General features: G+C 42.2%; 2 protein-coding genes and 1 long non-coding RNA gene across 5 annotated transcripts; 2 read left to right on the forward strand and 1 right to left on the reverse strand.

Moving 5' to 3' along the window:
- The first annotated feature begins 75,131 nt into the window (after positions 1-75,131).
- LOC120403956 lies at positions 75,132-91,146 on the forward strand. The gene is made up of 8 exons (XM_039535982.1): positions 75,132-75,237; positions 76,237-76,334; positions 79,965-80,060; positions 81,304-81,383; positions 82,776-82,899; positions 83,529-83,615; positions 87,063-87,198; positions 91,043-91,146. The coding sequence occupies exons 2-8, from the start codon at positions 76,266-76,268 to the stop codon at positions 91,144-91,146; spliced, it is 696 nt and encodes a 231-aa protein (XP_039391916.1). The 5' UTR covers positions 75,132-75,237; positions 76,237-76,265.
- A 53,688-nt stretch (positions 91,147-144,834) lies between these two features.
- LUZP2 (leucine zipper protein 2) lies at positions 144,835-486,357 on the forward strand. 3 transcript variants are annotated; one of them, XM_039533561.1, is made up of 13 exons: positions 144,835-144,961; positions 146,162-146,359; positions 306,640-306,757; positions 308,477-308,547; positions 313,915-313,996; positions 327,235-327,297; positions 374,523-374,585; positions 379,832-379,894; positions 412,570-412,644; positions 416,794-416,958; positions 469,348-469,428; positions 484,658-484,738; positions 486,012-486,357. In XM_039533561.1, exons 2-13 carry the CDS (start codon positions 146,298-146,300, stop codon positions 486,114-486,116), a joined length of 1,029 nt encoding a protein of 342 aa, XP_039389495.1. In that variant the 5' UTR covers positions 144,835-144,961; positions 146,162-146,297; the 3' UTR covers positions 486,117-486,357. The 3 variants fall into 3 exon arrangements, with proteins under 3 accessions (XP_039389495.1, XP_039389494.1, XP_039389496.1); XM_039533560.1 differs by lacking the exon at positions 144,835-144,961 and having other exon boundaries at positions 146,047-146,359; XM_039533562.1 differs by lacking the exon at positions 144,835-144,961 and having other exon boundaries at positions 146,047-146,359; positions 469,364-469,428.
- LOC120402956 lies at positions 330,348-436,535 on the reverse strand. Its single transcript, XR_005597382.1, has 3 exons — positions 436,459-436,535; positions 330,620-330,709; positions 330,348-330,484 (listed from the first exon to the last, which is right to left on the reverse strand). It is a non-coding gene; the product is annotated as an uncharacterized LOC120402956 (long non-coding RNA).
- Positions 486,358-551,303: the final 64,946 nt, after the last annotated feature.

Consider the following 551,303-nt stretch of genomic DNA (forward strand, 5'->3'; position numbering starts at 1 on the left):
ATGGCAGGAAGCCTTATGGGGAGGAGAGTTCCCCAAAGTCCCCCTCAAATAGTTTACTGAAAAATCTTTTGTCAAGAGTGTCTCCCACAGAAAAGCAGGATTTGGACCCCTAAAACTCTGCAGAACCCCAGAGATCTGCAGGATGCCTGTGCCTATGTCCTTAGGACAGTCTGGAACTATAATAACTTGCTCATGGACTTCTCCTGAGAGGTGGGACACACCAACCTATTTCCTCCCTTGAACAGATCCCTGAGGTAATGGATTGACCATCCCTTCTTCTCTGGTGGCATTGGAGTTCCATTCATGGAGAGTCCCCTCCATCTTCAGGTCATGAAGATACAATGTGGCCCTAAAAATATTTCCATAATCATTTGTTCCTTATTCTTTTAATATCTCAGATACCAATGAGAGAGTTGGTAAAGAAACTACCAGATAATAAATGCACATAAAAATGGAATTGGATAACCCTGCTTTAAAGAACCCAATATATACCCCTCCCTTTTTTTAAGAACTAGATAATGTGGTGCTCACAAGTTTAATGCTCTGAACCCATGTCCTATTTTTTATAACTGTTACGCATCTTAGGGCATTGTACCAACCGCCCCGCCACCACCACCACTGAAAACAATTGTACGTTACAAGGAATTTAATTTACTGGTCTCATATCCGTCATTTTTATGGGAAGTTTTATTCCAAGGATTCTGCAAACTACAAAAGCAATTGCTTATTAGAATTCTGCAACTCTTATTCAGTGTACCTAGGAAAATTACCGTGCTTTAAAAAAGTAAAAAAATATGTTGAAGTATTGTGCTTATCCTGAACACAGAAATATTTATGAATGTTTAATGTATTATGTTAGCATATTTAATAACTTCATGTTTGTGATATCTCCTCTCATTGACGATGCCAGATCATACTGCTGTATAGTCAGTGAGTAGATAAAGACAGTCATACCACTAATACTTAAATTTCTTGTTTCGGTTGGGATTAATATCTATTTGTTTAGGAGGGTGGTAAGCCAGGTGCAATGTGAACTCTGGGCCAAGCTGTAAGTAATGGAAAGCTATGTGTCTGACTAAAGAGTTTGCCTCTGTGCATCTCCAGTTGACTTTTAATCTCTCTCTCTCCCCCAAGGAAACTTGTGACTTGTCTGGGGAATTTGAGGGCGGGGGTGATGAAAAGAGGAAAATAGAACAAGATGGATGCATAGGTTTAGGGACACTAGACTCACAAATAACTTTCAGTTCATCTAATTTTTCCAGAGTTTATTCTTTACAATACATTAAAAATGCAGAAAGCAAGAGCAAAAGATTGGAGTCACTGCTTCTTTTAAGACTTTAAGACAATCTGGTAGATGTCACTGTCCAGGAGAGAGAGAGAGGGGTGTGTGTGTGTGTGTGTGAGAGAGAGAGAGGTGTGAGCTTTTGGTGACTTGTGTGTGTCCCAAAAATGCTGGAACTCTCACAAGTAAGCTGCAGTGCAAACACATGGTCTTTGATGCAGGCTTATCCATTTTTCCATAGCCATGACTGCATCCATAACTAGAATGTTCATGCAAGCTATTTCATGGATCTCTTCTGGGAAAATACGTACTAACTTAGAGGACGGCTTTATGATGTGGATTATTGACCACTAGAGAACACCTGCTTTTTACTAAAGACCTGCAAGTGTAGTTTAAGCAAACAAGAGGCAAAAGGTAGCTAGGTAACTACTCAATCTTAGGCTAAATTAGGATGTCTTTAGCCACACTTAGATACATACTGGTGTGTGTGTTTTGTTTTTGTTTGTTTTGTTTTGGGGGGGGTTGTTGTTTTTTAAGGTAGAATACTGAAATTGTTTTAATATTGTTGATGGAAAAACTAACCTTTGTGCTACCAGAGTTTTGTGGTTCAGGCATCTGGGACTAATGTCTCAAAATATGGTAAAACTTGTCAGACTTATGACTGACTTATGGTAAAAGTATCAGAAGAAATGGGTGCAACCATCACTTTTTAAGATGACAAACCGAATTGAAGTCAAGTGAGTTTTGCCTGGATGAGAGAGAGCAAGATTAAGCCTAAAACTTGGCCATATCATAAGATTGGAATATTATCTTCATACCTCAAAAATTCAGAACTTATAGGACTTGATTTTTGCTCACTTACACCACAGTAATTTAGACACAACTCCACTGACGTCAATGAAGTAGTGCCAGTGTAAGTGACAGAAGAACCTGATTCTATAACCCTCAATTGATGTGGGAAAAAACCTTAGAATACAGAGCAAGTCTCAGTTTTGCAGACAAATTGCCCTACTCATAAGGGCACCTTAATGTTCCAGAGCCTCACTCATGATATCCTATTCTGTAAGTCAGAGAACCAAAATTTGGGACTTCATTCTATGAAGATGGGGAAAAATAAATTACCAACAGGAAGGAAAAATAGCTCTAGTGCTAACAATGCCTGTAATCAGCTGCTCTCCATCTGAAAGTTCTCCGTCTCTTTCAGAGCCTCTTTGCCCCCTTCAGATTCTCTTTTTTCCCGCAATAATCATCTCTGACATGCAGTTGGAATCCCTTATTCATGAGAATCTTTTCTTTAGTGTATCTGGTTGGCGTACTATCAAATTCTCTCAGCCACAGACCAAGAGATACAGTGAGCTTTGACCTTCTTCTTCACCTCCGCTGTGTGAGACACATTACGGTTTTGGGAAATGAAAGGCAGCTTGCTTTTTCTAAAAAACTGACACCGCTGTCCTAAGTACTTTAACTGTGATGGAAGAATGGGTGGGAAGAGAATGGTACCCTGTTCTCAGGAGGTGTAATTAAGGGGGAGTTAGGTAAGGAACAAGACACCACTAGAACCAGAGCAACTTCTTATGTGGAAGCTTTTTGCTCTAGAGACTAGCAGCTATATTCAACCCCTTATTCTGAGTCCTTGTGCATGCACAGATTCCAGGCTTATTAGGCATTAGGTGACGCCACAACCATTACTTTCACTGTCTTGATGTATGTGAATGAAATTCTCGGGGGGAAGTAGACAGACTTACAATAGTACAGAGAGGTATAACATGTCCTCTATGGGACATGGGGAAGCCATTTGGGGAATGCCAAATGAGACTAGAAAAAGTTCTAGAAAATATAAGGCATGAATATGAGCTAATTTGTCTCTTCTTTCTCTAAATTCTGTGGTTCTCTGATCTCTAGTCTAATTTTAGACATGAATCACAGCCTTGGCTGGTCCCTTAAAATAACACTATGTCCCCATTATCAGTCAATAATCTAGTGTATCCTTTCAGAGAGCCAGATTGTGAACACCTCACTTATCTGAGTCATATCTAATTACTACGGGCCAGAGATTTGAATGGGACTGCTTGCACAGTAAGGTACAACTCAAGGGTGGCTTGGAGTGGGGGGGGAGGAGAGGATGGAAGTGATTCACCATCTGGCCCAAAGTAGACAGGATGAAATCTGTGATGGGCCAGTGCCCACAGTAATATATCTTACTTATTACCATGTTATGTAACACTTTGGACTTCAAAATCCCTTACTCTGGATATTCTCAAAACACTTTAAAAACACAGATCGCTCCTCCTAACACCTCTAAGTGATGTCTGCTCATTTTTTTTACAAATGTGGGAAGCTGAGGAATATATGGGTTAAGTGGCTTTTCCAAGGTCATATAGTAAATTGGTGGCACACCTAATTATAAAAATCTGATTCCCAATCCTGAGCGTTTGGTAAGTTACATGGCTTCAAAGTGTTCACTATCATTTTAGTATCTAGCCTGAGAAAATCTTTTGTCTTTTCACATAGTCATAGACTTTAAGGCCAGAAGAGATCATAATCTCATCTGACATCCCACATATTGCAGGATACAAAACCTCACCCACCCACTCCTGTAAGTAAAATATATAACCTCTGGCTGAAGTACTGAAATCCTAGAATCTTGATTTTAAAAAATTCAAGTTACAGAGAATCCACCATTTTAGCCTAGTTCAAACCAGCAAGTTACCCATGGCCCCATGCTTCAGAGGAAGGCAAACTCCCCACAAGGTCTTTGCCAATCTGACCTGGGGGAAAATTCCTTTCTGACCCCAGATATGGTGATCACCTAAGCCCTGATCATGTGGTGAGGCCCACCAACCAGAGGGACAATTTCTTAAATACATTCCTTGTTACAAGTGGTTAGGTGGGCCAGGTAGGAGGAGGCTGGAAAGTACTGACTCTTGCTCTCCTTTCATTGGTTGGCTCTCTAACTTTGTTTCATATCAATGTTTTATAGTGTTTACTGAAAGCACAATAAATACTCAGAGCTGCATAGTTTAGCGCACATTATGCATATCCCACTGTCATCACATTTGCAATATTCATTTATGCATAAATGTATGTATATTATGCGAAATATAAAAGGGAAGGGATATAGAAATCCCACTTAGTGGCTCATGGTTTATACAGTTATTTAAGCAATTAACAACTACAGCATTTTAAGTGTGTGTGTGTATAGTCAACTGACAAGGGGAGCAATATAGCCCATAAAGGACAAGAAAAGCTGTTTTCTTAAGCTGCTCTTCATATTTTCATGTTAAATTATCCTAGTGGATCAGCAAGAATAATGTATAGGTCTTTACTCAATTAAAATTAGTTCAGGCTCTATACACAACCATATAAGTTGGTAATTCAGTAAGAAATATACCAGCTGTGAAATGGGGGCCTATTGCTGGTTCACTACTAGGTCTGCAATTCTTTTCAGGCCTGATATACTCACTATGCTGTTGTCATAATCTGTCTCTAAAATATGTAAGGTAAAGCAAGGTATCATCTACACGCTGGTCCTGAAAATCACTGGTGTACACTGTACTTCATAGCTATGGAGTGTTTACAAAGGATTAAATACATGGTAGAATTATTTTTTTTAAAATGTATTTGGCGAGCAATGCCTAAGCCACGCCTTTTCCATTCAAAGTAACGTGGTTCCACCTGCTTGAATGGATCTCTGATATAAATCGAGAGACATTGGAAATGCAGTTACATGAAAGGTAAATAAAACTATCAGGATAGCAAGCTGGGAAAAGTGATCACTTAAGTCTCAATGGGGGATGGAGACTGCACCCCCAGGAAACCTTCCTGCCTCTTGAAGCCTGGATTAAGGTCCATTGTTTCCTTTCTGTATAGCGTTAAACTGAAAGAGTATGTGGAACAGATCAAGAGGTGGAATTGAAGCCTGGAGAACTTTTCTGTCAAGTGTAAAAGTGTGCCCCCTTTTTCTTCCCCTCCCTCCCCTCACCAGCTTCATTCAGGTGAATTATGAACAGGTATTTTGCTATGAACTGTGAAATTTAATTTTGGTTGCCACTGGTTCTGCGTGTTCACTTGTGTGTGTTCAAATTTTCCGTATTTTGTAAAAAAGTGAAGCCTATCAACAAACAAATGTGATTATAGTCTAACATTCTCAGAACAAATTTTGTAAGGAAGTAAATGTGTGGTTAGATCGTGCATGCTCTTCTGTGACAAATTGTCAAGGCCCGCCTCCTGGCAGATGAGGTGAGAGAGGTGGTGGTTGGTGGCTGGCTGACTACTTTACTTTTTCTTTTCTTTTCTTTTATTGTGTGCAGTTAGTGACCCTGCAAATAATGACAACCCTCAATTCCTATGGAAGTCAGTGATTCATATTGCTCTTCACCCTCATGTGGAATGTCAACTGATGTCTAAGAAAGTTCCATGAATGAACTGTCAGAATTATATAGTCAATGGAGAGTTAGTCTGTGATTCTTTTGAGCACAACATAATGCTCCCTAGATAAAACCATCCAGAGGAGTTTGCATATGCATTGTTCAGCATGAGAGAAAAATGGAGTGCATCACTTAAAAAAAATAGATAAGAAATATGACCATATGAGTAGATTTCTCTCTAAATTGCATTGTATAGGAGGAAAACTGGCAAGGAAAGAAGGAAGAACACTGGACTGGAGTAATCTGGTTGAGTCACAGCTCTGTAAGAGTTGTGCAGAAAGTGCAAAATTGCTGTATAAGTACATTACAGAACATATACATTTACCCATGAACAGGGAAAGAAAACTGGGTATAGTAGAGTCAGGTGATACAGTGATCGTAGAGTACATACAAGGTTGTTTCATGTGGCTAGTTGTATCCAACATGCTAAAGTCAGAGGCAGTACATTTTATGGGTCATGATGAGATGTCTGTTTTTGCTTCTTCACAATGTTTTAAGCTGTATTTGGCATTATTTCAGATAATGTGCCAGAGCTGAACATGCAACTGGTATCATTTACCATCATACAATCATACTACCATTGACTGTAGTATAGGAACCCAACATTGGACACTAAAAGTAGTTCCCATTCTTTAAATCCAGGTATAATCATCACATTGGTTTAAAACCAATGTCAGACTCTCTGGGCATCAGTGGAGATTCTTCTTTAGATCAGGGTAAGTGTAATCAGAATCAGCCCCATTATGTTTCACTTTCAATATCAAACACTATTTTCTTCTGTTGGACCACTATTAAAACCAATTGGAAACAGGTACTGAGCCCTCTGTATTGGGATCTGCCTTACTATCATATGTCAAACTATTTTTAAGCAGGCTCAAGCTTCTATTGTAATTAAAATCTATTTCACCATTTATTCATGGCCCCAGTGCTTTCTGCAATGTGAAGTTTCATCTGTTGAGCTGAGCAATAAAAGATCTATTTAGAAAGGCATATGTATGTTATGAAGCAGTAACCGCAGAGGAGGACTGGAAAGATTACAAAAGCAAAAGTCTCAAAGGGAATATAAAGCGTAAAAAAAGCAAAGGTGAAGGATGAAAGGAAGATTGCAAAAAAGTTTATAGCAAAAAAGGAATTTATAAGAAACTAAAGGTCAGGGAAGGAAGCATCAAGGCCTCATAGTAGTGGTAATTTATTGTCAAAAGAAGTAGATGGTGCTAAGAAATTAAATGAATTCTATATGAGTGCTCACAAAGGAGGAGGGAGGTGAGGTGCCTTAACTAGTCATAAACTTCCCAAGAGCAAAGAGTGTAGTAGTGAATAAAATAAGAATGGTAACAGAACAGATGCTCTAGAAATTAGTGTATCTCAACTCTGAAGACTGACTAGACTACAGACAGGAACACAGCTAGGGAAAGAGTACCTGCTACACCAGAGTGCTGCTCACCACTGCTATGGAGATATGGGTCAATGGGAGATGGGTTGGAAATAGGAGGGTGCGTGGGCCATAATGGCAGAGAGAAAGGAGGGTCAGGGCAAAACTGGGAGGCAAGATCAAATCAGTAACTTAGATGTCTATATACAAATGCAAGAAGTATGGGTAATAAGCAGGAAGAACTGGAAGTGCTAATAAATAAATACAACTATGACATTGTTGGCATCACCAAAACTTGGTGGGATAATACACATGATTGGAATGTTGGTGTGGATGGGTACAGCTTGCTCAGGAAGGATAGATGGGGAAAAAGGGAGGAGATGTTGCCTTGTATATTAAAAATGTACACACTTGGACTGAGGTGGAGATGGACATAGGAGACGGAAGTGTTGAGAGTCTCTGGGTTAGGCTAAAAGGGGTAAAAAAACAGGGTGATGTCGTCATGCTAGGAGTCTACTACAGGCCACATAACCAGGTGGAAGAGGTGGATGAGGCTTTTTTTAAACAACTAACAAAATCATACAAAGCCCAAGATTTGGTGGTGATGGAGGACTTCAACTATCCAGATATATGTTGGGGAAAATAACATAGTGGGGCACAGCCCATCCACTAAGTTCTTGGACTGCATTGCAGACAACTTTTTATTTCAGAAGGTTGAAAAAGCTACTAAGGGGAAGCTGTTCTAGATTTGATTTTAACAAATAGGGAGGAACTCGTTGAGAATTTGAAAGTAGAAGGTAGCTTGGGTGAAAGTGATCATGAAATCATAGCGTTCACAATTCTAAGGAAGGGTAGAAGGGAGTACCGCAAAATAGAGACAATGGATTTCAGGAAGGCGGATTTTGGTAAGCTCAGAGAGCTGATAGGTAAGGTCCCATGGGAATCCAAACTGAGGGGAAAAACAACTGAGGAGAGTTGGCAGTTTTTCAAAGGGACACTAGGGACCAAAAGCAAGCTATTCTGCTGGGTAGGAAAGATAGAAAATGTGGCAAAAGGCCACCTTGGCTTAACCACGAGATCTTGCATTATCTAAAAAATAAAGTCATATAAAAATGGAAACTAGGACAGATTACAAAGGGTGAATATAGGCAAACAAACAACACAGGAATGCAGGGGCAAGATTAGAAAGGCAAAGACACAAAATGAGCTCAAACTAGCTTCAGGAATAAAGGGAAACAAGAAGACTTTTTTTATCAATACATTAGAAGCAAGAGGAAGACCAAGGACAGGCCCACTGCTCAGTGAGGAGGGAGAAACAGTAACAGGAAACTTGGAAATGGCAGAGATGCATAATGACGTCTTTGTTTTGGTCTTCACCGAGAAGTCTGAAGGAATGCCTAACATAGGGAATGCTAATGGGAAGAGAGTAGGTTTAGAAGATAAAATTTAAAAAAAGAACAAGTTAAAAATCACTTAGAAAAGTTAGATGCCTGCAAGTCACCAGGGCCTGATGAAATGAATCCTAGAACACTCAAGGAGCTAACAGAGGGGGTATCTGAGCATCTAGCTATTATCTTTGGAAAATCATGAGAGACGGGAGAGATTCCAGAAGACTGGAAAATGGCACTATATTTGCCCATCTATAAAAAGAGAAATAAAAACAACCCAAGAAACTACAGACCAGTTAGTTTAACTTCTGTGCCGGGGAAGATAATGGAGCAAGTAATTAAGGAAATCATCTGCAAACACTTGGAAGGTGGTAAGGTGATAGGGAATAGCCAGCATGGATTTGTAAAGAACAAATTATGTCAAACAAATCTGATAGCTTTATTTGATAGGATAGGTTTCAGAGTAGTCTTGTGGATAAGGGAGAAGTGGTGGATGTAGTATACCTAGACTTTAGTAAGGCATTTGATATGGTCTCGCATAATATTCTTATCAATAAACTAGGCAAATACAATTTAGATGGGGGTACTATAAGGTGATGCATAATTGGCTGGATAACCGTACGCAGAGAGTAGTTATTAACGGTTCCCAATCCTGCTAGAAATGTATAACAAGTGGGGTTCCGCAGGGGTCTGTTTTGGGACCGGCTCTGTTCAATATCTTCATCAACGACTTAGATATTGGCATAGAAAGTACGCTTATTAAGTTTGCAGATGATACCAAACTGAGAGGGATTGCAACTGCTTTGGAGGCTAGAGTCATAATTCAAAATGATCTGGACAAATTGGAGAAATGGTGTGAAGTAAACAGGATGAAAACAAAGACAAATGCAAAGTGCTCCACTTAGGAAGGAAGAATCAGGTTTACATATACAGAATGGGAAGAGACTGTCTAGGAAGGAGTGGCAGAAAGGGATCTAGGGGTTCTAGTGGACCATAAGGTAAATATGAGTCAACAGTGTGGTGCTGTTGCAAAAAAAGCAAACATGATTCTCGGATGTATTAACAGGTGTCTTTTGTGAGCAAGACACGAGAAGTCATTCTTCCGCTCTACTCTAAGCACTGGTTAGGCCTCAACTGGAGTATTGTGTCCAGTTCTGGGCACTGCATTTCAAGAAAGATGTGGAGAAATTGGAGAGGGTCCAGAGAAGAGCAACAACAATGATTAAAGGTCTTGAGAACATGACCTATGAAGGAAGGCTGAAAGAAGTGGGTTTGTTTAGTTTGGAAAAGAGAAGACTGAGAGGGGACATGATAGCAGTTTTCAGGTATCTAAAAGGGTGTCATAAGGAGGAAAGAGAGAACTTGTTCACCTTAGCCTCTAAGGATAGAACAAGAATCAATGGGCTTAAACTGCAGCAAGGGAGGTTTAGGTTGGACATTAGGAAAATTCCTAACTGTCAGGGTGGTTAAACACTGGAATAAATTGCCTAGGGAGGTTGTGGAACCTCTGTCTCTGGAGATATTTAAGAGTAGGTTAGATAAATGTCTATCCAGGATGGTCTAGACAGTATTTGGTCCTGCCATGAGGGCAGGGGACTGGACTCGATGACCTCTCGAGCTCCGTTCCAGTCCTAGAATCTATGAATCACCAGCCTGCTGCTTCCTTGACTCCCCTGATGCTTGAAGAGGGAAGGGACGGTTCCTGTTTTTCACTTGCTCCCTATGTGCTGGGGTGATTTGAGCTTCCCTGCCTACCACCATTTGGGGTGACTCAAATGCAGAGTCACACAACTTGGCAATGATGGGTAATGGGAATTGTGGGTTGAGTAACCAAGGACCCCCATAACTGATTATATGGTTCTGAGGCTTGGCAGTTTGTAATCTGTTGGCATCTGTGCAAAGTGGATGTAATATGCTACCTGCCATTTAGACTAGTCTTCAGACACCTGTGCACAGCTGCACAAGCTGCAAGGCATTGGACAATAAAGCTTAATGGCTCTGGGAACTGTCTGGTAGTCATGTGAAGTAGAGACAACTTCATTGTCTAGATAGATTTTATTTCTCCACATTTACATTAGTGCATTTAGAGATGATCTAAAGTCAAAATTTACCCACGTTCTTCTGAATTTTGGTGGTTCAAGTAGGGAATTTCAACTCAAAACAAAAACCAACACTTTATTTCCTCTGTAATTTGAACTACAATTCATAATATCTGTAGAACTTTTGGATTTCTTACAAACTATTCTTCCCCAATTCCCCCTCTCTCCCCTCCCCCCTTATTCTGCTTAGTGCTACTGTCATGTTATCTGGAGTGGCTCACAACTGAGAGCCACTCTCAGGGCAGACATTCCAAACTGGTTCTATAATTTAGATTTCACCAACCCAATAACAAGTGTGAACACCTAAAGCACTTAACAGTCTTGCCATGGAGCCACACTGTCCCCCTTAGACCTTCCAGTCTATCTTGCCACCCAGTTAAACTGGACCATGTTATAATTGCTTTACACCAAAAATCACCAGTCCCAAAGGACCAGTCACTTTACCCCAGGTAATTTTGTACTCTGATCTCAAATCAAAAATGCTTGTAGACAATCCTGTAATAAACTAACTAAAGATTTATTAACTAAGAAAAGAAATAGTTTTTTACAAGATTAAAAAGAAACATAAACACAAATGAGTTAGTCTTGGATTCAAAAAGGTAATACAAGTTTCTATGATAAGCAGCTCTATATATACTTTAGGGCTGACCATGCCAAGCAGTATGTGAGTCTCTTGCTTTTGTTTAGAAATCTTTACCCTTCAGAGTCTGGACAGCATAAAGATCCCAGTTTCTCCTTGTCAGGGATTTTTATCCACTTCACGCCAGGATTCAAGCTGATGGGATGAGTTGATGTGCATGCTTCCCTTTCTTGAAGGGAGTGAAGAATGCAATCAACAAGCTCTCTGTCCATTGATTCTACACAATGTCTTGTGTGCACAACAAGCACTTTAGTTAAAGGTAATGTTTCTTTCCCTCTTTGGTGAGATACACCGTTACAGGTTTATAATGCAAACACTCAATATAACTTTATACCATGGATTTAAAACATATCATATAGTAAGTAGGATTAGTACATGGAACATCCTACAAGCATTCCTTAAATTCTAAACACATTCTTAGAACACTAATATCTAATTCAACCTTAATAATGCACAGGTAAGCCAAAATAGTGTCCAGCTATTCATTTGTTAGTGTTTAGTGAGGGCCTGGACCTTGGCGTGAACTGGCAAGTGGCCTGCCAACATCACATCCACATCATAATACCTACACTGTGTGTAGTAATAAGCAAACTGTACAAATAACTTGTGAATTTATTTTACAGGGGCTCTACAATTTTGCCTGTAGGGCTTTGAGATGTGTAATACATGTACAGAGATAGTTGAACCTGCAAAGAAAATGTATTTTTTATTTATACTAGCCAAGAAATGTATCTTTCACTGATGGATGTCTGAATTGATTCTGGTACTGGAAACCTAGACTATAACAGGGTTCAAAAAAAGCCAAGATGAAATTCATGGAGAATAGGTCCATCAATGGTTATTAGCCAGGATGGGCAGGGATGCTGTCCCTAGCCTCTGTTTTCCTGAAGCTGGGGATGCGTGACAGAGGATGGATCACTTGATGATTACCTATTCTGTTCGTTTGCCTCTGAAGCACCTGGCATTGGTCACTGTTGGAAGACAGGATATTGGGCTAGATGGACCATTGGTCTGACCCAGTATGGCCATTCTTATGTTCATTGTCATGTGCATCAGCATTACAAATGACTTAAATTCTAGATATGCATCGTCTTTTCATTTGGGCCAGGAGGCATTAATGCTCAAATGAGAATGGAAAGTGTTAATCTTTTTTTATGAAAACCCTGGACAATGATTAGTTGTTCACTCTTGTAAAACAACATAATAAAATGAGTATTTATGTGTACCACAGCTTTCTACTGAATACAATTGGAACCGGTGGTTTACCTATTATATGCTCAAAATGTACTGATATAGGTAAGGGTGAGTTGTCTTTAGTGCAAAAGGTAAGAGCTTGTGCCTTTGGAACAAGGGAATTTGAATTCTATGCCTGCTGCTGCAGTGAAGTTCTTTAAGGCCACATTATCAGGTGTTTTCCATTACTGTAGGTATGTTGTTGTGTGTCAGTGATCCCTCAAGGTCCAGGATGATCTCTTTCACAGGTTTTTTTATGGGTCCTCTGACTGAAAAGTTGGATCCTTGAGCCACAAACTTGTTGGCAGACGTTGCAGGCTACAGACATTGCAGGCTACATCAAACAGAGAAACCACTTACTAATGGAACACTAGATGGGGAAAGGCTTGGAGTTACTACAGAGAATTCTTTCCCAGGTGTCTGCCTGGTGGGTCTTGATCACATGCTCAGGGTCTAACTGATCGCCATATTTGGGGTTGGGAAGGAATTTCCCCCCGGGTCACACTGGCCAAGACCTTGGACATTTTTCGCCTTCCTCTGCAGCATGGTCACTTGCAGGTTTAAACTAGGGTAAATAGTGAATTCTCTATAATTTGAAGTCTTTAAACCATGATTTGAGGAATTCAGTAACTCAGCTAGAGGTTAGGGGTCTATTTCAGGAATGGGTGAGGTTCTGTGGCATGTAATGTTCAGGTTAGACTAAATGATTATGATGGTCTCTTCTGACCCTAAAGTCTGACACTGAGTAATCTCCCTTGGTGCTATTAGTCATCCATTTAGAACTTGGAAATAATTTGTTTTTCTTCCAGCTGTGATGCAAGAGCTGAACTAGTGGTTATTTCCTGTCCCCTCCACCATCCCCCTCATCTCCTGAGCCTCTTTCTTGGAGCATCCATATACACTTTATAAGATAGGGCAGGGAAGCGGAAGAGGGGTGTGTACATGTTTCCTAAAAAAATAGACTGTTGTGCACTGTTTGTGGGAGGCTTCAGATTGTCTGAATGATAGAAATTTATGCCATGCCCTCCGTGCAAAATATTAATTTGTTGGACTTCAACACTTTGTTTTTATCCATTGTTTGTTTTGTCAAAGGCAATTGTGAGTGAGATGGAGTGTTTTTGGCTTTCTCTATCAGACAAAAGGGGTATAAATAGGTATCTTTCTACAATTTGAATTTGAAAATTTTAATTTGATTGCCATTTGTTCTGATGGTGAAATTACCAAGGCACAAGTTTGAAAAATCACCAGCAGCAGAAAAACAGTGAACTCTGAGGTTTGAATTATCCCAGCACAGTTGTGTAAACTCTTCCTCTCTCCCCCCCGCCTAGTCCCCATTTATTTATAATACATCTGCCCTGTGGGAAAGAGCATTCACAGGAGCTTGTCTTTGTCATCTTATTTCGCAGCAATGGAGTCTTAAGAAACGGTGGCTTCAATTTTCTTTTTTACAACATTGAGTGGGCAGTTACAGCTGCTTCTACATACTAATGTCTGTCAAACACTTCATTCATTTTGCAGTCTGGAAAATGTTTCCGAGCTCTGCCGTCTGCTAGTGTTGCCAGAAGCACAGAGGGCTTCTGTTTGTTCCAAGAAACTGTCATGCAGTATATCACTTTACATCAGAAGCAGCTTCCCATGTGATCCTTTCCTGTAGTGAGCTTCCAACAGGCAACACCTGATTCATAGTAATGGAGATTCCACCCTGAGTGATGGTGGAGATACTTATTGACAGTTTGACTAGGAAGATAAAGTATTAGCTTGCAATTGTCTGTGCAAAAATATTTGATGTGCTACAGGAAGGATATTATTATTTTGAGAGGGTACAATAAAGATGCTAAAGGAACTGAAGAGTATGTATTATGATACAAAGTTAAAGAAGCCACTTATTCTCGATGGGAAAAAAAGGAGATGGAGGGGACATAAGTTACTGAAGAAAATTACTCCATTTTCTAGTTATTTTTATTTTAATTGGAAGGGCTCAAAATTTAGGAACACAACCTTAAAAGAAACTGGATGCCAGATTTTTGAATAGTCATAGAAACTCCCATTTAAACTCAATTATAGTTGTATATAGGTAAGGAGTACAGGACTGATCCCTAGGAGTATAATCGGGGAATTCAAGCATGACAAGATTGTACTAAGAGTATAGTGGATATATGTTAGGGATAATGCAAAGGGTGTGTTTCTCCAGTTTTATTACTGTATAACACAACTGACTTCACAAGAATTACTCCTGACTTACTAAGTAAGAGAAGACTCACACTCAAAGTATAAATTAAACTAACAGCTTCATTCCTTTTTCTAGAGAAGGGGGAGAGATGGAGTAAATTTATCTGGCTAGATGGATTATTTATCTTTCCTGCTCATAACATTTCTTACAATAGGGAAAACTATTAACTAATAATAATTGTAGTTAGTAATATTTGGATTGCACATTGCACATATTTATCCATAGATCTTAAACCAGCATTACAATCACTGTTTTGTAGATAGGGAAACAAAGGTCAAGGGCCAGATTTGCAAAGGCATTTAGGCACCTAAAGTTGCAGATGGGCACCTAGAAAAACTTTCAGACACATTTATCTGGATGGGAAGAAGTCCTGCCCTTATAGAGAACAACCAGAACAAGTACAAATTACCATTTGATTCTTAAACAATGTTATCAGTTCTCACATAAGGATGACAAGGTAAAGCAGTGACAGTGACAGTCAGGCAGTCTTTGGCATCACAGATCTATATAAGCCAAACAGCTACAGGAAAGAGAAGACCATAAGCCAATCTGGAGGCAAAAATAAATTCACAGGTTCTGTGAATCTATTTTTCCTGAGAGGAATGTAACCTTGCTCCAGGGATGTAAGAATTATTTACTGACTGTACAGTCTCCTCGTTGGGTTTTTTCCATGTAAATTAACATGGAGCTCTCATCTATTAAGAGGCCAAATAATGTTCTTAGTTGCACAGATGCAATTTCAGTGAGGGCTGCATGTATTTATCTAAGGATAGGCTATGGATTTTTATTATGCACAGAAGCTGTATATCAAATTCAGCACACATGCACACTGCCACTGTACATACAGAAATAACTGAAGGCTGAAAACATTGTGTTAACAAGGCAATTGAAACCTGCAAGTCAAATGAAACAATATCCCCTTATGGGTAAGTAATTTTGTTGAAGAAACTTCTCTACACAATTTCATTAGTTGATTCAGACCTACAATTATTAATATATTATGGCTATGCCTACACTGTGTGACTGGTACTGCAAACTCCACTTTCTCAGAACTAGTGTTTGTAACAATAATTGCTAGAAACCTCTAAGACACATAGTCAATGTCCCTTACACAAACAATATTTCCATTAGCAACAAAAATTGCTCCCTGAGATTTGTTACCCCAGCTGTCTTTTAAAAAGGATCTTTTAACTTTAGAAATAGTTGAAGTCTGCAAAATCAGTTTATGGGAATTTGCTTCCCTGCAAACAGAAATGGATGAAGGAGAAACAAATGATACTGGAGATTAACAGGAAACATTAGGCAGATAGTTTCGATGTTTTTATTTGTATCCTGAATGAAAAATTGTTTTTGTGCTTTTTGAGTTTAGCATAATTTAGAATCAAATGGTTAATAACTCTCAACAGTCTTTTGGAAGATTGCTTCCAAATAAACAAACAATCTATAAAGTGAGAAGTGAATACATTAAATTTCTCAAATATTTTCCAGAAGAGATATAAAACAGAGGTTCTGAACTCTTACGTTCCGCAAAGATTCCTCCACCAGCTTTCATAAGGATAAGGGTGTGGTTCCCAGTGCAGTGGCCCAATGTTAGCTCAGGGAAATTATTTGCCTACTTAAATTCCCTCTGTTCTTCCAATTGGAAAGAATATTCTCTTTCATTTGCTTCCTTAAACAGCATACAGCAACTACAGGTTAACTGCCAGTGCATTATTTCAGAGGTGGCTGCATTTCACTAGTGGATAAAATGATCCCTATATATTTTTAATCCACAATACAAGTCTTGTGAGGCTTAATTATTTAAGGTCTGATCCATCAAGATACTAAGCACCAGCAGTACCGGTACTTGGTGATTCAGGTGCTCAGCATATCTGTGGATCAAGTCCTTAAACTTTGGAAAGAGTATTAAGATCTGTGAATGAAAAGCACTATTGGAATGCAAAATATTATGCAAATCATTATTTTTAAAATGAGTTGATCCCACATTTGAATTCCTGGGTAATAGTATTTTTCTATAGACTCAATAAATGGCTTCAAAGCAGCCCATTTATCTCAAAATGTGCATTTTAATGACACTAGGCAGAAGGGCAGGGCTGCAATAAGTGTTAATTTTAGAAGGAATGAAAGCTTGGGATAGTCTGCTCCAGTGACAGAGCTTTATCATGTTGTTGGCTACTTATTTTGTTCAGTTATCTCCCCCCTCCAAAAAAAAAAAAAAAAAAGAGAGAGAGAGAACCTGAAATGCTGATTGATTGGCAACACACTCCTGTGTAAAGCATGGGTTTGAAGCGCCAATTCCTTGCCAGACTCTTTTGGATTTTGTTGAAGAGGAGCAGACTTTGATTTTGATGCATTGAAATATTTTTTCAATGCTCTTAGTAGATGAGTCTCTCTCTTCTTTAGCCAGGGTGTACCTTAATTATCTGTATCCCAGGTTGGGAGTAAATAGTTTATGAGATTACAGAAGTGAACTTTCTAGAAACTGTCAGAATTGTCCAAAGCATCTTGACAGTTCTGTTTGGAAAACAGGCCAGTAATGGGCAGAAAATTATTTGCTTCCAATGATGGAAGCTAATTACATTTTCTATTATAACAATTTATTCATAAGCAAGCTACAGAACTCAAAATATATTGAGCCAGATCTTCTAGTGTGCCAGCTGTTTGTGCCACTTCAGAGGATGCTAAAGATGGCAGCCGTAGGGCAGTCTTGGGAGCTGCTATGGTTATTGTATTCCACCCAATGCCACCAGTTGCTGGCACAGAGGACATGACCAGGGAAAAAACAATTACAAAAAACAAGGGTGTTGCCATGCTCTGGCAATTCTGCCAGCTCCGACAGATGAGGCCTATTAATTTTACTAGTTAGTCTGTCCTTGGTTGATTCATTACTTTCCGTTTAAAATAGTACACTGACCTGAAATATATAAAACTTAGCAGACTTTGTCAGTTTTTAGCACTTCATTAAACATTGTAAAACCCTACAAATGTGCAGCCGCATTCTCTGTCTGCCCTTCTTGTTATAAGCTAGTTGAAAGTAGTTCACTACATGCTTATTCTGTGCTAGTTTATGGGCAATAAGAACTGTAGAAGTATTCTGCATTGTAACACATCCCGCACAATTAAATAACTATATCCAAGTGTTGTATGCTGCCTTTGAGCATCTCTGATTTACATTTTTTTTTTCTCACCAGGCTGGTCCCAAGTGGGTTAGAACTAGGAATACCCATGCACTTACAGCAGGCATTGTTGGATTAATGAACAATTATTCTGAGTTATTCATTAGATTTCTTGCCTCTGAGACTGTCTTAATTAGCTAAATGCAAAAGATTTCCTATCCGCACACAGAGATTTCTAAAACATCACAACAAAAATAAGATTAAAAGAACATTAATCATGTTTGAATATCTAGGGAAGGAACAACAGAGATTGTTTGAGGTGCTTTTCTGCTGAAACTTTTTGTTCCATGTAGTTTCACAGTTTGTACGGTTTATGCAGAAAAACGATGAGATGTGGTATAGCCTTTGATGAATTAAGGGTATGAGAAATGAGATGGGCCATCAATGCCAATCCAAAAGAATAGTGCTCAAAAAGCAGGACTGATACAATTGAAAACATGTGTTTTCATAACATCAGTACATAATTGAAGGGGGGGGGCGGGGAAAGAAGGCAGAAATCAATCATATGTAGCAGTACCAAACATCACAATCTTCTCAGTGGAATAGAAAGAACCAATGTCCAATTTCTTACTTTGGTGTTAAGCTTATCTATCTTTGCTTGTCTAGATTAATCACTGATCTAATCTCTGGGTACTTTTGAGTAGGACAAGATAAAATAATTTCTCTTCCTGTTCTGCACAAAATCTCTGTGCCCTTCCCATATTAAGGACTGGGGTGTGCATTCTGTTCTCATTTACACTCTTGAAAATCCTAGTAACTCTAGAGATCAGTGGCTTACTAGAATAATTAAGAGCACAATTTGGCCCATAATACTGGTACTGCCCTAAATCCGATTTAATTCCTGTGGGGAGTAACTGGGAGTAAGGAGTGGGCATGCACAGCTGAACTATAGACAGGCATACACAAATGCTTAAACACTTTTACAAAATTTTCCCAATATACGACGAAATTCTGTGCCAACTTGCACCCTGTGCAAAACCACTGGTATTGCAGAGGGTGTAAGCCTATACAGAATTTGGCTATTCATTAGGCCTGATTATTCCTCTCTTGTATGGCTTTAAACTGGGAGTGATTCCACTGAGGACAGGCATTGAACAGTCCTATGAAGAGAATCAGGCCTATGATTCTTAAATGCCAGTTCTGGCAGCTTCAGCTAATTTGACAATCTCTCTGATAACACGTTTTCATTGTGTGAATATATAAGTAGTAAATGGTGCCAGAACTAGGGTACCAGCTGTATGCTTACAAATTCAGATGCCTGAATTTAGCCAAATTTTAAAATCATAGCTGTTTATCAGGACTAAAATATGATACATTTAGTGTGGATTTTAAAGTTATTGGGTTGGAAGAATTTATTAAATCTTATCAACTGACTAAATCAAGCCAAACAGATGTGGGGGAGGAGATCTCTGTTATCAAACACTCTTTTTGGACAACAGTTCAGTTAAATATTACAGGCCTTGTTGTCCACTCCCTTGCACTTGTTCATAGTGATGTAAAACTATTATTCTTGCTTTTTCCAAGTGTAAATGATTATCTACTGAAACCTATATTGTGACTGGTTGGAAAACAAACAAAAAAAAATGTGGTGTCAAAATTTAACACCTTCTCAGAATTCAAATACTAGCAAACTTCCAATAAGCTCTAGACCCCAGAAGGGGTAAGGCAATGAAGGAGGACCTATAAATTCAAATAATCACCACTAGCTTTTCATGCTTCTAGGAATACTGTGAAAATGACTTCTTTCTAGATGGAGTCTGAAAACACACATTTCCGTACTGTAGTACTATGGGGCTTAAATTCAACCAGCGCTGTCCAGAGCAGAGCACTGGTAAATACTTTCAAACCCACAGGAGCCCCAGCGCATCCCTTGGGGTACGAGCCCTGAGCCCCATCACCTCCTGCGGAGGAGGATCCCCGGTGCTCTGGGAAATATTCAGTGAGAATTTCGGCCCTGATTAAGTATAACATTTCTCTGTTGTTTTTCCCCCCACTTTATTCTCTGGACCTAATGAGTCAAATTCAATGCTGGAATTAAACTTCTGGTCAAATATTTCTAATGTTATGTAAGTCTTTAGAACTCTCTACAAAAACCAAACAAACACACACACACACACACACACACATTATTGGGGCTTGTTAAGGATTTTATGTTGTAGTATCTATGACAAATAGCTGCAGATCAAGGATTTCCTATTTATGTTGAGAAATCTGGGCCTTTTAAATAGCAACTCTGAAATGCTGAGGAGCCACAGTGATGCAGAGGGCATACATTTATATTCCTTTGGACAGTGTTACTTATGGAAATTCTGTATCATTGTGGCCAGTGCAGTGCCAGCTAGTCAAAAGTCTGACTGTCATTGAAGATGGCTGCTGTGACTGGGGGTCAGTATGCTCCAAATGCTCTTTCAATTTCTATTTTAATGGTTATAAAAAATTGTTGCAGTGCATGTGCAGAGAGAAGACCTAAAATGATGGAAAGTGACTTCTTTCTGTCTTTATTTTGTGACGTGGACTTTGATCTTCAACAGCCAAGTACAGAATGAAGAGGAAGTATCAGATGGATATCCATTTAGAAATGCATGTGGATTTCACAAATTCCTAGTGGATGTGTGTGCACCTATCCTGGTTTGGTTCTGTGTACACTGAACAAAAATCATGTTCCTATGGCATGATGATGGAAAAAACACTTAGGAAGGTTGGGAATGTGTGACCAAATGCAGACCTGAATTCAGAAGGTGTGACCAAATGCAGACCTGAATTCATAAGCTACACGCGTATGTAATCTTGGTACAAAATATGCCTTTGAAAACTAATAACTCAATGGTCAATAATATCATAGTGAAATGCATGTAGCAATATTATATGTAAAGTTATGAATTCCCCCATATAATCAAATCCTGCATCTTGGCAGTTGGTTAGCCTAGATGACCCTTCTGGTCCCTTCTAACACTATGGTGCTGTGATTCCAATGGTGCTGGAACAATTTGTATGGGGCTGGGGGAGGGAGGGAGGAAGAGTGAGAGCCATTGAACCCCTCTGTAAACTCTATCTATGATGGAAACCACTGCAAGCCAGGGGGTACTTCAGTACCCCCCGTGCACCGCTATTTCCAGCACCTATGTATGTCGTTAGCACATGTTACTAGCACCCAAGCAGCTCTGACTATGCAGAAGGCATTAAACAGGTCTATCCTAAATAAGGAAATGTGGGTTTACCTCAATTTACATATAAGCAGTAAACATGGTCCTTGGGACAGCAAGAGTGGGTAAATGGGTTTCTCAAAGACAAGGGACAAGCTGACACCTCTAGCCAGGTGTCAAAATGGATTGGCAGACACTGGTCACATGGCCATTCTTTAGCAATGAAGGGTGGCAAAAACAGATTGATCTGCATTCTAGCAAGCAACAACATAGACCTTTCACTGTGAGACTCCAAGTCTCTGTCATTACAGAAGGAAAAAACGTTATTCAGGGGTAATCCCCAGCATAATGCATTTCAGAGGGTGAATGGACTATAAAAGTGAGTGGCAAAAACACTCCAGCTTATCTTTCTTTTTCTCCCTCTCTCACCTAAGAAGACAAAGGAACCAGCCCTTTGACCTTCGAGCGTGGTACTAACCTGAGAATTTGGAAACATGTGGAAAAGATTTTTACCTTGAACCGAGTTTAGTTTACTAAATGTAAAATGCTTTCTAGTAGCTTATCTTCTTTCTCTGGTAACTTGTTCTTAAAACTTAACTCTTAAAATCTCTCTTTGTAGTTAAATACACTTCTTTTATTTTTTTAATTAAAACTCAGCCTTTGTTGTATTTAAAATGAACTACTTGGTAACTGTAGGTAAAGTAACAAACTGTTGCATATTGAACCCTTACAGAGACAACAGACCTTTAATATCTGAACTGTCCAAGAGAGCTGGACATGGCAGGACCCATATTTGGGGAAAACTGGGACTGGGGTATGTTGGGGTCACCCTGCAAGTAGTAGTCAAGGCTTCTGGAAGCCAGAATGTGACTGGTGTATTGTCAACAGGCTGCTGGGGTTAGAGCTGCTGGACTAGGGCTGTGGTCCAGCAGGTGTGACCTGCATGCTGTTTGTGAGAGACCCAGATTGGGAGCCACAGCAAAGCATTGTGAGGCACCTAAGGTTGTGGGCCAGGTGATGAGACAGCCTCTCATTGGTCTACATTGCAACCTGGAATGTGACAGAAGGATATTGGTTGAGTCTCTTCTGCCCTGACAATATTTTTGCTTCTCTGGCTATATGAGCAGCAGTAAAGAGTTTTATTGAATGGGAAATAAATATCTGCATGTCCTGTTAACCACTTTTTTAACCTTCCTGCAATTATCAAAATATCTCCCTGCTGCTATGGCTATGTCATTCACCAGTCTTCAGAGATTTTTATCTTGTCATTTAAAAAAAAATACTTTTAGAAGTAATTTTCATTCAGGATCCAGATCCTCATTCCTCCATCTCAAATTTCTTATTCTTTAGTGCACTACACCCCCAATGAAGAACAGAATATTAAGTGACTTTATGGACCAGCAGTTCTGATTTTTGAGGCAGAAAATGTATCCTCCTCCACTGGCTTGTGAGGAGTCAGATTCCCCATGAGCAATTTTGAGTTTATTCCGCTATCACTAGAGATTGAGGTTGCTGAGAGCAGTGAATGTAAAAAGCAGAAGTAGCAACAGCAGAGTCCATGCAAGTCCTTGCTTTACAAGGCAACATCCTGAGGAAGCGTTTTGGCTTTACTCTTGATAAATGTTACCTCAATGAAATTCAAGATTATGGCACTTCCTACAAATTGTATATAGTGCAAGTTACCTAAATAAACTACTCTCCATCACTGATCTGCATTTGTCCAGGATGAGCTGAAATTAATACTATCCCAAGGGTGAAGCTCGCAGGAGAGGCAGGGTTCTCTTGGTACCACATCTATAATGGATCCCTTCAAAAATGCATCTAAGCTTGAACTTGGCCACTATACTGTATTACTGGTAATTGTGAATAGAGACAACCTTTGGCCCAATCAAGTGCTCTCAGATACCACTGTGAGAAATGTTACACATTTTTAAAGGCCTGAAAGAGTTTTTCTCTGTGGTGGTATTTGTACATGCGTTTCAAGATGCATATTTAACAACTTCTGTTTGCGTAAATATAGTACACTGCTCTTTTATAGAACCTTCCATCTGAGGACCTCAAGTGACTTTACAAAAATTAACCAAGCTATGCTCTCCTTGAGGTGAGTAATTGATCCACTGAGAGAACATGACCTATGCAGAGTCTTACTGTGCTTCAGTGGAAGAGTTGGGAATAGAAGTAGAACTTCCAGGTTGTAAATGCCTGCTCTAATGTCTAGACTCTACTGCAAGGATATTATTAATATGCAACATTGTTCAGAAATATAAGTGCAACATAAGTTCAGAAAGTGTAAGCTAGCATGTACTGTGTGGCACTGTACATAAAAAAATATACATATGCGGCACTGATCAGGTCACATACAGACAGGACAGGATTATTTGTATGGAATTCTGATGTGGCTCACCCTCAATCTCTCCTATTGAAGTTGTTCTAATTAATTAAATGTTAATTGGGCTAGAGAGTTGGATTGAATCTATAGCTTAGTGTTTAGGGCACTCACTTGAGATGTGGCTAATACCTGTTCAGATCCCTTCAACACTACTCCAGCAGGAGGGCTGGCTTGACCTGGGGGGGTCTCCCACATTATGGGTGAGTATTTAACCACCAGGCTAAAGGTTATGAAGGAGATATCCTCTTGCCCTAGCTCTAGCTGTTTTGTCAACTTATGTGAGGGGTCTGACTTGGAAGTTGTGCTCAGAAGCTGCCTACCAGACTGGGCCCGATACATGACTTGGGCCACCACATGCCTATCTTCTCTGGTTTGTGAATCACTCTGGGGCTTAGGCAGGAGATATTTGTCTGCATGCCAAAGAGAGGCAGCCATGCACATGTCCAGAGGCAGAAACAGATGCTTAGGGAACTTTTACTGCAAAAGCATACTTGCCAAGTGAGATTAGGGATCTAAAAATGTAATTTTAGGCATCTAATTACCATTGTGACTCATACCGCTAGTAAATAATAGAGACTTTGGTATATATGATCTGGTATGGTGAATCATTGGCTTCTTAATGCTTTACATAAGAGCAGTGTCTTATTTATGATAGCTGGCAGGACGCATCAGTAAAAAGCTACAGGGGATTATTAGAACTGGTTGAAAAATGTATGGGGGGATCAGAAATGTCATCAAACAGTTTGTTTGTCTTAATTGAAATTTTGAGAAAGTTTAATCAAAATATTGAATCCTGAAAAATTTCAACCAGCTATAGTTATTATGAAGATGAACTCATTAAAAATTAAACAATTCTTTCCACATCTCCTGTGAATGTGACACATGAAATATGACATCATGTAATCGCACATTAAATATTAATAATGGAGATGGCTTTTATCAAAACTCTGGTTCCACCTGAAGCAGAATCTATATCAGAATTTTTGCAAGTGACCCTTATATTACTGATGCTTTATTCAAGAACTGCACATGTAATCACCCCAAACTTGTATCTGAATGTTGTTGCTTCAGTTCATCTGTAATTATTAATAATCTGTAGTAAAATAATACATTCTATATTCTGATTAGATCAAAATCCAATTGTAAAGAGGAGCTAATGAATGTATAATTTTCTACCTGGATGTTCCAACTAGCATTATACCAGCTTTTGGAAGCTTGTTCCTAGTCATAGCCTCCCAACAAGTTTTATAATTGAGCATGTAGTAAGGATATGTCAAGCTATACCTGGGCTCAAAAGGTGCTTTAAACTATAATCTATTGATGCTGAGAAGTAAACTCCATTTTTTTCTTTTTAAAATAGGCACCATCTCATCTAGAAATAATTGGATGCCACCTGCCAGTCACCAGATAGTAGCAAGTATAGCATGTTTTTGTTTTTTAACTGAAACTGACAACCGTGTAAATGGGCATACCTGCACCAAATGACTGGCAGGCAGCTGGCAGTGGGATGTTGGCTTTCATTTAAAGATCCATACAGTACATATAAACCTAAATGATGTGTATTAGGGGGAGGTGGCCTTCTCTTTATGTAACACAACTGGCAGTTTTTAGATTGAGGAAATATTTGCTTATTTTCTTTATTTAAATTACATAGCACTTTGACACAACTTTTGGACTAAAAGCACTTTTGTCACTATTAAACAACTAAGCTTTACAATAGAAGGGGTGAGGGATGGGGAGAAAGGTAAATATAACCCACAGTGCAGCTGGATTATCAGAGAGAGGAAATAACTTGCCTTAGGTTATTGAGCAAGTTGGTGGCAATCTAAATCCTAGGCTTTCAATTCAAACATTAACATGATGCACAGGCATGGAGCTACTTTATTGTCTTTTTCTACAAACGTGGTATTATCCTTCACCCTTTTCTAAATGGTTATAAGTATGTAGCATTAGCTTTTGCTCATGAAAAGTTGTGGGAATCTATATAGGATGTTATTAGCTTTTGTCATCTACACAGCAGAAGTCTTGTTCTTCTCTTATATATATATATATATATATATATGTTGTATATTCTATTTTTTAATCCTATTTTTTCAGTTTCAAAAGTTGCCTCCCTATTCAATTTTCTGGTATTATTTAAAATACCAGAACATTGAGTAGGGAGCCAACATTTGGAACTGGAAAACTAGAGGTTTTGTTAATTACAATCATCAGAGGAGAAACTGGTTCTGTAATTGGCAGGCCCATTCACAGTCTTTGTTAAATCCTGAGCTGATGGTGTCAAATTTGAGATGAACTGGAGCTCAGCAGTTTCTCTTTTGAAGTCTGTCCCTGAAGTTTTTGCTGGATGGGATGGCCAATATCTGACCTCCCGTGTGGATTGGTCCAGGCTGAGGTTTGGGGGGGTGGAAGCTGTTGTTGAAATCGTGGTGGATTTTTCTTCCTCTCTTCCCATGGGTCCAGATGAATGATGTGTCAGTGTAGGTAGTAGAGGATCTTGGCTCTCCTCACACACACATCCTGCGCTGATGGAATCAGCAAGCTGTCGAAGACTGATGATGATGATGCAGCACAGCTGACTGCTGAGCCTGCTCTGTTTCTTTATCTCACAAACAACTATTTGATGATGATATGCAATATTTTTATGGCTGACCTGGAACAACGCTCCCTCAGCTCCCGTCCACTCACGCCCCCTACTCTCTACCGCTATTATTGACATCATCTTCATCATCTGGACCCATGGGAAAAACTCTCTGGAAAAATTCCACCATTCAACAGCTTCACCACCCACCAACCTGACCTGGACCAATCGGTGCAAATAATTGATGGACACATTAACACCACCCTATACCGAAAAACCCGACGACCGCTTACCCCTATGCCTCCTCCAGCTTCCCCCCGGGGCACCACAAAGATCCATTTGTCTCTACAGCCACACTGAGGTACATCTGCTCTCTGCCTAAACCCCACACACAGAGACCAACACACAACAAGCAAGGAAATAAGGAGACAGATCAACAGAGCCCAGACGTGTACAGAAAGCCCTCTACTGCAAGACAAAACCAAGAAAGAAACCAACAGGACTCCACTGGCCATCACATACAGTCCCCAGCTAAAACCCTCCAGCCGCATCATCAGATCTCATCCCCATCCTCCAGAATGATCCCACACACTTTCTTCACAGGCCTTGCAGGGCAGTCCTTGCCCCCACACACAACCTGCCAACCTGAACCACCAGTAACACCACACCGCTGCACCGTAACTGTAGCTCAGTAGCTCACCCACCAACCCAACCAACAAACCAACTCTGCCAACTCTGCTCACATATCTACACACCACCACACCCACCCAGGACCACCCCAGATCAGCCATTCATTCACCCGGTTCATTCACCTGCCGCGCTATGCCATATACCATATGCCATCATATGCCAGCAATGCCCTGCTGGACAACTGACATCGCCAAACAAGATCTATGAAAAATGGACACAAAAAAGATAATATGATTAAAATAACTTAAGGTGGCCATCCTGCAGCAAAAACTTCAGGACCAGACTTCAAGAAACGGCTTGCCAATTACAGAACCAGTTTCTCCTCACTTGGTTTTCACACCTCACTGCTAGAACAGGGCCTCTCCCTCCTGATTGAACTACTAACTCGTTCTCTCTAGCTTGCTTCTTGCTTATATATATACCTGCCCTGGGAAATTTCCACACATCATGCTGCAGAACGTCTGTTAGTCTATAAGGTGCCACAGGATTCTTTGTTGCTGTTAATTACAATGTACAATCTATTTGATGGCTGAATCACTTTTAAGTAGAAGTGAGGCTAAATTAGAACTTGACTGTGAACAAACTAAAAATTACTAGCAGTCTTTTGTAACATGACAGTATAATAAATGATCTATGATAGCAGATTTTGAGAGAGACAGATTTGTGCCAAGTGATAACCAGAATTTTCACCTCCAGTGTTTTACAGTATATTGACAGTGGGGAAACAAAGCTGAAAATCATTCATTTAGCTTTTTAATTTTGATTTGCTCTATAAATAATGTAGGTGTAGTTTCATCAAAATCAGAGACTGAAAACTTTTTTATTGGCTGCTATAATTTTTTTTGTATTGTCATTTACAATGCTAATATTTTGATGGGCAAAATCTGCTCTTGTATAACATCAATGTAAATCTGGAGTCACTTCACTGTCTTCAGTGGTGCAAAAATTAGCCCTTACTCTTTCCAGCCAGGCTCACACCCAACATTACATGAAATAAGCAAATGCTAATAACCAAATTGAATGATAGAGCTGGCTGGAAATTTTTCAATTAACAACGTAGTACTACTTTATTTGCAGTGTTGTGGTAGCCATGGACCCAGAATGTTAGAGACACAGGTTGGATGTTTTTATTGGAAATTGTTGATTTGTCAAAACTACAATTCAAAGCAAATATAACTTAAAGATATTGTAAAGACAGTCTATAGTAAAACCTTGCCCACAGTGCCATAAACCCTTTCAGTATGCCGTGTTGTAGCAGTATTGGTCCCAGAATATTAGGGAGACAGTGTGTGAGGTAATATCTTTTATTGGGCCAACTTCTGTGGTGAAAGAGAGAAGCTATGGAGCTGATATAGTTAACCAACATTTAAGGAGAAATGGCCCATTAACACCCCTGCAGTCATAGGACAAAAAGCAGGGATGGGTGGGTTACTAGGTTAGATTGTTTTAAGATCTCATAAATCCAATGCCCTTATTAAGCACAATTTCAAAAGTCTAGCAAAGTTACGAATTTAAGCTCCCCAGCTTGTCTTTTGAAGGTGTTGTGCAGGTTTCCTTTAAGGACGAGGACTGAAAGGTCAAATGTGGAGTGATGGTTTTTGTGAAAAGTGTTCATTCATGGTGGTAATTGTGTGTTTCTCATGTTTTTCTATGTAATTTTCCACTGTTATGCCTGCTATTGCTTTTACTATCACTAGTGGGCAAACACTTTTAGCAAAACGCCTCAGGAATGAAAAGCATATTGCCCAGGCCATTTTTGTTCCCTTTGTGCAAACTTGAATGTTTTCAGATAGTGAATTTCGTAGTTGACATGCAAATATTTGTAAACAACATTTTAAATTCTCATGACCGTCCGCCTTGGCAATGCTTGTGTTTTCATCCAACTAAGTAACTGTTCCCATGTGATTTATCTAAACAAATACAATTCAGACTCCAGTGAATGTTTAATATACACGGAGAACTGTTTGCCATCATTTTTATAATTAAAAAAAACAAACTCATTGAATAATTTTACATAATTATTACATTTGCGGAAGCAACGATCTGCTCAAAACATACACCAGCAATAAGGTTATATTCACCATATAAACTATCTGTGAAATATTCATTCAGCAGTAGTTTCTAGCCCACGTCACTCATTCAATTACAGAATGGAAGGTTCCTGAGTAAGGGGACAGAACTTAAAGTAGTGCAAAGCACTGAACCCAGGGAGGTAGGTTACTGGGCTATTTTCTTTGTGGTCTGATTTAAGTGGATCATATTTTTCTTATCACTCCCTGTGGGGGAGAGAAGAAACTAAAGCAACTTTTGACTACCTGTGCTAATCCATCAAATACATAATCATTATTGACATACAGCATAGTCTGTGGTAAAATGTTTTGTATCCAAACTTGGATATTTGGTCCTCAAAAATTACTCTTCACAGACATTCCATGTCAGCAAAATGTCATGATAGAAGGCCCATAGCGTGGCCTGATACCATAGCATCGCCTTGTGCAATTCAAATAATCTTTGAAAGAATGCTTTATATGTGGATTGGTTCCAGGCTGTAGTAATTAAGGGTTTGATCCTGCACCCATTGAAGTTCATGACAAAACTTCCATTGATTGCTATGTGCAAGATCAGAGGGTTCAATCCAACTCCCACAGAACTCAATGAGTCTTTTCACTGACTTAGGTTGGATCAGGTCCTACAAATTATTTTTTTCCTTTAACAAAAAATTTCAATATTCTCAAAAAAGAAACCAAAAGTGTCTTAATGACCCAAAACAGGCAAGTCCAAGGAACAGTTTCTGCCAGCGTAGATCCATACTGTGATGAGAATATGAAGCTCCTGGAGATCCTTCCAAAAAGGTGTTCTTCCCAGCAGGGATACAGCACTGACCCTTTTTTCAAAAAGTAAGGGTATGTAGAACTGCATGGGAGGAGTTTGGCACAATCCTGACTCAAGTACTCACTTGAATAAGGACCACTTGCAAGAGTAAGCATTGCAGGATTAGGCCCTGTGTGGGTAGCCTTGTTGGGCCAATTCCTGTGCAGTGGTGTACATGACACCTGAAGTTTGCTACGTGGGGCAGATTAGAGGAAGAGAGGGAGTGCAGAACACAACATTTTTGTCTTTATGATATGAGATTAAATATTTTAGTTGAATCAGCTCTGGTCAGTTATTTTCAGATGACTGATTCAGGTTCCGAACATCCATCCTGAATTTTAGGGGTAACTTGCACGTTGGATAACTGGCCAGAGAGAAGTACAGTTTCATTTTAGCTGTTTCAATTGATTGGCAAGTATTTTAGCAACTGAATGTTTCTGCTGCTTAATCACTCTAGACTGTTCATTAGGGAATTTCATCACAATATCTTCAACAAGCTACTTTGGGAAGAGGAGCTACTTATCTTGTTGTGTGTAGCAACTCTAAGAATAATCAATAAGCAGATAGTGTTAAATAAAGCCAATTAGAGAACATTAAATATCTTTTTACAAGGAAAATCCTATCAGTGGTAAAGTGACAGTGTGTTTTTCTTCCCTTAAGAGGAGCACTATTGTTTGTGGGAGGTGGAAATCTATGTATATGATTGCATAATATTTTTTTGAGTTGGAAGTTTTAAAAACATTAGCTTAGTGTAGTGATCTGTGTAGTGGGTATGCAGAATGAACAGGCAGTTCTCAGTCACATTTTAAACTTTACAATTTCTATTGTAAATGAGGCTGGGAATGTGTTGTATGAAATCAGGCATCCATACATCCAGTCATAAAATTACATGCAGTATAACTTTCTGTTTTTGTGTAAACTGTTTCTTGCAAAACAAGTCTTTTTGTTTTGTTTTTTGTTTGTTTTTGGCCAGGCAATAAGATTTGTATATGCAGTTGGAAATGTGATTTAAAAACCATTTCATGTTGTGTTTATCAGAGGAATTTAGTCAGTACAAAACGCGAATGCAACAAAACTTCCAGGAATTCAGTCCTTTCTAGAGCAAATATCCTTTTAGGTGTGGGTTCATATGAACCATTTACGCGATACCACAGAGATGGGGACAGTACAAGTACATACGCAGAGGTTTGTAGGTCTGTGAATGTATAATTAATATATTTGCTATATTTCCCGTATGTTTCTAAGAACAAACAAATGTAAATATGAAGTAGTTGACACACTTACCAAAACCTAGCATAGATCCTGAGAGGTGCAGAGCACTCGCAACTTCTGTGGAAATCAGTGAGAGCTTAAGTGTTCTGCAGCGTTTAAGATAAGGCTGTAGGACAGGTATTTAGGTTATGTCTGCCAATGTTAATATTGCTAGCTTAGCAAAATGCCCAAACCAATATTTTAGTGCATGCTCTAAGGCTGGGAGTTTAAGGGGCCAAAAGGTAGTTGGGTGCCTAACTCCTTTAGGCTACTTTGAAAAATGCCAGCAGAAATGTTACTATCCAACAGTCATTGGCTGATATATATTAAGTAAAATGCTTCTTCCCTTTACATAGTGTGTGCTTTCATGTCTAATTTAACACCTCCATGATGAGATTGGTAATATTACAGTTATCTCAATGAATGTGCTGGTAATCCTAGAGGGTAACTGGCTGAAGGTTTAGCCAGTGAAAATTGCTTTAAGACAATACTTAACACAACTATTTTGCATGTTATATTTTCATCACCCAATTAACTTCTTTGGTTAAAGAAGGCACAACTAGCCCTTTTAACTGTGTAGGAGAGCAGTTTTGGCTTTAAGGGATTGATGGGTGAGCCTTTCTGGTAGCTTCGCCTCTTCCTGGATGATTGAATATCTCAAGTTGGAAAACTTCTTTTTCTTAAGGCTTCCACTGAGCAGAAGTAAATATACAGAATTAACACTGTCCTACCTGTATTGAATAGAGAAAGTAAATATTTTTGGTAAGTAAAAATAAGGGTTTTTTCCAAAAAAGTTACCTTTTCTGTTCCAAAATTTTGAACAATGACAAAGCTTCAATTAAATGTTTTGATCATAAATAATTCTGATCATCTTTGTATCTTGAAAAAAAAAGTTTGATCAAATTTTCAAATAAATGTTAAGCTCAGTTTGAAAAAAATTGTATAACTTTGTTATACAATTTGTATGGAAAACCTAGGAGATGTATTATCTCATACTTTAATCATTCATTTGAAGGATACGTGGCAGTGTTCCACCATAGAATCATAGAATCTCAGGGTTGGAAGGGACCTCAGGAGATCATCTAGTCCAACCCCCTGCTCAAAGCAGGACCAAACCCAACTAAATCATCTCAGCCAGGGCTTTGTCAAGCCTGACCTTAAAAACCTCTAAGGAAGGAGATTCCACCACCTCCCTAGGTAACCCATTCCAGTTCTTCACCACCCTACTAGTGATAAAGTTTTTTCTAATGTCCATCCTAAACCTCCCCCTCTGTAACTTGAGACCATTACTCCTTGTTCTGTCATCTGCTACCACTGAGAACAGTCTAGATCCATCCTCTTTGGAACCCCCTTTCAGGTAGTTGAAAGCAGCTATCAAATCCCCCCTCATTCTTCTCTTCTGCAGGCTAAACAATCCCAGTTCCCTCAGCGTCTCCTCATAAGTCATGTGCTCCAGCCCCCTAATCATTTTTGTTGCCCTCCGCTGGACTCTCTCCAATTTATCCACATCCTTCTTGTAGTGTGGGGCCCAAAACTGGACACAGAAATCCAGATGAGGCCTCACCAGTGCTGAATAGAGGGGAATGATCACATCCCTCGATCTGCTGGAAATGCCCCTACTTATACAAACCAAAATGCCATTAGCCTTCTTGGCAACAAGGGCACACTGTTGACTCATATTCAGCTTTTCGTCCACGGTAACCCCTAGGTCCTTTTCTGCAGAACTGCTGCCCAGCCATTCGGTCCCTAGTCTGTAGCAGTGCATGGGATTCTTCCGTCCTAAGTGCAGGAGTCTGCACTTGTCCTTGTTGAACCTCATCATATTTCTTTTGGCCCAATCCTCTAATTTGTCTAGGTCCCTCTGTATCCTATCCCTACCCTCCAGCGTATCAACCACTCCTCCCAGTTTAGTGTCATCTGCAGACTTGCTAAGGGTGCAGTCCACACCATCCTCCAGATGGTTAATGAAGATATTGAACAAAACCGGCCCCAGCACCGACCCTTGGGGCACTCCACTTGATACCGGCTGCCAACTAGACATGGAACCATTGATCACTACCCGTTGAGCTCGACCATCTAGCCAGTTTTCTATCCACCTTACCGTCCATTCATCCAGCCCAGACTTCTTTAACTTGCTGGCAAGAATACTGTGGGAGACTGTATCAAAAGCTTTGCTAAAGTCCAGAAATAGCACCTCCACTATTCTGCTTTCCTCTCATCCACAGAACCGGTTATTTCATCATAGAAGACAATTAGGTTAGTCAGGCATGACTTGCCCTTGGTGAATCCATGCTGACTGTTCCTGATCACTTTCCCCTCCTTTAAGTGGTTCAGAATTGATTCCTTGAGGACCTGTTCCATGATTTTTCCAGGGACTGAGGTGAGACTGACTGGCCTGTAGTTCCCTGGATCTTCCTTCTTTCCTTTTTTAAAGATGGGCACTACGTTAGCTTTTTTCCAGTCATCCAGGACCTCCCCCGATCGCCATGATTTTTCAAAGATAATGGCCAATGGCTCTGCAATCTCATCAGCCAACTCCTTTAGCACCCTCGGATGCAGTACATCTGGCCCCATGGACTTGTGCTCGTCCAGCTTTTCTAAATAGTCCCAAACTACTACTTTCTCCACAGAGAGCTGGTCACCTCCTCCCCATACCATGCTGCAGAGTGCTCTTTAAAACTCATAATTTCGTTCATTTTATTTACCAGTTCATAAGAATTATTAAGTGGTAAAGGTTGCAAGAACAGCAAAGCACTTAAGTGGTATGTGCTTAATGTTAATCATGTGAGCATTTGATGTCGAAGGAATTGCTCACATGCTTTAATTTCAAGCATGTTCCTAAGTGCTTTTATAGCTTCTTAATTTGTATGAGATATTAATGAATCTGTATGAAGTTTTAATCTAAAAAGTCATCAAATTCATCTTGAGGGAGAAAATGTATTTACACATACCTCAGTTATGCAGGGTTAAATTGTGCCACAGAGCCAAAACCCTGAATTTGGGGGATCATTGTGCAAAGCAATACCATACCATACCAAGGGGCAATCTGCTCTGCTTTGTGCGCAGGCCCACAAACTGTTACCTCCCTTTGAGGAAAGTGACATATTACCCTAACCTACCTCATGGTTGGACAGCTCTATTGGCTAGAATGTAGAAGAAGGAGTGATGGCTCCACCTATGCTCTTCCCTTCCCTCTCTTTGGTGGTGTCATACCCACTATCGGGAACATCTCAGGAGCAGCACTGTGCTCCTCTAAGTGCACTGTAGCAATTCTGGCAGAACTTAAACTGTGGGAGGAAGAGGCAGCTACTTTCTCTTGCTCCCACAGGCATTGGGCACCGATGTAGAAGCCAAACAGAATCTAGCTCACTGTAATTATCATTGCTCAGCATAGCATAACAATCATTAAATTAGTTGACTGACTCCAATATCTAACAAAAGAATCTGTTGGATCAATATGTGATTTTTATTAGAAGGTTGAGAGGGCCAATTATCCAGACTAAGACTGTGTTTGTTTTGTTTTATTTTTAGTGTGCAGAATGACAGATTTTTGCATTACCCTCATAAAAATAAAGCTGCTTTTTTTTTTTAATTAACTACATCTTGGCTAGAAACCAAGACAGAAATGCAAAAGCTACAAACAGCAAATTCTGACTGAGGCAGAAATTTTAGAAATCTCTGTAAATATATATATTTAATAGCGCCACTTATTTCCCCTCACGGAAACACCTGCTGCTATTCATATGAAGATACAAATGATATATTTATGGTATCAGCAGAAGAAATATTTGTATTGCAAGTAGTGCCTAATAGTCCAAGACATAGACCAGGAGCCCATTGTACTAGGCAGAATGTATGAACACATATCAAAATGATGGTCCCTTCCCCAAAGAACTTGTGGTCCAATTATTAGACAAGATACAACAGGTACAGTCAGACAAGGAAACAATGGGGCAATGCTCTGCAGCATGATTGGCAAGTGTTTCAGTACACTAGCTATCTTGCCATATGTACAAAAATCCCAGCAACTTGACAATCATGGCAGAGGAGGGATTTTGAGGAAGAGGATAGTGTAACTGTGGATATTTATGTGGAACTCCTGCCATCCATGAGGGGCAGCATGGTAGAATGCATGACAGTGCTATTTAAAAAACTTAACTGGGCAGAAAAGGTTGGCATCAGTGGCAGGAAAGAGGTGGGAATCTGTGGGTACGTCTACACTACGGGACTATTCCGAATTTGCATAAACCGGTTTTGTAAAACAGATTTTATAAAATCGAGTGCGCGCGGCCACACTAAACACATTAAATCGGTGGTGTGCGTCCATGGTCCGAGGCTAGCATCGATTTCTGGAGCGTTGCACTGTGGGTAGCTATCCCGTAGCTATCCCATAGTTCCCGCAGCCTCCCCCGCCCCTTGGCATTTCCGGGTTGAGATCCCAGTGCCTGATGGGGCAAAAATCATTGTCGCGGGTGGTTCTGGGTAAATGTCGTCAGTCACTCCTTCCTCTGGGAAAGCAACGGCAGACAAGCATTTCGCGCCTTTTTTCCCTGGATTGCCCTGGCAGATGCCATAGCATGGCAATCATGGAGCCTGTTTTGCCTTTTGTGACTGTCACCGTATGTGTACTAGATGCCGCTGACAGAGGCGATTCAGCAGCGCTACACAGCAGCATGCTTTGCTTTTGCATGACAGCAGAGATGGTTATCAGCCATACTGTACCATCTACCAATCCATAAATTGGTAATAAGATGATCGTGGTTACCAGTCCTTTTGCACTGTTCCATTTGCTGCTGTCATAAGTGCCCCTGGCTGCTCTTAGCCAGGGCGCAAAGCAAAATTGGGAATGACTCCTGAGTCAATCCCTCCTGTTTGGTATCTAAAAATAGAATCAGTCCTGCCTAGAATATGGGCAAGTGTACTAGAGAACCACTGTATCAGAGAACCAGAGAGCACAGCTGCTCTGTGTCAGATCCTGCAGAAATTATGAGCTGTATTCTATTCACATTGGGTGCTCCTGCAACAACCCCACCTGTTGATTCCGTTCTTCCCTCAGCCTTCCTGGGCTACCGTAGCATTGTCCCCCCACTTGTGTGATGAAGTAATAAAGAATGCAGGAATAAGACACAGTGACTTGTTAGTGAGATATGAGTGGAAGGCAGCCTCCAGCTGCTATGATAGTCCAGACAGGACAGTAAGGAGTGTGTAGGAGAGGAGCCCAGCATCCCTCTGCTAGTTCAGGGGCACTTGAATCTTTTCTTTACACATGAAGGGTGGGGGCTGATGGAGCTCAGCCCCCTGTTGCTATGACGACGATGGTTATCAGCCATACTGCACCATCTACCAGGAAAAATTAGGACCAGGCGCCCTTGATCGACCTAACAGATGCTGGTCATCATGGTTACCAGTCCTTTTGCACTGCCCCATGTGCCAATAGGCTGATGATGACGATGGGTATCAGTCTTATTGTACCATCAGCCACCCATGGCGGGGGGGAGGGAGCAAGGATGTTGGTGTTGAGTGCTGCACCATCGCGTCTATCTGCAGCATTCAGTAAAGATAGGGTGACATGTAAAAGAGTCAAAAAAGGATTGTTTTCCCTTTCACTTCTGGGGGTGGGTGGGGGGTGCGTAAATTGCCTAGCTATGCCCTGACCCACCGCGGACACTGTTTTTGACCCTAGAAGCATTTGGAGCTCAGCCAAGAATGCAAATGCTTTTCGGAGACTGCAGGAACTGTGGGATAACTTGAGTCCTCCAGTCCATGAGCGTCCATTTGATTCTTTGGCTTTCCGTTACGCTTGTCACGCAGCAGTGCGCTGAGTCCCTGCTATGGCATCTGTCTGGAGATATTTAAAAAATGATTTTGAATTTCGTCTTCTGTAACGGAGCGCTGATAGAACAGATTTGCCTGCCCTTACAGCGATCACGTCCGCATCGTCCATGCGGGAGCTCTTTCTTTATTTTGATTTTTAACTGCATCACCACCCGTGCTGATCAGAGCTCCACGCTGGGCAAACAGGAAATATTCAAAAGTTCGCAGGGCTTTTCCTGTCTACCTGGCCAGTGCATCCGAGTTCAGAATGCTGTCCAGAGCGGTCACTGGTGCACTGTGGGATACCGCCCGGAGGCCAATACCGTCGATCAGCGGCCACACTAACCCTAATCCGATATGGTAATACCGATACTAGTGCTACTCCTCTCGTTAGGGAGGAGTACAGAAACCGGTTTAAAGAGCCATTAAAATCGATATAAGGTGCCTCCTAGTGTGGACGGTTGTGGCGTTAAATCGGTTTTACGCTCCTAAAACCGATTTAAACGCCTAGTGTAGACCAGGCCTGTATCTCCATGACAGGGTGGAAGGAAGGATGGGAATGACCCCTGAAGTGAAGACTAGTGGTTGTGATTTATTAGATACAATAGATTTATTTGAATGTTTAAGTGTGGAACCAAAAATTTTTGGATATTTGGAGGGGAGGATCAAACTCTTGCAAAGATTATAAAAATGATAAAAGCCACAGTGGGTCTGACCCAGAGCCTGTTCAACTTTCTCTTCCCTCTTGTTCTTATAGAACCCATATAATGGCTATTCAGTTGCTCTTACATCCACCCACCCACCCACACTCTGGAGATATTAGACAGCTATTCTTTCATATACTTTCAGATTTTTGTAAAATGTTACAGCATGTGTCTCTGTAATGAGGTGGAGTGGCTTCCCACTGAGCCAGAGGGGGAGGGACCACTGTGAACCCTGGTGGGCAGAGCCAGGCCATGCTCGCTCCTCTCACTAGAAGTCAGAGGGCAGAACAGGAAGTATAAAGGGCAGGTCCTGGGGCTCAGTTGGGCTGTAGCCCCCAAAGAAGACAGGCACCTTCTGCCTGCTCTAGCCAGAGCTTCTGGAGCCACCTGCTGACCCAGGCACCAAGGAGCCTCTGGGACTGCCACTGATCTTCTACCCAGACAAACTGGAAGACACACTATGGATCTAGGTAGGGGAGGGGAGGAAATGGCCCAGGGGCAACCAATTCTAGTCTGGCTGCATTGCTGTCAGATACCAGCTGCTACATGCTGACGGGGATTCCCTGCTGACCCAGTGGCGCAATACTCCTCTACTGTTAGGGCCTGGGGTTGGGACATAGTGGAGTTGGGTGGGCCTGCATCCCCCTGCCCCTGCTACCTTACTCCTGGGGTTGCAGTCTCCCCTCTCTAGGCCAAGGAGCTTGGGATCCACTGAAGCTAGGGTGCCCAACCCTCTTGCTGCTTGGCCCTTAATACAGGCCTGAGCCATAGATTCTTGGCTGCCCTGACAAAGGGCTTGGACTCGCAGCTGTTTGCTCCTTTGCCCTGATTGTGGGCTAGAGACCCTAACCGACAACCCCTCTGCCAGGACTGCTGCCAGAGCCACAGGCTGTGGATTCCCTGACTGTGGGTGACGCCCAGCAATGTAGTGAGGCAGAGTGGCTGCCTAATGACCTGGGGGCGGGGGGGAAACAACTGCTAATCCACTAAAGTCCCATGGTACCCTGAAGCAAAAAAACTAGTTACTAAAAAGTTTCATATCCACATGAAATCCTAACAGATGAATAAACTTTTGGACAGAAACATATCTGAAGCAGAGAATATTTTAATAACCACACTGACTGTTAATCTTCATCAGCTGCAGAATTGCAACTTCACAGAACCTTTGATTTGCTGATGACTTTGAATTAATTTAGTGAGATGGGACAGTTATGTAGACGGTTGACTCGATTAACCATAAAGTTTTTGGAACTGGTTAACTTCTTTGCTTTAGATGTCTGAGACTGTATGTTCTTAGGTACAAAAGGACTTGAGAAGTAATGAAGAAGAAATTTAAAGAAAAAAGTATTGAAACTGAAGCATGATGACAAATGTACTGTGCTTCATATAACTACGGAGCAAATATTCTTAATATCAGAATTTACAATCCCTTTAAAAATTTTAGTCTGAAACAGATGAATCAATAAAAAGCAAGAATGTTCACATTCATCTTTTTCAAGCTCACTTATTCTCCACGAGAGGCTAAAAGAAAGCTTTTAAAAGAAAAATGGGATAAGGATTTTGAAAGATCATTAATAATTTGGCTAGTTTGTGGCCTCTACATGAAATGAACTTGTGGTCTTCATCTAATTCCTAGTGGACTGGTGTCTACATAACACACAATCATGATTAGTTGATGCACTTGTTGACACTGTTTCCATTTTAGGCAGCAGAGGGGCTAAGGATTAAATGGGAGATGTACATTGTGTGACAGGGCAAGGCCAGATGGCTATAGTAAAGTAATGGGAAACAAATATATTAGCCACAGGCTAAACAAATCCCTGTTACCAGGATAAGCAAATGGCAGCTGCTCCAGGTCAATTAAGACACCTGGGGCCAATTAAGATCTTTCCAGAAGGCAGGGAGGACAGCTAGGTTGATTGGGACACCTGAAGCCAATCGGGCTGGCTGAAACTAGTTAAAAGCCTCCCAGTCAGCCAGGTGGGTGCATGTGTCAGGAGCTGTAGGAGAAATCTATGCTGTTGGAGAGACTGAGCAGTACAAACCATATCGGGCACAAGGAAGGAAGCCCTGAGGTAAGGCTGAAGTAGATCTTGAGGAAGTGGGGGCTGCTGGGGGAAAGTGGCCCAGGGAATTGTACACATCCTGTTTCTAAAAAGTCCGCTACCATAGCTGATACTATTAGAGTCCCTGGACTGGAGCCTTTACCCCCAATTAATCACTGAGACTGGGAGACAACCGAGACTCTGCAAGGGAGGGTAGCTTCTCCTCACCACCTCTACTGGCTTATGATAAAAATGGCTTAGTAGGCTGTAACGCTTGCCTCTAGAGTGAGAATGGCTATGTGGAGGGTCACAGTGAATCTCTGAGGCTAGCGAAATCCGTCAGAAAATGCGGGACCCACAGAGACAAGGACAGAGCTTTGTCACAATTGACTTACAGAGACTTAGTTTGAAAGGGTAGCAACAAAGTTGAGAGAAACAGGTGGAATAGTATGAAGAAATTTGGACTGCTGTTAGCTGTGCTATGCCTCTTTTATGAATATATAGAAAATGGTATTTTCCAGGACAGCTTCTTGCAAGAACTAAGGCCAAGATTTTCAAAATGGAATGCCTAGGACTAGGTTCTTATACTGAGATTTTTCAAAGTACCTAGGGGATTCAGGAACACACTTATCATTAATTGTGATAGACTTAGGTGCCTAAGAATGGGATTTTCAAAAGCACTTTTCATAAAAAATTACATATTTGAGTTAACTGAGACACTTATGGAATTTGTGAAAAATTCACCAAATTTAGATGGAACAATAAAAACAGTAAAATTCTGAAACATTAAAATGTTTCACTTCCACATTTTTGAAAAGAAACTTTTTGATTTGAAAAGACTTTGTTATGAATTTTACTTCAATTTTATAAAAGTGTGGGGGGACTGATACAAAATGTTTCATTCAGTCTAAAATAAAACACTTCATTAGACCTGAAACATTTTTTTTTGGTTCATCTAGTGACCCAAAAAACCAGTTGTTAGCATAACTCTATTTAGGATCCTAACTTTAATTATTCAGTTTCATTTTGTTTTTCCCTAGATATCAAACAGTAGGCTTATTGAAATGTTAGTAAGGGGAAGTTTTGCTGCCTCCATTAGCAATTTTATTGCAAGAAATTAAGGATGGTATTTCCAAAGGCACTTAAGACAGTTAGGTGCCCAAATCTCATTGAATATCTAACTCTAGTTAGTCTCCCTTGACAATCCCTCCCTATGAATAAAACACCATTGTCCACTCTGTAAAGAGTTTTACACCTGGCTTTCTCCACTAAAATCAGTGGAGTTACACTGATGTAACAGACTGGAACATCTGGTGCGAAATATTTTAGTTTGCTTTTCTGTTTAAGCCATTTTCTGAAGCTGAATATGAACTTTTTCTACAGGATTTGAATCACGGCTTTCCATTTCTCCTCATTATCATTAGTCTTTTCACATGCATATGAAGTCAGGCTGTTTAGCTGGGTTTCTAGCCAGCTAGAGACCAGGAAGGTAGTAGTGTTCTTGGTTTTTGTTTTCCCCTGGCCTTCTGGTAGGTCCATCACAAAGATTTCCCAGCATTATCTGTACAACAGGACTCTTAAGAATAAGTATGACCTTTCCAAAATAATTTTATTATCTGACTACTTTGTGTTTACAGGGCTTTCTCCACATTGTGCCAATCTCAGCTTGAAAAATGAATACTACACATTTATATTTAATACAATATAGTGTGATTTGTTTAATTATATACACAAAGCTAGCATGAAACATATGAACCTGTTAGAAATAAACAAGCAATGACTTTCATTGGAACTTTCAGTAGACAAGGCATTGTCTAATGAAAGGAGAAGAATATTAATAAAATAAGGTCTCAGCTGGCTCACAGATCAAATATAAATTTCTTCAGTTTGTATGCATCAGCTTAATTCCAACCTGTTTTATGGCTTTAATCTTAATATATCGTTGATTGGAAAGGATGTGCTGATTGCTATAATTTAAAAAAAAAACTTTCACCCCTTTTTATATTGCCTTAAAACCAAGTTGCACATTTAAAATGCATGGACTAGTGACAGAAACCCACATTAGTCTAGAAACAAGAATGAATCAATTCTGCTGCTGTTTGATGGGAAGTTATTAGCTCCTGAGTAGAGCATGATTTAAATGTTTGAAATGGCAACAGTTACCTCATGAAATTAAAGCATCCATGGATATAGAATTACTTGCAATTTATCACTCAGTTGCTGATGTATCAGGTCAGATTTTGTTGGTGTAAACAAGAATTCCATGAAACTGATCAGTTGTACTGTGACTGATGATAAACAAGAAATCAGCCAGGTCTGGATATTCCAACATCTCAAAGTTTGGGGATGTTTAGGTTGGGTTTTTTTAGCCACTTACAAAGATTTTTTTTATAAGAGTGCATTGAAAAAAATGGATCCTAACACGTGTTAAGATTTGTGGATATTACCTTTTTGAGTGGTAGCCAGTGTTAGGTATTTGAGATGGTCCAGTTTCCTGTTTTGGGGAGACTGATGACCTAGAGCCTGTGGTGTGGCCACTTCATGCAACCCTGTGGCTGTAGATTTTGGGCATAGAACTGGTGTAACTAGTCCCAGGAGGATCACTCAATGTAGTGAGCCCTCAGAGATCTGAGACTTCAGTGCATAGGCCCGGTGGTGTGATCTGGAATGAAAATTCTTATGTTCTTAGATGTAAAAGCTACATCTGTTGCCTTTCAGTCCATGGCTTCAATAAGAAAATATAAGAAAAGGCTCACCAATTAGGGCAGATATAGCCCCTACACGTTAAGTGATTCACTCCCGGGACTATGGGAGTGCCTAAATTTAAGCATGTGTCTAAGTCTTTGCAGGATCAGGACCAAGACTATTTGCAGGATGAGAGCTGTAGTCTTTGGGTTGTCAAAGTGAATTACATCTCTCAGAATTCTAACGGTCACCCTCTTTGTATAAGGTCTTTTCACTTTATGGTACTGAAACTATTTATTCCATCTTTGAAGGTTTAATGTTTTCTTTAATCAAAACTTTTTTTCTTCCCAGAGACATTTAGAAATATTTGGCTAGGATTGGGACTCTAGGAGTGTGTTAAATTTAAGAAAGACCCTTAACTGAGCTGTAGGGTTTTATTTGATATTTTTTTTCTGTTTAATTCTTCTACCTAGCCCCAATAGTTTCCCTCAGAACAAGTGACAGAATTTTCAGATAAAATTAGCTAGTGGGTATAGTGTGACATTCCATCTCATCCCATATTCTTTATGAAAATATACTTATGATATGAATGACTGACATACATGAGCCATCTTGCATAAAGTAAATCTCAATTAAGATATCATTGGAAAGATTATGATTTACTGAATGTGATTATCCAATGTGTATGCTTGTATCATTTCTGTATCTGAAGTTAGTTAATATGCCTATGTATCTGTATTTCAAATGGGTTACTTTGAGTGTCAACCCCAACCAGCCCTTCAGGTACAACAATGGAAAAGCCAGACAGGGCTAATGGTCCATTAGCAAAGACAATGGACTGTGAAAGAGCTTAGTCTTCCTGTGGATGCTGGAAACGACCTACGAGCAATGGCTGCCACAGCCCTGCAGAGACCTGGATCTTGTCACCAGATACTAAATATTTCCTGGGACGACTTGTAACTTTCCACTGGAAGGGAAGGGGTGTGTGTGTGTGTGTGTGTGTGTGTGTGTGTGAAGTTTGGGAAACAAAGGATTCCCACCTTATGTAAATCTTATTTAATGGTGGGGAGGAAGGCAAACGTGACTCCTCCTCTCCATGGCCTGCCTGCCCAAGAAGGGACTGCTAAAGCCACCTGAAGGGAAGGCGGGGGGAGTCCAGACTGAGACGGATCCATTCTGAAAAGGAATATACAGGTCTGTCACATCTTAGGCGGGGGTTCCGTTCCGCGGTTATCGCGTAAAGCGAAAACCGCGTATAGTCAAAGCCCTAAGCCCTTTAAATCCCGCCCGCAGCTCTGGTGGCAAGGCCGGGGGGGAGGGCATTTAAAAGGCCGGTGGAGCCCTTTAAATGCCCCCCCCCGGTCCCACCGCTGGAGCTGCGGGTGGGATTTAAAGGGCTTCCCCCTCCCCCCCGCCTGGCCGCTGGAGCTGCAGGTGGGATTTAAAGGGCTCCGCCAGGCTCCCCGCTGTGGTGGGGAGCTCAGAGGAGCCCTTTAAATCCAGCCCGCAGCTTTGGCAGTTGGGCTGGGGCTGGCATTTAAAGGGCCCGGAGCTCCATAGTGGCTGGAGCCTCAGGCCCTTTAGTTTGCCCCAGGGGCTACCAGCCACCTCTGCAGCTGGGAGCCCCCTGGGTGATTTAAAGGCCCTGGGACTCCCAGCCACAGCTGGTGCACCAGGACCTTTAAATCTTGAGGCCACGCTTCTTCTACTTGAGGCCACGCCCCCTCCCAGACTCCAGGCCTTTCAGCGTGAAGCTGAAATTGTGCATGTTAAATGTGCGTAAGGTGCGAAGGACCTGTAACAGGAACTCTGAATCACAGACTTTGCACCCCGCCTAAAACAATATTTAGGGTAAGAAATTACATTTTGTAACCTGTTTCTTAAGTATATTGAATTTAGCTTGTGTACGCTTTTTATTTGCTCAATAATCTGCTTTGTTCTGTTATCTTATATTCGCTTAAAATTCACTTTTTGTATTTAATAAACATATTTCTTGATTTATAATATAACCCAGTTTATATAATTTCTAACTGTCATGGTGGGGGTAGGGAGGCAAGAAGTTGTGCATATCTCCCTCCACATTGAGAGAGGGGCAAATTTCATAAAACCTTTTGGTGCCTACTCCCCTTAAGGGTACAAACCTGAATGTTGGAGCAAGCCCCTAAGGCTGAATCTTTCCAGAGCAGATCTGTCTCTCTGTGCAGCTGGGTGTGGCCCTACCTGTATGCTTGGCTGGAAGAGGCTTGTCATCCTAACCCAGCAAGGCCAGGTAAAGGACACCCAGGCTGGCAGAATAGGTGGAATCAGCTAAACCCTAACACATCAGGTGACACCCCAGTAGGCCCAAACCGTCACAGTTGACAAAGCCACAATCTCTGTGTATATATACTGACAGCAGAAAAAGACTTACCTTTTGTGAATAGATCTCACTGGGAATTAGTCACTAAGGCACATCTACACTGGCAGAGTTACAGCGCCGGCAGTTACAGCACTGCTCAGAGAGCACTGAAGGGAAATAGCTGCTAGCTGGGGAGCTTGCAGCGGTATTGGGAGCGGTGCACTCTGGGCAGCTATCCCACAGAGCATCTCTTCCCCTTCTGCCACTAAGTTCTGGGAAGGCAGAGGGGGTCCTGTCCCAATGTCCTGTGACACATTGCTTTGCATCCCAGCAATCCCTGTGCTTCCATCCACATTTGATGTCATCTTTCAGGGGTTTGTGTACTGCATGCCCTGCCTCTTTTGGGCTGCAGGAATGGATCCCACACTGTTGACCACTATGCTGCTTGCTCTGACCAACATGTCATGAGTGGCAGTGGAGTTATTCCTTGCACTCCTCTTGCCTTTATAGTTTGACCTTGATTGTGTCACGTGTAGTAGCTATGACATGAGTTTGCTTGTGGCATTCATGGAGGTGTTGACCACAGTGGAACACTGCTTTTGGGCTTGGGAAACAAGCAGTGAGAGGTGGCATCACATAGTGATGCAGGTCTGGGATGATGAGCAGTGACTGCAGAATTTTTGGATGAGGGAAGCCATGTTCATGGGACTGTGTGATGAGCTCACCCCAGCCCTGTGGCGCAAGGACACAAAAATGAGAGCTGCCCTGCTGTTGGAGAAGCATATGGTGATTGCACTGTGGAAGCTGGCTACTCCAGACTCCTACCGATTGGTTGCTAATCAGTTTGGAGTGGGAAAGTCTACTGTTGGACTCATGTTGACAGATATGTGCAGGGCCATTAATCACATCCTGCTCCGAAAGACCATGACTTAGGGCAACATGAATGACATTGTAGATGGCTTTGCACAAATGGGCTTCCCTAACTGCAAAGGGGCGATAGATGGCAGAATGACTGAGTGTGCTTTTGGCCATTTAAAAGCCCGCTGGAGCAGCCTCTATGGTAAAGTGACCATACGTACTGGTTTTACCAGTACAGTACTGGTTTTTTGGACATTGGTCTGGTTAGTCGTGAGATGTAACCAGTACAGTTTAGGACTACAAAATCAAAAATTATTAATTTATCAAAAGATTGAGTACATCAAATCAATCCTTGATAAACCAGCCTAAATCAATTTTATTAATTTATCCTAGTTTTAGTTTTATTTTACACTACGGTTCTCGTCGTTGGATCTCGGCAATACTTGGCATTCAGCACACGCACTCTCACTATATTGTGGCCACGGCGACTCTTCAATAATACTCCCGCGCATTACATACAGCCCGACCGTGGGAACTCGATGATGACGTCATCACACAGAGCCCGCCAAAATCGACCAATTCGGTGTTAGCTTCGGACTATAAAAGGCCCTCCGCAGCACAGGACAGGCACCAGTGATCTGGCATCTTCGGACCATGACACTGGCCCTCAGAGCTCCGCGCTCTCTCGGTTACTCGAGCTTTTCGCTCAGCCGTTTTCACGGCGCACCTCGCTGATTCGCCAGGACCCGATGACTTCGCCCCCTTGGACCAGGATCGACGCCTTCGCCCCTTTGGACCAGGACCGGCGTCTTCGCCCCCCTCGATCCTGGACGGTGACTTACTCGGACCAAGACCGACATCCGACGAAGTTTGTAATAATTGTTTATTTTTGGACACCCATGGCGCCAAAACGACGAAAGTGCGTCTTCAATGACGAGTTAAAATCGAAATATACATTCATCAAAGCAAGTACTAATAATGACAATAGTGAGGTGGAATGTGTAAAATGCAGAAGTATATTTTCTATTGCAAACAGTGGAAAAACTGACATTGAAAACCACATACAAACAGTCAAACATAAACGGGCCATGTCTGCAGCAATTGCAAGTATGAGTGTGACATCATATTTTAAGAAAAAACAATTTGAAGATGCTGAAAGAAAACTAGCTGCAGCTGAAGGTTTATGGGCGTACCACACAGTAATGCATAATCACTCATTCCGATCAATGGATTATACCTGCAAACTGATTAAAACATGTTTTGATGCCAGGTTTACATGTTCTAGAACAAAATGCGAGGCAATAGTTACTGATGTGCTGGTGCCTTATGCGAAACAGTTATTGGAAGAGGATTTAGATGCTGCAAATTTTATTTCTATTTATTCGGATGCATCAAACCACAAGGAAGGAAAGTTGATTCCCATAATAAAAAGATATTTTTCATACCAGTATGGAATACACGTCAAAATTTTGGAAGTAAGAGATTTGCCAGGCGAAACATCTGACATAGTTACTGATTATATTTTGGAAGTGTTAAAAAAGTATCGTTTAGATACCAAGTACTTGGATTTTGTGCTGACAACACCAATACTAACTTTGGAGGAATGCGAAGAAGTGGGAAAAATAACATTTTTATCAAGCTGAAATCAAATTGGGGTGGAAGAGAGCTTGTGGGAATTGGTTGTGCTGCTCATATTTTGAACAATGCTATACAAACTGCAGCCGACCGTGTACCAATTGATGTGCAAACTTTTATCACCAAGTTTTATTCATACTTTTATATATATACAGTGCGCGTTAATGCATTGAAAATTTTTTGTGAATTTGTGGACATCGAATATAAGAGTCTTGGGATACAGTGCCACACGATGGTTGGCGTTACGACACGCGATTGAGCGCGTCCTACAAATATATCCTCCCTTAAAATCATATTTTGCCTCAAACGAGAAGAGCCCCACAATTATCACAAATTATTTTGATAATTCAGAGACAGTCTTGGCTTTACTTTTTGCATAACGTGTCATCAATGTTCCACAATGCTATTTTGAAAATAGAAGGACAGGAGATTTCTATTATAGAAACTAGCAATATTTACAGTGACTTAAAAACAAAATTAGGTGACAGAAAAGCAAACGTTTTCTTGACGTTACAGGTACGGCAAAATTTGAAGCAGCTTGAGGAAGAAGGCATATTAAAACCTGCTATTTTCAAAGAAAAAGTGGCAGAATTTTATGACACGTATTCAATATCTAGAGGAATGGGAAGGACCTATTAAGCATACCGAAAAATTCAGTTGGGTTTTGTTAAACACTAAACTCACCCATGACAACATTCAAGTTTGCAGTGATTACATTCTTCAGTATTTTTCTGAAATCAATTTAGCAGAAGATGAACTGTTTGATGAAGCCTGCTTTTTCCTGCACTACATTACAGATGAAAAAATTACTCACTGGATACAAAATTCTGTACCAGTATCGAACAGATGGGTTGAAATATTCAAAGCCTTCAGTGAAAATGATGTTTCCTACAAAAATATTGGCAAATTGGTAGAATATTGTCTCTGTTTACCAGGAACCAATGCACCTGCCGAACGTCTTTTTTCTTTGATGAACAATATCAGGTCCAGTGATAAAACTCAATTACATGTTGAAACTTTGAAATGTTTGCTAATTACTAAATATAATTTTAACCAAACTTGCATGGAATTTTATAAAAACATCCAGGAAAACGAATTATTATTAATTAATAATTAATAACAATCCACTCTTCACAAAAATATAAGAAGCAAAATTAGGAATGTAGATTAAGTACTTTTGTACCATTTTATATTAAAACCATTTTGTTTTACTGCTACACTTGTTTCTTTATTACTTGGATCCCAAAATCCTAAGTATATAATTATGTACTAATCTGCCCATATCAAATATTTGTTTTTTTTCGCAAAATTACTTTCATAATATATAATATAAATAAAAGAAGTACATTTTATTGTATTCTTTCACTTAAAGAAAAAAAAGATAAGCATACTCATAATATTTTTCAATTTATATTCTACGACAGCGACTATTACTCATGCTGGCTGAGCTATTTTAAATGTCCTGGTTTTAAATTTGAAAAAAATGGTCACCTTACCTTAGGCAGCAGCCGGCAGCAGCAGAGGCAAGGGAGAGAGACACGCTGTCTGCTTCAGGCAGGGAAGCTCCAGCTCCGGGCGGGAGGAGAGGAGGAGAGGGCTGCCGAGCAGGGCCCCCCCCTCCCCTCCGAGATGCTACAGTCAGCAACAGCAGCTTGCACTCACTGCTGTTATGCTAGGCAGCGGCAGCGGCGGCAAGGAAGAGAGACACGCTGCGTTCAGGCAGGTAAGCTCTGGGGCCGGGAGGGGAGGGGGTAAGCTCCAGCCCTGGCGGCGGCGGGGCGCTCAAGCAGGAGACAACATTGGTGGAGCAGAGCCCCTGCTTGGGAATATTCCTGGGGCTAAAGCCCCAGGGAGCCCATATAAGTTGGCACCTATGTCAGTGATGATGGTGGGGGAGCCAGTTGGCTTATAGCCAGAAGGCAGCAAATCTGAACCTTCAGCTACAGGACTCCATCCATATTCAGGTGCCCTGTGTTCCCAGCGAACGGCACCTTGAAGAGGACTTAAGGCTCTTGGTCTCAATTCAAAGTGAGACTGGAATCCTTCCTTTGGCCTGACTATTTCAATGCAAGTTCTTTAGGGCAGTGTATCTATTGGGTTTCTGGGAAACTGGGTGGGCGGAAGCCCGCCCACTGCTAAGTGATCCCTTTAGGGCAGTGTAGTGGGGTGGTCCCCTACTCCTGTCTGGGAGGGCTGCAGTGGTAAAAGGAAGTGGCCGTAGCTGGGCCATACCCCATCAGGCCACAGCTGGCCTGTACAAAAAGGCTGGGAACCAGAAGCTCAGATACTCTCCCTCTGCATTCAGAGAGAGGGAGCCTGGCTGCAGGGAGCTAGACACAGGGTACCTGAGTGGAGCAGGGCTGGGGAAAGGGAGAGGAGCCAGGGCGCTCCTGCCTGGAAAGCCCCAGGCTGCGGCCTAGCACAAGGCCAATAGGTACTGGGGGTTGCAGAGGGCAGCCCAGGGGTAGGCAAGGCAGCAGGTCCAAACCCAACCTTGCCAGTGATGAGTAGGCTGATACTGCAGTCTGCCCCAGGGGCTAGACAATGACTGGCAGTAGCCTTATACAGAAGCGAGGTGGGAATAATGGGTGGGGTTCCCCGGGGCGGGGGGAGACCCTAAGACTGAGGGGTTACTGCCACAGGGCAGCGCCCCACATAACAGGGCACCGGGTCCAGGAGGGACATGGGGGGCCAAGTGGCAGGTGGATCACCGGCCTGCAGAGGGCGCTCCGGGCTGGAAATCGAGCTAATTCCCAAGGACAACCAACAGGAGGTGCCGCAGGGATGAGTCCGCACGGTTACAGGCAGGGACTGTGTTTTACTGTGTTCGCTCAGCAACTGGCACGGTGGGGGCCTGAGTGCAGCGAACTAATTAACTAATAACGCCACTCCTCTGCTGAGCAGGAGCGGGTATCAGGCCCTACAGGTTGATTTCTCCTCCAGTAGGAAGCCAGTGATATGGAGTCAGGGTACTGGCTTAGTGCCGCTTGTTTAGTTGCTGTGTATAAACCAGTCCTGGGACAGCGGGGGTCAGACCGCAATCAGAATCCTCAGGCCAGACACCAATGCCTACTTCCCAGGGAGCAACTTCGCTCCCAAGAACTGACTCCAGTTAGAGACATTCAAGGCAGAGAAACAACTCTCCTGCTGCTTGCAACAGCTCCCCCATGAAAGAACCCACATCCCAAAGCTAACCAGGACTTCCTAAGCGTGTCTTCCAAGACTGTGTGCCACTCACACCCCAAGAAAAGGGATTTCTAGGTCTGTGTATAACAGCACCACCTGCCAGAACAATAAGCCTGGGCTGGCTCTGCTGCAGCATGCCACACAAGGCCAAATTGCCCATCCAGCCTCTTATGGTTTGGGTTGATTTGGGCCAGCTGGGTCACGGCTGGTTAGAATTTGGACTCAGAAACTTTTCCTGGTTTCATCTCCAAGCCATTTCTCGGAGGGGGCGGGGGCAGCCAGGCATTCAGGGCATGGATGCCAGCTGGGCACAAGGCTGTGAAGGGACAGGATGGGAGTCAGGTCCCTTGTAGGTTGAAGCTGCAGCACAAGGTGTGAGTGGCAGCTATTTCCCTAGACCACAGCAACTTGCTTAATAACTCCAGGGTGAACAGCCACAAGGAGATGAGGAAGGAAACCCACATGAAATGGCTGTGACAGCTCCCCCTTCCCAACCTTCCAGCCACAGGCCGGGATTGCAGAGCTCTGGCTCACTCCCCAAACCAACCTGGCCACAAGAATGCCGGGCTTCCCAGCTCCCACCCCAAACCCTCCTCTGAATTTCTACAGTTAGTGGGGAGGGATAGCTCAGTGGTTTGAGCATTAGCTTGCTAAACCCAGCGTTGTGAATTCAATCTTTGAGGGGCCATTTAGGGATTGGGGGCAAAAATCTGTCTGGGGATTGGTCCTGCTTTGAGCAGGGGGTTGGACCAGATGACCTCCTAAGGTCCCTTCCAACCCTGATATTCTATGATTCTGTCCACTTTCTCCTCCTGATGTCCTGCTCCAGACAGATCTCCTTGATGCCACAGGGATGGAGAGGATCCTCTAAATCATAATATATGGAGATATACCTATCTCATAGAACTGGAAGGGACCCCAAAAGATCATCAAGTCCTGCCTTCACTAGCAGGACCAAGTACTGATTTTGCCCCAGATCCATAAGTGGCCTCCTCAAGGATTGAACTCAGAACCCTGGGTGTAGCAGGCCAATGCTTACTGCCCACTCATCTCCCCTCCATTCCCAGCTCACCCTGAGTCTGGGAGCCTATGACTGGGCTTCACAACATCTCCATAAAGCTGATCGTTGAGTAGAGGACCCCAACCCCAGCCCTAGGTGCGCCGCAGAGCCCAGTGGGTGAGCCTCTGCAGGACTCAGCTACCCTGTGCCTTCCAGGGTCACTTGCCCCATGCGGATCTCTCTCTGCAGCTTCCTACCTGGAAGGGAAGTAGCCTCCAACACCTCTTTTGTTGTAAGTGGCTTCCCAGAGGCCTGGCCAAGTCCTGGCTGCCCCTGTCCAGTGCTGAATCAGTGGAGCATCCCCATCCATGGAGGCAGGTGCAGGGAGAGCACATGTTTGAGCAGGGGGGTGGGAAATAATCAGCCAATCATGTGGGAACCTGTCTTCAGCATAACCCAAGGGCCAGCCCCATCCCTGGCATTGGTTGGCGAGAAGAAGTGGCGAGGGAGCCCTTGTGAATGAAGCCCCCACACCAGCCTGCATCGATGTGCCTCAGCTCTGAGCCACTGAGACCCACTACTGAGGTCCCAGGGCAGTTCAGTCTCCACAGTCCATGGGTTTCTCTGGTCACAATGCCAACTGGGGTGTGGGGCGAATTAGCACCAGTGGGAGCGTGTAGGGGAGGAAGCTACATTCCAGCCACCCACACCCTGGGATCCAGGCTGAGCCCCCAGCATCCAGCTGTGCAAAGCCTGGGGGACACCCCATGAAATCACCCCCTGCCCCCCACCTCCACCATTTCATTTCAGGCCTCTTGTAATGATGCTTTCCCCACCCAGCAAGAAGAAGGCCCCCCCATCCACAGCCTAGTCCTTATCGCTGGAGCCCATCTCTAGTCAAGCCCCTCTGCTGGCTCATAGACTGAGCGTTTTACTGCAGAGACGTGGGCAGCAGGCAGGCTCATGGGTGCTTAGGGCAGGGGGTGCCAGGCTACAGGACCTTTGTGGGTCAAAGCAGCAGCAGCGCAAGACCATGCAAGTCAAGGGAGGCTGCTAAGCTGGCACCGAATGCGTGCCTCTGATATTGCCCAACCTCTCCGAAAGAGGCTGTTGCACAAAGCATTGGTTAAATATCACTAGATCCAAGGAAAACATTGCCTAAGAGCCCCAGGCACACGTCCAAAGGATCAGATCATCACAGGCAGTTAGCTGCCCAGAAGGATGCCTCAGCATATCCTGGATCCATCCCCATGTGAATTCCAGCACCATTTGCTTCCCCGCCGGCCTGGTGAATTGGCCAGCATGCTCAGATATTGCAGAGGATCCCCAGACTGGCAATAGCCAGCGTTCTCTTCCCAGTACTGGCCTCCCCTACATGCACCGTGCTCCCCCCTCTCACACCACCTGATCCCCAAGGCCCAGAGAGAATGAAAGGGGGAGACAGTTACCAGGCTGAGCAAGCATCACCTCAACCAGCTCTCTCAGCCCAGCTCTGCTGATTCCCCAAAAGCACGACCCATCACCCACTGCTATCCCAACCTGGGTTCCACCCCAACTGTCCACCCCACCCCCTGAGCTCTGCCCATGCCCCTCAATCCCTACCCACACCACAGCCCCAGATTCTCCCGCCGCCATCCTCAGCTCTGGCAATGCACCCACATCCTGACTCCATTGTCCCAGGGCCAGCTCTATGCAACCATTCCCAGCCCATTCCCATCCCTGTCTCCCTAAACTGTCCCTCCTGGGTCCATTGATCCTTGTTTCGCCACAGTCCACCGTGCCTTAGGAGTCAGTAATGCTCTGAAGTGACCAGGATGTCGTCACAGTGCTGGATAGGCAATGGAAATGCCTGTGGATCCCTGGTAGGACAAGCCAAGACCCCATCACTTGCCAAGGAGGGCAGGTAACCCAAACTCTAGCATGCAGCAGGGAAACAGAAAACAAGTGTCCCTAGAGATAGATACAGGACAGGCCCAACAAGGAAAATATCAGAACACCACTGGCCATCACATACAGCCCCAGCTAAAACCTCTCCAGCACATCATCAATGATCTACAACTCATCCTGGAAAACGATCCTCACTCTCATAGACCCGGGAGGGCAGGCAGGCCAGTCCTCACTTACAGACAGCCCCCCAACCTGAAGCAAATACTCACCGCAACACAGAAACACTAACCCAGGAACCATTCCCTATAACAAACCTTGTTGCCTACTCTGCCCCCATATCTACTCTAGCGACACCATCATAGGACCCAACCACATCAGCCGCACCATCAGGGACTCATTCACCTGCACATCTATTAAGACGATATATGCCATCAGGGGCCAGCAATGCCCCTCTGCCATGTACATTGGCCAAACCGGACAGTCTCTATGTAAAAGAATAAATGGACACAAATCGGATATCAGGAATAGTAACATACAAAAGCCAGTAGGAGAGCACTTCGGTCTCCTGGACATTCTATAACAGATTTAAAAGTAGCCATCCTTCAACACAAAAAACTTTAGAAACAGACTTCAAAGAGAAACTGCAGAACTAAAATTCATTTGCAAATTTAACACCATAATTTGGGCTTGAATAGGGACTGGAAGTGGCTAGCTCATTACAAAAGCAACTTTCCCCTCTCCTGGAATTGATACCTCCCCATCAATTATTGGGAGTGGACCACATCCACCTTGATTGTATTGGCCTTGTTAACATTGGTTCTCCACTTGTAAGGTAACTCCCTTCTCTTCATGTGTCAGTATATTTATGTCTGCATCTGTAATTTTCACTCCATGCATCTGAAGAAGTGGGTTTTTTATCCAAGAAAGTTTATGCGCAAATAAATCTGTTAGTCTTTAAGGTGCCACCGGACTCCTCGTGTCATCCCTGGAGCTTCTGGCCATGTGACTGGCAAGTGCAATGGGTACAGATGGAATGGGTCACTCATCACAAGGAGGTTTGCTTTGGTAGAACATCCCATCCAGCCCATGTCCTTCCATGGGTGTTAAGAAGTAAAGATTAGACCCCCAGCGGGTGTAATTTAAAGTAGCTCAGCTGCCTTCCATGGAGCTTCCCCAGTTGAGGGTCTGGCCATTGGATGCAGTCCTTCATCCCTCTCCTGGAGAAGGCCATCACTTCCAAACGCCTGAATGCCACAGAAGCACATGGCTTGAGGAACCACCAATAGTCTGTGGAGCCTTTTGCCCCAGGTTAGGAGGTACCAGAAGTTGCAACTTTGTGGTGACCCATACCTGAAATGAATTTGGTAGGACTCAGTGCAGTGGCCAGGCATCCCCACCATGGACCCACCTTCCAGAGAGGCCATGGAAAATGGGCCTTGGAAATGTGAACTCCCCTTTCAAGCCCAGCTGTGGGCTCTCCAGGCTAGAGCTGAGGTACCTGGGGAGAAGAGGTGAGGCCAGCCCAGTGTCCCTGCCAGGCCAAGCTGTGGAAGACCAGGGAGCTTTGGTCTCCAGGACTCTCACCCAGTTCCTTTTACCAGTCCTAGAGCCACTTCATTAAAAGCTGCCTCCCCCCCACCCCCCAGCCCTCAGATCCCAAGTGCGGAGGAGTCTGTGGCCTGGAGACAGTGTGGGGTGTGGGAGGGAGGATCCAGAGGCTGCAGTACTGATGCGGTCAGGGAGGGAGAGGAGGGCGCCGAGGCTCTGGCATGTGGTGACGGAAAAAAGAGTTTGCGAGACCATCACTGAGGATGGAAATAGTCAGTCGCTCATTCTGGGTAAAAGAAGGAGGAATCCAGGTACCAGCCTGCCAACAGAGGGGTCATCAGCGGTCCTTTGAGCTCATAGCCACAGCGGAGCCATGCTGTCCGGAGAGGAGTCAGCTCCGGCACCTCCTTCGCTCCAGAGGACGGTCTCATTGGTGGAGCCACTGCTCTGGGATGTGGAGGCAGGGGAGGGAGGATGCATGGGCCCAAATGGGGAACATCAATTCTGCCTTTACATCATGAAGCCCAGCTGCCTCTCAGGGTGGTTCAAGGAACCGCAGCTGCCCCTGCCTGGGACATCATGCAGGGTCAGATGCATGGTGTAGATCAGCCTTTCTGCCCCAGGATCCTTTCCCAGCCACTAGCTGGGTTCAGCAGGACTTAGCAGGTGCTGTGGGAGAAGAGATAGCTCAGTGGTTTGAGCATCGGCCTGCTATATCCAGGGTTGCGTGTTCAATTCTTGAGGGGATCACCTCGGGATCTGGGGCAAAAATCAGTACTTGGTCCTGCTAGTGAAGGCAGGGGGCTGGACTCAACAACCTTTCAAGGTCTTTTCCAGTTCTAGGAGATAGGACATGTCTGTTAATTTAAATCTATGATGGCTGACAGGAGTAATGGAGTCACCTCTCTGACTCACCCATGGATTGCAAACACCTGGCTATGTATAACACCCTATGGTGCATCCTTCTCTCTGACTCCCACTACTGCAGCCTCTGAGCACTTCCCAGGCAGCTAAAGATAGCACAGTGACAGCCTTCCTTTCTCCATTCCCAGCCCAGAGAGGAGGGAGACAGAGTTCTGCTGAAAGGCATAAATGGTCCCGTCAACCAGTTCTTTGATCTCTAGACAATTGCAGCGATATTGGAGGCTGGGGCTGCGCCAAAGAGCTAGTAGAGGCTCCTTGACCTCCATTTCCTCCCTTTCAGTTTTCTGATTTCCCCCTAGGTCAATCAGGTTCTGGCTGTGGCTGCCTGGAACATTCCTCAGAATGTGGGAATTGATTGGACATGGTGATCCAAATGCCCTCTGTCTGCTGAACAACCAGAGACCATTTTGGGTGAGTCAGGGGCTCTATTTTACTTTATCGCAGTGCAATGCCTTGCCGTTAAATACCAGCGAGGCTGGGAGTGCAGTGAGATTCAGGAAAGGATCCTTCTGCTTGATTCAGGGCATGAGCCGCCTTCTATCAGACAGGAACAGTGGTGGTAGTTGAGGATTCTTAGAGTCACTAGCCGGGGTCTTTCCTTGAACCCATCGCTCACACCGTGCAGCGATTCAGAGACCCAGCACACACAGGGTGGGGTGAAGGCGAATGCCAACTTGGCTTTCTGCTCACATAGACCCTTACTGTTGTGTATTTGGTTGTCATGGTTTTGGTTCCTATGGTAACTGAGTTAGATTATTAGGGGATAGCTCAGCCAGCTTCAGCCGGCTGGGTGAGTTCTCTGAGTCTGTAAATAAAATGGTGGTTTTGTTAGCTGTCTGCTGTCTGGCCTCAAGTGATTTCTTCCTAAACCGGCTGCCCCCAAGGATATAACACTTACCTCCTTGTTCTATGCCTCCTAGTGGGTACCCTGAGTAGTGGCGCTAACCGTCACAACTAAACTCACAGACACTGCTCCTAGAGACAGGCTATCCCAGCAGAGCACCAAGCCACAGAGCCTCCGCATGCCAGGCCAGCCTAGAGCAGCCAGCATTGCAGCATTCCTAGACTCAGCCCTGCAGACAGGCCCAGTCCTCTGGCCTTTGCAATGCTGCCCTGGGTGCAGGACGCTGGCAGGGCAGCACGGTTAGCTTGGTCAGGCCCCCAGAGCAGCCTCCGTGCACCAGGTACCTACGTGAGGGTGCAGACGCACTTGGCCGAGTCCCGGAGGTCCCACACCTTGATGTAGGAGGTTGAGACGGTGAAGACCAGCCCCGAGTGGTTGCAGTACTTGATGGACATCACATTGTTGGGGTGGCCCTTCAGCGAGGCGATTTCCTGGCCCGTCACCAGGTTCCACATTTTGCAGCTCCAGTTTGGGAGAGGAAGCAGGAGCACATGACACTGCAGGACCTTTCCGTCCTCAGCACAGGAACCCCACAGCTCCCCCCGTCACTGCCTCCCCCTGCTCCCAGGGGCGAGAGGGGAGCTCAGTCCCCGTGGGCCACCCAGCCCCTGGCACCTGCGCCGGACCTGCCAACGGAGGGAGGGTCTATCAGTGCCAGGTAAACACCTGCCCACTAGAGGCTGGGCAGAGGCCCCAACAACTGGCTTCAGGGATGTCACCACACAGCTGTTCAGCCTAATGACTCATGCAGCATGGCTGCCCTCTGCTGGGGGGAGCCAGAACTGCACCGGCCCGTTGTGGGGCTTGGGGCTCTCAGGCAGGCCGGCGCTGTCCGAGCAGGAGGCTCGTGTCCTGTCCCTGCAGTTCAGGGCGGCTCAGGCACTCCCTGGGGTAACAGCCTCACTCCCCAGCGATCACACCCAGAGCTCAGCAGCCAGCCCGCCCCCGAGGCGCGCACCTTTGGATCTGGAGAAGAGCAGCTCGTCAGTGGCATCCACACAGAGAATGGGCTTGGAGTGTCCCTCCGCCAGGGAACTGCACTGCAGGGGGGTCGTCCAGGCACTCCTGGCACCGCCCACGGGGTTAATGAGTAAGGTGACCATTTTTTTCAAATTTAAAACCAGGACATTTAAAATAGCTCAGCCAGCATGAGTAATAGTCGCTGTCGTAGAATATAAATTGAAAAATATTGCGGAGTATGCTTATCTTTTTTTTCTTTAAGTGAAAGAATACAATAAAATGTACTTCTTTTATTTATATTATATATTATGAAAGTAATTTTGCGAAAAAAAACAAATATTTGATATGGGCAGATTAGTACATAATTATATACTTAGGATTTTGGGATCCAAGTAATAAAGAAACAAGTGTAGCAGTAAAACAAAATGGTTTTAATATAAAATGGTACAAAAGTACTTAATCTACATTCCTAATTTTGCTTCTTATATTTTTGTGAAGAGTGGATTGTTATTAATTATTAATTAATAATAATTCGTTTTCCTGGATGTTTTTATAAAATTCCATGCAAGTTTGGTTAAAATTATATTTAGTAATTAGCAAACATTTCAAAGTTTCAACATGTAATTGAGTTTTATCACTGGACCTGATATTGTTCATCAAAGAAAAAAGACGTTCGGCAGGTGCATTGGTTCCTGGTAAACAGAGACAATATTCTACCAATTTGCCAATATTTTTGTAGGAAACATCATTTTCACTGAAGGCTTTGAATATTTCAACCCATCTGTTCGATACTGGTACAGAATTTTGTATCCAGTGAGTAATTTTTTCATCTGTAATGTAGCGCAGGAAAAAGCAGGTTTCATCAAACAGTTCATCTTCTGCTAAATTGATTTCAGAAAAATACTGAAGAATGTAATCACTTCAAACTTGAATGTTGTCATGGGTGAGTTTAGTGTTTAACAAAACCCAACTGAATTTTTCGGTATGCTTAATAGGTCCTTCCCATTCCTCTAGATATTGAATACGTGTCATAAAATTCTGCCACTTTTTCTTTGAAAATAGCAGGTTTTAATATGCCTTCTTCCTCAAGCTGCTTCAAATTTTGCCGTACCTGTAACGGCAAGAAAACGTTTGCTTTTCTGTCAGCTAATTTTGTTTTTAAGTCACTGTAAATATTGCTAGTTTCTATAATAGAAATATCCTGTCCTTCTATTTTCAAAATAGCATTGTGGAACATTGATGACACGTTATGCAAAAAGTAAAGCCAAGACTCTGTCTCTGAATTATCAAAATAATTTGTGATAATTGTGGGGCTCTTCTCGTTTGAGGCAAAATATGATTTTAAGGCAGGATATATTTGTAGGACGCGCTCAATCGCGTGTCGTAAAGACAACCATCGTGTGGCACTGTATCCCAATACTCTTATATTCGATTTCCACAAATTCACAAAAATTTTCAATGCATTACTGTATATATATAAAAGTATGAATAAAACTTGGTGATAAAAGTTTGCACATCAATTGGTACACGGTCGGCTGCAGTTTGTATAGCATTGTTCAAAATATGAGCAGCACAACCAATTCCCACAAGCTCTCTTCCACCCCAATTTGATTTCAGCTTGGTAAAAATGTTATTTTTCCCACTTCTTCGCATTCCTCCAAAGTTAGTATTGGTGTTGTCAGCACAAAATCCAAGTACCTTGGTATCTAAACGATACTTTTTTAACACTTCCAAAATATAATCAGTAACTATGTCAGATGTTTCGCCTGGCAAATCTCTTACTTCCAAAATTTTGACGTGTATTCCATACTGGTATGAAAAATATCTTTTTATTATGGGAATCAACTTTCCTTCCTTGTGGTTTGATGCATCCGAATAAATAGAAATAAAATTTGCAGCATCTAAATCCTCTTCCAATAACTGTTTCGCATAAGGCACCAGCACATCAGTAACTATTGCCTCGCATTTTGTTCTAGAACATGTAAACCTAGCATCAAAACATGTTTTAATCAGTTTGCAGGTACAATCCATTGATCGGAATGAGTGATTATGCATTACTGTGTCATAAACCTTCAGCTGCAGCTAGTTTTCTTTCAGCATCTTCAAATTGTTTTTCTTAAAATATGATGTCACACTCATACTTGCAATTGCTGCAGACATGGCCCGTTTATGTTTGACTGTTTGTATGTGGTTTTCAATGTCAGTTTTTCCACTGTTTGCAATAGAAAATATACTTCTGCATTTTACACATTCCACCTCACTATTGTCATTATTAGTACTTGCTTTGATGAATGTATATTTCGATTTTAACTCGTCATTGAAGACGCACTTTTGGCGCCATGGGTGTCAAAATAAACAATTATTACAAACTTCGTCGGATGTCGGTCTTGGTCCGAGGGGGCGAAGTCACCGGTCCAGGATCGAGGGGGGCGAAGACGCCGGTCCTGGTCCAAAGGGGCGAAGGCGTCGATCCTGGTCCAAGGGGGCGAAGTCATCGGGTCCTGGAGAATCAGCGAGGTGCGCCGTGAAAACGGCTGAGCGAAAAGCTCGAGTAACCGAGAGAGCGCGGAGCTCTGAGGGCCAGTGTCATGGTCCGAAGATGCCAGATCACTGGTGCCTGTCCTGTGCTGCGGAGGGCCTTTTATAGTCCGAAACTAACACCAAATTGGTCGATTTTGGCGGGCTCTGTGTGATGACGTCATCATCGAGTTCCCACGGTCGGGCTGTATGTAATGCGCGGGAGTATTATTGAAGAGTCGCCGTGGCCACAATATAGTGAGAGTGCGTGTGCTGAATGCCAAGTATTGCCGAGATCCAACGACGAGAACCGTAGTGTAAAATAAAACTAAAACTAGGATAAATTAATAAAATTGATTTAGGCTGGTTTATCAAGGATTGATTTGATGTACTCAATCTTTTGATAAATTAATAATTTTTGATTTTGTAGTCCTAAACTGTACTGGTTACATCTCACGACTAACCACACCAATGTCCAAAAAACCAGTACTGTACTGGTAAAACCAGTACGTATGGTCACTTTATTAATGAGGCCCCTTCCGTGGGAGAGAGAAAGGGTGTCAGCAGGGGGTCGCTGGCTGGGTGACCCAGGACAAAGCCAGATCCCACCCCGTGAGGCTGCCAGGACCTGCTAGTGGGGCTCCATAAGACCATAAGAACGGCCGTACCGGGTCAGACCAAAGGTCCATCTAGCCCAGTATCTGTCTACCGATAGTGGCCAATGCCAGGTGCCCCAGAGGGAGTGAACCTAACAGGCTATGATCAAGTGATCTCTCTCCTGCCATCCATCTCCATCCTCTGACGAACAGAGGCTAGGGACACCATTCTTACCCATCCTAGCTAATAGCCATTTATGGACTTAGCCACCATGAATTTATCCAGTCCCCTTTTAAACATTGTTATAGTCCTCGCCTTAACAACCTCCTCAGGTAAGGAGTTCCACAAGTTGACTGTGCGCTGCATGAAGAAGAACTTCCTTTTATTTGTTTTAAACCTGCTGCCTAATAATTTCATTTGGTGACCCCTAGTTCTTGTATTATGGGAATAAGTAAATAACTTTTCCTTATCCACTTTCTCAACATCACTCATGATTTTATATACCTCTATCATATCCCCCCCTTAGTCTTCTCTTTTCCAAGCTGAAGAGTCCTAACTAACCTCTTTAATCTTTCCTCATATGGGACCCTCTCTAAACCCCTAATCATTTTAGTTGCCCTTTTCTGAACCTTTTCTAGTGCTAGAATATCTTTTTTGAGGTGAGGAGACCACATCTGTAAACAGTATTCGAGATGTGGGCGTACCATGGATTTATATAAGGGAAATAATATATTCTCAGTCTTGTTTTCTATCCCCTTTTTAATGATTCCTAACATCCTGTTTGCTTTTTTGACCGCCTTTGCACACTGCGTGGACATCTTCAGAGAATTATCCACGATGACTCCAAGATCTTTTTCCTGACTCGTTGTAGCTAAATTAGCCCCCATCATGTTGTATGTATAGTTGGGGTTATTTTTTCCAATGTGCATTACTTTACATTTATCCACATTAAATTTTGTTGCCCAATCACTTAGTTTTGTGAGATCTTTTTGAAGTTCTTCACAATCTGCTTTGGACTTAACTATCTTGAGCAGTTTAGTATCATCTGCAAACTTTGCCACCTCATTGTTTACCCCTTTCTCCAGATCATTTATGAATAAATTGAATAGGATTGGTCCCAGGACTGACCCCTCTCCATTCTGAGAATTTACCATTAATTCCTACCCTTTGTTCCCTGTCTTTTAACCAGTTCTCAGTCCATGAAAGGACCTTCCCTTTTATCCCATGACAGCTTAATTTACGTAAGAGCCTTTGGTGAGGGACCTTGTCAAAGGCTTTCTGGAAATCTAAGTACACTATGTCCACCGGATCCCCCTTGTCCACATGTTTGTTGACCCCTTCAAAGAACTCTAATAGATTAGTAAGACACGATTTCCCTTTACAGAAACCATGTTGACTACTGCTCAACGGTTTATGTTTTCCTATGTGTCTGACAATTTTATTATTAACTATTGTTTTGACTAATTTGCCCGGTACCGATGTTAGACTTACCGGTCTGTAATTGCTGGGATCACCTCTAGAGCCCTTTTTAAATATTGGCGTTACATTAGGTAACTTCCAGTCATTGGGTACCGATGCCGATTTAAAGGACAGGTTACAAACCTTAGATAATAGTTCCGCAACTTCACATTTGAGTTCTTTCAGAACTCTTGGGTGAATGCCATCTGGTCCCGGTGACTTGTTAATGTTGAGTTTATCAATTAATTCCAAAACCTCCTCTAGAGACACTTCAATCTGTGACAGTTCCTCAGATTTGTCACCTACAAAAGCCAGCTCAGGTTTGGGAATCTCCCTAACATCCTCAGCCGTGAAGACTGAAGCAAAGAATCCATTTAGTTTCTTCGCAATGACTTTATCGTCTTTAAGTGCTCCTTTTGTATTTCGATCGTCAAGGGGCCCCACTGGTTGTTTAGCAGGCTTCCTGCTTCTGATGTACTTAAAAAACATTTTGTTATTACCTTTGGAGTTTTTGGCTAGCCGTTCTTCAAACTCTTCTTTGGCTTTCTTATTACACTCTTGCACTTAAGTTGGCAGTGTTTGTGCTCCTTTCTATTTGCCTCACTAGGATTTGACTTCCACTTTTTAAAGGAAGTCTTTTATCTCTCACTGCTTCTTTTACATGGTTGTTAAGCCACGGTGGCTCTTTTTTAGTTCTTTTACTGTTTTTCTTAATTTGGGATATACATTGAAGTTGGGCCTCTATTATGGTGTCTTTAAAAAGGGCCCATGCAACTTGCAGGGATTTCACTTTAGTCACTGTACCTTTTAACTTTTGTCTAACTAACCCCCTCATTTTTGTATAGTTCCCCCTTTTGAAATTAAATGCCACAGTGTTGGGCAGTTGAGGTGTTCTTCCCACCACAGGGATGTTGAATGCAATTGTATTATGGTCACTATTTCCAAGTGGTCCTGCTATAGTTACCTCTTGGACCAGCTCCTGCGCTCCAGAGCAAAGCAAACCACAGACAGTGGCTGTGGGGAAGCTGGCTCCCCAGACAGGCCCCCCGGGGGCAGGTCACACCCTGTTGGTGCTAATGGCTCAGGGACTCGTGCAGACCCTACCTTGGCTGGGGGCAGAGGGGGGCGGGTGAGAGCCCAGCTGGGACTGCCGGGACCTAGGGCAGGGTGGGGATGGTAGAGGGGGCATCGAAGGCCCAGCTGGGACTGCCAGCTCTGGGGCCATTCCCGGCGCCAGCCATGGGAGTCACTGTCTGCCATTCACTGCTCTTGGGGCTGGGCTCCCTGGAGATTCACCCAGGGCCGGCTCTAGGCACCAGCAAACCAAGCAAGTGCTTGGGGCGGCACATTTTCAGGGGCGGCATTCTGGACAGCTTTTTTCCTGCTTCAGGCGGCAAAGCCTAGAGCCGGCCCTGACAGCAGCAGCGCATCGTGCGCAGGGGGTGCCCTGGGGCCGCTGCGGTTCGCGCCTTGGGGGAGCAGCACCCGCACCTTGTGGCTGGGCCGGGTGGCCTCCAAGCAGGGGACACTCAGGCTGGGGGCTGCCCTGCGGGGCGCACGGAGCCGCCTGCAGGTGCCACAGGGCGGCCACCCCCCAGCGCCGCAGCCGGAGCTGAGTGAAGTGGCCCGAGCCACCCAGGGACTGCGGCAGGGCAGCCAGAAGCAGCAGGGACGTAGAGGGCAGGGCGCTGCCATGCGGGGCCCACATCCCGCTCTCTGGGGCTCTGCTCTCTGGGGCTACCCTGCCCTGGTTCCTCAGCCCCCTGCCGGGGCGGTCCCCACGCTCTGCCCTTCTGGGTCCCGGCCGGTCCTGGAGGCGGGAGTCCTGGCTGGAGGGACCCTGGGCTGAGGCACAGCCCGGGAGCCCCACTGCATCCCTCAACCCTGCCAGCGCCAGGCCGGCTGGAGCCAAGGGAGGAGAGAGTGGAGTCAGCACTGGTGGTGGAGAGCCCAGGGCTGGGGCGGCAGGGCGGGCGGGGGGGGTGGGGTAGGGGATGGGGAGACCCCAGGGCTGGGGCAGCAAGAGGCGCGGGGGGGGAGAGCCCAGCGCTGGTGCAGAAGGGGGTGTGGATGGGGTGGGGTAGGGGGACAGGGAGAGCCCAACGCTGGGGCAGAAGGGGGTGCATGTAGGGGGGGGAGAGCCCAGGGCTGGGACGGGGGCAGCCAAATTCTTTTTTCCTTGAGGCAGCAAAAAACCTAGAGCCGGCCCTGGATTCACCTTCCCACCCGCTCCTTCCCCCGTGAGGCTCTTACTTGTCCAGCGCGGAGCCCTGGCTCTGGTTGCTGGTGAGGCGAGAGAAGACGTCGTGGTTGTTGCACGGCCTGGTGGGAGGGGATGAGGGAGATGTGAAGCCAACGTCCGAAGTCCTGAACCGGGGTGTTCAGAAAGAGACCCAGGATTACAAGCCTGGTCCAGGGATCTACTACCTGCCCCGCACCTCCACTCAGCACAGGGAGGCCTGCAGTGCTAGCCCATGGCACAGCTGGATCCAGCCCCGAGCACTATACCTGGGCACCGCTGATTGCACAGGCTGATCCCCCCATGGGGCTAGGCCCATGTGCTCTCCAGCCTCTCCCCAGCTCACCTGCATTAGGGGGTGCTGTGCCCTGTGTGTCGAACTGGGAATGTTCTTAATGTGTTCTTTGAATGCTGAGTGGGGAGTGTTGGCCTGGGAAGGTTGCAGGGGAGTTTTGCTGGGACTGTCTGCATTGGGGGATGGGAGATTTTCCTTGAGGGAGGATACCTGATCAGGTAACATGAGAACCCTGGAAGGGGGTTGGAGGCCAGGTGACACCTCTGCCTGGGAACTGGACAAAGGGTGGGAGAGGAGCCGGGGGGGAGGCTAAGTGAGAGGCTGGAGGGAGTTTCAGTTTGGAGCTGGCTGGGAAAATGGAGAGGAGTCCAGATGGGGCTCTGATCTCCCAACGGGGCTCTGGCCTCCCTGCCTCCCCCACCCCCGCAAGAGGGACCTAACTGAGGGGGTCCTGTTGTCTGAACCTGCAAGACCTGTCTTGGACTGTGTTCCTGTCGTCTAAATAAACCTTCTGTTTTACTGGCTGGCTGAGAGTCATGGTGAATCACAGGAAGCCTGAGGTGCAGGGCCTTGTCTCCCCCACACTCCGTGGCACTCGGTACCCTACCCATCCTCAGCCTGAGCCCCCCGGCCCAGCGTTAGCGGGCACTGTGCTCTGTACCCTACACCCCGTATCTCCCAGCCCTGCTGCCCAGCATTAGAGGCGCTGTGCTCTGTACCCTACACCCCGCATCTCCCAACCCTGCTGCCCAGCATTAGAGGCGCTGTGCTCTGTACCCTACACCCCGCATCTCCCAGCCCTGCTGCCCAGCATTAGAGGCGCTGTGCTCTGTACCCTACACCCCGCATCTCCCAGCCCTGCTGCCCAGCATTAGAGGCGCTGTGCTCTGTACCCTACACCCCGCATCTCCCAACCCTGCTGCCCAGCATTAGGCGCTGTGCTCTGTACCCTACACCCGCATCTCCCAACCCTGCTGCCCAGCATTAGAGGCGCTGTGCTCTGTACCTACACCCCGCATCTCCCAGCCCTGCTGCCCAGCATTAGAGGCGCTGTGCTCTGTACCCTACACCCCGCATCTCCCAGCCCTGCTGCCCAGCATTAGAGGCGCTGTGCTCTGTACCCTACACCCCGCATCTCCCAGCCCTGCTGCCCAGCATTAGAGGCGCTGTGCTCTGTACCCTACACCCCGCATCTCCCAGCCCTGCTGCCCAGTATTAGGGGGTGCTGCACTCCATACCTGACACATCACCAGCCCCAACCCCCCTGCCCGGCATTAGGGGTGCTGTGCTCTGTACCCTACACATCTCCCAGCCCCAGACCCCTGCCCGGTGTTAGGCAGTTTCTAGTGTCTGCCTGGAGACCCAATTCTGCCATTCTGTCCAGCCACATCTCCTCTCATGAGGCTGAATCCTCCCATCTCCCCAGACTCACCATAGCCCAGGACTTGGGGGGCACCTGCTGGCAAAGTGGCCTCGATCCCCACCACGCAGGCAGGGGTCATTCAGCCGGCGATAGCCCTTCTCTCGAGCCCTGAGTGCCTGTGTGTCATGGCTGCCTGCAGGGGTTCAGGGCCAGCAACTGCTTCGGGGGAGAGAACAGGGCCTGGCTAGGTAGGGGCTCAAACCGATGAGTGTCAGTTTGGATCCTCAGCGAGCCGTAAGGGTGCAACGCGGGACGGGGGGGCAGGGTGGTCAACCCCAGCCAGTTCATCATAGACCTTGTCCCTGAGGCCTCAGTAGAAATGGGGATGTTCACCTGGCTGCACGCAGATGCGATGGACTGGAGAGGGAGGTGGCGGACGTGCCCTTTTGATGCCCGTGCCTGAGCACATGGGGAGAGCGGGGGCGCAGGCATCGCTCCATGGTACTGCTGGCAAATGTCTGTGACTCAAGTGCCCTGGGTGCACATGCCCCTACGGTGGAAGATCTACAGGCACGGGATGGTGCCTAAGGGGGAGCTACAGAGCCAGTGGTGAGAGGGGTTTGGCCTTTGACAGTCTGCTCTGGGTGCCTGGGCTGTCAGATCCCAGCCAGCCACTGGCATTGCCAGACCTCCCTGATCTATGGTGCTGCTGCTCTCCCTGCTTCTAGGAGTCACTGCCTCCCCCTGGGCCAAGATGTGACAGTGCTGCCCGTGGGAGACAGCTGAGGTCACTCAATTAGGGTGAACTGCAAACAGAACGGGCAGACAAACCCCAGAAGCTGGTGGTTATTCCAATACTTAGATTTACCAAGCCAGCACAGAACAGCTTCTACCATACCCCACTGGTTACTCAGAAGTTCAAACACTGCAGTTCCCTTAAAGTGACCAACCTCAAGCCTCCATCCAGACACACACGTCAGATATGATGATGATTACTGAAAATCTTATCTCATCATACAAAAGAAAAGGTTCTTCCAATCTCAAAGGATCAGCCACATACCCAGGTCCAATTATAACTAGATCTTACCTAAAATACACGCTATAGCCAATTCTTATTAACTAAGCTAAAGTTTATTACAAAAGAAAAGCGAGAGAGTGTTGGTTAAAAGACCAATATACATACAGACTTGAATTCAGTTCTTGAGGTTCAGATACATAGTAGAGGTGAGCTTGTAGTTGCCAAAAGTCCTTTTAGAAATAGTCCATAGGTTATGGTCCAATGTCCATATTCAGGGTGACTCCAGTCAGTGACTGGGGATCTCAATCCTTATGGCTTAAGGTTCCCCCCTCTTGAAACCCAAAGCAGATCTGAGATGAAGTAGGATCATGTCCTAGGGTTCTTATACATTTCCAGCAGCCTTTTGGCTTGAGAAAACAATAGGCCTAATGTTCCTTCTCCCAAACATCCTGGCAATTAACACAGGGTAATTTAGCCATTAAATAGTTCAGATACGGGTTACCACAACCTTCAAAGAGACACATAGAAAATAATACTATTTCACTCAAGCATCTTCCTAAATGTTAATATTCCTTTTTTGATCTTTAAATTAAAGCCATAGCAATAAACAAGTCTTGTTTGCTTACATCACAAGACCTGAGCAAACACCTACCCTTCTACCTCTAACAATGCAGACCTGCATTTCAAAGCTCTATTCATTTACACATCTTCCTAACCAGTTTCTAAAGTTCAGCCCTGGGTCAGGTTAGTCTGCGAGTTAATTAACTCTTTCTGGCCCTGTTTTTCTTCAGTGAGATATTAGATCAGACTCATAATGTCACACAAGACCCCCGCAGCAATCATCTCCTGGGGCTGCCGAGGCACTGAGCAGCTAGCAAGGCCTGAGACTCAGCTGGTGGGGAGGGGCAGGAGGCTGCTCTTAAAGCAGCTTGTGCGTTGTTGCCGTGGTGGAAGGGGAAGCAGAGATGGGGCCGTGTTACATCCCATGGCCAAGGCACCCGGCAGCTTGGGCAGGTGCAAAGAGCCGCGTGAGCTGGGAATGGGAGCTGGAGTAAGGAGAGTTCAAGAACCCCCATTCTGCGCTGTCACAAGGAGGAGGAGCCAGGATGGAACTGATGCTCCCACTCGGGGATCTGGGGAACCCCCTGGCTCCAGCTGCATAGATACAAGGAGGGGCTCTGGCCTGGGGTCTGCACGAGCTGGGACTAGATGAGCCCAGTGGTCCCTTCTGGCCTAACGTCTGTGACTGTGGGGAGCGGAAGGTCCTGTGACAGTACCTCCCATAAGTCTTTATGAAAATAGGACATAGCTGGAATATGTTTTGTGCTGCCTGTGCCATGTAACATATCTCTGTAAAGGTTATGGTCTACTATATCTAGTCATCCTATTTGTACACATCTATCATTTTCTACTTGAGGTTAAGAATATTGGCTGTATACTTGCTTGATTTCTAAGTAAGCTTTGTGAGGCATTTGGTCAGCTTCTTTAGGAAGGAATTCGCAAGGCTAAGTACCCGATCAGGAAGCACTTGGGGAACAATGCCTCTTGGAATGCTCCAGTCCACATAAGAAGTCTTCCTGGAGACATACACGATATCACGTGGACAATGGCTTCTACCTGTAAAGACTGTGAGTCATGCATGGACATGTGACTTGCCCAGGTGACTCCAGGACTCCATCTTGGAGCTGGACTTTCCATAGGAGTGAGGAGGGGGATCTCCACCCACAAGAGAAAGTCTATTTAAACCCCTGGGAGACCCCTCCATTTTGTCTTCAGCTGGCTAAAGAGAGAGCCTCCCCACCCCCAGGATATTTGGACGAAACTGCAACAAAGGGGTGTGAGTGATTGCTGGACCCAGGCTAAAAGGAGATTAGTCTGTAAAAGGGTGCCTTCCGGAACTGGTGAGGATCTTATCAGTATTCAGTGTTTGATTAGACATAGATTTGCATTTTATTTTATTTTGCTTGGTGACTTACTTTGTTCTGTCTGTTACTACTTGGAACCACTTAAACCTACTTTCTGTGTTTAATAAAATCACTTTTTACTTATTAATTAACTCAGAGTATGTATTAATACCTGGGGGAGCAAAGAACTGCGCATCTCTCTCTATCAGTGTTATAGAGGGTGAACAATTTATGAGTTTACCCTGCATAAGCTTTATACAAGGTAAAACGGATTTATTTGGGTTTAGACGCCATTGGGAGTTGGGCATCTGAGTGCTAAAGACAAACACACTTCTGTGAGCTGTTTTCAGGTAAACCTGCAGCTTTGGGGCAAGTAATTCAGACCCTGGGTCTTTGTTGGAGCAGACGGGAGTGTCTGGCTTAGCAAGACAGGGTGCTGGAGTCCTGAGCTGGCAGGGAAAACAGGAGCAGAGGTAGTCTTGGCACATCAGGTGGCAGCTCCCGGGGGGGTTTCTGTGATCCAACCCATCACAGGTCCCTCCCATGACCCCGGTGGGGAAGGACAGGCTCTTAAACCCTGCGAGGCCAGAACCAGTCTGGGCTGGGGCATCCCATGGCTGGGGAGTCACACACTGGCTGGCTTGTGACTCGCCTACCCATTGTGACATGCCCCCTGCTGGCTGGCACAGCCTCATCCCCTCACTGTCAGGCTTGGCTCTGGCAGAGCGAGTGCTTTCACGTGCTGCTGAGAAACGCTGAGCCAGCCGTTTCAGCTCTGCCACCGGCAGCAGAAAGTGGGTGGACCATATACACACCGGCTTTTGCCCACTCCTGACTCCAGGTAGGAGAATCTTCTATTGCCCACCTCTGCTTTTCCATTGCATCGCCAGCCACACCGAGCCTTCTGCGAGCTCCTGGCTGCCAAGTGCCCTGGTGCTGGCTGTCTAGCCCGGTGCCAGTGAGGAAGTGGGCAGCGGCATGTGCACAGGAGGGAGTCTGGGGCGGCTAAACAGAAGGGGTCGCACCAGTCAAGCCCAGAGGGGATGGAGACAAGGAGGAGGGTTTAGCGGGGCTGGTGGCAAGGCACGGGAAGGCGGCACAGGCTGGTAGATGAGGCATTGGGCTGGGACTCTGCTGTAAGTCTTCTGAGTGAGATCAGGTGAGTCCCTGACACTCTGGGCCTGAGCAAAGTAGGGAGAGCAAGTCCCTGCTCCATGAGGGGGGGGGGTTGAGATGCTAAATACAACAACACCCACATGCTCAGCTGCTGCTGTGATGGGGCCAGGTAAGTGTCCAGATAGGGAGGTAGCTGGTGGCCAACATGGGCCATGTGGGGGTGATGAAAGGCAAATGGGAAGAAGCATAAGAGGTGTGTGTCATGGAGTCCCTGGCCAATACTCTGGAGCTGCTCCCTATGAAGCCAGTCAGGACTCTGGTGAAGTCTCCTCTCTGTGAGCAGGCTCTTCTGGGCCAGAAGCTCACAGGGCTTCCAGCTTCCTGGGTCTGACCTTGGAGCATTCAGCATCCTCTGCCCCTCCTTGCGCTTCCCACAGTGAGTCTGCCCAGGCAGGGTCCTAGAGAAGCCAGAGGGTCCTGCACCCCCACTTCGCAGTCAGACGTGACTCTTAGCCAGCCAGGAAAATAGAGGTTTATTAGATGACAGGAACACGGTCTAAACCAGAGCTTGTAGGTCCAGAGAACAGGACCCCTCAGCTGGGTCCATTTTGGGGGGCAGTGAGCCAGACACCCATGTCTGCACTTCACTCCTCATCCCCAGCCAGCTCCAAAGTGAAACTCTCCAGCCCCTGCTCTCTGGCCTTTGTCTCTTTCCTGAGCCAGGAAGTCACCTGATGCCTTTGTTCTCCAACACCTTTAGCTATCCTCTTGCAGGAGGGAAGGGCCCCGGCCATTAGCTGCCCGGAAACAGTGTCAGCCATTTATGCACACTGGCCTTTATCCCACCACATAGAGACTTAAGAAATGCATAGGGGAAACTGAGGCACCCCTACAGTATTCAGAGGCAACATTAAGAACAGTCCCACTTTGTCACAGTGAGGGAGTTGGAGAGTCTGTGGGAAGCCCACTCTCTTGTGAAATCAACCACCCCCAGACAGTGTGGGTCCTTCGCAGGCCTGAGAGTGCTGATCTGGGCTTTGTGCGCTACCCAGGGCTCTAATCCTGGCTCATTCCCAGGAAGCTGGGAATGTGAGTGCTGGAGCTGCCAGCTCTGGGCATCTCCCTTCCCAGCACGAGATTGCCTTGTGGCGGGGTAAGCCCACCCCAGGAGCTGGCATTTGTTGGCCTCTTCCACAGAGCACTGGAGTCTCAGCCGCTCCAGATCGGGAGGGGCCAGCTGTGAATTTGGAGCCAGATCCGGGTTTGGATCTGAATCCGCGGTGCTGCGGAGCGTTCAGATGTGGGGAGCTAGCTCCTGCCCACGCCATAGCACAACGTGCCACTTCAGCCAGCCACCTGCCAGGCTCTGGCAGCGCCCAGTGTGGAACTGCAGCTGGGCCCTCCAGAGCCGAGCTGCTGCTCCTCCTCTCTGCTGGCCAGCCAGCCGCAGCTCCTCAGCACCTGCCTGCTCAGCTCCACCTCAGTGCGCCTGCCTCCCAATCTCCTCCTGGCGCTGAACCTCGCCCCGGCACCTGGCATGTCAGTACCCAGCGGGGCCGGGAGCCAAGCGCCCTGGGAGCCATCTGTAAGGGGCTGAGTCCTCCTGTGCTGGGCTCCAGCCAATCCACAAGCCAGGAACTGGCCTTGTGACTCCCAGAGCAGCTATATCAGTCTCACAGCAGCAGCTCAGTCTGCTCAACATCACTCCAGGGCCAGGAACTTGCTCCTGCCTGACAAAGGCAAGAGTCTGAGCCTGCTCCAGCCTTGTTCCTAGTCCTACTCCAGTCCTGGTCTCCCTCCAGTCCCCATTCAGGAGACACAGCGTGGGGGGAATCGGGCTGTGTCTGTACAATGTCTAGCACCGCGGGGCCCTGATCCCGGACTGAGCCCTCTGGGCACTACAGAAATACAAAGGAGAACAGCAGGGCTGGAGGATTTACAGGCTCCTTGTGAGGAGGGCTGGTTGGGTTGAGCCCACAGTGAGTCCACAGTAACACAGAGCTGTGCTAGTGATGGAAGATCTATTTCATCTTCCCTACCTAGCACAGTTCATAACTTAGCACTGACCAGCTGCAAGGATCATGGTGGGCCCTGGTATGGCTGTAGCAGCAGATTCAATGTTCGGGAAAAGCAAGATCTGTGCAATAGGCAACGTTGTTCCATCTGGGCACCAGCCAGCTCCTGTGCCCCAGAGAGCTCCCACAGCTCACACTGAACCAGGGACAAAGCGGACAGGAGGTTGGAAGAGATCCAGGAGACCCATGGTCATTTCCCAGCTCTGACACAGATATTCTGCGTGGCCTCGGGCAAGTCCCTTATTCCCTCTGTGCCACAGTTCCCTGTCTGTTCAGTGGGGGGTAGCAGCCAGGCCCTGCCCTGCAGGGGGTGGTTAGATTAAATGCAATCGAGGTTGGGCAGTGCTCTGATGCCATGGGGATGAGGGCCAGGATGGTGCCTAAGACAGACCAAAAGCAAGGGGGAGCTACAGAGCCGGTGGTGAGAGGGTTTTGGCCTTTGACAATCTGCTCTGGGTGCCTGGGCTGTCAGACCCCAGCCAGCCACTGGCATTGCCAGGCTTCCCTGAGCTATGGTGCTGCTGCTTTCCCTGCTTCTAGGAGTCACTGCCTTCCCTGGGCTGAGACCCCTGCAACAATCATCTCCTGGGGCTGCTGTGGCACTGAGTGGCTAGCAAGGCCTGAGACTCAGTTGGGCGGGGGAGGGGGGGCTGCTCTTAAAGCATGGGCTGGGAGCTGGAGGAGGAGAGAGTTCGGGAACCCCCGTTCTGTACTGTCACGAGGAGGAGGAGCCGGGATGGAAGTGATTCTCCCACTCAGGGATCCATCCGGCAACCTCCTGGCTTCAGCTGCATGGACGCAGGGAGGGGCTCTGGCTTGGGGTCTGCAGGAGCTGGGACTAGACAAGTCCAGCAGTCCCTTCCAGCCGAACGTCTGTGACTGTGGGGAGTGGAAGGTCCCTCCCATGACCCTGGTGGGGAAGGACAGGCTCTTAAACCCTGCGAGGCCAGAACTAGTCTGGGCTGGGGCATCCCATGGCTGGGGAGTCACACACTGGCTGGCTTGTGACTCACCTGCCCATTGTGACATGTCCCCTGCTGGCTGGCACAGCCTCATCCCCTCACTGCCAGGCTTGGCTCTGGCAGAGCGAGTGCTTTCACGTGCTGCTGAGGAACGCTGAGCCAGCCGTTTCAGCTCTGCCACCGGCAGCAGAAAGTGGGTGGACCATATACACACCGGCTTTGCCCACTCCTGACTCCAGGTAGGAGAATCTTCTATTGGCCACCTCTGCTCAGCCACTGCCATGATGGGGCCAGGTAAGTGTCCAGACAGGGAGGCAGCTGGTGGCCAACTTGGTCCATGTGGCAGTGATGAAAGGCAAATGGGAAGAAGCATGAGAGGTGAGGGAGCTGGAGAGTCTGTGGGAAGCTCCTTTCTGGTGAAATCAACCACCCCAGACGGTGCAGGTCCCTTGCAGGCCTGGGGTGCTGATCCGGCTTTGCGTGCTATCCGATGCTCTGATCCTGGCTCATTCCCAGGCAGCTGGGAGCGTGAGTGGTGGAGCTGCCGGCTCTAGGCATCTCCCTTCCCAGCACGAGATTGTCTCTGGGGGAAGCCCACCCCAGGATTTGGCGTTTGTTGGTCTCTTCCACAGAGCGCTGGAGTCTCAGCCGCTCCAGATCAGGGGGAGGGGCCAGCTGTGAATTTGGAGCCTGATCTAGGTTTGGATCTGAATCCGCCAGTGTTGCGGAGCGTTCAGATGTGGGGAGCTAGTTCCCGCCCGTGCCACATCACAATGTGCCACTCCTGCCTCCCCAATCTCCTCCCTGGCTCTGCACCTCGCCCCCTGCACCTGGAATGTCATTAGCGAGCTAGGCCTGACCACCTCCATCACCTTTGCTGACCCCATCACTTCCATAGGGAATGGCACTGAGGATGCCAGGGGAACTGGCATTCTCAGGTTGCCAGGAGCCATTGTTCTATTTACCAAGACAGTCCGATGCCAGGACAGTGCCCCTGAGCTCTGGACAGGGCTAGGGCTGCATTAGGACACCTGCCGTGCAGCTGCTGTAGAGTCAGCAGGAGACATTGAGTGAGGAATGGAGCCCCCCAGAGCAGGGGCCATTCAGGACACCCATCATGGGGGGAATCAGGCCTGGGATGCTCTCCAGCGGCTGCTGCCACACAGGCCTTGGAGAGATGATCCGTGAAACCCCCAGAAAGCGCGGCCCCTGGCACACAGCTTTGTAGCACTGGGACCCCATACACATAAGCCGCCATCCAGCAGGGCCTTGGGCCAGCCCCACCCTCTCCCACTGCCCCACTCTGGGAGGCCAGGGAACAGTTCACAACTTTGCAATGACCAGCTGCAGGGATCCTGGCGGGCCCTGGTATGGTTTTAGCAGCATTTTCAATGTTCGGGAAAAGTGAGATCTGTGCAATAGGCAACGTTGTTCCATCTGGGCACAAGCCAGCTCCTGTGCCCCAGAGAGCTCTCACAGCTCACACTGAACCAGGGACAAAGGGGGCAGGAGGTTGGAAGAGAAGGTGCCAGCCTGGGACCCAGGAGACCCATGGCCATTTCCCAGCTCTGCCAGAGATAGTCTGCGTAGCCTTGGGCAAGTCCCTTATTCCCTCTGTGCCACAGTTCCCTGTCTGTTCAGTGGGGGTAGCAGCCAGGCCCTGCCCTGCAGGGGGTGGTCAGGATAAAAGCAATTGAGGTTGGGCACGTTGGAAGAGAAGGTACCAGCCTCTCTGCTGCTCTCCCACCTTCTGCTCCTGCCCTTTCACGGGGGGGTGTGAGCAACTCCTGCTGCTCACGAGCCCGCCCCAGCTGCCCCACCCCCCTGGCCTCGCCCACCTGGGAACTGCCATGGCCCCAATATTCCTGGGGGAAGGGATTAGGGTAATTTCCCTGGGCAGGAAGAATTGGATCCAGGCTGGATCCAGCCTGTCTGCTGTGCAGCTTGTGAACCAGCAGAAGGAGAGGTGGGAGTGACCCAGGGAGGCCGTTTGGCCTGCGGGATGGGGTGCTGGCTGGGCATAAGGAGACCTGGGTTCTAATCCTGCCTGTCCTGCTGACTGGCTGGGTGACTTTGAGCACATCCCTTCACTTGTTTCTCTGCTGGCTGCCTTGGCTAGTTAGAGTCTGAGCCCTACAGCCCAGCGATTGTCTGCAGCACCTGGTGCAACAGGGCCCTGATCTCAGCTGGCATCTGTAGGCGCTGGTGGAACAGAAATAATTGGGCTGGCCCTGATGCTGAACGGGGCAGTCACCTCTTGTCACTCACAAGCAATGCCTTGTCCTGGCTTCTTGCAGGATGGCTGAAGAAGCCCCCAAGGACCCTCAAAGCCCATCGGTGCCTGGGAGGAGACGAAACCTCCCCAATGGAAGAGTTGGCAAAAGAGCCCACAGCAGAAGCAGGAGCTGTGTGTGCCTCAGCCCTTCCATGCCGGTGAGTGGGTACCTCCTGCGTGGGCGGAGGGGGCTGCAGAAATGGCCGGGGCCATGGCCCTGCATTGCGGTGGGGCTTGGCCCCTCTGGGGGTTGGGTGGCAGGACTAGGGTGTCACTGGGGGGAGAAGACTCCATAGACCTTGTATTGCTCTGAGCTGCCATGAGATGGAGAGACAGGAAAACCCCGGCAGGGGGGAATGGCCCCTCCTGCTGGCAGCAGCTGCAGCCTCTAGAGCTGATTGGGGCATTAGAAACGGCAGCCGAAGCATGGGGTGGAGACTGACTGAATCGCCCACCCTTATCTGTCACGCTGCAGGGTTGGAAGATATTTTCCACCCGTCGAAGGGGCTGCTTGGTGCAGGGTGGGTTGTTAAAGCCTAGGATTGCAGGGCACCGCCAGAGCCTAAGATGCCCCCTGGTGTTGCAGCCCCATCTGCTGGCTCCTTTGTTGCATGTCCCAGCACAGGGCATTTGGGGGGGAGTGTTGACGATGGGAGCCCAGTGCCTGCCCAGGTTACACCCGATGGCTCTGGCTGGCTGTTGGTGGCAGGAGAGGCAGTCAGAACAAGCAGAACGGGCAGGCTCTGGGTCCCCATCTCTCACACAGACTGGGCAACTGTTCCCTCTCCTACACGAGGACCAGACCAATTCACTGCCAGTCCCTCTGCCCTCCAGCAATGGCCTGGAGAGTTGGGACACCACTCATGGCCTGACATCATCCCTCCTTCCAGATGTGACGCCTCCAAATCCCCAGACTGAGCCTGCATGCTGGGCGGGGAAGTGGGGTGGCTGTTGGGAACCAGGGCTCTGACTGGATCTTTGCTGGGCTGGGCAGCAAAGAGGTGAGGAATCCAGGAATCGCTGTGCCAGACCCTGCTGTGCATCGGGGCTGCTCCCCTGCTGGGGCGGAAGTGAGGGGTAAGGGTTTTCTAAGATCTCTGTCACCCAGCCTGCAGCTTGGTAGACCCAGGTATTACCACCGCTCTGTCTTTGATCAGATTCACCAGCCTACTGTAACGCCTGCTTGATGAGGCTAGACTCGGAGGAGAAAGAGGCTCTGGATTACATCGAAGCCTTTCTCACGAGCAATGAACAGGTACTAAGAGCCCTCCTCTGACCTGTCAGCTAGTGCCCTGTCCACATGCACCATCCGCCCTTCTCCGGGAGACGCATGGATTCTAAGGCCAGATGGGACCACTGTGACCTCCTGTATAACACAGGCCAGAGACCAGCCCCCGAATAATTCCTGTTTAAACTAAAGCATCTTAAAAATCTCCTGTCTTGAGTTACAAAAGGTCACCCACCATGCCACTTGCTCAGTTGTTCCAATGGTCTATTACTTTCTCAGTTAAAAACGTACATTTCCAGTTTGAATTTGTCTACTTTCAATTTCCAGCCCCTTTGAGGTGCCACCTGATGTATCGGGATACCACTGAGCCCGCCTGTTCTGCCAGCCTGGGCCCCCTTTACCTTGTCTTGCTGGGCTTGGGCAGGGCCACCCAGAGGGGGGGAAAAGTGGGGCAATTTGCACCAGGCCCCGGGCCACGCAGAGGCCCCCACGAGAATGCCGGAGGCTCCCTCCGCCTGCCCCCATCCCCCGGCGCCTCAGCGCACCGCCTCCAGGAGTGGCCCTGGACAGAGCTAAAGCAGCGTGGCTTGGGCGGGGCCTGAGCTCCTCCCGCTTGAGCTGCATGGTAAGGAGGCATGGCCTGAGCACCTCCTGCTTGAGCTGCATGGTAAGGGGGCGGGGCCTGAGCACCTCCTGCTCAGAGCCGCATGGTAAGGGGGCGGGGCCTGAGCACCTCCTGCTTGAGCTGCATGGTAAGGGGGCATGGCCTGAGCACCTCCTGCTTGAGCTGCCTGGTAAGGGGGCGGGGCTGAGCTCCTCCCACTCAGAGCTGCGTGGTAAGGAGGCATGGCCTGAGCACCTCCTGCTCAGAACCACATGGTAAGGGGGCGGGGCTGTGAGCTCAGGTCCCGATGGAGCCAGGCTGCTGCAGTGCTGTCCAGGGGCCAGGAAAGCTCATGGACGCGGCGCGCTCTGAGGCTCTGGGAGAGTGGGGAGGTGGGAGTAAGCAGCATGGTAAGCCCCTCTGAGCTGGACACCCTCCTGACAGGCCCCCCCAGCCCTGAGCCCAGCTCCCCACCCAGCCCTGGGCAACAGCAGCGCCACCCCCAGGCAGCGCCGCCCATTGGCACCAACCATCACCATCACCCAGCGACAGCCCATTATGTAATTGCAAATGTATACATACTGTCAAGGTTCCTTCCCACTCTGAACTTTAGGGTACAGATGTGGGGACCTGCATGAACACCTCTAAGCTTAACTACCAGCTTAGATCTGGTTTTGCTGCCACCACTCCTAAATACTAACTCCCTTCCTAGATAGTCTTGAGAGACTTCTTCACCAAGTCCCTGGTGAACACCGATCCAACCCCTTGGATCTTAACACAAGGAGAATTTAACCATCCCCTCCTTTCCCCACCAATTCCTGGTGAGTCCAGATCCAATCCCTTGGATCTTAAAACAAGGAAAATCAATCAGGTTCTTAAAAAGAAGGCTTTTAATTAAAGAAAGAAAGGTAAAACTCATCTCTGTAAAATCAGGATGGAAAATAACTTTACAGGGTAATCAGATTCATAGAGCCCAGAGGAACCCCCTCTAGCCTTAGGTTCAAAGTTACAGCAAACAGAGGTAAATCCTCTTCGCAAAAAGGAACATTTACAAGTTGAGAAAACAAAGTTAAACCTAACACGCCTTGCCTGGCTGTTACTTACAAGTTTGAAATATGAGAGACTTGTTCAGAAAGATTTGGAGAACATGGATTGATGTCCGGTCCCTCTTAGTCCAAAGAGCGAACACCACCAAAACAAAGGGCACAAACAAAAGCCTCCTCCCCGCCGCCAAGATTTGAAAGTATCTTGTCTCCTTATTGGTCCTTTGGGTCAGGTGTCAGCCAGGTTACCTGAGCTTCTTAACCCTTTACAGGTAAAAGGATTTTAGTGTCTCTGCCGAGGAGGGATTTTATAGTATTGTACACAGGAGGGCAGTTCCCTTCCCTTTATAGTTATGACACACACATTAAAGCATTGAATGTTTTAAAATCATGTATTTCGTGTATACCTCTACCCCGATATAACACTACCCAATATAACACGAATTCGGATGTAACGCGTAAAGCAGTGCTCATGGGGTGGGGCTGCGCACTCCAGTGGATCAAAGCAAGTTCGATATAATACGGTTTCACCTATAATGCGGTAAGACTTTTTGGCTCCACAGGACAGCGTTATATCGAGGTAGAGGTGTATTTTCAAATTATTAAAAATTATTTTTGAATGTATTTCACTGGTTATTTTTTACATTTCCAAATACATGACACTATAGTATTGCAACTATTTTTTTATGGAAGGGGCTCCTGAAATTGCTTTGCCCCAGCCCCCCGAATCCTCTGGGCGGCCCTGGGCTCGGCTCACAAGCCACTTTCAGCCATACACTCAGGCAGGGCCATGCCCAGCTGCAGAAAGACACAGACCCTGAGATCAGCTCTGGGAAGACTCAGCTGAAGGGGCTTGTCCCAGTACTCTGGTGCCCACCTCCTTTGGAGTACAGACCCAAAGGTTTTATGAAATTTGCCTCCTCCCTTGATGTGGAGAGAGGCATGCCCAACTCTTTGCCCCTCTCCCCAGTTACTAATTGTACAAACTGGGTTATGGTACAAACAAGAAATAAGATTCTTAACTACAAGAGGTAGATTTTAAGTGGTTCTAAGAGATAGCAAACAGAACAAGGCAGATTACCTTAGTAAATAAACACAACATACAAACTAAGCTTTCCACACTAGATAGATAGGATCTACACTAGCAAATTCTCAGGCTGGCAGATTCTTAAGATTCTTTGCTGTGCAGCTTGGATTTCCCAGGTTTTCTTACACAGGTTAGGAATCTCTCTCCAGCCTGAGACCATCACTTCTCATAGTTCAATCTTTGTCCCTCAGGTGTTTCCAGGTGTCTTATTGCAGGGAGCGTGAGGTCCCCCCGATGTCATTGTTCCCCTTTTATCTCCTCTTCCCACCTGCTGGAAAACTCTTTTGCTGCGACCTGGGTCCAACAGTTCCCACTGTGTAGCGTTATCTCGAAGAGGTTTCTATGCTGTTTGTGTGCATTTCCTCAAGAAGCCATTGTTTGGCATTTTTACTGTTGTACCTGAAAGGTTGTTTTGAACCTCACAACGTGTTTCAGGAACACATACATAGCTGAACTTCATAACTGCACATACAGCGATAGCACATACAATCCAATGAGACATTAATGTCTAGCAGATAAAGACTTTTACAATACCTTATATGTACCAATACCAATATGTACTTTGTACAAAACATATCCTAATGACATGACAGTGGTGAATATTGGGGTGTCAGGGTATCCCACCCAGATGTTCCTCCCACTCTGTCAAGCCCCTGCTAACACTGTCTGGCTGCTTAGCTGCCATGTTGCAGTTCCTCTCTGGACACCTACCCCGTGAGATCTGCTCCCTCTCTGGTCCGGTTTCATACAGAGCTGCCCTGCCCTCCCCAGATAGTCACTCCTGTTGCCGGATGAATGGCCTTCTGCCATTTGGCATATCAAAGCCTGAGCAGCACTGGGGGGAAGCTTTCTGACATCTCTCCCACTGGCAGCTCCTTTCCACGCTAACCTTCCTGTTTGTGTCTAATATCTGCGGGGCGTAGGACGAGGCCAAGAAACTCAAGTTCTTGGATTCCATCAGCACCCTCAGAAGCCTGCCTGCTTTTATGAACAAAGCCCTGCTAGTGGAGAAGATAAAGGTGAGTAAAACACACACTGGGGCTGTGTTACTTGGCGGGTTTAGTGATTGTCCTGGAGATCTTTGCAGATTTGTCGAACTTCAGCTGCCAATCATTGGATCGAGTCAGACTGAAGAGCCCATTATCCAGTATTTGCTTCCCCTGTAGGTACTTACAGACTGTCATCAAGTCACCCTGTAACTTTCTCTTTGTTAAGCTGAACTGATTGAGCTCCTTGAGTCTCTCACTATCAGGCATGTTTCCCAGTCCTTCAGTCACTCTTGGGGCTGTTCTCTAACCCCCCTCCAATTTATCAACATTCTCCTTGAATTGTGGGCACCAGACCTGGACACAGGATCCCAGCAGCGGTCGCACCAGTGCCAAATACAGAGGGAAAATAACCTCTCTAACAACTGGAGATTGCCCTGTTTGTACATCCTGGGATGGCATTAGCCCTTTTGGCCCCAACTTCGCACTGGGCGCTCATGGGCAGCTGATTACCATGACTGCCAAGTCTTTTCCAGAGTCACCGCTTCCCAGGTTAGGACCCCCCATGCTGTGGGTGTGACCTGCCATCTTTGTTCCTAAACATATAACTGTATTGAAACGTAGATTGTTCCCTTGCACCCAGCTTCCCAAGTCACCGGGTCGCTCTGTGTACGCCAGTCTCCCTGCCCAGAGCCCCAACACTCCGCAGTCAGTGCTCACTAGGGAACTAGCAACAAATCTGCTCCGTAGATTTGGAAAGTCTTTGCTCTCCAGCGCTGCAGAAAGCTTTCCAGAGCTAACCTCCCTTCCCTGAACGTGGGACAGCGTGGGCTGGTGGGTGGTCCAGTGGGCTGGGGCTCAACACACCGGGGTTCTACTCCCAGTTCTGCAGTAAGACCTTGGGCAAGTCACTTCCCCCTCTGTGCCTCAATTTCCCTCCCATGTCTTGTCTCGTCTAGTTAGCTCGTGAGCTCTCTGGGGCAGGGACTGGCTCTCACTGTGTGTGTGCAGCACCGGGCACAAGGGGGCCTGATCTCAGGTGGAGTCCTTGGGTGCTAATGCTGATGGAGCCTTTGCAGAGCACTGGCGCGTGACACTGGGACACTGAGCACAGGCCCTGCACTGCGCTCCCCGGCTGGAGCCCTGCACACCATCAAGCCTGCAGTAGGACGACCTGGCTGCCGAGCCCACGTGTTGCAGGCCCTGCGCTTTGATCCTGTCGGAGCCTTGCAGGAGCTTGGAGCCCAGCTGGCATTTCCCCACATTGTCTCCTCAGGAGCTGATTGATCACGAGTCCGTCGACTCCCTGACCGGCGTGATGCGTCAGCAAGCTATGCTCGCCATCATGAAGCTGAGGTACCCAGCCTGCCCGGCCCAGCCCCAGCCAGTGCTACGTGCAGCCAGACACGCCAGCCTCTTGGCATGGCCAGTTTTCCAGGGCATTTCCCCCTCTGCTCCTCCCCCATCTTCTGATTCCCCCAGGAAATGTGGCACCAGATGATGGTGCTGGTGCATGTGGACTGGCACCAGTGGGTAGGTGGTGGAGGATCCTTCGGTGCCTGGTGACCTCTCCACGTGGCCTTATGAAGATATGGTGGAGGGGGCGTGGGAGGCAGGACCAGTCCCCTCTGGGGGGAGAGGGGCAGTTAGGTGCTGCTGGAGCGGAGCGACTGGAGTCGGTGCCAGCTGTGCCAGCTGCATCACACTGGCAGCTCAGCGACTCCCAGTGGCTGAGAGGCTGGGCAGGCTGAGCCCTGGCACTTGGCACTGCCTGTGCCATGGGGGGCTCTCTCTCAGTGCCACTAGCGCCCTGCTCTGAGCTTCCCCTGTCCATCAGGCGTCTGGAAGGTGATGGATGCTGCGGGCTGGAGCTGGGCTCTCGCTGTTGGCTCGATAGGTTCCCCAGGAATGGGAAGAGGAGGCGGGGCAGGAGCTGGAGCAGCTCTTCCCACTGCACACTGGCTTCCTGACAATGGGGCAGGCGACGGCATTGGCCATGATCGCGTCTCTGCGGGGGTGAGAGGGGGAGGGATTTGCATCAGCAGTGGGCGTAGCTGTTCCTCACTGGCTGCCGCCTGCCACGAGGGGCGCGGCTGCAGGGGCAGCTCAAGTAGTCACCTGGCACCTCATTGCATGTGCTGGGGCCATGCTCTGGCAGTGGGGGTGAAGAGGTTAATGCTGTCTGGACTGTCCCCACCTTCCTGCCCCCCTGCACACAGCTGTGTGCCCTGTCCAGCAGGCTGAGAGCAATGGGCAGGGGCAGGGCTTAGATCTCTGCTTCGGTTCTGCCCGGCTGCGGGTTGATGCAGCATCTCGGTGCTGGCCTGGACTGTGCAGCCGCAGTGCAGACGGCTGTGGTGGGAGGGTCTCTTGCCCCCAGCGGGGCAGGACTGGCAGGCTCCTCTGCACTGTGGCCGCTGGGTTCAGAGGCGCTTTGGTGCCAGAAGGCTCTAGTCTCCCGTCCATGCCATTTGCAGGATGTTGTTTCTCGGTGAAGCGCAGCGATCTCTGCCCCAGCCGGTGAGTGCTGGTGGGGTCACAGCAGACAGCTGCAGGCTACACTAAGTCCCTGCCTGCTGGTATGGGAGAAGGCAGCACCAACTCCTTCCACCACCCCCTGGCCTGTTCTCATCTGCCACCCGCCAGCTGGAGCCCCCGCAGGTGTTTCCATGTCCTGGGAGCCTGAGGGCAATATTAGCACATCAGTCCCGCCTCAGACCCCAAATCCGCATGTGTCTCTTCTCTTAGCAAAATGAAGCTACCGGTGCGGATCCTGACACAACCCAGCCTGCTCGCCACCTGCTTCTCCAGCATCTTCTCCCTGCCTCCAGCACACACCATGGAGGAGGTGGAGGCTGCTCTCTACACCAAAGTAAGCCCCAAACCGGCCATGTTGAGCTGTCCCAAACTGAGTGGGAATCCTGCCACTCGCTCGTGTACTGTCCCCTGGGTTACCTGGCACTGGCATAAGAGTGTAATGATCACAGCTCCCCGACAGGACTTCAGCTCAGGACCTGCAGCACCAAAGCACAGGCCCCAAAGCACAGGCCCAGATAAAGGAGTAACTCCCTCCTAGGGTAGCAGTAGTAGGCATTTATCCTTCACATGCACTGACAATTAGTGGGGAACAGACACTCCCTTCACAAGCACATTCATCCCCCATGCGTGGCTGGGGGCACAGGCCTGAGATCGGCTGCTTCAGGTGCACATAGGCCAGGGGAGCCGAAACTTGGCTGGAAATCTGCCCTCCAAATGTGGAGTCCTGTCTGACTCTCCCAGTGGGATAGACTGTGTGCAGTGGGCTTTTTGGGGAGAGCAAAGACAGGTGGGGCCCTGTTGCCAAGAGGAGTTTGTAGTAGGTCCCCTGCGGATACAAGTGAGTGGGTGAGCTGTAATACCAGGGGCTGCTATGACCTGGGGGGTGTCACACGCCAGGGCATTGGTTCATCACCTGGCTGGGTAACTCCACTTGCTCTGGTTTCTCCTCTGCTCTGCATGCAGACTTTGAAAACCATGGATGAGATGCTGAAGGCCTTGGTGTGCGAGGATCAGGAGCCCAACCTTCTGGTGCTGCAAATCATCTTGAAGGTCTGGAGGCGTGGGGGCAGGAAGGGGACTAGTCCTGTAGCTGGGGTGGGGCTCAGGGACCAAGGCTCTGTTTAATCCCAAGCATGGGACACCCCCGTGCCTTCGGCTCCTCAGAGTACGTTCTCTACAAAGGTTCTTGGGCTGGAGGGCCAAGTGCCCCACTATATCTGAAAAAGTCTGTATGGGGTGGGGTGGAGGAGCGTGGGCGGGATCTGCTGTGTTCTCCACTGAGCCCTCATGTGAACCTGGCATTCCTTTGTGTTCACCATGGGCCCCACCAACCTGGCCAAAGCCCGAGCTAGAGTCCCCCAACATTCTAGTTCTGGGGCCACAGGAAGTAGATTCTGTGGGTGGTTTGTGCTCCCAAAAGAGGGAAATGTCCTTAACAGAGATTCGGTCTCCTCGATCCCAGAACCTGGGAAGAGGGAATCACAGAAGTGCAGGGCTGGAAGGGATCTCAAGAGGTCATCTACTCCACCCCCTGCACTGAGGTAGGGCCAAGCATTCCTAGACTGTCCCTGTTGAGTGTTTGTCCAGCCTGTTTTTTAAAACCTCCATGATGGGGAGTCCACCACTTCCCTAGGTCACCTGTCCCAGTGCTTAGCCACCCTTAGACTTTTTCCTAATATTTAACTTAAATCTCCCTTGCTGCAGATTAAGCTCATTACTTCTTGTCCTACCTCCAGGGGACATGGAGAACAATTTGTCACCATCCTCTGTATAACAGCCCTTAACGTATTTGAAGACTGTTACAGGTGCCCCCTCCGTCTTCTCAAGATGAAACATGCCCAATTCCTTCAACCTTTCTTCACAGGTCAGGTTTTCTAAACTGCTGATCATTTTTGTCGCTGTCCTCTGGACTGGCCCCAGTTTGTTCACATCTTTCTTAAAGCGTGGTGCCTGCAACTGGACACAGAGCTCCAAGCTAACACAATTCAGAATGGCATTTCCTTTTTCACAACAGCATCACACTGTTGATTCATATTCAGTGTGAGATCCATGATAAGCCCCAGATCCTTTTCTGCAGTACTGCCACCTAGCCGGTTATCCCCCACTTTGTTTTTATGCATTTTTCCTTCCTAAGTGTGTTACGTCACATTTGTTTTGACTGAATTTTATCTTGTTGACTTCAGACCAACTCTCCAATTTAGCAAGCTGATTTTGAATTCTAATCTGTCCTCCAAAGTGCTTGCAACCGCTCCCAGCTTGGTGTCATCCGCAAACTTTACAAGCATCTTCTCTATTCCGTTAACCAAGTTCTTAATGAAAATATTGATTAGTACTGGACCAGGCACACCCCTGGGGGACCTCACTTGAGACACCCTCCCACTTTGCCAGCGAGTCAGTGATAACTCCTCTTTGAGTACGATCTTTCCATCAGTTGGGCGCCCACCTTATAGTAATCTCATCTGGATCAGACTGGCTTAGTTTGCTTAGGAGAATGTCTTGTGGGACTGTGTCAAAAGCCTTACTAAACTTCATATACATCATCATATACTGCCTGCCTCCATCCACTAGGCAAGTAACCCTGTCAAAGAAGGAAATTAGATTGGTTTGGCATGGTGCTATTTGTTATTACCCTATTATCTCCTCTAGATTCTTACAAACTGTTTAATAACTTGTTCAGTATCTTTCTGGGTACCAAAGTTAGGCTGACAGGTCTATAATTCCTTGGGGCCTCCTTGTTCCCCTTTCTGAAGACAGGTTCTGTGTCTGCCCTTCTCCAGTCCTTTGGGACCTCAACCCTCCTAAAGGTTCAGCGATTTCTTTGCCTAGCTCCATCTAGGGTGAATATCATGAGGCTCTGCCAACTTGAATACATCTAACTGACCTCAATTGTCTTTTACCTGTTCTCTCCCTAGTCTAGCCTGTATTACTGCCCACTTGTTGTTAATATTGTGTTAAGCATCTAGTCGTCATTAACCTTTTTAGTGAAAACTAAAGCAAAAAAGGCATTAAACACCTTGGCTTTGTCTGTGTCATCCATTCTTTGCTCTCCTTCCCTGCTGAGTAGTAGCCCCACACTTTCCTTTGTCTTTCTCTTGCTCCTAATGCATTTATAGAGCTGCTTCTGATTGTCTTTTATGTCCCTTGACAGTTAGAACTCATTTTTGCCTTTGCCTTGCTGATTTTCTCCTATGTGCTTGGACTATTTTTGGTACTTCTCCTTAGCAATTTGTCCCAATTTGTTTCTCTCAGGTCCTGCTCCCTGGACCACATCCAGGAGGTACATGAGCGGCTGAGGGCAGTGGGAAGGATCAGGTGGCTGATGGAATTCATGGGGTCTCAGTGCAAATTCCAGGTGAGCAGCCTGTGACCCTGGCCACCTCCTAACTACACTGAACAGCCTTGCGGTGCAGCATGCCCTGGCATGGAAAATGCAGGCCTAGAATAGTGACTCAGCAAGATCCTCAGTAGGAGTCCAATCTAACGAGCCCTGAAGTCGATGGGTCTTTCCTCTGACTCCAGTGGGCTTTGGGTCGAGTTCCATCATTCTGTCTCCAAGGACTCTCCCCGCTGTTCCCTAGCACCAAAGTCTGCTCTGCAGGGTCAATGCATTTACACAGGATTGCCCTGACAGCAGCCTCCGAACCCAGGTGTCTGTTCACCCCTTTGTCAGACGCCTGTGGGATGCCTTGGCATCAGCTTCTGCCAGGCTGCCAGATGAACGCCCTTGCTCTGCATGCTCAGGGCCATTGAGCTGCTCCAGATGCTCCATCCCCTATGGAAGGGCCTCCTCCGGCAGCTGGACGGGGCGCTCGGATGATGTGCCCCAGAGGCTGGGGCAGCAGAACAGAAGGAGGGAGGTGGGAGGGGACACAGTGAAAGGGATGGGCGGGGCCAAAGGCGCCAGAGAACTGGGGAGTGGGAGTGGGAGGCTGTGCAGACCCCGGGAGAGGAGGGCAAGGGGCTTGGTGCCAGGTGGGGAAGAGCAGGGAGCCAGTGCAGGGGCTGCAGGAGGGGAGACGAGAGGACAAGGCTGCAGGAGAGAGCCGGCAGGAGAGAGCAGGCAGGCTGGGGCGGCGCGGAAAGGGAGGGCTCTGGGAGCTCCAGGATGGAGTGAGAGAGGCAGGAGGCAGAGCAGAGGAGTCCAAGGTGACTCCAAGCTCCTGGGCCTGAGGTCAAAGAAGGGAGGGGGATGGGAGAAGGGGCTGGGATTAGGAACTTGCCCTTGAGATGGAGACTGGACGTTAGTTCATTCGTTACCTGGGTCCCCACTCGGGGGTAACGTTTGCTGACTTTGCTGCCCAGATTTCTCCGTCCCTGCTGAGCTTTCCTCAGCCCCTGGTGATGGGCCCCACAGCTCCTCCTGCTCTCATTGTCCCCAGTCTCTGCGGTGGCCTCTGCCTCCCCCTGTTCTAACCCACTGCTAGGGCAATGCCAGGGGGACTCACTATGCTAGGTCTGCAGGGGCGAGTGACTCCCTTTGCTCCTTCTCTCCATCAGGAAGTGGAGGAGTTCAGAGTCCTGGGCCAGCTGGTGGGGTGTCTCACTCTGTGCTGTGTGGAGCAGGAGCAGGAGATCTGGCAATCGGCTGTGGAGGGACTTCACCACCTCTTCTCCTTCATGCAGCTGCTAAAATGTAAGAGCACTGGAGACCCTTGTCCTTCCTAAATACACTGACATGGGGTTTCCAACATGAAAAACATATTTATTGAACACTTCCACCTTTTCTGCAACCTTTTAAACAGTCTCCATCTAGTAATGAGCCTACACCACTGCTACGATTTCTTTTGTTCCTAATTCACTTTTTTTAAAGAAACCCTCCTTAGTCCTGCAAGCCATGGAGTTTCCCCCAATGTCTTTAGCTTCCTCTATCCGTATTCTACTCTTCATAACTCACATAAGAATGTGACATACTTAGACATACTGAGTCAGACCAATGGTTCATCTAGCCCAATATTGTGTCTTCAGATAGTGGCCAGTGCTTCATGTTTCAGAGGGAATGAACTGAAGAGGGAAATTCTGAGTGATCCATCCCCTGACATGCAGTCCCAGTTTCTGGTAGTCAGAGGTTTAGGGACATGCAGAGTATGGGGTTACATGCCCTGATTATCTTGAATCCAATTATACTTTTAGCCTTCACAACATCCCACGGCAACAATTTCCACAGGTTGCCTGTGCATTGTGTGCACAGATACCTTCTTTTGTTTGTTTTTAACTTGCTGCCTATTCATTTCATAAAGTGACCCCTAGTTCTCCTGTTATGTGCAGGAGTAAATAACACTTCCCGAGTCACTTTCTTCATACCAGTCATGATTTTATAGACTTCTATCATATCCCCCCTTAGTCATCTCTTGTCTAAAAGAAATAGTCCCAGGTCTCTACTACAGACCTATATTGTTATAACTATATTGCTCAGGGGTGTGAAAAATCCACACCCCTGTCGGCAGGAGCACCTCTCCCACTCACCTAGCCAGCGCCTCTCGGGGAGGTGGATTAAGAGCTTCTTTGCATAGGAGCATCTTCACTTAAACGCTACAGCGCCAGTGCAGCTACGGCGATACAGTGTTTGAAGTGTACCCTTGTCCCCCATCTTTTTTATCTCTCCTCATATGGAAGCTGTTCCATCCCCCTAATCATTTTTGTTTGGAGAGTCTGGGGGCCCCTGCAGGGCCTGGGGCAAATTGCCCCCCCCTCTCCCAGCCCTGGAGTCTCTGCACCTTTTACAATTCTGGTATATCTGTTTTGAGATGGGGCGACCAGAACTGCAGGCAGTATTCAAGGTTTCAGGAGCATCATAGATTTATATAGAACCAGTGATGAGCTGCCAAAATCTTAACAACCGGTTCCCTATAAAAGTTCTGATTTAAGGGAGGGAAGCATTTTGAGGAGAGTCTGGGGGCCCTGCAGGGCCTGGGGCAAATTGCCCCACTTGCCCTCCCCCCCGCAGCCCTGGAGCTCGTAGTCTCCCCCGTACCTTACCTTGCCGGCATCTCAAAGCAGCAGGACGACTCAGGAGCTCAGCTGAGCTGCCCAGCTGCTGGCCACGCTGAAGCTCTGCAGGGGGCCGGGAGGAGACATCCTCGTGGGGCCGGGAGGAGACATCCTCGTGGGGCCAGGGGGCCGTGGCAAATTGCCCCACTTGCCGCCCCGGAGCTCGCAGCCCCCCGCCCCTTACCTTGCTGGCAGCCCAGAGCTCAGCTGAGCTGCACAGCTGCTGGCCATGCTGCGGCTCTGCGAGGTGGGGGAAGCGGGGGAGAGCCCGGGGGAGACATCCTCGTGGGGCCGAGGGGCCGGGGCAAATTGCCCTACTTGCCCCACCTTGCAGCCCCAGAGCTCGCAGCCCCCCGTCCCCTTACCTTGCCGGCAGCCCAGATGAGCTGCCCAGCTGCTGGCCATGCTGCGGCTCTGCGGGGTGGGGGAAGCGGGGGAGAGCCCGGGGGAGACATCCTCGTGGGGCCGGGGGCCCCTGCAGGGCCTGGGCCAATTGCCCCACTTGCCCCTTCCCCTTCCCTCCCCTCTGGCTAGCCCTGGAGCTTGCAGCAGCCCCCTCTCCCACCCCACTTGCCGGGCTACTCAAAAAGTGGCAGCAGGACGACTCCCGAGCTCAGCTGAGCTGCCCAGCTGGCGCCAGCAGCTGGCCACGCTGCAGCTGGGGGGAAGCGGGAGAGGGTCCAGGGGAACCTCAGCCTCCCCAGCTGGGAATCCTGGGAGCAACAGGATGGTCCCGCCCATGGACCGGAGTTCTTTGCCCACCCCCTGGCCCTTTAACAACCGGTTCTCCACGGAGGTCTAATTTTAGCAACCGGTTCTTGGGAACCTGTGGGAAACGGCTCCAGCTCACCACTGTATAGAACCATTATGATATTTTTCTGTTTTATTATCTATCCTTTCCTCATGGGTCCCATCATTCTGTTTGCTTTTTTAACTGCCGCTGCACATTGACTGGATGTTTTCAGAGAACTATTTACGATAACTCCAAAATCTCTTTCTTGAGTGGTCATTTCAACCCCATAATTTTGTATGTATAGTTGGGATTATGATTTCCAATGTGCATTACTTTGCATTTATCAATATTGAATTTCATCTGCCATTTTCTTGCCCAGTCCCTCATTTTTTTTAGATCCCTTTGTAGCTCTTCGCAGGCTGCTTTGGATTTAACTATCTTGAGTCATTTTGTATCATCTGCAAATTTTGCCACCTCACTGGTTACCCCTTTTTCTGGATCATTTATGACTATGTTGAACTACACTGGTCTCAACACAGATCCTTGGGGGACCACGTTATTTACCTCTCTCCACTGTGAAAACTGGCCATTTATTCCTGTCCTTTGCTTCCTATCTTTTAACCACTGACTCATGAGAGAACCTCCCCTCTTATCCCATGACAGCTTCCTTAGGTTAAGAGCCTTTGGTGAGGGACCCTGTCAAAGGCTTTCTGAAAGTCCAAGTACACTATATCCATTGGATCACCCTTCTCCACATCCTTGTTGACTGCTTCAAAGAATTCTAATAGACTGGTGAGGCATGATTTCCCTTTATAAAAGGCATGTTGGCTCTGCCTCAACAAATTGTGTTCACCAACGCATCTGATAATTCTGTTCTTTCCTATAGTTTCAACAATTTACCTGGTACTGAAGTCAGGCTTACCAGGGATCACATCTGGAGACTTTTTTAAAATTCACTCTCACATTAGCTATCTCATACAGAGGCCGATTTAAACGCTAGGTTACATACCACAGCACTGCACATAAGTCTGTCTGGATGTCTCGTGATAGCTGCAACCTTTGCACCAGGCAGGCAATTTACCATGCGGTTCTCCCAGTCATCACAAACCCAACTGTTTATGTGTCTATTGATTGAATCCCCCATTACTATTTCCTGGCTTCTCTTTGTAAGTGGGATTCCCACCTCAGGAGGGGTAGCCTCAGTGTGAGAGGACATCATGACTTCATCTGGAAGGTGGGTCCCAACTATGGGATCGTCTCCCTCTGCCCCAGCTCGATGTTCTCCTTCCCCGAAACTTTCACCCTCCTCAGCAGCACAGAGGCTGTCAGACTGGGAGTGGGACTACTCTACTGCATCCCTAAAAGTCTCCTCTATGTACCTCACTGTCTCCCTTAGCTCCACCAGTTCAGCCCCTCTGGTCTCCTGGTCTCCGAGGGCCAGTAGCTCCTTGGGCCAAATGCCCACATATGCTACCTGCCCACAGGGCTGGTAATCGTACATGCTGCATTCAGTGCAATCAACTGGAGAGCCCCACGCTGCTGCTGCCCTTCTGCCTGGTTTATTTTTACTCTTCCAGGGAGGTTAGTTTGTTTAGTTTGGGGGAGGGATGGGGAACAGGTTATTGGCCTGAGTTTACAGTATGTTTGTTAGATGTACTTGTCTCTCACACACCTCTCTAAACTTCCTTGCAAAACTCCCGTTTGCTAACCGAAGGTCTGATTTATATTGCCTGTTGTCTGTTTCTCCCTGGGTCAGCCAAAATGCTGGTGAAGCACGCGCAGAGTATCAGCAGATCCTCAAGGACAGTCAAACTGAGAGAGCCTTCTGGGTCACCAACATCAGCAATATCACATCGGTAACTACAGTCAGTGCTTCCTGGGATTGTTGTGCCCAGAGTTATCAGGAGTCAGAAATTAACACCCTAGGAGTCAGGGGGAAGGGACAGACCCAGGATGTGACTAACCCCATCCAGCTGGGACAGAGACCTGCCTATGGCCCACTCCACCTCAAAGAATAATAGACCTCAGGAAATTATCTAGTCCAACCCCTTACTCAAAGCAGGACCAACCCAACTAAATCATCCCAGCCAGGGCTTTGTCAAGCCTGACCTTAAAAACCTCTAAGGATGGAGATTCCACCACCTTCCTAGGTAACCCATTCCAGTGCTTCACCACCCTCCTAGTGAAATAGTGTTTCCTAATATCCAACCTAAATCTCCCCCACTGCAACTTGAGACCATTGCTCCTTGTTCTCTCATCTGCCACCACTGAGAACAGCCGAGCTCCATCCTCTTTGGAACCCCCCTGCAGGTAGTGAAGGCTGCTATCAAGTCATGTGCCCCAGCCCCCGCATCATTTTCCTTGCCCTCTGCTGGACTCTCTCTGATTTGTCCACATCCTTTCTCTTGTATGGGGCCCAAAACTTGACGCAATACTCCAGATGTGACCTCACCAGTGCCCAATAGAGGGGAATAATCACTTCCCTCCATCTGCAGGCAATGCTTCTACTAATGCAGCCCAATATACCTGCCTACATGACACACCGCAAGATGCACTGGGGCTCATCCAAACCTGATCCCAGCTCCTTGTCAGGTTTGCTGGGAGCTTCCTCAGAGATTAATGCAATAAAAGGCATCATTGCATCTGCGTACGAGCACCAGCCCCTGCTGAGCACTAGAGAGTGTATCCGTGCTGCGCAGTATTGTGCCCCCGTGCACTGCCACGCTGGCCTCTGCCATGCATGACAGCTTCCAATTGCTGGCTGGGTACTGTGCTGCCCAGGTGCAGTAAGCCAGGCCTGTCCCGGTAGAGTGGGGTTTGCCTGCACTCCTGGCCGGGCCAGTCCTGGCTGCTTGGCCGCTGACCAGATCCGCGCTGGGCAGCAAAAGGGGTTTCACTAGCAGTTTGTTTCAGCTGTTTGGGAAGTACTTCAACCCATCCGAGAGCATGGACTTCCTCCTCGTTGCTATCGACGGCGTGAGAGACTCCAGCGTCCATGACGCAGTGACGGCCAGGAACATGCTGCATAAGATCCTGGAGGTTCCCGGCCTAGGCTTGGTGAGGGTAAGAGCTGCAGTGAGAACACCGTGCTGGGGGAGCCCATCCGTGGGAGACTCTGTCTCTGGGTGCTAGGCATTATTGGGGGGCAGTTCTCTGAACTGTGAAATGCAGGGGGTCAGTCTAGGTCAGGGGTCAACAACCTTTCAGAAGTGGTGTGCCGAGTCTTCCTTTATTCACTCTAATTTAAGGTTTCACGTGTCAGTCATACATTTTAATGTTTGTAGAAAATCTCTTTCTATAAGTCTATAATAAATAACTAAATATTGTTGTATATAAAGTAAATAAGTTTTTTTAAATTTTTAAGAAGCTTCATTTAAAATGAAATTAAAATGCAGATCTCCCTGGACCGGTGGCCAGGCCCCGGCAGTGTGAGTGCCACTGAAAATCAGCTCACGTGCCACCTTCAGCACACATGCCATAGGTTGCCTACCCCTGGTCTAGGTGATCACCATGACCGCTTGTGGCCTTGCAGTCTATGAATCGATAGGCTGGGAACTGGTGCTGTGTTCTAGGCCTGGGGCTGGTGAAGAGGTTCTGGGAGGGCAGATGGCTCTCAGGTGCAGCAGGTCCTTGGCTCCCCAATCAATAGCCGTGCGAGGAAGCCAAGGCCCCCACCTCCCCATTTTCCTTCCAGGTGTCAGAGGCTGTGAGGAGCATTCATAAGCACCTGGACTCCATCAGCGAGCCACTTGCCCGGCAGGAGCTGCTCAGGGCCCTTCTCCTACTGGGTTCCCAGTTCAGCGAGGAGGTGGTTGGAACCCTGCTGGGCTGCTCACTCTCATGTGACAGGTACGGGGCTGCGGCTACCACCACTTGCACTCTGGGTCCCCCGGACTGGTCCCGCTGCCAGAGACAGGGGAGTGCAGAACCCTCCAGAGATCTCCTGCTCCCTGCAGAGCTGCTGCTTCTCCTGGAGGGTTTTGCAGGCTGGCTTGCCCTGGTCACAGGCCAATCTGCAAAACCCTGTACGGCATCCCTCGGCCTCTCCTGTGGCTGACACTCAGACCTGGCTCCATGTAGCCTGCACCAGCCAACGGGGTCCTTGCAGGAGCAGGAGGGCAACAAAGGGCCGGCCGGTGAGGGGAGACCCAGCAGGCGTGCCAGTGCTGAGGGGTGCAGGAGGCTGGCAGGGCTCTGATCGGGTGCCACTGGCTCTCTCCCTTTGCAGTGTTGCTGCGGAGATGTGGAAGATGCTGACATCCCAGCCCAAGAGCACAGAAAAGATCCTTAGGGAGCTGGTCAGCAGGCTGCAGGGGCAGGCTCCACGACGGCATCAGCTCTCTCAGAGACCGGCCGGCGTCGCCTCCTTGGCCGTAAGTACCAGCCCCTGCAGCAAGGGAAGGAGTGCTGTGTGTCCCCATCATGGCCTGAGGGGGTCTCTCAGTCTCCCACGGGGTATAGTCATTGGGCCAAAGAGAGAGAGAGTGTGACTTTAGCCAGTGCTATATTTGAGCTGGAACACGCCGAAACGCTCTCCTGGTGCTATTCAGCAGCACTCATAGAATCACAGGGTGAGAAGGGATCGCAAAGTCAGCTCGTCCAGCCCCCTGCAACAATGCAGGACTTCTTGTTTCTAACCCACCCTGGACAGATGGCTCCAGCCTCCTTCTGAAAACCTCCAGCGAAAGAGTTTCCACAAGCTCCCTAGGCATCTTTCCCATCGTCCTACTCTTCTTACAGTTAGGAAGTTTTTCCTGAGGCTTAATCTACATCTGCTGTGCTGTAGTTTGACCCCATCACCTCTTGTCCTGCCCTCCGTAGCAAGAGAGAACAACTTTTCTCTATCTTTTTTTATGGCAGCCTTCCAAGTATCTGAAGACCATTATCTAGTCCCCCCTTAATCTCCTCCTTTCCAAACAAAACATAGCCAGTTCCTTCAGCCTTTTTTTCTTATGGCTTGTGTTCCATCCCTCTAATCACCTTTGTCACTCGCCTCTGGATCCTTTCCAGTTTCTCCACATCCTTTCTAGACATTGGTGACCAAAACTGGACACCGTACTCCAGCTGAGGCCTAAGCAGCACTGAGTAGAGTGGTACTATCGCCTCCCATGACTTGCATGCTATACCCAGGGGCGGCTCTAGTAATTTCGCTGCCCCAAGCAGGGCGGCACGCCGCGGGGGGCGCTCTGGCGGTCGCTGGTCCGCGGCTCCAGTGGACCTGCTGCAGACGTGCCTGCGGAGGGTCCGCTGGTCCCGCGGCTCCAGTGGAGCATCCGCAGCCATGCCTGCGGGAGGTCCACCGGAGCCGCGGGACCAGCGGACCCTCCGCAGGCACTCCTGTGGGAGGTCCACCGGAGCTGCCTGCTGCCCTCCCGGCGACAGGCAGAGTGCCCCCGCCCCCTGCGCGTCTCTCATTGCCGCCCTAAGCGCGCGCTTGGCACGCTGGCGTCTGGAGCCGGCCCTGGCTATACCTCTGTTAATGCAACCTAAAATTGCATTTGCTTTTTTTGCAACAGCATCGCATTGCTGACTCATGCTGAGGTTGTGATCCACCACAGCTCCCAGATCCTTCTCAGCTGGTTATCCTCCATTCTGTATCTGTGCATTTGCTTTTTCTTCTCTAAATGTAGCACCTCACATTTGTCTTTGGTGAATTTCATTTTGTTATCTATAGCCCTGTGATGCTGTAGGGAGAGGGATGGATTGATCTGGAAATGGTGTTTAGTTTTACTGGGACTGTCTGCATGGGGGATGGGAGAGCAGGGGATGACTTTAGGTGAGGGTCAGTACCTGAGGCTGTAACCTGAGCCAGAAAAGGGGGTGGGATGAGTCGATACTGCGTACTAAGGTTATTCCCTGTTTACACTGGTGCCCCAGCGCAGCAGCAGCAGCAGCGCAATCCTCTTTATTTCTCTCGAGGAGGTGGAGTACAAGCAGCGCTGTAGCCAGGGAGATACAGCGCTGTATGTGCCTTGCCAGTGTGGACGGGGAGTGAGTTACAGCGCTGTTGGTGGCTTTATTGTGCTGTAACTCTCAAGTGTAGCCAAGGCCTAAATCCACGTTCACACTCAGCCATGCTGCATGAAATCACACGCGTGGAGCTGAGCAGTGGTTTCAGCTCAGCTGGCACTTCTGACCAGTATAATCAAGAAAGTCATGCTAGGCATTGACAATTTCTGTCAGTGACAGACCAGATTGGTTACACAGCTGCCCTACCTCCTTTTCACTTTATCTAAGGCCTTGGCTACACTTGAGAGTTACAGCACAATAAAGCCACCAACAGTGCTGTAACTCACTCCCCGTCCACACTGGCAAGGCACATACAGCGCTGTACCTCCCTGGCTACAGCGCTGCTTGTACTCCACCTCCCCGAGAGGAATAAAGAGTATTGTGCTGCTGCTGCTGCTGCTGCTGCTGCTGCGCTGGGGCACCAGTTTAAATAGGGAATAACCTTAGTACGCAGTGACTGATCTCCGGAAGCTTCCCATAATCCTTTTAAGTGAAGGTTCCGCTCTTTGTTTTGTTGCAAACTCTGGGCTCCGGGAGCTGCTTATTAAAAAAACAAACACAGCTCCTGTTTGCTGTAAATGAGCAGAGGCAGAGGGCTCCCTTTGGAAGGCCCACAGCTAGTGTTTGCTTGAATAGAGGGGGAGGGAGGAGGGTCCGCGGCTGCTTATCTGGTCTGTGAGGAAAAGACAAAGAGGTGCTGTTCACTTTCAGTGAGTCAGAGAGGGCTAGTGGAGGGGGTTGGAACTTGCAAGGCAGCTGCTGACACAGTGTTGGCTCCAAAAATCCACTCTCTCTCCCCCACGCTCCCTGTCACACTCCACCCCCCCTTTTGAAAAGCACGTTGCAGCCACTTGGAACGCTGGGATAGCTGACCATAATGCACTGCTCCCAATGCCGCTGCAGATGCTGCAAATGTGGCCACGACAGCGCGCTGGCAACTGTCAGTGTGGACAGACTGCAGTGCTTTCCCTACTCAGCTGTACGAAGACAGCTTTAACTCCCAGTGCTGTACAGCTGCAAGTGTAGCCATACCCTCAGCCACATGACTATGATTGTGAATGGAAATGTAGCAAGGGGCTTATTCCGCATACATCATCACTCACGTTTAGCAAGCTACATGGCCCTTCATTTTCCATGTGGCATCCTCTCAGCTGTGCCAGAACTTGGCTCAGACATCCTTGTTCTCCCTCTGATTCACAGACACAGAAAATACAATATGGAGAAAGACGCTTTGTGGAAATACTTGTAAAAATTAGATCAATGCATTACAGCAGGCCTTTGCTACTCCAGTCCGTTATGCCTTGATGTATTTTGTGTTACTTGTGTAGCCTACTAGCTACATTTAAAATAAACTTTTATTATTTCAGCCTGATACAGTAATGTCTGTAGTGCAGCAGCATGATTTATTTTCTATTTTCATTAGCCTATAGGCTAAAGTAAAAAGAAAACGTGCTACGCATTCATTGGGTTTTTACCACTGTACTGTACACTACTGTCTAGAGTTATATCTTTTACATATTCTATTGTAGACACAGTAATGGCATTTCTATTGTATTCTATTGCATACACAGTAATGGCATTTCAGCACAATGATTTCAACATTTAAAATAAATTGAATAGCTACTATGGGGGGGGGTGTACAATTAAAAAAAAATCCAATACCTTGTTATTTTGGACAGCTGGCCTGTCTCCAGCCATGCCTGGTTTAGCCCAGGATTACTGTACCAGAAATTCAGTAGACAAATAAAATGTGAATTTCTATAATTCATATTGAAGAAAATCAGTATTTTAGTGGCATTCCAGGACCTTCATATTTTCGACTACACCACTGTCTCTAGCCCAGTGGTTAGGGTACCCAACTGGGAGACCTGGGGTCAAAACTCTGCTCCAATGACTATTTAAGTGTTCCCAAGTAGAGATAGATACCAAATTCCCTTTAGGGGTGGGGCTTAGGCCACATCCCTCTCCGCCGCATTTCCTATTGGTTGGTTTAGGCAGCTCCTCACTCTTAGCTTCATAGAGTTCAAGGCCAGAAGGGACCTCTGCGATCATCTAGTCAGATCCCCTGCCTGACACAAGCCAGAGAACTGCCCCCAGATCATTCCTAGAGCAGGTCTTTGAAGAAAAACATCCCGTTGTGGTTCAAAAACAGTCAGTGATGGAGAATCTATCACCACCCTGGGTAAATTCTTCCAGTGATTAATTACTCTCACTGTGACGTTTATGCCTTATTTCCAGTCTGAATGTCTACCTTCAACTTCCAGCCACTGGATCATGATAGACCTTTCTCTGCAAGACTGAAAAGCCAATTACTAAATATTTGTTTCCCAGGGAGATACCTATAGACTGTAATCAAGTCACCCCTCAACCCTCTCTTTGTTAAGATGAATAGATCGAGCTTCTTGAGTCTCTCACTATATCTCTCACCAGAGGTCCTGATTTTTATAGGGACAGTCCTGATTTTAGGGTCTTTTCCTTATATAGGCTCCTATTACCCCCAACCCCTGTCCTGTCTGGTCACCCTATCACTATAAGACATGGTTTCTAGTCCTTTAATCATTCTCATGGCTCTTCTCTGAACCCTCTGCAATTCATCAACATTCTTTTTGCATTGGGGCACCGTAACTGGACCCAGGATCCCAGCAGTTATCACACCAGTGCCAAATACTCCCACTCTAGATTCTTCTGTTTATTTATCCCAGGATCACATGAGCTGATTATCCACCAGGACTCCCAAGTCCTTTACAGAGTCTCTGCTTCCCAGGATAGAGTCCCTCATCCTGTTCCTAGATGTATTCATTTACAATGAGCCATATTAAAACACATACTGTTTGATTGCTCCCCAGTTTACCAAGTGATTCAGATCGCTCTGTATCAGTGACTTATCCTCTTCATTATTTACCACTCACCCAATTCTTGTGTCATCTGCAAACTTTATCAGTGACAATTTGATGTTTTCTTCCATGTCATTGATGAAAATGTTAAATCGCTTAGGGCCAAGACCCGATCCCTGCAAGGACCATCCTGGAAACACACCTGTGCAATGCTGATTCCCAGTTTACAATTACATTTTGAGACCTATCAGCCACTTTATAATCCAATTCAAGTGTGCCACGTTACTTTTGTATCTTCTAGGTTTCCGATCAAACTGGAGTGCAGCGCCAACTCAAGCGCCTTACAGAAGTCTACATACATTATGTCAATACCATTTCCTTTATCTACCAAACTTGTAATCTCATCAAAAAATTGTTGATTTGCATTAAATAAATTATCCTCTTTAATTCTTTATTAATTGAATCTTATACCAGCTGCTCCATTATCTTGCCTGGGATCGATGTCAGGCTGACAGGCCTGAAATTACCCAGGCCATCCCTTTCACCCGCTTTAACAATTGGCCCAACTGACTCTCTCTCTGGAGCATATACGGAGCCTGGGCACTTAACCCAGGGCTGTGAGTCCACTGGGCAGCAGGGCACATGAAGCTGGGCATGGCCACGCTGGGCCGAAGTCCCTTGTGTGGTTCTAGCCAAGGTCTCACAGGCTAGGAATTGAACCCAGCATCCCAGGCCTTAGCCCGCAGCCCAGCCCACCCCTCTAGGTGCCCTGGGAGAGCGTGGGAAGGACGAAATCCCTGCAGCAATGTCTGTCTCCTGTTCTTATCTGCAGGCCACAAGAGCCCTATATGTGATCCTGCAGGAGCAGGCCTGCAGGCAGGAAGTGAAGGAGCTCTTCCCTCAGCTCTACGTCGCACTGCTCTTCCACGTCACCCACACAGTGCAGCACACTGCTTCGCAGGAGAGGGAGCATAACCAGGAGGACACGGCCGCACCCCTCAGCCCCATCAGGTACCGCCAGCCCGACACCCAGCCTGGGTTCTGCAGCGTCGCCCGCAGGCACGCGGCAGGGCCTGGCCTGGGCTCACTCAGTAACAAGAGGCTCGCTCTGCACACAGGTTCGCGGTGAAGGCCATGGAAGCTTTGCTTCTATGCGCTGGCTACAAGGAGCAGGCCACCTTCATGATGAAGCATGGCCGCTGGGACCTGCTCATGAGCTCCGACACGCACCACAAAGGTGTCTGCCTGCTTGCCCGGTGAGTGCTGCCCAGAACCGATCACAGCAGCAGCTCCCCTCCCTGGCCCAGGACACGGCCACATTGCCTTCCCTGCTGGGTGAGACGCGGCTCCCAATCGCCTGCATGGAACAGGCTGCAGCCTCTGTGCTGTTGGCCAAGGGGTCAGTCGGCTACTTCTCCACCCTGCGCTGCCTGGCGTAAACCGCTTCCTGCATGGCTCTGGCAGGCATGGCTGGGCAAAGACAGCCTCCGCCATGTCTTTCCGCAGCGTTGGTGTAGCCCTGTCAGACCCAGCACATGAGAGAGACAAGGTGGGGGAGGGAATGTCTTTGGTTGGCCCAGTGACTGTGGGTGAGAGAAGCTAACACAGAAAGCTCCAGCGCTTGTCTTGGGTGAATCTAAGATATTCTCTCACCCACCCTTCTGTCTCTCATCACCCAATATCTGGGCACATGAGGAAGACCACCGACCCCACCAACACCCTTCTTTGTCTGCAGTTCTCTTGAAGCCCCAGCACTACGTGCTCAGAGCTGGCCTCATGGAAGGGCTCCCTGTCGAGTGATTAAGGGTTTGTGTCTCTAGCACATAAGCCGCTGGGCATTTTAAGCCAGCAGGAACTAGTCTGTGCCAGCTGCGCGTGACTAGTCGCCGGGATCCCCTGTCCTGTGGCACTGGTCTGGTTAGATTCGTAAATGGAGGACCAGTCCTTGCCCACCTTGATGATGTGGTGTTTGTGTTTCCTATGCCAGGGCCATGGTTTCGCTCAATGTCGAGGCGAAACTGGATTTTCCACCATGTCATGGCCATCCTCAACGATCGGGACGATGGCGTGCGTCCCGGCCGTGGCGCTCTTCATTCAGGTGAGCCTCACCAGCGGGTGAGGGTCGTGAAGCGCCCGGCCCAGCGGTGACTGGGGCATGGGGCTGACCTATGGCCAGGGACGGCAGATTTGTAGAAATTTTGGTGGTGCTCAGCAGAACCTGCCCCTCAAACTCTGCCCCTAAACTCTGCCCCCACCTGCCTAAGTCTCTGGGAGGGAGTTTGGGTGGGGAGGGCCTGGGGTGCAGGCTCTGGGATGGGTCAGAGGGTGGGAGTGCAGGAGAGGGTGGGGATGCAGGCTCTGGGCGGGAGTTTGGGGACAGGAGGGGTGTGGAGGGAGGGTGCAGGCTCTGGGAAGGAGTTTGGGGGCCAGAGTGGGGTGCGGGAAAGGGGTGGGGGCCCAGGCTCTGGGAGGAGTTGGGAGGGTGCGGCGCTTATCTGGGGCCAATGGGCCAATGGAACTTGCCGCTCATGCCTATGGCCAGGAGAGGGGTGGCCCTGAAGGCCCTGGGGGTGGGTGGGTGAGCAGGGGCAGGGAAAGCTCCTACAACCCTAGGGGTGGAGTCACTCAGTCTGGGCATTGTTACCTGTCCCAGCTGGTGTCACGGGGCTGGAGCAAGGCCCAGGGTCAGGTGTCTCTTGTTCCCCAAGACTCAGTTCCATAGAATGGTCCCTTGTGTGACCTCAGCCCTCGAGCCCCTCTGAAATCCGTGTGCCATGTGCAGGCCGGGCAGCCGCCTGCCCATTCATGGCCAGTTCACCTGCCCCCCGCAGACCGGGCGACCCTTTGGAGCACAAGGCTGCAGACCCCCCCCCCCCCCGCACACACACCACTGCTCCGTGTGCAGCTGAGCCTTAGTGAGGGAGCAGGGCAGGCCTTGATCTCAGCTGGAGCCTCGAGGGGCCGTCGCGCTAGAAGCGTTTCAGTGGGGCCCACCACGGTGACCAATCGCGATGCCCTGCATGCAGCCCATGCCGGGCCTTGGCCAGTGGAGCTTAGGGCCCGTGGCAGAGATGAGTCGCGAGAGGCCAGCCCGTTCTCTAGCTTGATTTGCTGTTGGTGTGTTAGCTCCTCAAGTGCCCTGACCTTGGCAGCGAGCTGGAAGACGCCATCGTGGAGGAGATGAGCGGGCTGCTGAGAGACCCCAAGACCATGGTGCGCTGGTTGGCGCTCAAAGGCCTCCTCAATCTGGCCCTTCACCCAGAGAAGGTGAGAGCGGAGGAGGGCTGGGGGATAAACCCAGAACCGCAGGGAGCTGCTGCAGGGCTGGGGTCATTGAAACCTTCCTGGGGTATGGCCCTGGCCTGGAGTCAGGAGCCCTGGCTTCTATTCCTGGCTCTGCCACTGACCTGCGGGGTGCCCTTGGGCAAGCCCCTGCCTGGCCTTTGTCTGCTGTTCTGCAGGGCAGGGCCTGGCTCCTGCAGGGTGCGTCTCTAGGTGTGTGGAGCATCTGGCACAGCTGGGCCTGATTGTGTCTGGGGTCTCTGTGATCCAAAGAACCCTAGCACTAGAGTAGCAGCAGAGCTGCAGACTCTAGACCCCCAGGGAATGCTGGCGACCCCAGTGATCAGGGACGCTTGGATAGAGCCATTTCACTACAATTAGGAACCATTTTTTCCTACAAATCCCCTTTTAAAGCCTCATAGGTTTTAACTGTTGACGTCATGGCTCTGTCCTGCAGCACTTGCTCCTCTGAAGAGCTCTGGAAGGGCCTTTTGCTGCTAAGATCTCAAAACAAGTTTGATACCCACAATATAGTGAAGGCAGAGAAAGCCCTTGGGACTTAAATACACAGATCTGACAGCCTGGTAAAGAGGAGACAATCTGAAGGCAACTCTCGTTAATGATAATTTACTTCGCCTGAGAATAGGGGGGTCAGTCCGGTTTATTAAACCCGGACTATGACTAGATCAGACATGGAGAGGGCGTGACTGTAATTCTCTTTGTTATACACCATTCCCATCGTTCCATGCACTTCAGCCTGGTTTTCACTTGCTTGTGGTTCATTTTCCTTTCCGGAACCGGTTAGCCTGTATATGACCTATTTTTCCCTGATGTCGGTTGAGATTTTGTGGGGCTGTCTTTGAAAGGTTGAAAAACCAAACACAGAAATGACTGAATCTGGCTTTTAGTAACAGCCTAACCCTAGAACTAGTGTGCAAAATCGACTCCCTCCCCTAGGCTGGGCTGTAAGGACCAGGATTCAGGAGAACCCAGGTTCGGTTCCTGGCTCTGCCAGACTCCTAAGTGACTGTGGGCGAGTCCGTAACCTCTCTGTGCCCGAGTTCCATGTCTGTACAATGGGGATAGAAATCCTGCCTTCGTGTGTCTAGCCTGTAAGCTCCAGGGCAGGGACCGTCTCTTCCTGTGCCTGGAAAGCCCCCAGCACAAGCCCTCATTGCAGACAGGCCCTCGAGGTGCTATTCGAACAATAATACACTTGATTTATTTGGGGTCAACGTGTTGTGTAGAGAACTTTCCACGGATGATATCTGCTAATAAAAACCATCCCCTGAGATCTGGAGTACAAGGAAGCAGCTGCTTATGTTGCAGGTTGCCGGACCCACTGCCCGTGATCTTAGCTGGCTGTGCAAAGGCTTTGAGGCTGTAATATGTCTCTGGAGGCAGGGGCGCTGGAAGACTTTTTATAGTGGAGGTGCTGCACACACCCTTACCCCTGTCCACACCCCTCCACCACTAGAGCTTTGGTCAGGAGCAGGGCCATGGCTCCAGGAGGCGGGGCGGGGGTGGATGGGGCAAGGGACCAAGGCTGGGGCCATAGCTGGGGTTTGGCACAGGGCCGTCAGCTGGGACCCTGTGTGTGGGGCCAGGAGCAGAGCCCTGCGTAAAACCTTGGAGTGCTGCAGCACCCCCAGCAACCCTAGCTCCCGTGCCTCTGTCTGCAGGGAGGCAGACATTGTTTTGGAAATGGCTTGTTGGGTCACTGGGGGTGTTTCGTAAAGCAGCTCCTTGTTTCACACAGGTGGGGAAACTCCAGCATCTGCTGCCAGATGTCCTGGAGCGACTCCAGGAGGTAGACAGAGACCTCATCCGCAAGGCCATCGCCGTGCTGAAACACCTCCTCGCCGGCATGGACAGGCAGAGCGCCAGCTGCGCGGCTGTGCAAGTGGCTGCGCAACTCCTGCCGTTGTTTCATGATGTAAGGCCTGGCAGCTCACAGGAGATCCCATCAAACTGCAGACATGTGAGTGGGGGCTAGGGGGTGGGCTAGCAGGGCCTGTGCTATGGTCCTAGCCAGAAAACGGATTGTCATAAATCATGAGCCCATTCCCGCCTTCCTCTCACTCTCCATGAGAGCACATGGCAGAAAGGATGGGAACCCTGGTGTCCCGCAGGCCTACTGACAAGGATGAGGGCAGCCTGGGGACGAGGCTCCCCTCAGGCATTCCTGAGCCTGCATGCAGCGAGGGGGCCTCTGCAGCACAGGGTGCTGCAATGCTCTTGCTGGCTTCCAGGGTGACAAGTGATGGTACCTTGGTGAAAATCTGCCCCTCCTTTCCCTGGCCAGGAATCCTACAGCTGGCCTGTCAGCTCCATAAGGAAATGGCTCTGTCTGTAGGTTCTACAGCTACCGCCCTTTCCTCTCCTCTTCGTTCTCATGGCAGGGCAGCGTCAAAGGAGGGGAAAGTTCTCCTCAGATCTTTTGTACCCACAAACTAGCCCCCGCTGGTGCATTCACCAGACTGATGTTCAGTCCCACACTGGGTGGCGAGATCCAGCAAGCGGGCAGGAGAAAGGGGCCCATCCATTACTGCCTTCCAGGGGTAATGCCCCAGTGGGGGCTCCTGGAGGGACTCCCCAGCTCTCATAATGGTAAATCCTACTCTCAGCCCTCCCGAATTCTGCTGGGACCGTGCCGCTCTTTATTTAGTAGTGGCACAGGCCTGGCTAAAGCTGTTCCCAGGGTCTCCTGGATCCCCAGCTGGCCAAAGGGACAGGGCAGCCTGGACCAAGGATGCAGGATCTCGCCCTGGGGTGAGCCCTTTAAACCAAACCCCTCTCAGGCCCGGGGGGAACAGAACAGGTTCTTTATGGGGCAGGGGTTATATCCAAATAGTGTTAATGAACACAACACCCATTGTTGTCAGAAGTGTGTTTTCAGAGTGCTACCGGTGTGGTGCTCTGCTTTCTCCTTGTTGATATCACTCGGCTGCGTGCGTGTGTTCCCTCTGTGTGCTACCCCAGCTCTGCAGATAGCTGACACAGCAGACCCGACGACAACCCCCAATAACCACAGAGTCCAGTAAGATGCAAAGCCACGTCGGCTAGGTTTATTGCGACCTCGGACACAATTGCAGTTCCCTGTAGGTTTCTTAGCCTAATTCAGGGCATACTACGAGAAAGTGCCTCTTGGCAATGGACCCGGCTCAGTGGCGGGACTTTCCACTGCCCCCTCGGCCGGACAAAGGCACCGCCCCAGGGATGCATTCTTATACACAGACACAAACAAGTTACACATCACACCTGACCTATGAGGTACAACCCCTCCACGTAGCACGGTACAACCTTTCTACGTATTTAGGTGCCACCTTCTACCTTGTACATGTTGGTTCGATCAAAACAACTCTATCCATCATTTTACCCTTTTGCCCCTGTCATTGGGATGGGCCAGCCTGTTCTTTGTTATCTGTGTGGAATGTGCAAGTATGTGAATGTTCAGTACCTTTTAGTGCGTATCAGCCCTTTCCTTGCCAGCTTCTGTGAGCAGGGCCTGCCTCTGGCTCACAGCTTACCTTTGCTTTATGTTAGCAAAGTCTTGTTCATTACTTTAGTTCAGGCCTCAGGCCTCATACTGGGCCTTTATCATGGCCTGCACTTACTACACCCATCACCAGGGAAAGGCAAACAGGCCTCAACAACTGGAGGGAAGACCAGAGAGGTGCCAGTTCAACATCTGCCTGTGCCCACTGCAGTGCAGCCCTGATGCCCCCATACCCCTCCCACGTGTTTTGTACAGAGCCTGCCCAGCTGACCAGCTCAGCTGACCATCTGACCATCTGGGCTCAGCTGCCCAGCTGACCATCTGAGGTGACCCCTCACCCCACCCCAAACCCCTGGAGGCTGGGTGGCTTCCAGTAATGGCATCCAAGGCCCCCTATCTGGGAGCTCCTGCACATTTACCACCCCTTGGCCCTGGTTAAATTCACCCCAGGTCCCTGAGCATGGCCCAAACAAACACCAATGGTAGGAATTTGCCCCCTATGCCTGGCCTCCTTGGCCCGGCTAGAGGGCTGCTGTGGGTCAACACCAGTGTGAGCTGGGCCTGCAAAGCAGGTGGACAAACTACACCCCCCCTTCGCTCTTTGAATCTTTCCTCATCGCTCCCTCTCTGCCGCCCCTGTCCTGGCGCTGCTCCACCCTGAATGTTTCCCCTTGGCTGACACAGGCGGGTGCTGATGTCAGTGCACCCAGAGCTGGCTGTGAGAGCCCAGGGGCAGTCTCACCCCAGCTTACTGCTCTCCCTGGCCAAGAAGTTACCAGGCCAGCCCCTCAGCTGGTGGAAATCTGCATCTCTATTGCCTTCAATGGCACTATGCCCATGAGACTCTGGCCCCAGCTGTGGCTGTATGGCTGGGGGTGAGTTACCAATACCCCCTGCAGGGCAGACATCTCTGGCACAGTGTGCGCTTGCCCCGCTGGATGAGAATGACTGTCACAGTGTCTCCTCCCCTCCCTATATCATCTCTTGCAGGTGACCAGCAAGCTCCAGGTGCTCTCCATCACCCTTTTTAAAGACCTGCTGGAGCTTGTAAGGGGGCCCAACCGGAGGCAGATGAAGGAGCATGTGCTCCAGAGCCTGGTCCCACTGCTCCTCCTTGTGCATGATGAGCGTCCCAACGTGTCCCAGGTGAGGCCACGGGTGGAGTCTGCGTCTGAGATAGTTACAGAGCGACCATTTGTTTGGGGGGGGCAACATGTGACACCCCCCTTTAAAGGGTCTGGCCGGTAGAGGGCAGGTGCTCAGAGCTGTGACAATCAGGCACTCAAAATCACTTGAATGTTGAGTCCAGTAGTGCCATGACCATGGCACTCCACCCACCTGCTGAATCTTCTCTGCATCCTCTGAGCTCAACACCCCCCTGCAGCCAGGCTGAGAGATTGGGTGGGGCGAGTGGTCGCCTCACCACTCCTACAGCCACTGGCCTCCGCACACTCCCCTGGCTGTGCTGGTGGGAAGAGCACAACCCTGGCCATATCCCTACCAGGAGCAGGGCTACTCAGCCTCCAGATGGTGCACAGGACCCAATGTGCCCTTAGCCAAGCGGCCCGGACAGCCCGTACTAGCCATGACATGCCCAAGCCCCTCCCCCCCATGCCTCTGCACATGCTAGTGCTCATGGCCCCCATCACTTGGGACACAAATGCCACCAGCACTAATGAATTCACCCCATGAGGTGGGGAACTGAGGCGCAGCCTCAAAAATATTGAACCCCCATGGGCATTAGGCACCTAAATCCCTTTGCAGCCCTGGGCCTAAGCAACTTGCCTGAGTTCCTGCACAGAGAGCTGGGAATTGAGTCAGGTCTCCAGCCATTGCCTCAGCCACACCGCCGCCCTTCCATGAGCAGCCAGGGCAGGGAAGCGTTCAGCACGCACGGCCTCCCTGGCCTCCGGTAACTAGGCTAGTGGCTTCCAGCTCCCATAACTGTGTCCGGCTCGCCCCGGCCCCTCTTGTTTTGCAGGTGTGTTGGGACACCCTCAGCAGTGCCGCCCAATTCCTGAGGTGGCACCAGCTCAGTGGCCTCATCCAGCACAAGGAAACCTGGCGAAGCTGTGACTGCCTGGTGAGGGAGCCCTCTGGCCATTCACTGCACAGCCCTCGCTGGCAGAAGTGGAGGAATCAGTGGATAGGGCACCCCCAATTGCCTGGCTCTGTGCCCACACTGAGCCCCAGCCCCGGGACCACACCTGGCCCTGGGTGTGGTCCCTCTGCGTGATCCTCCCAGCACAGGAAGGAGGGGAAAAAACAGGACGTGTGCTCCACACACCTGCAAGCTGGCCTGTGGGACGGAAAGGCCTTTAATAATCTTGTGCTCCTTTGTTCTGGCTCCTAGGTGATCCACTACAAGGAGAGAGCTGATGACTTCCTGGGCCAGACCATGGCCTTCCTGCAGAACCCACAGACTCCAGTTAGGGAAGCAGCCATCAGGTTCCTAGGTAACCACAGAGCAGAGGGGTCCCTTTAGCAGAGGTTGGATCTGGTCCCAGGCTCTCCTCAGTCCCTGCCAGCAGCGAGAAGTGATCCCTGGGCTCCTGATTCCCTAATGAAGGCAAAGGGGTGTCAGAAACCCACAGGAGCAAGCTCACCCCAAACTGCCCTGATCGGCTGATGGGACCCCTCTAAGCCCACTGCTCCTCATGCAGTCCCCATTCTCCGCCCCCACCCCACCATGGGCTCTTGGTAGTGGACCTTCAAGGCGCTGTGCTCTCCTTTGGCAACCAGCCCTGTAGCCATCTCTGGGGACTCGCCCTTTCCCCTGGGGATTCAGGAGCGTGTCCTGGCCAGTGAGGGGCGGGGGAAAGCCGCGGTGCTTGGAGGGTGACAGGCTCTTTAACACCCTTGCTGGGGACGCGGGGATGTGATGAGCTGTTTGTGTGTGTAGGGCTCACTGCCCGGAAGCTGGACCAGGAGCCAGGACAAGCTGGACGCCATCTGCGACAGTGAGTGGTCCCGCTTTGAGTACTGAGCACTAGGGGATGAATGGCCCAGGGCTGCAGGGTGGGTTCAATCTCCGGCGCCAGCAACGTGGTCACAGGCGAGAGCCACAAGGGGATGCAAAATGTCAATCCCCAACCCCCTGATCAGCTGCCCCCTCACCCTGTCGTGTCTGCTGGTTGGCATGTGCCCAGGCACTTAGCCCTGACCTCAGAGCTGTGGCCTGGTAGATCCCCAAACTGGGCCTGAGCTGGCTGGCCTTCGCAGATGATTGCCCCCCACAAACACAGCCAAAGTGGGGTGCTGCCTCCCCCCTTGCACTCACTAGCCCAGTGTTTGGAGCAGTCACCTCCACGTGGGACACCTGGGGTCAAGCCACTGCTCCAAATGAGGCTGAAGTGACGTCCGGTCACCTACCTCCCTGCTGCGTGTCCGGACTCCTGGGCAGCACAGGGCAGAGCAGCATCTCCACCACATTTGTTCGGGAAAAGGGAAGGGTGGGTGACATAGCTCAGACTCCTCACTCCCAGAGCAGATTCACAGCTGGGCCTCCCAACCGGAGCTAGAGAATGGCTGAGCTCCCTCCTCGGCATTTCCTGGAGGGCAGCAGAGCACCTGAAGTTAGGCGGCGCCTAACAATGCCCAAGCCCCTTTTGTGACTCTCCCCCTCTCTAGGCCTAAGTGCCCATCTATGCATTGGGGGGGAAGGGGGAGGGTAAATACAGGCAGGGATGAGGCTCTCAGATACTGCAGGGAGGAGGCAGTCCTAGAAATAGTGAGTGAATGGGGTTCATTGGGACTTCTTGCCTGTGTCTGGAGGCTCCCCCAGCTGTGGAGGGCAGCGGGGATGTTTAGTGAGGGTTGCTGGTTGTTCCCACTAGTCCCCTGCCTCCTGCCACCTGGCCTGCTGCCTCCTTGTTGTGGGCCGAGAGGTACAGAGCTGGCTTGGCCTGCCGGGGCTCTCCAGAGTGCCATGGCTCTGACCTCCATTTCCTTCCTTTCAATCTTAGACCTCAAAGGCTTGCAGCAGGACAGCAAGTCCTCAGTCCGATGCCTGGCTTCTCAGACCATCTTCATCCTGGAGGCCTTCAAGAACCAGCCTCCAGCCTGCTGCAGCCTATGGACATTGGTCCATAGGATAAGAACAATGTGCACTGCGGAGAGCCAGCTCATTGAAGCTGCCCAGCTGCCCTAGGTCTGGGAAAAGCCAGCCTCCCTTCTCTGGGGGCTTGGTGCATCAGAGCCCACCTGGAGCAAGGTGGAACACATGGCTTCTTCCCAACTGGCTGCCTGCCCTGCCCAGCCATGTGAGTAGTTAACTGCTCGATAGCTTTCATCATCATGTACTTTTGGACAGGTTTCCATGCACCGTGTTGCATTTACGTCCTGCCCTCCGTCCCCATTTCCAGTCGTGTACGTTTTTGATGCTGTCGGCCATTTTGAAAATTTATTTTGTATTATTTTTCGGTGTTTGGCCGGCGGAAGGTTGTGCTTGTGTTTTGACATATTTAGAGAAAAAGTACGAATGAGTAGAAAGAGAGGCTGTAAAGGGTTTGCAGTCCCCCCCCCCAGGCCCCACCGTCCGTCCATCTGGGTGGGAGACCACACCCCTTGCTATGATACTTCCGGGTACGGTGGTTCAGGGGAAAATTAGCTCAGTGTTAATGGCTCTAGCCTGCAGTCAGGCCAAGTAACGGTAGAGAGTCTGTTTGCCCGGGGCCCTCAATCAGGGCAGGGCGTCAGTCGAGAAGGGGATCTGGCCTACAGTCAGGCAGGCAGAGCAGCAGGAGGTCCATTTGCCTGGCCCTTGATCAGGGTAGGGCAGCAGTCAAGTAGGGGGGCTCTGGCCTACAGTCCGGCAAAGCTGTCGCAGTCTAGGGGAGGTTAGCTCTCTGGTGGGAATGTCAGGACAACCATCTGGCATCTGGATTCAGGTGGGTGCCAGACCAATTCAGGCCTCCTGACAACCAGGGGGGAGGCTGCCACTCCTGACGTTGAGGTGGTAGGGGCAGAGGAACTCAGGTCCTCCCATTCCACTGCATCCCAGCCCAGGACCCTAACAGCAGTGGAGTTGTCCGCCACTGGGTCAGCGGGAAAGTCCAGCCGCCACACGCTGGCTGGCTTGTAGTCAATAACACAGCCAAACCTAATTCTGCTTCCCTTGGCTCCATCCGACACACCCATTCCGTGTGTACATGGGTTCCAGGGTTGTTGTTAACTCGCTGGGATAGACAGCTAGTGGCAGCCCCCAGCTCCTCAGAGATCCTGGCATCTGGCAGCTTTGTCAGCACCTCTGGGTCTCTGTCAGGAGAGCGGTCTCCGTTAGGTCTGGGCTCACGCAATGGGGAAGAGACGTCCTGCTCCTCAGGCAGCCCTCCCCCGACTGAGCTGGAGGACCAGCCTTTTATAGTTCCGCTTCCTGTCCCACCCCTCTGCTTCCAGCGGGGAGGCCATGCAAGTCCCCGTTCTACCCACCAGGGGGGCGTTCACGGATCCCTCCCTGTCTGTCAGGACAGGAGACTATGCCATCTCGCTACAGAGGCCTTAAAGAAAAGGAGTTTTAAAAAAAGAAAGATTGCTTAGGCTTAGAGGAAAAAAGGAAAGAAAGGTTATCTTAAATAGAAGAAAGAGGGGAAACTATTGAAAGCAACAAGAGAGAGGAGTTTGTAAGAACGTGGTAAAAGGTTATTTTTGTTGGGACTAAAAAATTATAAGAGTAAAAAAAATTGAACTCAATTTAAAAAACCAAAGGCTAATTAAATAGAATAGGAAATATAAAGGAAGGTTGAGAAGGTCGGGTGAAAGAACTCACCTGGCAGAATAATCGTCAACCGAGCAGCACAGCTTCCGCTGCAAACTCTGCTCTCCCATTCTTGCATCAGTATCAAATTTCTCCATGTTGTCGGTGCTGGGCTCCACTGAAAGCTACAGAAGGAAACCATTTCCCGCCTTTTATCAGCCATCTTGAACCGAACAGCTCTCCTACGTTTCATGCCATTTTTCCAGGATTACCCATGCAGGCACCATAGCGCGGCAAGTATGTAGCCCACTCAGATCTCTGCTGCAGTCTTGACCATTGTAAATGCCTCACGTATTATCCAGCAGTATGTGAAGTTTCTGCAAAAATGGGCGAGGAAGCGACGACAGAGCAATTACTGTACTGATGAGGACATGGACACCTCTGTTCCTAGAAGCACGCATGCAGCGATTGGGAGATCATGGTGGTGTTGGGCCAGGTTCATGCCGTGGAACGCCAATTTTGGGCCCAGGAAACAAGCACAGACTGGTGGGACCACATAGTTTTGCAGATCTGGGATGATTCCCAGTGGCTGCGAAACTTTCGTATGCGTAGGGCCACTTTCAGGGAACTTTGTGACTTGCTGTTCCCTGCCCTGAAGCACAGACAGCAAAATGAGAGCAGCCCTCACAGTTGAGAAGTGCGTGGCCATAGCACTGTGGAAGCTTGCAATGCCCAACAGCTACCAGTCAGTCAGGAATCAGTTTGGAGTGGGCAAATCTACCATAGGGGCTGCTGTGCTGCAAGTAGCCAGTGCAATCATTGACCAGTTGCTATCAAGGGTAGTGACTTTGGAAAATGTGCAGACCATTGTGGATGGCTTTAATGCGCTGGGGTTCCCTAACTGCAGTGGGGCGATAGACAGAACGCATATCCCTATCTTGGCCCCGGCACACCGGGGCGGCCAATATGTAAACTGTAAGGGATACGTTTCCATGGTGCTGCAAGCACTGGTGGATCACAAAGGACATTTCACTGACATCAAGGTGGGATGGCCGGGAAAGTGCATGACACTCGCAACTTCAGGAACTCTGGTCTGTTGGAACAGCTGCAGGAAGGACTTACTTCCCAGACAAGAAAATTACTGTTGGGGATGTGGAAATGCCTATAGTTATCCTGGGGGACCCAGCCTACCCCTTAATGCCATGGCTCATGAAGTCGTACACAGGCACCCTGGACAGTAGTAAGGAGCAGTTCAACTATAGGCTAAGCAAATGCAGGATGGTGGTCGAATGTGCTTTTGGACGTTTGAAAGAGCGCTGGCGCAGTTTACTGACTTGGTTAGATCTCAGCACAACCAATACTCCAATTGTAATTGCTGCTTGTTGTGTGCTCCACAATATCTGTGAGAGTAAGGGGGAGACGTTTATGGCGGAATGGGAGGTTGAGGCAACTTGCCTGGTGGCCAATTTCGCACAGCCAGAGAACAAGGCGATTAGAAGAGTGCAGCAGGGTGTGCTGTGCATCAGAGAAGCTTTGAAAGACAGTTTCATGATTGGCCAGGGTACAGTGTGACACTTGTGTTTGTTTATCTTGAAGTTACCCGCCCCCTATATATATGAAAGGAAATAAAGTCACAATTGTTTAAAAACCATTCTTTAGTATTCATTGCACAACACATGGAGAGAAATCAGAAGGTAAATGGGGGGAGGAGGGGTTGGGTTATGGGGGTGGAGAAGAAGGGAAGGAGAAGTCCAGAAACCAAATCAAAAGTTCACATATGCCAACTTTCTGCTGCTTGGGTGAGCCTCTGGGGTTGAGTGTGTGAGTCCCCTTAGACCTCCCCCGTCGTGTTCTTGGGCGTCTGGGTGAGGAGGCTATGGAACTTGGGGAGGGGGGAGGGCAGTTATACAGGGGCAGCAGCGGCAATCTGTGATCTTTCTGTCTTTCCTGCATTAGATCCACCATACAGGGCAGCATGTCAGTTTGCTCCCCCATGAGCTCGACCATAGTGTCCTGCCTGCTCTCATCGCGCGCATCCCTCCTCTCTTCATGTTCCTGTAATGCATTACGTGACTGCGCAATTGTTTACCACCACGCATTCAGCGGGGCCCTATCAGCACTGGAGGACTGCATGAGCTCGGCGAATATGTCGTCCCGAGTTCCTTTTTTCTGCCTTCTAATCTGGACCAGCCTCTTGGATGGAGTAGATTGGGGCTGCGTTGAAACATTTGCACCTGCAGGAGGAGAAAAAGGAAGAGTAGTATTTTAAAAGATACATTTCAGAGAACAAAGGACACACTGTTTCTCAGTGAAACAGGCAATTCATAGTACACAGCACATCACACACAGCCGGGCAACAGAATTCAGCTTGCAGCCAGCCATGGTAAGCCCTAGGGGCACACGGGGTTCTGTTTCTTCCGCATTCATTTCAATACTTTCAAACTGCTGGGCCCCCTTTCTCATAGCAAGCAATGCCTGGTAGGTTTGCAGTATAAAAGGAGGTCCTGCAGGCTCTCTGGGATGATTGCTTCACACAACACACACACACAGACTGCGTGGCTCCGATGAGGCTCTGAGCAGGGATGAGCCCTTTAAACTAAACGCAAACAGCCCAACGTGGCTGTGTTTTACCCACCCCCCACCCCGCCACCGCATGGCTCCGATCAGGCTCACTCGCCAGAAGTACCTTCTCCAGGATCATGGAAGTGGGGGTGGGGGCTATTGGCTCCTGCATTAAGAATAGATCCTGGCTAGGGATGAAAATGGATTCCCCACTTACTGCCTGTGCACTGTCCTCCTCCTCCTCCTCTTCGTCCTCCAATAACTCATCCTCCTCGCTCCGTTCAACTTCCTCCTTGGAGATATCCACGGACAGTGGTGGGGTAGTGGTGTCGTCACCCCCATAACTGCATGCAGCTCACGGTAGAAGCGGCATGTATGCGGCTGTGACCCACAGCGCCCATTTGCCTCCCTGGCATTTTGGTACGCTTGCCTGAGCTCCCTGATTTTTGTACAACACTGCTCTGTGTCCCTGGAGTAGCCTCTTTCCGTCATGGCCCTGGAGACTTTAGCGTACGTATTTGCGTTCTTTTCTTTTTAACGTATTCTGCCATAACAGATTTTTCTCCCCAACATTCGATGAAATCCAGTACCTCCCATTCGGACCATTCTGGAGCTCATCTGCGAATCCGGGACTGCGTGGTCTCTTGTGATGGTGCTCTCTGCATGATTGCCTATGATAGTGGACTGTGCTGCTGGTCACCTGTGCTGCTGGTGACCAAACAGGAAATGAAATTCAAAAGTTCCTGGGGCTTTTCCTGCCCACCTGGCTAGTGCATCAGAGTTGAGAGTGTTGTCCACAGCAGTCACAAGGAAATATTCTGGGATACTTCCCGGAAGCCAATAACTTCAAATTGCATCCACACTACTTTTAATCCGGGATTGCGATCTCGATTTAAGCGCTACTCTACTTGCCGAGGTGGAGTACAGAAATTGGATTAAAGAGCCCTTTAAATCGAAGAAACCAGTTTGGTCATGTGGAAGGAATGATTTTTTTTTCTCCAAATTAACTCGGCTAATTCCGAAATAAATGAGTAGTGTAGACCAGGCTTGAGAGGAGAGTATAGAAAACAGCAAGAGATCGTTTTGGTTAGTGAGAGAAGGACAGTATAGAAAGCTGCAGGGAGGGGACACGGGGGAAGAGAGAACTTACCCTTGTGGCTGCCTCTGGGAAAAGAGGCTCACAGCCGCCAGCATGGTTATCTCCGCCTCTCGGGCGGACCAATCAGAAACTGTTCTACAGCTGCGTCATAGAATTAATTTATCTGAACCAAACCTATCAATCCAAGATTTTTAAACAATAGCCCTCTCCCTCCCCTCCCCGCACTACCCACCCCCTTTAACTGCCTTATTCTTATCTAAAAAAACAGGCCCAAAGTATCTTTCCTGAGATGAGAGAGAGAGATGTGGTGTATGGAGATAGATAGATAGATAGATAGATAGATAGATAGATAGATAGATAGATAGATAGATAGATAGATAGATAGATAGATAGATAGATAGATAGCCCTATTGGCTTTACGCCCTTTTACATTTTATGTGATTTTTCTCTAATCTCAGCTCCTTGAACTTTTTCATGGTCCAAAGCGAACAACAACCCTAGAACCCATGCACACATGGAATTGGCGTGTAGGAAGGAGCCCAGGGAAGCTGAACTGGGTTCAGATGTGTTATTGACTACAAGCCAGCCAGCGTGTTATGGTTGGACTTTCCCTGCTGACCCAGTGGCGGACCACTCCACCGCTGTTAGGGCCCTGAGCTGGGACGCAGAGGAACGAGAGGGCCTGGGTTCCTCTAACCCTACCACCCCAACGTCAGGAGCGGCAGCCTCCCCACCTGGTTGTCAGGAGGCCTGAATTGGTCTGGCACCCGCCTGAATCCGGATGCCAGACGGTTGTGCTGACTCTCCCACCAGAGAGCTAACCTCTCCTGGACTGTGACAGCTCTGCTGGACTGTAGGCCAGAGCCCCCCTACTTGACTGCTGCCCTACCCTGATCAAGGGCCAGGCAAATGGACCTCCTGCTGCTCTGCCTGCCTGACTGTAGGCTAGAGCCCTTTCTTGATTGACGCCCTGCCCTGATTGAGGGCCCCGGGCAAACAGACTCTCTACCGTTACTTGGTCTGACTGCAGGCTAGAGCCATTAACACTGAGCTAATTGTCCCCTGAACCAAGGTACCCCCGGAAGTATCGTAGCGAGGGGCATGGTCAAAGGGGCTGACGGCGCCAGAAATGGAGATGGGGTGTGGAAACCTGCCAAAAACTGTATGGTGATGAAAGCTATCAAATGGTTAACTACTCTGTAACGGGCCGGTGTGGCTCCCCTCCTCTCCTGGGAGGGTTGAACCCCGGACACCGGAAGGGGCGGAGCTACAGAACAGTGAGCCCGCCCCTCAGAGGGTCAGGCGGCGACCCAGAAGTATAAAAGCCGGCCATCCGAGCTCAGTCAGAGCCCAGGCACCGCTGGGAGCAGACCTGCCCGAGGGAGCTCGTGACTGGGAAGCCACTGGGGCCCAGAGCAGTTGCCCGGACTGGCCGGAGCTTCCCCTCACTCGCTACCGGGAGGACCCGCCAGAGATTCCCCGTGCCACCTACGACGAGGAGCCACCGGAGACTTCCCCTCTCCACTGTTGTTACCCCGAGGAACCCCCGGAGCAGCACTGGCCGGACTTCCCCGAGGAACTGCCGGATCTACCCCCCACCCGGGCTGCGAGGAGCCCATGCTGTGGGACTTCCCAGGAGTGGACGCCGCGGACCAGGTAGGCCCAGAGGTGGAAAATGGAAGTGGCCCGGGGGCAGCCGACCCTAGTCAGGCTGCAGATCAACCCATACCCATGTCAGTGTGTTGCGGTCAGGATCCCCACTGACCGTCAGCCATGGTAGCCGCTGCCTAGGACCCCGGGCCGGGACGCAGTGGAGTGAATGGGCCTGCGTCCCCACTGCCACCCCACTGATGGGTGGCAGTTTTCCCCCTCACCTAAAGTGACCATACGTACTGGTTTTACCAGTACAGTACTGAATTTTGGACAGTGGTCTGGTTAGTCGTGAGATGTAACCAGTACAGTTTAGGACTACAAAATCAAAAATTATTAATTTATCAAAAGATTGAGTACATCAAATCAATCCTTGATAAACCAGCCTAAATCAATTTTATTAATTTATCCTAGTTTTAGTTTTATTTTACACAACGGTTCTTGTCGTTGGATCTCGGCAATACTCAGTATTCAGCACACGCACTCTCACTATATTGTGCCCGCGGCGACTCTTCGATAATACTCCCGCGCATTACATACAGCCCAACCGTGGGAACTCGATGATGATGTCATCACACAGAGCCCGCCAAAATCGACCAATTCGGTGTTAGCTTCGGACTATAAAAGGCCCTCCGCAGCACAAGACAGGCACCAGTGATCTGGCATCTTCGGACCGTGACACTGGCCCTCAGAGCTCCGCGCTCTCTCAGTTACTCGAGCTTTTCACTCCGCCGTTTTCACGGCGCACCTCGCTGCTTCGCCAGGACCCGATGACTTCGCCCCTTTGGACCAGGACCGGCGTCTTCGCCCCCCTCGATCCTGGACCGGTGACTTCACCCCCTCGGACCAAGACCGACATCCAACGAAGTTTGTAATAATTGTTTATTTTTGGACACCCATGGCGCCAAAACGACGAAAGTGCGTCTTCAATGACAAGTTAAAATCGAAATATACATTCATCAAAGCAAGAACTAATAATGACAATAGTGAGGTGGAATGTGTAAAATGCAGAAGTATATTTTCTATTGCAAACAGTGGAAAAACCGACATTGAAAACCACATACAAACAGTCAAACATAAACGGGCCGTGTCTGCAGCAATTGCACGTACGAGTGTGACATCATATTTTAAGAAAAAAACAATTTGAAGATGCTGAAAGAAAACTAGCTGCAGCTGAAGGTTTATGGGCGTACCACACAGTAATGCATAATCACTCATTCCGATCAATGGATTGTACCTGCAAACTGATTAAAACATGTTTTGATGCCAGGTTTACATGTTCTAGAACAAAATGCGAGGCAATAGTTACCGATGTGCTGGTGCCTTATGCGAAACAGTTATTGGAAGAGGATTTAGATGCTGCAAATTTTATTTCTATTTATTCGGATGCATCAAACCACAAGGAAGTAAAGTTGATTCCCATAATAAGAAGATATTTTTCATACCAGTCTGGAATACATGTCAAAATTTTGGAAGTAAGAGATTTGCCAGGCGAAACATCTGACATAGTTACTGATTATATTTTGGAAGTGTTAAAAAAGTATCATTTAGATACCAAGGTACTTGGATTTTGTGCTGACAACACCAATACTAACTTTGAAGGAATGCGAAGAAGTGGGAAAAATAACATTTTTACCAAGCTGAAATCAAATTTGGGTGGAAGAGAGCTTGTGGGAATTGGTTGTGCCGCTCATATTTTGAACAATGCTATACAAACTACAGGCGACTGTGTACCAATTGATGTGCAAACTTTCATCACCAAGTTTTATTCATACTTTTATATATATATACAGTGCGCGTTAATGAATTGAAAGAATTTTGTGAATTCGTGGACATCGAATATAAGAAAGTCTTGGGATACAGTGTCACATGATGGTTGGCGTTACGACCCGCGATTGAGCGCGTCCTACAAATATATCCTGCCCATAAATCATATTTTGCCTCAAACGAGAAGAGCCCCACAATTATCACAAATTATTTTGATAATTCAGAGACAGAGTCTTGGCTTTACTTTTTGCATAACGTGTCATCAATGTTCCACAATGCTATTTTGAAAATAGAAGGACAGGAGATTTCTATTATAGAAACTAGCAATATTTACAGTGACTTAAAAACAAAATTAGCTGACAGAAAAACCAACATTTTCTTGCCGTTACAGGTGTGGCAAAATTTGAAGCAGCTTGAGGAAGAAGGCATATTAAAACCTGCTATTTTCAAAGAAAAAGTGGTAGAATTTTATGACACATGTATTCAATATCTAGAGGAATGGGAAGGACCTATTAAGCATACCGAAAAATTCAATTGGGTTTTGTTAAACACTAAACTCACCCATGACAACATTCAAGTTTGCAGTGATTACATTCTTCAGTATTTTTCTGAAATCAATTTAGTAGAAGATGAACTGTTTGATGAAACCTGCTTTGTCCCGCGCTACATTACAGATGAAAAAATTACTCACTGGAGACAAAATTCTGTACCACTATCGAACAGATGGATTGAAATATTCAAAGCCTTCAGTGAAAATGATGTTTCCTACAAAAATATTGGCAAATTGGTAGAATATTGTCTCTGTTTACCAGGAACCAATGCACCTGCCGAACGTCTTTTTTCTTAGATGAACAATATCTGGTCCAGTGATAACACTCAAGTACATGTTGAAACTTTGAAATGTTTGCTAATTACTAAATATAATTTTAACCAAACTTGCATGGAATTTTATAAAAACATCCAGGAAAACAAATTATTATTAAAATCAATCCACTCTTCACAAAAATATAAGAAGCAAAATTAGGAATGTAGATTAAGTACTTTTGTACCATTTTTTATTAAAACCATTTTGTTTTACTGCTACACTTGTTTCTTTATTACTTGGATCCCAAAATCCTAAGTATACAATTATGTACTAATCTACCCATATCAAATATTTTTTTCGCAAAATTACTTTCATAATATATAATATAAATAAAAGAAGTACATTTTATTGTATTCTTTCACTTAAAGAAAAAAAAAGATAAGCATACTCCGCAATATTTTTTCAATTTATATTCTACGACAGCGACTATTACTCATGCTGGCTGAGCTATTTTAAATGTCCTGGTTTTAAATTTGAAAAAAATGGTCACCTTACTCTTTGGAAATCTAGACCTGGCTGATGACAATATTGCTATAATTATAGCCGCATGCTGTACGCTTCATAATATTTGAAGGGAAGGGTGAAAGCTTCACTCAGGCCTGGACTGCAGAGGCTCAGTGCCTGGAGGCTGAGTTTGAACAGCCAGAGACCAGGGCTATTAGAGGGGCACAGTGTGGGGACTCAAGGATCAGGGATGCCTTGAGGCAGCAATTTGAAGCTGAAAGCCACTAATATTTGTTGCTATGCTCAGGAATTCAGGGCTTGTCATGCTAGGAGGTGATTGGTGCACATGATGCAATAAGGGGGTTAACATAATTGTATGTTGCTTTGCAGTGCTCTTTTTGCTTTCAATTAATAGAATAAAGATTGCTTTCAAACCAACACAATTATTTTATTAAAAGACAACAACCGGAGAGAGTCAAACAAAACAAAAAATCAGCAGTGAGGGGAATGGGGGAAGGGAAGGTCCCAGGAGAAGGCATCCCAGGATGGCTAAAGATTTGAGTATGTCCAGGAATCATATCCAACCTTCTTCTTTGGAGTACAATATAGTGGGTGTTGTACTTCAGCAGGGCCAAACTGCAGAGGGCCGGGTGAGTGCAGTAGGTATTGAGAGTCCACAGTGCTGGATTGTGAGGAGGGAAGAGTGGAATGTTGCACATATAGACTAGAGCCAGAAGGTTTATAAGTGTAGTGGTCGTGTCTGGGGGGTGCATGGGAAAGAGTCTTGCGACCTCAGCTGCAGGGGAGGGCGTGTGTGGAGCTGCTCAGTTTGAAGAGCATGCATCCGACGAAGTGGGTATTCACCCACAAAAGCTCATGCTCCAAAACGTCTGTTAGTCTATAAGGTGCCACAGGACTCTTTGCTGCTTTTACAGATCCAGACTAACACGGCTACCCCTCTGATACTCAGTTTGAAGAGTTAGCATTGCTTGGAGCATGTCCGCTTGGCGCTCCGTAACCTTTAAGAGCTGCTCCATTGCTTCCTTCTGGTGTGCCGCATTCTCCTTTCGGTCCCTATTCTTGCTGTCCCACCACTCCTTCAATTCCTGTTTCTCAGTGGCGGAGCGCATCATAACATCACACAGAGAGTCCTCCTTAGTAGTTCTTGTCCGCTTTCAAATTCTGTGCAGCCGTTCACCGCAACACAGAGAACACTGAATCAGTGATTTAAAACACAGCCAGTACACGCACACCTGTCACTAACTGGCTTACTCCAGGCAAGCACACATGAGCCGCAAGACCCTTTAGGGGCAGGGTAAATTATTCTTCCCAGACCCTGCTGTACACTGGGCACTTGGCTCTTGGAGAGCCAGCACTGTAGGGTGTCCTGATATTCCTTCCTGTCCCCACACTTTACGCAGAATGTGATCATTATGGATGAGATCTCACTGCTCAGGATGAGCAGGGAATCAAGGGAGGGTCTTCTCCAAGCCTGCAGTGTCTGCCCTGGCCCCTATGTGGCTCACCTGTGTGCAGCAATGGTCCATGCTCCCCCGCCCCCCAAACACACCCCCATGATGGCACAGTGGCATGGGAAAGTTACTATTAATGGGACAAGAAACAAAGCAGCTCTGCTGAGGAACCTACAGCAGCGAATTGCCCAATATGTTCATAAGAGTTTCCTGGAGATCTCTAAAGGAGATTCCCATGAAGTGAGGGAGTAAATCAACAGTCTGTTCCACTGCTCAGACTAGGCATGTGGTGGGAGACAAGCCTGTTTTCTGCAACCTTCCTGCCCCCAACAACTTGCTTTAGCAGTTCCCAAAATCAGATCCACTTATCAGGGGCCTCCTCTCCTGCTTGCACTTTGCCAATCTCTGACAGCTGTGACTGGCTAGCCTCCTCCAGGGTAGAAAAGAGCTCCTGGCTGCATGCATCTCTGGCCTCCGAGTTATCCTCTGCCTTTGGGTCCCCCTCCACATCCTCGTCCAAGATTTCCTCTTCCTGGCTCAGTTCACTCTCGACTGGCACACAAGCCACCGAAGTATCCACAGTGGTCTTCGCAGTGGAGGTGGGGTCACTGCCAAGTATTGCATCCAGCTCTTTGTAGAACAGGCAGCTCGTGGGTGTAGAACAGGAGTGGTGGTTGGTTGTAATTTCTTAATCTAAGAGCTAGGCTGCTCCCCAGCATGAGGGGGAGGCTCACAGTTACACAAATAGTTCCTATTTATTCCAGTGTAAATATGCAGGTGAGTGAGGGACTTGCAATCTGGCTCTAAGATACCTATGGCTTTTACAAAAACTTGCCCTTCTCACTTGCCTCTGTAATGAAGTTAAAAATTGAACACACAGTATCACATTTTCATTGAATCAGGTATCCCCTGAGGTAGAATTTCCTGTAATGATTCACATTCTCTTCTGTGCTATTTTTAAGTTAAAGCAATTATGATCTCCAGGATGGGAATGTACTCAAGTGGTTAGAATGGGAACTAGGAGTCAGAACTCCTGGATTCTGTTTCCTGCTCTACAAAAGTCTGTGTGATCTTAAGCAAATGTAGTCTCTCCTGCCTCAATTTGAACCACTTTAAGAGTGGGTACAGTAATACTTACCTGCCTCTCAGCGACTCTGTGAGGCTTAGTATTTGGAAAACATCTTGAGATCCTTAGCGGAAAGTCTAGACCCTGGACTGGGGAAGAAGATGGTTGGGTAGGGTATAGAGATAGCATACCTTAGAAATGTTTTTTAAAATATGTTGAGTTGAAGTGGTTTTAAAGGGAAAAATAAAATTGGATGTATAACTTCAAACTAGGCCACTGGGGAAACTATTCATTATGACAGACCATCAGTAGCACTCTGGGAGGTTTGCAATCAGTACAAGCTAACAAGGGTGTGAGTAAATTAAAGAACAATGAGAGAAGCCCAACCTATAAGGAGGTGCAGGACAAATCAAGATTTGAAATGGCTCTTTGCAGAAAGAACAGTCCAGGGAAGTTAGAGAGGCATTTTAAACCCCCCACCCCAAAAGCTACTATGTGACTGTTTGACTCTTAACGGAAAGTTCCGTTCAGACACTCAAGTGAATGTTTGTTTGACTTGTATATTTTGCCCAACCATCTCTGCTGTTCAGAGTATTACATATCTAGATTGACTCACTGCACTTGCTAAAGTTTGTATGCCTAATGGCTAGTGAAAAGAAGTATGGTTATAGTTTGCCAGACTACAATACAGGAAGGTAATTCATATTCCCAGTATATTGAAATCAAAGGAAAAGGAGTTGGGCCCAAAATGAGTAACCAAAGTTTTTTAAAAAAAATGTATGGACCATTTCAGCTCTTTTTGTGCAACACTGTCAAAGTAAGAATAAACTGATGAAGAAACAATCCTTTCCAGACAATTTTACTTTAATATTAAATAATTGTTTGTTGTTTTTCATTAAACTGAAAACACTTGTAGACTGTAACTAAAATAATATAGTTTTTTAAATCATCTTGGAATTATCACATTGTTCATGATCAGTTTTTGAATAACCATAATTTACCATGATACATGGCATGAAATAAAGAAAAATTATTACCTCAAGGACTGTTTAAGACTCCGTGTAAACCCTGGTCGAAATTAGCAAATTTCACAGGATGATCACAGTGATGATTTAAAATGTCATGGATTGTCCCAAACTAATAGCAAACCTGAGTGGGAATGTGGAAATTATTTACAGAGCAAGAAAATAATTATCAATGTCTGTTTTTATTATGAATAAAAAAAATATTCAGCAAAGCATCTTTCTAGGATATGAGTTATATGCTGGTGTACTTGACTACATCTAATGTAGTCACCCTTTCACTTTCTTCCTAGTATACTGGACAGCTATTAAACCACAATATACTGTGACTAGGGTTGTCAAGGGATTAAAAAAATAATCATGATTAATCATGCAATTAATTGTGCGTTTAATAATAGAATACCATGTATTTAACTATTCTGGATGTTTTCTACATTTTCAAATATATTCATTTCAATTACAACACAATACAAAGTGTACAGTGTAGAGTACTTTATATTTACTTTTGATTACAAATATTTGCACTGTAAAAAAACCAAAAGAAATAGTATTTTTCAGTTCACCTCATACAAGTACTATAGTGCAATCTCTTTTACGCTGTCACGATACTTACAAATGTAGATTCTTTTTATTACATAGCTGCACTCAAAAACAAAACAATGTAAAACTTTAGAGCCTACAAGTCCAATCAGTTCTACTTCTTGTTCAGCCAAGCACTCAGGCAAAGAAGTTTGTTTACATTTGCAGGAGATAATGCTGCCCTCTTCTTGTTTACGTCACCTGAAAAGTGAGAAGAGGCGTTCTCATGGCACTGTTGTAGCCCATGTCATAAGATATTTATGTGCCAGATGCGCTAAAGATTCATATGTCCCTTCATGCTTCAACCACCATTCCAGAGGACATATGTCCATGATGCTGCTGGGTTCTGCTTGATAACTATGCACAGCAGTGCAGACTGACCCTTATTTTCATCATCTGAGTCAGATGCGACCAGTAGAAGGTTGATATTCTTTTTTGGTGGTTCGAGTTCTGTAGTTTCCGCATCAGAGTGTTGCTCTTTTAAGACTTCTGAAAGCATGCTCCACACCTCATCCCTCTTGGATTTTGGATGGCACTTCAGATTCTTACCTTGGGTCAAGTGCTGTACCTATCCTTAGAAATCTCACATTCGTACCTTCTTTGTGTTTTGTCAAATGTGCTGTGAAAGTGTTCTTAAACCAAACATGTGCTGGGTTATCATCTGAGACTGCTATAACATGAAATATATGGCAGAATGCAGGTAAAACAGAACAGGAGACATACAATTCTCCCCCAAGGAGTTCAGTCACAAATTTAATTAATACATTATTTTTGTTAATGAGCATCAGCATGGAAGCATGTCCTCTGAAATGGTGGCCGAAGCATGAAGGGGCATATGAATGTTTAGTATATCTGGCACATAAATTCCTTGCAACACCAGCTACAAAAGTGCAATGCAAATACCTGTTCTTACTTTCAGGTGACATTGTAAATAAGGAGCAGTCAGTAGTATCTCCCGTAAATGTAAACAAACTTGTTTTTCTTAGCAATTGGCTGAACAAGAAGTAGGACTAAGTGGACTTGTAGGCTCTAAAGTTTTACTTTTTGTTTTTGAGTGCAGATATGTAATAAAAAGAATCTACATTTGTAAGTTACTTTCATGATAAAGATTGCACTACAATACTTGTATGAGATGAACTGAAAAATACTATTTCTTTTGTTTATCACTTTTACAGTGCAAATATTTGTAATAAAAATGAGCACTGTACACTTTGTATTGTGTTGTAATTGAAATTAATATATTTGAAAATGTTGAGAAAATCAATAATATGTAATACATTTCAATTGGTGTTCTATTTAACAGTGTGATTAAACTGCAAGGAATCACAATTATTATTTTTTTTTAGTTTAATCGCATGAGTTGATTGCAATTAATCAACAGCCCTAATTGTTATCTGGATTCATTTTGCATGTGCATTACCCCTCCCCTCCCCCCCCCGATATGCTCATGCATGGGGCTTTAAAGAAGGCCTTGGTCTTGGTGTTGCAATATGTTGGGTACAACCTCTGACAGAGCCTTGAGGGTTCACAAGGAGGATCCTAGCTCTCTGGTGATCTGAAAGGTTTAGGGGAATATCCTCACATTATTGACAGGTTTCCCTTAGTTGTGGCCTAGCAGCAGCTTGTTGAAATGATCTCTCAAATGGTTTATACAAACTAGAGATGGGATCAGGGAGACAGGTTTTCTAACTTGATTTAAGGCCCAGCTAAACAGCAGATTCTTTGAGAGAATACACTGAAAAGTGATATGCTTTTGCACTTACAGCCATTGGCTCATTATGGGGTCTTGTATCGGGGGTAGCCATGTTACTCTGTATCCACAAAAACAACAAGGAGTCTGCATCTGAAGAAGTGAGGTTTTTACCCACGAAAGCTTATGTCCAAATAAATCTGTTAGTCTTTAAGGTGCCACCAGACTCCTTGTTGTTTTTATGGGGTCTTGTGACCAGTTGCCCAGCTGAATTCTTTTTTTTTTTTTAGAATTCTAAACCTTTTTCAAATGGAACAGCATTCCCTAGCATTTCTCCTCCCTTTCTCATTTCAAATTGAATAAAGAGCCACGTGTAAGACATTTAAACGTCTATAACTTCGGTATTAGGCCACAGAAACTCCCCAGACTTGTCTCCATGCAATGTGGTGAAATAGATGTTATCAAGAAGGAAGCTGCCTGATTTCTGTTTCCTCACTAGATCTGCTTATTAGCTTCTCCAAACAAATGCAAGGACTAGAACTGGTTGCCATTGGAAGTCAAAGGTGTCAATGGGAGCAGGATCACACTATCAGTCAGTATTGGAAAATGAATGCAGAGCCAGCAGCAGGGTTTGAAATGAATTAGATAAATATTTTGAACAGTGTAACTTTATTATTAGACTCATGGCTGAATCACCAAGTTGTTATCTGGATCCAAACTTCTACAAAGTTTGGGAGTACTTGAATGTGGGGTTTTCAGTTAGGCTCATCTCTAGTGCATTAAATAGTCTGAACTTTTTGAACCAAACTGCCATAAAAAGTAACATGCAAGGTCAAAGCATACTCTCCATTTGCACCTGTAAATCTGTTCCTTGGGCATACAACTGGATAATAATTTTTATGTACTGTTTTTTGTATCCAGCTTAGAGATGAAGGTAGGTATGACCTTGGCCCTTCCTCTTACTAATAAAAGGCTACACCTGAAACTAGTGTCAAAGTGACATTTAGAATAGCTGGCTATATAAAGTATATTTGGAAACAAAGGGTGCCATTATCCCTTTGAACAGGGGCGGCTCTAGGATTTGCGCCGCCCCAAGCAGGGCGGCACACCGCGGGGGGTGCTCTGGTGGTCGCCGGTCCCACGGCTCCGGTGGCCCTCCCGCAGGCACGCCTGTGGATGCTCCACCAAAGCCGCGGGACCAGCGGACCCTCGGGCATGCCTGCGGGAGGTCCACCGGAGCCGCCTGCCGCCCTCCCGCGGGACGCCGCCCCAAGAGCGCGCTTGGCGCGCTGGGGTCTGGAGCCGGCCCTGCCTTTGAATAATGTTTTTGAATGATCAAAATATTCTGATCAATTAAAGGCTCCTTGAAAGCAAACTATAAGTTTGCAAGTATGCAGACTCAGGAAATTTCATCTGGAAAAATTACTTTACAGGCATAAGGAGGAAGAATGATCCAGTGGTTAGGTCAATAGCCTGAAACTTCGGAGGCCAGGGCTTGCTTCGCTGGTGTTATGATGCAATGCAGTGTTCCTCAAAGATGAGCCACAGATTTCTTTGGTAACTTTCACATTTTGAGACTAGTGGTAAAAGGATTACACTTTGCACAAAAATAAAGTTAGAGCTACTGTTAACACAACATTTGTGGGATGATGCTAGCTGATACTCCACCACTTGGTGTGAGATCTAAGTTGGCTATAGATGTCATCCCATACGTTTACACATCCTCTCTAATGCACCTCAGCTTCTCTAGCAGCATAACGAAGCCCAAGGTAAATAAGTCTTTAGCTCCTTTAATGCAGAGCTGTAAACTAAGACTCCTATTGTCCAGCACTACATAGTGAAACATTACAGCAAAATTAGGTGTTGACTTCTGATCTCTCTTTCTCTCTGAACAGCCAATTGGTTCTTCATATATTCTTCAAAGAATTGCTTGTATTTTGGTAGTAACAGGACTCATTTCTCCAGGAATTTGTAGCTCCTTAGCCATAAACTAGTCCCCCAAAGAATGCTGAGCCACTTATCAAACTGTGATACTATGTCCCATATTCCGCAGAGATATGGTTATGATATAATTAAGGCATAACTAAGATGTATTTTATGCAATATGGGTCATGTGAGATATCATTAGAAAGGATATGATTTACTGAATATGATTTATTTGTATGTGTGTCATTTTTGTATCCTTCATGAACATGTGCTTTTGGATTAGATTAAATAGAGTTTAATAGCTAGAAAAAATTAGAATTTGGCCTTTGAATTTTGCAGCCTAAGCTATAAATGTGAACACTATATACAGCTATAAATATGCAGTAGCTAAGAACAGTCTCACATTTCTTACCAATTTAGTTAAAAACATTTTAATAGGATGACTACAAATATTTAAGATGCACTTGATTCCAACAAAAGTGATCCAAAATAATGTTGTTAAAAAGTAAAAATCAGCACAATTTTAAATGAAACTGTATGATTCTCTGAAATACATCATTGTGTGCATGTATATATGTGCCATAGTTTAAAGATTTTCTCATTTATTTCAATACCAATAGCACTTTAGGAAGCTCACTGTCAGTGGATTTAGCACTTACCTTTTGATGCTCTGGCTGGTATGTGTTCAACATTCATCCTAGATGGAATTAGTTTGAAGGTCTTAGCTCAAGTGCTCTTAGCGGATAGTGCCTTACATCATCAGAAATACTATATCATAGGTCAGTACAGTTTTTCAGGTTAGCCCAGAAATGAGCTAGCATGAAAACTGAATTTTCTGTTGAATTACACAGTAATGCCTCTTCTCCTAATTTTTGTTTGTTTTGTTACTGTGGCAGTTTACTGAGGACCAAAATCTCCCACCTTACACAAAGCTCAAGTAAAAGGGCTTTGCAGAAAAGAGATCTGCAGTGGAGGATCGCCACTTTAGAGATCCGCCGTGACGATCCTCCACATGTTTGGAGGATGGAATTCATGAGAGGCATAGTCATATCTGTGGCTGCTCTGCATTCATTTGGACATTCTCGACAAGAGCTGTCTGTGATGTGCCTCATCTCTCTGCAGCAAAATCATACCACCTTTTCAGCCATTGAGCCCATTGCTTCAGTAGGAATATTTGTGTCAGGAAATGCTCACCAATATGAGTAAGGATTGCAAAAGATCCCAGCACAACTAGTAGTTTCCCCTAGGTCCCATGGAGAGTTGATAGAACTGAGCCAGGGAGGCTTGACTCCCAGCCCCATACTTGGAGGTGTCAAACAATGTTCCCCTGGGACAGGCTATTTACACAACTGTCACTAATAATAATGGCTGAGAGATTGTTTTCTTCTTACTTTCCCTATTGTAGAGTTGCACCAGAGAAAGCGAAGTGGGGTAGAAGGAGATGAGTGCTGTGGGGCAGAAGGAAGACTTTTTTTTTTAATGTTTCTATGGTACCTCTCAGTAGCTTGCACACTTTCACAAGGGCTTCCCCTAAAATCCAGACAGGCAGATTATGAATGAAAGAAAAGCTGATGATATATGGAGGTAAATTAAACTGTTACTTTAATATCAAATACATTTATTGGACATCATAGGTGGTTGGGTCCATATCTTGCCATTCTAATTCAGGTGAAATGATCCCAGATTTGGGGACAAGACGGTATATCAGATTTTTTTTTCCACTTCACTTATTTTTAGTTTTCCAATATGAGCACATACAGGTGTATTTGTCCCCAGTGAGTTTCTCAGGCTGGCATGTATTTTCCTAGAATACAGGAAAGTAAACAAAATCTTCCCAAATCCCTGCTATCACATTTTATAAAGGTCCTCTTTGGGTGTGGGCATGTTTCCTGTTGTAGTCTTGCTACAATCTTGAAGAGACAGAAGGGAGCTCCTTCTTCTTTGCTTTCTCTTGCGTTCATCCCTGTCAGGCTTTCAAGCTCTAGATTCCTAATAGGCAGGTGTAGTAACACTCCTTTTTTTTTTTTTTTAGTTTTTTAAAATCTCATTTTGCTTTGACCAGATCTTGTATCTACATAAATTGTCCCACACATGAACAAATCAGGGAACATAGCTCAGCAGTAAGTGCAACTACTTTGTGAATTGCCATATAACGGGGTGCAGCTGTGCCCCTCTAGCTTCTGCCCCTGCTGTACCCACAAACCAGCCAGAGACCTCTGTGGTGGTGCAATCACCCATGCTCTTTATTTACAGTTTATTTTCCCACCACCTTGTAGCTACAAACCACTTCAGTCTTATAGCCTCAGTGGCTGCTAGCTCCTGCAGCCAGCAGGGAAGAACTCCCACTCCCTCTAACGCCTTTCCTCTCTTTCTCTGGCTTCCTTCCTGCCAGCCTTTATGTAGGCCCTGGCTACCGGGGCTGGTAGCTGTTCTCCTTTTGCCAATCAGGCATGGGCTTACTCCGCCAACTCCAATTCTCCTTTCTTCCGTGGAGCTGGTGTGACAGAGGCCTGGCTCAAGGTTCCTTAGCCAGCACACTGTCACATATCTCTTTGCAAGGTGAGCTGGGGGAAAAATAATAATCATGGGGATTTCAGTTTTAGCCTCTAGGCTCTAGTAGTCTAGATTCATTGAGTCCAGGGTTTGATGAGAGATTTCATATGTTCTTTATGGTGTGCCCTCTTCTTGACCTGACTCCCAATGGTAATGAAATTTTATCCTTTATGAAATCTCCTAAGTATTTCATCAAAAAGGTGAAAGACAAGAACAAACGTTGGGGTTTTTTTCGACTGTTTGTGGAGGAACACCACACTACTATTTTTAAAGTGATAGTACTGAAGGGCTGTGAAGCTAGTTTTGCAAAATGAGAATGTTTATAACTTTTTTGTTTATATAAACACTCAAGCATTCTAGTCCCTTTATAGGCACATGCATGAGAAGGTCCTACTTTGAGGAGTTTACAGTCTCTGTCCCCAATCCGGCAAACTTTTAGTGAATGAATAATTGTATTAATCTGAGTGAGCCTGTAGGTGTCATGCTATTCTTCCTCTGGGATTTCTTAGCTGAGGAAACTTAGGTATGTGAGTAAGTGCTTGCAGAATTTGGGCCAAAACTGATAATATACACTTCAATCCCTCTACTAACTGCTACTTTATTTTTGAACCGTTGTCTAATTTTAATAGTCTTTTTTGTCTACATGCAGTTCAGTCCAAAGCTATTTTCAGAACACCTTTTCTGCTCAAAAACCATGTAACAAGTGAATAGTTTGGATTTCCACCACACATAACCTCACTCCAGCATTGCTTTGTTTGTTCTATTTTCCTTCACTTAACTGCACACTGTGCTCAGTCTCTAGCCACAAAAAAGCAGCTGATGAATTAGAGATTTGCTTCAGTACATAGCTGGGGCCAGATCATGCTCTCATTGGGTTCACACAGCTGTAACGGAGGGCTATATCTTTGAGTAATGTAGCTATATATCCATTAGACATTTTAGAGAAATGAATCATTCCCACTAAAGCTATTTTGTTAGCTTTACTCCCTGTTTCACTTTGCTTTTTTAATATACAGATATATAATTGGCAAAAGCATCAGCATTGGCCTGATTACTGAGTTAGAAATTGATGTTCTTCAAGTTCAATGAAATCTGTGTTCTGTCAATATAACCATAGCTGTGCCAGTGAAATTGAAGAACTGAGGGATAGGCTAAATTCTCTTGTCCAGTGACAATTAGTTGAATTAAATTTGGACTTTTCATCTCATGAGAAATTCTGAAACTTCAATATTGGTTTTCACCCTGAATCAGGATGCTAACTTTGATTTGGAAATGTCAAAATGTTGGATCAAAATGAAACCACAATGCTCAAAATTAAAACGTTTCAGTTTATTGAACAGACCTGAGATTCTACATTTCGTGTTGGTTCAGAATTAAACTGCGTTTTTCCCAAATTGGTGGTGTGCCTCGAGAGCTGTAGTTTGGAAGCCAGATGGCCGCTGTCTCCCCTATGGGCCAGGCTTTATCTTGCACAATGCACTAGGTGTTTCCAGTATTGTTATATCCATGTGGGTCCCAGGATATTAGACCCACAAGTTGGGTGAGACAGTGTCTTTTATTGGACCAGCTTCTGTTGGTGAGAGAGACAAGCTTTCGAGCCACACAGAGCTCTTCTTCAGGGAAGAGAAAAGGTAGACCAAATGTTGCAGCTAAATGCACTTGGAACAGATTGTTTCACATAAGTTATTAGCACAGATTCTAAGGGACTGCCTTGCATTTAGCTGTGACACTTGGAGTACCTTTTCGCAGCTCCAAGAAGAGTTCTGTGTGGTTCAAAAGTTTCTCTTTCACCAACAGAAGCTGGTCCAATAAAAGACACTGCCTCACTCACCTTGTTTCTCTTATACCCTGTGACTGACACGGCTACAACTACACTGCATACGTATTCTAAGAAATATTCTAAGACAAGTAGTCTGTTAACACCTCTGCAGTCATAAGCCAAAAATCGAGGGAGCCATAAATCCAGTCTCTTTATTAAAACCACCATTTTAGAGTCTAGCAAAGTTATGAATTTAAGCTTCTAGGCTCATCCTTTGAAGATGTTCAAGTTTCCTATGAGAACAAAGACAGTTTGAGATCAAATATGGAGTGATCGTTTTGTGAAAAGTGTATGCCTATGGGTGATATGGTGTTTTTTGTCTTTTTTATCATTTTTCTGTGTGAGTTCATCTGAGTGTAATTGTCTGGTTTCACCCACATAGTTATTGCGGCATTTAGTGCACTGGCTGAGGTACATGCCATGTCATGTGTAGGACCTATGGATCTCAATTGGTAGAGCATCAGACTTTTAATCTGAAGGTCCAGGTTCTTGTCCCTGGTCAGATGATGAACTATTCGGCAAGATCTTAAAAATCTGTCTTTGTGGACAGGAGAAGGGATAGCTCAGTGGTTTGAGCATTAGCCTGCTTAAACTCTGGGTTGTGAGTTCAATTATTGAGGGGGCCATTTAGGGATCTGGAGCAAAAATCTGTCTGGGGATCAGCCCTGCTTTAAGCAGGGGGATGGACTAGATGACCTCCTAAGGTCCCTTCCAAGCCTCATATTCTATGATCTTGAAAAGCATGTTGGTGACTAGCAGTGGCGATAAGTCTTCAGGCTTTGCATCTGTTATGATAGGGTCCAGTGCTGCTTTAGGTTGATGGGTTTAGGTCTGTGTGAAGCTTGCTTCTTATGATGAACCTGGGAGCGTAAATTTGTAACTTTGCTAGACACTAAAAATCATGGTCTTAATGCAGACTCCGTATTTATGGCTTATTACAACAAACTGCAACCCACTAACTCTTCTCCCCTCCCCTACTTTTTTGGTCCTATGACTGCCGAGATATTAACAAGCCCCTTCACCTTGAATGGTCTCAGAGGGTATGTCTACACAGCAATGTAAGCCTAGGGTTAGTGAGACTTGAGTCACTGACCCATGCAAGGGAACCTTGGGCTTGAGCATCTACACTGCATTTTGACCCTAGAGTAAGACTTTTCTGACCCAGGCTTGAACCTAGGTCTCTGGTATCCACAGTGCCGTGCGCAGACATGAATCAAAGTAAACCTATCCCAGAGTGCCTTTTACCGCACCAATGTCGACATGTCGGGAATGCAGTTCACTCTACTTCCCACGCTGTTTCCTAGCTGTGGCAATGCTATTGATGGGATTCAGATGCCCACAAGGAGCATATGAGTGCACAAACTGCATAATTAGCTCCTTTGGTGGCTGTCTCAGTAGAAAGACTGCAGTTTGAGATGGTTTATTACTGAACTGCCATCTAATCTGAGATTTGGGTTCTCCACCTCTAGGCTGAGTCACATTGGAAGGAAAATGCCCCTGTTCTGAAGATAATTAAGACATCAGGTTCCAGGGCTGTCAAACTATTTTTTGTCTTTGTTTTAAAGTTTGACAGAAAATGTAAGTTTCAGAGGAAACACACATACGTACACGTCTGCTGGCTGAGGAACAGTGAAGTGAATCCCCAGGACTTGGGGTGCAGTGTGCTCCAGCACCCTTCTGTGATCCTTTACCTTGGTCACCACTGAACCCCAGGAGGCAGGGATAAGGGATCCCCCGGAACCTGTGGGGAAGTTTTGGGGCTGGTTCCCACTCACCCCCTGCTTCCCAAACACCCTCACAATGCATGCTGCCCAGGCAACCCCTGCACATGCATCTCCAATGAGGGCGTGGGGTGGGGGAGAGGGGACAGGAGAAAGGGGCCAGAGATGGGAGTGGGGACTAAATAGCCAACCCCTTCTGGCTCAGCACAGATGGGGAAGGGATGACCTGCTCCCCTCCCCCAACATCCTGGCCGCTCGGAGCCACCACCTGCCTGTCAGCTTTGCTCCATGATCTGGGCAAGCTCTGTGCAGCAGTGAGGAGTAGACAGTGTGCTCTGCCAGGCAGTAGTGGTGCATCTGCAGCACTGCTCCTCTGCCACTGAAAACTCTGGGATACATCTGGATAGGGCTTCTGAGACTCCTATCACATAGGAAAGTGATAGGGCTTGGACCCCAGGTCCCAGCTTAACACAAGATCAGACTCTCCAGCCCTGAAGGGAGGGGGACTCTAGGTCTGAGACATAGGCTAGCACAATTGGTGTGTGAATGCAAGGGGGGTTACGCTTGAGCCCAGGCTCATGTTGCTAACAAACTAATGTTAACTACTGATGCTAAACAATCTGTTCCACCTTGCATTTATGTGACACCACTGAGTACCTTTCCCGGAGCTGAAGAAGAGCTCTGTCGCTTGAAAGCTTGCTTATTTTACCAACAGAAGTTAGTCTAATACAAAATATTATCTCCTCCACCCTGTCTATAATGCACTAAAGTCATTTGACTCCCATGATGCATCATGTGGAATGGTCAGAGGAAAATCTGCATTGCATGTGAGATGTAATCCTCCATGGAACCTGACCCATAGGAGAGAATGGGGGTCTGAAATACAACTTCAATATGAGAATGCTCTGATAGGAAAATCGTTTAATATTTTGTTGAACTGATTCAAAACAAAACATTTTGGGTCAGTTAAAAGCCAAATACTCCTCCAGTTCAGGTCAAACCAGTCAGAATTGAAATATTTAATTGAAATGTTAAATATGGAAAATAAAAAAAATTAGCAAAATTATAACTTTCCCGTGGGAGATAGCGATTTTTATGGAAGCTGCATTTTCTGTTAGAAAATCATTCTGATGGAACAATTCCCTATCATATCTTGTAACAATGATGGCTAACTCCCCTGAAATCAAAAGAAATATTCTGGAGTAACACCAGAGTCACACTCAAGATAGAATGTAGCCTCATGATGTGTCTGAGCAGTTTAAAAAAAGTTGTAAAAATTCCGGTAAGACTTGCATAAACCAATCATTTTCACAATGCAGTTCAATAGACTCATGTTAACTCTATTGATACATTATTCTAGTTTATTAATCAGTGCCATGAAATAAATTTTAATATGGGTGAATTTGTGCAAAGACAGTGATATAAAATATCTAATTATTTAGAGATCCACGGATATATTCTAGAAGATTATTAAAACATTCTAGTCCAGATCCTTACCTGATGTAAATCAACATTGTAAGGAACTACACGATTTTTCACTATCTGGGAATCTGGCTCTGTATCTGGAAAAAATGTGATTTTTTGTTTGTTTGTTTCCTTTAGTTCATTTCCCTTGTTTTTTCACTAGAGGTGACACTTAAGTTAAAAACAAGATCTTGGATTTAGTAATTAGATGAGTATTAAAAAATTATAACTGCCACTTGCATACCAATATCCTTAGTTACATACAATATGGGAACTGAACCAATAAGAATTGTTTCTAAATAGAAATCTGTTCAAATATTTCCCATGAACGCCAAACTGCTTTGTGTCAGCTATTAAAACCCATTCACATCAATTAACATTAATGGAAGCAAAGGATACATTTGTGTAAAGAATCATAGAATCTCAGGGTTGGAAGGGACCTCAGGAGGTCATCTAGTCCAACCCCCTGCTCAAAGCAGGACCAAACCCAACTAAATCGTCCCAGCCAGAGCTTTGTCAAGCCTGACCTTAAAGACCTCTAAGGAAGGAGATTCCACCACCTCCCTAGGTAACCCATTCCATTTCTTCACCACCCTACTAGTGAAAAAGTTTTTCCTAATGTCCAACCTAAACCTCCTCCTCTGCAACTTGAGACCATTACTCCTTGTTCTGTCATCTTCTACCACTGAGAACAGTCTAGATCCATCCTCTTTGGAACCCCCTTTCAGGTAGTTGAAAGCAGCTATCAAATCCCACCTCATTCTTCTCTTCTGCAGGCTAAACAATCCCAGTTCCCTCAGCCTCTCCTCATAAGTCATGTGCTCCAATCCCCTAATCATTTTTGTTGCCCTCCGCTGGATTCTCTCCAATTTATCCACATCCTTCTTGTAGTATGGGGCCCAAAACTGGACACAGTACTCCAGATGAGGCCTCATCAGTGCTGAATAGAGGGGAATGATCACGTCCCTCGATCTGCTGGAAATGCCCCTACTTATACAACCCAAAATGCCATTAGCCTTCTTGGCAACAAGGGCACACTGTTGACTCATATTCAGCTTTTTGTCCATCGTAACCCCAGGTCCTTTTCTGCAGAACTGCTCCCCAGCCATTCGGTCCCTAGTCTGTAGCAGTGCATGGGATTCTTCCGTGCTAAGTGCAGGACTCTGCACTTGTCCTTGTTGAACCTCATCATATTTCTTTTGGCCCAATCCTCTAATTTGTCTAGGTCCCTCTGTATCCTATCCCTACCCTCCAGCGTATCAACCACTCCTCCCAGTTTAGTATCATCTGCAAACTTGCTAAGGGTGCAGTCCACACCACCCTCCAGATCGTTAATGAAAATATTGAACAAAACCGGCCCCAGCACCGACCCTTGGGGCACTCCACTTGATACCGGCTGCCAACTAGACATGGAACCATTGATCACTACCCGTTGAGCCCGACCATCTAGCCAGTTTTCTATCCACCTTACCGTCCATTCATCCAGCCCATACTACTTGAACTTGCTGGCAAGAATACTGTGGGAGACTATCAAAAACTTTGCTAAAGTCCAGAAGTAGCACATCCACTGCTTTCCCCTCATCCACAGAGCCAGTTATCTCATCATAGAAGGCAATTAGGTTAGTCAGGCATGACCTGCCCTTGGTGAATCCATGCTGACTGTTCCTGATCACTTTCCCCTCCTTTAAGAGGTTCAGAATTGATTCCTTGAGGACCTGTTCCATGATTTTTCCAGGGACTGAGGTGAGACTGACTGGCCTGTTGTTCCCTGGATCTTCCTTCTTCCCTTTTTTAAAGATGGGCACTACATTAGCTTTTTGTGTGCCTCTATGAAGGTTGGTTCCATATCTGGAAATGGACCAAAAGTAGATCAACTGAAAGAAAAGAGGAATTTATTGAAGTGGTAGTGGAAGTGGCATCTGCTAATATCACAGTTTTTCTTTCCTGCAAAAGAGATTGGAATTATTCCAGTGAAACACAGAAAAGCTGTGTGACTTTTTAACCATGTGATTGTACTATGATGATAGTATCATATAACAACTTTATATCGTGCTAGCAATTTTAAACTGCATTGCATAAATACTATAATAGCCTTTTATCTTTGTAATACAATACAGAAGTGTAAACATGTATAAGTGCATGTTTCTAATAAAATATTGATTAGAGCTACATTTTTTTTAACCTTTGGAAAAATAGAATAGTAATAGTATATGATAGAAAAGTGAATACACTAAGAATTCCATAACAAGAAATCCTGTTAATACCATTCTGACTTATTTCCTGCTAGAATCTTACACTCCTGCCTTGTTGAAAAAATGGAGCAGACTTTTCTATGGAACAAACCTTGCCTTTATAAAAACAGGCACAGATGGCCAGATCTCCTTCAGTGTGGCAGTGGTGTAAATGACAGCACAATTTGTCCCATATTTTGTAGAGCTGTAATGATATGATAGGATATCACCTCTTGCCTACGCTTTATTTATCTCTCATGCTAACCTCCATAGAGGCACACAAAAAGCACATTAAAATAATTTGAATATTGTAACACACACTAAAGCCCCCCCCCTACAATGGTTGAAGTGGAAAACTTAATGCTGCATTGATGACCAAGACAGAAATAGAAAATAAAGTACCATATGTCCTCCAATACGTAGACTCTATTGACAAAATTATATTGCTTTTGATGTCCATTTTTCTTAGCTACTGGACACTATATGACATAACGTAACCATATTTTTTGTTGGTATCACCATCTAAGTATTGTCATACAGTTTTTTTAAAATGAGCTGAAACTTTTCCTCTTAACCTTTCAATCCTTAAAATAAAAAAACCCCTTTAGTTTGGTTCAGTTTTCACATGCCTGGTTTCAGCCAGGAATTAAGGTACCAAGATACCAAAAGAAAAGCCACTTTGGATTTGAAATCAGGCTGGAATACTTCAAAAAGGCTGAAGATATAGGCCAATAACAAAACTTAGGAGCATCCTAAAATTTGCTTTATGATCTATACTGCACCTGACAACCATGTGTGATCATTAAAATAGATGAACTCTACATCTAGGGCCAGTGACTAAAGTAGGGTTATTAAGGCATAACTCAGTGGAGAAATTTTCCCTTATTTTGCTAAAAGCATGAGAAAAATCTGTCACAGGGTTTGCGCCACGCCGCCAGTTCATCTCCTTGTGGCTCACCGCCAGTCTGACGCCCCTTGCTCAATCACTTGCTCCACTCTCTCTCTTGCTGGACTCAGGGTGTTCCCGCTCTGTGACTTGGCCCTCTGGCCAGGTTACTGTAGTTCCCCCCTTCCTGGGTATCAGTCTATTGGACGATTGCCCCAGGTAGTCTGCCGCTCCACTGCCCAGTCTGTTCCACTTCCCTAGTGGCTGGTGAGGGAACATGGGCCTGCCCCCACTACTCTGGGTTCCAGCCCAGGGACCCTACAAGCAGTGGCAAAGGTCTGCACTGTCCCAAAGCTTATTTCCCTGGGTTGCTTCCTACTTCACATCAAGCAGGCTTCTTCTCCGCCCTCCTCTGGGTATGCCATTCCCTCAGGGCCAGGATCCCAGGGCCTCCACTCTCTCTCCCAGTTTCCTCTTTTTTCCTTCTCTAAGACCAAAGAGTGACTGCAGAGTGTCACATTGTAGCCCCCTTCTTCTTTATTTCTTTTTTTCTCTTTTTAATGGCAAAGCAGACTTGACTGAATGGTCTATAGCTGCTACCAACTATTATACCTGAATACTTAGCGATTTACAGTCTCTTGCTGTGTCCTGTGTCTTTCAGATAATATAACAGAACTTTTCTAATACTATTCTATTTCCTGATGTTTTTACTATGTAACAATGTAATTTTTGTTGCCTGAAGACATTTGAATTCCTTAGAAAGCTTTTCACTTTCTTGATCAAATCCATTCCATACCCATAAAAGGTGATCAGTTGTTTCTTCCACCTGACAGAGTGTACATAATCTATCTTCATGTCTGTTTATTCAAAAAAATAGTTTTGGTTAAGCCACAATGGCCAGTTAGTATTCTAAACAAAATCATTTCATTAATTCTATCTAGGCCCTGAAGTATGTAATTATCCTAAACTCTAGGGCACAATTCAAAAAGGAGTTGTCCTCTTTTTTTTCCCCGTTAATTCAATTTTTTTTGCCATTCCTCTTTTAAATTTTTCTGTACTGGGTTTTGAATTCCTGTGAGAATACTGTGTTTTCTTATCTCCCCTCCCCCCACCCACCCATTAGTCCCAGCAAGACTGTTAAGCAGGTTAATTCTTCCTATATATTTATCTTTAACATTGTTTATATGATCTTTCCAAGTAATTTAGTATCAAATATTACCCTGAAGAATTTGAACCTTTTAAATATATCTGTTTCTTCTCCATACTGATGCAGTTTACATTCTTTTGTAAAGAACAATCCTTTGGTTGTAGGACTGGAGAACTTGAATCCACTTGCATTTCCCCAGTCAGAGGTCTCTCATAATACTGTTGAATCTCTTTTCTGCCACCTCATTATTCCTGCTCCTAAATCACACAACCTAATCATCTGTGAACAGAGTGATATCTATCCTGGCACTTATTTATTCTGGGAGAACATTTTAAATAGTCAAGCTGATAACACTTCTCCACTTTTAATATATATTCAATATAACTTTTTGAACTCTGACCTGTATGGGTCCTTTTACTCAAAAATTCTCTGATTCACCCTTACATTCTTCCTCTTATCCCTGGTGCACCTCCTTTGTACAAGCTTTCCCTCCGTAGCATGTCATATGCCTCTTTGATATTTAGCGAGACAGCTATCATGAAACCTTTGTGCCTCTTAGTTTCTAATTTAACAATGCGTTCAATGGTGCATCATCTTTTCCTAAATCCACTCTATACCTCATCTATAATGCCATAGGGAACAAATCTTTCATTCTCCATTCTTGTCACAATTTTATCAAGCCTGACCATAAGGGCAGTTGGTGCACAGGCAACCACTTTTATGGATAGTTTGCCTGGTTTTCATATTGGAATTACTACTGCATGTTTCCACCTTGCCAGGAGTGCATTATCACTCCTCTCTCCCATATAGTGTCATATAATTCCAAGAGGACCCTCTGACAGTACCTTAGATTGCACCCAGAAATGAATTGGAAGCTAATGCAGATGACCTACTTCACAGGTGTAATAGAAAGGTGTTTGCAGCCACTTTTGAAACAACTAGGATCGCAAATGGAAGGCTACATCTTAGGGTTTCTGCCCACCCCAGCTGTACAGTGCCCTTTGAAAACTATGTGGATAATATTGATTGCACAGTGATGCATGTCAGGATAACTTCTGCGAAGCCAGTGTTACACTAATTTAACAGTATAACTAAGAGCAGAATCAGACTTCCCCCTTCTGCCTTTTGGTTATAAAATGAAATAGGGTATCTCTGCCAACAGGGAAGTTCAGAAATCCATGTAATTTTCAATTTCCTGAACTATCTAAGACCTATTTGTTGTCATGTCCAGAGGTCCATGGACTTTGAATGGCTGGATGATGTCTTGCTGCCATTCCCAGAATTATTACTTTTGAAGGCATCTGTAGTTCCAATAGTTATGTAAACTATCATATGCCCTTCACCCAAGTTAGGCAACCCAGGTGAGTTGGATATTCAATATGTAATCATCCCTGTTAGAATAGTGGAAAAACAGCACTTTTTCAGAATGCAATAATGTACTTTTTTTTTCTGATAGCATGATTGTGAAACTCTAAATGAAATCCTTAGTGTCCATTAGAGATTATTTTCCTCCTTCAAAAGTTATGAAGATATGGTATACATTTAGTTTGCTCTACAGCCTGTGCTCAGAAGAATTTCAGGACTGAGTTAAAAACTGCTTTACAGGTACAGGTTAAAGGATTTGAGATTATATGGGCAAGACAGGACTGATAAGACTCTCTTCTGTGGTAGTTTAAATTGCTTCAACCATCCTTTTTTTGGGGTGGGGGGAGGTGCTTAAAAAAAGAGAGAAAAGAAATGTACTGCTGCCAGTACAAAACTTCATCACTACAAATACTGACAAGAGAAGAAAAAGCTGGCTTTTGACAGGAGGGAAGAAAATTATATATATGTTTGTGTGTACACACATTTTGTGAATGTGCTACAGTATATACCAACTTGACACACACATTGTTTGCAATGCATGTTTTTAAAGAATAAGTGAAGTATATAGAGATAACATCAAACATAAGGTTTATGTAATATGCATTTGAAAGCTACACTGCAGTTCTCTCAGATCTTTGTCAAACTGGTATAAACTACTTTGTGCGTACATCTAACACATTTTGCTAAAGATAAACTTGATCCAAATGCACTTTATTTTTGAACTGATCTTTAATTTTGAACCTATTAATTTTATATTTAAAGGGGGCCCTTAGTTAAATTATTACATGATGTATAACCTCACCAATTTTTGAAAGTGACCTCTATGGTAACTTTTGCTGCCTCCGTCGAGATTTAAGCTGATAAATAATGTGATAGCCAGGACTTTTTTGGACTGGGGATAGTAAAGTACAAGCCTGAAGCAATTGCATCAATTTTCTAGCTGTGTAAAAATGAAGCAGCATGTATCAATGCGTGCTTTGTTGCTATTCTAACATTGTTTTTGCATGTGATATTAAAATGTCTAAATCTAATTTAAATACTTTGAGAGGACACACCATGACTACTTTCAATCTCTTTCTAGAGCTGAATCTCAAGTTCTGATTGGCTTAACTATGTGATTGTAAACATTTCCTATGTAGGACCCTGAATCATGCGAGATAAACTTGATTGCTTTTTGATAGAATTATAAAATTATTAGATTAAGGGAACACATAGATGGACTATATTTGGGTTCTAGTAAAGCATCTGATGCTAGCTCTCTCAGATGCTTACTCTAAATCAACCAGATTGTCTTGAATGTGAACACCGTTGCACAAAAAGAAAACTGTCTGAAGGACAACAAAGGTAATAGTGACCAATGGCAATGTGAGGCATCTAGTGAGCACCTTTATTAATAGTTTAAACAAAGCACGAAGCACCACATTAATACAATGCCTCAATGATGCTGAGGGTCGCATCTTGGAGGCCTTCCTATGAATACACCTGGACTCCTATTGACTTCAGTGGGGATTGGGAGCACTTAGCGCTGCACAGCAAGCATTTAGGTCATTACCGTATTGCACTGTAAACTGTGAGAAGTTTGCAACACCCAAGGGTCCTATCATTAGAATGATGGATAGAAAGTGACAAAATGAAATGCTGAAGGAAATCTAGGGTTGCTGGTGGATAGGAAAAAAGGACATGGATTGGTAATATATGAAAACAAAACCCAGTTCTTGCTGCTTGCACTCACTTGTGACTATCTGCTTCTGTCCACTGAGAACCAGCTGACTTTTCAATGTTCTATACATGTGTCATGAAGCACAGGTAAATCACACTGTTCCATGTGCCGGCTGTGTCTTGTTGTCAACCACAGTGCCCATTAAATCAATCTCTTTTTCATTCTTCACTGGAGAGAAGACTTGTAGAATACTATGATCTATTCAAGAATGCAAAACAACTTGAAGCTGTCACATTAATTGACCAGAAATAAGGATGTGGCTATAGTCAGATATCATTAATGAACATTACATCAAATGGATGATAAGAAATCCCAACTAAAACCATTCAAACTTCTGTCCTTTGTGGCCTTTTATTTGCTCTATTGAAAGAGAATCATTAACCTGCTCTTATTTGGAATATTTTATCATTATTAAATGCTACTAGTTTGTATAATTCTACATGTGTGTCTTTGTCCCAGTAAAATAGAGATAAGTGGAATGTCAAAAGGACTTCACCTCCTGTAAGGAGTCAAAAAGAGGAATCTATTAGATTCTGTGTAATAGTTCATCAGTTTCAAAATATCAGCTAACTTTCTGTGAAACACAGTGGTAGTTTGGTATATGGGAGGCAGTGTTTCCCAGTGGACTGAGCATTGAACTGTGATTATCACCGTCCTATTGTGCCTCAGTTTCCCTAGTTGTAAAATGGAGATGGTGATACTGACCCCTTTGTAAAGCTTGTTAATCTACTGATGGAAAGTGGTATATAAGAGTGAGGTGGTAGAGTTTATTACCTTATTGTGAAATTTGCACAGAAATGGCATAGCCAAAACACTAGAAATAATGGTTTGGGATAAATATTCTGCAGTGAGATATGTTAATATTTTGTTATGTAATCTGTTTTCCTCCACTTCTCTTTAGTACATTTGCACATTTCAAATAGACAAAACATGTTTACTTTATCATTTTAAACAGCTGATAGATTCTCTATTACTATGGTAGCTTCTCAAAGTATCCACTAAAGACCAGGGGTTCATTGTACTAGATAATGTAAAAACACATGCGTACATGGATGTCTTTCTAAATGGGAAAGATGTGTTTATATTTCAAAAAGGGATCTCTAGCTTCATCTTTCCCCTCAAAAGTATCTAACAAAGTACAGAATGATGCTTCCAAACTGTCAGTGTGTGTAACCAAGACTGCAGGAATTTGTGTGACAATAAGTTTCATTGGTGTTATGAAAATAAAATTACTGCATTACTGGAAGTTATTGTATAGTTGTTTCCTGTTCAGTTATTTTATATTCAGGGCATATGAGTATTGGCAAAGGACTTTATGATCAGAAGAACTTTTACTCGCCAGACTGGTTGCAATTATTTTATTTAATAAGACTGTGCATAATTCCAGCCATGGAATGGTGATCCTTGATTTGTAAGGGGAAGATAGTGCATTTCCTCAAGCTTGGGCATGTTGGATTTCTTTGTATGGAATATTCCCCCCTAATAGTTTTTAATTAATCCAAGCATTATAAGTTAATGAAATATTTGGCAGCATTTATATCATTCTTCACATGTTGAAAATGCTATTTTTAATAAATCAATGACAATCAGAAACAATCTGCAATTTATTTTATAAAAATAGCTATTAATCATTTTAAAAAATTAATACTGCTGTTAAAATGACAAGTTTTAAAAGATGTATAGCACAATGAAAGGTGGAAAAACAAGGTCAGTTCTCCACGTTTTACATGGCTTAAATCAAGAAGGCTGTGCATATAACAGCAGCATCTGAATACTAGCGGCCAAGTTTTCCCAAGGACAGCGCAAGTGGGTTGCCTGCAAATATGTGGATTGTCTTGTGCTCTCACTTGCATTTACAGCTGGCATTTACGTCCATAGTTAACCATTTTGTGCATGCAAAAACTGTCTCTTAGGGAGACCATTGGCTACAGGTTTGCATTAGTTGCTCTTGTGACCCCTTTAATGCTTGGGGGTTTTAGCTTTGCGCAGGGCATATATATGTATATGTATATGTATATATATATGTATATGTAATATGCAGAATGCTTCTGGGTGTGCTGGAGACCTCTCCACGCACAGAGCTCTATTTTGGGTACAGCGGCTTTTTACAAAACACTCTGGGTGGGTGGGGACAGGCCCTGGTAGTTGGGGGATGGTACTCTCCAGAGCTCCCAGTTTGGCATTGAATAGGTGTGACTAACATACACCAGTGTGCTGTTTACATTGGGATGAAATGGTTGTGGGAGGGGGGGATGTCTGTCTTCCCCAGATGCCCAAGGATTTATTGGATCATGTAACAAGGGCTCCTTCTCCTCACATCCCGGCCTCAGCCTACCTGTAGAGTTGCAATGTCCCTCACTTGCCCCCACACAAACACACCTGAGATATTCTTTACTATAGGTATAGGAGGACAGCCTGCATCAGTCAATCTGCTTCCCATGACCTCCAAGCTGCTTAAGAGGATATTGCTAGTTAATCTGACTAAATACCTTCATGGAGTCATTACTTATTTATTTGTATTATGAAAGGGAAGGGCCCTGTTGTGCATCTCTGCATTCAGTAGTTTTGTCTAGTTAGGATGTAGCAAATGCAAGCCAGAGTGCTGAGTACAGGTGGTAGAATGATGGTTACTTACACTACTTCTGTGTAGCTTTACAATACAATCTCTGTTGCATACTGATTTGCCATTTGTGGATTTGATCTTTCTCATGACAGCATGGCCAAAATGTCAAGAAAAAAAGAAGACTTCAGGCACTGTAATTTCCCACAAAAGACACAACTTCTGCGAAGAGGGAGAATTCAGTAACAGAATTCAGAAAGAATTGTTCAGGTTGTAGAACTACATGAGGTTCCAAAAGCTCACTCCAGGCTCATCTGGCTTTGGTGCATTCCCCCTGAGGCACCATTGCCCTTTTGTCAGTCTCCTTTGTATGCATGTAAGGGGATGAAGGAAGGATTAAACTATTGGCATATGGCTGTAGGTGAGGTGGTAGCCTGGAAAGTTTGGCATTTTCTGGGTGAGAAACTGACAGGCAGGCTGCGCTTTTTATGATCTTTTTACTATCCAATCATGAGTAACCATGGTAACATGACCCTCTTTGGAAGTGGTGTGTAATGTGGAAAACAACAAAAATATTGCCTCAAATTAATATAGTTCCTGAGCTGTGGAGAATCGTGCTGAACTAAGGACCGACCATATTGAACCAGGAAGCTACTACGAAGAAACACTGACAGGGGGAGAGGTCAAATTTCCCTTTTTTAGCAGTGTGTGCTGTCGTTTTATTTCTCAAATGACACACACTTAACAAGTAAGTTGGATTGTATTGGTTTCATTTGTGTGTGTGTGTTGGGAAAGTCTGACTAATTCCCTGGAGGCTGGTATTGTGTCCGAGCTCCCACTCATTGCAGTTAGTGGATCTGTAATTATTGTAATGGTGTTCAAATAACTCCCATTCTACTCAACAAGGAGCAATAGAAATGTGGGTTAAAATCTGAAAGCTTCCCTCTATAATACATTATTGAACTTTTAAAAATTCAGACCCCTTTTTTACATGAGCAATTAAGTATGGAAACAACTCGAGCTCCCTTTCCTTATGACCAAAAAGCTGTTCTCATTACATAACTACTTTGTTTAAATTCTACACGTCTGCCATACTTTAGATGCTGAACATTTATTATGTGCTGTGCACTGTAGTCTGTATCCCTTGCAGGGTAAGGATATTTAGGACTTTTTGTTTGACACACACTATTTGAGAAGAGAAAGTGAGGGGGCTTCATTCTTACCACCTGATGACTTTAACCCCTGAGAGAGGAAAGAGCAGATTAAACTCTGAAAGCACCTCTATCAACCACTGACTTGTTTAAATCAAGATTAGAAAGCTCATAAACACAGAAAGGAAAAAAAACCTAAATCTGAAGCCTCTAAGAGTTTCTCTTGACAATTAAGGTTTTGTAAAGATGACATAAGCGTTTCAAAATATATAAACCTATATCCTCTCTTCTCATTTTACTACTAGCATCAAGCTGTGATTATATGAATATCAAATTAGAACAATAAGGTTTAATTCCTACTTTGCAGAGGACAGCTTTTCTAGGCAGGATGCATCAGGTTGATTGTCTGTTGCTTTAAATAAGTAGTACCTACTTTTCTACAATGAACTTTGTACAGATCCCTTTCTGGTAGGCAATACAACTTATAACTAGAGTAGATTTGTTATGTATTTGTTTTTCTTCTCTCTTCCAGGCAAAATCTACAAGTCAGAGATGCACTCTTATAACCTTAGAGTTAAGTGCCAACCACTGTGTTTTCCTTCCCTAGTTGCTACTTAAACTGCTAGTACTAACAAATCCTTCAGGACATCAATAGAGTCACTGTGTTGAATAATCACAGCCTATCAGGCAGTAGGCTTGCAGCAGCAGCTCCATTGCCTGTGACATCATTCCTGAAGCTCAAACCCCACTCTAAGCTCCCTTCATTAGTCAGTCTGTTGGTCTGTCTCCTTTTCCAGATCTACAGACCTTTGCACACTGGAGCATGCTGCTCTGAGAAGAGCAGCTGTGGAAATCAGAAGCAGTGAGAGAGAAAGAAGAGGATACAGAGAAAGAAACAGGAAAAAAACCAAAACAAACAAGACAATCTACAATATGAAATTCATCTCAGCTTGTTACTTGCTGCCTTTTTTCCCTGTTCTAGTTTTCAGCACTAGGTGAGTACAGAAAGCTATTTTATTTGGAGTTCTCTTGTTTTGTCTGCTGTTCATCTTTAAGATTCATTCTTCTCTTTTAAATCATAGATATTCCAGCTTCTTCCATGGTTATAAGTTCAGAGTGTTTCTTCTTCAAATTATTCCATTTCCCCTCACCTCCACCCCAGATACTTTGAGAGATTGAGTCTTTACTTGGTTACTCCAGTTTATTTATGCCCTTACCTTTTCCATAGGAAAGCTGATGGCTCTACAATAACCTAAAGCTTTTGTGGTGAAACAATGTTTCACAACAATAAGCTTGATATACAGTGCAATTATAACGAGGGGACTGTGTATCAGTGCAAATCAGGGAGCCAGAGAACAGAAATTGAGATCATAATGAATGTTTTCCCCATTAGAGTGCAAAAATAAAATAAACATTGGAACAGTCTTACTGCAGTGAGGGTTTTACATCTGAACATTGCCTATTTTAAGGTTTATTGTTTTTCATCTTAAACACAGGAAAGATGCTGCAGTGACAGCAGGATGCCTGAAAACATGTTAAAAAGTTATTGAAATCTAGAAACATTACTCTCTACTGTGTGAGTACAATAAGCCATGGGGAAAATAGGAACATTGTCTATTACAGGTTAAAATCGGGGCTGACTATGCAGCATTCAGAGATATAAATTTTCCTAGGAGAGAGTATGTTCACAATGCCGGAGGCATAGCGTGTGCAGCAAAGAAAAGGTAAAGCTACAACACACTATCCTACTGTCACATTGTTCACTGATGGAAAGTTAATACTGTGTACAGACCAGGTATGTCATTTTCAAATGACACTGCTGTTGACAGAAGCTTTCTAGCTTCCTGATGCTTATCAACAAATAACTGACATTTCTCTGTTTGTTAATAAGTACTCAGTAAACTTCTATGTCCCTGGGGCATGTAATCACGGTGTGTATGTCGGTGTGTATCAGGGAAATACGTCCATCCACTTATTCCTAGCATCTTGCAATAAAATCTGAAGATAACACTCCTATGGGTGATAACGTCCCATTTTAAGCTCTAACTGCCCCCTAATCTAAGAGATGGTGGGAGTTCATATTTAACTCATGTTTGAACAGATGCAGGTGTGTGAGAGAAGAAATGGGTCAGAATGCAGAGAGTGAAGTTGCAGGCTTACCAAAGGTTTGAATGTAGGTGAAATATGCCTCAGGGGTGGAATGTCTTGCTCATCTTCATGTCTTTTTTAATATTTCTGATTTAGGTTTTAATATTCATCAGTCCCAATCACTGTGAATCACTCCAGTATTCTTTGAAATATCTTGCAATTCCCTTTTGAGTCTTTGTGTTGTGATTCAGTAATTATCCATGGATCGCTTTTGATTTAATAAGTAGATTGAAGAAACATTCAGTATCAGTCTTGTGAAATTCAGATGAATAATTTTACTTTATTTTAAAATTGTACATTTTTTGCTAAATTACACTGGAGTTGAATTTAAAAGGGGGGAACTGAGAGCCAACTTTTCCAGATGTAATTTTTCATCTTAAAGCATTTCACTCAGAAGCCCATTTATGAGGGATTCATTGGCTGCCATGTTAGTTAAAATGAGGGAAAGAATGGGAATTATCACACATTTCCATATTTCATAAAAAACTACTATACTTTGGCAAAGATAAAGGGACAGATCTGAAGCTGCAACCGAGGATCTGGCCCAAAAGCATTAAAAAGGAAATCTGTCATCTTAACAAGAAAAGCAGTGCTTGCGCATATATGTGTGAACTTCAGTAAATAGCTCATGATTTAAAATTGGATTTTACTCCCCACTGCAATTTGCCAAGGTATGAATAGAAAGTTGAAGTCGACATCTGAATGCCATATGTGATCAGTGTAACTCCAGGAAAAAAATAAAAAAAGTAGAGATAGATTTGAGTGGCACATGATCAGTTACAGTCCTATGTGACCTAATGTTGAAAATAAATAGCACACAAATGCAATGATTACAGTTGTCAATAAGAATCAATATTCAGGCAGAGAGTTTTCAATCTAAATTCCATTTCAATTTTTAATATAAGGGTTTTGAATCATAGATTGTAAAATACAGCTGTTACTTATGCTATTCCTCTGAAACCATGCTGGATGTTCCATTCAACAGAAAAGTAAGTGGGACTCTAAAAATGGGGATTTGGAGGTATACAAAAGGAAATGTCCTGTAACAATGGAACGCTATATTCGAGCAATTTTTTTATTCCTCAGTTGTACTGACTATCTAAACAATGGAGTGATTTTCTTGCGATCATGATGGAAGTTAAAAAAACAATACAGTGTTATCAGTATGTCATTAACTGGGAGGAGATTGTGCTTTAATCTGTTTCATCAGAAGGCTGTTCTGTATGTTGCATTTCAGTAGTTCTTGCAAACATATGGGTTAATGTGTAGGCTGGAACCCAAACAGAGCAGCTTTGTAGGAACAGTTGCTTTAGCAAAAAGGGGAACCTATTATCCGGCTGTGTGAAACTGCTTAGCTCAGGCAAAGAAAAGATCATGAGTAGCAATAAGTTTTCTACCATGAGATTTCTTTAGAAGTGCTCTCAAATTGTCGTGTATGCAGGGCAATCTCTGTGTAACCTGTTTGCGGTTCCTGAAGTCAGTGGGCAACTGCCCACATTTCTCATCAAGTAATTGCTATTTATTTCTCTTTGGCATTTGGTGATGTCATCTTCCTTGTATGACTTCATTGTTATAGTTTTTTGAGGCCTCTGCATGTTGATTTTACTTCTGGGATTTACAGAACAAAGTTTCAGGTGTGATGATTACTGCGCAGTTTTATTAACTGAAATGTGTAGATCCTCAGCTGGATCTGTGCTGATATGCACCAGCTAAGGATCTGGCCCATGATGTGTCACTGCAAAGAAAACCTAAAGCTGTTAAACAAAAAGGATCTAAAAAAATATTTGCTTCATTTTTGCTGTTTCTCAAATCCCAGTGATTTCTCTAAATAATGATTATTTGGTGCTATGAACAATTTCAAACATCTGAGGTTTGATTTAAGATGTATTTACTACTGTAATAAGCACCATTGACTTCACTAGCTACTGCATGAATAACAACTCCAGGATGAGGCTTATTAGAGGAGGGACCAGCAACTCTAAAAATATCAACCCTAAGTGTACCCAAGGGGACTTTTTCTAAAGTTTGGAAAAGTTTGGATAACTCTTTTGTTGTCAGTTTTTACATGCTTTTGCACTTCCTGCTTTTGGAAGGACCAACATATGTTCTTGTATTTCCTATGCATCAGGAATGATGAACAAATATTATTTATAAAATGTTATATTGCAGTAGCATCCAGAGGCCTCAGTCAGGACTGGGGCCCCATTGTGCTAGATGCTATGCAAATACATATGAAGACAGTCTCTGCTCCAAAAAGCTTGCAATCTAAGGCCCCGATTCTCAAATTGACAACATGTAGGCACTCCTGAGGTCTCTTGTGAAGCCCCAGTGATCTATCTGGGTGTAAGCGTGCACCTCTATCAGTTAGCTGCAGATTTGTGTAGTAAGTACTGGAGATTTCACAAGATTTCTAGCCCATCTTATATAGACAAATGAGGTTTTGAATAAGTTCAGGTAAGTGCTCACTCTTCTGCATGCTTATTTAAATCTATCCTCTAAAGGCCAGATATTTAACTCTTTGATTTCAATGAGCATTTTGTCTAAGTCAGAACTTCAGGCACTGGCCCTAGATATTTGAGGTTCACCCATCATAATGAAAGCTTATATTTTTCTCTAAAGTCACCTAGAACAATGTTCATGGTATTATGTCTCTACTTGGTTCCTGTTATGAAACTCAGCTGTCCCTATCCTGTGGTGGCAAACTCTTTTCTGTATAAACAGTCTGAGAGTGATCAAAACACACAGTAATTTGATTGAAATAGGATGTTACACTCCGCACCATGTCATGCTAATAAAGAAAATCATTAAATGGGCATACAAATAACAGCAGTTAAGTAAAGTCATATTAGTTTAATAGCAGGGGAATGGATGATAGTATTTTTAATAGCACAATTCCACAGCAATCTTAAATTGCTATTGCAAAGCAGTCAGGAATTCACTTCAGAAGAACAAACACTACCTCAGTGACTTGTGAGGGGATGAAAGTTGGTTGATAATCTCTGGTAGAGAAGTGCTGGCATGCTGCTAGTGAAGGTACATATTTTGATCTGTTATGCCTCTGCTTCTAGAAGTGGCAGAGGAGGAAGTGGAGGTCTGTTGAATTCCCTTTACCTTGCAATGCACAAGAACCTTTATCCAATGGCTGGTAGGCCTTTTCACTGCAAGTGCCACCTTACTACCTTAGGATGTGTCTACACTGCAATTAGACACCCACGGCTGGTCCATGCTATCTGACTAAGGCTCACAGGGCTCGAGCTAAAGGGCTGTTTAATTGCAGTGTAGACATTCAGGCTCAGGCTGGAGCCTGAACTCTGACCCTCCAACCTCCCAGGTCCTAGTGCCTGGGTTCTGGCCCAAGACTGAACATCTACACTGCAGTTAAACACCCCTTAGCCTGTGTCCCAGGAGCCCAAGTCAGTTGGCATGGACCAGTCATGTTTTTTGTTTTTTTTAATAGCAGTGTTGACATACTCTTAAAGGTTGAATTTGCTCTCTCCATTGCTCATCAGTATTCACAGCACCGGTTTGCTTTGGTGTCTATTGTTAGGTAATATGTAGGTGGTACTTGTAGTATTCTTTTTCCTTCAGCAGATACATTTGAAGTATTCCCACTGTTAAATCTGGTAGAACGTTAAACGTAGATGCCCTAGAGTTTATTAGATTGATGATAAATGCAAAATGTTTAAAACGTTTCTCCTAAATTAAAATCTTCCCTGTGTTGTAAACATTCATTATGCTGTTATTGGAAGATGAAAGTGACTAGAAAGGGCCCCTTCCTGCTCTTCTAGGTTGAAAAACAAGCCTCAGACATGCTTGGTATCAGCTAGTGCTGAATACCCAAAGGCTGCTCTTTGAGAGGCCACAATCTTGGAGTACATGAGTGCCCCTCCTTTTCCCCATGATGGCAGGCTTGGGTGTGTAGGAAAGTTCTGGAGACAGGTAGTCTCAGACAGGAACTACCATGTTACCAGGAAAAAGCAGCTGATATGTCCATAGGATTTGTGAGTAATAGAGGCCACCTTTATGTTGTTCTTTCTGAATTCCTTCAGGAATTCAGGGGGCACTGACTGCTTATAATTCATTTCATATTCTTACCATCTCAGAACTGGATGAGTGTGAAATGCCCTAATACCTACTAACTAATATTTACAAAAGGCATACAAAGCTACTGGGAGGAGATCAATTAAATGCTGCATCCCTGAGGTGGTCCTGCTCCTTGAGAAAGGTGAGGCTGTAGTGTTTCCAGACGGTGTATGTTAACCCTGTAATTTCTGAGAGAGAGCTCTGAATTATATTTATATCTATTTACGTGCCTCCATCATTTTATCATCCGAGTATCTCTCAAGCATTCATTCATTTATACTCACAATACCCCTCTGCCGAAGGGAAGTGTTATCCCCATTTTACAGATGGGGAACTGAGACACACAGAAGTTAAGTGACTTGTCCAAGGTGTGTCAGTCTTTTGCAGAGTTGTCAGTTAAACCCATATCACTTGAATCTCAGTCCAGTGCACTAACCACAAACGATCCTTCTTTCCTTTTGACTGTACATTGAGAAGCAGCATAACTTTACTCCTATTTTTTTGCCATATTTTTGAACTCCTCCAGCCCAACACACCCTCACTCAGAAAAGAGTGATCTCATTGATGTTACCTCCTCCACTATCTATCCCCCATCTATCCAGCCACCCATCCTGGTATTAGAGTGCCTTCTATTCTGAATAAGGCATACGTGGGTTTAGGGTGTAGTGGGTGATCACTGTAATTACTGCTGCTGTATCTATTATAACCTATCATACTTTCAATAACTCTCGCGGTTCTTGATAATTGCTTCAGTGGTGGGAGAAGGGAAAAGAATTATTTCATCATTATTGCTGCTGGTAAGCAACAGGATTTCTTTTAGAGTACTATATGGCATTTGGATTAGCAGTATTTGGTGCTGCATTTCAGGTGCTTAGGTGACTTCATTGACATGGGCCACAGGAGTGACAGCAGTAGAGGCAGTTCCTGTGGTTCCCTAACTTAGAATTGCTAGGTGAACCATTAGAATCTCCTAACCTATGATGGTAGGAGCCAGGGTAATAAATTGTGTACAACATGTATATCTTCTTGATTTTTTTTCCCCATCCCTGCTTCATAATTTTGGACTGACTTTTCTGTTCGTTGTTTGTTACAGATTAGCCTGTTGCATTGGGCAGGAGAAATGTGAGACTTTACTGAAATGTAGATGAGAGAAGAAAAAAGTGTGAGAAGTTGAATCAACAAGGTGGTAAAAAAATGATGTGCTTGAGGTAGCTTTAGACTGGTTGTTGAGGGAGAGTAGTCTGTTCCTCCTGGTACAGCAAATTAATACATACTCAATGTGTAAACAGAGAAAACTTTCCAAGTGTGTGTGGGGAGGGGCTATAATATTTTTTGCTCACATTTCACTTTCTAGGTCTTAAAAGGTAACATTTCTTCAAGAGGGGACAAATCCTAGTCCCGGAGTGGTATTCATTGCTGAAATGGATCAGCTTCACATTTTAATACTCATCATCAGTACTGAAATAGCTACAAAGGCCATTGTACTTTCTATTGAGACAATGGACAGGAGATCCATCAGGCCTGGCTCAGATCTACCCACACAGAGCCCCTAAAAATGCATGAGTTCCTGACATCTTCCCTTGTTCTCTTGTATTGAAACTTCCATACACATGGAAGGGGCTGTACCCACCCTTTAGTCCAGAATATTCAAAGTGCTCTGCACCTCCAATCTGTGTCAGATTTTTCCAAGTGTTCAGCTCCTATTTTGGTATAAAAATAAATGGCCGGATTTCCCCATCGTGTTGACTGATGAGCACCTTTGAAAATCTGGCCATGAGTATCACAAAGGAGAGTAGAGCACTTCTGAAAATCAGACTCCTTATTTAGGTACCTGATTTTAAGTGCTGAGGTCTTTTGAAAATATGGCCCTGGACACTCTCAGAAAAATCTGGTCTCATGTCTTTTGTTTTATTCTTGGTTAAGGATATTTGGCTTAATAGAAATGGTGCAGCATTAGAAATGACATTATAACCATGGTGCCTAGATAGCGTGAAGTTGTAAAAACAAAACAAACTCCAATATTCCTGCTTTCCTTATTGCCATTGAGTTAAGGATCTCTGACTTTGCAGTCTGTCCAGTTTGTGATATTTAATGCAATGAAAATCCATACCAACATAGTGATTTCTGTGGACTCTCTGCAGTTAGTCTGGAATTAGTGTATTTTTTCACACATCATTCCAAGTAAATGCATAATAAATATAGACTGCTCTGCAATTGCTGCTTTATTTACTTGGAAAATAGCTATTTGCTGTTCAGTACACACAAACATGCAGTATTTTGCTCAGAAAAGTTTGTGAATCCAGGCATTTAATTTAATATTTTTTCCTTTAAATCATATGCCTTTCCTCTCTCCCACCTTTAGAGGGTCCCAATTCTCACTCCAGCTCCTCCCAAATGAACAGTTGACATCTGAGGTCTTTGTGCCAAAAAAGAATTTGAAGAACAGCTAGCCAAACACTCAAAAACTAATAGCAAATTTTGTAAAGAAGCAAACAACCAGTGGGGCTAGTGGATGATTGAAGAGCACTGTAAAGAAGCACTCAAGGACAATAAGGCCATTGCAGAGAAATTAAATGAATTATTTGCATCGGTCTTCACGGCTGAGGATGTGAGGGAGATTCCCAAACCTGAGCCATTCTTTTTAGGTGACAAACCTGAGGAATTATCCCAGATTGCATTGTCATTAGAGGAGGTTTTGGAACAAATTGGTAAACTAAACTGTAACAAGTCACCAGGACCAGATGGCATTCACCCAAGAGTTCTAAGGAACTCAAATTTGAAATTGCAGAACTACTAACTGAAATCTGTAACCTATCATTTAAATCAGCTTTTGTACCAAATGACTGGAGGATAGCTAATGGGATGCCAATTTTTAAAAAGGGCTCTAGAGGTGATCCCAGCAATTATAGGCTGGTAAGTTTTCTTCAGTACCAAGAAAACTGGTTGAAACTATAGTAAAGAACAAAATTGTCTGACACGTAGATTACCACAATTTGTTGGGGGAAGAGTCACCATGATTTTTGTAAAGGGAAACCATGCCTCACCAATCTACTAGAATTCTTTGAGGGGGTCAAAAAGCATGTGGACTAGGGGGATCCAGTGGATATAGTGTACTTAGATTTTCAGAAAGCCTTTGACAAGGTTCCTCACCAAAGGCTCTTAAGCAAAATAAGCTGCCATGGGATAAGAGGGAAGGTCCTCTCAGTGATTGGTAACTGGTTAAAAGATAGGAAACAAAGGGTAGGAATAAATGGTCAGATTTTCATCTCTCTCCATTCTGAAATCTATTCCTGTCTCATAGAGTTAAATGGTCCATCAGGTAGCTTGAGCCAATTCTCTGGCAGGGACCAAAATCTTTTATTTTGACCCTAAGTTCAATAGGGAGCCTGTATGGGGCCATGAGAACTGGCGTGATATGCTTGCAACAGCCAGCATTGCTGAGTAAGCGGGCTGCCACATATGAATCCAGTTGTAACTTTTTGTAAAGTTGGCACTTTCATTCCTAGTTAATAATATATCACATTAATATACTTTGGGAATCAAAGATGTGTGGATTACCCTGGCAAAGTCGAGGTCTGATAAGATAGGTCATGTTGGTATAATGAGTTGGAAGTGGAAATAGGTGTGTTTGCAGACATAACTATTTGAGTATATTTGGTTGCAGTGGGTAGTTCAAAAGGACCAGTAGGCTATGGAACATCTAGACAATCTGAGAACTGATGTTTTAGTGGTGAGTTCTTTGCTGTGCCTGTACCACCTCCCTCTTTCTAGAGGTTAGCTGCAGCCAGCTGCTTTTTATGCAGGTGCTGATGTTTTCCAGGCATGTTGAAAGCTGGGAGATAGTTCTATTTGTGTTAGACAAATAGAAGACATGAAGGTGGTATAGGAGATGATAGGGTCGAGGTTAGACTAGCTTTCGTGATGTGCCAATGGCCCCAAAGGGTCACAAATGTAACTAGGTATAGCTATGAAAACACACAGGTATAAGACTTGCTGAATAAGAAAATGCCATTTTTTCTATTCTGAAGTCCCTTTCCCCATCCTCCCACATACTATTATCATGTTATAATTATTGATGGCCACTATTGCTGCAACCAATATAAAAAAAACAACAAACCCCTAGTTTGAATATCATTCATGTATTTTCCAACAGATTTTGTTTAGACCTTTCTGTAAGTTCACTGGATGCCCATCATGTGTGTGTTCTACTGTCTTTGTTTTCTCTTTTTATATAGAAATGTCAGCATCCCCAATTAAAAGAAGATTTTAAAAATAAATGAGTGGTAAAAGCCAGTCGCACAATTTGGAGATGAATATACTTGTCAGAATTGAAACCTTTGACTGTAAGTGCATGTCTGCATTACAGACTTGCATGTAGGGTAGACAAGCTGCCTTATGTCTACCAGGCCTAATATTTTTCTAATTTGAATATTTTCCCATTTGAATTTGAAAGAAATGGGAGGGGAACAAAAACTGCCCCTATGGTATTATCTATACAAATTCACATCTTTTATATGTGAAGGTATATGCAAAAGTAAAGGGCTCATTTGAAAGAAACAGGTGTCATTGGATTTGTATAAAGCCTTCAAAAAATTGGAAATTCCAAACAAGCACAATTATATATTTTTATTTTGGCAGCTGAGAAAGGATAGTTCTAAAATTCATATTGCTTTTTCACTCTTACTAAATACATCTCACAGGTCTTTTATGCTCCCACGTATATTCAAGTCTCGTGAGTGACACTAACCTTTAGGGCTTAGAAGGCCTATGCTCACTACACCACACTAGATTTTGTATCTTTTTAGGCTCTTTTTATTAGGAACTTGGAAACTACTCCAGTGAGGGGATTTTTCCCATTACTTCTCTTTTTTTCACTAGCTATCCTAGCTATTAATTGTTCTCCCCTCATTAGTGGGTGGTCATAACAAGAGCTGGAAGTGAGGAAAAATCTAGCTGGTGTGAATCTCACATGTTTATTATTAAGCTAACATTAGATGTACATCACTTACTAAAGCTGGCAGTGAATATTCAGGTACTGTGTATGGAGTGATGAATTAACCCTTAGTATTGCCCTGGACTGAAGCTAAAGTTGTTGGCCCCAGCTCACTGCATTTGTTTTCAGTTGAAAAACTTTTTTTAAATCCTGGTGCAGAACATTTTCATTGTTTTTGCAGATTTGGGGAATATGTATTTTAGTTAGATTTAAGCTCCCAGAATGAATCAAGCACAGGGGCCAAGGGTTGCCCTCCACCTACACAGGATTACTCCCACCTGAAATCAATGGAGCCAGGATTTCATCTGTGTTTTAGGCTTTAAACTTGTCACTGGTATGAGAGCGATTATTGCCATGATTGAATGCTAAGAATTACTAATATTATGTACCTTTAAGACCCATCTTAAATTATTCACATCAGAAGAACCTGAATAAAGGAAGCTCTGGATGAAACATTGATCAGGAAAAAGCAGGGAGTGGAGAGTGAAGGGGATGGGAAACAGAAAAAAATACAAATGATTTGAATCTTGATCACTGGTATAAATCTGATGTAACTCCACTGAGTTATGGAATTATCCCAAATTTACATCAGTGTAACTGAGATCAGCATTTGTCCCAATGACTTTGCATTTGGGGGGTTCAGATTGCTGCAAGCTGTTGAGAGAGACAGAAGCAAGAATAAGCTATTTTCATAGTGGAATATATGTGTATTTGTCAATATTCAACATCAAACTATTTTTTTTAAAGGAGACATGAAAAAAATCACTGAATCTATCACCTTAGTTGAAATGATCATCTTAGAGAGAAGTGTTTTTAAAAGTTTCGCCAGTTAATGTTTCTCATGCTCTTATTTCTCTCTAATAATCTCTCCATTAATCTATGAAGAGATACTGTAATTAGTTTCTGTAACCAAAGAATACATTTATTTTTGAGTGCAAAATAATATTTAAGATGAACGTGCTGCTGTGTAAAGCAGCTTCTACACATATTGAGAACCTGAGATATAATCATGGCAATTACTGTAAGAAAATTGTTTTCAAATACATGCTGTCTCTAAGGCTGGCTGAGACACTTTGGACATTGTCCTTAAAATGGTTGTGCTCACAAGTGTATTACTCCCATGGAGGAACACACTAAGGCTGCAGGAGAAAATAAATTTGCAGTCATAACAGAATCCAAGAGTGGACCTTCAGATTGCACCAATCCGTTCCCCATTTTAGCTTTATATTATTATTTGTGTATCTTTATGGCTCAGATACTTTATTTTGTATACAGTGTCCATATGAGGACAGAGTTGGAGCCTATTTCACAGTCTATTTTAGAGCAGTGGTTGATACCCTGATTTGAGATACTAAGAAAAAAACCAGAAAGAGCTTGCCTCCATTAAGAGAAATAGCAATTGATTTCTGAGTACATCTATCCCATCCGGAGGAACAATGGGCCACCAGTAAAATTTTAGATGGCTGAGGAGGGAGGGATAGAGAAACAAAAACAATAACAGTGACAGGAAAGTTTGTATTGTTCAGCAGATACATGCCACTGGGAGCATTGACGGGCCTGGCATGACGCCACTGCAGTGAAACTTGTAGCAGGCAGTAGTTTTAAATCAATTATTTGATCAGCTTGAGTAATCACTCATCAAAATACCCATTTAACTCCTTTTATGGCCTTATTGTACCATCATATTAAAATGGAATTTAATTTTGACTTCTTTTGAAATGGCACTGCAGTATGTTATTGCCAATCTATTTTGTACTATGTATTAAACTTATTTTGTGACTGAAGAAAGATTATTTTAACATGAAGCCCTTTATGAGATATAGTAAGTAAGAAAAAACACCTCTTTGGGTAAAGCTGTATTCTTAGTCTTTGTTCTTTCAAAAAGAAAAGGGTAACAAAAGTAAATGCTAATATTATTTAATTAAAAGCACAAAATAGCTTTCAATTTAGGCTCAAAGGTTATGTTCTTTAAAGAAAGTTAAAGGGTTTTTATGCACACACTGCAGTGTGGGGGCTTCATTCAGCACTGCGTCACTTCACATTTTATGGTGATGTAAACTTATTGGAATCAGTAGAGTTACACCAGTGCAAAAGTGGAATAAAAAAGTGGTGAATCAGCCCCCAATTTAGCAATGGCAGAACTGAAACAGTTATTATGAGCGTCAATTCAGTTAAGCATCTAAAGAACTGGGTACAGAATTTCCTGTCCATCAGGTGTAGCTCCATTGATGTCATGGAGCTACTCACGCGTGTAAAACAGCTGTGACAACAGAATTAGGCCTCTGATGTTTATCTGAGCACCCTTGACCCAGAAGTTTCACAAGGTTCAGGTTTCCTTGTGTGAAATGTCTATTGCCACTTAAATTTTAAATAGGCAACAATACAAGAAATTTAAGCCCAGTAGGTATTTCTGCTTTTTGTTTTAGCAGGAGCGCAGAAGTTCAGCAACAAAACCTTTTATTTTAAAAGATTTTCTGTAAGTACTCCAGACAGCTCCATGCCTGACTACATCTCAGTCCTTCCTTCCTTCCTTCCAAACCTTCTGTTCACTACTGGGAGGTCTGATTCAACAACTGAAGTCAGTGCAGTTTCACTGATGTTCAGCTTGTGTAACAGGACAGAGAATCAGGTCCTGTATGTTCTACTCAGGTCTCTTGCCTTTAGGGGAAATGTATTCCTGTGCTGGTACTGAGACGAGCAGGGCTGATGTGGGGATGGTGGACATGACTTGCATTTCCTTGAATCCAAGGTTGTTGGGAGCCAGATTGTTTTTGTGCAGGTCAGGGCTGCCCTGAATGATGCTCTGATTTATGCCTAGGCACTAATGGCCCTGAACCCTTGACCACTCCCCTTTTCTGTCTCAACAGGCATGCAGGCCTGCTTGCAAAATTCCTGCAGCAGGGCTATTCTTGGGGGGCCCATGTGGCTGCTTTGCAGCCACTTCATGCTAAAAGAGGCTGCAGGACTCATTAATTAAGTCCTTCATCGCCTCCCACTCTCAACTAACTTCACATGAGCTTTCATGTTGTCACTGTACTGTGAAATGCCACCCATGTGTCTCAGTGGGTAGGTAAACTTGATAGGACCAGTGATGAAGGGGGACAGCCCCAGCAGCAAGGGAGGAAGACACTTGCTGAGGGGCTCCAGGTAGGGGGGCAGGTGCTGATTGGCTAATGCCAATGCCAGGGATTTAATCTGGAGCAAGGGCCATATTGAGTCTCTTTTAGCTCTGTTCCTGCAGGGATTTTACTGATGGGCCTTGGGCTCGTGGAATAGGCTGAGGTCCCTGCCCTTGAGCACCCTTTGTCTTCATCACAGGGTGGGAGCAGGGCTAGGACTTCAAAAGAGCTGATTCTGGGGTTTAGGCTGAGGAGAGCCTACCCCAGTTGTGTGTTGTATGTTAGGAGCCCTGTAACATGCCCATTGGAACCACTTAAATGCCTGGTATAAGAGAGTATGGGTGATGGGCAGGTAGCACCCCTCTCCTGTGTTTAATTTTTTTTAATAAAAAATCAATCCACGTGTCTATCCTCGTTTTGAGTCTGTATGCAGATCAACAGCCTTCTGATTAAGGTACTTATGACATTCTGGGGTGCAATCCAGACCAGAGAGGGGTTGTCACTCCCAGGGCCGCCCAGAGGATTCCGGGGGCCCGGGGTCTTCGGCGGTGGGGGGCCCTTCCGTTCCGGGACCCGCCGATGAAGTGCCCCCGAAGACCCGCGGCGGGGGCCCCCCCGCTGCCGAATTACCGCCGAAGCGGGACCCGCCGCCGCAGCGCAGCCCGGTCTTCGGCGGTAATTCGGCGGAGGGGGGCCCGCGCCGCGGGTCTTCGGGGCACTTCGGCGGCGGGTCCCGAAACGGAAGGGCCCCCCGCCGCCGAATTACCGCCGAAGACCGGGCTGCGCTTCGGCGGTGGGTCCCGCTCCGTCTTCAGCAGTAATTTGCCAGCGGGGGGTCCTTCCACCCCGGAGCGGAAGGACCCCCCGCCGGCGAAGACCGGGAGCAGAAGCAGCTCCTGCGCCCGGCCGCACAAGAGTTTGCCGGGCCCCCCGAAGGGAGTGAGGGACCCCGCTCCGGGGGCCCCGAAAAACTCTGGTGGGGGCCTCTGAGGGGCTCGGGGCCTGGGGAAAATTGCCCCTCTTGCCCCCCCATCTGGGCGGCCCTGGTCACTCCCACCCTGCAACTTTGCCTCATAATGCTTTGCTGCTGTAGCTCCAAGTGTGCTGCCCACAGACAGCATGAAGATCACATCCTGAGTGTCTGTGTATAACCACAGCCCTAGTCCAGAAGCTCTGACCCGAGGAATCGCCCCCTCACCCCCACACACACAAAAAATGTGTTCTGCACTTGTCCAGCACTCTCCTTGACAGTCCAGATATATTAGGTCCATTGCACCTCTGAGGGGATCAATATACAACAGTTTGCTACTTTTAAAATTGAATTCAGTTTAAAGACAACACTGGATTAGTTTTAATTAAAGAATAAAACAAGTTTATGGGCCTACAAAGAGGGAGAGATTTTAAGTGAGTACAAGTATAAGGGGTTAAAATCAGAAATGGTTTCAAGAGAAATAAAGATAAGATGCTTTCTAAACTTAACAAACTAGACTTGGTCAAGGTAATATTCTTACTATATGATCCCAGCATTATTGCTGATCAGATTTCAGGCCAGATTCTCCCCCAAAGTCCATAGGGCTGGGGCTGTTTCTTTTGTTGCCTTAGGGGAAGGAGAGAGAGATGGAGAGAGAACTTGGGGGTGTTTCTTCCCCCACTTTTATAGTTGTCATCATCCTTTCAAATGCATTTTCCTGAGGGTTACCACTAAATAATGTTCGTTCCCACTGTGAGGGTGGAGTCAAGGAGTCTGCTGTCTGCTGCTAAGGTGCAGATCTGTTTGTCCTTGCCCCACTTCCTTGCCAAAGGATACCGACATGATAGGTGATTTGTCCATCATCTTTGACTCCTGGCTAGAGGTGTCAGCTTGTCTTTTGTCTGAGAAACAGGTTTATCCACTCCCCAGATTTGTCTGGTAAACACACTTCAGTCAGGATTTCACCTTATGTTCATAACTTTACGTATGATATTGCTACATGGATTTCGCCATGATATTGAACAGCAAGTTATTAGTTTTGAAATGATACCATACAAGGCATATTTTGTAGAAATATTATTATAATGGTGTGTAGGGTGTAAACACAGGCATGCATTCAGTCACGGTATCCCAAACAACTTGCCTTTCTTCCTTTTTATATCTTGTTCTGAAACTGCTCTCCCCCAGTCAATAAAATCTGAGGGATAACATTGGTATACACTCTTTAGTTGATTTCTGAACTGTCTCTATTTCTGGCCTCAGTCTAAAGCTCTTAAGGGAGGGCCGGCTCCAGATTTTTGGCCGCCCCAAGCAGCGAAGAAAAAAAAAAGCCGCAATTGGCGGCACTTCACTGGCAGCTCTACTGCGCCGCTTGATTCTTTGGTGGCAATTGCCACCGAAGACCCGGACATGCTGCCCCAAGCACCTGCTTCCTGCGTGGTTCCTGGAGCCGTCCCTGTCTTATGGACTGCGATTTTTGTCCTTTCTTAGTGTGCTTTACTTGTTGTGATGCAGCTTCTCTCTCATTAAATGTATTTTGAATTTACTCTGGAAAATTGTGGGATAGAGTTAGTTATTGTGTGTCTTTCTGTTGTGCTCTCATTGTGAATCTTCTACCCCTCTCATGTTAATATTTCCAACAATGTAAGTAGCAAATGGAACTGGGCTCTTCTGCACAATATAAATACCCCACTTGATGATAAAGCCAGTGCTAAGTTGGTTGGTACTTGAAAAGTACTTTACTAATTTGTCTTCTGGTATGTAGGAGGGGGGTAGAACAAACATGTAATACTTTCAACTTGAGTTAATCTTTCTCTGGGACAATCCAGAACAATGACTACATATCAAGTAAAGCAGCTGTTTTGTTAGGGACCTATCTGTACACAATGAGCTGTAGACTAGAATTGAACAATAATCCAATTCTAAGCATAATCTAAATATTCCAGAATTTAAATTATAGTTATTTCTGTGCCCCTGCAGAATAAATAGATACACTGTAGACAACTGACAACATTTAACAATGAAAAGAGACAACCTAGTTACTTCCTAAGTATAAGAAATAAGATGTGGCACAGCATTTCAGATACCATGCAATAGATTTGGCCCAGATCTTTAGGTGATACCTGTAAATGTACACCACCTGAGAATCTGATCTGTTAACTGTAAATAAGGACTTATTAGTGAGCACATTGTCTTTTGCCTTTTCAATTGTCATGTTCTTCATCTTGCTCCAAAATAAATGCCTGGGATTGCAGTCTCACGATGGACTATCACTGTTCTGCATCTTCATGGTCCCAAAACATAAACTTTTTTTATCTTGTGATTACTAGGCATACTTACCCCAGCCTCCCTCCTGTTCTCTCTGTCCCACATCCACAGGTCCTTCTCTTTGCATCCCTGTTTGTTTCATAGCAGGCAGGAGCACAGTGCTCCTTCAGTATTAGGACTTGATATATGGATAGAGATGAGGTTAAATGGGAACTGGCAGAATGGGCTGCTTTATGCTGGACATAGTGATATCCATCATGTTCTGTTTTCCTGAGCATGTGCCATCTCCTATTGATTGAAGGAACTGGCATTTATTAGGCCAGATTGACAGATGGTCTAAATTGTTGTTGCATGGCTGATTTTTGCCAGGATCTTGCCTTCCATTTGGGGTCACATGATTTGTTTTAACCAACTAATTAATAGATAAAAAGAGACCTAGGCATTCAGATATCATAATGATGGGAGTGCTACAAAAATCTATATAGATGAGACATGTATGAGGTCAGATTCTCTTGTGGTGCCCTGATTCTCAAGGCCAGGCTCTCTCTGAAAATGTGTATGTCATAATGGCCCCTAAACCAGTGGTGGGCAGGCCTACCAGAGTGGAGCGATGCCACACCACTTCCCTGCTGCCTTCTGTCAGCAACCTATCTTGTACAAGGGGAAGGACAGGGCCCATATCTGGAATAGATGCACTAGCAAGGAGTTTTCCTCGAACAGGGGATTACGTGCTGGTGATTGGTCTCCTTTATACCACCTTGAGGGTGCAGATGGGTTAGATCTCAGAATAGAATGTCGCACTGTATATGTGCGCATGCATATAGAATGACAGGTTCACCACTTTCATCTTGCCAGTTCTTCCTTAGTTAAGAGTAAATAAATAAATAAATACATTTATTCCCTATCACAAGTAGAATACTTAGTGTTTCATTAGCAATAAGTGATGCAGCATGCAAACAGGCATTGTTGTGGGTCAGAGATCTTTACTGAACATGGACATTTTGCTGAGTATTACATGCGAACAGGCCTGTGTTTATTTGGTAGCAGCCTGGCCCAGCTTGTACTCCTGAGCTGCTAATGTCTTACCAACTAGGTCCCTCCTGAAATCTGACCCTTCTTGTGAAGTTCTGACATTGTGAATACTTAGAAAAAAATTCCAGCTCCCTTAGATAACTATGTGAATTACAAATTTGCACATATCCATGCAATTTTATATGTGTTGGTTATTAGTCACATTTTCTTCTATTTCGATAACTATATCATTGTTGGTAACATGTCTGCTACCAAGATGGTGTAATCTGCCTGGTAATTATTCACATGCTTTCACCTTGAGCAGCAGAAAACCAGAACCTATTGTTTCAATTGGAAATGCCAATTTATATTGCCAGGTGAAAACTGAAATCCCGAGATTTCCCTCCCCAATACAGGCACATGCATTGTTGTATGGGTATAAAGAAATTTCAGATGTGTGGCTGAACCTTGAAGAAAAATGCGGAGTGATGGGGGATATATATTGGTTAGAGTGCAGAGAGAGAAGAAAAATACTGTCTGAAGCAAGGATGTAACCATGTATGTAACTGTTGCATGAGGTGAGGCATGCCCAGTTGAAGAATTTACTAAATCAAGCTAAGCTGAAACAGTAGGCCTACAAAGGGCCTTCTTCCCATCCCTTAAGATTGATGTTTATGCTGCTGTGGAAGGAGGGAAAGAGCATATACAAATATCTTAGATCTTTTAAATTTGAAGAATTTTGACAGGTGGATATGAGAGATCTGTCCATGTGCTGTCTGAAAAAAGGGAGTCATGCAGAAAAAGTTACTTGCAGAAATACAGCTGTCACCATGTGGTAGAGTTATTAGTAGAAGCAGAGTTAGCAGAGAGTAAAGGCATCAGCATTTGCAGAACAACTGATAACTAGCCGAGATTGGAGTAGAGCATTGGTGGGGAAAAAATCTAGGGATCTGGAACAAGGGACTCTTATTTATGGGTTTAAAAAAAAGAAAAAAGATTTTCAGCTTGATTCCCAGCCACTGTTTTGGAATGTCCTTGAAAATCCAGATGCTCTATCAGGAGAACCTCTGCTCAATTTTCTGTTGGGGGACAGAGGTGGAAAAACTTGTGTCCCTCTCCATATGGGTCTCTCACCTCCTGTGTGAAAAGAGGGAGTAGCCAACCCTGTGAAAGACTACTCTCTTGAGGTTTGGGGATCTGCACAGGGAGAGTGGCCAGGTCTACCTACCCCACAGAATTCACTATGGAAATTTAGTACCGGCTGACTTTTTACCTTTCCATAGTCTTCGGTCCACACTAGAGCTACCTGCTAGGATATGTGGCCATGAGGGGAGGTAGTATTGGCATCCCAGATGTAATAAAGAGGCACAGGATCTCTGTGCAGATTGCTTTTGCAGATGCCAGAATATCTGTGGAATTCAGAGATAGACCTGTGGCTTCTGCTGCAGGGAGGCAAGCCCTCCTGAGCTCTTCTAAAGGTAAGACATGAACTGCCATGGAGATCCTTTTTCATATAGGAACATAGCCCCCTTTTCCGAAAGAAGGGATGATCCCCTGTTCTTTTAAGTTCCCAGATTAATGCATTAGCCATTTTTTTTAAAAGGCACTATGATGCAATGGGTAGATCTGTTGACTTTATAAGTGCCACTAAATAATACTGACTGCACTTTACAAATTGAAGCTGTCAGCAGGGCTAATATAGTACCAGAAATAGGAAACTGCAGTATATGGTGAAAAAGGGAAGTGAGAAACATGTTCAATCTTGGCAAACTTTCATAATTTGGTACAGGAAGTGGGTCCATGCTAAAGATAAACTCAACTACCCAGCAAGTATGTACCTAGTCCATGATGGATCTTTAGGCAACACAAGGTAAATCAAACTCCCAAAATACATTTGAATGCCTAAAGTTTTCCTAAAGTATAACTGCACAAGGGTCAGAATCACTTCTTCCATTCTTGTCAAATTATAATTAGGGCCAGACACTGAGAAGAGGAGCGTATGCCTCAATCCATGCCCAAAAGGCACTCTTCACAGGACTCTCTCCCCCAGTAGGGGAACTGGGTTTCCATACATTGAGAGTGGACAGGATGGGCAGTTGGTGGGTGAAGAAGATAAGCATGTTTTCCTCCAAAATACTTGCAGGATTAACTGTCAGCATTTTCCTGCTAGAAGCTTTCTTTTGCTTGGATAGGCCATGCCCTCATCTCTTGAGGGAAGAATTTCAAGGAACGTCCCTGAGGGCAGGACATAAGTTTTTCCCACCCTCCAGCTAGGTTTTCTGTAGGAATTAACCCACTTGCTGGTAACAGAAGTAACTGCTTTTATCTAGGTTTATGAAAACAGCTCATGAAATCATTAACTGAAGATGTCACTTGCAAGACACCTTACATGGAATATTAAACTAGACTCCCTGTCATACATGCTAAGCATTGCTACCCACATAGCCATTCATCTTTTTACCATCAAAACAGATCACTGAGCAAGCTAGTTCATGGCACCCACTTTACTTTCAATATTAGCCACCAGGGATACTTTCTGGGTGCATGATGTTGCTGTTGACATCTCATTTCAAAGCTTTTCTGGAGATCTAATAGAAACCTCCTCGGGTAGCTACATGTGTAGATTCAACCATTTTCATTACTTTTTAATTATTTTTTTTTTTAAAAATCACTCTTCTCAATAAAACATTTTACTCATTATGGGCTTGATCCTGCAATCTGTACTTAGCCTTTCTCTGCTCGGAGACCTAATGATGTCAATGGAACTATGTGCAGGAATAAGTGTATACACAGTAGTAATTGTTTGCGGGACTGGGCACTTGGTTTCCTTCATATAAAAGAGGGATTAAGGCTTCATTTAGTAACATATCAATCCTTACCGTTCAAGAACAATTACTGTATCTATTTCATTCTCTTTGATAAAAATGGCTTTGCCTTTTCACCTCCTGAGATAAATGTTCATGTCTTGGATTGTGGACACAGATGAAACTTTGGATTTCATTTAGGGACAGATATTGGCCCACATAATAAAAACACTGTCTGATACAGTTTGCAATACAAGTTTTTTTAAAAAAACAAACCTTTAATTTTGTGTCAAACTAAACATTGTTTTGGGTATTTTTAATAAAAGCAAAGGAAATAAAAGTCTGGATTCAGAAAACACACTTGTTGTCTCCTTTAACACTTAGCGTAGTGGTTAAGGCATTCACTTGGGAAAAGGGAGAGCTGGGTTAAAGTCCTTTCTCCAGAGCAGAGATGAGTGCCCTAACTACTGGACTAAGGTGTATTCGGGGGCGGGTGTCTCTCAGTCTCTGCTGTTGAAACTGTTCCACTCTGTATGAAATACATTAGTAGTCATTGGGCCAGAGATGGAGAATGAATGACTCCAGTCTGGTGATTAGGGTACTCACCTGGAAGGGGAAAAACCTGGATTCCAGTTTATGCACCGTTTAATAATGGAACATAGAGCAGAACTCTAGAGTTGCATTCAGGAGTTTTGTACTCTTAAGCTAATTTTGTGAGTATAAAGTTACAGCATAAACATAATCATAAGTCATTATTAAAAAGGACTAGTTGAGGACCTAAGTGAGTCTAATTATATTTTGAGCACATAAACTAGAATAGCAGCAAAGAACTGGATTACAAAATGTCAGGTAGGTTATCAGTTTTCTCCTGTAGTGAACTCAGAACATTAGGAATTGTTAGATTAAAACAATATAGTTGTAAAAATGTTCCTGAAATACACTTGAGAATGCCTCGTAAATTTCATTTCATTTTAACTGCACAGGAGATTTCATTTCTTGTTGCCTTTTGATTGCAATTCTTATTGCAGGGCTGTGACTTTTAACTCTCTGACAAGCAAGCAACATTTTTGTTTAATTAAAAAGAAATAGTTAGGAATCACAAGTTTAATAATCTAGTTCCAGTGAAGTAGATCACAATGAGACAGCATCTGCCATACATTTCAAAACAGATGGTTCCTTTCTTGGGTTGTGCAGTTTTTCCTTTGGAGTATCAATGAGAAGCTGGAGCATGATGACACATTCTGACATGCAGTCTAGTTTAAAATGAAAGGCAGAAGGGACCATTTGATCACTTACAAATGCACTCTTAAAACCACCAATTTTATCCTGGTATGTTGACATAGTTTAATAATAGTAACCAGGTTTTCAAAGGAGCATAAGGGAGTTAGATTCCCAACTGTTGAATTTTAATGAGATTTGGGTGCCTAAGTCCCTTAGGCTCCTTTGGTTTTTTATCTTACAAAACAATTTTGCATCATTAAGCATTTTTTTCCAATGTGAAACTTGGCAGTATTTTACATTAAACATATGATTTTCAGGACAAAAAGTATATTACAATAGAGAGATGCTGTTGTGAATGAAAACCATACAATTATTTTTACTTAGCTGGTATTTGTATAGAGGTTGATAATATATGGGTTGCAGCTTGCACGTTTTCAAAATTGTCCCTAGAGGTATGTAGTTCAAAATGGGATTTCTTTAAGCTTTTATGAACCTATTGTTAAAAAAAACAAAAAAAAACCCACCCTTCTTGTCAAGCTGCTGTGCCTGATTGCTAAGGAATTCAACATTTCATTGAAAAGGAGATATAGAATACAGGAAACAAATTCTGCATAAGAATAAATGTATGAAAATTGCCGCAGGGCATCTTAAACCATTATGAAAGGAAGAGATGGATATAATAAATAATGATGTTTATGGAAGATTTGGAAAGGGGAGGTATCCACTAAACATGTCCATGTGTTCATCTTGTCTTGTAAAAAATAAGACAGATTATCCTTCTCTTTTCATAAATGATTAAATGTTTGTATTGTTCAAGTAACTGAGGGTTTTCAGAGTAATAAACTGTTCTATTTGCTACCATCTTCAAGACTTCATAAAATCTCCATTACATTAGTGTTACACAGGCCTCAAAATTATATACATTACATTGAAAAGATCCTTCCATTAAAAACAAAATACTTTGGAAAAGCACTAGCCAATGATATTCCCCAATGTACTATATGAATCTTTCTTTTATAAAACAATCCTAATCTCTCATTCCATAACACAATATATGTGTCACTTAAGAAGAAATACTATCTCAAAAATGACAACTGCATAATAATAAATACTTAGCATTTATGCTTTATACACCAAAATCCTGGTCTTATTAAAATCACTGGGAACTTTGCCATTCATTTCAGTAGAATTGGGATTTATTCATGTATCTTTAACAGTTTATCAATATTAACCACATTAATTCAGCCTCACAACAAACTTGGGTGTGGTGGTAATAATGATTATTATCCCCACAAAACACAGTAAGGTTAAATGCCCAATTTTGTTTCCACTGAACTTTAAATAAATAAATAAATTAATAAAAATTAAAAGGGTGAAATCCAGGCCCCTTCCAAATCAATGAGAAGCTTGCTATTGATGTCAATGGGATGGGATTTCACCTATAGAATTTTTATAAAGCCAACCATTCAAGCAAAAGCCTTGCAACTTATCCTGTAAGTCTGCAAAATAGGCCTATGTTCGGCTGATGAGAAGAGCATTTCACAGTTCAGGGCCAACCATTAAGATTCCTATCTAGACACCATTAGTGAGTCAGCTCAGTTGGGCTTTCTATCAAGATAGAACCTGAATAGCAAAGAGGTATCCTCTGAGAGACAGCAGCCATCGAAATAGGTCTTGAGAGATAAAAACTAACACCTCGAATTGCTTGTGGAAACAGACTGGAGGTCACTGTAATCTAATACTCAACTGGTGTATATAAAATTATATACACACATATATATTATATACACACATCACTAAGCAAAGGAACACCTATATTTTGTGGCATCTGAAGTTTCTGATTTTCCTTCCAGGTGATCCCTTCAGACTATAATGTAGAAATCCAAAACAGAGTCGGTAAAAGCCTGGTTATTGTGTCAATTCCCAAATCTGAGAGAACAGGTTGCAACAATCTTGTGTCAAGTGAAGATCATAAAAGATCTCATGGCTGCTAGTGGCACCTGAATTTCAAGGAGCAGGTTGGGATCCCTGGATTGCAAACCTTGTAAGCAAACAAAGCAGACAAATCTCCTCTATCAGGGGTACAGGAGTTGTCTCCATTAGATATGCAACCTTTTACCAGGCACCACTTGTGCTTTGCTGTTTGAGCTTCATCCAAATGACTCAAAAAGTGAGGGTGCCAGCTTCTGTTCTCAGTTCAACTCGGGTAAATCTGGAGACTCTCTTGTGGTGTTAGTGGAGTTACTGTGATCTCATATTAGCAATAATGATGGTAGAATATGGCTCGGGGAGTTATAGCAGTGGCCTTGGATATAGAATTCCCTTGGCATACTCAATTTCTGACGCAAGGAGCAGGCTGGGAACTGGAGGGAGAATGGGGGTAGCATTTTGGGCTGTAGCTATTCTGGGCAGTAGAAGAGCGAGTATGTAGGCAATTACGGGGAGACTGCCTTTCCCCACCCTTCCTCCTGGGGAGCTCCTTCTGTGCTATGCCACCAGAGAGGTGAAGCACAGACTCCAGCTTTGTGTTTTTGTCAGCACAGCCTTGGTGTGTATAAAGTACTGAGTTAATAGGCCACCTAGAAGAATAAGGTTCATATGGATGCAAAGAAGAAAGCTTTTCTACTTGTTTCAGGGACAGTTTACTTTCACCATGAGCCATTGTTTAGACAGAAGCTGAAATTTAAGTTCTGTAACTGTAAGGAAGTGTTTTTATTTAGGTGATATTTTTTTCTTTAAAATTTCTTCGTGCATACTGTTATAACTGGGAATCAGTTTTGTAAATGTCTCCTGTGTCATGGAATCAGCAGTTTGTGAGAGAAGACCATGATTTATCCATACGGGCAAAAGTTTGTTCCTCCAAGAAATTTGGTCCTTAGAAAGTATTTGAGATTGAGATGAATATAACAATACCTTGCCTCAACATAACACGTACTTGTGCAGAAACACAAAAATGGATAGGCTGAGGACACTGTTAGCCTCTCACAGACTTGAAGGGTATACCTCTTATGCAGTCTATGACAGATACCCTCCTGGGCTTCTGAGGTAACCTAAGGAGAGGCACCTATTTGTTTAGTACAGATGCGGTCAGATCTCTTCCCCACCACACCTCAATGTCCTGCCAACATACTTGGAGAAGAGGCCAGTCCCATTCCACCCAGATATATTATACTGGGGCTTCTAGTGCTATTGGCATTGTTAACTGCCCCTTTGTGCTTAGCTGGCCTGCAAGCACATCATGTTCCCCCCCCCCTCCACATGATGGTAGCTGTAGGAAAAATTGTACAGTGCACCCTGTTTTCTTTATACCCTATTAGAAATAACCAAAATCTTCTAACAGGCTGTATAGAAACAGAAGCTTTTTTAATAACATCAGACAGATGACAACATACTTTAGACATGAGTCTGTTCCTGTTTCCGATCCTTAGATGGGGAGAGAGATACTGTAGCACAATATACTTCACTGAAGTTTGAGATTATATTAACAGCATTTTGGTATCACGCTCACAAATGAAAGTGTGTGATGACCCTCTTTTCTGTTTGTAAGATACAGTCTTAATGCATGATTCAGGGTACACAGTGCTTGGGAATTTCAGTGAAATTACAGTGAAAACTGCATTTGTTAGCAGGATAAGACACCAACATTTGTATAATATACAAATAAAATGGAAGGAAAATGATCTATCATAATGTGAAATATGCCACATTAGAAGTATCCAATTTGTATATTGCAAACAAATGTAGTTAAGTGGAAAAAAAGACTGACTTAATTATGTAGAAGCAGCAAAGAATCCTGTGGCACCTTATAGACTAACAGACGTTTTGCAGCATGAGCTTTCATGGGTGAATACCCACTTCTTCGGATGCAAGTAGTGGAAATTTCCAGGGGCAGGTTTATATATGCAGGCAAGAAGCAAGCTAGAGATAATGAGGTTAGTTCAATCAGGGAGGATGAGGCCCTGTTCTAGCAGTTGAGTGAAAACCAAGGGAGGAGAAACTGGTTCCGTAGTTGGCAAGCCATTCACAGTCTTTGTTTAATCCTGAGCCGATGGTGTCAAATTTGCAGATGAACTGGAGCTCAGCAGTTTCTCTTTGAAGTCTGGTCCTGAAGTTTTTTTGCTGCAGGATGGCCACCTTAAGATCTGCTATTGTGTGGCCAGGGAGGTTGAAGTGTTCTCCTACAGGTTTTTGTATATTGCCATTCCTAATATCTGATTTGTGTCCATTTATCCTTTTCCTTAGAGACTGTCCAGTTTGGCCGATGTACATAGCAGAGGGGCATTGCTGGCATATGAACTATAGCTAGACCTTCACATTTACACTTTGCTGAATTCATGCAGTAATGGGGATAATGTAATTCTTTTTAGTGAATTCATGCTGAGGAGCTATGCATTTCGAACTGTTGAACTCCTAGACTTTAAATCAATATTCCTTCTGGTTGATTTTAATGTGAGCAAGTACTGATGGTGCTACTTGTAGCCAGAAATGAGTTGTTCTCAAGTTCAAGTAGCATGCTAGTATTAAGGCTACAGCTGTAGTAGGACATGTCTATCAAGTTCACTTAAAAGACCCAAAACCAAAACCAAAACCACCTAACTGAAGCAAACATTGTGTATTTCAAGGCTTCAGTCAAACAAAAAAGTAATTTTGTAGACTCTAGTTCTCGGGCTTTTCAGTGTTAGCCATGATGCATTTGATTGGAACATGGCAGATTTGATGCTGGCTACCTAGTTTTGGATTAACTATCCAGAGTACTAGTTATTGGAATGTTTTAAGCCACTGGATAAGATCATTCATTTTTCATAAGAAAAATAAAAACGAGCCACTAGTGTTTGTGTAGCTTATCTACTGTTACCAGGGTGACAGAGGAATCTCTAAACATGTGACACTAGCATCATCTTTGACTAGCACTAGCAATCTCATGTCTGTGCAGCATTTTGGAGTGAGCCTCCCAGCCTGGGTCAGACTTGGGCTAGTAGGGCTCATGTTTGTGCTCTAGAAATAGCTGCATAGACAGCACTTTAAAGTTAAAAAAAAAACAAAAAAAAAACCAGGAGTACTTGTGGCACCTTAGAGACTAACAAATTTATTTGAGCATAAGCTTTCGTGGGCTACAGCCCACTTCATCGGATGCATAGAGCTCTAAGAGGCTAATTAATTAAGATGACCTGTTAAAGTTATGTCTCAACCTGGAGCTTGGGTTCTGAAGCCTAGGGTCCCTCCAAAATGCTGTGTAGACATACTCTTTGTTTCTTTCCAGGTGTAAATCATAGCTGCAGAATAATTTGATCAAAAATATTGACTTAAGGAAAACATTGAAGTAGAAAGTGCCTGTTTGTACTACCTGGACTAGAAATGCCATTAGATTGTTGTGCTAATCACAGTTGGGTTTACAATAGTAGAAATAGGTAATAGTTGTTTGAAAGGCTGCACACATCTGATTATATGTTCATCATTTTCTACTGAAGTGAGGATTTCCTAATATTTGTACTCTAGAATATATAACCCCTGAAGGGCTCCCATACTACGAATAGAGATAGACCAAGGATGTCATAGTCACACATGTACCTGGACAATGTTGGGTTGAGGTCTGAAGTTGAATCAGGATTAGGTTTCTGGTTTGGATTTGTTGATGAGGAAATGTATTGGACTGTTCTTGGAAGCTTTCAGATGCAAATAGTGGTAGTTTTGTGTAATCTGTTGATGTTCTAAGATTTCCATCATCTTGATACAAGCAAAACGGACACTTATAAAGACTATTGGTGAGTTTTCCTTTTAAATTAAAAAAAAAATAATTTCAATTCTACCCTCATAGTACTAATGAAATAGTCCATTGGACACTCTAATCTGCAACATATCAAAGGGGATGTCAGAATAATTCATCCCTTATATCTCTAGTTATCTGAATTACCCCATTCTCATAGCTCAGGATGTAAAATCACTCAGTAATTGTCCATCTGATGTTATTGAGAGAAGACGCAATATTCCTTGTTTCCCCCTTTGAAGTCCAGTTTTCATTTATTTTGGAAGAAGCTGCAAAAGACAACTTCAAATAAGGGATGACCTTTTTAAAGACTGATGTAGATCAGGTCAGAATGAGCATGAATAAGCAAATCAGGAATCATCCTGTATGGATGAAAATTACAATGCATGTCTAATAGAGTGAATTAGGGAATAGAAAAACATTTTAAGCACTGTATTTACAACTCTTATCTCCTAAAGGGGCATAGTTGCCTTTCACCTATCATTGTAATCTTATCAAAGATAAAATTATAGTAAACAACTTCTAGGAAAAAAAATCTGCCTTATTGATTGTCTAACAAAAACGCAAAATAAAAATGATGAACCCAGATCACATTCTTTTATACTACTGTGAAATCCTATTACTACAGCTTTAGAAACTGAATAGAGTGACAGTTTCGTACTGTTGATGGTTTCTCATATAGTCGTAGATATTGAAAAACATATCACAATAAAGTATATAGCTATTAAAAATGGCACCTTCTTACTGGACATAGACCTGATCCAAAGCCCATTGAAGTCAGGATCCAGATCTGCTCCCACTATGGTCCAGTAATATGTGATTACTTTAATAGCCAACATTTTTCTTTTTTTTCACTTAGTCCTGTGGAACCAACATATCTAAAGAAGAGTGAACTGGAATCTATTCTTTTGTGTCATCTTTATCATGAACTTCTTTCATAACCCTCCGAAGTCTATGGAACTAAGCAGGGTTTTTTTTCTGTTTCTGATTAGAGCCAACCCATTCCAGATTAGGCCCTCATTGATGCCATAATTTGGTCTCGAGAATTTTTGTTAACACTGACAGTGTGTGAGAGAGAAAAAAAAACAACAAAACGAATTGACTTCAATCTCAAGCGGAGGTTGCAGTGGCACTTTAACAAAATGTGAGGATTTTTTTTTTACATGAGCATAGTTGTTTGAGAAGTCATTGAGAAACAATAAACAAGGAATCTTACAATGTCCCTTTATTTTGCAGAGTAGTGCCCATTATAGTTGTCCCTTTCCACTAAAAATATTAAGCAAATAGTTCAATTAATTTTTAAATTAATTCTCCTTGGCCAGATGTGCACTTTGTTGTGGAAAACAAATTCAAACTTGTTTGCTCAAATACAGTATATGTTTTAAAGTCATCTTCCCCTCCCACCCCAGCATTTTTGCCAGAAACTTGGTTTATAAGAGTTATTCTAATGCAATTCAAGGAACTTAAGAAAAATGATACCATGGAAAAGATCCTCATCTTTCTTCCAGCCATTTCACACCCAGTCAAACAGCTGAAGTGGCATAAGTGAGTCTTCAATCCCCAGTTCTGTCTGGAAGAAGATCCCCCTGTTCATGCTCTATGGAAACAGTCTTAAGGCTGCCTCCTGAGGATGCACTCACTAGTCCCAGCATAGCCACATATTGGAGGTGGGAGGGGTGTGCCGGGTTGGGGGTCACAGCACCGTAGAGATTCCAACAGCACTGCAGGCCTTAGGGGAGCCTGGGGAGGCTGCAGTAATTTAGGGTATGCCTACACTGCAATTATGGGTGTGATTTCAGCACATGTGGACATACTTAATCTAGCTAGTTTGAGTGCCAACAGAAGGGAAACCATGGCAATATGGACTTCAGCATGGGCTAGATGCTTGGGTACCTATACCCAAGGTCCCAGGCAGTCTTATATAGTCTGTGCAGCTGTGGCTTTGCTGCTATTGATTCTTGTACTAGCTAAATTCAAGCTAGCTCAGACATAGCTATGTGGGCTGCAATAATACCTCCAAAGGGATTGTAGACATGCGCTCAGACAGGGGGGCCGGGCCATCTAACTTACTCTGGAGCAGGCCACGATTACACAGAGTTCTATGGAGCAGACCAGGATTGGGACATCACTTACTTACCACCACAACCTCCTCTAGCCCTGGGCTGCACCTCTCAGAATCTCCTTTTGTCTGATTTACATGGTGATTCACAACTAAGCAACACAGCTCAAATGTTGTATTACAAATGTTGAAACCATGGAGTAAATAAATCTGAAAAAAAATTCAATCAAATAAGAAAACAGAAAAAAAGAGGTGAACATTGCTGAATAAATTCCTTGTATGATTTATTCTGTCTGCTGTAGAGATAGTACTATAAAATGTATTCCCACTACTGTATCCCCAATGCAGACAGGAAAACTCACATGAAAGATGGAACTTCATAAGAGGACAAAGATCTACTACACTGACATGTCCCAATGGCACTCAATGCTGAAAAAGGCTGGCATTTTGTATAGCACATTTTTGTTGTTTGCTTATTTTTATATTTGGTATTTACTTTTGGTATTTTGATATTTTCATTTTGTTGTTTTTCTCTACCCTATCTGGCTATGCAAGAGCTGTTTTCTTCATTCCATTGTCAATAATTTTGTTAGATTATTATTTTAGAGTTAGAAAAATATCCTTTTGCAATGGTGGCTAACTTGGAGGGCTTGGCAGTGCTTCGAAGAAGGGTAGAAGATTAACCACAATCACAGCTTCTTCATCTCCCTCCGTACCATAAATACATGGGTAGACATTTGGGACTTGTGAGCACCGAGCTAAGTGGGACCAGTTACCTACAGGACCATGGTGTATGTGAGCTGTCCAGGAAGCGGAAGTCTCATGGCTAGACTGTAATAAAGTATAAGGTATAAATGCCCTTCAGCGGAAGTTTTTACCTTTGAAAATCTCCCCCAAAACCACTAATAGTATTCACCTATTTATAACCCGGAAACCAGTCTCTGTGATACATTTAAGGAACTGTAAACAACAGCTTTACAGAGGATGTGGATAATGACCTTGGCCCAAGTACTAAGCAAGATCCTTTAAAGTCCCAGACCATCATCTGTCCTAAATTTTTTACATGGATTTATTAGTTTTGAGGTAGACATATTGATGCCATTTGTATTTCAGCTGCTGTTTCTCCTTGTACTGACCATTTTTACTGATCCAATATTTGGACATTTTGAGGAACATCTTTAGATTTTTTGCATTTAATTGGACTCCTATATAATTCCAATTATTGTTGATCAGCTCTTTAAAGTTTTATTACCCTACTGATAAATAGCAATGGACACACTTCTAAAGATCCAGAGTCCACTCAAAGCCTTGAAGCAGTTAAGATGTACAGAATCAGTCCATTTAAAATTGGAGGCATTCATTAAAGAAATGTGTTACAAAACACACACAGAGACAAAGAACCTTCCACACAGCGCCACAACCATACACTGCCTGGAACTCTAAGCACACTGAGTGCAAGTGAAAATATCATCAGTCCCAAAGAGGGATTTAGAGAGAGATCTTAAAATGGAGGGGGTAAGAGATTGGGTCATAGGTGGTCATCCCTATGGTTAGAGCATCAGTCAGGAATTAGGAGCCCAAAGTCTCAGAGACCAGCTGCCAGAATTGTGGATTAGAGCTGAAATCAAAAGTCAGGAATCAGAGCAAGGGTCACCTGAAGTGAGGCAGGGCTGATGCCAAGGCTGGAATTAGGCAGGGATAAGACTGGGAACAAACAAGCACAGGGGCTGTAGGCAAATACTTTGAACAGCCTCTGAACTGCTGCTGCTGGTCTTAACAGCTACTCTGCTGACTTTTCCTAACAAGCAGGCAGTGTGGGCAATCAGGCAACCTCCTACAGGCCAGGTGTGCTCGTTAGGTTCCTCAGGAACTGGCTCTGCTGCAGACCCTGATTGCTGAGAGTGCGGAAATTAAAAACTTTCTGGCGGAATAGTTATGAACAGTTTAGTGTGTTCTGATTTTGTGCCAATGGCCACTCATTTGAGTCAAATTATCTACCATTTTTCCATTCATAGTTTTGTCAGTCACTTTGAGCTTTGTATTAAATTTTTTAAAAATTTTCTTTGCTTCCTAATCAGTAATACTAAGTTTCTTATATGCTGCAGCTGCTCTCATACTGTCTGAGGAGAAATAAGTACAACTAATTTCATGTTTCAGTAGGGAATTCTCTTTTTTAAAAGTAATGTAATATCACTTATGTCCTCTTCCCATCTCTGAGGGCAATCCTCTTCAAAGAAACTTCACGTTATAAGTGACAGAGTCCTGTGATAGACTAACAGAAGTATTGGAGCATAAGCTTTCGTGGGTGAATACCCACTTCGTCAGACACATGTGGAGGAAATTTGACAAAGTTGGTATTCACCCACGAAAGCTTATGTTCCAATACTTCTGTTAGTCTATAAGGTGCCACAGGACTCTTTGTTGCTTTTTACAGATCCAGACTAACACAGCTACCCCCCTGATACTTCACGTTATAGAAGCCCAGTTAGGCTCTGGGTACCTTGGAATATTTTCTTATTGCTGCAGGTTATGCTTCAAAGGTTTTCACATGATTGGGAGTGCCTTTCAGAAACTTCTGTGGTTGCTAGTTCTTTTCCCTAAAAAACAAACAAACAAACAAAAAACACACGTGGATGGGAGCTATCCATAAAGAACATGCATCAGTTGAAGTTCTCAGATGAATATTTCTCATCCTTGTAGCTTTTGCATTTAAAATTTTAGTGTAATGGTGCAATATCCTTGAAACATTACTTTTAATCAAAAGCAGAAGTGACCTGGAGATTTCATGTGGGACCTCATTAATATTTCCAGGGCTTTGGAATGGAGCCCAAAGCTGGAGCACGGAGCAACTCCGCAGCAGTAGGTTTTTCTGGAGCTGGAGTGGAGCCGGAGCACAGCTCCAAAGCCCTGAATATTTCAGACAATAACAAGATACTCAGTCAACAGGCACATGTATTCATTACTCCAGGCAGTATTGAGTTTGCCTGTATTTAGTAGATTTGTCTAGTGGTTGGAGTACAAATCAGGGGTTCTATTTCTAGCTCAACCAGTAACACTTCTGAGAGACTTTGGGTAAGTCACTTAGGACAATTTTTTTGAGTGACCTAACAAAAGAATTGCATCAAGTTTAAGGTGCATAAATGTAGACTTTATTACCAAACTATAGGCATCTGAGCCTGAAAATTGCAGCCTTGACTTCACCTTTTTTTTTTGACTCAGCTCTAAAATTATGAAAATGATGGTATTCTGTTTTTGTTAACCTCTGAAATTCTTGATTGAAAAATGCTATATGAGAACAAGATATTATTAATGATGTATCTTAGAGGGATCTCAGTTACTTAAACCATGTCTGTCCATTTCCTAAGAGACAAACTTACATATGTTAGAATTCTGGACCTAGGAAATAGTCTAAATAGTCTATTTCCGTCACCTACAGCCCCCAACTAAAACTTCTCCAGCACATCATCAAGTATCTACATCCAATCCTGAAGAACTATCCCTTACTCTAAGACCTTGGGGGACCTGGGGCGGCATGCTGCGGGGGGCACTCTGCCGGTCGCCGGGAGGGTGGCAGGTGGCTCCGGTGGACCTCCCGCAGGCGTGCCTGCGGAGGGTCCGCTGGTCCCACGGCTTCGGTGGAGCATCTGCAGGCGTGCCTGCGGGAGGTCAACCGGAGCCGTGGGACCAGTGGACCCTCCGCAGGCACGTCTGCGGGAGGTCCACCGGAGCTGCGGGACCCGCGACCGGCAGAGCGCCCCCCCCGCGGCGTGCCGCCGTGCTTGAGGCGGCTAAATGGTTAGAGCCGCCCCTGTGGGGGACAAGACAGTCCTCTCTCACAGACAGCCCCCCAACCTGAAGCAAATACTCACCAGCAACCACACAACAAAAAGACCAACTCAGGAACCAAACCCTGCAACAAACCCCAATGCCAACTTTGTCCACATATCTACATCATAGGACCTAACCACATCAGCCACACCATCAAGGGCTTGTTCACCTGCACATCTACTAATGTGATATATGCCATCATGTGCAAGCAATGCCCCTCTACCATGTACATTGGCCAAACTGGACAGTCTCTACGCAAAAGAATAAACAGACACAAATCTGACATCAGGAATCATAACATTCAAAAACCAGTAGGAGAACACTTCAATCTTTCTGGTCACTCAATAACAGACCATAAAGTGGCAATTTTTCAACCAAAAAAACTTTCCAAAACAGTCTCCAATGTGAAACCGCAGAACTCGAATTAATTTGCAAACTGGACACCATCAGATTAGGCCTGAATAAAGACTGGGAGTGGTTGAGTCATTACAAAACCTAAACCTCATTTCCACAATACTAATTTTCCCCTACTGTTACTCCCACCTTCTTGTCAACTGTCTGAAATGGGCCACTCTCATTACTACTTCAAAAGTTATTTTTCCTCCCTAGATATCCTGCTCTCAATTGAATTGTCTCGTTAGACTGACTTCACACTTGGTAAGGCAAATCACATCTTTTCATGTATTTATACCTGCTCCAGTATTTTCCACTCCATGCATCTGATGAAGTGGGTTCTAGCCCACAAAAGCTTATGCCCAAATAAATTTGTTAGTCTAAGGTGCCACAAGGACTCCTCATTGTTTTTGCTGATACGGACTAACACAGCTACCACTCTGAAACCAGTCTATTTTTCTGTCATTCATACAATCTCCATTTACTCAAGTGCTGAAGTACTATAGCAGTTCACCCAATAACCATTTTTAACTCCTCATACTGTTGCAGCTGCTGTGTTCTGAAGACTACTCTATATTCGTGCGTGTGTGTGTGTGTGAGAGAGAGAGAGAGAGAGAGAATTTGACCCAATTCCATTGGGGTTTGACGTATCTCTAGTTTTCTGTCCTCTAGATATTATATTTGAAATAAGTTCAAATCGTCCCATGCTACCTATTATTTCTGTTCTTTCATAGTTTTTGAACCTCAGCAAACTCTCTCTCAGGTCTTTTGCAAAGAATTCAGACTTCATTTTTCCAGCCTCTCTAAGTCCTTCAAGGCTCCAACTCATTCTGGTTGCCCTTTGCTATATCTTCTGCTTCTCCATACTTTTAAAAGTGGCTTCAAAGGAGCTGAGGGAACTCAGCATCTCCTGGGGTTGGGCCCATGTTCCTCATGTGATACTGCAGTAATTCAGTCTAAACTGATTTCAGTGCTTGTATTCATTATGGAATCAGTGAGCCTTCTATATACAATGGTCCATGACGGTATTCTTCACTGTTACCTCAAGCTCAATTAAAAGCAAAATTTTTAAAATTAAAGTTTGGGATTAATTTAAAATTAAATATTCATTTTTTGCAACTCTGTATTTCCTAGAACCCTACTAGAGCTAACAAGATATTCTTGTATGGTGCACAGTCCAAATTCAAATAGAAGCACTGGTAATGTAGGAAAGTGTGAGATACCAACCCAGTTTTGCAGACCTGGGAGATTTTGGCAGCATCTTTAGACGTTAGCTCATTGATATGTAGAATAGGGTCCATATTGCATAGAACCCCTCCACCCCCATAGCTTTGCATCTCCAGTCTGCTGACATGTTGTTCTGAAACAGGCTGAGTAACTGACAGCGAGGAAGAGAGTGACAGGTGCAGTGACAGCAGGGTTCTTATTATTTGACATTTTGGAGGAGGGGGAGGAAGAGATGCCAGCAGCAGCTTGTAGAAAGGAAAGCAAGTGGCATAAAAGTCCTGTTTACTCTTCCAGGGTTTAAAACAAATCCAAAGCTTTCCATGATATAGTTCCTTCTTTTCTAATGGGAGTCTTGGCTGTGGAAGGACTGTAGGATTGAAAAAGTTAGTCACCTGAAGTTCTTGTGGAATTACACTAGAATGTGACCTGGTTTGTGACTGCAGTTCTTTATAATCTTCATTTCATAGTCTTTAGTAACCCTTTTCTTATGATCATTTAATTACAAACCACAAATGATTAGGTTCTTATCATTTCATTTTGGGGATAAACCTATATACCTATTTTTAAAAATAGATAATTTAATAAGAAGCTCGTGTGAATATGAATGTTTCACTTGTACATTATATAAGGCCCTTATAGTCAATTCAGGGGTCAGTGATGGGAGGCAAATACCTCAGTGGTTTGAGCATTGGCCTGCTAAACCCATGATTGTGAGTTCAATCCTTGCTCATCGTGCTGCTTCAGTGAAGTACTAAAAATTGTGCACATTCAGGTTTGCTAAGGTATGCTTCACAGCTGAATTCAACAAAACACACATACTGTTAAATGCAAGAAGAGTGCAATGTTACCCAGGGAAATTTTAAATGCAATAAAGTAAGGAAAATGCATAGTTTCCCCTATAACTGACCCCTCCTAGCATGTGTTAGCCAACTACTGGGTTTCCAATATACAGTTCAGAAAAACTAATGAAAAACCCCACTTGAATCATAGGGTGGAATATTTCTGTCTCAAATTTGGCAGCACAAAAAACACATAAAATGACCTTTCTCCTTACTACTTTACCTTTGGATGTTTGAGGAAAACAAGCCCTTTTTTGCAGTTGGAATAGTAAGATGGGGGTCTCTCCTGTCAGTCACAAGCCTGGAATTGCATAAGAAAAGACTTGGGCAGATGGGTTCTGGTGCTGATCCTTAGCCTCTATGTTAATGTATCATAAGAGCATAATGACCACTTAGGCATATGAAGTTACTAGTTTTAATTGGACAAGGAGGTGTTGATGAGTAACAAGACACCTTTAGTATTGATACTGGCATCCTAACTTTCACATTAATACTTCCTGAAGTTTTTTTGTGCAAAGACAGAATAATTCTTTTGTCTCAAATGTATACAGTGAATGGCCAGAACTCCCTTATATCATAGTAATATTGTATGAGTGTTTACATCCAAGATCAGGACCTGAATGTGTAACTAAAATACTTTATATTTTCTCCATGTAAGCAGCACAATCCTTCCAAGCAATGTTAGCGATAAATGTTACTCTCAGACACACAGTCTTTCTGGCAATATACCAAAATATTATGGCACAAATTTTCTGGAAAATATTGCTGGCAAAAATCATTTTACCAAAGGGTTTTAGTAACAATGAAAGTTGTTTTTAAAAATAAAATGTTTGTAAAGCTTTTAGTAAGGGCATTAGAGTGGTTATTGTGGCATTAGTAAGGGTGTTATCTTTATTTTCACTGAATACTGACAATATGAATGGTTGATTCATTAGACTGAAGCCAATGGCGTTGGTTGTGGAGTATGGTACAAGTGAAGGTGACTAAGCATATGACAATAATTATCTTAGGGTATTGTATTGTAGCACATCACTACAGTGTCTAAGTGCCTTCCAAGTAAAATCAACAGCAAAAGCAAAGTCCCTAGTGCACTTCCTGAAGTCTCTGGAACGTCTCCCTTTTGAGGGGTCAGAACTCTGCTTAGGGTTGGGTTTGTGGTTTTTTTTGAGATTTTTTTTCTTCAATTTTGATTAATTTCCTCCTTTTTCTTCCTTGTTGATGGAGGTTAAGAGGTCAAACGGGGGTGTCTGTGTTGCAAATGTCATTGTTACAGTGGAAAAGCTTTCTTTGAAGAGGAAATCTGACCTTAAATTGTGTTGTTTTAAAACGCCTTGTTATTGAACTCGGTTTTGTTGAGCCTAGCGATGTATAGTCCTAAATTAAAAATAAAAAAGGGGTCGGAGGGAGGGAGGCTGAATTTCCATTTTAGGGGTTTGCCCCCATCGTTAATACTTATTGTTAATCTGACTTCTGTGTACTACTCTGTGTACTCACCATTATAAGGAAATAACACAGCAGTTGCCAATATTATGGAATGCAGGGTGCTCAAAATGCATAAGGAGGGACTCTCCTGAAAATCTCTTCTGAGTAGATGTCAGTTGAAAAGAAAGTTCACTATCTCAGCAGCATTCCTGTCAATTCAGAAGTTATGTCTCTGTGTCACTTTAACACCAAAGATATCTTGCACACTGTAATTGCAGAACCATAAAGCATATTACGTGCTAACAATGGTCTTGTATGACTTATACCCTGCTCTGCTCCAATTGTGATCAAATGGGTTAGAACCTTATCCCAAAGCTGTTTCAATATACATTTTGAATTGTCCCTGCTGCAGAGTAAGACTCCCATGCAATATGCATCTCCAATTCCAATTAAAGTGTAATGAAAAAAAACAAACAAATGAAGGATATAAAACAGGAAAGGATAAAATAGGTTCCCTTTATGTAGCACTCTGAGACATTTTGCATTTAACACAAATTGCATACACTTGAACTTGCTCTCTGGATGAGGTTCACTCTTGTCATTTCTTAATTCTTTTTAAAGACCTGTGTAAGACCTTGGCTTAACACTGATTTCTAGGTCCATTATCAAGGTCAATAAATGTGAACATATATTATAGTATAAATCATAAAAACATTATAATAAACTTCTGCCAATGTGTTATTACACTGGTCTACAATTTTTGAGAAGTCGTCTGCTTCAGAGATAAAATGTGCTATTTATTATGTTTTTGATGTGCTGAATTCAAATATGACAATTAAAACAACTGATTGGCTACTGTTTCTAAGTTCTGTAAGTTTTTACATTTTATGTCTATGTATATTGTGTAGATAGTAGAGTTTTAATCATAAATTGTAAACCTAGGTCTTTTCATGTGTTTATGGTTGCTTTACATGATAATAGTTTACCTGTTTTGTTTATGTAACACTTTAAAAATCAGCAAAAGGGTTATCTAACTAAAATTTATTATGAAACAAAAGGCAAAAACCTATTATGTACATAGTTTAGTCCTATTCAGTGTCTACTCGGCGCTTCTTGGCTTGTCTCTTGTATTCATTAAATGGAGCATCTCTTGTCACTGTCCAGCAATAGTCTGCAAGCATTGATGGGCTCCATTTGCCCTGATAGCGTTTCTCCATTGTTGCAATGTCCTGGTGAAATCGCTCGCCGTGCTCATCACTCACTGCTCCGCAGTTCGGTGGAAAAAAAATCTAGATGAGAGTGCAAAAAATGTATCTTTAGTGACATGTTGCAACTAAGGCTTTTGTATGCCTTGAGGAGGTTTTCCACCAACAACCTGTAGTTGTCTGCCTTGTTGTTTCTGAGAAAATTTATTGCCACTAACTGGAAGGCTTTCCATGCCGTCTTTTCCTTGCCACGCAGTGCATGGTCAAATGCATCATCTTGAAGAAGTTCACGAATCTGAGGACCAACAAAGACACCTTCCTTTATCTTAGCTTCACTTAACCTTGGAAATTTTCCATGGAGGTACTTGAAAGCTGCTTGTGTTTTGTCAAGGGCCTTGACAAAGTTCTTCATCAGACCCAGTTTGATGTGTAAGGGTGGTAACAAAATCTTCCTTGATTCAACAAGTGGTGGATGCTGAACACTTTTCCTCCCAGGCTGCAATGACTGTCGGAGTGGCCAATCTTTCTTGATGTAGTAGGAATTTCTTGCATGACTATCCCATTCGCAGAGAAAACAGCAGTACTTTGTGTATCCAGTCTGCAGACCAAGCAAGAGAGCAACAACCTTCAAATTGCCACAAAGCTGCCACTGATGTTGGTCATAGTTTATGCAGCTCAAAAGTTGTTTCAGTTGTCATAGGTTTCCTTCATATGGACTGCATGACCAACTGGAATTGATGGCAAAACATTGCCATTATGCAGTAAAACAGCTTTAAGATTCGTCTTCGATGAATCAATGAAGAGTCTCCACTCATCTGGATCGTGAACGATGTTGAGGGCTGCCATCACACCATCGATGTTGTTGCAGGCTACAAGATCACCTTCCATGAAGAAGAATGGGACAAGATCCTTTTGACTGTCACAGAACATGGAAACCCTAACATCACCTGCCAGGAGATTCCACTGCTGTAGTCTGGAGCCCAACAGCTCTGCCTTACTCTTGGGTAGTTCCAAATCCCTGACAAGGTCATTCAGTTCACCTTGTGTTATGAGGTGTGGTTCAGAGGAGGAGGATGGGAGAAAATGTGGGTCCTGTGACATTGATGGTTCAGGACCAGAAGTTTTATCCTCTTCCTCTTCCTCATCTGACTCAAGTGAGAATGATTCTGGTGCATCAGGAACCGGCAGTCCTTCTCCGTGGGGTACTGGGCGTATAGCTAATGGAATGTTTGGATAATGCACAGTTCACTTTTTCTTCTTTGACACATCTTTCCCAACTGGAGGCACCATGCAGAAGTAACAATTGCTGGTCTGATCTGTTGGCTCTCTCCAAATCATTGGCACTGCAAAAGGCATAGATTTCCTTTTCCTGTTCAACCACTGGCGAAGATTTGTTTCACGAGTGTTGCAGCATATGTGTGGGGCCCACCTCTTGTCCTGATCTCCAATTTTGCAGCCAAAATAAAGGTGATAGGCTTTCTTAACCTTAGTGGTTATACTGCGCTTTTGTGATGCAAAAGTCACTTCACCACAAACATAGCAGAAGTTATCTGCACTGTTCACACAAGTACGAGGCATCTCTGCTCACTTTGGCTAAACAGAAATGTGTCCCTTTGCAAAATCAAACACTGACAAATAAGAGAGCATGACACTGTATGATTTCTAGAGCTGATGTAGGGCAATTTGTTCAACAGACTGATGTGTAAGCTTCATTATGATTGCATCATCCATGACTTCTAGGAATAACATGATGCAATTCATATCATGTATGACGGAATACCAGCTTCAGATTGCATCATTCATTGTTTTGCCTAAAAAGCAAGTACTGTCCAAACCCAGTCATAGATTTATTCAAAGATGTATTTTAGTCATTTCTGGTTTAAATAGAGATCCCTTCCCTTTATAACTCACTTATCCTCTGCTATTCCCAAGTCAAGGGTCGTATATACTGACCCAATAGCATATCTTGAAAACTAGAGCCAATCAACAATTTTAAGCATCATTTTTGTTCTCAGTTACCCAGAATTAGTAAAGTTAGACTACATTTATTTCAGAAGCATTTTGGCTGTAGAGCAGTGCAGTGGCATTCCCCCTCAACCTCCTCATAGAATCACAGAATCTCAGGGTTGGAAGGGACCTCAGGAGGTCATCTAGTCCAACCCCCTGCTCAAATCCTCCTATTCTGGTTCCCACTAATTCAACTATGCCATTTTAGGAACAGAAAGGCTGCAGATTTGCTGGTTGCCCAAGACTCAAGAATAGCAAATACTCAACTATCATATTTAATACTATTCAGTCAAATACAGAAAATAATAATTCTTACTCATGTGCAAGGCTAAACTGATCATCAGGTCTGGGTCAGAAGGCATTTTTTCCAGGGCATAGTGTCATTGACTTTGGGGTTATTTTGCCTCCCTCTTCAGCACTGAGTGGGTAAAATTCATTAAAAGCATACAAAATTGATATGCTGATCTCCATTATTTGTGAATTGTATCTCACTGTAACTTATACCAGCAAATCCATATTTATCAAACCAATTGCCTTGTTACCAATGGGAATGATATTTCTTCCTTCTCTATACCACTCTCATTGCAGAAGCGCCTACCAGTATGACAGAAGTGCTGCAATCACCACATTTCCACAGATACACTGCTAATGTTTGTAAATTAGAGGAGTCTCAATTTCATTTTATATGTAGCTTTGTCTTGTATAAAGAGTAAGCATATGGTATTTCTTGGTACAGATTAAGGATTGGTATTCTATTTTTGGCTCTGCCACAGAAAGGCTGAGTATCTTCAGACAAGTCACTTAACTGCTCTGAACCTCAACTTTTCCTGTCTGTCAAATGAGGCTAACGCTTCTCTGCGTCGTGGGATGTTGTGAGCCTCAAAGAATGTTGGGAGTAGTAGAGCTGACCATAGATAGAGGGACCATACATTCCATTTTGTCCAGGACAGTCCCTTTTTAAAGCCCCGTCACAGCCGTCACAACTTTTTTGGTAAAAGTGGGTATTTGTCCTGTTCGCTCTTGCCAACTTGATCAGTTGGCAAGAGCAAATGGGACAAATGCTTATTTTTGTCAAAAAAATAAATAAATAAAAGTGGGATGTGGAGGAATGTTTGTGGGGATGAGTGGTGATGGGAACCCTGCACTGCAGGGTGTGGGGGCACAAGGGAGGAAGCAGGGTTCGGAAATGGAGCAATGGAGCGAGCAGCAATGCCAGCCCCAGCTTTGTGCGGGTGTCAGGCAGGCCTCCGGCAAGCAGCAAAGCCAACCCTGCACAGGGAGGGGTGAGAGTCTCGGGCAAGCCCCGTGTGGAGAGGTGGGTGGAGGGTTCAAGCTAGCCCCACTCAGTGTCCCATTTTCCCTTTGGGAAACACGGTCAGACTAATCATAGAACAAAACCAAACTCTTTTGAAATTTGTAGGGAAATGGACAAGTTTAGGTTTTCAATTCCAGGCTCTCTCTCTCTCTTTCCTCTTCTGGACTAGACCAGAAAGTCATCCCAGGACCAGAGAAACCTTCCTGGTGAAATCTATATGTCTCCATGAAATAATTTGGTTCCAACAAAATGTTATTTTTCTATGAAAATGTTTTGACCAGCTCCATTTGTGAGGTTTCATTAAATTTGTTTGTAAAGTGCTTTGAGATCTGGAGATGGAAGCTGCTACAGAAGGACAGAGGTATATATTTGTTATCACATTAATCAGCTGCAACTAAAAGAGTTAACTTGCAGTAGCTATGCTTTATGTGTACCAGATTCTTTCACAAGTAAGGAATAGTGCTTATGGCATAGCAGTAATTCAGTGCTACCTTCCCTCAATCTTGGCAAAAAGACATTATTAGCTCTAAACCTTTTGAGATCAAGGTTGTCTCATAGTTGGAATCCTTATGAATAAAATAACATAAAAAGGCTTCCTATTCTTTTGCCCTACAAGAATACACTGCAGTTAAAAATCTACAGCTGGCCCGTGCCATCTGACTAGGACTCACGGGGCTTGACTTCAGGGGCTGTTTAACTGCAGTTAGACATGCGGTCTTGGGCTGCAGCCCAAACTCTGGGACCCTCCCATTTTGCAGGGTCCCAGAGCCAAGGCTCAAGACTGAGCTTTTACACTGCAGTTAAACAGTCCCTGAGCCCGAGTCACCCAGCTGCGGGTGTCTAATTGCACTGTAGACATGCATGAGCATTTACTATTCGAGAGGAGCCCTCACTCCCAGCTACTTCTGTTTTCAGGTTCATACTTTGAAACCTGTTTTTAAAGGTCTTTTTGGCTTTTCTGAGGAGAGTGCATGATCTGCACCATCAGCATTTCCTTTCACAATTAGTTTTCCAACACAGCAACCATCTCCTTAGCTTATTGCTCTATTTTGTAAGCAAAAGTTCCACAGGTGCCTTTCCACTGAAGTCTTTACTGGCTATTGTCAAAAGCCTTTCCAAACAAAGAAAGAGCATTGCCATTTTAATGTTCTTCCTGCCTGTCTCTTGAGGGGAAATACATCTACTCAGAAATAAAAAGCCTGGCAGAAGCAATGGGATGGGAATGATCTTCTATCTAGCACTTTTTTTTTCTTTTTCTTTTGGGGACCGTGTGGAGGATATCACATTGTCAGCTTGATGTTTTTTTTCTCTTTGTCAATGTGAAGTAAATGCACCGATGGCTAAACTGTACTGCTACATAAACTGAGATGCCAGAGGGATAAATAAAAAAAGAATTGCTAGGCAAGGAAATAAAAAATAAATCCCAACAACAACAAAAATACACAAAGATTGAGATATTCAACCATAACATGTAATGAAATAACAGTGCAAGCCTTGTTTACAATAAGCAATTTGTCTGGCTAATTATTTCCATTAGAAAACATTTACAACTTCATCTGATAAACATCTATTTTCTTTCTTTTGAGCTAATTGAGGCTGAAAGGTAACAAAATCAGATTTCAGTTATTGCTGAACATTTTTTAATGTCATGGCCAAAATAGTTTGTCTCTCTGTAGTTTGATATATACAGATACAGGAGCTTCCTGTAAATAGAGAGGGATGAACATGTCTTTAAAAACCTTTTCTGCATCTTGTTTCATCTGAGTACTGTTTATTATTGACAAGGAAACATCCAAAGTTTATTGTACTGTAGCAGATTTCAAATTCATATAAGCACACACTGTATCTTCTCATTTGCTCCCCATTTTAACACACAATTCCCACATGCCTCTTATGCAATACTTTCTGTTGTTTGATCTCATTGATATCCAGGAGTAAAAACATCATGATTCAGCCCTAAATATTTTCATTTTTTAATTAGCGGTGTAGTAATTTGAAAATATTTTAATAAAACAGATTAAGAAATTATCAGTCAAAAACAATGAATTAAAAACTTTCTTCTCTCTAGCTGGTTTTCACTCCATGTTTTATCCCACAAAGTTAGCAAGGAGCATGTGATCATGAATAGTTTGTGTTTCAAGACTAATTTGGAATAAATCCAAATGTTTACATACTTACTGAAAGTTTAATCAAGCCATCTGACCCATTTAAACCCACAGATTGAACATCTCATAGTAGGGAATATTGAACAGTTTTTACATTTTATTTATAAATACATCCTGAAAATGCTTCAAAGCCAACGAAGTCGGTGCCCCATTGTGCTAGATGCAGCACAAACATATAGTAAATGACTGTACCTGCCTTAAAGAGCCTAGAAAATTAAACTCCATTCATACCTGCTGGCACAAGTGGTGTCTTGCATCTTGAGAGAGGGGGTGCTTCATGACCGCAAAGAGACAGAAGGGATTTAACAACTGACAACTAATGATCATAAAGCAAAAAAATGAAAAACAAGAACTCAATCAGTAAATTGGAAAGTGGCCTCTTGAATGCAGAGATCATTGTGACATCCAAAGGATAGTGTTGCGTCAAAAATATCTCCCAGGCTTTCCCACAACATGACATGAGGATAGAATTCCTATAAATATACCCAAGGATGAAAATTTATGCCAAAGTTTCAGCATCATCAAAGCTCTGTTTAGATGGAATTTGTTTGAGGGGAGTTATCTTGGCATTGTCCTATAGCTGAACAGGATAACACCTAGGTCTTTCATGTAGCTAAGTTTATCAGTGCAATCTGTATAAGAGTAGTAACTATAGCCATAAACACAAGATGAAGCATGTAGCCTTGAGCTGTAAAAAGCTTTTCCTCAGCGTTTCACATTCTGGACAGCAAGCTTTTGAATTTCCTGCTGTTTGTTTGAACCTAAATTAGAAACTATTGGTTATGTTTGGGAGCATGGGAGGGTATTGTTCCCAAAACCCAACACGTTCCATCCCTTGAGCATGCATATTGTAAAATGCAACAAATGGCGGCTGCTTTTTATTCTATTTGGAAACTATAGGATATATTTATGGTTTGTATGCCACATGGATCATTGAATAATATATTACCCATGTGCTAAGAGAAACTAGTTCTAAAGCATGATTAAAAAAAATTGTAAAAGACAGTGCAGCAGTAACAAAGGGTAGGAAATTTCTCACTTGTACCTGATACTGTGAATAAGGTTATCAAGTGCGTACAAGAGACGGGAATGATTGGAAGTGGAAGATGTATCATTAAAAAATAGAACTAGATAACAGTAGGTTACATATTGATACAGCAGCAGTTTAAAGATAGATAACATAGATTACATTCTAAATCTCCCTTTAAATGGCTTTTTTGGGGTAAATAATACATTACATGGGAAAGTAGTTGACAATATAGTCCATCTTAATCCACACTGACAAAGCTATATACACTCAGTGAGTGACAATTTTTTCTGGTGGCATTTTCTAGAGATGGTAGGGTCAGAGTCTGACCTCAGTTATACTAGTGTAAAATCAATTAATGCTAAAAATCAATAGAATTTACAAAAAGGCAAATAAGAGCAGAATTTTGCTTATAGGTTTTCTGGATCCAGGGCTTTCTGGCAAGAGTATTTTGGGATAGACAAAATTACCTATGATAAACTAACAGGACAGCTGTACTAAAATCCAAGATATCCTGGTGTGGTGTTATCCATTAAGGAACTAGGTAGGAAGGTTGGAGTATACAAGAATGTCAGACAATAGGTTGATTCATCAAATTTGGCAGCCAGTTCTCTATGAACTACCAAAGAAATGCAAACTGTGAGACTACAACACTGACAATATCAAGGAGATGAAATTCAGCAGCTGACTGAAAGATCAATAATGTAACAGAATTGTGTATATATTAATGAGCACATCAAGCCAGATGGCATAAGTAATGACCACAAATACAAAGAAAACTATTGATCAGAGACATGGTAAATAAAGCCATTCACCTTGAATTTTTCTAAATTAATAATAAGTGAGAAACTGCTACAGTATTTAAGATGCAGCAAATTTGGTAAAAGAAATCCACAAAGGAAGTTTAAAATCAGTGCTTTCAATAAAATTAAAAAAGGGTGTTGAAAGACTATACTTTGTGGATCTATCCATCTCCCTTTATTAATACCTCGTAAACAAATACCTTAGAATCATGACTGTCAGTGACCAATGCAAAGGAAATCTACAAAAGGCGTTATTAATCTGAACTCTTGTTGTCTTGCTGCTATTGTCAGTTGGCATATGTGTTGTCTGTGTGTGTTCTCTCCATGTGCTGTCCTAGCTCTGCGCAGCTAACTGGCTCAGCAGACCTGGAGGGAACTGCCCAGAAAGGCCACAGGCTCAGTTCAGTGGCAAAGGCACTCAACCAGGTTTATTGTCAATGAAGCACAGTACTAGTGCCCCATAGATTCTACAGGTACACTAACTGCTAAATGTACTGCTAAAGTTCTGTTTAGTCTTTTAAAGTGCAGATGTATGAGCTTCCCGAATTTTAGTTATTCTCCCTTTAAAGGAAGAAAACTAGTCACTTCTTTGCTATATGATGTCTGGATATGCACTGATTTTTGCTTGCTAGCATCAAGTAAGACTGTTAATTAAAAGGAGAATTTTTCCTGTACATCCCAAGTTAAATTCTAGGTTAAATATATGCATTTTGTCAAATTAATAACAATTAAAAAAATAAAGTAAAGATAGTATCTTTTTTCATTCCAACACCAACGGGAATGTCAGGTGTTCTTATATATCCAATCAGAGAACTTTTATTACATTTTTACAAGCATTTTTTCCTAGACCTCTGCTGATGGCAAGAATATTTTTTCTATGAGAGGTTATACAGAGCAACAAAATCACATGCCCTAAGTCACAGGTTGTAAGACTATAGAAAAAATTATCCATGCCTGTTCAGGCAGTTTATCTAGAAGCTGCAGTTGGTACAATTTCTGTAAGGTAGCCAAGGGCTTGCATTTTAGCTCCAAGTAGATACATAATTTCATTTTTTATCAAGCAAAACTTTCAGTTAAAACTTTATCAAAAGTACAAGTTACTTTCTGATCTAGTATTCCTCCATTGCAAAGAGCATATTTTAAGAAGAGAGTGATCATTATTTATAAACTCTTTTTTTATTAAATCCTCTGAACAGTGGAATTTATGAAATGTTAGTTTTGTTGGATTTTTTTGAAAGGGCAACACCATTACAGTGGGCACATTTTTCAAACATGGGACCAAAATTTTCAGAAATGACTAGTGATTTTAGATAACTCAACATTTTAGAGCCCAGCTTGAAGCACCTTAAGAGACCCAGCCTTTTCAGTTGTCATGGCGTTCTCCCCGCCCCCGCCCCCTACCCCGAGGTGGATAACTCTGTTTTGGGAATTGGAATTAGAACATCAGACAATTGCATGTAGGGCAACACAAAGCTACTAGATAGAAAAAAGTTCTAGTGACAACCACTGGGGAGAGGCCTCAAGTTGCTTATCACCTCCACACTAGAGCTGGGCAAATAGTGGATTTTTTGTTGTTGTTGTTGTTTGTTCTCTGTCAATTATGACGAATGGGGAGGGGGAGTTGCATGTAACTCTCAAATGACATTTTTTTTGACAAATTGAAAAGTCAAATCTTTTGAGTCAAAATGTTTCAGTAACATTGAAACCAAACAGTTTTTGTTGACAATTTGTTTTTTCTGTGTTCAGGCCTTTTTGACAAGGGAAAGGATTCATGAAATGGGAGGAGGAGAAGCATTCCTTAGCCCAGTAGTTAGGTTACTTACCAAGGATTTGGGAGACCCAATTGCAGTTCTCCCTCCATCCGATGCAGAAAACAGATTTGAACTCTGATTCCTCACGCTCACGAGAGCTCCCTAGTCACTGGCCTATGGGATATTATGGTATGGGGCTTTCTCTATCTTGCGTCTTTAAGCAGTTTCACCTTTTATAATTATTTATAAAATAATTCCACATAGTCTTCCACACATTAGATGAGTGCCCTCACTGCCAGGTAGCTGAGTCATTTTCTTGCTCTTTCCCAGACCCTATGACTATTAAACATTTTGACTTTTTCAGTTCAGTTGAAACTATTCAGCAAACTCAGCACAAATTTGTGAATAGTTCTGGTCAACTTGAGTCTGCATTTCTCAGTGAATAAATTATTTATATGAACATTTTTGCCCACCTGTACGCCATACTTCATAAAAATATAGTATTTGAATGGTAGGCAGAGGTTTCTTCTTCAGAATTCATCTATCACTATGGTACGTGAGATTCACTGAACATTGTTTAGATTCCTTTAAATTCCAAGTCCTCACTTAAGCCATAGACTGAGCACCATTGGTCCCCATGACAAGAAAGTATCTCTGTGTCAACTCTGTGAGGATCTAATTGTGGAGTTTCCCTTACATTCTCCAGAGGAAGTGGTTATTTCTGAGTGGAAAGGAGAAGAGCCCTGTCAACAGCATAGATCCATGAGATACACAGAGAGAAACCACCATGGATATTGGGCCACTCCATATCCATTAGCTGTACTAATTCCTATAAAGATTTTGGAATGTTGGAGAGAATGGTGCATAAAGTGGCTTCTTTCTGGCTCTGCTTCCTTCCATCTTTTGTCCTTAGAGCTGTGTCTATATGTGGAGCTAGTGGTGTGATTCCCATCTTGCATAGACATATTTGTGCTAGATCTCATGAACTGAGCATGATAAAAATAGTAGTGTAGGCATGGTAGCATGGGCTAGTCGCTTCAAATGTGTACCTACAGGGTTCAGGCGAGTTTGTGCCCTGGATGGCTAGCCTGTGCCACAGCTCTCTGCTGCCACAGCTGCACGACTATTTTTAGCATGCTAGATCAATGAAATCTAGCATGAGTGTCTGTGCCAGCTGGGAATCATACCCCTAGCTCCCAATGTAGCCTATGTTAGAGCCCTGAACTTGCATTATGCCTATGAAACAACCTCTTCAAGTTTCTAGGGACTTCTGTCTTCTCCTTCTACTGCCAAACATGGGTCATTCCAGACTTTGCTCCCTTCTACCTATGAAAGTGGAGAGGAGAATTGGGCCTGGCAGAGTGTTAAGCACAACTGAACAGAGAAAGGAGTGAGTTCTGCCAAATAAATTGCTACTGAAAAAGTCCATTTTAAATTTTCTGTACTATATAGTCATATTGAGGAGGAGGGGTGGGAAGCGAATCTATTTTGCAGCTTTAGATCATGCAGCTGGCAAGATTTTATAGTTAAAGGCAAAGAGATATTGTAAATACCGAGGTCACTTGCTCACCCTCTTTGTCTTTAGTATGTGTTCCTCAACTGTACATCTCAAAATTAGCTCCTCACATCTGCATACTGACAAAGATTGTGAGAGAATCCTGACATTATACTTGCCACTTTAATAAATACAATGGTATACTGAATCTATCACAGCGCTACATAAAAACCTGTGAGTGCTTTGCATTCAGATGACTTGTTTCTAGCACACAGGGAAATGTGAATCACTGGAGTGGGCAAACAAATTATAGGAAAACCCTCCCATGTTCTCCGCCTATTCAGAACTATATGGGAAGAAGTGAATAGTGCCAGTGTTTTGGTTTAATCAAATATATTTGTATATGATCGCCTATGAAAATATCAGCCCCACTAGATCCAATTTCTGCTAGACTGATTTTATTGGGTTTGTGGAATTCCACTGCTTGGAGAGAGATTCTGTACTCAGTTTTGGTTTTATACATTTATGCTGTTCCCTGACAGATATTGTGAATGGCAGAGAAATTTCACATAGCAGGAGATTTCCAATCAGTTCACTAATTACAGTAAGCAATCGCTGTGCTGTAAATTAGTAATGTGTTTACCATAAATAAAATAGAAAAATAGTTATGTTTCACGATAACTAAATAAAGTAGAAAATAAGAACTATGCCTGATTCTGACTGCAGTTTACCCCATTGACTTCAGCCAAGTTACCCTGATTCTCACTGATGCAAGTTCAGAATCTGGCCTGCTATGTCAAAGCCCTGCATCATTTTGTCTAATATGTGTATTCAGGAGTGAAAGTAATTTAAGATTTACAGGTACTCTGGAGTCCTGAGCTGGGGGGCGGGTCTTCAACTGGAAGAGGTGGGGCCTTTAAATCCCTGGGCCCTTTAAATCAAGATTTAAAGATTTAAATCAAGATTTAAAGGGCCTGGGGCTCTGGCTGCGGTAGCAACAGCTGGGAGCACCAGGCCCTTTAAATCACTGCCAGAACTACCAGCTGCAGAGGCGGCTGGAAGCCCTGGAGTTCGGGGGTGATTTAAAGGGCCCGGGGCTCCAGCCACCGCTACCACCCCAGGCCCTTTAAATCTCTGCCCAGAGCCCCTGGCCGCCCCCACTACCCTGGACTTCTGGCAGCAATTTAAAGGGCCCGGGGCTCCCAGCAGCAGCTGGAGCCCCAGGCCCTTTAAATTGCCGCCAGAGCTCCACTGCCAGAGCCCCTGGGTAGCGGAGGCAGCTGGGAGCCCCAGGGCTCGGGTGATAATTTAAAGGGCCCAGGGTGGTAGTGGCAACCAGAGCCCCGGGCCATTTTTAATCTCCCTTTACCGCTCTTGCCGGTACGTTGTACTGTACCGTACCAGTTTACTTTCACCTCTGTCTGTATTTATATGAACGTGCAATGTGAGATACAGAAACATCAATGCAAGTGCTCCTGAGTTATGCCAGACCCTATCAGAGAGGAATATCTTTAGTTGCAAATATAAACCACAATTATGTCAAACTACACAAAATTCATTTAACTTTTCTCTTCCTTTCTTTTCCTTATCCTTTGTCATCAGAATTAGTTTCAGAGATCATACAAGTCAGACCATAAAATAAACAAAGGCAGAGGAAATAAAGGTATTGGAAGGAAACTGACTGAAGAGTGCTATGGATCCTCAGTAATTAGAACAGTTACCCTTAGCACACAGTGCATTATGCTCTACAGCGAGGAAAGCTCCAGTTCCATAATTCATGATCAGAAAAACTGAGATCTTGTCTGCATTAAGGTTTTTAGCATCGGTGTAACTGAATTAGTGCAAACTCCTGGTGTAGTGCTCTGTGTTGGTGTGAACTCCATGACTTGTGTTAGTGCATCTTCTCAGTTTGAAACCTCGTGTCATAAAATAAATAAGCTAAAGGTGTCTGAAACTGGGATTAGCTGTGCCACGTGCAAGTCACTTTTTTCACCAGTGCAGAGTTTTCAAAAGATCACCTACATTTGTGATAAGACTCTAATGCAGGTAACACTTTACTGCCAAATTTCTACTAGTAGGAAGGCCAGATAGTAAAGACTCCCAGTGGGGGAACTAGCTTGCCATATCTTTTGTAAGTGCTATTATTAAAGTGTTTTAGAAATCTCTCACTTTCCTCATACACCACAGGCCCTACCCTGTACTCCTTTTCAGGTAAAACCCCATTTGACATCGGTGTAAGTTTTACCAGTGTTCAGGGGAAAGTGTTCTGCAGATATACAGGGTGGATTTTATTACTGAAATGTGTTCACCTTTGGGCAGCAAGTAACATTAATGGTGTGCTACAAGAGGAATGGAAATTTTGGCAAAGCACCACAAGGCAAATCTTGCATGCTTATAAATCAAGTGCTTCCATTCCTACCCTCTCCCTCCACACTGTCCTACATCCCATCGGTTCTTTTAATTCAAAGAAAAACCCATATCATAAAAATCAAGGAATTTATTTTATCTATCTTGGAAGGATAAAGAGGTGAAATGGTCTGGCTGTGATCTACGCACACATTTGAAGTAGTTCTCCATTATTTCCCCTAAGAAGATATAACTGCACTGTGCTACTCTGGCACGAGTGCTGTTTGAGACTCAAATATCAGTTGAGTCTCAGTCCTTTTTAACTTAATGCACTCTAAATGAGTGCAGACTCAGGAGGGATGGTCTTAAGGCACTGGAATGCAATTGACCACACTGCATCTTTAAGTGGGGGGAATTTGGCTGGCTGGCCAAATGAAGGGAGCAATGCTTTATGGCTGGCGGGAGGGGGAGAGGTCATACTGCTGTAAAAGGGGACCAGGAGCTAGCGTAGCAACACTGACTTGTCCCCTGGGAACTGGATGGGCAGAAGCATTTGAAAGGGGCAACCTCGTACAGTGAAGCTGCCTTTTACATAGAGCAGACAGAGGCAGCACCCACCCTCTCTCCCCATTAGGTGGTGAAATATCAGGTTTGGTCAAGACCTGCTGTGGGCATTGCTCTAGCCAGCCACTCCTTTTTAGGAGGACTGGGATGGAATTGGCGTAGGTTGAGTTAGGAGGGGTTCAGGGAAGGCTTTGACGACATGTGGCATGAAGAGAGGTAGGCTGTATGTTGCATCTCATTATATAAGTGTGGAGCAGATGTCCAGTGCAGGTACTCCATAGGGAAGGGATACAGTGACTGGCTTGATGGGTAGAAAGGATTTGTGGTCTTCTATGACTGGTACAGCAGGAAGCCAACCCCCACCCCCTTCTTATAGGTCTCTTTCTTATGGGTGCAGAGGGGTGAATGGTAAGGTCCCAGCAATGAGTTGGCTGAGGGACCTGGATGGAAAAAGGGAGGGGGCTGGAAGCCCCCTGGGAAGTTATTGAATGAACATGGGGTTACCTGCACTGTACACTTATCTGCCAGGTTGTCTCAGACATCTAATAATAAAGTTGTGGCCTGATTAAAACCATATCAAATGTCTCCTGTCCTTTTGGTATAGCTGGACAATCGGGAGATCTGGGTTCAGTGAAGTTTCTGGGTCTGCCACAGACTCCAGGTATTACCTTGGGAAAATTATGTAACCTCTTTGCACCCCAGCACTCCATCTGTAAAATCGGGGTGATATTTTTTCTCCCACTCTTGTCTATTTAGAATGTAAGCTCTCTGGGTTAGAGACCCCCATACAGTGGGGTCCCTGACCTTGGCTGTGGACAAGTGAATAATACTAATATCAGACGCTTAGAGAGCAATAGCATTACTGGGGGATCCTCACACTAGGATCTCATCTCTTCTAGATAAGCAAATGCCATTTCTGTTAAAACTAAGGGAGTCTTGTGCTACAGCTAATGTGCAATCTCCCCTTTATCTTTTTTATATCTAAATCATGTCTAGCTTTTAACAAAAACAATTCAAACCACAGCGTTTGTGCAGTGAACAAAAAAGGTCCACAAACGTATTGATCCCAATTCTGCTCTCAAATGGAACTTCATTAGGAACTATACTGGGGTATTCGGAACTTAACAACGTCCACTCAATCTGCAGGTTATTCCACTCATAGGAGGAATTTGCTCCTTGGATAAATGTATGTACCCAACCCCCTTTGACATGAATGAGTGGTACACCTGTGTATCTGAGGATAGAATTTGTCCCATAGTGTTAGGATGCCATAATGCAAAACAAAATTTCAATATGCAACAGTGAAACTGTGAGCTCACTTGAAATCTGTTCCAGTCTGATGACTTGAAATGAGAATATTGTGGTTGGTTGACAGTTCATAATTTCCACTTGATGGTTCTTATTTAGTGGTTTCTAAAGGGTGTAGTTAACTAAATAATTTTACTCTAGCTAAAAATATCAAAGCTCAAGAACCTTGTTATTTTTCAAATTGTGAAAGTACATTCATATAATTTAATGAAAAATACTAGTGGGGTCAGAAAACTCTGCTTCTTAGATCAGACTAGCATGAAGGTAATATACTAAACCTGATACTATGCATACCCTATGTTAGGATATAGATATTCAGGCCTGTCTGCAAAGGCCTATACTTTAAGAATGTAGGTGTATTCTTATCACTTAGCTAGTTATAGAGGTATAAAAGAAAGAATCAAAATCACTGTCTGTGTAAGGGCCTTCTCTTACTGTGACAGTCTGAGACTTGGTTTTTAGGCTAAGCCCCTCTGCTAAGCAGCAGAGGCCAGCCATAAACTGGGAAGTGTATGGTCACATCCTCACATTCCAAACTAGTCACATTGAAATAAGGTGCTAGTGGGTTGTTAGGAATACAATCCTATCCTGATATTCCTATCACTTCCAGAGAAAGGGAAGAGCCTAGAAGATGTAAAAGGAAATTTAGTTTGATAGCATCCTGTCTGGCAGAACTCAAGTTTTACTATATAGTCTGCAGTCAATCAGGAAATAAGGGGGAAATGGGAACAGGGACTGGAGATGGGAGTGGGGGAATTGGGATCATGTTTTGCTAAAGGAGGGAATGGGAACAGGAACAGGGACACAGGCAAGGCTCTGTGGTGTCAGAGCTGGGAAGGGGGACACTAAAGAAGGAAACTGGAATCATGCTTGCTGGAAGTTCATTCCAATAAACATCAAATTGTTTGCACCTTTGGACTTCGGGTATTGTTGCTCCCTGTTCATGCGAGAAGGACCAGGGAAGTGAGAGGGTGAAGGAATGAGCCCCCTAACACCATATATGGAGAATAAAATTAACCTCTTCCATGATGCCTGGAAAAAACTGCTTGATGACCATGGCTAGGCAGGTGGCTACCTGACTACCATGCAAAACTAGCTGTTTCACTGTTCTCTTCCTTACACTTTATTTGTATTTTCCACCTAACTACAAACTATGATTGTAAATTCTGCGGGAAAATGACTTTGTTTGATTTAGTTGTCCCATCCGTGGAAATCCTTTTGAAGTCGATAGGAATTTTACATGCAAAAGAACTGGGCCCATATTTAAAACTTCCATCTGGTGTTGGCATCAAGCTTTTAAAGCACAGAATAGTTTTAAAGTCCAATCAGCTGAGAATAGTTTCAGCATGGCTGCACCTGCTACTTCTATAACAAAATGTCTTCATCTACTAGAGCTGTCAATCCAGCACAGTTCACAAGCACAAGATAAAATAATCATAAACACACTACTCAAATTCTTATTTACTAACTCTAGGCTAAAAAATTGGCTATGAAAAGGGTCTTGGATTAATAATCACCTAAGAGGATGAGGAAGAAGATAATATGGAACTATAGTTGATCTAGAAGTTTATGGAGACTCTGTTCTGGTGGGTGTGGCACTAGGCTGGAACTCCGGAGACCTGAGATCTGTTCCCAGCTCTGCCAGTAAACTGCTGTGTGACTTTGGGTACATTATTTCAATTTCCATGCCTTTTTTTCCCCCATGCTCTCTATCTGTATTGTCTATTTAGGTGTAAGCAATTCAGGACAGAGACTGTCTATTTTAATGTGTGTTTGTGATGCCTAACATAATGGGCCCTGGATCTGATCTGGAAAGGCTTGTCACTGTACCGTAATACAAACAAAATAAGGTTAAATGTTAGTGCTTCAGACATACGAGCAGAAGGAATATTTGAGATGCTGAATTTTTAGAGAGAATCATAATGGCATCTTTATCTTGCTCTTGTCTTGTGTACTAGAAAACCATTTTCTTCCTCCTATTTATTTGAAAACTCTGATTTGTGAAGGAAAAATAAATCAGAAACTAATAGCCTTGACTGCCAAAACTTCCGTTATGTGGAACCAATAAGAAATGTATCCATAGGAAACTTCATGCTATTGATTCCACTACACTGTATTTGTCCACTTAGATGGATATTACTTATTTACACCGGCAAACTTTATTTATCTTAAATTGTTGATTTGAATATGGTTGTAACTCTGGCTAATAACTACTATTTTATCAGCCTATTAAAGCTTAAAGTTCATTAAAAGACAAGTGAAATTACAGTGATGTTGAACAATTTTATTTTATTACATCAGTCCTCTAATACATCAGTTTAAAAATTTGCCTTGATTTACTTCTAATTTGCTCAAATTTTAGCTACAGGCTAGAAGCTAAATCAATGGCTAAGATGGTAGTAATATTAGGGAACTGATGGGCAAGGTCTCCTGGGAGAATAACATGACGGGGAAAGGAGTCGAGGAAAGCTGGCTGTATTTTAAAGAATCCTTATTGAGGTTGCAGGAACAAACCATCCCGATGTGTAGGAAGAAAAGTAAATATGGCAGGCGACCAGCTTGGCTTAACAGTGAAATCCTTGCTCGTCTTAAACACAAAAAAAACAGCTTACAAGAAGTGGAAGATTGGACAAATAACCAGGGAGGAGTATAAAATTATTGCTCAGGCATGCAGGAGTGAAATTAGGAAGGCCAAATCACACTTGGAGTTGCAGCTAGCCGGAGATGTTAGGAGTAACAAGAAGGGTTTCTTCAGGTATGTTAGCAACAAGAAGAAAGTCAAGGAAAGTGTGGGCCCCTTGCTGAATGAGGGAGGGAACCTAGTGACAGAGGATGTGGAGAAAGCTAGTGTACTCAATGCTTTTTTTGCCTCTGTCTTTATAGACAAGGTCAGCTCCCAGACAGCTGCACTCTGCAGCACGTTATGGGGAGGAGGTGACCAGCTCTCTGTGGAGAAAGAAGTAGTTCAGGACTATTTAGAAAAGCTGGACGAGCATAAGTCCATGGGGCCGGAAGCACTGTATCCGAGCGTGCTAAAGGAGTTGGCCGACGAGATTGCAGAGCCATTGGCCATTATCTTTGAAAAATCATGGCAATCGGGGGAGGTCCCGGATGACTGGAAAAAAGCTAATGTAGTGCCCATCTTTAAAAAAGGGAAGAAGGAAGATCCAGGGAACTACAGGCCAGTCAGTCTCACCTCAGTCCCTGGAAAAATCATGGAACAGGTCCTCAAGGAATCAATTCTGAACCACTTAAAGGAGGGGAAAGTGATCAGGAACAGTCAGCATGGATTCACCAAGGGCAAGTCATGCCTGACTAACCCAATTGCCTTCTATGATGAGATAACTGGCTCTGTGGATGAGGGGAAAGCAGTGGATGTGCTATTTCTGGACTTTAGCAAAACTTTTGATACAGTCTCCCACAGTATTCTTGCCAGCAAGTTAAAGTATGGGCTGGATGAATGGATGGTAAGGTGGATAGAAAACTGACTAGATGGTCGGGCTCAATGGGTAGTGAGCAATGGTTCCATGTCTAGTTGGCAGCTGGTATCAAGTGGAGTGCCCCAAGGGTCGGTGCTGGGGCCGGTTTTGTTCAATATCTTCATTCTGGAGGATGGTGTGGACGGTACCCTTAGCAAGTTTGCAGATGACACTAAACTGGGAGAAGTGGTTGATACGCTGGAGGGTAGGGATAGGATACAGAGGGACCTAGACAAATTAGAGGATTGGGCCAAAAGAAATACGATGAGGTTCAACAAGGACAAGTGCAGAGTCCTGCACTTAGGACGGAACAATCCCATGCACTGCTACAGACTAGGGACCGAATGGCTGGGCAGCAGTTCTGCAGAAAAGGACCTAGGGGTTACGGTGGACGAAAAGCTGAATGAGTCAACAATGTGCCCTTGTTGCCAAGAAGGCTAATGGCATTTTGGGTTGTATAAGTAGGGGCATTTCCAGCAGATCGAGGGACGTGATCATTCCCCTCTATTCAGCACTGGTGAGGCCTCATCTGGAGTACTGTGTCCAGTTTTGGGCCCCACACTACAAGAAGGATGTGGATAAATTGGAGAGAATCCAGCGGAGGGCAACAAAAATGATTAGGGGGCTGGAGCACATGACTTATGAGGAGAGGCTGAGGGAACTGAGATTGTTTAGCCTGCAGAAGAGAAGAATGAGGGAGGATTTGATAGCTGCTTTCAACTACCTGAAAGGGGGTTCCAAAGAGGATGGATCTAGACTGTTCTCAGTGGTAGAAGATGACAGAACAAGGAGTAATGGTCTCAAGTTGCAGAGGGGAAGGTTTAGGTTGGACATTAGGAAAAACTTTTTCACTAGTAGGGTGGTGAAGAACTGGAATGGGTTACCTAGGGAGGTGGTGGAATCTCCTTCCTTAGAGATTTTTAAGTTCAGGCTTGACAAAGCCCTGGCTGGGATGATTTAGTTGGGTTTGGTCCTGCTTTGAGCAGGGGGTTGGACTAGATGACCTCCTGAGGTCCCTTCCAACCCTGAGATTCTATGATTCTATGATTGGAGTAGTACTGGACTAAATTAATGGAGAATACTGTCCCTTACCTAACAGCTTTGGCAACTCACTGCTGTAGTATAGGAGTGTAGCGGATCGGGTACTCACCACTGCAGCGCCTCCTGCTGGTCATCCGGGAATTAGCTCAATTCCAGCTCCGGAGCGCCCTCTGCTGGCCAGTGTCTCACCTGCCTCAGGCCCCCATGTCCCTCCCAGACTCTGGTGCCCTTTACCTCAGGGTTCTGCTTCACCATTACCACCACACTATGGGTCTCCCCTCCCAGGGGAACCCCTAACCCTCTATACCCACCTTGGCTCAGCGGCTGCTGCCAGTCATCTAGCCTCGGTTCTCTGGGGCAGACTGCAGTCTGTACTGGCAAAGGCGGGGTAGGACCAGCTGCCTCTGCCTATCCCCAGGCTACACCTCTTCAACCCCGGTACCTCTTTAGGCCTTAAACAAGGTCTCAGACTTACGCCTCTTGCCTTTCCCCAGCACTGCTCTGCATCAGGTACCCTCTGTTCTCCCAGGCAGCTAGGTCCTTCTTTCTCCATAGCTCGAGAGAGAGACTGCATTCTGGCCTGCAGCTCTTTTATAGGGCCCAGCCTGGCTGCCTCAAGCCCAGTCATGATTGACTCTCAGACCCAGCCCTCTCCAAGGGCTGGCTTTTCGTCCTTTCAGGGCCAGAGCGGGGTGACTGCCCCGCTACAAGGAGAATTTGACCTCCACTTTTACACAGCTGTGGACTATTCCAATGTATTCTATATTGGTTTCTATACCAGTCTCATCCCTGAGTATCTGAGCACCTGAATATTACTTGAAGATTCTCTAGTGAAAGCTAATCCCACAAAATCCTAAATAGATTGCTCCTATAAAATGATGCACTTTAAAAAAAAAATTTTTTACAATATCTGGAGCCCTCTTATGAAGTCTTTTCTCGAGGGGGAGGGGAAGATAAGGAATTGGAATTACATAATGGGATAGGATCATTACTGGAATATCTCTGTGAATTAAATGAAGACCTGGGATGTTTGTTTTTTCCCTTGGAAATAAACAGAGAACTAATCAGAAAGCATTTAAAACATCATTCAATCTCTTTTTATATATATTTGAATTTTTACAGGATAGTTTTCTATTAGAATGTATTAATCATATTTCATATCATTTACTATGTTATAGAGAACTTTGAGTGCCTGCTTCAGAGAGTGCATTTGTTTGGGAGTTGCCTAGAAAAATAAAACAATCATTGTTTGTAACAACAGAAGACTCATTTAGGAGCCATGGGAGTAAGGATCACTTTGGTGTGTGAGAGCATTGTCAGTCTCTGCACAGAGGGGCATTGAACAGCTGCTAAGAGGCCATTACTGCACAGCTGAGCCAGTATGGATGGGGAAGTAATTTGCCCCAGGGAACAGCTGATAAAATTACTTGCTCCCTGGAGCAAGTGGGAAGTGGAGATCGAAATGTGTTTCTAAGACATAATTCAGTCCTTGGTCTGCTACTTGGGTAGTGCATCTATGTTTTGCCCTTTACTCAGGCCTTGTGATAACGGCATGAGCTAATTTTATAATAATTATAAGTGTTACATTTGACTGAGACCAAATAATACAGATCCTTTTGAGTATTTCCTTGGGTAAAACTGTAGTTCTAGTGGTGGGGAAACATTGATGCTACTTTGTTAGATTTGTAATTGGGATTTAAAAATGGCAAAATTAAAGGCATTTAGTTATAACAGAGGAAATTTAGGATGAAGTGTTGGCTGAAAGCAAGGAGAATAAATCAGTGGAGAGAGAGCGCGGGGGGAAATGAAATAAAAAGTGAACAAAACTAAATCCATATATGCCCAAGAGTTATGTGTTTATCATCTGGTTATAAGTACACCAGGATGTAACAGGGGGAAAAGGATTAAAAAAGGAAGTATTAAGAGTAATGTCATGAGAGAGAAACATAGACAAGCATAAAATCCCATCAGTGCAGCCATTCCTTTTGTTGCTGACCAGCTACCTGAGAAGTCCCATTGACGTCCGTAGAACTGTTCATATTAGGAACTGCTCATCAACATGAATAAGGATTGCAAATCAGGTCCCAAGATGGAGGCTTATTGGAAAAGTAGAAAAATGCTGAGTGTAAAGAATAATGCTTGAATAGTGAAGGTAAAGACTATTGATGGACAGTTTAAGGTAAATGATCAGAAGATACCCAATTTCATAAAGAACAAGTAGTCCATGAATATGATAGATTTCTCTTAAGCAATAAAACAATAGAAATTTACTGCCAGAAGAAGCAGAAGTTGTTAAATCCTTTCCTCACTATTCATAAGAGGTTAAAGAATGATCTAGCAACACAAACATTTTTAATGGGGAGGAGGAGTAACTAATGGAGAAAATCAGGAGTGACAGAACACCAGGATTTAATGAGAACTATCCCAGAATTCTGAAGATGGATAAAGAGACAGGGAAATCAGTCAATGTTTACATTTAACCCCAACTTGGTAGGAGAGGAGGAGGTATCAATGTACTAATGCAAAGAGATTTTTGGAAGGTCACTACAGATCCTATTGAACAAGGGTGATGGTAGTGGGCACATTAACCAAAGACAGCACTGGAAAACTCATCCAAAAAGTTGTCATTTCATTAAAGGCAATCCAAATGGATTTAAATCATAATTTAAAGTGACAGGGAATTTTTGGAGGGCAATAAAAGTCAGCATACACAGTCATTATCATAATTCAGTTTGACTAATGGAAACAGGAGGTAAATATTCTAGGGAGAGAGCAAAACACATGAAAAGAGAATATTCTGTACTCTTCATAATCACATAACTAAACAAGAAGCTGGAGAAGGATCAGTGGATAGTGATGGCTAAATTGTAAGGCACGTGTATGATGCTGGATAACAATAAAAAAACTGCAAAATACTGAGAGGATACCAAGCTACTGAATAAATAAATATTTTCACTGTATAGGTCTCATGAAATGAGATTACATTTGAAAAGTTCTGCATAAGCTTGGGCACTTTATGTAAATTTGCTCTTTCTGCATATTTTGTGTTTTTCTTGTCATAGAAAATGATGCCATCTCTCTCTCTCTCTTTCTCTCTTTCTGTGTGTGTGTGAGAGAGAGAGAGAGTCCATAGATTACATTGACCTGATTAGTCTTTCTTTCTCGTCCTCTATCATATTGTGCATACTTCGGTAATATTCATTGATTGTTCCTGGTGTGGCATGATAACCACTTCTTTATTTTCGGAGGGATGAAATTCACCCCAGTGCAGAAGTCCGAGGCACGTAAGTGTTGTACTAGACCTCTGCAGGGGGGTGAATATCATCCCAAATAATTTGAAAATCCACATGTATGTTGCACACCCTAGTACACAGTCATGCAAGCTTTTTAATAACTGTTAGTGTCTCTTTAAAAAAAAAAAGTCATCAGCTCCTGTTTCACTCCACCACACTGCAAAATGCAAACCTTTATTAATGAGAAGTAACTCGGTGGTATGTGTAAAATTATATCAAGTTAAAACCCAATGTGTGAGGTAAGAGGCCCTTTTGTTTCCTGATAGAAGTTTATTAGGCACTGAAGAACCCAGCATTTGTGTAGTGAAACACAGTAATAGCTTTGTGATCCTTTTTGCAAGTTATAATCCTGGCAAATACCACCATATTTTATAACAATCATGCTATTACTGCATGTCACCACTGACAAAACACAGCTCACAGAAAATCAGGTTTTGGCTCGATCCTGTAACATGCCGAACGCTGCCCTGAATTGCTGAGTCTCATCAATTCCTATGGACTCCAAGGGGCATTGAGGGCCTGCAGCTTGAAAACTAGTTCTTTGTAGAATTGGAATCATATCTTGGTTAGGGTCACTCACAAGTGAAAAGGTATTGGATTGTCTCATTCTGTTTGTTCACATCATTAAAACCATTGCACAACTGGCAACGTGCTCAACAGAGATCTGGACAAGAATAGAATCTGCTTTGCACGCCAGGGTTAATTTACATTAGCAGAGCTATGGGAACTCTTATTCAGGCGGTCCCTGAACTGTGTATGATTTATGATCACACTATCAGCCCCTGACTTTTGTAAACAATAAATTCACTCTCATATTTCAGCAGAGCCCCTCTTCCTATAGAAAAAAAGTACAAAAGAACCAAAGTATAAATCTTTGTCATTTCATAGCTCTACAAGGCAAGTTAGAGCACGTCCAAGATGTTGTTAAGGGAAAAGGTAGTTAATCCTTACATTTAAGTAAAATTAACATTTAGATGGTATTATCTCTTTGATTTCTTTTGAGAGGAATTGAGAGCAGAGATTCCTCAGAAATTGGAAAAGATGGATTATATTGTGGTTTTGAAATATTCTCCAAGTGATCAACTCTAGTAACGTGCATTTATCATTGCAAAGCATAGCAACTAGCACTACTATAGCTGCATATATTCAGTAGGGAGATCTGCTTGGGGAGTTGGTACTAAATTAGGTGCAAAAACATTTACCGGTAAAATTCACCCCAGTGCAGTAGGTCAGCATGAGGCTTTTAAGTTCTTAAAGTGGTACTCGAGTGGTGGAGCTCTGCACAGAGGTGAATTTCACTCTCAGTTGAGTCAAGTCTTACCATTTGGTGTTGCATGGAGATATTTGTGAAAAATGTGCAGTTAGCCAAATAGCATCTTTATTGTTCATAATGTAAGATATTTAATCAATTTAATATGAGAAGGCTTTCATCTCATCCTGTGCATGTAGCTGACTTTGGAGCATATCTCAATCACCTTGTAGTCAAGTTAAAAAATGTTTTAGTATGAAACTTTTTTTAAAAAAATTGTTGTTGGTTTATAAACCAGAAAAAACACAATCTATAAAAAACCTTCTCCTGGAAAATTGCTAAGCACCCAAACAGTCAACTGAGTTGATATGCATGAGTTTACAGTGGGCAATGGTAACAGAGTACAAGCGGTATCAAAAACTTGCATGCCATCCAGTTCATTTACAGATTATAATCTAGTTTGTAGTCTTAATGATGATACTAATGATCATTGTCACTTTACAAGCATTGTGCACAACCAGCTGCTGCTGAGCTTTCTCTTTTGTTTGTTCACCTAGAGAATTGAGGGGTGGGGAGTGTGGGCGGCTAAGGAAGAAAAGCCAGTGGTTCTGTTTCATAGATAAATTCTTATTGTTTTCAGTCTACAGTTTTATCAGATCCTTTGAAGCTGGCATTTATTTTATTTGCTCTGAGGGTTTGGTTTTTTTTTTAAATATCAACAGTCAGTAAATAGAACAAGTGCTTAATTGTAATGATTACATTATGGTACTAATGTGTTAGTTGCAATCACACTGTGGTGTTTGTTTTGGTCTGATGTACCCTAGGTGGGAAAAATAAGTGTTCTCTATGGCTGTTAGATCCTCTTCAGTTCATCAAAGCTGGATGTGCCTAGCTAATTAGATTTTCAGCTGTATTTATGGTTCATGAATGTTGTCATGTATCATTCAAGGCATTTTACTTTAGCCAGGGAACGTCAAGAACTTTCAAGTTGAGGTTGGTATTTTATGGCTACTAACCATCTGAAGCCTCATACTCAAACCCTATGTACGTGTGCATTTGTGCAGATACTATTACATGCCTATTTTGTGTGCACAATTGCTAGATTTTGGTACACAAATCTAATTTGCATGGAAATAACGCTAAACACTGATCTAGCCATGTGTAATCACAGATGTGGATTTGCACATGAATATACATAGCTAAAGTCTGAATTCCAGGCCCATTTATATATAGTATACATTGGTCTCAGACTTGACCTTTGCCAGCCCAATAACATTTTTACAATGGCAATATGTTAATTTAATGTGGTAAATATCTGCCTTTCCCACTTATCTGATAAAGACTGACATTGCTCCAGTAAAGTCTCCAGTCTTACTGTAACAGTTGCATAGTGCCAGATGTTTCTTTACTGTTGAGAAAGACATTGCAGAAATGTCTTCTAAGGGTAGTATTTCTGGGAGAAGCATGACAATACAGTACATACTAGTCTGCACAGCAAAATGCACAGCATCCTGATATAACATACATTTCCATATCCTTTTTAGTGATGTGTTGTCTTGGTTGACATAACAATGGCATACTTCTGAAGAGTTGATTTGTATTGTTTCTCAACATAAATAAAGTGGCATCAAAATGACTTGCCTATACTGGGAATGGCAAAAACTCAGGAAAACATTCCAGTTTGCCTGGCACCTAAAAAAAATATATTTCTTTCTAATTTTGAAACATCATTGAAACTAAATGACATCTACTGATTCTATTGTTCTTGTTCACATTGTTCTTTCCGTAGCTCATTAAAAATCCTAGGGAAGCTGAACACTGTTAATACAAAATAAATAAACAAAGATGGATAATAATGACCAATTAAATAAATAAAATAAAATGTGAAGTTTAATTTTAATATTACATGGTCATTTGGTTTAATTTCATTCACATTCACCAAACATTAATTTTTGTTGCTTTACACAACTTCCTCCTTAATTTTTCATACGTATTTAACCTGCATGCATAGAGACACAAACACAGCAAATAAGTTTACAATTCTTTGGGCTGATACACTGTCACATTCAGAAAGTATTTACTTGGAGTTTTATTATACGCGTAGTTCAGTTTGGGAATGACATTTATTTAAATCATTTCTAATTGTTTAGAAACCTGTTAACGCTGCAATTAGCAGCAAAGCAGCTGTGTACCTATTACATACAATACTGTAAAGATTCATTTTCTTCCTCCATTAGCTGTCAACTCAAATAAATAGGCTGTTAGTTTATCTGTGATAAATGTACTGTATTTAATGCAATGGGACAGTCCCTTAATTTGAGCACCTAGCATGGTGTCAGCCTAAATCTCCTTTGGCTGATTTAATTAGCATAGCTTCATGTTAATCAATTTGCAATTAAACTTTCCCAGCCTTGTGCTGGGGAAAAAAATAATCCCTTCACAAAATGAAAAGTTAGAATTAGCCCAGCAATAAAAGTAATTTACATGTTTTTTAGGAAATGTGTTAAACAGCTGATGAATTATTCAACACTAGTTGTCTGTAGCAGATTTACAGATTTTAATGAGCTTTACTGATTTGACTTCCCATACAAAATTGTACTATTTCTTGAATATTTTTAATTGAAAAGGGTTCACATATATATATATATCAATAAATTATCTTTTCCTAATAATGGCAACTATATTTTCCATATGTAATGATTTACTGGCTCAGTGATGTGAGGAACATTCCCTCCATTGACTAAAATTGATCTAACCTATTATTCATTGCACTGCTATATGAAGAGTAAAAATTGGACTATTACTCTCTGGCTTGGTTATATTCACAGATGCTCCATATATTTGTGTGGCATTCAGGTGCATGGAATACTATTATACATGCCCTTTTCTTTCAGCTGCTATTTTAGCCGGCAAGATATTGAGGTCTCCATTCTAGACAACTCCGCAAAAGGACAGCATTCTGGTTTCTATAATGCCACTTCCCTGGCATGCTAGAAGTCATTTCCAGTTCCCTCTGTCCATGCCTTCTCTCCTTCAGTGACAGTCTATTATGTGCCCCTAATTACATAACATCTACTGGTGTACGGAATGTGTAGTTCACTGGCTTAATTTTAAGTGCTCTACAACTTTCAGTACTGATATTACTCCAGAGTGAGCCACTGACATGCCCTTAGAAATTTCCCATGGCAGATTGTAAAATAGTGGCAATTCCCCTGAAATGGGCCAAATTTTGTTGGATTACTCACCCTCCCCCATACCTTTGACTCTGCAGAAACCCTGTCTGAGCATTTAAGATTGTGGTTTGGTGGTGGGGAGGGAACATGCCTACCTTTGGAAAGGGTGAAACAAGAAGCGAACCTCAAACAGTGTTTTTTCTGCAAAAGATTATATTGACTCTGTTGTTGTTATGCAGGTTTCTCCTTTGCAATCAAACTCCCTTTTTTGGAAAAGTCCAATAGAAGGTTCTCATTTTTCTGTTACAGCACTGGAGATTTTTAATAGAAAATTATATTCTTGTAATGTTGTATAGGGTGAGTCAAAATAGTAGAGACAAAATGTTATTCTTTTAAATTTGATGTTCCAGATCCTCAGTTGATATAAATGGAATTGCTCCATTGACTTCAAAAGAGCTACCTTGCTTTACACTAGCTGTGGATCTGGTTCTATATGTTTTTAATGTAGTTTTTATGTAACCATATTTGTTTCATCCCTATTACATTCTATAGGAGTTCAGGGAGGATAGGGAGTTTAAGGTATGTAGGAAATAAATAGGAGCATGGCTCCCTCAGGGCACCATAATCTTATGGGAGGAGGGGGATTTGTACAGGTACCCTTACCTCTATGCAAATGCCTCAGCCTTTGCAGATAGCAGGAAATCTAGTAAATCTCATGCAGTCTATTGAGCAAACCTTGTTTTCCACAACTGGAGGATGCAAAGGAAACTTAATGCATTGAAACCCATAGAGATTCTTGACTCCTTTGCATTATTCCCCAAGGAAGGGTGTAATCTGGCCCTATATCTATATCATAAGATTCCAGGATTGTGTCTCTGTTTGACTCTGAAGCTTAGAAGGTCTGAGTCAGTGTAAAGCAAAGGAAACAGCTGCAGGCATGGTTGAGAGCTTCTTTCATCTCAGTCTCAGACACTATCAACCAGAAAAGCTGCATACATTACTTTATTTAAATTTATAAAACAGACAAAAGAGGCATCTCTCCTACTCTCTAGACATTAACAATTATTTAAAAGCACAACCAAATCTAAAAACAAAATGCTAAATAATTTAGGCTTATAGGAGAACAAAAATAAAGGAAAATACCCCACACTTTTTTTTCAAATTACTCCTCCTGCAGCCTCCCTCTCCTCAAAAAGCTTGAGAAAAATTTGAGCATTCCAGTATAGCCCAAAGGTTGGTCCACAGAGGATAAGTCTAATGTTGCTGCCAGATAATGGTATTACTGCTTTATCTCACGTGGTAGAAATCTGTGCTGCAGAACTGAAGGGTTCTAGATTCAAACCCTGCTGAAACCCCCTGGAAGGCATAATTACGAAGGACTTGAACTCCAGTAGGCATCAGGAGTTAGATCCATGCTCCATCACTGACCTCTTTATGCTGTGTAAAACAGCTAGAGCAGGGTAAAGATGATTCAAAGGTCTGGATTTGGTGGGGGTGGAGAGGAGGTTTCCCCCAAGACAGGAACTGTGGAACACAGTTACTAGGCTGCTTTCCAAGGACCCCCTTGAAAGCTCTAATGTGGGAGCATACCCAGGTAGGGTTTGAGAGTGAAACTGGTATCTGGAAGCAGGGCTGTAGCAAGCTGTGCTGTGGTGAATGCAGGCAGCACTGCAGGGCTGGCTCCAGGAACCAGCTCAGCAAGCAGGTGCTTGGGGCGGCCAAGGGGAAGGGGCGGCATATCGGGCTCTTCTGCGGCAATTCGGCAGCGGTTCCCGCGGTCCCTCTAAGAAGGAGGGACCTTCCGCCGAATTGCCGCTGAAGAAGAAAGCAGCGCGGTGGAGCTGCCACTGATCGCGATCGTGGCTTTTTTTTTTTTTTCTGCCACTTGGGGCGGCAAAAACCCTGGAGCCGGCCCTGAGCGCTGTGGTCCAAAAGAGCAGTGCTGGGGAGTCTGCTGTAACTGGGGCTATGGCTACAGGTATGTCTGTATGTATGTATGTACATACAGGGTCCTGTTGGGTTTGTACTCAGGACAGCTAGCCCATGCCACCACTCACTACACAACTGTTTTTTAGCTCACTAGCTCAATGAGCACTAGCACAAATATGTGTATGCAAGCTGGGGATCACACCCCCAGTGTCAAGTGTAGACATAACTTTAGACAGCACTGGACGCCTGTCTGTGTTACTCTAAGGGCATTCAAGCCCCCAGGATCTAGAGGGCACAATAACCCTCTCTGTCTCTGAGATGTGAGCTCAATGATCTTACAGGCTCAACGCGGAGGACTTGAATTAAACCCTCTAATAGGGGAAATAAACACATGAAAATACTGCTGCTAGCACACAGAGTTACTCCACTTGAGGTAGAGATCTGTCCTGTGTGGACCTTCAAACTCTCTAATGGACCAGGTGATGGATTGTTGCAATTGCACATAAGTTGCACATTTAAAAAAGAATGTATGGGGACATACATATATACATACAAAAAACTACATTAAAAGAATTTGCTTGTAAATTTAGTTTTTTTCAATGCAAAGTTTCATCACATCATCAAAATTTGAACATGTGGATCAAACTTAGTCATTCATAAATTATCAGTTCATCCCTGAGTTATATATTATTTTCCTATTTAAATATGTATAAGTGGAAAGTATGAAGAGGCTAACTCAGGGGTCGGCAACCTTTCAGAAGTGCTGTGCCGAATCTTCATTTATTCCCTCTAATTTAAGGTTTCGCCTGCCAGTAATACCTTTTAATGTTTTTAGAAGGTCTCTTTCTATAAGTCTATAATATATAACTAAACTATTGTTGTATGTAAAATAAATAAGGTTTTTAAAATGTTTAAGAAGCTTCATTTAAAATTAAATTAAAATGCAGAGCTCCCCGGACTGGTGTCCAGACCCGGGCAGTGTGAGTGCCACTGAAAATCAGCTCGCGTGCCACCTTCAGCACCCGTGCCATAGGTTGCCTACCCCTGGGCTAACTGTATTCTCTAAAGGCACGTATAGCAAATCCATGGCAAAGCTTGACTGGAACCCAGGAGTCTTGATTCCAGTTACCTTCTCAAGCCCCTGTACAAAGGGCACCTTATATCAAAATGTGATCTGTCTTTTGTGTCATAGGAAGTTTGATGTTTCTAATGCTTATACAGTATTTGTATGGTAATAAATAACATGCTGTAGTGAAGGTTTAGGTTAGTGAAACTTGGCTATATAGTAAAGGCCCTGATATACTTAATTTAAACATGAGTAGTACCATTGAAGTCTGCTTACAATTAACCACATGCTTAAGTGCTTTTCTGATTTGGGCCTCGGCGTGTTGAACTAATACAATGTGGATTTGAATGTAAAATAGTTTGTGGTTAGAATAAATAAATTCTAGTAATAATGTACTAGAAAATATTTTTCATAGAATCATAGGACTGGAAGGGACCTCAAGAGGTCATCTAGTCCAGTTACTTGCACTCATGGCAGGACTAAGTATTATCTAGATCATCCCTGACACGTGTTTGTCTAACCTGCTCTTAAAAATCTCCAATGATGGTGAGTCCACAACCTCCCTACGCAACCAGTGTTTAACCACCCTGACAGTTAGGAAAGTTTTTCCTAATTTCCAATCTAAACCTCTTACTACAATTTAAGCCCACTCCTTCTTGTCCTATTCTCAGAGGCTAAGAAGAACAATTTTTCTCCCTCGTCCTTGTAACAAGCTTTTATGTACTTGAAAACTGTATGTCCCCTCTCAGTCTTCTCTTTTCCAGACTAAACAAACCCAGTTTTTTCAATCTTCCCTCATAGGTCATGTTTTCTAGATCTTTAATCTTTTTTGATGCTCTTCTTTGGACTTTCTCCAATTTGTCCACATTTTTCCTGAAATGTGGCGCCCAGAACTGGACACAATACTCCAATTGAGGCCTAATCAGTGTGGAGTAGAGTGGAAGAATTACTTCTCATGTCTTGCTTACAACACACTTGCTAATACATCCCTGAATGACATTTGCTTTTTTTTTTTGCAACAGTGTTACACTGTTGACTCATTTTTAGCATGTGGTCCACGATGACCTCAGATCCCTTTCCGCAGTACTCCTTCCTAAGCAGTCATTTCCCATTTTGTATGTGTGCAACTGATTGTTCCTTCCTAAGTGGAGGAATTTGCATTTGTCCTTATCGAATTTCATCCTATTTACTTCAGACCATTTCTCCAGTTTGTCCAAATCATTCTGAATTATAATCCTATCCTCCACAGCACTTGCAACCCCTCTCATCCTGGTATCATTCGCAAACTTTATAAGTGTACTCCCTATGCCAATATCTAGATCATTGATGAAGATATTGAACAGAACCACACTCTGAACTGATCCTTGCAGGACCCCATGCATTTTGCCCTTCCAGCATGACTGTGAACCACTAATAACTACTCTTTGGGAACAGTTTTCCAAGCAGCTATGCACCCACCTTATAGTAGCTCCATCTAAGTTCCATTTCCCTAGTTTGTTTATGAGAAGGTCATGCAAGCCAGAATCAAAAGCTTTACTAAAGTCAAGTTATACCACGTCTACCATTTCCCCCCATCAGTCTACAAGGCTTGTTACTCTGTCAAAGAAAGCTATGTTGGTTTGACGTGATTTGTTCTTGACTAATCCATGCTGACTGTTACTTATTACCTTATTATCTTCTAGATATTGGCAAATTGCTTAATTATTTGCTCTATTATCTTTTGGGGTACAGAAATTAAGCTGACTGGTCTGTAACTCCCCAGGTTGTCTTTATTTCCCTTTTTATAGATAGGCACTACATTTGTCCTTTTCCAGTCTGCTGGAATCTCTCCTGTCTTCCATGACTTTTCAAAGATAATCCCTAATGGCTCAGATATCTCCTCAGTCAGCTCCTTGAGTATTCTAGGATGCATTTCATCCGGCCCTGTTACTTGAAGACATCTAACTTGTCTAAGTAATTTTTAACTTGTTCTTTCCCTATTTTAGCCTGTGATCCTACCTCATTTTCACTGGCATTCACTATGTTAGACATCCAATCACCACCAATAAGTACCTCTGCCATTTCCACCTTTTCTGCTATTGTTCTCCTCCCTCCACCCCCTCCCCCAAAAAATCAAGTAACGGGCATATCCTGGCCTTGGTCTTCCTATTGCTTCTAATGTATTTGTAGAATGTTTTCTTGTTACCCTTTATGTCTCCAGCTGGTTTGATCTCGTTTTGTGCCTTGCCCTTTCTAATTTTGTCCCTAAATACTTGAGTTATTTGTTTATATTCATCCTTTGTAATTTGACCTAGTTTCCACTCTGAGTTTTAGTTTTAGATAATTGAAGATCTCCTGGTTAAGCCAAGGTGATCTTTTGCCATACTTCCTATCTTTCCTACGCAGTGGGGTAGTTTGCTCTTGTGCCATTAATAATGTCTCAGTTACATATAAGACTCATTCAACTGCACAATGTACATTTAGGTGCAAAGAAGTAGGATAAGTGTAGGTTTTTAAACAGGTGTTTAAAAAATCAACAATAATTTGTTTAGCCACTGGGCTTTATTTGATCAAACTGGCTTGACTTCCATCAGCTACATAAAATTTAAATTAGGTACTTGCTTGTGAATAAATGGTGAGTGTCAGAACCACATTGAATTTTATTGCTAATAACTTTCCCAGTTATCCTTATATATCTAACTGCAACATTTAAACAGGCAGAGAATGTCCTCCATTTAGGGCTCCTTTCCCATGTTCTCAATTGTCACAGTATCAGGGCTAGGTTTACCTTTCATCCCTTTCTGGTTCTCTAAGCAGGCATCCCCTGAAGTTACAGGTCTGCATCTGCACTTATCTGAGAGGAATCTTGTGATTCATGACATTTTTTTGCACGGGGTCTTAATGCTTGATATAGTACCTCTCCTTACCAACAGTGTTTCCTTACCAGGTCCGGGCTGCTGCTATAGACTTCCCTTTGGGATCTCTGGAGAGTATGAAAGGGCAGTAACACTGAATACCCTCTCCAAAATAAAGTATTTATCTTTTGGAACATAGCAATCAAAGAGAAAAGGGTTAAAATAATAAAATATCTACATTTATATTGTCTTGCCTATTGTGACGGAGAGTGGTAGAAGTCAGATATATCAGCTCTAGAATGGTAAGGCCCTTCTCCCTATGAAAAGAGGTTACCTCAAATTGACTAGAGTCACCTGAGTCCAATTAAGGACTGCCTGTGACCTTAAAAAACCTCTCTTCTGGTGAGAGGAGGAGAAGGAGAGATTAGAGACTGTGCAGCAGGGTTAGTGGCACTGAGAATAAAAGATCTCTCCTGGGTAGAAGGCTGCTCTCCTCTGTATACAGGAAGCAAGCAAGCCAACTGATTGGGGAAGGACTGACACCCAGAAGCCAGCATAATAAGGCAGCAGTCTGGAGAGCAGGAAGGGAAAAGTATTTCCTTTTTTTGTGTTATGAATTTTTATTTTGTTTGGCCCATTCTGTAAATATTGAAAAAAATTAACCAAAAGAATAAAAACCCTCCGGAGTAGGACTGATTTATTCCAGGCCTCCCACCACTAGAGGGTGAAATGCTAGGCTGACAAGGGAAGGGGGTACCTTGCCACACTATGGTTAGCATTTCCCTCAAGACTATATATCTCTCTCTACTGGAGCTCGAAGTTATAATTTCCAATCTGAGGAGACATACCTGTGCTAGCTGTGATCGAGCTAGCGTGCCAAAATTAGAAGTATAACTGATATTGCGAGTGGTGGGAGGGGTTAGTTGCCATGAGTATGAACGTAGAGTCTTGGATGGGATCATACTTGGGCCTGGTCCACACTAGGACTTTAATTCGAATTTAGCAGCGTTAATTCGAATTAACCGTGCACCCGTCCACACCAGGAAGCCATTTAATTCGACCTAGAGGGCTCTTTAGATCGAATTCGGTACTCCACCCCGACGAGGGGAGTAGCGCTAAATTCGACATGGCTATGTCAAATTAGGCTAGGTGTGGATGCAAATCGAACTTACTAGCTCCGGGAGCTATCCCACAGTGCACCATTCTGTTGACGCTCTGGACAGCAGTTCGAGCTCAGATGTTCTGATCAGCCATACAGGAAAAGCACCGGGAAAATTTGAATTCCTTTTCCTGTCTGGCCAGTTTGAATCTCATTTCCTGTGTGGACGTCGTGGCGAGCTCAGCAGCACTGGCAGCGATGCAGAGCTCTCCAGCAGAGGAGTCCATGCAATCTCAGAGTAGAAAGAGGGCCCCAGCATGGACTGACCGGGAAGTCTTGGATCTGATCGCTGTGTGGGGCGATGAGTCTGTGCTTTCGGAGCTGCGCTCCAAAAAACGGAATGCAAAGACCTACGAGAAGGTCTCCAAAGCCATGGCACTCAGAGGATACAGCCGGGATGCAATGCAGTGCCGCGTGAAAATCAAGGACCTGAGACAAGGCTACCAAAAAATCAAAGCGGCAAACGGACGCTCCGGAGCCCAGCCCCAGACATGCCGCTTCTACGAGGCACTGCATTCCATTCTCGGTGGGTCTGCCACCACTGCCCCACCAGTGACCGTGGACTCTGAGGATGGGATAGTGTCGAGGGGAAGTTTCTCGCCGATGTTCGCCGATGGGGAAGATGAGGAAGGGTTTGTGGAGGACGAGGCAGGCGACAGCGCTTACAATACTGCTTTCTCCGACAGCCAGGATCTCTTCATCACCCTCACAGAGATCCCCTACCAACCCTCCCCGGCCGTTAACCCGGACTCCGAATCAGGGGAAGGATCAGTCGGTAAGTGCTATAAACATGTAAACATTTATTTTTTTAACAAAACAGGAATAAAAACTATATAAAAAGAAGGTCTATGCATATAGGGATCGAACAGTAATCCTCCTGGGACAGTTCTACGAAGCTCTCTGACAGGTACTCGAAAAGCCTCCGCAGGAGGTTCCTGGGGAGAGGTGCCTTGTTGGGTGCTCCGTGGAAGCACATTCTTCCGCGCCAGGCCATCAGGAGGTATAATGGGAGCATCGCCTCGACCAGCACGGCAGCATAGGGCCCTGGTCTGTGCAGGGATTCACACAGCATTCGCTCTCTGTTTCTCCTGGAGACTCGCGTCAGGGTGATCTCGCTCGGCAACTGCTGCATCTAATTAGGGGAATTACTTTAATGTTACTATTGTGAATGCTTGACTTTTCCTTTGCATAACAATGACCGTTGTTTAACAGCCACGTGTTGTAGGCTGCAGAGGAAAAGCGTACAGGGATCTTTCCCGGGGACAGCCGCGAGGGGCTGGAACAGCGTCAGACTTTATGCTTTCCAGATTGCCTGCAGCAGGAGGGCACTGCTATCCATTAACTGTTAAGCAGCCTAAAGTTTACGGCTTACCAGGCCTGGCTGCTACACGGATTCTGCTGTCCTGCCCCGCTTGTCCGATCTCCAGGGCAAGACCCCAGGCAATGAAAGCGAATGCTGAAAATTCGAACTTGTCCTGAGAGCACAAGAGATTAGGTGCCCTGTATGGTCTTGTTCACAGAAACTGACTAGACTGTGTTCAGTGTTCGCAAACATGTATCTTTGGAAGGAAATCACTTCCTTTTTCCCATCACACAGCTGCGGCTCTTTCCCGAACTGCCCCGGCATCCCCCTCACAGAGGCTGGCGCAGATTAGGCGGAGAAAGAAAAAGGCTCGGGACGAGATGTTCGCTGAACTGATGGCCTGCTCCAGAGCCGAGGCGGCCCAGCAGAGCCAGTGGAGGGAGACCCTCTCTCAGCAGCAGCGCTCACACAGCGAACGGGAGGACAGGTGGCGGCAGGAAGACCAGCAGGCGACTCAAACACTGCTTGGACTAATGAGGGAGCAAACAGACACGCTCTGGCGCCTTGTGGATGTTCTGCAGGACCGCAGGCAGGAGCAGAGAGCCCCCCTGAACTGTATCTGCAACCGCCCTCCCCCGCCACAAAGTCCTGTCCCCCCCTCACCCAAAATCACAAGAAGGAGGGGCGCTAGGGGCCGTGAAAACTGTCACTCCACCCCAGCAGAGCGCTCATGTACCAAACAGCTCTCATTCCCTAAAGTATGAGAATTGCTTGCCTTCCTGGCTCACCCGATCCCAAATCCCAGTTTCATCCCCCAACTGTGTAGTTGAGTATTAAAAACAGTTTGCTGTTCATTACTGTTTCCATGTTTCTTGGCCGAAGACTTTGTGTGAAGGGGGGGGAGGGGTTTCTTAATTGCATAGGACAGCCACCATTAACAGGGTACAGACATGGGGGCAGGATCAACAGCAGGTCACACACAGAGTGCAGTCACTAGGCACCCAGGTCACTCTGCGAGGTGTCTGCTTCCCCAGGTCAGTCTGGGAGGTGTATGTTGCCCCAGGGTCCGAGCGCCTGGCATCCACAAATGGCAAGGCAGGCTGCCCTTACCATGCCCTTCCACCCTAGCCATGAACCTCTCCGATGCCCTGAGCCCCAGCCAGAGCCATCATCCCCCCAGACCTACTCACCCTTCCCACACACCCCTCACCCCTTCCTGCAAACCCACCCCTTCCTGCACACCCTCCGCTAACCGTCCTCCCCCCAGAGACTGCTGTAGGAGCAGGAGCCTGTCAGTCCTCGAGTGTAGAAGCGGTCTGTACATCACTGCACACCGTACCCACCACAGTCTGCGTCCCTGTTGTAACCCTTGAACGAGAATTCGTTAGTAAAGAAAACTTTGTTAATTAAAAATGTTCCAATAACTTTATTTTTAAACGTCTGTTGGAAGGGGGGAAACCTGGTGAACGGGGTATGTAACCGTTGAAAAAAGACAATAGTAACTGAAACAGGGGCAGGTTCAGCTTCTCTGTAAAGAGACTGGACAGTCATAGGTTACCCTGCTCTCTGAGGAACCTAGCTTTCAAAGCCTCCCGGATGCACAACGCTTCCCGCTGGGCTCTTCTAATCGCACGGGTGTTTGGCTGAGCGTAATCAGCAGCCAGGCGATTTGCCTCAACCTCCCATCCCACCATAAAGGTCTCCCCCTTGCTCTCACAGAGATTGTGGAGCACACAGCAAGCTGCAATAATAATGGGGATATTGGTTTCGCTGAGATCCGAGCGAGTGAGTAAGCTCCTCCATCTCCCTTTGAGACGTCCGAAAGCACACTCCACCACCATTCTGCACTTGCTGAGCCGGTAGTTGAAGAGCTCCTTGTCACTGTCCAGGGCGCCTGTATAGGGCTTCATGAGCCAGGGCATTAGCGGGTAGGCTGGGTCCCCGAGGATCACTGTAGGCATCTCCACATCCCCAACACTTACTTTGTGGTCTGGGAAGAAACTACCTTCCTGCAGGCGTCTAAACAGACCAGAGTTCCTGAACACACGTGCGTCATGAACCTTGCCTGGCCACCCGACGTAGATGTTGGTAAAACGTCCCCTATGGTCCACCAGTGCTTGCAGCACCATTGAAAAGTAGCCCTTTCGGTTAATATACTGGCTGGCCTGGTGGGCCGGTCCCAGGATAGGGATGTGAGTTCCATCTATAGCCCCACCGCAGTTTGGGAATCCCATCGCGGCGAAGCCATCTATGACGACCTGGACGTTTCCCAGGGTCACCACCTTTGAGAGCAGTAGGTCAACGATTGTGTGGGCTACTTGCATCACAGCAACCCCCACGGTAGATTTGCCCACGCCAAAGTGGTTCGCTACTGACCGGTAGCTGTCTGGCGTTGCAAGTTTCCAGAGGGCTATGGCCACTCGCTTCTGCACAGTCAGGGCTGCTTGCATCCGGGTGTCCTGGCGCTTCAGGGCAGGGGCCAGCAAGTCACACAGTTCAAGGAAAGTGCCCTTATGCATCCTGAAGTTTCGCAGCCACTGTGATTCATCCCAGACCTGCAGCACTATGCGGTCCCACCAGTCCGTGCTTGTTTCCCGGGCCCAGAATCGCCGTCCCATAGCATGAATGTGACCCATTGCCACCATAATCTCCACGGCGTGGCGTACCGTGCTTTGTGAGAGGTCTGTGCCACTCTCACACTTCACGTCCTCACCGCGCTGCCGGAGCCTCCTCGCCCGATTTCTCAGCAGCTGACTGTGGAAGAGGTGGACGATAAGGTGCGAGGAGTTGACAACGGCCATAAGTGCAGCGATGACCGGAGCGGGCTCCATGCTCGCAGTGCTGTGGCGTCTGCGCTGTCACTGACCAGAAAAGTGCGCGAACAGAGTTCCCGCCGGCGCTTTCAAGGAGAGAGGGCGGGAGTGACGGTTGAATGATGACAGTTACCCAAAACCACCCTCGACACATTTTTCCCCCAGCAGGCATTGGGGGCTCTACCCAGCATTCCAATGGGAAGCGGGGACTGCGGGAACTGTGGGATAGCTGCCCAGAATGCACCGCTTCCAATGTTGACGCTTGCCCCGTTAGTGTGGACTCACAAAGTCGAATTAGTGTCCTTAGTGTGGATACACAAATTCGAATTCATCAGGTCGAATCCACAAATTCGACCTAAGTTAAATCAAACTACTCCTGTAGTGCAGACATACCCTTGGAGTGGCTATTCCCGTCATGCATCCGACGAAGTGGGTATTCACCCGCGAAAGCTCATGCTCCAATACGTCTGTTAGTCTATAAGGTGCCACAGGACTCTTTGCTGCTTTTACAGATCCAGACTAACACGACCACCCCTCTGATACTATTCCCTTCTGCCACTCCTGCTGCCGCAGTTACACTTGTATTTTTAGCACACTAGTTTGATCAGGGTTATCACAGGCATGTCTCCTCAAGCTGGAAATTACATCTTTCAGCTCCAGTGTAGACAGAGCCTTAGATGGGCTTGACTTAGCCCTGATACCTTCACTCTTCTGGGGACCAAGTTAGAGTATGTTTCTGTGCAGCCTGAGGCTTTTAACTGTTTCCAAGCTTTTTGTTTAAGGATTTCCTGCTTGAATATTCTCCCCTGCATGTTATCAACCAGCTTGTTGATCAGTGTGTGATGGGGATAAACTTTCAAAGGAACTGACACCTATATTGTTTAAATAAGGCTGATTGAATTTATCCTGCAGAAATGTAAAACCACCTAGGACTGAGTTAACTCTTTGCTCCCCGTGTAGTGAACTTTGTGATAATCAATATATTTATCTATTTGTTGCATTACCATAGTGCCTAGCCATGGACCAGGATCCTGTTGTGCTATGCACTGCACACAGAACAAATGAGTGCTTTCCCCATAAAAAGTATGGCTGTCTGCCATGTTCTTCACATCAATGTATCTTGTTTCTTTAATTTCCCAGTGTTATGTCTATAGCTGTTCAAGTTATTCACTGTTTTATGTTCATTAAGACTTTAATCACTTTTGAGTCATTCCCAAACCAGTCTTGATGTTTCTTAGAAGACATTTTTAAGTATTCATTGACTTGTTCAGCTAAATCATTTACAGACTATGGATTGGTTGCAAACTAATAGGAACAATTCTGTATTTACATAGCTCAGGCAGTACCTTGCAGATGCACAGATTTGAGTGGCCCTTCACACACAGGGATGGATGTCCAGGCATCTGTATATTGTAAATTGCAAAATCAGGGCCTATTTCTAGGTGCTGTTCACTTCTCACCCTTTGTGTGGTTAATTCTCTATGTCGCATGGTATGGTATTGTGTCTGCTCCCAAAAGTCAGGAGAGGCATTCTAAAAGGAAGAATAATGGAGTGCAAGTAACAACTGACACAATTTCTAGTGTAATTTTTCAGACACAGAATCATAGAGCGTAAAATTATATGTTTCATATCTGAAAATTTTGACATTCAGAAACATTTCTACCAATACCCCCTGATGTTCAAATAGTCACAAAGAATAAATAATATAAACCTTCATAACCTCATGAACTAAATGTGATACTTTTATGTAGAGAGAGGCTGGCAAACGGGTATCTTTCTTATTTGAGCAGATTTCTTTCATGTAACTGAGAATATTCCAAAATGTGCCTCTTTCTTCCATCAGATGCACAGTAATTCTATTCTGATAGAATTTACCTCAGCTCCTTTCTCTACTACCAATATATATTTATCACCCTCAAAGTGACTTCACTAGGGCTTGATTAGGATTTCTTTATTTAAGAATTGACATCAGACAGTGAAAGACTTTCAAAAATTTTCTTAAGTTCACACAGGAGGAGTAAGGCATCCCTTTCTTTCTCTTTTAAAAGAAAACCTTCTCTTGCATCTGAATGTAAGAGATAATGTTCAATCATGCTTGGTAGAGGATCTCTTTCACACTTTCTTGAGGTTTGTGGTACAAAAAGGAACAAGGCAATACAGTAACAACAGCTAATATTTTGGGAAGGGAACAGTGTTCCTTTAAAAATTAAGTATTTAAGGAAAGCTAGAATCCAGATTGAAGTGATTTCATGATTCATTCTTTTGTTTATTAACAGCAACTGAATATCAAGGTCCTAAAACATCTCAGAATTTGTAACTAGAAAATCACTGAGAAGATTTGGCACTGTATAAATATAAGGCTTTGGATTCTGAGTGACAAAAGTCCCCTGAAAAACCTGTGTTTGCCACAGATAAAGAAATGTTGATATGAAAGAGTTAGGAATTGGGATTGGAGAACACACTAATACATTAAGGGAGTATGAGGATATATCCATGCTAATTATAATATTGAAATATGAAAATGGAGGGTTGCTAATGGTAAGATTAATATCTTTGATAGCTATATTTTAATGATTTGTAATTATGGGTAGGGAATGAGTATAGATGAGGAAACAGGGACAAGCGTTTTGCTGACATAAGTGTGGTTTTGCCAGTTCTTTTCACAGAATTGCTGATCTGGTCAAAATTATGCTATTGCTGAAAGAACGAAGATAAAATTGTGCTGGAAGTTTTGTGGTTAAAAACACATAACACCAAGAAGACTTTTACTGGGAAAATCCAGGAACAGGGTGACACAAAAAAACATGACTTTATAACAACATAACTGCATAAACTGCAATCAATCCAGAAGTTAGGTAAATTGAAGGTTGTGCGTGTGTAAAGTATGGGTTATATAAACAAATGGGTGATATGCTAAAATCTGATTGAAGAAAAGTTGAATAATATGGAATGTGGTAACCTGGGCCCTCTACCTGTTCTGTCTTGTCTGTTATGGTCTGGCATAAATACATATTCAGATACTATGAGTGAACATAAGTCTGCCTGAAATTGTATAAATAAAGGCAAAAATTGATTAAGCCTAAATTGGATGGACTTGTGACTCAGATTCACAACTTAACTCCCACTATTCTCATAAGTATTAGGGTGACCAGATGTCCCAATTTTATAGGGGCAGTCCCGATTTTTGGGTCAGGCTACTATTACACCCCACCCCCATCCAGTTTTTTCGCATTTGTTGTCTGGTCACCCTAATAAGTATTCTTGCAGTACCTAGAAGCCTCAACCGAGATTGGGGCCCCATTGTGCTAGATGCTGTACAAACACAGTGAAGAGCTTACACGCTAAATGGATAAGACAGACCGAAGCGTAAGAGGGAAAACAGGTACAGAGAGGAAAAATGACATGACTAAGCCCTGGTCTACACTATGAGTTTAGGTCGAATTTAGCAGCATTAGATCAATTTAACCCTGCACCCATCTACACGACGAAGCCCTTTTTTCAACTTAAAGGACTGTTAAAATCGATTTTGGTACTCCTCCCCCGACAAGGGGATTAGTGCTGAAATCGACCTTGCTGGGTCCAATTTGGAGTACTGTGGACGCAATTCGATGGTATTGGTCTCTGGGAGCTATCCCAGAGTCAGGGCCGGCTTCAGACCCCAGCGCGCCATGTGCGCGCTTGGGGCAGCGTCCCAGCGGGAGGGCGGCAGGCGGCTCCAGCGGACCTCCCGCAGGCATGCCTGCGGAAGGTCCGCTGGTCCCGCGGCTCCGGTGGAGCATCCACAGGCATGCCTGCGGGAGGTCCACTGGAGCCGTGGGGCCAGTGGACCCTCCTGGGCATGTCTGTCTGTGTGGGAGCCGCGGACCGGTGGGACTACTGCTGCTCGCGCCCCGCCCCCCCTGCCGCGGGCGGCTGCCCGGCCGAAACCCGCCTGCCCCCCCCCCAGACCTTCATTGTGTGACCACTCTCTCTCCACTCTCAACTCACTCAGCACTGAACAGGAAAAGGCCTGTTAACCTGTTTGGCCAGCATGGCTATCTGCAGGTGAGTGCAGATCTCATCGAGCTCCAGCATGGACCAAACAGAAAGTATGGGATCTGATCGCTATGGGGAGATGAATCTGAAGCTATCAGACTCTGTTCCAAAAGAGATGATGCCCAAACATTTGAAAAAAAAAAAAGGGCATGGAAGGAGAGGAGGACATAACAGGGACCAGCAGCCACGTGAGCCACGAAACTTAAGAGGGCAAGCCTACTAAAAACCAGAGAAAAAAAAACCACAACCAGGTCAGAGCCCCAGACACCCCACTCCTGGGATGCTGAGCATGCCATAGGGGTGCCTTGCCTACCTACCCTACCCCTGTGCTTTTTGCTGACGTCAATGGGGTAGCACGGGGATCACGGGTTTGGGGGGGGGAAGATAGCACACAGCAAGGAGGAAGAGAAACTGTTTGTTTGAGCTGTTTCGTTTCTTTTCTGGGAGGGACTTGGAGTCAGCCCCCCCCCCCCACCCAAGGCTGCCTCCGGACCGGCAGGACCTCTGGGGAGTGTGGTGAGTGTACCTTTTTAAAAATATTATACATGGTTTAAAAAGCATTTAAATAATTAATAATTAATTGGCATTTTTAGCTCTACAAGCAGTGCTGGAAAAAGTTAACATGTCTGGGGATGGAGCGGAATCCTCCAGGACCATCTCTCCATAAAGCTCTCAAAGCCTTTGCAAAGGGTTTCTGGGGAGGGCAGCCTTATTCTATCCTCCATGGTAGGACACTTTACCACGCCAGGCCAGTAGCACGTAGTCTGGAATCATTGCATATAACATCATGGCGCAGTGTGGTCCCAGTGTTTGCTGACATTCAAACAGCATCCATTCTCTCTCTCTGTCCTCCTCAGGAGAGTGATATCATTCCTGGTCACCTGTTGAAAATAGGTGATTTTATTAAGGAGAGGTGCCGTTTCCTGCTGGGTTGTTTGCCTGTGGCTGAACAGAAATGTTCCCCCACAGTTAGCACGCGGTGGGGAGGGAGGGAGCATCTCATCCCAGAATCTGGGTGTGTGTTGTGTTGGGGGGGGTTTTTTGGGCTACACAACAATCCATTTTAAATGGCCAACCCAACGGCTGCTTGGTATGGAAATGAGGGTGCTGCTGTTTGAACCATCCACATGTTGTTGTTAGTTAAAGAAGCAAAGACTGTGTCTGTGCCATCTGACTGACTGCCTGTTCTGTTGCCCCCCCCCTCCTGTGTGTCTGTGATCTCTTCCACCAAACCGGCATCAGAAGAAAAAAAATGCATGTGCTAAGCACAAAAAAGCATGTGTGCTATGTAATTAAAACAGCAAGGTACCGAAGAGTCTACTATTGTTCTCTAAAATGTGTCTTTTTAACTACCATGCTCCCTTTTTTCCCTCCAACAGCTGCAAATGTTTCAATGCTCACACTATCTTCTCCTCCTTCCCAGAGGCTAGTGAAGATTAGAAGGCGAAGAAAAGGCACTCGCGATGAAATGTTCTCTGAGCTCATGCAGTCCTCCCACACTGAAAGAGCCCAGCAGGATGCGTGGAGGCAGACAATGTCAGAGTCCAGGAAAGCACAATATGAACACGAGGACAGTTGGCGGGCTGAAGATAAGTGGCGGGCTGAAGATGATAGGTGGCATCAGCCTGGTGACAGAAGGCAAGAGGCAATGCTGAGGCTACTGGAGGAACAAACTGATGTACTCTGGTTTATGGTTGAGGTTCAGGAAAGGCAGCTTGAGCACACACTGCCGCTACAGCCCCTGTGTAACCAACTGCCCTCCTCCCCAAGTTCCATGGCCTCCTCACCCAGATGCACAAAAACGTCGTGGGGGGGCCTCCGGGCACCCAACCAGTCCACCTCAGAGGACTGCCCAAGCAACAGAAAGCTGGCATTCAATAAGTTTTAAAATGCAGTGTGGGCTTGTCCTTCCCTCCTCCCCCACCCCTCCCGGGCTACCTTCGCAGTTATCCCCCTATTTGTGTGATGAATTAATAAAGAATGCATGAATGTGAAGCAACAATGACTGTATTGCCTCTGCAAGCGGTGATCGAAGTGGGGAGGGGAGGGTGGTTAGCTTACAGGGAAGTAGAGTGAACCAAGGAGCGGGGAGGGCAGGTTCATCAAGGAGAAACAAACAGAATGTTCACACTGTAGCCTGGCCAGTCATTAAACTGTTTTTCAAAGCTTCTCTGATGTGCACTACACCCTCCTGTACTCTGCTAACTGCCCTGGTGTCTGGCTGCGCATAATCAGTGGCCAGGCAATTTGTCTTAACCTCCCACCCTGCCATAAACATCTCCCCCTTACTCTCACAGATACTGTGGAGCGCACAGCAAGCAGTAATAACAATGGAAATATTGGTTTCGCTGAGGTCTACCTGAGTCAGTAAACTGCGCCAGTGCGCTTTTAAATGTCCAAATGCACATTCTACCACCATTCTGCACTTGCTCAGCTATAGTTGAACAGCTCCTGACTACTGTCCAGGCTGTCTATGTACGGCTTCATGAGCCATGGCATTAAGGGGTAGGCTGGTTCCCCAAGGATAACTATAGGCATTTCAACATCCCCAGTGGTTATTTTCTGGTCTGGGAAGAAAGTCCCTTGCTGCATCTTTTGAAACAGACCACAGTTCCTGAAGATGTGAGCGTCATGTACCTTTCTCGGCCATCCCACGTTGATGTTGGTGAAACGTCCCTTGTGATCCACCAGTGCTTGCAGCACCATTGAAAAGTACCCCTTTTGGTTTATGTACTCACTGGCTTGGTGCTCCGGTGCCAAGATAGAGATATGGGTTCTGTCTGTCGCCTCACCACGGTTAGGGAATCCCATTGCAGCAAAGCCATCCACTATGACCTGCACATTTCCCAGAGTGACTACACTTGCTATCAGCAGCTCTTTGATTGTGTTGGCTACTTGGATCACAGCAGCTCCCACAGTAGATTTGCCCACTCTAAATTGATGCCCGACTGACTGGCAGCTGTCTGGCGTTACAAGCTTCCACAGGGCTATCGCCACTTGCTTCTCAACTCTGAGGGCTGCTTTCATCTTGGTATTCTTGCACTTCAGAGCAGGGGAAAGCAAGTCACAAGGTTCCATGAAAATGCCCTTATGCATGCAAAAGTTTTGCAGCCACTGAGGATTGTCCCAGACGTGCAACACTATGAGGTCCCATCAGTCTGTGCTTGTTTCCCGGGCCAGAATCGGCATTCCATGGCATGAACCTGCCCCATTAACATCATGATGTCCACGTTGCCAGGGCCCGTACTTTGACAGAAGTACGTGTCCTTGTCCTCATCACTGTGCTGCCGTCACCTCCTTGCCTGCTTTTGGTTTTGCAGGTTCTGGTTCTGCATATACTGCAGGATAATGTGTGTGGTGTTTACAGTGCTCATAATTGCGGCGGTGATCTGAGCGGGCTCCATGCTTGCTGTGTTATGGTGTCTGTGCTGAAAAAAGATGCGAAATGATTGTTGTCTGTTGCAGGGAGGGGTGACTGATGACATGGCTTACAGGGTTGGCTTGCAAGGTTGTCACACAGAATGGCCCCCTCAAGGATTGAGCTCACAAGCCTGGGTTTAGCAGGCCAATGCTCAAACCACTGAGCTATCCCTCCCCCCACTATTCATGGAGGGGGTAGCAAATGAATACAAAACAAATCTTGCCTCTTTATTGTTTTGATCCACTCCATCTCTCTCATCTTAGGCTGGCAGCAGATGGTGCAGTATGACTGCTAGCCATTGTCGTCTCCTGGCTGCTCGGCAGTACGACTGCTGGCCATCGTCGTCTCCTGGCTGCTCAGCAGAAGATGGTGCAGTACAACTGTTGGCCATCATCCTTTATGGCCAGAAATGCCATTTATGTCCAGGCGCCCCTGGCTGACCTCTCAGAGGCCAGTCAGGAGTACGCATATCTGCCCAGGCACCCCTGACCGATCTCACCGAGGTCAGCTAAAAGAGCACCCAGGAGACGACGATGATGGCTACCAATCATAATGCACCGTCTGCTGCTGAAAGGCAATGAGGTGCTGCTGTGTAGCAATGCAGTACCACGTCTGGCAGCACCCAGGAGACATACGGTGATGGTGAGCTGAGTGGGCTCCATGCTTGCCATGGTATGTCGTAACCCAGGAAAAAAGGCGAGAAACGATTTATTGCCGTTGCTTTCATGGAGTGGGGGGGGGCTGACGACATTTACCCAGAACCACCCACAACAATGTTTTTGCCCCATCAGGCATTGGGAGCTCAACACAGAATTCCAGTGGGCGGCAGAGACTGTGGGAGCTGTGGGATAGCTACTTACAGTGCAATGCTCTGGAAGTTGACACTAGCCTCCGTACTGTGGACTCATGCTGCCGAGTTAATGCTGTTAATGGACTTAAGTGGGGAGACACACAATCAACTGTATAAAATCGATTTCTAAAAAATTGACTTCTATACATTCAACCTAATTTTGTAGTGTAGACATACCCTAAGTTCTCACTGCAGGTCAGTGGCAGAGCAGGAATAAAATCAATGTCTTCTGAGTCCCAGTCCAGTGCCCTAAGGCACCTGCTTTCCCATTCTTTCCCTCTGAAATTCATCCCAGAGATATCATAACAAATTCCACCCACACTCCCTGAAAACATTCAAGAAGGGGCACTTTCTGAAGGGTAAAAACCCAGTTATGAGCCTGTAAGTTGGAGGCCCCAAAAAAGGCGATTGTTCCCTCCTGGCCAGAGTAAATATACCAAAACCTGATTCACAAACACCATTTTTCTCTTCTCTGTATGTATCTATCACATGTCAGTAGTTTCTATGTAAACTCTGTCTATTTTAAATGTGATACAGAATCTAGAGTTTGGGGGGAAAAATCTTATTTAATCAAATAGAATTATGGGCTTCTCTGTGGCCAGCCCCTGCATGCAGTGCATGTGGCATGCGAGCAGTACAAGGAACTTCTCACTCTTCTTGTCTCCTAAGTTAGAATGGCTGGGGAGCATCCACAAGCTCCAGACCCTCTGCTCCTAAAGCCTCCATAGATGCTATCTGCTCTAAAAGAAGATCCTGGCTAATACCCTCTTCTTTGCTTCAAACCACCATAGTTTGCTGAGTAAAATAACATTACTTGCTCCAATTTGACATTCACTGGTTGTGGGAAAAGACTGTAATTTACTCATTTAAAGCCACACTTTCCAGAAGGACTCAGTTCCCACATTTGTGGCCAGATTGTCAGAAATGCTCAGGACTCAGTAGTTCTCATTCTGAACTGAAGCTGCTGGATGTTGATCATTTTCACAGGTTCAACCCCAGTTGTGAGTGCTGAATACTGACTGTTAGGGTATGACTCTATACGGGAGGTGGAGGTATAATTTCCGTTTTCAGTAGACATACACATGCTAATTTTGATCAAGTTAGCATGTTAGAAATAGCAGTGTATCTGCAATGGCATGGGCAGCAGGATGGGCTAGCTGCCCTGCATACAACCCTATCTGAAACCCTAGGTATATACTTGGGGCAGCCAGTGCATCCCACTGACTACACCACCATGGCTATGCTGCTATTTTTAGCATGCTACCTCGATCAAAGCTAGGTCTTGTATGTCTACCTAAACTGGAAATTACACCTCCAGCTCCAGTATGGACATATACCCTACATGGGCAGAAGTGGTGTAACAAAAATATCGACAGGAACCTGCCCGCTCGTACCATGCTCAAACTATTGATCCTACTTTCTTGTTTATTTAAATTAATATTAGTAGGTTACACCTTTATTTAAAACTCATATTAGTCTTTTTCGTTTACTCCATATGACTTTTATCCTAAAACTCTTCAGCCGGAGTTTTTTTTCTTTATAAGTAAATATTTAACATGAAAAGGTTAGAAAAAAAGCCAATATGGAATAACCAGCATGGCTGTTGGAATTTTTGAGTAATTTTTATTACAGGACTCATCACTAGCAGCTGAAGATACCAGCAGCCGCACTAAAAGTGACCCTTTGGTGACTCATCTGCCATGCTGATTGTGATACCATTCATTTTTCATTGAATCAGAAACAGCAGCGGCCTGTACTCTGACTCACGTTGAGATGTTCCAGTAGCAATATAAATGAATTTAGCAGTGAGGCATGAATTCATGTCTTTTTGTGGTGGTATTTAATCAACTCCTGACAACAAGGGTTTTCCAGAATTCTTGATGCTAAAGAGATGCAGCATAGGTATGAATACTACTAGGTCCGCTACCAGTTAAAACATTGTTGAAATTGTTTCTTTCTCATCATTGATTTTTATTTCATTTATTGGAAAAGCAAATAGTGGCTTGAACCTTTGTGCTCTAGTAAAAGTTGTGCCAGATGAAACTCAGCTATTGCTTCTGTCATTTGTGTAACGTTTTATTTTCCTCTCAGTAGATTTTAGAATTTCTGAAAGGTGCCTACTTGGCCAGCTCTAGAGACTGAGCTGGAGGCAAAAATTCACTTCTGTTCATTTGACTTATCCTTGGTGTAGTTCCATGAATGCAAATACCTGAAGTAACATAGTCAAATATTTTATATGTTGGTTCAAAATGTGTCCAGGTGACCTGATTCTGTTCTTCTCTAGTCTAGAAGGAAATTCTGTTCTGTTCTATCCCTGCATCTCTTTGGAATCAATGTGGTTACACAGGCACAGAATCTGATCTTACCTCTGTAAAATAAATTTAATAAAAATCCCCCAGACTGTAAGTGATGCCTCTTTTAAATGAATCGGGACATAAAAAGAATTGTCCTTTGCGCCTCTACATTTATTGACATCGCTGAAGAAAAGGCATTGCTTTCCTGAAGAGGCTTTTATGATCCATGTCCCATTTTAATGTACACGCTAGATATATTTTAATTATTCATTATTAACATTTTAATTGAACATATAATTTCTATAATGACCCAGTTACTGCATAGTCGCATTCATTTTCTAACTCTTTCGAGTAGATTGTTATTAGGTGACAATTCAGTTTCTGCAAAACTGTCCACCAGCCCAAAAAGTTCAGTTTCTAAAATATAGCAATAAAATATAATTAGAATGTGATGTAACGGTTACTCTATCCTGACTCTGTTCTCTAATTTTCACTTGATGTGTATAAACCTTACAAGAGGTACAGTTAAGCCTTATTGGCACAAAATTGCCTTGGGAGATGTCAGAGACTGTTCCAAGTGGGCACTGTGGTTCTCCGAAGCACAGTGCTCCTTACACCTGTCACACAGGTGGAGCCTGCCTGTTGCTTATAACTTGTTACCATAAAGAAAGTGCCATGTGGCTCCTTAGCTGCTATGGCTCCATCCCTTTCAGGCATGGTGCTAGCGGCACACAGTCCTGGTGCTCAGGTGGTTGCAAAGAATGCAGATGAGATTGACCTCTGCACTAAGATTTCTGAACTCTTTTAATTATCTCCTTCCCCTTGTAGGAGCTGGTCACAATCTAGGTTGAGCAGAGGAGTTTGGGTTGGTTCATATATTTGGATGTTTATGAATTTTGAGGTTTGAGAAATATGACTGGAATTCTCCCGAATACTGGTGCAAAGGTCTAGTATTTGGTTGTGGTCTGCTAGAATGTAGAGTTGTGCCTCGCCCCTCACTCTAAGACCAACATCCCCTTTCTTCTCTTCCATCCCATCAAAAAAACACTGAAATATTTTTTCTCAAAACAGTTTGTCTGTTGGGAGGTTCTTATTTCATCTGGTCTAATTTGCCCATCCCTTACACCTACAGTCACTTTCCACATGAAGTACTGAACTAGGCTATGGCCATGCATAATACTATTGCTACAGAGCTGCTGATAAAATTATTCATACTTTTAATGCTGAGGTATGTCTTCTTATACTGTAACTCCCATTCTTCATATTTCCTTTCCCTCTATCTTTATTTCTAAAAATATTTTGTGCAAAGATAGGATATTAATTTATTCATCATTCCTAGTATTTGCTTATACCTCACTTGAGGTCAATCCTCTGTTTCATAATCTGTTTTAACAGCACCCAATAAGAAATGCAATTAATGCAAAATAGGAGACTGATTCTTCATATTCCTTGCCCACCTGCATATGAGTAGGGCCATTTAAAGTCTGTGGGAGTTGAAGGTGGTCAGCACCCTGCAGCAGGAGGGTCTTTGTGAACAATTACTTTTATGTATTGCCACCTTTCTGCTGAGTTTAGCAAGAAGGATGCAAATTCCACTTCATGGTCAGTGATAGGAAAAAAAACATTGCTATTCTCTTATGGCATATGTATTATCTCAAAACAATGCTTTGCATTTTAGACATACACGCTCAGTTTTACTTGCTGCATGGATACTGTGTATACACATAAAAAGGGCCAGTTCTGTCCTTGCCTATGTATGCGTGATTCCTGTAGAAGCTGGTGGATGAACACAAACATCCAAATGTAGAATTTGAACCATAATTATTTGTACAATGTTAAAATGTTGATACAAACCAGTCAAAAGCCACAAAATCCAGGGGCCGGCATTCTTCCCATAATAACTAGCACTGTTGCTCTTTTCCATATAAGGGCACGTTGAAGACTCTCATCCTGAACGTGGCCTATGCAGTTGCTGTTAGGCATTCCACAACCTCAGCTTTAAGATCAGCAAATCCAAACTCATTGAGATTCCCCGGGCATAGTGGATCCTTCTGGTGCATAGAACCATTGTAGTGGCCAGTGTAGGAGGTGTGGCCAGTGTAGGGGGCATGGCAAGAGAAAAGAGTTTGTGGCTGTAATATCCATATGTCCTGATGACTATTGGCACAGATTATGATAGTCTTCAGAATGCTCTGACTTGCACCAAAAGGACCAATCAACCACACCGTGGTAGTGTGATTAGTAAACACAAAGTGTATGTTTGCCAGCCCTTCCCTTGGCCTCAGTTGAGGTTCAGGCCCAGAAAGACTGGATTCATATCTTCAGATTATCATCTCTTCAAACTTGGTCAAATTCTTCAGGGATTCATTTCTTGACAAGAAGCAGTGTTGGGCCTGTCCTGTCCTGTATTTGAATATGTGATTCTAGAATTGATGCTACATCAGGTGATACTCTCTCCTCTGAGACTGTACTGAACCAATAACCCCAGACTGTTGGGATGGGGTGCTCTTCTATTGGAGATGCCATTTCCCAGATGAGATAGAAAACTGAGATCCTGACCAGTTTTAGTTATTAAGATTCCATAAGCACTTTTGCCAATGTTATGCCCCTCCTCGCCCCTGCCTGCCCATTCTCCACCTACCTGTGAAGGAAGAGCAGTGACCCTGAGATAATTGCTGTTTCGCACCCCTCTAACATTGTGACTAACGATATGAGAAGTCCATTCAGGGAAACAAGGGGGTACCCTATATCCCCTATTTCCACACAGGCCAGCTCACAACTGATCCCTTATTGATCTTAGCATAGTGTTATGTATTATCTGGAAAAATATAATTGCTTCTTTGTTCCCTTCCTTACTAAAAGTGCCCGATAATGGAGGTGTGTGTGTCTGCATATTGAGTCCCAAGTGAATGGTTATATAAATGTGTGTGGTGGGGAGGAGTGGAGGAAGTAATTGGAGTGTATACGAGTAGGTCACTACAATGCCAAAGAGAGGCAAAACCACAAGGGCACATTCAGGAACATTTACCTTCCTGGCTGCAATATTCTTTCTCTGAAATGTATTCCCCTCACACTAATCAAACATTAACTATCTAAATCTGGAAATTGTGCCAGGAGCTACAGATTTCTGTCTGCCAAATGAGTAATCATTGTAAATTTGACAGGAAAGGAGGAAGAATTAAATTCATTTTGCCTCTTATTTCTTGAACTTAGACTATATATACTTGGTTAACATCAGATTAGAATTCACACTAGATAATATTAACAGGGCCCATTTAGAATAAGGCAGAGCTGAATAAAAAATGAAGTTTATGTCCTGTGGGGAATTTCAATATTTCAAAATTTGTTTTTGCCCCAAATTAGGATGAAAAGACAAAATATTAAAACTTACTGAAACAAAAAAGTTCAATGGCATTTTGATTCAGAAATGTTGGAATGTTTCATCTCAGCATTTTTTGTTCAAAATGAAATGCTTAATGTCAGGTCAGGCTGACATTGATATCTGCGGCCACTTGAGCTGCCTTGGTTTTACCTGAGAGTTGTAGTTCTAGGTACTTCATGATCCCATTCTAGCATTCTGGACCTGTTCCCAGGCTGGACTGCATCTCCCATGGGAATCACAGTGGCTCAGCAATCGGTTGAGACTATGAGGCATCACGGGAGATGCAGTCTGGCAAACGAGCAAAGCCCATAGTGGAGAATAGGGGCAGAAGGGAACCAGAACTGCAACTCCCATGATGCACCACAGTGTCTGAGGCAGATGCAGAAACTAATGCAGACCTGATCAGAAGCTGTTTTTTCCCCAATTTCCCTCACAGAAAATTCTATCAAAATCAATAGTTTCCTATATAAAATATCACTATCAACAACCCCTCATTTTCCACAGGAAAATATTTTGTTCAAAATTTGTTAACCCACCCTAGAAGAAAGGCATTCAGGCAAAAGCTTTGGAGAGATTGGCCTTGATTCACAACTATATTATTTCAGTTTTACAGTGATGTAACTCCATTGCAATGGATTTTCACCAACCTAAAAGTCTACTGTGCAGTGGTGGATCAGGTATGTGAGGTGAGAGAGAGGTTCTATTTTTATTGTACTGGTTTTGTTGATGCTGTTACTATTGCTCCTAGCTGTTATTTTCACATTTATTAAAATAGTTTTAAATGAGTCAGGAAGATGTTCCATCAGCTACTGTAGATTCATTTCTATGTTGACCCTGCTTAGATGAATTCTAAAGGAAAAAGAAAACATACCTCATGAGCCGCACAAATAGCTTGTACATTTGATGCAAGGTAAAGCTGCTATGTTTGTCTGCCTTTTCCATTTTTATTCAAAGAGATTGAACAATAGACATGACCTCCTTAGCTGTGTTGGAAATGAAGGTGTTATCTAGAGGATGGAGGTAATGTAATATTCTTTTAACAAATGGAAGTCGCATAATAGAAGGTGTGATGACAGAAGAACAAAGTGCTATAGGAACAGAGCCAGTATTTCAGGAAGAAGATTTCTCACTTACAGAAAGCAATCTGCTGAGAACACTGTGATCTCAGGGAAGCAAACAGTCTCCAACCCACAGAATATGTCTACACTGCAATTAAACACCTGCGGCTGGCTCTTGTCAGCTGACTCAGGCTTGCAGGTCTAAGGCTATAGGACTGTAAAATTGCAATGTAAATGTTCAGGCTCGGGCTGGTGCCCGAGCTCTGGGACCCCACAGGGGGACAGAGTCCCAGAGCCTGGGCTCTAACTCAAGCCCCAAAGTCTACATCACTGTTTTACACCCTGCATACTGAGCCCCACATGCCCCAAGTCAGCTGACCTCAGCCAGACCCGGGTGTTTAACTGCAGTGAAGGCACACCCTCAGTGTCCAGTAATCTGAAAAAGCACTCTCACTCTGGAAAGCCTGAGTCCTTTTTCATCCTTGTGTTCTTTTTATTTTCATTACTTACTCTCCATTAAAACAGATGAAGGCAGAATTTAAAACAACGTCTTCTTTTTCAGAAAAAAAATTCTTAACTGTGCCTCTGAGTAAAGAGTTTTATTTGAAAATAAGAACTCAAACCAGTGTGTTTTTAGTATGGCTAAATGTATATAGCTTGGATACATTGGGTCCAGGGTAAGGAGGGGATACTGTTAGAGGTGGCTCACCCCCTTTCTGCATGTGAGGGATTTATTATGTGTGTCCCCTCCCCGGCCAAACTCCCCCTTCCCCGCACAGCCCAGGGCCACCATGCTCTTTCCACATTATGTTACTGGCAAGGGGGACACTCTGTCCTCCCACTGCACCTGCCTCCCCTTAGCATATTCTGCTGCTCTCCCTGGCAGGTTAGAGCCTGGGCAGGGAGTGGGAGGGAGATGCTTCTAATGCTGGCCCTTCCCGGTTGCTACTCTGCAACCCAGCAGCTGCCTGAATCTGGTTGGGGAGGAGGCGGCTGCCAGAGACCGTGAGTGAGTGAGCTGGAAATGTGTTGGGGATGAGGGGGGGCTCTGACTTACTTGCCCTGGTTTTTGGCACCCGAGCCTGGGTGGAGAACGGAAGCCACCTCCTCCCCAACCAGGCTCCCTCAAGCAGCCGCCAGCCCACCACGCTGCAGAGCAGCATCCTAGCAGCCAGAAGGGCTGATTCCACTCCTGGCCCCCCTGCCCCTTCCAATGCTTGGCATTTGGGGCAGTTGCCTCCATGCTTCTCCCCAACACATCACCTAGTCTTATCCTTGCTCCACCTTTTCCTGCCCCTGCTCTTACCCCCGCCCCTTCCCCAGTGCCTCCTGTATGCGCTGGAGGGAGAGGGGAAGGAGTTGCTCAGTGGGGCCTGCTATCGGTGGAAGACGCTGGGGAACAAAGAGGGAGGAGGGGCCCACTGGTGGGGTGCTGAGCACCCACTATTTTTTTTCGAGCCCCAGAGCACCCATGGTGTCAGTGCCTACGTATGTGGATGATACCAAGTTGGGAGAGGTTACCAACACTTTGGAGAACAGGATTAGAATTCAAAATGATCTCGATAAGTTTGAGAACTAGTATGAAATCAACATGATGAAACTCACTAAATACAAGTGCAAAATGCTATGCTTAGGAAAAATCAAATGCAGATTCAAAATGGGGAATAACTGGCTAGGCAGACATACTGCTGAAAATGATCTGTGGACTGTAGTTGATCACAAATTGAATATGAGTGAACAATGTAATGCAAGTGTGAGAGAGGCTAATATCATAGCATATTAACAGGAGTGTTTTATCTAAGATATGGGAGGTAATTGTCCTGCTGTACTCAGCACTGGTGAGACCTCAGCTGGAGTACTTTCTCCAGTTCTGGGCACTACATTTTAGAAAATATGTGGACAAACAGGAGACAGTCCAGAGAAGATCATCAAAAAAAGTCAGGTTTTCTAAATCTTTTATTATGAGGAAAGGTTTAAAAAAAACTGGGCATGTTTAGGCTTGAACAAAGAAGACTCAAGGAGGACATAAGTCTTCGATGTGTTAAAGGCTGTTGTAAGGAGAATGTAGATCAATTGTTCTCTATGTCCACTGATGGTATTGTCGCAATTTCAGGGAAACTACACATGTAATCCACCAAGGGCAGCAACTTTAGGCTTCTGGTTGTCAGGTGTCACCTCTCTGAGGCAGAGACTCATGCCTTCTTCCCTCCTGACTGGGAATTGAGAGGCTGCAGAGCTCCCTGCTTTATGCTGTGATATCACTAGCAAGCCAGACTGGCTAATAGACAATAGCCAGCACTAGAATAGAAAGCACTGTGCTTTCTCTGAGGACTTTGCCTACAGTTATAAATTACCACAGAGCTCTTTCTAAGCAAGCACATTAATTCTTAAGGCAGAAAGCATTATGGAGAAAACATAAAAAACAATTACAAAAAAACCCAAACCCTACACACATACTAAAAATCTTACTAATGAGCACCTCCAACTCCAGCCAAGAGGTCTGGTAGATTTCAGTGCTTCAAATCCCACAGCTGGGTTCTCCATGTGGTTACAAGTTCATCCATCTTAGCTCCAGAGCTAGCACAACAGCTGGACAGATCAGTCATTTCTTTAGATAGCTCAGGACTTTGATCTTGCTTTCAGGCTTTTCTATATCCGGTAATCAGCAGATAGTGACCCTCTCCTCAGTGCGTAGTTTTGAAAGATTGGGTTCTTGTATAACTGGAGCTGGGGAATTTGCATTAACTCCTTCCTAGAGATTCCCCATGAAATCCGCTTAAAATTTATTGTCCCAAATAGCCATACATCTCTGGTACATTTTCATTATACTCTTTTGAACTCCAGGACTTACATCCGTGACATCTCCACCCTAGAAAGGTTACATAAAGTTCCAGCCCACAAAAATACATACAGTTAATACAATAAGGTCTTCTAAGAATACTGCAGAAAAATGGCCAGATCTTTCACAGGGAGGACAAGAAGTAATCAGCTTAATCTGGAACAAGAGAGATTTAAGTAAGATATTAGGAAAAACTTTCTAACAAAAAGGGTAGTTCAGTACTGGAATCCCTGTGATTGGAGATTTTTAAGAACAGGTTAGACAAACACGTGTCAGCATGGTCTAGATATATTTGCTCATGCCTTAGTGCAGGGGGCTGGACTAGATGACCTCTGGAAGTCAATTCAAGCTCTACATTTTGATGCTTCTGTGATAGTGACATGAAAACACAATGCCTGGCTTCCTGTTCTCTTTTAGAAAGCTTAGTGAGAGGTCTTCAGAGAGGACAATTTTATTATTCAGTCCCTCAGATGCCTGTCACTGTGCAAATTGATTTGTAGGCAAACCCCTGTGTGACCTTCTAGACTTATTTTTATTAGTACTGACCCCCTGTGTGCAACTGTATCTAATATTCAAGGTAGGCATCTTGCTGGAATCGAAAACAAGGTTGTATCTTGTATGTGAGGTAGTTTTATTTTGCCCGGCTGTTATTGAAGTTCCATCTAGATCAACATGAGGAGACTAAGACGTCAGGGCAATAACTGATTTAATTAGCAGTTCTGAAGTCTTATGTACAGCCTGATATAAATTTGACATGAATAGATACAAAGCTGTAGCTGAAGTTATAGAGATTCATGATTTAGACATTAATCTGGATATTTTACAATAGGAAGACTAAGCAAGCCTCTGTCAAGTCAAAATGTCTTTCCTGATTTGGCTCAAGCACTTTTATACAGACAAGAATGTCATAAGTATGTCCAGAGAGATTAAACATACTAGATTTGAATATACCTGCGCAATAACCAGAGCTGCACAATTTAAAGCTTCCATTCTTAAAGGGACATTATCAACTTGAAATCTAGGCAGTAAAAAAGTGTTAAAAGTTATATACCTGCCTTTGAGTCTTTGTCAATCATGTGGTTTTACAATCATATTTTCCTGTTAAAGGTTTTTGTCTCTCCTGTGTGTGTAGGAAAGATCCACACAAATAAGAAGGGAAATTGATTATATATGTTTTGCTGTGAAATGCACAAAATAAACAAACTGGTAATAAATAGAATCCTTTCCACTAATCTTGGATTTTACCTAGAACAGTAGTATGTAAAAGGTTTTCAGGAAGTATTTTTTAAGCTGATGAAGTCCTGTTAATCAATTTTTAACTATGACCGTTACAGCCAGGCAAGTTCCTTTTTTTTCTTCTTTTTTTTATTGTACTTTCATTGAGTGATGGTTAAAATGTTCAGTTCACTGAATTTAATTGCATGCATTTCCCAACTGATTTTCCCAGCTGGAGTCTGTATTTGAAGCAGTTTTCAAATACTGCACTAGACACATTTAGTGGAGCTCTAGTGAGCCTGGTTATCATGCCCATAGTAAACAGTAAGTTCTTCAATTGACAGTAAATTCTTCAACTGATTTACATGGGACAAAGCCATGTACACTTTTTTCATGTCTAGTGCCATACTGGTAAATTTGTAGAATTGTGAGAGGTCTGGGCCCCGAGGCTCTCGTTAATGTCAAAACAAAACATATTACTATAATTCCATGCCACTCTGTTGAGAAGTTTCACCTGGGTCATTTACATCTGCCTTTGCTCTTTCATTGGGCCCAATCAACACATTTGTTTTTTAAGAGTATGCAAAATTATTTCAGTCTTATCTTAGTCTATAAAATCAGTAATTATAGAAGGTTATAACAGCTTACAGTAGAAATGATTCAGGGCACAGCCCTATTGCTAGCTAGTGTCAGAAATGTTTCCCCTGGTACTGAATCACACAAATATACAGCTCATAATGGATTTATGCCTGCCCTTGAAGTAGTTGGAGTTGACCATTTGGATTATGAGTCAACAGTGTGATCCTGTTGAGAATCAACAGGAATGTTGTATAATTACATTAGATAATCGTCCTACTCTACTTGGCACTAGTGAGTCCTCAACTGTAGTATTGTGTTCAGTTTGGGGTATCACACTTTAAGAAAGATGTAAAGAAACTGGACAGCATCCAAAGGAGAGCAATACAAAATGAGAAGAGGTTTAGAAAACATGACCTATGAAGAAAGATTTGGAAAAAAAAAAAACCCACTTTTTTCCAGCATTCTCTAAGATATATTTCTAGGACAAGAGGATTCACTAGAAATGAATGATGCAAATTACCATGTGATTTACGCATAGTTACTAGCTCTGTATAGCTACAATTCATAGCCAGGTAGTTTAGGGGAATGTTATCAGAAGCAAACACATGGCTTTAGATAAATTGACATGGTGCCCCTGCAAAAAGAGAGAAAAGAAGAAGAGAAAGAGAGAGACTCTCTAAAGGAAGAAGAATCGGGCATTTAAAGACAGGATGGAAATTAACCTAACTTAAAACTCACTCTCACATCTTGGGTTTGAATGTTGACTCTAGTATCACTGGGTTTATCCTCCGTTTGGGAGAGACTGTGGGGAAAGGTCCAGCATGGGAGAAAAGTAAATTGACAAAGATGGTGCAAAATGGAACAGAAATGGGAAGAATGAAAATCAAATACAAGAATATGTGGGTGGGTCTTGGAACACAGCCCTGTCTTCCTTTAATGTATGTCACCCTGGGGGAAAATAAAACATTCTGTTTAAATTACAGAGGTAAAAATGTGTTTAATTTGAATTAACAAACCCTCTAAAATTTAAAATTGTAGAGGACTGCAAAACTGCAAACTTGATAAGCTTTGCCTGTGTCCATTAAGAAACAATTGTAGAAACTTGAATTGTAGATGTTATGGTGTTACTTTAAGAACATGATAATAGAGGTTGATGAGATGAGGAATATATCGCATTGCATCCTTATCGTTGCAGCATAACAGTAAAAAATGCTGATTTCTTTGATGCTCACTTCCAAATGTAGTTTGAGGCATTTGACAGCCATCTGCCATTAAAATAAAAATGTAGCAAAGACTTCCTGAAATATCATCTGTCTGATATTTTTAAATGGACCATTCTTTGGAGCAGAGTAGGGGGAACATTTGAAATCAAACAACAAGTTGTCAGGCCATAGGTAAAATTTCCAAAGGTGCCTGATTTAGGAGCTTAACTGCCATGAGATGTAAGTTCCTAAGTTACTTAACATTTGAACATTTTACTCAAAGTGTACAAATAGCTCAAGATTAAGTCAATACAGTTCTGCTACAATCAGAGTAGAGGCAACAATATTCTTTATTCTTAAATTGAGTGGTTGCTATAAGATCATCTTTTGTTCTAATCAGATAGCCACTGGTCTAATTGTTGAACTGGCAAGAGTTAGAATAATGTAAGAAATCCTCCCCACGTACACATCCTTGACATTATATTGGAGGATTTGGCTAACAATCAATTAAGCTGAAGATCATGTGAATGACATAGGTTACAGACTTTTAGGAGAAAATGGTGTGTGTGTGTGTGTGTGTGTGTGGTTATCTCTCTAAAACAAGTTACAGTGGGAGTAGCTCTCTGAAACGGAGTTCCAGCTTCTGTTCTAGTTCTTCCTTCCCCATTTTTAAAGTTTTCAAATATATACATGGAGACACATACATGGGGAGGGGTAAATTGGCCATTGTTTCTTATCAGTCCAAAGATATTTTCCTCAAGCTAGAGTAAACTCGGTTTAGCTGTGTTTGGGTCATGCAAATATTAATAATGTATACTTTTTCTCCTGTATGCCGAAATCTGAAAATTTGCAGCAAACTTACCTTTCTCTGCAGCTCACACTTTAAAAAGATTTAAATAAACAAACAAACAAACAAACAAAAACAGTGTGAAGAAAACTGGTTCAGAAGTTTTAAAGTAATGGATATCTGAGGTCTCTCTTTTGGTCCAGATAAATTGAAATTCTTCTATTTAGTTGTGCTGCACATGTTTTAAAGATTCATTGTTTATGCATGCACTTGTATTGGCTTACCCCTTAGGGAAATACTATCAATGCCAAACATTTTTAAAGGGGTGGGGCATATAATACAACATGCCTTTGGGGGAAAAATAGGTTAATTCTGAATTAAAACTGCCCCACTTTGCTTATCTCTATTTGAAATGTCTGAATAGAAAGCATAATATCTGCAATGAAATGTGTACCTTTCCTAAGACCTTTGTCAAGAGTCTTATTGAGCTGCAGCCATTCTTGTACCAAGAATATCTTGGAGTAGCTGGTACCTCTTTTATCTGGGGAGCAAGCAAAGTCAATTAAAATAGTCATCATGTTCTGACTCCCTAAAAGTCAACAATCCATTTTAAATAGGTGAAAATTTAGTATGCAATAATGATTTCTTTGAAGAGTGATGCGAATGTGGAGTATGAAGAAATGATATTGTTGTCATTGGTTGAATAATATGGAAAAAATAGTATATTTGTTTAAACATAGTGTGCATGTTATAAATGATAACTGCATTTAATTTTATGAACATGGTTGGTTTATTTCTCCAGTATAGAAGCAACTGATGGTAAATCATTTTCAAATGAGGAAGAACTGGAAATCTTGTATATGTTTCCTTCCACCTGCAAGTGTTGCAGTGAGATTAGTGCGTCCCTCATCAGCTCAACTGTCTTGTTCTTGAGCTGTGCAGTAATATTTCCTTTTATCCTTTTGTATGAAAACCTTAAGAGGAACCTTTCACAACACTCATTGCAAAATGATTTTTCTCCTTTGTTGGTGAAATACCTGTTCCCCTACAGATAAAAAAACAGTCATTTTGTTTCATTATTTTCTTCCTTTCTTTATTTTATACCATGTAGTTTTCAGTTTCTGGCATTGAATCCTATGCCCCAAGTCTCCTCTCACACCACCAGAAAATCAGACGTAAACCCACTGATCTCAATAAGTTACAGTAGTGTGAAGACTGCATGAGCAAGATAAGAATCAGGCCCTGAGTTTCCTATTGTACTTTATGAATGACTCTCAAGTCTCTGTGTCTTTTGTCTGTCTATTAATTGACCCTCTCTGTTCTCCACAAGAAAACCCTGAGCAGAAACGGAAGAGAGGGGATGGGGAATAGTACCCCCTCAAATTTGTCTACTGGGGATACCAGAAGTTCGGGGCCAGTTTCCCTGTTACCCTGCACCTTATGTGTTCGTATAAACCAGTGCAAAGTGTTCTCTGAGTAGCATTTTAAACCCACTTTGCACTGGACTACAGTGAAGACTATACAAGGTGCAAGACAATGGGGACTCTAGCCCCATGTGTCTGTCCTTTTAATTATAAGTGGATTCATGCATCTTTTGAACAATTCACTGAAAAACAAAGGTCTTTACATAGAAGCAATAGGAAGAGAGAGAAGCCTCTGGTGAAAATATGCCTCCCAGAGGAGCAAAGGGTGATCTTGTTCCACCTAAAGCCAATATGCTTTCAGACTGTGGATGGGGAGAAAATTAGTGTCTTCCATGCACCAGTGTGTGGGAATGGAAAAATAACTCACAAGCTGGGACTAGATGTTTGGAGATACTGAATGGATGGACAAACACAATAAACACTGAGATAAATTCTGGCCTACCCCTGGCACCCATATGTCCCCAGTTCTACCTGGCATTGGGGCAAACCACTGGCTGTAAACATTTCTCAGAAAGCTCACCAGCATAATGGCCCTATAGAGCAGATAGGCTTGTCAATGTGGGTTATTTATTCCATGTAGGAAGAGGTATAGTCTGGCTTCTGTAGAGAGCATGCTACTAGATATGGTAACTAAAAAGTTGTGGAAACCAAAGCACAAAAGGCCCAATGCTCATATGTGGCCAGACAACACCTGTGCATACCTATTACTCATGTTCCTTAACCTCACTCATGTGGCACCAGAGCATGTGTATTCCTCTCATCGTTTTCCCCCCAAGGCAGTGCTGTGCAGAATTTTAGCAGTATTATGTGCTGAAGCACTGCCTCCAAGCCTGCCGTGGCACACTTCCTATGCTGGGACTTGCAAGGTTGTTTTCGATAGAGCCTGTACTTATGCAATCATTCCCTCCTCACCCCCACCCAGGCAGCATTGGGGCTTTAAGCGCCCATTTACTCCACTCTAGCATTTGTCCTGCTGTAAAGAGTCTAGAGCTGTCCTAAGGATCTCACCCAATATTTTCTATTTTGAAACACATCTTATAATTTCCTTATAACTTACTTTAGTGCTTATTAATGCCACTTAAAGTAATGATTAGAGAAAAGTTCTGCTCCATTTGTATTCTCTTGTTGTAACAGATATGTTATTTGTATGTATTTATGAGCAAATCATCACATAAAACGTGCAGTATTACAAACCATATTACTGTTCCTTTGAGTTGAATTTTATGTGCATGGTATCACAGGATATTTAAAAGAATATTTTAGGAGATTTATTGGATATAATATGTACTATATATATATATAATACCATATGTGATGGTGGCTTTATTTTGTTTTTTCCTTCATAATTGTCAGGGGGGAAATGAATATCTTGCTTTACATATCAGAGAAAAATGTGCCTTCAAGAAGAATGAAGAAAGTATTCCCAGTATATACATTCCCCATAGGATGGTGTACCAAGTAGGTGGTCTCTGCCTTCTCCACTTCAGAGGGATTGCAGGATTGGCCCAAAATATAAATGTTTTTAAAACAGTAAATTACAAGTAAAAAATAAATTGCTAATAAAGTAGGAAGCTGGAATGTAAATTGTGATGTTTAAGATGTCCCATATTTTCTCATGATTTACAGAAATCAGTTTCCAAAAGATGAGGTTAAACAAGTAATTTTTTTCTTTTACACACACACACACACACACACACACACACACACACACACACACACACTCTATCACCTCTTTTCCACTGTAAAGTTGAAAAATGGATCCCAAATCCATTTTCATCCAGGAATTACTGTCACATATATTTACCTTTGGACACGTCATCAATAGTTCATATTGTTTTCCTTGTGATGATATGCTTTTATCAATGAGATGGTAATTTTAGTTTTAATCCATCACAAAGGAGAAATGGAAGACAATCAATGAATCAGCTGTTCTTTGTAAAATGGAAAATTGTTTGATAAGCTCTTGACCCATTCTGAACTTTATACAATTATTGCTAAAATGTGAGAACAAAGACACTGATAACAAATGTTAGATATCGTCATATCAACAGTTTTCATGAGAGGAATGATTATACCATTAAACTACACTTGATCATCATTAAGTGAATGCATATATAGTGTTTCCAGTTATGGATTAGAACATCTGCTCAAACGTCACCTTGCAGCTCTTGCCAAAACTCTGATCAAAAGTTGCAGATGGTGCTGAACTCCTTATGAACATAAGAACACAGGAATTGCCCTGCTGGAACAAAGAATGGCCCATCTAGTCTGATAACCTGAGTCTCAGTGGCTAGTGCCAGATGCTTCAGAGGAAACTGTAAATCCCCTTTCCCCACAGTGTACCTAACTCTCAGATATGTCACCATAGAGAGACATTCTTCTTGACCCCAGCTGATCAGTTGATTTTGAAGCATGAGGAGATTTTTTTTCTCTCTCATAGTTTTAATCTTGGCTAGGGTGAATGCAGATACTTTTCTTATTCACAGAAATGTCTACCCCTTTTTGGAAATTTATTAAACTTTTAGGGTCATTTATAAAACATCACACAAAGCAGAACAGAAAATTACTGATAAAACACTACCATTCAAAACCAGGTTATTTACACCAGCAGTGTGTAATAAATAAATGAATCAAGCCAGTAAGATACTGCATTCTTCAGCTACAGTTATTCCAAACTTGTCACTGTATGATTACTGTTTTCTATTCTGCAAATCAAACTTTCAACAAAGTGGTTTTAAATTTCATTGAGTGCAATATAAAAAATGCACCAAGATGTGAATGCACCCAAACCTTGTTACAATGTTTTTTTCTGCCTTTTAGGATGGTTAACTGTTTCCTTGCTCTTTTTTATGACCTTCAGTCCTTCATCACACAAATAATCCCATTCAAATGTAAACTTAAAGTAGGCTACTTGTGTGAGTAAATTTTGCAGATTCAGGCCTTAACAAAGCCTGAAAGCATCCCTCTAAGAAGCAAGGGAGCTGTAACCAATCCAAAAGTTTATAAAGATGTATTGTTTAGAGTTGTATTCACATCTTCTAGTCCCATGTTGAATTCAGATCTCCACAGACAGATCCCTGTGACTACAAAGGGCATGTATACAGACCTAAAGATCTACCTGAATGGAACTGAAAAGAGGATTGACATCTGTCTGTCTTTATAGAAAGTGTAATGCTATTTTTAAAACCAAACTTTGAAGTAATTAGACTGATTTTTGAGTAAATGTTGCAGGATTTTCCCTTCATTAATGTTGATAAAGTAGTAGTATTGTTATATATGAATATGCCAGCAACTTATATGTATTGAACAAAATGAATGAAATGGTCTTACAGAACCCTACCCAAAAGATCAATTGCACAGACACACTTGGAACAGAAATATCAGTCAGTCAAGAACAATACTATCTACTCTACCAAGCAAGTTAACAAACTCTCAGTAAATGGTATCAAAGGTTGATGACAAACCTAACAGGATCAGCATGAACATCTGTCCTGGGCCATTGCTAATGAACAAGACTAATGGAGTTGCACTACCATGCCCAGACCAATGTCCAAATGAAAGGGATTAGGCAAATCTGAGAATTCTGCATAAATTGCCTTGTCGCTCCATCTTCCATTATCTTTCCAGAAAAAGGGATGATTAGAGACTATGTGACAGTGCCACCATGAAAAGATCATGTTCTCTTAATCATGGGCCTAACCATTATTTGTTTGAAGGAAGCTGACATGCTACCTTCTTGAGAAACACAAGAATCTCAATTAATAAGAGACCAATGCCTCCCTGTTTGCTTTAAGACACCAGGGAAATGGTTCCAGCTTGTAGGTCACAGATCATACTTACTAAAGGAACTCCATAAGTAAAACTGGCCAAATGTATGTTGTTTATAATAGAGCCTATTTATCTGATTTGTTTATTTTGCTGCTTGTGTGTGTATTTTGTTTTAAAATTCTAGTAAATAAATAGAACAAACTGTATTTAATAGGCATGCAACAGGCACTCCCAAGTTAAACGACTCCAAAGTTAAACCTTAGACTGAGTTACCTTAAAGGTAGAGTTACCCCATCTGTGCTGAAAAGCCAGCTGCACCAGACTGATTTACAATTAAGCAAGAACTTATTGATACTATGGTACTATTGAGAGAAGTAGGAATGAAAGGCTGACTTCAGGGTAATGTTTTCAATTCAATTTCCAATTCAATTTATTTATTTAACCTGGAGAGAACTCTTGATTTTATATAGAGAGAGAAAGATATAGAGATATAGAGATAGATAGATGATATCTATCAAGAGTTGTTTCCAGGTTGAATAAATAAATTGAATTGGAAATTAAATTGAAAACATTACTCTGAAGTCAGCCTTTCATTCCTACCTCTCTCAATAGTAGTGTGTGTGTGTGTGTGTGTATGTATGTGTGTGTGTGTGTATATATATATATATATATATATAACATTTGAATTCCCAGATGATCCGTTCAAGATGTGATATATTTATACCCTTATGAAATCGTTCAGTCTAAAGTCCACTTGTTTAAAAAAACAAGTATAATACATAACAAACTTAAGTTTAAATAAATCATTTCATTCAAATCCATGGGCTAATCCTGCAAGGTTCCAAGTGCTTCCTTTGGCATTATGAATGCCCTCAGCTCCCCTTGAAGTCTGTTAAGACAGTGGAACTTAAGGGTGCTCAGCATTTGCAGGAAACTCTTGTCAACTGGCTGGATTCAGACCCATACCTGCAAAGGTGGAAAAAAGTGACCTAGAATTCAGGTTTTATATAATAGAAGGGCAGTCCTACTCAGAAGTGGCAACACAAGAAAAGCTATTCTGTTATGTAAGATTTTATATATATCTTGTATCCAGCACCCAAAAGATCAGAAGATATTTCTTGTTGCTTTGTAACAAGTTTCCTTTCTCTAAAAATGAAGCAATAAATGCTCTGTAAAGTTGCCAATCACTTCTTCATAGAAAGAATCAATAGAATTTTCTGCTGTTACAAGGAAGTAACACTCTAGAATGGCTAGACAAAATAACCTTACTAAATGCAATAATTACATTCCGGGACCACGTTTGCTGAAATAGCTCCACCAATCTAATTGACTTTCAGTAAAAGTCAATGCGACATAGACTCCTGTCACATTCTGGGGTGTAATTCAGACCATGAGGGGTTGTGTTACTGCCTGCCCTGTAATCCTGAGTGCATCAAAATGCTCTGCTGCTGTAGCTCTCTTGTTTGGACTCTTCCAGCTGTGTTTTCATAGAATATCAGGGTTGGAAGGGACCTCAGGAGGTCATCTAGTCCAACCCCCTGTTCAAAGCAGGACTAATCCCCAGACAGATTTTTGCCCCAGATCCCTATATGGCCCCTTCAAGGAGGGAACGCTCAACCTTTGGTTTAGCAGGTAAATGCTCAAACCACTGAGCCATCCCTCCCAACTCTGATTCCAGCAGCCTGCTTGTTACACCACCATCTCCCCCTGCCTTGGTTACATCTGGCAAGATGATCCCAATACCCCCAGTCCTGAATTTTCCCCAAACCATATGCTCCGCAATGCCCAACTTTCTCTTGGACCATTCAGAGAGCTATTAATGTTTACCTGTTTGTTCCTCTAAAGATACCATACACAGCAGCTTGCCACTTTAGCTGGAGTTAACATTCAGTTTAAATCAAATGCAGCACTGGGTTGGTTTAGATTAAAAGTAAAACAAGTTTATTAACAAACTCACTTAATTCCTATCTCCTTTTCAAATATAAAGGGTAGCGTTAGAAAAGGTTACAGGCTAATAAAAGTGAAAAACGCTTTCTAGAGGCTAAGACTTAATTTAAAAAATTACAGCCTTTGTTCAAGGTCATTTCCTTATGAATCTACCTTCCAGCATGATGGCTGACCAAACCTTGGTCAATATCTTCCATAAAGTCGAAGGTGCTAGATTCCTTTGTCATCTTAAATGAAAGATAACTTTGGATTCTTTGGTTACCCCATAGTGAAGTTCATTCAAGCTGTGAGGAAAGCAACACGGAGTCATCTGGTGTAGGACATTTCATCTCCCCTCTCCTCCTCCCGCTGGTCTTTGCTAAAATGCCAATTGATCCATTTCCTGCAATGTTCTCACCCTGTGAATCTCCTCCTTGTTGGCTCGATAGTCCTTTTTACTTTTTATGTAAATTGAATTCCTACCATCTCTTAATGTGCATTGGAAATACCTTCCAGGTGGCAGAACCATGTTCCTTTGTCTAGGATATGGTAACTTCAGCCCTGCCTGGCAGACATACTTGAAGAACATAATTCCCAATATGTTTGTAATTCTGAATTTATCCTCCCATACATACACCAGTCAATAATATTCATAGTTAATATGATATTAGTTTTCAATTGATATATCAAATGATGCCTTTTAGATACACGTTATGACATTAGTGAGTTGGGGTACATTCAGCTGGTCAGGCCAGTTGAAACTCACTACCAGTGAGGTTCCTGCTTTCTTTCCTCTGGGGTGCTGTTAGAGTAACAGTTCCTAAGTCATTTAGATATTTTTGAAAAAGTTTACATTCTATCTATGTAATATTTCTGTCTTGCTATATTTTTCAGTCTAGGTATTTCTTTTGTGTTTGTCATCACCATGGTATCTGAACATCTTGTAAACTAAATTTTAAGGGCCAGTTCTTCATCTGGGTTAAATGGTCTTGAAATTAATGCTGATTTACTCTAGCTGAGCACCCGTCCTACTATGTTTCCTTCCTTTCTATATGTTTCATATGTAAGGCAAGATATTTTTAAGGCAAGGCAAATATTTTCAAATAGGACATATTCAATATTTGTGAATGTGCTCAAAATCTGCAATTGTAAGAACAAAATAGTAGTTGTGTGCATAAAATTACCCAACTTGTGTATACAAATGCTGATGTCTGCAAATATTATGAATTTTTTTTCTAAGACCGTTTTTTAAAAAATGGCATTTTGATGTCCCTTTTATGCAGGAGGAAAATGTTTTAATCCTCCTGGTTTTTTGAAAATCCCATTTTAAATACAACCAAAAGTGTATGTAATAACAATAATGAAGTTTATGAAAGTCCTTATTCAAATTTTGCATTCTGTTTCACTTAAGCACAATTTTAGTTTTACATACTTTTTCCTCTCCTATCACAGTTATTCTTGCACTCAGGATTTCAATTATTTCAACTGGCTTGTGTGTGAGGGTGTCATAATGGTTCACCATGTAATTTTCTTTCAAAATCTTGTCAGAACAACCAAAAAGAATGGGAATTTATGCTCCTTTACATAATGTAGTTATTAACACCAGGCATAATAGCAAAGACTGGGAAGAGAATGATTAGCTTTAGTCCACCCCAAAAATTGGGTAAATGTGTTATGGAATTTATTATAAGCAAACCATTCAACAAGGAGTTTTGTGTGTCCACATCTCTGGCTTTACATAAATCAGTCAGCTCGAGAGTAAATTCAAGGTCACCTTTTGCCTTCATTCTTCTCTTCTCAAAAGCAATAGAATTTTTTAAACTAAGTCATTTAGGAGTCTAAATAATATTGACTTTCATTTTGTAAATTCTACTCAATGTGCTTATTTTGCCTTTTCAAACTTTTATTAAAAAATCATTTATAATGGGCTGAAGAGCCCGTGCTCAGATCCCTGGATAGGTTTTACTCAGGATTACTCAATTTCAAAGATGAATCAAGAATAAAATAGATTTTGATGCCTATCAATGCAAACTCAAATGAGCTGTTTTTTGTGAGATTTCAGCCCTAAATTAGTGGAAATTTTGTAATATCAGATGATCTCATAAAATTTCTATAATCCTAGTCTAGTGTTGTTTTGTCTTCTCTGCAGGATCTTTTACTACATCAATCCAATGTGATATTTGAGTATCAAAATTACAAACAAACTGTTCTAATAAGAGTTATGATACATTTGACCCAAAAGATAGGCCTATTCTGGTTTTTTCTCTGATTTGGAACCAAAACTTCAGAGACATGTTTAGATACAGCAATTCCAAGTAGAACTCTCTAGTGCTCTCCACTGAAATTTGAAGATGTTTCAATTTCAGGTTCTCCTTTTGACTCCATCTTCAACCCTTGCTCACGTAAAATCTTATTGCTTAAGAAAGAGAACCCTTGTCTTGACTCTTACTATTTGTAAATGTTAATTTGTGGGCTGTGACTTTAATTTTTCATAAATCCTCTAAAAGAAATCAACTTGATTATCTTCTTGCAGCCAATTAATTTTGGATTTGAGGCTGAGGCAGTGGACTTTAGCAAGACACCTCCACTAATCAGTGCTTGATCTTGCATCACTGATGTCAATGGGAGCTATACTACTGACTTCAGTGAGCACAGAAAATGCTTCCAGTTGGTCGGTTCTAATAATGAAAATCGTCAGACAACACCCCAGTCACTGTTGTACCTATTTTGCTACTCGGGATTAGACTCAGGAATAAATATAATATAGTAGAGGTTGGGAAGAGCCCACAATCTTGTCACAATAATATTACTGAATTGGAAATACTCATGAGGTTCAGTAATAGAGTAAGCCACTCAAAGATTTGGAACTTAATGAAAACTAATTTAGCACAAATTTAAAGGCCCTGACGAATATCACAATTTGTTAGAAATCAACTGTAGAAACAGGAAGAATATTTAAGATACAGCTGGACAGGAAAAGGGCAATGGAGGCTACAGGGCTTAAGTAGATACTTGAAGTGTAACATAAAAGACAATCAGAAACCTTAAATATCTATATCGAGATCTAGATCTATCTATCTATCTATATACACATGTTTTGATAAGGAAGAGGGTTAGAAGAACTATACAAATAAATAGATGCTAGAGGGACAATAATTAAAGAAAAACATGAAATACTGAACAAGCTGCAGAGAATACTTCAGCTAAAGAGTTCCTCGAATATATTCTCAATGGGCAGAAGGAAAGAGTATATTGATTCTGAAAACTAACAGTAGTGGAAATACTGGGGATTTAAGGAAACTAAAGACTGATTTTTTTAAACAATTAATTTGCTCTTGTTTCTGCAAAAGAAGATTAGAATGGGATCTCAGTAGCTAAAAATGGGACCCAATTCCCATCATGAAATGTTGGACTTATGAGAAGATAGACTAGTGGAAGTGACAATGAAAGGGTTGGATATTTCTCATTTAGTTAATGTACCATGTGTCATAAACATACAGCTAAGGGTAGCATAAAATCCCTCTTAACCTGTAAAGGGTTAATTCCTCTTTTACCTGTAAAGGGTTAAGAAGCTCAGATAACCTGGGGGCACCTGACCAAAAGGACCAATAAGGGGAGAAGATACTTTCAAATCTGTGAGGGAAGGTTTTTGGTCTGTTTGGTGGAGCCAGCCAGGAAACAGGGCAGGGGAAAATATATCTGAACTAAGAACTAGTCTTGCAGAAATAGTAAGTAATAGCAGAAAATAAATGCATTAAATTCACAAGCTAAAATAAAAGGTTATCTTTCCCTGTGCTAACAAGGAGGTTTATCCCTGTTTTTGTAACTTTAAGGTTTTGCCTAGAGGGGAAATCCTCTGTGTTCTTGAGTCTTTTGTTGTTCTGTAAAGTACTTACCATCCTGATTTTTCAGAGGTGATTCTTTTACCTTTTTTTTAAATAAAATTCTTCTTTTAAGAACCTGATTGATTTTTCATTGTTCCTGAAATCCAAGGGTTTGGGTCTGTGTTCACCTGTACTAGTTGGTGAGGATATTATTCTCAAGCCTCCCCAGGAAAGGGGGTGTAGGGGCTTGGGGGATATTTGGGGAAGGTAGGGCTCCAAGTGGCCCTCCCTGAATGTTTGTTTAAACCACTTGGTGGTGGCAGCATACTGTTCAAGGTGGAAGTTGTGCCTTGGGAAAGTTTTAACTTAAGCTGGTAAAAATAAGCTTGGGGGGGGTCTTTCATCTGGGTCCCCACATCTATACCCCAGAGTTCAGAGTGGGAAAGGAACCCTGACACCATGTAACTACCACGTGGACTTTGCCAGCTCCTGGAACTCTGGACTGAGCCTCTAGGGCTATAGCTACACAGCCTGTAGAAGTGAACCTCCCAGTATGGGTCAACAAACTTGGGCTAGCACTCTAAAAATAGCTCTGTTGACAGTGTTTTGAGGTTATGGCTCAGGCTGAAACTTGGAGTCTGAAGCCTAGGAAGGAGGACTACACAGCTATTTTTAGAGCAGTAGCATGAGCCCTACACTCAATTCTTTTAACTTAGGCTGGGAGGCTCGCTTCTGCAGGCTTATGCAGATATACCATATGGGTCCACCCCAACACCGGCTATTGAGAGTCAGGTGAGACCTGTACAGAACTCCAGACCAGAGAGTCAGGAGAGGACCCTGCCCTCCTACCCCCAGTAGTGAAGATACTATGAGGACTTTTTTTTATGTTTAAACCAGCCAACATTTAAAGTGCTGCAGCACTTGTCTCTGGACTTATCCCCAGCATAACTTCTGCCTGGGAAGGTGTCGGAAGGAGCTGGGGGCTGGGAAAATTTGGAGTGTTGATGTGTTAGTATGTATTAGTTAACCCTAATCCTTTTCTTCCTCAGGTCCTAGTTTCCTGCTTCCAGTAGAGTTCCTATTTGTGATGGTCGTGTTTTCGGGTGTATCCTTTTGCTTTAGTTGTGTTGGTGTATTTTATTGTTTTTGTGTACTGGGTTTTATACTCCTTGCCCATTAGTTGTATTATTCATTTTCCAAAGGGACAGTAAAGAGGTATCATGTGAGGAGAGGAGAGAAGCCACTCCAAATACCAGCTTTAGCCATACCTCAGGGGTGGGGAGACATACCTGGTCCAGTTTCCTCATAACACACATCCCTATCATTCAAGTAGAAGAGATCACTCAAATGTTAGTGGATGTTAAAGATGTTATGTGTTAACCTGTAAGATTCTTGGGGACTGGAAGGGTAAAAATAAGTGTTTTTCATTTTGGATACAGCAAGAATGTAGTTGCCCTCTTAAGATCAGCAGTGAGGAAAAAATATTCAGAACAGATTTTCCGGGAATTGATACCATAATTTTATTTGAGACAACCAGCAAAGATTTATGACAGGGAGATCTTGCCAATGGATGGATGAACCAGTTCAGAATAAAATAAGATCATTTCTCTCCCTACATATATTTATAAGCAAAATCTATCTAATCCATTGCTATACTTTAGAAATATTTGGAAATGGTATTTCTGTTCACTTTCAGTATTTGTCTGGGGCCAGTGCTGGAAGAACTGGAAATAGCACAAAAAGTCTGTTTTGCAAGATCTGCAGTCCTTTTGTATAGACTTAGGAGGTTGGACAATTGATATAAGCGTTCAGGATTTGGATGATTAATTATCCAAATCAAACTTGAACTCTGCACCTTTTGAAGTTTGTCCATCATTCATCTAGATCTTATTGAACTGCATTAAAGTTCTTTGAACATGTTAATGCTGTGGTTGAGGGAAATGTAGTTGATATTATATGAAGTATTAGGTTTGGAATGTAAACATGCTCTAACATTAAAAAAAATCAAATAAGCTGTAGATTAGCAATGAACTCTACATTTTAAGATGACTGCTTCTATCCCATAATTTTTCAAGTAAGCTGTACTGTTCATTCAGTGGAAAACCAGAATATTGGTAGATGGCATTTGGAACATTCTAGTCAGTTTAACTAATAATTAGTCACTCAGGGTATGTCTTCATTGCAACTAGAGGTGTGAGTGCAGAGGGGGCACCAGCCTCTTCCCGGTGGGGTGGCTGAAATGGGCCAGACAATTGGGGGGCAGTGCCCTGCCTTGCCACATGGCCCTGCCCTGTAGCCAGGCTGAAAGCTGGAGCCAGGCAGTGCGTGGCGCTAACTGCTTGCAGGCAGTAAGAGATGACTGGGTGTGGTGACCCAGTTTTGGAGCAGGCAGAGCCATGGGGCTAAGGCAATTTTTGAGGTGGCTATAGCCCCCACAAACCCTCCCCCTAGCACTGCCCCTGTGTGCGGCAGCACGTGTAGACCTACCCAATCTAGTTTTGATCTAGCTAGCTCAAATAACAATAGTGGTGAAGCCACAGCAGCACAGGATAGAGGCTCAAGTACATAGCCAGGGTCTTGTCAAGAGTAGCTATGCATGGGACCTGATCCAAAACCGTGGAAAGCAATGGAAAGACTAACTGATTTCAGTGAGTTTTTGATTATTCATAACTGACAGAAGGCATAATTTGTCTCTAGGTAAAGACCCAGATTTTCAGAATCAGTGATTTGGGATGTCTCTGTTTTGGGGCCCAACCTGAGACACCATAGAGATACCTGGTTGTCAGAGAACAGGTCTGGAGCACTTTCTGAAAATCAGACCCCTCTCAGGTGTTTGAAGCTGAGCACCCAAAATCACTGCTCACTTAGGGGAAAACTTGGCAAAGTGTCCATAATAATCAGTTTTCAAGCTCAGATGTCTTATAGAGAGATGCAGAATATCTCCAAACAAATCATAGTTGGGACTTATTTTCAAACTGTTAAATGCCCTGCCTCATCACTATATCAATCTGGAAGGATGGCTATGTGGAAAAATCTTTGTTCATACTTTCAAAATCACCTGTGATAGGAAAGGAAATGCAGAATAAGTGCATGGCAGTTTAATGGTTTGGAAACTGATAAAATGTTGCTGGTATGTGCCTGTGGTTCTTCAACTTTTCAAGATAGTTGAGTTACTACAGAAAATTCTTTCCTGGGTGTTGGCTGGTGAGTCTTGCCCACATGCTCAGGGTTTAACTGACCACCATATTTGGGGTCGGGAGGGGAATTTTCCTCCAGGGAAGACTGGCAGAGCCCTGGAGGTTTTTCGCCTTCCTCTGCAGCGTGGGGCATGGGTCACTTGCTGGAGGAATCTCTGCACCTTGAGGTCTTTAGACCATGATTTGAGGACTTCAAGAACTCAGACATAGGTTAGGGGTTTGTTACAGGAGTGGGTGGGTGAGATTCTGTGGCCTGCATTGTGCAGGAGGTCAGACTAGATGATCATAATGGTCGCTTTTGACCTTAAAGTCTATGAGTCTATTATGGGGTGGAAGGGTAGTGGAACCTGCATCGAAGATGACAGTTTGTATCAAGATTTCGCCTGCTATGATTTAAAGCAGTAATATTAAAAAGTCTTCAAAAGTAAGGCTTGTAAAGAGAAACCATTGACATATTGTTAACTTTGTCATAGCAAATGGGTGCTGCCTTTAATTAGCTTTGTAGACTAAAGCTCACTTCTGGGTGGTTTTGAACCTGGTGTTTACAAAATATATTTGAATTTCACTCTCATGGATGCTATTGGCCTGATTCATCTTTGTTTCTCGCACCAGTCCGTTTTATACCAGTGTAGCTCCATTAACTTCAGTGGAGTTGCTTATAATTTTATACCACTCCAAACAAGAACATAAGACAATCAGTTCGTCTTAGATTTAGTACCATTCTGGTGGCATGCTTTCAGTATTGCAAATGCCACTTATGTTCGAATTATGTCTGTTCTTTCCAGGGCCGGCTCTAGACCCCAGCATGCCAAGCGCGCGCTTGGGGCGGCATGCCACTGGGAGGGCGGCAGGCAGCTCCGGTGGACCTCCCGCAGGCATGCCTGCGGAGGGTCCGGTCGTCCGGCAGCTCCGGTGGACCTGCCGCAGGCATGCCTGCTGAGGGTCCGCTGGTCCCGTGGCTCGGGTGGACCTCCCGCAGGCATGCCTGCGGATGCTCCACCGGAACCGTGGGACCAGCGGACCTTCCGCAGGCACGTCTGCAGGAGGTCCACTGGAGCCGCGGGACTGGCGACCGCCAGAGCGCCCCCCACGGCGTGCCGCCCTGCTTGGGTCGGCGCAATTGCTAGAGCCGCCCCTGGTTCTTTCCCATTGTAAATTGCTAATTTTATAGTTAGTATTCATTATATAATTAATTAGGTTAAACATTTATTCAATAGAGCAAAACCATGCAAAATGGGAAAAAGAAGGTGAAAATACCTGATGCCCTTACAGAACTCTTGTCAGTCCATGATCTCAAAGGTTTCCTTCTCCTCCATTGTGTAATTGGCAAGAGGCAGGAAATTGAAGAGGGAAAGATTAATGCTAAGAATACAAATGACTATCTTATACTATACATTTCAGATTCAGCATGATAAATGTTATTACAAAAAGAAGATGGAACATGCAATACATTTCAGATGCCTTTTTTAAAGGAGTAAGAAACAGAAGAGAGATTAAAAGTAATGACGGAGAAACTAGTCCTGTTGCAATAAGAACTAGCCCAAGCTTTAGCCCAAGTCTCATTAAATCAAATCTTTACAGATATTTGCAAATGTTTGGATAACATCTTCCGCTTCCTCTTATAACTAATTTTCCTTCATGTCTGCTTTTTATGCTGCCTGTCAGGGTTTGGAAATTATGATGAATTATTGTGAGAGAGGCTGGTCTTACATCATTTCTGTCCCATTTTGGTCGAAGAGATGTTATACGTCTGTTCTGATCTCCTAAAATTACCAGGGTCATCTTGGAGACTTCAGAGATTTGGATTGTTTGGATGAAGTTGGAATACTGAACTTTTGGATTTTATGTAACTTGAATCAAAACTCTGAGCAGTTTGAGGTTTGCTGAGAGTGGGGACAAAATCTGCTGTGCTGATGGGAAATTTTTCACTGTGATACTGGCTAATGTCTAGGATGCTTTTCTCCCCTGCTTACAGTGAACCTCTTACTAATGCCATTCATTAATATCCTCCATACTGCTCCCTACAGTTTCAGTGGTTCCTCTCTTTTCCAGCTTTCCCCTCTTCCCTCTCCAGTTGTGGATTCTGGATCTGTCTCATACAGGGCCACCCAGAGGATTCAGGGGGCCTGGGGCAGGGCCGGGTCTTCGGTGGCAATTCAGCGGTGGGTCCCTCTCAGAGGGAAGGACCCGCCGCCGAATTGCCGCCAAAGAACTTTATTTTTTTCTGCTGCTTGCGGTGCGGTGGTCCGAGGCTTTGGCAGGATTTCACTGCCGAAGGGCCCGCCGCAGAAGTGCCGCGGAAAACCCGGAGCAGCTCAAGGGTCCCCTGTGGGACCCGGGGCCTGGGGCAAATTGCCCCACTTGCCCCCCTCTCTGGGTGGCCCTGGTCTCATATGAATCCTAGGTTTCATTATAATTGGTGGGGATGTCAGAAAAACAGAAAACAGCATAGCATTCACTGGGACATTGACAGTAAGCTCCCTTGATCTATTCTGGCCTAGATGTCAAACAACTCTTTTTCCAGCCTCTCATTCAAACAAAGAAGTGAAGAAGTGTGCTATTAATGAAACATAGATGTTCCTATGTTTGACGTCCATTAAGCCTTCATTTCATGGAGCTTTCTTTTTGACTAACACCTTTGCTAAGTTCCTTGCAACATTATTTGGAGGAGAAGAGAAATAACTCTTTTTGCCTTTGACTGAGCATTCACACAATGTTACTCTGCTCCTCCTTTTACCTGCTGAAGGTCAGAAGTGAATATCCTTTTCTCTGGCTTGCCTGGCAGAGGCTGTTCCCAGTTCCAGTTACTAAGTGAAATGTTTATTTGGTATGGAGTGGAAAATAAACAGAAGAACACAAAATAAAAGGTAATTGTAAACAAACACTTCTAGTTCAATACCTGCATGGAGACTTTTTTTATTACAAGTGCAGAGCTATAGCATATTGTAATTGAACAAATTTACTCTCTCCTTCAGTTCAGAGTTTAAACATGTCTCTGAAAATCTGTTCATTATGCCTCACCAAGAGGTGTGTTTTTCTCAGCAACAAAATATATAGGTGCCTTCCTCCCCCTCCCCTTGATAGATCTCACTTCATTTTCATTTGGAAACAAATCATTTACCCTATTGTTCTTGACGACAATGTGGCATAACATTGTATAATGTGTTTCTTCCTGTTATCCAACCACAGTTGTTTTTTGATGTAACAAAAATGTTTCTCACATTGTTTTAGGCTATTTTGGGGGCTTATAAGAAAATAGATTTTTATTTAATATAAAGGCTTCTCCCACTTCCATCAAAGTTGTTTGAACTAAAAGCAGATGATAGGTAGGTCATTTGCATAAAATCATATTAGCCTCCTTGATTACTTTCAAAAGCTTTTTGAAATAATGCTTCATTACCATACAAATGGAAATAGACTGTGTTTCCAAGCTAACTGTCATATAGAGTAAAATACAAAACACAATAAAATATCCAAGATTTATATACAATTTGTAGTGGACATCAAGTCACATTTACCAAATGTTGTTAGGTTAAAAAAAAAATTCTAAGCACACTTTAATATCTACCCAAGGAGTGAGCTGTTACGCTCTTCAGCAACTCTGAGGCCAAGCTTACAGAAAACTATTATGGCTTTAATACTCCCACCAGGGAGACGGATGGTCAGTGAAGAAAATGACAACAGTTTGAGAACCAAAGGCTGAGGTGTAAACTAATAGAGAGCACAGGAGAAAAAAATTATTCCCCTGTCTTTCAGTTCTTTGCAACTGTAAAATCCCCAATAATTCATTGGAAGCTGGCATATATTTTCGGTACTCTATCGGGGGCCCCAAACAATCCTGTTAATGTGTATTTTGAGCTTTTAGTTATGTTATTGTATAGCATCCCCAGTGAGCTTTTGAAAGCAGAACTGTGTTATAAACTGTGTTTAGCTACAAAGTGCATGAAACCAGTTTAGGACAAAATTCCATCTTTGGGAGCTACAGTAGTATGGTACTTCTGAGATAGGAAACCCTACGGAGGATGTAGCTAAAACTCAGAGTAACATGTTATACTTCTTGATCACTAAGCCCCCCAGGGTACATCTACACTGGAATAAAAGACCTGTGGCATAGCTGTGGCTGGCCCACAGGACTTGGGCTATGGGGCTAAAAAATGCTGTGTAGACATTTGGGCTTTGGCTGGATCCTGGGCTCTGAGACCTTCACCCCTCGTGGGGTCTCGCAGCCTGGGCTCCAGCCCGATCCTGAATATCTACACAGCAATTATACAGCCTGAGCTCCATGAGCCTGAGTCAGCTGATCTGGGCCAGCCACAGGTGTTTAATTGCTGTGTAGACATACCCTAAATGGTCCAAGACTTTCCCAACTGAGAGATCAGTTCTCTCTGCATGCCATGCTTCTACAGATGGGATTAGCTGACACTTCAGCTCCATTGGTTTGTAAGGGAGATTGTGATGGGGTGTACAAACTTCACACTGGAGAGGAAGGTGTAAAGGAGCAATTGTGGGCCTAAGCAGCTTGGTCCCACCACCCCTAGAATGCATGCACAGGCTGGAGGAGGAGCTTAAAAGAGGAGCAAAGTAGCTCACCTGCAGGCAGCCAGTGGAAGTGGGCAGATCTATGCTCTGAATATCTGCAAAAGGATCCTTGTGGGAGGCCCAGATGCTGGGGCCCCTCAGTACTGATTCCTGACCTGCTGAGGGAAACAGACTCTGGACATTTATAAGGTTGGAGACTTCTTCTTTGATTCATTTAGTTCACATGTCTGAGGTTTTTGTATGGGGAGGCCAGTAGGACATTGTCTAGGGCATAGGCACTGACTTCTTCTGGTGCCGGTGGGTGCTTGACCCCCGCTCTGCCCCCAGCCCCACCGTGATTCCACCCCTACCCCGTCCCTCCCACCCCCATTCCAACCCCTTCCCCAAAGTCCCCGCCCCCTCCCTGCACCTATTTGACTCCTTCCCCAAATCCCCAGCCTGACCCACCTCCTCCCCTGAGCATGCCATGTTCCCGCTCCTCCCCCTGCCTCCCGGAGCTTGCTACAGCTGTCTGGCAGCGGCAAGCGCTGGGAGAGAGGGAGCAGTGGAGACGTGGGGCACTCAGGGGAGGAGGAGGTGAGGTGAGGGGTGGAGAGCTTGGCTGCCGGTGGATGCAGAGCATCCACTAATTTTTCCCCATTTTCATTAAATATTTTTCGTACTGCTCTATAATTAAAATGCTCTGCTCTGCTATATCAACACTCAACTTTCTCAAAGGGTGCCCATGCATAAGACACAGATTGGTCTTACAGGGGATACAGTTAAATATGTAGAAGAGGTTACTGCAGTAATCATGAAGGTTTTCAATTACCTAGTTGACTACCCTGATATTGGCTAGAGAGCGAGAATTTTAAAATGACTATATTTTTCCAGAAAGATAGAATCAATATTGCTGCTTCCCCCCACCTCCCTTCCTTTTTTACACTTTACTGAATAACCAACTTCAGAGATTCTTTTGGATTATGTGTGTGGAAATGAACTAGGAGTGATGAATTGGGTATCAGTTGTTGAACATCCAGGGTCTAGTGATCATACTCTCTTTAGATTTGAGGTACTTATGCGAGTACTATAAAAGGTAATAGCATAAAATATTTAAAGTAAAAGATAACATATTGGACTTTCAAAAGTAGATGGAAGATATGTGGAATGAACTGAATAAAAATTGGATTAGAATCCTATATTGCATTGGAAATCATCAGTAGGGAAATATTCAAAAATCACCCAGAGAAAGATATAGGCTTTTGGAATTTAGCATTTAAGGACAGTTATAAAACTTTTTGCGCCTCCCCCCTCCCCCCCCCAAAAGGCACGTGGAGCCAAGTCATAACTTAATTTGCTCCACATGTCCCCCCTTTTTTACTTTTTCCCCTCAGTAATCCTTGGAGGTATGATTTTAGCCAAAAAAAATTGCCTTGCAGGAGTCAAGCTGCAGAATCTTGATAGCAGGGAATCCATTTTCCATTCAAAACTGCTAGGGCCTCTTTGTGAGCAGAGCACTTTTGTTAGCTCCTCTGTGTTCCCCTCTCCCCCTGTGTTCCCAATAAAATCACTAGGAAATAGAATCATAACCTTGAGAGGTCATCTAGTCCAGTCCTCTACACTCATGGCAGGACTGAGTATTATCTAGATCATCCCTGACACATGTTTGTCTAATCTGCTCTTAAAGATCTCCAGTCATGGAGATTCCATAACCTCCCTAAGCAATTTATTCCAGTGCTTAACCACCCTGACAGGTGCGCAAGCAGCTCCATGTGGCTCTCACCTGCAGGCATTGCCCCTCCCCCCAGTTCCCATTGACTGGTTCCCAGGCAATAGGAGTGCAGAGCCGGTGCTTGGGGTGGGGGCAGCACATGGCCCCTCTGCCTATGAGCTGCACCTGCTGCTGGTTGCTTCCGGGGCACAGCACAGTGTCAGAACAGGTAGGAACTAGCCTGCCTTAGCCAGGCAGTACTGCCAATGGCCTGGTCAGTAGTGCTGACCAGAGTCACCATGACCCAGTGCCTTACATTATGCGACCCAGTACTGGGTCATGACCCGCAGTTTGAAAACCACTGCTCCAAAGCACTTGCAACCCCTCCCAGCTAGGTATCATCCGCAAACTTTAAAAGTCTATTCTCTATGCCAATATCTAAATAATTATTGAAGATATTGAACAGAACTGGCTCCAGAGCTGATCCCTGAGGGACCCCACTCGTTATGCCCTTCCAGCATGACTGTGAACCACTGATAACTACTCTTTGGGAATGGTTTTCCAACCAGTTGTGCACCCACCTTATAGTAGCTCCATTTAGGTTGTATTTCCCTATTTTGTTTATGAGAAGGTCATGCAAGACAGTATCAAAAGCTTTACTAAAGTTGAGATATGCCATGTCTACCCCCTATCCACAACACTTGTTATCCTGACAAAGAAAGCTATCAGGTAGATTTGACATGATTTGTTCTTGACAAATCCATGCTGACTCTTACGTATCACCTTATAATCAGTGGTTCTCAAACTTTTTTTTCGTGGACCACTTGAAAATTGCTGAGGATCTCAGCAGACCATGTAATGGTCTTTCCAAATGTTTTTTGTACCGTTAGCTAACTATTATAAAGCGTTTTGGATAAAAGCGCTATATTAAAAAAAAACTTTAATAATAAACATTTTTTTTGTTCTACAGATAAAAGCACATAACTCGTATTTTAATATCGGTAGTCTTTTCTAATGCAATGGATGTGCTCTCTCTCCCCCACCATGACAGCCTCTGAGCTGGGTCTGGAAAGGAGGGCCATCTCTCCCTAGAAGCCACAACCCTAGAGCTAGGGAAAGTTGCCTCTTTCTCTGACTGCCGCAGCCTTACATGTCCCAAATTTCCCCCACCTCCTCTTCTGATCCCATTGCCTCCTCCCATCTACTCCCTATTCCCCCCAAGTCCACCACTTCACCTTACATGTGTGTCTTCTCCAGGGTCCAGACACCTAATTAGTGCCACGCCTGCACAGCTCCACTAATTAGGTGAGTGGCCCTTCATTCTCTTGTGTGCATCCACCCAGACGCGCATCTTAGAGGGAAGTATCCGCGGACCACCTGAATGGAGCTCGCGGACCACTGGTGGTCCACGGACCACAGTTTAAGAACCTCTGGTCTAGATGTTTGCAAATTGCTTAATTATTTGCTTCATTATCTTTTGGGGTACAGAAGTTAAACTGACTGGTCTGTAATTCCCCAGAGTTGTCCTTATTTCCCTTTTTATAGATCGGCACTATATTTTCCCTTTTTCAGTCTTCTGGAATTTCTCTCGTCTTCCATTAATTTTTGAAAGATAATTGCTAATGGCTGAGATATCCATCTAACTTGTCTAAGTAATTTTTAACTTGTTCTTTTCCTATTTTAGTTCTGATCCTACCTCATTTTCACTGACGTTCACTATGTTAGATGTCCAATCACCACCAAACTTCTTGGTGAAAACTGAAACAAGCACCTCTGCCACTTCCACATTTTTTGTTGCTGTTTTTCCCCCTTCATTGAATAATGGGCCTACTCGGTACTTGGTCTTCCTCTTGCTTCTAATGTATCTGTAGACGGTTTTCTTGTTACCCTTTATGTCTCTAGCTAGTTTAATCTCATTTTGTGCCTTGGCCTTTCTAATTTTGTCCCTAAATACTTATTTGTTTATATTCATCCTATGTCATTTGACTTAGTTTCCACTTTTTGTAGACTCTTTCGAGTTTTAGATCATTGAAGATCTTTCCTACACAGTGGGATAGTTCGCTCTCATGCCCTTAATAATGTCACTCTGAAAAACTGCCAACTGTTTTCAATTATTTTTTCCCCTTAGACTTGCGTCCCAGGGATCTTACCTACCAACTCCGAGTTTGCTAAAGTCTGCCTTCTTGAAATCTATTGTCTTTATTTTGCCATTCTCTCTCCTACCATTCTTAGAGTCATGAACTCTACCATTTCATGATCACTTTCACCCAAGCTGCCTTCCACTTTCAAATTCTCAACCAGTTCCTACCTATTTGTCAAAATCAAATCTAGAACAGCCTCTACCCTAGTAGCTTTCTCCACCTTCTGAAATAAAAAATTGTCTCCAATACATTCCAAGAATTTATTGGATAATCTGTGCCCTGCTGTGTTATTTTCCCAACAGATTCTGATTAGTTCAAGTCCCCCATCACCACCAAGTCCTGTGCTTTGGATGATTTTGTTAGTTGCTTAAAAAAAACCTCATCCACTTCTTCCAGGTTAGGTGGTCTGTAGTAGACCCGTAACATGACATCTCCCTTGTTTTTTTACCCCTTTTATCCTTACCTAGAGACTTTCAACAAGTCTGTCTCCTATTTCCATCTCAACCTCAGTCCAAGTGTATAAATTTTTAATATATAAGGAAACACCACCTCCCTTTTTTTCCTTGCCTGTCCTTCCTGAGCAAGCTGTACCATTCTATACCAATATTCCAGTCATGTGTATTATCCTACCATGTCTCTGTGATGCCAACTATATCATAGGTGTCAAGTATCATAGGGGTAGCCATGTTAGTCTGAATCTGTAAAAAGCGACAGAGTCCTGTGGCACCTTATAGACTAACAGACATATTGGAGCATAAGCTTTTGTGAGTGAATACCCACTTTGTCAGATGCATGACATCTAAGACACTGATTTGATTTCCCTTCCCAGTTCTCGCTTCTCTCTCCCTTATCCTTGCTATAATAGACCAGGCTCCCCAAAATTCCAACCCTTCTTCCAGGTCTCCATGTTTTTGACTTACCTGCTGAAGAGTCTGAAACTTACCAAGGCTCATAATTGATAAGTTATATCAATTTGTAGAAATATCTAGGGAACAACATTCAGTGAAGTCCTTCAGTGCTTTATACTCAAGGTGAAAGGTGGCAGTACTACAGACTAAGAGCTATCCAGTTTATGGATCTGAAATGCATCACCGCATAAGGACTTGATTTTGAAAGTTATGGGAGGTAGTCAGTGGTATCTGCAGGTGTTCCACACATTTGAAAATCCATCCTGAAGTATTAAATTATGCCATCAGTCCACCCACAGAATTCCCACTTCCTGTCAATGGCTATTTTGTGCATGGAACCACTTCTGAATAGAGCTTGTAAATGCCTTTTAAAAGTTAGCAATGATGAAAAGATGGATTTGGGGAAAGTATGGCTCAATGTTCCAGACATTTGATTGTTTGCTCAAATGGGGTCATAGACACTATGCAAAACAATAAATTTTGTTTTGCGAGTGCCCAGATAAATCAAGATTAAATAACTTCAGGGAGGATAATACCTCATGGTCTTGGCTGGCCGTTGTATAAGCCCACATTACTGGAAAGCCATGACAGCTGCTGTCCCTAGCCCAACTGAGCTTATTATTGCATTGCTTGTCTGGCCATGAAGCAAAGACCATTACTGCTGAAGAGACCAAAACCTGTTTTTTACAGCTGCAATGATCTGTTTGCCAAAGTTTAGAAATTGGATAACTATAACTGTATTAAATTCTTGTAAATGCTTTTTGCTAGGTATTAGAACAGAGGACAGGGACAGGAGCCCGTGTGAGTAAGATCTGAACTGGGTCTCAGGAGATCTGAGTTCTCTTTCCAGCTTTGCCAAAGGCTTCCTCTCAGTTCATCTTCTGCTTCTATGTTGTATCCTTTTCTTGTCCACCCTTTGTCTTGTCTAGTTAGACAGTAAATACTTTGTAGCCAGGACTGCATCTTACTATGGGCTCAAATGTGCCCATTAGCCAGGGCATCATTGGGGGGATCATTGTCCCTTTCCCAGCACAGCTATGCAGGATGTACAGCAAGTCAACAGTTAATATTTTGTAAAATACTTTGTCAGTATTTTACTTTAACTTGCCTAGAGAGGGAAAACGAACACACACTTATTTATCGTCCAAAAATCAGTTTGCAATTATCTTTTCCTGTGCACATACTAGATTTCTGGCTTTAAGGGACACACCAAGATAATCATCACAGAGTAAAGAAGGAAACCTAGAGAGAGGGAGACAATGGAAATAAGGCACCTGGGCTATATTACAAGTATTTGTAAAGAAAATGTGTAAACAGAAAAGTTGCATCATAACTAAGGCAACTTCAGCAACTAATTCACAGTGTGTGGTAAAGTGCCTTTCTTTCTACAACCCTCCAGTGATTCAGCATTGCTTGTTGAGTGATTGCTCATTGGAGAAGGAAAAAAGCATGCTTGAAAAAATCTTGAAAAAGCATCTTATGTGGTTGAATAAACCTAAAGGTTCAGGATTATTCAAATTACAAGACATATTAGACACCTGCTTTATTGACTGATAGACACTTAACACATTTTTATATTTATCTTATACATTTTCCACTGATTTATAGTCTTTATTCACAAATGGCAAAGAGATGACATATTTATGCTTCTCTGTCATCCTTTCCTCTGCTTGACAGAGGCCTGAATTTGCAGCAGCTTCCTCCTTTGAGCTGTGTTTTGTTTTGGGGACAGTGGAAAGGGGGGAAGACCAAGTGAATTTAAAAGGAAGTTAGAGAACTTCTAAATGGAAAAAAATGATTTAAAAATAATGAAGGTTTACAGGATTAGCAATGGGAAATGGAGCTTTTCATGTTTAGGTTGCCAGTTGAAATCTGGCTCATGGTAGTAAAGACCAAAGTGTGTTGTCATTGATTAGCTGTGGGATGATGTCTGTGAAATAATACTCTGCACTTTCATTAGTAATTCAGTGCAGTTGCTGGTGGACAGGTGTCCACCTCACAAAACCAGTGCTGTGGTTGCACTAATTGAAAGCTTGCTGACAACCTCAGCAGAGGGGCCAAGGGCTGAAGGGCCCTGGAGACTGAATTTTCTCATTTTCTCTCTCCAAGCTGGAATTCAGGCACATTGGCAGGATAGTGTAGGGAAAGATGCCGTCTCTGTGCTGTTTTTGTTCTGTAGTTAAGGGGTACTTTACAACTCCCAGGACATGGACACACACTTTAAAGAGGAAGAATGAGTCAACTGTGACCCTAGGTGTTTTGGGTTAGAAATTCATAGCAGTCATTTAAGGTTTAAGGCTAATATTATATTGCTACCGTTGAACAGGCTTTGTAAGGAAAACAAATGAAATGACTTCTTATTCTAACGGCAGTGTAATGGCATGAGGGAAGTTCATAAAATCAAACCTCTGCATAGCTAATGTAAAGTAATGCATGCTTTAACAACGTTTGTCACTCGGCACCCAGGAAAAAAGCATTAGAATTGGTCACTGAGCCTCCCTTTTCCCTTATAAAATAAAATCAACACCATGAATTTCAAATATTTATTTATGTAACAAACAAAGGGAATAAAGCAACATAAATGACAATAGCTGAATCACATATAATCCTGGTGAGTTTATTACTGGGTTTATACAGTCAGGGTTAACTTACCCTCATTTCAGATTTTGGAACCACCTATTGGGGGTAAATTCAAGGGCGTTGCTCTTATGTGAATGTCCTGTAGAATTTAAAATAAAATGACACCCTTTCTACAGGTTTTTAATAATCTTATTTAATTTAATAGACATTAATATACCTGCTACAGCATAGCAGGATGGTTTGTTGTTAAGTGCTGTGGAGAGTTGTTAAGGCTGCTAAATTGTTATGTCTGCTTAGGCCTGGTCTACACTAGGAGTTTATGTCGAATTTAGCAGCGTTAATTCTACTTAACCGTGCACCCGTCCACACCAGGAAGCTAATTAGTTCGACCTAGAGGGCTCTTTAGTTCGAATTCTGTACTCCTCCCCGATAAGGGGAGTAGCGCTAAATTCGACATGGCTATGTCAAATTAGGCTATGTGTGGACGGAAATCGACCTTAGTAGCTCCGGGAGCTATCCCACAGTGCACCACTCTGTTGACACTCTGGACAGCAGTCCGAGCTTGGATGTTCTGACCAGCCACACAGGAAATGCCCAGGGAAAATTTGACACACTCCGGCGCCTTGTGGATGTTCTGCAGGACCGCAGGCAGGAGGACAGAGCAACCCTGCACTGTATCTGCAACTGCCTTCCCCCGCCACAAAGTCCCAACCCCCCCTCACCCAAAGTAACAAGAAGGAGGGGCGACAGGGGCCGTGAAAACTGTCACTGCACCCCTGCAGAGTGCACAAATACAAGAAGGCTCTCATTCCCTAAATGTTGAGAAGTCCTTCCCTCCCTGGCTCACCGAAGCCCCAATCCCAGTTTCATCCCCTAACTGTGTAGTTGATTATTAAATGTAGTTTGCTGTTAATTACTATTTCCATCAAGTTTTTCTACAGAAGACTGTGAAGGGGGTGGGGAAGGGGGTTGTTAATTGCATAGGACAGTCACCTTTACCAGGGTACAGACACGGGGGCAGGATCAACAGCAGGTCACACACACAGTGCAGTCAATAGGCACCCTGGTCGGTCTGGGAGGTGTTTTCCATGTTCTGTGTGGGTGGGGGGTATGTGACTTTGTGGCATGGGAGGGCAGTTACAGAACGTATGCAGCGGTCCTTGTCCCGGACCACAGAGCCAGGCAGCAGGGGAATCTGTAACCGTCCTCCCCCGCCACAAGGTCACGTAGCCCCCGCACACAGAGTCCCGAAAAGGAGGGATGGCAGGCTCCGTTGAAACAACCAGTCCGGCACTGCAGACCGCTCTAGGAGCAGGAGCCTATCATTCCTCGAGTGTAGAAGCGGTGTTAACATCACTGCACACCCTACCCACCACAGTCTGCGTCCCTGTTTCAACCCTTTAACGCGAATTCATTAATAAAGAAAACGTTGTTAATTAACAATGTTCCATTAACTTTATTTTTAAACGTGTGTTGGAAGGGGGGAAACGTGGTGAATGGGGTATGTAACCGCAGAAGAAAGTCAACAGTAACTGAAGCAGGGCCAGGTTCAGCTTCTCTGTAAAGAAACTGAACAGTCACAGGTTACCCTGCTCCCTGAGGAATCTAGCTTTCAAAGCCTCCCGGATGCACAGCACTTCCCACTGGGCTCTTCTAATTGCACAGCTGTCTGGCTGAGCGTAATCAGCAGACAGGCGATTTGCCTCAACCTCCCATCCCGCCATAAAGGTCTCCCCCTTGCTCTCACAGAGATTGTGGAGCACACAGCAAGCTGCAATAACAATGGGGATATTGGTTTCACTGAGATCCAAGCGAGTCACTAAGCTCCTCCATCTCCCCTTGAGACGTCCGAAAGCACGTTGAATGATGACAGTTACCCAAGACCACCCTTGGCACATTTTTCCCCCCAGCATGCATTGTGGGGAAATCCCAGAATTCAAATGGGCAGCGGGGACTGCGGGAACTGTGGGATAGCTTCCCACAGTGCACCGCTTCCAATGTCGACGCTTGCCCCGTTAGTGTGGACTCACAAAGTCGAATTAGTGTCCTTAGTGTGGACACACAAATTCAACTTTGTAAGGTCGATTCTACAAAATCGAATTAAGTGAAATCGAACTAATCTGGTAGTGTAGACATACACTTAGTATTGCTGTTCTGGGAGCTCCGATATCAGCTACACTATCAGAGTATGCAGGTTACTGATTCAACAAACCTCAATGTTATTCACAAGGACAGAACACACACTCAGTTGGGTGGCGATGATGCTTGGCCAGGTTTATTGTTGACAAAGCACAGTACTAGCACCAGATAGGAACTACATGTCTGCCTGCGACAAGGTACCTGCTCAGTTAACACACCAGAATGCTGTCCCCTCAGTGAGTACAAAGATTCCCCTTCTCCTTTTATACACTGATATAAGCAAGTTAGTATTATGCTGCAGTTGGTAGTTACCACCCTTATCCTTGTACCTGTTAGTTAGAACAAAACATCTTCATCCATTATCCTGCCATTCCCTCTTTATATTTCCAGGGGTTGATGTGTTCTTGTACCATCTCTTTACATAGTTCCAGTACTTGAGAGATCTGTGAGTGTTTGTATTGTCATCTGCAGTCAGGAATGTACTTACTTGGCTAGCTGACACCTGATGTGTTCTATTTTACTAAGGCCAGGCCTGCTCTGGTTCACAGCCTTTGGTTTATGTTCTTACTTATGATTAGAGCTCCAGCAAGGCCTATATAGTTCAAAAAAATCTATGGAAATAATCACATTTGCTATTAAATTCTGATTGAGTACAGAGTAGTTTTTAAAATTTTATAGAACTCTATTGGTTTCTTGTCTGTTGAATTCTCTGGGACTGTCCCACTCTGATGGAAGCTCTTGACCAAGTTACTGAGGTAGCTGATGTGGAAGCTGATGGGGTCTCTGTTCCACATCCCTAAGCGTCCTTTAATATATATTTATTTTATCTGTGGTGCTCCAAACCGATTTTGAAGGTGGAGCCAAACTCTCAGCCACAATGAATAATGGTTGTAGTCAACCTCAGTATATCCAAAATTGGTTCTACATGGAAATAACTTGCATACAGGAATGTTATAAGACTTTATCGGGGCCTGCATGGACACACTCTAGTATGGGCTCGTTCATTTCACACAAAGATTATTGACATACAACTTAATTCCACCATGTGTATTATTTCAGGCACTGATCCAACTACCACTGAAATCCATATGAGCCGTTGTACTACTTTCATATGTAGTTAGTGTGGCACAACTTAAAAATCAATTAAATAGCAATGGCCTCTTCCCTCCTCGCTTTCTACATTCAGATAGTTCATGAGATTCCACACATTATTTATGAATGAGGAAGAACTGGCATCCAAAGATGAGCAAATCCTATATGTGGCCCTGGGGGATTGCTTCAGTGATCTAACAGATCTTTGTCATCTCTCTCTCTCTCTCTCTGCTACAATTCTTTAATCTTAACTGGAATCATTTTCTGCACTTTGGAGGTATAAAAGAGAAGTTCAGACATGAATTATGAAAGTGATGCATATCAATTCCTTCTTGCAGAACCTGGACACTTGCTAAGCATTGTAATGGAACAGAGCAAAGGAGGGGGAAAATTGGTGAAACACATGCAAAGTTTCAGAGTAAGCTTCTGTTTACCCTGCCCAGGTTTTTGAAAGTTTGGGTCAAATGCTACCCTTAGATCTGTGCCTATGACTTTATTAGGGTTACTGCAGGCACACATGAGGACAGAATTTGGTCCTGTGTGTTGCATTATTCTATGAAGTGTAGAAGCTTGAACTGCTTGTTGACATTGTTATCCATTAGGACACTACTTTTTTTTTCTTTTTTCTTTTAAATATTTCAAACATTTCCAATTCTGTTCCCAGACGAAACTTTTCTTGTAGTATTTTAGTGGTTCCAGTTTAGGTCCAGGCTGGATAAAGATTTATAACGATTTTTATTTTATCCACAGATGGGTCACCTTTTACTTTTTAGTAAGTGCACACACAAGTCTAGATGGTGTCAGGAGAGAAGGCACAACACTTTACAACAAATGTATGATCACACAGAGTCTTCTCAGACATCCACAATCACCCAGTGCACACTGGTCATGCACAGAGGTTAATCCAAGTGTTAGCATAGTCACTTCCACTCTAACATCACATTTCATAAACATAGTCAATCCTGTGCTAGCAGGATACCCTCCTTTTAGACTCTCCCAGTCCTTTTTACTGAGTATATCAGAGAAAAGCAAACTATAAGAAAGAATAGCAAACTACAGGCAATTTCTATAGTGCAAATAAAATACACTCTCATAGTGACTGGCAATTTCTATAGTTCTTGTAGAATGTTAGAGGCCTTCCTTTGTATTGCTTAATGCTTTCAGAGATGCAAAAAAGGGTGTGATACAGAGAGAATTAGTAAAACAGATTATTTTTTATTTATTCTATTAAAAAGAAAATGTGATATTCTTCCCCCACCCCTTTGCTGTTTGAACTTGCTCAAAGTAGGAAAAGAGCATTTTTCACAGCAAAAATTACTAATAGGCTAGGAAAAAAAGTCCTTTGGTGACTGGACCTTCCAAGAAAATAAGGGCTTCTGTCTTGTTTCTTGGATAGTATAGGATCCATTGGTAAGAAAAGATGAGAAAATATAATAGTTATTGTGATTCACATCTGTAGGAGGCTAGGGAACCACGGAAGATTCTGTTACGGCTTAGCTTAGGCAGTTCCGCTTTCTCAGCCTCCGGTTATTGTAGGACACGGCATGCTAGTTTTAACCTGCCGTAACCGGCTGGGACTGCTGCGTGGCAAGCCCCTGGCTGTTGGCCAGGGGGGCAGCCCCGGAGGGTGGAGAGTTCCTATTGCATTATGTATGAGCTGGTTTGCTGCTGTTTGTATAAAATGAGCATGCTTTGTGTTTGTTTTCGGACTTCACCCCAGGCCGAGCTACAGGGCGCTGGGTCCCCATCTCAGTGACAGCAACGCTTGGGGTCCCCATTGCAGATGTGTCACTTTACCTTCATTAAAGCCAATAACTCACAGTGTGTGTGTCGGCCTCGTTCTTACAGAGCACCTTGGGAGGGCCCCCGGCCTCCCTGGTACGTAACAGCATCCATTTATGTGGCAATATTGAACCATTTGTGGAATAGAATTATCAGCGAATCAATACAGCATATTTGCCAGTCAGCAAAAATTATGCATGTATGCTAGGAAAGGATATATGAAATTTAATTTATAGCCTATAAACAGTATATCCTTTGTCATATCTAATAATATCATGGTCTGGATATAATTAACGCTTCAGTGTTTGTTTTACTTAAACATCTGATATAAATGAAAAAAGGCAAGGTATATCACTCTTCTTAAAGAATGGACTTTGCCTTGACAAGTGTTCCCACTTTGTAATCCCCTCAAGAAAATCAGGCTATAGTTCAGATACAAGGTAAATCAGTAAAACCTTTTAAAATTCTATTGGGCTATCTAGATTCTATTCATTTTCTAACATTCTCAGAGTGTCTATTGTTTAATAAAGGTGCCTCCTTTAAGATAAAAAGACTGCTGTTCACTTTGGTTGTGGACATTTGTAATCCATTCACTTCTAAAGCATGGTGAGCTCCTCAAATTCAGAATGTTGTTGGGTAACTCTATAGTCTGTGTGGGTGTAACATTTAGGGTGGAATTTATGCAGAAGATTTGCCCAAGGTTCTCTGCACCACTTACACTCCAGACTAAGTGTCTCCTTTAGGGTGATAAATGCCTTCAGCTCCCTTAGGGTTCAACCAGATTAGGAAAAGAGGTCAAGGTTAGGTTTCAGTTAGGCAGTCACATGTTAATTAACTCCAACCTGACCTCAGCCTCTCTTTTTTTTATCTAGGCAGATCCTTAGACAGCACTGCACAGGAGGTACTTTGAACCTCGTGGGGACTGAGCACAGCATAGGACCTTGTCTGGGCATTGGCATGATTTTCATCCTCATTGACTGAGTCTGGGATTTTCAAAGATGCCTAATGAAATTTGACACCCAACTCCCACTGAAATTTAGGTTCCAGAATCCTTTGAAAATCCCAGCCTTTGAAAAGTTTCCAGGACCAAATTATATACACTTCTCAGTGAAATGCAAACAACTGATCTTACATGAAAATGCAATCATGAAATATAACACCTCTTCAAAATTCAAGGATGTAAATTGATGGAAATGTAGGGGAAGTTTTGCTCATACAAGCGGAAAGGTAAAAATCCAGCCTCTGGCCCCCAGTGGTGGAAAGTCTACTTGGTGAATGTTGCCTAGTTACACAAGCTGCTGTCAATGACCCCTCCATCCTTTGGCTGGCTGGTGAAGCCGAGAAGGTGGGCAGAGTTGGCAAGGTTGACACCCTGATTCATCATGCAGTTTCTTTTAGCAGGACTCCCATTGAGGCATGCCAATAATTTTAATCTATTTGCCTCTGACAGGACCCTTGGGAGATGGTACTGAAGTGCGGCTCCCCCATTTCTCTTGGAGAAAGCCCCTTTTTGAAACAGGTGCTCCTGAGTCCAGGAGAGTGTACTAAACACAGGAGAGACTGGGACTTGACTGAAACTGGTGTGCATACGTAATAGTGCTTGCATGACTTTTTCATATATATATATATATATATATATATATATATAGTTTAATGGGATGCTATCCTGCCCCTCTTGGGCCAGCAAAGCAGGCGGGATGCAGAGTGTAGCAAGCTCCTCCCGCCTTTCTAGAGGGGTGGAATGGGTGTGTTGTCTCTAACCACCTCAGAAGTCCTGGTTTCTCTTTTGGACCTTCTTCAGTTGCTCTTCAGGTACATTTTACTTGCATTCATATGCCATTCTCCTGAAGCAGCCTTTGATCTCTCACTGTGCAGGGACAAAGAAGTCAGCTGTGTGGTGTTTGCTTTCTTTGAGCCTGAAAATCTGTGCCATACAACTGTCAGTCAGACATGATATGGAAGGAGGAAAACTAAATGTATTATATATGTGTCAGTTAGACCTGCTTTGAGCAGGGTTAGATGACATGGTTCTTGACACAGGTGGCAGCACTAGTAGAGCTGACCTACTGTTTGCAACAGTGGGAATTTATTGAAATGAAAAATCCTAAGGTAAAGAGGGTTGTAGTGAACAACTCTTGATCCATCTGTAGAATATACTGAATGCCTGTTGCTGAAGTGTTAAGTGTTCAGGGAAGAGGTGTGTTTTGTCACATTTCCTGTTAACTTTCCTTTTCTCAAGCAGTTTGTTTTAACTGCTTCCCTTTTATATCTCCTTTTTAATATTGCTGTGTTGCAGTTATGCAGAAGGATTTGGCCAACAGCCAATTAAATTAGATTTGCATGCAGTTTGGGAAGCACATGGCACTTTATTGCTTATGTGAATTCTATAGCCCATAAATTTTGATTGTTTGTTTTTTCTTTAGAGAGACAAAGTGGATGAGGTAATATCTTTTATTGGACCAATTGTAATACTCATTTTCTTCCTATTGCATTCAGAAAACAATACAGGCATTTTCAATGGATTTGAAAACTAGACCTCTGTATAAAAATCCCTATAGCTAGGTTACCTAATAATTTCCATTATAAACAATTTTTGTGACCTTTGTTTGAGAAGTTCTTACGTTGTCATAGTTTGCAGGTGGTCTTTGAAATTCAGTAAAGAAAAAAGCTTTAGAAACAGAAATGACTTTTCTTTGTCCTATGAAATCACAAGCAATTTAAACCAATGGTTTGGAAGCAGTGTTCTAATTTGTACATTTGTCAGTTTCTAAATGCCCAGTTTGAGACACCTGGGGCTGACATGCAGAAGCTGAGCACACAAAGTTACAGCCAGTAGAGAGCTATGCTTGGCGGTGAAGCAGTGTGAACCAGCAGAATGAACACAGGGTCAGGAGCCAGTAGGGTCTTGAGTTCTCATTCTGGCCCACCTTGGGTTCACTGTGTAATCTAAGGCAAATCCCTTTGTCTCAGTTTTCCCATCTGTTACATAGGGATAACAATGATCTCTTATTTCACAACAGAAAAAAATCAGTGTTTGTGAGGCAATCAGATACTACAGTGATTAGCATCATAGAAAAGCACCTCAGGAAATGAATAATCCTGTGTTCATTGTAGGCTTTGGGTGGTGTATAATAAAGAAGGCAGAGACGGCTAATTGAATGAGGATAGCAATGTTGAACAGCTGTCTCACTCCCTGAGTACCATCTATCCTGAGCACTGAACAAGGCTGAGATGCTAGGAAAAAATAGTATGTGATCATGGAGAATCCAGCCTAAGGGCCTGATCCAGAGCTCATTAAGGTAAATGGAAAGATTGCTGTTTGTGCCACAGGGTTTTGGCTCAGGCTTATATTAGTATTTGTACTGTATTTTTGTATACAGGCTAAGGGATGTAGATGAAGTAAGGAGTGCAATTCACACTAGATAGCAATTAACCCCAAATGCCTATTAAAAGTGTTGAGCATTCTATTCATATTTATGAATACAGGTTCTGCTTAAAGAAATATATTATATTAAATATGCCTGATATTAAAAAAGGAGACCGCCATTGTTTCTCATGTGAAACTATAATCATTCAGTTACATAATACAATTTCACTAGGTTAGATAAAAGATTATTGTTAACACTCCACAGCCTGACTCAAGTTATTAAATCCAGTTTTTCAGATGTATTATTAATGAAATGTCCCCATACATGTATCACAGGAAGTTTGTTATTAAACACATACATTGTCTTTAACTTTAATTTTATTAATTTTAAACTAATATATTTTATTTTAAAAAATCTGGAAGTTTTCTGAAGGTGCCCTACGAATAAAAAACAGTAATACTATACGGAAATTGCTTTGTGGTGCAGAAAAGGTACTTTTCATAGCTGCAAGTCAATTTTCTGGACCAAAAAAAAATGTTATAATGTAGGATAAAGAGCACTGAGATATATAACATATGTCAAATTGACTCCCAAACAGAGCTGTTAAGTGATTCCTGCAATATACTGTAAGTGGCAATATTTTCTACATGTGGAATGTTTTTTGATAGTTGTGCTGACAATTGTGTAGAGAGGACCATATATTTGACCTATGATTTTGCAGTGTGATTACAGGGTAATATAATCAATTATGATTTTTATCTGATCCTCTGAATTATTTTAGCACTGTATTTCTTTTGCAAGTTCTTCCTGATTTCTTGGCCTTTTTCAGTGATTCTTTTCAGTATTTCACTGGCTTGTTTTGATTCGCTCTTATGCCCACCTAGCTATTTGCTTTGCTTTGTATTTTTTGGCTCTTGTATTTCACAGTTTTCCACTAGTTCATATTGGGTTAATCCCTAAATCCCTCTTCACTGATCTTTCTGACAATGTCTTTGTGACTTTAGTTGCAAATAGCAAATAACATAGTAGTCTTCCTGCAGATGCTCCTTCATCCTCTTAATCACTCATTCAGTTCTCTGCCATCCTCCTTTATTCTTCCAGCTGTTTTCAGGCTTCACTAACACTCCATCTTGCTTTGCTGGACTTCACAAACATTCATCTTTCTTCCAGAACTCCTTTGTCCACTCAATGCTTCCCTGACCCTGTTTTGCTGATATTTTCCTTTCTGCTGTTCCCCTGATATGCACATTATTTTTCCATTCCTTCATCTTTCTCCAGAGCTCACATATTTCTGTACCCTGCTGTTCTGAACTGACCTCTTACTCGCTCCTTCCCCCTTTATAATGTGATGATCATATTGTATTCCAAGATCTGAATAGAAGAGTGATTTATGGCTGAAGTCAATAATTCACTTTTGGCCAAAGCAGTATATTTTAGAGTCACCATTTCTTTGTGCTTAAGCCAAATATGTAATTTATTTGTACAGTTTCAGCTCAAGAAAATACATCCAACAAAGCAAAATAAATAATATAATAATAATAACAACAACAATAACAATAATAATAAAAAACCTCAGCAACATGTATGTCCCAGTTCAAGACAGCAAATAAGCACATCCTGATTCAATACAAGTATTCAGGATAATACTTCAATACACATTTAACTTTAAGTATAAGTTTAATCATGTGCTTAAAGTTAAGCACTGTCTTGATTGGGTATGATGTGAATGGGGGCTATGGGAGAATTACTTTGGTAAATCACATAATGAAGAGTGAAAGAACACTCTCTAGAAATAGCATTGGGGACATTAGCATCGTGTTCCATTGCAAACAATAAAACAGAAAAGGTGCTTCTCTATAAGCCTGTGCAATTTTCCCTTCATTCGTTCCCTCAGGAGTAAGAGGTTGGCAGCATTGCATAGTGGCAGGGTCATACAAGATACGGCTTAACAATCTGCAGGGAAAACACAGACCTATAGCTGTAGATCTTGAGGTCTCTGCATGGAGAACTTCTCTGTATATGTTGGTCTCCGGTACTGTCCCTGAGGAATTAACCTCCCTAGTCACGCATCTCTCCTATGTCTCTCACCAGGGAAGGTGAGGACAAATATCCAACCAGATGTCTACTAGATCATGCACCACAGAGCAGCTGCTTTTTGGCCCCTCTTCCCTTCCTCTGGTTTGTCTTGCGGACAAATCTCTATGGATCTTCACACGGGATGTGAGTATAGAGAGGCATCTTGAGGCCAGCTGCCTCTATGGCCATTCTCCATACCAAGCAGCAGTATGAAGTACAGGGGCAGATGTTATTTATGAGTGTGGGATAATAGTCTCCCAAGATATTGTTTTCACAGTAGAGTGAACAAAACTGAAGGCAGTGTGGTGTTGTGAAGAAAAATTTAATGCTACATTGTTCTTTAAGTTGTCCATTTTGTCAGAGCTTAAGGGGAAAATGAACTATACTGTTTCTTCTGTCTATTCTGCTTATCACTCCAGGACTTGTACAAAAGAGTGAATTGTAGGAGCGAGGACAGAACTGTTAAAAATTATTGAGTGGATGATTTTTCATTCATTAGCATTGGCTTTTTTCATTTGATGATGGAGTAAATTTAAAAACATTTTTTCCCAGAAAGAAATCTTTCAGATAGGTGAAGCATCCCCTAGTATGTATGCTGCATGTAGAAAACATCTTCTTTTCCAAAGTGTCTGGCTTGCAGGTGATTTATTTTCAGTAATTATAAGGAAGAGGATTTTAGCCAATCAAAGCAGAAAACAAACCAAGAAAAAACCCAAAACAAACAAAACCCAGGATATTATACCCTTGCAAATGGCTCTGAGTAATAGGCAGATTCTACCTATACAATGAGGTTGCAATATTAGGGGCTAATTCTGCACCCATTGAAGGCAATGGCAAAGGTTCCATTGGCTTCAGTAGTGCAGAATCAGGGCCATAATCTTTTATAACCTCCTGTAACCTTCTTTGTATGAATTTATATTGGCGGAAAGCATCTAAGTCTCTTAAGCACCCTTTGAAAATACCTGTGTATAATTCTTTACACATATATAGCACCTTTTTCCCAGAAGACCTAAGAAGTGTGTGTGTGTGTGTGTGTGTGTGTGTGTACAATATACGCACGTCTGAAATGCAGCAGCCTGCTCCCAAAGAGTTGGTGTGTCTCAGTCCAGTCCCCAACAGATGCTATTAATATAGCAAAATATTATCACCGCAGCTGACAACTTAATTTGCAGTCTTGGAAAAGTGGCCTACGGCACTGCATATTACTGAGAACACTAGTTAGTCCCACAGTCACATTCATTTTAACATTTATAATATTTTCCTGTTTCACTGGATTGCTGCATGGATTAATTAGTTAATGGGGGTTTATAGTGCTTTGAACATGCAAAGTACTATATAAGCACTACTTATTTTTGTTATGAATATTTATCTTTATATTATGAGTTCTTGGAGATTTAGTCACATTTTTAGACCTAAATTAAAGGCAACAATGGTTATAATTGGTTATATATATATTTCAGTTAGTGAGGAGCTTATTGATGAATTTACATGATGCTTGTTTCCTTTTAAAAATCATATTGGTATTTGGAATGAGCCATTTTTTGATTAGATGAATCTTAGGATGAGCCTGTTGTCTCCATCAGTCAGAGTGCAGCTTTGCAGTAATGCACAGTGAACAAATGACATTCTAATGCAGCAACATCCATCACAAAATGTGGCAACATCTATATTAATCATCTGAACAGAAATAGAGATGGGGGTAAACTGTTGTCACTTAATGTAATGTACCCTTCACTTAACTTTGGCTAAGTGCATCAGTTTTGCCCTGGCAATTTTATAGAGAAGGGAGACTACTATTCTGTGACACCAGCAGTATTCCATTCCGTTGACATTATCATCTACATTAAAGACCGAGCATCCCTTTTTTAGATAACAATGGCCCCTGAAAAATCATGTTTCTTCCAAAATAAACTTTTCATATTCAACTAATTTTTGATAGACTATCACAGTCACTTTATTCTTTGTGGATGATCTGCTCAAATTAACATATAGTTGAAAACTGATAACTGTTTGTAAGTCTTTTAACCATAGCAGTTAGATACTAGCACATCAGTGGTTGAATTGTGAAACAAAAATAATTCATAAAATATTTTCACAAATAATAGCAGTAAGTATGGTTTGCTGTGATTCATGGAATCTTTTTACCATATTGATTGAACATTTAGATAGCTGCCATCTATTTCTCACTTGTCTGAACAGCTTCATGAATTTTATTATGAAGTTGTGTTCATGCAAAACTTCAGACTGGAATTGTTCTCCTTTTTACAAAGTTTCAGTCATATAATCAGGGAGCAGAAGCTGAGCAGTCGCTTAACACAAGTAATGGATAACTAACAGGCAAAAAGCTGGCCAAAGCATCCACTAAAGTTAATTAGAACTTTCCATTGACTTTTTGGGGCATGATTCAGACTGGAGGAGAACAATTCAATGAAAATGTTTAATCCATACTATTTGGCAAACGTACTAACAGGGGGCACAGTAACAGTGAAATCGTGATTTGGTAGCAAATGATTTGCTACACAAAACAGAGACTAACTATGATGTGATTGTTCATACTAAATAGCTTGACCAGCTGTAATTGCCCCAACGCTGCCTTCATACACCTGTAAAAAATCCCTTAACATTGAAGTTATCCTGTTTCTGTTCCCATGAATAGAGCAGCTCAAGGACACAAGTTCTCCCTCATGATGTATGTCATGCAGGCTGTCCAGAGCACAAACCAGGCAACTGGTCTCTCTCTGTAGAGAGTGCTACCTCAGTAGAGATGGATAGGGTCTAGATTTCATGCCCCAGAGTGGATAGATGAAAGGAAGAAACCAACTCTGTTGGTGGACTGAGGAACTGACTAATGATCCTTTTAAAGCACACATCAACTGAGATCTTTCACAAGGATTAAAAATGGGTGGGGATTTTCTTGAACCATGAATTTGCATATGAATGGGATGTTGGATTATAGAGGATTCCAGATTACAGTAATAGCACAATTATATATTCAACATTATTGAAAAACATATAGCCACCAGGAAAGGAAATATTCCATATTCCAAGCAAAATCTGTCTGACCAAATTCAACCATTGTTGGACTCCTGCTGCATCAAAAAGTGAGTGGATAATTTTGCAGTTATAGGAGACAGTGTAGAGGATATTTCTTAATTTAACAATCTAAAGTCTAGCCCATTCAGAACCCACTTGTAGGCCATTTAGTGAATGACACAAGGGTATCCTTCAAGAGGATTCATAACTGGTTGGAGTCCATCAATCTATCCAAATTTGAATCCTCTCAAACTAGCTTTAGATCTGAGCTTGGAGGACAGCCCTTTTTAAGAAGAGAGCATTTGTGCTCCTGTAGGCATCAAAGAGACCATGGAATAGCTTCTCAGCTAAGGTTAAGATAGGCTTTTCTCACCCTACTTGAAGTCAGATACAATCTGGTATTTACCCACTGCTGGAAGGGAAGGTAGTTCGTTCTGAATGTGCATTTACCTGTCTGTCTTGTCTAGATGTCAGTAGCATCCACTATTTGACACATTTCATTCATGTTCTCAACATATATACCTTCTAAATGTATTGTCTCTACTTCACCTTAGCATCCTTCTTTCCCTTAACTCTAATATCTCGTGAGAAACACATGATCTGTGTGTAGCCATCAGATGATTTATTTCACCAATATATCACAAGAATGACAGTTTGCTTTTGTGATACATTGTTGTAATAGATCATCAGCCTGGCTGATCATTCTCAATTGCACATCAAAGTGATACATCACAGTGAGGTGTCCTGATGGAATGTTCTAATGGTGGCACCTTTCAAGCATATTGGTAGAAGGGAAAGATTCACTTGAAAAACTAAAGATATACAGTCCAGAATCCTTGCAATTCCTCCTTTCCTGTCAAGGATTTCGTGCTCTCCTAGATTAATTCTATTGAGCAAAGGGGAATTTATTTATATACCACCCAAAATATTATGTAACACGGGTGTAATTTTAAGACTCCAGGACAACTCTCAAATGTCCCTTGTTTTTAAGAACCTCACTCAGTTTTGTACCAAAGTTAACTATGTTTCACTGAAATTTGGTGTCTCTTCAATTCTTCTTTTGTTTAAAATTACTTGCATCACAAATAGAAAATCATGAAATTGAGAAACTGAGCCCTGTGTAATGGGCTGTAACCTGCATGGTTGGATCTAACGTTGCTATCTAACATCCATTTATACAGTCACCTTTGGGTGGATTCTACTTGGCTTTTAACCCTATCTGTAAAGGCTGGGGTTGCTCCTGATGGGCTTTGTCCTCTCCAGATATCATGAAAGAACACTGACCATGTCAAGGGAGTGTGACTTGGGCTCTCCATGATTTGAGTGGGGCTTGAGGAGGAAAACTGGGAGGTAAATCAACTAATGTAAGTGAAAATAGGAAATAATATTATGCAGGAAGGCTCTGATTCACCATGTTCTCCGAGCTGATGTTATGTCTACTAAAAAGACAGTCTTTACAGCCGGGGTAAAAAGAGGAGGATGCTAGGAGCTTGAAAGGGGGTCCCATCAAGATGGATAACTGTGAGGTCCCAGGAAAGGGAGTGGGGAGCTCCTAGACCAGAGGACTGCATGAATAAGACCTTTGAGGAATCTGGCAACTGTAGGAATGGAAAATGTGGCATGGTCCTGAACTGGAGAATGATGTGCAGATATTAGTGATAAATTTACACTTAGGAAGCTGATGTATAGCCTCCAATGTTTTAGAGTTAGAAAACAGTCCAAAATAGCAGAAATGGGGCCTGCCAAGGGGGACTGTTGATGTTGTTCTGTCCAGATAGAAAACGCCTTCCATTTCCGGGCATGAGTCAGTAATAGAAATTTTTACTGTTATGTTCCGGTAATCTGATTGGGTGCTATATTGACAGATTCACTAGATCTGAGTACCAGAACTGTCTGGGCCAATCTGGGGCTACCATGATGACTGAGGTTGAATCTCACCTCAGGATTCTTAATAATAATGAGATCAGCAGATAGACATTTATGAGCACTGGTGCCCATGAGATGAGCAAGGAGTCAAACATCTTCTGGAACACACAAAGGACATTTCTTGTTCAGGTCTGTGGCAAGTAGGTCTGTTTTTGGGCACCCCCACTTTGGAAAGATGCTCTACAGGATGGAATCTTTGTAGTCCAATCATAATTGTCTGAGGAGTGTCTTCTGAGCTGATCCACAAGGGCATTTTGTAAGCCTGGAAGAATCTCCAAGGTATCTGCCATGTGTAATAAGATTCTAAATCATCCAGTTGGCAAGGAGTAGAAGGGATGTCTGCCTCACTGGGGGAAGAAAAAGATATTTCTGTTGAAATCAATTAATCATCTGTATCCTACTGTTCTTCCTCACTGTCATGCTCCTTCTGGCACAGATTATGAAACTGTACAGTGTGACCTTCTTGAGTACACATACATGTCTTATAGGGGAAAGGGATCTAATTCTTGGGAGGGAGATATTGGAGAAGGGCTTCCTAGCTTGGTTGCATTCCCAAAGGAGCATGATATGGCCAAAATTGTACATTGTAAGGGTAATGGGCTTGGCAACCAGGGTCAATGCTCCCCAGAAGATCCCTGGGGTCTGTTTTCATAAGGGCAATCTCTGGACTCCCAATGAGTCCAGTACAGCTCATAAATGCGAGAGTGGTGTATCAGGGTGGGAGGCATCTCCCTGGTGTGTTCAGAAGAGGATGAAGAAAATGAATATACTTTTTCCAAAGGGGGATTTGCCCTGTTTAGTGTGTTCAGGCCACTCTCAAATCCCACTGCTAGTTTCAGAAGGTGGTGCTCATGGGGCACGTGCACACCAGAAATGAAATCCATGTCACTCCGAGAAGAACACTGTAATGTGCCACACCTTTCTTGGATACAGGAACACTGAGGCATGGAGCCAGCAAGGAGAGATGTCCTGCTCCTGGTGTGGTGCTTGAACATCTGAGAGTGAACCATAACCCGGGAATCTTGGCTGTTTCCATGATGTGTCCTCCGCCGTCGTCACCCACGGCATGGCTATTTCTCCTGCCAAGCTATCATTGGGAGGTTGCCCTATTGCTAAATTTACTGCTTTCCCTGATAGACTGTGAAAGCCTAGGAGGGTAAAATTACTAACTTATGAGATATTTTCCCATGTATATTGTCAGTTGACTAGAGCACCCTGCTATGCAAATGAGGCTCCCAGTAACTGTTTTTTGTCCTCTTTGTGTAAAAGGGTGGACTGGGCCCTTTAAGGAGGAACTGGGCTAGCCCACTTGTTTTTCATTTAATAGCCTTGCAACGGGGCCTGATAGAGAGTAGCTGGTATCTATAAAGACCTAGTCTCTAAAGAGGGGGGATCAGGAAGCTGTGTGAGAGGCTGTCCTTGCCTGGGGATAGGGAAAAGAAGGGTTTGGGTCTGGAGGCCAACTTAGACTGTGAGCATGTAGAAGAACTCTAGATAAAAAGGCCTAAGAGTTCCTGCAGAGATAAAGAGCAGGGAAAGACTCCAGGTAGGAAGGCCTGAGAGTGGATCCTCAGAAGAGACCAGGGAATGCTTTAAGGCTTCCTGGGTGGGCTGAGGGGATAGCCTGGGATGAAAAGCAGTGCCCAGCTTAGAAACTTGAAGACAGACCGACCTCAGGTTTGAGAGGATAAAAAGACTGTATTCTGAGTTTGTATGCTAATAAACCGCACCCCAGGACACAAGACTTTGTGGTGTTATTGAGGAGTCTGAGTGAAGGGAAAACTAAGGCAGTGTGCTGCAGAGCCACCTCAGGCCACAAGGGAGCTCTCAGGATGCAGTCCAACTTTTTACACTTTGTCATACGGGTATTGATGCATTATTTTTAAATAAAGAGAGCCAGGTTTTCATAGACTTTGCAAAACAGAATAAGAAAAAGAGGTCAGATTTCATGCCTGCCAACCTGGATAGTGTTCTTTTATATTTATTTATTTATTTATTTATTTATTTAAAGGTTCCTCATGTTTTTTAGTTCAGAGCACCATGTAGAAGGAGAAAAGGACAATAGTCAATAAAACTGTGGCTGACAGATTTGCTGGCAAGAATTTGCAAAATTAAGGAAATAAGAAAGCAAAAATGTAGGCTGAATCTGGGGAGGGAGGGAGAGAGATGTTTCCTAACAATGAGGTCTAACAGACCCTGGAAGTATCTCCCAAAGGCAGTGGTGAGAGCTCCTTTGCTTGAGACATTATGAAACTTGAATGGCTCAAACACCATAAAATATACAGTAAAGAACAATTTGCCCTGACAGGGAGCTGAACTAGGTGATTTGGTAAGCCTTTTCTGTCACTAACCTCGTAATGTCTATAAAAATGTCTAGAAACCTTTTAATCAAGTGCAGTGTTGTTTTTTTTAATTTCTTCAGCTGAATATCCTCTTTTATAATACAAGGTTAAATCATATTAGTGTTGGAGCATGTGAAAGAAAAAAGAGAGTTCACAATTCTATAGAACAGATTGTTCTATTCAATTCCAAACAAAAGCAATGCAGAAATTAATGTACAACTGCAATTTTAAGCATTCAGGAAATTAGCTGGTACAGGACAAACCTAATCCAATCATATTTTACAATGAAGAGGTTTAAAATAGTTATGGAATCACAGTGGGAGTAGGGACGCTCGCATTTCTTCTAACAGTTGATTGATATGCCCCTGTGAAACAGGTAACTTAATTGTTCTATTAAGCCATTCATGAGTTATCCGCTCTCCCCTCACACATGACCTCATGTACTATATATAAAGTGGCAATTATTTTCTGACTCCCATGCAAATTCTTAGATTTAATTCTTTTATTTAAAAAATGGAGGAGGCTATTACTCTCAGATGCTATCCTAATAACAAGAGGTTAAAGCATTGTCTTGGAGACTGAATCCAAAATGACAGCTGATCCTGGAGTGACAAAATTCTGTGGTTCAAGCACTGTGCCTGTACTTATAAGAATCACCAATCTACCATATTTTTAAGTGATAGTTGTGTGTATCACTTTATCTGTGTGACCTGAACATTTTATCCAATTATGGCTATAGCTCTATGGACTGAATTCAAATGACAAGAGTAACTCTTAGTTTTAACAGAAGTTTGACAGCACTGTCTGCTGTTCTACGATGAACTAATGAAATAACCTATGTCCCATTCAAGTTCATTTGCTACCTTTCTCTACTATGAAGGACTGCAACTGAACTGGTGAGGACATGATCTGGGAACCTATATGGGAGATGCAGTCTCTTAGGGTCTATGGAACACAGTACTAACATACAGGAGTGTTTTTGGATGGTGGTTAAAAAACTGCACTGGTCCATTGTAGGCAGAAGAGAAATATACTGGCCATGGGAGCCATTGCAATCCCATGGATGAAATAGCAGCCAGAGAGCAGTTCCATAACCTAGAAGAAGATTTCTACTTGCATCCTCTGGAAATTTTCTACAGCAGATTATTTGGACTCTGAAGTCAGAGTGAGATTTGACCCATGATTTAATATGTGAAAGAGAGTACTGCTATGGATGCAGTGGTACCCTAAAATCTAAGTGTACTAGAAATTGTCAAACTAGTTTACACCTTGGGTTATCTAGTCCAATGGCCTGTCTCCGATAGTGTCTGGTGTAAGGGAGCCACACTGAGTTTTAGTATTACATTTTTGTGATGAATATGTACCTTGATGTGGATAAGGTACCTTTTAAGGCCTTTGCTTTTCCTGCTGACGGAACTATTCAAACTCCTTCTTATAGAATGCACAACCATAGTGGGGGCTGACAGCATTTGAGACTTGGACCATTTCTTGTCTCCTCTGGATTGTTGGCCTACATTTATTTTTTTAGGTTGTCTACTTCCATTCCTACAACTGTGTCATCCACTTTTTGTAGCAGAGATTCACCGATCAGTGAACACCATTTTATTACACTAACTCTAAATTATTAAGCAGTGGAACAAGCTTTCACAGGAAACCTATTGACCCTTTTGTCAATTAAACTAGACATTTTAAAGTTTTATGTGAATTGTGATAGCACCTTACTGAGGTAGAGAGAGGGGGAAAAAATTCCCACAGATGTCATTCCCTTGGCAGGTACATTTATGTTAACTGCACAATTAGATGTAAAATTCCAGAAACAACAATGAAATTAAATTCTGTAATAATCTGAGACAGACAGAAATATTGGACCTGACTATACTGAAAAAGACAGTGGGAAAAGGCATGGCTAGTTAATCTAAGAAGAATTGTACAGCTATGCTTTTTACAAATCAAAGGAGTATGTGCTGCAAGATAAAGAGGTCATGGCTAAGAGCTTCTTTAGGCATTCAGTAGGAAAGCAGAGAAGATGCAGTGTGTATGTATAAAGAATGAAGCTTAGCAGTGTGGAAAGGGGTAATCTATCAGGAATTCCATATTAAAGACAACATCTTGCAAGGCAGATCTGAAAAGTACATTTTGCCCTTAAGTGCATGGGACCAGATTTTTCCATCAGCCTGTATTTAAATACTGGAAAAAGCTGTAGGCATCAGGGTGCTTTTTACAGACACGTAATAGTATCCCTTTCAAGAATGTACCTTTAAGAAACCAATACGGATTCATTGCTCTAGGTGATGTCTTTAATGTGTGGACAGCTAGAGAAAAAAATCTTAAATATCCTAATTGTTTACATTTTCACAAGTGGAGTTTGGTTTTCTGGATGGTCGATAACATGTTTGTGGGCATTGTAAACCTCATGCATTTAGCTATCTTTTCTCACCCACGTATTGTACTGTAGGAAGATATTTTACCCTCTTATCAGGTATAGTCATTTAGGTTGAGATTTTCAAACCCTCCTAAGGTGTTAGGAGGCCCAGTTTTCATTTAATTTTAATGGGAACTGTGCATCTAAATCAGATTTTAAAACCGCAGCCTTTTACCCTATTCATCATTGTTGCAAAAAAAAAATAGTTGCTGATAGTCACAGGTGAACACAGGTGGGTTTTACACAATAACAATCTTAACAAAGGGGATAAATATGTATTGTAACAAGTCAACTTATTACCTAGAAAAGAATTACAGTGACCCTCGATCTGCATTGCCTTTCAGCCTGTATAATTATTACACTTTTCCAAAGTTAATGGAAAATGCTAATAAATCAGACTAGGAGCATTGAAATGACTACACACATTACAAGGTAGTGGACGAATCAGAATTCATTAAAGATACAAATCTGGAAAAACTGAACTTCTTATGAATGTGTCTTAGAAAATGGAAAAGGGTCCAATTTCTGATGGTTAACTAAAACAATTAAATGTACCGGCAGGGAATATAATAAAGTATTTTCATTAAAAAAGGTCAATAAAACTAATCACAAATTTTAAAGGGGGGGCAGTCATATGACAAAACTACATTAAATATAAGGTTTGAGGTGTCAGTTATGACACTGGCATCAAGGACTCCTGATGCTGATTTAGGAGAGCACTCTATTCAGGGCAGTATTTAAACACATGCTTAAGTCTCATTTAATTATAGTTAAGCATATGCTTATAAGCTGCCCTGAATAGGGGCCCATATTATTTTCCATGTGTCATGTCAACTTGAGACTTAAATGCAATCAGGAAAACCTAGGGGAAATGTTTGCAATCACACTATCTGATCATTCTTTAAAGTGATCAAAGATGGACCATTTTCCTCCCACAAACTTGAAAAGGCTTAAAATGTGTTTTCACTTTGAAAAGTGACACTCTAAAAATGACTTTGTAGGATTCTGTGTGGATTGTGTCTCAATGATTTCCATTATCAAATGTGCTCACTTTACAAGTACAAAGATGTTTTTCCCCAACTGCCAGCCTTGGAAATTCAGCCTGGGAATTCCAAATCAAGCTAAGTTCTTTTCTTCTTGCCTATAATCAGATCAAATTTCATCAAGCCAAACTATGTCCACATATAAACCTCTGCAGCTAACTGCCTTCTAATGATTGCTTCAGTGACATCTGTGCATTCCTATTTTGTTCAAATATAAGTAATCAGAGTTTAGTCAACAATTCTGTTAATGATGCTCTACCTAGATAGTATTTAGTTCACTCGACTCTGTTGGCTCTGCTTGAATAACAAATGTTTAAAAAATCTAAAGTCAACATTTATACCCTGTATACATACAGGTAGAAGATCTCTTACATACAAAGGAGCCATCTTTCATAGAACTGCACTTTTAAAATATAAATTGCACAAGTAAGGTTTGTAAATTAAAAATCATGGGTTTAGATGGTGCCTGAAATGTAGCTATCACCCTAATTTATTCTCCAAAAGAACCATGCTATTTGATGAAAGAACCATCCAGCTGAGTCTTAGGACTTTTCTATTTGGATGGGGACACCAGGAAAATTAATCCGAATTGACTAAAAGTGTGAATTTAAAGTGGATTAGTTAATTTGGATTAATTTTCCATGTGTCCCGATAGACAAATCCTAAATTAATTTAAGTATTGTTTTAATGGCCTGAAGTTCATATTCCAATTTTCTCTTCTAAGTCAGCTTTGCAGTAAGGGTACTTTATGTACACAGAATAAAATAAAATAAAAATGATTTATAGAAGGTCTATTTCAAAGACAGGCTTTGTTTTCCCTGTGGGTTTACAAATCAATATTTCTTTGTCTTAACATTGTACATATTATTCAGTAAGAAGCAAATTCAAACCTGATTTTGAAGCCTAAAAGCCCAGTTTATAAAATTGAAGAAAATAACAGTCAGAGATGGAGTGATCTCCAGAGACACAAATCTCTTACTTACAAGGCACCTGTTTCCACCACCTACTGAAAATTAGGATCTGTAGAAATTTTGAAACATAATTTAGACATGTCAGTAGGAATCATGAAAAGTCCAAACAGCTGTGACAAGTTTAAAGCTATTTGAGAATAACATTCCATGGCAACAAGATGACACTTGAATTTACAGAGACCCCAGATCAATATACGGAGGACAGAAACTAAACAATTGCAATTACCATGATTCAAATGACTTCCAGACATTGGAATATTGCCAACTGGGATTGCCGTGTTCACCTTCATTAACATAAATTCTGCATACTCCCAGGAACACTGTAAAAGTGATATTTTAGGTCTTCAAACTTGTCCTATTAATTTTATCAGCTATAAATTGAGATTCAGATTTGTTAATGAAAACTCCATACCATACTAAAGAAAAACATCTATATGCATGCTGTGTGATTAGGTACATAATAGAACTAAGGAACTTGTAAGTACAAAACTCCAGCTATTTCTTTTAAAAACATGCCTGCTAAAATGGGAGATGTATATTATAATACCAATTGTGCAGTACATATGCTGATAATGAACATTTATTTTTCAGAACAGTCTAATGGGACATCTGGTGGGCCAGATTCAATCTTGGTACAACTCTCTACAACACAATAGACTTATAGCAAGAGATGGAGTTAGCCCACTGTGTCCTCATAATTGTAGTGTCTGATACTGCAAGGTGAGGAGGGACTTGAGACTCTTCAAGCCCTATTGGAGTTAATGGGGATTGCGGGGATTCAGTGCTGTAGCAGGCTGCAACCATGATCTGGCTTGTTCCAGGTAGCCCTTTTTGCCTGGCTCCCCCCAGACTTGCAGCAACGTCTTTCAAACAAAACAAAACTCAGAAGAAAACCCTTCATAGCCAAGCTGTTTCCTCACAGGCATCTCTAATGCGACATTGTTTTCCAATCTTCTTCCACAGCTTGGAGATCAGGGTCAAAAACACCTCAGTCCTTTTTCTTCTGTGTTAGGAGAGATTAGCAGGCAATCAACCTTTTCCTGCTACTCTCTCCCTCATTGAGACCCCACAGTGGGTGAAGGTCTCAGAGTTGGGCCCAAGCCTGAGCCCAAATGTCTACACTAGAGTTTTGTAGCCCTGCTGACTTAGGCTCTGAGACTCAGTTCTGCAGGTTTTGTATTATAGTGTAGACATACTGTATAAGATCCTGGGTCCTTAAAGAAATAGCAGCCTTTTTCCTCCGCAGATGCTTCCCTCTTCCTCTCTCTCTCTCAGCATCTGGCTCCACTGTTCCCTAGGCCTTCGTTTTCTCCAGTACTCCTTGACTAGGGTAGTCTGGTCTCCCAGACTCCCACCTATGGCCATTAAGGGCCAGTATATTCTATGATAAGCACTTTTCAGGACTGAGCCCATAAATCCATATATGGACCAGATCCTTTACTGGTCTAAATCAGTGCCTCTTCATTGGCTTCTATGGAACCATGTTGATTTATACCAGGTGGCCTTTATTGTTTTAGATCTTGTGATTTTTACTTAATCTGGTCCTATTTTTGCTGGTATAAATGGGTGCAGCTCTGTTGAACTCAATGGGCTTTTGATTTACATCAGCACATAATTTGCCCTGTGTGTAATTGTCTATATCTACATATACAGAGAAATATGATTTGTCATGCTGAAATTATTTTCCCTCTAACAAACTAAAATTTAGAACAGGAATCACAGCTTCATACAACAGCTAAAAAATATAGGCAGATATACAAAGTGGTCTTATTTTAATCAGACCAATTTGCCCATCTCTAGTTACTATTGTATATATCATGAAATGTATTGAAGGGAACTTATGTAAATTAAGATCTGCCTGGGAAGCTGATGTTGGAATACCTAAATTGCCTCAGAATGGAATAGTTTAGGATATAATATTAAACTAGTGGCTGTGAATCTCTGCTTCCAGCTGATCCAGCAAAAGCTTATATATAGGATGTAGTGGAACCCATCCTGCTTAGGTAAAACAAGTATTCACAGTGATGGTAAATACTGGTATGTGCAAAAACCTAGGGTTGTTCGAGTCACATGGTTTGGAGCTGCCCAAAGGTAATGGGCTTCTTTGAGGCATATGTATCAGGGTAAGTTCCTTTTTGTGAACAGATCTCCTTTTAAGACCTGAGGGATGCATGCTGGAGCTAACACAAATAAAAATAGACCTCTCAAACCTATAGAATCCTTATTTATTTCAAGTAACATTTATGCCTAAATGTCAAATATTAACACTTATGGAAGGCTATGACACCACCAAAAATAGTTACAGAATTAGTCATGTTGACTCTTGCAAGAGTAATATACAAGCTATGAGAAGGCATGCATGTCAAGCGATGCGAATAATATCCTTATCTGTAACAGATGAGTGATTTTTAAATATGCCTATCAGAAATAGTGTTGCATAGTAATAAAGTTGCCAGTAGAGGATGCAATCCAATAAGGTCACACCATTCCTTTTCTTTCTTTCTTTCTTTCTTTCTTTCTTTCTTTCTTTCTTTCTTTCTTTCTTTCTTTCTTTCTTTCTTTCTTTCTTTCTTTCTTTCTTTCCAGTTTCCAAAGGGTTTCTTCCCTTTTTTTTACCTATAGTGTGGAAATATGATATGGCTTATTGTCAAACCAGTCATTTGTATACTGTTCTGCATTGTACTCTTGAGCTTTTTATTGGTCTGTATTTTTTAATCCAACAGTGTATCAAAAATTGTGAACACTTTTAATCACACACAGAATAAGATTGCACTGAATTTTAAGCCGTTCCTGGAACTGAACTCATGCCACTTACCTTAATATTTCACTGCAGGAGTCCATCACCTGTATGTATATGTGTGGGTGGATGATGATAGGGAGGGGGATGATGACTTCTAGAAGATACAGTAGGCTTGTTTTCTCTATTCTTCCATCCTGGTCTGTGTTTAGCTCAGGGAGTTGCCAGCTACCCCTATTTGTTCTCTGGAAGTGGGTCTCGGAAGCTGAAAGAGGCTCTATACCTCACCCAGCAGCTGCTTCTCTTCAGACCTAGGAAGCCCCTTCCCACTCTGGTGATTATAGGTCTTGCATCCTGAGGACAAAAGCCTTATCTGGCATCTCTTGATACCCTTCTGCTGAGCCCTGCTGATCTCACTCTTTGAATTTCCTGATAATTCACCCCTCCCCCCAGGATACACTCCATGCTTGACAGCTTGGAATTTGCACTGAAAGGTTTGATAAATCCTGAGTATTGTTAAAACAGGAGTACTAGCCTCCACACCTTTTTAACACTCTGCGTTTTTTCCCTTTGATTCAAATTTTCCCGACTGGTCTTGCTATTACATTTTTTTTAAAGCACACAAATGTTTAATAATTTGTCCAATTTTTAAAAAATGTATCAAAATGTGTCTATTAGAGTAGGGTGAATAGTATGACAAAAAAAGCCTTCAAATATCCATTACGATTTTTCACTGAATTAGTTCCAGATATACTTGGTCTTATTTTCCATTTACTTTCCCAAGAGCATTAATGGAATCCAGTTTTACTAACCACAAATATGTCAAAATAAATGTTAGTCTCATATACTCCTGTATTGAGAAAAAGCAAATTTTATACTCTCCTCCTGCAAGGATTCTTATCACTTTATTTTGGCCACAATTCAGGAAAGCATCTCTATTCAGCAATGGCATTTAAGTACATGCTTAAATCTCTGAGTGTATGTTTAAACCAGGGGTAGGCAACCTATGGCAAGCTGATTTTCAATGGCACTCACACTGCCCGGGTCCTGGCCACCGGTCCGGGGGGGGCTCTGCATTTTAATTTAATTTTAAAACCTTATTTACTTTATATACAACAATAGTTTAATTATATATTATAGACTTATAGAAAGAGACTTTCTAAAAACGTTAAAATGTATTACTGGCAGACAAAACCTTAATTTAGAGTGAATAAATGAAGACTCGGCACACCACTTCTGAAAGGTTGCCAACCCCTGGTTTAAACTGAAGCATGTGTTTCAGTGCTTTCTTTAATTAGGAATTAGAAGAGTTCTGTTCATCCAATCAGGGAACAGAAACACTACCATGTGACTTATATTACCAATTACAATGAAGTAAGAACTGGAATTTCAAATCTCCATTGATTAAAGACAACAGCTTTCTTGGGAAAAAAATGTGAAATAATATTGAAAAACTAATTAATAAAATTGGAGAAACCATGATCTTGTCACAGACATTCCTTGAATTGGAAAAGAGGTGAAATTTATCACAAATATTATTTCATTTTTTATCTAATTGTCTTTAAATCTATAAGGGGAAATTCAGTAATTAGTCTTACACGCGGGAAAGAGAAGCACAACATTGGACTTTGGAGAGAAGGATGCAGTTTTAGCTCTCTATATGAGCTGTTTAGGGAGGAGTAGGAAGTATACCACTCAGATGGGAATTATTGAAAACTTTATACTTAATGTAGCCAGGAGCAAGCATTTAGGGACAGTATGGGGATCTTGCTTACTGTAGGGGCAATCTGAGATGCTAGGCACCCCATACTACAGGTTCCCCCACAGGTCTTCCACCATAGCCCCATACCCGAAGTTAAAATGGCAGGGTGGTGTCTTTTTTGCCCAGAAACTCTCCTAGAGTTGTAGAGACTGTCAATCTCTACTCTGTTGCACTCCCAGAGAGCAGGAAGCCTAGAGTGCCTTCACTGCAGAAGTACTGGGGTGGAGGGAGATACCCTGTGCTCTCCTGTCCACCTGCACTAGTGTGGACATAATTTGGATCTTTATTTTGAAAAACTTACGGAGGGCCTCAGGAATTATTGTTGAAGTTCTCTCTCTAATCCCAGATTTTTCAAATTATTTCCTCCGCCTCACTTCCTATCATGTCAATATTCAGTTCCATGGGCAAAAACATATTCCAGTGAAGACCCAAACATGTTAGGCCATAAGACAACCATGCCAATCAACACTGCAAACTACATGTCGAAAGGTTGATTGTTAGGAGAAACTGATTCCTGCTCTGGAGTGGTTTGTGATCTACTGTATGAGAGAAACAATGCACAAAGAAATTGGAGTGTATATATGTATTGTTATTAGCTGGAGTTTGATTTATTTAAGTAAATGAATATCAAAATACATAAGACAATACAGTGAAACCTATCTTAAGTGACAATCCAAGGGAGAGTGTAATTGGTGGGCTAGTAATCAGGAGGAATGGATTGGGGCTGGGTAAATAACCAGTGCTTGCCTGGGAACTTCCTGCACCTGCCAGCCTCATTAGCAGGAGCTAAAAGGCTGCGGGGGCAGAAACCAGGATGGAAAGGTCAGGCTCAGAGGGAAGAAAGAGCTTACTAGTCTGTTGCTGGTCAGGCCTGTATGAGGCCAAGCCGTGTAAATAGCCTGTAAATAGTGGGGAATGGGTGGTATGAACGGACACAAACTGAAGAGCACGGGTGTTGCATCAGCATGGAGCGTCCCTGAGTCTTTAAGGAGCAGAGCCAAGGGGCTGAATCTAACAGGGCGTGGTGTGCAGCCCGTTACTCCTATAACGAAAAGTTGAACAAAATGGTACTGGAAACTTCATGGGGATACTTTAAATAAGTTGCTTAAGATGGGTAGATAAGCTGCTGGGGGTGCTTCTTAGTGCATGTTTCACTGTTAATAAAGGGCATGACATAGGGATGCCAGAAGAGATCATCAAGCATAATATGCTGTTTCTGATGCTTTTAGAGGAATGCAAACAACAATCTTGATAATGAAACTGACTAATTGCTTTAAGCAGAAGAAATTCCTTTCCTGCTGTCTGCTCATCAAGAAATTAAAGTAGGAAGCATTCTCTGTAGCTTGTCAAGTCAATTACACATAATGGTCTGGTTGCCACTGATGTGGGACAAGTATTTAATACCGATGCATACCTTGTTAAAAATTGCATGTAGTTGTGATAACAAAAATGTAGGTACTGCTACATAAAATTTAAATGAAGGGGGTTTTGTTTTCTTTGCATTTAGCCACTAGAATTCTAATATTCAGCAAATAATGAACTGGCTAGGATTTCACTCATTTTAATTTGTAGAGAGAAACTTGAACAAACCCCCCAAGTCTAAACAATTTTAGAAATTTCAGAATCCAAGTATTAATATTGTAGCATAAATCCGTGTTGTTATGACATTGTGTCTCTTGCTCATGATAATCCATATTTACCAGTGAAGATAATGGGAGAGAAAATGGTACTCAGTATGAGTGAGGCTTGCAGAATCAGACACTTTGAGTGTAGACTCATAAAATCAGATATGTTCTCCCTTATTATAGATAGGCAATCTTAGGCCTATGCCCTTCACAAAGTGCTGTGAATGGGTTCTTAACTAGCTTTGCTTTACCCCAAAGGTGAGGAGTTTTTTTTCCTTACCACTGCCAATGGTCCACACAGTGAATATCCCAAGAACAGTTTGAAAGGAAAAGTATCTTAAATTAAACAAGTTTAATCTGCAAATTGAGAAGAGGGTCTAATTATAGCAAAACTAAAAGGAATTAAATCATATCTTGCTGATGACTAGGTAACCATTCGGTTGGCAAGGTTATGATCTTTTCATTAAAACAGACTCAACCCCCAAAGAATAACCATTGTACTAGAGCTTGTTGGAAAATGAGTCTTTTCCCCAAATTTAATTTCAATTTCTTGGAATTTTTTTAAAAACATTTTCAGCCAAAACTGTTGATTAAAAAATGAAAATGTCTTTCCAGAAATGCTGCTTCAGTGCCACATGGAAGTTGCATGTTGGGTTCTTGATGCCTCCATTCTCCTCTGTGGGCTGGATTTCCTGTCTGGATTACTTCTCCCATAATGCAAGACAGTTTTCCCTCTTGCTGAGTCCTGTAATTCATCGTGGAAGATGTAATTTGGAACCCTACCCACAGAGAAGAATGGGAGCAGAAGGCACTTGTGAAAAATGCAGGGGTACTCAGTGGTGAATGTTGATCTGTACACCAAAATGTACTTTCTGAACAATGGAACAACCATCACTGAAAGGCAAACAAAGACCAGATTGGGTCCCAAAAGAATGTAAGATGGATTCATTCTTTTCCTGTAACTAAAGAGGCAAGCCTATCTAACTCAGTTGACAGTGAAGCATGTGATTAAACAGCCTACACACATTTTTAGACTTATCTAAAATAATTTTATCTCATGGTTATTCCTTTTGCTAATAAAGCTACATATGCAAGAAGTCTGTTGGTCACTATTTCACTGTCCTAGGGTTCCTAAAAGGTATGAAATTCAGTTGTCAGTTGGACCTGAACAGTAATAAGCAGGTGGTATAGATGGGGTGTTGTATCCAGATTCTGGACTAACAGTGGGAGAACTGTGAAATTTCCCCCCCAGACAGGCAAGGGCACAAGGCCGAGCATCTGATGGGGGCACTCAGAGACTACCAAGGGGAAAGATGTGCAACCAGTAACAACCTGTAACCATGACACACCCAAAATATAACTCATGTGAGGCACTGTAATGGCATTTCCAAATAGCCATTTTTGCTTTTTGGATGATTTTTATTTTTTATTTTTAAGTGTTTGGGGTTTCAGTTAAAAGTCAAAATGTTTCATAGAGAGACCAAGTGGTGAGGTAATATCTTTTACTGGACCAACTTTTGTTGGGAAAGAGGCATAGTTTTGAGCTACACAGAACTTGTCAGGATCTGCCAGACCTACGAGACCTGAAGACGAGCTCTCTCTGTACTTTGAAAGCTTGTCCAGTAAAAGATATTACCTCACCCACCTTGTCTCTCTAATTTCCTGGAACCAACACAGCCATAACAATAACCAAAACATTTTTTTTCATAGAACACAGATGCTTTTCACTTTTTTAAAAATCTATTTTCCATTGAAAAAGTTCAGTGGGAAATGTTTTAACCAGTCCTCGTTTATATATTCTATGCATCAACTACTTAGGCTTTCAAGGTTTCCACATCACTTTTTGCAGGTTAACTGAGTCCATCATTTCCCTCAATTTCTGTAGCCACCCTTCTCAGCACTGGATTTTGTTTGTCAGGGAATTAGTTCAGCTGCTCTAAGTTCTCTGTGAAGATTAGGTGTGACTTGCCTGCAATAACATCTTATCCACAAAGTAAACTATTGTATTAATATAGGGAATCTGTTTACTCCAACTTTCTTTCATACACTAACTTTTTTGCCTCCATCCTCAGCATCCCTGTGGATTTGTTGGTACCAGCCTGCATTCTCCCCTTCTATGCACCACAGCTGAAGCAGCAACAATGCATCTTCATAGGAACTTCTTTACAGCATGTCCTTGTCAATCTCCCACTCTCATGGCTGCTGTCACTGGTACCATCTGGCATATAATTAAACTAGTCTCTTTCCCTCATTGGCATAGCTCCAGGCTCTCCCATTGCTGTGAGTGTGGCTTCAAGTTCCTTCCTTTTTATTTTTGTACTTTCATGTTTACTTTAATTTTCCAAGTGAATTTTGGCACTTGCGGGTACTGGATTGGCAGCCTTTTTTATTTTTTTGTTTGTTTTGCTTTGTTGTTTTATTCTTGGATTAAGCACAGCACAGGCAGTTGTAAGGATGGGTTACACCAGGCTGCCCAACAAACGTGCTTTAACCCTTCCCTGGCAGGAAATTACTCATTCGATCTTTGACTTGTCAGACAAGACTGTCAAGTAGTGGTTTTTGTGGTGACTCATGTTGTGTTCCAACTGACCTGTGATGACAAACTAATGTCACGTAGGCCACCAAATGGAACAGCTCTTAAGAGTTTTATCCTGCCTCACTTGGGGTTTTATTAGTGCTGCCTGTCACCGTAGTATCTGAACACATAACAGTACATTACATGCTCTAAGTCACTACTGATTAGAGCCAGATCTGATGCAACAGCATATAAAACAAAGATGCTATAAATGTCTTTTATCCATTCTGTCCCAACTTTTTGCATATTAAGTTCACAACTGAGTGTGGGTGGCTGAATAAGTAGTTCTCCTCTTAGGCCTGGTCTACACTAGGACTTTAATTCGAATTTAGCAGCGTTAATTCGAATTAACCGTGCACCCGTCCACACCAGGAAGCCATTTAATTCGACATAGAGGGCTCTTTAGTTTGAATTCTGTACTCCTCCCTGACGAGGGGAGTAGCGCTAAATTCGACATGGCTATGTCGAATTAGGCTAGGTGTGGATGCAAATCGAACTTAGTAGCTCCGGGAGCTATCCCACAGTGCACCACTCTGTTGACGCTCTGGACAGCAGTCCGAGCTTGGATGTTCTGACCAGCCACACAGGAAAAGCCCCGTGAAAATTTGAATTCCTTTTCCTGTCCGGACAGTTTGAATCTCATTTCGTGGTTGGACATCAGGGCGAGCTCAGCAGCACCGGCAGCAATGCAGAGCTCTCCAGTAGAGGAGTTAATGTAATCTCTGAATAGAAAGAGGGACCCAGCATAGACTGACCGAGAAGTCTTGGATCTGATCGGTGTGTGGAGCGAGGAGTCTGTGCTTTCGGAGCTGCGCTCCAACAAACGGAATGCAAAGACCTACGAGAAGGTCTCCAAAGCCATGAGAGACAGAGGATACAGGCGGGATGCAATGCAGCGCCACGTGAAAATCAAGGACCCCAGACAAGGCTACCAAAAAATCAAAGCGGCAAACGGATGCTACGGAGCCTGCCACCACTGCCCCACCAGTGACCATGGGCTCTGACGATGGGACAGTGTCGACGGCCAGTTCCTCGGCGATGTTCGTGGACGGGAAAGATGAGGAAGGGTTTGTGGAGGACGAGGCAGGCGACAGCGCTTACAACGCTGGTTTCCCCGACAGCCAGGATCGCTTCATCACCCTCATGGAGATCCTCTACCAACCCTCCCCGGCCGTTAACCCGGACCCTGAATCAGGGGAAGGAGCAGTCAGTAAGTGCTTTAAACATGTAAACTTTTATTCTTAATATTACAGGAATCTGAAGTATGTGAAAAGGAGGTCTCTATATATATGGGGATAGAACAGAAATCATCCTGGGAGATCTCCACGAAGCTCTCCAGGAGTGAATCGAAAAGCCTCCACAGGAGGTTCCTGGGGAGAGCTGCCTTATTGGGTGCTCCGTGGTAGCACACTTTTCCGCGCCAGGCTTTCATGAGGTACTCAGGGAGCATTGCCTCCCCGAGCACGGCTGCATAGGCCCCTGGTTTGTGCTGGCTTTCACGCAGCATGTGTAGCGCTGCTGGACCGCCTCTGTCAGCGGCATCTAGTACACATACGGTGACAGGCACAAAAGGCAAAACAGGCTCCATGGTTGCCACGCTGTGGCGTCTGCCAGGGCAATCCAGGGAAAACGGGCTCGAAATGATTGTCTGCCATTGCTTTCCCGGAGGAAGGGATGACTGATGACGTTTACCCAGAACCACCCGCGAAAATGGTTTTTGCCCCATCAGGCACTGGGATCTCAACCCAGAATTCACAGAGACAGACTAGACTGTGTTCATTGTTTGCAAAATTGTATCTTTGCAAGGAATTCACTCCCTTTTTCCCATCACACAGCTTTGACTGTCTCCAGACCTGCCACAGCATCCCCCTCACAGAGGCTGGCAAAGATTAGGCGGCGAAAGAAAAAGACACGGGACGAGATGTTCGCTGAACTTATGGGCTGCTCCCGAGATGAGGTGGACCAGCAGAGCCAGTGGAGGGAGACCCTCTCTCTGTACCAGTGCTCACACAGTGAACGGGAGGAGAGGTGGCGTGAGGAAGACAAGCAGGCGACTCAAACGCTGCTTGGACTAATGAGGGAGCAAACGGACATGCTCCGGCGCCTTGTGCATGTTCTGCAGGACCGCAGGCAGGAGGACAGAGCCCCCCCTGCAGTGTATCTGCAACCGCCCTCCCCCGCCACAAAGTCCCATACCCCCCTCACCCAAAATAACCAGAAGGAGGGGCGCCAGGGGCCGTGAAAACTGTCACTGCACCCTAGCAGAGTGCTCAAGTACCCAAAAGCTCTCATACCCTAAATTTTGAGAAGTCCTTTCCTTCCCGCCTCACCCAAGCCCCCGTCCCAGTTTCATCCCCTAACTGTCTAGTTGATAATAAAAAATACTTTTCTGTTAATTACTGTTTCCATCATGTTCTTTTAGAGGAGACTGTGTTTGAAGGGGGGAAGGGGGTTGGTAATTGGACAGGACAATCACCTTTACCAGGGTACAGACACGGGGGCAGGATCAGCAGCAGGTCACACACACAGTGCAGACAGTAGGCACCCTGGTAAGTATGGGAGGTGGTTTGCAGGTTCTGTGTGTGGGGGGGGGGTACGTGACTTTGTAGCGGGGGAGGGTGGTTACAGATCTCATGCAACGGTCCCTGTCCTGGACCACAGAGCCACGCAGCAGAGGAATCTGTATCCGTCCTCCCCCGCCAAAAGGCCACATAGCCCCCGCACACAGAGTCCCAAAAAGGAGGGATGGCAGGCTCCATTGAAACAACCAGTCCGGCACTGCAGACCGCTCTGGGAGCAGGAGCCTGTCATTCCTCGAGTTTTGAGGCGGTCTTTACATCACCGCACACCCTACCCAGCACAGTCCGCGTCCCAGTTTCAACCCTTTAACGCAAAGTCATCAATAAAGAAACCTTTGTAAAGTTACAGTGGAACATGTATTTTATTTTTAAACGTGTGTTGGAAGTGGGGGAAGCGGGGTGGACGGGGTATGTAACTGCAGATGCTAGTCAACAGTAACTTGGTAAAGAAACAGGGGCAGGTTCAGCTTCTCTGTAAAGAAACTGAACAGTCACAGGTCACGCTGCTCGCTGGTACTTGAAGAGTTCCTTGTCGCTGTGCAAGGCGCCTGCATAGGACTTCACGAGCCAGGGCATTAGAGGGTAGGCTGGGTCCTCGACGATCACTATAGGCATCTGCACATCCCCAAGAGTTATTTTGTGGTCCGGGAAGAAACTACCTTCCTGCGGGCATCTAAACAGAGCAGAGTTCCTGAAAACATGTGCGTCATGAACTTTGCCTGGCCACCCGACATTGATGTTGGTAAAACGTCCCCCATGGTCCACCAGTGCTCGCAGCACCATTGAAAAGTAGCCCTATTTCTCAGCAGCTGACTGTGGAAGAGGTGGACGATAAGGTGCGAGGAGTTGACAACGGCCATAACTGCAGCGGGCTCCGTGCTCGCAGTGCTGTGCCGCCCGCGCTGTCGCTGAGCAGAAAAGTGCATGAACAGATTGCCCGCAGGCGCTTTCGGGGAGGGAGGGAGGGCGTGATTGACGGTTCAATGATGACAGTTACCCAAAACCACCCTCGACACATTTTTTCCCCCAGCATGCATTGGGGGGAAATCCCAGAATTCCAATGGGCAGCGGGGAGTGCGGGAACTGTGGGATAGCTTCCCACAGTGCACCGCTTCCAAAGTCGACGCTGGCCCTGTTACTGTGGACTCACACAGTCGAATTAGTGTATTTAGTGTGGATACACAAATTCGACTTCATAAGATTGATTCCACAAATTCGACTTAAGTTGATTCGAAATAGTCTTGTAGTGTAGACATACCCTTAGTAGAGGGCTGTATGACATTAGTCTAATGTTTGGGTGGACAAAGGGATGAGTGGAAGTGGGTATTGATTTTATAGGAAATAAAGGATAATTTCATACCTGTGACAAATGGTACTCTGTAGATCAACTCCCTTTTGTCCCCATTTTTATATACCCTTTCAAAACAATTTGTTGTTGTTCTATTCTTCTCACATGGAGATACCAGTTTTTCCTTGATCTAGACCCACAAGTATGTAGTGTTTTTATCCTTTTAAGATATTTGAAATGATATTTGCTATTGAGCTCATATGTGGAAATGGAGGATAAAAGTTCTGTTGCCAAGAAACGACTTGAGCACATAAGTTGGAGGCAGTTGCATGAAATGTAGGTTTAATCACTAATTGGATAGTGACCACCTGTCAGCATTACTGTGGCAGGCAGGGTGTTGCAGAGTGAAACATCTCAGTGGTTTTCACAGTAGTGAGAAGAAATTACAGATGTTATAAATTTCATTAAAGAGATGGCAGCTCAAATATTTCCACACTGTTTCCCCACAGTCACATCTGTAAAAATGTTGGCCAAATAAGCTAAAGGTATTTGCTCTTGATGGAGCTTCAATTCAGTATAGTAGTGTACTAAACAACATCAGTAATATAAAAACTTATAACTGTAGGAAAATGACATTTAATTAAAGCTTTGAGATATACCAAGTATCCAAAATCTGATTGTATAGTGCACTATTTTTTTCTTCCATCCTTCTGGCAGAGTAGATGAGCTGTCCATTGCTAAATGAATCAGCCAATATTTCTCCAAACATAGCCAGTGTTCTTGATAGATTCAGAAGCCCAATATGGGCCTGACCTGAAGATCACTACTGATTTCAGTGGGCTTTGGATGAGGCCCTAAGATAGTCTTGGTATGTTGCAGGATTGAGACATTTGTTTCTTTTTATGAACTGATGAACCCAGATCTTCATAGGCATTTAGACACCTAACCCCGATCTGAGCCTGAATCACTAACTGGGTAAAAAAAGTTTTAAATTACAGGAGGGAAAATTCAAATATCTTTGGAACATCCTTCCCCCACAAGGAGGGTCAAAAATCTCTGACTCTACAAAGTTCAATAATTCCTACAGTGCAATAACTCACAGGAAAGAAAAACCTCCTTTATTGTCAACTTGTGTCAAATATAAAAGCATTTGTTCCTGCCCATAACAGGGAATAGGTTGCTGTTGGCACGGTGGTATGAGGATTTGTGTACACAGATGCAGCAGTTCAGTTTGTCATAAAACATTTCAATTCGTAAACATGGTGCAAGGGGGAATGGAAATGGATTCTGCTTATGATTAATAAAAATTGGATGAACTAAGACGCTGATTTCAAGTACATTGGGAAGACATTCTGAGAGGACTGCCTGTGCTTTGTGTTAGACAGGGCTATGAAGAACTGGAAAGACAACTGAAAGAAGTCTTTAAGGAAAGGAGCAATATCCTCCGTCAACTGTCGAAGACCTCAAAAGAACTTGAAGGAATTAAAGTAAACCTGAAGGTTAGATTACCCTTCACTTTTCTGAGATATACAATCACTCACTTTGTTTATTAGAATTACTATCTATTTGTTAAAAACTTGTTCTTTTAACATGAGACTAATTGGTAATTAATTACCCTGATGCTTTTTTTATATGTTGCGTATGCCAGTTTTCAATATTATTTAAACTGAGAAAATATGGTGCGCGTTACACATGAGTGGATTATGCAGTTTATGAATCCCCAAAATTTTCCTTGGATTCTTTGTCTCACTTGTGGAAATTGAAGCAGTTAATGGAGAAACCATTAGGGAGCAGAATACATTGACAAAGAGAGGAAAAAGATTAACTCTCTGGAGCTACTCCTTACTGCCATTAGTGAACAGTTACTCACAAAAATAGTCCTATGTTGGCTAGGGAATGTGATATTTTCAGATTTCTATACAACATAACTATGCCCGCAAAACTTTGTAACGTAGACTAAGCTTTAGTCTAGTTAGAGTGAGAGTGGCCACACTGAAATAACACTGCAGAGTATTAAATAACTCTGCAGCCTATATCCCGTGATAAGCCAGCCAACTGGAGTTAACTGCAGCATAATATCAAATATCAGAGGGGTAGCCGTGTTAGTCTGGATTTGTAAAAAGTGACAAAGAGTCCTGTGGCACCTTATAGACTAACAGACGTATTGGAGCATAAGCTTTCGAGGGTGAATACCCATTTCGTCAGATGCATGTCTTGGAGCATAATGGTTGGTTTAACAGTTTCGGTGAGAGGACAGGACTCAAGTTAAGGGCAATATTTGAGTTATAACTCAACTCTATAGTGAAGACAAACCCTCCATGTGAATAAGGGGTTTCCAGTCTTGCCCTGGATTTGTTGGCTCCCTCAATGACCAAATATTCACATGACAGGGCAGCAGTCTCTTCATGAGGGAGTCTCTTGGCCTAGTGAAAGCAATGAGAATAATTCAGACTGGTTATCAGGTAGATTGCTTATTCTGACACTTGCACTGCCTTGCAGAGAACTGCATTTTATTTGCGCCACCTGTTATGAATGGGGCATATATAACTTCCAACAAGACCACCCCTTGCATTGACTAGTTGAGGGAACAATTCTGGGAAATTATCTCCTCAAACAACTCATAGGACCATGCTGTTATCTTTGAGGGCATGTATGGCTCCCTGTATTCCATTCATTGATGATGCTACCTTCTCTGAGCAGTAGTCTGTCATACATTTTAAAATGTCAGTCTGCATTATCCTGTCATCCTCTACTGCTATTTTTTTCTTGTTGAATTTCTTTCTTCACAGTTTATATGGGGAACTTGCTTCCTCTCTCTCTCTCTCTCTCTCTTTTTTTAAAATGAAGTTACTTTAGAACTTGCTATATTCTCATCAAACTGAATGAATAAAAAAGTAGGACTCGGGAAAAATTATTTTTTCATGGTACTTTGAATTTGATGCTGCAGAGACCGGATCTATGCAAAGAACTGTACTACATACTCTATTAGATCAGTTCTGCTTTAATGTCTTATCCTGAACACCTATGTGTGTGCTGCAGCAAGTGCTGAATTACTGCCGCAGAAGAGCCAAACTATTTCTGCCCTTTTTTTTTAAACTGATGATAAAATGTATTATTCAATGGGAGCCTTTTGTAAAAGAGGTCACCATTAACCTTTTCATAGTTGAGTAACATTAAAGATCTTCTTGGTAATTCTCCCTCTCCCGCTTTGTTTCCAGTCTTTGAAAAATGACGAGGCATCTGCCAAAAGTGATGTGCAGAAACTTCTGGAATTAGGCCAAAAGCAAAGGTAAGAAGCTACCTCCTCTTTTATTCCTGTAAACAGATTGAAAACTATAAGATCATGGAATTCATTCTTTCCTTTGTTTGAACCAGTAAGCACAGCACAGTAGGCATGTCCACTAGCAATCGGCCATGACTGTTAAACAGGGGAAGGGAGGAACAATGTAGGATTGTTTCTGCTACACCTGAAATATTAGCTGATATGTGACATACTTTACTTCAGAGTTGGTCATTAATAATATTCATAAGGGTTAATATTAGAATTAGATATACATCAAGGAAATTGGGTTTGGTTTTGCAGGATAGCTCAGTGCTGGAAACTTATTTATTCAAGTCAACACATTTCTGTGCTTAGTGAATTGAGTGCCTTATTGAGGCACCATAAATGCACCTGATTTTCAGAGGGTGCAGTGATCAACAAGTTTGAAAAATCTTTAAAGCATCTCAAATTAGAAACTTATTTATTCAAGTCAACACATTTCTGTGTTATATTGAGGCACCATAAATGCACCTGATTTTCAGAGGGTGCAGTGATCAACAAGTTTGAAAAATCTTTAAAGCATCTCAAATTAGAAACCCAAGAATTGAGGCACCTAAAATAACTAGTTAGTTTTAAAAATTGCTGGCTTTGGAGGTGGGGCATGGGTTCAGATAAAACGCATGAAACTGATCACCTAGTTTTGAAAATTCTTACAGGGTAATCTGTGACAAGAAGTAAAAGAGAATAAATTTGTTTGGGGGGGGGGGAAATATTCATGTCAAATATTCACTTGAATCTAGTGAATTGGAGAATTTTCCATGACAAGGGGTGACAGATCACCATCCTTAGTCCTAGCTCGATACACAATGACAGTTCACATGATTCTTACAAATGGAGTCGATCTGATAAATTGATATGCCAATATAATTTTAACAAGCAGACCTAGCCAATAGGGGGATTATTTTCTCTGAAACAGTATGACGTGTTTAATACATGTATGTGTCTCAGTTCTATCACAATAAAAATATACATTACGAATTAATCAGGTATGGACAGTCTAGGTACAGCATATACCCCTTTTGTTGTCATACAAAGTAACACTTGAAATCCTGTAATGATTTTATTGCTAATATTTTACCCACTAGTAGTTTTGTAGCATATATTAAAATTAGATGGCTAATAGGGAAGGATTGTGATGAAATGATTTCCCAATTAGCTCTTAAAAAACAAAAAAAATTGGGGCCTGTTTCAGTGCCCACAAAAGTCAGTGGGGAGTCTTTCCATATACTTCAATGGGTGTTGGATCAGACCTTCACATGCCTTAGAAATGCCAAAGACAGATATTTCTGTTTAAAGGGGAACATTTTAGACCTGTCTGAACTGTGGAGTAGCGGGGTTTAGTTAATTAACGTTTCTAGAGAACTTTAAATATGCAAACGTCTATAGAATTGGACACAATTAAAACATCACTATTTACCACTAGTAACTATCTTGTAGAAAATCAGACACTATTTTTTATCCTCCCGTTTCTCATGTAGTAAATGTTGCCTTGAAAACCCAATATTAGCTGCTGTAATTGCTAAATATTCTTATATCAACAATTTTTAACCATGATGATATTAGGCAGTGATCACCACATCTTGGAACTTTTAATAAGTGAAAAGTAATGTGTTCTTTGTAATACATTAGTAATTATATAATGTCATTACAACATAATGAGATGATAAAATTATGATGCAAGTTGACAGTATCATTGTATCAGTGGTTCAAATTTGCAAATGGTCTCTGAAATATGCACCTAAAACATTTGTGGTTTCATCTCTTTGTGCATGAAAATGCCTCTTTTTGTGGATGTATATCAGCAAACTACATGGTCACCGCCCATTGTGAGTGTAGTTAACTACTTTGTGGATACAAACAAAGGTTTTTGGGATGCATAAATGGTCACACCCATGTAATTTACAAAAGTATTTTAGAACCCTTTTGGAGAATTGACTCTAAATCTTCAGTCTTATAATTTGCTCTGTACATAAAGGCTACATCACAAATCCTTCACCCATAATTCAGTTTCTGTGATGGGGTTTGACAAGCATGCAGCTTTCATGAAGTATTCACATCAGCGAATTAAAATTGTTAATAAGCTATTTAGTCAATTTTAAATATGCCCTGTTGTTTGCAGATGAGAATATGGAATAAGTCTTCCTGGGCAAAAATGGGTATTCCTCAGCTGCATGCACCATTTTGTTCTTTCCATTCCCCTACACAAGACTCCACCTCAGTTCTGTCTGTTTGTCCACCCAAATGGAATGTCAGTTGTCTTTCCAAGAGAAACATGTACTGAGTGTACAGCAGTGTGCTTCAGTGGAACAGTTCCCAGACACAGATTATATGATACATGCAATGGGCTAATGAACAGCTTGGGTTTTTCAATTTCTTCCTTTTTTAAATCCAGGCTTTTATAACACTCTTCGAGAAATGCTATTAAAACCAATGTTGTGGGTACTCAAATGACCAATAGTTACAGACTCACTGGAATTGGGTTCCACAGAGGTTATGGAAGTCTAGAAGCTCCTATTGACAACATGACAGGGAATTAAAATAGGCATATAATTAACACAATGGGTGCTGTGCACCTGCTATGATATATACCTTTCCCAGAGATTGTGTATCTAAGAATAAACCCAGACACTTCCATCTGATAAGCTGTATATCAGCATAGATACGTATCTATCTTTACCTTGTCGTAAATCATTCTGTTAGCCTCCTCTCACAATTTACCTAATGAAGGGCCTCATAGAATATAAAGGTTGGAAGGGACCTCAGGAGATCATCTAGTCAACCCCCTGCACAAAGCAGGACCAATCCCCAACTAAATCATCCCAGCCAGGGCTTTGTCAAGCCTGACCTTAGAAACCTCTAAGGAAGGAGATACCACCATCTCCCTAGGTAACCCATTCCGGTGCTTCACCTCCTAGTGAAAATGTTTTTCCTAATAGCCATGTTTTATCTGATATCATGTTTTATCTGCCAAGATCCTGAGGTTGTACCCAATCTGCAATAAATGGAGAAGAGTGTAGCTGCCCTCCTGTTGAATAGAAAACGAGAGATGCTGGGACCCATCATCACTTTGGGCAGCCTTTCGGCATTAAAGCCACAATGTACTTCCTTCATAGAAATGAGGACTGCATTTGCCTTATGGGCTGCACTTTCACTAAGCCTGTTATATAGCATGAATCCAATAAAGTGTAGGGTGCCAGAATCTCAGCTATCAGAGGGGTAGCCGTGTTAGTCTGTATCCACAAAAACAACGAGGAGTCTGGTGGCACTTTAAAGACTAACAGCTGTATTTGGGCATAAGCTTTCGTGGGTTAAAAACCCACTTCTTCAGATGCATGGAGTGAAAATTACAGATGCAGGCATAAATATACTGACACATGAAGGAAAGGGAGTTACCCTACAAGTGGAGAACCAGTGTTGACAGGGCCAATTCAATCAAAGTGGATGTGGTCCACTCCCAATAACTGATGAGGAGGTGTCTCAATACCAAGAGGGGGAAAATTGCTTTTGTAGTGAGCCTGCCACCTCCCAGTCCCTATTCAAGCCCAAATTAATGGTGTTACATTTGCAAATGAATTGTAGCTCTGCAGTTTCTCTTTGAAATGTTTTGACATTTTGAAGTTTTTGTTGTTGAGGTATGGGTACTTTTAATCTGTTATAAAACGTCCAGGGAGATTGAAGTGGTCTCCTACTGGCTTTTGTATATTACCATTCCTGATATCTGATTTATGTCCATTTTTTTCTTTTACTTAGAGACTGTCCAGTTTGGACAAAGTGCATGGCAGAGGGGCATTGCTGGCACATGATGGCATGATGGCACATTCACTTGCACATTTACTAATGTGGTATATGCCATCATGTGCCAGCAATACCCCTCTGCCATGTGTCATTAGATTTATGCCTGCATCTGTAATTTTCACTCCATGCATCTGAAGAAGTGGGCTTTTTACCCACAAAAGCTTATGCCCAAATAAATCTGTTAGTCTTTAAGGTGCTACTGGACTCCTCGTTGTTTTTGAGAATCTCAGCTGATACAAGATGAGGTAGCACCATTGACTTCAATGAAGCTGTGCAGATTTACACCATCTGAGGATCTGACCCTAGTGTTCATTCACCAAAAGTCCAACTTTAATCCCTTCACTTCTGATCTTTGTTGTAGTTTTTATGCTGCAGTAGAACATGGTTGTTTCCCATAGTGGTTCAAGTTCTGTTACTTCAATGTATTATTAACACTTCAAAATGACACAAACTATGTCTATATTAGACAAATTGGAAGTGCTGCTGCTGTTGGCTCTCTGGCTTCACCAGCTGTTTCAAGCACCGTTTCAGTTAAATCTGCACTACCCAGAACTCCCAAGGTTGCTAGCACCGGTGTAGATGAGGACTAATATGGTAGATGAGCCAGCAACTCAGGTACTTTGTGCCTCATCATGTACAAAGCTCATTGTACACCCGTCAAGCAGTTACTGGGCTAAATTGTCTCCTGCACCTGAGCCATGCTCAAGGCAGGCAGGGGTTCCAGCTTCCTGATCCTGAGGGTTGATCTGTGCCAGTGGCATCCCTGATAATGCTGTTAGAATGTTCTAAGATATGTCACTGTTGTAGCAGCACCACAACCCTTGCAAATGGCCTGTGTTAGGGGTGAAGGGAGTGGCTAGCGTAAGACTTGTATCAGACATAATTGTGCCAGAAGGGAATTCTTACTCCACATAAATTCTCTATTTGCAATGTGTTGCCAGTTTGTGGTCCCGTTTCACTTCCTGAGCAATGCAAAGGGGCTGGATCTCAGTAGCTAAACTTTCCAATAAATCTCTCTGGTTTTTTTGGGGTGGCGTTTCTTTTAAACAATTAGACAACTCCTTAAAAGATCCCAGTTTATCATTTGCTTTTAGAAAGAGATAACTAGGGGCTTAGGTTTACCAGCTAGAATTTCTCTTTTCTTTAAAAGCAAATATAAACAAACTGTCATAGACAGTAGTATATTTCCTTGTTCAAAGTGCTTCTCTTTCCTTTCTTTACTGTTGCAATTCTTTTCACTAGAAATTACACAATTAGCAGATGTTTTGCACAGGAGAGTGCTTGATAGATACAAAAGGTAGCTACTTACCATGTTTATATATATATATTTATATAAAATTTATTTTTGCATCAGCACTGGAGTTCACTGGACCATTATGGCTTTAACAAAACACATAGATGCAGCACTCCTGGTTGTTATGCTGCATAATTAAACGAGTCTGTTTAACTAAAGTAAACAAAAACAAAAAAAACCCCACCCCCATATTTCCTAATGGAAAGTAGTGCTGAAGTTTGTATTGTTTCTTTTCAATGATCTAGGGAAGAAATGAAATCTCTCCAGGAGGCCTTTCAAAAGCAGCTTAATGAGGCAGCTGAGAAAGCAGAAAAACAGCAGGCTACTGTGAGTGATTCTCTGTCCTTTTTTCTGTATTCTCTTTTGTTTCTTCTGTCTTTCTACTCTCCTCCCTTGTGATTTATTTCATTATCTCATATCTTTGCATGACCAAAGTTATAATAATTTATTGATTATGCACAGTGCTTTGATGACCAAGAAGTCCTTAGTCCTTGCTCTAAGGAGGCTGCATCCGAAAGCCCTTTACTCTCATGTATATCACTTTATACTGTTATAATTCCATTGACTTAAGTGGAGTCATACCAGATTGAAAAGAGTTTCCATAAGAATCTAATCAGATCCCAAAGGTCCAATCTTAATCTTATTGAAATCAGTGGGTGATTTGCCCATTGACTTCAAAAGAAATAGGATCTGGGTCTCAGTGTTGTAATCCATGAACTCAGATTAAAGTAATCATTAAACTGTGTAATATTTTTGGCTAAATCCGCCATTAACCAGGGACAATTGAATCAAACTTTGTGTATTACTGTTATTCTGTTGAGCATAAATGGTCACATTTTACTACTGCATAGAAAATTACAACCGTTTCTCATTTCTCTTGTGTATAACTGGTTTGCTGCTAGGACATAAATAAGGAAATGGCCCCTATAAGTGTCAGTGCTTAAATAAACAAAACATCTCTGTAAATGATCTGTCTTCAATTGGTCATCAGGTAACTGAACATTTTAATACCATTTGAAAGCTTTTTTGCCAGATTTCTTGGTTAACGTCTGTTTTCACCCTGGCTGGAAATACTAGTTGATGATTTATTTATTTAATTTATTTGGCCATATTTAATTATTTTTAGGCTTAAAAGACAAGAATGAGGTGAACATAAGAATAGGGTAAATAAAAACAGGAATTAAATAATTTTGCAAAGCTTTGCAAACATTTGGCAAAATGTAATTTTTAGATGAAGGTTGATATTCCTCTTATTTGTACCTGAGCCAGATTGTGAATGCTTGTTTAACAAGATGTGGATTTTATTAACTGGTTTAGGAATGATGTTAATAGGAAAATTTCCATTTGGCTTCAGTGGGAGCAAGATCAGTGGCCCCAATTCAGCAAGGTACTTAAAAGATAGGGTAGTTTTGTGGAAGTCAATGGCACTACTCGTGCTTAAAGTTAAGTGCATGTTTAACTGCATTGCTGAAATGCACCCTATATCCAGCTCATACTATGCTTTTGAAAAAAGAAATAGCTTTGACCAAATACATGTATGGAAGCATTCTGCTGTAAAGGAGAAATAAAGTGCATTTTATAATCATCATGTACAAGAAAACTTCCAAGGGAATATTTATAATATCAGAAAGTACTTTTTCTTCACTGCTCTCTGAAAGCTTGGGAGGGGAATCCATTCCTTTACAAAGCATTGTATCCTCTTTGCCACATATTTAGGTATTTATTATTGTTTGAGGGTGTGAGTTTTTTTGTTTGTTTTTGTTTTTGGGGAGGGAGGGAGAGAGAGAATGAACAAAACAACAAACAAAACCCCCAACACTTTGCTTTGGGCAGAAGATGAAAAGAATATGCTTAATTTGATTGTATTTGATTATATTTGATTATAGTATAAAAATAAGCAGGTCAAAATTAGTCCTGCCAAGGTAGTCATGGCAATGTGTGTCAAGAAAACTAAAACAAATTATCTAGCTAATCTAGCAATAGTATTTATATGGGAGAACGGTCCTAAAGTCAGTAGCAAAGCAGAGCACAGGATTTGTTTATCCCAATTCTCTTCTCCAGCCAGTTGAAAACATGGTAGGACAAATTCTGCTTTCAACTACATTGATGGGCCCCCACTGACCTTGATGAAGGGTCAATAATGTACGGTAATAAAGATGAGTATTAGTGATAGGTAGGGTGATCAGATGTCCCGATATTTGGGGCTTTTTCTTACATAGGTTCCTATTATCCCCCCAACCCCATCCTGATTTTTCACACTTGCCATTTGGTCACCCTAGTGGCAGGAGTCAAAACGCAAACAAAACAAACTTCAAATTAGAATCTCCTGACTTCTTGTTTGTTACACTGTATATGCTTAAGAGCAGTTCAACACTGGTGTAAATTAGTGCATCTCAAATTAGGTCAACAAAGAGGTACCTCTAAAATTTGGAGTTAATTTTACTCTTCAATTTTTTCCTATTTTTATATAAAGTTCTGTCTCTTTTTTGCATTAGCTTTTATCTTCTGTGAAATCTCTTTCATGGTGCATTCAGGGTAGGGTGTAATCCTGGAGTGAGATACAAGGGACAAAATTCTGATCTTAGTTACAATTCAGTGATTCTGCACCACCTCCATCACCTTTGGAACACTGTGGGATCGATCACCAGTGTAACTGAGAGCAGAATTTTCCCCAGGTTGTTGTCAACTGGTTAGAGAAGGAGATTGTGACACAGAAGGCTTGGGCTCCAGTCTCAGCTCTGCGAGTGATTGACCTGCTAATGATTTCAAGGGTAGCAAAGTTGAGCTTTTGATATGTGACCCTGTGCAAGACAATTAACCTCTTAGTGTAGCCTTCAGTAAAATGAATTACTATCTGAAGTCTTTTGAGATGATTAGTTGAAAGATGCAATAAAAATGGAAACAATTATTATTACTGTTAGTTAATCCTGTCTCCTGACAGTGTTTCACACCTTTCTGAAAGCCAGTTAAAAGATATGGACAAAAATCTGTAAGATACTTTCTTTATACTTGAAAATGGAAGTCTGGTGTGGAGAGTGGGGTTGAATTTAGTTCTGTTTTACTTAACTGTAAGGCTTTATTCCGGTCAAACATGTGTAGGTTTTAGTCTATTGAACTCAGTGGAGTTACTCCTGATTTATACTGGTGTAAATGAGATAAGAATCATTGTTGAATCAAGCCCATAAAGCCTCAAACTGGAATATTTGCAGGAAATTGCTGGAGGAGGGAAGGTTAGAATGCCTGTTCTGTTCTTGGCAACTCGGAATAATATAATCAATCTCCTACTTATTGCGTGTTACTCGATTGGTAAATTAGCATTACATATTTTGAACAAATAGAGAACACCTGCCAGAGGGCAATGATGGGATCTGTTAAGTAACTGCAAAATGGTTGTATTTAAGAACCTAAAATAATTAAGTAAATCAAATAATATTTCCACATTATTTTTAATATAATAGATGGCTTGACCTAAATTGGCAGATCTAAATTAACAGCACCATAGCATCTTGAATACATTACTCAAGTGTCCAAGCTTTGCAGAACTTACTATATTAATCCTTTATCATCCACTGGCCATATTATATAAACTAGGCCTGGGCAAAATTTTATGGACTAGTAGTTTATTCACCAAAAAATGCTATTTTGAGTTGATTGAAACTATTCATGAACTCAACACGAAATCACCAAATAATTTTGATTGAATGAAAGAAATCTAAATGTTTCAGCAAATGCTGTGTTTTAATGGCTTCTGCTGAATAAGCATTAGTTGTACACAAAATAAGTAATATGTGTGTGTGTATATATGTAAGGCTGTGAGTCTGTCAGTCACGGAAGTCACAGATTTGGTGACTTTCCATGACTTCTGCAGCGGCTGATGCTGGCTCAGGGGCTGCCCGAGCCGGACAGTCTCTGGGCCAGCAGCAGCAGTTTGGGTGTGTGGGCGAGAGTTCAGGGCTAGGGGCAGGGGGTTGGCGGGTGTGTGGGGGCAGCACTTACCTTGGAGTGGGGGGCTACCCCTGGCATGGCCCTGCAGCTCCTAGGCAGTGGGGGTGGGGGGCAAGGGGCTCCCTACCACACTCTGCCCATTCCCCCAGGCCCCACCCCCACAGATCCCATTGGCTGCTGTTCCTGGCCAATGAGAGCTGCCCAGCCGGTGCTTGTGGTGGGACAGGAGCAGCGTGCGGATGAGCCCCTGGCCCCTCCTCCACCTAGGAGCTGCAGGGACATGGAGCTGGGTAGGGAGCCCCTGTGAGCCCTGCCAATCCTCCCGCCCTTCCCCAAACACCAGTGGGGGTCCTGGGCCACCTTCCCCAGCACCTGCAGTGCCCCCTGCTACCACACTCAGAGCACCCGTAGCTCCCCACTCAAGTTTTGGTTGGGTTATATAGCAAAAGTCATGGACAAGTCACAGGCCCTGAATTTTAGTTTACTGCCTGTGACCTGTCCATGACTTTTACTAAAAATACCTGTGACTAAAACAAAGCCGTGTGTGTGTGTGTGTGTGTGTGTGTGAGTAATAAAATGTAGCTGTATATGCTACCTTAGAATTATAGAACCATAGGGTTAGAAGAGATTGCAAGGGTCATCTAGTCTTAACCCCCTGACAAGATGCAGCATTTTTTGCATCTAAACCATTCAAGACAGATGTCTATCCAGCCTCGTTTTGAAAACCTCTAGTGAAGGAGCTTCCATGACTTCCCTAGGCAGTTTGTCCATTCCCCTACTGTTAGAAAGTATTTCCAGAGATTTAATCTAAAACTGCTATGATGTAGTTTGTCAGGGAACTACCTTTTATGAAGCATGCAGTGTATGACATTTAAAAACAAATAAATCTAAACTGAAATGGGAAAAATGAGAGGAAAAATGAGAGAGGAGGAAAAAGGAAGAAATATGGCTTTTTTTAAAAAAAATCCATTATATTTCCCCCATCCTAGAACTTTGTTTAAAGCATCTGAAACAGCTTTCAATTGATTATCTCTTTAGTTCAGTTTTTAGATTAGAGTAATTTATAAATTGTTATTGGGAAGAAAACAGAGCTTGGATTTGTATCCCATTTTTCAGACCCACAATATTTGAAATATTCGAAATACTTCTCTGTGTGTGTGTGTGTGTGTGTACAATAAAACATTTCATTTTCCATTAATATTATACACTATAAAGTATATTACTTTGTGAACTAAATTGTTTGTGAACTGAAAAATATAGGGACTACATATACTAGAAATTTAAAAAATGACTGAAATCTTTCAGTTATTAGTTTTAATACTGACATTAAGATGCATCTAGCTGGTTTTTTAAAGTAGTGAGTAAGGATAGACTAACAAAGTCCTACTCTCAATGATATTCACACACACAACTTTAGGTACATAAATAGTCCTATTCAACTATTTAAATGCATGCCTCTTTCTTCCATCCTCTTTGTAGGTCCACTACTTCATCTGCTGTCTCAACTACTGTCTTCTTCCAATTTGATCCATTCTCCTTGAGACTTAAGTCCTTGTGGTATTGTAAAACACTGGAATGGTTGCCAAATTCCATCTGGAATCTGATACGCATTTCTTTTTCCTTGAACTTCTTTATTCCTGTGTGACGGGATGCTCTACTCAGTGCTGCCTCATGGCGGTTCTAGGGATTAGCTCTGACAGGCTGATGCCCTTTCCTGCAGTTGCACTCCATCTCTCTCTCTCTCTCACTCCACAGCCCTTCTCTCACTGCAAGAGCTTCTGCTTTTTCTTTGTGACTCAGTCTTCCGGCCAGGTCACTCACTGTGTTTTCCCCCTTCTGGGGTATCAAAGTCTCTTCTCACCAGCAGTCTTAGGCAGTCTTCTCATTCACTGCATCTATGGTGCCAGTGGCTGGTAGGGGAACCCAGGCACACACTCTACTCTGTGTTGCAACTCAGGGACCCTCTATTTAGCAGCAAAGTTCTATTCCCTCCTGAACCTTGCTGCCTTTCCCTGAGCCTTTCCTATCTTTAAAAGCAACAAAGAATCCTGTGGCACCTTATAGACTAACAGACGTTTTGCAGCATGAGCTTTCGTGGGTGAATACCCACTTCTTCAGATGCAAGTGGTGGAAATTTCCAGGGGCAGGTTTATATATGCAAGCAAGAAGCAAGCTAGAGATAACGAGGTTAGTTCAATCAGGGAGGATGAGGCCCTGTTCTAGCAGTTGAGGTGTGAAAACCAAGGGAGGAGAAACTGGTTCTGTAATTGGCAAGCCATTTACAGTCTTTGTTTAATCCTGAGCTGATGGTGTCAAATTTGCAGATGAACTGGAGCTCAGCAGTTTCTCTTTGAAGTCTGGTCCTGAAGTTTTTTTGCTGCAGGATGGCCACCTTAAGATCTGCTATTGTGTGGCCAGGGAGGTTGAAGTGTTCTCCTACAGGTTTCCACCACGATTTCAACAGCTTCCACCCCACCATCAACCTCAGCCTGGACCAATCTACACGGGAGGTCCACTTCCTGGACACTACGGTACAAATAATTGATGGTCACATTAACACCACCCTATACCGAAAACCTACCGACCGCTATGCCTACCTTCATGCCTCCAGCTTCCATCCCGGGCACACCACAAGATCCATTGTCTACAGCCAAGCACTGAGGTACAACCGGATCTGCTCTAACCCCACAGACAGAGACCAACACCTACAAAATCTCCACCAAGCATTCTCAAAACTACAGTACCCGCACGAGGAAATAAGGAGACAGATCAACAGAGCCAGACGTGTACCCAGAAGCCTCCTACTGCAAGACAAACCCAAGAAAGAAACCAACAGGACTCCACTGGCCATCACATACAGTCCCCAGCTAAAACCCCTCCAGCGCATCATCAGGGATCTACAACCCATCCTGGAGAATGATCCCACACTTTCACAGGCCTTGGGTGGCAGGCCAGTCCTCGCCCACAGACAACCTGCCAACCTGAAGCGTATTCTCACCAGTAACTGCACACCACACCATAGTAACTCTAGCTCAGGAACCAACCCATGCAACAAACCTCGATGCCAACTCTGCCCACATATCTACACCAGCAACACCATCACAGGACCTAACCAGATCAGCCACACCATCACCGGTTCATTCACCTGCACGTCCACCAATGTAATATATGCCATCATATGCCAGCAATGCCCCTCTGCTATGTACATCGGCCAAACTGGACAGTCTCTAAGGAAAAGGATAAATGGACACAAATCAGATATTAGGAATGGCAATATACAAAAACCTGTAGGAGAACACTTCAACCTCCCTGGCCACACAATAGCAGATCTTAAGGTGGCCATCCTGCAGCAAAAAAACTTCAGGACCAGACTTCAAAGAGAAACTGCTGAGCTCCAGTTCATCTGCAAATTTGACACCATCAGCTCAGGATTAAACAAAGACTGTGAATGGCTTGCCAATTACAGAACCAGTTTCTCCTCCCTTGGTTTTCACACCTCAACTGCTAGAACAGGGCCTCATCCTCCCTGATTGAACTAACCTCGTTATCTCTAGCTTGCTTCTTGCTTGCATATATAAACCTGCCCCTGGAAATTTCCACCACTTGCATCTGAAGAAGTGGGTATTCACCCACGAAAGCTCATGCTGCAAAACGTCTGTTAGTCTATAAGGTGCCACAGGATTCTTTGTTGCTTTTACAGATCCAGACTAACACGGCTACCCCTCTGATACTTTCCTATCTTTCTGGCTTCTCTCCCGCCCCAGGTTTTCCAGCCCAAACTTCCTCCTCCCAGGGACTAATTGTACGATACCTATCTCTATAGCTCCAAACACACCTCCCTTCTCCCAAGGACTAACTGCAGACTACTTCCCCTGCAGCTCCCACCTGCTCTCAGCTCCTGGGCTTTATCCAGGCCCTTCCTGTTCCTATCCAGCGAGCCACATCTAATTTAATCCCTGCTCCCTGGCTCCTCCTCCAGGGGAAGAGTTAATTGGCCCAGCTAACCACCTTAATCCCAGCAGGGCTTGTGTGGGGTGGATTCCCCATTACATACTGTAACACTTTTTATCTGTCTTCATGATCTTTTTGAGTTTAAATTGTAATGTGACCACTAAAAAATTGTAACCAAAATCTGCTCTTCTTCTGAATTTCACATCCCTCAAGGAAGATGCCATCTCTTAGATATACACACATGTACTGTCTAGTTGACAGATGTATTGTCTGGTGATCTCCATGTGAGCTTGTGAATCCTCTTGTCTTGGAAGAGTTGATTTCTAGAATGCTTGTTCCACAAAGATTCAGGGTCCATTCACCATTATTAGTTTGGATGCCTTTTGTTTTTTGCCCAGGGCTCTTTGCCAGCCAGTAGAGTTCTTGCTGATTTCTGCATTGAAGTCACCTATCATCAGCCTGATGTCATGGTTAGGCACATCATCCAGTACTTGTTGCCACTGCTCAGAGAATGTACACTTTTCACTGTTGCCCTCTGTATTTGTTGGTGCGTGTACTTAGATTATTCTACACTTGGCATGTCTTGTGTGGAGCTTCCCTGTTGTTGTTCTGTTGTTCACTGGCTTCCAAGTCAGCAGGATCTTCACTGGGGTGTTTCCAGCATAATTACTACACCTCTTTCATGTGTTCCTCCTCCTGAGTATAAGATTGTACCACCATCAGACAGAATCTTGCTGCTCCCTTCCCATAATGTCTCAATGACGCAAATATGTTCAGACGGTATTTTTTCATTTCCAATGTAACCTGTGCCAGTTTTCCCATACTATACAGAATAGGTACATTCCACGTTGATACTCTTGTTACGGATTTAGTCATCACGAGTAGATGTCCTGAGATCTGATCTTCCTTTTGACATTCACTGAGATCTGTCGTCCTTGGGTTTTGAGCTCCATCTGCACCTATCATCTTCAGGCTTTGTTTAACTTAACTGCTTCTGATGCAGTAAGCTTTTACCTGAGTGGGTCACAAACCCAGCTGCAGAACCCTTATCTTTTATCCAGGCTTGGACCTGGCACTATTGCTAACAACCGCAGAGTAATTTTATTAGTAGTAAATATAAATAAACTAGTAATACTAAAATATGAGAAACAGTAGTAATAAAAAATGCAAGATTTCCTCCAGAGATCTCTAACCATGAATAACAATCTAATAATGAAAAGCTCAGATCTATCCTGCCTTTTGCTAGAAATATATAGACTGTTCGCTTCATTTAAATAATAGGCATTTCAGGCAGAGCAGAGCCATAATAAATGACCATCTTTTTTTGAAAACAACCTTAACGAATAGCTCTGAAAGCCGTTATGACAAAAATAGAAAAGTTTATCTGAGTGAAATATCTTTTCTTTAAGGATTCAATCCTGAATCCTGCAGAAATTTCCAAGAGTCACCAAGTGTCCTCAGCTCCTATAATATTAATGGCAGTTAAGTGTGCTTAGCACTTTATGGGATTCAGCCTCCAGTGAAGCAAGTTTTCTCTATTTTCTTCAAAAGACAGGGCAGATCTAACTTTTTTTGGAGGGCTGAGAGGTTTAATACCAACAGAATGTATCTCACTCATGGGCCAAATTCTGATTGTGTCAAAGTCAAAAGTTTTTATGTTGAATTCACTGGGACCAGGATTTGGGCCTGAGTGAATAAAATTTCCCCCAAAAATTGATTTTCCCCCCAAATATATATTCTTGTACTGAGAATCTGCCTGCTTTGTTTTCATCCCTACCCAAACTAAACCATTAGCATAATACAACCCGCAGAGCACGATCATAACATATACAGAGCTGCCAGCTGTAGCCATAGTAATGAACAATATCCATGCGCATGCTGTACTTCAGTGCATTGTTAATTGTTCATGGCTTAACCTGTCCTAAGTGAGACATAAGAAGTGACTAAGCATCCAGCTTGCAAGCTTTGACTGTGCAATAACAATTACATGTTGGTGTTCTTCTGTCCTTCATCTATGATAAATATTCATATAAAATAAATGTCTGATTCTTAGAATTAGATCATTGCCATCTGTTAGGGCATTTTGTATTTCAGGAGGGAGGTTAATTTGGAAATTTCAAGGTCAAAAACCACTGAGAGTAAAGGCCAGTGGATAAAAACTGTTGTTTTTAACAAATGTAATAAACTCTGAAACACTTGTCTCCTGGAGACACAGAACCACAGTCCTTGTTTAACACTGAAAAGTTCACTGGCTTCGAGCTGTAATATATTTTCAATATTTATTTTTAATTGCAGCTAGATATCAGTTAAATGCAAACAACATTTGAAAACTATGGATGCCAAACCGGGTGAAAAGACTGAATAATGGGATGCAGAAAACTCCTGAGTGGCTTCACAGCCTTTAATTTAAACAAAAAGATATACCAGAACTTGAATGGCCATTCATGCATATGATAATAATAGGTGCATTAGGGTGGAGGAGGCAGAAAGCAGAGTTTCTACACCCACATAACTAATGCTTCATGCACTATTCTTATATGCCCCCAAGCAGTGTTTTTCAACTCAAGGTTCTCAAACCGCATACAGTCCTTCATAGCCTTGCATGATGCTCTTTCCTTGGATTTGAGTAAAAGCATCATGCAACATCCTGACACTGAGACAATTGCCTTAGGGCACCAAAACATAGAGGCATACACAGACACACTCAAATGGACAGATGGGGTTATCTCTATATTAGCTCTAGTAGCCAAGTAATATAAATCTAAGTCTTTTATGTGGCTTACTGCAGCTCTGTTTTATGACTAATTGGCTCTTCAGCTGCTAAAGATTAAGTGGCACAGCCTTAGAATTCCAAGGAATGTAAACAATAAATGCATTTTTCTTAATTCAAATATAATTTAACTTGAAAAGAAATGGTTTCCTGTGGAAAACTAAAAGGTATTTATTTAGGTTAATTGATTTAGTACACATATTCTTAGGTGCCCATATCAGTGTGATTTACATCTACTGTGCAGAAAGCTTACGTAGTACATATGGCTTTGTGGGGTTCCTTTAAAATACACTAAATTTCACCCTAGCAGAATAGCCAGGCTAGTGTCCATGTCCTATAATAGCAGTAGCACACTGAGAGCATTTTCTGTACTATCCTATTACCAATCTTGTACCAATCTCCTATTATTTTAGTTATTTCAGCACCAAAAATGAGCAACTTTGGAGGAAAATGACAAGGTATCTCTCTTGAGAGTAATGACTGAGAAATAGGACTCATTTCAATGAAGGTCAATTTTTTTGCCTGTCTTAACTATGTCCTTTGAACACATAGAGAAGTGCATCTAAAGAGCCACATTTATCCTATACTTTTTTGTGATTCCTCCATGGTTTTTGGACCTGTGGCTTCACAGTGGCTATTTTTAAGTGATTTAGTAAAGCCCAAATGTGTTAGGCCAAATGTCTTGCAGACTGAAATTCTCTGTTTGAGCTTCTTGATCATCTGTGAGGTTGCTGAAAGTCTTCAACTCCTATTAAAATCAACGAGAGTTGAGAATAATCAGCATTTTCCACAATCTAGGTCTTTATGCGCAGGACTTGGACAGCAAAAGTTCCATATAGCCCTGCCAATCATCCCTGACCTGAAGGGACCTCTCCCCCCACTGAATGATAGATTGTCCACTGGCTTCATTGCTGGTATGGTTATCAGTGGTCCCAAGTATGATGGTGTTTTTTAATTACTGACCTCTCTCCCCAGGAAGTAGACTAAAACAATCTACTCAATGTCACACAATCTAAAGAAGAGCTTATTTTACGGTAAAGCCACTGAGGCCCATATTCCAGGAGTGAAAGGATCTGTATCCTAATGTTGTCCTTCTTAAAACAGCAGGTTTTCCCAAAGTGAATTTATAGGAATACTTTCACAAGTGCTCTTATGTGAACTACAAAGTTTCCTCAGCTGTTTTTCTATGTGTGAATGCTTTTTGTTGTTTGTTTTTGTTTGTTGCAGAGAGAGCTGGTCTATTTTTTTTAATCTCTGTATTGCTAATTCATGTAGGATTGCCATGACATTCTAATATGAAATGAATATTTTCACATCGTCATGTTTATTTTAACTACATACGCCTTTATCCCTCACTGTCCTCTAAAATGTACCTAGCAATGAAGTGAATGCAGTCTGAGTCCTATAAAGAAAAATACAACCTGACTTGTGAAAACCAGTGATCCTTCTTAAACTACATGAACTGCAGAAATTGAGTCAAACTTCTACATGTAAGAATTCCTTGAATTTAGTATAGGCTAGGAACCAGGTTCTGACATCTTTACTCCATGAGTGCTCTCATTGGCTCCAAAAGCTTGATGGAGCCACTCACATAGTAATAATGTTATTTAGTATATGTAAGGGTGTTAGAATCTGACAACTGTTATGTTAACATATAGGGGATTGAAAACTGCTGAGATTTTGTGATTATAAAAACAGCAACTTTTATTGTTCTAAAAATCTTCATTTCTTTGAAAAAATCTGGATGTATCAGATCCATCCAAAAACAAAACTAGGACTCTAACGATTTTCATGCAGAATGAGTTTCTTTATTAAGGGTTTGGCCACACTTGCAGCTGTACAGCGCTGGGAGTTAAAGCTGTCTTCGTACAGCTGTGTAGGGAAAGTGCTGCAGTGTGGCCACACTGACAGCTACCAGCGCTGCAGTGTGGCCACATTTGCAGCATTTGCAGCGCTGTTGGGAGTGGTGCATTATGGGCAGCTATCCCAGCGTTCAAGTGGCTGCAGCGTGCTTTTCAAAAGAGGGGGGTGAGGTGGGGTAGAGTTTGACAGAGAGCGTGGGGGAGACAGAGAGAGTGGATTTTTGGAGCTGACATTGTCAGCTCCCTGCCTTGCAAGTTCCGACCCCTTCCCCCACCCCTCTCTCATTCACTAAATGCAAATAGCCCCCTTTGTTATTTTCCTCACAGACCAGATAAGCAGCTGCTCCGAAATGGACCCCCCCACACTCCCTCCTGCATGCTGTGCTGCTTCTCTCCTCAAGCAAACATTCCAAAGGGATCTCTCTGCCTGCCTGCCTCTGCTCGAGCAAACAGTAGCTGTGTTTGTTTTTTTAGATAAGCAGCTCCAGGAGCCCCGAGTTCACAACAAAACAAAGAGTGTTATCTTTACTTAAAAAGCATTATGGGGAGGTTCCAGAGGTCAGTTACAGCGTAGTAAGATTGATCACTGTTTACACTGGCACTCCAGCACTCCAGCACCAGCGCTGTTCTCTATATTCCTCTCATCGAGGTGGAGTACAACCAGCGCTGTATGTGCCTTGCCAGTGTGGACGGGGAGTAAGTTACAGCGCTGTAAAGCCACCACCAGCACTGTAACTCTCAAGTATAGCCACACCCTAACCTATCTTGTTTAGCGAATCCCCTAGCTACATGTATTGTCACTTTATTACAGATTATTTAATAGATATGAAACTGTAGGCTACTGAGGCTGGGCACCTCTTTTAGTTAAGTATGGTGTCTTATCAGTAGAGATAGATATGACTAGTGGCTTAATTTTTGAATAGCCTATCAAAAGTTGTGAAGAGGAAAAGAAAAGCAAGAGAGTGAAAAAGAAATGATTGTGTGGCATTTGTGGTATGCTTCAAAACTTAACATTCAGCGTTTTTTTAAACTGGCAGATTAATTTTCTGAAGACTGAAATGGAAAGGAAGAGCAAAATGATCAGAGATCTCCAGAATGAGGTAAGAGGGATATTTGATTGTCAGCAAAGTATTTTTAGAGTGGATATTAAAGAAGTCTCAATATTTGAACAACATTGAATGCACTTCAGTTTGTTCTGTGAGATTAAACCAAGAAAGGAATAGTGGTCAAATTGTTAGTATATTTACAAAAAAGGCACAGGTTTTCAGCTTTGTTTTACTTTCTGGAATTGTGAAATTTTCCATGTTTGCTCAGATTTATTCTATTGAGACATGATATGAGATCGTTCAGGTGCAAACACTCTTTTTATCATAGTATTCTACCTTCATTTTTGAGTACATAACCTTGAAACACTTAATGGTGGTTTATGTGTAATCCTATAAATGCTGGCTTCAGAATTAAATTAGAGCATTTTGAATATATAAACCTCCTATTTTACTGTAGTGAGCATTTAACATATACCCGATTAAGAGAGAGATAGGTTGTGATTAAAAATGGTGGACGCTGCAATGCCTGATTGTTTCACATACTGTATCTGCAACAGAGTTACTATCAGGTATAGATCATTTTATTTCTTGATTCATATAGTATCCAAAAGAAGTGTGGGTCAGATATAGTGCACTAGCTAAGATTTACACCAAGGTTGCTGTTTTAATGTTCTGTATCATTTATCAGCATTCAGCACCCTTACCTGAGGATATAGAGGAACACAGTTTGGTAGACCCACAGATGAGATGAAAGGAGAACATTAAAAAACAAGGCCTTCTATCACTACTATGGATTTCCTGTCTCCTACTAATAAATTCCGTTCCAACTCTTCTTAAATCAAGCAACTGGCATGCAGTATTGTCTGCACATGGAACAATCATGATAAATATTTAGCGGTGCAGGTTTGGCACACAGGTTTTTTTCAGTTGACCCTCGAGGTAGCCAAATGACATTTCATAGGGGGATAGAGGAAAAAACGGAGATCTCCCATACATTGAAAGAAATTATAGCTTTAATTCAGAATTGGAACATACAACAATGTACTGGAGAGATGAAGTTTTAGCGACATGTTGAAAATGCATCCAAAAAATGAAAAAGTGCATTTAGAAAAAACAAATAAAGTGAAACAGCAGTGTGAACTGATGTCCTTGTTAGCAAGATACAGCATACAGCTATATCCTATTTTGGCAGTTTTTTGTTTTGTGGTGGTGGTGCTTTTTAAGTATTGTACTTTGTTGTGATGGTAATAAAACCAAATTTGTGGGCATTATGCTTACAGATAGTCCCTTCTTACCACCCATCCAAAATAAAAATGTTATTTCCCTTTTGCTCAAAGATATGAGATTTTACTTTCAGGTCTGTGTGTGATATTGAATGCAAGAAAATCTACTATTGTCTGATATGCAACATTGCTTGAAAAATCTAGCCAGAAAGAACAGTAAAGTACTTCATAATCCATTGTTTCTAAATAGCTCTGCATATACAACTAGTACAACATATTTTTTTTTCCTTTTTTGGAGGTGTTATTTAAAATTGAGTCAATAAGCACCTTTTTAAAGACGAGGTATTTATCCTTTTACTGAGGTACAATAGTACTTCATTGGTCAAGCTGCTCCATTGAAATGAATGGAACTATCTAAGGTACTTATGACCTCCATTACCATAGTCTGTGAGCATCTCACAGTCTGTAATGTATTTATCATCCAACACCCCTGTGATGTAGGGAAGGCTTATTATCCCCATTTTGCACATGAGGAACAGAGAAGTTAAGGTCACACAGGAATTCTGTGGTAGATCAGGGTATGGAAACCAGGTCTCCCAAGTCCTAGGCTTATGCCCTAACCACTGGACAGTCCTTCCTTTCCCTTATAATTTACTTATTATATACCAGTCAACATAAGTGAAGGTATATGGCCCTAAGTCAAAAGGTGGAAGTAACTGTCCACAAGTATTTGAAGGGTGTAAATATCAAAAAGGTAGGGAAAACTGTGTAAGGAGCTTCAGTGGGGATAACTGGAGGGAATTAAGTATCTGTAAATTTAGAATCAGTACAACTTACCCATTTCTTCATAGTGAGATCTAATATATAGTGTGAAATATTCTGTCAAGGGAAGAGGAAGCTCCATAGTTCCTATAATTTAAAAGTTTGACTGGACAAAGTCCTTTAAAAGATACACAGAAAAGATGTTGGTTGGAAATGATTTACTAGATGATTTAGAACATCTCACCATCTATGATGTTTCTCTGATTTCACTGTATGAATCATGTCATTTTATTATGTAACTGATATGTCAGATATTCATTTAGGGTGAAAGTCTGCCTCCCATCCCTCCGTACAGCTGAATGGCCAAAATGCAGGGAGTTTTCATGGTGCCAGTCAGGGGACTGAGAATTGGGGAGAGGCAATGCAGGGGAAAATCCCATGTCATTAGCATATGGAAGGAGCTTATGAGTGGGCTGGAAGTATGACCAATGTGCCTCCAAACACTTCATGGACCCACTTGTCATGAAAACACATGCATTCTGAATCCAGGTCAGTCCATTTTCTGACCACCTGTGTTGGTGTTTTGAGTAAACTTGTCCCTTAGGAGATTCACTGTTCATACAGAATCTGTAGTCATTAATAAACATTGTTAATGTTTAGTAGCTTTTCCTTCTATTGTAAAGTAGATGCATGTTCTTTTAATTGAAAAACACATTAATTATTTCTGTAATACAAAATGCCATTTTAAATACTCCCATTAGTAAAAGTTCTTAGAGACCTTCAGAAAATATACTGAATCTACAGTCTAAAATATTGGTTGATTTTAAACACATTAGGCATGAAATCCTGGCTCCCTTATATCCAGTGGCAAAAACCCCATTCACTTAAATTAAGCCAGGATTTCACCCTACTTGTTTTGCAAATGAAAAGTGTACATTATATATGGTTCAATAGGTTTAGTCTAACTTACTATTTTAGTTCCTTATTTAGGGCCTCATGTTACTTCAGTAAATCTCAGAAGAGGGCAAGAAAAGATGGAGAAAAAGGAGAATGAATAAATGAAAAAGACAAATAGAATAAAGTGCATCAGTCTACCATACCTGTTCTAGGCACCAGTTGGTCTATTGCAGTGGTTCCCAAATTTCCATGTACCAGCTTACTGTTGCTAGTCTATTCCAATGTTTTGCAAACAATTACGTCCATTTTAGCAGAGGACTTATGCTTGTGCTTGAGTACTGTCTTGAATAGCCTATGGTCTTTGGACGGACAGTGAAATAAAATGTTTCAGAACAAATAGGAGCTAAGAGAGGACAGAACATGCATATGAGACAGTCTCTCAAAGCAGCTCACAGAACGAAAAGTATGATAACCATCAGCTCCTTAATTTTCACCTGTTATTTTTCCTTCAGTGTAGCTGAAGTTCGCGGAATCTTTTATCAAACCTTATCTTAATTTTGAAAAGTAAGAATCTTTGAAGTTGTCTGGAAGAAAAGTTAAAAAGTAAATTAGTGACAGCATCTATGGCATATTCTTTGGGATATATTGTCAGCATTGGGCATGGAGATCTAGCCTTGTACTTTCTGTACCTGTTAACGATTATGTTCACCAAATCGAAAATTTTACCTTTTCTGGTATGCTTGGCTTTTTTCAATTAAAAACTAAATATTTTCAATTTCTTGTAAAATATTCTGGTATGTCTGGCTATAATTTTGAGGTGGAAATGATTTACGTTGGAGAAATAGGGTTATAAAAGGTTAAATTGTAGTAGTCTCCTTATTTTCCCGTTCAGTAACAGAAAGTTCACCACTTTGTTCCAAATGCAAAGCAAACTTCTACCTCACTTTTTTGAAAAACAGATATATCATATTATGCCCACATTTAAAACTTACACAAAAATGACCAAATAATGCGCACAGTTTCAAACATACACTTAAAAAACATAACATATCATACATAAATTAAAAAATAGGTTTACACTCAAATTTCCCTTTAGGGACCAGAAGGGAGAGAGAATGAGCCACAAGTGGCAGGTGCTGGTCATGTTGCTTATTGCCACAGTGGAAGGTACTCAGATATCACAATAATGGGTACGGTATAAGAACGTGACTAGCATAGGATATGGGGATGTATTTTTGTAATGCCAGCTTTATATTTGCCATAATAAGAGACAAGCAGGCCAGTGTTAATATTAGTATCTTGTATATACCTTGTTTTATTTTTAAACTGACAATGCAAGGAGGAGAAATAACCCCATTGTGACTTACCACAAATATTTTTTTCACATATTAACACTTGTCTGGTGTTTACAACTCATAATCCTTTTTGAAGCCTTGATTCTAGATAATGAAGAGCTACAACCTTCAGTGCACTTTTATATTAGCTTAGGTTAATGTAGTAGGAACATTTGTTACCCACTGGCACCTGTGAAACAATTTCATTTTCCACCCGCACTCCCACAGATCTGTCTGGGTTGGGAATAGCATTTGAATAATTCTCAGGGACTGGAGCAACATGTGTATGCTTGTTCCACAAAAAATGCTTTCTAAGGAGGTTAAAATGTGAAAGTATAGAATGTAGCCATCTGATTGCTCTAGGGCTGTACATGCCATTTTAACTGAACAATATAATAATTTCTGGTACATCCGATTTTTAAAAAACTTTCATTAGATTACATCAGAAATTAATATAATTCAATGGCCTAAAATGCAATTTTTTAAAAAACATCCCTACTGTTTTGAAAAGATGTCTCTCGATTTGGATGGTCTCACTTTGGCCGGATTCCTGTTTTAAAGTTTCTTCTCCAAGCTCAAGAGCAGAAGGACAGCTCAGCAAGCCCATATTTCTTTTTCATAAACAATTATGATATTCTATTGATAATAGAAGATAGACAATGAACACGTTACAGGCTTATCCCCAAAACTGAGAAAGATGTATTAGATTTGGGCTATTGTTTCTTTCCTTAACTAGGAAAAGAAGATGTGAATGGAAATCTAGTTACATGCTCATTGGCTTTGTATGCTCATATGGCAAGAAATGGGACCTGTTTCAAGGACCATGGAACAGAAGCTGGTGAAGTTAGGCATGCAGCTTAAATATGAGATCAGTGTTTCTCCATCTGCAAAGAAATGGAGGGAAAAGTTATATTTAGATAGCATTCACACCAGATAGTAGTGTTGTAGCTGCATTGCTTCTAGGATAGTAGAGAGACAAGGTGTGTGAATGCTCTGACCCCCCAGGCTATTGGGTATTCAAGGGTGGTACTCTTAATAAATCATTCTACTGTATCAGAATTGTCCACTCCTGGGGCGGCTCCAGGCCCCAGCACGCCAAGCGCGTGCTTGGGGCGGCAAGCCACTGGGGGCGCTCTGCCAGTCGCCGTGAGGGCGGCAGGCAGGCTGCCTTCGGCAGCATGCCTGCGGAGCGTCCGCCGAAGCCACAGGACCAGCGGACCCTCCGCAGGCAAGCCGCCGAAGGCAGCACAGGTTTCAAGTCCGTGAAGAAATAGGCCCTAACAGTATTAGCGCAAGCAGCTTCAAGCCTATACCACAAACATTGAGCATTGCTTTGTAATAAACTTTATTTTAACATAACAGGACCAGATGATGCTATCAGTATACCTCAAGCAGTAAAGAAACACAATCGACTTAAATGGTTTTCTTGCAATACATTTGAAACCTTGCGTAGCATTCAGGAATTAGCTTATTGCTAAAACTGCCCTGAAAATCAGCATAGGCAGCTGATGCTTAAACCTTCCTCTGCCCTGAATACTGTCCAGAGAAAGACTGAAAGGCTTGTTATCTCATCTGCTGCAAAACTAAAGATAAAAAAAGAGAATTTATCTTTGTTCCATGAAAAAGATTTGTCTTCCAAAAGAATCTTTATGACCAAATTCTAGTCTTCAGTGACACATGTAATCCCACTAAATTGAATGGGATAACTAAGAACAGAATTTAACCAGACTGGACTCCACTTTCTGTCTTGCCCTTCATCCCAGAACAACAAATATTTATTTATTTTGCCCACCTCTTACATTTGCTTTCTTCCACAATACATTTTCATTTGTTTAAGAATGCATGTCTGAGTTCTGCCTGTTGAAGGTGTATTTATGAGTTAGGAATGGGTTAACTCAAGCTCAGATCTTGGCTACCTTTTGGGTTCTGTGTAGGTACAGGTACATACAATCCAAAAGAAGTAATACATATTTATATTTAATTCTGAACCACAGAGGAAGCAGGCTACCAGTGCAGATAGTTTATATAATCACTTATGTCTTCCTTTGTTTCTCCTGGCTTATGCCGTTCTCTCTCTGAATTCTTGATTGATTTTTGGTTATTACTGTACAGTATATTTCAGTTATTGCACTTCCTGATTCTTTCTTCACAGAAGAGGATTTAGCTGTTTTGATACTGGAGAGACAATCTCCCAAAGTCTCAGAACAAGTTGGGTCTGGTGGGTGTGGAGTGTTAGTAACTCGGGAATAATATTTCTTGGAGATTGAAACTTCAGTTCGGTATAACAAATGAAGTTCAACAGACCATGGAATCTTGTCCATATCACAGGGTCCTTAAGAATTGCAATCTAAATGGCTACTACATTTTTCTGATTTGACCTTTAATCTTTTAGATGCTTTGGGATTAAATCTGCCTTTTCTAATATATCTTGTCTTGTTATGCTTGTCTGATTTCATCTACCAGTCATAGGAATACCTCTCTCAATATTCCAAGAGAAATATTTCATTAATATATCTAAAGTTTAAACCAGATGTGGTGTTAATACTTTTCCTGGGTAGATCGTTAGACTTTTATTGCCAGGTGGAAGGGCTTGATATTCAGTCCCTCTTTCTATAGTAATTCATTTTGGGGGATTTTGTAACCAAGGGTGTTTGTGCTTCTCAATTTAAGGAGGTGTTGTCTTAGAGAAATTAATTTGAAGCCAAGGGAAATCACAGGACTTAATCCTGGAAGATTTTAGATCTTATTTTTGTCTCTGACACAGATATCTTGGGCAAATAATTTAGTCACACTTTTTAAAAAAAATCCACTATCTTGGAATTACAGCTGTAAGGTTCCAAACCTGTGTCATGAAGGGTTGGATGGTCAGGGAGGTTGAGCACCCGCTATCCCAGCTAAAATCAGTGGGAGCTACCACAGCTCAACATCTCTGAAAATCAGACCTTGTTCTATGTGTCAGGGTTGGCACCCACACACTGAATACTCCAAAGTAGTTCTCACTGTTGAAAATGTTTGCATCTGTGCCTCAGTTTAACTATTTATGAAATAGGAATAATAGGTTAAATGGAATCCCAGTGTAACTCCATTGAAGTCAGTAGAGTTACATCAGGGATAAATTTGGATCAGTAATACTGAGCAAGAGATAGCATGATGCAGTGAATGGGAACTGGAGTGGGAGTTGGGAGACCTGGGATCTGTACCTGGATGTGTCACTAACTTGTTCTGTGACCTTTTTTCTGTCATGTCTATTTAAACTATAAGCCCTTCAGAGCAAAGACTGTCTCTTACAATGCAATTTTACAGCAACTAACACAATGGGGTCTAACTTGGTTGGAGCCTTTAGGGGTATGTCTACACGGCAACTGGGAACGAGCCTCCCAGCCAGGGTAGACAGACTCACACTAGCGGGGCTCAAGCCAGTGCACTAAAAATAGCAATATAGCCATTGTGGTTTGCACTGGGGCTCAGGCTCTCAAATTCACCCTGGCTCCCTTGGCTTGAGAGCCTGAGCTCCAGTCCAAGCTGCAAAATCCATCCTGCTCTTTTTTGATGTGCTAACTCAAGCCCAGCTAGAGTGAGTCTATCTACCCAAGCTGGAAGGCTCACTCCCAGCTGCACTGCAGACATACAATTATGAGTATTGTGAGACTCAATATTTTAATATTTGCAAAGCCCTTGGGAACATCAGGTGAATGCTGCTTGTCAAGGCAAAGTGTATGTAACACAGTGATTGTAATTAATTAGATTATAAACTCTTCAGGGGCTATGTTTTCCTATGTCCCTGTTCTGTGCTTAGCACAACGGGATCCTGATCCTCACTGGGCAGTACTGCTATACTTCTTCTAATGCTAATAATACCAATTTTTAATGTATTCTTGGACCCTGCATAAGGATTCTGGGTTGCTCTCTTGAGTCATCATGTTACTGGGTGCTTGAACACTCTATGAATGCCCAGTGCTGAGTCATACTAGCAGATGCCTTTGTTTAGCTTTCACTAGGCGGTATGACAGATTTGCAAATTAGAGATGAAAAATATATAAAATATATTGTTAATCAAGTTACTATTTAAGTTAACAACTGGATGGGGAGGATCAGAGAACACTTAGCGAGAAACAATATACTGGCTCTATTAAGTCTTCAGTCATGCCCAAAACCCCATCAGAAATGGAGTGGGTGGAATATGTTGGCAATTTAGTGTCACTGATGTGTCCCTGTTCTTCTTGAGAGAGAATAACTTGGTATTGCTAGAAATCATAACTCTCATCTCCTAAATAGGTTCCAGAATCAGAATGCAAATAATTCACTTTCCTCCCCCTTTAAAACTAAAGACCAATAAACAAAATTGTACAACAAGAAGGCATCAGATTTCTCAAGAGAGAGAACAAAATAACTTATATATGCTCTTAATGGAACTATAGAACTTCGTGTTTATTAATAGCCCTCAAATGTTCCAAGTTTTATATAGAAATAGAAGGATTAAATCTTGGGGAAAGAGTAATTTCCAGGACTGTTTGTGGAGCAGCTAATTTTAAGTAAATATTAAAGAATAATCTGAGAACGCTAATGTTGAACTCCTAAATACATCACTGTGCTGCTCACAGCAAATTCTGTAGCTGAGAGTTCTTTACTTAGGCTAGTCTACTGCCATTCACCACTGAAATGGCACCAGAGACAGACAGCGAGAGCTTTTCAGTTGAATGCAACTGTTGTGATTTGTGCAGTGTAGTTGTAGCCAGGTTGGTCCCAGGATATTAGAGAGACAAGGTGGGTGGGGTATTAACTTTTATTGGACCCTGTTCTGGTTTTATTGGACCATCACCTTAAATTGTCCCAAGATATAAAATGGAATCTAGTGCTGAATGCAGAGCATAAGAATTGTGTTTATTACATCCTAGCCTACTTCAGGGGTGGTAAGTGTGCCTTTTGCATTAGCTGAAAAGCTCAGCGAGATCCCCAGGAGGAGCCCTATATACACCAAATGACAATCTACCTAAGATAAAAAAAGGCATCAATAAACTGCTAATGGTTACATAAGACAGAAAAGGTTATAGTCTCCATGGCAGCCAAAGATAGTAAAAGACATGACAGACATTAATAGGCCTGGAGTTCCAGGAACTCCAGTGTGTTGAGTAAGACCCCCAAAAATTCAGTCTACAAAGATGAAGTGTAGGGTATTAATATTTGTAAAGTCCTGTTAGATCTTTGGATGAAAGATTATTATTATTTTATTATTATAAAATGCTAACAGCCTGCTTTAAATCAAAGGCACAGTCACTTATCAACTATTGCAGTTCCATTGGGATATCATTCCACAACAACTGTTTGGAAATGCTACAACTATGGATGGTGTCAAAGGCAGGATGCTGTGTCAACATGCAGTAATAATTCTTTTTTAAAGGGCGAGGGTAGGGACGAGTGTTGACAAATAGCTATTTTTGTATAGAATTAAAATTCTTGGCTACAGTTCTGGGTTACCTTAAATGATGGCTCAGCTGGTAAAAACAGTCACTTTCTGTTTAGTATTTTGTTAATGTCCAGTTCATTTCCTCTTGACAAGACTGTAAAAAACATTCTTACTTAGATACTAAAGTATCTTAGCTAATGAACACTTAGCTACCATTTTCAAGAAATTGGTGAGCCAGGAATCGTCCTGAAGGCTCTTTGCAAATAGCCTCATTCCCTGTATCCTCGACAGAGAGTCATAAGAATATTATACCTAGTACCTTTATATCACATAACATTATCATTTTATTTTGCATCACCTTAGCCCACAACATGACTGCGTATGACAAAAATGTAGCCTGATACAATATGACATTCTATAGGCATAAAAAAATAATAGAAGTTTGGATGACACTGATGCATGCCATCTAATTGGCAGAGAGGGATCTGTAATGAACACTTAGCTTCCCACACAATTTTCAGGGGCTATAATTTAAGATATATCTGGGAATCTCTAAGTTGATATTTGGGAGACAAAGTGGGTGAGATAATATCTTTTATTGGACCAACTTCTGTTGGTGAGAGAGACAAGGTTTCAAGCTTACAGAGAACTCTTCTTCAGGTCCTGTAGCTTGTCTTGAAAGCTGGTCTTGCTCATCAACAGAAGATGATCCAATAAAAGAAATTGCCTCACCCACTTTGTCTCTCTAATACCCTGGGACGAACACAGCTACAATAATGCTGCATATAAGTTTCTGTTTCCAAACATCTTCCAGTGCATTCATACAGTTGGTAGGGTTATCAGTATCAGAAAAATGTTTTTGTTTTGTCTCTTGCAGAACAGGAGAAAACTATAAATTTCTTATAGTCATACAGTAGTGGAGGTGATAAAAAGAAAACTAGAAATGGAAAATAAATTTGTCTGTAGCTCCCAGTAATTTTTGTTTTCCTGACGTGCTTTTATAAGGAGTATGGTTTTAAAGAAATTACTATGTAAACAGCCTTTTGTTCTATTCATACAGGGCAAGTCTACACTATTGTTGACCTAAATTACGTCAATATACAGCCTCCGCAGTAATTGAATCGGTTTTACATGTCCACACTTTGCTCTTAGGTTGGCAGTGCATGGTCTCACAGCATCGCTTGCACTGATTTAACTGCCCATGTGAGGCATTTTGGGATGGTTTCTGAAAGGCAGCAACAGTCGATGTAAGCAACACAGTGTCTATGTTGACACTGTATCGACCTAATTACATTGCCTTAAGCACTACGGCTCTCGTGAGGTGGAGTTAAGTCAGAGTAGTGGGAAAGTTACATCAGTGGGAGCTACATTTTAGTGTTGACACTTAGAGTTAGCAACCTAACTCTGTAAACATAGACCAGACCATATAAATTGTGGTTATAGCTTTAGTCTCAAGTAAATCATATTAAGACAGCCTTCTATCCAATCTCTCTGTGCTTAGCTGTACTAATAAAAGGAACAGTGATGGAACTTTAAAATTTCACCAGATATACAGGAAATGTTATGGCCTGAAGGGTAAATTCAATTGTATTCAATTAAATTATGGTGGAAAAGGCACATTCTTGATGAAGGACAGATGACATTTTAAGAGTCTGGGTCTATATGCTGACAGTGCTCCATACAGGGAAACACTGTAGTTCCTAACCCTTCATAACTTTTGGACAAAATTAACTCCCAAACTCTGATTTATTCTTCAAAGGTGAAATTCATTCCTGTGCAGAGAGAGGCTGCACAAGGTCCTAAGTCCCATCTATACCTTATATGGAGGCCTTCTTCAGGATGATGTGATGTTAACAATTTGTGTTCGAATTGTTATAAAGCTTTAACTTTTTGAATCTCAATGTTCACTGTCATTAAATAATTGTCTTCCCCCATATCCTGCAACTGTGCAAGTTTAAATAGACAAAAATCAGAAAAAAATGCTTTAAAAATAAACATTGATATCGTCAAAATTATTTAAAAGTATGAATTCTGCCATGCCGTATTTATAAGTGATAGCTTTTGGACTGCATTGTAAATAGTAGTAGTAGACTTGTAATTCATGGAAGAATGAGACTAGTAAAATCCTAGACTAAAGGTGCAACAGTCTTTTGCAAGGGCACTGGTCTGTTCTACTTAATTCTAAAAGTGCTACATGGCCTTCTTTGTGCTTCCCCAGCTCCCATTGACATCAGCTGTTCTTCCATCAGGCAATGAGGGCCGTATGAAATGAAACTAGATACCTTAGGTTCAGGGCCAGTGCAGCCATTTAGGCAACCTAGGCGGTCACCTAGGGCACTAGGATTTGGGAGGCGGCATTTTCTTCGGCAGCGACCGCGGCGACCGGATCTTCGGTCACCCCCCTCGCCGCCGGCATTTAGGTGGAGGGAGCTGGGGCAGGGGGGCGCGGGGAGGGCTGCCTGCAGCAAGTAAGAGGGGGAGGCGGGATACAGGGGAACTCCCCTCCCCAGCTCACCCTGCCCCGCCTCCTCCCCGAGCACGCCGTGGCTGCTTCACTTCTCCTACCTCCCAGGCTTGCGGTGCCTAAGCTGATTGGCACCACAAGCCTGGGAGGTGGGAGAAGTGAAGTAGCGATGGCATGCTCGGGGTGCTCGTGCTCGTGCGCGTAGCAGGGTTGAGCTGGGGCGGGGGGGTGCCTCAGGGTGGAGGGTGGGGGATGGGAAGCTGCCGCAGGAGGGGCACCTCAGGGTGGAGGGGGGGAACTGCTGCGGGGGGTGCCTCAGGGCAGGGGCTCGGGGATGGGGGAGGGCGCAAGGTGGAAGTTTCACCTAGGGCGCAAAACATCCTTGCACCAGCCCTGCTTAGGTTCTTTGGTCTTTAAACTTGAACTTGGTGACATACAATATTATCAAGCAGTTCAAATCTTGAGTGTAAGGCGGATTGGAGCCTAGCCACAAAAAAAACTAAGTGTGAATGATATTTTAAAATCAATGCAGAACTTGTTGGGAGCCAGTGTAAAATCAGTCACATAGGAGAAAGAAATGTGCTGATCTTGCTTGTCCCCGGTAAGAAGACAAGCAGCAAAGTTTTTCATAGTTTGAAGAAGTAGAAATTGCCCAGTGGGAAAACCACTTAAAAGGGAATTATAATTATATAAGGGGGAAAAAAACTAAGAACATAAATCAATACTCAAAATTTTGAGTAGTTCCTATTGATTATTTCTGTCCTCAGATGAAAAAAAAATAATAATCAAATTTCCATGACTCATATAATAGACTGAGTGGAGTGCAACTGTGGATTTTCATCACCACAAGCAGAGCTATCTGTTGCCAAGGCTTAACATTTAGATCAACACGAGATAGAACCCTATAAGAAGGAAGTCTGGGTTATTTGTATTTGATTTCAGAACTTTCCTTGCCATCTAAGACTGAAACACTCAACAAAGAGTGTTCCAAAGAGACTGTCCAATATTTACTGAAAAAGAAAAGTACACCAGCATGTGACCTGAATACATATTTGTTAAAGGTAAGAACTGAGTGGGAGGGAGGAGAGGGCGGAGAGAGAGAGACATTGATTTCATTTATTGATTAAAAAGTTTTCTTTTACTAGGCCTGATCCTGTCAAGCAGCTCCTAAATTGTGCTGCATTTCCATAATTCAATTTAGAAGGTGGTTTGAAAGATTGGGTCCTCACTAGAAGCCTGATCCTGTTCCCATTGAAGTCAATGAGTATTCAGAGGAACAAGACTTAGGAGCCCAAAACTGATCACATTGGAGTTAATGGGAGCTTAGCCACTGATTCCAATAGAAGTAGGAGGTTCTGGGAGTAAGTTTTTAAAACCCTCTTCATCTGCTTCCATGAAGTCAATAGGAGGTTTACCATTGACTTCAGTGAGAGCAGATTTAGGCCCATGCTTTGAATCATCTGTGCCTCATTTTCTCATAGTGGCTTCAGGAGTAAAAGTAGCACACACAACAGAATGCAGGACACTCAATATACAGTAGCTGACAATAAATCTGAGCATCCATAATTTCAATTATTTTATCACCAAATATGTTTAGATTTACCTCTCTTTTATTGGTAATTAGAGATATTAGAATAAATAAATCCCATTCTGGCATGTAGTTTGGTGGTTTGGTCTTCAGTTTTGGATCTCACTCCAAACTGTAATCATGGGAACACTTTCAGATACAGGAATTTATGTCTGCACCCTCATTCTCTCCAAATTCAAAAGGATTTGGAGTGAAGGCTAAAGTTTTGGTCTAAGTCTAATCCTTATTGTGTGTTTTTGTTCAAGTGAACATTTCAGTCCAGGTGTTAGACTGGCAGCCCTGGAGAGCAAAGCCTGCTCTTTACCTAGATAACAGGTACAGTACAGCATACTCAGCGGGAGTGTAAGCTTCTTTGTACTATGTTGCTTGACCTGGAGGGATCTCCAGATTTCTTTAGGTACAAGGGAGGGAATAGGTCAGTCTCTACATTCAGGCCTTCACCTTTGTTGAGACTAGTAATAATGGTACCAGTTAGTGCCAACTGTGCTGGAAGTTTGTGATGCAGAAACACTTAAAACTATTAATCTCTTGCATTCTCTTATCCTCACTACCCTCATCTTAAACACAGTCTGGGCTAAACCAATTTAAAGTATTTGGGATTTAGGACACAATAGGAAAAAGAAATGTTAAATTGAGCATTTCAGAGGTTCCCCATTGTTAGTTTGTCAGCAATTATAAGTATAGTATTCAAAGTGACATTGATTTTATTAGGTGTCATTTAAGTACAATATTGACCTTAAGAATATGGATTTATATCTATGATGTAATTCAGAAATACAGTGTTTATCCAATAACTAGAATTGTCTTGGCACTGTAGACTCTATAATCATACCCATTTGTTCAAGTTTGCCTGTAAAAGTGTTTAATGGTTCTCTTTTCCACTGCCCCATAATTTGATTACAAAATTATTACAAGTGAGACCATTAAATATCAAGGCCAAGAACAACAGAAACCAGTTACTCACTTTTCTCACTAACAGCTATTGCTTTGGCTTGCAAACAATGTTCAGCCTGAAGGATTTGGTGTATATGGAAATGCATCTTAGGTGAAACCAGAAGGATTTAATCAAGGCTGCCGCTTTAGGCATTTTGGAGTGTATCTTATTGACTTTCTCAACGTCTCTCTGTTTCTCCTTAGTTGTTAAGTGGCTGTGCGTTGTTTGATTGTAGAGCATATCAGGTAGCACACTTGTTATAGTAAGATAAATGCAGATCTTACTATAACTCTATAACTATACATGGTGGAGAGGCCTATTGATCCTCCACAAACAATATCATATTTCATAGTGCACACCTGAAGTGTTCTCACACTTAAAAATATACTTTTCTATGTTAAAGTATAATATTTAGCCCTATGGATCAGATCTCTCCGTAGAAAAATAGCTAGTTTGAGATTTTGTGTGTGTGTGTGTGCATGAGAGAGAGAGTAAGAATAGATAATTTTGCTAGTGCTGGAGCCTTATCACTTGATACATTGAAGACTGAACTGGACAGATAGCTAGATTTGAATATACATAGGAAACAGTCCTACACTAGCAAGGTCATGGACTTTATGATAGAACAACTCATCTCCCTTCCTAAGTTGTATGATTCTGTGAACTGATTGCCTGGGGAATGGGGTGGGGAAGGTTGGTTAGGACAGAAATCCCTAGTCTCCCGCCTATAATACATAATGTGCCAGATGCATTTTGGGCTTTTCACCTTTCTCTAAACAGTCGAGCACAACCCACTACTGGATGCAAGATGTCTGACTAGATGGATTAATGTTTTGCTCCAGTGTGGCAACTCATACTGAATATTCCTATATTTGTATTTGTTAAAGGCAGTTTTCTGCAGAACTGTTTAGAATGAGTCTTCTTGACTATTTAGAATGAAGCTTTATTCCAGGATTAGTCTCTCTCTTTCTCTAGGCTCTGTATCCCAACAGCATGTTCTCTTATCACTCTCTAGATTGTATGCACAAGGATAATAGACTGAATAACCAGTAGGTTTCAGGAAATTCTGAACACATTTAAGGTTAAATGATAGACTGATAGATTAATCTCTTACATTACGTAACATTCGTTTGAAGTACTGCACACCTTTACTTTACCTCCAAAGTTCCATACACTGTCTATAAATCAGTAATACTCAGACCTCAGTGGTTCAGGAGCCAAATTAGCTATCAATATTACCCAAAAGAGCCACAGTAGTGTGAATTCATTGTTTCATTTACTATAGTAAGTATATTCGTATTTAAACAGTCTGATAGGGGAAATATTTAGTGTGTGTGTATGTAATTATATATAAAGTAAATAAGCCATCCCCTGGTGTGGACAGCACTATTCGACATAGGAGAGCTTCTCCTGTTGATGTAGCTGCCGCTGCTCGTTGGGGGTTGATTGATTTAAGTCGATGGGAGAACTCTTTCCTGTTGGCTTAGAGCAGCTACGTTAAGAGGATCTGTAGACTCAGATAATAGGTGCTCTCGGTAAGGTGGATGCTTTCCAGTGCATGTTGGTCAGTCTCATTGAAAACATGGAGGGGCAGCACTTACTAAGAGCCTGTCAGGATTTTTGACCGTTATGTTAGTTTTGTTGGTTTTTTAGTGCAATCAGAATTTCTGAACAAAATAAAACTTGGCATACAATTTTTCAACAGATTGTACATCGTCTTTAGCAAAACTGTATCAAATTGGTTTAGGTATAGGTCCAGAGCCAGAATTGGAGCAGTGTTTGATTGGACAGGGGATGAGGATGCAATTATTTGATGCTTTCTTTGAGCTGCTTCTACTGGCAGTTTTCCTCAAGTGTAATTTTCTCCTCCCTGCACCACCTTTGGTGAATCTGGCCCATTATTTTTAATGTGACAATAGTGCAAGACCTATGCCTTGCTCCAACAAAAGTATTGAAGCATATGCTTAACCTTAAGAATGTGAGTAGTCCCATTGACTTTAATGCGTGTACTGACCTAGCTATAGTTAGACATGTGTTTATGTCCTTTGCTGGGTTAGAGTCCTAGTCTTCTTCCACTGCTAGGATTCACTAAATACATGCAGCTGATTAAAAACAAAAGTACACAATTTAGATGAGCCATAAATATTGATCAGTGAGAGTTAACCTGGATGCAGAATATTTAAAAAAACTGGGCTGCGGGGAGGAAGAGGGAAGGATTGAGAGAGAGAGAGGTTTTAAAAAATCAATTCAGATTCTTAATGCCTGTTGCCAATTCTTGTCGTCTTTATTTGGGAAAAGCCCCAAGTCATTTACATTTCAAAAGCGGCAACTGTGCATGTATAGAGCCTACTTTTCAAATTTGCACTGCATTCCATAGTACTTATTATATCCTCTGTGTAGCGTGAGAACTATGCAGAATCCATTTGATTCAGTGGCACTTCGTATACTTAGGCTATGTCTACACTTGCAGAGTTTTTGTGCTGTCAGTTTCACCAGTGATAGGGAACTGGTGAAAGAAAAGTGCTGGTTTGTGTACTCACTTACTTCTACAGGCATCAGATAGTGTTTACTTTTGCAGCAGTTCCATCGCTGATAAAGGCAGCACACTGAGGGCAGCTATCCCAAGTGCAGCTTTCTTCATTTTGACAAGTCTTGTAGGAAAGGGGGGGGGGGTGAGCGCAGGATCCAGGTGGGGGATTGTTTGCTCTGTGGAGCAGCCATGGTCACTTGGTCAGATGAGCACTTGCAAACAAAAAAGGAAGGGGAGTTTCAAAGTTCCCGGGGCTTTATGGCGGGGCGGGGGAGGGGGCAGATGTCTGTTTACCTGGCAGCAGAGCTGCTGGCCAGAGTGGTCACCCTAGGCACTGCAGGATATCCTCCGGAGGTTTAAAGCTATTCACAGGAAGAATGTCTTCACTTGCACATCACCGCAAAAGTATCAATGGTAAGAACGTGGAGGTGGTTTTCTGTTTGCGGTGAAACTCAGAAGTTTCACCGCAAAAAGTCATTGGCAAGTGTTGATGCTTCCACAGTTTTTGCGCAAAAAAGGGACTTTTTGTGCTTCAAATGGCAAGTGTACACATGCCCTAGGATTTACCTGTTTTTTTAATTTCCTTCAGCATGATTGGAAATAATGCCAACTTTTTGCAGTGATTTAATATAATATAAAATGAATGATACATAAAAAATGTAGCAAATTAAATCATTATATTTACTTTTTTTAAATTAAGTGTCTCGTCCTTTCTCCATAGAAACATTTTGGTTCTTCCTGTATTCTTCTGTCATATCACTAGTGTCATTACAAAAATCTACAGGAATAAAAAGTAAAATGAAAATTTAATTCTGTGCTACATGTCCTTGCATTCCAGACCAGTAGTGGGGGCATTAGCATACATGTCTAGACTTAATTGAATTTTCATTTTAGTTGTGCAGATAAGCTTTAATATAGTAGATGATACATTTTATTTTTGCTCTGTTTTGATTTAGGCTGACTTTAGCACATTGTTCTGTATGGTCAATATGGTAACACCTCACCTATGAATAGGTGTGGCAAAATGTGATTTTTGTTTTTTTAAGAATTTTGATGGAAATCCCTCGTAAGCATATTTTCCAGTATTTATCAATTTGTGCAAAATTATGGGTTTTAAGCTTTTTTTAGATTTGAATCTTTACATTTTCACAATTGTGGGGATCAAACAATCATTATTTAGTGATCATAGAATCATAGAATCATAGAATTCAAGATCAGAAGGGACCATTATGATCATCTAGTCTGACCTCCTGCAAGATGCAGGCCACATAGCCCCACACACCTCCTTAAAGCGACCCCCTGCCCCCCCATGCAGAGAGGGGCGAAAAAAAACCTCCAGGGCCACTGCCACCTGACCCTGGAATTCCTTCCTTCCCCCAAATAATATGGCGGGTCGCTGAAACCCCGAGCAGCAAGACTCTCTCTCAGACCAGAAAAAAAAAAAAAAAAACTAATCATATCATCATTGATTGACCCACTGTACTAAGTGTGGCTGTTTTTTGACCTATACCTATAGACATCCTATCATCCATCCCCTCCCCATCCTTATCTTTATTTATCTTAAAAGTCATGTCTGTCTCCTTCCCCCCCTTTTTCCTGTTTCCTTTGGTAGGCTGTTCCAGAATTGCACTCTGTTCTCTTCTACCTTTATCTTTCAAGCCTAATTTTCCTGACTGACATTTATATCCATTTGTCCTTTGTGTCACCATTTGTCTTGCTGAAATAATTCTTCTCCTTCCCTTCCTATTATCCCCTGATATTATTTTGATAATGGACATTGAGATTCAATAAGCCATTTTATAACCGTTAAAACACTAATTGTCAACATCACATGTCAAAATATACAAAATAGATATCCTTAAATCAAACTCTATCAAGTTCTCAGCATTATTATTCTTTCTTTTCCTATTTGTAAATTTCAATTATTGATGGAAATATTTTTTCATCAGTTTGTCTCTGTTTAGTATTATTGCTGTTAAATGACATTTATCGATTAAAAAAAATCGAATCATTCCAAGCCTACCTATGAAGCATGCTTTGAGAAGTCAGATATGACACTGACCATTTTTATTTGAAAGTACCAGAGTTCTTTTCATGTTGTCGGCTAAGACTGTATTTTAGCTGCTGCTTATTTGTGTGTGTTGGGGAATGTGGGGGGACTTTTGTTTGTGAAAGTGAACACACAAATTACCTATTTGGCCTGTCATGCAGAGTGAGGAATGTGTCACATTTCTGTCGGTTGCAGAAGTTTTAATTTCCAGAAGACTTTTGGGGAGCTTTATAAAATGAGAGATTTGTGTGTTTCTATATAGTGCCTTTTTTTCTCTACTAAGAGCAATGTTAGATTTTTTTTCATATTTCATAAATTTCAGACACCTGGTTACATAGTTTCGTTTCTGATAATTCCACATGGCCAGAGGGATGGCTTGAATAAACTAATCATCAATTCTGAAGCAACTATTTTATCCCACGTTCAATGCAAATAAAGATGACTCCGTTTTTCTAAAGTAGATAAACTGAAGCACTGATCACATTTTGATAATTAAGTCTATGCGATTTAGTCTGTAGAGTGTTATATTCAGACTCTCAAGAGTATCTAGATGTTTCCCCATTCTCTGGTCTGACTGCAGCCAGAGTATCAGCAGGATGTCTTAAAGTGTACCACCTTCTCTCTGTCTCAGTAATGAGCATTTCAGTTAATGATTCTCGGCCACAATTCCTCCCTAGACCCTCACTAAAAATCAAATTATTTTGCCCCGTATTCCCTCCAAATACATCAGTTGATTGTTTCTTTGTGTAACTAAATATTCCAAGAAGCAGTCAATGCAACCAAACCATCTTAAACAAAGAAAATAGAGAATCTATGTAAATTACAGTTAAATGGAATAAACCAAGTTGTCAATGGACAACACAAACATCTGGCTTGCTAGGCTAAAAATCTACATCATGAGGATGATGATTAAGAATCTTTGAAGAGCCCCAAAATGTGATAAGTGCTTCATTTAACAAGTAAAATAAAACCCCTAACCCAAAGTGTTTACAAGCTGTAAAGATTTAGGATATGTCTACACTGGATCTGGAAGATGTAATTTCCATCTTTAAACAATATACCCATACCAGCACTGATAGAGTTAGCATGCTAAAGTGGTGCAAGTGAAGGAAAGGCTAGACACTGAAGTGCATGCCTACGTTCTCAGATGGGATAGTAGCCAGGGTGACTAGCCCCTTCCTCTTTCACTCTACCACTGCTGTACCTATATTGTTAGTGTGCTAATTTGACCAGAGTTAGTGGACGTATGTCTTCTCAAGCTCGAAATTTTATCTTCCATCACCAGTGTAGACGTACCCTTACACTCATGTTTAACTTTACATATGTGAGTATCCCCACTGAAATCATTGAGACTATGCACATGCATAAAACTGACCATAAGAGTATGATAGATTGGGGGCAAAATTAGACATGATATAACAATTGTCAGGCATAAACAGACAAAAAGGGTGAGGAGGGACAAGGATTACAGTAATGGGATCACAAAGTGATTCAGCATATCATGTAAGTTTTTGTTGTATATGTGATTGGGTCCAGTTTCCCCAGTCAGGGATGGGGTCATGCTGTGGCTGCAAAATGGTGGCTGGGAAAAGTCTCAAGAGTGGGGTACAGGTGTATAAATGTAGACACACTCCCTTATAGAGTCTCTGAATAGGTTACACTCTAGGAAGGAAGAATATTGCTTATGATTTATCTCTATCCAATAGGATTCTTTATGGGCAGTAACTGAGATTATCTTTGCTGCTTTTTTTTGAGATTATCATGAGTCCTTATAAACTATGATTAATGGATCTTGTAGACAAGAACACAGATTGAGGGAATGAAATAATAGACATGGGAAATGAATGAATGCCGAAGAGTCAGTGACATACTAGCTGCTTCCCAGACAGTAATCTTATTAATTTAGACAGTACCCAGGATTGACCAGGCCTCAGTATGGCAGTGAGGTGCTATCTAATTCTGAGTTGGCAACATCCCATATCATAGCATAGATCAAATGTTTCCAAAAATATGTAAATTGGCAATGCAGATTTGAGGTGCTCCAACTCAGCTTCTGTGAACTACTTTGATGAAGAGGGGAGGCATGTGTAGAAGAGTTCAGTGTAACACTGACACCTCAAAACTATGTGGCCCAAAAGCTTTTTTTTCTTCATTTTTTTTTTCATTTTTAAGAAAGAAACATTTCACTTAGAGTTGGTTTTAATAAAAATCTCTCCTTGGATAAGGGCATATAGGCAACACAAGTCAGAAATCCTTTTCACAGGGAATGAAAGAGTTTCAGTTTAATGCATATTTTTCTTATTCTCCATAAAGCCTCATCACAGTTAAGGATCCAATCCTATACTCCTGATGCAAGTAAAAATCCCATTAAAAACATGTCTGTCAGGAATAGAGGAATTGTCTCTAAATTTAGACTGGCTTGCTAAGAAAATCCAAAAAGAGAAACAAAGATTGTGATGCAAGTCAAAAGCTGAAGTCTGCTGAGGTCATTCTTTGCAACTTCTGGAAGTCGGAGGTTTAGGGACCCCCAGAACACTGGGTTGCATCCCTTACCATCTTTGCAAATAGCCATTGATGGACCTATCCTCCATGACCTTATCTACTACTTTTCTGAACCCAACTGTACTTTTGGCCTTCAAAACATCCCTTAGTAATAAGTTCTACAGGATGACTGTGCATCGTGTGAAAAAGTACTTCTTTATGTTAGTTTTTTAAACCTGCTAATTATTAATTTCATTGAGTGAGCCCCAGTGCTTATGTTATGTGAAGGGGTAAATAATACTTCCTTATTTACAGGTTACTTTCTCCACATCATTAATTTTGTAGACCTCTAGCCTATCCTCCTGTAGTTATCTCTTTTCCAAGATGAACAGTCTCAGTCTTTTTAATCTCTCCTCAAATGCAAGCTCTTCCATACCCCTAATCATTTTTGTTGCTCTTCTCTCTACTTTTTCCAGTTCTAATATATCTTTTTAATCACACAGTATTCAAGGAGTTGGCAAACCATAGATTTATATACTGCCATTATCATGTGTTCTGTCTTATTATCCAACCCTTTCCTAATGGTTCCTAATATTCTGTAGACGTTTTGACTGCTACTGCATGTTGAGCAGGTTTACTGTGATCCCTTTGTAACCTTTTGCATTCATAAATGATAAAAATTGGTTTATAATATCAAAATTAGAGGGACGGCTCCCTGGGTTGGCCTGAAGAACGCTTGGCACAGCGCAGGTAACTTTTGTGTTCCCCTCTCCTGCCATGGTTATCTCTGGACCAGTCCTTGAGCGATGCTCTATTATAGGCCAGGAGGCAACAGCCCCAAGGCAATATTCCAGCAGTGAGAGATCACCAAATAATATGGAACCCTAGCAGTGACCCCTAACAAGGCCAAAGGGAGTGTGGATGTCTTAGGAGCTATTATGCTACAGCATCAGGGAACCCAATTCTAACATTAGGGCTGGTGGATCAGTTCAAGGCAACATAGGATTGGGGCCACAATCTATGTCCCTTGAAACATTTGAGGTTTTGATATCTCTCCTTTGACTAACATTGGATTCCTTTCACCTGAACAGACTGACAGCACATATTTATCTGTCAAGAAGAAACAAGTTAGTCCCATTTTAATTCTATACCCCAATTACTACACTCAGCAAAACTTTGTGTTGTGGGGAAAGGCTGCCTATTCAATGCACACTGATGAAACATAAATATAACACAATCATGCTTTATCTGTGGTGTCTGAAATCAGTCTACTAGATATTTTAAGCTGCCTGATATTAAGTCAGGAGGGACCATTCCACTGCTTTCTCTCCTATCCTTGCAGAACACCTAAGGACATAGATGTTCTCTTTGTTCCATTTGCAGGATTCAAGGTCCCACAAAGGTGTAGCTGAATCAATACCAAAATAATGGCTATTGCTTTTAAGATTAATACACCTTTGTCCTACTCTGTCAAATAACAAACAAACAAATCTAGGAAATGCCAAGTTTGTGCTTCTCATAAAGGTTGTTTCCACTCTTAAAAATATCTAGCTGATAAATTTACATTACATTTCTTTAAACTGCAGAAAATACAATTAAGCAGCTTTAGTTCAGACCATTTATCAAGCTGCGCAGTTAAACACAACTGTCACTGGATTGAAAATGTATTGGCAGTTGATGCTGTGTTTATTTAGATGTTGTGTAAAAGGCAGAGAAAAATAGACTGTATAATATTATATAACACTTTTAAAATCAGTATCTTACTGCGCAAGTAAAATGAGAGCCTAAGAAGGTAGTTACAGTTTGCGGGCTGAGTTGTATGTTGGAGTATATATTGTGTTAAGTGCAGTTTAAACTGGCTGTACTGGATGTATTCATGGGTATAGCCATAAAGGTATAAAGTTCTTACCCAGCTAGCTGGGGAAAAAAGGGCTGATAAAGTTGTATAGCTTCCTGAAAGTTCATGGGCAGTGCTCCCAAGGCCATACCTGAAAATACAGCATGCGTCACACTGCTACCTGCCATAGAAAGAATTATTCCTTTCTTTCAGATTTCGAGTGCTTCGTGTTATCAGGAGGTAAACACCCTGTAATCCTTTGCAATTTCAACTGAGATCTGTGTACTGAGCTCTGTTGTTAGGTCTCGCCAAGCTACCCAGAAGGCTTTTACTCAGGATAAAAAGAAATCACTCCTTAGGGGTAAATCCCGGCCTTCCCTCCACAGCCTTAGAGGGTTGTACCTGCTCATTCACTGGAATTAGGAAGCCTGCACCCCATTCGCCATAGAGTAAGAATAGGAAAGTGTCGCAGTTTTCCTCTCTACCCCTTCTCCCCCAAATAAAAAATGTGGTGCTCAGCACTTTGTCAGATTTACCCACTTTAGATCATGAGATCATAGTTCTTCTTACTAAAAATATGATGTAAGCAAAGATGGCAAAATACTGAAAACACTTCACTACTATTCTTCCACTACTACTCTGAAGACAAGGTCCTAGATTCCTGGAATTTAGTTTACAATTCTGCTGCCATAGAATTAAATGGTAAAACTACACTGTAGTAAAACTTGTGAGCCTAGACCAAAAGAAAATGATCATATAAAATAACTTTCTCTATGTTTGTGGGCCTTGTTTTAAATTCCTATCTTTGATCAGCTCTTACACAAAGCTGGATGTCTAAATGTTTCATATTCAGTTGACATTAGGCACAAATTTCAGAAGACTTAAGGATCAAGAAAAACGCCAAGCACTCAGTACAGCTCTGAGGTGGGAGAAGAGGTACAATGGGCTTCTTTCTGCCTCCTCTGAGCCTAGGTCTGGATGGAAACCAAATCAGCCTATAGAACAAGTTAGAGCAGCCTGAGTATTGCTGTAACTTTTATTCTGGTTTGTTATGGTCCCCAGGGGCTACTAGGATTGGCCAGAATGCAATATTCTCTGGCCATGTACCTCCTTCACTTGTAACAACCCCTATTCTGGGCACAGAAGCAAGTGGCATAGAGTAGGCTTTGCCACTGCAGAATGCCCCAAGCCAGAGGAATCCTCAGCTTCTGGTTTAGAGACAGTTTTCCATATCCTAAGTGCTGAACGATGCAAAACAACTGGGGCTGGATATCTGGATTTTAGTGTTTATAATAAATTTGCACAGCATGAACCACCAGCTAATTAATGGAAATAGTTTTACTGGATGTTTTGGTATCAGACAGTATGAAAGAGTTACTTTGTTGCAAGAACGGCATGGAGCCACATGTGATGTATTCACAACAGGTTTTTTTTTTCTTTAAATTGTTTAAATACAGTAAATGGCCTCAAAATATTCTCCTAGCCAAATTTATTTTCGCAGCTTGCATAAGCACTAATGAAGCCGTGAAGAGAACGCTATTAATAATGGATTAATCCTGGAATGAGAACAAAAACAGGATGCCAGGAGATAACAGTGGTTAGAGCCTGTCAGGATGACTACTAGTCTGTGTTCTGCAGTACATTGCTGCTGCAGAGCTAGGAAAAACTTCTCCTGGAAAGGGACTTACCTACAAAGCATGTCTAAAAGAAGTAGTAGTGTATCGACTGAAAAAGGAAGCACATGCTTTTGTTTTGTGGGTATGAATTGATATTTACTCCAGAAATCTATCTTTGCCAAATGCAATAGCAGCTCAGTCAAACATTCAAAGTAGAAACTAACATGTTATGTTTGAAACAGACATGTTATGTTTAAACCATGATTTGAGGACTTCAATAACTCAGACATAGGTTAGGGGTTTGTTACAGGAGTGGGTGGGTGAGATTCTGTGGCCTGTATTGTGCAGGAGGTCAGACTATATGATCATAATGGTCCCTTCTGACCTTAAAGTCTGTGAGTCTATGAAACATTTAAAATGCTTTGAGGTTGTAGTTTTTGTTAACATCAAAACACGTTTCGGGTCTATACACTTAATCTACTTTAATAAATGTGTGAGATCAATTGAATATACATAACAAATCCCCGGCATATACTATCATGCTATGATAGTATGTGCCGGATTCCTTAACGCCCAGATATGGTCAAATTGGTTAGCCAAGTGAATTCATATACTGACAATAAAAGAAACCCACATTTGAGAATAACTTGGGACTCATAGGTAGTGAGGTAGATTAGATAAATGTGTGGGTATCTGCGGAGGAGGTAATAGTATTCAAATACTTGGTCACAAATAGGAAAGAAGAATGTTATGAAATGAGCCACTACTGAGCCATACTCAAATCCATGCTGAGCCTCAATAATGCATTAGGTTTTTTTGTTTTTTTGTTTTTAAATAAATTAGTAATGCACGTGACTCTCCTCATACTAGTTCTACACCAATTAAATTCCATTTTATTTCAATGGAATCACTCCTGATGTAATTTGGTGTACGTTACTTTGGAACTGAGCCCAACCTTTCTTAGGACTTGTCTACACGTGGAAATAGCTTGAAATGGCTAATGTGGAATAGTTGTTTGCAAGGAATAAGGTTGTCCACATAAGAAGCTGGTTTAGAATAGAATTAGCACTTTAAATTCACACACTAGGTTATTTAGCAATTGGTTCCTCATGTACACAAGCCCTTCATGATAAAACAACTGAGAGAGTTTTCTGAGTCTAAATCAAATCTCAATGTTCAATCAAATCTCAAAGATTATGAAAAAGTGGTAACTTCTCTACAAACAGAAAACTGGCCAAACTACTGTGTAAATAGTGTGGGATTCCTCTTAAAATTAGCCTAATTAACCTTGTGCTGAAAGGTTTCTGCTACTATATCTGTCACATCAAATAGTTTGTTTCTGGTGCTTCTGAAACCGGCTGTGGTGGTAGTGCTGATTGCAAACATATTGTCAAAATGAGAGGAAAGAATTAAAGTGACTACTTTGTTGCATATTTGTTCCTCCCAGGAGACTGTTTATTTTCATGTAAAAAGCAATTATCCTTTAAGGTGATACTAAGCCCTTCTGTTGACTTTTGGGGGTTTTGGATTAGCTCCATAATAATGGCAGAACTAATGAAGTGTAGGAACACAGTGGGTTTGTGCAACTAGCTAATCTTTCTGACTTTCCCAATAGAAACATCAATTGTCCAGTGAGTGACCAAGCAGAGTTTCTTCTATTTATAATGTTCTGAGAGAGTGAGAGACCCCATGTTCTGTCTGCTGCTTGTCATCTCACCTAAGCACCCAGAGGTGTATCTCTTGTCCTAGGTATATATAATTTCTTGCACCTGTGTTTGATATCAGAACCCTAGCTTTTCCTGAACTGTTTTTTGAATGAGATTTTATTTATTATATTTTTTCTTCCTTTATATTCTTCTCTTATTTGTAAAATTTGATATTGACTTTTTTACACTCACAAACTTAATGAATATGAACTGTTCTTAAGACCTTTCACCTGGCCTCCTCTAAGTTCTCCCAGCTGCCCCATTTTCTCTGTGTGCTGCTGCAAGGAAATGAAACACTTCTTGGGGGAGATGTTTTTATTACAAGGAAAAGTAGCACGTCTTAGGTAAGGATTTTCCTTGCTAAGAGGAGGCACTATTGTCTAGAAAGTTACTTCTCCTGGTATTGGACAGGGCAGTCCCAGGGTAGGATGTGTCTGAAAGGAGGTATGTTTAATGGTAAGAGAAGGCGAATAGGAGTCAAGACTCTACGATTCTATTCCTGGCTTTGCCCCACTTCACTGAGTGATTCTGAGCAAATCACTTAAGGCTAGATTGTCACTTTGTCTACATGTCCATGCAAGTGAGGAAGAATCTCCCTGCCATCTCTATATAAGCTACCCAGACCATACGTCAGTGCATGCAGTATTAAGGAGTTATGCACCTGCTTACTCGATCCCCAGATCACATGGGCATAGAGAGGGTGGGAAGCAGCCAGGAAAAGGTGGAGCCTTCGCTCCATTCCTCTAGTTGTTGGCCAGCAAAGAGATGGGCTGTGATTTACTGCTGATAAATTGCTATCAGAACCCCAGCAAGCACCAAGGGATTTGTCTATTATAATTCCTCTCTGAGATGCTCTGTGGATGGAGCAGCAATGCATTGCCTCTTATATGGGCTTTGTCCTTGTGACACAAATCTAGTCTTTAAACACTCTATGCTTCAGATATGATTTCCTCACATGGATGTTGTGAGACTCAGATAATTAGTTTGTGAAGTAATTTGAGTTCTTCAGATTTCAGGTGCTATACTTGTGGAAAAGATAATAAACCAGACAGTGAAGAGGCTGTGATATGTACTAGTTGTTCTTTTAGCTAGACAAAGAGGTGATACCAGTCAGGATTGCTTGCCCCCAGTATGGCAAGGGAGCACCGCATTGGGGATGGGAGGGGGAAATTGTAGGTTTGGGTAGCATGCAATTAGGTATGAATTGGTCCAGTAGCTCTGCCTGAGAAGTATCTATTTCCTGGTTGAAAGATGTTGCAGGAACTTCCTCCAGAGTTGCTGATGCATCTATAGATTGTGTCTGCAAACTTCTGCTTTTAAAAATTAAATATCTGGCAATATAATTTTGGAGTGACAAATCTTGAATGAAAACAGTCAAATATTCAATGTCGTTCGAGAATTCAGAAGGCAGAACCTATTAATATGAAAGGGAACTTATGTGCTGTGATACCACAAAGAGAACTTAAGTGTACTCCCCTAGTCATATTCAGCCCTTATCCCTTCATAACTGGCAGTTTATATTTTAAGGCAAATGTTGACAATTTTGACACAAATGTTTATGGAGCCAAAATATGCTTAACATGACAGTTCATTGTGTGCTGCTATTACAGCAGAAAAGGTAAAGTTGTGGAACTGAATGTGGTCATTATGGCCCCTTGCATGCCCAGTAATGCAGCAGTTTGTTGGGAAGGCAGAGATTTAATGTTTTAGATATTTAGATTATTTATATTTGCATATTTGGCAACATTCAGGATGCTCTTTTCATTTTTATCAGCTTGCCTTAGTGGATCTGTCATTTTACAGTAATGGGCGTTTTTAAGCCCAATCTTGCAGCGTGCAGCAGTACCAACTTCTGTTTGTCCTTTTTCAAACAAATGAAAAGATGGAGCTTCTAGCTAACATGTACCCAACCAGGTGCTCTCCTTTACTGATCCTGCAAACAACCCCTAAAGCACCCAGTCACATTTACCAAAGAGAAAGATCAAAGAATTACCAGGTTTCTTCTCTGGATAATCCTGAATGACACAGGCAATTGCCCTATATTTCAAAATCAAATACTGTAAGATAGGATTCTCTGTTCTAATCCACTGCTATGTTTTTTTAATTAGAAGTGTATCTTACATGGAAGGAATACTAAATTGCACTTCCTTTCCCACAGCCAGCTGGACCCAGCTCCTATTGAAATGAATAGAAAGATTTCATTGGAAGTAAAATCAGGCCTTGGAAGTATTTGTACCATTTGTATCATTCCTCCCGCATCAGTGATTCTGAATCACCTTATTCAGAGAAGAAGGAGATGAAAAAATAGGGGTGAAATAAAATATTTGTCCCAGCACAGTGACAAAATTCCCCTCAACTTCAGTGAGAAGGATTGGTCCTTGCATTTCTCTTATCACTCAGCAACACTCTTATCAATAAAGCACATGTGATAGTTCAGTTCATTTTATTTTATATTATTTATTTTCATTTAAATAATAAGAAAAGATGTTTATATACCTTAACAATTAATATCACAGCATTACCCCAGCAGCATTAAACAGTCAGGGCTTGTCTAAGTGCACAATAAGCTAGGGAGTGAATTTAAATCATACTAGCAACTTTGCATTAACTCCCCATGTGGACCCTCTGCCCAAGACCGGCTCCAGCTTTTCTGCCACCCCAAGCAGGGGGGGGCGAGGGAAAGACAAGCTGCGGCACTTTGGTGGCAGCTCAACCACGCCGCTTCTTCTGCCGCAGTTTGGCGGCGGGTCCTCCCTCTCTTCCTCTTTTGCGGCAGCTCAAAGAGGAAGATAGGGAATAAGGAATCCGCCACCGAATTTCTGCCAAAGACCCGGATATGCCGCCCCGATACCGGACGGAGTGCCCGCCCTTTGAATTGGCCGCCCCAAGCACTGCTTGCTACGCTGGTGCCTGGAACCGGCCCTGGCTCTGCCTGTGCACTAAGAGTGCCCTCGGACAGTTGAGCTTAATGCACTTCCAAAGTAAGTGTCCAGTAAGTATCCACACGGGGGAGTTAATGCACACTAGCTCCTCCACACTAGAAGCTGTTGTGGCACTTTCAGTGTGTGTCTACATGGGGATGGTCAAACAGAAACTTGCCCAGCCAGCCACCTACAAAAAAGTTCCTTTGTTGCATGAGTGCACACTCAAACCTAGTCATAAACCTTAGCACACAGATGTCTGTTGCAGCATGCCTGGAAGGTCACCAAATCTGGGCTATTTGAGACAAAGATGGAGCAAGTTCCAGAGTACTGGGGTCCTCACCAAGATTCCCCTGCCAGCAGTCCCCTCTCTTTTCTAATACGCATGATCTATCTGGAGTGCCTCTGGCTGCAGCAATCACAGTATTGCCTGGGGAGAGAGGTGATCCCTGTGGACCTTTAAGTCACAATCAATACCTTAAACTCTACTGGAAACCACTAGGTATCCAGTGCAGATCTCAGAGTATTGGTGTCATGGGCTTCCAATGAGGTATTATGAGCTGCTCCATTCTGCACTAGCTTCGGTCTCCAACTGATTTTAACTGTATGCAACTGGGTAGTAAATAGTTCTTACCACTATTTGTTGCCCGTGAGAGCTATACCTAATATAGTCCATGAAAAACATTGCTTAATGACCTACAATTGTAGGTGTGAGCTAACAGGGACAAAGGAATAAAGACCACTTCATTGGATTAAATATTACTGGCCACTTGGCCAGATTTTCAAAATAATTCAACTCCCATTTGGGCACCTAAAAGGAATTGCCAGATTTTAAAGTGCTCAGATGCTGCCTGACAGTTTCCTTCATCGACTGGGGGTAAATTAAAGCTTTATGTAAGATACAGATAATAAAATTATTAATAATGATTTAGTTAATCCTTTGCATTTGTACAGTGTCTTGCATCTCAGGATCTCAGTGATTCGCAACCTTAAGGGGCAGATTGGGGATCCTTTAAAGTGCCATTGGTTACAAGTAGCACTGAGTAGAAAAGACCTCACAAAAAAATTAACATCTTAAAAAAATAATCTTGGTAAAATGTTACTCTTTGAAAACAAAAGAACAAGTTCTCTGATGGGGTGGGCTAAGTGTCGAAGTGGCATCTCTGAATAACTGTGTGGTAGAAAAAAATACTGTCCATTGGCCATGTTCTTTCTCTCTCTCCGATCAAAAAATGCCTATGGGCAACATTTAAAACACTACTTCATTGGCTAGTCTGAAGTTAGCTGGCTGCCAATCCCAACACCCCTTCTTCCTCGTGTTCATGGTGGCGTTCCTGACATCTTAATGGAGAGTTACAACTCCCTAAGGAACAGGTGTGCCATTCATGCTCTTCTGTGAAGACTTAACTAGACTATTTTCTGAGTTCCACTGGGTCAATGACTTGACGCCTGGGAGACACAAATCCACTAAAGCCATTAATTTTAGTGGGATTGATCTTTTATTTAACAGCCAAGGCTTAGACTTTCTGCATGAAAATGTTAAGAAGTTCAAATACATAAAAGGATGCAGGAAGAAAAGTGTATGTGTGGGGGGAAGGGGGAGCTGCATCAAAGGCCTGCATCAAAACATAATTACTTGGTATTTGCATAAATATTTCAGTAATTGTTATGCTGTAGGAGAGAGACATTACAAAACTACATCAAAATTTGGAACTGTCCTCGAACCTTCACTGCTGTCTGTGTGGTAGGTGGACTTGTATTTGCACACTGAGCCTATAAAACATGTAGAAATCCAGTCAGAACATGCTACATATTTTATTTTGTATAGTGCTACCCTGCCAAGTATTCCACATGACCTGGTAAAAATGTGACTGGCAATTTACTCTTCCTAATGAAGCCAGCGCAAGGCGTTACACAGCAGGAGTAACCCACAGCATGAAGTGTGGTTGTTATGTGTGAGATGAAAGTATGGCTCGGGTTGTTATTTCTGTGACTTTTAAAAATATATATTGTTTGAAACACGAGTATTCAAAATGATGCATAAAAGATCTTTGTTTCTTAAGGGTACATGTCCTCTGGCTGCTTATTGCTTACTCCAGTGCATTTAACACTCTGCTATGATTTCAACTGTCATCCTTTGTTGTCACACATAGGATCATAACCCTGGTTAGGGAATGTGCTCTGATAGCTCATGCCTCTCTACTGTTGCAAAGAGGCCATAAACCAGCACATCTCCCCTCCACAAGGAGCCCTTCTTGTGGTGCAAAGCTGCTGTAAATCTTCCTCTGTTGACTACTGGCATAGAGGACTGAGCTAGAAGTAATGGGTGTGGTCAGGCTTCTAGCTGTTGGCAGAGTCCCTTGGGGCGATTGGCATCTAGTGCATGTTAGAGCAGCCTTTATATTATAGGTAGTAGAGAATAGAGTTGCATTTGTGTTTTTGTGCACATGGGCATTATGCTGGGGACTAGTGCAGGAAATGGATGGGTGAGCTTCAATACCATTCTCATGAATTTTGTAAGCTCTTTCTTAATCAGATAAAAACAGTGTAGATGCATTGGAGAAGTACTTATGTGCAGCAGAGGAAGGAACATGTTTATTCTGGGGAAGGAGCACTTATAAGTTTAAACTACTTTATCCTGCATCTGGCCCCCATATAAATGCACAAGGAAGAAGGATTTAAGAAGTATCCCCCTTCTTTTTTCCCTATAGACTCAGGTACAATCCTAGTCCCTCTGCTACCCTGAACAGAAGAACTGCTCTCATACCTGTGACACAAGGTCTGGAGGATGGCGTGGACTGCACCCTCAGCAAGTTTGCAGATGACTAAACTGGGAGGAATGGTAGATACGCTGGAGGGTAGGGATAGGATATAGAGGGACCTAAACAAATTAGAGGATTGGGCCAAAAGAAATCTGATGAGGTTCAAGAAGGACAAGTGCAGAGTCCTGCACTTAGGACAGAAGAATCCCATGCACTTCTACAGACTAGGGACTGAATGGCTAGGCAGCAGTTCTGCAGAAAAGGAGCTAGAGGTTACAGTGGACAAGAAGCTGGATATAAGTCAACAATGTGCCCTTGTTACCAAGAAGGCTAACGACATTTTGGGCTGTATAAGTAGGGACATTGCCAGCAGATCGAGGGACGTGATCATTCCCCTCTATTTGACATTGGTGAGGCCTCATCTGGAGTACTGTGTCCAGTTTTGGGCCCCACAATACAAGAAGGATGTGGAGGGCAACAAAAATGATTAAGGGGCTGGAGCACATGACTTATGAGGAGAGTCTGAGGGAACTGGGATTGTTTAGTCTGCAGAACAGAAGAATAAGAGGGGATTTGATAGCTGCTTTCAACTACCTGAAAGGGGGTTCCAAAGAGGATGGATCTAGACTGTTCTCAGTGGTAGCAGATGACAGAACAAGGAGCAATGGTCTCAAGTTGCAGTGTGGGAGGTTTAGGTTGGATATTAGGAAAAACTTTTTCACTAGGTGGGTGGTGAAGCACTGGAATGGGTTACCTACGGAGGTGGTGGAATCTCCTTCCTTAGAGGTTTTTAAGGTCAGGCGTAACAAAGCCCTGGCTGGGATGATTTAGTTTGGGGATTGGTCCTGCTTTGAGCAGGGGGTAGGACTAGATGACCTCCTGAGGTCCCTTCCAACCCTGATATTCTATGATTCTATGATAAGCCATTCCATACCAGGGGCTGGAAGGAGGCTGGTTCATGGGCAGAGCTGTTCCATACCAAATAGCAGAACTGGTCAGCTGCATGGAGATACGTATGATGCACACCCTATAGGGATGCACAGTGGTTGTTCTCCTAGTGCATGCCTGAGAGCTCCTAGAATCATTGTGCTTCCCAGATCATATAGGGGTCATGCATCACCCACACAGGGCTATAGCTAAAACCTATATGACAACCCTCTAGATTTTACTTTGGGATGCACCTCGTTGAGGTAATTGGCTTAAAATGGAGTAGTAAAGCAGATGTCTTTATTTGCAGATTTAAAAAGTTAGGTCTCGAAGCATTGGTAAAGTCCATGTGGTTGAGGTGACCAGATGTTTCTGAGGAACCCTTAGGGTATAATTTATAAATTTATCTCTATTTCTGTCATCCTCAAAATGATATTGCACTCTTGATGCAGCTAGCAGGAGTTATGAGGGCATTCTCTTGGCCAATAACAGAACAAATATAAATGTTTGTGTATTAACATAGTCCTGTACCCATCTAACCCATTACCCTGTAACATTAGTCCCATAATACAGGAAATATAGAATAAATATAGCAAAACATCTACAGTTCACTGTTTTTTGTTTGTTTGTTTTTAGGGAGATATTCCAGTAGCTCTTTATAGTATGTGCATATGGAGTGTAACACGTTCTATATAAGACCATACCTCTGAAACCTTCAGCAATAGCTCCTAAAGCAATGTTGCTATTAATTATAAGATACCTTACATTTACCTCGCAAGGCTCATTCTGATTGATCCCAGAGCACTTCAGAAATTATGTACTGCACACACAGGCTCACCACTTAAATGTAGCCTCTGCTGGTGCAGAGGCCAGCAGCCAATCCACACACATAATGCTGTTTAACAATGTGGGAAAGGAACCTTTGGCGAAGAATATAGAGGCAAACTCTTACAAAAAGTGTCATGTATCTCTAATGTCCATGAAGAGCAGATAGAACCTGAGTTCTTAAGGTATTAACTGAAAAATGTGCACACAGTAAACTGCATGAAACTTAATTTATCTACCTCATAAGAAGTCGACCCTGACAGGATTAAACTAGGCTCACTATTTCATGCCACATAAAACACTTTCTCAACATCATACAATACAAAGCTAATATCCAGACCACTGAGGGTACCAGCACAATGTGACATCAGATAAGGCCTAGATATTTGATTTTTGTCTATTGCTGGCTTCTGATTTCCTTCATCATGGTCCTGTGAATAGCTATTGTTAAACAGGAAATGGAAAATATTTCATCTTGGCAATCGCCTCTGTCACATTCTTACTGAGCACCTTATAGTTTTGTGGGTTTTTTTTTTAAAAACACCTATATGAATTGTTCTGGAGATGAGTGAGGACTCAGCATGGTTTGATTTGCACTATTCATCAAGCAGAGGAAGAGAAAAATTTATCTTATACAAAACAAATAACTCCTGCCAGACATCAGATAAACAGTCTAGATTGGCACTGATTGTCAGGAGTAATTTTCTGTGGGGAAAATGATTTTCTTTGCATTTATATACTCTGTGCCCTTGCTTCTCAAAAGTGTTGGCTATGACACTGATAGTTTTGTGCTGAATCTGCCTGCAAGGGTGGAACATAGAACTATGAGGGTTCTGAGCAGCTGATATCACCATGGGAGGCTTAGGCTAGGCTCCCATGGGAGGCCCATGTGAGTCTGGGCTTGGTTGGAAGTACCACCCAACAGGACCAGAGTTGCCCCCCACAGCCCACTGCTTGTTCAGTACCAGTATTTAAACCAGGAAGCCATGAAGGGAAGCTGTCTGAGCAACCACACAGACTGCCTGCCTTTCTCTGTTCCAGGCCCTGCTTGTGATAGACCCTAGACTCTGGCGTCTAACACTGGTTTTTCCTCAACTTTACTGTTTGATAGCTGTCTGTAACCTGGCAACTGGCCTCAATCTCCTGGTAACCTAACCCTACCTGCCTCCTGACACCTGACTCTGTTTACCGTCTGGCCTGTCTTGGACTCTGACCTCCCAGTAACTTTTCCCCGCCTGCCCCATGACTCTAGCTCTGACCACTAGGTCTTAGTCGTGACATAGCTTATGTGGTATTGTTTCTCTGCTTAGCAGTTCTTGGCTACAGTACACTTCTAGTGGGGATTGTGCATGCGGTGTCTGAGGGCCTGATCTTGCTCTCATTGGAGTCAATGGATGCCATAGGTATTCAACACCTCTGAGGAGTCAGCCATTTATTTAGGTGCCTAAATACAGATTTAGGTCCCTAACTTTAGGCAATGAAATTTGAACACTTTGGCCTTTATCCTATTTGTGTTTCAGTTTATCCATCTATAAAATGGGATGACAATTCTTACTGTACTTTTGTGAGGCAAAGTTTATTGTCATAAGTTTCAACTGACATTTGCACATCTGTGCTTGAAGCATGACTTTCAGATTTGCTATGATTTAGCTCTTTAATGAAATAGAATATGTTAACATAGGATTGGGTTAGGGCTGTAAATTGTATGCACATCTGAAAATTATATATAAAAAAGTTTAAAATATTATTTAAGTTTCAGTAAATGCCAGACTTATGGTTGTCCATGCAATTTTAATTATGACCACTTTTGCATACATGTTGTACACTGACTAGGGTGATCAGATCGCAAGAGTGAAATATCAGGACACATTGGGCAAGTGGGGAGGGAGTGGGGAGACAGACAGACACAGGTGCACAGCCTCAACTGGAACCAGAGGCACACTGGTCCGCCTGGCCCTGTGCTACCAGCGTGCCCCTTCCTGTTGGGGGTGGGCCCATGCTGTGCCACGCAGCTCCCCTGCCCGGCACCTCCTGGATCCACTATGCCCAGAGCCCCCCTACAACCCTTCCACCACAAATGCACAGTGCTGTGCACACACACCCCACCCAGCGCCCCCTGCCCACAGCACCCCACTCGCTAGTTTCCCGATACACACAGATTTCCCGTCCCTCCCTTCCTTCCTCTCTTCCTTCCACCCTTCCCCACAGCCCTACCACCACAACTACACAATGCCCCACACAAACCAGTGCCCTGACACACACAGATCTCCCCCACTGCCCAGCACCCCCCAACAGGCCCCCACTGTCTAGCACCCCAAAACACACAAACCTGCCTCACTGCCCAGCACCCTCCACACCCTCACAGACCAGCACCCCACACACACCTCCCAGACACTCACTCCATCACACCCTGCCCCCTTCCCTGGCCGCACTCACCAGCCCTGCTGGGAGGTCTCTGGCTCTTAGGGTGAGAGCAGCGAGGGGAGTCTCCAGACTCTCCACGTGCTGCGCCTGCCACAAGCGCAAGCTCCATGGCTCCCATTGGCCAGGAAAAGCACCAGTGGGAGCTGCCGGAGCCACAGAGCGGGGCTTGCAGGTGCCAGCAGCATGCAGAGCCCCTGCTACCCTAAGAGCCAGAGGGGCCTGGCAAGGGGTGAGGTGGGGAGTCCTGGCAGTGCTCACCTAGGATGGCTCCCGTCCCGGGAAGCATCTGGCAGGCTGGTCCCTCTGGCTCCTAGGGTTGTGAGTTGGGTTGGTTGTGTGTGTTTTGGTGTGGGGGGAGGGCTCTCTGCTTGCTCCTGGTGCCTGCAAGCTCCACCCCTGTAGCATGTGGCGCTCCTGCCGGCAGGTGGGCACTGGGAGCTGCCCCAGGAAGCGGTGAGCTGCGGTGCCGTGGTTGTGGTCCGGATGGTCCCCAATATCGGGACAATGGGCATCCCGACAGATGTAAGGTCGGGACGCGGGACAAGTCCCCTAAAATGGGCACTGTCCCAGTAATATCGGGATGTCTGGTCACCTTAACGCTGACTGAGGCAGGGGTCCTGTGGAAGAAATCGTGTATGATCATGTAATTAAAGACTGTATCATAAAGCCTATATTCATGTTATGTTGAGAGGGACTGGTGAGTGCATTGATCACAAACCTCTTTAAGACTGGGTTTGAACATACTTTGAATTACAAGTTACTCACAAGCCCTCCACCTAAGACAAAAATGGCTGTCAACCTGTAATCATGGTGTTACCCTGGAGAAGCCTAGAGGGAGGTCTAGATCAAGGATACTGTCTGAACGAATCTTTGCTCTGTAAGCTAAGGATACTTTTGGTCCTTCTTGCATTCAGAGAAGCAAGACTTTGTACATTCCTTGTAAAATCAAAGAAAATACCAGACTCCATCAATTTCTACTCAACTGAGACATCTTCAGGGCCCTGAACTTTGACTAGCAGCTTGGGTCAAAAAGGGGTAACATGCACAAATTAAGATTGCATGACAACCATAAATCTGGCATTTCCTAACATGAGGTATTTGGTTTTACACCCTGAATAACTTTCCATTAATGCACAACTGTAATGGCTCCCTCAGCATGCAACAACAGGGGTTTGAGCCCTGGCTTTTCTGCATTGTCATGTAGTCTGCTTCACATGAACTACAAGGCTAATTACATTACTTAACCAGCATGAGAGTGTTTTTATTCTAGAGTAAGAAATGGGCCACTAGTGCCATGTGTGTGATACTGAGGAAGTGAGGCTGAGAGTGGGGACTGCAGCTGTGCTTGCTCGCTCTCGCTCTCTCTCTCTGACAGGCTGTCTCCTCTCAGGTTTCCCAGTGAAGTATGCCCTGCTACTGTTGCTTTGGTGGCATCAGGGGCCCAGATCTTTAGAATGTTGGTATTATTTTGGCATGCTGCCAAAATGACCAAAAAGTAATTTTTAAAAGTTTATAACTCAGCTCATTCTCAATGGAATTTCATGGAACAAAGAAAAGGCACTTATCTAGCCTGGAGGTTTTTTCCCTGCTCAATTTCAAAGGCCTACCACAAACAATGAAGGTGTCACACCTTTTAATTAAAAAATAAGAATATTTGATAAAAGAAGGAAATTAAATATAGGGATTCCTATCTACTCTCCTGATAATGAATTCACCCCTGTCTCTTTTCCCTTCACATTTTAAGTTCACAGATATCAAAAGATTGAGAGATCCCTGTATTCACAATTACAGTAATAATTTAAAAAACAATACCACCACCACCAAAACTCCAAGCATAGAACTGCTAATTTTTTTTAGGCAAGGTCCAAAGATTTTTATTTTCACCTGGAAACTAGTATAAAGTGTCTGTAATCAGGTCCTATCTGTTGTTAAAAGTTCTCAACCCCTCCCCTACCCCAGAAGGGTATTGATGGCTGACCCACCTCTGCCATGCACATTCCAGTGTATATCCTATCTATAAGTATCCAATGTCTAATCAGATCTGTCAGCTGCTTGGAAGGGCGATGAGTAGGGAATTGTCTAAGCAGTGCACTACACAGCACCAGAAGGGTGTAAGTTTTAGTGCACACTAGTGTGTCACATTAAGTGGTCCACTTGTACCCTGCTGGTGCACTCCCTAGCACACATTAATGTAACTGGATGACATTAATGTGCACTAGAGAATTTTTAGTGTGTCTCAGCTGTGTCCACACCGGTCAGTTTAGCACATGACACACTAGTGTCCATTAGAATTTACACCCTTCTTCTGCAGAATAATGTACTATGTATAACAGCCCTAAGATTACTACAAATCTGAGGAACAACCAAGGCAGGTTTCAACTGCAGCTAAATTTATGGATGCACTGAAACTGCTGATGCAAAGAAGTTAAATAACAGAAAGGGGAATGAGGCTTTAGACTTAAATTACAGTTGTTCAATGTGCTTAATGATACGATGATGCAAATGTTTCAGCAAAGCACTCTGTGATATTAGCATTTCAAGCAACCTAAATACACTTAACTACACATTTAGTTTGGATATAATAGGATACTTGTTCTAAATCTAAAGGGGTAAATCTAGTTGCAGTCATTATTGTATATTTTTTTAAAGATAGACTGACTATTAAAAACACATTAATGGATGCTTAAACAATTATGTTTTATGTACACATCTTGTTTTTTAAACTTGAAATATCTTTTTAATCTAACCCTATTTAAGAATATAAAATGTTTATAATGTTGTGAAAAAGTGACTGTGTAACATCCCAGTTCAATTTTAAATAATTTTTTTTAGTTTATCCCATTTTGGGTTGCTTAAGTGGGAAACAAGAAAGGTCATTTTAAAGCTGTATGAGACCTAATTTTGAACTTTTTTTCCTGACTCAATAAGAATTTGCAACTTCAGAGTCTTGTGGATTAGTTAATTGAACTAATTACTGAGAGCCTCTTTTACCAAACAGTTACGGAATACAAATGAAAGCAGACTCTTCATGAAAATGGTTCTTAAACAAGAATCCTGATCAGATTATCACTGGGGCTCAGATACAGCAATGCAGGTCAAGCATGCTTCATCTGCTGCAGGAGGAAATCATTGATTATAATCAGGATGCAAAACAGTACCTGTCAGTGCAATGTGTCCAGAGTTTGGTAAATGCCAAATAGTAAATACCAAAATTCTCCCAGTTCTAGGCAGAATCTAGCCCTAACAGGCTATCTAAGAATTCTGCCAGCATAAGGGATCTCTTAGCTGGCATAAAGTGTCATAGCTGGTGCCTATGGCATTTGAGCCCTGGCACAGGGGTGTTGGTGGTAGGGCAAGAGTGTACCTGCAATACAGCAATTCACAACTAATATGATCCTAGACAGTTAGTATAAATTATAATGGCTCCTAAACTGCTCTAATTTATACTGATGGACCAAGACCAGTGCAACTATCTCATTGGTTCCTAATGCTCCCAGTGTTTGTCTTTGTCCACCATTATCTCTTGTCTTCTATGCAGATTGTAAGCTCTTAGTCCACAACTAAGGATACTAGGTGCTATGGTAATACAAATAAATAGTAATAGCAGTTAATAGTAAATGCACCATGAGAATTGAGGTGGCCTAACTTGTTCCCCCTTTCCGATGCAACAAACATGTCTTTGCAAAGGAGAGAATCTGCAGTATAATATCATTGCCTTGTAGTACTGTGAACGCGTATTTTAAGCAACTTGAAACTATTTATCATTGCAGAAGCAACCTGTGTTAGTGTGTAATAGAGAGGAACAGGGTGAGGTGTGTGTGAAACAAGATTCTGTACTTTGTCATTACCCAGGAATTGTTCAAAAGGCACATGAGGGAATTCAAATAGCATGGGAATTTCTTTGCACTGGTAAAAACTGCATATGTCTAATTCACAAATAAAGCTTCCAGGTTTTCCACTGAGACATAGACTTAAATCTAAATTGATGTACTGAATCCAATTGATATTCTTTTTCAAATGCCAGTATATTTCCCATGCAAAATTTTAGAGAATGCCATTGCTATTCAGTAATAAATTTACATTGTCCTAAATGAATCAAAGGTGGTGGGTTAGGTTTCCATATGTTCATGGTTCATTAGCACATGGAGAATGGGCTCACCATTATTTTATTTCAGTTTTTCTGATCCCTTTGATTTAGATTTTCTAGATCCAGCAAGCCACACTATAAAAAATAGTGACCAGTTGCAGCTGGAATGGTTTAAAGAGGAATACTCCATCTTTTTGGGTTCATTCTTTCAAGGGGCTACCTACCCTCCATCAGAGAAGCTATTCTTCATCAAAGGGTAGCTATTGAAATACCCAGCTTTCCCAACTGTTCCCAACATACTCACCCTTTCCATTTAGGGGAATTAGGTGTTCCCTGTGAAAAGTAAGAAAGAGCCACTCTATATGAGAGGCATTCTCAGTGTGCTCCTTTCTTAGCACATGCATGTTTGCATGCACACACATGTGTACACACTAGAAATATTAGTCCAGTTTCTCATCTTATGACAAATGATGAAACTCCACTGATTTCAGTGAAGCTAGGCTGAATTGTACCAGCTGAGAATACGGCCCTTGGTCTGAACTAGAGTAGAAAATGGTTTTCCCATCTTGTGAACATTTTTGAGATTTTGAAAAAATGCCCATTCTGTACTGGAATGCAAGTGAGACCTTCTGAAAATTATAAAGAGAGAGAGAAAGAGTCACCCTAGAACCACCAGTTTACTGGTGGTTAGGGCACTCACTTGGGATGTGGGAGACCTAGCTCTGCCTGGTTCAGACCAAGGACTTAAATGTAGGTGTCCTATATCTCAGATGAATGCTCTCCCACCCATTCTGATTTTAACCAGAAACTTCATCCTGAACTGAACCCTCAACAAAAGCTTTATCAACAGAGGTACGTTCCCGTGAAAAGTTTTTGTTTAAACTAGTTGTCATTTTCTAACAAAAAGCTGGTTTGTTTGAAAAATTCCCACCTAGCTGCAGTCTGAATTTACCCACCTCCTGGAGTTTACATTTAACTTAAATCACAACAAACACAAGACTCAGTCAGTGCTTCCTCCTGTTCCTATGTTTTTTCTTTTCATGCCTTGGCCCTTAGTTCTGCCATGAGAGCAACTCTTGTCCCATTTACAGTCAGGAGCTGAAGCTAATGAGATCCACTTAATTTGGTTGCCAGGGTGAGTCAACAGAATGGCTGTGTATCTCTAGGCACCTGAAAACCTGTAAAGGAAAAACATTTTAAAAGCCAGCTGTGCTGGTTACTTGCCTACTAAAATTCAGGCCACATTTGTTTGTGGGGAATACACCTCTCTGTGGGGAATGCACCTCTCAGCATTTTAAGATTTCCTTTTTGTGGCTTAAAACCCCTTTTTTCCCCCTTCCATTTTACTGTTCCAACCACATTAAAAATTTCACACTTCTTTTTACTGAGAGAAGACCACAGAGTTAATCCAAATAATACAGCCAAGGGTAACAGAGCTGGTTGGGATTTTTAAATCCCTGGTCAGAGGGATTTAAGAGCCGAATTCTCATTGAAAGTCAGTGGGAGTTGGTATTTAATTCCCTCAGCCTCTTTAAATATCCTACCTGCTAATAAGAAATAAGAGTATATATTCTTTACTGTGGACCAAAAGTCTAAGCATTCTCGATGTGACCATGCAAAGTTACCCCTTCCATTGATTTCTTTTTATGAAATATACTTTGAAACGAGAGAGACTCTTTTAAACTGTGTGGTAGGACAGGTCTGGGAAGAAGTAAATCTGTGTCTTTATTGAGGAAGGGGGTTTCAGGGTTAAGGTACAGGAGATTTGGGTTCTATTCCTGACTCTGCGAATGAGCTCCTGTGTGGCTTTGGACAGGCCACTCATTCTGTATTCCCTGATATTCCCATCTGTAAAATAGGAGTAGGCACATTCACCTTCCCTGGGAAAGTATAATTATTGTTGTCTCTATCAATTCATAATTCTGAACCAGATTCTAATGGTATTTATATGCCTAAAGATGCAGATATCTTATAGCCCCTTCTTATCTTTTTGCCTTTTCATGTTCAGTTAGGGGAAATGGGTCACCATACCAAATACTTCAAAAGATGTAAAATATGCTCAATATAAATACTGTCCACAGCAGGTCCATAACTAAGTACAGATCAAAATGAATGTACTTCCTATACAGCTATGTCATCCCATAGTCCACACAGTCATATTTTCATCTTCTTGTGTACACCTGTTACATGTTGGTAATGCCTCAGGCAGTATTGTAGGTGATTTGTATTCATAGATTACAATTTAAAAACTGTCTTCTGGTAATTTTAAATGCTTCTTTTTAGAAATACAAACCCCCAAGAAACACACAGAAAGAGGAATATGAGGGGAGGAGGTGGTGGGGAAGGAAAACCTTAAAAGATTTCTATTTAGCCTTTATTTTATTACAGTGAGGGAGAACTAAATTCTCAGCATCTGCACAAAACAACATAAAAAAATAGCCAGTTGAAAGGCATTCAGTAGGCAAAATGTAAACAACTTTGGCAAGAGGCAAAGACCAAATGACACCCCAGGCAAGAAGCATCTTTGGCACTCCTCCCCTCCCACATCCATTTGTTAAACTTTTGAATACCTTATTTTTTTTATTGCATTTGTAGCCTATTTCATGACTTTGATGCACAATTTGAATGCATGATTTATCCCTATCATATAAGAGGTTCTACAAAGATCCAGAACATTCTAGGAGGTTAATGAAAAATGAATCCACATACAGAATACCTGACACATTTTATTTCAAACATTCTAGTTCCCCTTTTGTCACTAACAACAAAAACAGCACCCGAAGCCCATCACCCCAGGCAATCATCTGAGTAGCCTGCCCCTAAATCTGGCCCTGCCCTCAAGTTACACTCACAGAGTTTCCTTCACACATGAAGCTCTCACCCACCCTTTCCACAACACTGACTTCTCATTTCCTAAGATCGCTTGGAGAGTGCTTTTTTGGGATCAGGATCCACTGCAGTGCAAGCAGCTGGGACTAAATGGCCCAACACTGGGTATGGGCATCTTTCTACTGGCCTTGCAGATTGCTAAGAGAAAATGATATGACATCAGGCTTTATTACCAGTCCTCTGAAGGTGGGATCCTCCTGCTAAAGGGGACCTCCAGTGCAGATATGAATACAGAGATTCCTGGTGCCTCCGCTCCAGTAGAGATGTACTGCTTTATTTAGAAAAACTGGACGAGCAGAAGTCCATGGGGCCGGATGCGCTGCATCTGAGGGTGCTAAAGGAGTTGGCGGATGTGATTGCAGAGCCATTGGCCATTATCTTTGAAAACTCATGGTGAACGGGAGAGGTCCCAGATGACTGGAAAAAGGCTAATGTAGTGCCCATCTTTAAAAAAGGGAAGGAGGAGGATCCGGGGAACTGCAGGCCAGTCAGCCTCACCTCCGTCCCTGGAAAAATCATGGAGCAGGTCCTCAAGGAATCAATTCTGAAGCACTTGAGGAGAGGAAAGTGATCAGGAACAGTCAGCATGGATTCACCAAGGGCAAGTCATGCCTGACTAACCTTATTGCCTTCTATGAGGAGATAACTGGCTCTGTAGATGAGGGGAAAGCAGTGGATGTGTTATTCCTTGACTTTAGCAAAGCTTTTGACACGGTCTCCCCCAGTATTCTTGCCAGCAAGTTAAAGAAGTATGGGCTGGATGATTGGACTATAAGGTGGATAGAAAGCTGGCTAGATTATTGGGCTCAATGGGTAGTGATCAACGACTCCATGTCTAGTTGGCAGCCGGTTTCAAGTGGAGTGCCCCAAGGGTCGGTCCTGGGGCCGATTTTGTTCAATATCTTCATTAATGATCTGGAGGATGGTGTGGACTGCACTCTTAGCAAGTTTGTAGATGACACTAAACTTGGAGGAGTAGTAGATACGCTGGAGGGTAGGGATAGGATACAGAGGGACCTAGACAAATTAGAGGACTGGGCCAAAAGAAACCTGATGAGGTTCAACAAGGACAAGTGCAGAGTCCTGCACTTAGGAAGGAAGAATCCCATGCACTGTTACAGACTAGGGACCAAATGGCTAGGAAGCAGTTCTGCAGAAAAGGACCTAGGGGTTACAGTGGATGAGAAGCTGGATATGAGTCAACAGTGTGCCCTTGTTGCCAAGAAGACTAATGGCATTTTGGGCTGTATAAATAGAGGCATTGCCAGCAGATCAAGGGACGTGATCATTCCCCTCTATTTGACATTGGTGAGACCTCATCTGGAGTACTGTGTCCAGTTTTGGGCCCCACACTACAAGAAGGATGTGGAAAAACTGGAAAGAGTCCAGCGGAGGGCAACAAAAATGATTAGGGGGCTGGAGCACATGACTTATGAGGAGAGTCTGAGGGAACTGGGATTGTTTAGTCTGCAGAAGAGAAGAATGAGGTGGGATTTGATTGCTGCTTTCAACTACCTGAAAGGAGGTTCCAAAGAGGATGGATCTAGACTGTTCTCAGTGGTAGCAGATGACAGAACAAGGAGCAATGGTCTCAAGTTGCAGTGTGGGAGGTTTAGGTTGGATATTAGGAAAAACTTTTTCACTAGGAAGGTGGTGAAGCACTGGACTGGGTTACCACCACCCAGGGAGGTGGTAGAATCTCCTTCCTTAGAGGTTTTTAAGGTCAGGCTTGACAAAGCCCTGGCTAGGATGATTTAGTTGGGAATTGGTCCTGCTTTGAGCAGGAGGTTGGACTAGATGACCTCCTGAGGTCCCTTCCATCCCTGATATTCTGTGATTTTATGATTCTATGCTATAGAGGAGGGCTATGGGGCGAGAGCTCTGCAGAAGCACAGTCTCCGACTGATTCCTTGGGATCTATGAGGTTTGGAGGTAGTTCAAGCAGTCTGTTTCTGGGGGGGGGGGAGCAGGAAATGGGGCAGGAGTCCCTTCCTGTCCACCCAATAAAACGATGAGAGGGAATCTTTACTAGGGAAACTTTTTGCAGATCCACTGACTTTCCAGGATTTAACGTGAGAGGTGTTGACCCCTGTCCTTTGTGCTGACCTGTTGAGACCACTGTGTGTTGAGCTGCTAACATTTCTCATTTCTTGCCTCACTTGGGTGTTGCCAATGGCTACACACTGGAGTACAATATATAGCTTTGTAGAAACACTGTTGATAGTGTTTTTTAACATTGAAAAATATAGCTACAGTATGCATTACACTGGCTGATGTATACGAAAATAACTTAATGAAATTTCCCTGAAGCATTAGCAATAAGGGTATGTAACATTTGTTAAGCCATTTCTGCTCTGTTACCTCCATCACATGCACTCTTTGACAGTACAATCCCAGATGGACAGCATCTGCACAGCTTGTCAATTTCCTAAAGATTGTTAATACATAAAAAATGCAGGTCCTTAGTATAAATTATGCAAGCTCTGTATTAGCCTAGTGTGGTACTTAAAAAACAAAAAAAACAAGATCCATTAGAAACTACTTTAGGTTTTTCATAAGGCTCCTTAATGTCCCACAACAAATAAAATATGAATCTCAGTGGGCTGCAGTGTAATAATGAGGACAGGAAATTGAAATAAAAATAGTGAAAAAGAATTCTGTTCAGCTCTTACGGTAATGTGTTTGAGGAATTCAGCATGGTAAAGTCATTCAAGAGAAATGAGCTAAAAAGGTGGGAACAGATCCTCAGCTGACATAAATTGGTGTAACTCCATTTTGTCACAGTTATACTGATTTACTCCAACTCAGGATCTGGCTGACTGCATTCTTAATTCAAGAGGGAAGAATTTAAAGAGAGCAAAAATAATTTTCAAAGCTAGGCAGCTAGTCACCTAGAGGAGAATCTGTAAAGGTAAATACCCTTGGCTATCAATTATAGCACGATATCAGCAAAAAGACTATAGAAAAAAAGTTAGTGTGTGGGAATATTACTAGGCTAGTTGAAATTTCATTTTATTAACATTATAATCAATTTCCATTTCAGTAAATAAGTGAAATTTAAAACTGCTATGGTAGAAAAGAAGGTTGAATGGTGGGAGTGAAATGAGGGGACTCAGCATTTAATGTTTCAAACTTTCTGCCAGTTTTAAATTAAACAATTTTACCATGAAAAGAATTTTTAAATCTTGACTTTAGGGTTCAATGGTGGGATACTGGGCCAGACTCTCAGCTGCTGTAAATTGCCTTAGCTCTACTGAAGTCAGTGCTCAGTAATGCTGATTTATACTAGATGAGGATCTGGTCCCCCGTCTTTTCTCATCATATTGAGATTAAATAAATGTCTTTCAGCTTAATTCATATAGTGTTTTGAAAGTTTAGTGTGAGGTTCTGTCTCTATGAACGAATATTTTAATGCAAAAAACTACCCGCCTTCTGAATTTTAGAAGGGAAGGTGCAACTGTACCATTATACATTTATCTTGGCTTCATATTTATTTGTGTCCTGACTAACATCTTGAAGATCATATCTAGTAAAAAATAAAACTAACATGTTAAAATATTTAAAGGATTCCTTAATATTTTAGTACTTCTCAATAGTAAAACCATGTTCTTTTCTCAGAACAAAAGCCTGAAAAACAAACTCCTGTCGGGCAACAAGCTTTGTGGTATTCATGCAGAAGAGGTGAGTAGAGTTTCTTACTGTTCTAATTCTAACACACTTGGAGAGACAGCTAGTGTTCAAAGAGCCCATGCATCTAAAATCTCCTCTTATGTGCTCCCATGACAAAAACATACATCAGGAAACAAAATACAGTCTCCGGTTTTATACAAAGTAAATCCATACGTTTAGATTTGAGGTCATTGGAGGAGATTGTCTGCCAAATCCCAGGCTCAAAAGCATTGATTTTCTCCATTGGCCCCAATACCAAAAAGTAGTAATAACTCCATTGTTTGAATAATTTTAAAGAATTCTGAATAAAGCACTGGAGAAATTATTTTTAATGTTAAAACAGTGTATGATTTAAAAATCCATGCATGGCACTTTACTAAATATAGAATAAGAAATGGTACCTCTGCCAAAGAGCTGGCAATCTCATACAGACAATATAAAATCCCTGATTCTTCAAATACTTAAGTATGTAAGTATTTTTACTCATATGAATGGTCATGCTAGCTACTAATGGGTGCTACTGAAGTGAGTAAAGTTATGCACTTATTTGAGTAGTTCCCTGTAGTCAACAGGAGTACTCAAATGAGTTACTATTGATTCCCACACTCTCAAATAAGAATCAAGCCCCAATGATGTAAATCAGAAGTAACTTCAATGAAATCAAACTGGAGAAGCATAAAAACAGAGAAGAGTTATCAATAATAGTGTACTCTAGGAAACAATTATGCATTGCCAAGAAGATAGGCAAGATGATCTAATAACAATAATAACTTTTCTCTCTCATTCTGGTGAGTCTGCAGAAGTCAATGCATGTTGCTAGAATACCACAAAATTATCACACTTGAATCAAGTACATTTTAATTCAGAAACAGATTTGAAAACTTGTATTTTCAAAGTTATACAGCCAGATACATAGTCTAAATAACTGATTTCTATTTATTTCAAGTGAGCTACACTGCGGGAAATCTAGCCCATTGTATCCAAGAAATCGGCACCAGTCAGAAGCAATAGATTCTTTTCTCTCACTTTGTTCAAGCTACATCATCATATCTTTCTGGTTTACTCTACAATATTTGGTTTTAAATGTATTTTTCTCTCCCTTTATACCACGGAATTAAGTCCTGGCCTAAAAATATGATAGTGTTATTTTTTTCTCTCTTGCTAATTTCCTCAGGGTTCATCACATCTTGAATTTTTAGTATTATTTAACTTTATTTTTTTCTATTAGCTTTGCATCTTAATTAAATACATTTGAATATTTGCAACATAACTGTGTATATACCAGCACTGACATCTACATTTAAATGGAAAACAGGGAATTTGACTTTCCAGTGTTTGATATGAAATCAGTGTCAATCAGTATATTGCCAATAAATCTTGTCTTTATTCTGGGAGTTTGAAGTGATCAGAATCAGAACTGCTTGCAACCTGTCTCTAAAAATTCTCATTGATGTATCTTTCAAGTTAGAGCCCTCTTAAAATAACATACATTTTAAAAAGTAAGATGTGTTTTAAAAAGACCTCTCTATCTCAATATCTGTTTACATGAGAGACCAGATTAGCTGAGGTGGAGTTCTCATCAAAATGAACAGCAGGAGAATCATTGTGAATCATACACATGGATGTTAAGAAACCTAACTGTAACATTGCTCCTTATGGACCAGCTGGTGTCTTCCTGCTTCTGCAGACACAGAAGAACCTAAAGTGCTGAGAATTGCATTGGTTCCACCTCACAAGGGAGGGTTAGGGATTACAGGCAGCAAAAGCACTCCAGACTTCACTTTGCATACTGGGGAGCTCTACTTTCTCTATAACACCCTAAGGAGGGAGGGTGGCATGGCAGACCATTCTGAAGGAGGGGTGAGGCAGTGGCCTTCAATCCAGATCAACAGGCCTAATTCTCTGTGTAGGATGATCACAGTTGAGAGCAGTAGAGAGATTTCATTAATTTCTATGGCTCAAACCAGCAGGTTGGAGATTTACTGGAAATCCCCACATATTCGCACATTATTTTCAAATTGATGCACAATATGAAATAGAATTAAATTTGGAGGCAGTTTATTTGGAAGCACTATATTTTAGTGCATCTAATGAAATACACCACTTATTTTTATGGTGCCAAGTTCTGAGGTTTTTCCTCAGTCCTTTACCTAGTGAATTGCCTTCAAATCAATTCTGAAACTGATTTATGTAAAAGCTAAGTAAGGAATTTAGGATTTAACCCATGAACAAACTACTAATTTATTAGCCCAACAATATGTGACCTAACTGAAAAGCACTTATTAACATACAGTACAGTATGAGAAACCAATGGAACTCTTATAATGCACAGTACAATTCATAGTATAGTATGGTATAGTATGTCTTGCCATCAGGATTATACAAAGAGCCTGTGATAGCAGATTGTGAATGTGCCTTACTTTTCAAGTGCCAGGACATTAAGCTTTATAGGCAGTCTTTATGAATAATGTGTTAACCTGGCCAGCACAGCTAGGATGAGATGCTGCCCAGTAGGTGCTTTGGTGCTGTAGTCTTGCCAGGATTCAATGGGGTAAGACAGGGAAATACATTATGTTTGCTTCTGTTCTGAATAGGAGTAATATGCAGAATGAAGCGTGCATACTAGGTGGATGCTGGTGTGCCACTCCCTCTAATAGTAGAACAAAATCCCTTTAGGCTGAGGTGTATGGAATGGCATGGTAGTAGGTTGCCCTTTCTTTTTCTCCTTTAAATGCTACTTGGAAATCCTGCTTTGCTGACTGCAAAGGGAGAAGAAAAGGTAGAAATTCTGTGTCCTCCTTGCACCAGCACGGTAGAGGGCAGAATCCTACCTTACATCCATAAACTCTTACAGGGTGAACACATCCCCCAGTGTCAGCTCATTGACCTTAGTGGAGTTACACTAGGGATGAAATTAGCTCTATGAATATTAATTTTACCAGCTAGTTGTGCAATTAGCAAATGGGTGATACTAATATAAGTATAACCTTTATTTTGCTGTAGCTGTTCTCTAAGAATCACTGGGACTTTTACACTAAAAACTAGCACAGCATCAACAGTCTAGTGTTGAATAAAAAGCTGCCACTATCATCATGATTGAAAGGTGTGTGTCTGACACTGTCTCAGAATGTTAGTCAGTTACAGATCTGACAAAGAGCCACAGGGTTACAGTGCTGCTAGTATCAAACAGACATAGTGTTTTCTACTAGCATGTTCAGGAAAAAGCTGGTCAATGTGGTCTCAGACATCAGCTGGTAAGACATGACAAAAGGTCTCCTCATTAACAAATGCCAGTGTTGATTAGTAGTGAAGCCAGCAAGCAATGCTATGTGAGCTGTACAGCTAGCAAGAGACATTTTCCCTTTGAAGGTTGATTTTAATCTTTCTGGAAGATTGGGCCAAAGCTCAGAGTTTTAAATTCCTTTTCAAAGGCTAGCCTTCAGCTTGACTTACAATATAATACCTCACACCTCTGCCCATCAATCTGGCATCTTTTCTCTATTCAGTCTTCTTAGGATAATTCAGTGTGGAATAGCAACCATGCTTTCATATATATATAATATAAAGTAACTATTTATGTGTTCATTTGACCTCCATGGTTTGTTACTGGAGTATAAACCATTCAACAGTTAGCTACTAGTGACTGGAAAATGCTGCAGACTCCCTACCTCTGAGCTACTGAGTGTGAGAATTTTCTAAGGGCGTGACTTTTAGACTTTCCTATAGATCAGTTTTCAGAGTAGCAGCCGTGTTAGTCTGTATCCACAAAAAGAACAGGAGTACTTGTGGCACCTTAGAGACTAACAGATTTATTTCAGCATGAGCTTTCATGAGCTACAGCTCACTTCTTCGGATGAAGGCCATGGCTACACTTGCAGATTTGCAGCACTGCAGCAGGGTGTGAAAAAACACCCCCTCCAGCGCTGCAAGTTGCGGCGCTGCAAAGCGCCAGTGTGATCAGAGCCCCAGCGCTGGGAGCACGACTCCCAGCGCTGTACGTTAATCCCCATAGGGAGGTGGAGTACGGACAGCGCTGGGCGAGCTCTCTCTCCCAGCGCTGGCGCTGCGACCACACTCGCGCTTCAAAGTGCTGCTGCGGGAGCGCTCCTGCAGCAGCATTGTGCAGCGCTAAGTGTAGCTATAGCCGAAGTGAGCTGTAGCTCACGAAAGCTCATGCTGAAATAAATTTGTTAGTCTCTAAGGTGCCACAAGTACTCCTGTTCTTTCTATAGATCAGTGTAGACCTGGCCTCACTTAAAAGGTCCCAGTTATGGAGAATGTGCCAACTCCTTGGATAAGTCATTCTCAAGGTTGAAGTCACTTTTCAATAGACTTGGGATGAGTTTTGAATTTAATTCCACAAAACTCTAAATATCTGAGATCATTCAATACCATGAAGAAGATGTCATTAAACATGCAAATTGATGGGGGGCAGGGAGGGTGTTAAAAACCTCACCACAGCAATAAAAACTCCAAAAAAGCTGGCAATGAAGTACTTAAGAATAGTATCTAATTTGAAGACCTGTTGGAATTATTACAATTGTGAAGCCAGAAAATACTTTATTTGGGCTGGCTCCTGAGATGAAGGAGAGGAAAATATCAGTGCTTAAAGGAACTCAGTATAGTTCAGATCCTGTTTTTTAAAACCTTTAAAATTATATAAGAAAAGTTAATACACGGATTTGAAATTAGTTTATTAACAAATATTTTTTCTTAAAATTAAAAAACAAACAAAAAAAACACCTTTCTAGGCCAGATCCTCAGAGAACATAAATCAGCATAGCTTTGTGGACTTTATACCAGCTGTCTATATGATCTGTACAATGCAACTCACACAAAGTACAAATAAACACATAATAGTAGAAGTCAATAAATGCTTTCTGAATATTCTCACCCATGCTGCCTTCATTTCTGCTTAGCTGTGAACATTTAATAAAATCTTTGTGTCTGAAATAGATGAGTTAAACTAACTGCATGTAACAATGTGATAGCTTGTGAATGTATTTTAATTGGAGGTCACCTTTTAACTCTTCCTTGGGTCCCATAATTGGTTTAGACATGCTGTCCTTGCAAAGAATGTATGTGCGTGCATTCAAAAGAAAAAAAAGAGCGAGAAAGAGAAATGACTTTGATTTTGCTTCACTTTTGTTGTCTGAGCTAAATTCCTTTTTTCCATTGTCAGAATTTGCTGTCATCTCTTCCACAGGTTCTCAAATGTAAATGATTTTAAAGATTAATTTATTATCTTCCATTTGCAGTCTAAAAAGATCCAAGCCCAGCTGAAGGAGTTTCGCTATGGAAAAAAGGATTTGATTTTTAAGGTGAGTTTATATTACTAGAGCTGGCTAAAGTATTTACTTACAGTCCATATAACATTACAATCATCCAGTGGGATGATAACTGTCTTTATTACTGGAGAACTGAGAAATCATTTCCCTCACTGTCAACATAATGAAAGAAGCTCAAAACTCTGAATCGCAGACATCATTCCCATAATGTGTTCTCTGAAATCCCCTCTACTTCAGTGTTGAAGGGACAATGCATAGTGTTACAATGCTTCCTGTGGCAAAGATAGAGGTGATTTCAAAGCTTCAAAAATTCTGTTATCTTCATCATTATTTAAAATTAAAGTTGAAAAATATTTAGCTTATGATTATTTACATTAAAATGCCTACATAGATCAATGTCCCAGTCAGTACTCTGCCAGTGACCCAAATCTCTCTCATTGTTCCACAGGTTTCTGTGAAGACCTTTTTATCTTTCTAATTGAGCAATAGAGCATTTTATGGCTGCCTGGTGGTTTCTGTTTGATTAGCAGTCCTCCATGCTAAAGCTGTGCAGGGTAACATTTAAAGAAAAGCGTTCTAATGTTTGTGACAAGTAGACAGAATGACTTGTGACAAACATGGAAAATGAAATGTTATCCTGTAGGCATCTGGCTTTTATCCATCTACATACCCGCTCTGCTGAAATTTCTTTTCTGCAACTATAGCTTCCTGAAAACAAAATGGAGTATCTATTAGGGATGTGCAAACCAAATTTAGCTTCAGTCTAATTCACATAAATACCCAAAAGTTTAGATACACAGCTAAACATATCCAACTTCCTCTTTGTAAAACCAGGCAGATAAGATTATTATGAGGACAGGCTGTCTCACAGAACTTTGCATACTTCCTACTTCTGGTCTTTGCTGGAACCAGGGGCAGCTCTAGGTATTTTGCCGCCCCAAGCACGGCAGGCAGGCTGCCTTCGGCAGCTTGCCTGCGGGAGGTCCCCAGTCCTGCGAATTCGGCGGCAGCCTCCAGGAGGTCCACCAAAGCCACGGGACCAGCGGACCCTCCGCAGGCATGCCGCCGAGCATAGCCTGTCTGCTGCCCTTGCGGCGACCGGCAGAGCGCCCCCCCCGTGGCTTGCCGCCCCAGGCACGCGCTTGGCGTGCTGGTTCCTGGAGCTGCCCCTGGCTGGAACCTAAAAGGAGCAGAATTAGAGGTAGGCCCTAGGCATGAAAATCCTTATCTGAATTTTCACTAACTTTAGGCAATTTCACAAGGAATTTGAGGAATTTTCTCTAAGTTAGATCCAAGGTTCTGAAAATATAACCAATTTCTCTGGAGTCCTAGTTCATTACCTTATCTAGTGGACCATGCTTCTTCTCATGAAGGACGGACCTGTGGTTGAGGCACAGGGCTGAAGACCAGGAAGGGGTCAGGAAGGGATTTTTTTTTCCTGCAGTGTATCTGGGGGTCTTTCGTCTCCTTCCTCTGAAGCATCAGAGATGGCTGCAGCTAGAGATGGGATACTGGATAGGGGCAGGGGTCTGAAGTGACACCAAACATTCTCTCTCTGATTCTTGGCTGGCTGATTCTAGCGCATGTTCTCAGGGTGTAACTGAACAACATATGTGAAGTTGGGAAGGAATTTTCCTCCAGATCAGCTTGGCAGCGACGTTGGAGACTTTTCTGCTTCCTCTGCAGCATGAGATGCAGATCAGTCACTAGGATCATCTCAGTCTCTTCCTTACCATTGCAGGGGCATGGGGGTACTGAGGCACCTTAGTCTCTCATATTCTCTGCCTGTGGAACATAATAATTTAGCCTTCTGTAATATTTCAGTTGTTGGATTTAGTGTTTAGGTGCCCGGTGGAGGTGTTGGCCTGTGCTATGCTTGAGCTCAGCCTAGATAATATGATGGTCCTTTCTGATCTTAAACTCTGTGAGTTTGAATCATAGAATATCAGGATTGGCAGGGACCTCAGGAGATCATCTAGTCTAACCCCCTGCTCAAAGTAGGACCAATCCCCAATTAAATCATCCAGCCAGGGCTTTGTCAAGCCTGACCTTAAAAACCTCTAAGGAAGGAGATTCCACCACCTCCCTAGGTAACCCATTCCAGTGCTTCACCACCCTCTGAGTGAAAAAGTTTTTCCTAATATTGAGTGTTCTATTTTAGGCTGTACCATTGCCAGGGTGAACTTAGGCAAGTAATTCAATCTCCTTGTACCTTAGTGTCCTCATGTACAAAATGGAATAATAATGTTTATTTACCTCCCAGAGATATTGTGAGGATAAATACATTTACATAAAGCATTTGAGCTTCTTAGATGGAAAGTGCTAAAGAACTGTAAACTATCTATTGAAACTCCTGAATCCCACACATGAAGCAGAACTCTCATTATTTACCAGAGAATCCACAATATCTCTAGAGAAGAGCTGAGTTGTAAGAAACCTTCATTACTTTCACTTGTTAATTTGAAATTTGCCTTGTTTTTATTTTAATAAAGTTTGTCAAGTTTGCTTAACAAAGGGAAAGGAAATAATGGATCTTTAGGCTAAAGTCCTCTACTGTAGCACTGCAAGGTGAGATGCCAGCAACAGCAGAACAAAATAAATTTGTGAATTTCTGTGCATGTACTTCAGGGATAGACTGCCCCCCTCAGAGAAACTGTCAGTTGTAACAACAGTTGTGTACATAAAATTGTGAAATGTGGAGTATAATCCCTTAGGTTTGAAGCAGAGATCTCAAATTCTGTAGTTGCATAGGTGAGCTGATAGTTTTTCACACCTTTTGTGCTCAGTTTTCGAGGTTTCTGTCATTGCTGAGAAATTCCCTCTTGAAGAATGGGTGGTGTTCCTACCACTACTTTCCTCTGATAGAAGGCACCTTCATTCTCTGCCAAGGGTTCAGTAGGATCCCTTCTGGGGACAGAAACAAGAATACACTGAATCCCTGCATGCCCTGGCCATTCAGTCTTCTGCAGCATTATTTACCTTTGGGCTACACTGTAAGTAGTTGGTCCCTCTGGTAGAAGGTAGGGTACAGTCACATTGTGAGCAGATGTTCCTCCAGCTGGGATCTTCCACCAGCACAGAGCATAAATAAATTTGGCCCATATGTTGTAATTGGTGGTGCATACTATGCCATTAAGGAGCTACTAACATGGCCAAGAAGTGGAAGAGCAGATTCCCCCATTTTAAAAATTTAGTTTAGTACTTGTGATGGGTGCTGTACTGAGAGCTCTGGAGAATAAACTTCTCTGTATAGTGATAGAACTGATGTGATATTCGTCCATCGTTGTCGATGAAGACCTCAACAACTCATTCGTTCGATGACCGGGCTCTGTGCATCCGAAGATGACTGATCAGTCCGATTTGGGCGCGGAACGTCCTGTCACATGTTGGGCAGAAATGTGATGGCACTGTCGATGATGTGCGGGCAGCTCTGGACTTGCGCAGCTCATGCTTTCTTTCAGCCTCAGCAGTACGCCTCACCTCAGAGGTATTACTGCCTGTGTGAATGAGGCTGCGCCATGCTGGACGGTTCAGTGCGAGGGTTTCCCATGTGGCGATGTTGATCTCGAGGGACTTCAGAGAGGTCTTCAGCGTGTCCTTGAACCACTTCTTTTGTCCTCCATGGGAGCGCTTTCCCTGGGTGAGTTCTCCGTAGAAGAGCTGTTTAGGAATGCGCTCATCTGACATTCTCCCGATATGTCCAGCCCATCTGGTTTGGGCTCTTGTCAGCAGTATGTAAACTGATGGCAGACTGGCTCTGGTAAGGACTTCAGTATCAGGCACTTTGTCCTGCCATCTGATTTTTAGAAGCTTTTGCAGACAGGAAATGTGGAAGTGATTGAGCCTTCATGCATGACTCCGATAGACAGTCCATGTCTCGCAGGCGTACAGCAGAGTTGGAAGCACCACTGCTTGGTAGACCTTCAGCTTCGTTGGTAGGCTGATCCCTCGACGTTCCCAGACATTGGAGTGCAATCGGCCAAATGCAGAGCTGGCTTTAGCAATTCTGCAGTTTACTTCATCATCGATTGACACTGCTCAAGAAAGGGTACTGCCCAGGTACGTGAAGTGGTCCACTGCCTGAAGTCTCTGTCCATTTATAGTGATGGACGGTTCTGAGTATGGAGCATGGGGAGCTGGCTGGTGCATGACCTCAGTCTTCTTGATGTTAATGGTGAGACCGAAGTTGTTGCATGCAGATGAAAACTTGTCCATACTGGCTTCCATTTCTGGCTCTGTACTAACATTCAGAGCACAATCATCAGCAAAGAGAAAGTCTCGAAGTACAGTTTCCTTCACCTTGGTGATGGCACGCAGTCGCCTCAGATTGAATAGTTTCCCGTCAGTTCTGTACTTCAGGCCTACTCCTTCAGTGCAGTGTTGAAAGGCATCAGTCAGAGTGGCAGAGAATATCATGCTGAACAAAGTGGGTGCTAAAACACACCCTTGCTTGACGCCGTTGGTGACTGGGAAGGCCTCAGATATTTCACCGTCATCCAGGACACGAGCCATCATACCGTGATGAAACTGACGTACCATTCGTATGAATCTGCCTGGACAGCCGAATTTCGACATGATCCTCCACAGGCCCTGGTGACTGACAGAGTCGAACGCTTTCATGAGGTCCACAAAAGTTGTTTAGAGTTCACGATTCTGCTCTTGACATTTCTCCTGTAGCTAACAGCGAAGATCATGTCAATAGTCCCACGTCCCTTCCGGAAGCCGCACTGTGATTCTGGCAGTAAGCCCTGCTCCAGGTGAGTGATCATAAATTCCTGTGGACTGGATCCCTGCTTCCAGAAGGACTGAAACAGCTCAGTAAGTTTTTGTAGCAGCATGGGTCCACCGACTTTGTACACCTCTGCTGGTATGGCATCTGACCCTGGAGCTTTGCCACTTGACAGCTGATTGATGGCTTTCTTCACTTCGTCCTCTTCTGGTGAAGCATCCATGGAGTCATTGACTGCAACCTGGGGCATCTTGTCAATGGCCTTATCATTGATGACTGAGGAAAGGGAACATTTTGAGGCAGTTCTCAACTGCCCCTCAGTCAGTGATAGAACTATAGAACAGTTGAAGGCTCTTATAGTGCTCCACACAGACAGCCTCAAACATGACTTCTGGGGATGACCATGATGACTCTAGGGGAGAGAGAACACTTCTATCTATACTCGTTCAAACATTGTTTTCTCTGCTGAAATCGCCAAGAAGGGCACCAGTTGTGGTGGTGGGTGGGTGGTTGTTTTTGGTTTGTTTTTTTGCATGGCCAACACTCCATTGGCCACCAGAAACTTGTTCTCCCATTTATTTAAAAAGGCCACAGGATAAACAGTAACTGTTATCACTGAATTTCTGTTCTGCTTGCAAAAAAAAAAAAAAAAAATTAGTCTGTGTCTCTCTCTTCTCAATTGAATCATTTAATAAGTGTCTATATTAAACCTGACATGCAAATATCATCTCTTACCAGGTTGCAGTAAATAAAATGTAAAGTAATAATAATACTAGCACTTACAATCCACTTTATATTTTCAAACCACTTGACAAATATACACATATCAACCTTCATAGCCTCCTTTAAAGGCACAAAAGTACAATTAATTATCACCATTTGACAGGCAGGCAAAGTGAGGCAAAGGTTAAATGACTTGCCCAAGGCTATAGAGGCAATTGGTGTGTCAGATGGGATTTGAAGTCAAGTTACTGGCTCTCAGCCCAGTGTTCAGTCCACTCGAACATGTTGCATGGAGAGTATTGAGACCATTATTTTTAAAAGAAGCAAACTGTAATTTGCCATGTGTTGAAACAAGAAAAACTAAGACCATGTAGTGCCAAATTTCAGCGGAGGCCTCTTATTGTATAGCCCCACTTGTACAGAAAATTACCTCACAAAGACAGCTACAATTTCTCTTTTTAATTATTTTAATTATACTAGTAGCCCAAAAACCCTGACTCAGCAAAGCAATGTAAGCATGTGCTTAAGGGACTGAAGCTTAAGTACTTTGCTGAATCAAGGTCTGTGTTTGTTTCAGGCATTTCTAACTTTTTTTTCAGGTTGCTTCTCGATATATTGATGAGAAAAAAATCAGATTTTTTAATTAATTAAAGAAAATCATTGATTGTATGCATGTGAAAAATACAAAATGTAAACATAGGCTTGATATAAATTCAGGAAAAAGAACATTCAATAATTGCACTCATTATGCAGTTTTATACAAATCCTTTATTATTTCTCAATCTTTTCTTATTAGTGATTTCAACTGTAATTTGTACAAAATCTGAGTACTTGAGTGTGTTTTCAGTTTGTTTTTGTGATGTATTTAAATGGTTCTGCTTTATAGTTTCAGAAGTGCATATTTAATGTATTGTTTAATCCATTTTACTTCTTTTCATTTAAGATTCCAAAGTAAAATAACAATTGTTTCTCTATATAATAGGAAAGTAAAACTGGTGATCTGACAAGCTAATTATGTGTCAAAAGCTTCAGAAAGTAAAGATAAAACAAAAAGGAGAAAAGGAATTTTAAAATGCTATTGGCTTAGATAATGAAAGAGGTCTATAGAAATACACCACACATCCACTGGAATACATGTAATTAAATCCCCTAGACTGCCTTGATAATCTCTATTGCTACATTTTAATTCTTTTAAGTGGCTTCAGTGCTTAGGAAGAGTTCTAGGTAGACAGTCCTGAAAATAGAGGTTTTCTACATATGCAATTGCTATATCCTAGGCAATAGCAGCATAAGCTTTATTTGCCAGCATAAGTAAAACTTCTATAGTACAAGGTGGGGAGCCCCATTTCCATAACTATTTAGTCCCTGGTTTATCTTCTGAGACTGCTGAAAAGTTCAGTTTGTGACAATGTTTCTGTGATTGGATGATTATGCACATAAAAATGGACTGCTATTTATAGTCCAGGAAGGTACCAAGCACTCTCAATTCCCATAGATGTTGGTGAAAATTGAGGATGGTGAGCACCTCAATGGAGGCCCTCAATGTTCCTCAGGATTGAGTCTCATCATATTATTTTCTTGAAAGTGGGATTAATTTGTCAATTTGTAGAGACTTGGAAGACATGACAGGATTAAAGGAAGCAATGTTTTGTTAAATCACCTGCAATGAGGACACGGTAAGTATCCCTATTCTGAACAATACTTCAGCATGTGAATAAATTAAGCAAGTGCTGAAGTGCTGTCCTGAATAGGGATGGCCTGTTGTATTAATTTAGATGGAATATATGGAATAAAGGTGTTGGCATAACCCAGTCATTGTCCAACAACGTTAAACAAGGCTTGAGGATTGGTATATAGAGACCTCAGCTTGCTTAGTACCATGGCACATGTCTCATTAAAAAGTCTTTTAACCTTTTATTAAAGATAGAGAAAAGAAGAGACAATAGTTAAAACATTTGAAATGTAAAGTATTAAAACAGGCTTTCATTTTAACTACTTGTTTTTGTTTCCTTTCTCTTAATCTGGAGAAAGTTTTAAAAGAAAAAAAACACCTTTGTTTGATGGTATCAAAGACAGTAATAACCGTCCTTTTGGGGAAAAGAGAAGAGCTTAATTGAGATGGGCCATAAATGTCATTGTTGCTATTGTTAAAGTCCAATTTTAGAAGGGAACTCGCCCCCCCCACCTCTGTATAACCTATCTCCCCCCCATTTGGCAGTTTCTTAGATAGTATTAAAGATGGTAACTGTCATTCCAGGTGGTGGTTGGGATTTAGCTGGCATCAGTAGGGGGTGACGATGTCATCTGAGTCCTTCTCTTTCTGGCCCGTTCTGCTCAGTATACCTCTCTGTCTCAGGATGATGAAGTCACAGGGTCCCAGGAAAACAGTGCAGGTGGCAGCTATGATTAGAAACTAGCTTCAGCATCCTCAGTGTATTCCTCTTGCCTATTCTTTTTGTTCTTTTGAACTTTCCCCACAAAATATTTCTTTTAAGAACTCAAAAAGGGAGCAATGGGTGGAAGAGCCCATCCTCTCATTATTTTGTCCACTAATTAGGCCTGTTATCTGGCATAACAATTTTGGCTCATTATCTTCTGGCTTTACATCTTCTGGTTTCTAACCAGCTTAATTTTAACCTGGTCCCTGATTCTCATCAACCTGGCCTGTTTGTTTAGACTAATTCAGTTATTCTGTCTTCCTTTTTTACTTTTCCCCATCAACATTTGGTATTAATGTTGTTGTATCCTTTTATGAACTTTTACATGAGCTCACAATTGGGGTAAATGTGTAGGCCCAGTAGTCACAACAGGTCTTAAGCATATATTTCAGTACTTTCCTAAACCAGGTCTTAAGATCAGTGCTGATATAAAATGTACTGTATATTAAATTTTACTTTCAAACTGTCTTTGCAATAGAAAATGCTGGTCTTCCAGGAAACTCATTGTTGGGTGATGTGGTTTTTCTGTCTACATACTACTCTTCTTATAGTAAAAATATTGTATGAGACAGAGTTCTGTAAGATTAGTTTCAGAGCATAATTATCTGGATGTAGCAGTAATGTGTACTATACCTCCTCCTAAAGTAAAATTGATGCTACCATATATAGGCTTGTGTTCAGTGCCTATTAAAAATAATTACATCCACAGTAAACCTATTTCCTGGAGTTGCAAAGGACATAATTCTGTACTCCCTAGAGACAGAGCTAGAAGTGATAAAAGCCAACTCAACAGAAGTCGTGTTTTCATCATTAAAATTTAAAACGCCATTATTCTTCACAATGCAAAAATCAATGCAATAAACTGCCTTTAATCTTTTAAAGGGCTGCTTTGCACACAAAAAAGTAAAATTGAGATTATTCGCTAAAATGCCACAAAATATTTGGATACAATGGCGGACATTGAAATGTTGTGTGTGTTGTACCTTTTGGCTCAAATCCAGTGTTGGTGTAAGCAGGTGCAACTCCATTTCATGTTTGTTTGTGCTGCATCCATTTATACTAAGGCTGTGTTAGGCAATAGAGTTCAGCTCAGCTGGCTTTCCCAGTTTGGAAGTACAGTCCCTGTATTGATTCACAATTTTAAAACACAGTAGACTACTTTATTCGTTTTCATAAAATAGCCTTTTAGTTCTGTAAAGAAATACACTGCTTTCCTTTACCAAATTCACAACTTAGCACTTTATGTACTGAAAGAGTGCACAGATTTTTTTTATTTTTGTTTTTTAAATTATGTTGTAATGCTGCACCAAAACCTCTGTTATGTTTCAGGGTTATCCATACCTTTGACCCCTCAGTCTCTCCATGAGCACCCCCTACAATGACAGGCCTACACTTGCACTTCTTTCATAGTAGAATCTCACAATTCATCCCTTATATGTACCTCAATTTAAAAAAAAAAAGTAAGAGAAACAACAACAAATAATCGACTATGGCTAAACAGAGTAAAAGAGGTGGTTAGAGACAAAAAGACAGCTTTTAAAAATTGGCAGTCAGCTTCTACTAAGGAAAACAGAAAAGAGCATAAATTCTGCAAGTCACCCGTAAAATGATAATTAGGCAGGCCAAAAAGTAATTTGAAGAACAACTTGCAAAAGACAGAAAAACTAACTCCCCCACCCAAGGCCGTGTCTACACTAGAGAGCTTACAGCGGCACAGCTGTACCAATGCCGCTGCGCCGCTGTAAGATCACTTGTGTAGCTGCTCTATGCCAATGGGAGAAAGCTCTCCCATCCATATGATAAAACCACCTCAATGAGTGACATAGCACTGTGCACACTACCACTTATGCCAGCACTCGGGGTGTGTGGTTTTTTTTCACATCTCTGAGCAACATAAGTTTTGTGGACATAAGCGGCCTAAGTACATCAAAAGCAGGAAGCCTGCCAAACAATCACTGGGGGCATTGGGCAATCAGGTTCTAAAAGACCACTTAAGGAAGACAAGACCATTGCAGAGAAGCTAAATAAATTCTTTACATCTGCCTTCACTGGAGAGGATGTGAGGGAGATTTCCATATCTGAGACATTATATTTAGGTGATTTTTAGGTCCCAGATTGAAGTGTCAGTAAAAGAGGTTTTGAAAGAAATTGATAAATTAAACAGTAATAAGTCACCAGGACCAGATGGTATACACACAATTTCTGGAGGAACTCAAATATGAAATTGCAGAACTTCTAATTGTGGTATATAACCTATCACTTAAGTCAGCCTCTGTACCAGTTGACTGGACAATAACTAAGCTAACACTGATTTTTAATGAAAGCTCTGGAGATGATTACAGGTTGGTAAGCCTAATTTCAGTATCAGGCAAATGGGTTGAAACTATAGTAAAAAACAGAATTCTCAGATACATAGGTGAACATGATATGTTGCAGAAGAGTCAGCACAGCTTTTGTACAGGGAAATTATGCCACACTAATCCATTAGAATTCCTTGAGATCTCAACAAGTATGTGAACAAGGTTGATCCAGTTGATAGAGTGTACTTGGACTTTGATAAAGCCTTTGACTTGATAAAGACTGATAAAGCCTCACCAAAGGGTCACAAAGTAAGCAGTGATGGGATAAGAGGGAAGGTCCTCATAGATCAGTAACTAGTTAAAAGATAGGAAACAGAGGGTAGGAATAAATGGCCAGTTTACACAATAGAGACTGGTAAATAGCAGGGTCCCCCAAGGATCTGTGCAGGGATCAGTGCTGTTCAATATATTCATAAATGATCGGGGTGGAGGGAGAGTAAACAGTGAAGTGGCAAAGTTTGCAGATGGTACAGAATTATTCAAAATTGTTAGTTCAAATACTGACTGTGAAGAGTTGCAAAGGGATCCCACACAACTGGGCAAGAAAATGGCAGATGAAATTCCATGTTGATAAGTGTAAAACAATGCAAATTGGAAAACATAACCCCAACCATACATACAAAATGATAGGGTCTAAATTAGCTGTTACTACTCAAGCAAGAATTCTTGGAGTCATTGTGGAGAGTTCTCTGAAAACATCTGCTCTATGTGCAGTGGCAGTAAAAAAAGAAAAAAAAGAAAAAAAGCTAATAGTTCTTTGAAAACATCTGCTCTATGTGCCATGGCAGTATAAAAACAAAAACAAACAACAACAACAAAAAACACGTTAGAAACAAACAGGAAAGGGATGGATAATGAGACAGAAAATATTATAATGCCAGTATGTATATCCATGGTATGTCCACACATGGAATACTGCATGCAGTTCTCATTGCCCTATCACAAAATAGATAGATTAGAACTGAAAAAGATACAGAGAAGGGAAACAAAAAAGAGTAGGGGTATGGAACAGCTTCCATATGAGGAGTGATTAAAAAGACTGTGACTGTTCAGCTTCAAAAGGAGATGACTAAGATGGGATATGATAGAGGTCCATAAAATTGTTAATGGTATGGATAAAGTGAGTGAGGAAGTGTTATTTATCTCTTCACATAAAACAAGAACCAGGGGGTCAGCCAATGAAATTAAGTCAGCATGTATAAAACAAATACGAGGAAGTACTTAGTCACACAGTCATCCTATGGAACTCATTGCTATGGGATGTTGTGAGGGCCAAAAGTATAAGCGTTCAAAAAGGAATTAGACAAATTAATGGAGGATTAATGTCTATTAGCCAAAATGATCAGGGATTCAACCCCATGCTCTGAGAATGCCAGAAGTTGGGACTGAAAGACAGTGGATGGATTGCTTGATAAATTGTCCTGTTCTGTTCATCCATCATACTGGGCTAGATGGATGATTGGTCTGACCCAGTATGACCTTTCTTATGTTCCCACATCTTCCACATTCTTCCCTCCCTTCTCTGACCAGTTCTCTGAGAAGCAGCATTGCAGTTCCATTGGTCTATAGCAATACTCTCCTTGAAAAGAAAAAACAGGGGACTATAACTTTTTTTCACCTTTCATTACAGGCTATATTATGATTTGAGTTACATAGCTGTGCTGGGGAGTTAGAGGAAGTAAGGACCTCTTTCTCATATGCCCTGGCTCACAGGCTGCTTGGACCTCGTGTGCAGGGGTAAGCAAGTGTGTACCTGCTTATCTCTCCCTGGAGCAGGTGGTTGCTGATGGGTGGAGCATGGGTGAAGTCTTGGCTCCACTCCGTATACTCATTGACCAGTTCAGCTGAAGTGGCATGCTTTGTTGCTGGCATAGGCCAGCAGGCAATTACTATAACAGCAAAACCATAAGGAAGCAAGGGGGTATTTGTGATTCAAGATGTATCTGAATAATAATGTCTTCCAGAGCTACTCCTGGGGTTGTGTTGCTTATTCACCACCTTTCACTCAAGACTGTGTCTAAAGTCACAACCCATCCTAGTGAGATGAACTATATGGGGAATGAGGGATACAAAGGCTTAAAGCCAATGACAAAATTTGAAAGTTTGAATTAAAACTTGGGGAGGAATAGCTCACCATATGTTTCTCTAACAATAGCAGAGGACACAAGAATTTTTTGGTATAAAAAAGTAGGATACTGGATTTTTTTCCCCATAATACAGATTTCACACCAGTGACTTTACTAAGGATGAGAAATAGAGATGTACGTTAAAGACTAAATGCAGTGTATTTCTTCACAACCTACTAGAGCAGGGATTGGCAACCTTTGGCACGCGGCCCACCAGGGTAAACACCCTGTTTACCTGCCGCGTCCACAGATTCGGCCAATTGCGGTTCCCACTGGCCTCGGGATGTGCTAGCCGCTGCTTCCCGCCACCCCCATTGGCCTGGAGCAGCGAACTGCAGCCAGTGGGAGCCGCAATCGGCCAAACCTGCGGACACGGCCAGTAAACAAACCAGCCCGGCCCGCCAGGGTGCTTAGCCTGGCGAGCCGCGTGCCAAAGGTTGCCGACCCCTGGACTAGAGTCTTGAGGCAGGGATCCAAAAGATATTACAATTTAATTGTAGAGCTCCATTAACCTATGGTTTGTGAAAATAAGTGTTGAAGACTGCATGTAATTCTGTTCACGTGGGCAAAGAACTTTAGCCATGTGTAGCAGGGCAGTCACCCCACTCTGGCTCAGAACAAGGGTTAAAAGCAGCCCTGGAGAGGGCTGCAGCTGTGAAAAACCTAGGCTGATTGGGGAAACAGCCACAGCTCAGGCCACGTACCAGTCAGGTACAGCTGGCCCGGAGCTCAAGGGAGTCTCTCTCTGGCTCTAGAGAGAGAAGGACTGAGCTGCCTGGGAGCTGAGAAGGGTACCTGAGGTGGGGAAGGGCAGAGGGAGCTGGGGAGCTCCAGTCTAGTAAAACCCCAGACTGCAGGCCTAGAAAAAGGTACTGGGGCAGCCCAGAAATAGGCAGCGGCAGCTGGTCCAACCCCCCTTGCCGATGATGAGTGATTTACAGACTGCAGTCTGTCCCAAGAAGCGGGGGCTAGATGGTGAATGGCAGTAGCCGCTGAGGCAAGGTGAGGATAGAGGGTTGGGAGTTTCCCTGGGAGAGGAGACCCAGATTGTGGGTTACTGCTGAGGCAGAACCCTGATGTAGAGGGGCACCGGGGTCCGGGAGGGACACAGGGGCCAGCAGTAGGCGAGACACTGGCCTGCAGAGGGCGCTCCAGGCTGGAAGAGCTAATTCCCAGGATGACCAGCAGGAGGCACCGCACCGGTGAGTCGTCACCCTGCCACACTGTGGCAAACTCTTTTTACAAATTGCCCATGTTGTCTTTAGCAAGAATGATGTGCCTGGGTGAAAACAACCTTTGCTACACTACATTTAGAGCCTTCTAAAAAAGAGAAAATCAATCATGAAAAATGGGAAGCATTTTTTCTTGTTTTGAGGTTGTCTAGAAACAGTGTTTATTTATCTAAAGGTGAATGGTGTTTAAAAAGTATGCAAAATATCTGAAATTTTATTTTCAGTTTAATTCTTGTATCTTTTTATGTTCTGAAAATGCCAGCATTTTATCTCTGTGTTCATCTAGTGTATTTTATATTGTTTTCCTTATGATGCACATGAATCACACCCATCTATTCTAGTTTGTATGGTATTCCTATTGCTACACTGATCAATTGATTTAATAGCATAAAAAACTGAGGGGGATGGGGGTGCTGTTGGTTATTTTTTAAGAGAGGCTTGTTTGTTTGTTTTTTTAATTCATAGAAAGAAAATTGTTGGGTAAAAGACTAGGTAAAGAAAAAAACATTTACAATACATGCATAATCTATTATAGTATGAAAATATACTTAAACTAAAAGTGTTCAAATATTGTTTCAGATTGTATCTTGATAGATAAATTAATGAGGATAAGAGTACTGTTGCATGGTTAATGAGCTACAGAAAAATCTCTGCAGGCATTTGTGTAGCCTTGGGATAAAAGACGGGTTAGAACACTTGGAATTTTGGGGTTTCGTCTGTGCTAGGTGGGGGTTTTCTCTGTGCTCATCACTTATAGCAAAGTTCAGTCATTTCAGAATTACACATCGCAGCACAAAAGTGATAAATATGTTGTTCCTTTTGTTTAGCAATTTGTAGAGCTGACTGAATAATGAAAAAAGTTTCCCATAATTACTCATACATATTTCAGGCATCGTGGACTAGTGGAAAAGACACTAGACTGGTGGGTCAGGCAACTTGCACCTTACCTGCTGTTTGACCTTGGGCAAGCCACTTCACCTTGCTGTGCATCTTACCATCCTTTGTCTGCCCTGCGTATTGAGATTGTAATCTCTTAGGGCATGGGCTGTCTCTCACAGTGTGCAGATGCACAGTGCCTAGCATAATGGGCACTGAGCTCAACTGTTGTCTCTTAGCACTAAGGGGAGAAATGCATGCAGTGGTCTGTTTTATTTTGGAAGGTTTTATTTATTCATATGTATATACACAGAGAGAGAGATTGCTCTATGATTATGGTAGAGAAGGCAAGGTCAAAGAATTGAACCTTGGACTAGGAATAAAAGGAGATAAGGTTTGTGATAGTCCTTACTCCTGGGGGAGGGGAGTTCATTCAACAGTCTCAGACTGGCTGTCCAGAAAACTGTCTCTCACATAGATGAGCTTTACTCTTCTTGTAGAAAGTTTCATTGTGCCAGAGAAGCATTGTTGTCAACCATTGTCGTCTTCCTAGAGTGTTATTCAGTCTTTTAGATATTCTAGGCCCAGGTAAAGGAGTGCTTTGAAAATGAGAACTGAGACTTTGAACAGTGTTCTGTACTAATTAGAGTTTCCTAAGTAGCAAAGACTTCGTGCCCAGATATATAACATCACTGTAGACCAGCCAATAGATGCCAGAGGCATGTAGAGTATACTCCTGATTATCCAAATAGCATATGGGACATGGATTTTGTTCAGATAATCAAGAGGGCAGAAGCCATTCAAGCATTCAGCAGCAGCTGGGGGATCCTCCTATACCTTGCTGTCTTAATCAGTAGTCTCTGCTCTGTGCTCACTTAATCCCATGACAGCAGGGCTGCAGAGGGTTCCCTGTGCTACTGCAGAGCCAGTGACACCTAATCTGTGCAGGCACAATGTGTGCCAGGAGGGAGGGGGGAGCTGAAAAGGAGGCTGAAATCCTGGTTAGTCTCAGTAGAGACCCCTTGGCCAGGACTCTGCTATGCCCAGCCAGGACTGCAACTTAAGATGGTAAAAGCATTATTCACTGATACTTTTATGTGTTAGCATCAACAAGAAATCAAGGAACACTCCTGAACTGAAAATTGTGGGAGTGTGCTATCAACCAAAGAAGACCATGCCATGGTGGCAAATTCTTCAGTGTGCTTTCCTCTGCCCACCAGCATAATCTCTTTCTTCCTCAGGTTCAGCTTCAGCCAGCTGCTCTTCATTCCTGAGCTCATCTCACCCAAGACTGGCCCATCTTGATAGTAGTGGAGTGGTTGTATGCGGTGAACGATAGGTAGAGCTTGTGTCATCTGCATGTTACTGTCACTGTCTGTTCTCCACCTCACCTATTAGCTGTATGTAGATATTGAATAGGACCAGAGAGATAAACTGATCCTTGTGGGACTCCACAAGTGGGAGGTCTGGTGATGGAGATTTTCATAGGTTCTAAAGCCTGAAAGGATGACTGTGATTATCTAGTCTGACTTGCTGTATAACACAGGCCATAGAACTTCCAAAAAATCATTCCTAGGGCATATATTTTAGAAGAACATCCAATCATTGATTTAAAAATTACCCACGTTGAGAATCCACCATGACCCTTTGTAAATTGTTCCAGTGATTTAACTACTCAGACAGGTAAAAATGTAAGCATTATTTCCAGTCTGAATTTGTCTAGCTTCAACTCCCAGACATTGGATCATGTTATACCTTTCTCTGCTAGATTGAAGAGCCCATTGTTAAATATTTGTTCCACATGTAAGTACTTATAGATTGGAATCAACTCACTACTTATCCTTCTCTTTGTCAATCTAAATAGATTGAGCTCTTTGAGTCTATCACTCTAAGGCATGTTTTCTAATCCTTTAACCATTCATGTGGCTCTTCTCTGAACTGTTTCCAATTTACCAACATCCTTGTATTGTTGGCCCCAGAACAAGACACAATATTCCAGCAGCAGTCACACCAATGCCAAAAAGAGAGGAAAATAACCTCTCTATTTCTATTCAAGATCCCCCTGTTTATGCATCCCAGGATTATATTAACTCTTTTGGCTACAGTGTTGCACTGGGAGCTCATGTTCAGCTGATTATCCCCTGCAACTCCTAGGACAGAGTCCCCCCATCCTGTAAGTACACCTCTACCCCAATATAACACCACCGATCTAACATGAATTCGGATGTAACGCGGTAAAGCAGCGCTCAGGAGGAGCGGGGCTACATGCTCCGGCAGATCAAATCAAGTTCGATATAACGTGGTTTCACCTATAACACGGTAAGATTTTTTGGCTCCCAAGGACAGCGTTATATCGAGGTAGAGGTGTATTGCCTACATTCTTTGTTCTTAGATGTCTACATCTACATTTAGCTATATCAAAACATATATTTTGTGCTTACAGACAATTTACCTAGATCTAGATTGCTGTCCTCTTTATCTTTCACTCCCCCAATTTTTGTGTCATCTACAAAGTTATCAGTAATTACTTTGTTTTCTTCCAGGTTTTTGATAAAGATGTTAAATAGGGTAGGGTCAAGTACAGATCCACACAGGACTCCACTGGAAACAAACCCACTCAGTGATGATTTCCCCATTCAAAATTACATTTTGAAACCTATCACAGTTAGCCACTTGTTGTTCCATTTAATATGCGCCATATTAATTTTACATCCATTCTAGATTTTTAATCAGAATGTTGTGCGATACCAAGTCAAACACCTTACAGAACTCCAAGTATATTACATCAACCCTGTTAGCATTGTCAACCAAACCTGTAATCTAATTTTTTTTAAAAGATATCAAGTTAGTTTGCTGGGATCTATTTTCCCTAATCCCATGTTGTTTTGCATTAATTACATTACCCTCCTTTCATTCATTATTAATCAAGCCTCTCCATTATCTTACCTAGGATGAATGTATGACTGATGGGCCTACAATTACCCATGTCATCCTGTTTACCCTTTTTAAAAATTGGTACAACATTATCTTTCTTCCACTCTTCTGGAACTTCCCCAGTGCTCCAAGACCTTTTGAAAATCAGTTTCCCATCACTACTCATTAGGTGCATCCCTCCTGGAAGGACTCAAACTATTTTACCACATTCCCCTGGACTCTTGTGACCTCTCTTTGGAGAGAGAGCAGTAGCTTATGGTCAGCTGTGTCAATTATTGCAGAGAGGTCCAGGAGGATGAGAATGGATGTCTGTCCTTTGACAACAGGAGATCACACATCAGTGCCACTAAAGCAGTCTCCATTCCATGTCCTTGCCTAAACCCAGATTGTGCCAGGCCTAGGAGATTAGCTTCAAAATGATGAGTTTGAAGTTAGCCTTTGGCTAGCCTCTTTGTTCAGCAATAGAAGGCTTGATGCTGGAAAGTAGGTAACTAGGATTGATATATCCAGGGTTCTGTGTTGTTTGGACTATTGGGTATTTGAAAGAGGAAGGAATGATTCCTTCCCTGAGTGAAACACTGTCTATATCAGTCATGAAAATGCAATTCTTTCACATTTCAGAAATTTCAAAAAATTTCTGTCTAACTACCATAATTAAAATGAAACGTTTTGTTTCAGGTCAGTTCAACTCAAGTCAAAATGTTAGGTGTCTTGAACCTAACTGAAACATGTTGTTTTGAGTCAATTTGACATTAAATTGCATCTGCCTATAGTACCACAGTTTCTCACAGGAGTTTTAGGTCAGTTCATGCTCCCAGCTTTTCCTATGGGCCAGGTCATTTGGCTGGAATACATCTCTCACGATGCTCTACAATGACCCCTCTAGCCACGCAGTGTGGTAAATCATGGGAGTTATGTGACTGTGGTATATTATGGAGATATAGTCCAGCCAAGGAGCCCAGTCCATGGGGGCGGGGGAGGGAAGGGAAATTAGAGCATGAGCCGTCTGAACTACAACTCCCAGGAGGTTCTATGGTACCATAGGCACAGACAGTTTAGTGAAACAAAATATTTCAATTTGGTTCAACACCCTGGAACAAAATATTTTGACATTTTGAATTAAAAAATTAGAAATTTTCATTCCATGGAAAAATGTTGATACTTTGACTTTTATCCCGATTTGGGATGAAAACAAGTGTGAAAATACTGAAATTTTCTATTGTTGCTCCATTCTATCAGTGCATCTCAGATTCTCGAAAAGTCAAGAATACAGCAGGTTGGGGTTCTCTCAATTTCAAGGCAAGAAGTTTGTGATGCAGTTTTACAGACTAACATTCTTCAATGCCTACTTTGTGCAAAATTTCTTTTTTTCATTAACTTTTGATAGTACTAGAGCTGTACACTGAGAACCTAAACAGAATTGAGCCCAATTATGTTAGCCCCCTGTAAAAAACATACAATGGGATGCTCTCTGCCTTTCAGATCTTAAAATCTAGGGAGAGAGGTGACCAAATATGCAGGGATGTAGTCAGATATATCCACATGTATACACATAGTTAAACACATTTGTAATTTTTCTATAATAGATCATCAGTCACGACTAACCTCAGATACCTCTCAAAGCATCATTAATCTATACCAATAAAGACTGATATTTTAATTGAACTAGAGAAAGTACTATTTCCTACTGTATTGCTTTAATAGTTTTATAAACTGGTAGGAAAAACAAGTTTGCAACATTTGGGTATAATTTCAGTCCTTAGTAACTTATATATTAGCATATTGTTACAGAGCTTCTCATCATGTAGCCTTGAGCATTAAAATGTTATTACATCTTTAATGAACTGAAAAATCCAATTTAAAATGTTTCTTACATACCCTTGAGGTGGCCTTAAGGGTCTAGACTTACATTTCAAGTCAGTGCTGTCCTTAATAGTCAGTCTGAGTTACTGTGTGTGACAAGGTTACTTAGATAAATCTGGAAGCAGCAGCAGCAACAGTTTTACTGCTAAACAAGCTCACAGATTTCTCAAACCTCACTAGAGATATCTGCACCCACTGCCACTGAAGTCAGGAAGAGTTTGCCACTGGCTTCAAAGGGAAATGGATCTGGCCCCAAATGATTGCCACTCACTCAGTAAACTTGCTTTAATCAGGATCTGAAATGTATCAAGTGGAGAAGGATTAGAAGTTAATTAAGACACTGAAAACACTGCTGCTGTGAATCCAAACTGCCCCCAAGCTCAGACCCAAAGCTTATGAGACAAAGGGGAATTCGGAGCTGTGATAAGATGTAAGTCTAGCCCAAGGCAGGTTCTTTGTGTAACAGACAGCAAAATAAAGAAAAGGAGAGAGAGTCTCTAATGAAGTGTCTTAATTTGTTTCCATATGGCCTATATAACAAAGTAGTGCAAGAATTCTCAATGAATCAGCCATACACTTTGTAAGTAAACTGTATTGGCACAGTCATTTTTCTTTGGTGTTTAAGTACCACAGTGATAGGCATTGTAGAAATACCTGAGATAGACAGTGTGTTTTCTCTGGGACTTCTGGGACTCAAAATTTTGTATAATAAGGCTATTGGGGCAAGCTTTGCTCTTACTTACAACCATGCTGCTTCAGTGACTTCACTGGGCCATCATGGATGTCAGTGAGAGTAAAGTGGTCAAATGCAAGCACATACACTGCAAAAATCTCTAAGAGCAAGATTCTGTCTCTGTGCCCATGGATATGTAAGAGTAAGCAGGACTTGCATCCTGGGCAGGGAGGGTAGGGGAGTGGATCAAATCTTGGTTCCACCTCTGCATTTATTCTCCAGAACAGCTGACGTTGCCTGGGAGGTTGGGATAAGGTCAGCAGGCTATTATTACCAAATGTGAACAGTAGGGTGATTGTGATACGAGGCAGCAGGAGGGTAACTATTACTCAGAACACTGCCACATGGAGGTGATGTATCTTACACATAATCGTTGCTCAGGACTGTGCCTAAAATCAAAATCTAGCACCAAGTCCATGAAATCAGGAAAGTAGAGCTAGCCTCCAGCTCCATCCAAACTACAGGACTGGTTTTGACTAAAAGGGTCAAAACTCAGGGACACAAAAGAACAAAAAAATATCTGGCAGGATTTAACCAGGACCCTTTCTCGAGAGAGGAAGTAGTTCAGGGGTACCAAGTCACATAACACCTTTTGGGGGTTTCTAAAGAAGTTAGATCTGCCTAAGTTGCCCTTAGGGATAGTATGACTTCTAGAAAGACAGACATAGATGTGGAGTGTTTGTTGTTTTCAATTATTTTTCTCTAAAACCCTTTTTTCTAGTGCTAAAATGAACAATACCTTTGTATTAAGGAGGCTGTTTTGTCCCACCCCACAGGTCACAGACTCCTGTAAAAAAAACAAAAAAAACCCACCCCCACAAGGGGAGCAGCTCCCAGCACTGGTGCACAGTCTACACTGCCACATTAAAGTGATGAAACTTGCATCACTCAGGGGGATGTTTTTTCACACCCCTGAGTGAGAAAGTTTCAGCGCTGTAAAGTGGCAGTGTAGACGAGACCTTAGTGTGGGAGAATTGCAAAATTCCATCTGAAAATAGGTAAAGGCACAAGGCTCCACTGCTGTGAGGGTTCACTCAGAGAAACCAGAAAAGCGACAGCGGGACGGCTGCAACTGTGACACCCCTGTTTGCGAGTACTGAGTATAAACCATTCAGTAACATTGTACAATCTGCTTTCAGTCTGCTTGGCTACACTTGTGAGTTACAGCACATTAAAGCAGCCCGGGCTCACTAGCTCACTCCCCATCTACATTGGCAAGGCAGGTAGAGCACTCTGACTGCGCAGCTACAACACTGTTGGTACTCCACCTCGGCGAGTGGAATAATGTTTGCTGCAACCCCGCTGGAGCTCCACGGTGCCAGTGTGGATGAGGTGTTGCGTTGCTGTGCTCTGATCAGCTTCCGGAAATGTCCCATAATCCCCTTAAGTCAAGTGGCCACTCTTCTCATTGTTTTGAACTCGCTGTAGGAATGCAGATATGCCATTTGAAAGCTCCGTTTCTGACATCCGGCCGTTTATGTGCTCCGAGACAGATAAATGTGCTCCAAGACAGATTAGTCTGGAATGCTGTGTGTGAGAGAGGCAGAGGGTAGGAGGGGGGGTGCTGCTGTCTGAATTTACAAGACAGCATGCTGAAATACTCTGTCCCCCCCAAAAATCACTCTCTCCCCCACATACACACAACACACTCCGTCACGCTCCACACACACACTCCCCCATTTGAAAAGCATGTTGCAGTCACTTGCATGCTGGGATAGCTGGTCATAATGCACCGTCCCAGTGCCGCTGCAAGTGCCGCAAATGTGGCCATGCCAGTGCGCAAGCAGCTGTCAGTATGGACAGACTGCAGTGCTTTCCCTACTGTGCTCTCTGAAGGCGGGTTTAACTCACAGCACTCTACATCTGCAAGTGTAGCCATGCCCTTAGATCCCAGCATACAGAGTCACTTCTATAGAAATGGCAGCCTCCTGTCACTTACTATAACTAAAATCTGAATGATCTGTCACTGGTTGAGTCATATGGTGATGTTTTATGTGCAGGAAGAAACATGGAGTGGAAAAATCTTAATAAGAAGCGGGGAGTGAAGCTTCCACTACTAAAAAACGTGGAGGTCATGATTCTTTGCTTAGATTGAACAGCCAGAAGCATCACTAATGAGGATAACAGCATTGAGCATCAGGAAAATAGACAAACTGCAAGGATTTTGAGGGGAATCATATTTTAAGTTGGCTTTCTTTCTTGTTATACATTCTTGAAGTATAATTCAGATATTGTGAAATGGCTGTGGTTTTTTAGCTGCACATCTGATTGAATGGATAGCAGTCAGCAAAGTGCAAGTTTCAACTATATTTAAAATGCTGTTTTATAGTACATAGTATTGTCCAGTGGCACCAAGTGTTTGTTTTTTCTAAGAGGCAAATAGTGTCCATAGAGTAAATATAGTAGTTTCCTCTTCACAGGACACCTCATTCAATGTTTGTCTCTCTTCCCAGTTCAACAGTTGTCCCAAATAGAAGATACAATTTTAAAATAAATAATACACCAAAAATAAAGAAAAGAAAATGATGCTCACCTTTTTTAAACTTAAATATTTATTTAAGTACTGAATAAAATCAGAGCTCAAAATGTCAAACCTATTTAACATGTGGTTAAACACCATTTAACTACTAGATACTTACTGAATGTTTCCCAATTAGGTAGAATTTGAGATAATTACATAATCAATAAGCAGCAGTCCTTGTCATTTGATATAAGTAGGCTCAAAAAAATTCCTTGTGAGAGATCCCAATAAAATCCCACTGTAGCATTTCCTGAATAAGGCCCTGATCCTACCAACACTTATACATGTATTAATGTTTGCACATGTGAGTAGTCCCTTTAAGAGGAGGGGACAATCTAGCCCTTTCTAGCTACACATGGCTGTATTTTTTTGAAAATTTGACCACCCTCTACCCCCGCAAAAAAAAAAGAAAAAAAAAAGACCCCAATTCTGTGCAATTTGCCATGTCTCAATCTGTTCATATTTGTGACACAAGGTTTTCAGTTACATCTGAGACCTCATTCCAAATTTATGGTAAATTACTTCTTGAGTGACAGAAACCATAAACAGTCAATCCTAAATATTCATATAATATAATTTTCCTGCATATTACTTGAATTACAGTCATGCATATTTCATAATATCCAGGCAATACATGCAATCCAGGGTCTTATTACACACCTCAGGAAGATTCATAGATTCATTATGATGATCTATTTTGACCTGTATAACAAAGTTTGGAAAACTTCCCTAAAATCATTCCCGGAGCAAATCTTTTAGAAAAACATTCAATCTTAATTTTAAAATGGTCAGTGATGGAGAATTCACCATGACCACTGGTAAACTGTCCCAGTGGTTAGTTACCCACACTGTTAAAAACTTACACCTTATATCCATTCTGAATTTGTCTAGCTTCAGCTTACAGGCATTGGATCATGTTATACTTTTTTCTGCTAGGTTGACGAGCTCATTATCAAATATTTGTTCCTCATGTAGGTACTTATAGACTGTAATCAAGTGACCCCTTTTCTCTTTGTTAAGGTAAACAGACTGAGTTCCTTGAGTCTATAACTCAATCCTTTAATCATTCTTGTGGCTCTTCTCTGAACCCTTATAATTGACAATTTTGCATTACTTTCAATTCTTAATCGTCCAGGAAATGTTCATGTCCAACAATTAAGACATCTCTGGTCAAATTATGGTTGCACAGAAGTTAGGGACAGGAGGGGAAGAGATTATAAAGGACTGCCTGTATGTCCTATGCAGAAGTCAGACATAATTTGTGTGCAACTGTAACAGGATGGTAGATTCCGGGGCTCCGCAAAGGGATACAGCATGCTTCTGATGAGTCATTTTGATGTCAGGTGCATGAAACCATGCATAGAGATAGAATTGCTGGGGTTTTGTTTTTGTTCTTGGGTGGGAACATTGTTTGTTTTTGTTTTGTTTTCTGCTGAGCCATGCTAGCAAAAGGATTTTATTAACTCAGACATGAGGATTTAGATCTCTCTCTGAAGCAGTGACAGCTAGGGATTAGGATGAGGAGATCCTGCAGGAGAAATCTCTGGGCTAGCCTTCCATGAGGAGGAAAGTGAAGGGGCTCTATTTGGAGTGTGGCTTGAATGTAGATTGCTTGTTAGAAGCTGGGTGAGCTGCTTTATAGTGAGATGCAATGTTCTGTGATCCAGAAGGTGATGTATACATGCCCTTTGTTCCATGCCTCCCCTGTGAAAAATTTAGATTTTGCAGGGAACAACATTAACACATCTGAAGACATTATGCCTGGTCTCCAAAAGCATAAAATATCTAGCTTCTGAGGATCATATGGTGTATCACCTTTATTACTTGCTGTATGGCTTTGAGAGAGAGAGAGAGCACTGACCCTTTAGACTTCAAAACGATATACAGCATGCAATAATTATAGATCTTTGTTAAACAATCAAAGCCATTGTGCCATGGAAAAGAAGGCATTGTTTGCATACTGTTTGACATATCACAGATTCCAAAAGACACAAAAATCCTCATTCTGATCCAGAGCCACTCTGGAGTTGTATCTAGGCAACATAGATCAGACTCCAGCCCAATAGCCATCTCTCTCTTTTTTCTATATCTATAGATATTTATGTAAATGCTGGCATTTTCTCTAAGGTAATTTGTGAAAAACAGGATGAATACATTGAGTTCGGTGGGAGTTTGGGAGTGGGAAGGGAATGCAGGACTCCTAAGTGGCTTTAAGTTCCTGCACTTAGAGTAAGTGCTCAAAATGCTCTCTCGGGGGATTCGATGCTATTATTTCATTTAATTTCTCCTCTATTAGGGCCTGATTCTTCAAGGTGCTGAATCCTATGAGAAGATCAGTACTCTGGACATTAATGAGGGCCCTCTGTGTCTCTCAGTATCATGCCCTTATAGTGGGCATAGTTAAAACTTTTCTTTTACCAGTGGGTAAGAGATCACCAATTCTAGCAGTATTCTTCACTATAATAATTATTGGGAAGAGCTGCTCAAACTGATTATTTATTTCTGGTAAAAAGAATGAAAAGCTTTTAAGCTGTGCTCATTCTCCATAGCATTTTAGAATATTTTTTTAATATAACCCACATTGAAATGGTTTTGCTCATTCTGGGTACCAATTGTGCTCTTTCCTTAGCCTCTCTTCGCTGTCTGGGTTATGTTAATTAACAACACTTTTTCAAAGGATTAGCTCAAAGTAGCAGCAAAATTGTACCATATGAGATGAAGTTTAACAGACAATTCCGAATTTTTTTGGAAAATAATTACTTTGGGCATTGTAAAATTACAGGGGGATGAAGAGGTGAGCTGAGATTTAATATCAGCTGCTGCTGAATCTACAATCTATTATATCAATAAAAATATTTTTAGTGCAAGGGCTTAATGTCAGTTTGTAGCAGCAGGATTGATACTACATTGGTCTATTGGTTCAATAGCCTGTGAAGTAAAATAATTTACGTGATAGACTCAGCCATTAAAGTAAATCAATCAACCCAAACTATTACTTTAAAAAATATATATCCAAGTAAATGTGTACTGCTTAGATAATAATTGCTACCTGCAAAATTATTTTTATGATTCATATTATCACTCCTTTTCAAGAATGCTATCTATACTCCATAGATTCAGAAGGTTTTACATAATATGAAGTAAAGTTATAGAAGAGCTAGTCATTGGAAATAACCTTGGATCAAGTAATCACAAATTGATTAAGTTTAAATGAAATGGAAAGATAACCAAAATCAGCTTGTTTTAAATGTACAGATTTTGGGAAATTAAGGGAATTAGTTAAAGTCAGATGGACTGAAGAGCTCAATGACTTAAATGTGGAGGAGGCTTGGAATGTCTTCAAAGCAACGACGCAAAAGCTATCTGAAATTTGCATCCCAAGTAAGGAAGAAAAATGTAGAGAGAAACTGCGAATCCAAATGGATGAATAACCACCTCAAAAAGGTAATTAGACATAAGCAGAGAGCCTATAGGGTCTACCAGAAAATAAAATTAAATCATGGAGGTTAGAAAATGTAGGAGTAAAATGAGAATTGCTAAAAGCCTATCTGAATTAGGTTTTGCCAAGGAAATTAAAATAGATAAAATATTTTTCAATTATAAATAAAAAAAGAATAGGAAGGATGAAGTTGAAATGCTATGCAATGTGGATGGAAAGGAGGTTAAAGATAATCTAGATATGGCCCAAAAACTAATGGATACTTTGCTTCTGTTTTCAGTAAGCCAGTTGGTGGCTGCCAGGTTTGTGGAGATGGCAGGTACAGATGGGTGAAGACAGAGATGGAACCCAAAATTCAAATAGACACTGCCCAGTGGAGACATGATCTGCGTTACTGTAGGTGAATTCTGCTTAGGGCAGGACAGCTGACCAGTCATTCTGGTGATCATTTGTAAAGTACTATAGATGTCATTCTAAATCCTGATTCATTCTCTCAGACTTGCCATCGGTCTATGGGTGATAGATGGAGGATGTGTAGGTGCAGATCCAAGCAGCAGCAAAGTTTTGTGCCAGAACCACAATACAAATTGCAGACCTCAGTCAAGTAGTCTGTCTGGGGAGCCCATGGAGATGGATAAAGTGTGTCACCAGCAGTCAAGACATCTCTTTAGTGATGGGCAGGTGTGCAAGGGGGGCAAAGTGGGGCATTTTGGTTAATTGATTAACCATGATGAGGATGATGGTGTATCCGTCAGACACAGGGAGCTGCTGCACTACAAAATCCAGGGTGATGGCTGCCCAAGGTTTTGCTGAGGCCTTTGCAGGTATTAGAGCTCCAAGGGGACTTGTGGGTAGCCACTTGGTCCGACTGCATACTTCCACTGCTCACATCCTAGGCCATCAGAAGTGGCTAATCAGGTAAAGGATCTTGAGGTGGCTGAAGTGGCTTGCTAGTGGGAAGTCCTGACTGAGTCTCAGGACCTCAAGTCAGGGGTACCCCGGTGGAATGTACAGATGACCCTTGACAACAGAGGAAATCATCTCATATTTGATGTTGCCTTGCTTCCTACCTCAAGTTCCTTGGGAGAGTGTTCCTACCCTGTTGCTAAGTGGATCAAAGACAGGAAGTATTGGGAAATGGTGGCATCCAGGAAATTGCAGGGTTTGAGGATGTGTGGTGGCTCTGTGCTTGAGGGGAGTTGGCTGGTAAGATACTCCCCTTTTCAGGACAAGGCTTCAGCAGCCTTGTTCTGGGCTCTAGGGTGACAGATGATGGTGACATTAAAACAGGTGAAGAACAGGGCCCAGCAGAGATGTCTTTGGTTTAGCACCTTAGACTTAGATGTACTGGTCTAGGATGTCATGGGATATTTCATAAACTGGAAAGTGGCAGGGGCATTTGTGAGACCGAATGACATTGCCAAGTATTCATAATGGCCATATCAGGTTTGAAAAAAGCTGTCTTCAATTCATCTCTGCTCTGATCCTTACCAGGTCGATAGCTCCACACAGGCTGAGCTTGGTGAATATATCAGCTGACCACACATGGTCCAACACCTCCAGGATGAATGTGAGGGGCTACCAGTTTCTGATGATTATTTGATTGAGGGCCCAATAATCCATGATAAATCCTGGATTCCATCTTTCCTTTTGATAAAAGGAAGAGGGGTCCTGGTAGGAGATGTTGATGGCCAAATAAACCTCTATCTCCAGATTCTTCTGGAGATAAGGAACACAGGGTGACCAGTTCTGGTTTTTATTACATAGATGTAGCATAGGGTATTTTGGCCTTAGGCTGTAGCTCAATCGGACAGTTATAGTCCTGGTGGGATGATAAGATGTCTGCATTTCTTCTCAAAGTTGCTGTACTTAGCAAGAAGAGCAGGAGTTGATCCTGGTGATGGTAGCACCTAGCCTACAGCCAGAGTCCAGAGATTTCCTGGCAGTGGCCCAGTCTCTGTCCAGGATCCACTGGGCAATATACATAGGCAGACTTGAAGACAGAATTCAGAGCAGAAACTGATTTTGCGTTCCTACTGCAGACATGCAGGTCATAGATTGCCAGCCAAAAGACTTCAATGATTATGGGGAAGTGTGGTGAATGGATTGCATGAAACCTTACAATTCTTCAGTGATTCTGGATAACAACTTGCAAAGACACAATCTCCTGTGTCATTGGGTCCAAGGACAGGAGCGAGTCATCTACAGTCTCCCAGATCAGGGGTTTGGATTTGGCTGCACTGTGATACCCAAGGCAAGTGTGGCATTGGTGTCCATGAAGTTGTTCACTGTCCTGGTTTCACAAGTACCCGTTCTGGGAGAAACTCATTGAGGTGAACCTGGGTTGTGGAAACAAACCTGAACTTGAAGGTGTAACAAGGACTTGCCATTCCTTCAGCATGCTTCAGTAAGGGGATGAATGGCTCATGGCCCACCAAGACTGGCTCCCTTTGCTGTGTCTGGGCTCAGTGATTTCACAAATTTTGCTGGACTGTGGCCCATGATGGGCAGCCAAAAAGTGCAGTGCAAAAAGTGCGGGTTCCCCGCAGTAGAAACAAACTGTGGTTGCAAGAGCAGTCTCTTTCCTTGGAGTCATATGGATGTGGGCTGCACTGAGTTGCATGGGCACTGGGCTGGGGACTGTTACCAACGAGTATTGGCAGGGATATGGCACAAACCCCTTCCTTTCTGTGCATCGCTCAAGCAGTTTGTCACTGAGTACAGCAAGGTCAGCAAAGGCATCCAAGTGGGTCAGGGTTCCCATGTAAGCCAGTACATCTTTGACTTCCTTGTATATTCCCCATTGAAGCTGGTAGAACTGGGCCACCTTGTTTTACCTGGTGTCAGAGATTATTTGTCTTAGGTGGGTGACATAGGAGGTGACCAACCCCTGCTCCTGTTGGAGTTTTTGCAGGGTTGCTCTGGCTGAGCGAGTACAGTGGAGGTCACTGAAAATGCCAAAAAAAAAGAAAAAAGAAAAGAAAAATGCTGAAGGAAGGTAGAATCGTAGAATCATAGAGCCATAGAAGATTAGAGTTGGAAGAGACCTCAGGAGGTCATCTAGTCCAAACCCCTACTCAAAGCAGGACTAACCCCAACTAAATCATCCCAGCCAGGGCTTTGTCAAGCTGGTCCGTAAACACCTCTAAAGAAGGAGATTCCACCACCTCCCTAGGTAACCCATTCCAGCGCTTCACCACCTTCCTAGTGAAATAGTTTCTCCTAATATCCAACCTAGACACCCCCACACACTGCAACTTGAGACCATTGAGAGCAGCCTATCTTCATCCTCTTTGGAACCCCCCTTCAAATAGTTGAAGGCTGCTATCAAATCCTCCCTCGCACTTCTCTTCTTCAGACTAAATAAGCCCAGTTTCTTCAGCCTCTCCTCATAAGTCATTTGCCCCCTCCCCCTAATCATTTTCATTGCCCTCCACTGGACTCTCTCCAATATGTCCACATACTTTCTGTAGTGGGGGGGAACAAAACTGGATTCAATACTCCAGATATGGCCTCACCAGTGCCGAATAGAGGGGAAAAATCACTTCCCTCGATCTGCTGGCAATGCTCCTACTAATGCAGCCCAATATGCCATTAGCCTTCTTGGCAATATATCCAGCTTCTCCTCCAGTGTAATCCCCAGGTCCTTTTCTGCAGAACTGCCACTTAGCCAGTCGGTCCCCAGCCTGTAGCGGTGCATGGGATTTTTCCGTCCTAAGTGTAGGACTCTGTACTTGTCCTTGTTGAACCTCATCAGATTTCTTTTAGCCCAATCCTCTAATTTGTCTAGGTTTCTCTGGACCCTATCCCTACCCTCCAGTGTATCTACCTCTCCCCCCAGCTTAGTGTCATCTGCAAACCTGCTGAGGGTTCAAGCCATCCTATCATCCAGATCATTAGTGAAGATGTTGAACAAAACTGGCCCCAGGACAGACATCTGGGTCACTCCGCTTGATACTGGCTGCCAACTAGGTGTCTCAGTTCATCAACACTGGGCTTCCTTGTTCTAGCAGGGATGTGGCCCAGTCTAGCAGCTCTTCTGTTAGGTGGCTAATTACAAATCCTACCTTAGCTTGATCAATGGGATAGGGCATGGAGCAGTGGAGGAACTGCAAATAACATTGATTAAGAATCCCCATGAATTGTTGGTCTCTGCTGAAGTGTTCATGGAGGCGAACTGTCAGCCCCATTTGGAAAATTGCAAAAAAAATTTCATTTATTTTTCAAAACAAGATTTTGTTTGAAAATGTTTAATAAAAAAGGATATATTTCAGCGATGTGGATAATTTTTATACAATATTTTAATGTCTAAAAAATCACAATTTTTCTATGAAAACCTTTTTCATTCAGAAAACTTTTAACCAGTTCTATAGAAAATAGTACCTACTATATCTGAGAGCTGCACATCATCGGGATTACATAGTCCAGAGCTAATATCAGTATTGTCTTTGTCTGATTTCCGCCCCCTGCCCCTCCCTCGCAACATGTATGGAGGTCCTCATTGTCCACATAATGTCCTCCTGTGCCCAACACACAGCCATTGCAAGTGCTTCTCCAAATTCATCCATCAGGCAGTTTAGCACTTCCAGCTAGGGTGTGATTCCCAGTTCAAGGAGACATACCTGCAGCAGCTCTAATCAAGCTAACATTCTAAAAATATAGAGTATAGTCACAGTGGCATTTGGATGGGCTACTCGCCCTGAGTCTGTACCTAGGGTCCTGCATGGGTATATACTCAAGGCTGCTAGCCTGTGTCACAGCTACATTCTATTTTTAGCATGGAAACTTGATGAAAGCTTGCACCGGTATGTCTCTCTGCGCTGGGAATCATATACCCTAGCTTGAAATATAGACATATCCCTAGATCATGCTAACATGGCTGCCAGGAATATCCAATACATGTCAACCTAATCTCCTTTTGGCCACATGAGCAATTCAGGCCTCCCTCCCCCCCCCATCAAATGGCAGGCACCCAGATGGATGATAACACGCAGGGGTAGGGCTTGGGTTCTTTTGCTTAAGCTCCTGTTGCTGCTTGTTATTCTTCTTCGTCATATTTATTTCTGTCGTGTTAGTGCCTAGGAGCCTCAGTCATGGACCAGGGCATCATTGTGCTAGGCACTATACAAACAGAACAGAAAGAGCCCACAAGAGTCATACCTGGTTTCAAGAGCCCTCCAACTGCAGTCCTTGCCAGTGTAATGAGTCACTGTCTACTTGTGAGCCGATGTACAATGTTGTGTCTCAGAATCCAAGACAAGAGAGAGGGGCTCATCAGTCCTGTCCCATTGTGCCTACCTAACAAATCATAAGAGTTCAGATATGAACAAGTGCCTTTTCTTCACATCAGCAGCAGAATGGAGTGCCATGACTCTGATTGTCATGACTTTTGTTAGTTTGTCAGACATTTAAAACTATATATTTAATATAACTCTTAGTTTTTAATTCTGTACATGAGGACATTCAGTTAATTTTCCATTGTTCAACCACCTACAGCATAGCCAAAGTCTACCAAATAATAAAATAGGAAAATGTCACATATCTACTTCCCACCCTGCTAAAGATCTTGTAAGTCAGACATCTGGACTGTGGTATCTCTGGGAAAAATTAGCAATATGTTTTAGCAATTGATTGTTTGATTAAACATTTACAAAGTCTAAAATGTGGTGTCCTTTGACTGATGAGTTAGAACCTTGCAGATCTATTCATATGCAAAAAATGCACAATGCCTCGTTACAGTTTCAGATGGAAAAGACAGCCATCTGGTCCCATATCCTTTCCTCCCTTCTCCTTCATAAACATTGAAAATAACTACAAAGCTATTTATATTTGCAAGTAAAACAAAACCAAAAAAACACATCTCTTTAGTTACATAGTAGGTGCTGTTACATTATAGGTGTCACAGCCATAAGAACCTAGGGACTCTTAACTCCTTAAAAGTTAAATTCCCTACTAGAATTTTCTTTCTCTGGAGGAAAAATTCTATTGAATTATACTGAGTTCCTGGGGAGCGGAAATCACTCCCTGCTGTTAATTAAGGAAACTCAGGTAGACTATTGTAAATGTAAGCCAGTGGAATGACTCTGCACACACTCAACATTTGTCTAAATCACCAAGGTCTCTTCCTTGAGAAAACTCCTCCAGTGTGGAGTCTAGCCTGGGCCCCTGGATTTGGACTCTACACTGTCTCAAAAACAGCCACCCCTATACCCCTTCCTTTCACTGCCATACACAAGAGGAGGGAGAACCAGAGTTGGAGTTAACTCCATGTTTACCAGGGAGTAGGCCCTGCAGCCTGCCACAGTATGTATGTATGGCTGTTTGTGCGTGTGTATGTGTAGTCTAATTTCCAGTTTAGTAGAGAGAGTCTGAATGGTTAGGAATACAAGACTAGCCAAGGAACAAAAACTATACTAACACTTTAATTTGTACAAAAGGTACTCTATATTGGGGTTTCTAAATTCTTCAGAACATATGGAAACTTTTCTTACTGCACTGAAGTTAAAGACTAAACTTCCATTGACATAAACAGGGTAGGATTGGGCCCAGTTCTCACATAAAAAGCCACATTTTCTCAGTAAAAATATCCCATGGGGCTTGGTCATCTGGCAAGTAATTTTGACTTTAATCTGCAAAGTTAACCCCTTTCCTCTCTCACAGGCATAGCACACAAAATTACTGGGGAAATGATTGTATTGTAAATTACATCAACTGCTTTTTTTTTATTCCCACAGGCACAACAGCTAACAGATCTGGAGCAAAAGCTAGCAATTGCAAAAGATAAGCTGGAAAAAGCCGCCCTTGACAAAGTAAGAATTTATCTGGGTGCTATAAACGTGTTTAGCTCTATTAGCTATGGACACTTCAGTGTAACTTGCCAAAGAAATACAAATTAAGGCATCAGTTCAGCAAAGACTTACACATGCATTTAATGTACTAGGAATATCAAGTCGAATTCAAAGGTTACCTGCAACAAAGAGATGTTGATACTTGATCAACTTTTGGGCTAGATTTTAGCATTTAGCCACAGTCCCTAGCATGATGTAGTGCAGATGTATATAACCCCATGGGAATGATTGAGCCACAGTCCATCTCTCACCTGGCAGTGTAGAGGAAATGTGCAATCTCAAGGGATAGCTTAGCTTGTACGGCATTCTTCCCTAAGGGCACCCAGCCAGCTCTGCAGGCCAGTTATTGGGTGTGGAGTATTGCACAATGGATTTGGCTCACCCAGCTGCTTTTGGGGTGTGTGGAGGAACAGTCGTTGATCTCCCACAAGTGTGGAACTGTGATTGTCCCTGGACTTTCAGTGAGGTGGGCTTGAAGGGTCACTGAACCCTTCCCAAACTCCATTTGCATGTTCACAAAGGTCAGGTACAGTCTTACACTTTGTGAGTAATAGACCTAGTTAGAACTAGTCAAATTTTTGCCGCTGAATGTTTTTCCATTGAAAAATGCTGATTCAACAAAATTGAGATGCTCTATTGGACATTAGAATACAGTTAGAATTCTAATTGAGCAAACCAAGCACCAATTAGCTAAATTGTTGGAATAAAAATTACAAATGATTGGATGCTCACTAAGCAAATCAAGAACCAATTACCTGTATATAATGTATAAAAGTTGAGTTGATCAAGGTGAAACAAAATGAATGAAATATTTTTGACCTTATTGTAAGAAAACATTTCAGTAACATCAAAATGAAATGTCACTTCTTTTTTTTTTCAAAATAAAATTTTAATTTATTGTTCCAATTCAGAACAAAAATAAATAAATTTCAGAATTTCCTGTGGAACAGGAATTTGGGGGTCTGATCAGCTCTAATTTTCACCAGTTGCTCTTCTTGTTTTGATATGGTAACTAATGTGATGACCACTCTGCATTCTCTCTCAAAGAATTAATCTAAGCTCTTATACCGTGGGGGGTGAGGGCAGGGGCGGCTCTAGGCACCAGCGGGCAGCCGCCCGCAGGCGCGGCGCTGGGGGAGGCGCGGCTTTTGGCGGTGGAGAGCGCCGGCGCATGCCTGCGGCACACGAGCCGGGGACGAGGACGGGCGCCCCTGCGCATGCATGCGCGCGCCTGCGTCTGTCTTCTCCCTCTCCGCTGAGCTCCCTCAGGCATGACGCGCGCAGGGGCAGGTCCCCCCCCCTCCCCCAGATGCCGGGGGGGCGAAGGAGACGACGCGGGCGGGGGGAGGAAGGCGCGCCGCTCGCGCCTGCTTAGGGGCAGTGGGTGAGGGGGAGGTAGAAGATGGAGAGAAATGGAGTGTATGAAATAGAAAAAATAGATACTACTATTATACAATACTAAGCATAATTCTAAAGTATTTTTATTAAATGTGTTTTATTTGAAAATCTTTGTGTTTCTGTGATTTCAACTTATTCTCCTTCCACTGAGCTAGAAGGCTTTTTTCTTCATCAAATTAATGCCTCAATGTACTGATCTCACAATGTCAGCACAGTGTCTGGAGGATAGGAAAGATGATAGAAGAATGTACAGTTTGGGAAATATAGCTACTTTGGAAATAGATGGCATTGTATAGCTGCTATATAGCATATTTTGAACCACAGATACTTCAAATGTCAGCCAACACCTGAAGTTGGATCCAGATTGTTGGCTCCAATTATATTCCCTTGTGCCACTCTGAAGGTATAAAGGAAGCTTGAAACTGACCTAGCTGGCCAAAGGGTGATTCCCTGCCTATGCTTTATGTAACTGCCCCTCAGAAACCCAGTGCAGGAGATATATTTTGTAGAAGGAGAAAGGCTGGAGTGTGTTCAGAGCCATCACAGTCATCTATAAGAGGAGTCCTGGGGCTTTTCAGATTTATGAGTTGGCCTCCAGCAGCCCTGGGGATCAGGTGAGTACAAAAATCATATTAAAGCAATTCTCTTTCTTTCCTCTCGCCTGCCCCATGTCAGGCCCTGCGCTGTGAAAAGCTCAACCAGACTCAAAGATCAGGCCTATATTCTTTAATGAGCCCTTAAACTCAGGCAAAATGTTTTCCTCTTGGATGATTTTTATTTACTTACTCTGGCAAGCCTACACAATCACTGCACTGAGTTACAGATGTTTTCCCCACAGTAAGGACACAGGAAAACTATTCTGTTTTGTCCTTTTTTTGGCTTTTAATCTTCTGTCCATCTCTTGTTTCTGTGATTATCCTCTTTCTGATATGAATAGGGCTTTTGCAATAATGCTTCATCACGCCCTGGGGAGTTTTCATACTGGTGGTTTTTTTTCTTGAATAAAACCCAAGTTGTGTTCTCCTGGGTACCAAACAAGTTCGTTTATGTGATTTATCTCTAGGTTCTAATTTGGTGGAAGCAAGATCATTTCTATTCTTCTCTAATAGATAACACATCATAGTTATCAGGACATAAAAAAATGGGGAAAAAAATCTCAGAATGTTTGTTATTGGTTACTTGGTTTAGCAGTGCTAAAGGCATGCCGAATAGCACTAGATATAAGCAGCTAAATTACTTCAGATACACCTGTAATGTAATGTGGCTCATTCTCTCTATTGTACATGTTACTGTATGTTTGGAACTATCTATCTAAGGTACTTATCTGGCCTCATTATCATAGTATCTGAGTACCTCATAATCCTTAGTGTATTTATCCTCACAACACTCCTTTGAGGAAGGGAAGTTCTATTAACCCCATTTTACATGGAGGGAACTGAGGCACAGAGAGGCTGTGACTTGCCCAAGGAAGCCTTTGGGAGAGCAGGGAACTGAACCTAGAACTCCCAAGTTCCAGGCTAGAGCCCTAACCATTGGGAAATCCTTCCTCTCTATGCTTACAGCATATCAGTTGGACAGTCTCATTAGTCCATAAGAGAGTGGTCTGCATCCCTTTTTATAAGACTGTTAAACAGCTCCTCTGGAGCATCGTGCCACTCATCCAGGATACTCAGTATTTCTATCCAAATGGGTTATTTAACTGTCTTTATTAAAAAGAACTCTCAGGATCCAAGAATTGTGAATGGTAAAATGAGCTGCTGTTCTCACAATATGTAGGAGGCACTCCCTATAATTATACCATAACTCCCGGTATAATTATAGGAAGTGCCTCCTACATATTTTGAGAACAACCACACATTTTACTATTCATAATTCCTGGATCCTGAGTGTTTTTTGTTTTGATCGGGACCATGGTAATTTTAAAATTTCCCAATCCAAACCAAACTATGGATATATTATTAACTATGTGACAGCATACACCTCTACCTTGATATAACGCTGTCCTTGGGAGCCAAAAAATCTTACCGCATTATAGGTGAAACCGCATTATATCGAACTTGATTTGATCCGCTGGAGTGCGGAACTTGATTTGATCCACTGGATTTGATCCCCCTTCCCTCTCCTCCCCCCCCCCCCCACCGGAGCACTGCTTTACCACATTATATCCGAATTCATGTTATATCGGATGGCATTATATCGGGGTAGAGGTGTAATTGCATATGAGAGAGAGAATCTTTCTGCCACAATAAATACACTTGTGCAGAAATACTGAGGATCCTGAATGAGTTACACAATACTAGATACCCACATGTATGTGTGTGTTTGTATGAAACACACAAATGAACATCTGTTTCTCTCCAGCAAACTTAAAAACAAAGGCTGTTACAGCCCTGATGTTTGGTAGATTACACCTTAGTTCCTTTCAATATAAGTGGTCTTTACCAGGATGTCTTATTTAAGTGCAATTTTAAAGTTCCATGAGAATGGAAGGGAGTTTACTGTGACTTTCACAGTCTGTTTGATGTGCAGTGTATATACTGTAATCCATGGGGCAATTATGTAAAGGGTGAGTTAAATTGCTTTAATTTCCTGTTTTAATAAGAGAGATTCCTACAGCTGTTGCCAAGTGTTTGGTTCATAGCAGAAAGAAAACAAGCTACACTGTTCACTATAGCCTATCTTTAAGAGCTGATGACTTCTCATTTTCCCCAGGAGTCACAGCTGAAAGCTCTGAAGGAGACTGTACAACTCTGCCTGTCTTCTGTTCTGCACAATCAACCACCCACTACGAATATAATCCCTTCAAAACCAACTGAGAAGCTGACATCCCAAGTTACAAATGACTCAAAAGTTCCATTTCAAGTGACAAACACCAAGGTACAATTCCCCCCCTATTTATTTTTTTAAAAACAGTTTTGAGAGTTTGTCCTGTAAGACCATCAAAGTGGAACTAAGGAGGATTTTAAATTCATTGAAAGATCAGGATGAATTTGAAAATAATTCTAAGCCTATTTCTGATGTCACTAATGTTACTTTTAAAAAGTTGGAAAACAGCTACTTGTCGGTGAACAAAATTCTATCTCTGCTGTTAAATGGAACCTGTTTTTTAGGAAGGTGGGCTTGTGAATACAATAATGGATTACATTAATTCATATTGGTTTTATAATTAATTGCCAGGCACTGAAAATTGTGTTTGATGTTCTATAGGCCTAAATGGCAAGAAAATTTCTGCCCACCATGTCTTCCAGTATAGATGATACATTTAGAAACACAAGATGCAGTGGGAGGCCCAAAAGAAGGGAATCTCTCTTTATTTGTTTTTCTCGGTTTGCTGATTGATTACATTTGGGGGCCATGCAGAAGAGGTGGCTCTTTATGAGTGATCTCAATGAAAGCACACTGGGCTTGGGAGAATGTGCGAAGCATATAAGTGCTGCATGGAAGAAGGCATGAATGGAATTAAAAATGAGACAACTGGATCTAGTGGGCTTGAGCTTGGATTTAGATCTGGAAAAACATGGGTTCAAACCCTGTCTTGGATATTGATTCTACTCAGTGCCTGTGTTTTCTACAGGGTCCAATCTCAGGCAACCTATGAGCACACCTATCAGATCAGGTCAGCAGGAAAGATAAGTGGGAAATATCTAATTTGAAGGTCTTGTCAGGGTATGGGTCTCAATTAGGCACTTGTCGCCAGGATTTAGGCAGCTGCTTACATGCCAAACAGTGGAAATGCAGGCACCTAGCAGACTTTGTTGGTGGAAACTTAGGTGCCTAGGGAATTTAGGTATCTACGGAGTTAGGCAGCAGCTGTGTGTGTGTATGGGGAGGTGAATATCTAAATTTTAGACTTAGCAGTTAGGCAAATACCATTGTGGATCTAGCCCCTAATCTTTGCAGAGTGTAAAGATTTTACTATGATCAATAATAACAGTGAAAAACAATTATCTTAATTTATTTTCATATTTTGCCGTCATATCCAATTGTGTAAATCTAGGAAAAACTATTGGTTTCAATAGAGTTATTTGAGATTTACAAAGAAATAACTGAGATTACATATAGTGTGCCCCTTTCATTCCAAAGGATCACAAAATACTATATGCAGTTTAGGAAAGTAATCACTTCACCCACTGTAAAATGCAGCCATGTGTAAGGTGGGACATGGCCGCTGTATACGTGCATAATCAGGTCAGAATTTTAAACCAGGAATTAGTGAATCTTTGTGTCCAATTAAAACTGTAGAGTAATTTCAGTAGGCAGAATATAATTATCCAATTAGAAATCTGATGAGGACATGGAGTCTCACATAGCTATTCATGCAAAAAGTGCTGTGGAATCCTTAACAAGCATGCGTGGTCAGAACCTTCTCATGCAAAAGAACAGCATCTCCAGGAACAAACATTGTGCCTTTTAATAACACCATAGGATTACTGTTTCAGTGCTAATTTAGAAGAAAGAAAACTCCGTACTCTGCTTCCTGCAATATCCTGGAGGTCATACAAACCATGCCCCACCGTGCTTAGTTTGTGAGATCTTAGGAGAACCCCTTCCTGAAATCCTATGTCTGCAGGATTCTTTGTTTTTACTGTACCAGTAGAAGTTTTATATATCTGCTTTGCTTCACCAATTGCTATTCTGCCATCATGCAAGAACAATAATGCTTAGTAATAAGGGTCAAAAGGCCACTGTGCATCTGGCTAATTTAGGTGTAGTGTCACAGACTACAGACTGATGCTGTCCAGCTCTCATTGGCTTTACAGACGTGACTGCAGTACAGATTTTGAGGGAGTGGGAATAAAAGCAGTGTAAAATGGAGTGAAGATTTTTTAAGTTCTGGGTTCTGAAAAAAGAAACATATATCTGATTTTCTCTGTATTCTTGTAAAATGTTGTATTTGTTGCCTATTACTATATATAAAACTTAGTTATGTCAGTATTTCCATGGTAATACTGTCAACAAACCTGAACAGATAGGCTTCTGTACATCTGTCCACAGGCATATGTTTGAATAAGGAAAGCAGTATTGCCTCTTCCTTAGTCATTGTTCACATTTCTCTGTACTTGGCACATGCTGTGAAAATGTCTGGGAAAATAATGGGTCTCAGTCTTGCTGTTCAACCCATTGACAAGCCATTATTATAAATCTGTGCATTATCTGTGATTATAAAATCACTGAAATCTGCTACTGTGAAATAGGTTGTCAAAGAATCATAGCCTAGGCCAGAATTATGCTCTCTGTACCTGAATTATATTATGCAAGACTTTTCATAATGCCCTCCATTGTTATGTATGTAGTCCTTGACTTTGTCTTCCTATTACAAGCTAACTCGCCCAAGCTATACATGTGTGCGTTTTTCCTTTCCTTGATGCTCTCACACACATTTTCGTACTGTAGGCTATTTAATTGTGTGTGTGTGTGTATGTGTGTGTACATTTTTTAATATAAAGATAGTGACCCTCAGTGAAAAAATGTTCATGAATCCTGTCACTTTTGATAAGTGTCAGTTTAACCTTCAGGGGAAAATGTGACACTTTGCCTGGTAAATACCTTAACTTCAAAGGATTACTCATCCTGCTTGAAAAATTGCTTTTTAAAAATGTCAAATTTACATACCACTTGCAAATTAAAATTTATATTGTGTGGTCTGTACCACTCAGGGATCATAGTCACTGGAATTGGTGTTAGTTCCTATTAGAGAGTATGAATGAGTAGATTGTACACTTGATCAATGGCTGACCATTACAATATTATAGGATGGTTTTGGCACCTCACCTCCTAGTGTTTTGAGAATCAAAAGGCAGAAAGCAGGGGAAGGAGGAGGATGTAGCAAGATGATTGCTTCTCTTGCCACTAGCCAACAGGAAGAATTGAATATCTTAATTGTTATCCACAGTTTTGGTCTGTGTAGAGGTTGTTGATACAAGAACATTTATCTTAATAAAAATTAAAAGCTGTGGAGTTGGATAGCTCAGAAGCTTGGAGTATTGGTCAGTAAAGAAATTCTCACAGTTAGGTCATGAAAATGATTCAAATCCAGTGACTGAAAACATTACAATGTAAATTCCATTTGGTGTCATATGTTAAATGAGTTGGTGATCTTGAATCCAATTTTTAATGGACAAGACAGAGTTCATATACCAGAAATTACTCTACTCTACCAGTAATTCACATCCTTATTGCCACTCTAAGAGAAGATAAAAATTAAATAGTCACTTTTCTTCCCACTTACTGAACTGGACACTCAAAACCAGAATGGGAGATAAGTAGGCAGCACAGTGTGTAGAAGCTTGCACTGCCATTTCTGCCTCTTCCTGGGATAACAAGAGGACAGGAATATTAATCCAGCATTTCTATTGCCAGGGTTGCTATTACCATATTTCCTCCGGCTCTAAAATTCATTTACTTAAAAACCAGCACCAAAAAAGTAATGGATAAAATTGGGAGAACAAGAAGAAACACAGGTTGATTGAATTTATTTTTCTTCATAAAGGACAACTGGAAGAAAACACATTGTCTTCCCTAAATCAATATATTTTCTGATCAGAGAGGCTTGTACTGTAAATAACACTTCCAATACTAATGTATGTAAGTGGTTAGGGCATGTACCACTATAAATAAACAACCTAAGGAACAGTCCGTAGGTACAAGACAGTCTCATCTAGAGATCCTGTCACTAAGCCTGAGCTGTGAGAGTTCTCAAATTCTGGAACAGAGCTCTGCTGTCCTACAGCAATTCTTAGTTGATGTATGGTCTCTAAGGGGCCATAGCTAGCTGTCATAAGTCATGGTATCCCCTACAACATCCAAGACCTGCTTAAATCAAAAAGCAAAGAAAGTCTGTACCTCCAGGGCCAGAGTCATGGAGGAGACATCTGCGAGATGTACCCCAAGATTATATTTCAAGGAATGTACTGCCTGGCAAAGAAAGTCCTTCTGCCCTGGTGGATGTCCTGTGATCTGAGAACTTGCAACAAATTAGGGATTTGAAATCCCTGAGAGTTTCATGCTTAAAGGAGGAAACACTAATCCTTCCAATGCTACAGGACAACTTGGAGAAAACACCACACAGGGACACTAAGCTTCCTAGCCTTAATTTAGGAAAATCCAGATTGGGCTAGCATGTGGCTCATTTTTCTCTAGTAACATACAGTATTACCAACACTGGTAGTATTATCACAAGCATTACGATTTTGTCAGGAATTTTGCTTGTAGTTTCCCCTTTCGGCCCCTAGAGAAGCTCTGGTTTCTACCTGCAGTACTGGAATTGAGAGTTGAGCAGCTGTGGCACTCAGATGGGAATGCATAGGCCTGGGGGAGTGGAGGCAGTGGGCACCTGCCAGGGAACAGTGGAATCCTGAATAACAATGAGAAGGAGTTGGGGACCACGTGCACAGAGCAGATGGGGCCTGCATTTACTGTGTGCATTTCTGTTATGCATTTAAAGTTGAATTTTCTACCTGTAATTGTCACAGGCTCATTGAGTGTAGGCAGGGGGATTAAAAAACTAGAAGACATATCAAAAAACATAGTTTGGCTAAAAATCATATCTATTTTTAAGAGTAATCTTTTGATTTTGGAGGTTCTGATTCATGAAGTTTGAACTCTTACAGTTGGCAACACCACATCTATTGCTTCTCGAAGGCAGCATAAGCAGTTTTTTAGGCTCTGTCTCATCCTTTTTTTCAAGGAGATTAGACCTTGTCTGTGTCAGTAAAAATACCAAGGAGAATGTGACTGAGTCATATTTTCTAATAATTTGCAAGATCTTCCCAACACAGCAGTTATTTCCAGTATCCTACTCCAGGTTTTTTAAGCAAATACAGTAATGTATCATTTCAACTATATCCCCTTGTGGAAGGTCAAGAAAAAATCCAAAATCAGAAAAAGTTTTTAAAATAATTTGTGTTTGCTAAAATTAGAACCAAGGCTGCTCACATCATTTATCATAATATCCCAATTTAAATGCAGGTTTTGACCTTTTTTTTGCACAAGGCAGTCACACGTTCTTCTATGAAGAGCATATAAAACAAAACAAATTTAATTATAGGATTATTTTTGTCCTAATAAGAGAGAGTACTGATATAATGAAAACTTTTCTAATGTGTATAATTTTTTTCTCAGGGTGACCTCTGTTATCACAACATGTTGGAAAACCTCATTTTTGAAAATTATTTTTCTTAGCAACAGCTTGAAATATATTGCCTATGACATTATGGCATTGCGCACCCACACATTTCTTGTTTGTAATAGCCCGCCACTTAGACTAAATGATGTGTGTCATTCAGGAAGTAACATTCTTTTGAAACATAGATTTCAACAACAAGGGACATACCAGGCTACTTATAGTTCATTTGCTTTTAACAAAGGGCTTTTGAAAGAATCTGACAATTTGGTACACAAAATGTGACTGTCTTTATCCCAGATGGATACCATGAGCCACCCATTTCTTCTCCAGACTGTGTCCATGACTGAATGGCACAAACTGAATTTTTCACAGATTTTCCTTCTGCCTCACTGACTGCTTCTTCATTATTGCTGTCTGTGAATCATCCACCCCATCTCTGTTGGTGTTTCCCTTTGCCAAGTCCTCTTTTCTCTCTCTCTCTCCCCCACCAGGATGACCTCATCCATGCTTTTTGTCTCTCAGTCATCCCGCTGATTGCTGCAGACCTCCTTTCTCCCCAAGCTTACATATCCCTCTGGATCTCCCGTTCCTCCTTCAAACTTAAACAAATCTGAATATATAATTTTCCTTCCTCTACAGTTGCTCTGTCCCTCTAGTGTGTCTGACTCTCACCATTCCCCTTTTTAGTCTGTCCAGCATGTTGCAATTATATTATTATTGTTGTTTTAAATATTTTTATTGTGGTGGCACATAGAGGCCTCAGTCAGTGATCAGGGCCCTCATTGGTCTAAGAACTGTGCACATACATAATGAAGACAGTCCCTGCCCAAAGGAACTTACAATCTAATCAACTTTCTTTCACCCTACTTTGACCATATCCAACACCTCTTCCCCACCCACTCCTACCACAGATGGAATCACTTCCTTGTAAGGGCTCCCCACTTCTCTGTGTATCACATTTGAACTCCCCATCTTCACTTTCAAGGTACTGCATAGCTCTGGTACTGCCTACATCTTAGCTCTGTGCTCCATTTTCTTTCACACTATGTCCTTTGTCCTGATCTGCCAGTCATATGTTTACCATTTCTTTTAGTAATGCCACCAGTGGTTAAATCCAGAGGTAGTGTCTTTTCATTTCTACAAAGCACCAGGAAAATTGATGGCACTATATAAATATTTAATAATAATCTCTCATTTAAAGTCCAGTCCTGAAGTTCTTACTCAGGCAAGACTCCCCGGTGTTTCACTGGTAGTTTTACCTGTATAAAGATTTCAGGATTGGGAGCATAAATTCTTTTAACCTGGAGACTAAAAACTCCATCTTCCAGTCCTTTTTTCCTACACTTCATTCACAGTATGTTTCTGCACTAACCCAAAGCAAAATTAAGATGCCAGATTCAGGCTGTTTTGGTTTGGCTTCATTGATGATTTCTACCTAAAAGGCCAAGTTTTGCTCTCAGAGGCGCATGTGCAACCTCCTTGCATTACTTAGAGTGGTATCTCCAAGTAACTCGAGAACAAAATTTGACCAAAAGTCCGTTGAAAAATCCTCTACTACTCCTACAGAAAGAGTTCGAGAATTAATGTGATTGTTTCAAGAGAGGATAAGGAGAGAGCTCATTTAGATTTGTAACAGGTGCAGATTATGGGTGTGTTTTTTCAGTATTCTGAAGAAAGAATTCCTTTGTAAGTGTTATGGAAATGGGAACAGAAAAAAAAAGAGCATTGCTGCCATTTCATTTGCTCCAGCAAAGGATGATTGCTAATCTATTTATAAATACTACTATCAAAACTTGGTGTTTTATATAGAAATCATCATCATCCCCTACTGCACATTAGCCCAGTCTGCTGTGTGGGCTTTTTATTTTTTTTTTCTTTCTTGAGAATGATTTGGAAGCTCATTGTAGCTGTTCCCATATCTTAAATCCCTTCTTTTATCTCTGTTTTCTGATGTCACTTCAATGTAGACAAGCCTCTTCCATTTCCTCAGAAAGCTTCTTTTATACGAGAGTAGCTCTTTTGCCCCAGTGATGAATTTTAAAGAAGAGTTGGTGAGCTGACCTTATGTGCTAGAAAATGTTTAATATCAGCATTCATTTAACCAAAAGGTGAAGCTGTTTAGTTTTATTGCTAGTTTTAAAGGAGTCTTCATTATTAGCACATTAGCTTTATAGATAAATAGTTTTTATAGCCAACTGCAACCAGTTGAGTTTGTATGAAAAATACCTGACGTCTACTTAACCAAAATCCTTAACACTGTAGTTTTCTTGACTATTTAATGTCATAACCTTTATAACTTCCTGTAATTCAAAAGGCAAGCTGACTCTCTGACCTCCCTTCTTCAGCTTTATGATTGACCCCATTATTCTGCTTGAATGTCATTCTTTGCCTTAATATACTATTGTGTAAAATTGTAGATAGGCAGTATTGCTATTATACAACCTAGCTGAGAATTCCACAGCTGTATCCTTGTCTTCCCTTGACACTCTAGAATGAGAGGTGTGGTCAGTGGAGTGAGGAAGTGACCTGGAGCCAGATATTCCCAATCTCTTTTCCTGACTGTGATTGACTAACAGCTTTACTCTGGAGAAGTCATTTAACTGGACTGTGTCTATTACAGCAATAATACACTTATTTCTACCCTGTATCTTATTTCACTGTATCTAGGCCCCATCACCATGTATGTAACTAATGTACTTCACAAGGATACTGTGAGGCTATATTTATTTATTGTTGCAAAGCACTATGAGAACAACTGATGAAAAATACTATACAAGTTTATTGTGTTTAATCTTGTATGGATCCAGATCCTTGGGTGCAGCCCAGGCTATGCTCAGCACAAGACTAAGGACATGAAAAGACCACTTGAAGCAATCTTTGTCTCATCAAAAGCAGCTGAGGTCCAGAATAGTCTACACTGGAACTTTTGTCTGTTCTAAGTTCTGCTATCTGCCATAGCCTTCTAGAGGCTCTGGCCACATTTTCTTCCATCCCCAATATGCCTCCTGCGTCTGCCATACAACCAGAGAGAAACTGAGGTCACTTTACCTATATTTCATACATTTTTATAAATGTTACTTTGACAAACAGCATAACTTAGTATCTTTTTATAATGACTAGCCAAATGGCAACTGACATAATTGATGGACAGATTTTTTTTATCACTTTGTGTAAAATATTAGTCATGTTCAATAGGAATGGATAGGAAAATCAATATAAGGTAAAATTTTCTGTTAAATTTTAAAGCCTTACAATTTGGATACACTGTCTTTTACAAAAATACACATACACATCCCCATATGTGTGATCCCTGAGAGACTGCCCAAAGTATTTTATTGATCCATTTGCTGCTAAGAATAATGAAAGTGCAACTAATGCAAAGCAACAGGGAATATATGTATCTATGCATATTCTATGGTAGTGTGCCTATTTTAAGTTTATAGTAATGCTTTTTTCTAGCACCGTCTTTTGATATAATATTTGAACAAATATAGTTAGTGTCTTAATTATAATTTTAAATGGCTTACATAGCTGAATGTAATTGCCAAAACAATCTCAAAAGAATTTTGTTACTAAGAATCCATTATGAGTAGTAATGTAGTCCCCTTATATGTAACATATATTATTAATTAACTTTTATAAGGTTTCACTTAACACATCTAAGAGGCTAACTAGGAACATTAGAGTTGCTGTTAAGTATTCCCTTCTTGAATCTGCCTAAACAAAGATATAATTTAGAAAATTTCCACTAGGAAAGAGTATTAATTGCCTCCAATGAATCAGGCAGTTTGACCTTTAAAACACAACCACAGTCTTTACATCTTCTAATAATTTAATGGAAATGTTGTTTTGAATCATCAGCCATTAAAAACAAATCCACAATGCCTTGGACATCAACAATGGATGAATTCAATTGGCTTTTGTCTTGAATGATTTGAGAAACAATCTGCTGGCCTAACATGAAGTCCTGGCAACTCTCAAGAGATTAATAGAACTTCATCTTTGAATTTACATTTGAAATCTAGCAAAAACTAAAAGTTATGTTTGACTTTTACGAGGCACCAATTTAAACAGTCTGACTGAAGCTAACCTCCTATCAATGGAAAAACTGGCCTCCAAAGGCTCATGAAAAACACAAAAAACAAAATCCTACCATGAAATCTCAGCCTGAATTGGCTGTGTGGAAACAGAAGATTTCTTGTTAAGTAATCTTCATGACCAGCACAATTACAAAGTATTGAACATTTATTTTTTGTCATTACTAAATGATCTGGGATAGCTTAAACATACATGGCCCTGATCCTGTAGTGACCTTATTCTGTTCACAGCCAGGAGATAAGGGCCATGGCTTTATACTCAGGGGCTCCCAGTTGATAGAACAACCCCCGAGGACCGCTGGACATATTATTCAATGAAAAACTTCTAGACATCTTTATATGTGACTAGAGCTTGTTGGGAATTTCCAGCTAAACATTTTTTCATAGGAAAATTCTGATTTGTCAAAATTGAAATGTTTCTTGAGAAAGGGTCAGTTTTGATGACTTTCCTGATTCAAATAAATTTTGAAAGAAAAGTTTTTAAATTGTCAATTTGGGATTTTTCAGCATTTTCAACATGAAAAGTTTAGTTTTTTGGTTTGAAAGGCTTTTTTGTTTGAAAAATTTAGTTAATACTAAAAACAGGCATTTTTTTCTAAAAAGTTACAAACCAACACACAACATTTTAAGATTATTGGAACAAAACATTTTGATTGACTTGACACAAATTTTTTTGTGGGTTATCAATTTGGGAAAAGTTTTAAGATTTTAACTTTTCATCCTGATTCAGGTTGGGACAGAAAAATAGTTTCCCATCCAGCTCTATCTGTGATCTCATCTTCTGTGAACTATGGCTCTTCTCCCTCTCTAATTCTTTCTGATATTTGTGCTTTTTCAGCCTTGCCTTTCTGCCATTACAAATGCTATCTCTATGACATATTGTAACCTACATAGTTTTGTCTGGGTAAACTGTAATTGCCTATGAAGCATTCTGTGATATTCTGTGTGACTGATGCTTTACAAACATAAAATGTGTTGTATAAATGAATGTTCATTAGCCTATGACTAATTGCTTTTTCCTGTCATGGTAGTTGCCAAAATCAAAATACTAGCATATCAATAAGTTTCTCTAAATACTTCAGTTTCTTCTGAAATTTGATTGTCGAAGAAGTATAACTGCTTATAACAGTGTGTTGATGGTGTTCTCCTGGTTCATGAAGCTGCCCACATTCACTGAAAGCTAGGGAGAGTCAAATCAGCAGAACGGTGAAGCAATAGAAAGTTCCTACATCAGGGCCAAATTGTGAACCTAATTTAAGTCAAAGGCAAAACTCTCATTAAATTCAGTGGGTTCAGGATTTAGCCTTTAGAAATTATTAAAGAAAAACTAAACCAAGATGGAAACCACCAAAAATGGGGAAATTCACACTGTAAATTGCATTATTCTCCAAAACCAATACTTAGAACTCTCCCTGTAATATAGGGATATTCAGAGACAGAGATTTCCTAGTCCTTAAAACAGCCCTTGGTCCATCTTATTAACAGCTTTAGCCATTTTACGTGAAAAATCTACTGTAATCTCTACTGGACAAGTACCTCCAGCTTTTGCAGAACCTAAACCTTTATTTTTTAAAAAAATGACTGTAGCCCTTATGGTTTCTTGCTAAGTGTGCAGAATGATAGCCTTCAAAGCTGCCACCACCAAGCAATAGGTGATGCCCAAACAGTGGAAAATTAGAGTGGGGATGATGATGCTGAGTGGAGAGAATGGCTTGCAATGATCTGTGGTTCAGGCTGGGGCTTGGCTTGAAGTGCCAGTGTATTTCAGCCTGGCAAGTAAATGTAGTCCTTGGTTACTAGGTGTTGGATAGGGCTGGTCAAAAAATTGGAATCTTTCATCACAATTAAACATTTCTGCAGGAAAATATTGGATTTGGTGAAACTCATGATAGAGTTGGTTCAATGATAAAGTTGCCTCATGATAGGATGGGTCAATCACATGGAAAGATTATAATGCATCTGAGAGGTGTGGTTTGGGCAGCAAGCAGAGTACAAAGTGGGGAATAAGAGCATTCGGGACCCAGAAGTACAACTTCCAGAAGACACTGTGGTGGCTCAGACAGAGATTTAATCTCACCTTGACCAGAAACAAAAAGTTTCATATTGGGTCAACAAACTGTGAAAGACTCATTTTGATTCAGGAATGTCAAAACATTTAGTTTCAATAAAAAGATGTTGACACAAAATGCTTTAACATTTCCAAATTGAAATTCTTTGTGCTGCAAAATGTAGCTATTTCAATATTTTGTCCCAATTTGGCATGAAAAACAAATATTGAGATATGGGAAATAGAAATTCTAGTTTTCACTCAGCTCTGGTGTTGTATAAGGTTTTCAAGTCATTTCTTAAATAATGGTGACCACATTTAACCTCTCATCTCCTGATACTTTAGTCATAAATAAATATCTACAGCTACTACTAAACAAATGTGTACCATAATGTAGCTTACAGTGAAATATCAATACCAACTTGGCTACCCGCTAACAACCTTATAGTCTGCAATACAATACACTGAAGTAACATATTGTTGTCAGTGAAATTGGACAGTTCAAACTATTAATTTTTATATATCCATAGATTTTAAAGCCAGAAAGGTGTATTATGAATGTCTAGTCTGACAGCTTGCATAGCAAAGGCCATATAATTTCACCATAACACACGAGTCTCTATAGCTTGAGCTACATTTTATTCTAGCTGTTTACTTCTGCCCTAGAAACTCTTTAAATTAATGATGATATCTTTGTCCACAGCACCAGGAATTAATGCAAATTACAACCTTAGTAGATATTTAACTGACATTTATTTCTTATCCTGTAATATTGTGGTTCACTGTGAATCACTTAGGATGAGATTCTGCCTTGGCCTTACATGGGTGTGCAATGGGAAAAAGGCCAAGGGGACTCTTCCCTCTTCCTTTCCATGGCCCATGTAACAGCCCAGCAGAATTACAGACCCTGCTCCCTCCCTACTCCCCACAGGTGCATGTTGCCTCCTATACAATAGCCATCAGAGCTGGTAAGCCAGTCAGCAAGATAGTGGTAGTGAGCTCCACTGTACAAAGGAATGTAGCAGCAAGCACACAGAATCAGTGCCCCTCGGTCCTCCAGGAGACATTCTGCCTCCTTAAATGAAAACACCTCCTGGTACTCCAAGAGGTTACAATCCAGCCATCATTATTTATTGTTAATAAATTAATTACTATTTATTGTTTAGATTGCAGAATGCAATCTACCATTTGCTAAATGCGTTCCAAACTCAGAGGAAGATGCAGTATTTGCTTCAAAGAACATACGGCCAGATCTTCAGCTGGTTTAAATTGGCTTAGCCCCATTGAAGTCAATGGCACAATGAAGAATTACACCAGCGTGGGATCTGGCCCACAGTCTAAAAAGATAAAACAAAAGGTTGCAGGAAAGGAATGCTCTTAAACACATCACACTCCCCTGAGTTCAGATTCAAATGGGAAATGTTCAGATGGCTCCAGCCTTAACAATAAAAAAAATGTGTTAGAACAAATGGTGCAGAAATAAATTAATTTATTAGTAAATAGTCTTTCAGGCATCTGCCACTTTTCTCTCCTCGTACTTTTGTCACTACTGTCTTCTGTTATAAAGGATGCCCTTCATTTTCAATCAAAATGTACTACATCCTGCATGAACTGCTATTACCTTGCTTCATTATTATTCTAAATTATTTACAATAGCATCCTCAATTGTTTTAGTGAATCCTGGCCAATTTGCCTTTTGAAAGTTCCATCGTGGTTAAGCAATGACATGATTTCGAGAAATTCAGTCCTAACATGGATTATAACTGGTCTATGCTGACTTTGTGGAAAGTTACCAAGAATAATTCAAGATGCATTCTGATGGATTCCAAATTAGTCTTTAGTGAGGAAACAGACATCCTGGTTGCAGTCTCCATTCCAGTGAGCAGAATGAAAAGTGCCTTTGCCTTTTGGATCCAAAAGGCAATGTGTGTCTTGATGTATTTGATTCCTCAACTGCGTTGGCCACATTATCATTACTTTCAAAGCCCTGAATCATGTGGTTGCTATAGAAATCAACAACATATATAGACGGGTGATAAGCCGTGGGGAGAAGGCCAGTCTGTATTTGGTAGTTTATACATTTTAACTACCATTATCTTGGTGATTCTATCAATGACATGATTCCACTGAAGCCTAAACATTTAGATTGTTTCACCCAGCTCATTCAAACAGCTGCAAGAAAAATCCTCCCTCACAGCCATCGAAAAGGACACATCCCATGCTGGAAATCAGGAACAGAAAGATTATTAAAGATGTACCAAATGACTGGTGGCCCAAATAGAGTGACTGAACTTAGCTCTCCATCAAAAATTGATCAAGATGATTGAAGCTCTGGACTTTACTCAGTTCAGCCATAAAGCTTGGGGTGCAAATCCAGTGAAATATTGAAACCCTGAAGTTTCAACTGATGTGATTGCAAGAACACTTCTTATGAACTCAAAAGCCCCAGGGGAGAACCTTATTAATTGCAAAGTGCTCACAGAGCTCAGACAATCAATCAGCTCACTACCTGATTCCTCCCCACATCATTCCTCTTCACTGTTGAGGAGGTAAGTAAGGCCCTCTCAGTCACAAAAGCCCAAAAAGCTGCAGGACCTGATGGTGTCTTTCCAGAATTTCTTTAAAATCTTAGTGCCAAGGAATGGAAATGGCAGCGCTGTTCTCCAATATTTGTTCTTCAGGATTTGTCTCTAGGATCTAGTGCAAGACTAAAGTACATTCCATTGCCAAATCCAGGAGGCCAACCAGCAATCCTTCATTGTCCTTGTTCTTATCACTTCTCTGCAGTAATAGTACTCATAATGCTGCTTGTTGAAGCAGTGTTACCAGATGAACAAGTGGGTTTCTGACATACCACAGCAACCAAGTATTAGCCTTAACAACACATACTGAGGCAAGAATCCAGAAAAACTCAAGATTGGGGCTGCTTTCTTAGACTTATCTACCACTTACGACACTGTATAGAGCGATAGCCCTTCCTGAAAGCCAGCAAAATTATCCCATGCAATGTAATAATAAAATTGTTCCAAACAGTTCTGACCAGTGATATATTTTATGTTTTCTTTGGTGACCAGACCAATCAGCCACTCCCTGTCACTGAGGGCCTATCACAGGGATTAATTCTAGCACTGATCTTGTTTGCTACCTACCCCAGCAACCTTCCTCAAACATCCTCATAAAAAGTCTGTCTATGCTGATGACCTTGCTCTGACTAAAAAGGCACAGGATTTACCTTTCGTAGAACAAATCTTGACTAAGGATAGTAAAAAGACGAAAAATATTTCTTATGTTCATGACTAAATCCAAACCCCACTAAGACTGTTGTGTCAGCAATTCAGATAAACAATGAAAAGGCCAGGGTGAAACTGCACATGGACTTCCATGCTGAGCAGATAAGACACGATCCCACCCCCAAAATATCATGGTCTGACATTAGACCAAATCCTCACACATCACCAGCATCTGAAAAATATCCATGACAAAATAAAGATTCATGTAAAATTCACCCAGAAACTGGCAGGAATGACCCGGCTAGCCAGTGCAAAAACACTTCAGACTTCTTCACTGTCAACTTAACACCTTCATGTGGACCAGTATGATCATCATAAAATTAGCACCACATCTGTGGTTTCCCATACTGGCCCACATCCAATCACTTCAAATTTGTCACCACATGAGAATCCTTCAGGAGTCCCATATTTGAGGGAACAAGGATTTCCAAATACATGAAAACCTAAATAATATACCAATACTCTGACTTTAATCTAGAAAATCTTTTTGGCTTGCAGTGCAAGAGCTTGAAAACTTTGGGTCTTTCCTTGAAGATCAGTGGCAAGGAAGGCAGATGGACACTAAACAAATACCTCATCAAGATTCCAGCCAAAGAACTCAGTATTTTTTCATGCCGATGGAAAATATAATCCACTTGGAATGGCATCTGCACATCACATGGCAGATGCACCTACCTTCTCCATAAATGGAGACTGGAACAATTTGTATAGGGAGTTGCTGAGAGCCATTGAACTAAACTGTAAACCCTGCATATGATGGAAACCACTTCAAGCCAGGGGGTGCAGCAGCACCCTCAGCACAGTATATTGATATGAGACCTATCTACATTTTCCGAAAATTCACTTGGTACTCAGAGGACGTATGATAAATTAAAGGACTGGACTATTTTCTCAGTGTAACAAAGAGATAGAATCCCTGCTTCAAGTGCAAAATTCAACCTTAACTATGGAGTCATCAATAATGTATCCATAATATACATATATAGTGTATGTGTCTATATAGAATACCAGTATGAACACATGGCATGCATCTATAAATTACAACATAATTCTGAAATGTGTGAGTACTAGTTCTAGCTTTAATAGTTGTATCAAAAGCTGAATTTCCATTTTAGACAATATACTTCAGTATTGAATTGAAGGAGCCAACAGATGTGATTCCCAATTTACCTGCTTAATAGTGAATTTAAATCAAGTTGGTTGTGATGGCTCTTACTTTTCCTCTCACAGTCTTCTTTTGTAATGTGTGACTGCTTCTTTCTTTCTTCTTCTTATTTATTGTTTGTTGGTTACTTTTGACCAGATCAGCTAGCCAAAAATTGAGGCCTTGCAGGTTGTTCCAGTCAGGAGAAGTAGATGATAGTCAGGTGTTTTTGATGCAGTCCTGTTTGTTTACAAAGAATGTACAAAGTTCTGTTTCCCTGAACACTGGAAAAAATACACTATGAGATAGTTTCCTTGATAACAGTCCCAAGCATCTTTTTGGCCAGCACTAGACCCAAAACTGTTCTCTAGACTTTTCTCTCAGGGCCACACACTTGGCTTGTTCAGGCTGTGTCTGGAACAACTTCTCCTCTTTCAGTGTGCTTCTCTGCTTGTCTTCTCCCTACCCCCACCCCATGCACCATTATTCAAACAATATCCAGTGAAGCTTTTCCATTACATAGTTCAAATTCCTGAGCGGCCTTGGTTGTGCCTTTGTTTTGGGCAGTGATATATGACCAGGACACCATTATGCTAGGTGCATACACAGAACATAAGGATGGTTCCTACCCCAAATAGCTTACAATCTCCTCTTCTGATTGTGTGCTCAAAAGTATTCTTGACAAAAGTGAGGATGAGGTTCTGTGGTGTCAGCAGAAACATGAGGAGCATATGGTGCCATTTCTTAGGACTAGATGATAAACCATGCTTATAAATACAAATATATTTTCATGGACAACAAAAGAAATACCCCCCCCCCCGAAAGAAAAGCTTTTTATATATTTTTAAAAATGCAATAAAAATCTAATTGTCTTAAATTGATATTCTCCAGCAGAATCACATATGTATCAAACACCAAAAAAGGGTCTTTTTATTGTCTACCTAAACAGTAAAAAAGTATATCATAATATATTTATATTGACTCTGCTTTTACTACGTAACTTGTCTAAAATGCTATGCAGTAGCTTACAGTACTTTTGCTACAATGTTTTGGACCATTACTCTATAATATTTTGGTATTACTTTATATGCATGTTGTGTAGCCTCATTTAATTATATGCACCCTTCATTTGTCACCTGTTCTAGATTGCATCTACACTATTCAGAACAGTAGAGGGGAATTTATTATTTCCTTTTTCTTTTTGGTTAATATATAATTCTGTCCTTTGCTTTCAATCCTGAGAATACGTAAAAATCAGAGCTACTTCAAACCCATGTTTAACTGTAACAAAGACCTTTGTAATACTCTGTTTTCATAGAATCATAGGACTGGAAGAGGCCTCGAGAGGTCATCTAGTCCAGTCCCCTGCACTGCTGGCAGGACTAAATATTATCTAGACCATCCCTGACAGGTGTTTCTCTAACCTGCTCTTAAAATTCCTCAACCTCCCTAGGCAATTTATTCCAGTGCTTAACCACCCTGACAGCTAGGAAGTTTTTCCTAATGTCCAACCTAAACCTCCCTTGCTGCAATTTAAGCCCATTGCTTCTTGTACTATCCTCAGAATGTTAAAAATAACCTTTTTGTACTTGAAAACTGTTATCATGTCCCCTCTCAATCGTCTTTTTGAGACTAAACAAACCCAATTTTTTCAATCTTCTCTCATAGATCATGTTTTCTAGATCACTAATAATTTTTGTTGCTCTTTTCTGGACTTTCTCCAATTTGTCCACATCTTTCATGAAATATGGCACCCAGAACTAGACACAACTCCAGTTGAGGCCTAATCAGCACATAATAGAGTGGAAGAATTACTTCTCGTGTCTTGCTTACAACACAATTGCTAATACATTCCAGAATGTTTGCTTTTTTTTGCAACAGTGTTACACTGTTGACTCATATTTAGCTTGTGCTCCACTATGGCCCCCCAGATCCCTTTCCACAGTACCAGGGCCGGCTCTAGGTTTTTTGCCGCCCCAAGCAAAACATTTTTTGGCTGCCCCCGCCCCAGATATGAGTCCCCCGCCCACCAGTGCCCCCCACTCACACCCCCTGTTGCCCCAGCACTGGGCTCCCCCCCAAATGTGGGATCCGCTACCAGCACACTGCAGCCGAGCCCTGGCCCAGCTGCGACTCTGTCCCCATGTGGGTGGAGCTGCTCGGCAGCACGGAGCGGGAATACTTCCAGGTGGCGGCGCGGCTACGGGGTGGCGCAAAGAACACGGCCCCCTCCCTGGGCTTCGCAGCACTGCTGGTGGCCAAGGTGGATCAGTTCGTGCTCACCGCCCTCACCCCCGACATGCTGGCGGCCGAGGACCTGGAGAGCCCCCTGGACCTGCTGCTCTTCAGCCTCACGGTGCCCTGGCCCAGCCCCGGAAGGAGGGAAGGCAAGGATCTCCGGCTGTGGGGCTACCTGCTCAGCACCGACAAACCCAGCCGGCTGCTCACCTCCTCACACAGTCCAGGAGCCCCTCGCTGCCATCGCAGCCCGGGCTCGGCTCCAGGGGACCCCATTTCCCTCCCTCCCCGGCTCCTCACACACACTGGGTAGGGCCGCCCAGAGGATTCAGGGGGCCTGGGGCAAAGCAATTTTGGGGGCCCCTTCCATAAAAAAAAGTTGCAATACTATAGTAACATGTATTTGGAAATGTAAAAAATAACTAGTGAAAATTAATTTGTAATAATTTGAAAATACACCAAATACATTATTTTAAAACATTAAATGCTTTACTGGTCTGTATACATTTGCAATTACATAATGGGCTGTTGCTGGGTGATGGTGATTGTTGGTGCCAATGGGCTGTCACTGCCTGGAGGTGGTGCTGCTGATGTCCAGGGCTGGGTGGGGAGCTGGGCTCTGGGGGGTGCCCGGCTCACAGGGGCTGGGCTCAGGACTGTGGGGAGATGGGGTCGGAGGTTGTCTGGCTCAGAGGGGCTCGCCTCAGAGCTGGGGGTCTGGGGTGGGGGGGATGGGGTCAGAGGGTGCCCAGCTCAAAGGGGCTGGGCTTGGAGATGAGGGTCAGGGCTGTGGGGGATGGGGTTGGGGGTGCCCGGCTCAACGGGGGCTGGGCTCGGAGCTGGCAGTCTGGGGTGAGGGAGATGGTGTCGGGGGGTGCCCACTTCAGAGCAGCTGGGCTCAGAGCTGGGGGTCAGGGCTGTGGGGATGGGGTCAGGGGTGCCCAGCCCAGCGGGGCTGGGCTCAGCGCTGGCGGCCAGGGCTGTGGGGGGAAGGGGTCCAGGGGGGTGTCCGTATCAGAGGGCTGGGCTCAGAGCTGGGGGTCAGGGCTGTGGGAGGAATGGCTACAGGGGGGTATCCGGATCAGAGGGGCTGGGCTCGGAGCTGGGGGTCAGGGCTGTGGGGAATGGGGTCAGGAGGGTGTCCAGCTCAGAGGGGATGGGCTCGGAGCTGGGGGTCAGGTCTCTGAGGGGGCCGGGGCCGGGGGGGTGCCCAGGTCCGAGGGGCTGGGCTTGGAGCTGGGGGTCAGGGCTGGGCCTGGGGGGTAATGGGGTCGGGGGGTGCCTGACAACCACCTCCCTGAGACCCCCCCAATCCAACCCCCCTTCCCTGGCCCCTGACCGCCCCTCCCCCCACAGAACCTGTGCCCCCTCCCTGCCCCCTGAGTGTCCCCGGGACTCCCTGCCCCTTAGCCAACCCCCCGGCCCCGGCTGCTTACCCCCGGCTCACCGCGCGCCTCGAGGAGCGGCCCTGCCCAGCGAGGCAGCCGCATGGCTCCGGAGGGGGCTGAGCTCTTCCCCGCTCAGAGCCGCGTGGTGAGGGGGCGGGGCTGGGAGCTCCGGGCTGAGATCAGCTGCCTCCGATTGGCCCGGAGCTCGCAGCCCTGCCCCCTCACCACGCGTCTCTGAGCGGGGCGGAGCTCAGCCCCCCCCCCGCCCCCAGCCAAGCGGCTGCTGCAGCGCTGTTTAGGACCCGGGCGGAGGAGGAGCGGCCCGTCTTCTGCAGCCAGGCGGGGCCGCGCTACCGGTAAGGGGCCATCCCTCTCCCCCAAGCGGAGCCGGTAGCGCGGCCCTGCCCCGGCTGCAGGGGACGGGCCGCTCCTCGGCTCGCAGCGGCAGGATGAGCTGGGGCCCCAGCCTTTTGCCGCCCCCAATATTTTGCCGCCCTAGGCACCAGCTTGTTTTGCTGGTGCCTAGAGCCGCCCCTGCACAGTACTCCTTCCTAGGAAGTCATTTCCCATTTTGTATGTGTGCAACTGATTGTTCCTTCCTAAATGGCATACTTTGTATTTGTCCTTATTAAATTTCATCCCATTTACTTCAGACCATTTCTCCCGTTTGTCCAGATCATTTTGAATTATAATCCTATCCATCAGTTTGGTATCATCCACAAACATTATAAGTGTACTCTCTATGCCATTATCTAAATAATTATGAAGATATTAAACAGAATCAGACCCAGAACTGTTCCCTGCAGGACCCAACTTGTTATGCCCTTCTAGCATGACTGTGAAGCACTGATAACTACTCTCTGGGAATGGTTTTCCAAGCAGTTATGCACCCACCTTATAGTAGCTCCATCTGGGTTGCATTTCCCTAGTTTGTTTATGAGATGGTCATGCAAGACAGTATTAAAAGCTTTACTAATGTCAATATATACCACATCTACCACGTTCCCCCCATCCACAAGGCTTGTTACTCTGGCAAAGAAAGCTGTCAGGCTGGTTTCACACAATTTGTTCTTGACAAATCCATGTTGGCTGTAACTTTTCACCTTATTATATTCTAGATGTTTGCACATGTATTGCTTAATTATTTGCTCCATTATCTTTCCAGGTACAGAAGTTAAGCTGACTGGTCTGTAATTTCCTGGGTTGTCCTTATTTCCCTTTTTATAGATGGGCACTATATTTGCCCTTTTCCAGTCTTCTGGAATCTCTCACATCTTCCATGGCTTTTCAAAGATAATTGCTCAGATATCTCCTCAGTCAGCTCCTTGAGTATTCTAGGATGCATTTAATCAGGCCTGGGTTTAATTGTCCTGGGTTCATAAGCCAGTACATCTTTGAGCAGGATGCTCATTTGATCTAAAAAGATATATTTTTTCCCATTTCAAGATCCTACTTCCAGTGGTGGTAGCTGCTAATTAACAATGTTCAAATCGCTGTATTTCTAAATCCCATCACACGTAGACTCTGATTAGAGTCAAAATTCTGAATATTGGTAATTTCTGTATTTTACCCTCCTTCCCATTTGTCTTTCTAAAAAGGTGCAACAGCCTATTATTTCCCACCTCCATATTACATTGCATGTTGGGGTGTGCACACATAACAGAGGAGAGCCAAAAACAGAGGTTTTCACCTCACCATCTAGTTTCTGACAAACAAACATGTCACCATAGCTATCAGTCACCTTTACCTTGTTTATTGACCATATATTTTTCATTAGACATTAGAGAAGTATGAGGTGAAGCCTTTGGTCCACTATTATGATATCTCATTATTGTAAAACTCCTTTAGATTGGAGGATATTGGAGATAACTAATAGAATGCATAATGTATGGCTATGTAGTCATTGAGTGTAATACAGAGGAAGCAGAGAAAAAAACATATAGATTAATGGAACGGATTGTGATTATGTATATAAACTTGTTACTTAAGTTTACTGCGCAACCCGAAGAAAAACTACATTAATATTTAGTGCCTTGTTTTTCATGGTTAACAGCAGGGAATAGAGAGAGAGAGAAATACAAATAAACTAACAGAGATTTTGTTTCAAAGAACCCAACATCACTAAATTCAAACTTTGTTTTGCTGTTACCTTGGTTTTAATGTAATGAAAGCTGTGCTGAATGATGGATGGATGATTCAGGAAATAAGAAACCTCTCACATTTAGGAAGTATTGACTGAATTGAAACACTCTTCATAATTCAATATTTCTGTCCATCCCAATACATTAAAGGCATTAATGTAAATGGGAAACCTCTTTAGCTTTATGGATGACATTGAATTCAGATGGCTGAGAATTGTACATAATTCAGAAAAAAACGCTAATATGAGCACATGGGATTAATTAATGCTTGTAAAACATTTGGTAGGTGAAAAGTGCTCAAAGAGCATTGTTGTGGGGTACTTTGTCAGGAAAGAAATGCTAATAGGTATTATGAGCAGGATAAAGGGCCAGATCCTTAGTTGATAAAAGTCAGTGTAGTTCCATTGAGGTCAGTGGAGCTATGCCAATTTACACTAGCTGAGGTTTGGCCCAGAAGTTTTAGTCACTAATATAGGGTGGATATGTTGTCTGACAGAAGAGTGCTATTTTCTGAACTAAGAAGAAATTAAATATTGTCATTTCTATTCTTCTGTCATTCTATGCTTCTCAAGGGAGGGAGCCAAGTGAGGCGAAAATAAGTACAAGAGCCCCTAAACTCAGGAACAGCATCTGGGCGGGCTAGCACTTTCATCCCTGGAGCCCACAGAAGTTCCTGCACAGTTATGCCTAGGATGACCTGATGTCCCATTTTTGGGGACTTTTTCTTCTATAGGTGCCTATTACCCCCACCCGCTGTCCCATTTTTTCACAGTTGCTATCTGGTCACCCTAGTTATGTGATGATGTCAGGACTCCTTTGGTCTGGTGGGAGAATGCTGAGGTGAATAGTGGGAAGAGCAATTCTACATAGCATGCTCCCCTCATCCACGAGTGATGTAACCGGCATTAAATGCCTTCTGTACCTTTTGCTTTGATTGTGGCACAAACACTAGCAGCTCTGAAATCTGCATGGATGAGACCTTCTTTTACTACAGAGTTTTGGTGCTTAGCTTCCTATTCCTGTGTGAACCCCGGGTACTCTTCCCATTGATGGAAACATACTGAGTAAAATCCATTAGATTCATCCCTCAGTTTCCTGGATGTTTTTTCTCTATACATGCTTTTTTCCCCCATATAGCCGTGTATAAATATTAAATCCTTATACAGGACCAAATCCTAAAGTCCTTGCTGATTTTTACTCAGGCAAAGCTTCTAAGAATCGATTGAAAACTAAGTAAGGAATTCCCATAGAAAACAGAATTTGCTTTTATATGTTTCTTTTTACACTCAAAGTATCCCAAACACCTCTGAAGAGTAATGAATCCCTGTAGTGACTTATAGTGGTCAGTGTAGGCAAAAAGCACAGACCCTCTGCACTCATCAGTAGCATATATGCAGCCAAGACTATTAGAACCTGTTTTACTTAGGGGAAATGTTGACCAACACACCAGCATTATGCCCTACTTTTATAATAAGATGTGCAGAAGAATCTCTAATTTTGCCAGGACTGCCACAAGGGAGGACTAGAAGGGACTTTGATTATATGTTAAAAAAAAAAAAACAGGAGTACTTGTGGCACCTTAAAGACTAACAAATTTATTTTAGCATGAGCTTTCGTGAGCTGCAGCTCACTTCTTCGGATGCCTGATTATATGTTGTGCTTTAGGACCAAATTGTGCCATTTAGGCACCAGGTAGGGGGGCAGGGTGTCGTTTCATTGCCCCAGGAGGAATATTGAGTACAATCTCTTCAAAGAATCACCTGAAGGATTGTGCAATATGCTCCTCTAAAAGATGGCCCACTATGTGGCCCTTTGTGTATGCATGCAGGAAGGGAGGATTGTGGGTGGTGACATGGCACCTGACAGCATAATCACATCCTGGTCTAAACAAATACTTACAAAGACCTAGTCCAGTTCCTCAGATGGAGTAAATCAGTATTGTTCTGGTTAAGTCATTGGAGCTATGGGCTACTTTTCCCAAGCTGAGGAAATGTCCCAAAAACTTCTGATGCACATTCACATAGTACCAAATCATTGTTCAGGTTCAAGACTAGCAGAGAAATTATTTACTAAGCTTTTTGACAATGATCAGTCCTGATTGCCTTGATTTAATTGTTCTTATTTTTCAGTTTTGAACAGAGATACTTAATGAGTGTGGTAGCATCCTACAATGAGGAATGTTTATGAAGTTAAGCCAGGAATTATCAAACCTTATTTATTTGTCTTCATTTGCTGTACAACTGAGTGAATCCCAGAAAGGCTTAAACAGAGATAATGGTTATGGAATAACTTACAAGTTAATTTCTAGCATGCAGGCATTTTTCCAGCCAGCCAGAAGTGTGAAGATAAGCACAAAGTTATATTTAGATGTCATTTTCATGAGTGTGAATCCTAAGTAGTTCTGCAGAGTTGAGTGGAGTTGTGTGGAGCCACCATAGAGAAACTGAGGTCAGGATCTTGTCCATCATAAATATCTGTCCAACCCAATGTGTGAAACAATTGAAAATAAAATACACACTTGGGTAATTTTTTTCAGTTAGTTCACAGCGTTATTTCCTGTAATAACTGAAATAGTGGGATTTCTGAAGTAGCCTAGAGATTTTCAGAAGCACACAGGAAAGATAAATTCCCCACTCCCATTGAAGTCAAACTGAGGAAAAAATGTTAGGCTGTTTGTGAAAGTCAAACTGCATTATTTAAAATGTATCACTTCAAGTTTACCCTAGCTTTAATAGTGTCCAGTAAAATTGTCCCAGTGTGGCAGTATTAAAGCTTTTTTACTGCCTTATTTAATTATCTCCCTTTTGATGGAAAATGAGCAAATTAGTACAGTACATCAAAATAACTTCACTTTAACTAGAGAAAAAAAACAAAGTTACTAACTCCCATAGAAATGATGCTTAAAGGGTGGAAAAGTTGTTACACAATTGCCAAAAGTAATCAACCTTAAAGTCAAGGTGACCCTTCATTCTTAAATTGTCCTGTTGTGTCTAGGCAGTTGTCATGCATATGGTGTGGGATTACATAGACTCTGATCTGAGACCTCAAGGAACAGCAAGCAAACCTAAATCATTATTTTGCAGACATTTCAAGGTGCACCTTAACTATTTATCTATTTAGAGATTTAAATTAATATATTATATACTACAGAGATTGAATATCTTGGATACTTTGAAAAATGCATATTAATACATCATTGGGGCTTAATGAAATGTGGATTACTGACCTGTTGGAAATCTTGGCAGACAATATACATGGTATCAGAGGGGTAGGCATGTTGTAAAAGCTGTGATGTAAAAGCCCTGTTGATGTTGCTGTTATATATTAACCATATTTACTGGCACCATTATTGTGCAAAAAGTTTGTGTGATAGAATTTCTGTTCATATTTTAGGTCTGTTTACTTTTTCTTGCATAACAAATCTATAAAGTAGGTCTGTCAAGTGATTAAAAAAATTAATCGTGATTAATAGCACTGTTAAACAATAATAGAATACCATTTATTTAAATATTTTTGGATGTTTTCTACATTTTCAAATATATTGATTTAAATTACAACACAGATTACAAAGTGTACAGTACTCACTTTATAGTATTATTTTTATTACAAATATTTGCCCTGTAAAAAACAAAAGAAATAGTATTTTTCAGTTCACCTAATACAAGTACTGTAGTGCAATCTCCTTATCATGAAAGTTGAACTTACAAATGTAGAATTATATACCAAAAAAATGCATTAAAAATAAAACAATGTAAAACTTTAGAGCTTACAAGTCCAAACAGTCCTACTTCTTGTTCAGCCAATCGCTCAGACAAACAAGTTTGGTTACAATTTGCAGGAGATAATACTGCCTGCTTCTTGCTTACAATGTCACCTGAAAGTGAGAACAGGCATTCACATAGAACTGTTGTAGCTGGTGTCGCAAGATATTTACATGCCAGATGCGCTAAAGATTCATATGTCCTTTCTTTCTTCAGCCACCATTCCAAAGGACATGCACCCATGCTGATGATTGGTTCTTCTTGATAATGATCCAAAGCAGAGCGGACCGATGCATGTTCATTGTCATCATCTGAGTCAGATGCCACCAGCAGAAGGTTGATTTTCTTTTTTGGTGGTTCGGGTTCTGTGGTTTCCGCATCAGAGTGTTGCTCTTTTAAGACTTCTGAAAGCAAGCTCCATACCTCATCCCTCTCGGATTTTGGAAGACACTTCAGATCCTTAAATCTTGGGTCAAGTGCTGTAGCTATTTTTAGAGATCTCACATTAGTACCTTCTTTGTATTTTGTCAAATCCGCTGTGAAAGTGTTCTTAAAAAGAACATGTGCTGGGTTATCATCTGAGACTGCTATGATATGAAATATATGGCAGAATACGGGTAAAACAGAACAGGAGATATACTTCTCCAAGGAGTTCAGTCACAAATTTTATTAACATGTTATTTTTTTAATGAGCATCATCAGCATGAAAGCATGTCCTCTGGAATGGTGGCCAAAGCATGAAGGGACATACGAATGTTTAGCATATCTGATATGTAAATAACTTGCAACACTGGCTACAAAAGTGCCAAGCGAATGCCTGTTCTCGCTTTCAGGTGACATTGTAAATGAGAAGCAGGCATAAATGTAAAACTTGTTTGTCTGAGTGATTGGCTGAACAAGAAGTTGGACTGAGTGGACTTGTAGGCTCTTAAAGTTTTACATTGTTTTGTTTTTGAGTGCAGTTATGTAACCAAAAAACCCTACATTTGTAAGTTACAGTTTCAGGATAAAGAGATTGCACTACAGTACTTGTATGAGATGAATTGAAAAATACTATTTATTTTGTTTTATTTTTACACTGCAAATATTTGTAATAAAAATACTATAAAGTGAGCACTGTACACTTTGAATTCTGTGTTGTAATAGAAATCAATATATTTGAAAATGTAGAAAAACATCCAAAATATTTCATAAATTTCAATTGGTATTCTATAATTTAACAGCGCGATTAAAACTGCGATTAATTGCAATTAATTTTTTAATCACAATTAATTTTTTGAGTTAATCATGTGAGTTAATTGCTATTAATCCACAGCCCTATTATAAAGCTTTGCTACCTATACACAAAATGAAACCCTGCACACTATATAACTGGCCAGGGTCTCAGAGGTGACTGTTGGGTCTTCTCTAAGGTTCTGATCGTAAAAACTTACTCCTCTGATTAAATTTTAAGTAGATGAGTATTGCCACTGAAGATGAAGTGAAGTGTGAACGTGAGCATAAGTCTTTAAAGGATCACGGCCTAAAAGACTATTTTCTGGGCAAAGGGATAGCAATGATTTAAAGAAGAAACAACTTCAGTGTCTTACAAAAATATTAATAATGTTTTCCATTACTCTTGAGTGCCCAAAGGCCCTACTCAAGATAAGAGGTCCATGGGAGGACGTGAGTAGAGCACAATGTTCTATCCTTGGCTCTGCCACTGATCGGCTGAGTGACCTCAGTCCAGTCAATTTCCCTCTCCATACCATAGTTTCCTTATCTGTAAAATGTCAAGTACTCTGAGGCCTACTGTTGAAAAGTATTATATAAAAGATTGGTGGTATTAATAATAATAATAATAATAATTGTATTGTGCCAAGTATTATCAAACACATAGACTTATTCCTTGCCCCAAACAGTTTGCAACCTAAGATGTGAAAAATGAAAGTAAGAGATATGAGGGAAAAGGCTGAAAGGAGGATGGAGATAACAATATGAATTGGATGCAGAAACTAATGCTCCAAATCATTTAAATGTATTTTTAATTGTAATTTTAAATATTCCCTAGCAAACTATGATGCCTCATGTTCACTTATTATATTCCTCCACAAAAATTGACCCTGATATCAACACCAATCCTTTTATTTATTTGGCTAGTTGTTCCCTGCCCCCTTCTCTCTCCTCTCTTTCCCCCCCACCCTTCTGTGCAGACTATCCCCTACTTATCCTCTACTTAAAAACCTGCATCTGGCCTCAGGCTAAGGGGCTGTTTAACTGAGGTACAGATGTTGAAGCTGTGGTTGGAGCCTGGGCTCGAGGACCCTGTGAGGTGGGAGGGTCCCAGAGCTCGGGCGGCCTCCCAAGTCCAAGTGTTCACACCACAGTTACTCAGCCTTTTAGCTCAAGCCCTGCGAGCCACAGTCAGGCACAGGCCACTCGCGGGTATCTAATTGCAATATAGACATACCCTTTAAGGTCCCAACCTGCAACGCTTCCTCAGTCAGTGTCCCTTTTCCCCAGCCCTCCCCCCACTCTATAAGCCTCCCTAACCCCTCTTCACTGGGGTACCTGCTCCTTGAGAGCCCCCTAGGATTCTAAAGGTTCTTCCACTCTATCTGCTGCCATTATTCAGGAGCAAGGTGTTAGGTCCTTGCAGGTGATGCAAAAGGACAGAAAAGTCTATTGATACTGATCAGTTATGGTACATACGTTCTGCTTTTACTGTGGTCCAAGTCTGTGCAGATGCTGCTGAGATCCTGCCCATTACTTATCCTCTGGTCAGTTCCCACCCCCTTGCCCATACCTCCCACACCCAAAAGGCACAAGCCCACAGAACAGCTCACAGAACTTGGAACTGTTAACATTATCAGGCATCCTGAGACTTTTATAGCCTTGCCCCTTCGTGCTGCTAGGAGGTGGGGAGCTCAAGAGCTGAGTACCACCAAAGTACTTAATCCTCAAAGGCTAGCTGGAGTTCAGCTTATCCCCTCTGATTCAGGTTCCTAGTGCTTCTGGAAGACATTGCTGATGAGTCTCTCCTTCTTGGAGGATGTTGGAGTCTTCTTAAAGAGCCACTCCCTTGGGAAATTCTGTGGACAGCCCCATCCCACATGTCCTGGGAGTGAGAGGGACTGATGGGGCTATGATTCTTTAAATTCTGGATCTGGGAACAGCAAAGGGGGTGAAGCTGCCAGTGGCTGCTGTAATTCCAGAACATCTCCTGAAACCAAATAAGTGGGTATTTTTTCCTATGTAAAAGTAAAGCAACATTTAAGCTATTCTAGGCCAGTGAAAGTGTCTGCCTCTATGTGTTTGTTCAGAACCCAGTATAATTATTATTTATTAGCTTATTATTTGTATTACTGCAATGTGTAGAAGCCCTCGTCATGGACTTGGACCTCGCAGTGCTACGTGCTGCACAAACACAGAACAAAAAGATAATCCCTGCCCCAAAGAGCTTGCGGGGTCCCAATTCTAACTGGGGGGGGCCTTTGGAAACTGTTACAAAAAAATAAATAATTACTAGTGAAAAGATTTCCTCACAGATTAACAGCAACATTGAAAAAGGTTTAGGAATCCTTTGAGAAATCATTTTGAAAAACTTGCCCCAGAGAAAATATTTGTTTTCAAACCCATTCTGATGTAAAACTTTAAAAATGGAATCTGGAGGACATTTTTATCATAGACATCAGGACAGTGCCCAATCCTGCTCCCAATACAGTCATTACAAAAACATTGATGTCAATGGGAGTTGGATCAAGCACATTCTGAAAAAGTGGCCTGCAATACTTATTTTACAAATTAAATCCTTTTATTAATTATAGGGATATGAAAAGTATATGTAACCTCTTTGTACCCTATAACTTAAGAAGGCAGCCACACAAATTGCTTCTGAAGCAAGACCTTGGGTTTCAAGTTTAATCATACAGCAAATTTTTACAGCTGAATTATAAAACCTGAAAATAAGCATTTAAAATGAAAATACCAGCAGAACTTGAACTTTAATGACATGAATGTCACAAGTCTAATAATAAATCCCTTAACAATGTAATAAATCAACGGAAGAACTGAGAAGCTAGGTGATGAATCTAATCAGATTTATAGGCAAAATGAAATATTATGTAAAAAGCATTCTGATAATAAATATAATACCCTTCTTGGGACCCTCAGAGGTTATTTTACTTTACTTTTTTATCTCACTAATATTGGTTTGGGGAAATCAAGTGCATGGCAGAGAGGACGGCAAAAATATTTTTGAGCACTTAAATATTTCCTACAACATATTACCATCTTCATGTAGGAACAGAGTATTGAATGATCCATTTCTCATCTGAGAGGTATTCATTACTGCAAATCTTGTTAACCCAATAGGCCATACTTTTGAAAAGTGTCTACAATGCAATTTTAGAAACACCTTGGTGGCCTAGTTGTAATTCATTCTTACTCAAAAAGATCCAAGTTCAGGGACTGAGCAACCTACATATGCATGTCACTCAATCCTAGTTGGAGCACGAAGTGAAACCCAAAGGGGCTCTCAGCATTACGAAGGTTGTATTAACAGTGGGGATTTGAGGATTAGAAATTGACCCTGGTGGTATTAATAATAATAATAATAATAGGAGCAAAGGGCTCAATTATGCAAAGTACTGACCATTTCTGTAAGGTGCTGAGCATCCTTAACTCCAGTAAAATCAGTGGGAGTTTTGGTGTTTAGCACTTTTCAGAACCGAGTACAAAATGTGGTATCAACAGCTTTCCAAGAAGTATTTACAGAATCCCTTCCCATAGCAGTAAAGAGTCCTCAAAATCTTTAAAATCCATGCAGCTCACACTTCACTCTACATCTTATTATCACAGATGGTGCTGTCCTTAGGAAAGTGTTTGAATCATTAGCTAAATTGGCTGTAAAGAAACACAATTATATGACAGCAGAACATTTTCCTCCCCTTAAAAATTCAACAGAAACAAAAGCCAGATCCATCACTGAAGAGGAACAAGTTAATGGAACTTTTTTAACCTTCTGACTGGAATGTATGAAACCCTAATTTTGACATTGTTCTTTAGATACAAACTGTATGTACTAGTATACACATTAAAAAAATAAGATGGATTTTTTTTCAAAGTACATTACTCTTCACTCTGCATATCAGCTAAAACACCAGAAAGAGACAGAAGCTCTGGGCAGGGGTGGAAACACCTGCCCAGTTAGAGTCCAAATCCCCATGGATAACCATATAAAACAATTGCAGTGCCATTGTCACTGTCCTCTTATATGGAATACAGCTGTGGCACATCGACAGTGTCTATATTCAAAGCTTATATTGTGTATTAACAGATGGAATTTCCTCCCAGCCCATTTTTATCTTGTGTGCATTCTAACATTTATTTTAGTGTTATCCTTATGCTTATATCACAGTCATTTTCTTTTAAATATGCTATATGGATGCAAAAATGACAAGACTTGGTATTACTAAGTAAAGGAAGAATTGGTAGCTTTTGTAGACCTTGTGAGCAGCGTATAAACAGTCATTTACATTCACTTTGAATTATGTCTTCTTATTGCAGTAAAGCAGGAAACAATAGGCTACAGGTTATAAATGAGAAATTATGTAGACTCTTGATGTTCATTGTTGCATTTTGCAATGGATTAGCATAAAATTAATGAGCACAGGTGTTTCTGTAATTGGGAAGCATTTGGAAAATTCACAGTGTTGAATGACCTCAAATTTCACAGCCATTTGTTGTGGTGACATTGTGTTATTGCTCTGGACTGCTATGTCAAATAATGTTTTAATACAAGTTGGACTCAAACTCTAAGAATATTTTTCTTGTACTACATAGCTTCTTTCACTTAGTTAACTACATTCTCTGCTTTTTTCATATATAGCAAAACATATTCAGAAAACAGTTTTTACAAGCATACCTTTCAGTATAGGTATCTTTCCTATCACCACACAAGTCCTGCCTGTCAAAAGTGCACAGTTTATACCCAGCAGCAGAACTGTCAAGAATGGGTTCTTTATATGTGAATTTACAACATGCTTGGAAATCCTTCAGAATTAAAAACTTACATTTAAGAAATATTGGACCAGGTCTTCAACTCTTATAAAGTGAAGTCAGTGGAGCTATGCTGATCTATGCTGAGGGTCTGACCCAAATATGCACACGTACCGGTAAGTTCACTTATCACTGAAATGCAGCCACCTCTGGGCAGAAATAAGCAGATGTTTTGTTGATACACAGCAACACTGCACAAAACCTTGGGGAAAGAAATGGATAAGAATATTGTAGCTAAAATGAACCTACAGAGAGAATTTTAGCTAGAGTGTACCCAAACTAGAATGTTGCTAGGATATTTTTACTCTTTCTGTGTTCCTAGTTGGGGAGATTAAGGACTACCCTGACACAGTAAGAGCCCTAGAAATATTCTGCACTGTTAGAGCTGGACTTCATGCAATTCTGAAACCTGGTTTGACCCCATTGCCCCTGCTCTCATATCCACCAGAAAGAGAAATAAGTTCAGTCTGAGCCAGAATGGGCCTCTTAAGATGACTGAGTTATGGTAACACAGAGAGAATAACAGCAGAAATACTAAGACTATAAAATTGCTATGCTGAATTAGGGTATGTCTACACTGCGGGATTATTCCGATTTTACAGAAATTGATTTCTGGAAACATTGTAGAAAGTCGAGTGCACGCGGCCATTCTAAGCGCATTAATTCGGCAGTGTGCGTCCATGTACCGAGGCTAGAGTCAACTTCCAGAGCACTGCACTGTGGGTAGCTATCCCATAGTTCCCGCAGTCTCCCATGCCCATTGGAATTCTGTGTTGAGATCCCAATGCCTGATGGGGCCAAAAATTTGTTGTGGGTGGTTATGGTTAAATGTCGTCAGTCAATCCTCCCTCCGTGAAAACAACAGCAGACAATCATTTTGCACCCTTTTCCCTGGATTGCCCGGGCAGATGCCATAGCACAGCAACCATGGAGCCCGTTCAGCCTTTTTTCACTGTCACCATATGTCTACTGGATGCTGCTGACAGACACGATACTGCAGTGCTACACAGCAGCAACCCCTTGCCTTTGCAAGTTAGCAAAGACGGTTACCAGCCCTACTGTACCGTCTGCTGCTTTGCAAGTTGACAAAGATGGTTACCAGTCATACTGTACCATCTGCTGCTGTCATGGGTGCTCCTGGCCAGCCTCGGTGTGGTTGGTTGGAGGCGCCTGGACAAAAATGGGAATGACACCCCAGGTCATTCTCTTCTTTAAGTTTTGTCTAATGGAGAGTCAGTCCTGCCTAGAATATCAGGAAAGCCTACTAAAGAACCAGAGGCAAACAGCCGCTCCAGGTCAGAGCCCCAGACATCCTGCAGAAATGATGAGCTGCATGCCATTCTAGGGAGTGCCTCTGCAACAACCCCACTGTTGCTTCCTTCCTCCCCCACCCCTCCAGGACTACCGTGGCAGTTATCCCCCCATTTGTGTGATGAAGTAATAAATAATGCATGAATTTGAAACAACACTGATTTTATTGCCTCTGCAAGCAGAGATCAAAGGGTGGAGGGGAGGGCGGTTGGCTTACAGCGAAGTAGAGTGAACCACCATTCTGCACTTGCTCAGCCTATAGCTGAAAATGGGAATCTGTGATAAGCACTAGGATAGAAGCACAGGCAGGACTGAATCTCCATTTGTGTGTGGGCCTTTGGTTGACACTGGTAAAATATAAAATGTGCCAGGATATGTATGTTGAGGGACAGTTCTAAATGGCAGCTTAATTTTTTTATTTGCATCAAAATGTAGAGGTCTAAGTATCTGATTGTGAGCCCTGGTAGCAAGGGGTAGGCTGGGGTAGGCACGACTATGAGGTGCTGCTGACAGAGAGCAGCCTGAGGTAGAAGCATCCAGCTACCATGATATTCCCAGCAGGATGAAACCTCCATTAGACAAATCTTAAAGAAGAGAATGACCTGGAGTCATTCCCATTTTTGCCCAGGTGCCCCCGACCGACCTCACCAAGGCCAGCCAGGAGCACCCATGGGACGATGATGACAGATACCAGTCATACTGTACCATCTGTCATCCGTAAGGCAAGGGAAGGGGATACTGCTGTGTAGAGCTGCAGCACCGCGTCTGCCAGCAGCATCCAGTAGACATATGGTGACATTGAAAAAAGGCGAGAAAGGGGGAGGGGTTGATGACATATACCCTGAACCACCCACAACAATGTTTTTGATCCTTCAGGCATTGCGAGCTCAGCCCAGAATTCAAATGGTTTTCGGAGAGTGCGGGAACTATGGGATAGCTACAGTCATCAGTCACCCCCTCCCTCTGTGAGCATCCATTTGATTCTTTGGCTTTCTGGTACGCTTGTCTCAGCTCCTTAAGTTTCACGCGGAACTGTGTTGAGTCTCTGTTGTGGCCTCTGTCCATCATGGCCTTGGAGATATTTTCAAAAGTTTTGGCATTTCATCTTTTGGAACAGAGTTCTGATAGAACAGATTCATCTCTCCATACAGAGATCAGATTTCTTATCTCCCGTACGGTCCATGCTGGAGCTCTTCTTTGATTCTGGGACTGCATGGTCACCTGTGCTGATCAGCACTGCACGCTGGGCAAACAGGAAATAAAATTCAAAAGTTCGCGGGGCTTTTCCTGTCTACCTGGCCAGTGCATCCGAGTTCAGATTGCTGTCCAGAGCGGTCACAATGGTGCACTGTGGGATAGCTCCCGGAGGCCAATAATGTCGAATTGCGGCCACACTAACCCTAATTCGAAATGGCAATGTCGTTTCAGCACTACTCCCCTCGTCGGGGAGGAGTACAGAAATCTATTTTAAGAGCCCTTTATGTCGACAAAAATGGCTTCGTTGTGTGGACGGGTGCAGGGTTAATTCAATTTAACGCTGCTAAATTCAACATAAACTTGTAGTGTAGACCAGGCTTTAGTAGAGGTTAAAACAAAGTTGCTGTTTAAATAATATGAGTGTAGAGCTGAGAGTTGCAGAGTATTCTGTGGGGACTTTTTATAAAGTTTCCATAGTAATAATATCTTATTGTCAGAGGTTACATTCCTTCACAGAGTTGACCAAAGTCACTATTCCTTTGTTCACCATGCTTTGTAATATCACCTCATTTCCATTTGGGGTACCTGAATGGCCGAATAGTGTATACCTTTACCTTGGGATCCACTGTATAGGCTCTTCAAGGCATGTAAAGTGTTATAGCTGAGCAAATCATAGAATCATAGATTAGGGTTGGAAGAGACCTCAGGAGGTCATCTAGTCTAACCCCCTGCTCAAAGCAGGACCAACACCAACTAAATCATCCCAGCCAGGGCTTTGTCAAGCCAGGCCTTAAAGATGGAGATTCCACCACCTCCCTAGGTAACCCATTCCAGTCTTCACCACACTCCTAGTGAAATAGTGTTTCCTAATATCCAGCCTAGACCTCCCCCTCTCCAATTTGAGACCATTGCTCCTTGTTCTGTCATCTGCCACCACTGAGAACAGCCTAGCTCCATCCTCTTTGGAACTTCCCTTCACATAGCTGAAGGCTGCTATCAGATTCCCCCTCACTCTTCTCTTCTGCAGACTAAATAACCCCCGTTCCCTCAGCCTCTCCTTATAAGTCATGTGCCCCAGTCCCCGATCATTTTCGTTGCCTTCCACTGGACTCTCTCCAATTTGTCCACATCCCTTCTGTAGTGGGGGGGACCAAAATTGGATGCAGTACTCCATATGTGGCCTCACCAATGCCGAATAGAGGCGAATAATCATTTCCCTCAATCTGCTGCCAATGCTCCTACTAATGCAGCCCAATATGCCGTTGGCCTTCTTGGCAACAAGGGCACACTGCTGACTCATATCCAGCTTCTCATCCACTGTAATCCCTAGGTCCTTTTCTGCAGAACTGCTGCTTAGCCAGTCAGTCCCCATCCTGTAGCGGTGCATGGGATTTTTTCTGTCCTAAGTGTAGGACTCTGCACTTGTCCTCATCAGATTTCTTTTAGCCCAATCCTCCAATTTGTCTAGGTCACTCTGAACCCTAGCCCTACCCTCCAGCATATGTACTTTTCCCCTCAGCTTAGTGTAATCTGTGAATTTGCTGAGTGTGCAATCCATCCCATCATCCAGATCATTAATGAAGATGTTGAACAAAACCGACCCCTGGTATCTGCTTTGATACTGGCTGCCAACTAGACATTGAGCCGTTGATCACTACCCATTGAGCTTGACAATCTAGCCAGCTTTCTGTCCAGCTTGTAGTCCATTCATCCAATCCATACTTTAACTTGCTGGCAAGAATACTGTGGGAGACCATATCAAAAGCTTTGCTAAAGTCAAGATGTATCATGTCCGCTGCTTTCCCCATATCCACAGAGCCATTTATCTCATCATAGAAGGCAACTAGGTTGGTCAGGCATGACTTGCCCTTGGTGAATCCATGTTGACTGTTTCTGGTCACCTTCTTCTCCTCCAAGTGCTTCAAAATGGTTTACTTGGGGACCTGCTCCATGATTTTTCCAGGGACTGAGGTGAATAGTTTAGTTTTTGAATTTGGCAGTTCTGCTTGTTTTTGAATTGTCCACAATCATTTTGCAATAGTTCTAGTACTTTTTGTTTCTGCTGTTGTTATTGGGAGCGATTTTCAAAGGCATAAAGGGTACATAGATTCATAGATTATAAAGCCAGAAGGGACCATTGTGATCATCTAGTCTGACCAGCTGTATAACACAAGCCATTCCATGAATTAATTCCTGTTCAAACTAGATTTTAAAAAAATTCCACAACACTTGATAAGTTTGTCCAATGATTAATTACCTTCACTGTTTAAAATGTGCAACTTTTTTCTAGTCTGAATTTGTCTAGCTTCCACTTCCAGCCTTTAGATCTTGCTATATCTTTGCAAGACTGAAGAGCCATTTATTGATGCATTTCAGTTCTTCATGTAAGTGGTCACTCCTTAGCCCCAAAATGTAAATTGGAAATCCCCTCTAAATGGGAAATCATTGTTGAGTGGGTATTTCTAATCTGGTCCCACAAGGATCTGGTCTTGGCCCTAAGATATTTAACATTTTTATCAATGACTTGATAAAAACATAAAAGCATCACTGATAAAGTTTTCAGATGACCCAAAAATTGGGGGAGTGGCAAATAATGAAGAAGGCAGGGCACTAATACAGAGCAATCTGGATTTCTTGGTAAACTGGGTGCAAGCAAACAATATTGAGCTTCTTGGGTCTTTCCTTATAAAGGGAAGTTTTCCAATCCTTTAATCATTCTTATGGCTCAAACCCGCTCCAGTTTTTCAACATTCTTTTTGATATGTGAACACCTGAACTAGACACAAGATTCCAGTACCAATTGCAACAGTGCCAGCTAAAGAGGTAATGTAACCTTCCTACTGCTACAAAAGGTACACCTCTTTATTCATCCAAGGATCTCAGTAGCCCTTTTGTGCCACAATATCACACTGGGAGCTCATGTTCAGCTGATTATCCACCATGAGCCACAAGTCCTTGTTATAGTCACTGCTTCTCAGGATAGACTCTTCCATCCTGTAAATATGGTCTACCTTAAGCACCCAGCTCTCACTGTAAGTGACATTATATAAATGAAAGGCAACAGGAGATGGTTTCGTAACTCCCCTTTTTGCCATTGAAAATCTACCCCATTATTATGTATTAAAAATATATATTGGCTAGTCATTGTACAAACACAATTCCTGCTACAAAGTGCTTTCAATGTCATTCAAATCTCGACATACCAAGTAACATAATAAACAGTTGGATGGAAGGGTAAAAAGAGATTAGCCATAATTTAGCTCCGTACTAGATATTTACCCTTGAGGTTTGAGTACAATCCACATGTGGAAGAATGTACCCTCCACTTTCTCTGATTCTCATAAAGTTGTCCTCACACTGTGATTTATTATATGATGATGAGTTTGTTTTCCCCATGAAACATAATGGAAACATTTGCCTGATATCACCTTTGGTGACCAAGACCATTTACACAGTACATTTCAGACCAAGTGTTTTGATAATCAATATGCAAACTGCTCAAAATACGAAGTGCTACAGTGTAGACAGTGAACATCAGCAACATTACACTTAGCATGAACTATTTTGTAAGCGTTCTTTGGAATAGCTATAGAAATCTCATCCTCCCTCACCTAAAAGGTCATCTTATAGTGTGGTACCATTCATCTCTTTTTTTATGTCTTGGTTTATTGAATTTTCTTTTGTCTTGCCATTTATAAGGAATAACATCCATGGCAGTGGTATGCACTGGTAGTAAGTGGATTTTGCATTTAAGAGCTTTGGCATTTAATCACCCACAAAAGCTATTTATTGCTTCATATACTCCTCTGCCATGAACATTATCCCTTAAGTATAATTTGTACTCATGCGGATATTTATTTTTGGAATCAAGTGAGGCTGTGTGATATATTAGATCCCTTTTGGTACTTGATTTCCCTTAGCAGCCCATCAAATGGATTATAAACTGACTCCAGTATCTCCAATTCTTTAGTGCCTGTTCCTGATAGTCCAAATTTTATTTTTCAAATGATTAAAAATGTCTTTTGTGCCCAACATAATGTACTCCATTTTATTTGTACCAATATTGTACCAATATTGTTTAGTAAGCTTTATACAAAAGGCCTCTGGATAAGGTACAGGTCATACATTTTAAACTTTACATTTTTTAAATTATTTCATTATAGTTAAGCAATATTTGTAAATGCTCATAAAATATTTAGTGAGTGTATAGGCACAATACTATCCAGTAATTTTCATTAAGTCCTCTCATAAAGGTCACTCTTAAACAAAATTGATGGAATGGGTGTTCATCATTCAGTGTTTGTTGTACCAGATGTATTTTGTAATACATCATTTAGACTGTTTGTTGGGACTTACCTAAAACAGAGGTGTCACAATGTGGCACTGGCCTTTTTAAGAGAGAAGAGGCCAGTTCACCTGTGACTGCTCATTTGAACCCCCCCAATTAGGCTTAAGAGATGGAGGAGACTGGGTGAGTCAGAGACCTGATGGGTCAGAACCTGAGATTGTCATGAAGAGGCAGGTGAGAGCTGTCTGAGACCCTGAGGGGAGAGAAGGATCAAGGAAGAGTTGATGGGAGTTGCTTTGGAGATAGATGCATTTGGAAGGAGAGCAGTTAACTGTGATCTGCCAGTGAGATGCTTGGATGAAAACTGTTGGTGAGAACTGATCAGAGCTGGGGATCCCTGATGAACGAAAGGCTCAGACAAAGGGGAAGATCTAGCTTGGTCAGAGGAAGCCATGCCTGGAAACAAGAGGATTGTTGTGGGGGAGTGAATCCCTTTGAGAAAGGGAAGGACTCCCATGCAGGAAGGCCTGGAAGGGTGGAACACAGCAAGAAGGGGAGCCCTCAGGATGAAGGGCTCTGGGAAGATTGGTCACTCACAGGCAGGGAGGGCCAAGGGCCAAAGGAACTGATAACAAAGTCCTTCTATTGAGTCTTGGATGGGTAGCTTGCTGCTGATGTCCCTGGACAGGGAAACGGGGAAGAAGCTGCTTTATGTTTATTGTGGAAAATGGAAAATAGTTGTACTGCAAAATTTGGGGGAAGAATTGCACAAGTGTTTGTGAAATTATGCCCAGAGATAGGCTTTGTATTATGCACTGAGAGCCTATGTGCCTTTTTATCGGAAGAAAGAGGGAAACTGAGACAGGCACAGCTGTCATGCTCTAGCCCAGCACAGGAAAGTGCTTCAGGCAGAGGCTAGCCTGTGACAGGAGGTTCCCCAACTGAGCTAACTTTTGTTCTTGAAAGCCATTATTGGTTCACAGAGAACTGTCTGGTTAAAAGATGCTGCATCTCCTTGTTTCTAAATTTTAAAAAATATCCCATATGGAACGGAGAGAGAAAATGAACCGTAAAAGTAGAGAGTGTGAGTAACTTTTTTCATGACAGGCAAAACAGTTATAATTTCAAACACAGCTAAATGCTTTCCTTCTTTTACTTTCTCTATTTAAGCAGTTGTCGTAATTACTACAGGGATGTCATAGACTTGGAAATGGGAAGTGTGATGTCCTCTACAAAATCTTTCTAGTAAAATGTCTGAAATATGACAATATGTACTAGTCTCTGTGTATATTCATATACTCAATAGTAGTAGACAATAGTGGCCCCTGGAATGTACTTGGCTAGTGGGGCATGAATAGGAATATTTGCCTAGTGACAATTTATAGGAAACATTCGGGCACTAACTCCTGTTTGTTGCATTAATTTTATATACTTCTAAGAATATCAAAGAGCAGCTCATGTCTACTGGGAATGTAATGGTGAAAATACTCAGATGGGGGATTCTGCTGCTTAAAGATAATGTGAGTTCATCCATTGGTGGTTTTGTATTTAGCAACTATCAGGTCCATGCTGGTTTGCTGTGGAGAAGATGTCTGGTATTCTGTCCGATTGGTGTCATGAGAGCTGCCGAAATAGGCAGGCAGCAGAAGCCGTTAGGAAGGTTCTTCACAGTGAAGATTAGGCCTAGTGAATGTCCTACCATCCAGAAGTGATCTACCCTTCCTAATTAGGAAGGCTGATGTACTGCCGGGGCATTTTGAAGTGAGACTCTAGAGCTGCCCCATAGTGACAAAATAAGAAAAACACAGGAATTGGTGAACAGGACGAAATTGGGAGAGATTAACTTTCTGTCCTTAAAACAAACGTTTTAAAATTCTAACCAATGTAATCAGGAAAAAGTGAAAACGAGGGAGGTTTATGCTGTGCCGCTCTAAGGTCTCCTGTGTAGAGCTCTCTCCTGATGGCATAAATAAACCACCCCCAATGAGCAGCAGTAGCTACGTCGGCAGGAGAGTGTCTCCCACCAACATTGTGCTGTCCACTTTGGCACTTTTTTTTGGTGAAACTTATGTTTGTTTCACACCCCTGACAATCAGAAATTTTACTGACAAAAGTGCTAGTGTAGATAAAGCCTTAGACTCACTGCAAGAAGGACCCTGCTGGTGTTGCTTTCCAGAGGGTCCTGGGCTGGAAACTGGTGGAGAAGGAGACCCAAGTTTCTCCTACCATACCCCTTTAAGGGTCTAGACTCAGATGTGGGTGGAAAGCCAAAGATCCCCAGCTTAAGGTCAGAAATGGTTATGTACTACTCTGACTGAGTGGCAAGGGGCTGGAAGTCCAGTTCTTTAATCAATAGGCAACTCAGTCCTCTAAGTTCCCAATCACACAGGATCTGGTATTGCTTGGAGTTGGTGTATCCTGCTTGCTTCTGATGATGAGCTTGGTGAGTTTGAGGGCTTCAGGAAAGAATTCTTTTAGGATGTGGTCCTGATCAAGTATGCACTATAATTGTTTGATATCCCATATGGGTTCCATGTTGAGATGGAATGTGACAAGTAGGGGTATGTGTTCGGTGTTTTTTTGTTTTGTTTTGTTTTCTATATGGAAACATTTTCTCTTGGGGAATTAAAGTTGCCTGTTCCATGATGCAATCTGCTTCTCTGATGGAGTTTCCTTTTTTGATGAAGATGGTTTTACGGTATATATCCCAGACTTCCTCCTCTGGGCATATTCTGGGGTTTCTATTCACCTAGCTGCAGATAACAGATTTCTTGGTTTATTACTGAATCTGTGAAGGTAAGTGTGGTGATTTGTAGGTTTCTTGTGTATACTTGTCTGCAGGGTTCCAATTATTTATAAATTTCAACAGGAGAAACAGAGAGATCTACCCAAGAATACTTAGTAGCCTGGTGGTTAGCAGGACACTCACTGCGGATATGGGAGACCTGGATTCAAGTTCCTGTTTTAGAGCAGGGATTTAAACCAGGGTGAGTGCCCTAACCACTGGACTACTGGGTAAAGGGCAGGGTGGGGGGCGGGGGTGGGAAGAGTAGCACTTTGTTCACTTCAGTTTTTGTGATTCTAGCCCTTCATTTCCTTTTGCTTTTTTAAATGCCCAAAATGAAATGTTTCATTTGACCTGAATTGTAATTTTTCTTAATTTTTTAAGTTTGCCAATTATTTTTATGTTTATATATAATTATTTATGTTTTGGTCTGTCCTGAAATGAATTCTTTTTCCAATGTTTCCAAACTTCCAGCAAACCAAAAAATCAGTTATTGGCAACTAACACTATGAACCAAAATTAAATTGTTTTCGTTTTGAGCTTTTTTAAATATATTTTTAAATTAAATTGAAGTAAAATTTGAAATGAAAAGTTGTTTAGAAAACATTTTAATTTTGACAAATTTTTAATTGTTTTTTGACAGAAACAATTCAGCAAATTCAACACACATTCACTAAATCTTTTGCTTGACCCATGCCTGTGCTTTTCATTGAAAAAAAGTTTTGACCAAAAAATTTTGCCCAGCTCTACCCATCAGCTGTTCTGTGGCAATGCACTTTTCCCAGTCCTAATTTCAAACTGAGGATTTAAAATAATTTAAGTTGACATGAAAACTCCGGGACACCACAGACATAGGCCGATTATGTGAGCAATAGGTTTATGAATTGAACACTGACTGTCCTCATCTCTAGTCTAGACATATGTCAATAAATTGAATGGAATTTGGTTGAAGATAAGTTGTGTTAGAAAAGCACAAATAAAATCTTATCTCTTGAATGTATTTATGCCTGGAAGGCTGCATGTGTCATCAAAACACGTATCTCATTAGCATGTTGGAAGTAATGTAATAGAGTTGGCTCACTTGCACACACATCTGCTGGCAAAGCCAAAAAGTCCTGAAATAGTGCTGAGGGAATAGGGTGAGGTTGCATCAGGGACATTATTAACAAAATAATCTGGCTTTTCCTTCCAGTTTGTCTTAAGATCTTTTTCTTTTTTCTGCAAACCCATGCATTCCACTAATGGTGTTCTACTCTGAGCTATACGTGTCTAATAATTTTAGCCAAAAATGTACTTGGCGGTGTGAAAACAAAACAAACTTCCCCTGATTGCCAACTGGCCTCTCAGTTGTGATAATGGTGATGTTAGACAATGGATATTCAACATATATTGAAGTGTTGTCCACCCCTTGTCTACACTTTGAACAAGAAGGTTTCTTTCTGTCCAAATATAAATCTTTGCATAATTACGTATGCATCTGAGAACCTTCCAGACACTTCTGAATGCTCTCATGAAAACCATCTTGTTTGTATCTCATTTATTCTTACCTCCTTAGAGATTGCAACAGACAAACAAATGACAATCATTTGAGCAAATGACAGATATCAATGGCTGAATTTAGGTTTTGCTAAATTTTGTTTCACTTTTTTATAGGCTTATGGAATTTACTTAACATATTGCAATATCTAAATGGAGCTTACTGGAACACGATAGAAAATTTTGGTACATATTGAAAGTAAATATATTGTTGTTTTTCCATTTTGTGCCACATCGTACTTCTATGCATATTAGTATTTTAGTTGCTTCATAATATGAATAGGTGTAATTTAACTGCATGACTCTAGCTTCAAAGTATTAAAATAATAGAATGCATAGGCAGTACACGCTATAGTTACCAGTGAGTTCCAGCTTCTGTTCTAAGCTACCTATTATAAGTCTCTCATAATTTCATTACACAAATTCCTATTGAACTGAAGAGTTCTTAAGGCCCCAGTTCAGCAAGATACTTAAATCACATGCCTAACGTATTGTATGTGCAACATGTCTCAGGGGGCACGTGGCCAGGATTCATCACTGTACTTTGAGCATATGAGTAGTCCCATTCAAGTCAATGTGGTTATTTACAATTCTTCACAATAGGCATATTCTTAAGAACCTTGCTGAATTGGAGCCTTAACATTATCTGAAAGGTGATTAAAAAATCATTGTTTATTCAATTGAACATGAAAAAGTTTTGTGCTGAGAAAAGTTATATGTAGATAAATCATAAACATCTGAAGATATGCTTTGTAGGTTTCACCGAAATGTAAGTTTTAAATAATTGGGGGTGTTCTATTAGTTTAGTATTTTTATATACTTATGAAAGTAAAAACTCAGCCATTTGAAATATTTTATGTAAAAAGACAAGAAAAAAGACTGAAGGAGATTACATTTAAGAATAGCATTATCCTCACCTTTAGCTTGCTCTTGGGAATTTGTGCATTTACAAGTAACATCCAGTTAATATATTTATTTAAGACAAAATGCACATAAAGAGTCTTGCTGAAAATATAAAACCAAGTGAAAAATCCTATCAGTCTCTCAGCCTTTAATATTATGTCTAGCCATTGGAACATATATGCATCATTTTTTATTATGCTCCTAATGTAAGGACATATCAACTGTAGTACTAAGACTGAAGGGAGTGAATTCAGGGACAGAATGAGGCAGATGACCTTTTTTCTCCTTTTTTTGTGTTCTTAGCCTGATCTTTTATGTTGTTTCTTAAATATTAAATACATTTATTTTGTAGATTCCCAAGAGCAAAATAATGTTGTTCTTCAATGTTGTCTCCCCAGATCAGTCTTTTTCCCTGTGTATATAGATTAAAACGGTAATGATTATCATTTCCAGTTTCTGTGCCTTTTTAAGTAATGAACTATCTTTAATATAGTAACTTTGTGAACACAGTAGGGGTAAATGGAGATCTTAGCAGTACCTGGGAATGCTTTATTGGATCTCTCTTAGAAAGGTTGTTACAAGTAATAGATTGATCCCACCAGTTTTAGACTGTTAACAACTGATTTGGTAAAATAAAATTATTTTAGGCTGAAGAGTTATACAGTCTAGAGAACAAAACAAAACAAAACCCCATACACTACAAACAATATCTGAAATGAAAGAGCTCTTTCCTAGCTTTTGCCTGTAGGGCTTCTTCTGAATGCGTTTTTACTTTTATTTCTTAGACGTACAGTAGAGATTTAAAAGAGGAAGGAACACAGATGAATAGCAAAGAAAACATACAAACATTAATGGTCCATTACATACCACAGGGAAGCAATTATGATGTAGTCACAAGTATGTTACAACAATGTTTCAAAAGTGAGAAGTGTGTGTGTGTGTGTATACCATTGTCTCAAATTTTCTTGCTCTCTTTGTCAGTCATTGAACAATTTTAAGTTTTCTCACTATAATTTAGAGCAGAAAGGATGACTTGAGATTGATAACTGGGTATGGAGACTTTTACTTCCAGATCATCTGTTTGAAGCCAAAAGTAATTACTATCTGATGGATATTCTGGGGTTTCTGTGACATACGTTGACAGTCTCTCTCCGTTTCCAAGACGAAAAGTGTTGACATTCCAGAGCTACAATTAGTTCACTTGAGACCTGAAGCAGAGAAAAAGAAAGGGAAGTGTTGTCTTTTTCGCACTGATGTTAATGAATTTTCATAAAAGATATGTCCTGGGGTTTGTCCTGGTGTCCCTGAACAAAATGTCCCCGTAGCATAAGGTGTACAAATTAGCAGCCACTTCTCACTCCAGAGATGCTTAAATTTCAGTGGTGCTAAACATGTAAAAGTCCAAATTCTGAAATCATTAGTTTTAATTCATGCCTTACAAAGGTAAAACTCTCAGTGGGAGTTTTGCCTGCTTAAAGACTGAATACATAAGGATTTAGTACATAATTCATAAAGTGATCTGGGATCCTATGAAAAGTCATACACTAGTGACTGTACAAATGTACTTGAATTTATTAGGCCAAAGAGAACAAGGTTTGAATAGGGATGAAAACTGAACTCCCTGTTACTGACAAGAGACAATTATCTCCAGGTCTTCGCTGAGTGACATTTTCTGTGTAGTATACAAAAGCTTGCAGGGCTCCTTGCTAATTGTGCTGGACTTGTATGTATGATGGTGACCATCAGACCTAGGGAACTATAGCCTGTATAGTTTCATTATTACCAAGGTTTGTGCTTCTTAATTTCTCTCCCTCTTTTTTTTTATTTCTTATATATAACCTTTTATAGTCACACTGCTAAGAAACTGACTCAAGTATTTGCTTTACACTGCCAGTATTTACAAAAAGTTGTACAGGTTTCTCTGTGGTATTCAGTAAGGGACTGTCTTTTCTATTTGTCTCCAGCTATTAAGAGGCCCCCAACTAATTTTGATTACTTCCAAAATTGTGTGGAAACACATGTCTGTGTCACATCACATTTTGGACAGAAAAGATTAGAACACGAAACAGAGAGCAGTCATGAAGAATTGCAATTGTAACCTGCCCAGAAATTATGCAAGGCTTTGTCAGGCCAAGCATTTTTTTCTAACGGCCCCTTAAAAAAATCAGGTGGGGAGTGCTTGCCCTGTGCATGTATATAGTGTGCAACTAGACAGTCAGAGCCTTGTGTTTGGGGGAATGTGACAAACGCCACAGATTATGGGGATGAGAGATCTCTGGATGCATTACAATGCAGCTGGCCCAGAAAAGCACTGAGAACTCTGTTCCAGCTCCCAGCTATCAAACTGTCCTCGTCCGCCATGACAAATGTTACCAACACACAACTCCCTGACCAGTTACCAACCCTTCCCAGACATCATAAGCACCTCTGTGCCAAAGAACTAAAAAAAAGTCCTTGAAGTAAATTGATGAAAGTAGTTCTGAGGAAATTCCTTATCTGAGTTTGCACAGAGCCCTGCAACATCTACAGCCAGACCAAGTATTAGTTGATTTATTTTCTTGTATGCAGTCCTGTTACACACCATCTGTCTGGTTGTTCATCTGTCCTTGTGGTTTCCTGGGAGAGAGATGGACTCTCATCAGCCTCTGAGGCTGGCTTCAGCTATCCAGATGGATACCACAGAGGAGGGTATCAAGCACTTCCTGTAAATGTTTTTTAAATGTTTCTAGTCTTGGCCTTTGATGCTTCTAAGGATAAAAGTTTATCCCTGGACAAATGCCAGTGGTATTGCATCTACGATTTAGACCAAAATAGTCTGTAGGTTTCAGGGCATAGCCACAGCTTTGATGTCCAACATCTTGGTGAACTTTACAGGCATTACTGTGCAGATGAGACCACTGATTTTTATAAAATCATATGACTACTTGGATTTGTAACAGTTGGACACTTGTTTGAGATCAAAGTCTGGCAGAAGTCCCTTGTTAAGTCTATAAGAAGGCCTTTAACTTAAATTGCTTCTCAGAATGCACATTAATTCACTGCCACTGTAAAACTTAAACTGAGAGAAGAGAACACAAGTGGGTTGTACATAAGGGAAAATGAATGTCCTGAAGTTGGAACATTTATTCATGTTTGTGGGCACTTTGGCAAGTAGCTGGTGGGACTTCACATGTAAGTGCTTACCAACGTAAATAATGGCTGCACAATAAAACCCAGCAAGTCTTGTAAGAAGAGGAAGAAGCACTTGAAAAACAGCATAATTGAATAAAGAGTTCAACTACATATCAAAGTCAAAAGAGATTACAAGATAGTAATTCAATTGCCATAATGAAGTAGTGGTATTAGGCAGTAAAGAAATAATGGTGAGACCAAAGAGATTATAATAATCTAGTATATTTTTTAAAATAAAAATTGTAAGTAGTTTGAATGGGGATAATTTATCGATAGAAGCTAAGAACATTTAGAAAATTCAGAGAAATTATGAGTTTGGCTTGCTTTTCTGTTGTAAATTTCCTGGATTTTTTCTTGCAAGCTATGCACACACAAATGGATTCTAGTTTCCGCGGCAAACATGTATGTTAAATGAGTTGTAAACAGCTTTACTTAATGCAAATATGTGACTTTTCAATACCTGGTTGGTTTTTTTTGGTCAAGCTTGAAAGGTCTCACCTGCAAATATCTGTATTTTTCAAAGCAGCTCTAGTGGATGCAGATCCACTGACAAATTTTACGTGCAATATCCTGGATTTAGAAGCTTTGGGTGGGGGTCAGAAGGGTTTAGACAAACTAGAAAGGAGTCCAGGAGCTGTTTCCAAATTATTTTGCCTGCAAATACACAGCAGCATTTTTATCAATATGCTAAGTGATTTAAATCAGCAAGTAAATGGTGTTTCCATTTTCATTAGGGCCGAGAATTTTTTTAAAAAACAAAAAAATTTATTTGTAAAGGTTTGTTTCAAGACATTCATTCACATCATCTGTGAGTCAACAGCCCTTTTAACATGAGCTCCCAGTGCAATCCTGTGGCCAAAAGGGCTAATACAATCCTTGGAGGCATAAATAGGGGAATCCTGAATAGGAGTAGAGAGGTTATTTTACCTCTGTATCAGGCACTGGTGTGACTGCTGCTGGAATACTGAATACAGTTCATGTGTCAACAATTCAAGAAAAATGATGAAAAATGGGAGAAGGTTCAAAGAAAAGCCATGAGGATGAGCTTCTTGATTCTATCACTATGCTTTAATCAATCTATTTAGCTTAACAAGAGAACGTGAAGGGGTTTCTTGATTAAAGTCTACAAGTAGCTACATGGGGAACAAATATTTAAAAATGGGCTCTTGGGGGGGAGGGATAGCTCAGTGGTTTGAGCATTGGCCTGTTAAACCCAGCGTTGTGAGTTCAATCCTTAAGGAGGCCACTTAGGGATCTGGGGCAAAAATTGGTCCTGCTAGTGAAGGCAGGGGGCTGGACTCAATGACCTTTCAAGGTCCCTTCCAGTTCTAGGAGATTGGTATATCTCCAATTATAAATAAATCTAACAGAGAAAGATATAACATGATTCAAATGCTAGAAGCTAAAGCTAGACAAATTCAGACTGGAAATAAGGTGTACATTTTTTACAGTGAGGCTAATTAACCATTGGAACAATTTACCAAGGGTCATGGTGGATTCTGAATCACTCACAATTTCTAAATCAAGGTTGGATATTTTCCTAAAAGATATGCTATAGGAGTGATTTTGGGAAAGTTCTATGCTGTGTTATACAGGAAGCCAGACTAGATCATCACAATGGTCCCTTCTGACTTTGGAATCTACGAATCTATAAACACTAAACAAAACCTTAATGATGTTTAAGAAATATAATTGGTCATGGTATTTCATCTAAGAAATTAGTTCTAACTATTCCTGGAACTCCATAAAAATCCATACAGATGCTGTAGTCTTTAGGAAACTGGATAATCCCAGTGGTCAAATGCTGAAGCCCTTGCTCAGGTGAAATTACCATTGAATAGAATGGGAAATTTCCCTGAGTAAGGACTGATTATGGATGTCAGAATGTGAACACGAGTGTTGAACAACTTAGATTCCAGACAGTTTCCAAGGTTTTGAAGTGGCCAGATGGAATGTGAAAGGGTTTCTGGCTGCTAGGAGGTGAAACAGGTTAGAGCTCTTGGGAGGAACCAGGAACAGGCTGACAAAAACCTCTCTTTGTTTCTGGCCTGCACTCTCACCATGATCTGCTGAGTCCCATCCTGCTGTTTCCTGAAACCTTCTTTGGGTCAGGAAACAACAGGCAGGAGATGGGAGTGGCAAATTTAATCAGGAACTGAGGACATGAGCAAGGAAAAATTTGCATGGAGCCACAGCATGAAGAAGAACTGGAGATGATGGTTGCACAGGAGATGTGGGTAAGAAGCATGAACCATTCTTAAGGGTAGGGTAGAGGAGCATTCACTATACAGGGACTTCTCCCATTCCCCTGGAAGGCTCATTTGATTGAGAAAAGGAAGATAAATGGAATAGAAATAGGGAAGGATATGGAGATTCTGCTGTGCACAAGGGGAGAGAGGAAAAGAGGGAGTGGGGAGGGGCTTGTTTGGCAACATCACCTCCTTAAGAGAATTTAGGCTGTATATGTTTGTCCATGATGCTCTGGGAAGGGAGAAAGAAACAAAAAACATGAAGTGACATGGTATCTGTATTGATGAATTTGAAGTGATGAACCTTAATATGTCAGTTGTCTTACAGAAAGGGAAAGGTCTTATCATTCAAGAACTCGGTGTTATTCAATGGTATTTACTGTGTGGAGCAAGAAAACTCCTATAGGACAATTGGAATTTCAAGTTTACACAACTCTACTATTACCCCTCATCGTTCAGATAGGTAGATTACTTAATCAAATAGGTCCATTGTTATGAAAGAAAATTCATTGTTTCACCAAACTGATTCCCCAGATCACATAACTAGCAATTTTTTGTCTATTTTCAAATAAATACTTATCTTTCTCTTGTTCAGAAGTTTGTAATGTGATGCCATACTCTGGGCCAAAGTTGAAAATAGTCCCCACCTCCCCATATTGCTAGAAACACCAGGGGAGCGAGGATTGCTTTGGTGTCACATCCCAATAAGACTAATAGTCTTGCCAAAACTAGGCAGACCATATCACCAGCTGTTTTCATGACTATAGCTTGTGTGTCATTTATCAGCCTCCATGAAACTAAAGCCTTCTCACTGAAGACATCCTCCTATTATTAAAGAAAAATACTATTTTGTTGTCTATAATCTACCCATTTCTTCTCTTCAGCTATCTATCAAATCTGGAAATTTCTAAAACATTGGTATAAGAGGGAGGGTACTGACAGAAGAAAGATGAATAGAACCCTGAGCAGATACAAAATTAGTATCCACATCCGGTCAGTGATCCACAAACATAGTCTTCAGATATCTGCAGATTTGCAGGGCTCTAAAGATGGAACAGCCTTTCAAAACTGGTCATTGAAGATGACCAATTGGTGATTTGGTTGCCTGTTCCCAGCTAAATTGTTGTGAAATTTTGGACAAAATGCAAGATTTACTTGTTTCAAGATCTCAGCCAGAAATATAGAGCAGCCCAACTTCATCTGAAAGTATTCATCCAGATACAGATGCTAAACTTTTCATGACTTGAAACTCATACCAAAATCAATAAGGCTCATAAACATTGATTTTGGAATTTATTGTAGGATTTATTCTCCGAGAACATATTTTAATATATTCTGAGAGAATAAATCCTACAATAAATTCCAAAATCAATGTTTGTGCCGTATTGATAGGCCATAGTCACTGGAGTAATTAATTCTCTTTCCAGTGGTTCAAGGATCTCACATTTTTGAAGCACCTAGGGCCTGATTCAAATTCCACTGATGTCAGTTGAAGTCTTCATATTAACTTCAGTGGGCTTTGGATCAGACCCTAAAGAATTTCTGATAGAAATAGAAGAACAATAAAAATACAGTAGAAATTTTCACGATGATCATGGGTTTAGTGCTTTCAGAACAGATAGTCCTGTATAACTGATAATGAGCAGGCTGTGATAATGACCCACTGAAATTCTTCATTAAACTATGTTGCATATTGTACTACAATGGCAATTTTATGTTACATTTTATTTTTCAGCATGGTGTGTGTTTTATTTATACTTTATTAACAAACAGTATGTACAACTGGTATGAAGATGAAATCTTCAAATTTAATTGTTCATATATTTAAAATATCCTATATGTTTATCCAGCCATGTCATTCTGTACTGTAGTTCTTGTTAGGGATGAGGGAACCTGGAACTATCAACATTACTACAGGTAAACAACAAAAGTATGATGCTGATGTATATCTATATAATGTAACTGTGGTACAGATTTTGTATCAAAATAACATCCATATTCATTTCTCCTGTTTGTCATGGCACAAAGCGTTGGAATATGGCTGAAAAGGGACAATTGAGAATTTTCCCAGTGTTAGAGATCTCTCCGCTGGTTTACAGTTTATACCAACTGCTCTCAACACACAAATAACCTGTCTTAAGGGTGGGAGGGACATATTGTGGGTAGGTGCGGCAGGTTTGTATCATTTTTTGTGGTGTCTAGAACAGGTCCAAGTCCCACCCCTCCACACACAGACCTGCCTTGTAATCCAATATATATCTTTTAAAATAACGGCGTGGGGCTGGTGATGAGGGGTTTGGGGTGTGGGAAGGGCTCAGACAGAGGGTAGGGATGCAGGGGTGAGGGATTACAATGCAGAAGAGGGCTCAGGGCTGGGGCAGAGGGTTAGGGTGTGAGGGGATGAGCACTCTGGCTGGGGTTGGGGATTAGGGGTTTGGAATGTGGGAGGGGCTCAGGGCTAGGGCAGAGAGTTGGGGTGTGAGCTCTGGGGTGGTGCGGGATTGTGGATGAGGAGTTTGGGGTGCAGTCTGACTGCCCCGGGGCTGGGGCCAGAGAGGAGGACTCCCCCAGACCTCTGCCCGCCGGCAGCAGTGAGCTCTGGGAGAGGGACCCCCTTCTCCCCCACCCCCCAGCAGTACACTCACCTTCTATCCCTCTCAGGTCCAGGAAGCCCCCTCACCTCCCCTGTGATGGGTGCCAGGGAGTGGGGAGGGACTGCCTGCACGTGTGTGCCTCCTCCCCTGCTGCTGCCCCTCACTGTAGCCCACTTGCCCAGCATGGGGCAGGAGCAGTGACTCCAGGCGGGGCAAGGGGCCTCCTGTGCTGGTGGAGGGTCCCACCGGAAAAGGGAAGGGTCCGAGGCAGAAGGGCAGGAGCAGCCTGCCCTGGCATTAGTGAATGAGGGGCTCTGGACTCGGCAGCGGCAGTTGATGCTGGCAGAGCGGAGCAGGGGGCAGTCACCCACATGAGGCAGGGATGCTCTGGGGTCTGGAGGAGGCACGCGGGGGCGGCAGGTGGAGGCTGGGGGAGAGACCCGGCCCCAAACATTGGTGGAGCTGGGCCTCTGGGCCCTTAATATTGCTGGAGCCTGGGCACCACAGGCCCATATAACTCACTGCCCCTGATTGTGGGCATAGAGAAGTGCATGTTTTCACCACCCCAGTTCACAACCTGTGTAAGGTCCCATAGATCATAGCTGGTTGGAATAAGATAAGGCAGTTCTTAAGATGTGCCAACATATGCTAATAAGCAAGCCTGGCTCACAAGTACCAAAAGATTAAGCGAGGCATAGATTAAATAAAATCTTCATGTTTCAGTCTTCTGCGAGGAAATCTTGATTATTATTGATTTTATACATAAGTAATCACATGTATCAAAATGCTTTGCAAGAAGCAAATGCCCTGAAAATACAAAATAGAGAGTAATTGATGAGTAATTGACAATTTACAATAAACTTATTGTATTCTATTTGCAATCCTGATTTTCATGTAAATTCTGTCTACAGCTTGTCTCTGTATTTACTTTTTTTTTTCATTTTCTTCTTTCCTACTTTCAGCAAAATGCCTCAGCAGATAAGGAGACCCTTGCCTCAACAAAGGAAGCAAATCAAAGTGTCCAGGAGTGCGATTCTCAAGATGTAAGATTGGGAGTCAGTACTTAATATAGACTGAAAGCAAATATTAAAGCCTTAGAGACAATTTTAACGCTATCTGTTTTTTAATAATCAAGATAGTACATATATTTTAAAAGCAATTTCATGTTCAGATGCAGTGAAGCAAATACTGTTTGGTGTACAAGTATGCATTGTACTCTCTGGGTTTTCTTTAGGGATTGGTTAACAGGATTTTTAAAGCTTTTGTGAAAGTAAAGCAGTAGAAGAGATGTGATTTAATGATTAACCTGTTCAGCAATCTACTTATTCCCTTAGAGATTTGGAACACAGTGAGGTACAGAATCCTGTGATATAACATTCACATTAATAAACAAGCATAGATGTCACAAATGCTTCATTTGGGCAGAGGGGTGGGGGGGACCTAAGGCAGATGTTTAACTTGAGCAATAACGGTGACAATGTAATGGTAAAAGTCTGCAATCTTGTCCACTGCAACTAGGGAACAAGCTGAAAGCTCAAATCTATAATGTATCAGAGACAGTGGGCTGGAACCTGCAGCCCTTATTCAGTTAAAACACTGATGTAGTATAGTAACATAAACCTCAAACCAATTTATTATGGCCCGTGTTACAATAAAAACAAAAAAGAGTTTAGTTTTGCTGATTTGAATGTTTCCCTGGATATTGTAAAGGATATCACACTAATATGGTCTTAGCAAATGTCCTAATGAGACATGAAAAAAACCAATAAGAGAAAACAAGAGACAAATGAGCCTGGAGTGATATACTAAACACACTAGTGTTCCTTAAATATAACACCCGCTATATCTGTAGGTAACTGGAAAGCTTTCTGATAACAATAATAGCAGTTTACACATCTTTCATCCACGCACTTAAACTGTTATGCAGGGATTGCTTTAACCACCTCAGAAGTGCAGCCATCTTTTGGATGAAACACAAGAGCCATTTAACAGCACAAAGGAACACAGTATACAACAGGAACATATTACACAACATTTTAAGGAAAGAACGGATTCAATGAACACTGCAAAGTAGAAAGAGTTGAGCCTGTTGCCTTCAACTCTGTACCAAGCTCCTTCCTGATACCACTTACTGTTTTTTGTTTAGCAAATTGCTCATGAATATATCCCTATTTTTGGTGAATGTTTTTGTTTTTCCCAAGAACTTGCTGAATAGTTTGGACAACTTATTTTCAGATTGGTGGTCATTTGCAAATATGGTCCCCCTCAATCAGTGTAATATATACCTATGTCACATGGTATGTTTTGCTCACTGATTGCAGCACAGCATTTTTTTAAAAACAAGAGAATAATATTGTGTGAATAGTGAACAACAAATAATTCATTATTTGAGCAGCTGTAGTTAAAACATTACACGGGGGGATTACTGAGGCAGAACTAAAGCAATTAATGCAGAGCGGCCATACTTTTTAAATAGGGCTGGCCAAAAAATTTGCATTGAAATTTTTTCAACAGAAAATTGGAGTTTTGACTAAATGAATTTTTTCACAAAAAGTGTCTGTTTTCTGCAGACAATTTTGTCTTTTTATAAAAAAAAACAAACCTGACAACAGAAGCACTTCTGGTTTTCAGCCAAAAAGCTGAAAAAGTGTGATTCAGATATTCTGTCATGGTGCCTTATGGGAAATATAGTTTTGGTGCCACATGCCCCAACTCTTCTCTGTCGACTGCTTTCCCTAGCTGCACTACATCTCCCATGATGCCCCATGTTGGCTTAACAAAAGGGGAGACCATGAGACACCATGTAAACTATTATAGTATAATTAGGCAAGCCAAAAAAGAACTGGAAGAGCAACTAGCCAAAGACACAAAAACTAACAGCATTTTTTTAAAAGTACATCAGAAGCAGGTAGCCTGTCAAACAGTGGGGCCACTGGAAAATCCAGGTGTAACAGAGCACTCAAGGAAGATAAGGCTAGTGCGAAGAAGCTAAATTAATTCTTTCCATCAGTATTCACTGTAGAGGATGTGACAGAGGTTTCCACATGTGAGCCACTCTTTTTAGGTAACAAATCTGAGGAACTCTCCCAATTTGAAGTGTCAAAGAGGAGGTTTAGAATAAATTAATAAATTAAATAATAAGAAGTCACCAGGACCAGATGATATTCACCCAAGAATTCTGAAATAACTTAAATATGAAATTGCACAACTATTAACTGTCATAAGTAATCTATCATTTAAATCAGCTTCTGTAGCAGATGATTGGAGGATAGCTAATGTGACACCATTTTTTAAAAAAAAGGCTCCAGAGGAAATCACACTAAACTTATAATAGTTTTATTAATACAGGTAGGAACTTCACAAACACTCCAACCCAGCAAGGCAGAATGAGTTGAGCATCCTTGTGCTTACACCATCCCTTGAAAAACAACCTGAAGTGTTAGTTATCTTCTTCCACCTCACCATCATAACCATCACCAGTGGACATCATCCTGGCATCTCCCTTCCAAAGCACATCGGACTGGGATACAACTTTATAATGTGTTATGCTGACACCACTATGCCTAATGCGTATTTATTAGAGGTTTCTCCCCTTTGCCTTATTTGTATTTCCTCCCAATCTGGAGGGCCAGTATATCCCACCCTTTGGTCTGTCCAGTTTGGGTGGCCCTAGCAGGCATTAAAACTCTTGCCAACATAGCTCTCAAGGTCATAGGGCCAAACAAGCTGACCTACTGCATCAAGGTACTCTCCTCCAAGGAAGGCAGTCCCTCAATTGTCTTGAGTCCAGCTTCACAGGAGGGAGAGAAACTATAATTTGATATTTTTAGAAACCTGAAAAAAGACTTGAAATCCCTCCTCTTCTTTAAAAAAATGTTTCCGAAATGTTATTTTAAGGAGTGATATCTCAGGACTTTTCAGAACTAGAAGCAAGTACTGTACCTGTTGGAAAGTTGGGTATTTCCTCTTGTCAATAGGACAATGCTCTTGTCTGCACTTTTTAGCTGTGTCATTTTTTAAATAGGAAATGTTTGAAGATGGTCAGACTTTTTAAACTATTATGGTCCAGTGGCCAAAGTACAATGAAGGTGGTTAAAAATGCATGTCAAGTTATGATCTGCCATTTATTTTTTAAAAATAATATAAGGGTTGAAACTGAGTTAAAAACCAGGACTTAATGAATATGGTCAGAATCAAGATGTTGCTAAGAAACCTTCAGCAACTCTTTTCTCACAGTGGTGGAAAAATCTCTTAATTGTTAAACTGGATCTTGTTTATCAGATAATTTTGTAGAAGGATTACTCTTCTAATGACTGACTACCGTAGAAGAACATATGGTATTTTAGACTTCTAAAGAAAAGAGAAAGATGATAAAGGGCTTGTCAAATATATCAGATTTTTCCCCCTGCACTCCTTATGGCCAAATACTTTGATTATTTTTAATTTGCTACTCCTGCTGCAGTTTTTGTTTATGGCTTATGTGTTCATATTAATGTATGTAATTTCTAAAGTGAATATACATACGATTTTATATATAGGTTGGATCTAGATAAGCAGAATGAAATTAATTCATTTGGAAATTGGACAGGTTGGGAAAAAAGAGCTACCCCTCCCCCCATATCGCCCCACACCATGGGACATTCAATGGCTACAAGTAGTTAGCTCATCTTGCAATATTAATGTCTTGGTTTATTTAAATCAGTGACATTTTGCCTGAGTCAGGACCTCTGTTTGCCTCCAATACCAATTTTTTTTTACTCATCCCTGGCATTTATAAAACACTTTAATAAGAAGAATCTTATCAATTAAATTCAAGAGGATGTTTTCCCAGTGGTCAAACTGCTAGGAGATCTGATAATCTCCTGAAATCCTGGCTCAGTTGAAGTCAATGGGATATTTTTCTGTTGGCTTCAAGGGAATCAGGATTTCACCTCATGTATTTTTATTTACAGTGCATAGCTGTAGAATCCTTCTAGTGTAGAATCCTGGACTGAACAATGTCTCAAGCAGAAACTAGACTCCTTCTGTTACAATATTATGAAGAATATTATCAATTTGTAACGTTCACACCCCTCTTGCCCCAAAAAAGAAAAGGCACCATCCAAAGGTCATTCACTACCTTCTTCAGTCCAGAGAATCCTTATGCATATGACACAACATTTAGAATCACCTATTGCAGAGAGTCAGAAATACCATCAAATGTTGCTTTATTTAAACAGCTTAGGTTCATCATCTTGTGCTGGATTTTTAGCTCTCTTTGTTTGTCCTTGCTCAGCCTTTTCTGAAAAACAAAAGTAGTACAGATTTTATTTACTGCCTTCATGTTCCTGCAGTAAACAAATACAACAAATTCATTAATCATTAAGTGGCAAAGGACATTGAGCACTGGACCAAAACATACACATGTTTCTAAGCAACCATGGCATTTAGCGTCATAATTTTTCATCATTCTTAACAGCAAAGCTTTGATCACTCTACTATCCTCCACCTCCCTTGCAAGTGTAGTAACAAGAGAAAAGTAAAATTGTTACTGTCACAAATTTCATTTCAGGCTGGCTCAATTCTGAATCTGACTTCAATTGTCCCATGCTGCCTAAAAAAAAGACTATAAAGGTCATGAAGGGTTAAAACAATTTGGTTTTAAGTGTTAAGCCAGTACACTGAATGCCTAAAACAAGAGTGCTAAAGTGTGAAAAACTGCAGGGATACCTTAATCAAGAACCAATGGAAATGCACACTCAAATATATTATATATATTTAGCACTACATCTTCTTTAATAAGCTGTTTGGAGGCTCACCAGATATTTAAGTAGATCATTATAATAGTTGATGAGAAGATGTTTGTGTGTCCTTGTACTAAACATGGAAGTAATTTGGCTAATGATACAGGACAGTTCTCAAAGGAAAAAATCTATTCTGCGCCTTACCATAGTTATGCCATATTTTAATACATTGAGTTAGGATCCGGAAAACAGATAGTTCCCGTGTATTTTAAAACAAGATACAACAATAAAGTTTGTATAAACATGAGCCATCTGTGTAGGTTAGCGAATTATCATGAGGAAAAAAAGACTAACAGTTAACTAGTCAAGTTCAGTCGTGGATGTAAGCAAATGCAACTCCACTGCCTTCAGTTAAGTCTTTGGCCTTGCATCTTTGAGGGGACAAGTTACTTTAGAAATCAGGGAAACAGACAAAAGCACATTCTTCTCAGTGTGCAGCATCAGAACTAGAGAAGGGAAGAAATCTCAGAACCTAGAACTAGAGAGAAAGGAGCGTGACAATATGTGTTTAATGTTTGAGAACTAACATGTCATAGTCTAAATTCTCTAACTTGGTCTGGTGTAAATCCAGTCTGAGAGGAGAATTTATCATTTTAATCATTAGATCAATGTGAAATATTTGCAAACAACACGAAAACACACAAAACTTAATTGTCTGGCGTTTGATACAAATTCAAATGCCAAACCAAGATAATTGAAAAGTTTGGAAGGGATAATAAACTTTTGAGCAAACTTGGGCCCTTTATAATTTTGACTTGAAATCATTTAAATTTGTCCTTTCAGAGAGTTTTGGCATTAAACCAGGTGAAATGTAGCAGATTTTATCTACTTCCTCTTTGAAAGTTTCAGATCATTTGAACCAATAACACAAGAATAATCCAGGGATTGTAAACCCACCCAAACATATTTTATCTCTGCAATGTGAAACCAGGAGATTCCGGATCAGACTCTGAACTTACAGATATCAGTTTTACACCAGCTTAACTTCACTAACACTCTATGGAGCTTTAACACTAAGGGCTTGTCTACATTGCAGCTAGAAACATGCCTCACAGCCTGAAGAGACAGATGCATGAGCTCTGCTCTAGCTAGCGTGTGAAAAATGCACCTTAATAAGCAAGTTGAATGATTAGTTGATCTACACAGTATGTAGTTTTCTTTTAAGAGTCTTGCTTCACTGATTTAACTGAATACCTTCATAGTCATGTTGTTGCATAGTTTGCATCAAATTGAATAGTTTAATAGTCAAGAGACATGCCTAATGTTACTATTCTATTAAAAAAATTAATGAGGATGCATACTGGGCTGATCCACTTTCATAATTTACACAGCCAGCAGTGCATCTCCCTAGCTCTGCTGTATTCACAGGGTAAGCTGAATACTATAGGTGTTAAATTTTTGCATACTTTACTGATCAAGCTGCATAGTTCATCAATTGAATTCTCACATACTTATACTTTGTTGATCAAACTGCATACTAAGTTGATCAAGATGGATAAATACTTTGTCTTATACCATGCCTTGATTGTCTATCTGCTTTAATATTTACTATTCCAGATTCTTTGTGCTTTAGAGTGCATAAAAATGAATTGCTTAAGTATACCATGGGATACTTTATTTTACAAATAAAAATAAAGAGGTCATTAATATTTTTCTTAATCTTCACATGGAAAATGTGAAATGAGCCCTCCCTCACCAATAAATTCAGCCCATGGAAACATTGTTCTGTTGTTTAGAAGGAAAAAATAATAATAACCCGTTCTTTTTTGCAGAGAACCAAATTCTCTCACAGTCATAAAAATTGTAATTCCTGTCAAGACTAAATTTTAATGAGATGTTGTGGAAAAATACACAATTGAAACAGGAAAGTATAGAAAAATAAACCTATAAAAATAAGTCATGGTCTGCAAATAAATGAACTTGATTGATATTTTTTTCCATGAAGTTTTCATCTTGGGATCAGACAGTGTGCAGCTCTCTGCATATGCAGCTTGCATTGATTTCAATGAGAGCTCTGCACATACAGGGCCTGAAGGATTGGGGCCTTCATAATGCCTCCAAATCAATGGACAACATATGTAAGTCAGTTAATAAATTATCTGTAACCATTAGGTTCTGGATCAGAAAACTTTCTATAGTAGAAAAACTTTAAAGTCAACAAGAGTTTGACAAGTATCAGAGGAGTAGCCATGTTAGTCTGGTTCTGAGTTTGACAGATTATCAGTGGGGTAAAGGTGTTCAGGATTTGCCCACAGTTAACCTGTAAAATTCACTCATTAGTAAAATATCTGTAGGTTGAGTAGCTCAACACCTATCAAATAGGGGAAGGATATGTGCAGGAAAGAGAGAGAGATATCACCTCTGACTGTGTCTTCAATTACTGTTTAAGTTTGAGGAGGAGTAACAAAATTGCACCTGCACAACCAAAAGGCTGTGTAGATTAGAGGAATGAGCAAAAGATAGGAGGGGCTTGAGTTCTAATCCAGACTCTGCCTCTTTCTATCTCCGTTCCCTATGCTCCAATGTGTGGTTAGTGATACTAATCTACCCAACTCAAAGGAGTGTAGTGAGAGCTAACTATTTTGTTAATAACTGGACAATGACGGGACGGGGGAGACTCTGTCAAGGCCACACCTATTCTAGATTTTTCCTGACCCTTCCCCACCCACCTCTATACATGGGCAGGCACAATTTTTAGCCACACTAAGTAGCCTTGCTTGAAGAGTCTCTTAAAATCCCAAAATTTCTCTCTTTCATAGAAAAGCCTCCATGGTTCCTCAAATATTTGTAACTAGACCAATGCATCTCTGCTGAATCATATCTTCCTTGCTTACTAATATAGTTTCCCAAGTGTACAATATCATCCATCTCTTTCATCTATGCTGCTCTTACATCCACAGTCTTTATTCATCTGTCACAAACAATAAGAAAAATATGAATAATATAGCTCTGTGTGGTTGTTGTGGTTTTTGTTGTTGTTGTTGTTTTTTTACATAGGCCCTTAAAACATTAGCTGAGCTTGTTGGGCTCTCAAATGGATATTAACTAAGGGGAGAGAAGTATCCCCTTGGTGTTGCAGAGTTTCTTTTCTTTGCAGATATAAGCCGAATAACCTTGCTGAACTTCTCTGATTGGGTTGAGGGAGAGGACAAATGTATGCTATGAATCCCAGAAAGTCCTTCCTGGAAGTAAATGGATGTTTTAAATATATTTATCAAGCTCAAAATCATCACCAGGTGTAGTAAGACTGAGATATAGGCCCAGATCCTGTGTAGGGAGGACTACACTAGTATATATATATACACTAGTATATATGGATCCTGCAATGGTGTAGAGCTGGCAAAACAGCTCCTGCACCATCTCATTTCCCTGATACCAGCTTAAATTTGAAATTGAGCATTGACCCCAGTAGACTTGGGGAACATGAACATGAAACACCTCCATCCATCCTGGAATGGTTTCATTCAATTCCACTGCTAAGCCTTCCCAGATTTGCAAAAGAGCAAGAGAGAGATTCCTGTTAAGATTTATTTGTCAAATGGATACTCTGTGCATTGGATTAGAACTGAAAAACTAATGTAGTTCTTTTGGCACAATTTTAGCTCAAAATATGCCCTCAGGATAGGCTCAGTTAGGCTATGTCTGCACTGCAAATTGGGAGTGTGATTCCCCTGCTCATGTACACATATGTGTGCTAGCTCTCACTGAGCTTTCATTGAGCTATCGTCAGTATGTTTACAGAAGCAAGGGAATCACACCCTTAGCTCTTAATGTAGACATAGCTTTAGACTGCTACACTGAAAACAGTGGTGTTGCACTGGATTAACTGAGAGATTGTGGGTTATAACTTTTTAGTTCTCACTGCCTTGAACGCATCCCACTTCTACCCCTTACATTTGGCTGTGTTTTCATCAGTTTATATTTGCATTTCTGCTAACATTCTTGCAACCTCTGTTTTCATTCATCTGTTCATGGGCAATGGTGGTTCCGTGTGCAAATTATGAGGTGAAGATTGTTTCTTTATGGGGAAGAAGGGGATGGCAGGATGGGATACGGGACATGTGCTTGCACATGTGCAAGGGAATATGACTTTACCTCCTGCCCACCTCTTTCTGGATGATTTACTCGTTGGCAGAGAAAGGACTGATGAGTCTTTGCTCACAAAGACTAATATTTTGGGCCACCATTCTATTGTCTTAATAGAGAAGGGTGGGTGTTGGGGGGAAGGAAGTCTCCTAGCACACATCCCTGTCCTTTCATGTGCAGTCACAAAGACAGATTACTGCTTCACCCAGTTTGTTTTAGCCATGCATCCATAGAGGAGTAGATCTCTACATTCTTTATCCTTGCCCCACCTTCTTAGTTTCTCAAAGCTATTTGTATCAAAGTCTTTGTGAGTTAATATGTTTATGTTTATATATATATATTTATATATATTTATATATATATATATATATATATAAATTTATCTCTTTATTGTTAAGGTTCCTGAGAAGAAATTTCTGATATGCATTTATTTTTCAGCAGTTTTATATAATATCCAGTAAAATATTCTAAAGCCCATAATCTCATGTTCAGTCTTTGTAAGTTAAAAAAATGTGTTTAGCATTTATTAAATAAATTTGGTAGATCATACAGCAGGTAATTAAAAAAAGCCACCTATAAAATGTCAGAGGCTTGCTTTATTCATTCACTAAGTTACCATGATATATGGTGTGGTGCATTGCAATAAAAACACAGTAAATTGCTTTGCAACTCCAGTGAAAATAATGGCAGCTATGCCATGACTCATGGTATTTTATAGTAATATGGTGGTGTAAGTTATTCATGTCTCCAGTGCATCTATCCTATATTAACAGAGTTATACAAACACATTATACTAGACACAATGTTTTATTGGGCTTTGGCACTATGTAGAAAAAGCATTCATGACACCTTAGGTAAGGTTTCATTTTAAGCCCTATTTTTACCCTTCTGATACCTAAGAACATTTGTTTGTCTTGAAAGTTGCCATATTTACTTGAAAGCAAAAAAGAAAATCTTACCCAAAATTTGAATAAAATTCATTTTAGAGTTACGGGCCATTTAACAAGTATTCTGATATGAAATCATAAAGAGTTTCTACTATCTATTTCAGCTCTTCTAGAGCAAAACAGCAGGTTACTCCCTTTTCCGAGCTTGAAAGGGAAATCATCATCTGGAATAAATTGGCATCGCTACAGTATGCTGATTTACACCGGCTGAGAATGTAGCCCTCCAGATAGTTTACTGTCTTCAAAACTAGTGCTCATGAGGCAGCTGAAGATTCGATTATAACTAAACAAAGTGATTGGCTTATCAAATTGTACCACTTGTACCAGTTACACCTGTAGACCTCATTGCTAGCTAACAAAGCTGTTTAGAGCTGTCAGGCTATGGTGCTTTTTGAGGGGAAAGTGTCTAGAGGATCCCCTTCAATGTATTGGCTATCTCTTGGTGGGGAGAAACAGGGATATCACAGGAGGCACTGCTTCCCCTGATGTCAATCATGATGCCTCTACTACGATAGGACTGATCCCAAGCCTACTGAAATCAGTGGGAGTCATTCTGTTTCAGTGGGCTTTGGATGAGGCCTGTAGGTGGACTGAGGAGGGTGGAATCTTGGAGTCTGCTTCTGGGAGACAGGACTGGAAAGCTCCTCAGTGACTACTTGCATGCTTCTTCTCACTGGTCTCCAGTAGTGCTCTGCAGGGACAGAGCCAGTTGGGCCATGGAGCTCTGGAGTGTGTCTACACCTGCTGGACTGGGCTAAATCTGCTGGACTGGCAGTGAAAGTTTGGCCCTTTGTCAGTCTATGCATTTTCTAGAATGCTCATGCCCATGGTATTTAGGATCAAAAAATCAGAGGACTACCACACTGAATGTGTCTGTAAAGAACCTAGCCATTTACCAGGCCCCCCAACCCCTTTATTGTTATTAAAATGCTTAATCTAGTTTCTAACCTTCCCATATTACAGTAGGTAGCTTTTCTACTCTTTTGTAATTTCTCTCAGGCTTTGCTATAGAACCTATTGCCATAATGTGTACGCACTGAAACAAGTCAATTTTGATCTGCATGATGGACTCTCTCAATGGCATCCATAAAAGATTCAGCTGTTTGTTCTTAGACATTAGAAAACTCTGGTTGGTTGGCTTTGTTGGTTTCCTTTGTTCCTGTTGTGTTTGTTTTTTTTAGTGGAAGAGCTTTAGGAAATGGGTGGGGTGGATCTTGCAGCATATTCTAAAAGTGACCAAAGTAGGTCTTGTTCAAACTGCTATTGGTAACTCATTTCAGAAACAAGCTCCTTTGACCAAAATATTTTATCTCTGAGTCTCACAGACTTTGTCTTAGGTTTCATTTGCTACAATGTCCTAGAAGTGTTTGCCTGTTTTTCAAGTCATGAATGGGGATGCAGTCTCTAAAATAGCCAGGACTTGGCCTGCCAAGGGCCTTAACTATTAAGAACTGGACTGATTTCAAATTGGTAACCAGTCAGAGTATACAGTGCAAAGGTATGATGTGCTCTTATCAGTATTTCTTGTTTAAAATGCAGGCAGTAGTTCATCTTTGCTGGTTGAATTGATAGTTATTTGTTGGTTAGTAATATGGAAGTCTTCATTGTGACAGAATGTCAATATTTAGTGTGGTTAAACACTAAAGGAATGTAGGAATTGCTCTACTGGTTCAGAATAGTCATCCACCCAGTCCAGTATCCTGTCTCCAGTAGTGACCAGTACCAGATGCTAAAGAGAAAGGAGCAAGAAACCTGCTAGTGGACAAATATGGAATATCATGCCCATAGGGGAAATTTCTTCCTATCCCCAGAACCACATCAGTTAATGGCTGGCTTGTGAGATCAAGCACGAAGGATTGGTCTCCTATAAAAAACAATTATTAATCCTAACCATGCCCCCATTACTTGTCTTTGCTCTAAACCATTCCTTTCTTTTCAATTAATCTTTCCCAATTTAAAAGCTTTTCCATGTCTCTACCAACTTTTGTCACCCATCTCTGGATCCTTTCTATTTCTCTTGTATCTTTTCTGAGACAAAATGACCAGAATATTTCAGCCTTGTAGGTGACAGTACACCATCAATTTATAAAATGGTCTAATAATTATTTAGTGTTATTTTCTACTATTTTCTTTACACAACCTAATATTTAGTTGGTAAGGGTTTTTTTTTGTTTTTATGCCCCTTTAGTAAATTTCATTTCTCATCATGCTTCCCAGTCACCTAGCTTTGTTAGGTCTTTCTTAAATTTCTCAAGGTGACGAACCTGAACTAACCTGAACAATTACACTGCTCTACAGCCAAAATGCTTCTGAAATAAATGTAGTCAAACTTTACTAATTCTGGGTCACTGAGAACGAAAATGATGCTTAAAATTGTTGATTGGCTCTAGTTTTCAAGTTTTGCTATTGGGTCAGTATATACGACCCTTGACTTGGGAATAGTGGAGGATAAGTGAGTTATAAAGGGAAGGGATCTCAATTTAAACCAGAAATGACTAAACTACATCTTTGACTGGATCTATGAATAAATCTATGACTGGGTTTGGACAGTACTTGCTTTTTAGGAAAAACAATGAATGATGCAATCTGAAGCTGGTATTGCGTCATACATGATATGAATTGCATCATGTTATTCCTAGAAGTCATGGATGATGCAATCATAATGAAGCTTACATCACTCTGCTGAACAAATTGCCCTATATCAGCTCTAGAAATCATACAATGGCGTGCTCTCTTATTTGTCAGTGTTTGATTTTGCAAAGGGACACATTTCTGTTTAGCCAAAGTGAGCAGAGATGCCTCGTACTTGTGTGAACAGGGCAGATAACTTCTGCTATGTTTGTGGTGAAGTGACTTTTGCATCACAAAAGCGCAGTATAACCACTATGGTTAAGAAAGCCTATCACCTTTATTTTGGCTGCAAAATTGGAGATCAGGACAAGAGGTGGGCCCCACACATATGCTGCAACACTTGTGCAACAAATCTTTGCCAGTGGTTGAACAGGAAAAGGAAATCTATGCCTTTTGCAGTGCCAATGATTTGGAGAAAGCCAACAGATCAGACCAGCAATTGTTACTTCTGCATGGTGCCTCCAGTTGGGAAAGGTGTGTCAAAGAAGAAAAAGTGGACTGTGCATTATCCAAACATTCCATCAGCTATACACCCAGTACCCCACGGAGAAGGACTGCCGGTTCCTGATGCACCAGAATCATTCTCACTTGAGTCAGACGAGGAAGAGGAAGAGGATAAAACTTCTGGTCCTGAACCATCAATGTCACAGGACCCACATTTTCTCCCATCCTCCTCCTCTGAACCACACCTCATAACACAAGGTGAACTGAATGACCTTGTCAGGGATTTGGAACTACCCAAGAGTAAGGCAGAGCTGTTGGGCTCCAGACTACAGCAGTGGAATCTCCTGGCAGGTGATGTTAGGGTTTCCATGTTCCGTGACCGTCAAAAGGATCTTGTCCCATTCTTCTTCATGGAAGTCCATATGAAGGAAACCTATGACAACATGAAACAACTTTTGAGGTGCATAAACGATGACCAACATCAGTGGCAGCTTTGTGGTGATTTGAAGGTTGTTGCTCTCTTGCTTGGTCTGCAGACTGGATACACAAAGTACTGCTGTTTTCTCTGCGACTGGGATAGTCGTGCAAGAGATTCCCACTACGTCAAGAAAGATTGGCCACTCCGACAGTCATTGCAGCCTGGGAGGAAAAGTGTTCAGCATCCACCACTTGTTGAATCAAGGAAGATTTTGTTACCACCCTTACACATCAAACTGGGTCTGATGAAGAACTTTGTCAAGGCCCTTGACAAAACACAAGCAGCTTTCAAGTACCTCCATGGAAAATTTCCAAGGTTAAGTGAAGCTAAGATAAAGGAAGGTGTCTTTGTTGGTCCTCAGATTCGTGAACTTCTTCGAGATGATGCATTTGACCATGCACTGCGTGGCAAGGAAAAGACGACATGGAAAGCCTTCCAGTTAGTGGCAATAAATTTTCTCAGAAACAACAAGGCAGACAACTACAGGTTGTTGGTGGAAAACCTCCTCAAGCCATACAAAAGCCTTGGTTGCAACATGTCACTAAAGATACATTTTTTGCACTCTCATCTAGATTTTTTTCCACCGAACTGCGGAGCAGTGAGCGACAAGCACGGCGAGTGATTTCACCAGGACATTGCAACAATGGAGAAACGCTATCAGGGCAAATGGAGCCCATCAATGCTTGCAGACTATTGCTGGACAGTGGCAAGAGATGCTCCATTTAATGAATACAAGAGACAAGCCAAGAAGCGCCGAGTAGACACTGAATAGGACTAAACTATGCACATAATAGTTTTTTGCCTTTTGTTTCATAATACATTTTAGTTATATAACCCTTTTGCTGATTTTTAAAGTGTTACATAAACAGGACAGGTGAAATATTATCATGTAAAGCAACCATAAACACATGAAAAGACCTAGGTTTACAATTTATGATTAAAACTCTACTATCTACACAATATACATAGACATAAAATGTAAAAACTTACATAACTTAGAAACAGTAGCCAATCAGTTGTTTTAATTGTCATATTTGAATTCAGCACATCAAAAACATAATAAATAGCACATTTTATCTCTGAAGCAGACGACTTCTCAAAAATTGTAGACCAGTGTTATACACCACTGTTCACTTCCTTTCTATCTCATGAATAAATGTAATAAATGCCAGCCCTAATAGGCTTAAGTTAATAGGCTAGACTATAGGTTAGACTTTTGACGTAGAAAATTGAATATTTCTATTCTGTTTTCTGTCTATGAGAGAGTCCCTGATCTATAACAGAACTTTACCTTTCAGTCTGTTGTTTCCTTTTAGTAAGAAAGTATTTAAGAACTTCAAATAAATGATATCAACCAATGCTGTTTTATTTGCTATTCTATTGACATGCTCAAAGGATTTTAATAGACAACAAAGGCACAGCTTTCCTTTCCATAAACTTTGCTGATTTGTCCCTCTCACCTCGTGTTCATCTAAAGAGCTGGATGTAATGCACTTTCTGTACTTAGAGAGACAGATGCCCTCCTCCCACTCAATCTGTTGATCGATTCCATTGCCCTACTACTGACACAGGGATGGCCCAGTTATTTAGGTAAAGGAATGGAAATGGAGAAGTCCTGAATCTTAATTCCAGTTTTTACTCCAACTCCCTCTGTGGCATTGATCAAGCTACTTAAATTCTCTGCCACAATTTCCTCATCTGTAATATGGGAATTCTAATTACTTACCTACCTGCCCCACGGGGCTGTTGTCAGGATAAACTCGATAATATTAGTAAAGAGCTTTGAACATAAAAAAGGTTATATAAGTGTCAATCCCATCTACTGAAGGAAAGAAGAAAATCACTGATTTTTTTCCCCCAAAATTTTGTAACAGTGATATGGTTTCAATGATTGTATTTGCAGGTTGGCAAGACTTGTTTGGGGAAGCACAATAATTCAACATCTCCTCACCTCAAGGTGGCAGAAACAGATCCTGGCTTTCAGGTACTTCTGTCTTCGTGTAATTGAGCCCTTTTATAAAAGTGTCTTTATCAAATGCAAAATTCCTTGAACTGTATCTGCTTATTCTAAGTCAGTGATTTCTAGGTAGCTCCTCATTAATCACAGTGAAGACTTCTGCTCCACTTGATTGAAGTTGGTGGTATGAGATGGCCTTCTGTTAGGAACTATTTCAATACTTAAAGAACTTGACTGCTAGGCCATTCTTATAAACTCAGAATAATCAGCTAGGCCATTCTTATAAACTCAGGGTTCCTTTTTTGGGGGGAGTAATCAGCTAGGCCATTCTTATAAACTCAGGGTTCCTTTTTTGGGGGGAGGGGGAAGAACAATTTCCAAACCCTGGGTATTACTATGATTTAGTGAAACTGTGCTTAATTAAGCATGTTACACAAAGAAAAACTTCAGAAGATTGTATCATAGGACCCCTTCATCTGTAGGTCCAATAAAAATATAGTTACATAGATATTCTGTAGGAGAAATGGGAAGTGCTGTACCTCTGGGCAGCTCAGCTGTTTTGCTCCATTCTAATTCTCCAGCCATTTTTGTACCACTGATTGACCAGCTGTTTTTTCCCCCCTCTGCCACTTAGGGGGTGGGGGGAGCACCAATTTTTTTTCCACCCTAGTCAGCAAAATGGCTAGGACCTCTTCCGGCAGAGACTAGAATTCTGAACCAGGCAATGAGAAAGCAGTTGAAGAATATTCTATTGTTTTAAATCTTCCTAGCAGTATCCTCAAATAATAAATCTATAAAAGGTGAGCAATTGATTTCATACAATTGTTTCTATAATTAACATTTTGGTATTTTGAGAAAGATGCTATAGGTTTCATGGAATGTAGATTAATTCTATATATAGAGAGAGTCACACATTATACATATGTATATACATATACAGATAATGTATTTATGCACTCAGCAGACATACTATAGTTATTTTGAAAGCAGTACAAAGACTAACAAAAATAAATACAGCTGTGTGCACATTATTCCTATGGCACTTTAAGCATTCAGTGTTGATTCCTTGTATTACAATGTAATATGATGACCGCAGATGTTGGCTTGATTCTCCTCTCACTTACGCAAGTGTAAATTCTCTGACTTCAGTTCAGTAACTCTTGATTTAAATCAGGATTGATCTGTTTTTTGATGAGAAGATGACCTTTTTTATTTAGCATCCCACTATTCATCCGTGTAACATTCCATAATATTATAATACTTACACTGATTCTGTTTTCCCCTTTGTGTTGGTTAAAAGAAGTTACACAGCCCTCCATGGATTAAACCTGAAGCTAAAAAATCAGCAGAGACAAATGAGAAGAAGCATGAAGAGTCAGATAAAACAGAAGAAAAACCATTGTAAACATTACTAAGCTATGTTAACAATGTCCTTCATTTGCTATTGTCTTCATATTGTTTTTAGTCCAGAAGCATGATAATGTATCAAGTTTCTAAAGCATGCAACTTTTTTCACTATTTTATGAATGTTTGTAAATTAGTCTAGTTTCTGAAATAGACCAATTAGTACCTCTCAGCAATAATCCAACAGAAATGGATGTTTGAAGATATGCTTTGTAATACAGTCCAGTTTTTGAAATATTATTCTGCCCTGATCACTAACTTGCTTATTATAAATCAGTCTGTTTTGTAAAGAACTGCCATTCAGAAGTTTTCTTTTCTTAGCCTGTTCTGTTTGATAGCTATCTTTACTGTATACTGGGAGGCTGAAGTCAAAACAGGGATAAAAGCCTGCTAACATAAAATAATAATAATAATTACATAGGTAGAGTGCAGTGCTACTCAAAAGAGTGACTATGAAAATCACAATAGGATTCTATATTTACCACCTTTCAAGTCTACTCAGTTAACAGGTAAAAAGATGTTTTTTTTCTAACTGCAACCATTACAAACTCAACTGAATCTCAAGTTGTTTTCTTTGTGGCTTATGCAGCCCCAACATAAAAATTCTGCAGTTGAAACCAAGTTAACAATTCTACTGATGATGCACAAGCCAGAATGGAATCCATCTCCATCTCCCATAGCTGCGTTGGCCCTGCTGCCCTAACAGGAATGAAAAAGAGTAAAAAAATACTTTGTCACCATAATTGGCAAAACACAGAGAAAGTGGATTTGATGAATGCTTGCAATGGTATGTGCTACCTATATAGTTCTTAAGAATCTCTTAGCTGTGCATAGAGTGCACTTTCTGTATCAGCTCTCCAGAATAGGGAGTAGAACCAGCAGGGAATTAGTATCTGGATAATTGATTCCGCTGAGGTTAATTTAAGCTACAGGGCCCAGCTGCTAGTTCTAAAAGAAGAAGAAAAGGTGAATCTGGGGGTGGGAAATGCAAATTCTTCTTTGAGTATTTGTTAGAGTGGATCCCAAGTAGGTGTGGATGTGTCTCATGATTAGCAATGTCTGTTGGGCCTTGCTTGTGAAATGCACATCCTCATGCTCCCGCCATGGCAACAAGACAGAAACCCTTTGATCAAAATTAATTCCTCTTATTAGTTTCTTTATCCCTTTCCATTTAAATGATGAAAACAAATAAACAAAACTCTCCTTTTGTTTTCTTACTACCCTGGTTCCTTGTCCTCACATAATGGTGAAATCAAAGCCTTGGGGCTTTAAGTCTTGTCCATTTTGCAATTACCTAATCCTGATCACCAACGTCCAGAGCTGCTGTCTGTTCTGCCTCTGACTTGCATACTCTGAACAAGTGCTCCATGTGCAATTTGTTCTCAGCACGGACCTGGAAATCCAAAGATGCCCACTTCAAGCTTCATCTTTTGGAAAAATCCATGAGAGTTACATCAAACCCAGAGGAAAAAGAGATCAACCTCCAACTCGCAACAAGTAATGGGAAAGTTTTCCTGTGCAAGTATCCCTAACAGCCAGCACATAAGGAGAATGATACCAAAAATAAATCAATGTTGAGTAAAGTCTTGGAATTGAAGTCACCCCTGGCACTTACAGCCTTGGTGGCAAAGACCTGTACTACCTCCTCACAGAGGCAGGGAAGTCCAGAATAGAGATAGACATGACTCCAGGCATTGCTCTGTGTCCTCCCATAAGGAGAGGTCAAAATACCAGCCCTCCAAGGAGGAGACCACTAAGCACTCACTATCATAGTGGCTAAAGATCAGCATAAAAATACACAAGCCCAGCACCAACATTGACACTGTCCACTCCGGTACCTATATTGGCACCAACAACAGAATCATACATGGTACCTACTAGCAGAGGAACTAGTATCCTCTGTGGCAATGTCTTTGGTACTGAGATCTTCAGCAGCACCAGTGCATGCACCTATCCTTCCACCACCAATATCATATATCAGCACCACCCCTGGACAAATCTATTCATCATCCTTATTAGCATACCTTCTCACCAACATACAGTAAGGAATCTTGGGAGTAGACCAGAGACGACTCCTTTAGGGTCTCAGTGTTTGGAAATGGACTGTCCATCCCCAACCAAACCAGACATACCAATATGTATACAGGTGGGGGAAAGGGAATATAGGATCTCGAATCATAGAATATTAGTGTTGGAAGAGCCCACAGGAGGTCATCTAGTCCAATCTCCTGCTCAAAGCAGGACCAACATCAACTAAATCATCCCACCTAAGGCTTTGTCAAGCCAGGACTTAAAAACCTCTAAGGATAGAGATTCCACCACCTCCCTAGGTAACCCATTCCAGTGCTTCACCACCCTCCTAGTGAAAAAGTTTTTCCTAATATCCAACCTAGACCTCCCCCACTGCAACTTGAGACCATTACTCCTTATTCTGTCATCTGCCACCACTGAGAATAGCCTAGCTCCATCCTCTTTGCCTTCAGGTAGTTGAAGACTGCTATCAAATCCCCCCCCCACCACCACCACTCTTCTCTTCTGCAAACTAAATAACCCCGGTTCCCTCAGCCTCTCCTCATAAGTCATGTGCCCCAGCCCCCTAATAATTTTCGTTGCCCTCTGCTGGATGATTTCCAATTTGTCCACATCCCTTCTGTAGTGGGGGGACCAAAACTGGATGCAATACTCCAGGTGTGGCCTCACGAGTGCCGAATAGAGGGGGAAAATCACTTCCCTTGCTTACCGTCAGCCTTCTTGGCAATGAGGGCACACTGCTGACTCATATCCAGTTTATCGTACACTGTAATCCCCAGGTCCTTTCCTGCAGAGCTGCTGCTTAGCCAGTCACTTCATCAAAGGCAGGGAAGCAAGCTATAGTTCCTCTCCCCCCATATACAGAGAAAGGGGAGGTGATAGATCAAGACAAGCAGCAAAATCCCCCATGCTCCTATTGCCACAGTTTAAGAAGCCAAGCTATTTAGGAAACCTCTCCTGACTTCAGTTTTGCTATCTCAGGTCAGCTGGAGATGGAGACAGCTGCTTCTGCAAAGTAAGTAAGGTGGGGAGAGGGAATATAGGAGATGGAAGGCAGGGAAGCAATCTCATAAGCTGGGAGCTGCAGATAGCTGCTTCCCTGCCTTTGAGATGCTATATTCAGAGCCCTCTATGGATACAAAATTTGTATCCGCATCTAGGCTTTCATTCAGTTCCCATCAAGTCCACCTTGCCGTAATCTCTGCATGTCATCCACCTGATCAGTTCTCTTTAGTCTTCATGCATTCCAAGTTGTTGCATACTTACCCACCTTTCAGAGAGCACTGCTTGCCTGGGATCTCAATGCTGTCCTTTCAAGCCATTTCATTTTGGAATGCTTCCTCCACCACGTTACAGTCAAGACAGTCTTTAGGGTTGCCATTTCATCAGCTAGCAGAGCTGAGATCTCATCCAATTTTTATCCCTAAAGTGGTTTCAGAATTTCATTTGAACCAGGCCATCTACTTACCTGTATTCTTCACTAAAGTCCATGCCACACTAGGGAAAAAGAATCTGCACATTCTGCATGTTTCAGGAATTTTATTATAGTATGTTGATTAAAAAAACCCTTTAATCTGGCACTCCTCTTTTTGTGATCATCTCTGGTGCTTTGAACATTCAAGCTCTCTCCTCCCAGGGGATGTATAAAAGGATCCCACAGTGAATATCAATCTACTACCAGATGGATGAGGTGCCTCTCCCTCCAAACTTTAAATCTCTCTCCACTAGAGAATAAGCTATATCCGCTGCCTACTCCAGAAGCATATCCATATTAGAAATCTGTAAGGTTGCTATGCAGAGTAACTCCTTGGTGTCCATTAAGCACTACACTCTTGACCTAGCTGCAAGGTCAGATGCCAAGTTTGAGAAGCAGTGTTACAATCGCTGTTCAGTTAGGTCAGTCAGAACTCCTCAGTTCCATCTTCCAGATGAGACAGTGCTTGCCCATCACCTACAGTGAGATTCACCATGGATATATACTCAAAAAAAAGAAAGAATGGTTACTTACCTTATAATAACTGTGGTTGTTTGAGATGTAATCAGTGTGGATCCCATGTACCACCTTCCAACCCTCCTTTTCAGAGTTCTCTATACCTGGGATTATGATTTAGCAAGGGAACTGAGGGCTAATTGCAGCCACTCTGCACTTTATGCTTTTGGATAGAAGAGCATAAAAACATGCAGGTATGGCCCAGTAGACACTGCTATTTAAAATATTCTAATCTCACACATGAGACACTTAAGGTATGTCTACATTGCAATTTAACACCTATGGCTGGCCCATGCTACTGACTCAGGCTTATGGGATCAAGCTAAGGGGCTGTTTACTAATGGTATAGATGTTCTGGCTTGGGGTGGGGTCCAGGCTCTAGGACCTTGAAAAGTGGAAGGATCACAGATCTTGGACTGAAGTCTGAGCTGGCATGTCTACAGTGCAGTAAAACAGCTCCTTAGCCTAAGCCCCATGAGCTTGAGTCAGCTGGCACGGGCCAGCCACTAGTTGTTAATTGCAATGTAGACATAGCCTTTTAGTGGGATACATACTAGTGGGGAGAAAATTGTGTTTCAGGGTTTTTTTGCTTGTAGTCTACAGAGGGGTGAAATAATATTAACCCTGGAAATGGAAAATGTTTTTCTAAACCTGGTGAGGGGGAAGGACCTTGGAGCCAGAGCTTCGGTCCAAGCAGGAACATACACTGCTATTTTAGCCCTACGGCTTGATCCCTGTGAGCCCAAGTAAATTGACCTGGGCTTTAAAACTTTGCACTGTAGGCTATTCTTTGAAGTGTAGACAGACTCTTAAGCATCAAATGCAAAACCTGATCCCCTACTACTTCTGATTGACTGGTTTGCACAACGGGCAAGGGGAGATAGTCAGCAGGGTCTTTCTCATTGGCCAGTCAAGATCTACCCTATATGCACACACACCTGTAATAGGTGAAGGGATGTGGACCGTAACATTATGCTGCTACTTGGCATAAAAGTCACAGAGCACAAAGTCCAACCCTTCATTTTGAAAGTAAAAGATAGTCTTAAAGGGACTAAATATAGACCTGGATATATTCTCCCATTTATGTATTATCAGAAGGTCAGCAGTTAAAAGCAGGTTCTACTTTTAAAAACAGCCCTTCCATATTTTGCTGCACATGCAGTGCAACAGGAAAAAGGGCAAAGCAGTATCCTGGTTCACTGCACATTGTAACATCTCATGACTGTTTTTCTGCTGGATTGCACAATAAGATACAGTCCCAGGTGATTTTTTTTGTTTCCTTTCTAGAAAGAAGTTCATCCATATCTCATATATTGATTTTTATGTAAAGGTCATAACCAAGAAGTGCTCACTTATGCAAAATTGGAAACACACATTTTTGGATCAAAACAATGAACGCTATAAAACAGAATGTTAAAATCCTTGTTATTCCCCTCCTTAAAAGCTACGTTTGTGTTGAAATGGGTCATTTGTCTGCGAATAGGGCTCAGCAACTCATTTTGCTTAAGCGAACATATATATTTTACTAGATGTGATTTCCATTTTATTCATCAAGAAACATAAAAATAGTCCTTAGTGTTTCACTCCTTGAAAATTAAGATGCTCAATTCCAATTCATTGTTTAATTTTTGTATTGAATTTTTACTGTCTTTGCAGGGTAAATGGGACATGGGTAAGTGAAATAAAAACATACTTTATGATGTAAATATTGTAGTGATACTGGGCTAAATTTATCCTAATGAAAGTCCATCAAATACAATGGTTTTCCACTAGAGATTTGGCTGGCCCAGTGTATTCATCAGGAATAAATTTTCTACCTCAACATGGATTTCTTCGAATGTTAGGGAAGAAAATTCAATATGGTATAATCAGACTGTAGAATGTCTGTTACAGCTGCCTCCCTGCTGCATTCCTTTTTTGTTTTCCTCTCTGTGTGTCCGCCCCTCCCGGCCATGGGCTAGCAAGAGTCATAGCCTGGCCCTGCTCATTGGAATGGCCTTTGCAGACTAACCGGATGCTCTGCTTGGGGGGGGGGGGACTTTTGCTCCTTTGTTCAGACCTGGGTTCGGTGTAGGGGGCGCTGCCCAAGAATGCAAGACCTGAAGTGGCCACATAGCTGAGCATGTGAGTCATGCCTGTGACTTAGAACTAGCCCAGACATGTCTGTGCCACCTGAAGTCTGCTCTCAGTCTCCTCTCCTCCCCTGTAAGAAGGAGAACCAATCAAAGTTACTGGCGGGAAGCTGCCCAGGTTTGCCTTTATAAACAGACATTTTCTAAACAGACTTCAGAAAGAAAGATTCCTGCATTGCTGCCTGGTCTGATCAGCCAGGAGTTCTGGGGGGGGGGTCCTTTCTCCGCTCTCATTTTATTTTTGAGCGTACCCCCATTTTTAAACTCCCCTCCCACGAACAACGAATTTTGCCTGGAGATCTCCTGAGTATTGTGAGCGAATTGAGTCCTCTGATGCTGAAACTACTGTACCTGCTTCTGCCTTTGCTGCTGTCCTGGGGATTGGTAAGAACTCCCTCTTGCAGACCTCCCCTGTCCTAGCTGCTGGCTTTCTTTCCCCAACAGACAGACCCAAGTTAACTCCTTGGTCGGTATCTGTAATCTACTTCTAGCTGCAACCACCACTGGGCACACACAGCACTCTGCCCTTTTAAACTACCCTTAGCATACGGTGCACCCATTAAGTTAGGTTTAGCATTATACTCTAAGTTAGGCTTAGAGAATTGTTGCATTGTAATTTCATTTTGTATAGCTGTGGTTAAGTTAGGTTTAGCATTATACTCTGTAAGTTAGGCTTAGAGAATTGTTGCATTGTGTTTTGTTACTTGCTAATTTGTGTAGTCTTGGTTAAGTTAGATCATAGATAAGATTTTGCTGTGTTTTGTATAATTGTGGTTAAGTTTGTCTTCCCACTGCAAACACCCCGCCCCCCGAGCTTCTCTGTGTCCCTCTGACTTCTTACAGTCTCTCTGTTCTCTGTGTCTCTCTAAATTTAAATCTCCCTCTGCTCCACCACGTGCTCCTCTTCCCCCATCCCAATCTAGCACAAAACCCCATTGGTTACCTTTTTCCTCTCTGATACACCTCACATTCTACATTTACACCACTGTGACACATTTTTACCTAAAATTGTTTGTTATTTAACATATTTTTCCATAACTGTTAGTTGGTTATATGCTGCTGTGACACACCTTTTTACATAGAAATTGTTAGCTACCTGTTACTTTTATACTTCAGTGTTAATTGTTTACCAACTGTATTGTACCCCACTGTATTGTACCCCACTATTGAAACCCCCTGTACTGTTCACCAAAAGAAACCCCTCCCCAATTGTCTACTTTAACAAACCCCATGCCCCTCACTATTGAATTTCCCCTGTTTTTGCATTTTCTTAATAAAGTTTATTTTGCACCCCACCAGTGCAGTAATTGTCCCCCAAGATCCCATACCTGCTGGCAGGGACATAGAATAGGGCAGTTTTCTGAAAAATATGATCTTTTCAGAAGATAGAAATATGAGTCTTAAATACTTTTCATTTTTAGCATATATTTAATATTATATTTGCTATACTGTGTTGTATTTGCTGTAAATACAAAGTGTTAAATTATTCTCATTTGAATGTGTTATAGAAACAGCAACAATATTTGCACATACTAAGTTTACTGTGTACCAAAAATAACTAGGAACATTCTGTATAGGACTTCAAACTGACTCCTACTGGAATATGTCTAACTGCGCAATATTAGGCTCTGATTCTGCCTTTGTATACAAGTGACAGGGTGTACCAGGCCTTTTGAAGCCCCCTGTTGGAGGCCCACAGTCTTACCACACCATGCCCCCAGGAAGGAGCTGCAGAGATAGGTCCTCCAGGCCTGCCTAGAGAGTCTGCACAGAAGTAGCCAGTCAGAGCTCAGCAGACTCAGATAAAAGGAGCTACAGGGGCTAAGCAGGTCAGTTGCTGTCTGAGACCAGAAGGGTGCGGAAGGGCTGCAAGTATCTGAAACTCTCCAGACAAATAGGCCTGCAGGAGACCCTGCTCAAGCAGGGAACAGACCATGAGACCCAAGAATTGTAATCCTAAAATAATGGGTGAAGGTGACAGGACTGAGTGGGAAGCAGCACAGGGAATGCAGCAGTAGCAACTATTAAAGGAGCCAACACATGGCTGCTGTTTACAGGGTCTCTGGGTTGGGACCTACAGAAGTAGGTGGTTTCCGGCCTCCCAATCAGTCAATGGGGAAATGGCCTGAGTCTTGAAAAGGGGACAAGACTCTTGGCTAAAAGCCTAAGAAAAGAACTGGAATTTAAACAGGCCTGGGGTTGGGGCTGAAGACCCTGGTGAGAGCCAACCATATGTTGAACTTTTGGGGCTGTGAGAATCTGTGAAGATGAAGAGTCTACAGCAGGGATTTGCAACCTTTGGCACGTGGCCCGCCAGGGTAAACACCCTGGTGGGCCGGGCCAATTTGTTTACCTGTCGCGTCCGCAGGTTCGGCCGATCGCGGCTCCCATTGGCTCCAGTTCGCCGTCCCAGGCCAATGGGGGCCGCGGGAAGCAGAGCGGGACAAGGGATGCGCTGGCTGCTGCTTCCTGCCGCCCCCATTGGCCTGAAGCGGCGAACCACGGCCAGTGGGAGCTGTGATCGGCCAAATCTGTGGACACGGCAGGTAAACAAACTGGCCCGGCCCTCCAGGGTAAGCACCCTGGCGGACCATGTGCCAAAGGTTGCCAATCCCTGGTCTACAGGGAGAAAGCCCTGGTAGCAGTGTTCCATTACAAACCGGGGAAGGACTTAGTTAGCCCTGAAGGGACTGAGAACTGAGCCCAGAAAGCAGGCTGAAGAGTAAGCCAAAAGGAAGAGACAATCCTTTGCTTGGATGTTTGTTTAGACTTTCAGATGGACTTCTGTTACCCAGGAAGGGGTTCATCCATTTTAGACTGTGACTTGGCTAGAGGACTGAGCTAGTGAAGACACACCTAGTGGGGCTCACAATCTAGAGCTGGTTCCAGGAACAGAAAAGGAGATTGCAGCACTACATCACCTGACAGGAGGCATTCATGGAGGTGAGTGCACCCTGACACTATCTTTTATAAGTAAATGAAATTAGTTGTGTATAAGGCTAATCACACATGTAAGTACCCATTTCAACAAAACTATGCGACACATATTAGCTACATGTTCTGTAACTGAAAATTTGTGCTTGGATTCCTGAAATTTTTGTTTCTAATACAGAAATACTAGGGACCCTGTCTCAGGGTGGTCTCCTGTGAATCTCTCACCTTAGGTACAGACCATGCTCAATCCAGGCCACCTTCATCACCACCGTGCTTTTATTATAGTGTTCTAACAGGCCAGTCGCTGAAGTACTATTTAAATATTATCAAGTCCCAGTGAGTTCTCCCTCTTACGTATGGAAACAAAGGGAGTAGTGCTAGTAATAGCAGCCAGCTCTATCTTCCTTTAGACACCTCACTGCATCCAGCATTTCCTTCCTCTCTATTTATCTGCTCCCAGCTGTTGGGAATTTCTCCCTCTAATCAGCCCTTCAGCTGTGGCCCTACTTCTTAATTGATCCTCTCTTTATGTCTCAGTTAACCAAATTGGTGGGGATTTGAGAGACAGTTTACCGAGTCAGCTCCTGACTTAGAATCCATGTCACAGACCAGTTTGGTTTCTTCGTGAATAACCTAGTACTCAGTACCAGGGTTAAAGCCCCTGCCTTACTTTCAGCTGTAGATGCCTTGTCACTGCTGTCTCCCGTTGGCGCAAACTTGATGGATTCATGCCGAAGTCCCTCTGGGAATGCGCATCCTCTAATGTCGGCAGGCACGCCTGCACTACATTGTGATAATGCGTCTCTGGCAGACCACCAAAATTGTTGGAATGTTGCAACTCTTCACAGGCATGGTCATCAGGTCACTGTCTTACATGAAATGGACCGTCTTAGTATATCAATCACAGGATTAACAAAAGCAAGGCTGATAGATCACAGACATCACAAGGTGGAAGATTCTTTACTTCTGTATTCTGGTGGCCCCAACCATTTATATGGGGTAGCACTACCACTGCGAGGCAAGGCCAAGTCCTTCCTGACAACCTGGACACCCATGCCTCCCCGTTTACTTATTGCACGTCTAAAACATTGGCATGATTACCTCACCGTCATAGTAGTTTATGTGCCAACAGAGGAATCTGTTGACTCAGTTAAAGATCATTTCTATGATCAGTTGGAATATCTAGTATGCATGTCCCTCCATATGATAATCTCGTGATCCAGTTACTGGCTCCCTGAGAACTGGGTTTGAACAGGTCACTGGTCATTATGGTTCAGGCACACCCAATGATAACTCTCGCCCCTTGCTTACATTCTGAGCCTCCCAGAATCTTTCCATTCTTGGGTCATGGTTCAAACACCAATGCATACACCAGATGCCATGGATCTCTCATGATGGCATCACTCAGAAGGAGTAGAACCACATGATTACATGCAATAGGCATCTTCTCACCCCGTGTAGAGTATATAATGGTGAAGAATGCGTGGCAAACACAACTCACCATCTAGTGGTCACCTGTATGGTGTTGATGCTCCGCCGAGCAGGTAAGCCCTCTGTGATGACAGGTTTAGTATTGACGTCCTCAACAGATTCTCGGCTCTAGCTAATCTGCCAGATGACATGGAGGTTGCCTGGTCCCTGTTCACTTCTACCCTCAACCAGTCTGCTGAGCAGACAATTAGCTATGGGCATCCAGCATGCTGACCATGGCTATCAGAGGAGGCCTTCCAGATAACTAAATTGAAGGCTGCAGCCTGCCAGCATGGTGATAAATGCACTTGTAATCAGCTGAAGTGAAAATTTAACACCCCGCAATTGCGAGGCATATTATAACCAAGTGACAGATGTCGAATTTGGCTTAACCCAGGGCAACTTGATGTCAAATTTGGCTTAACAAGGAACAACTTGAAGCCAGCATTCCACACCATTCGTAACCTCAACGGTCAAGAGGTAGTCACTACAAATGGCATCTTGAATGACAGCCAAGGCCATCCATGTAAATCGGATGATGACATTCTCTCATGATGGGTGGAACATGATCACAGTGTCCTGAACCATCCTCCAGCTGCCACTTGTTCAGAGCTGGATGATCTGGCAGTCACTGTTGTTCCTTATCCAGACATTTGTACTGATGCACCAGCATTGGATGAATTGAAGCATGTGATCTCTAAACTGAAAAACGGATGCACAGCTGGTGCTGATGGCATCCCCTCAGAGCTGCTAAAATGTGCTATTGATCCTGTAGCAGAATCACTTCTGGCCATCTCTAATCTGGTGTGGAGAACTGGAACCCTGCCAATTGCCTGGAAGGACGTTATTGTGATCTCACTCTATAATAGCAAGGGGACTGCACAGTGAATGTAAGAGCTACAGGCCAATCATCTTGCTCTCCATTCCAGGGAAGGTGTTTGTGCATGTTTTGCTGGCATGCCTAGAGCCTTTGCTACATCGGAAGTGTTGTCCCCAACAGTCAGGCTTTCCAAGGAACAGGTCCACATTAGATGCCATTTTGGCCCTTTGCTTGTTGTCGGAGATACATTGCAAGTCCAGGAAGCCCCTGCATGTAGCATAGATTGATCTTAAGGCTGCATTTGATTCAACAGACCATGTCTATGTTATGGAAGGCCTTAAAGGATGAAGGTGTCCCTACCACTCTGCTGGACTTGATTAGAGAGCTGCATAATGGAACCACTGCCTGTGTTTGTCTGGGCAACCAGATGTCAGAGCCTTTTAAATCAGTATCTGGTGTTAGGCAGGGTTGCGTTCTTGCCCCTACACTCTTTTGTCGGGCACTGGATTTCATAATACAGCATTCCGTCAGGTCTACAGGCACTGATATAGGTGATCTCTCGCTCACAGACCTTGACTACACTGATGACGTTGTTCTTTTAGTACAGAGCCCTGATAGGTTTCATGAGGCACTCTAGCACAAGGAGGAGAAGTCAGCTAAGATTGGTCTCCATGTTTCATGGTCAAAGACGAAACTGCAAAATCTAGAACCAGGCCCACCTGTGACTCCAATCTCTTTGAACATCGAAACCGTCAAATCAGTTTCCAGCTTTTGCTCTCTGGGTTCCATACTTACCAGCTCCTCTAAGTTTCACATGATGATTCTCCATTGGATTGGCATCGCAGCATCTGCCATGAGCCATTTACAATGGATATGGAATCAACATCATCTTAGAATGACAACCAAGTTCAGGATTTATTCAAGCTGTATCCTTCCCATACTGTTGTACAGCTGCGAAACATGGACACTACGCCGCTCAGATTGGATAAAACTGGAGGCTTTCCACACAAAATGTCAATGTTGTATATTGGGCATAAAGCGGAATGACTTCATCTGTAATGCAGATATTTATGGTCGCTCGGATCTACAGACTACTGGGGCCATTGTCCTCAGGCAGCTCTTTACGTTTTTCGGACATGTTGCAAGGATGCCACAAGACATTCCAGTGAACACCGTTCTCTGGGTGGCTTGTAACATCTTGGATAAAATTCCACCAACTGAGGGGTGGAGGCTGCCCAAAGGCAAACCCCCTATTACACGGGGTTCATCAAGTCTGTTCTGATATTGGACTCTAGGGCTGTCAAGCCTCTGCGGTTGTGCAGGAATGGACCAAATGGCGAACAATCGCTATAGCCGACTGTCTGGCTAAGTGGTGAAGAAGAATGTACTGTTGTATGTATTAAATTACTGCCAGTAACTTGCAGTGATTCAGAAAATCATACAATTTTATAGAATACTGTGTATATCAACTCAAAAACCTTTTCACTTGGGAGATGAAAAGGGTACCGCTTCTTAAAAGCATGTTCTCACTTGTACTAAAACAATGACTGACAGTGATGTCTTTATACATAGTGGTATCTTTATACTTTATCATGATGAATATTTCAATGTTATAGGCCCAGGTACCGAGACAAACATGAATTGCAACAGACTAGAATTATTTATTTGTACCTGTTGAGCAAGTTCTGTTGGACTAAGTGAATATAAACAAGTGTAACTGCTCATATAAATTTACTTGGCCACTTGGAAATTATTTAGATCTTGGGTAAGAGAGTCTCCTGCAAATACAGCGAGCTGCAAGAGCTCTGGACAACTGAGTACCCAAAAAGCCTGAGGTCAAAATTGGCACTTAAATCCATATTTAGGCACCTAAATAAAAGTGGCATGGTGTTTTGAGAAGTGCTGAGCACCTGATGCACAGATTAAAGTCAAAAGTATCCATGAATTTTGGATACTCAGTGTGAGATACCTAGGACCTGATTTTTTTTCCAAAGTACTTCACATTATATAGCACACTGAGCACAAAATAACCATCTGTTAAAAGTTTTAAGTGAGTTGCCTAGCATTAGATAGAAACTCTTTGACAGAAGCAGTGATAAAATCCAATTCCTCAGGGCAGTTTTCAACTGCATTAACAATGAGATCATCCTTTCTCTTACTGCACTCTCCTGCCTCATTTACTAAACACCTTCCAATTTCTGCAATAAATGAGACAAGAGTCCTACAGACAACTGCATCCTTGACTACACAACCCATTTTAATCCCACAGCAGATCCATTATGTGCACTGCATGAGGCAAGGGTCTTGTGAGAGAAATAGTATGTGACCATGTAAGTAAAAACTGTATCTTACTGTAGAGAAATTAAGGTTCCTTGTTCTGTTCCCAGTTTCCTGGCCCAGCCATTCCCACTTCTCCCTCATAGAACTCAAGGCTGGAACAGGCCACCAGATCATCTAACTTCCTGCACAACATGGGCCACCAGCATCTGCATGCTAAACCCCAAACTGAAATTAGACCTAGGTACTCCAGCTCTCAGGAGACCAAACTATTATGTGCCACAGACAGAGAATAGGGAGGACCAAGGTGTGGGAAATTATTAAGATAGATATGCTCAGATGATCCTGGCAAGTGACCCACTCCCTCACATGCTATAGAGGAAGGTGAACAACCCCCAAAGTTACTGCCAATCTTATCTGGGGGAAAATTCCTTTTCAACCCCACATGTGGCAATCAGTTCAACACTGAACATGTGAGCAAGAATCAGCCAGCCAAGCACCTGAGAGAACACTGGGTACCACCTCAGAGCATTGGCCACCCCTATCCAGTGTCCCATCTCCAGCTCGTGCCTTCTCATATGTTTCAGAGAAATGTGATTAAAAAATTCCCCACACATCAACCTCAAATACATGTTGGGGGCGGGGGGAAGTAAATTCCTTCCACAGCCCTGCAGGTGAGTAGCTTGTGCCTTGAAACATGAGATTTTTGGAACATCAGGCATGACCCAGAAGGGTGTGCCAGGGCTGATGAGCCCTGTCCCCCACCATTACCAGCAACCCCTTCATACAATCACACTGTTTTGTTTTGGGGGTTTTTTGCCCCTACCACTTTTAGTGGGAGGCTGTCCCAGATCATCACTAAGATGGCTGAAACCTTCTAATTTCCAGTCTGAATTTGTTCATGGCCAGTTTATAACCATTTGTTCTTGTGCCAACATTGCCCTTTTGCTTAAATAGTTCTTCATCTCCCAGGTATTTATGCCCGATGTAGTTATAGAGAGCATTCATAGCCCCTCTCAGCCTTGAATTTACGAGTCAAAACAAGCCAAGGTTTATAGTCTTCTCTCATAATAGGCCTTCCATTCTTCCAATCATCCTGGTATCTCTCTTTTGCACCTGTTTCATTTGGAAATCATCTGTCTTTCTTCCCCAGCTCCTCTTATGATCTGTCTCTTACCCTCTTCCCTGGCATTCTGTCTCCCACCCCCAATCACATTGCCCATCCACACTGACTTCCAGTCTGTTTCCTGCTCCAGGCACAGAATTCAATCTGTGCACTGCCTTTCCCCAGCTCCTTGTCCCAGTTTTTGACCAGCTGGTCCCAGTTCTCTACCCACACCCTGGCTTGTCATGTCTGTCATCCCTCCCCTCAAATCTCTTTCCTGTTCCCACTTGTTCCCAGTTCTAATCTCTTTACCCAGCCAGTACCAGTCTCCTCATATGATCTCACAGTGTCTCGTCCACCTCTCCCCCCCACCACCCATTCCCATTTTTCTCATTAGCTCCCAACCCCAGTTGTCCTCCCTTTGCCAGCCTCCAGTCCCATTTTCTCCCTCTCTCCCAGGGTCTTTGTCCCAATCTTCTCCTACAGATCAGCTCTTGTTTCCTCTGCATTTGAATCAAGCAGCCTGGGCATCAGCGTGGGGATGATTACTGAGAGCACAGGATAATCAGTCTGCCTACTTTGAGTTCTGGTGCCTTGCCTCATCCCACAGCAGCAATTGTAGGGAAAGGCCTGTTCACACCTAAGCTGGAGCATGATCAGGGCAGATGGTATCTTCAGGGAAGTTTACTGCAAAGCTCTAGCAAGTCACTGAAAATGTGTGAAATGCAGTTTTTTAAAGTCTTATAACTTGGCCAAGTTTAGGAAGATTTTCAAAGGGATGGCCAAAGGCCACACCCGTGAAAAAAATTGAGCTCCTGCCCCAAAACATGGGGGGTGCTAGAGTGTCTCAAACAAAAAGTCAGCAAAAAATTTTAATGTGCAAAACTATGTATTTTGCATGATCTAATTCTGGGAAATAACTGAACCATTTTGGCTGAAATGTTTGAAAAACTCTCAGCCTGAGGCCAAAGCTGAGGGGGCAAAATTTCAACCTGAATGGCTAAAGTTTGGCTAAGTTTTAAACAACTGAACAGATGTTCTTATGTGAAGTATCAGAACCTTAATACATAGTGCTACCAGTCCTGCTTATCATATTGCTATATGATCTTTAAAAGAAAAAGTGTACTGCATATATAGCGTATAGCTACAAATATGGTACTGCACTGTGTCAAACTCTGCTGTATATATCCCATACAATACCTTCAATGTACAGGAATACCTGTAAGCAAAATGGTCTAGTTAGGCTTGGAAGGATTAGATATTTATTGATAAATGTCAGTAAATGGTAATTTCACTCTATGCACACAAACTGACCAAAAAAATTCCATTGATCAAAATTTACAGCTAGTCAAAGTTTAAAAAAAAAAACTCTATCTGCATTTATTAGTTTGATTTAAGGATATTTACTCTGTGTATCAACATTATTTTGACAATTTTTGTTTGAATGGCTATGAAGCTCTAACTCTTTGAACCTTAGCACCTACCATCATTAAATAATTGTCTGATTCTCCCACCATTTCCCATAACATTGAATATTTAAATGGGTAAAAATAAAGTTTAAAACCCATAATTTTGTGCAACTGTGAAAATGTAAATAAAGCTTAAAAATAAACAGTTATCCATCAAAACTAAAAAAAAAATAAACATCAAATTCTGCCCAACCTATTTATAAAGTGCATGTGCATGTTTGCACACATTATCACATCTTTTTATATAGAAATGATGGACCAATATACTAAATATTTAATCCAACATGTTACACAGGATTTAAAGATACTTGTCAAATATCTGAAGCTCTAGATATTTTATCATACATATCACTTTTTGTCTCATAACTCTATAAGAATATTTCTGATTAACCATGTGATATGATAAGATTCCTTTACCAAATGTTACCAAATAACAAATGTTGAACTATGGTTTAAAGTGATGCAACTTTCATAAGGTATTTCATTTTACATATCAAATATCCTCTCACTTTCTCTTTCTTTTCTTTGCCTCTGTCAAACTGTCATCTGAAATCTGTTTCAGAGATGACATTACCATTAAGTCCTGGTACTGTATGTGAAAGTACAATATGGTAGTCACATTCCATTGACCAAAGACATTTTCAACAGATACTTTTATTCATATTCCTCAGGTCAGTGAACTTGGACAATTGATTTGGCATACATATTGCTGGATGAGAATCTGACATATTAGTAGAAGTGTAGTGTCAGAAAGCATTAGTATTACACTCCACTAGTATCTCAGGAGCACTATGGATATTGCTCTGGGCATATATTGCTGTGGCATCTAGTCTAAAATTAAAGATAATGTGGAGCAGAACTGGATATGGTATGTAATGGAAAATAACTCTTTTCAAGAAGGCCTTTACAATGATATCAAGCATAGGTGCACTTCAGAATTGTCATAGGACTAAGCAAAGTTAGCAAAATTTGTTTAGAATAATTTCTTTATCAGTGGCATATAGTACACCAGAGACACTTTTTCACTTTTACTATGATATAGGAAAAAATACTACACACAATGTAATATTTAAAAATGGTGTTGGGATTTAAACATCGATTGCTCATGCACCAAAAAAACCCTATGACTTTGATGGGAGTATTGGTATGCAGGATCAGCTCTATATATTGTAATCTCTGACAGTTTTCTATTAAAAACAAGAGGTTTCAATGGGCAACTTGAGATTAAATATATGGGAGAAATCCTGGTCTCACTGAAGTCATGTTTTACTTACTGACTTCAAGGGGACCAGGATTTTGCTCATGGATTATAGAAAGAAAATGCATATACGGCCTCACATAAAGCCCATTGAAGACGAGTCTTTAGTGTCTGACACACAGACTCCTTGACAAAGGATCCTCTGTTCTTCGCAAATAATTCTCACCTCAGATTTGATAAACTCACTACACTGTACATGTCTTACATGTTACTCTTTATGGGTAAGTATCCTCTAAGATATCTACAGAAATCTTGTAACTTATCAAGATTTATAATCGCTGCAAGATGTATGTATGGGTAATATTTAAGGAATAATGTATGTATTTTGAAATTATGCTTTATGGACTTGGAATAAAAATAATCACTGCAAGATAACGTGTATCAGTGATGGCCCATTCAAGCAAGGGAGTTGTCACCCTGCACTGTCTGGCCAGCTATGCAGTGCAAGACTCAATTGTATAGTCTTGCACATCACTAAAATTTTGAATGGTAAACCATCAGAGACAACAAACTATTGAAACCACTTACAGGTAAAACAGAAACTTAAGAAAAAGCGTTCGCTGTGTCTGTGAATAGAAACAATAGATTGTTTCCAGTATAAAACAGAGGAGGGAAAAGCCCTCTTATCCATTCACTGAGGAAAACCCTTTCTGAATCAAGGGTACTTTCATGAACATTTGGATCCTGGTTCTTAAGAAACCAGGCAGCTCTGCAACAGACTGAACTTTGGGTGTCTGTGCATGGAAATCTACTTCATTATATAGGAAAGGTAACTATGTATAAATGTAGACCCAGGTTTGTGGTTTATGATTTTGTTTTGTGTATTAACCATTTGTTTCAATTCTGTCTCATTTCTTCTTAAATCTTTTTATTTTTAAATAAAGCTACTTTTGTTTTTATTATGAGCACTTACTGAAGCAGCGGTTTAAGGTTAAACTGGGGTACACTGCATTTCTGGGTGCAGAGGATCTGGAATGTCTGTGAGTACCCACTGTTGAGCTGGATATCACAGGAACACAATTCAAGGGGACTTAGGAATTGGGTGTACTTATTGTTAACCTGCAAAGCAAAGTTACCACAGACATAGCCCAGAGGAAAATGCTTCAGTGGATGAAAGGCGGTGGTACTGGAGAGCTGATACCTAGCCAGGCACAAGCAAGACTTCCCCATGCTGGAGGCAGGCAGTAACAAAGTGATTCTCTCAGTGCTGGGTATGCCAACAACTGTCAGTGTACTTGGGTAAAAGGAAAGTCCTTTGGGACTGATTACAGGCCCTCTCAGAGGTCCAGAGAGGCCCGGGCCACTTCCAGCTTTTGAGGCCCCTAGCTATAATAAAAATTAAAAATGATGACACATGAAAACAAAATAAGGCACCAAAATAAGGCACTAAAATGCAACAATTCTCTACCTTTCAACATGCACTTGATCCAGCACCAGCCACTAGTAGTGGTTCGTTTAAATAATCAGCTGATCTGAGAGGACACATTCATCACGGTCTAATATTATGCCATCAGAATCAATATATTTTTATTAATATGTATGAACATTTTTAATTCTTTTTAATATGACAAAATCTATATCAGTTAACAAAAAAACTATGTCTTTTACCAAATCACATCTCTTATTTGCTTAAATTTGCAGCTCTAAGCTGAGAGTGTGTGTCACATTTTGGTCTGATAGGGATGCGCCTAAAAACAAGTTGCAAAACTTATCAAATGCCAAAAAATTAACACATGTCTAAATTGGAGGCCCCCTTTGAGCTTGAGGCCCAGGACAAATGGCCCTCCTGGCCCCCTTTCTGATTGGCCCTGACTGATTATGATGTCGTTCTCCAGAAGAAGCATGTTCAAACATATAACAGAAGAATGGATCTATCTATTTAGACTTTTATACCATGCTTATCATCCTGGTATCAGAATGACTCAATTGATCTACAATTGGATTAATGAATGTATATGTAATTTTGATCTCAAATAAATGTATTTGAGATTTATTACAAATATTATACTGTGTTAAAGTATATTTGTCTCTTTTTACTATCGATTAGTTTCAAATATCTGGACCAAATTCACCAGCAGGGTAGCTCTGAGAAGAAAGCAAGCAGTATTTAAACCCAACTCAGGGAGCAGGAAGGGGGCTCCACTTAACTGCTGCTATGTTGTGATGTACCTGAGCACAACAATAATAAAGGCACTTGGAGGAGGCACCCTGGTGGACTCTGTGTGCTACTTAATTCCCTTGTTTCACAGAGGGCCTATTAGACAGGGTTTTCTGGAGCTGAGCGGGGAACATGGATTGGGCAGCCCCCTGATGACAGGAAGACAGAGAGAATTCATTTCAATGTCTTTATTCTCATTTAGGGAAACTAGAATTCGTATCTTCAAAGCTCTAAACTGTGATGAAATTAAGTTGAGCTCAAAGTTTGACATTTCAATTTCCCAAATGAGATTTTCTTTTTAGATATATGAATTTGAGTACAATCATTTCTAGCATCAAGGAGTGCTGCCATGAGGCTCTCTTTCAACAGATGAGTAGAACTGGGACCTTTCCATTTCCTCCCCAATAAGTTTCACAAAAGCCAATTAGAACTTTCTGGGGAAATATTTGGAAAATATTATTGGTTTTATTTCAAAACAAATGATTGAAGAAAATAACTTAGAAGTCAAACTGCATAGGAAATCTTAGAGTAACTGAAATGCACTGTGAATAAGCTATCAGTGGACATCTCAATAGGACCTTGTGAGTGTGGAAATGTAAGTGCTGTGGTAATGTTTCTGATAAGAAACTTAAATTGGGATGGGGGAAGGGAAATTCTATTATTCATTCAACAAACTTTGCTAAAACCATATTGGCAAACGTTTCATGTTTACTTCTGGGGACCATTTGAACAGTTGAGGTTTACTGAAATGGACAGATAAGTAGTGGTGGATACATTTATTAAAAATATTCTAACCCAGTTCTCCAGCCTGCTTAACCTAATTTAAATAATGACAATACTTCAAAGTCAGAGAAAGAATAATAAGCCTCAAAGTAAAAAAAAAACAAAAAACCAGTTCTGAGAAGACAGAGGCCTGATCGCACTCCCGATTGACAAGAGGAATGGGAGATATTGAGGTATTGATAGTGCCCTGTGAAAATATAGAAGAGTGAACAAGGAGATGACTGACTCCCAACTATCCTCTGAAATCCGAGTACTAAGTTCACATTTAAAAACAAATAAAGCAATGGCCAGACCATTGGGTCTGGCTGAGCAACTCCTGGTGCAGGACCAAGGGAAAGGAAACAGATAGATAGTTCTAAGCCCTAGATCCTGAGGCTGGCTAGTGACTCTTTTGGCCCCAGCTGGAACATGGAGTTAACTTAAGGTCTGCTCTAACTTATGCCAGCAGAAATAGCCACCTGTTCTATACTGTTCTGCCAGCCAGTGATCACCAGAGTGGAAAGTGTTCCAATGGAAGTATAGCTATTAATTAGCTGTTTCAATTGTGCACAATGTCTGTTTGGTGTATACACCTAGAATGGGATGCAGCCCCTACCCAAAAGAATTGTCAGTCTAGAGTACTTAATCCTGCAAATGCTTACACATAACATTTTGCTCTTAATTTGGTTTTCCCCAAATTGCACTATCCACAATGTCGCTCAGAGCTTCCATGTGAATGGTGCAACTCCACACTGCCTCAGAGGAAGGCTTATCATATAAGGCACAATGAAACCCCAAATTAGCATGCCCTATTTTTAATCCTATGCTGTTTGCTTCGTACATATTACAAGTCTGATCCAAAGTTCACTAAAGTCAATGGAAAGTTGATTTCAGGAGATTCTGGATTAGGCCCTAATGTAGTATTTTAAACTCATTGTCAAGAGCTCCTTTAATTGCTGATATATTTCAAGTCGTTTAATAAGGATAACTTTGCCATGTAGCAAGTTGATGTGTTCCTTTCTTCACCTAAGCAGAGATATATCAAAATTATGGAGGGAAAATAGCTGATGGCTAATAATACTAGTACCAATATAATATATACTAAACTGATATGTATCACTGATTGTGATATAGAAACTCTATAGCGATAGCTTCTTCCTTCTTACTTTGTTCCTGAGAAGGTCTGTTAAATCTTTAGGTATTCTCCCAGTAATACTGGCTTTTGCATTCATGGGTGTGTTGGATATAATGGATATTTAGCTCTCTCACTGCCCCTTTTTGATATTATATGCAGTCAAGATTGATCACAGTAGCTGCTTCTTGAAATAGGTTATAAAGTGACAATTTTAGCTTACCTTAGAGAACTTAAACTCCAAGGCTACATCTATATCTGGAACATATTATCATGCTGCCTTAAGCCACTCCTCCTCTGTTTTGAAGAATTCTTGAGGAAAGCAGCTTCACTATAATTTAATGGGCAGTTACTGTTTTAAAGACAGGAGAGGAATGAATTTCAGAGCTGACACTTCTTTTCAGTATAATAAGCCACTTGTCAGGAGCAATGTGAGTAAGAGGACTGCATTGAAATGTCCTCACTATGGATGGGAGAACTCAGACAATTTAACAGTTTTCAAAAATCATTAGAACTCTGTAAGGGAAAAGAAAATTCTGTATTTCATCCATTTAGGATTCCGATTCTCCTGTCACAAACACTCATTTTACACAGGTGCAACTCTATTGGAATTGCTCCTGATTTACACCAATGTAACAGAGAGCAAAACCAGGCCTTAAGCATGAAATTACCAAAAAAGTATGTTCTCTAATTTACAAGATCATCTCTTGAGTTGCTTTTTAGATCGCAAGGCTGTCAATCAGCATTCAGACACAACACTGATGGAAATGTTTGTGCCACAGCACTTAACAGGAAGGACTGTGTGAAGGCTTCCTCCTCTGATGTTAGGTGCTGGGTTGGAAAATGTTGGCTTCGGTTCTTTATTATCTTTACTATTATTTTCAAAAAGAAAACTGTTTACAAAGAGGTATTGATTAGTAAAATTAATAGATCCCATCAAAATAATCCCCAAATTAATGGGATTAAAATAAGAGGTTACACTAGTAATTAGCGAGAACAGATCTTTTATACCTCTAATTAAAAGAGCTTCTAAATCAATAATAGATTAATGGCACTAGGCTAAATGTTAGCTTTACACTCACGTTATCATTTGTGATGGTTACTAAAGAAGTACCTAACAGAGCTGACAAATTCAAATGCACAGCTTTTAGCTACTGACAGACCAACCCATTTCTTATGTCATTCATGCACAGAATGAAACCACTTCTACATTTTCATTATGTGAATGACATCTAACAAACAGTTAAAGTATCTTCTTGTGGTGTCAGTGCTTCATGCTAGACACTGTAGGCAGAGGCTTATTGCAAGTAATGAAAGTATATTGCTTTTACCTTTGCCAATGCAGATGAGATGAGTGCCATCTGTAAGAAATTTCCACAAGTCCCAGCATGCAGCTAAATTTAGTAGAGCCAGCTGGATCTTGTTCTCAGGGTATAATAACCTTAATATCATAATACGTCCGTCGATGGGGCAAATGATACTGCATCAGCAATGAACCTATTGCTGCCAGTTTCTGGCACTGATGACAATTCTGTCTTGTGCATAGTAAACAAACCAGAATCATGTCTCCCCCCACCCCAGTATTTGCTACTTATGCACTGCAATTAGCATCCCACAGCTATAGAATTGAGGTTGAGTTTATTAAAGTTTGATGCCAGGTGTTTTTCTCTGTTGTTCTGCCCTTCAGAATATACACTTTGATATGCATGAGGCTCAACAACAGAAAGGAAAAGAGTGAGGTAGGTTGTGTTTTTTTTTTGAAGATTTATTTCATGCATAATGCATGAGATCTAATTTCTTATTAGCCCTGGAACAGAATAGAGAATATTTGTGGGAAATGGTACAGTATGTGAGAAAGGAAATGTAATTTTCCACTCTTTTCTTTAGAACTAGTCTATGATTGACACATCTCTCTGCCTGCTTCCCTCCCCTCTCCTTGTCTTTTAGATTTCCTCTTAACTAGAAAAAGTGTGCTTTTTTCAATTATTTTTTTTAATTGACTGTTCCTTGGGTGAAAATACAGACTGAAATACAGTGGTTGGCAGGGCACAAGCCCTGAGAAGGTTTCACACTTAAAAAAAAAAAAAAAAAAGTTTGACAAATCCTTTAAACTTCACTGGGGTCATGCATTTCTGATAGAAACCAATTACCTTCTTGTGCTGCATTCCACAATTAAAGAAAAGGAAAGGTATAGAATGTCTCTTTCACTGAGCAGAGATGATTTATTTTTTAAAGTACCAAACAGAAAGGAAACTGTTATGCAATCACTTTGGGGGTTCATTTTATGGAGTTGTTTTGTCTTTTATTGCCCGACCAGGAAGCAAAAGAAAATAATTCAAACACTGATTTTGGGACAAGAATTTTCTTTTGTCTGTTGACATGGTTCCAGCCAGTCTGCAGTACTGCCACATAGGGCGAACACTACATAACAGTGACACCGGTGAAAATAAACCTCTGTTCTTTCACCATTTATTTGACATTTAATACCAATGCCTCCAGCAGTTCAAAGACCTTTTCAGGCTATGTATTTCTTGACAGCCATCTCAGACTCTTAATAAGAACATACATCTGCTTTGGGTCAGGTAGAACACAGTTTTTCTAGCACTTAAGGCAGGGAAGATTAAATTAGCTATATGGTAAGCTGTCTGTTGGGACAGATTAATTCATGGGCATAGAATAGAAAGAGATTTTGTCAAGTACTGTTTTTCAGCAGTAATCTATTTTTCACACTTTATCAAACTGGAGGTATACAGAAAAGCACTTTCAAGCATTGTTATCTATATAACACATGCATAAAATGATTAATAATCTTTATTTTTAACCTGTAACACATTCACATTTTTGTAGTAGGATTTACAAAATCTGTTGACTAGAGTCACCACAATAAGGGGCATGATCACATCCTCTTTAGATATGTCAGTACAATAGTTTGCATAGTAACAGACATTAGAGGACCACATTGTCACACATGCCTTCACCAGGGGCGGCTCCAGGCACCAGCACTCCAAGCGTGTGCCTGGGGCGGCAAGCCACGGGGGGCGCTCTGCCGGTCGCTGCTAGGGCATCAGGCAGGGTGCGTTCGGTGGCTTGCCTGCGGAGGGTCCGCTGGTCCCACGGCTTCGGTTGACCTCCCGCAGGTCCCGCCAAAGCCGCGGGACCAGTGGACCCTCCGTGCTTGGGGCGGCAAAATGTCTAGAGATGCCCCTGCTTTTCACTATATTATTTTCTCCTTTCAACAGGTGAAAAGCAGGTGTAACAAAAGTTACCCTCACACTCCATGGATCATACAGTTGTGTGTAATGGTGTTCTAACCTCTCTCCCCTGAGTCTTGGGCTGATGGGAGTCAACAGAAGTTCTTAACATTCTGTGCATTCCCGACAGCTGTTTGCTGCTGGTCAGGCCATGATCCTTTGTACAGTGAAGCATGCTACCACGGGACAACATCCTATTTTAAAATGGCTCTTCTCACCTGTAACACATGATGGAAAAAATGGAGGAAGTAGCAAGGTGTAGCCCCAAATGACAAGAAAATGGCATTAACCCAGCTCTTGATGTATTTATTTTTTGCTTGATAAGTAAGGCCATGTCTAGACTACAGAGTTACGTTACATCGATCTTAAGTTGCTTTAATACCATCAGTTGTGCACGTCCACACAATTATCCTTGTGTCAGTGAAGTCATTGCTCTTGCATTGATAGGGGAGCATTGCATTGTGGGTAGCTATCCCACTGAGCAACTCATCACCCTTTGTCACCCTGTGCTGCTGTGAGCTCTGAGAATGGATCACAGTGCATCCTCAGGATGTGCTTGTGACAGATTTCTGTTACCAATCTATCCCTCGTGTCAGGTGATCTGGCTGACACTGCAGGATCGTTGGGGGAAGATGATGAAACACACCAAGTGTCTAAATTTTAAAGCTTTATCGATAAAATAATAAAATACAGCAGAGAGTGCTGGGACCATCCGTTTCCACATCAATCAGGGGGAGAAACTAAGCATTAGAGCCCCAAAGCCCTGACCCACTTTCATACTTACACCATGCACGACCCAGACTGGGCCACGTCTAGGTGTAATGTCAGAAGAAGGGGGTGGAGAGCATGGACGTGGAGTGCTGTCCTGGGCCCAGGTCGTCCAAGAATCGTCTGTTTTCTCTGAATTGCTTCAGCTCTCGGGAGGTGTGGGGGTTAAGTTCTGGGCTCTTTTGGGGGGTGTTCCACTCAGGGAACCTCTGCTCCTGGTGCTCTTTGTGCCAGTACAAACCATCTTCCAATGGTCTCTTCAACTTTCCCAAAACACCCTGGCTCCAGGGACACCCAGCTCGGTGCCCCCCTCTTGTCGTCTCGTCTGTGTTTTCACACTTTGCTGGTTATCTTCTTTAGTTTGCCTTGCTGGTTTGCAGGTCTGGGCAGTAGGATTCTTCGTTCTCACAGCTGCTCGGAAAGTGTTTAAGCCCCCATCTTTCTTGGCTCGCAGCCAAGCCTTGGCTGTGAGCTGTGCCCTTGGGCTGGCTGGGGCCAGCTCTTATCTTCGGATTCAGCTAGCTGGAGTGTTGAATTGATTAATTCTCTGCTCTCTTCTTTCTCCCTCCCCTCTCGGCCTCTCATACCTGCTGAGAAAACTGCCACTCCCTATTGACACACCTTTGACCCTCCCCCAAATGCTTTGTTATGCTTGCAACAGCATTAGCCACATATAATGCTGATCTGCCTTCCCTGGGGACCCTCTGAGGGAGGGGGCCATTGGGGTGTGACATGCTCACCATCCGGTGATGCAGTTCTTTCCATCCCATCATTCCAAGATCTTCCTACTTTGTTGCACAGCGTTTATCAATTGCCCTTGTAAACTGTGCACCCGCCACCTCTGCCTAACAGCATGGATCCTGAGCTGCTGACTAGTCTGGTGATGAACCTTATGAACACATCCTGGTATTATTGGTCCTACAGTATTTCATGAGCTGTGAAACACAGAGTGAACTGGTGATGCCTGCCCTAGTGTCTGACATGGAAACAAATAATTCAAGATTGCTGCTGGAGCAGCTTGCCATGGTGAACCATCAGTACTGGGCTAGGGAAACAAGCACTGGGGGTGGTGGGATCACATTGTGATGCATGTATGGGATGATGAGCAGTGACTGCAGAAATTTTGGATGCTCAAATCCACCTTCCTGGAATTGAGTGTGGCGCTTGCTGCAGCACAAGGACATTGGAATAAGAGCTGTCCTTGCTGTGAGTGGTTATCGCTGTGTGGAAGCTGGCAACTCCAGACTGCTACCAGTCAGTCACAAATTGCAGTGATGCAAGTGTGTGGGTCCATTATTCGCCTTCTGCTATGAAGGACTATGACTCTAAGTAAAGTGCAGGAAATAATTGATGGCTTTGAGGCAATGGGATTCCCTAACTGCAGCGGGGTGATAGATGGAATGCATATCCCAATTTTGGCCCCTGACCATCTTGTGACCAAGTACAACCACCATCATCTGAAAGACTATAGGGAAGTACAGTGAAACCCCACTATAACGGGACCTTTGGGGTCCAAAAAATTCAATCGCGCTAAATGCGGGGTCGTGGTATAGCGGGGTTTCAAACCAGTTGGTTTTTCAGTGGTCCCCAAAGCGGTGCATTGAGGTGCACCACCTAGTGCCTCTGGTGCCTAGTGCCCAGCAGGGGAGAGGAGCTGCGGCCCCCCCGCCTGCCGGGGATAGAGAGCACTGGCGCCCGCAGCCCCGGAGTTCTCTGTCCCCGGCAGGCGGGGAGCCGCGGGCTCCTCTTGAAGCGGGAGAGAAGCCACGGCCCCGCACCTGCCGGAGACAGAGAGCACTGGCCCCGGCAGCCCCGGAGAAGCCGGAGAGAAACTGGGGCCCCGCGCCTGCTGGGGACAGAGAGCACCGGAGCCAGCAGCCTCGGAATTCTCTGTCCCCAGCAGGTGCGGGGCTGCAGCTTCTCTCCCCTGCAATGGTGTTGGGGACCATTGGTACAGTACTGTACTGTATTATACCTTAAAGGTGAGCCAACCTGTGATCGCGTTATATGTGATTTCATGTTATGGCGGGGCACGTTATTGCAAGGTTTGACTATAGCTCTTTCAGTTGATCACCAGGGCCATTTCACTGACATCAATGTGGTGTGGTCAGGGATGGTGAATGATGCACACATCTTTGGGAACACTGGGCTGTATAGAAAGATCCATGCAGGGACTTTTTTTTCCAGTCCAGAAGATTCAAATGGGGGATGTGGAAATACCTATAGTGGTCTTTGGAGACCCTGCATACTCCTTTTTCCCATGGCTCATGAAGCCTTACACCGGGAACCTAGACAGCAGCAAGGAGTGCTTTAACAACAGGTTCAGAAGGTGCCAAATGTGTCTTTGGTCAATTGAAAGGTCACTGGTTCTGTCTTCTTTTGGCCAGTTAGACCTCAATGAGGAAAATATTCTGATGGTCATTGTGGCCTGCTGTACTCTACATAATATTTGCAAAGCAAAGGGGCGGGGGAATATTTCCTCAGGGTAGTTTGCAGAAGCTGATTAGCTGGTCGCTGATTTTGAACATCCAGATACCAGGGCAATTAGAAAGGCACAGTGGTAGGCTACTCAGATCAGAGAGGCATTGAAGGAGCATTTTGACAATGATTTGAAGTAATGTGTCTTTATAAGATACATTCAGCAGGCAATGATTACTTGCAGCCTTGTAGTGTTTGTTTCCTTAGCGTTAATTGTGATGAGCAAATATTCCTGCCTATAGCCATTGTGTTTCAATGTTAGTATTAGCCAGTGTGAGTATTTCACAAATGAAGACTTCTTTTATTTCAAAGACTCAAGTTTACTAACAGGACAAAACACCATTTTTTGGTCAAACAGGGGACATGACAATGCATAACAGTCTCAGTTAAGGCTTTCATATCTGTGTGTAACTCCAGCTTTTGTTTGGAAACCAGTCCCTAGGCATGGAGTGCACAGAGTACTGCGAGGGACTGGGAACACATGAGGAATGTGGTGGGAGATTTTGAGGAGGGCATGGAACAGAGTTCTGTATTGGTTGCAGGGGGAATCGTGCCTGGGTATGCTCAGATTGCAGGATAATGAAGGACTTCACCATTTCTGTCTGGCCTTCCAGGAGCTTTATATTCACGCACGCTCCGACCCTCTTACAGGCTATCCAGCCTCAGTCTTTCATTAATTGTCTTGTTTGTCTATGTGCTGCATCTGTTGACTGCAGCACTTTGCGAAACATATCCCTCTTACCCCTCCTGGGTCACTGCCTTATCTTATGGAGGCGCTCCACCACTGTGGAGGAGTGGGTCCTCAAAGGCACATCTGCAGATCCCAAAGAAGCAATGAACAGAGACAATACTGTGAGTTTACTCACAGCCATTAATCACAAAAGTTACAACACAGCTCTTTCTAACCGTGCCTGGGCTAGCACCTAGGTCAGCGCAAATCCCAAATATGGTGAGTTCAGGGGTTCTGGTAAGGGGGAATGGGCAAGGGGGACAAAGGGTGGTTCACGAAGGGGGTTACTACAAGTGGCTATGGAGACTATTCTGAGTATTGGTACCCTTTTCCACCAACCCGACATCTCACTCCTAAGTGAAACCCAGGATGCTAGGGTGCATTTCCTGCATGCATGTGGCTTCAGATTGACTCCAAATGCTGTTTGCCTGTGTGCCGCTCTGGTCCCTGAAAAAATAATTGCCAGGTGGTATGGCAAAGTTTCCTACAGCGGGGGGAGAAACAAGGCAGTTCTCAGAAGAAACCATTGGCAGAGGATTGCAGAATACCTACAGGAAAGTTTCCTAAAATCTCTATGGAGCATTCAAGGGACATCCCCGTGTGCATTAACAAACTTTTCCGCTGTGGACCCACAGTGTAGATGGACAGACTCTGTTGTTAATTTCTGTCCCTTATCCCTCCTCTACCATATGACAAAGTACATGAGAGCTCAATCTCCTCTCACCATGCAGTATCAAAGCAAAATGAGCACTTACCAGAGCTCCTCTCTCCTGCATCCTGCAAGCCAGAGCCAGGGTGCTGGGACTGGCCAGACCCCTCTGGAGTGGAAAAGAAGTCCTGACTCATCATGCCACCAGATGACCCTGCCATTTGCTTCACTTTGTCCTCCATTGCCACTTCCTTGTCAACCAGTTTCTCATCAGGGTTGAGTCCACTGACCACTGCCTCCAGTCCCCCCGAAATATCCATGGGGCTCCTGGAGGTGGGGTTGCCACTGAGGATGGCATGCAGCTCCTTTAGAAGTGGCAGGTCTTCAGCACCATATCAGAGAGAGAAGGTTGGCCTCCCTTGCCTTCTGTCTCAGATCCTTGATCTTGGCATGGCACTGCTGTGTGTCCCTTTCATGCCCCTTCTCCTACATGCCACTAGCAATCAGCCCATAGCTATCAAAGTTCCTATGGTTGGAGCGAAGATGCGACTGCACAGCCTCCTCCCACCCAGACTCAGCAGATCCAACAGCTCTGGTGTGCTCCACATGGGAGAACATCTGTTGCGGAAAGTTGGCATGGTCAGCTGTGAAGATGTTGTGTGGACTGTGCACTGTGTAAATGGGGGAGGGGTACATACCTGAGTACCTTCAGGGCAGTGGAGTTCAAAGTGCTGACCAGAGCAGTCAGGATGGGCATTGTGGAATACTTCTTGGAGTTCAATTATGGCGACGTAACCAAGTACAGTGTCTACGTTGATGCTCTGTTGCTCTAACCATTGTAAAAAGCTCTAGGCTGGTTGTCTAGGTGGTTTTATTATGTTGGCATAGCAGGTGAGTTACATCAGTGAGAAGAGCATTGTTGTATGTACACCTCCACTGCGTGATCAACAAAAGCTGACTTTTGTCGACAAAGCTGTGTAGTGCAGAAACGGCCTAAATTGGCTGGCTGAGTCATGTGCCTCATATATCTTTTGTGCAATGGGAGATGTAAAAAAGGATATAATTGCTTTTTAAAGGGTATAGAATAAATGTAAGGAACAACATTGCAAGTCCTTCTCTCCATGGTAATACTAAGCATCAGTCCAGACATCCACCTCACTTTCTTTTTTTTCCCCTGCTCTTTTTCTTTATTTTCTTCTCTTCTGACCATGTTACTTGAGACTCCTATTTTCACAGTGGAACTGGCAAAAAGCCTATTACCAGGGCTGGTCAAATCTATTGCTTCCTGACTAACATTTCCCAGGTGTAGGCTGGTCATGACATTTGTAGAGCCTCAGACTTTCCTAACTAAAGTCAATGAATTTTCTGGGAACAGATTAAATAAATGAGCTGATTCCTGTTTCAAACACAGCTCCGTCTTTCCTTCCTCTTGTCAAGATGCTTATCTGAAGCCTGGTGCACAGAAAAAGGGACAATGGAGAGCAGCAGGCTTCCTTGTCTCTCTTGTTTCCTTCATCCTCAACTAAAAAGAATACAAATGCCTTTCCATTGCATGCTTATGCTCTTGCATTTGCTTAATGGCACACACAGCAGTCACCATTAAAAAGTCAACTTTTTACCACAGCTCTTCCTTAGTGGTATCTAAAATACCTTCACCCCAAGCTCTTTGAGGCAGATGCAGTCTTTTGTGTGTGTTTGTACAACACCTAGCACAGTAGGGGCCTGGTCTGTGACTGGAATTCATAAATAGAGGTATGCAAAAATGTTTGGTGAATAGTAAATTCTCTGAAAATATGTTTTTGGAGCACCAAATTTATTTGTGAATTGGGGTCAAATATTTGAATAGTTCCAGCTCTGACTTTTCCTTTCAAAATGTCATTTCATTAAAAAAATTAGTTATATTAGTTTAAAAATAACCTCAAAAAGATTTAAAAAAAAATTCACCCGAGATGGAATAAAACCAAAATGCAAACAATCAAAATTGTTTTGGATCAATTGAAGTGTTTCTTTCCTCCTTCAACTAATTTGATTTGTTTTGGTTAGAATTTCAGTGTCAGTTGGATCAAACCAACTTCCCCCATCCAGATTTTCCCATTTGGGCCCTGACCTGAAAAATCAATTATTCACTGAATTCCACTCCTAAGAGCCACCACAATACAAATCATCATCATCATAGGAGAAGTTTGCAGTGTCTCAGATAGCAATATGGGGGTAATTATGGTTAATGTTGTTGGTGGTGATGGGTTTTTTTAGTGGTTTTCATTCAACAACTGCATCTTGACTGTTATTGGTTTATTATTGTCTCATCTAATGGAGCTGTTGGGGAAATATTCTCAATACCAAAGAGAATGAGGAAAAAAAAACATTTCACAGGTTCATGAAAAAGGAGAAAACCATCATTTGTTCTCGTCTTGGGAAAACATCATTTGTTCTCATCTTGAGCTTTGTTGTGAAAATGAAATGTTGTTATCTACAGCAGAAACTGTTACATTTTGCTACCAGTGTTCCTGAAACAGTTTGGTGGTTTTGAACAGCTCTAATTAGTAAAATCTTTCAAAACATTCTTATTAATCTAGGACTTATTTCTATTAACTGCTTTTCTCCTTTGCCCCCAAACCAACTAGTTGCAATGTCATCAACACAATCAAAAGGCATTATGCTAAAATGACAGACGTTAATTATATAGGAGTGGGGAGGTGAGGGGAAATCTGTGTTTCTTGCTTATGTCAGTAATGAGGCGGGGATTAAAGGTCTTCAGAATGGATACAGTGGTAACATATCATCTTCTCTTTCTGATAATTACACATTCTGTGCCTAAACTTTCTTTTTCATGACAGTTCAAAGGAAGTCTTTCTTTCTACTTGCAAAAATAGCATCCTGGAAAGACAGCATGGGCCAGATTTTTAAAGGTATTTAGGAACCTAACTCCCACTGATTTTAATGGGAATTAGGCACTCAACTATTTTAATAGTCTGTATATTGTATATATTTGGTGGTAATGAAGTTTTAGCATGCCACCATTTTACATAGTCTGTAGCATTGGGATTCTGAATGCAAAAGCTATTCAAGAAAATCTGTGATGATGCTAATAACAGTCCATGATTATTATATGTTAGGAAGTAAGAAGCATTACTATTTATTATACCTCATTCTCTTCTTGCCAGTTCTCTGTGTAAAAATAGAAACATTTGTATAATGCAGTAGTTAACAAAAGAAGAGCTACAGCAAAATCTGGGAAAGAAAACATACAGCTGAGTACATGTTCTACACACTTTCCAAATGAACCTATTAGAGATGAGAAAACTATTTATAACAATTCCTATCCAGGATCTGGCAGGGCCAGAAGCAGAACAGAGGCAAGGACCATCAACATAAATACCTCTTGCCTCCTATGGATTTCTCCAAGAGCAGGAGGTAAACTTAGCCAGAGGTGTAATTTCCAGGTTGGGTAGACAAACCCATGCTAGCTAGCATGCTAAAAATAGCAGTGTAGCTGTGGTGGGATAGGGACAAGCTAGCCATCCCAAGTACAATGATGCCTGAAATCTAGTTATATACCCGGGCAGCTAGGCTAGGATGAAAAATCGGGATGGGGGAGGGGATAATCGGCGCCTATATAAGACAAAGCCTCCAATATCGGGACTGTCCTTATAAAATCGGGACATGTGGTCACCCTACAGCTAGCCCATCCTGATGCTCATGACACTGTGACTACACTGCTGTTTTTAGCATGCTAGCACGCATGGGTATGTCTCTTTGAGCTGGAAATTACGCCTCAAGATCCAGTGTAGGCATATTCTTAATGGCTCCCACGCCCTCCATCTTCCTACACAAGGGGGCATGCCCTGCAATGAAAGGATTGAAATGTATAGGAACATAAAACTGCCACGCTGGATCAGACCATTGTGCTAACTCCTCCAGTATCTTGTTACTGCCAGAGGCCAGTACCAAATGCTTCTGGGGTGAAATCCTGGCTCCACTGAAGTTAATGGGAATTTTGCCATTGGCATCAATGCAACCAGGATTTCAGCCTTGGGGTTTTGGAGAAGGTAGGGATGGGCAGTGTTAGTATTTTGTATTGTAACTCCAGATAGTCTTGTTATTATTATAAATATATATTCCCTTTTTAATCCCATTAAACCCTTGGCGTCAGTGATACCCTACGACAATGAGTTCTACAGGCTTAAACATACATTTTGTGAAAAAAGTATTTCCTTTTTATCAGTTTTGAATTTTCCCATCTTTCAATTTCTTAGAATGTGCTCTTGTTCTTGTATTACGAAACAGAGTGAATATAAGTTCTGGATCTACCTTCTCTGTACCTTTAATAATTGTATCTACCCTTATCATGGTCCCTCTTGTTTGTCTATCCTCTAAGGTAAATGATCCCAGTAATTTTAATCTTTCTGTTTCATACTGTTTCTACTTTTTGTAATTGTAAGAATGTGAAAAAAGTTTTATAAAAGAGAGAAAATAGCACTTGTGGTAAAACCTTTTTTCAGTTTTCCTATTAAAAATTAAAAAATCTGAAGCAGTGTTTTTCCCATATTTCTTACAACCTTTTTACTTGTTTCTAACTTTTTCATATAAGAGGAAAGTGAGAGGCTTTCTGCCTTTCTCTCCATCTTTTATCTCAGCCCCCTTTTTTTTACTGGGGAAAAAAAGGGGGGGAGGAATGTAAAAATGAGAGAGAGAGGAAAACAAAATTGAAAATCCAAAAAATGCAATTGAAAAGAAAAAGGTGTCCATTTTAAAATCCAAATTGGAAAGAAAATGTTGATTTCAGTTCAAAATGTCCTCCAAAAATAATTATTTTTTCTCAGGAAAAAGCACCATTTCTCTGCACCATCTCTAAATTACATCTGCCAGTCTATTGCCCATTCAAATAGCTAGGTTAAGTCCCTCAGAAGATCCTTAGAATATTCACTGGCCTGGGGTTACCTAAAACATGTTAATTTTTTTCCACTTCACTGCTCATATTCGTCTCATTAATTAATATAAACAGCATGGGTGCTCCTGTAGAACCTGCTTGTTAACCTTTTGCCATGATGAAAATTAATCATTTAGTCCCTCTCTTTGTTTTCTGTCTCTTAGTGAAGTCTTGATTCTGACTCCAGTCATGTAACAGGTGAATCGACCTTTGTCACTGTGACCCAGATCATGTTACAGGACTTGATTAGAAACCTTACTTTGGTAAAATCTCTGTTGGCATCATGCATTTTGCTAGAGCAAGGACTGCAGGATTTAGTCCAAACACGCTGGGAAAATTGATTTATTTTCTAAAAGATATAATCTAGATATTATTTTGGGGGAATTCTGTGACCTGTGTTATAATCAGATTAAACTAGTTGATCATAAAGGTTCCTTCTGGCCTTGGAACCTATGAAAGGAAAAGATTTTAGAGTAAGCATAGTTTCTGAAACAGGGTGGTCAGCCCCTTTAAGGGCCAGTGGATCTGGGCTAGGGTGACCAGACAGCAAGTGTGAAAAATCTGGATGGGGATGGGGGGTAATAGGAGCCTATATAAGAAAGAGACCCAAAAGACCCAGACCTATAAAATTGGGACATCTGCTCAACCTAATCTGGGCCAGCCATCACTGTTTGTTTATCATATCTAAGCTGAGAAGAGGCCAGGTGATCCTTATAGAGGTCTGAGAGAACTTACTTGGAAAGGGGCTCCAGGAGAGAGATGGTGTCCTGTGTCAGGGGGATTGAAGGGAAGCATGTAGTGTTTTGAGCCATGAGAGAAGCAAAGGGAAAATTTCTGAAAGCTGTAGGAACTGCTTTGGTTGTCTGTTTGGGTGAATAAACTGCCCTGAAAGAAGGACCTGAAAGAGACTTGGGCAGGATAGTGAGTCCTTCCTGAGCTGAGGAGACAGGCCAGCAGCTTATAATTCCATATGGTTAAGTATTCATATTGCAGATAAAAGTATTTTCCTTTTGAAAATAAATATTTCATTTTCATGGCAGTACATTTCAGGACAGAAGGAATTGCATTTATTTTGCAGTTACCATTTTTATTACAGAAATATATTTTTATTCACTATTTTAGTTTTCCATCTCAGCAAACTTGCCTCATCATCAAACAGAAAAGAGTAGTAAAATGAGGCTAGGCTAGGCTATGTTTTAATGGCTAAAGGGCAATTGCCAGGTCTCGGGTTTGTTAATGAGCAGCTGGATTGTGGGGAAAAGCTCGTTAAATTTGTCACAGTGTTTATCTAGATGCCTCAGTAATCACAGCTTGGAAATAGGTTGACTGATCAAAGGAAAGTAATGAATATGCATGTTAACAAGGTGTACTTTCTGGTTAGTCAATATTACCCACTTTTTAAGCTTTGATACACTTCTGTGATCCCCTCCACAGAGAGGAGTTGCAAATTCTTTGCTTTACCACAGACTTCACTCCTCCGCCCCACTGAAGACTTTTTGTTGCCTGGTATTAGCATAATGCAGAACTCAAGATATTCCAGTAACTCCAACTGAGTCCTGTCAAACTCACAATTCAAGACTTACATTCTATGATGATCGATGCCATGTGCAATCCCACTGAGGTCAGTGGAGTCTCACAGGATGTAAGTCTCTTAGCATTTCCATGAGAACCTGTAATTTACTTCCCATGAGTCTGGATTATATGCCACACAGTGCATTTTAAACTGGAAATGCACAGACTCAGAGTTGGATGGGCCCAATGTGCTCAAGTGGAGGAGAGAGATTCAAATGACAGTTTGGGAGGGATATAAATCCTCATGTTTCAAGACATAAGCTACCCTAACACCGTAGTGAAGAAACTTTCCCTATGGCCAGTTATTCCATAACAGCCCACTTTGGGGTTTCTCTCACCTCCACTAATGTTTTTGGTATAGACCACAGTCAAAGGTAGGATTGTGAAACGGAAGAACCAAGGGACTGATAAGGTAGGAAAATTCCTGTTCCCATGAAAATATAGTGCAGAACAACATCTGGGTAAATGGTGAAAGATAAATTGGGCTTTGAAAATTCTCTGAGTTTTAGTAATCTATGATGTTCTTCCGTGACAGAGATAAGTAATTTTTTTTATGAGTGTTAAACTGACAATGTCCCTTTAGTATGTTTGCTGTTTCGAATGACATCAAACAGTTAGTTGCAAATCATATTTTAAAAATTACTTCTACTATTAAGCAATGTTTAGAATACAGAGGGGTGTTTTTTGTTTGTTTGTTTGTTTGTTTGTTTTAAAAGAAAGAAAAGCATGTTCAGGAGTTACATTTGTCTCTGCCACGTAGTAAAACCCATTTACCAGTAGGTTCAATACAAGTAAATTTGGCAGAGTGTCAGCATTATATTAGCATCCTCTAGTATTTTAAAGGGATTTCAAATGTCAGGAATTTTACTTGTTGAAAAATAGAACAGATGTTGAACAGGAAGTACATCTAGTTCCAATTCTGCATTTAGGAATAATGTGAAATGAACAGGGAGATTAGAAAGTAAGGAAATCATGCTGTAAATTAAGAGCTGTGCATGTGCAAGTGGTAATGTTTCATGGCTGTCTTTAATACTGTGCAAATTCCCCAACGACTTAAATGAAAGTTTATGCTGTATTAACAGAGCTTTCTCCCCTAACACCTTTTGGAACAATACTAATTTGCCAGGTGTGCTGGGTGAAAATGATTTTGCCTTCTGGCAGAGAAAAGTGATGTTGATAGTTATTGTTAGATAAATCTACTCCTTTGAGTTTCTATTTAATACATTTAAACTACTTGCAGTGTCACACGTTCATATTATAATGAAGGTTTTGATAGTTGTAACCAGAAATTCTTAACTGTGAAATCATACACTTATAAGGTTATATGTTTTAGGAGTTCGTGCTCAGCCTGATTTTAAAAGCTGGAGAGTCTCAGTTTCTCCCTTTGTAATTGAATTGGTCTCTTCGATCCCATGAAAAAACGGTACAGAACAAGTAGAGTCTTTCCTGAGTAATAAAGAAATTATTCAAATTCAATCTCATTCAGCAGAGAGTTCCACTGAGATGGCTCCAGTTGTTTCCATGAAAATCTGAAAGAAATAACCTACCCTTTGATGCTGAGTAACACAAAGTAGGGATTCTGCTATGTCAAGACTGGTGTTTTTAAGTCAAGGCCAAGGTAGCTGAGCCAGTGAACAATTTCACTGATAATACTTGCTGTCCACATGTGTGAAATCAGGCAAGAGCTGCACACCAGAGAATGTTTGAGAAGGATACAAAACAGCACAGGCAAGTAAAAAGGACCAATGACACAGTGAGCCTGATTCTGATCTCATTTACATCAATGTGAATCTGAAGTAACTTCACTGAAATGGAATAACTCCTGATTTATACCAATGTTAGTAAATTCTCAGTCTGGCCTAGTGTATAATGAAGCCACACTCCTCACATTTCTTGGCATCCCAAGTGATGCATGAAATCACATTGGGCCTGATCATTATTATAGCCATTATAGTTACACCATTATGGCCATAATAGTCACATCTTGTCATAAACAGACAGCTCTTAATTCCTCTTTTACCTGTAAAGGGTTAAGAAGTTCACAATACCTAGCTGACACCTGACCAGAAGGACCAATAAGGGAACAAGATACTTTCAACGGTTGGGGGTGGGGTGAGGGGGAAAGGTCCTTGGTCTGGGCTGTGTGCATTTTTGCCAGACAGGGAGAAGGAACCATCCCACTCTTAACAGGGTAGTGAGTAAAGATAAGATACTTTCAAAGAAGGAGGAGGGGAAAAGTCTTTTGGCTGTTCTGTGTGTGCTTTTGCTGGAGTCAGAGATCCAGAAAACAACCATCTAACCCTTGTTTAAATTAGTGAGTATTTAAATAAGAATGTGGTAGAATTCTTTATTTTTCTCTTTGTCATTTATTTTGCAAACATAGAGGGAGAATCAAATTGGGTTTTTGTGTAACTTTAAGGTTTTGCCCAGAAGGAAATCCTCTGTGTTTTAAATCTGTTGTCTGTGAGATCATCTTGCTTTCTGATCTCACAGAGGTATTCCTTTCACCCTTTTTCTTTAATTAAAAGTCTTCTTTTAAGAACCTGATTGATTTTTCCTTGTTTTAAGATCCAAGGATTTTGGATCTGGGCTCACCAGGAATTGGTGGGGGGAATTTTCTTGAGTCTACCCAGGAAAAAGGGTATAGAGACTTGGGGGAGGGAAATTAGTCAAATCCTGCCAGGAAAGGGGGGATAAGGACTGGGGAAAATTGGGGGAAGGCAGAGTTCCCAAATGGCTCTCCCTCAAATGTTTTTTTAAAACATTTGGTGGTGGTAGTGACTGTTTTGCCTAAGCTGGTAAAAATAAGCTTAGGGGTTATTCATGCAGGTCCCAACATCTGTACCCTAACGTTCGGAGGTGGGGGGGGGCTGGGGACACGCTCTTCACTTCTTCCCAAGCAGCCCAAAAGGAGAGAGAAAAAATCTTACTGGTCTTTGGTTCAAAATGAATCCCACCGAGCTGCCACCATGTCAAGGTGTTCTCCCCCCACCCCCCACACTCTGAACTGAATAACCCAATTTGATTCTCCCTCTATTTTGCAAAAGAAATTAAAAATAGAAATAAAAGTAATTTAATATATTCCTTTTCTAATTACCCACTATCCTGTTAGGAGTGGGATGGTTCCTTCTTCCTGTCTGGCAAAAGCCCACACAGCCCAGACCAAAGACTATTCCTCCCCCCACCCCACCTCCCAACCTTGAAAGTATCTTGTTCCCTTCTTGGTCCTTCTGGTCAGGTGTCAGATAGGTATTGTGAACTTCTTAACCCTTACAGGTAAAAGAGGTATTAACCCTTAACTGTCAGTTTATGACACACCTGTAGATAGGCAATGTCCTCATGTCCCACTGTGGAGACTGCACAAGGCTGTGTTTCACATCCCTTAAGATCATCTGAGTTTGTTTCACTTTTCCTCTTGGGAAGTGATCTGATCTCATTTATCTGTCTGTTTAATGGTCATTCAGAGTTCTCTTGTCAAGCTGCCTGGGGTTGCTTTAACGTGATTTTTCCACTCTGGCTCTGCATGCTACCTGAAAGGAAAGGAATGCAGCAGTGCAGGGATGTAAGCTGTGTTCATCCCCCTTTGGGCTGCAGCCAGGCCCTCTTTCTTGCTGCTGCACAAAGCTATAACACAAATGTTGCCCAAAACCATGACAACGTCTGTACGCTGAGTGGCGGACAAGTTTTGGTGTAAGCTGTGCCACCCTTCAGCGATGTCATTCTTTTCATATCAGGCACACAGTATACAGAAATGTGAGCATGTATCTTTAAAGTCTAATCATCAGCTTGTGTGCACTGAAAGAAATTTTGTGTTGATATATGTAAATAAAGATAGAGAGTCCAATCCTGAACTTTTTACCAAATCCGTTCAGCCAAAACTCCCCCAGCCCAGTACCTTAGCAGGTACAAATAACTCTCACTGGCTTCAGGAGAATGTATACATATCTTGGTAGTGCTGGTGGGGAGAAATTGGCCCCCCCTTTGGATGGGACCAGATTTGGGTTGATGATGATTAGCAGCGTTCTATAACAATTGAAGGAAATCTTGAACAAATCACTGTTTTTAGGTCAGCCACTGAAGACAGTCTGTTAGTGCAAGTTATAAACTGCTTTAGGGCTATAAAGTGGCTTTAGAAAATTTGTTATGCTTCGGGACAATAACCTCTCCCTCCCCCCCCCCCCCCCAATATTCAGATTTTTTAATGCACTATCAGGTTGGAGTAATATCTCTCTGGGGAGTAGTAAAAGCAAATGGGAGTACTTTTTTAGATGCATGTGATCACAGTGTGGAGATATCTAGAAATGTAGTGATGAAAAGGTCTGGTATATACAACACATTCATCACAAATCAAGCCCGTAGAGCTTCTTCAGATTTACAGCAGCATAAATGAGAGTAGGATTTATCCCATCTACTTCTGTTTCTTTTCACCAACTCTGTATTTTTGCTCTAAAATTAGAATGTTGTAATTAAATATCAGTTGACTAGAGGTTCATTTGAATCTCTTTTATTTTCCCAGTTTTTAACAGACACTAACGTCTAGTTTTACACATCTTGCACTGCAGAATAAACCTTTGAAATATGTAAGTACATCACTTCTTCAATTGTGACAAGAACATCACTTCTTCAATTGTGACAAGAACTGAATTGCCATGGGAAAATGCAAAATGGCCCTTGCTATTACATACTGCACATTTCTTGGGGGGAAGGAGGGAGCTCACAATTTATAGTAAATTGTGTACAGGTAGAACATGATCTTTTATAGATTATATTACAATATACCTCTATTCTTAGATTTTTTTTATCATGCACATAAAATAGTCTCAGAATGTATCTTTTAAATATAAATATATTTAATCCTATTAGTCATAATAATCAACTTTGCAGACCAATATTCCAGAAAGTCCAATAGTCTATTCCTAATAGCAGAGCGTTTTCCATGATGAAGCAGTGCTGGTGAATAGAGCAGAGGACTAGTTTATAATAGTTTATAATAGTTATAATAGTTTATAATAGTTAATAATAGTTTATTCACAGAAAAATGCAGTTTGGGATCAACTGACACTTCTTTGTGAATGTGAATCATATTGGGTGAATAACTTCCCCTTAAAAATGATACTTTAAAAAAAAGTCAAAACCTTATGTTTAAATCAAGATTTTGTTTTGAAATTTTGAAATGAACCAAAAGGGTAAAAACCACTTGAAAACAGAATTTAAAAAATCAAAAAATGGGGAAAAAATCATTTCAGGTCAAACAAAACATTTCATTCAACACAAAATGTACATTTTCAGCTTTCTGGTTTGGCAATGAAAACCAAAAGCTTTCTGTTTTATATCAACCTGAAATGATTTTTTTTTCAGATTCTTTGGTCAAAGTCAAAACAATTCTGTATTTGTTCTGTTCTGCTTGTGAAATCACAGGGACCCAGGCATATGTGGAACCAGCTTCTTGTCCCTGCCAAAATAGGGGTGAAATTACTTCACTGCCACACCCTTACCTATTCCAGCTACATGGCCACAAACACTTCCACACTACTGTGGAGGGACGTATGGAATAAAGCACCATAGCATGTGGGCAGTGCAAAACTTCAGTGGCTGTCTTTACAGCCTCTCTGACCGTGCAGGGGAGCAGCATTTGCACTTCAGAAAGTGGGTTAATGCTGCAACACCTAGCGTCCTAGTCCATCTTACATGAGTAAAGAGTATAAAGGGTAACTCTCTGTTTTTTTATGTTGCAAAGGAAAGAGGAAGGGAGAGAGAAGGGCTTTCACCCAGACTCATTCCCTCAGGAACCCCTCAAATAATACAGCATGCAAATAACCAAGAAAATCAGCATGTGACCTAAATGAAAAAGTACAAATCTACCTTAAGAGTAGATTACTCCCATCTCCAAAATGCCCTATACCTTGAAAAAAAAATATCCTCTCCTACTTGCTGGTTGGGACCAGCACAGGTAGTGGGTCATATAAAATGATTTTGCCTAGAGGAATCTTAGCTCCCTCCACAGAGCAATTCATCCCCAATAATCTATCACAGAGGAAAAATCATTGCTTGTTTTTAAAGATTCTCAGCTCTTGTGAAGTCTGATAAAACCTTGACAGTTCACATGCCAGCACTTGATTGTATATATTGTATTTTGCTTTACACCACTACCCAGATGATAGTACTTGCTGGCTGAGACAGCAAGGAGCTCATACAACCTTTCTCTTGTGACGAGGACACTTGCTTCTGTATGGCAGGGAGGAATTAAATTATCAAGAATATAGTCTTCTCTTGAAGCCAACACATGAACCAGCCACCATGAAAGCTAATTGAAGGTACATGCTGCACTGTATGAGAAGAAAATGTACCTTGTAGGAATATGCTTACACAAATGTAGAGAGGAGAGCAGGGGTAAAGGGATGTTTTATTTTTCCACTAATGTTTGTCTGTGAAGAAATCTGGATCCAGGTGTAGGATCCATGGATCTTGGAAGGTGTAGTGTAGCAATGGAGGTATGTCTGTAAATGTGGTTATGGCAGGGTCTGTTGCTGCTTTGAGTTGGTGTGTCCTGGTTTGTGGGGAAATTGATTCTGATGATGACCTTGGTGAGATTGTGGGGCTGTTTGAAGTGGGGGGATTGGGAAAGATTTCTTTCAGGATGTGCTGCCCATCGAGTAAGGGTTGTATTTGTTTAATGATATGATATATAGGTTCCAGTGTAGGGTGATAGGTGACAACTATCAGTGTACAGTCAGGAGAGTGTGGGAGTTCTGTCTCAAAACAGGTTTTCTCAGGGTTTTTGGGTGGGTCATTGCGTGATGAATTCTATTTCTCTGGTGGAGTGTCATAGTTTGATGAAGATAGTTTTAAGTCTGTTAAAGTGTGTGTCCCAGACTTTATCTTCAGAGCATATTCTGTGGTATCTGAGTTCCTGGCTGTGGATAACAGATTTCTTGGTGTGTTTGGGGTGATTACTGTATCTGTGAAGGTAATTTGGAGCTTGGGAGTGAAAAACGAAGATGAAATTGCCATTTCTGTTCACTAAAAGCAAAATTTCCCTCTTCCATCCAGATGATAGTACTGAACTTTAGCATTCTGTGGGCCAATCTGTGGAATATCAATGGAAGATCAGCACATACAGGTAGGGCAGAACTCTGAAGTTGAGTGTTACTGTCTAGATCTCAGTGGAGAATTTTGCCCTCAGACTTATATAAGAAAGGCCATAATGGGTCAAATCAAAGGTCTATCTAGCCCAGTATCCTGTCTTCCAACAGTGGCCGATGCCAGGTGCCCCAGAGGGAATGAGTAGAACAGGTAATCAATCATCAAGTGATCCATCCCCTGTTGCCCATTCCCAGCTTCTGGCAAACGGAGGCTAGGGACACCATCCCTGCCCATTCTGGCTAATAGCCATTGATGGACCTATCCTCCATGAACTTATCTAGTTCTTTTTTGAACCCTGTTATAGTCTTGGCCTTCACAACATCCTCTGGCAAAGAGTTCTACAGATTGACTGTGCGTTGTGTGATGAAATACTTCCTTTTGTTTGTTTTAAAACTGCTGCTTATTAATGTCATTTGGTGATCCCTAGTTCTTCTTTTTATTACATGTGTGGCAAGCATCTGATCTTTGAAAATTTCTGTAAGAGACAGTTTTTAAAACCCTACTGTCAGAGTGTGAGTAGCCTTAAGCTGACTCACCACTCTGAGCACTTGATAAATGCACACACATGAGGCAAATTATGTAGATAATTGGTCAAAGACTCAGTGATTAACCTGTTAACAGGGCGGCTCAGCTCATCATCTGAGAACAGCTAAAAGAGAGACAGGAAGAGGAAGAAAAGAGAAGGTTAGTCTTGGTTTGGCTTCAATTGAAGGAAGGAACAGAGAAGTCTAGGCCCCCCAATGGGATGATCTCTCTTCCTCCTCTCACCCTGAGCCTAGGAAGAATGTAAGAACCTCAAGCTCTGGAGAACTTGTTCTGTTCTTTCACACTGTAAATAAAGTACTTGGTGCTGAACTTGCCATGAGTTCTGTATGAGGACTGTCTGCAGTAAGGAATCCAGTGTGAGAGAGACCCACCCTGAGACACCCACATTTTTGAGAGACTGCCAATACTTGGTTCCATGAAAATCATTTGCAAAATTCTCATTGGCTTCAATGGGGCCAGGAATTCACCTCAGGTTGAAATTTGAAATATATCAATATAATGAACATATGACTTTTCTTCCTTGTTGTACTTTTCTCAAATAATGACTTTGGAGCTGTAGGAATCTAGTAACATGCAGGGAATTTTGGATGGGGTACAGACCTATCAATCTGAATAATATCATTTTTTTCCTGATATTGTTTAATGATCATTTCTTTTTCAGTAAATGTCACTTACACAGCAAGATAAAATATTTTATTATTTACTCCTGTTCTCCACTGTAAATTGAGTCAGCTTGTTCTAACTTCTTTTATTGGAATATACCATTTTATCATTCATTCCAGTATTGTAGGATTCTTTTGGAGTTCCGCTTGCTCAAAACATAATGTATTAGAAAGCAAAGTCTAAGGAATTGCCTCTTTCCTTCTGAAAGACTATTTCCCTTTTTGTCTTCAGAGAGACAAGGTGGGTGAGGTAATATCTTTTATTGGACCAACTTCTGTTGGTGAGAGAGACAAGCTTTTGAGATACACAGAACTTTTCTTTTGGTCTGAGAAAGGTACTCAGAGAGTCACAGTTAAATACATGGTTGAACAGATAGTTTAGCATGAGTATGCAGTAGTGTTGTAGCGATGTTGGTCCCAGGATATTAGCGGGACAAGGTAGGTGAGTTAATATCTTTTATGGGACCAACTTCTGTTGGTGAGCGAGACCTTGTTCCTTGTTCGCTCAGGTGTCTGATGGTAAATGCAGTTAGAAGCAATACTCATTGTTGACTAATAAACACTGAAAGTGTGATAAATCATTGTTAATGAAGGTTCTCTCTGATAAGCCATTGGAAACTGAACTCTGTTGAGCAAAACAACATGACTCTTAACTAACACATGAAAGACACATTGAAAAGTGTTCTCTCAATTATACATACAGAACTGCGGACACAGTTTATCAAGAGAGGAGATAATATTTGCAGAGCAGGAAATCTGACAAGACTCTGGCCTACAGTAACCTTAAACTAGATTCTGTAGATTATTGCCCTGCCTTTGAAGGAAAAATATAAAATCAATGTAAGTAGGCAAAACACAAGCCAAAGGAGGAGAGGAAAGCAAGCTTTCATTACAACCTCACCATCTTGACCATTTTTAATATTACCTTGTTATTTGCATAACCCCACTAAAATTAATGGGACTAGTCATGCAGTGGGCTATTATTCAATGGGAGTAAGTGCATCAGAATTTGACCCTTATTTTACAACTCACGTTCTGGTAAAGAAATCATGCTAACCATAGTGCACCACTAAAGGTCTAAAACACAAGGAAAGAGATTATTAGAGTGATCAGAAGGAAGAAGCTTGAAAACTCAATACTGTATATGGTACAGGGCCTGATGGAGGATCATCTCTGAACACCTTCAAACAGGCAAAAAAAAAAGGTTGTTTTTGCTGCCTTCAGTTTCCCCCCTTCCCCTTTGGAAGCTTTCTCTCAGGGTACGTCTACACTACGGGACTATTCCGAATTTGCATAAACCGGTTTTGTAAAACAGATTTTATAAAATCGAGTGCGCGCGGCCACACTAAACACATTAAATCGGTGTTGTGCGTCCATGGTCCGAGGCTAGCGTCGATTTCTGGAGCGTTGCACTGTGGGTAGCTATCCCGTAGCTATCCCATAGTTCCCGCAGCCTCCCCCGCCCCTTGGCATTTCCGGGTTGAGATCCCAGTGCCTGATGGGGCAAAAATCATTTTCGCGGGTGGTTCTGGGTACAGCCTCACCCCTCCCTCCCTTCCTCCCTGAAAGCGGCAGACAACCGTTTCGCGCCTTTTTTGCTTGGAGAACTGTGCAGACGCCATAGCACAGCAAGCATGGACCGTGCTCAGCTCAATACCGCAATCGTGGATGTTTTAAACACCTCGCGCACTCTCGTGCAGTATATGCTGAACCAGGACCTTCGAACCGAGGCGAGTAAGAGGCGGATACAGCAGCGCGGCGATGACAGTGATGAGGATGTAGACACAGAATTCTCTCAAACCGCGGGCCCCTGCGCTTTGGAGATCCTGATGGTAATGGGGCAGATTCTATCCATTGAACGCCGATTTTGGGCCCGGGAAACAAGCACTGACTGGTGGGACCGCATTGTGTTGCAGGTGTGGGACGATTCCCAGTGGCTGCGAAACTTTCACATGCGTAAGGGCACTTTCATGGAACTTTGTGACTTGCTTGCCCCTGCCCTGCAACGCCATAATACCAAGATGAGAGCAGCCCTCACAGTAGAGAAGCGAGTGGCGATAGCCCTGTGGAAGCTTGCAACGCCAGACAGCTACCGGTCAGTCGGGAATCAATTTGGAGTTGGAAAATCTACTGTGGGGGCTGCTGTGATGCAAGTAGCCAAAGCAATCACTAAGCTGCTGCTACGAAAGGTTGTGACTCTGGGAAACGTGCAGGCCATAGTGGATGGCTTTGGCAATGGGATTCCCTAACTGCGGGGGAGCGATAGATGGAACCCATATCCCTATTTTGGCACCGCAGCACCAGGGCACCCAGTACGTAAACCGGAAGGGGTACTTTTCAATGGTGCTGCAAGCACTGGTGGATCACAAGGGACGTTTCACAAACATCCACGTGGGATGGCCAGGGAGGGTTCATGATGCTCGCGTATTCAGAAGCACTACTCTGTTTAAACGGCTGCAGCAAGGGAATTACTTCCCAGACCAGAAAATAACCGTTGGGGATGTTGAAATGCCTGTCGTTATCCTGGGGGACCCAGCCTACCCCTTGATGCCATGGCTCATGAAGCCATACACAGGCAGCCTGGACAGTGGTCAGGATCTGTTCAATTACAGGCTGAGCAAGTGCAGAATGGTGGTGGAATGTGCATTTGGCCGTTTAAAGGCGCGCTGGCGCACATTACTGACTCGCTCAGACCTCAGCCAAACCAATGTCCCCTATGTTATTGCTGCTTGCTGTATTCTCCACAATCTCTGTGAGAGTAAGGGTGAGACCTTTATGGTGGGGTGGGAGGCTGAGGCAAATCACCTGGCCGTTGATTACGCGCAGCCAGACACCAGGGAGATTAGAAGAGCACACCAGGAAGCGGTGCACATCAGAGAAGCTTTGAAAACGAGCTTCATCAATGGCCAGGGTACAGTGTGACTGCTGTGTTTGTTGATGAACACCCACCCCCCCTTGATTGACTCAGTCCCTGTAAGCAACTCCCCCTCCCCCTTCGAGTACAGCTTACTTATGCAAATAAAGTCACTCATTTAAAAAGCATGAATTCTTTATTGATTCATTATAAAAAGAGGGAGAGAAGTAAGGGTGTGCTTTGGGAGGAGGACAGGAGGGATGGAGAAGGCCATTAAAAAAAAATTCAGACTAACGGCAGCCTTTTGGTTGGGCTGTCCACGGGGGTGGAGTGGGCGGGTGCACGGAGCCTCCCCCCACGCGTTCTTACACGTCTGGGTGAGGAGGCTAAGGAACATGGTGAGGGGGGAGGGTGGTTATACAGGGGCTGCAGAGGCACTCTGTGATCCTGCTGCCGTTCCTGAAGCTCCACAAGACGCCGGAGCATGTCAGTTTGATCACGCAGCAGCCCCAGAGTTGCATCCCGCCACCGCTGATCTTCCTGCCGCCACCGCTGATTTTCCTGCCGGTCTTCCTGCCGCCACCTCTCATCTCGGTTGTCCCTCCTGTCCTCACGTTCACTGGCCTCTTTCCTGTAATTTGAAACCACGTCCTTCCACTCATTCAGATGAGCTCTTTCATTGCGTGTAACTTCCATAATATCCGAGAACATCTCATCTCGTCTTCTTTTCCTCCGCCTTATCTGTGCTAGCCTTTGGGATGGAGGAGGGATGGTTGAAAAATTTGCAGCTGCATGAGGGAGATAAATATTTAGAAAGATACATTTTACAGAACAATGGTTATACTGTTTCACAGTGAACATCACTATTCACCTAGCACATGTGATTTCCCTACAAGGTCGCATTTTTCATCTTAATAGTGACCACTTGCAGCTCTGGGTTTACAGATCTCACAGACACATCAGGTCCAGGCATCAGAATTCAGCTTGCATGTGGCCATGGTAAGCCACTGTCTCAGTGATTTACCCCTCCCCCCCAACGCATGGCTAATACCACGCTAGCTCCCTGCTAATCAACAACCGTCCCCCTCCCCCACACCCACTGCTTGTCCGGTAGCTTGGGGAAGATCGCCTTGCCGGTGACCAAACAGAAAAGATCATCGGCATTTCACTCCTCCCCCCGCTTCGCTACGTGCAGGAAAGTGTTTTTTTTAAGCTGCTGCATTCCACGAACCCAGTAGAAAAATGGCCACCCCCCTTGCTTAAATTCCTGATTTTTAACCAGGTTATCCTGAACGATATCACTTTGCTGAGGATAACAGAACAAGATAAAGAGCGGATGCTTCTTGAATGCCAGCAGTCACCGGGACCATACGCCACTATGCTTTGCCACGCAATGATACCTGATTACTTGCTACATGCATGGCATGGTAAAGTGTCCTACCATGGTGGGCGGAACAAGGATGCCTTGCCCAGAAACCTTCTGCAAAGGCTTCTGGAGTACCTACAGGAGTGCTTCATCGAGATGTCCCTGGAGGATTTCCTCTCAATCCCCGGACATGTTAACAAACTTTTCTAAGTAACTATACTGTCTGCGAATGCATCCCAAGTCCTCAGGGCAAATCAATCATTAAAAAAGGCTTGCTTAAAAAACACTGTTTGCTATTTGCAAAGGTACACTCACCAGAGCTCCCTTCCAGGGCGTCATTCTGTGGAATAGTTGCTTGTGAGGGCTGGGAGCAGGGTAATTCCGTCAGGGTGATAAAAAGCTCCTGGCTGCTGGGGGTCACGGAGTGCTGTGTGCTCTCTGCGAGGTCTTCCTCTTCTTCTTCCTCTTCATCTTCCCCGTCTGAATAATCCTCAGACATGGCAGAGATTACAACCCCCACCTCGGAATCCACAGTCAGGGGTGGGGTACTTGTGGCGCAGCCCACTAAAATTCCATGCAGCTCAGCATAGAAGCGGCATGTTTTTCGACCTGCCCCGGACCTTCCGTTTGCTTCTTTGGTTTTCTGGTAGGCTTGTCTGAGCTCCTTAACTTTCACTCTGCACTGCACGGAGTCCCTGCTGTGGCCTTTAGCCGTCATAGCCTTAGAAATTCTTTCAAATACTTTTTCATTTCGTCTTTTGGAACGCAGTTCTGTTAGCACTGAATCCTCTCCCCATATAGCGATCAGATCCAGTACCTCCCGAGCGGTCCATGCTGGGGCTCTTTTTCGATTCTCAGGAGACTGCATTGTTAACTGTGCTGATGAGCTGTGCGTGGTCACCTGTGATGATGAGCTCTCCACGCTGGCCAAACAGGAAATGAATTTCAAAAGTTTGCGGGGCTTTTCCTGTCTACCTGGCCAGTGCATCCGAGTTGAGAATGCTGTCCAGAGCGGTCAGTGGTGCACTGTGGGATACCGCCCGGAGGCCAATACCGTCGATTGCGGCCACACTATCCCTATTCCGATATGTTAATACCGATATTAGCGTTACTCCTCTCGTCGGGCAGGAGTACAGAAACCGATTTAAAGAGCCATTAAAATCAATATAAGGTGCCTCCTAGTGTGGACGGTTTTGGCGTTAAATCGGTTTTACGCTCCTAAAACCGATTTAAACGCCTAGTGTAGACCAGGCTTCAGTGCAGCATTGATTCTCTCGAGCCTGGCAATTGCAAGGAGACCTGACGGCTAGTACATTTCTTTCTTTCTTTCTTAAACATGCCTGCCTAAGGCAGCTTTTAGATGTCAGTGGAGAGAGTGCTAAGCCAAATGAATCCATTAAGCAATAATGTGATTGGTGACAGAAGGGCAACTCTACCTTGTCTTCGTTATCCTCAACCGCCTCCTCCAAGGCACAATGGAAAAAGGTGTTTGTTCATTTTAATGATTCTCTGCTTTAATGGAAGACAGAAAAGTAATTCAGTTAGTAATCATGGCTCCAGCAATATTTTTCTGTGATAGGCTCTGGATTCAGTAGCAAGTATCACAGCCACAGATTTATGGAAAACTAGAGCAGCTGCTTATGCTGAGCTCTCCAATGCATAAAGCATCAGTGCATCTCAATTGTCCAGAGATGCAGTCATGTGAACTGTCTGACAGAAAGTTGGATCAAGTCGTTACAGTTATAGTCTCAACTAAATGTGTGATGATTCAGCCATTAAACTCCCATCAGAGTTAACAAAAGTTATGGGTTTCAGAGCTTAAAATGAAAGAAAACTGGAAAGGAACACAATTTTTCTGGATTACATAAAGTCAATCATTTGTCTTTCTTCTAGTTTCCCCCCAGTTCAAGCCTTGGTCTGTGCAACTTTCATTTATCCTAGTGGGACTGGAATGGCTCAAGTCCCACACACCAAGTTAAGAATATAACCCTTAGGTAGATGGGGAATAAATTAACAAGGAGCTGTCATCTGAGGGAAAGAGATTAAACAAAAGTATTACAATAAACTATTAAATGATTCTAAAATATACAGGAATAAGGGGAAAAGAAATATATGTCCTGTGATCTGACAATATTTGCATCATTCTTTAAAAACATACCAAAAGACTTTCCCTTTCACAGTTACTTTTGCTCTGTATTTACACAAACAGGGTGAAGAATGTGCAAAAACTCATTTTGAATGAATCTGCAGTACCACGCTGAGTCTCTGTAAGGTGAAATATAAGATACAATGTGTGAAGTTACACAGGAGAAGGGTATTAGCTGACTGAAATTTAAGAATATCAGAGAGATGTCTACTTATCATGTAAATACGTTTATTTAGATGCAAAGAAACTTTAGAACTCTATTAATCGGCAAGTTAAACACAGCATTTCTTTCATGTTGTGCTGTAATATGTGATTAGAATTTCAGTGTGTTCCCTATAATCCCTCAAGTGACAACATTACAATGAATAACAAGAATGAGGGACATATGAAAAATATATACATAGGAAGCTTGATTTCTAATATAGCAAGTGATGGTGGTGGTGGTAGATGCTAATCTGCAGAATAGCAGACACCTTTAATAATCAGCAAAGTATTATGTGAACAGCTGCTAGCAAGACAAAGCATCTAATTCCACTAACTGTATTTTTAATTGTGTACTCACCATACTGAGTGAATGCTGATTTCAATATGACATTTAAAGAAAAGTCTCAGCTGGTTTACATATCAGTTTACAACCCCTGCTTTGAAAACAGTAACTGACTGCTATTGCTAACGAGTTCCATAAAATCACATAGGTTCTTAGCTTTTTATGGGACATGAGTGGGTATTAATTATCCCTAGACTCAATTCACTCGACTGCCTGCTGATCTTTCCTAAATATCACATCTATCATATTTTGCCTATCTTCCAAACTATTGTACAACTTCTAACAGGATTTATTTTTGTGGGTGTCATCTCAGCATGAGCTAATCTTCCTTGATGTGTGCTGCAATATTATCCTCCCATAGATAATGCTTTTGAACATAGCACTTGGGAGTGTAACTGAACATCATAATGGTGGTGCCTAATTTAGAGTAGGTCAGATAGTTGAACACCCCATCTTTATAAGGTCTATGAATAAAGTGTATGGTTTATTATTTATGTAAGTATTTAAAGCTGTTCAATTTTCAGTCAAGAAGCCTAAAGTCTTGTGGGAAAACTTGTTTTAAGATTTTGAGTCAAATTGTAAAGGCTTAGGAGGTTAAAATGATTGTTGTGAATGTTTCCCCTTGAATCTGACTGCTACTGTCCAGACAATAAATAAACAACAAAACAACTGTGCACTAGATAACATCTGTGGGTGGTTTGGTTACACTATATGTCAATCACTGTGGTTTGTATTGCATTGCACACAGCATATCAATTGCTTTAATTACAATGGGGGTTGCATGAATCCATCAGAAAGAAAGCCCATAAACATGATTAAAGAATGTCACTTTGTCTTCACTATCAGTTTATCTCCTCTTCTTTTCTAGTTTGTGACAGAGGTGATAAAAGCAGTTGAGACAATGTGTAATCCAAACCCAGGTAATCGTTACAGGGTATTTATCTGGTAATATAACAGATTTTAAGAAGCTAATGCTCTCAGCAAGGAAATGACTAATTAAAGAGCAAGACAATGCATTAAGAGAGTTCAAAAGGAAATAAAAAAGTTTTTAGTTCACATTCATCTATTTAAACTTCATCCCTTTACACCTGTCCAATGATCTAAAAGCATTTTACAGATTTAAATTACAAAATGTTGAGATAACTCAGAGTTAGTTTAGGTTCATTTGGTGTAATTATTTTTTAATCCATTTACATGTGTTCTTAAATGTATTATGGTCTTGTAGTTACATCAGGATTTTCTGTTTAATAGGGTCTTTAGCTCAGCATCTCAACTTTTATTTGGAACCTTTTTTTGTAAATGTTTCCATAGGAATTTGAACCAAATTTTAGCCACAAATGTGTGTGTGTGGACCAAATCTCCAGTGTGTACTTTGTGTTTCTATGATTTTTGTTTGTTTGTTTTTGTTAGGGAATTTGGACAATTGGAACACTGGAAAAAGCCTTTTTGTTTTTTTCACATACAGAGCATATTTTCTGCCCTAGTCTGTTGCCTAAGCAGTAACATTGTGACATCCGAGATAATCAGCCACTTACCACTTCCAGTTCCTTTGTATACTTGCAGAAAGCCACTGTCACATTGGTTGTAATGGTAATGGCTGCCTTTGATAACTGATTTTCCTCCGAGGATCATAACATTATTACAAAGAAGGGTCCCAGGGGGAGCTGTAATAAAAGCAGTTTCTCCTGAGGGTTTGGATAAGATCCCTCTGTGCTCCTTTGGGTTTGAAGTGGAGTAAATTACACTAATTCTTTTCAAAGGCTAATCGTTACTTTGGTAAAAAAAGATTACATGAAAATAAGATAAAAAATTCCAGCTCCTTTTCATATATATATTGGTTAGGTGCTTCTTACAAACTGAGGGTATGACTTCCTGAATATTTACCTCATAAAAAAGGGGGAAATTACAGATTTGAGTCCTGACTCAGTTTCCTGTTATAATATTTTTAAAAAGTAATTTGGAAGTTGCAATATAACTGAAGTTGCTTTACAAATGTTTTGTTGAAATACATAAGAACAGCCTTACTGGGTCAGATCAATAGTAAATCTAGTCCAGTCGCCTGTCTTCCAACAGTCACCAATGCCAGATGCTTCAGAGGGAATGAACAGAACAGAGCAATTTTTGAGTGATCTATCTCCTGTCATCCATTCCCAGCTTCTGACAGTGAGAGGTGAAGGACACCTAGACCATGGGGTTGCATCTCTGACCATTTGGGCTAGTAGCCATTGATAGACCTATCGTCCATGAATTTACCTAAGTCTTTTTTTAACCTCTTTTGTAGTTTTGACCTTCACAACATTCCCTAGCAACATGTTCCACAGGTTGATTATGCACTGTGTGAAGAAATACTTTCTTTTGTTTGTTTTAAACCTGCTGCCTATTAATTTCACTGGGTGACCCCTGATTCTTGTGTTTATATGAAGGAGTAAATAACACTTCCTTATTTACTTTCTCCACAACAGTCATGACTTTAAAGACCTCTATCATATCCCCCTCCTCAGTTGTCTCTTTTCCAAACTGAAAAGACCCAGTCTTTTTAATCTAGCCTCATATGGAAGCTGTTCTATACCCTTAATAATTCTTGTTGCCCTTCTCTGTACCTTTACTAATTCTAACATATCTTTTTTATTTTTTAGATGGGGTGAACAGAACTGCACACAGTATTCAAGGTGTGGGAGTTCCTGGATTTATATAGTGGCATTTTGATATTTTCTGTCTTATTATCTATCCCTCTGATAATGGTTCCTAACATTATGTTAGGTTTTTTTTTTTTACTGTTACTGCACATTGAGCAGATGTTTTCAGAGAACTATTCACAATGACTCCAAGATCTCTTTCTTGAAATGATAACTGCTATTTTAGATCTCATCATTTTTATGTATAGTGAGGATTATGTTTTCCAATATGTATTATTCAAATTTGAATTTCATCTGCCATTGTGTTGCCCAGCCACTCAGTTTTATGAGATCTCTTTGTAACTCTTCACAGTCAGCTTTGAAGTTAACTATTTTGAGTAATTTTGTATCTTCTGCAAACTTTGCCACCTCACTGGTTACCCTTTTTTCCAGATCATTTATGAATATGCTGAACAGCACTGGTCCCAGTACAGATCCTTGTATTTACCTCTCTCTCCCATTGCACATACTATGCCCATTTATTCCTACCCCTTTTTCCTATCTTGTAACCAGTTAGTGATTCATGAGAGGACCTTCCCTCTTATCTCATGACAGCCTACTTTTATTAAGAGTCATTGGTGAGGAACCTTGTCAAAGTCTTTCTGAATGTCCAGGTCCACTGGATCACTCTTCTCCACAAGTTTGTTGACACCCTAACAGAATTCTAATGGATTGGAGAGGCATGATTTTCCTTTACAAAAGCCTTGTTGTCTCTTCCCCAACAAATCTTGTTCATCTGTGTATCTGATAATTATGTTCTTTAGTATCATTTACTATTGTTGTCTGGTACTGAAGTTAGTCTTACCAACCTGTAATTTCCAGGATCACCTCTGGAGCCTTTTTTAAAAATTGGTGTCACATTAGTTGTCCTCCTGTTACCTAATACAGAAGTTGATTTAAATGATAGGTTACATACCACAGTATGTGCAGTCTAATTTAATTACATTCAATATATTGGTCAACATGGCACTGAATGGTGAAATATGAAGTTTCATAAAGATAGCAATGGCAGTAACATATACATTAGAGACAACAAATACGTAAGTACTTTATTTTTTAAGTTGTAAATATAAAAATATTTTTCTATTAAAAAATAAGAAAATTCAAAAACTAAAATGCCAGAATTAATGTTGTCTGTGTCGCATTAATTGTGTTCCCTTGTCTATATGTATTATTATATAGTCTCTTTAATTACATGCAAAAATGACTACTTATGAAAAGTTTGATGTAAATGACTTGCACAGCATCACATAGCAACTCGCTGGCACAAGCAGGCATAGAATCCGAGTCTCCAGGGTGGCATTCAACTGCCCTAACCATGAGACTATCCTTTCCCTTCCTGCAATCCCCTGCCTCATTTATTATAAAACTTCCAACTTTGGCAACAAATGAGGCAGAAGTCCTCCAGACAACAGACCCCTTTGCTACACAAGCTTGATTTATGCCAGAGCAGATCCATTCTGTGCATTGGATAAGGCATGGGTCCTCTAGAAAAAATAATATGGGAGCATGTAATTAAAGACTGGATCATAATGCATATGCACAAAAGGGCCAACTTAAGGTAACTTGAAAGTGCTGACTTTTCAACCTCTTAATTCCTGATTTTATTATTTTAATTTCCTATTCTTTTATGATTTAATTTACTGATGAAAGCAACCTTCATTAATGTTAAATAAAGTTTTTGTTTATGACTATCTACTATACACAAAAACAGTTGTAAAGGATGTTTTGGTAGTCTGGTCAACCCTCCGCAAAGACTCCATGAGGACTATCCTCATCTCAGTTGGACTGATCCAAAGTTCATTCAAGTGAATTGAAAGACTCTCATTGACTTCAGTGGGCTTTGGATTTGGCCCATGAAGCATGAGCATAACATCCATTAATGTTAATGGAAGTCACATGCATCGAGGGCTCCATCCAATGGCCTTGATAGTAATTACATTGACAAAAATTTCCTTTTATGGAAACAGATACTATTCTGCGGAGGGTGGTCTCATCTGACAGACAAATGAAGATACATTTTTGGATACTTTACAAAGGAAGAGCTGTGCTTGTCATGTGAGAATTACTGCAAGTAGAAAATTAAATGATATTAGCAAAAGCTGCCTGGAGAGGCATCATTGCCTCTGAATCATCCAGAAATGTTAAAGCATTTGTTTTTGTCTTTCGTGTAGCATCACAGCTGCTTTCAATTTCTGTGTGGCCATCTTCAGCCTGACAACATACAAAAGTAGCTACTTTTGCCTGACTGGGTTTGAAAATTGTAGCTGCTGGTTGCTAAAAGATTGAGCAAAAATTGTCTAGAGGACTGTTTGACTCAACATCAGGCCTGAGTGAGAATGAGACTCTGTTATATTTCCCCCCAAAGCAAAGAATTTGAGCTTTTAATGAGCTTTAAGAAAACACTGAGCATAAGATCTTTTCACACAATATTTCTTGTACGTTTAATAAGGACAGGAAGAGTTATCTTCTCTTTCTCTAGCTTTCTGTCTCCCTCCTCCCAAAAAAAAAAAATCTTTGCTGGGGAATAAGTGATGCCAGTTTGCATTTAATAAAAAGCCTGTGAAAAAATCAGTGTTTTGGTCTCAGCCAAGTTTCCAGTAGACAGGCATATAAAACAATACTGTTTGACAATTGTGAAGGGGACCTCAGTAGAAAGATCAAAGATTGAATACACTTGGAGAATGATCCTTCCACCTGTGTTATTACTATTGTATTTGTATTACAGCTGTACCTAGGCGCCCCAACTAAGATCAGGACCCTATTTCTTAGACAGTTCCCTACTCCAAAGAGCTTACATTCTAAAGAGACACAGAGACAAAGGATAAGAGAAAGGAAGTAGAGGTGGCCTTTTTAGTCCAAGCTGAAGCAGACTGGCAAGGTATTGGGGAAGTTTGCACACCCTCTGCAGTAACAGAGCAGTTGCAGCTGGGATATCTGGATAATTATGTAGTACATCTGTACTGTTAAAATAGCCATTCAATGCTCTTCAGCCTACCACTTTGTTGCAGCGCAGGCTTGACTTCTTTCATTTAAAACCTGAACATCAGGGGCCAGATCCTCAGCTGGTGTAAATTCGTATAGCTCCATTGATTTGACAGGAATGCCAGTTTATATAAGATGAGGATTTCACTCTAGGTCTTAATAATACCCAACCACATTCAGAGAAAGAAAGTGTGTGATACTCAGAAATACTTGTATAGCAAACTATGTACTAGTATAAAAAAGCAAGCATTTTTAATAGCATGTAAAATGCTTTTAAACAAATGTTGTTGTGGTCTGATCCAATGTTCATTGAAGTCAAAGACTCCACTGCCATGGAAAGACTCTGGTGGGCATTGAGCCAGGGCCAGTTTATCCTTTGTATATAAACTTCTACAGAGAAGGGTCCTTTCATTCCTCTTGCTGCCTGTACATTCACACTTATGGAATAAAAGTCTGATGTAGAGCATCTGCATCAGAATGTAGAATTTCTCAGCATTGTCTTTCCGCTCCTTTATTTTAGTTCATGTGCGTGTAGATACTGTTTCACTTTTGACCCTCAGAGAGAGTTTTTTCATCTACTGTGTATCCTAAATAAGTTAACTGTGTGTCACAAGAACTCTTCAGTTGTCTAAGCAGATCCAGACTGGAGACTGCAGCATCTGTTAGTCTATATCCAACTTTTTTTTTCTACCTTGTCAGAAAAGTCTGATGTGAAAGTCCTGCTAGCAGTAGTCCTCTGTTGTTAATGCATAAGACCAAGTATTCAGGTTTCCCCCCAGCAGACTAGAAATTGTTCTTGTAACCAAAAATGTTACAGGTCTCACACACCAATGCATAAAATAATGAATCCCTTGGATTTTCATAGGGCTCACACTCATATACAGCACTATCTTCTCCGATAGGCTAAGCTGCATAAGATAAGGGATTTACAGGTCCCTATTTCACTGAGGTCTGCTTCTGTTACTTTCTTTAGTAGTTAGCATAGAACTATGATTTACAGTTTATAGTTAAATGTGACTTTCATAGGATCTGTAGTTTCTAGGAATGACAAATTATCCCTGCTCCACTGTTCCCTATGATGGACAACAAATTAATTTTACTCAGACTACTTTAATGGATAAAGGCCAGAGTGCACACTACTTTGTAGCCTAAATCTTTTAGATATGTATTATATGTACAGATAGTTTTTCAGTTTGGAAACTCATTTAGACTGTAAGTTCTTTGGGCCAGGGACTGTGTCTTGTTATATCTTTGTACAAAGTTTAGCAAATTGGGGTCCCAATCTCAGGAGAGACCTCTAGGCACTACTTTGAAGATACTTCAGATCAGAAAAATAGGAAATCTAGCCATTAGAATAGTCGTGATCTCTTCATTTCTCCTTTTGTTGTTTGGTTGGGTCTCACTGGAACACCCATTAGCTCTTCTGTGATCTACAAACTATTCCTGACTAGCTAAAGTGACTCAACTCCTGGCATGAGGATGCATGTGAAACAGGGACAGAACAGGGACTCTCTCACTGCCTTTGAGCAGTATTGTCCAAACTGGAAAAATTGCAGAGGTCTTACACATAGGATAAGGTTCATGTGTGGAGTATGCAAGAATATTCTTAAGCTGTTGTGATTGTTGGCATTAAAGCTGTTGTGACTGTTGGCATTAAAGTTTATTTTATTGATCCTTGCATTTTTAATATGATACCTGAAGATTCTTTCACTTCGTGGTCTTAGGAGAATCTCCTCAGAAAAATGCTATCATTTCCTTTTCTGCATTGTTCTGCATATTTATAGTGGTATACCCTTTTGTGCTTTATACACCTGTACATAACAAAGAGGCTTGCAACAAATCCTTTCTTCTTCTCCACTGCAGCCCTCCCTTTCTCTGGACTTAACTGAAAAGAAAAGATAAAGGGGATGGATTATACTGTACCTCTTCTGTGAATAAATACAGTATTTCAGTCATGAGAGCTGTTAAACTGCATCTTTCATTAGAAAGTTCACACCAAAAGGAGCAAGTATCCAATAAAATAAGAGAAAAAATGTCAAGCAACCTGAAAATGTAACAGTTTATTTATTGAATGAAGAAATAAAACCGTGGCATTATATTTGAGATTTTTCTAGGAAGAGTGGAGTGGTGCTGGCTTGTAAAACTTGTTATTGGCACTGGCTCAGCTAGTAATAAAACGGGGAAAAACAAGCTGAGAACATACTGTTTACATCTATGGCTCTTTAAACTAAGAAGTAACACCAGCTGCAGTCTTAGATGTTGTTACAATTCATGAGTTCTAAAAAAAAAACATCACAGAGGACATCACACATCAAATACAAAGCAGGGCTGTAATCTTCTATATGATGGGAGATTTATGCTCAGTCTTAGACCCCAATTAGGGCTTCAGTCGACAGGAGACGGAAAGCCGTTTTACTGCAGCAACACAAATAACTTTTAAATTGACTTAATGGGCTGATCTGGTTGTTCATAACATTCTACGAGGAAAAAATGTGCATATTCCAGTCTCATTATTTTTGCTTTGAAAAAAATACTGGAATTTACAGAACTTTGATTTTATGTATTGATATTACAAGGCCAGTGTTGTGCATACAACAGTGGATGGCCATAATTTGGTTGGTATACTCCAATTCCAGGCAACCACAGATGTAACTTAAACTTAGAAATGCATCTTTTCATTAACAGTAGCCATTTTGCCCTGACATTTGAGCCAACTGGACAGTATATGTATAAATAGCTTACTATTCTAGGAATTCTGCCGGGGTCAGAAAACATTGGGTGAATTTGGATAGAGAAATGGCATTTGTTTCAGTAGTTTTGCTTTTGTTGGGTTAAGCAGGGCCGCCCGGGGGTGGGGGTGGGGGTGGGGGGGCAAGTGGGGCAATTTGCCCCAGGACCCACGCCCTGCAAGGGCCCCCATGAGAATATAGTATTCTATAGTCTAGAAAATATGATCTATGAGGAAAAATTGGGGGGAAAATGGGTTTGTTTAGTCTGGATAAGGGAAGACTGAGGGGGGACATCATAACGTTTTTCAATACATAAAAGGTTATTACAAAGAGGAAGGCAAAATTTGTTCTCTTTAACCTCTAAGGATAGGACAAGAAGCAATGGGCTTAAATTGCAGCCAGGGAGGTTTAGGTTGGACATTAGGAAAACATCGTAACTGTCAGGGTGATTAAGCACTGGAATAAATTGCCTAGGGAGGTTGTGGAATCTCAGTCATTGGAGGTTTTGAGGAACAGGTTAGACAAACACCTGTCAGGGATGGTCTGGTTATTACCCGCCTTGAGTGCCTTGAGTGCAGAGGACTGGACTAGATAACCTCTAGAGGTCCCTTCCAATCCCACACTTCTATGATTCTATATAATACCCAATATCTTCAAAGAGCTTCACATACATTAGCTAATTATCACAACACTCTTATAAGATAAATATTATCATTCCCATTTGACAGATGGGAAAGGTGAGGCAGAGACTTTAAATTGTTTGCTGAAGACCACAGTTAGTGTTAGCAGTGGGATTAGGACTCAAGAATTCCTGGCTCCCAGCCATGTACTCAGAACAGATCCATGCTTCTTTCTCCACACATACCATCTTGATGATGATCTTCTTTATGTTACTTTAAATTCATTTTTTTGAATGAATGGTTACGCTTAGTATGGGTTCCTCATCCCAGTCAAAGGAGTAACCATGGAGCTCCTCCTTAATTACTTAATATTGCAGTATGGAAACTAGTAATTACGACCACCTGCTGCAGAAATCCTTGGCATGAGTCCTCCAGCCCCTATTCTGCTTTGCCTATGTTCTCTTCTGAGATCTGCAGTTTTTCAGCATTGGTAATAAATTATTTTGCAATTCTCCCGAAAGTTCTGTTTCTCATGTTCAGTCATGTTTGGGTTGTATCCACCATATGGGCCACAGTTTCAGTGCAAATGGGGTTGTTTCTGGAGAATGAATAGGTTATCACTATTTTACACTTTGAAAAAGACAGATCCTTTCGAAGTAGATTAGGAGTGTATTATGGTTGACCCGTGGCCACACAACCAGGCCTGTTTGCTCAGTGAGTTTCACCTTGCCTAATAGGAATGATCCCATGAGCATCTTTCTTCTCTCTCACTGATGGAGATTCCTCAGCGTGCCGGGCAGCTGTTTTAGTGTAAGACTATAGGGTGTGGCTATAAAGGTCACCCTCTATACTGGAAGGTGGAGCTATACACTGAAGGGGCAAAACAGGTAGCGGCAAGTTCCAGCTAACAGCAAGGTCTGGATTTAGAGCTATGTAATTTACAAATATGAGAATTCAGTTGTTAAATACAAGCTCTGGATGCTTTCATGAGAAGAACGCAGCATGGTGTACACTGTTATGTATGACAATTAACAAAAACAGGGATGAGCTTTGCCCTTTTTGTCTAGCAATGTGGGTATAATGTTTTCTTTTTGATGCATGTACATAAATGTCAGTATGGTTAATATTGTGATTTCCAGGCTGCAGCAGAATATGCATAAAATTGTCAGATATAAGCTGAGTTTTAGAGGAAAAATTGTTTACAAAAAAAAAAAGCAATTCACTCCCATTGGAACAGGGAATGAGAGAGGAAAAATATCTTTTTGTTCTTTTTTGTATCTGCATTTTGTGCAGTGCTTAGATACCCTGGTGATAGACACTATATAAAGACCTTAGACAGATTTATATTAGCTCTTGTGTGCTGAGACTCAAGCCAGTACTAAAAAAAATGTAAAATCACAGAGACACGGAATAACGGGGTTTATAATGGGGGAAAGCATCAGACCTTCCACTCAATATCACAAACGCTGTTAATACTATAAAAAAAAGCAAACAATGTGTCAAAGCAATATAACAGACTCTTTTGAAACACCAAGTTGTTACAAAGGAAAACATATTGCAGAAACTAAAAATCGCTGCAAAGATTATGCTAATAATTAGACTCCAACTGCTTGCTGCTTATTAAATTTCCTGCAAAGAAAAAGAGGTATAAATAATAATAATAATTAATAAAAAGAATGAGTTACTTTCTTTGGAATCTCAAATCTTGTAGCTGTGTACAAAGATTAACTCTAAATTTCAGTTTTACTAGTCTTCTACTAGTCAACTTTACTAATTACTGCCCAGTAATTTCTGATCTTATTAGCAGATGCAGCTGTCCCTTGTGAAAGTTCAGTGATTATGTAGTGTGTTTAACAAGGAATTCATTCAGTCATTGCCTCAAAAATAAACAAATAAATCCTCTAATAAACTCTAAACACTCCTCCTCCCCCCATACATATAATCTCCAATGCATGTTCTAGGGTCATTGATTGTGGGCCCCTAGAATTGCACACACAAAAGACCTAGTGGTATCTTGATGAGAGATTACCATATATGAATAAATTGATTAAGTAAATAGAGACTTTTAATGCAAGGGTAATAGTCTCTCTCTCTCTCTCTCTCTCTCTCTTTTTAAATAGCAACAGGACAGGTCCAATGGTCAAGAAGTAGTGTTACGGATTGGCATACAAGAACCAGGTTACAGTTGTCAACGTGGCCCAGATGGTCAGCTGATGTACAGTGGCACGGCTCCAATGAACTGGATGCACACATTTACACCAGCTGAAGACATGGCCCTCTGTGTAGCCATCAGAGACCAATGGCCTAAGACTAACCTCATGCCAATTGTATAGCAGTGTAATTCCTTTTACTTAAATTGAGAAACTCCAGACATACACCTGTGAATGGGAGAGCAGAAATGGGACTCAGGAATGCTGAGTGTGATACACTCAGCAGATAACAGCATCTCTCTCTGACTAACTGACTTGTGGGTTTGAAAGGATTTGACCTTTTCCTTATCCAGTCCTGGTTCAACCGCATGTTGTTCCCAAACAAGAGCTAAAGAGGGATGCCGTAAAACTGCCTCAACTTGTGCAGATCTTCAAGACGTGCGGATCTTCAAATCTTCAACTGAAATTAAATGTTTCCACAAGGAGAGCACAAAAAAAAGTAATGTGTGGTTGGAAATCACCTTTGTGAACTAAAAGAGCTGTCCTGTATTTTACATCAGTGCAATGCACAAACATTCATATGGTATTTACTGGTATAAAAGCTGTGGCTGGCTCCCTGGACCTTAACTACTAATTGCTACTTTTAATATGGAAGCTATGGGATGAGCAAAAGAATTAGAGAAGGGAATTGTAAATACTGGCTGCACCTGAAACCAATTTTAATGTTCCTGTTAAAAAAAAAAATCAGAAAGTATTTACTTTTCATGGTTTGCATTTCTAGTTATAAGCAGAAGTTAAAGTTCGTTGAACAGATATAAAGGGCTAACAAGAACTACGGCAGTAGAAGTTTGTTTCTATTAAAAACATGAACTTGTTTATGCTTCCCAGATCTGTTCATGGGGTGAATTTCACCCTGTGTAGAGTGCCAGCACAAAGCCCTATACACCACTTAATGCTCATTTAAGCTCATTTATGAATTTCACCCATAAAAGACCAAACAGATCTGACTCTGCCTGTGCAAACGTGGAAGTTAGCTCCCTTTGCAGTATCATCCTCATTCTGCATGGACCCTCAGAAAGCACACTATCATCTCAAAATGTTGTACTATCTTAAATTTTAGATAGCCTCAAAAGTTAATCAGTTCAGTATCCTCCGATATGTGTAAGCCGTATTAGATCATTTAGCTTGATTCAAAATAAAAAAAGATGGCTAGCAAATTTTACCGGACTTATGTAACATCTCTCATTTTTAGCGAACCATTTGTTTTGAAAGTATACCTGTTCCTTAGACCACTGTGAGAACTCTGGAATAGCTCAAGTTTGATGTGTCAGCTGTTTCTGAGCTATCCATTTGCAATATTCTCTTAAGAACATGTGCATTTTTTTGCATGCACACAAGACTCAACATTTTGTTCAAACTCTCTACATACACGCACATCAGTCTGGTTTAATATAAAGAATAAAAAAAATGACCTGAGAAAGAATTAGTCAAAGTTCTGTGAATCTGAAAAAGGGGCTAACCTAAACTAGAAAGTACTGTTTCTCTGCTCACCTTAACAACAGACAGGCAGCTGTGAAAAACCCTAAATGCATCTGATAATTCCAGAAACATCATAAATCTCTCCAGCTTCAGTCTCATGGTTTATTATACAATAACAAGCTCCTGTCAACATATTTACAGTCTTGTAATTTATAGTGACATGGCATCTTTTCTCTGCAATGTGTGTTGCATGAACTGAATAATACATGAATGACAATGCTTCAGGAAATAACACAGAAGTGTCTCCTGGACATTTCAAAGTTGTTGGGTGGGGGTAACAAATATGTCTATGCATAAAGATTCTTTTTCAGGAAGAGCAACAGCTTTTGACAGACCATTTTGCTTCTTATTTAGACGCTATCTCATAATAAGGTTTTCTTCCAAACTGTAATTGACATATCTTTACCAGAAAGGCCAGGAAATGAAAGAGGATAACAGGTCTCTTCATTTATAAGGCTATTTTTTACAGTGAATGGCATCTGAACCCAGATAAAGTTTCATTTGAATTTCACTCTATATTGTGAATCAAGTATTGCTGTCAACACAAACTCATCTCTGTCAGAGACTGAACCTAAGGTCTTTAAGAGCAGTCTCTTCTGTAAGTGGTGGTGTGCCCATTCTTTCTCTCAGGAAGGATCTCTTTTTTTTTCCTCCTGCATCCTGAATAAGGATATTTTCAGCACCACTAACTCAAGAAATTCTCTCACAAAATACATTGTTAAGGTAAAATTAAAGGTATCAGAGTACATCAGCCACTTATGAGCCAAAATGCTTGCAAGAATGTTAAATAGTAAATAAACAAATTAAATTAAATTTAAAAAAATCAACTAATATAAATCCAGGAAATACAAAATTAAGGTTAAACTTTAAAGAAACCTGGACATAGAATGTACATGAAGCAACAGTTGTCTTAAGATCTTTTTTTGTGACGTGAAACAAGACTAAAAAGTCTGGGCCACATCTTCTGCTGGTGTAAGTCAGCATAGCTTCATTGACTTCAGGGGAGCCACTCTGAGTTGCACCAGGTAAGGAACTGGCCCAGTGCTTTGAAAATTACTATAATTCAACCAAAACATTCCAAGAACGCTCAGGGTATTTTCTTAGCTGAGGCAGGGCCGGTGCAACCATTTAGGTGACCTAGGCTGTTGCCTAGGGCGCTAGGATTTGGGGGGCGCCATTTTCTTTGGCAGCAACCGCAGCGGCTGGATCTTCAGCCGCCCTGGTCGCCGCCGGCATTTAGGCAGAGGGAGGTGGGGCAGGGGAACGTGGGGAGGGCTGCCTGCAGCAAGTAAGGGGGGGGGCAGCACGGA

This window comes from Mauremys reevesii, linkage group 4 (genome assembly GCF_016161935.1).
Source record: "Mauremys reevesii isolate NIE-2019 linkage group 4, ASM1616193v1, whole genome shotgun sequence".
NCBI lineage: Eukaryota > Metazoa > Chordata > Testudines > Geoemydidae > Mauremys > Mauremys reevesii.

Coding starts and splice junctions, on each gene's coding strand:
- LUZP2 (XM_039533561.1), top strand. CDS start 146,298: ATGAAATTCATCTCAGCTTGTTACTTGCTGCCTTTTTTCCCTGTTCTA. Junction 308,548..313,914: donor GAATTAGGCCAAAAGCAAAG/GTAAGAAGCTAC, acceptor TCAATGATCTAG/GGAAGAAATGAAATCTCTCC. Junction 374,586..379,831: donor GTGGTATTCATGCAGAAGAG/GTGAGTAGAGTT, acceptor TTCCATTTGCAG/TCTAAAAAGATCCAAGCCCA.
- LOC120403956 (XM_039535982.1), top strand. CDS start 76,266: ATGAGGCTAGACTCGGAGGAGAAAGAGGCTCTGGATTACATCGAAGCC. Junction 76,335..79,964: donor TTCTCACGAGCAATGAACAG/GTACTAAGAGCC, acceptor TGCGGGGCGTAG/GACGAGGCCAAGAAACTCAA. Junction 87,199..91,042: donor CTTCATGCAGCTGCTAAAAT/GTAAGAGCACTG, acceptor TCCCTGGGTCAG/CCAAAATGCTGGTGAAGCAC.